General features: G+C 42.4%; 1 protein-coding gene and 1 pseudogene across 1 annotated transcript; both read right to left on the reverse strand.

Moving 5' to 3' along the window:
- Nucleotides 1–76,406: 76,406 nt before the first annotated feature.
- On the reverse strand, nt 76,407–411,708 carry LOC126355283 (arylsulfatase B-like). Its single transcript, XM_050005571.1, has 10 exons — nt 411,518–411,708; nt 395,137–395,327; nt 381,298–381,457; nt 350,898–351,124; nt 255,878–256,133; nt 247,051–247,208; nt 184,523–184,652; nt 133,474–133,632; nt 92,306–92,424; nt 76,407–76,709 (listed from the first exon to the last, which is right to left on the reverse strand). Exons 2-10 carry the CDS (start codon nt 395,311–395,313, stop codon nt 76,407–76,409), a joined length of 1,689 nt encoding a protein of 562 aa, XP_049861528.1. The 5' UTR covers nt 395,314–395,327; nt 411,518–411,708.
- LOC126356650 (5S ribosomal RNA) lies at nt 131,923–132,040 on the reverse strand (annotated as a pseudogene).
- Nucleotides 411,709–576,716: the final 165,008 nt, after the last annotated feature.

Here is a 576,716-nt window from a genome sequence, read left to right on the forward strand (position 1 = left end):
CTTCACGTCTGCTGTGCATTTAGCTACCTTAATTGAAGTATTAACTGTATTTTCGTTAGGTGTCACTTCTACTACCTTGTGTGTTTGCTTTTAGGAAGCTTTAGTTGTCGAGTGCTAGTAATAGTGTTCCGTACACTTCGTGTTTGTTTTGAATACAGAGAGAGTCCTTTTAGTCAGCCATAGTGCCAGTACTCAGTGTCGCCCTAACCGACGTCTGCTTCACGTCTGCTGTGCAATTAGCTACCTTAATTGAAGTTTTAACTGTATTTTTCTTACTTGTCACTTCTACTTCCGTGTGTTTTTGCTTTTTGGAAGCTTTAGTTGTCGAGTGCTAGTAATAGTATTCCATTGACTTCGTGTTTGTTTTGAATACAGAGAGAGTCCCTTTAGTCAGCCATAGTGCCAGTAGTCAGTTACGCCCTAACCAACGTCTGCTTCACGTCTGCTGTGCAATTAGCTACCTTAATTGAAGTATTATTTGTATTTTTCTTACTTGTTACTTTTTCCGTGTGTGCTTGCTTTTAGGAAGCTTTAGATGTTGAGTGCTAGTAATAGTATTCCATTGACTTCGTGTTTGTTTTGAATACAGAGAGAGTCCTTTTAGTTAGCCATAGTGCCAGTAGTCAGTGTCGCCCTAACCAACGTCTGCTTCACGTCTGCTGTGCATTTGGCTACCTTAATTGAAGTATTAACTGTATTTTTCTTAGGTGTCACTTCTTCTACCTTGTGTGTTTGCTTTTAGGAAGCTTTAGTTGTTGAGTGGTAGTAATAGTGTTCCGTACACCTCGTGTTTGTTTTGAATACAGAGAGAGTCCTTTTAGTCAGCCATAGTGCCAGTAGTCAGTGTCGTCCTAACCGACGTCTACTTCAAGTCTGCTGTGCAATTAGCTACCTTAATTGAAGTATTAACTGTATTTTTCTTACTTGTCACTTCTTCTACCTTGTGTGTTTGCTTTTAGGAAGCTTTAGTTGTCGAGTGCTAGTTATAGTATTCCATAGACTTCGTGTTTGTTTTGAATACAGAGAGAGTCCCTTTAGTCAGCTATAGTGCCAGTAGTCAGTGTCGCCCTAACCGACGTCTGCTTCACGTCTGCTGTGCAATTAGCTACCTTAATTGAAGTATTATTTGTATTTTTCTTACTTGTTACTTTTTCCGTGTGTGTTTGCTTTTTGGAAGCTTTAGTTGTCGAGTGCTAGTAATAGTGTTCCGTACACTTCGTGTTTGTTTTGAATACAGAGAGAGTCCTTTTAGTTAGCCATAGTGCCAGTAGTCAGTGTCGCCCTAACCGACGTCTGCTTCACGTCTGCTGTGCATTTAGCTACCTTAATTGAAGTATTAACTGTATTTTTCTTAGGTGTCACTTCTTCTATCTTGTGTGTTTGCTTTTAGGAAGCTTTAGTTGTTGAGTGCTAGTAATACTGTTCCGTACACTTCGTGTTTGTTTTGAATACAGAGAGAGTCCTTTTAGTCAGCCATAGTGCCAGTAGTCAGTGTCGCCCTAACCGACGTCTGCTTCAAGTCTGCTGTACAATTAGCTACCTTAATTGAAGTATTAACTGTATTTTTCTTATTTGCCACTTCTTCTACCTTGTGTGTTTGCTTTTAGGAAGCTTTAGTTGTCGAGTGCTAGTAATAGTATTCCATTGACTTCGTGTTTGTTTTGAATACAGAGAGAGTCCTTTTAGTCAGCCATAGTGCCAGTAGTCAGTGTCGCCCTAACCGACGTCTGCTTGACGTCTGCTGTGCATTTAGCTACCTTAATTGAAGTATTAACTGTATTTTTCTTAGGTGTAACTTCTTCTACCTTGTGTGTTTGCTTTTAGGAAGCTTTAGTTGTTGAGTGCTAGTAATAGTGTTCCGTACACTTCGTGTTTGTTTTGAATACAGAGAGAGTCCCTTTAGTCAGCCATAGTGCCAGTAGTCACTTACGCCCTAACCAATGTCTTCTTCACGTCTGCTGTGCAATTAACTACCTTAATTGAAGTATTAACTGTATTTTTCTTACTTGTCACTTCTAATTCCGTGTGTTTTTGCTTTTTGGAAGCTTTAGTTGTCGAGTGCTAGTAATAGTATTCCATAGACTTCGTGTTTGTTTTGAATACAGAGAGAGTCCCTTTAGTCAGCCATAGTGCCAGTAGTCAGTTACGCCCTAACCAACGTCTGCTTCACGTCTGCTGTGCAATTAGCTACCTTAATTGAAGTATTATTTGTATTTTTCTTACTTGTTACTTTTTCCGTGTGTGTTTGCTTTTAGGAAGCTTTAGATGTTGAGTGCTAGTAATAGCGTTCTGTACACTTATTGTTTGTTTTGAATACAGAGATAGTCCTTTTAGTCAGCCATAGTGCCAGTAGTCAGTGTCGCCCTAACCGACGTCTGCTTCACGTCTGCTGTGCATTTGGCTACCTTAATTGAAGTATTAACTGTATTTTTCTTAGGTGTCACTTCTTCTACCTTGTGTGTTTGCTTTTAGGAAGCTTTAGTTGTTGAGTGGTAGTAATAGTGTTCCGTACACTTCGTGTTTGTTTTGAATACAGAGAGAGTCTTTTAGTCAGCCATAGTGCCAGTAGTCAGTGTCGCCCTAACCGACGTCTGCTGTGCAGCGAGCTACCTTTATTTAAGTACTCACTGTATTTTTCTTACTTGTCACTTCTACTTCCGTGTGTTTTTGCTTTTTGGAAGCTTTAGTTGTCGAGTGCTAGTAATAGTATTCCATAGACTTCGTGTTTGTTTTGAATACAGTCAGAATCCCTTTAGTCAGCTATAGTGCCAGTAGTCAGTGTCGCCCTAACCGACGTCTGCTTCACGTCTACTGTGCAATTAGCTACCTTAATTGAAGTATTATTTGTATTTTTCTTACTTGTTACTTTTTCCGTGTATGTTTGCTTTTAGGAAGCTTTAGATGTTGAGTGCTAGTAATAGTGTTCCGTACACTTCGTGTTTGTTTTAAATACAGAGAGAGTCCTTTTAGTCAGCCATAGTGCCAGTAGTCAGTGTCGCCCTAACCGACGTCTGCTTCACGTCTGCTGTGCATTTAGCTACCTTCATTGAAGTATTAACTGTATTTTTCTTAGGTGTCACTTCTTCTACCCTGTGTGTTTGCTTTTAGGAAGCTTTAGTTGTCGAGTGCTAGTAATAGTATTCCATTGACTTCGTGTTTGTTTTGAATACAGAGAGAGTCCTTTAAGTCAGCCATAGTGCCAGTAGTCAGTGTCGCCCTAACCGACGTCTGCTTCACGTCTGCTGTGCATTTAGCTACCTTAATTGAAGTATTAACTGTATTTTTCTCAGGTGTCACTTCTTCTACCTTGTGTGTTTGCTTTTAGGAAGCTTTAGTTGTCGAGTGCTAGTAATAGTGTTCCGTACACTTCGTGTTTGTTTTGAATACAGAGAGAGTCCTTTTAGTCAGCCATAGTGCCAGTACTCAGTGTCGCCCTAACCGACGTCTGCTTCACGTCTGCTGTGCAATTAGCTACCTTAATTGAAGTATTAACTGTATTTTTCTTACTTGTCACTTCTACTACCTTGTGTGTTTGCTTTTAGGAAGCTTTAGTTGTCGAGTGCTAGTAATAGTATTCCATTGACTTCGTGTTTGTTTTGAATACAGAGAGAGTCCTTTTAGTCAGCCATAGTGCCAGTAGTCAGTGTCGCCCTAACCGACGTCTGCTTCACGTCTGCTGTGCATTTAGCTACATTAATTGAAGTATTAACTGTATTTTTCTTAGGTCTCACTTCTTCTACCTTGTGTGTTCGCTTTTAGGAAGCTTTAGTTGTTGAGTGCTAGTAATAGTGTTCCGTACACTTCGTGTTTGTTTTGAATACAGAGAGAGTCCTTTTAGTCAGCCATAGTGCCAGTAGCCAGTGTCGCCTTAACCGACGTCTGCTTCACGTCTGCTGTGCATTTAGCTACCTTAATTGAAGTATTAACTGTATTTTTCTTACTTGTCACTTCTACTTCCGTGTGTTTTTGCTTTTTGGAAGCTTTAGATGTCGAGTGCTAGTAATAGTATTCCATAGACTTCGTGTTTGTTTTGAATACAGTCAGAGTCCCGTGAGTCAGCCATAGTGCCAGTAGTCAGTGTCGCCCTAACCGACGTCTGCTTCACGTTTGCTGTGCAATTAGCTACCTTAATTGAAGTATTAACTGTATTTTTCTTAGGTGTCATTTCTTCTACCTTGTGTGTTTGCTTTTAGGAAGCTTTAGTTGTTGAGTGCTAGTAATAGTGTTCCATACACTTCGTGTTTGTTATGAATACAGAGAGAGTCCTTTTAGTCAGCCATAGTGCCAGTAGTCAGTTACGCCCTAACCAACGTCTGCTTCACGTCTGCTGTGCAATTAGCTACCTTAATTGAAGTATTAACTGTATTTTCCTTACGTGTCACTTCTTCTTCCTTGTGTGTTTGCTTTTTGGAAGCTTTAGTTGTTGAGTGCTAGTAATAGTGTTCCGTACACTTCGTGTTTGTTTTGAATACAGAGAGAGTCCCTTTAGTCAGCCATAGTGCCAGTAGTCACTTACGCCCTAACCAACGTCTGCTTCACGTCTGCTGTGCAATTAGCTACCTCAATTGAAGTATTAACTGTATTTTTCTTACTTGTCACTTCTACTTCCGTGTGGTTTTGCTTTTTGGAAGCTTTAGTTGTCGAGTGCTAGTAATAGTATTCCATAGACTTCGTGTTTGTTTTGAATACAGTCAGAATCCCTTTAGTCAGCTATAGTGCCAGTAGCCAGTGTCGCCCTAACCGACGTCTGCTTCACGTCTGCTGTGCAATTAGCTACCTTAATTGAAGTATTATTTGTATTTTTCTTACTTGTTACTTTTTCCGTGTGTGTTTGCTTTTTGGAAGCTTTAGTTGTCGAGTGCTAGTAATAGTGTTCCGTACACTTCGTGTTTGTTTTGAATACAGAGAGAGTCCATTTAGTCTGCCATAGTGCCAGTAGTCAGTTACGCCCTAACCAACGTCTGCTTTACGTCTGCTGTGCTATTAGCTACCTTAATTGAAGTATTAACTGTATTTTCCTTACGTGTCACTTCTTCTTCCTTGTGTGTTTGCTTTTAGGAAGCTTTAGTTGTTGAGTGTTAGTAATAGTGTTCCGTACACTTCGTGTTTGTTTTGAATACAGAGAGAGTCCCTTTAGTCAGCTATAGTGCCAGTAGTCACATACACCCTAACGAACGTCAGCTTCACGTCTGCTGTGCAATTAGCTACCCCAATTGAAGTATTAACTGTATTTTCTTACTTGTCACTTCTACTTCCGTGTGTTTTTGCTTTTTGGAAGCTTTAGTTGTCGAGTGCTAGTAATAGTATTCCATAGACTTCGTGTTTGTTTTGAATACAGTCAGGATCCCTTTAGTCAGCTATAGTGCCAGTAGTCACTGTCGCCCTAACCGACGTCTGCTTTACGTCTGCTGTGCAATTAGCTACCTTAATTGAAGTATTATTTGTATTTTTCTTACTTGTTACTTTTTCCGTGTGTGTTTGCTTTTAGGAAGCCTTAGATGTTGAGTGCTAGTAATAGTGTTCCGTACACTTCGTGTTTATTTTAAATACAGAGAGAGTCCTTTTAGTCAGCCATAGTGCCAGTAGTCAGTGTCGCCCTAACCGACGTCTGCTTCACGTCTGCTGTGCATTTAGCTACCTTAATTGAAGTATTAACTGTATTTTTCTTAGGTGTCACTTCTTCTACCTTGTGTGTTTGCTTTTAGGAAGCTTTAGTTGTCGAGTGCTAGTAATAGTATTCCATTGACTTCATGTTCGTTTTGAATACAGTCAGAATCCCTTTAGTCAGCTATAGTGCCAGTAGTCAGTGTCGCCCTAACCGACGTCTGCTTCACGTTTGCTGTGCAGTTAGCTACCTTAATTGAAGTATTAACTGTATTTTTCTTAGGTGTCATTTCTTCTACCTTGTGTGTTTGCTTTTAGGAAGCTTTAGTTGTTGAGTGCTAGTAATAGTGTTCCATACACTTCGTGTTTGTTATGAATACAGAGAGAGTCCTTTTAGTCAGCCATAGTGCCAGTAGTCACTTACGCCCTAACCAACGTCTGCTTCACGTCTGCTGTGCAATTAGCTACCTCAATTGAAGTATTAACTTTATTTTTCTTAGGTGTCACTTCTTCTACCTTGTGTGTTTGCTTTTAGGAAGCTATAGTTGTCGAGTGCTAGTAATAGTATTCCATTGACTTCATGTTTGTTTTGAATACAGTCAGAATCCCTTTAGTCAGCTATGGTGCCAGTAGTCAGTGTCGCCCTAACCGACGTCTGCTTCACGTCTGCTGTGCAATTAGCTACCTTAATTGAAGCATTATTTGTATTTTTCTTACTTGTTACTTTTTCCGTGTGTGTTTGCTTTTTGGAAGCTTTAGTTGTCGAGTGCTAGTAATAGTATTCCATAGACTTCGTGTTTGTTTTGAATACAGTCAGAATCCCTTTAGTCAGCTATAGTGCCAGTAGTCAGTGTCGCCCTAACCGACGTCTGCTTCACGTCTGCTGTGCAATTAGCTACCGTAATTGAAGTATTATTTGTATTTTTCTTACTTGTTACTTTTTCCGTGTGTGTTTGCTTTTAGGAAGCTTTAGTTGTCGAGTGCTAGTAATAGTGATCCATAGACTTCGTGTTTGTTTTGAATACAGAGAGTCCATTTATTCAGCCACAGTGCCAGTATTCAGTGTCGCCGTAACCGACGTCTGCTTCACGTCTGCTGTGCATTTAGCTACCTTAATTGAAGTATTAACTGTATTTTTCTTAGGTGTCACTTCTTCTACCTTGTGCGTTTGCTTTTAGGAAGCTTTAGTTGTTGAGTGCTAGTAATAGTGTTCCGTACACTTCGTGTTTGTTTTGAATACAGAGAGAGTCCCTTTAGTCAGCCATAGTGCCAGTACTCACTTACGCCCTAACCAATGTCTTCTTCACGTCTGCTGTGCAATTAACTACCTTAATTGAAGTATTAACTGTATTTTTCTTACTTGTCACTTCTACTTCCGTGTGTTTTTGCTTTTTGGAAGCTTTAATTGTCGAGTGCTAGTTATAGTATTCCATAGACTTCGTTTTTGTTTTGAATACAGAGAGAGTCCCTTTAGTCAGCCATAGTGCCAGTAGTCAGTTACGCCCTAACCAACGTCTGCTTCACGTCTGCTGTGCAATTAGCTACCTTAATTGAAGTATTATTTGTATTTTTCTTACTTATTACTTTTTCCGTGTGTGCTTGCTTTTAGGAAGCTTTAGATGTTGAGTGCTAGTAATAGTGTTCCGTACACTTCGTGTTTGTTTTGAATACAGAGAGAGCCATTTTAGTCAGCCATAGTGCCAGTAGTCAGTGTCGCCTTAACCGACGTCTGCTTCACGTCTGCTGTGCATTTAGCTATCTTAATTGAAGTATTAACTGTATTTTTCTTAGGTGTCACTTCTTCTACCTTGTGTGTTTGCTTTTAGGAAGCTTTAGTTGTTGAGTGCTAGTAATAGTATTCCATTGATTTCGTGTTTGTTTTGAATACAGAGAGAGTCCTTTTAGTCAGCCATAGTGCATGTAGTCAGTGTCGCCCTAACCGACGTCTGCTTCACGTCTGCTGTGCATTTAGCTACCTTAATTGAAGTATTAACTGTATTTTTCTTAGGTGTCACTTCTTCTACCTTGTGTGTTTGCTTTTAGGAAGCTTTAGTTGTTGACTGCTAGTAATAGTGTTCCGTACACTTCGTGTTTGTTTTGAATACAGAGAGAGCCATTTTAGTCAGCCATAGTGCCAGTAGTCAGTGTCGCCCTAACCGACGTCTGCTATGCAGCGGGCTACCTTTATTTAAGTACTCACTGTATTTTTCTTACTTGTCACTTCTACTTCCTTGTGTTTTTGCTTTTTGGAAGCTTTAGTTGTCGAGTGCAAGTAATAGTATTCCATAGACTTCGTGTTTGTTTTGAATACAGTCAGAATCCCAGGAGTCAGCTATAGTGCCAGTTGTCAGTGTCGCCCTAACCGACGTCTGCTTCACGTTTGCTGTGCAATTAGGTACCTTAATTGAAGTATTAACGGTATTTTTCTTAGGTGTCATTTCTTCTACCTTGTGTGTTTGCTTTTAGGAAGCTTTAGTTGTTGAGTGCTAGTAATAGTGTTCCATACACTTCGTGTTTGTTATGAATACAGAGAGAGTCCCTTTAGTCAGCCATAGTGCCAGTAGTCACTTACGCCCTAACCAACGTCTGCTTCACGTCTGCTGTGCAATTAGCTACCTCAATTGAAGTATTAACTGTATTTTTCTTACCTGTCACTTCTACTTCCGTGTGGTTTTGCTTTTTGGAAGCTTTAGTTTTCGAGTGCTAGTAATAGTATTCCATAGACTTCGTGTTTGTTTTGAATACAGTCAGAATCCCTTTAGTCAGCTATAGTGCCAGTAGTCAGTGTCGCCCTAACCGACGTCTGCTTCACGTCTGCTGTGCAATTAGCTACCTTAATTGAAGTATTATTTGTATTTTTCTTACTTGTTACTTTTTCCGTGTGTGTTTGCTTTTTGGAAGCTTTAGTTGTCGAGTGCTAGTAATAGTGTTCCGTACACTTCGTGTTTGTTTTGAATACAGAGAGAGTCCTTTTAGTCAGCCATAGTGCCAGTAGTCAGTGTCGCCCTAACCGACGTCTGCTTCACGTCTGCTGTGCATTTAGCTACCTTAATTGAAGTATTAACTGTATTTTTCTTAGGTGTCACTTCTTCTACCTTGTGTTTGCTTTTAGGAAGCTTTAGTTGTTGAGTGCTAGTAATAGTGTTCCGTACACTTCGTGTTTGTTTTGAATACAGAGAGAGTCCTTTTAGTCAGCCATAGTGCCAGTAGTTAGTGTCGCCCTAACCGACGTCTGTTTCACGTCTGCTGTGCAATTAGCTACCTCAATTGAAGTATTAACTGTATTTTTCTTACTTATCACTTCTACTTCCGTGTGTTTTTGCTTTTTGGGAGCTTTAGTTGTCGAGTGCTAGTAATAGCATTCCATAGACTTCGTGTTTGTTTTGAATACAGAGAGAGTCCCTTTAGTCAGCTATAGTGCCAGTAGTCAGTGTCGCCCTAACCGACGTCTGCTTCACGTCTGCTGTGCATTTAGCTACCTTAATTGAAGTATTAACTGTATTTTTCTTAGGTATCACTTCTTCTACCTTGTGTGTTTGCTTTTAGGAACCTTTAGTTGTTGAGTGCTAGTAATAGTGTTCCGTACACTTCGTGTTTGTTTTGAATACAGAGAGAGTCCTTTTAGTCAGCCATAGTGCCAGAAGTCAGTGTCGCCCTAACCGACGTCTGCTGTGCAGCCAGCTACTTTTACTCACTGTACTCACTGTATTTTTCTTACTTGTCACTTCTACTTCCGTGTGTTTTTGCTTTTTGGAAGCTTTAGTTGTCAAGTGCTAGTAATAGTATTCCATAGACTTCGTGTTTGTTTTGAATACAGAGAGAGTCCCTTTAGTCAGCCATAGTGCCAGTAGTCAGTGTCGCCCTAACCGACGTCTGCTTCACGTCTGCTGTGCAATTAGCTACCTCAATTGAAGTATTAACTGTATTTTTCTTACTTGTTACTTTTTCCGTGTGTGTTTGCTTTTTGGAAGCCTTAGTTGTCAAGTGCTAGTAATAGTATTCCATAGACTTCGTGTTTGTTTTAAATTCAGAGAGAGTCCCTTTAGTCAGCCATAGTGAAAGTAGGCACTTACGCCCTAACCAACGTCTGCTTCACGTCTGCTGTGCAATTAGCTACCTCAATTGAAGTATTAACTGTATTTTTCTTAGGTGTCACTTCTTCTACCTTGTGTGTTTGCTTTTAGGAAGCTTTAGTTGTTGAGTGCTAGTAACAGTGTTGCGTACAATTCGTGTTGGTTTTGAATACAGAGAGAGTCCCTTTAGTCAGCCATAGTGCCAGTAGTCAGTGTCGCCCTAACCGAGGTCTGTTGTGCAGCGAGCTACCTTTATTTACGTTTTCACTGTATTTTTCTTACTTGTCACTTCTACTTCCGTGTGTTTTTGCTTTTTGGAAGCTTTAGTTGTCGAGTGCTAGTAATAGTATCCCATAGACTTCGTGTTTGTTTTGAATACAAAGAGAGTCCCTTTAGTCAGCCATAGTGCCAGTAGTCAGTTACGCCCTAACCAACGTCTGCTTCACGACTGTTGTGCAATTAGTTACCTTAATTGAAGTATTAACTGTATTTTTCTTACGTGTCACTTCTTCTTCCTTGTGTGTTTAGCTTTTAGGAAGCTTTAGTTGTTGAGTGCTAGTAATAGTGTTCCGTACACTTCGTGTTTGTTTTGAATACAGAGAGAGTCCTTTTAGTCAGCCATAGTGCCAGTAGTCACTTACGCCCTAACCAACGTCTGCTTCACGTCTGCTGTGCAATTAGCTACCTTAATTGAAGTATTAACTGTATTTTTCTTAGGTGTCACTTCCTCTTCCTTGTGTGTTTGCTTTTAGGAAGCTTTAGTTGTTGAGTGCTAGTAATAGTGTTCCGTACACTTCGTGTTTGTTTTGAATACAGAGAGAGTCCTTTTAGTCAGCCATAGTGCCAGTAGTCACTTACGCCCTAACCAACGTCTGCTTCACGTCTGCTGTGCAATTAGCTACCTTAATTGAAGTACTCACTGTATTTTTCTTACTTGTCACTTCTACGTCAGTGTGTTTTTGCTTTTTGGAAGCTTTAGTTGTCGAGTGCTAGTAATAGTATTCCATTGACTTCGTGTTTGTTTTGAATACAGAGAGAGTCCCTTTACTCAGCTATAGTGCCAGTAGTCAGTGTCGCCCTAACCGACGTCTGCTTCACGTCTGCTGTGCAATTAGCTACCTTAATTGAAGTATTAACTGTATTTTTCTTACTTGTTACTTTTTCCGTGTGTGTTTGCTTTTTGGAAGCCTTAGTTGTCAAGTGCTAGTAATAGTATTCCATAGACTTCGTGTTTGTTTTGAATACAGTCAGAATCCCTTTAGTCAGCTATAGTGCCAGTAGTCAGTGTCGCCCTAACCGACGTCTGCTTCACGTCTGCTGTGCAATTAGCTACCGTAATTGAAGTATTATTTGTATTTTTCTTACTTGTTACTTTTTCCGTGTGTGTTTGCTTTTAGGAAGCTTTAGTTGTCGAGTGCTAGTAATAGTGATCCATAGACTTCGTGTTTGTTTTGAATACAGAGAGTCCATTTATTCAGCCACAGTGCCAGTATTCAGTGTCGCCGTAACCGACGTCTGCTTCACGTCTGCTGTGCATTTAGCTACCTTAATTGAAGTATTAACTGTATTTTTCTTAGGTGTCACTTCTTCTACCTTGTGCGTTTGCTTTTAGGAAGCTTTAGTTGTTGAGTGCTAGTAATAGTGTTCCGTACACTTCGTGTTTGTTTTGAATACAGAGAGAGTCCCTTTAGTCAGCCATAGTGCCAGTACTCACTTACGCCCTAACCAATGTCTTCTTCACGTCTGCTGTGCAATTAACTACCTTAATTGAAGTATTAACTGTATTTTTCTTACTTGTCACTTCTACTTCCGTGTGTTTTTGCTTTTTGGAAGCTTTAATTGTCGAGTGCTAGTTATAGTATTCCATAGACTTCGTTTTTGTTTTGAATACAGAGAGAGTCCCTTTAGTCAGCCATAGTGCCAGTAGTCAGTTACGCCCTAACCAACGTCTGCTTCACGTCTGCTGTGCAATTAGCTACCTTAATTGAAGTATTATTTGTATTTTTCTTACTTATTACTTTTTCCGTGTGTGCTTGCTTTTAGGAAGCTTTAGATGTTGAGTGCTAGTAATAGTGTTCCGTACACTTCGTGTTTGTTTTGAATACAGAGAGAGCCATTTTAGTCAGCCATAGTGCCAGTAGTCAGTGTCGCCTTAACCGACGTCTGCTTCACGTCTGCTGTGCATTTAGCTATCTTAATTGAAGTATTAACTGTATTTTTCTTAGGTGTCACTTCTTCTACCTTGTGTGTTTGCTTTTAGGAAGCTTTAGTTGTTGAGTGCTAGTAATAGTATTCCATTGATTTCGTGTTTGTTTTGAATACAGAGAGAGTCCTTTTAGTCAGCCATAGTGCATGTAGTCAGTGTCGCCCTAACCGACGTCTGCTTCACGTCTGCTGTGCATTTAGCTACCTTAATTGAAGTATTAACTGTATTTTTCTTAGGTGTCACTTCTTCTACCTTGTGTGTTTGCTTTTAGGAAGCTTTAGTTGTTGACTGCTAGTAATAGTGTTCCGTACACTTCGTGTTTGTTTTGAATACAGAGAGAGCCATTTTAGTCAGCCATAGTGCCAGTAGTCAGTGTCGCCCTAACCGACGTCTGCTATGCAGCGGGCTACCTTTATTTAAGTACTCACTGTATTTTTCTTACTTGTCACTTCTACTTCCTTGTGTTTTTGCTTTTTGGAAGCTTTAGTTGTCGAGTGCAAGTAATAGTATTCCATAGACTTCGTGTTTGTTTTGAATACAGTCAGAATCCCAGGAGTCAGCTATAGTGCCAGTTGTCAGTGTCGCCCTAACCGACGTCTGCTTCACGTTTGCTGTGCAATTAGGTACCTTAATTGAAGTATTAACGGTATTTTTCTTAGGTGTCATTTCTTCTACCTTGTGTGTTTGCTTTTAGGAAGCTTTAGTTGTTGAGTGCTAGTAATAGTGTTCCATACACTTCGTGTTTGTTATGAATACAGAGAGAGTCCCTTTAGTCAGCCATAGTGCCAGTAGTCACTTACGCCCTAACCAACGTCTGCTTCACGTCTGCTGTGCAATTAGCTACCTCAATTGAAGTATTAACTGTATTTTTCTTACCTGTCACTTCTACTTCCGTGTGGTTTTGCTTTTTGGAAGCTTTAGTTTTCGAGTGCTAGTAATAGTATTCCATAGACTTCGTGTTTGTTTTGAATACAGTCAGAATCCCTTTAGTCAGCTATAGTGCCAGTAGTCAGTGTCGCCCTAACCGACGTCTGCTTCACGTCTGCTGTGCAATTAGCTACCTTAATTGAAGTATTATTTGTATTTTTCTTACTTGTTACTTTTTCCGTGTGTGTTTGCTTTTTGGAAGCTTTAGTTGTCGAGTGCTAGTAATAGTGTTCCGTACACTTCGTGTTTGTTTTGAATACAGAGAGAGTCCTTTTAGTCAGCCATAGTGCCAGTAGTCAGTGTCGCCCTAACCGACGTCTGCTTCACGTCTGCTGTGCATTTAGCTACCTTAATTGAAGTATTAACTGTATTTTTCTTAGGTGTCACTTCTTCTACCTTGTGTTTGCTTTTAGGAAGCTTTAGTTGTTGAGTGCTAGTAATAGTGTTCCGTACACTTCGTGTTTGTTTTGAATACAGAGAGAGTCCTTTTAGTCAGCCATAGTGCCAGTAGTTAGTGTCGCCCTAACCGACGTCTGTTTCACGTCTGCTGTGCAATTAGCTACCTCAATTGAAGTATTAACTGTATTTTTCTTACTTATCACTTCTACTTCCGTGTGTTTTTGCTTTTTGGGAGCTTTAGTTGTCGAGTGCTAGTAATAGCATTCCATAGACTTCGTGTTTGTTTTGAATACAGAGAGAGTCCCTTTAGTCAGCTATAGTGCCAGTAGTCAGTGTCGCCCTAACCGACGTCTGCTTCACGTCTGCTGTGCATTTAGCTACCTTAATTGAAGTATTAACTGTATTTTTCTTAGGTATCACTTCTTCTACCTTGTGTGTTTGCTTTTAGGAACCTTTAGTTGTTGAGTGCTAGTAATAGTGTTCCGTACACTTCGTGTTTGTTTTGAATACAGAGAGAGTCCTTTTAGTCAGCCATAGTGCCAGAAGTCAGTGTCGCCCTAACCGACGTCTGCTGTGCAGCCAGCTACTTTTACTCACTGTACTCACTGTATTTTTCTTACTTGTCACTTCTACTTCCGTGTGTTTTTGCTTTTTGGAAGCTTTAGTTGTCAAGTGCTAGTAATAGTATTCCATAGACTTCGTGTTTGTTTTGAATACAGAGAGAGTCCCTTTAGTCAGCCATAGTGCCAGTAGTCAGTGTCGCCCTAACCGACGTCTGCTTCACGTCTGCTGTGCAATTAGCTACCTCAATTGAAGTATTAACTGTATTTTTCTTACTTGTTACTTTTTCCGTGTGTGTTTGCTTTTTGGAAGCCTTAGTTGTCAAGTGCTAGTAATAGTATTCCATAGACTTCGTGTTTGTTTTAAATTCAGAGAGAGTCCCTTTAGTCAGCCATAGTGAAAGTAGGCACTTACGCCCTAACCAACGTCTGCTTCACGTCTGCTGTGCAATTAGCTACCTCAATTGAAGTATTAACTGTATTTTTCTTAGGTGTCACTTCTTCTACCTTGTGTGTTTGCTTTTAGGAAGCTTTAGTTGTTGAGTGCTAGTAACAGTGTTGCGTACAATTCGTGTTGGTTTTGAATACAGAGAGAGTCCCTTTAGTCAGCCATAGTGCCAGTAGTCAGTGTCGCCCTAACCGAGGTCTGTTGTGCAGCGAGCTACCTTTATTTACGTTTTCACTGTATTTTTCTTACTTGTCACTTCTACTTCCGTGTGTTTTTGCTTTTTGGAAGCTTTAGTTGTCGAGTGCTAGTAATAGTATCCCATAGACTTCGTGTTTGTTTTGAATACAAAGAGAGTCCCTTTAGTCAGCCATAGTGCCAGTAGTCAGTTACGCCCTAACCAACGTCTGCTTCACGACTGTTGTGCAATTAGTTACCTTAATTGAAGTATTAACTGTATTTTTCTTACGTGTCACTTCTTCTTCCTTGTGTGTTTAGCTTTTAGGAAGCTTTAGTTGTTGAGTGCTAGTAATAGTGTTCCGTACACTTCGTGTTTGTTTTGAATACAGAGAGAGTCCTTTTAGTCAGCCATAGTGCCAGTAGTCACTTACGCCCTAACCAACGTCTGCTTCACGTCTGCTGTGCAATTAGCTACCTTAATTGAAGTATTAACTGTATTTTTCTTAGGTGTCACTTCCTCTTCCTTGTGTGTTTGCTTTTAGGAAGCTTTAGTTGTTGAGTGCTAGTAATAGTGTTCCGTACACTTCGTGTTTGTTTTGAATACAGAGAGAGTCCTTTTAGTCAGCCATAGTGCCAGTAGTCACTTACGCCCTAACCAACGTCTGCTTCACGTCTGCTGTGCAATTAGCTACCTTAATTGAAGTACTCACTGTATTTTTCTTACTTGTCACTTCTACGTCAGTGTGTTTTTGCTTTTTGGAAGCTTTAGTTGTCGAGTGCTAGTAATAGTATTCCATTGACTTCGTGTTTGTTTTGAATACAGAGAGAGTCCCTTTACTCAGCTATAGTGCCAGTAGTCAGTGTCGCCCTAACCGACGTCTGCTTCACGTCTGCTGTGCAATTAGCTACCTTAATTGAAGTATTAACTGTATTTTTCTTACTTGTTACTTTTTCCGTGTGTGTTTGCTTTTTGGAAGCCTTAGTTGTCAAGTGCTAGTAATAGTATTCCATAGACTTCGTGTTTGTTTTGAATACAGAGAGAGTCCCTTTAGTCAGCTATAGTGCCAGTAGACAGTTACGCCCTAACCAACGTGTGCTAAACGTCTGCTGTGCAATTAGCTACCTTAATTGAAGTACTCACTGTATTTTTCTTACTTGTCACTTCTACGTCAGTGTGTTTTTGCATTTTGGGAGCTTTAGTTGTCGAGTGCTAGTAATAGTATACCATAGACTTCGTGTGTGTTTTGAATACAGAGAGAGTCCCTATAGTCAGCTATAGTGCCAGTAGTCAGTGTCGCCCTAACCGAAATCTGTTGTGCAGCGAGCTACCTTTATTTACGTTTTCACTGTATTTTTCTTACTTGTCACTTCTACTTCGATGAGTTTTTGCTTTTTGGAAGCTTTAGTTGTCGAGTGCTAGTAATAGTATTCCATAGACTTCGTGTTTGTTTTCAATACAGTCAGAATCCCTTTAGTCAGCTATAGTGCCAGTAGTCAGTGTCGCCCTAACCGAAGTCTGCTTCATGTCTGCTGTGCAATTAGCTACCTTAATTGAAGTATTAACTGTATTTTTCTTATGTGTCACTTATTCTTTCTTGTGTGTTTGCTTTTAGGAAGCTTTAGTTGTTGAGTGCTAGTAATAGTGTTCCGTACACTTCGTGTTCTGAATACAGAGAGAGTCCTTTTAGTCAGCTTTAGTGCCAGTAGTCAGTGTCGCCCTAACCGACGTCTGCTTCACGTCTGCTGTGCAGCGAGCTACCTTAATTGAAGTATTAACTGTATTTTTCTTACGTGTCACTTCTTCTCCCTTGTGTGTTTGCTTTTAGGAAGCTTTAGTTGTTGAGTGCTAGTAATAGTGTTCCGTACACTAAGTGATTGTTTTGAATACAGAGAGAGTCCTTTTAGTCAGCCATAGTGCCAGTAGTCAGTTACGCCCTAACCAACGTCTGCTTCACGTCTGCTGTGCAATTAGCTACCTTAATTGAAGTATTAACTGTATTTTTCTTACTTGTCACTTCTAATTCCGTGTGTTTTTGCTTTTTGGAAGCTTTAGTTGTCGAGTGCTAGTAATAGTATTCCATAGACTTCGTGTTTGTTTTGAATACAGAGAGAGTCCCTTTAGTCAGCCATAGTGCCAGTAGGCACTTACGCCTTAACCAACGTCTGCTTCACGTCTGCTGTGCAATTAGCTACCTCAATTGAAGTATTAACTGTATTTTTCTTACTTGTCACTTCTACTTCCGTGTGTTTTTGCTTTTTGGAAGCTTTAGTTGTCGAGTGCTAGTAATAGTATTCCATAGACTTCGTGTTTGTTTTGAATACAGAGAGAGTCCCTTTAGTCAGCTATAGTGCCAGTAGTCAGTGTCGCCCTAACCGACGTCTGTTGTGCAGCGAGCTACTTTTATTCACGTTTTCACTGTATTTTTCTTACTTGTCACTTCTACTTCCATGAGTTTTTGCTTTTTGGAAGCTTTAGTTGTCGAGTGCTAGTAATAGTATTCCATAGACTTCGTGTTTGTTTTGAATACAGAGAGAGTCCCTTTAGTCAGCTATAGTGCCAGTAGTCTGTGTCGCCCTAACCGACGTCTGCTGTGCAGCGAGCTACCTTTATTTAAGTATTAACTGTATTTTTCTTACTTGTCACTTCTACTTCCGTGTGTTTTTGCTTTTTGGAAGCTTTAGTTGTCGAGTGCTAGTAATAGTATTCCATAGACTTCGTGTTTGTTTTGAATACAGAGAGAGTCCCTTTAGTCAGCCATAGTGCCAGTAGGCACTTACGCCTTAACCAACGTCTGCTTCACGTCTGCTGTGCAATTAGCTACCTTAATTGAAGTATTAACTGTATTTTTCTTACTTGTCACTTCTACTTCCGTGTGTTTTTTCTTTTTGGAAGCTTTAGTTGTCGAGTGCTAGTAGTAGTATTCCATAGACTTCTTGTTTGTTTTGAATACAGTCAGAATCCCTTTAGTCAGCTATAGTGCCAGTAGTTAGTGTCGCCCTAACCGACGTCTGCTTCACGTCTGCTGTGCAGCGAGCTACCTTAATTGAAGTATTAACTGTATTTTTCTTACGTGTCACTTCTTCTTCCTTGTGTGTTTGCTTTTAGGAAGCTTTAGTTGTTGAGTGCTAGTAATAGTGTTCCGTACACTTCGTGTTTGTTTTGAATACAGAGAGAGTCCCTTTAGTCAGCTATAGTGCCAGTAGTCAGTGTCGCCCTAACCGACGTCTGCTGTGCAGCGAGCTACCTTTATTTAAGTACTCACTCTATTTTTCTTACTTGTCACTTCTACTTCCGTGTGTTTTTGCTTTTTGGAAGCTTTAGTTGTCGAGTGCTAGTAATAGTATTCCATAGACTTCGTGTTTGTTTTGAATACAGAGAGAGTCCCTTTAGTCAGCTATAGTGCCAGTAGTCAGTGTCGCCCTAACCGACGCCTGCTTCACGTCTGCTGTGCAATTAGCTACCTTAATTGAAGTATTAACTGTATTTTTCTTACTTGTCACTTCTACTTCCATGTGTTTTTGCTTTTTGGAAGCATTAGTTGTCGAGTGCTAGTAATAGTATTCCATAGACTACGTGTTTGTTTTGAATACAGAGAGAGTCCCTTTAGTCAGCTATAGTGCCAGTAGTCAGTGTCGCCCTAACCGACGCCTGCTTCACGTCTGTTGTGCAATTAGCTACCTTAATTGAAGTATTAACTGTATTTTTCTTACTTGTCACTTCTACTTCCATATGTTTTTGCTTTTTGGAAGCTTTAGTTGTCGAGTGCTAGTAATAGTATTCCATAGACTTCGTGTTTGTTTTGAATACAGAGAGAGTCCCTTTAGTCAGCTATAGTGCTAGTAGTCAGTGTCGCCCTAACCGACGTCTGCCGTGCAGCGAGCTACCTTTAAGTACTCACTGTGTTTTTCTTACTTGTCACTTCTACTTCCGTGTGTTTTTGCTTTTTGGAAGCTTTAGTTGTCGAGTGCTAGTAATAGTATTCCATTGACTTCGTGTTTGTTTTGAATACAGAGAGAGTCCCTTTAGTCAGCTATAGTGCCAGTAGTCAGTGTCGCCCTAACCGACGCCTGCTTCACGTCTGCTGTGCAGCGAGCTACCTTAATTGAAGTATTAACTGTATTTTTCTAACGTGTCACTTCTTCTTCCTTGTGTGTTTGCTTTTAGGAAGCTTTAGTTGTTGAGTGCTAGTAATAGTGTTCCGTACACTTCGTGTTTGTTTTCAATACAGTCAGAGAGTCCCTTAAGTCAACCACAGTGCCAGTAGTGGAAGTGTTTGTATTCAATACAGTCGATGGGCAGGTTTTGCTATTCATTCTTTTTTACAAGAAATGGCTAGTAATCACAGTTTAATCAATGATCAGCCGCCTATACTGTATTAGCAGTCTAGTTAAATGTTAAGTCTCTTCAGTAAATGGAGTCCTTAGGATGCATAGAATGTGTGACTGCTGTGTACGGACGCATGAGGAGCTGATAACTCTTCGCGAACAGGTGAGCGTGTTGATGGCCGCGGTCAGCCGTCTTCAGGCTGCTGCCTCGGAGTGTAGCGGCACCGGGGAGTCTGCATGAAGATGTAACACCTGGGTTGTACCTTGCGACGCACCACTGTCCCTGCTATCGAGACATCTTCACGGGTACTGGGCGCGGTTGGGCCACAATCTCCCCAAGTGGTTCAGCGGCGTTCGAGGCGGAGAGTAAATGTGGATTCTGGCCATGTGGCATTGCCCACTGCCTGTGAGTGGACATGGGGCTGCTGCTTTAACAAGGTCCGAGCAGGCACACGTGGGGAGGGGTTTATTATTTATTGGGAGCTCCAACGTTAGGCGGGTGATAAAGCCTTTTAGGGAAATAGCGGAAAGGTCGGGGAAGAAGGCCAGAGTTCACTCTGTCTTCTTGCCGGTAGGTCTCATCAGAGATGGGGAGGCCCTACCGGCGGCGATAAAGAGCACTGGGTGCACCCGATTGCAAATTGTTACTCATGTCGAAACCAATGACTGCTGCCGTCTGGGTTCAGAGGTCATCCTCGGTTCTTACAGGCGGTTGGCGGAGTTGAAGGCGGAAAGCCTCGCTCGCGGAGTGGAATCAGAGCTAACTATTTGTAGTATCGTTCCCATAACCGATCGCGGTCCTCTGGTTTGGAGCCGAGTGGAAGGCTTAAACCAGAGGCTCAGACGATTCTGCGGAGAGCTGGGGTGCAAGTTTTTCGACCGCCGCTATCGGGTGGAGAAATGCAGGGTCCCCCTGAATAGGTCAGGCGTGCACTACACGCCGGAAGCGGCTACAAGGGTAGAGTAGTACATGTGGAGCGCACATAGGGTTTTTTAGGTTAGAGAATTCCCTGCTTGGGCCTGACGCCTTCTGAGATGCGGCAAGGTAGGAGTAGGAAAAATGTAACAGGGAATAACAATATCAATGTGCTAATAGCAAACTGCAGTAGCGTCTATAGAAAGGTCCCAGAACTGCTCTCATTAATAAACGGTCACAGCGCCCATATAGTACTAGCGACAGAAACTTGGCTGAAACCAGACATAAACAGTAATGAAATCCTAAACTCAGATTGGAATGTATACCGCAGAGACAGGCTGGACAGTAAAGGGGAGGCGTGTTTATAGCGATAAGTGCAATAGTATCGAAGGAAATTGACGGAGATCGGAAATGTGAAATGATTTGGGTGATGGCCGGTCACGGTTAAAGCAGGCTTTGACATGGTAATTGGATGTCTCTATAGGCCCCCGGGCTCGGCAGCTGTTGTGGCTGAGCACCTGATGAACAATTTGGAAAATATTTCGAGTAGATTTCTCCACCATGTTATAGTTCTGGGTGGAGATCTTAATTTGCCGGATATATACTGGGAGACTCAAACGTTCATAACGGGTGTCAGGGATAAATAATCTAGTGAAATTTTTTTAAGTGCTTTATTTGAAAACTACCTTGAGCAGTTAAACAGAGAACCGACTCGTGGCGATAACATATTAGACCATCTCGTTAAAAACAGACCCGAAGTATTTAAAACAGTTAATGGAGATAAGGGAATCAGCGATCATAAAGCGGTTACTGCATCGATGATTTCAGCCGTAAATACAAATATTAAAGAGGTAGGAAGATTTTTCTGTTCAGCGAAAGTGACAATAAGCAGATTACAGAGTACCTGACGGCTCAACACAAAAGTTTTGTCTCAAGTACAGATACTGTTGGGGATTAGTGGACAAAGTTCAAAACCATCGTACAATATGCGTTAGATGAGTATGTGCCAAGCAAGATCGTAAGAGATGGAAGAGAGCCGTCGTGGTACAGCAACAGAGTTAGAAAACTGCTGCGGAAGCAAAGAGAACTTCACAGCAAACATAAACATAGCCAAAGCCTTGCAGACAAACAAAAATTACTCGAAGCGAAATGTAGTGTGAGGAGGGCTATGCGAGAGGCGTTCAATGAATTCGAAAGTAAAGTTCTATGTACTGACTTGGCAGAAAATCCTAAGATATTTTGGTCTTTTGTCAAAGCGGTAGGTGGATCAAAACAAAATGTCCAGACACTGTGACGAAAATGGTACTGAAAAAGATGACAGACTAAAGGCCGAAATACTAAATGTCTTCTTCCACAGCTGTTTCACAGAGGAAGACTGCACTGTAGTTCCTTCTCTAGATTGTCGCACAGATGACAAAATGGTAGATATCGAAATAGACGACAGAGGGATAAAGATAAAATTAAAATTCCTCAAAAGAGGAAAGGCCTCTGGACCTGATGGGATACCAGTTCGATTTTACACAGAGTACGAGAAGGAACTTATCCCCCTTCTTGCAGCGGTGTACCGTAGGTCTCTAGAAGAGCGTAGCATTCCAAGGATTGGAAAAGGGGACAGGTCATCCCAGTTTTCAAGAAGGGACGTCGAACAGATGTGCTGAACTATAGACCTATATCTCTAACGTAGATCAGTTGTAGAATTTTGGAATACGTATTATGTTGGAGTATAATGACTTTTCTGGAAACTAGAAATCTACTCTGTAGGAATCAGCACGGGTTTCGAAGAAGACGGTCATGTGAAACCCAGCTCACGCTATTCGTCCACGAGACTCAGATGGCCATAGACACGGGTTCACAGGTAGATGCCGTGTTTCTCGACTTCCTCAAGGCGTTCGATACAGTTCCCCACAGTCGTTTAATGAACAAAGTAAGAGCACATGGACCATCAGACCAATTGTGTGATTGGATTGAGGAGTTCCTAGATAACAGAACGCAGCATGTCATTCTCAATGGAGAGAAGTCTTCCTAAGTAAGAGGGATTTCAGGTGTGCCGCAGGGGAGTGTCTTAGGACCGTTGATATTCACAATATACATAAATGACCTGGTGGATGACATCGGAAGTTCACTGAGGCTTTTTGCAGATGATACTGTGGTGTATCGAGAGGTTGTAACAATGGAAAATTGTACTGAAATGCAGGAGGATCTGCAGCGAATTGACGCATGGTAGAGGGAATGGCAATTGAATCTCAATGTAGACAAGTGTAATATGCTGCGAATACATAAAAAGAAAGATCCCTTATCACATAGCTACAAAATAGCTGGTCAGCAACTGGAAGCAGTTAATTCCATAAATTATCTGGGAGTAGGCATTAGGAGTGATTTAAAATGGAATGATCATGTAAAGTTGATCGTCGGTAAAGCAGATGCCAGGCTGAGATTCATTGGAAGAATCCTAAGGAAATGCAATCCGAAAACAAAGGAAGTAGGTTACAGTACGCTTGTTCACCCACTGCTTGAATACTGCTCAGCAGTTTGGGATCCGTACCAGATACGGTTGATAGAAGAGATACAGAATATCCAACGGAGAGCAGCGCGCTTCGTTACAGGATCATTTAGTAATCGCGAAAGCGTTACTGAGATGATACGAAAAACTCCAGTGGAAGACTGTACAGGAGAGGCGCTCAGTAGCTCGGTACGGGCTTTTGTTAAAGTTTCGAAAAGATGCCTTCACCGAAGAGTGAAGCATTATATTGCTCCCTCTTACGTATCCGCGAAGAGACCGTAGGATAAAATCAGAGATTAGAGCCCACACAGAATGATACTGACAATCCTTATTTCCACGAACAATACGAGACTGGAATAGAAGGGAGAACCGATTGAGGTACTCAGGGTACCCTGCGCCACACACCGTCAGGTGGCTTTCGGAGTATGGATGTAGATATAGATACATTACCAAGCTTGGAGCCAGGCTACAGCCTAAACCATCAAGGACTGTCTGCGTAGTGCAGAAATCGCAACTGCAGAAGTAAATGTCGTAAAAGCTGAAGACACATTCGATGATGACACTGAAGATCTGTCGCTTTCAACATTTCTACCACAAATGGAATGTGATATTCTCCATCAGTGTGCCTATGAAATGTATTAAAAATAGATGATCTTGTTATGACCGAAGCCCAAACTGAAGACGAAATTGCAAATGAGGTGAAGAATCAGGGCCACAGTGGCCATGAAGTGAGCGAGGGGAATAAAGAAGAGGAAGAAGCAGGAAATACAGTTCCTATAAGCTTCATGACCCATTAGTATCGTATACTAATAATAACGTGTGACGAGGGCCTCCCGTCGGGTAGACGGGTAGTCTTTCGATTTGATGCCACTTCGGCGACTTGAGCTTCGATGGGGATGAAATGATGATGATGATGATGACGATTAGGACAATAACACCCAGTCCCTGAGCGGAGAACATCTCCGACCCACCCGGGCCCTTAGGAGGGAGTGAACAATGAAATTGCAAATCAAATAATGAACATAGAACGTAATTTAGAGAGTCTGTATTGAGCAAATAGACAGCAGAGTGAAATGACTGATCATTAAATGCGGGAAGAAAGTTGACACTCGGCACGTTGTCTGATGGGTGCCACTGTTCATGGCAATTGCCCTTACGGACGCTCTCAGCAGCCTCCGGACCGAGTGTCAGTTTTGTTTGCGGACACACTACTTCTACATCTACATCCGTACTCCGCAAGCCACCTGACGGTGTGTGGCGGAGGGTACCCTGAGTACCTCTATCGGTTCTCCCTTCTATTCCAGTCTCGTATTGTACGTGGAAAGAAGGATTGTCGGTATGCTTCTGTGTGGGCTCTAATCTCTCTGATTTTATCCTCATGGTCTCTTCGCGAGATATACGTAGGAGGGAGCAATATACTGCTTGACTCTTCGGTGAAGGTATGTTCTCGAAACTTCAACAAAAGCCCGTACCGAGCTACTGAGCGTCTCTCCTGCAGAGTCTTCCACTGGAGTTTATCTATCATCTCCGTAACGCTTTCGCAATTACTAAATGATCCTGTAACGAAGCGCGCTGCTCTCTGTTGGATCTTCTCTATCTCTTCTATCAACCCTACCTGGTGCGGATCCCACACTGCTGAGCAGTATTCAAGCATTGGGCGAACAAGCGTACTGTAACCTACTTCCTTTGTTGTCGGATTGCATTTCCTTAGGATTCTTCCAATGAATCTCAGTCTGGCATCTGCTTTACCGACGATCAACTTTATATGATCATTCCATTTTAAATCACTCCTAATGCGTACTCCCAGATAATTTATGGAATTAACTGCTTCCAGTTGCTGACCTGCTATTTTGTAGCTAAATGATAAGGGACCTATCTTTCTATGTATTCGCATCACATTACACTTCGCTACATTGAGATTCAATTGCCATTCCGTGCACCATGCGTCAATTCGCTGCAGATCCTCCTGCATTTCAGTACAATTTTCCATTGTTGCAACCTCTCGATACACCACAGCATCATCTGCAAAAAGCCTCAGTGAACTTCCGATGTCATCCACCAGGTCATTTATGTATATTGTGAATAGCAACGGTCCTATGACACTCCCCTGCGGCACACCTGAAATCCCTCTTACTTCGGAAGACTTCTCTCCATTGAGAATGACGTGCTGCGTTCTGTTATCTAGGAACTCCTCAATCCAATCACACAATTGATCTGATAGTCCGTATGCTCTTACTTTGTTCATTAAACGACTATGGGGAACTGTGTCAAACGCCTTGCGGAAGTCAAGAAACACGGCATCTACCTGTGAACCCGTGTCTAAGGCCCTCTGAGTCTCGTGGACGAATAGCGCGAGCTGGGTTTCACACGATCGTCTTTTTCGAAACCCATGCTGATTCCTACAGAGTAGATTTCTAGTCTCCAGAAAAGACATTATATTCGAACATAATACTTCACTCCTTAAGTAAACAAGTTTGATGAATACCTGACACACTGCTGTTCGTGTACGCTTAGGAGTGAATACCGTACATAGAATCAGAAAAGGTTAGATAAATTTATTTTCCATTTGCCACCTCAATAGACTTATATTACGAATCTTGGTTACAAAGACACTCGTTTATAACATAATTTTCAACAGCCTTTGAATAATTTTACGGCCAGGTTCCACTGAAATTTCAATCTCCGATTATGAGCTTCTCGGGATAATGTGACAACAGCCCTGAATGCTACCTTTTGGAACTGCAGTGGGTGGTTAGATGTAGGCATCAGAAGTGGTAGGCTTCCTAAAAAATATCATAACTAATCCAACGACCGTCAATTTTGGCAGATCCAAAAAGAGGAGGGTCCTTTTATTTTTTTGCTCCTTAGCGAACTGTATCTTGTCATGCAGTTTGTTCAACTCAAGCAAAAAATGTCTTGAAACTAACGCTTGTATAGCAGAATGAGGTCATCCATATATCTGACGCAAAACTTAGTTTTTCCTGTAAGACTTTTTGTGTCATAATATGCTTGAAGAAAGTCATAAGGACGTTGGGAAGGCATTAAGACAGAAACGAGCCCATTTTCAAACGCACTTTTTGTACATTCGTGGTGTCCCCAAATTTAGCATTTTATTTGTTTATAGCTTGACTCGAGTAGTGGGGAGTGGCTAGGACGCAGTTACCTTTCGGCGATGACTTGTTAGACAGAATCCTTGTAAGTATTCTTCAAGCACAACGCTATGTTGCTACTTTTCAGTATCTCTTCATTCTTCACACCACTTGTGACTTCTTTGTAAAAGAACTTTTCTCTGAGGATGGATGTTCTAAAGACGCGGAATTGACAGTGACTTTTAATGGATAATTAAACAGTTAAGCGTTTCTGCATCTTTAATTTTTTCTTCTGTGGATCGAAGCAACTAACGTTGCGGAAAATCCAGTTAATATTTAGTGGACAACAATAAAACCTGCTTATGTAAATGACTCTCTTATATTGGCCTCCTTCCCTAACTTTGGCAATTATCATAAATGTAGCCTAGAACTCACAAGATATCAAACGGTGCACAGCATTCTTATATGGCTTCCCATTTCCGTTGCACGTCAGCTACAGAAACATCATCGGTACGCTCCAGTCGTTATCTACAGATTTTATGCAATGCGCATGGTATCAAGGCAGCATATATTTAGCATTCTATTTTCATCCACTTGCAGTCTCTTAGTTGTGCTTCCGATACTGTTACGTCAATATGACGCACTATAAATATACCTGACGCTGATAACGAGAAAACGTTCCACAAAAATAATAGCAGGAAGTTATGAAACAACTGCGTAAAAAGATTTCACAACTGAATCACCGGAAGGACTTTCCCGTATTTCTGTTTCCCGCCTCCTGCCGTCGCAAGTCACTGATCAACTCGGAATTAACAACGACCATAACTCTTACACAAATGTTGAGAAAATTTCGCATCTCAGTTGCTCCTGTGTTTTAAACTGCGAAACTGACAGGATTTCGTAGGACATCATACCTAACAACGTTACAACCCTCGATCTCTGTTACTTCACGTTTCAGATTTCCCTCTGTTCGAGAGAACGTGCTGCGCTCAGACGCCATCTGCAGGTCGAACTACGGAATAACTGATGTCACGCTTCATTGATCTGCCCGATCACCTACAGATGGCAGCAGCGTGCTTCGGCCGCTTTCGCTGTTCAACGAAGACGCGATCTTCTGTTTGGCATTTTCTTACTGCCAACAGGCGTACAGGTAGTTCTAAACGGCGACGACTATGATATAAACTCCGCTTTCACGGCTTTATAGAATCTACATGTGGCAATAACATCGTATTCTCAATGAGCTAATAAAATAAAGTACCACCACAGCCAAAAGCAATGCAACTAAGTTTGAGTTCAATTACAAAACTTCAAGTTAACCCTCGTAAATTGTTTCGGTCTGATTCTCCCCACAAAGATTTTTGATGGTCTATAATTTTGTAAATCTTCGGTTTTAACGAACTGCCTTCATTGACTTTGTTAGTGAAGTGTATTCTGACAGAAAGAAAATGTTTCCTATTTAGTTCGGCATCCACAGAAACAGTACTTGTAAAGCAGTTCAAGTATTTTTAGATCTAGCGGCAGTTTATAAGTCAATAATGAGTCCATTTTCGGTTTATGGCAGGAGTACCAAGGACGCCCAGTTTTCAGAGCTACAGAGTCACAAGAAACGTTCGAAAAGATATCAAGGGTTATTCCGTTTAGTGACCTCGAGACAAGATTACAAAGACATCAACAAGATGAATTTGCACCTATAACGGAAGTGGGTAGAGATATTACCTAAGGTATACAATGCCATTATGTTTCTTACACTAGACAAACAACTTGTTGCATTCAGGGGAAACTTCTCTTTGCGCCAGTATATGTTGTATGGTTTGATGCAGCTCTCCATGCTACTCTATCCTGTGCAAGATTCTTCATCTCTGAGTAACTACTACTACATCCTTCTGCATCTGCTTAGTGTATTCATCTGTCTCTCTCTAAGATTTTTAAACTCCATTCTTCCTTCCAAAATTAAATTGGTGATCCTTTGATATCTCAGAAGGTGTTCTAGCAACCGAAACTTTCTTCTAGTCAACTTCTCCCTAATTCTACTAAGTACCTCATTAGTTACGTGATCTACCTCTCTAATCTCCAGCAGTCTTCTGTAGCACCACGTTTCGAAACTTCTGTTCTCTTCTTCTCTACACTATTTATCCTCCATGTTTTACTTCCATACTTAGCTGCACTCTATATAAGTACTTTCAGAAAGGGCTTCCTGACAGTTAAATCTACACTCGATGTGAACAAATTTCTCTTCTTCAGAAACGCTTTCCTTACCATTGCCCCTCTACAGTTTATATCCTCTCTACTTCGACCATCATCAGTTATTTTGTTTAACAGATAGAGAATTCATCTACGTTAAGTGTCTCATTTCCTAATCGAATTCCCTCAGCATCGCCTGATTTAATTCGACTACATTCCAGTATCCTCGTTTTGTTTTTATTTATGTTCATCTTATATCCTCCTTTCAAGACATTATCCATTCCGTTCAACAGCTCTTCCTGGTCCTTTGCTGTCTCTGATAGAATTACAACGGCTGCGGCAAACCTCAAAGTTATTGTTTCTTCTCCGTGGATTTTAATTCCTAATCCAAATTTTTCTTTTGGTTCCTTTAGTGCTTGCTCAGAATACAGATTAAATAACGTCGAGGATAGGCTTCAAACCCGTAAAACTCACTTTTCAATCATTGCTTCCCCTTCGTGCCAACCAACTTTTATAACTGCCATCTGGCTTCTGTATATATTGTAAATAGCCTTTCTCTCACTGGATTTGACGCCTGTCACCTTCAGAATTTTAAAGAGAGTACTTCAGTCAATATTGTCAAAAGCTTTCACGAAGTGTGCAAATGCTAGAAAAGTAGGTTGGCCCTTCCTTACCCTAAGATAAGACGCCCGTCAATGTAGCCTCGCGTGTTTCAACATTACTGCCGAATCCAAACTGATCCTCCCTGAGGTCAGCTTTTACCAGATTTTTCATTCGTCTGTAAAGAATTCGTGTTAGCATTTTGCAGCCATGACTTATTAACCTCATAGTTAGGTAATTTTCACACCTGTCGACACCTGCTTCGGGATTGGAATTGTTATATTCTTCAAGTCTGAGGGTATTTTGGCTATCATACATCTTGCTTACCAGATGGTAGTTTTGTCATGGCTGGCTCTCTCAACGCTATCTACTCTCGGGGTCTTTTTGGCCTTAGGTCTTTCAGTGCTCTGTCAAATTCTTTACGCAGTATCGTATCTCCCATTTCATCTTCATCTACGTCCTCTTCCATTTCCATAATACTGCCTCAAGTACATCGCCCATGAATAGACCCTTTATATACTCCTTCTGCCATATTCTTACAGATTGTATTGTTCTCTTTTCTCCGAATGTCTCTTAATTTTCCTGTAGGTGGTATAGTGATACATGCTTTTACAGACTTAAATTTGTCCTCTAGCAATCAGTGATTACCCATTTTGCACCTCCTTTCGATCTCATTTTTGAGACGTTTGTATTTCTTCTTGCCTCCTTCATTTACTTAATTTTTAAGTTTTATCCTTTGATCAATTTAATTTATATATTTTCTGTTACGCAAGGATCTCTACTAGCCCTCTCAAAGCTACCCAGTCTTCTTCTACTGTACTGATTTCCCCATTCTTGCCAATCGTTCCCTAATGATCTCCCTGAAACTCTCTACCTATGCAGGTCCAATTTGAGTTCCCACGTTTTTGCAGTTCCTTCAGTTTTAATCTTCAGTTCATAACCAATAGGTTGTGGTCAGTCCACATCTACCCCTGGAAATGTCTTACAATTTTAACCTGTTCCATAAACATCTCTTACCATTAGGTAATCTGTCTGAAACCTTCCATTGTCACCACGCCTCTTTCACGTGCACATTCTTCTTTCATAATTCCTAAAGCAAGTGATAGCTATGAGTAAGTTGAGTTCTGGGCAAAATTCTACCAGCTGACTTCCTCTTTCATTCCTTAACCCAAATCCATATTCAGCTACTACTTTCCCTTCTTTTCCTACTACCGAACTCTAGTCTCCCACGACTATTAAATTTTCGTCTCCCTTAACTATCTGAATAATTTCTTCTATGGCATCATACATTTCTTCAGTCTCCATCTGCGGAACTAGTTGGCACATACTCTTGTACAACTGTGTTAGGCGTGGGCTTTGTGTCTGTATTGGTCACAATGCGTTCACCATGCTGTTCGTAGTAGCTTATCCGCGTTCCTATTTTTTTGTTCACTAATAAACATACTCCAGCATGATGCATATTCGATTTTGTATTTATAACTTTGTTTTCACCTCACCAGAATTCTTGTTCCTCTTGCCAACGAACTTCAGTATCTCATAACACTTGCATCACGCATCGCAAACATGTTTAGGGGTGCAATGCACCTTGAACCACGGTGCAAAAGCCAGTGATGGCACCAAGAGAAAAACTCATTTTGGACTACAACGCAGCTGCATGCCCTCGGGAGAAATGACGGTTGTAGTTTCCCCCCTTGCTTTCAGACGTTCCCAGTACCAGCAGAAGGTCGTTTTGGTTATTGTTACAAGGCCAGATCAGTCAATCATCCAGACTGTTGCCCCTGCAACTACTGAAAAGGCTGCTGCCCCTCTTCAGGAACCGAACGTTTGTCTGTCCTCTCAACAGAAACCCCTCCGTTGTTGCACTTACAGTACTTCTATCTATATCGCTGAGGCATGCAAGCCTCCCAAACAACGCCAAGGACCATAGTTCATTTCGGGGTCGTCCAGTGTACGACTAGTAAATCTGCAAAGTACGGCGTCAAGTTTTGGGTACTTTGTGACAGTGAAACAAGTTCTGTATGGAATATTCAGCGATATAGTGGAAAATGACCTGGTAGTGCCCCTGAAAAGAACGAAGGTCTAAGAGTTGAAACTGAATTGCCTTATGGCTTGAAGAGTCGTAACATTACCTGCGACAACTTTTTGACCTCCTATGAAGTAGAACAAAAGCTGATGAAGGGAAACATCAGAGTGATTGAAATTGTACAAAATAACAAGCCTTCCACCCCACCAAAACTGTTGTAGATCAGGGGGTTCCTAATTACAGGTTAACATTGGTTTTGGTGCCGGCTGATGTAGCCGAGCGGTTCTAGGCGCTACAGTCTGGAAGCGCGCGACCGCTACGCTTGCAGGTTCGAATCCTGCCTTGGGCATGTATATGTGTGATATCCTTTAGTTAGGTTTAAGTAGTTCTAGGGGACTGAGGACCTCAGAAGTCCCATAGTGCTCAGAGCCATTTAAACCATTTGAACATTTGCTTTCACAAAGAACACAACACTTGTATCAGGCATCCCAAAGTAAAACAAACGTTTTAGTGTGCAAAGCTCTCTGCACCATGATGCAAAAGCCAGTGATGGGTTCAAGAGAAAAACCTCAAATCATTTTAGATACAACGCTACCAAATGGGCCTTGTACACACTAAACGATATGGTGTTACATGGTGTTACATAGTAAAAAGACAAACCGAAGGCCCTATTATTTACTACTGAGTGAACAGTAAACTGTGCGCTATGTTTTATTTCTGGAAATTCTAACAGTGATTTCGTTTGTACAAAGGGCGTATATCGATGAGACGATGGCGAAACAATTGTGTATGCACAATATCGGATTTGAACATCACAAGGACTGCCCTTTGTGAAGTGAAAAGGCTTCCAACTTTGTCCTCTCACGCAATGATAAGAAACTACTTCGCCGGTGACACCTTGTACGACATAATACACACCTGTACAGTCCGAAATAGAAACGTCATTGCCATCGAACTACAGCCCTCGGCATTAAGCTGTAGACGACAGCTGTGACCATGCGTTACTACATCGAACAGCTATATAACGGATCCGGAAACATAATTGTCAATGTACAGTCGTCAAATTTATGCAACATCGTCCGTAGGAGAACAGCGATCTTGTGCTATCATTTAGTTAAAATAAGTCTAGAGTGCAATGATATTTATTTCTTATGACCAGTTTCATCTTCAGGCGCGAGCCCCGCAAGGGTACGAACAGCAGAGTCACAGGGAGTACTAAAATGTATGCCGTTACAAGAAAATACAGAAGTGATCTAGCATTTATCCTATTTTTGGTGCTGGCGGCTTCTCAGCTGTCCTCGCGACTGTACTATAGTCAGTATAACTGATGGCCGGAGATCAACTGGATAAACAGGGCGCCATTTCGGCTGTGAACATGGATTACGTTAGCACCAGTCAATGGAAAACGCTTCATAAAAAGTGAAATGCCCATCTTATATCAAATTTACAAACTTAGTTTTCATAGCCAGGTACAAATATGCCGGGTATTTCAGAAACAAGTACAAAATTTCTGTGGGAGGATAGATTGGATATACACCCCTGGAAATGGAAAAAAGAACACATTGACACCGGTGTGTCAGACCCACCATACTTGCTCCGGACACTGCGAGAGGGCTGTACAAGCAATGATCACACGCACGGCACAGCGGACACACCAGGAACCGCGGTGTTGGCCGTCGAATGGCGCTAGCTGCGCAGCATTTGTGCACCGCCGCCGTCAATGTCAGCCAGTTTGCCGTGGCATACGGAGCTCCATCGCAGTCTTTAATACTGGTAGCATGCCGTGACAGCGTGAACGTGAACCGTATGTGCAGTTAACGGACTTTGAGCGAGGGCGTATAGTGGGCATGCGGGAGGCCGGGTGGACGTACCGCCGAATTGCTCAACACGTGGGGCGTGAGGTCTCCACAGTACATCGATGTTGTCGCCAGTGGTCGGCGGAAGGTGCACGTGCCCGTCGACCTGGGACCGGACCGCACCGACGCACGGATGCACGCCAAGACCGTAGGATCCTACGCAGTGCCAGGGGACCGCACCGCTACTTCCCAGCAAATCAGGGACACTCTTGCTCCTGGGGTATCGGCGAGGACCATTCGCAACCGTCTCCATGAAGCTGGGCTACGGTCTCGCACACCGTTAGGCCGTCTTCCGCTCACGCCCCAACATCGGGCAGCCCGCCTCCAGTGGTGTCGCGACAGGCGTAAATGGAGGGACGAATGGAGACGTGTCGTCTTCAGCGATGAGAGTCGCTTCTGCCTTGGTGCCAATGATGGTCGTATGCGTGTTTGGCGCCGTGCAGGTGAGCGCCACAATCAGGACTGCATACGACCGAGGCACACAGGGCCAACACCCGGCATCATGGTGTGGGGAGCGATCTCCTACACTGGCCGTACACCTCTGGTGATCGTCGAGGGGACACTGAATAGTGCACGGTACATCCAAACCGTCATCGAAGCCATCGTTCTACCATTCCTAGACCGGCAAGGGAACTTGCTGTTCCAACAGGACAATGCTCGTCCGCATGTATCCCGTGCCACCCAACGTGCTCTAGAAGGTGTAAGTCAACTACCCTGGCCAGCAAGATCTCCGGATCTGTCCCCCATTGAGCATGTTTGGGACTGGATGAAGCGTCGTCTCACGCGGTCTGCACGTCCAGCACGAACGCTGGTCCAACTGAGGCGCCAGGTGGAAATGGCATGGCAAGCCGTTCCACAGGACTACATCCAGCATGTCTACAATCGTCTCCATGGGAGAATAGCAGCCTGCATTGCTACGAAAGGTGGATATACACTGTACTAGTGCCGACATTGTTTATGCGCTGTTGCCTGTGTCTATGTGCCTGTGGTTCTGTCAGTGTGATCATGTGATGTATCTGACCCCAGGAATGTGTCAATAAAGTTTCCCCTTCCAGGGACAATGAATTCACGGTGTTCTTATTTCAATTTCCAGGACTGTGGATAATCATTTTAAATATACGTATATGGGGTCACTGACTCGTAGCTACTGCACTAAACAGCAGAGTGCATTCGCTTTGCCTGGAGGAAACATCCCTGTACACTGCGGTCACTGCAGTAAATTTTTAAAGTGCGCCCCACTGTCATGTTAGCATAACTAAAGTCGTTGAACCAAGGAACGGTGCACGTGGGGTAATGTTTCGTTGGCTGGACCTTGGACCTCTCCTGCAGCGACAGCAACTCGAGCTACGATTTCTTCCACTGTGTTTACTGGTGTTTGATACACAAGAGCCTTAAGGTGGCTCCAAAGATAAAAATAAAGTGGTGGGAGATCTGCGGACCTTGCAGGCCACCGAACGGGTGCATTACGTCCTACCCAGCGTTCAGGGTTTTATCTGTTCAAGAATCTTCTCACTCGGTTAGTGAAATGGTGAGGTTTCCCATCATGCTGGAAGAACATTTATCTTTCGGTGTGTAGCAGCACGTCTTCGAGAAGACCGGGCAGTACGTGTTGGAGGAATGCGCCGTGTGGAAGAACGTAATGCGCCAATACTTGGTTGTGAATAATTCTGGTCCAAACATTAACTGACAGTCATTCCTGAAAATGGTGGACAGCTGTATCTAGAGGATTTTCGCGAGCACATAACAAGGGAGTTGCGACTGTTGAACATTAATCAGCGATTGGAAGCCGGTTCATCAGTCAACAGATAAGTGTTTGCGATGTCGGGAGTTAGTATTCCTTGCTGTAAAAACCGTACGACAGTCGTTCGGAACTGGAAAATAGAAGCTCCTGTACTTTACACTACATCCTTGTAGGGATGACGCCGATTTCCAAATACTGCCAGAACTAGCAATCAAAGCATGAGCAACGCAGCGTGCGCTATCTGCAGGATTCGTGTCGAACGTTTGTAGTACTCGTTCCTCGATACTAGGATTGCCTGCACTCCTTGGTCGACCTAGAGCACGGAAACTTCCCTCTAACGTGCCCCTTTGGCAGAGGTGACGCTCCACTGCAGCAGATGTTCCTTGATTAGACATTCGTCTGTTTGGATAACGTTCTGCGCACAAACGCTCTGCTCCTTTCATAGTTCGTGCAGCACCAATGGCCAAATGCACGTCTGCAAGTTCATTGCACGTGAAATGTTCAATGTCCTGCGCATGATAGCACAGAGTAAACAATCTTTTCACATTTGCGAGGGCATACCATTGTCCCATAATACACTTACCTCTGGTACAGCATTTTATTACGAATTACGTTGAGGTGGGAGCGTGGTATACAAACTACAGTTCACTTCGGGTAAACAGCATCGAATGAGGAGAAAGGAATATGGTACGAGTTTCTTCGTTAGGGCATGGAACAATGAAAGCAAATGACACTACACATCCAAACTTATGGAATCTTACCCCCAATTGTCGTACCACCAGGCGGACCGATGACTTTCTGAGATCGCCTGCCGTAGCAAATATGCGTCAGCAACCCCATGTTCGTATACTTAACGTTATTGCTTGTATCCAACCTACCATACCAAAAAAATTCTCTACTTATTTCTGAAACACCCGATATAAACCATTACAAATCACACAGAATGAGCGAGAAATCAGTGTCAACTAGTGACAGTAATATGAACGACAAAAACATCGTTCTTGCCAATATTTTGCCGATAAACAAGTGAACTAGAGAAAAGTAATTATATGCATGTACAGTTATCTGAAAATACAATTAGGAAATTAGTTACACTAAGATGTACATCAATTAGAATACAGGATGTTCGGAAATTCCCGTTACATTGTTCTAGGAGTTACAGAGGGGAGTGAGTACATAATGTTTTGAATAGGAACCCGTGTCCGGAAATGGGCCGTTTCCATTCTACGACGGTTTGAATTCAGATGTGCGACACATCCACGTCTGCAAGGGGAAAGAGAGATGTTTCAGAGTTCACGGGTCCTGGTATCCAATAGGGTATACAGGATGACGCGTACTAAGTCAGTCACCTGATTCCACGTAACATCTGACTTGCTCAGACCTGCTGTAATGTTGTGAGTCTCACTGCCCTTTTTTAACGAATTTGTCTGATCTTATTCTGAGAAGCTGTCATGTATGTAAATACCGTAAATGTGAGTTAAAAAGTACTTGAGTTGAAGGGAAGCGCAGCTGGACAGCAAGAAACTCTTAAGCGTGCAATCCCCGCAACGAAAGTAGTTGTGAATCTTTGAGTATGGACTCTAAAAAAAATACAATTGATTTATTTAAAAAAACGAGGACTGTTAATCTGTATCTTGTGGAAAGAGGACGTGTTGCTAGGCCTTAGCTCAGAACGTATTGTTACATTCAATGAAAATTGATATTTTAGTGATAGAACCGAGTAAAGTATGTGTAATAGTTGCCAAACATTTATGTATACAAATTTTCTGGAGGTGAAGAATAGAAATACCACCAAGTATGTGGCTTTTAGAGGCAAATATCCAGTCTGAATTAAGAGAACGCAGGATATTATTAGGTCAGTGCACAGGTTCGTAGCGTTTGTTTTTCGTTTGGTACTTCGGTTGCTTTGGGTTTATTTATCGATTATCATTTTATATTTATAGTTCACTGTTTCATCTTGAGTTTATATATTGTCATTTTGTCATCTGGAGAAAGTCAGTGGAGCCGTGGTCACTAGAAAATGAAGTACCAAGTGGAGCAATCGAAACTTTCCCGACCGGTAGAGATACTCAAAGTACCCTCAGCCACACACCGTCAGGTGGCTTGCAGAGTATGGATGTAGATGTAGATATTCTTCTGTTTGAATTTAATAGACGGGTACCAACGGCGGGGATATCCAGGAATATTTGCGCCATGTGTGAGGATAGAGCACGGCAAGAAAATGGTTTTCTCGTTTTAAGGAGAATCGTTTTGACATGAGACTCTCCACGTTCAGGGAGAAATTAGAGGTTTGATAAAGATCGTTTAGCGCATTAATCCACAATGATCCACGTCAATGTACTCGAGAACTTGCAAATGTGATGAACTGTTATCATTCCACTATAGTTCGACATTTGAAGTCAATGAGGTACTTTCAGAAATCGTGTATATGGTCACAACATGCTCTAAAGCAAAACCACAAATCAGCGTGTGTCCGTATGTGCAACTTTGTTTGCTCGACATCAATTGGCTTGTGAATTCACCGACCATTCTTATCTTGTATCGTTACTGGTGACGAGAAATGGTCTGTAGGCTAACATAAGGAACAGAAAGAAATGGTTCAGTCCAAACAAAGCATCAACTCCCCGTACAAAAACTGCATTCATCCACAAAAGGTAATGCTACGCATCTGATGGGACAGCGAAAGATGGTGTAGTATGAAGTGCTTTCCCTCGGTGTAAACATCACTCGTGACATTTTTGTCAACAGCTGAGACGTCTTGTAGGCGACATCTAAGAACAACGACCAGAAAGACTGCGGGAAGTGATGCTATTCCTCGATCACGACCACATGCTTTCTGCTAGACTAACGAAGACGCTGTATGGGGAGTTGGGTTGGGTTGGATTCTCAACTTTTCCGTTCTCTGTCAAACAACCTTCAAGGAACTTCCCTTCCGGATGAAAACCCATTCCTAGCAGGGCTAGACGTGTTCTTCGCCTCAAAACGATGTGGTTACTACAGACGGGGAATCGAGAAGTCACCCCAGCGTTGGCAGAGTGGTGTACATACTAAAGAAGAATGTAATATAGATGACTAAAATCTTCGTTGTAGGGCAAAACCGCTAATACATATATACACCAGCCTAATTTCAGAAGGTGGTTGGGTCGTGTTCCCACGAACATGTATTTCACACCCTGTTTTTAACATGCTTCCACCTCACTACGTTAGTTTAAGTTACTACTGTCACTCAGTCGCTGGTTTTCCTGACCGTGAGCCGCGTTAGCAGCGCGTATCGATATATCCCCTCTTGTAGTATCTTTGCTTGACTGATATTACTTAACGGTCGTTGTCGGTCGTAGCGCAGTTTGTCGGCAGTTCGTCTAGAGTTCGGATTGGAAGTTCGAATCAGGAGTTAGCCGGAGTTCCGGTTGCGAGTTCAGGTCGTCCAGTCAGTTGGAACGAGTCTGGAGTGCAGTCCGGACCTGCCAGCCGGGGAGTTGCAAAGCGGCACCAGTGCAGTCGGCTAGGAGCAGCAGTGAGGTCTGCGTCGACATGGTTCGCCCGACCATTGCCGCCACACATCACTTGAGCCGAGCCACGGTCTTGGTGCATCGTCGGCCGATCGTTCATAAGTCGTGTGTGTGTGTGTGTGTGTGTGTGTGTGTGTGTGTGTGTGTGTGTGTGCGTGCGCGTGTGCGCTCTTAGTTACTGTTGGGTATCGTTCAGGTCTTCGTGCAAGTGTTTGTCAGGTTGTGTGTAGTTGGCCTTAGTTTCTTTGACAAATTATTTTAAATGTTGTCGGCGTACTGACTCTGAGAGGTCGGTCGTCTAATAGGCCGACTTGTAATTGGTTCTCCGAGCACTTTTGGGCCCCTTCAGTTACCATCTCGTGGAACTTGGGTTGGTCCTTTCCTGGTGCAGGGATGTTGATTAGCCAGTGCGCGTGTTTCCTCTACATGGTTGGGTCCGAGCCAGTATTTCCGCCGCCGTGCGTTTCTTTGAGTGGGAGACGCACCAGCGGTGCAGTCGCGACGGAGCAGTAGTCGTGGACGGAACAGCAGGCAGTCTGTCGGTTCGTACTGACCAGGGAAGATATCTCTGTTGAGTGCACTCGCCTGTGTTCGCTGCCGGGCCCTGTGCAGTGTCGCAGCTTGTGTGGAGCTGTCCGATCGCAACGAGCTCCGTGGTTCCCCGACCCAGGACGTCAAGGATGAGTAGTGGTTTCAACTACCCAAGGCACGTCCATTCGTGTTGTGGTGGTTCGTTTCGGTGGTTCGCTGTTGGGGAGATTTGGAGTTCGAATTCTCATGTACCGATTGGTGGCAAGCTAGCCGTTGCGTTGGTCGGTACGTGGCTGTCCGCTTGTTGGGTTCCGACGGATCAAGTATTGTTGGGCTCACCACTTGTCTTACCTAAGTGAAAGAGGGCAGACTGTCCTATCTGGAGGCTTTCTGAGTGCCACCGGTGTTTATCTGTTCTCGGCTGTTTTAAATTTAAGATAATGGTTATTTGTTTGTTTTCTTAAAATTTTGAAAAATTAATTTTTTAATTTATCTTTCAAGTCTTCTGCCTTCAAAATTTTTTAAGATAAATTACCCCAATCTTTAAAGTTTATTTGTGGAACTCAGCCATTGGTATTGCACCTTGCTTATGTTGCATCTTTAATTTTATTGCTATCTTAATTGGATTTTTAGATTTCTTATTGTTAAACATGATGGCATTCAAAAGGTCTATGGTAACATATTCTAAAATTTTGGAATTTAATTCTTGCCCTCAGCCATTTGTATTGCACTTTGCATATGTCGTTTTTAGAATTATTTTATTGCTATCTTAACTCGATTTTTATCTTAACATTTCTTGTTGGAGGCCTTCAGCCGTCAAATAGTTGCTTTCGGTAAAGATTCGGCTTTGTTCCGCTTTGATTCTATAGGTTGTTAGATTACAATAAATGACTTACCTCAACCCGTAGCCCTTTCCACAATCCTGTTACCTGTTCTGCGGGCATATTTGAATAATGTGATGTTTACCGCAAAGATGTGGTGACAATTTCTTCATATGACAACCATTTTCGGTCCACAGACCATTATCAGGTTCATAACAGAATTTACTCCATCACGTTAGGCGTTTTAATGTCATGTGAATGCCTCCGTTCCTAGCTGTATTGCTGACTGTTGATATAGCATGAATAATTGCCCTATCTTGCAATGTTTATCCTTTTCATGGCTACATTTTTCTGAGGTTGTTACAGGTGACAGCTGGTGGTTCAATCGTTTGCTATGAAACGTTTATGCCATACCAAGGAGAAACAAAAAAGTGTTTGAGGATGGCTTCTCATGGACCATGAAACGATACTATAGTTTTTTAATGATCTCTTTATTATAAATATTGACAATGCGAAGCAAAATGAATAAAATATACATCATTGATAGATTATCTTCCATTCTCAAAATATTAACGAAAATTTAATTAGTGGATGATACGGAACAGTCTGAAACATGGATATACAGTCAAAGCGCTACTGCAATTGGATCACATTATTGTTCTTTTTTCTTCTTTTCTTGTACTACACATGCGACAGCGCCTATACCTCAGAATTTGCGGTAGATTTTTCACCCACATTTGAAACTGAGTTCTTCAGGGACGCTATTGCTGTCTGCATTTTTTTATAATGAATACAGATGGACGCCCACGTGGTTTCTGCGATGAGAATCATTACAGTAACTCTTTTGCTAACTGCAAACTGTTAGCTACTCTCCATTTCCTGTGTCTGTTGCGTTTATTATAAACGCATTCACAATGGCAGCATCAACTTGAAAATAAGAAATTCTGTGCCACCATTTTAGAGATCGCCGTCGAACTTCATATCGTTCTCTGTTCTGATCGAAGAGGTCCACACCACCCATTACATTGTTCCACATACGTATGGCGCTTGGACAAGCTGTGCTACACATATGACTGTCTTTTCCTTTTCTGTAAACGAATGTTACGTCCTTGGAAGATGCTGCTGTAGGCAGAACTATTACTGTTCTTGTGTCTTGCACTTTATTGCAACGAGTGAATATTTGTTCTGCGTCTCGAACTCGCCTCGTGAAAGTTCGTATTATTTTTCCATAATTTCCAGAAGACCTTCACTGTTGACTCTGACAGCGCCCACAGAATATATTCCATTATCCACATGTGTTTAATTAGGATGTACGAAGTGAAATAGTTCTCAAATGCAACACTACATTTACTATTTTTCAAGTTGAACGCAATTCATGTACAGCCCTTTCACACAATAGATCACGAACTTCAGCGATAGTCTACCTTAACATCAGCCAGGCACCCGACCTTCTTCATTCTTTTTATAGGCTTCATGGGCCTATATTGTTTTATGCTTATCCCTTTAAAGATATCACAGCTTCATCAATGGATAATCTGTCTGAATGATTACAGGCCTCTAAGAAAATACTACTTAGTCAGTGGCGACACTTTAATTTATCATATCCAGAAGTACCCTTTCCCACTGCCTTCGAATTATGGTTGAGATGAAGGTTTTCTAAATTTTTAAACCTTTTTTAAAGTCATCACTTTCGACACTGACTCAACATGCAAAATAATGAGTAACCCAATAAATGTTCTAATTCAGAGTCTGATACGTCCACCCAGTTCTTTGTTGTGACAGGTGTTACAGAGCTCACTTCAGAATTTTGTCTCTCTTGGGATGCATACAAGTTTGTTCGTTCAACAATATTCTGAATTATGCTATCATTGAAGACGTCAAGAACAGTCTCATATGGACGAGTCGTTTTAGAGGATGATTTCTTTGGCAATGCTAAGCTTTCTCTAACATGCTCTGTCTAAACACTGAGGCAAGGCGTCATCCCACTCATTTTCAATGTTCTCATAACTATCAGACCTGGAATTTTTGTCGAGTCTGTGGAAGAACCTGCAGATACCGAACGTACTACTTGGACTGAAACATTGTGTACTTCTGAGGACACTTGTTATTGAAAAATAGCAGGAAACTGTCGGTGGATGTTCAGTATATTATTTTCCTCATCTGTTGAAACGTTGTCTATGTCGGAGACACCTATCCTCAGAAGGTAAGAAGAGATACCCCAACACATCTTCCTATCTGGTAAAGTAATTCTGTATGAAATACCTCACATAAGGCAATTGCCTAATAACACCTCAGTAGACAGACAAATTGTCTACACTAAAACTGTGAAACAGTACTAGATATCTGACCAGCTTGGACCATGGGAGCAAATATTCCCCCAAGTTTACAAAATATGTCTCACTATGGCCTAGAAACGTTCTTTCATACCTTAACATCAAGAAAATGGCATTAAATATCGAATAAATACCCAGAAGTTAGCTACAAACGCCAGTGTTTGCAGACTTAAAAAAATAATAAAACATTAAATGACACCAAAACGACATCTTTCAGCCTCCAAACTGAGCACAACGGACAAGTAATACTCCTTCAATTGTTGGCAATACGACTGAGACATTGAAGGATGTGGGACGGTATCTTCCCATTGCCCATGGAAAAGTTAAAATTGACGCTGTAATTTATATCACTACGTGACAACATTGACGAATTCGAAAATTTTGTTTTATTATCTGACGCCAATTACTTTATAACGCCTATTATGATACTGTAAACGCTTTTAGAACCTGATGAAGTTCTGTGGACCGAAGCTGGTTGTTCAATAAAGAAATTTTATCAGCTGCTCTTTGCCTGTATTCATGATGTTCTTCAACTAGATGTAAGACCACTGAATACGTACCTCATTTCCAGCACCGTTATTTTGACTGCGACGTAATTTAGTACATTGATCAAGTCATCGACCCCAGCTGAAAAGGACCAGGCCGTGTATCGAAAAATCCGACGAACATTATTTAGGCGAACAAGAAAAGAAATAAGAATGTTTTTTAAAGTGAGGGCAATTGTCAGTTTTGCTGTAGTACTCAGAGACGAGGGTGACAACAAATGTGAAATACTGCATTAAGACACAGGGATCCAAAATGAGTCCAGACCTCCGTGAAACGCAGCTCCCCTCATCGGAGTTTCGAGTTCTCCCTCGGGCATTGGTGTGTGTGTGTGTGTGTGTGTGTGTGTGTGTGTGTGTGTGTGTGTGTGTGTGTGTGTTGTCCTTAGTGTAAGTTAGAGTAAATAGTAAATGGTAGGTAGAACTTACCACAAATTTCCAAAGTTTCCATCCGTGAAATTCTTCATGACATGACACTGGATTGATTAAAAACGATGTGTCAAGGAACTTATTATTTTTAAGTAGACGAACGCTTTTCATAGGTCGAAAAATCCTATGAACGTCCTGACTTTTCTTGAGTCTAGCTTTCGTTATCAAGTGCAGCATCGTAACTGCCTCTCTGGTGACTCGACTTTTCCTAAAGCCGAACTGATCCTCATAAGACACTTTGTTTTCTTTTCCATTATTTTTGGTCTTGTCAGCAACTGGGATGCACGAGCTGCTAAGGTGATTGTGCAGTAGTTCTCGCACTCATCTGCTCGAGCTTTTTGCTGAATCGTGTGGACGTAATTTTCAAGAAAGTCTGACTCACAGATCCTGCTAACTTGAATGGTTGTTTATGTGCCACTTCCGCGAATACTTTTAAAAATTTCGAACGAATGTTATCGATGCCTTCCATGTTGTTTGATACCATGCCAACCAGAGCTGTGTTGAACTCGAATACTGTATCCCCTACGTCTTTCGCATTCCTCTCCGACGTAGATTTCAATGTACTCTTTTCATCAATGTCCTCTTCTGAGTTTAACAGTGGAATTCGTCCTACATTCTTGATATTGCTTTCAATTTCGCCGAAGGTTGCTGTAAATTTCCAACGAATGTTACCGATGCTGCCGACAACAATTATATTGATTCTTACCCTTTATAGCGCCAGTAATTGTATTGATTCTTACCCTTTATCGTGCGGCAGATTCGCCTTGGATTCCATTCAGTTCCTATTTACTTCATTCCTCAATGACTTACTTTCTGTATATCTCTCTTTTTACGAAATACATACTTCCTGTTTCCATCGATCACTTGAAGTACTTCTTCTGTAACCCCAAGTTACTTTACTTGTACTTAAATCTGTCTGTTCAAATTATACGGTTGCCGCACTGTCGCAGTATCTTCACCCTTAGAAAACTCTAGACACCCCTCACCTTTCGTGATTACTTCAGTAGCTCATATCTTTGTTTTTAATGATGATTCTTTTAAACTTCAGATTAAGATTAAAATTTAGTGATCTGAAAATCATATTCATTATATCGGAAAATTCCACATTTCTGACAGATCAATTTGTGCTGTTCTTTCTTACGCAGTAAGCGAACGAGAGAACGATAGGCTACACCTGCTTTTGCATCTACAATCTTACTTAGCAATCTACTGTGAAACGCATGGCACTCAACACCATACTACAAGCTAGCGTTTTTCTTCTTTCCAACCGCGTATGGAGCGCTACAAGGATGATTACTTAAATGAGTCTGTACTCTCCATAATAGGTCCAATATTGTCCCCGTTGTCCCTGTGGGGTGGAAGCGTAGTCGGCTGAAGTACGTCTACGTTCTTAAATTGGTTCTCAAGAATTTGTTAGCAGGCTTTCACGCTACAAATGGCTTCTATATTCAAGCGTCTGCCGATTTCAGATAAGACAAGAAAACCAATCGAAATCCTGGCTAACCATTCTTTGAACACGTTCAGATCTCGTGCTATTCCTGCATCGTTCGGGTTCCATGCATTTGGGCAACATTCTAAGATGGAGCCTAAGCAATCTCCTCTGCAGGCTAATTGCGGTGTACCACTATACAACTACTGAATTCCAAATCTGTCACTGTCTTTACCTATGAGTGAGCTCAATTCAGCAATCCACTTAGTGATCCTATAAACTTCACACCCAGATATCTGTATGCGTTTATTGATTCCAGCTGTGAATAACTCACGTTTTGGTTATGGGACGTTATTTTTCTGTGATATATAAAGAAAATAGTTTTACATAACTGTATATATAAGGCAAGTTGTCATTCTTGAAACTAATCAGTATCTTACTCGGTATTTCTACAGATTCTTTTCATATACTGCTTCGCTACAGATAACTACATAATCTACAAAAACCTGTAGTTACCATTACATATACATCTACAGCCATACTCCGCAAGCCACCTGTCGGTGTGTGGCGGAGGGTACTTAGAGTACTTCAATCGGTTCTCCTTTCTATTCCAGTCTCGTATTGTTCGTGGAAAAAAAAGATTGTCTGTATGTCTGTGTGGGCTCTACTCTCTCTGATTTTATCCTCATGGTCTCTTCGCGAGGTATACGTAGGAGGGAGCAATAGATAGCTTCATTCCTCGGTGAAGGCATGTTCTCGAAACTCCAACAAAAACCCGTACGAAGCTACTGAGCGTCTCTTACAGCGTCTTTTACTGGAGTTTATCTATCATAGTCATTTCAGATGTGCCGCAGGGGATTGTCGTAGGGCGTTGATATTCACAACATATATAAATGGCCTTGTGGATAACATCGGAAGTTCACTGAGGCTTTTTGCGGATTATGCTCTAGTGTAACAACGGAAAATTGTACTGAAATGCAGGAGGACCTGCAACGAATTGACACATGGTGCTGGGCATGGCAATTTAAACTCAGTTTAGGCAAGTGTAATGCGCTGCGAATACACACAAAAAAAGATTCTTAATCATTTACTATATAGCAGTCAGCAACTGTAAGCTGTTAATTCCATAATTTATCTGCGAATAGGCATTATGAGTGATTTAAAAAGGAATGACCATACAAAATTAGTCGTCCGTAAAGCAGATGCCAGACTAAGGTTCATTGGAAGATTCCTAAGGAAATGCAGACGGAAAACAAAGGAAATAGGTTACAGTACTCTTGTTTGTCCACTGCTTGAGTGCTGCTCACCAGTGTGGGATCCGTACCAGATAGGGTTGACCGAAGAGATAGAGAAGATCCAACGGAAAGCAGCGCGCTTCGTTACAGGATCATTTAGTAATCGCTAAAGCGTTACGGAGATGATAAACTCCAGTGTTGAAGTTTTGAGAACATACCTTCACCGAGGATTCAAGCAATATATTGCTCCCTCCTACATATCTCGAGAAGAGACTATGAGGGTAAAATCAGATTAGAACCCACACACAGGCATACCGACAGTCTACCCTGCCACGAACAATACGGGACTGGGAAATGGAAAACCGATAGAGGTACTTAAGGTACCCTCCGCACACACCAAGTGGATTAAGGTGTATGGATGTAGATGTAGACTCGACCGACGCACCCCATTCTCTGTTGCTCGATGCTGGACTTGGAGATGCACTTCCAAACCAGACAACTGTAGTGCATTGCGAGCCGAGGCTCTCAGCATCTTCGGTCAGATTACCATCGGGTCTACACCAGGAAATCTTCCAGAGACGCTTGACCTAACCCCAGGTGGCGCAGTGGTTAGACACTGGACTCGCATTCGGGAGTACGACGGTTCAATCCCGCGTCCGGCCATCCTCATTCAAGATTTCCCTAAATCGCTCCAGGCAAATACTAGGATGGTTCCTTTCAAAAGGCACGGCTGACTTCATTCCCCGTCCTTCCTTAATACGATGAGACCGATGACCTCGCTGTCTGGTCTCCTTCCCCAAACCAACCAACCAACCTAACCCCAAGTGTACGTGGGTCCATTGCGACTGCCACACAATACTTTAAATTCCGACAGTCTGACTACAACTCGTTCCTGGTAGCCCAATCGCGACCCTTCCATTTTCAGAATTCGAATTCTCAGCTTTTCCACGACTTCCAAATACGTGAATCCTCTTAGTCTGCTCTGTTAAGTGCCTTCTGAAACCACGTGCTTTACGCGAAGCTGCTGCCCATAAGCACAATCTACCAATGGTAGGACCTGGACGGTCTTGTGGCTCACGCATTTTGAATGCCTGGTACTGTTTACCTCCAACAAAAGGACAGATACTTTTAGACCAGTCCTTTCTCCACCCCAGCATCAAACACGCGTCCTCTGGTACGCACCTTGGCGTCACGGTCAGTATGCAACACAAAACATTGCTTCCTAGTTAACATGGGAACACTGGTATGGGAGGCAGTGCATTTCTCTAGGAATAAATGAGTGAATCTTTGAAACACCTGGACGGTGGACGTCAACTCATTCTGGTGACAAAAAAGAAAAAGGTTTTCTTTCACAGGTTAAAAGGGCGATCTCCAAAAGGCTCAGGGATAAAAGGTGTTGTCGGTGCTATCTGTGAAAGCTAAGGAGTGCTGTCTCTTTTGCAGACATCAATTATTAGCGCCCTCTGCTAACGCGATTGTGCGGTGCCGCAAAACCGCTGACACCGGCCTCTGCACTGTACTGTCTCGTATCCCGCTAAGTACGTGTCCGTACTTGTCCGTCCCCCACTGCTAAGGCTCATCTGGCACCTTGCATTTGCCCTGTTACCATTCATGCCTGAGCTTCGCCCTTTAAAGTTTCTAAATTGCTTGCATAAAGTGGTTGTTTTGATATCTAAGCCTTCAGCGGCCCCTGCTCCCACCACCACCCTCCAGGAAAATGTTTCGAACTAGAGCACAATTCATTCGCGTCACAATGCAGCATAGAAAACTAGGTTGTAATAAACATACTGTTCATTGAATATATCACCTTAATGTGACATGAGTCCCCTAATCTGCATATAGACCACTGGTTAGCAAACTGGACTCTGATTTGGGAGGACGATGATTCACACCCACTTCCGGTCATCTGGATTTAGATTTTCCAATGTTTTGTTGTAGTGGTCTTCAGTCCTGAGATTGGTTTGATGTAGCTCTCCATGCTAATCTATCCTGTGCAAGCTCCTTCATCTCCCAGTACCTATTGCAACCTACATCCTTCTTAATCTGCTCAGTGTATTCATCTCTTGGTCTCCCTCGACGATTTTTACCCTCCATGCTGCCCTCCAATGCTAAATTTTTGATCCCTTGATGCGTCAGGACATGTCCTACCAACCGATCCCTACTTCTAGTCAATTTGTGCCATAAAACGTCTCCTCTCCCAAATCCTATTCAATACCTCCTCATTAGTTTCGTCAGATACCCACCTAATCGTCAACATTCTTCCGTACCACCACATTTCGAAAGCTTCTATTCTCTTCTTATCCAAACTATTTATTGTCCATGTTTCACTTCCATACATGGCTACACTCCATACAAATACTTTCAGAAACGAGTTCCTGACACTTAAATCTATACTTGATGTTAACAAATTTCTCTTCAGAAACTCTTTCCTTGCCATTGCCAGTCTACATTTTATATCCTCTCTACTTCGACCATCATCAGTTATTTTGCACCCCATATAGCAAAACTCCTTTACTATTTTAAGTGTCTCATTTCCTAATCTAATTCTCTCAGCATCACCCGATTTAATTCGACTACATTCTATTATCCTCGTTTTATCTTTGTTGAATTTAATCTTGTATCCTCCTTTCAAGACACTGTCCATTCCGTTTAACTGCTCTTCAATGTCCTTTGCTGTCTCTGACAGAATTACAATGTCATCGGCGAACCTCAAAGTTTTTATTTCTTCTCCCTGGATTTTAATACCTACTTCGAATTTTACTTTTCTTTCCTTTACTGCTTGCTCAGTATACAGATTGCATAACATCGGGGAGAGGCTACAACCCTGTCTTACTCCCCTCCCAACCACAGCTTTCCTTTCATGTCCCTCGACTCTTATAACTGCCATCTGGTTTCTATATAAATTTTAAATAGTCTTTCGCTCCCTGCATTTTACCCTGCCACCTTTAGAATTAGAAAGAGAGTATTCCAGTCAATATTGTCAAAAGCTTTCTCTAAGTCTACAAATCCTAGAAACGTAGGTTTGCCTTTCCTTAATCTTTCTTCTAAGATAAGTCGTAAGGTCAGTATTGCCTCACGTGTTTCAACATTTCTACGGAATCCAAACAGATCTTCCCCGAGGTCGGCTCTACCAGTTTTTCCATTCGTCTGTAAATAATTCGCGTTAGTATTTTGCAGCTGTGGCTTATTAAACTGATAGTTCTGTAATTTTCACATCTGTCAACACCAGCTATCTGTGGGATTGGTATTATATTCTTCTTGATATTTGAGGGTATTTCGCCTGTGTCGTACATCGTACTCACCAGATGGTAGTTCTGTCAGGACTGGCTCTACCAATGCCCTCAGTAGTTCTAATGGGATGTTGTGTACTCCTGGGGCTTTGTTTCGACTCAGGTCTTTCAGTGCTCTGTCAAACTCTTCACGCAGTATCGTATCTCCCATTTCATCTTCATCCTCTTCCATTTCCATAATATTGTCCTGAAGTGCATCGCCCTTGTATAGAGCCTCTATACACTCCTTCCACCTTTCTGCTTTCCACTCTTTGCTTAGAACTGGGGTTCCATCTGAGCTCTTGATGTTCATACAATTGGCTCTTTCTCCAAAGGTCTCTTTAATTTTCCTGTAGGCTGTACCCTTCTTACCCCTCGTGAGATAAGCCTCTACATCCTTACATTTGTTCTCTAGCCATGCCTGTTTAGCCATTTTGCACTCTCTCTCTCGATCTCATTTTTGACACGTTTGTATTCCTTTTTGTCTGCTTCATTTACTGCATTTTATATTTTCTCCTTTCATCGATCAAATTAAATATTTCTTCTGTTACCCAAGGATTTCTACTAGCCCTCGTCTCTTTAACTACTTCGTCCTCTGCTGCCTTCACTACTACATTCCTCAGAGCTACCCATTCATCTTCTTCTGTATTTCTTTCCCCCATTCCTGTCAATCGTCCCCTTATGCTCTCTCTGAAACTCTGTACAACCTCTGGTTTAGTCAGTTTATCCAAGTCCCATCTCCTTAAATTCCCACCTTTTTGAAATTTCTTCAGTTATAATCAACAGTTCATAACCAATAGATTGCGGTCAGAGTCCACACCTGCCCTTGGATATGTCCTACAATTTAAAACCTGATTCCTAAATCTGTCTTACCATTCTATAATCTATCTGATAGCTTTTAGTATCTCCAGGATTCTTCCATGTATACAACCTTTTATGATTATTGAACCAAGTGTTAGCTATGATTAAGTTACGCTCTGTGCAAAATTCTACCAGACGGCTTCCTCTTTCATTTCTTAGTCCCAATACATATTTACCTACTATGTTTCCTGCTCTCCCTTTTCCTACTGTCGAATTCCAGTCACCTGTGACTATTAAATTTTCATCTTCCTTCACTACCTGAATAATTTCTATTATCTCGTCATACATTTCTTCAATTTCTTCATCTGCAGAGCTAGTTGGCATAAAAACTTGTACTACTGTAGTAGGCATGGGCTTCGTGTCTATCTTGGCGACTATAATGCGTTCACTGTGCTGTTTGTAGTAGCTTACACGCACTCCTATTTTTTATTCATTATTAAACCTACTCCTGCATTACCCCTGTTTGATTTTGTATTTATAACCCTGTATTCACTTGACCAGGAGTCTTGTTCCTCATGCCACCGAACTTCACTATTTCCCACTATATCCAACTTTAACCTGACCATTTCCCTTTTTAAATTTTCTAACCTACCTGCTCCATTAACGGATCTGACATTCCACGCTCCGATCCGTCGAATGCCAGTTTTCTTTCTCCTGATAACGACGTCCTCTTGAGTAGTCCCTGCCCGGAGTTCCGAATGGAGGACTATTTTACCTCCGGAATATTTTACCGAAGAGGACGCCATCATCATTTAACCATACAATGAAGCCGCATGCCCTCGGAAAAAATTACGGCTGTAGTTTCCCCGTTGCTTTCAGCCGTTCGCAGTACGAGCACAGCAAGGCCGTTTTGGTTAGTGTTACAAGGCCATATCAGTCAATCATCCAGACTGTTGCCCCTGCAACTACTGAAAAAGCTGCTACCCATCTTCAGGAACCACAAGTTTGTCTGGCCTCTCAACAGATACCCGTCCGTTGAGGTTGCACCTACGGTACGGCTATCTGTATCGTTGAGACACGAAAGCCTCCCCACCAACGGCAAGGTCCATGATTTCCCAAAAAATGGCAGGATGGTTCCTTTGGAAGGGCACGGCTGATTTCTTTCCCCATCCTTCTCTAATCTGAACTTGTGCCCTGTATGTAATTACCTCATTGCCGATGGGACGTTAAACACTAATCTCTTCCTCCTCGACCATAATCGAGATCAATTAGGAGAAAGAGAAATGCACCCAAAGAACCAGCCACCTCTCAACTGGATTTTTTATTCGTGTGGAGGTCTGTTCTGATCTCGTCCGGCAATGAAATGCGCATTTCTATTTTTAATCCTGTCTTCGTTAAATCGATGAAGGCGAATTACAAAACGGTTCATTTGAAAACACAGCCAGATCATCTTCTGGTTTCGTTCAGTCCACGCTCTTGCACCGTCGCTGACGACCTCCTCCTTTCCTCTTCAGGATTATGGAGCATCCATAGAAGACATGCAGTCCATGCAGACATAGCAACATGACATATGAGTTGATTCCACTGGTTCGTCGATTTAGAGGGTTGCACCTATAAATGCATTTTGGCAATCACCATAAATTATGCGGCAAACAGTATTTTCAATGGAGTCTCTTTTCGTTTCATTACCGAAATCGGCGGGGAAATAATGACTTCTTCTACAGTCTACACAATTGCTACAGACCGTATTATATCATCATATTTACACGGTAGAAAAATATACATTATTTTGCCCTTCGAATATAGCTGGAAACGTGGAGGGAGTGGAGTGAGTAGTTGTACATCCACTATTGTAGTACTTGATATATTTTTAAAACTATTGCTTTTGAGCTGCAGGTAAGTACAACACGTATAATAACACAGATTCGTCATTATAAAACTTATTTTAAAACAAAAGAAATAGTGATTCAAATTACACTTTATTTTCCTTTTATTCTTATCTATTGAAAGCATAACATGTAATCGATATGCTCTAAAAAATGTGCGAAATTTTGATAAATATGTTTCACTTCAGATTTTATTATTCTGTATTTGCTTATCGCTATCCTGATTGTATAGTGTAGTTAGTTCTTAAAATAAAATGTATTTATTTAAACTATCATAAAATTACGATACTTATTGCCTAAAATAATCACACTTTCTCCAAAACCAGCTTGTTTGAAAAGTTATTGATGATAAAACCTTTCGCATTCTGGAATAGTGTTTTGTAATTTGAATAATTTCGTGAATCCTTAATTCTCAGATTTCTAGTAATCTGTACTTGTGCAAAAATTAACCCGCTAATTATGAAATTATTGCAATTAAAGAGTCTTTGTTTTGAGAACACTCTTGCTGGGAATGGGAAACCATAAATACGGACACTGGGCGTTAATTCGGAGTGTCTTGGTTTAGGTTTTTACCTGGGAAGGTACTATGCCAGTCAGTCTGCGATTAACCTACTCGCTCATAGATATTAGTCCATTTGTCAGCAGATGTTTGTCATTTGTGTCACTTGTTTGTGGAAGTTGTCACGAACAGATGGTATGATGTTAATAAATGGCGAGAAAGGAGAGACAAATGTTTCAGTCATCGTATAACAAACTTGACGTAAAACAAAGGGCGGGTAGCAGGAGACAAAAATGAGTTAAATCTATTTTGTTCGTAATTTATTCTTCCCAACTAAAATTGAGGACTACACTCTCGTATTCCATCAATTTTAACGAGAGCACTTTGTTCTCGGTCTTCCATTCTTATCGTTTGCTCTTAGTGCTTGTACATTTCACATATTACTCTCCTTTTCCTGTAGTTTTCTCTTGTTTTTCTCAGAATTTCGAACTTCTTGTACCATATTACAAATTCGAAGGCTTTTTCCAGGTCGACAAATCTTAAGGTCGACAAATCCTATAAAGGTGGCTTCATTGTCCTTAGTATTCCTTCCATTATCAACACCCACGTCAGAAGTACCTCTCTGGTGCCCTTAACTTTGAGAAAGACAAACCAATCTTCAAGTTAACGTATCCTCAATTTTCTTTTACAATCTTCTCATCAACTTGAATGACTGAGTCGTTAAGTTACTAGTATCCCATCAATAAATACTAACCTTGCATTTTCTACCCTTGGGAGTGAACTTCTGTCACCGTTCCCCTTCAAGTTTCTACTTGTCGTTACTCTCAGGTATTTGGTTCATACGAATGACGTACGTTGTAGTCCTTTAATCGTACAGTGAAGTGCACAACTTCTCTAGACTAGGATCAGTTTGCAACTATCTGAAACATGCTGGCATTTTTAGTCAATATCTAAGTGAATATTACCTCACATTTTGCGTACTGAAAATTTCTTATATGTAACTGAAGTGTTTGAAACGACTGTTTATACTATCAATTAAGTCACTATTGTGTAATGTAATTAGCAATGGACAGAGTACAGTCCTTGAGGCACTCCAATTACAACATTCGTCTCCATGCGATCGTTTAGGATAAGTTACTGTTTAGACCTTCAAGTTTTCAGCCCATTCGCAAACAATTAGATATTCTCTACAAATGTAGTCTCGTTAGTCGTGTGGTGCTAAATAATAAGCGTTTGGGACATTTACGGACACCAAATTTACCCCGTTGTTCTGTGTGGAAGGTCTGTGATAGATGATCCTTTTAGCTGCTTTAGCGTCGGTTCATTTACGTAGTGAAGGGAGACAACAGCTGTTATGATGGAACCACGAAATCGTTAAAGGATACGCCTGGAGTACTTTAAGCAAATGAATGAAAACATTGATCACAATAGCCGAAAGATAGGATAGAAGTGGGCCGGCCTGACTGGCCGAGCGGTTCTAGGCGCTACAGTCTTGACCCGCGCGACCGCTACGGTCGCAGGTTCGGATCCTGCCTCAGGCATGGATGTGTGTGATGTCCTTTGTTAGTTAGGTTTAAGTAGTTCTAAGTTCCAGGGGACTGATGACTTCAGAAGTTAAGTCCCATAGTGCTCAGAGCCATTTGAACCATTTGATAGAAATGAATTAGGAATTAGAAGAGGCAGGGGTGTGGACTGTGCAGGATAGCAATCGTGCGCTGTTTCTGTTCCTCACCACAAGGCTAGTGCGGTATGTGTCTAGCTGCAAGGGCTTCGTGTTCCTACTACGTTTAGAAAAAACGCTCATTAAAAAAGAAATGCGTAACCTTTTCTCGTCAATACAGGATTCTCCTTTACTCGTGTTTGTCACAAAAAGTGCATGGCAAGTCTTCATTCACACAAATATGCAGTGATGTGATTTCACATCACCTTAGTTTCTGCACATTTCTAAACTTCATTAATTTTTTCTTTTCTTTTTCTTCGTCCGATGCCTCGGAACATCGGAAAAGCCATCAGAATCTCATCAAACTCTCCTGACATAAAGTTTGCTTTAACTTTGACGAGGCTGCTCTCTGTTTCTTCCTCCGGCACACAGTCTTTCCTTGACGCGCTGACGGACTCGGACACGCACGCACATACGAGCATAACAGCTGTCGGCGTTCATCAGTCATTATAAACAATTAACAGCGAGTGAAGAAAGACAATAATCAGAATTAAAATGGGAAGCTCATTATCTTTTCGTCTGTAACAAAACAAGATCCGCAGAAAACATATTTTACCTCGCAGAATTTGAAGAACGTTGTGATAGGTTCATTCACAAACTATAAGATAGCCTCTTTTGTGAAAGTAACGTCTTTATAAAATATGAGACTCTACCTTGCAACTTACATCTTAATTTGGTTATTGCTATGAGACTACGACTTCGATTTCTTATGCCCTTAAATATTACAGGTACTAATTTACATTAAATCTGACTAAAATGTGAATAAACAGTCTTGATGAATTTCTTTCCTAATGGCAAGGATTAAATCAGAGCTCTCACTTTAGGCTATAAAGGAATTGCATCTTACAGATATAAATAGTGCAATGGAACTGCTTTTCCAAGCGGAAAACATTGAGCTATTGTGACAGTGGTATTTATCTCGATGCCTCAGTCTGCATTGGCTTATGTCTCGTTGTTCAGTAACAACACAAACATAGGTGAATAGCTGATAATTTTACTTGATCAAGCTGTCATCTCTGCTCATAGCTAGGTATTTCCTCAGGACTATGAATGTAATTAAAGAGAAACTAGTCTACTTCCATAATGTGGTGCTTGCATGAACACACGTGGGAATATGGAATATGCGGTAGATTAAGTTGAACAAAGAACTTGGGGAGTGATAATAACCTCCTGAAAATACCAAATTATGTTGAACGTAATACAATGGCCGACATTGGAGTTTAATATAGCAACTGAGCTGTCCATCTGTTTCTACATTAGCATCGAAAACAATACACGAAGCAAAATCACGAAAAATTAACATTAATCCCTGAAAAATAGCTTTAGAAGTGGAAGAGCAATTAGACACGTCACTTGAAACACTGGATGACTGTATAAAGATTTGATATTTGTCCCCACATGTCCTACGCGAGCAGAAACACCAAACCAAGATCTAACAATTCCCACATTAAACACTACTGCAAAATGCATCGCAGACTGAAATCCAATTCTCCATTTTTTGAAATGCCACGTAATGTACAGTAAATGCAGTGCTAATGTGCACCATAATCTAGAACTAAGCCGAATGAATGGACCCGTTTCACTATCACGAGACAAACCGTCCATACGACTAGTCAGGTATGACGAAAGTGCCATTTTGTGTCGGTCATGATGCCTCGTAAAAACGAATTCTGTGTCCTAGCTTTCTTACTTATTAACTTGTCAGTGTTCGCATGACCTGTCAAGAGAAAATTTGCCGTTTGCACTGGACACGAGTAGTGTAACAAAGACAGTTGGGGTGCAGTCAGCATTGTTACAGATCTCCCACAAGGTCAACGTACACCCCGCTCTCCACTCTACCTTCCCTCTACCTCTCTTATCTAGGGCAACTGGTATAAATGGCAGGAAATTCGAAATGGGAATTGGGGCATTGTCTTAATGCTGAGGCATAGAGACAAACCTGCATGGAAGCCAGATTTTCAGAAACTTTATAAACTAATTTATTACCCAATTAGTATAATTAATGACCTACATTTAATGTCTAATCAGTATACCTTCTGACTCAAAAATGCCTGAAGGCAACCAAGATGCTGGATGCGTAACGTGTTGTGTGATGTTATATATGAAAAATAGAGAAAAAAATTGTTTCCGTGTAGCAATATTACGTTAACAACCATGATGCCGACATCACCAGCGTTATGCTAATTATAAAATGCAAGATCGTCACTCGCTATGGACGAGCATTTGAAAACAGTGGGAAAAGCCAAGATTTAAATGTTAATTAATTAATAACGCTTAGCTGCAGACAGCTGTTGTTGATATACCTCGATGGAGTCAGCTGAAAATGTGTGCCCTGACCGGGACTCGAACCTTGGATCTCCTGGTTACATGTCAGACGCTCTACCAACCTCAGCCCTCGAGGACACAGATGAATAGCGCGACTGCAGGAATTTATCCTTAGCACGCTTCTCGTGAAACCACATTCCCAACTGTCTACAATCTACATACGTAATGTTCGTAATAATCCAAGATCTGTTGCCTTTTTTAAGGCCAAATTCAAATTTCGGATAGTCCACTGATGATTGCTAGGCACAAGTTTTAAAAATAATGGGATGTTCTTAAAACTGAAGTTACCTGAACGGTTTTATCTTTTAAAACAACAGTCTGCTATATTTTACGATCACCACTATCAGACATAAAGCAGGAGCTTCTATGCAGGGTGTCTCAGGAAGCATGGTTCATATTCTAGAATATGACAGGATCACCCAAAGCAAAATTGTTTGGTAAACAGGGGCTCTAACGTTCACGTCTCACGTGCTATTTGCATTCTTTTTCTTCGACACTGTGAAACAAATCTCTTCTACTGCAAGCTTTTTTGCTTTCCATATTTTGACAGGTGGTAGAATGGACCAAACCTAGAAAAATAACGACTACAAGGCTCATACCTTAAGAGTTAACAGTATTTGTTCATCTTTGCGACTGTGAAACGCATTTCTTCTACTGAACAAGTGCTCATAGCTCTTAAGGGATGAAATTTAGATCCAATGTTTACTAGAATTTTTGTATCGAATGATAGTTCTTGTTATATCCCAAAACATTGGCGTTTCTTGTCGGGACAGCCTGTATACACCGAAATGCACCCAGCAATTGGAGTCACTTCAAAAGGTGTATTTAAAGTAAGCTGAGACCAGAGGTGCTTTATCTAATACCTGAACCATTACGCAAAGTCTTACATGCTTCAGATATCACCGCTAACATTTTCTTTTACCCTATACAGTTCACGGCAGAGGCCGGGCTGACCACGGCGTGCCCCGATAGCACCTGAGTGACAAGAGACCCCCAGCTGTAGACAGCAACCTGCTGTCACATCTGAAGGCTACATGCCAGTTTGTGTCTGCGCTGCATGAGGAAGGATGTCAGCAGGCGTGGACGGATTTCTGAGAGGTGAGTAATTTATGAAAACAGAAAGGAAAGGAAACGGGATGCCAGCGAAATTGGAAGGAAATAATTATTTGTAGCCGCACAGGGAATTGGGTCAATGCAACAGCGAGACTAGAAAATTTGTGACAGACCGGAACTCCAACTCAGATGCCCCGCTTCTCTATAACAGTTGCCTTAACGCTTCCCAACTTCTCACTGTCCCGTTGTCAGACAGAGCAGACACAGTTTACGAAGCAGATGGGACATACACACTATGTGATCAAAAGTACTCGGACACCTGGCTGAAAATGATTTACTACAGCAGTAATGCTGGAGTTCAAAACGGTGTTGGCCCACCATTAGCCTTGATAACAACTTCCACTATCGCAGGCACACGTTCAATCAGGCGCTGGAAGATTTCTTGGGGAATGGCAGCCAATTCTTCATGGAGTGCTGCACTGAGGAGAGGTAGCGATGTCGGACGGTGAGGCATAGCACGAGGTTGACGTTCCAAAACATCCCATAGGTGTATGTAGGATTCAGGTCAGGACACTGTGCAGACCAGTCTGTTACAGGGATGTTACTGTTGTGTATCCACTCCGCCACGGGTAGTGCATTATGAACAGGTACTTGAAAGATGCTATCGCCATCCCCGAATTGCTCTTCAACAGTGGGAATCAAGAAGTTGCTTAAGACATCAGTATATGCCTGTGCTGTGATAGTGCCACGCAAAACAAGGGGCGAGAGCCCCCTCAATGAAATACACGACCACACCATAACACCGCCTCCGAATTTTACTGTTAGCGCTACATATGCTGACAATGACGTTCAGAGGGCATTTGCCATACCCACACCCTGCCGTCGGATCACCACGTTGTGTACCGTGAATCGCCACTCCACACAGCGTTTTTCCACTGTCCAATCGTCCAATGTTTACGCTCCTTACAACAAGTGAGGCATCGTTTGGTATTTACCGGCGTGATGTGTGCATATGAGCAGCCGCTCAACCATGAAATCAGTTTTCTCACTTCCCAACTAACTGTCATAGTACTTGCAGTGGATCCTAATGCAGTTTGGAATTCCTGTGTGATGGTCTGGATAGATGTCTGCCTATTACACGTTACGCCCCTCTTCAATTGTCGACGGTCTCCGTCAGTCAACAGACGAGGTCGGCCTGTACGCTTTTGTGCTGTACGTGTCCCTTCTCGTTTCTACTTCACTATCACATAGGAAAAAATGGACTTAGCTATTTTTGTCTTATCACCAGGATCTGATTTTAGGTGCCATGTCCTTTTTATAAAAAGTTTTCCCTAGTCAGCCAGTCTATTTGCTGGCCCTTGTGTCGCTCATGGGGAGTTAGAACGGAATTTTTTTCATATTTCCGAATTTTTATCTCATTATAAAATCTGCAAGTTTTCCGAATATATATGACTCACAAACTTAAATTTGAAGTATTTTAATTTATTTTTTAAGTATATTGAAAAGGTTAAAATTTTAATATGCGTTACTTCGTGTTCTAATAAAATCGGTAATTTTTTACGTAGAGATCTTTGGATTGCTGTGGAGCATAAATTACGTGTTTGTATTGGTAGCACTGTCAAAAATAGTATCGTATCGTTTCATAATATAAACACGCGTTGTACGCCAAAGTACGTTTCTACGAGGAAAAGAGATTGGTAATGTCACAAAAAGTAAAGTATGATTTGAAAACTGTGGTCAACATGTGGCATGTGAAGTTACAGAGAATGGAAACCGGCAAACTCGTTAGCATCTAGAGAAACACCCATTAGTGCTTCCAATATTACAATAAAACGATGTGATACACATTTTTCTCGAAGCGAAAGAGAGATAAATGGTAGGTTAGGTTATATTCTGATAGATTTATACACCCTAACAGGGGTGTTAGGTCAATGTGTGTGTTGTAAAATATGTGGAGGGTCAGTTTACCTGGAGACGGTGAGGTATCAAATGGACTAGGCAGGAAACTTATCAAAATTCCAAGAAGAATGAGTGTATTTATAACTGGCACAATTAATGATAAGTGTAAATAAATTTATTTTAAAATAAATGTTAGGTCGTTTCATGGATTGAGATCTATTGGCAAAGTACACGCTGCAGCAGAAACAATGTGTGCCGTGATGAATACGCCACTTCCCCCTTGTACGATCGACAAGTATGCAGGATTTATTGGAGGTGGTGTGGGATTTGTTGCATGTGGGTTAATGAAGGGTGCTGCAAACGAAACTGTTGAAATAAAGGTGGGTATGACTGACATACCAGTAGCTTTTGATGGCACTGTGGAGAAGCGCTGCTACAATTCCAAGAATTATGTTGCTGTGGAGAACAAATGGATACTGGAAAGATTTTAACCAAACATTGTTATTAGTGTCAATCAGGCAATGAAGGACACATCTGTTACAGAAATTATGAAGGAACAAGTGGTGGTATAGAGGCTTCTGCAACTATTGAAATATTCAGTCGATATGTGAGCCAGAAGGGAGTGTATTACATTAAGTCCTTAGGTGATGGAGATTCAGAAGCATGTAACAGTGTAGTAGCCACTCAGCCTTATGGTGAGAAGATTATCACAAAACTGGAATATGTAGGTCACGTCCAGAAGAGGATGGGCACCAAGTCGAGGAATTTGAAGTAAAGTTTGAGAGACAACACTTTCTAATGGTAAAACCATAAAAGCAGGCTGACAGACACGATTGACGAGCTACAGCAGTATTATGGGATGACCATTAGAAATAATACTGAGGATTTGTTGAAAATGAAGCAGGCAGTATGTGCTACCTTCTTCCACAGAACTTCAACTTATCAGAAACCAGTACACCAACTTTGCGCTACTGGACCTAATTCATGGAGCGATTTCCACAATGCACAGTAGCCAAACAGTTCATACAGCTATAAACGATCCATCCCAGCAGCAGTCATAGGTATCATAAAACCAATGTACAGAGACCTGGCAAATCCTGAATTACTGAAGAAGTCTGCATGGTCAGTCTCAAAATCCCAATGAGTCGTTAAATAATCTTATATCTATTCACTTTCCAAAAAATGTATTTATTGAAGATAATAAAGTAGGGAGTCAATAATGCTGTTATTGCTTTTGATGATGGCAACATTGGTAGGGAGAAAGTACTTGAGCACATGAGAATTAATCCTGGTGCAAATTGCATCAGAGGACTTAAACAGATGAACAATGTTCGCATTGATAAGGCAGAGTATGCAGCACAGTTGGCCACTAAATAGTCCAGAAATAAGAAAAGAAGAAAAAATTTACATTACCTCATCCCCTTCCCCAACCTCCTCCTTTGCTCCAACATCTCCATATCCTTTACACTGTCTGCAGGCTTGATCCCCCCAATCCCTGGTTTCCTCCTTCCTCTCGACTCCCCGCCTGTTGCCTCTCCTGCATCACTGTATCCCTCCTTCTCACGACCTCCACACCCTTCATCTCCTTCATCAGGACACTTTCCAGCACATCACCCTTTCAGATGTTGAACTTTGCTATGACATGTACCCTTCCTTCCAACTGTAACCTGGCTTTGTTTCCCTTCTCCCCAAGGCCATTTTTTTTTTCTTTCCCATCCTTCCCCCAGAGCGAATTTTTCTCTTTCCCTCCCGAGTCCCTGCACACTTTCATTGGCTGTTTTCCTCTCTTGTCCCTTCTATCTCCAGTCCTCCTTTGGCGCATCGCCCCACCTCTTCTCCTCCTTCTCACCTTCTTTTCTCTCCTCCCTCCCCCCCCCCCCCCCCCCCCGCAGCATATCCTCCCAGGTTTTTATTCATTATCATAGTGCTGTGTTCGGTGCTGTTATACAGAGTCACCTACGGATATGGTTTTAATTGTGTGCTCGACCTGTATATAGTCCATGATTGTTCATGTGCTTTTGTGCGGTGGCTGCATTTTACATTGTTATTTCCTTGAGTGGTTTTTAAATGCACTTCAAATTGCCAGATCTGTTCTTATTACATTATTTCGACTTTAAACTGTCCCTCAGCGCATGTCCCCCTATTAGTGTGTATTTTAACTACCATTGTCTCCACTTCCAGTGTTTTTATGTCCCCCCTTTTTATCCTCCTTTTAATGTAATAATCGCCCTTTCTATATTTTATAAAGCCGTTTGGCTGAAGAATGGTGGTCTGTGCCACTGCCAGTCCTCTTCTGCCTGTGTGGGGTAGGGGAATGATATTATGCGGCGTGTTCTTTAAGTAAATAACATTTTGAAATTGAATAAGATGTGCTAAGATATTTCGATAATATTATTTTTACATGAAAGCCTGTACCTTAATCTACTTTTATACATTATTTCCGTCAATACTGAGGCACTTGTCATAACGTTGTACCAGTTTTTTAATACCCTTCTCATAGAAGTCTGCCGCCTGTCTTGTTAACCACTGCATCACCACTGTTATGACTTCGTCATTGTCTTGAACACGCTGGCCGCCCAGGTGTTTCTTCAAGTGCTGGAACAGATGGCAGTCACTGGGGGCAAGATCAGTGCTGTACAGATGATGATTTCGAGTTTCCCACCGAAAAGATGTGATGAGATCTTTGGTCTGATTCGCCACATGCGGATAGGCATTGTCTTGCAGCAAAACGATGCCCTTGCTCAACTAGCCACATATTTTGTTCTGAATTGAAGGGAGCAAGTTGTGCAAATTCTTACAGTAAGCTGCTGCATTGATTGTCTTACTACGAGGCAGAAATTACACAAGCATTACTCCTTTTCTGTCCCAAAAAACTGTGCATATGCTTTTCCAGGCAGAAATTGTTTGCTGAAACTTCACTTTTCTGGGTGAATCTGAATGCTTCCATTCCATGGGCTGTTGCTTTGATTCTGGTGTGACGTAGGCCACCCATCTTTCATCGCCTGTAACAGTTTGGCTTAAGAAATCATTACCGTCATTGTGGCACCGTTCAATTAGTCAATGCACTGTCTGAACGTTTGGTTTTGTGCACATCCGTTAACATTTTCGGTACCCAATGTACCCACAATTTTCTGTAATTAAAGTCCTCGGTCACAGTGCCATACAAAACCCTAAGAGAAACATTAGGAAAGTCATCCCATAAGGAGGAAATCGTAAAGCGTCTGTTTTCTCTCACCTTATTGTTCACTTCCTACACCAAAATTTCATTAACGATCGAAGGAAGCCCACTCAAGCCATCTTTAAATGCTTTCCCTACTTTCTTAACATTCCATCACTTGTAATGTTTTCTCCGTAAACTGCACACGATGAATATCGATCGCTTCTGACCTTTAGCACTAAGAAATCGTATAATAGCCCGTACTTCACAGTCGGCGGGACTCACGATTATCGGAGGCATCTTAAACACGCAGTACACAACGTTACAAGGAAGAATGAGACTGTAATGGCGTTAGTGCCTAGATAACAGATGTAGGTACGCAATGCGCATTCGCAGAACGCCGACCGCAGCGCTGCGACCACGGTGTGGCAAAACGGTACTTACTTAAAAAACGCGTCTCGTACAATAAAAAACATCTTGAATCAGAACTCGTACGTGAACAGCTGCGGTGTCAGGCATTTTAACTGGACCATCGACACACACATATTTTTAATTGAAATTCGTCGTAAGTAATCCATCACAGTTTGAGACACAGTAATGCCCATACAAAACTTAAAAAAAGTAATTACCATTATTATCGATGAATAAAGCTGTTGCTGGCACCGAGAGGACTTCACTATACGGCAACAAAACATTTTGAGCATTTGTACCATAACATAAAATGTCTGGCAAATAGCTAAACAAAATTTAAACATTTCCCGTGGACAACTCCTTCTCATCTGTGGACAAGTTTTCATTTAAAATTGTGAAATCTGGTATCCTGAGAGAAAACCAGTTTTATGTGTGGTTGTATGCGTTCATTAATGTTAATACTAATCATATATACATATCCTTTAAAGTGACTTATGCATATTATTTGGATGAGCAGATCCTTCAAATGATCGAGGGAAGATGTATCTAACTAACCAATAACAACGCTTCATTCAACGTTTGGTATTAATCAGTCACCTTCAGAGAAAACTGTTTATAATTGGTTTCGTGAATTTCATCATGGTTCATCGACAAGCACACGCAAAATTCCTACTCGTTTACATGTTGCACATAAAGAGTGTGGAATCATCCAAAGATCGCGGTGCCACACCGAAGTCGACAATGCGAATCGATTACACAGACCTTGGTGAGGGCTCCCTGCTGTCCGCAACAACCAATGGGAAGCACTCTGGAACACCACGCCTCCCTCCCAGCACAGCAGCGCTCTCACTGAGGTCAGTACAGTTTCAAGGATGCAAGGGTCTTGCCCCAGTTCGTGACCTCATCTGGAGGAGTCAGCGTCATAGTGTTGGAGAAAAAGTTGTTAAGGTTCCAGATGAACTAGTACTGTCGTAAATGTTGCATTTTGTACTGCAAGAGTACAGTTTGTTAATCTGTGCGTCAGGTGATGCTTGCACGGTAAGTGACAGCTGCTAATTATCAAACAAATCTGTGGCAAAGAACTGTGTAAAAGTTAGTCTTTTGTCCAACAATGTGTAAAAGTGAACTAATATTTATATGTTTTAGTTATGAGCAACTTTCTGCCAGAGAAGTCAAAGAACTCAGTTATGGCCAGACGGAATTAGTTTCGTCTTGTCACAACAAAGGCTATGAAGAATTTTACTTTGGCACGTCTGCTACCTTTATCTGTTACAGCAGATTCAAAGCCCTCTAGAATGAGATGATCGGCATTTTGTCATTGGGTAATTGCTAACGGGTGGCCTGATAAACTCGCATGCCATTTGGAAGATACATTATCCAGAATGCTTCTCTGTGGTATGATAAAGTATCAGTTGATTCGACCCCTCGTGTTACTTTTACAGGACCCAGTTACCTTGATTTTCTTGATAACGTAATACATCTCTATAGATAAAAAAAAGAGAAGACAAGAGACGAATTAATCAGTTGTATTTTGAACAGCGCTGCCGTCATAAAAGAATTCCAAGACGCCCTGGTGTAGTCAAGAAAAGTAAAGAGCGAATTAAAATCGATGGCGGCATTTCTAAATCATCTTCTAAAGTAATTATTTACAGTTGTTAAAACCTGTGAGTACTTGTTTAGGTTAGACTCTAACATATAGAGTGCTAATATAGCGATGGGAGAAATTTAGGGCACAGGTACCCAAAGACTGAAAGGGCTTTGAGCAAGTATTGGGATGTTTTGGATATGGAGGCAGAAATGAAGCAGGGGAAAGACTCCTGGATTTGTGCCAGAGGAATGGAATGAAAAGAGCAAACAGCTGGTTTATGAAGAGAGAAAGTCATGTTATCACCAGATACAGTTCGGATGGAAGAATAAAGAGTGTAATTGGTTATATTCTAGTAGATAGGGAATGGGGAGAGAAAGTAAAAAATGTGAAGGTAATTTGAAGTGTCAGTGCAGATGGAAACCATAGATTACTGGTGGGACAATGGAAAATGAATCAGTGTGTGAAAAATAGAAAACAGAAGAAAGTGATGAGGATATGGGATTGGAACTTGAAGGAGATTGAATGTGGTGAGAACAAAAAGTATGTGGCAGAACATCTGGAAAGGAAAAAATAAGACAGACAAGTTGGTGGGATGATACCACAATCCAAGCAGTTACAAGAAAAAATGGAGCATGGAGAAAATGGTGGAAAACTAAAAATGATTAAGACCATAAAAGATATATAGAGGAAAAGAAGTGCAAAGAAATAGTGGAAACAGCAAAGAAAAAGGCATGGGAAGAGTTTACAAAAAACTTGAAGATGATGTGAAGAGCAATAAGTAAATGTTCTATAAAATTATGAAAAATAAAAGGAAGGCTTCTGAAGTACCATTAAAAATGGAAACAGAGGACGGTACCATTATTGAAGATCCAGGGAATATAAAAGATCTCTGGAAAGAACATTTTAAGAAGCTGTTAAACGTTGCGGAGCAGGTACATGAGGAAACTACAAATAATGGAGAAATTGAGAGAAGTTGGGAAGCAGAATTAGGACAAATTACACGGGAAGAAATGGAAAAAGCTGTGAAGATGAGTGGGGGGAAAGCCCCAGGACCTGATAAAGTATCAGTGGACATAAGAGCAGCAGGTCTAGTGGAAATGCAGTGGCTGTATAGAGTACTATTAAGCGTGTGGAGAAATAGTAAAATACCTGACGACTGGAGAATAAGAGACATTGTTCCCCTCTTCAAGAAAGGCAGTAAAAGACTTTGTAAAAACTACAGACAAATAACCCTCATGAGTCATACAGCCAAGATTTTTGAAAGAATTTTACTAAATCGAATACGTGGGAAGATAGAAAAGGAGCTGAGTGAAGAACAGCATGGGTTTAGGAAAGGAAGGAGCACGATCAACCTGATATTTTTATCCGTCAACTGATGGAAAAAAGTTGGGAGTATAACAAAAGGGTGATAATGGTTTTTATAGACATAGAACAGGCATATGACTCAGTTGAAAGGGAAAGACTGTGCGAAGAACTGAAGAAGATAGATATAGAAGATGGATACATTAATGTTGTAAAGGCAATGTACAGAGGTCACAATTGTAGAATTAGAACACCACTGGGAACTCTGAATACTTAGAAATAAGACAAGGAATTAAGCAAGGAAGTATTGTCTCCTGCGCTTTTTAATGTTGTGACGGAGGGAATGAATAGGGCAGTTAAAGATATAGTAAAAGAAAAAGACAAAAAGATATTTACAGATGATATGGTAATATGGGGTGATAGAGGTAGATGTACAGTTACAGCTTGATGCGTGGAAGGAAATAATGGAAAGGTATGGATTAAAAATAAATAAAGATAAGAGTGAAGTAATGGTATTTGGAAGAGAGAAAGGAATCAATGTAAATATTACCTTGAATGCAAAACCCCTCAAAGTGGTAGAAAGTTTCACTTATTTAGGGAGTGAAATATCAAGGGATGGAACAATAGCTAACGAAATTAATAGGAGGTTACAGAAGGGAGGCAATTTCTACCAAGCAATAAAACATCTGATTTGGAATAATGAGGTTTCAGAAAGAGCGAAACTCCTGATGTATAAGAATTATTACATCCCTATTGTCACCTATGGTGGAGAAACGTGGACAATGACAGAAAGGGACTGGAGCAGATTGCAAGCAGGGGAAATGAAATTTCTCAGAGCAGTTAAGGGAAAAACAAGAATGGACAGAGTAACGAATGTAGAGATTAGAAAGGACTTCAAACAAGAAAGTATGAGAGAAGAAATTGAAAGAAAGAGATTAAGATGGTATGGGCATGTTAAGAGGATGCATGGGCAGAGACTCCCCAAAATTATGGAAGAACTGAAAATGGATGGGAAAAGACCTAGAGGGCGTCCAAGAACACGGTGGAAAATGGGAGTGAGAATATCTGTTGAAAGGAGAGGTGTGACCTAGCAGCAAGTGGAGGAAGAAAAGTGGTGGGAGGACCGAGCCAAATGGAGAAGACTCGTCAGCACCCAGACCCAGCAATAGCTGGAGCGGGATTGAGATATAGATAGACTCTAACATCTATATTCCTGTTACTAATGAAAGTAAAGCATTTGTTCTGTGGCATGTTTTATTAGAAATAGTCTTACTACCACGTCTTGAAACACTTTGTGTAGATATCTGTAGGCGCAGCTCGAGGGCAGAACTGTTATAAGATTACGCAGTTGTAAATAGCATCGTTAACATACAGCGACCACAGTTGCTTACATGCTCACTATCAGGGAATGGTATGCCTCAGAGTCTTTCACACAATCCGTGAGACAGTCTACATTACACGTATTCCAAGCTGCTCAAGAATGACCTAGGTAATTAATGGAAACAGAAGGGCAAACCATCGAGAGGGAAGAAATTTGTTAATGGAGAAAGGTAAACGCTTGGCGGAGACTGGCTAGTTACAGGTTTCATCGAACTCCTAGCAGAAGTCGTGTCACTCACAGCTCTCTACAGCGAGCAGTCAGTCGAAACCTAATTGGTGGAATGGGAGCGAAATAAACAAGTTGGAAACCCTGCCAGCAATTATGAACCTCAGTAGCAACTTGGCGAGATCAAAGGAGAGTCGTTTATCTCGTCCCGCAGTAATTAAATTCCGGCCAGCGCCACCCAAAATAGTAATTTAGTGAGGGATTTATGGGGCCCCGGAGTCCGAACAGCAGACCCACTACCGGCCAAAAGTCTGGATGAACCACTAGTCTCCCGTCTTGCGGAATATTTCTGGGGTGTGGGGGAAAAGGGTGAGATGAACGGGGATGGGGAGGGGGGGGGGAGGAGGAATGGTCGCTGCAGAGAACTTTTAATTGTCACGTGGGCGAGCTGGAGAAGATGTTAACTCCTACAACTTCACTCAATGAAGTTGCAAGAGCTGTACTTCAGAAGCTTCATCAGATTATATGATAAATGGCCTAAATATAACTCATCGAAATATTCCGTTAATAACAATTTAGAGCAGTCTTTTTAATCTGATACTTTTAAGTCTCTCTCCTACCTTGAGATTTATGTTGTACAAGTAATGAATGTCAGAAGCTTGAACGTAATAGGGAATCCAGAAAATCTAGAAAGGGAAATACAAATAGTAGGCGTCAGTGAAGTGATATGGAAAGAAGACAATGATTTTTGATCAGATGAATATAGGGTGATTTCAATAGCAACAGAAAATATCACGTAAGTAGGATTCGTTGTGAATATAAACGTAGTGCAGAGATTGTGTTACTGTGAAAAGTTCAGTGCTAGGGTTGTTCGCATCACAATCGACAGCAAATCCGCACCGACTACGACAGTTCACGTATACATGCCGAAGTCGCAAACTGAACGTGAAGAGATAGTGCAAGGGTAATTTAGTACGTAAGGGAGTTGAAAATGTAATAGACATTGGGGACTGGAATGCAGCTGTAGTTAGGAGTCGAAGAAAGGATACATGAGAATATGGGCTAGGCACAAGGATGACACAGCAGAAAGACTAATTGCGTTCTGCAATAAATTTCATTACTTAATAGCGAATACTCTGTTCATGAATCACAAGAGGAGGAGTTATAGTCTGAAAGGCCGGGTGATACGGGAAGATTTCAGTTACTATATATTTGTCAGACAGAGATTGCAAGATCAAATACTGGATTGTAAGACGTACTCCAGAGCAGATATAGACTCATATCACAATGTGGTAGTGATGAAGAGTGGGCTGAACTTTGAGATTAGTCAGGAAGACTCAATATGCAAAGAAGTGGAATACGAAAATACTAAGGAATAAAAGGATACACTTGAAGTTCTCTAACTCCATAGTTACAGCAAAAAGGAATAGTTCAGTTGAAGACAAACGGATATTTCTAAGAAGGGGAGTCACAGCTGCTGGAAAGAATAACATAGGTACAATGAAAGTAACTGCGAATAAATTGATCGCAGAAAGCAGGTACAAAAACGTTCAGCGAACTTCAGAAACACAGAAATGAAATTCACTGAAGAGTGAAACAAATAGGAAGTGCAGGAACCTAAGACGAAATGGCTCCATGAAAAATTTGAAGATGCCGAAAAAGAAATGATTGTATGAACGATTGACTCAACATATAGGAAAGTGAGCACAACCTTCGGTGAAATTAAAAGCAAGGGAGGTAACATGAAGAGTGCAACGGGAATTCCACTGTTAAGTGCAGAGGAGAGAGCGGATAAGTGGAAAGAGTACTGTGAAGACCTCTGTGAGAGGAAGGATTTATCTGATGTGACAGAAGAAACAGGAGTAGAAGGGGACCCAGTATTAGAATCAGAATTTAGATCTTTGGAGGGCTTAATATTCAATACGATAGAAAGGATAGATAAAATTCCATCATAATTTCTAAAATCGTATGTGGAAGTGGCAACAAAATGACTATTCACATTGGTGTGTGCGTAGAATGTATGAATCTGGCGACCTGCCATCTGACTTTGAGAAAAAAAAATCATTCATACAATTCTGAAGACTGTAAGAGGTGACAAGTGCGAGAATTGTCGCATATCACCTTAGCAGCTTATGCATCGAGGTTACTTAAAAGAATAATACATAGAAGAAAGGAAACGAAAATTGAGGATGTGTTGGATGACGATCAGTTTGACTTTAGGACACCAGAGAGGCAATTCTGACGTTGCGGTTGATAATTGAGGCTACACTAAAGAAAAATAGACACTCCGTAGAATTTGACGCCCTGAAAAAATCGTTCGACAGTGTCAAATTGAGCAAGACGTTCGGAGTTCTGAGAAAAATAGGGGTAAACTGTAGGGAGAGACGGTAATATTCAAAATGTACAAGAGCCAAGAGGGAATAATAAGCATGTTCGGATTAAAGGGGTTTAAGACAGGGATGTAGTCTTTCGCCCCTACTGTTTTATTTGTACATCGAAGAAGCAATGATACAAATATAAGAAAGGTTCAGGAGTGGGAATAAAATTCAACGTGAAATGATATCAATAAAGTGATTCGCTGTTGACATTGATATACTGTGAGAAAGTGAAGAAATATTAAATGATCTGCCGAATGGAATGAACAGTCTAATGAGTAGTTTGTGGACCCAGAGTAAATAGAGGAAAGACGAAAGTAATGAGAACAGAGAGGGTACTTGTCAGAATAACGTTGCTCTCTCTCTCTCTCTCTCTCTCTCTCTCTCTCTCTCTCTCTCTCTGGTCCGATTCATTTCTCTCTCTCTCTGGTCCGCATTCATTCGCTGATGTGGTTGGGAAAAGTGTCGTGAAGTTGCTCTATCTTCTGAGTCGATCTAGTCGACAACTGTGATAATTGATAAATTCTCTGAATACTGGCGCTGTGATGAAGTTCACGTCCGCGTTGGTCCCACACGTGTACTATAGATGACTGATCTGAGGATGTTTCCCGCTGCGAGAGTACCTCAACGTCACGTAGACTCTTCTTCGAGGCTCGTGTCACGTGTGATCGAGCATTATGCTGTTGAAAAGTGGTGCCACGGTACTGTTGCAAGAAAGGTTACACTTGGGTTTCAGGATGGCCGCGGCGTGTCTTTGAGCTGTCAGAGCTGTACATGTACATCTGAATCTACATAGATAAGCTCCGGAATCCACCTTTTGGCTCGTTTCTGCCCTCTGGGGTATCCTGTCCCATTATTAGTCATTTCCTTCCCTGTTCCACTGTCAGCTGCCCTCAGTCACTACAAGCTATTACCTGAAATATAGCACCACACCATGACACCACAGTAACGCCACTACGCCTGTCCATAACATTCGAGGAATGGTACCTCTTGTCACATCGCGGACAAACTCACTGATGATGTTGATCCGGCATAGTGTAGAACCACGAGGCACCACTGAGCACAATGTGACGCCGTGCTTCGGCAGACCATGTTTTCGGGTCACGACATAATTCCAAAAGCAGACATTTGTGTTATATGGAATGGCCATCTCCGTGCCTCAGCGTTGTTCATGATCGGTGTTGATACCAGACCTAGTGCGGAATATAAGAGGTATCAACAGCTTCAGAAGTAGAGTGATGATTGTTAAGAACACGAAGATTCCGCGTACTCGTGCATTGCCAGCACCTAACAAATTTGAAAGGAGGCATTTTATGGGGGTACACATGGCCGTCTGACCAGATCGTGCAACATCCAGATGTGTGCGGCGTTAAGGTGTGACAGTGTCACAACCTTGGACTGCATGTGAACGTGAAGACACGTATACTCGCCATCAAGGTTCCACTTCACAAGCAGAAGGGAGGGTCACCATATTGTGCAACACACGCGATGTATCCTCTTCACATATTTGCCTGCCATTCGAGGACAGACAATAGACTCCCTCCAACACTCTGTGTCAAGCTGCAGCGTTGGTCGAACACTAGTATGTAATGGCATGGTGCTTCCTGTCGGAAGTGGCATCCTGGAGACGTTTTCGGTGGTAGCGCAGAAGTCCGATCGAGAGCCGACTTCTCGCCCACAAGCGAGACAAATATCTGTCACTCCAGCAGTAGGGTTAGCCATGTGCTCCTGTCTGCTTGATCGTTCTGCAGCTAAGTTGTTTAACCATACTTGATCATGCATCTTGCTTCCATCTTCAGTCAGTTTCCTCCATTTGCTGCGATCATGAGCGAGTTGCTCCCACTTGTCACTGTCAATATTAAATGCGCACATATCACGCTTGACGCAGTCCCTAAAGCGTAGTGAACGTCTTCCACAAAGTTTCTTTGCACCCGCTATTTCACTGAGTAATGTGCGCCGGGGCAGACGGGAGTGGTGTATATTATGCAGATGTCCTAAGCACCACAGGCGACGTTGCTTGAACGCAGCAGTGATACTCTGTTGTTCTGCAGTTTTCAGAAACGTATCATTTATCTCATAATCATTCCACGACATTTCCAAGATGCTCCGTAAGCACCGCAGGTGAAAGGCGTTGAGCTTCCGTTCCTGTTTGGCATACGACGACCGAGTCTCACCTCCAGACAGGAGAGAACTCACCACACATGATTGACACACAACTATTGTCGACAATGTAAGATGTTTGTTGTCCCATGCTCGTGTGAGGAACTTCCCAAAAGTACTGGCTGCCTTTCCTATTCTTGCATTTATCTCGTCATCCAGGTAGAGATCTTCTGTTATTATTGAACCACGACAACAGAATTTATCGACTACCGTCAAGGAGACGTCCAGTTGGTGACAGGCGGATCTGTGCATCCCTGTGCCATGTCAACGGTCTTCTTTACGTTTATGGACATGGAGAAGAGCTAGCATGCAGTAGAGAATTTATCCACAAGATCTAGCAGATCGTCTTGAGTATGCGCTACAAATGCAGCATCGTCAGCAAATAAAAGGCCATTTACAAGCATGTCTTCTCGGAAGCGCTTGGATCTAAGTAGAGAAATGTTGTAGTGCTTCGCATCAACTCTGGTATGCTGATGAATTCCCAGATTAGTTTCACCAAAAGCGACTTCGAGGAGTGCTGAGAAAAAAAAATATTGAACAGAGTAGGAGCTAATATGCAGCCTTGACGAACCCCTCTTTTCACAGTAAACGAGTCAGATGTGATTCCGTTGAAGAACGCTGCACCTTCCATATCTTCGTGAAACGCCTTGATCATCTTTAAGAGCTTTGGAGTGCACCCTATCTTCAAAAGTACTGCATACTGTCCTTCTCTGCTGTCTGTCTCGAAAGCCTTGTTTAGGTAGATAAAGGCAATGAACAGAGGGGTTTTCTGCTCGCTGCACTTTTCCTGAATTTTTCGGCTTCATCGCCATTTTCAAGTACGTCTAGAGTGATGAAACGTCCATATTACGTCTAAAATGGACTATCTTATAACTATCACTGTTTTAATAAGATGATATATGACGTAAAGATGTTGAAAATTAAATGTTAGTTACGATGTGACAGTAGCCTGACCGTTCCACTATTGCGACCCTGTACGTTTCACATAACCCTTGTAGACATATAGCGTCGCAAGGGTGGAACTGTCGAACTACTGTCACATCGTAATTAACATTTTATTTTCAACATCTTGACGTCATATACCATCTTACTAAAAATAGTAATAGTTCCATAGTAATATGGACGTCTCAGCAATCTAGACGTACTTTAAAGTGGCAATAAGGCCTAAACAGTCTGTCGTAAATAAAGACTACTTATTGCAAGCAGCTATTTTGTGCATTTACTCTAATAAACAAGTAACTTTTACAGTCCATGCCGGCTATCATACCATTTTACAAAGTTTTATGGCCGGCCGCGGTGGTCTAGCGGTTCAGGCGTTCAGGCGCTCAGTCCGGAACCGCGCGACTACTACGGTCGCAGGTTCGAATCCTGCCTCGGACATGGATGTGTGTGATGTCCTTAGGGTAGTTAGGTTTAAGTAGTTCTAAGTTCTAGGGGACTGATGACTACAGATGTTAAGTCCTATAGTGCTCAGAGCCATTTGAACCATTTTACAAAGTTTAATGGCTTTAAACCCCAAACACGACAAATTACAGAATTTTTCGTGAATCTTTTGTCAGTTTTATTTCCTAACTTGTTGGATAACCTATAATTCATGACACTGTAATGTAATTTTAGATCATTCAGTAAGAACGTAGTCATCTTATTCAAAAACACTTTACATATATTAATGTATATACTTTCCATTTTAATAACAAACTAATCTACGTGAAAAATGTTAGATTATCGATTAATAATTCTTTGAATTATGTACACAATTTGTTTTACGCAAATTTGTATTTTCCAGCCATTAGATCCACGTCGTCGAATCTATAAAAAAATTTCCAGGCGCGCGTAGGACTGAGAGTTCCGTGCAAATATAATTATCTACAGAGACAGTTTATCCATTCCAGGAATCGGGGATATAACGATTTTTGCCTGTTATCGACACTGATAGTGGCAAGATATCCATCCCTGGGATTCGAAGACTGTCACGAGTGTCTTAATTTCAAGTTTAAAGTCGCATAACCAATGACAAAAGAAATATTCCTTTCGTCTAAAATAAATACAAATTAACGATTTTCTGATTTTTTTTCCCTTTACTTGTACTGTGAAACCTTGATCCTAGCCAAATTTCACGATTCTATATCAAAGGGGAGCATCGTATAGGTAATCAAATATATTACATAAATCGCTGTATCTTTTGATCAGTGTTCTAACAGCTTAACCTTTGACACCAAAAGACCATAGACCACAGTATGTGACTTAGGTTTCAGCTCGATATGTCTACCCATTACTGCGGAAAATGGGTCTTAGCAGATGGATGGACAGATAGGCAGTCTGATAAGAAGTGACAAAAATGTTTGCTTGTCATGCAATTACAAAATAACGATTTTCTGATTTTTCCTCTCGTTTTACTGTAAACCTTACTTTACTGCCAAATTGCAAGATTCTCGGTCGATGTGAAATACCTTAACGTTTTTGATCAGTGTGTTTTCGAGAGTCAAAATATGTATGGCCGTTTCCTTTGATTTCGTTGACTTACAAGCTTACCTTCTTCATACCGCCAAGGTGCTATGGACCTTAGTATGTGACATAAATTTCAAGTTGATATACCTGTTCCTGAGAAAAATTGTTTTTAACAAGCGGGCAGAGAGACAGACAAAGTGATCCTACAAGGTTCCTTTTTTTAGAGACTGGTACAGCTCTCTAAAAATATCGGTTTTAGAATCTTACCTCTGTTGGATGAATACCTCCGAAAGCCAATGTACGTGGGGTTTGCGCATCTATATAAGAACATGAAACGCATTTTTTTTGATCTACTTCGTGAATGGAAGGCTCATTTGGGGTCTTAGAATACTGGCAGTGTTTATTCCTCTTGATATTTCGCTCTGTGGTAGCTATACGTGATTCATGGAAAAGGGAGGACCTATTTCGATTACTCACCTCTGCACAGCCCGTTTGTTTCCCACTCTGTGTAATAAATGTGTGTGCATTTGCGAATGCGGTGGTGAGAGTATTTTAAAGATGATTCCAGCAGAGTCTGTCTAGAGTTCGTACAGCGGTGGGCTAGCGTTACCAACCTAAAATTGTACGTGAGAAGTGCTGGGACCAGAGATTTGCAGTCAGCGGCAGGGGCGGAAGCTGGGCTATTACAGTACGGGAACGTGGTTGGCAATCCGCCTTTAGAACATCTTCCACCACTGAACGCTGAGGCGACCGTTCGAGTGAGAGCATCTTCCAGCACTTTTTACTGCTCCACTGTAAGGGAGTATAGGTCGCTTGACCCTCTGGTAGCGTGGATAAAGGTATTGGCATTACTTAGTTCGTCTCGAGGCTGTGATTAATTTAATTCATTTTGCTTGCGATGCATAAGCAACGGACTGGTGTCCCCCCCTTTCTTTGCATTTGCACGTAATTATATGTTCCTGTATGTAACAGTGAATGGAATGCTTTCTTCTGATAGAGAAGACACTGTGTGTGCATGTCTCCCATTCGCCAAAACTTAAAAATACCGATGTTACTGCCGATTTGGTTCTATTCTGCAGTGGTTAGCGCGCCCAGCCGCGAATTGTCATTTTTCCATTATCTTGTTGGAGGTATCTTCTTGTATTGTGGTGTAACATTTGATCGTTGGCCCCCACTTGGCTTATGTTCGCTTCCGCTTTTAAATAGTGCTGTTCATTTTATGCATTTTGAAACAAAAAAACAAACTATAAATATCTATGTGTAAGGGACTATAGAGCAATTTCAATTTTACTATTTTTAACTGATGGTACACTTTAGCCAACCATGTGCTCTAAATGCAGCTACTAAGGTTATATTTAACTTCGGACTTGACGTTCTTATTCCCCTCTACATAACGTTTCTGGACACACTTCCTCAGGCCCAACAAGTGTCCTAATCGCTCTTTGCTGAATTCTCTACGCATCTGTATACAAATGACTTGAGCTTTCTCCTCTTCCATTTCACGTCGTCTCTTACTTCCTGAAGCTGGCCTGTGCTTGTTTGTTTGCTGAATATCCTTGCTCGAGTTCATGTTAGGGGATGACTGAAACATAAATTTGACAAAATATCCATTTGTTGTTTTGGATGGTATATCCACCTTGATCTTCTAAGTGTATGAACATGTGTTATTCCATTCAGTGCTTGAGATATACAACGTTTGTTTGTTTAAAGTTATATTGACTATAAATACACAGAGCTGTATATTAGCTGAGGTATAAGTTACACATAGACACAACTGTAAGTAATAATGAAAATCAATAAACGTTTTCATTTAAAAGGACTACCCACTAATGCTGTACCACACGATTTGGTATACATGCACTCTGTCAAGACTCGAAATTGGAGGGGGATTAACGTAGGTCTTTCTTCATAGAGTAGAAGGTTTCACTCTCGAAAACTATTATTTTATTTTACAAAAGGAAAGTCTGAGAGTTTTTAACAGTTCTGGCCACTGCGAAATACCTCTACAGGTTTCGGAGCGTGGTTCACAAAGAAGGTATTTAGAAACAGATAAAACTACTCGAGTATGAGAGGATGCCTGGTTTACAAGAAGCATAGATTTTGCCTGGACAATTGGTCAACTACACGTCTCGCAGTGGGGTTCACAAAGAGGATTTTTAGAAATGGATATTATTATTATTATTATTATTATTATTATTATTATTATTATTATTATTATTATTATTTGGGCACCTTAAGACGCCTGCTCTGCAAGGAGCTCAGATTTTCCCTGCACCTTTGGTAAATGATAGTGAGTGACAGAAGATATAGATAGTCATTTTATAGTTTGGATCGCTAAAGTTGAAACTTAAAATTGTCGACAGAAAAATTTAATTTATGTGCAATATTAAGCTCATCGCACAGAGTTTTCTAAAATCTGTTTGCCATTATTACCGATGTGACAAAGTTTGATGTAGTCTTCAGAAACAGTAACTATTTTTTGGCATTTATCCTCATATAGCTATTGAAAAAGTGATTTTAGTCTCCAAGTTCAGAATTATAATCCCATTTTTGGGTGCTTGAGTGTAAAATAGAACACCATGACACCCAATAGTTCCACATCAGGCCCCCAGAATAACTATAATTGGCAGTAAAATAAGAAGGTTGTGTTCTAAACACACAAATATATGATATACCGTTATAGTGTATTCAACAGGAACTTCAAGAGGAGGCCCATAACGAGATTCACAAGGAACTTCAAGGTTGGTTTCAAGAGCGGCCTTCAAGACACAGTGTAGGAGGTTTCTAGTGCTTGAGTATAAAATAGAACACTATGACGCTCAAAATAGCCCCATGCCAGGCTCACAGAATATCTGTAATTGGAAGTAAAACTAAGTAAAGATATATTCTAAATACACTAGTAAATAAAGTGGTACCATTTTAATCAACAGGAACTCCAAGAAAGTTCTTCTATAAGAAGGTTCATGAAGAAGTTCAATATTGGCTTCAAGAGATAGGTTCATGAAAGTATGCAAGAGACTGCATAAGAGAACATACAAGAAATGATACAATAGGGGTATGTAACATGATTTTGACACAGGGCGTCAAGAGAGGTGCTGGAGAGAGGATGCAAGAGGGTGTACATAATGAGATTCATGACAGTGTTCAAGGGATGGTTCAAGAGAGGGTACAAGCAAGAGAGGAGTTGAAGGCTCAGGTTCAAAGGAGGGGTCAAGACGGGAATTCAGACGTGGGTTCAGAACTAGTTTCCAAGACGGTGATTCCCAAAGTATTCGAGAGGTTGTAGTTCAAGAGGCAGTACTAGAGTGGGCACAAAAGCAGATACGAGAGAAGAATGTGTTACTTCGATGTCCTTTAAAAAAAAAAAAAAAAAAAAAGAAGCAAAGCTGTACCCAGAATGCACATAAATGACACAGAAAACAATGGGCGTGTGTCCAGCAGCACAGCCACAGATGCGATCGTCCCCACACGAATCCCAACAGAGCTGAAGGGGACCCAGGTGGTACTGTCGCTCAGAGGAAGTAGTCCCCCCAGGTAGTCCACGTGTTGTTCCAGCGCGCAGGGTCTGCATTATCGTCGGCGTCGACGTTGAGCGGCTGCCGGGCCGTCCGCCTGTAGAGGTCCAGCACCTCCTCGAAGCGGGGGCCGAAGCGGCCATCCGGACCCCTGTACAGGTTGCGCTGCTCGCAGGGGTCCGCCTCCACGTCGAACAGGCACGGCTCCACCAGCGGCTCGCACTCGACTGCCTGTCCGCCGTCACCCGGGCACTCCACCAGGGCGGCGCTGCGAGCGGCCGCCACAGTCTCCTCAGTCACCTACCAAAGTCATGTAGTTGGTGTAGCGGTATCTTGTGGTGCAGTGATAATGAACATGTTAACGCAGGAGGAACATACACAAACGTTGTAAAAAGCAAACTCATCAAAGATATTAGGGAAAGTGATGGGACAATGACATCAAATGGTAATAAACAGGTCGCAGTACACCACTTTCCAGGTTTTTACACACAAGAAGAGAAGAAACGAGGAGGGAGCAGTAACTGTGTAATATGAGGAATTTATAAATATTACTAAACTTGGGTGTGGGTGTGGGTGTGTGTGTCCCATGTCTTTCAAACCACTGGACCGTTTTCAACCAAACTTGATACACATACTTCTTACTGTTAGGTAATAATAGCTGTTGGTGAGAACAATCTACCGATGAGAGTTCTGGACATACGTTTTGAAAAAGGAAATGTGTGGAAAAACTGCAGCATCGAGCATGACGTTTAAATTTATTAACCCTATGCTACCCCATTAGCAATAAATTTCGCTGACAGTATCCGAACATGCTGCTAAATGCATCTACAAAATTCACTGTAACACAGATAGTATAGTAGATAAGATGTCGTAAAGAATGAGATGCATGAAGCTCAAATACACCGAAGCGCCAAAGAAACTGGCATAGCCACGCGTATTCAAATATAGAGATATGAAAACAGGTAGAATTTGGCACTGCGATCGCCAACGGCTATGTAAGACAAGCGTCTGGCGCTGTTGATAAATCTGGCGCTTTTGATAAATCTGGCGCTGTTGATAAATCTGGCGCTGCTGCTACAATGGCAGGTTATCTAGATTGAAATGACTTTGAACGTGATGTGCAGGCCGGTGTGGCCGAGCAGTTCCAGGCGCTTCAGTCTGGAACTGCGCTGCTACTACAGTCACAGGTTCGAATCCTGCCTAGAGCATGATTGTGTGTGATGTCCTTACGTTAGTTAGGTTTAAGTAGTTGTAAGTCTAGGGGACTGATGGCCTCAGATGTTAACCCCCATATTGCTTAGAGCCATTTTTTAAACGTTGTGTTATAGTCGACCCTTGAGCGATGGGACAAAGAATCTCCGAGGTAGCGATGAAGTCGGAATTTTCGCGTACGACCATTTCAAGAGAGTACCGTGAATATCAGGAATCCGTCAAAACGTAACATCTCCGACATCGCCGCAGAAGGAAAAATATCCTGCGAGAACGAGACAAACCCTTCCGCAAATTGCTGCAGATTTCAATACTGAGCCTTCAACAATTGTCAGCGAGCTAACCATTCGAGGGAGGCCCACTCGTGTACCCTTGATGAATCCACGAAATAAATCCTTACGCCTCGCCTGAGCCCGTCAGCACCAACATTGGACTATTGATGAGTCGAAACGTGTTGCTGGTAGGACGAGTCTCGTTTCAAATTGTATCAAGCGTATGGACGCGTGCGGGTGTGGAGACAACATCGTGAATCAATGGACCCTGCATGTCTGCAGGGTAACGGCGTAGCGCGTTTGCAGTTCGAGTGATGTGGCAATTAAATCAAGAATATGCGACAGCCCCACACGTCCAGATTTGCTATAGAGTGGCTCCAGGAACAGTCTTATGAGTTAAAACACTCGCACTAACTACGAAACTTCCCATATATGAACATTATTTAGCATATCTGGGCTGCCTTCCAACATGCTGTTCAGAAGATAACTCCACCCCCCCCTCCCCCACCGTACTGTTACGGATTTATGAACAGACCTGCAGACAGTAGTTGAGTCCACGCCACGTCGTGTTGTGCCAGTTCTGCATGCTCGCAGGGGCCCTCCGCGATATTAGGCAGGTGTACCATTTTCCTTGGCTCATGTGTTGTTCACTATGCAGGCCAGTGAAATAGTAGTTTTCTCGTATCATAACTGCGGAAGTTTGTTTCTCGACGGCTGCATATCGTTTCAGGAGTGCTAAATGCCAATTTGATGTTTGCTGCGATGTAGCACGTTGGCTTGACAACGACCAACGCAAAGAAACCTAAAATGTTTTCACTTTTTGGTTTTTCCCTTACACCTAAGAAATTACGCTATGGTTGAAGGTGATACAACATTAAAGGAGATAAAATGTCCCACAAAATGCAATAGTTAGGACTGATTTTCTGAAGAGTGGTATCGGCGCTAGGACGCGCTGAAAAAGTGATTTTTCCGCGCTTCTGCAAGAAGGTAAAAAACGCCACCTTCCACCCACTACAAATCGATTTATACCCTTGTTATCAACGAATACCTCAACACCACATAGGGCATGAAATTTCCTACAAGAGACCTTAGAAATATTCCTTTTATCATAAAGAAAAATACCCTCTGGGAGTATTGGCACCAGGCCGGTTGTACCCTGTATGGCGGCGATCATGTCATCCTAGACGGCAGCCATGAAGTCAGCTGATTCCACAAGTACCGTTATCCAATATGGCGGCTTTTGGTGGGAAAGGACCACGCAGCCCTCCCCTCCCAACAGAAATTGTGGGAAGTTCAAATTCCAACAGGATAATGCATCACACCAAGGTTATCTCTACTAACCTAAGTCATCTGACAGCCTCCTCCACCTAGGAACCGACGCCAAGTTTAGGTGGTAAAGAAATGTCAATTCACATATCTCTACTATGCTAAGAAAATGGCGTGAAAGAACGGTTACCTCCCCTAACCTAGGTCACGCAACCGCCACCCCCTCCTAGGGATTCATGGGAAAAGGACTGACAGATTGCACTGAGCTGACGGAAAGAGGAAGGAGTGTACCTTATTTCTTTTGGAACAATTTATTTGAGGATGCTGTATATTCATCAGTGATACAGAATACACGCTCTGACATGCCACACAGCATACAGACCTGCAAACTACTCCTCAATAACTTATGTATAATGCCCTATACACGCACTTGCTAATTCAGCTGTCAAAATAATGCTTTGCACAGTCTACAGACATGCAAACCACTCGTAAATAATGCAATATATTTACGTCCAGAGAGCCAAACAACTCTTAAACTGTCAAAATAATAATTTATCTAAAAGACTCTGCAAACATGCTAGCTAATCGTCATCTGTCGAAATCATGCACCGATCTTTATTTAAATAATTCGAGGCAGCACCACCACCATCCAGTGTGTTCACCAGGAGGTCCACACTGACCTAGTACACAGTACCACCACTAGAGTGTGCTGCCATCCGTTCTGTGACGTAAGTCAAAATGGTAACCATGACGTCAGCTGATGATGCAAATACCGTTATCCAACATGGTGGCAAACAGTGTTCACTACGAGGTCTAGACCTCGTACACAGTAAAACCACCATAGACCGCTGTTGCACGTTTTGTGACGTATTCCAAGATGGTGGGGGTAAATGGTGGGAAAACTACTCTGCCTGTGGTGGACATAAGTTTCTATTTTGCAAGCAATGTCTCGACCATCGGACCTAGACTCCAAATGACCTAGTACACAATACTGTCACCAGAGGGTGCTGTCATCCCTTGTCATGTAATCCCAGATGGTGGTCCGGAGGGACAACATGGTGTGAAAATTACTCAGCCTACGCCGAGCTGCTGGAGAGAATATAAGAAGTGTACATTTATTTTCGAACAATTTGTGTAGGAATGGAGTATATTTATCACACTGATACAAAAAACATGCTTGGGGCAACGCCACACAGCCCACAGACCTGTAACCTACTCCTAAATAACGCTGTGCAGACACGCAAACAACCCCTAACTTATCGAAATAATTTCAGTACAGACATGCAAACTCCTCCTGAATAAGGCAGAACAATGATGTGAGGTCACGAACTTGCAAACTGTCCAAATAACGCATTGTGCAGCCCACAGAACCGCTCGCAAAATAATGCAACAGACATGCAATCAAAGCCCCCCCCACAACCTGTCCACTGGACCACACAGGAGGTTAGCGGTCAACTACCAGAGCATATACCATCCACCTATCCTCTGCAGATACCGTGTTCTGGTGTTGCAACTTGTTTATACATAACACTGTCATCTGTGAACTGTCTTAGGGAGCTTCCGACGCTTTCTATTTGATCATTTATGTAATGTGTATACAGTAACGCTGCTGTCACATTTTCTTAGCGTGCTCGGGAAATTACCTTCACATCCGTTGATTTCGTTCCGTTAAGAGTGACATAATGAGTTCTATCTGTAAGGAAGTCCATTGTAAATTTGGTCAGATACTCCGTAAGCTTTTTTTTCTTTTTTCTTTTTTTCTTTTTTTCCCTTTTTTTCCTTTTTTTCCTTTTTTCTTTTTTCCTTTTTTTCTTTTTTCCTTTTTTTCTTTTTTCCTTTTTTTCTTTTTTCCTTTTTTTCTTTTTTTCTTTTTTCTTTTTTCTTTTTTCTTTTTTCTTTTTTCTTTTTTCTTTTTTTCTTTTTTTCTTTTTTTCTTTTTTCCTTTTTTTCTTTTTTCCTTTTTTTCTTTTTTCTTTTTTTCTTTTTTCTTTTTTTCTTTTTTTCTTTTTTTCTTTTTTTCTTTTTTTCTTTTTTCTTTTTTCTTTTTTTCTTTTTTTCTTTTTTCTTTTTTTTTCTTTTTTTCTTCTTTCTTTCTTCTTCTTTCTTTCTTCTTCTTTCCTCCTTCCACCGAAGTCAAGGAACTCGGTATCAACCTTTACACTGTTGTCTAAGGCATGCTGGGCTTGTGCTGTGCCTCTAATGACTTCGATGTCAATGGAACGTTAAGTATTAATCTCCTTTTCTTCCTTTTGACTACTCTTCTTGTCTTTGCTCACATCCGTTCTGTCACCACCTCTACAGCATTCGTACCTTAAGATTTTGACCACCGGAAATTGCTGAACTGTACACTTTATCCTCAACGTGGCCCTAAAAGAAAGTGAATTTTGGGTACGTGTGGTCAGTGTAATCTTCGTGATGTTGGTCCGTCTTCACTGTTCCATCAGTCCGGAAACATTTCATCCAAGAATTGACGAACCGTCCGCGCTGCGGTTCACCATTTAGTAAAACATCACCCATGGTAGAAATCCTTGTAACCGCTGCTGCGTCGGTGACTGAAGAGATGTTCGCAGAGACGTAAAAGGAGACTGAGCGTCAACTAGACGTTTTACAAGCAGCGAAAAAGAACGTTATACATACATGAAAAGCTTTGTGAGTAACCCTATCACTTACAACAAATCGCGTAGCTGTAGTTCGTTAGAAATAATTTTTGGAAGTCAGAGAAGGACTTTAGGCCCACGCTGTAATATACTTTAGGCCGCAATGAACCAAATATTGTGATTCTTTAACGTGAATAGCAAAACAACAAAGACAAATTTCGATGTGAAAGTGGAACTGAATTTAAATGTTAGTGTGATCTTGGTCGCGTCTAGCTATTCCTATACACAAATTCAATTACCTAAAAACGTACACAGAGGTGACAAAAGTCATGTCGACATAATAGTTTTCTGGGTATCACATCGCGTCATAATGTATAAAACGACCCACAAGAAGTCCGCTGCAACAGTGGGCGAAATTTTTTGTTTTCCAGCAGCAGTAGTTTTATACATTACGACGCGGTACCGTACACCCATAAGTCCGCGGCTCGTGGTCTTGCGCTAGTGTTCTCGCTTCCCGCCTACTAGGTCGCGGGTTCGATTCCTGGCGGGGTCAGCCTATAAAGGCAGCATAAATCAGTATTTCTGTAAGACTTCTAACGACTTGTTGAGTACATGCCATGTCGACTTCTGCACTATACCGGGACAAAAGAGGTCTGACGCGATATTAGGTGTGGCCTATGATTTTTGTCGCTTCAGTACGTTATGAAATGTTATCCTTTAAAAGCAACCTTTTAGTTTAATTCGGAGAAAACTTCAACATTCGTAAAGAAAAGACACGTTTTCTTTTGGACAACACTGACGGGATTTACGCTGAGCTTATTTTCTCTAAGAGTCTCGCCTTACCCACGCCCAATAGCCGCAAGGAAAACTGTTTCAGTTAAGAATCAGCAAAAATACAGGGAAAGGAATGTTAGAGCAAGCTCTATTACGTCATCAGCTTCCTGATTTTGACTGATCCGTTCGTTTGTTTTTCTGCCCTTTCTTGTTGTGGCCAGCATGCAGCTCTCCATTCTTCGTTAGCCTCAATTTTTGAACTGTCTGCGAATTTAACGTTCAAGTTTCGCTTACATTAGTAAGTCAGTACAGTATTGGTAGTACGTAGGTTATAGACATGCCGTTGGATACAGGTTGGGAATTTACAAACGAACACAGCGTTCAGTTTCCCATATGAAGCCCTAGCTGTTTTTACGCTAAATTTATTTGTTAAAGCACTCATCCGCTTATCGTTTTCATTTGCCCTAAGTATATTAATTCTTCAGCTGTGTCTATGGCCTAAGCATGAATCTTTACTACTCCGTTATTGGTGTACCAATTACTGTTTTCCTACGAGGACACCGATTGTACATTTCTTTGGTGTTATTGAAATTAATCTTCAGGCTTGCTTTCATACCCACCTTGTGGCTATAGACATCTGTGACTTCCTTGTTTACTTGCGCGTGAGCTCACTCGCATTTCAGTATCGCGTTTGGCTACGTGGTGTGTGGTAACAACGAAGACTCACGGGCGGTTTACGAAGATAGATGAAAGAGCCATGTGGTTAGATGTTGAACACCAAAGGTGGCACAATTTTAGAGTTTTTTTTATATTTTGACGACTATGTGGAGATGCACCTTGGTGGATGTTCCATTCCGGCGAGTTTTAACAGATTTTTTACTTTTTATTGTTCTGATGATGGAAGCTTGAGTTCCGAAACGCGTCAATCTTAGTGTTTTACACCATAAACAAGTGGTTCAGCCGATATATTTTTAACATTGACATTCACAACCACGACCTCTCATCCAATATGGATAAAATCAAAACTTGAGGTCTGCAGATGGTCACTGCTGGCCCATACCCGTAGTCTGAAGAGCTACAGGTCTGTAACCATACACGTGAAATAAAATAAATTTATTCTAAAAATCTCCACGAGTTATGTTTATGATTGTGACCAATAAAGTCTTGTAGCGTTTGTGTACACTTATCGTCAGCGGTTGATTTAGTTTTTCCGAATGAGAGAAACCCGTAGATTTGAAACCATGAAAAACCAGCATTTCTTGTGACGTAAGCCACGCGGAGTGTAAAGCGCGCCCCGTCCAGGTAACAAAACGTTTCCCCCGGAAACAGCTGCCAGGAGATCCCTGAGGCTGCCGTTAGGAGAGCGCGTGCAGATACGATCGCGGCACTTTACAGATGGCATCGCGCTTACGTAAGTACGCAAAGTGACGTGGCTGCGAGGCGAGCGTCTGCATGCAAAGCAGCCGACGGCACAATTGCTCGTTAACCTCGCTGTTTCCTACCACTGCCAGTTTGCCTCCTAATGATCAAGCTTCTGGAGGATTAACGATGCGTAATACCAACGCACTGAATGAAGTCTCACTCATTACACTCGTGGGTCGTCTGCTAATTAAAATACGTTTACATTGCATAAGTATAAACATATATTACGTACTTGTACAGGGTGTTCCAACATTTCTATACTAAAATATAAGACGGAAACTGACTGCGCCACTTGTTACTGTTATTCGTATTATCGGACTCAACTCTTACACAAAAGTCCCTCACTGATGTCGAACTGCTATTCACAGTGCCTATATAAGTAATGTGACCGCAACATCGGCCACATCAGCCATCACCTCGCGTTGAATTAACATTTTATTAGTTTTTTCGAGGCGTAAATTAATGTTTGATTTTGCCTTGAATTCAGTTCCCCCCTGTGATTAAATTTTTTTTGTTTGAAACATTACTATGCCAGAGTTATTCGTGCAGAAATGTATTGTGCTCGTACGTTTATCATGTAAGAAAGGGATGTTTTACTACTGTAGCCTTTTTCGCGGTCTCCACGTGGTCAGAGTGTGAAGTGCAGGTGGAGATACGGTATGTCAGGGGATTGTCGCGAAGGGGGAGAAAGGAGAGACATGCGGGAGGGCAACAGTGAATGGCGAGCGGTCACGATCGACAGTGTCTGCACAGAAACGACAAACATTAACAATTCTAAAAAGCATATGGAGGGCGCAAGAAAGGTGAGTGTTTTGTGAGTAAATTATAAGTACAGTACTGGATATATTGCAGTGTCTGCCAAAGAGTCTAACATGACTGAAGTAGATGAATTAGGTACTAGCTCTGTAAAATAGCATTTGGTGCCGAGAATGTAGGTGATTAATACTAATCTATAGTTCAAGAAGAAATATAGTTGTGGGTTTCTTCTTTAACATTGTAAACTTATAGTGATGTCACTGAAATGGGAGCGATGCCATCAAACTCATTTTTTCAACATGAGTACAATGGACTCAGTACTCAAGACATGTTGCAGTGAATTAGTGACTCATTGCACAGTTGAAGTTTTGCCACGCATAACACTTGGTACCAATGGTGGCGTTGCTTTCCTGCAGTGGTAGTGTGTGCCCCCCTGCTACTCAACTGCCCAATGCAGCTCCCCCTTCCTCCCTGTCCCCCTCTCCCCCCTCCCCTTTTCCTCCTCCCCCCTCCCCAGTCCCCCCTCCCCCACCTTGCACAAACCCTACACAATGATCAGCGTGCAATTACAGCTGGAAGGAGTCGGAAGTGGGACAGGGAAGCGAAATCATATCAGATGGGCACTGCACAGTAGCAGACCAAGACTGTGCTGATGTCTGGGCCATGGCTGGCATGCCATCTGGTCTTGTCTATGCCCCAGCATGGCTGGCACATGGGTTTTGTATGAGACCGGTGGTACCTGAGAGGATGGACGTGTAAACAACATGGTATTTCACAAATACCAGAAACAACTGATTAATGATTAGACGATATACAGATACGGAATTTTGGGGAATCCGATTGTTACTGTTGATCTGTTCTTCCAAAGAGTCCCAGGCATTAGACACACTTGATCTAGCAGCCCAGTCGACATGCCGAAGTGTTCGTCAAACCAGGAATATATGTATGTAGCTCTGTGAATGTGGCTGTTGTCTGCTTGGAAGGATGGGAGTGTCCACGGCATACTATTCCTGCAGCTTCAGAGGACAGCGCAAAATTTGAACACTGAGAATTTATAAATGTTACGGTTCACTATATCAGCATACTGAATGACTGGACCCAAGCCATGGCGTGGAAAGCACTCACAAAGGCCACCCGCAGCCCAGGCAACACCCTACACTCACCACGAATTAAAATCCTTGTGCCATTTAAAAGTATAAAAACAGTGATTGTCAGAGCACACTACTGCTACATGCTTAAAGTACGTTAAGTACAGGTTTTCTGTTGTTTGCCTCCATTGATGATGTGCAGTTTTAAACGGGACTGTTTTTGGGTACATTTCAGTAAAACGTTAAGGTGACATTCTATCAGCTCCAAAGAGGCATACATGGTATATAGGGTATAGAGGCATATAGGGTATCCAAGGAGGAATGATCAATAACAGGAAGACGACAGGAACTATCAATCGAAGCAAAGACTTTATGGGAACTTATGACCTATTCTGAATGATATGCGAGACAGAATACGTTTGATGTACATTATTCTTTTCAAATGGTTCAAATGGCTCTGAGCACTGTGGGACTTACCATCTGTGGTCATCAGTCCTCTAGAACTTAGAACTACTTAAACCTAACTAACCTAAGGACATCACACACATCCATGTCTAAGGCACGATTCGTACCTGCGACCGCAGCGGTCACGGGGTTCCAGACTGAAGCGCCTAGAACCGCACGGCCACACCGGCCGGCATTATTCTTTATTTTCTCTATTATTCAATATGTACATGGTAAGTTTTACTCATGTACATATTTACAACTCTTAGTAAGCATTAGAAAAACATTTTACAATGTACCATGTGAAAAATACGAATTTATAACAAATTCACCTCTAAACATCATCATACATGTCACACTTCAGCTGTTGTACAGTTCCCAATAAATGTCCGAATACACCACCCTCATCTTCAATGCTTTGTGCATTCTTAGGTGAACATGTTGTGACGTATGTCTGAATGTCTCTGCACCTTTTGTAATGAGCACGGCAGCGTCTTTGATGCAACTAAGTTATTTATTTCATGTATTCACATTTTGTTCAGACTTCACCCTACTTTATTAATGGACATCTAACGGTCTGAGGCCTTGCGATTTTGGTGGCTAGTTGTAAGATTTTATTTTATTTGTGGTGTTAAGGGGAGGTTTACTATCTTTTCGTTCAAAAAATCGATTTCTTTTTTAAATTCCGCTTTTAGATCCATAAAAGTGTTTAGAATCCACCCCTGAAACGGGTTTTCCGTATACGGAACAGAAATGTTTGCTGTTCGCGGTTGAACAAAAAAAAAGCACCTGTTTGAAATCGGCCTTTTTCAAGCACCAGTTTTTTTTCTTTCGGAGGACGAGTTATTGTACTTGCTTGGGAGGAAACACACGAAATTCAAACGAAAGGTTGAATGCGTGTGTTTCGAAGTTAGTCCCCAAGCATTTGTATTCTGGTGCGAAGACCGTGGAGATTGCTACTTTCCTGACATTGAGCAGCTTTAACGAAGGCTATTCAGCAATTCTGAAGACCATGAAAACGACGGACGTCACCCTGGGACTCTATTCAACTCAGTTCGACAAGCATTCGGACGACCTCCGGATTAAAGCGGCCGAAAACCGCTTGTCACCGGCCGTACGAGCGGCTCTGGAGCAGCGCAGGATGGGCCATACGGAGCAGAATGCCGTCTGTGAGGAAGGACTAGTTTATGGGCCCGGAATAGCAAATTGAACGCACGTTGCATAATAATGAATTTATAGGTAGTGAAAACTTCAAACGCGTTTTTCTCGTAATAACGTTTTTTTTTATGCGCTGTATGGTAATTTCAAATCTACTGAACCGATTGGCATGATTGTTTCCGACGAAGCTAACTAAATTGTCTAGGAGTTGTACCACTATTATTCCGATCCGTCAACTACAAATATTTTTACTATTTTTTTTTGAAATGTCCTCCATTTTGGTTCCAATGGTCCAAATAACTTAAGCGAGGTATAACTTCTAAATAATCTTATATACTTCGCTAACGTCAACTCAATTTAGATTTCAGACGAGCCGGCTGACCTGTGACATACCACGCGTGGAGGTCTACACCGAAATTTTGTTTCATTCCGACGGCACTTCCGCCTTTGACCTTCGGCATTTCCTGTCAAAAAAAATTCCAGTTTGTAGAGAAAACATCAATCAACATTTTGACCATACTTGACATAGACATCTGTCATACATACCGACAAAAAATCTTAAAGAAATGCTTTTTTCGGGCCAAAGATAGTAAACGTCCCCTTAATGTAAGTGATGTCAGTTTTATTTTCATTGGCAAATCCTTTGACTACGATGAGACGTTTTAGGAGTTTCCGGTGATTTCTGCAGCCACGAGAAGGTACTATCTCGATACTGAAGTTACAATGACCACTTGGTACAAAAACCAGAGTAGGGACTGCTTTCCTAACTGCTATTACTCTAAGAATTTTATATATTTATCTTTGTCGGTTATATTTTCGTGATTTGTGCTATTCTTAAAGAATTCTTTGTGTTATTTTCGTGATTTGGTGAAAGGTAATTGTGCAGACTGTGGTCATTGTAGGGCAAATTTTACGAGTTTCTATTTGACGTACGAGAACTTTTATTAGTTATTCATTAACAGGGACATTTTATCTTTTTGTGAACAGATTCTGATTGAAAGTTTCATTTTTTCTAGGTAATGGAACACTTTTTCATTGTATTTCATTTTTGTCACAGAAAACCAGTATGGCTAGCGATACTTGAGCCAGTCATCAGGCGAGAGAAATGACAGAAGTTCAAAACGAGAATACAGCGCATGTTTAAATTAATTCTGCCGAACATTTATCAAAAATTACTGTAGTAACGTGACTGAAAATTCCGAAAACATCACAGAGATGCAGGCTCAAACTAATTAATTATCGAATCAAAATATGGAACAAATGATTGAAAGTCAATAGGAAATGAAACAACACAATACACGGAAATTTCACACCAGTCTCAGGCGGCAATGGTAGATTCCGGTTTTGCGTCAATGGCTGGTACGTTTACGTTAACGGTACCGGCATCTCCTTTTGTCACGAATAGTATCGAATGTGGTGAAGTCAGTATTGTAGAATTATTATCAGCAATGCGTAGGTAACCGAAATAGAAACTACATCTGAAGGAAGAAACTCTACGAGACAGCAGAAATTACAAGAAGAGATTTAAAAAAATGTCGCTAGAGGGAAAGCAAGAGGAAACAGGAAGCGGAAAAGAAGACGAAACCATACATACAGAATTTGTCACTTCAAATTAGGAAAGGTTACTGATGACTTCCAACCAAGACTAAATATTATTGTGGCCAGGTTTTATAATACTAATAACGAACAGCACCAACAGAACAAAATACCCTCAGAAAAATTTAAAAAGTTAGGTGAGAGGATTACAAAGATTTAAACAAATCAGCTTCAGAATAAAGAGGGTTGTTAGCCAAGATAAAAAGTGTAATGGTGAGTGCTGTAGTCACTCGAGTAACTGAATGAGCAAGTCGGTACCACAATTCGCGAAACAGATGAGGAGACTGAAGCACTGAAATAACAGTTGGAAAAAGAACACCTGTGTACTATTTTTGATAAAATTGCCTAACTGACAATGAAAATGTCATTTTTTTAACCAACGCTGATAGGGGGTGGGGCTGTACTTTGCCGGTTCACTTCTCGGAAATAGGAGAATACCAAGCTTCGGAACTATTTACAGGTGGATAAATGAAACTGAACCAACAACACAAACGAAAAGCAAATTTGATACGTGATGAGATCCCATGAACTTAAAGAAAACATACGCAGGGTAGCGATCGTTATGATTTTGGTCACTCCAGTGCAGATAATTTAGAGGAATATGAAGTTTATGGCATTTATGTAAACATTCTTGGAAGCAAAATTGCTCTCATAGGTAAAATAATGGATAGCCAAGGTGGTGCAACAAAAAGTATTTGAGTACACAAAGAATGGTAATTCAAGTTACAAGCGTTTCCTGACGGTTAGAAAATTTAACATGTTTAGAAATTTTAGCAAAAATTTAAAAAGACTTAACATAATTCACTGAAGAGTGGCGAACATTTCTCATTTCGTATGTTCTCACATAGCTGTATTCTTGCATCCAATTGACTATTATTTGATTATGAACTGTCCATCGCTATAACTTTCTGTTGTATTTTCAGCCACATTTATTTCATTGTAATGTAGAGAATATATGGTATTTTGTAATAGTATTTTGCTGTCCAATGAAACGTCTTTTTGTGTGTTTAAGGCATTTGTCAGGGCAAAGAAAATTAAACTGAAAGATGTATTTTAAAGAATGTACTCCGAATGGGGTCATCAGGATTCATCTAAAGGGAACAGCTGATAAAAATTTTGGGACTTGCATGCGTGATACAAACAGAAAGGAAAAGTATAGAAAAATCTTTTACCTTCTTGTTGTAATATAAGCATTTCATTAGATATTTCTTTTAAATTGAATTTTTTCTTCTATGGTATTTACTTTTAATATTATAAAATGACCTCATGTAAATAAAGTAGCCAATGATAACATTCTTTTAAGGTTACGGAACCTTTCCTCTTAGACCAACAACACGTGTGTCACATCTACCAGCTTCCGTCGCATTTGGTTAAATACTTCATGGTGCGCTGATTACTTTCACACCTGTGCACCTCAGGAATGAATATAAACATTAACTATCGGTGTGTAGAAGCATGCCATTTTGTAATTGTTATATGTGCCTACGACTGAGAAAAACAAATGTCAGTTATATGTTGCTGTAATTGTAAGCTGTAGTGGTTCAGGCAGTGATTCAGGTGTAACAAATAATGTTCCACATCTTACATGAAACGAGAAATGAAGTTTGTTTCACTAAAGACCAATAGCTTGAGATGAAACTGCACCAAATGTTTTGAAACGAGGATGTAGGTTTAACATGAATGATATTAAAGGTTTTACGTTCAGTCAATTTTGGAATTATGTCTGTCGTACTCCATCCAGTCGTTCATTATATTTATAATTTTGATAATGGATCACATTGCTTGATGTATGTACCGCTATAGTACTAGGTTTTTTCTCCTTTATGAGACATAATAAATGTTTTAAAAGACTTTAAATCAACACATTGTTTTCTAAGTGGTTAAAGCTCCTTTGTGGTTTGAAGTACACGGAGCTGACAAAAGTCATGGGATATCTCCCAATACCATGTCGAACCTCCTTTTGCCAAGAGTAGTGCATCAGCTCGAGTTGGATGGACTCAGCAAATCGTTGGAATCCCCCTGCATATTTACTGAGCCTTGCTGGTTGTGTAGCCGTCAGTAATTGAGAAAGTGTTGTCGGTGCCGGTATCTGTGCACGAACTGACCTCTTGATTACCACCAACAAATTTTCTATAGGATTCGAATCGGGTGATCTGGCTAGCCATATCATTCCCTCGATTTGACCGGAATGTTCTTCAAACAAATCGCGAACAATAGTGATCAAGGACATGGCGCATGGTCATCTATAAAAATTTCATTGTTGTTTGGGAACATTAAATCCATGAGTGACTGCAAATAGTCTCCATGTAGTGGAACATACTTCTTTCCAGTCAACACTCGTTCAGTTGGATAAGAGGACCCAGTCCACCCTATGTAAACACAACTCACGCCATTATGAAGCCACCACCAGCTTGCACAGAGACTTGTTGGCAACATGGGTACATATCTTCGAGGGATGTGCGCCACGCTTGAAATTTACCATCAGCTCTTACCAACTAAAATCGGCACTCATCTGACCAGGCCAAGTTCTTCCAGTTGTCTGGGATCCAACCGATATGGACGCGAACCGAGAAGAGACTGTGCAGGCAATGTCGTGCTGTTAGCAAACGCACTCGCGTCGCACATCTGCTGCCAAAGAGCACTGACGTCAAATTTAGCCCCACTGCCCTAACGGATAAGTTCATTGTACGTCCCACATTGCTTTCTGCAGTTATTTCATGCAGTATTGCTTGCCTGTTAGCACGGACAACCCCACACAAATGCCGCTGCTTTCGGTCGTTAAGTGAACACTGTCGGCCACTTTGCTGTCTGCGGCGAGATGTAATGCTAGAAATTCGCTATTTTCGGCACACTCTTGACACTGTAAATCCAGCAATAGTGAATTACCTAAAGATTACCGAAATGGAATGTCCCATGCCCCTGGCTCCAACTACCATTTCGCATTCAAAGGCTTTTAATTCCGGTCTTGCGCTCACAATCACTTCGGAAACACTTTCACATGATTCACCCGACAGCATCGCCAATACTCTGCCGTTTTATACCTTGTGTACGCAATACTATCGCCATCTGTATATGTGCAGGTTGCTATCCCATGACTTCTGTCACCTCGGATAGGCATCGTCTTCCCCCAGGTGCGGACAAGGTATACAGGGTTGCGTACCTTACATTGCACTAAACATTCTCTTGGACCGTTTCAATTAGTCCACTCTGTATAGCGATAGAGGACAAGGTGCAGATCGCCACCACACTCTCGACGGGTGTGTGCTGTGACAATGTGCGCTGAGTGGCAGGGGGCCCTTACCGCAGCACAGTACCTTGGTGTAGCGGGAGAGCGCCCCCCACGTGGGGCTGAGGTAGACGCTCGTGGCGTTGTAGTGGCCGCGGCGTCCCGGCGAGCCCTCCCAACCGTCCAGGAGCCCCAGAAACGCCGAACCTGAGGGCACACACAACACCAAAACATATACCGTCAGACGTCTGCAGCTGCTCTACTAATGTGGCGTGGCTGCCCGAGAGGAAAATACTCGTGACAGAGACAGCAGCCTCATCATAACATACACGGTGACAATTATTGAAATATATGAAATACCCTCTAACTTCTAAACGACTTGTGTTGCGACGTTCAAACTGCATGGTTGGCCACGGGGCATGATGAGAATTAGTATGTGCAAGTATAGTTCGGTTTTGCGATAAAGCCCACTTTCATTTGGATGGATTCGTCAATAGGAAAAATGGGCACATTTGGGGGACTGAGTATCCGCATTTCGCGATCGAGATGTCGCTTCACCCTCATCGGGTGACTGTGTTGTGTGCAGTGTCCAGTCACGGAATAATCGGTGAGATTTTCCATGATGGCTTGGTGACTACCGAACGATACGTGAAAGGTTTGGAAGATGATTTCATTCCTATTGTCCAGAGTGAGCCTGATTTAGGCCAGATGTGGTTCACGCAAGACGAAGCTTGGCCCTATCGAAAAAGATGTAAGGTTACGGTCAGGTGGTTTCTTATTCTATGACTGAACACAACTGTGTAAGCTGTAGTGGTATTGTTTAATATTACAACTTTTTCGCGGATATACACGCTCTTATACAGTTTACAAAGTGAAAAAATTAAGACAGTTGTCAAAATGACGCATTTCGGCCTCTGAAAGTGAAGTAATCCTAAGCACAACAGTATTAAATTGTAACTCCTAGAAAGTTAAATAGTCCTAAACACAACAATATTACATTTAAACTGGAAGTTTCTTTACAAAATTATTCTTAAGATTACGTTATGATGTTGGCCAATACCACGATAAATCATCCGATTCCCGTTCAAAGTTCGGTACTATTTTTATAGGATGACAATCAGGTGTATGGAGGATGGTTAGTTTTGTGACAAGTTGAGCAAAAGGTTACCCTAAAAATGGCTCTGAGCACTATGGGACGTAACATCTGTGGTCATCAGACCCCTAGAACTTAGAACTACTTAAACCTAACTAACCTAAGGACATAACACATCCATGCCCGAGGAAGGATTCGAACCTGCAACCATAGCGGCCACGTGGTTCCAGACCGAAGCGTCTACAACCGCGCGTACACACCGGCCGACCGATTACCCAAGGTCGCTCGAGTTTACCGTGGAGGCAATCTGGTGAACCAACAATTTTTTGCCTCAGCATGCGGTATTTACCTTACTGCGATGAGTTGTCGTCTGCATGGTTGCCCACTGAGATTCCTATAAAATCCAATTAAGCATTTGCTTAATTCTCCAGCAGAAACTCTACCTATGTGTCTCGATATGCGAGAAAACATGAACTCATCTCTAGTCTCAAGCTATGGCGATATACACGTGCTTGGCTGGAGCAGTGTGCATATTAAAATGTCCTCTTAGTTCTCGCAAGAACAATTCACTACCTGGCTGGTTCGTTTCTCGCCAGCTGAAGCTCAACGGTGCTACAGTTGATTTCTAGCTGGAGATCAGCCGCTGTGAATGTAGTGTCTACATAAATTTCTCCTCTGCTTCGTACAGAGCGTTACGTGCTCCATTCTGCACTTGACGCCAGTTCAGAGAAGAGACCCGAAAATTTCCGTCTTGTCTTCCACGTAGGTGAACTCTCTCCCCATCTGGGTTCTTTCGCTCTACACGTCACGGCTTTTTTCGCCCAGTAGGAGCGTTCCTCTTGCTTTGTGGAAAGTCTCTCTACCAGTCACAAGGGTCCTACCTTTCAACTGCTTCAAAATCTCTTCCCAGTGTCTTTCCGCCAGTCGGACGTTTTGTGCCTGCCCAGATGATTAAAAAGTTACATGTGTCTATCATGTGTGTAGCACTTGCAGTTCGCGTGATAGAATGCGTCACTGGTTTTGTTCATATCCCTTTGGCATTCACAGATGCAGTTTTCTACGGCTTCTTTCTCCCCTTCTACTTCTGGCGGCCCCGTTGGTCGCTCTGCAGTATGCGTCACCTGTCTGGTCGCTGACCCGCTGTCGCTGGACACCCCCCGCTGAGAGGTTTCTGTAGTGCCTCCCGGGATGTGGCCTCTGCACCTGCCTGCACTGACTTCCACACAAAACGTTTCCTCTCTCTGCATGTTTCACCTTCTACTCATTGGCAAGATTTATATAGGAGAGGTGTGTTAATACCATCGATTGAGTGTCATCCTTTTTGCATTACATACTTATAGGCAAACCTGCACAATATCGCTGATATAAGTTAAGCGTCATATTCACCTTCCCGATGTATGAACTCTTATGTAAGGTACGCAATTGACCTTGTTTGAGGTCCTGGAGGAGCACATTGGGGACTGTGTTGTGGCTCAGGCGTACCCAGAGGGTACTGGCCTGGGTCTTGATTGGCCACCATATTCTCCAGACCTGAACATATGCGACACCTTTTTGTGGGGCTGTATTAAAGACAAGGTGTACAGCAATAGCCCCAAAACCATTACTGTGCTGATAACAGTCACTGATTGCATCGATGTTCCGACACTCCAGTGGGTCACGCAGAATTTCGCTATTCGTCTCCACCACATCATCGCCAGTGATGACAGGTACATCGAACGTGTCATAACCTAGATCAGAATATCTGTAGTGACGTTTAAATATTGAATAATGTGTGTGCACGCCGTAGTTTGTAACTAATTTACGTTTTTTTTACATAGTTGAATAATTGTCACCTGTATTCTCACATATACAGGGTGGTCATAACTAAACAGATGGTCTTCCGAGTGCTGCAGTGCTTGATGCTGAAACATCTCCGATTATGTTCATTAATCGTTGCGCGTGAGGAGCATTCTGAAAAACAATAGTTCCATTTTCTGACACCAGGCGAAAATATGGCACTGTTAATACTGAGAATGTGGTGCGAATGCAGGAAGAGTGGAGGAACGATTAAACACATCATAACGGCGCTTCTGGCACCTTTGTCAGTACGTATGCAAAAACATGCGCTACCTAAAGTGTTACAAAACTTAGCGCTTAAAAACGGGGTTGTTCTGGAGAAAATACCTCAGGTTCTATTGGTGGTAGAAGGGTAGTGTCAATGTTCTGGTTAATCCATGAAGTACAGACAGAAGTATAATCTTAGTGTCACTATCCTACGGTTAAGGCTTCCCCTGCTTAGGCTAAGGGAGAAAATAGTTAATTTTAGAATTTAATATGATCTACGGTGGGCCATGACGGGCTTCTGGAGGCACCTTTAGTTCATCGGAGGTTCCTTGGAAAAACCCCAAAAACGTGATTTCTTACCACTTCTTCATACCAAAACAGAGCCGCTAATTCCAAGAGGGCTATGAACAGCAAATAGGTGTAGGGATTTTGATATATTCCTAAAGTCCCGAACGTGGATAACCTTGAATTTTTTCTTCATATATTTCTCTGTTATTACAAGAAGGGTTCTGGAAAACCCATGTTGTAGTACAGAAATTGTTTGGGAACTTAAAATCCGATCTCAGTTATAAAATTTGTGAGAACCAGCGGAAAAGTGCCCCTTTCACAGCGGAAATAAGGTGAATAAGTTCCTTTTTAAATTCTGACTGAAAAGTGGGTACCAGCTGCCTCACTCTTCTTTCCTCAACCCCACTAAAAATGTTGTCAAAAATTTTTGAATGTGAAAATAATTGTTTTTTATTTTGAGAGAGAAGGGAAAAGTGGCTGTTTGAAAGAGATGGAAGAGTAGTAAAATATTATAAAGGGTTTAGGCCTAGGTCTAGAAAGTGATTGTGGTATAGAAAGACTGAAGGAGACAACGGCGATGTGAGGTAAAGAGAGGGTCACAGTTGTTCTGGCGTAACCACAAGCGTCGGAACGAGGAAGGAGAACGCAAGACCAGAAAAGGCAGTGAAACTACGTCGGCGAATGGTGGGCTGATTAGGAATGCACCACGACAGGAGCGCCCCCTACCCGATGGGAATTTAAGCCAGCCTCGGTCGGACATTAGTGGACAGTGTTCATGGAGTTTGAGCACAGGCTAAAAGAGAGTGTTATGAGAACAGTTAGTAATGATCCACAAACTGTGTGTGACTTGCCTGAACATTGTGTACAACAGGGACTCGGATTTATGTTGCATGTCGTCCATCGCTTGTGGCATCTTTGTACATTAAAGTGTTGTTAATCCGCTTTATAGTAGTGAAACTGCTAATGTTATTAGCTTGACTTGCTGTACAGCATTCTGAGAACGCAGCATCGCTTAGGCACCCTATACGAGACGCTAACCGATAGATCTGTGCCTACAGATTGGAAAATTGCGTAGGTCGCACCAGTGTTTAAGAAGGGTAGTAGGAGTAATCCATTTAACTACAGACCTATATCATTGACGTCGTTTTGCAGTAAGGTTTTGGAGCATATACTGTATTCAAACATTATGAATCACCTCGAAGGGAACGATCTATTGATGCGCAATCAGCATGGCTTCAGAAAACGTCGCTCTTGTGCAACGCAGCTAGCTCTTTATTCGCACGAAGTAATGGCAGCTATCGACAGGGGATCTCAAGTTGATTCCGTATTTCTAGATTTCCGGAAAGCTTTTGACACCGTTCCTCACAAGCGACTTCTAATCAAGTTGCGGGCCTATGGGGTATCCACTGAGTTGTGCGACTGGATTCGTGATTTCCTGTCAGGAAGGTCGCAGTTCGTAGTAATAGACGGCAAATCAACGAGTAAAACTGAAGTGATATCAGATGTTCACCAGGGAAGCGTCCTGGGACCTCTGCTGTTCCTGATCTATATAAATGACCTGGGTGACAATCTGAGCAGTTCTCTTAGGTTGTTCGCAGATGGTGCTGTAATTTACCGTCTAGTAAGGTCATCCGAAGAACAGTATCAGTTGCAAAGATATTTATAAAAGATAACTGTATGGTGTGGCAGGTGGCAGTTGATCCTAAATAACGAAAAGTGTGAGGTGATCCACATGAGTTCCAAAAGAAATCCGTTGGAATTCGATTACTCGATAAATAGTAAAATTCTCAAGGCTGTCAATTCAACTAAGTACCTGGGTGTTAAAATTACGAACAACTTCAGTTGGAAAGACCACATAGATAATATTGTGGGGAAGGCGAGCCAAAGGTTGCGTTTCATTGGTAGGACACTTCGAAGATGCAACAAGTCCACTAAAGAGACAGCTTACACTACACTCGTTCGTCCTCTGTTAGAATATTGCTGCGCGGTGTGGGATCCTTACCAGGTGGGATTGACGGAGGACATCGAAAGGGTGCAAAAAAAGGGGGAGCTCGTTCTGTATTATCCTGTAATAGGGGAGAGAGTGTGGCAGATATGATAAGTGAATTGGGATGGAAGTCATTACAGCATAGACGTATTTCGTCGCGACGAGATCTCTTTACGAAATTTCAGTCACCACCTTTCTCTTCCGAATGCGAAAATATTTTGTTGAGCCCAACCTACATAGGTAGGAATGATCAGCTAAGTAAACAAGAGAAATCAGAGCTCGAACAGAAAGGTTTAGGTGTTCGTTTTTCCCGCGCGCTGTTATGGAGTGGAATAGTAGAGAGATAGTATGATTGTGGTTCGATGAACCCTCTGCCAAGCACTTAAATGTGAATTGCAGAGTAGTCATGTAGATGTAGATGTAAATGTAGATGTAAGACCTAACAACAGTGGCAGTGTAACATAGTTGACTGTGACATATCAGTGCTAGGAAAAAAGTGAAGGAGACAGCGCCAGAGGGACAGGAAAAAGAGACAGAAAAAGTGGAAGTGGATGATGAGAGACGAAGCCTATGACAAGGAAAGTGAGAAGGGGCAGCAGTAGTGGGACCGAATGAATGAGATACCAGCGGTAAGGAAGAGCAATAGGGAGGCAGCGATAGTGAGAGTAGACAGAACTAGCTGTGGGACGGAACGAAGGAGCTATGGCTATGAGACAAGAGACAGTGAGTGAGAGATATACACAGAGATAATGACAGTGCGTTGGGCTGAATGAGTGACTTGGAATGGGCAGGTGGGTGTGGATAGGTTTGAGTGACTTACAGGGATGGACTAGTGCGTACGATGAGCTACAGTTAGGGGAGCTTGTGGTAATGAGCGGTTAGTTTGCATGCCAAAATTCTTGGAAAAATTTGTAATGTCACTGAGGTAGGGAGAAGTTATCACACGTTTTCGGTACGGTATTCCCACGAGTCAACAAGCCACATACGTAACACGGTGTGGTTCAGAGCTTCTCGCAGCAAATCCACTGTAATGAGAACGTTACATTGTCGTATGCCATCCTTCAGATCAGGACAAGTTAGGATAAGTACCAGATTGACACGATCTTTCAGATACGCTCGCATCCACTACTCACATGGTTTAGATTGGAAAGATCTGTAGAGCCGTACATCTCGTAATTGCGTAGTAATGATGCGGTCGTTACCAAAGATTTCTCGAAGCAATTTCTTCACTTGGCAAGCGACATGTGGTGTCGCCCGATCTTACATGAAAATAGTGCTGTGGAAACAGCTGAATTCTTGGAAATGTGGAATCACAAGTTGCACAAGGACGTCCTTACAATATGGAGATGTCACTCCACCTAAAAAGTGCGCGAGGTGTCGAGGTGTCGAGGTGAAGAAAAATGGACCGATAATGAGTGAGTTTGTGAAATCACACTAAACAGTCACATAAACTGAATGCAGTGGATTTCCGTGCACAACTTATGGCGCCGTAGCACACCATATATGAGAGTTCAATGCATTCACGACACTGTACAGAGAGTAAAATCTGCATCGTTCGTCCAAAGAATACTCCCCGACTACATGCGTGTTAAAAAACAAAGAGCAAAGTCACGGCGTTTGCTCTGTCTGGCGGCTTCATTTGGTGAACATTCTTAATCATGTAGGAAGAGTAGTGCAAAATGTGGCGCAATAAGCGTTTTGAACTGTTGGTCAGGGAGAAACTGTTACTGTGACGCAGTTGTAGAACGGTACTGCATGGTCAGCGAAAGCTATAGCAACTTTATAAACAATTGTCATGGCAATGGGCCGCCTCCTTCTCCCTGTAGCATCATCTAATTCACCTGTTTCTTCAAATTTCTTAATCACATTATTTAGCCCATTTGTTGACATGGGGTCTCTTTGCAGCTGTCTCTATCAGCAATATACCCGTAACGTAGCAATACTACTGCTGGCGTTCTGCTAAAACAGCTTTACCAGCAGCACACGGTCTTTCTTCTCAATAGCCGTTGCCATTTGTACCGCCTTAACCCTTTACACCAGGAACAGGCAATCTTTGGTCACCCGGCGGCCCGATTGAAATCCTTACTTAAGGTTGTAGTCCACCTCATCACGACATGATGGAAAGCGCTATGTCCGTGACTTTAATCGTTATGAGGGAGGAGGGGGGGGGGGGCGGCGCAAGCATACGAAGTTCACCTTTTAGTATTTGTTTACTAACAGCTGCTCAAATGGTTACAGATGACATGATGTTCGCTAAGTAAAAAGACGGCAACAGAAAGAGAGAGAGCACAGAAAATATGTCGCAAACAGCGCCAATAATTGTTTAAAACATGCTGTAACAAACAATAAATAAAGTAGTATGAAAGTATTAATAGAAAATTATTTTTCAAAAGCCGAATTGTAAAAATGTAATAATGTTTTACTGCGTTTGTATAACCACGCCATTTTCTGCATGTTTAAGAATAAAAAAAACCACTGATGATGGTGATATTTGTCGCCGAAACTAGTTTCGGATAATAAAGAAATACACGAATAACAAGGTGTTTTGCATAAAGGTGGACACAATTTCTGATATTACTGTTTTTCTAGGCAAACACGAACCAAACGGAAGAGTTCCAAGGTAATATTATTGGCCATTACAGCAGTTTAATAAAGGAACGTCATTTTGACCGATTTGTTAACATAATAAATCGTTAGAGCAGACCTATATGTAAAAGCACCGCTTATATCAATGTGACAATATATAGTATGTATTTATGTACCATACGGGAGGCGGTATTATACCACTGTATTACAGAAATAAAACAATAAGAATGAAAATTATGTGAAGTAGAGAGTACATATATCTTCTATATATAGAGCAACACTTTAATGTAAAAACACATATAACACAGAATTTCATGTCTCAGTCCAGTCAAGTGCATCTTCGATCAATGTTAGGTTTATTAAGCAAGCATGAAATCGTCAGAGAGATGCTGAGTGAACTACAGTGGTAGACGCTGGAAGAGTGGTTTTCTTCCTCTACTTACTGTTAAAGCTCTAGGAGCATGCGTTCCTAGAAGAGTCAACCAATATATTGCTTCCTCCGACTTTTATTTCACGAAAAGACCACTGAGGAAAAGTGAGGCAGAGTGGAGATCACACGGGGGCCCACCAATATTTTTTTTTCGCGCGGACCATTAGCGACTGTAACATAAAAGGAGATAGCGACAGTGGTACACAAACTACCCTTCACCAGAATCTATAGTTACAGAACTCTTTTGGATTGCCTAGATACGTTGATATAGTACCATCTTGCATCAACTAATGCGACTATTGCAGAATGCGCCGGGCACCTTTTGCCGTTCAAATAGAAAGACCTTCCATACTCCATGGTCTGTGCAGATTCTATTAGCTGTCTTGCTTGTACGCAGAGGCACAGCGCAGAGTGTTGCATTAAATGCGAGTGTTCAGCGTCGGTATGTAACCCTGGTAGTGCTTACTCGATCCATATTTGTTCGTATTCATGGCGTATATCCACCCTCCGTCTAGCTGATGTAAAGCAATCTTTTATTGCTGCTTGTCTGGATTTTAACAAGTTAGATGCAGCACCTGAGATAGCGTCGCTAATCGGAAGCTCATGAATATTCAGTTTCTTCTTATATTCGTGTAACAAAAAAATGGCTCTGAGCACTATGGGACTTAACTGCTGTGGTCATCAGTCCCCTAATCTTAGAACTACTTAAACCTAACTAACCTAAGGACATGACACACATCCATGCCCGAGGCAGGATTCGAACCTGCGACCGTAGCGGTCTCGCGGTTCCAGACAGTAGAGCCTAGAACCGCTCGGCCACTGCGGCCGACTATTCGTATAACAAAACTTCCTAATAAGTTCAGGTGGAGAGATATGACTTAGAGTTGGGAGCCAGTAAACCAGCGTATTTCCTAGAAAACCTGTCATCGTACGCATTGTGGTGTTGATTTGGAAGTCAAACCACACAGGATGACATTATTCGGACGCAGTTCAGTTTTGAGATTACGACGGTTCCTACCTCTCTACGTTATGTAATCCAGTAACATGGGTTTATAGTAAAAGCGGCATCGTGGTCCCTGTTCAATGTAAAGTGTACGATGTTGAGTCAAGTCGTTCAGGGAAGGAAGATATAAATGCCTTTAAGGTCCCGTAGACAGCGATGTCATTAGAGACGGAGCATCAAGACCGGATCCTTTCAAGTGTGGGCCGTCCTCCATAAATCTGGATGGTAGGGCTCGAGTTTTAACCGCCACCCTCCTTAATTCGATTCCAGTGTGCTAATCACAGTGCAATAATACTTGGTTAATTGAGGGAAGCATTTTTAAAGTAACAAGAAAAGTCACGAGAACGAACGCCGTTTCTTATGACATATGCTGACGTTCACTGGATATGAGTCTAAAGTACGAAACTTTGAAATATGGTAGTAGACACATAATTTTAATTATTGCCTCTAAAAGCTTGGTGATGTAATTATCTAACCCTTCTATACAAATTTACCCATTAATGGGACGCACATTCATCACCGATGGGTGGCTTGATGTGATGGAGCTCCATCTACTGATACAGTATAAACATATTCCGCAAACCAGCGTATAGCGTATGACAGAAGGTACCTTGTACACTATTGGGCATTCCCTCTACTATTTTACTCGCAAATATACTGAGTGATATACGATTGTCTAAAAGTCTCCATGTGAATCGTAATTTCCCGCATCTTATCTTCATGATCCTTGCGGAAAATACACGTTGGCGGCAATAGAACCGTTCTGCAATCGGCCTGAAATGCCGGTCCTCTGCGTAATGGTGCCTTGCGGAAAGAGTATCGTCTTCCCACAATGGTCTCTCATATGAGTTCATGAAGCATCCCCTTAGTAGTTGAGTACTGATAGACCTCTCTTTTTTTCCACCAGTCTGATTTGAAGCAGCACTCCACGAATTTATCTCCTGTGCCAACCCTTCCCTGCAATCAACATACTCAACTATTCGCTGGATGTACTCCAGTCTCTGTTTCTTCTATGGCATTTACCTCCTGCAGCCCCTCTAGTGCCAACGGCCTTAAAAGACGTTCTGTCATCCTATCCCTTCTGCTTTCCTTTTTCGACGATTCTGCGGAGAACCTCCTGATTCCTTACCTTATTAATCCACCTAATTTACAATATTCGTCTTTAGTACCACATAAAAATTCTTTGATTCTTTTCTGCTCCTGTTTCCCACAGTCCATGTCTCACTGTCATAGAACGCTGTGCCTCAAACGTACATTCGCAGAAATTTCTTATTTAAGACCGATGTTGATTCCAGCATCCTTCTTTTGTCAGTAATACACTCTTTGCCGGTGATATTTTGCTTTCTATGACATGTGCTGTAGGGGTAGCCTCTTTGATTCATAAACATAACATTTTCGGTCCCGGGTTCGAATCCCGCCACTACGTAAATTTTGATTAAAATTCAGAATTGGTCGCCGAAGACTTCCGGCATAAGAAGTCACACTCATTCTTCCAACGGGCTTGTCAAAGAAGGCGGAGGAGCAGACAGAGGTTCAGGTCATTATCTTTTCCTAGGGGTGGGAAACTGCTCCTAAAGGCGGAAGAATCAGCAATGATCAACGCCATGACATGCAGAAGGCAATGCATTAACGACACGTAACTTGTATCACAGGACATGTGGCCTGTAATTGAAGGCGTTTCAGTCCGGAACCGCAGGACTGCTACGGTTGCAGGTTCCAATCCTGCCTGGGGCATGGATGTGTGTGATGTCCTTAGGTTAGTTAGGTTTAAGTATTTCTAAGTTCTAGGGCCTGATGACCTCAGATGTTAAGTCTCATAGTGCTCAGAGCCATTTGACCCCTTTTTTTGTAATTGAAGAAATGTCATGATGATCTCTCTACTGGAAAAAGGCTCCAGAAAAGCCCCCATTTGGATATCCGGAAGGGGACTGCCAAGGGGGAGATTAACATGAGCAAAAGACTGAATAATCTACGGAAGGATAACGCTTTTCGAGTCGTGTGGAATATTAGACGCTTAAACGTGGTAGGGAAACTAGAAAATCTGAGAAGAGAAATGCAAGGGCTCACTCTAATTATAGTAGCTGTCACTGAAGTGAAGTGGAAAGAAGACAATGATTGTCAGATGAGTATACGGTAATATCAACAGCAGTAGAAAATGGTGTAACAGGAGTAGGATCCGTTATGACTACGGAGTCAGATCAGTGACAGAGTCATTCTTATCAGAACCGACAGCAAACCAACACCGACAACCATAGTTCACATATAGATGCCAACGTCACAAGCTGAAGCTGAAGAGGTAGAGAAAGTGTATGAGGATGTTGAAAGGGTAATACAGTATGTAAAGGAATGACAATCTAATACTCATGAGGGACTGGAACGCAGTTTTGGGGGAAGAAATAGAAGAAAAGATTACAGGATAATATAGGCTTGGGGTCAGGAATAAGAGAGAAGAAAGTATGAGTTCTGTAACAAGTTTCAGTTAGTAATAGTGAATTCCCTGTTCAAGAATCACAAGAGGAGGAGGTATTCTTGGAAAAGGCCGGGCAATAAGGGAAGATTTCAGTTACATTACAACATGGTCAGACAGAGATTCCAAAATCAGTTACTGGATAGTAAGGCGTACCGAGGAGCAGATGCTGACTCAGATCACAATATAATACTGATGAAGAGTAGGCTGAAGTTTAAGACATTAGTCAGGAAGAACCAGTACACAAAGAAGTGGGATACGGAAGTACTAAGGAGTGACGAGACACGCTTGAAGTTCTCTAAGGCTATAGACACAGCAATAAGGAATAGCTCAGTAAGCAGTACAGTTAAGGAAGAATGGACGTGTCTAAAGAGGGCCATAACAGAAGTTGGGAAGGAAAACAACTGTACAAAGAAGGTAACTGCGAAAAACCATTAGTAACAGATGAAATACTCCAGTTGATTGATGAAAGGATGAAGTGAAAAATGTTCTTGGAAACTCAGCAATAGAGAAATACAAGTCCCTGAAGAATGAAATAAATAGGAAGTACAGGGAATCTAAGACGAAATGACTGCAGGAAAAATGTGAAGAAATCGAAATCGATTGTGTCAAGGACCTACTCAGCATACAGGAAAGTCAAACAACCTTCGGTGACCTTAAAAGCAAGGGTGGTAACATTAAGTGTGCAAAGGGAATTCCACTGTTAAATGTAGAGGACAGAGCGAGTAGGTGGAGAGAATATATTGAAAGCCTCTATGAGGGCGAAGATTTGTCTGATGTGATAGAAGAAGAAACAGGAGTCGATTTAGAAGAGATGGAGAATCAATTATTAGAATTTGAAAGAGCTTTGGAGGACTTAAGGTCAAACATGGCAGAAGGGATAGATAACATACCATCAGAATTTTTAAAATCGTTGGGGGAACTGGCAACAATACGACTATTCACGTTGGTGTGTATAACTTATGAGTCTGGCGATATAACTATCTTACTTTCGGAAAAGCGTCATCTACACAGTTCCGAAGAAGGCAAGAGCTGACAAGTGCGAGAATTATCGCACAATCAGGTAAACAGCTCACGCATCCAAGTTGGTTTCAAGAATAATATACAGAAGAATGGAAAAGAAAATTCTGGACGTGCTAGATAACGATCAGTTTGCCTATAGGAAAAGTAAAGACATGAGAGAGGCAATTCTGACGTTGTGGTTAATAATGGATGCCATACTCAAGAAAAATCAAAAATTTGTCGACCTGGAAAAAGCGTTCGCCAATGTAAAATGGTGCAAGATGTTCGAAATTCTAAAAAAGAAAAAAAAAAAAAAAAAAAAAAGTTAAGCTATAGGGAGAGACGGGTCATATACAATATTTACAACAGCTGTGAGGGAATAATAAAAGAGTGTACGAAAAAGAATGAAGTGTTCGTATTAAAAAGGGTGTAAGACAAGGATGTAGTCTTTCGCCCCTACTGTTCAGCGTGTACATCGAGGAAGCAATGATGGCAATAAAAGAAAGGTTCAGGAGTGGAAATAAAATTCAAGGTGAAAGGATATCAATATATGATTCGCTGATGACATTGGTATCACGAGTGAAGGTGAAGAAGAACTACATGATCGACAGAACGAAATGAACAATCTAATCAGTGCACAGTATGGAGTGAGAGTAAATCGAAGAAAGACGAAGGTAATGAGAAGTAGTATAAATGAGAACAGTGAGAAACTTAACATCATGATTGATGGTCACGAAGTAGATGAAAGAATTATGCTACCTAGACAGTAAAATAACCAACGACGGTTGGCAAAAAAAATGGCATTCCTGGCCAAGAGAACTTTAGTAATAACAAATATCGGCCTTAATTTGTGGAAGATGTTTCTGAGAATGTATGTCTAGAGTACAGCATTGTATGGTCGTGAAACATGGACTGTAGGAAAACCGGAACAGTAGAGAATCGTAGCATTTGAGATGTGGTGCTACAGACGAATGTGGGAAATTAGGTGTACTGATGAGGCAAGGAATGAGGAGGTTCTACGCAGAATCGGAGAGGAAAGAAATATGTGTAAAACACTGATAAGGAGAAGGGACAGGATGATAGGATATCTGTTAAGACATGAGGGAATGTATTCCATAGTACTACAGGAAGCTGTAGAGGGCACAAACTGTAGAGGAAGACAGGGATTGGAATACATCCAGGTAATAATTGAGTACGTAGGTTGCAAGTGTTACTCTGGGATGAAGAGGTTAACACAGGAGAGGAATTGGTGGCGGGCCGCATCAAACCGGTCAGAAGACTGAAGACCAAAATAAGAGCCTTGCTTACTCCGTCCGTCCTGGGTTCCTTTGCTGCATACGTTTCAGAGTTCCATAACTTCGACTACTTGGTGATCTCCAATCTTGGTCTTAAGTTTCTCGCTGTTCTCATTTCTGCTACTTCTCAAGTCAGCGAATCTTATCACTGGTATCTTTTGACGCTGAATTTTAATCCCACACTTGAATCTTTTTTTATTTCCGTCATTGCTTCTTCTATATACAGATTGGACAGTAGGGGTGAAAGACTATACCTCTGCTTTACACACATTTTAGTCCAAGCACTTCATTCTTGTTCTTCGTGTCTTATTGTTCCTTTTTAGTTTTTGTGCATATTACATGTCACACGTCTTTCCCTATAGCTTATTTCCATTTTTCCCAGATTATCGAACAATCCAGGTTGAAAAATCCAATCAACGTTTCTTGGTTTATCTTTAATCCTGATTCAGCTATCAACCACAACGTCGGAACGGCTTCTCTGCCGCCTTTACATTTCCTAAAGCCAAACTGATCGTCATGTAATAGATTCTCAATTTTATTTTTCGTTTTTCTGTGTATTATTTTTGTCAACAGCTTGGATGCATGAGCTGTTAAGCTGATTATGGGATTATTCTAACACTTTTCAGCTCTTGCTATTTTCGGAATTATGTGGATAATATTTTTCCGACAATCAGATGATATACCGCCAGAGTCATACAGCCTACATACGAACTTGAATAGTCGTTTTGTTGTCAGTTCCCCCAGTAATTTTAGAAATTCTGATAGAATGTTATCCATCCCTTTTGGTTTATGCTCTCTTAAGTCTTCCCAAGGACTTTTAAATTCTAATTTAATACTGGAGGCCGTACCTGTCCCTGGTGACTCCTGTTTCTTCTTCTATCATATTAGTAAATAAGTCTTCGCCACAAAGTAGTCTTCACTGTACTCATTCCACCTATCTATTCTCTCCTCCGGATTTAACAGTGGAATTCCCACTGCACTCTTAATGTTGCCGTCCTTGCTTAAATTTTCATAGAAAGTTCTTTTGACATTTCTGTATATTGTGTCAGTCATTCGAGTAATTATTTGTTCTTCGATTTTGAACTGACCACTTCGCCTTACCTTTCCTTGACTTCCTATTTATTTAATTCATAAGTTAGTTGTATTTCTGTATTCCTGGATTTCCATAAACATTTTTCTGCTTCCTTCGTCGACGAAAAACTGAAGTATTTCTTCTGTTACCCATTATTTCTTCGCAGTTATCTTTCTTGTACATTTGTTTTCCTTTCCAGCTCCTATGATCACCTTTTTAGAGATATCCATCCCTCTTCATCTGAACTTCTTCCTGAGCTATCCACTATCGCAGTACCTATAGCTTTAGAGAACTTCAAGCGTAGTTCTTGATACCTCAGTACTTGCGTAATCCAGTTCTTTGTGCACTGATTCTTTCTGTCTAGTCTGTTAAATTTCATTTTACTCTTCATCATCTCAAAATTGTGATATGGCGTTACATCTGCTACTGAGGATGCCTTACAATCCAATATCCGGTTTCAGAACCTCTGCCTGACTATGTGTAACGTACATGAAATCTTCCCAGATCTCCTGCCTTTTTCCAAGTACACCTCATCCTCTTGCGTTTCCTGAGAAGAGTATTTGCTATTACTAGCGGAAATTTGTTCCAGAACTCAATCAGATTTTCGTCTCCCTTTACGTGCAGTATTACTCTTTCAGGATACTCATATATTTTATCTCTTCACTTTCAGCTTGGGACATCGGTATGTATAGCTGAACAGTTGTTGTCGGTGTTGGTTTGCAGTCGATTTTGAAGATAACCGCCCTATCACTAATCTGTTCACAGTAACACACCCTTTGCCATACCCTCTTGTTCGTAACGAATCTCCCTCACCCTATACCAGTTTCTGCTGTCGATGATATTACCCGATACTAGTCTCACAAGAAATTCTTATCTTCTTTCCATTTCACCTTAGTGATCCCAATCACATCTAGATTGGACCTCTGAAGTAGCCTTTTCAGTTTTTCTAGTTTCTATTAGACTTCTAACATTGCAGGCCCCAACTCGTAGAACGTTGTCCTTTCGTTGGTTACTAAATCTTTTCCTCATCATAGTGTACCCTTTGTCATTACCCTAACGGTGATCGGAATGGGGGGCAAGTCCGGAAAATTTTACCATCGGTGAGATCATCAAGACACTTTTCAATTTCAGGCCGTATATCATGTCGTGTCGTGTCATGTCATGTCGTTACTCATAATGTGTCTTTAATTCCATAACTACCATTGCCTTCGACATCTTTATGCCATTGATCAGTGCTGATTCTTCCTCGTAGAGGTAACAAAGCAAGGACGCCGACTCTTAATTTGCACGACGTCTTTCATTAATCCCACCTGATGGGTTCCCAAACAGCTGTCAAGAACGGATCGTAATAGCGTTCCATACGCCGTGTCCTTCATGGATGCGCTACACGTTCCTAAATTCTCCCAATAAAACAAAGTTGACCTTTCGCCTTCCCAGCTAGCAACTTGACGTGCTCATTCCATTTCATATCGCTTAGCTCTGAAATTAAATGACTATGTCAAGCTGCATACTGCTAAAGGGATATTCAAAAGTTTCAAGACTGTTTTTCCTACGGATACGCATTAAATTCCGTTGCCTACATTTAGAGCAAGTTGCCATTCATCTCACCAACTAAAAATTTTGTTCAATGTGGTCTTGTGTATTCCTACAGTCACTCAACGACGACACCTTCCCGTACAGCACATAAACTGCTGCTCATCCTGTCCGTCAAGTTATTTACCTATAAAGAGAATAACAGCAGTCCTATGTCCGCCGCAAGTAGCTGAGTGGTCAGCGCGACAGAAATATCAATCCTAAGTGCCCGGGTTGATTCTCGGCTGGGTCCGGGTTTTTCCGCTCAGGGACTGGGTGTTGTGTTGTCCTAATCATCATCATCTCATCCCCATCGACGCGCAGGTCGCCGAAGTGACGTCACATCGAAAGATCGGCACCCGGCGAACGGTCTACCCGACGGGAGGCCCTCGCCACACATTAGTTAGTAGTTAGCAGTCCTATCACACTTCCCTGGGGCACATCTGACCATACCCTTGTCCCTGTTGAACACTCTCCTTCGTATCCTAAGTGTGGGGTTCTGTCTTCGAGTACCTCAAATATGTGGGAACCTAAACCGTATTCTTCGACGTTCGTCAACAACTGCAGTGGGGTACCGTGTCAAATACCTTCTGGGAACCTAGGAATATGCAATCAGCCTGCTGCCCTCCATCCACGTTTTGTAGGCTATCACATGAGAGGAAAGCAAGCTGTGTTTCGCATGAGCGATGCTTTCTAAATCCTGACTGTGGACAGAAGCTTTTGTATCTCAAAGAAATGACTATGCGGAGATGCTGGTCACAGAATTATGCTTCTTGGCTGATCAGGAATCATTCTGCCGGAAACCCGCCTCGTCGCGTTTCTACGAATTCCTGCAACGCAATGATTCCTTTGTCCGAGAAATGAGGAGCAAGTAACTCGGTGCCATGAGAGCAGAAGTGGCAGCATGTTGACTGCACCCTGCTCAGGTTGTGCTGACGCCGTGTCGTGGTGCAGAAACAGCCTCTTGGATAGTTTCCGCCACACTTCGTCTTGACAGCCGCCCGCATCGGCAGGAGTACCGTCCTGAGAGGGTTTGCTCCCTTCGAGTGTCATCTGTCAGCACCACACTCTGGGAGCCCCAAAATCCACTCAGTATCACCGACTGTTTCCATGGTTTCATAAGCTGCGACATCGTCGCCAAAGAACAGTGACCCCTACATGTAATAAGATTCCCTTAATTTACGTCTATGGTCATAAACGTTTTGTTAACAGATTACGGGTTTCGGTCTTTAATGACCATCATCTGAAACAGATCTGATGATGGTCATTAAAGACCGAAACCGGTGATCTGTTAACAAAAAGTTTGTGACCATAGACGTAAATTAAAGGAAACTCTTTCCATGGTGGTGTGTCCACACGTTTTCACAGCTTGTTTGCTCCTTGCCCTCGGGGTCATACCGTGCACCCAGCACTCTTCCATGATTATTAGGCGGCTAAAGAAGTCACATGAATTGTCATGTAAAAATACCGCTGTAGCTTCTTTTCGGCGGGTTTTTGAGTGGCGATCTGAGTCATGTTCCAAATTTCACGTAAGATACTGAAAACTGACCCATGATTAATTTTCACTTTGTCCACTATCGCTTCCGTTGCGCTACATCGTTCTTCTAGAGTGTAAAGTCTCCCCTTCCCTCGCCACTCGCCGTTTATCACAGATACTTTTCGTACCACTGCAGTCTTCACCTTTCAGACTTGGAACGGAGCACAGGTAGTTCCAGTATTCAAGAAGGGTCGTCGAGCAGATGCGCAGAACTATAGGCCTGTATCTCTGGCATCGATCTGTTGTAGAATTTTAGAATATGTTTTTTGCTTGCGTATCATGTTATTTCTGGAAACCCAGAATCTACTCTGTAGGAATCAACATGGATTCCGAAAACAGCGATCGTGTGAGACCTAACTCGCTTTATTTGTTCATGAGACCCAGAAAATATTAGGTACAGGCTCCCAGGTAGATGCCATTTTCCTTCCGAAAGGCGTTCGAGACAGTTCCGCACTTTCGGCTGATAAACAAAGTAAGAGCCTACGGAAGACCAGACCAGCTGTGTGGCTGGATTGAAAAGCTTTTAGCAAACAGAACACAGCATGTTGTTGTCAATATAGAGACCAAACAACCAGAATTGGTTCATAGTGGCTCTAGAAACACTCTTCTGGCCAACAAACTAGCGAGACATGAACATTATTCAGCATATCTGGGATGCCTTGCAACTTACAGTTCAGAAGAGATCTCCAGCCCGTCGTACTCGCTTGGATTTATGGCCCTGCAGGATTCGTGGTGCCAGTTCTCTCCAGAACAACTTCAGACATTAGAAGAGCGCATGCCACGTCGTGTTGCGGCACTTCTGCGTGCTCGCGGGAACCTTACACGATATTATACAGGTGTATGAGCTGCTTTAGCTGTTATGTGTTGAAGGTTCGCTACGGAGAAAGGAGGAAACAACAAGACACAAAGGCGAGAAGTAGACAATAACTCATTCGTCGTTCCCCTATTCCACGAACTCCCAACAGCATTCAGCGTTACGGCACCTCGGCTCTCCAATAGCCAGACTCATCTTCAATCACGGATGTTTCCGTGAAGGTCAACAGGCTGCACATCGTAGGAACTAATGTGTACTGTCACAAAGAAGGAGAGGTAACGGCCTTGCCGCAATGGTTATACCGGTTCCCGTGAGATCACCTAAGTTAAGGGCTGTCAGGCGTGGTCGGCGCTTGGATGGGTGACCATGTAGGCCGGCATGCGCTGTTGCCATTTTTCGGGGTGCAGCCAGCCTCGTGATGCCAATTGAGGCGCTACTCGACCGAATATTAGCGGCTACGGTCAAGAATACCATCACAACGACCGGGAGAGTGGTGTGCTGACCACACGCCACGCCCCTCCTATCTGCATCCTCCGCTGAGGATAACACGGCGGTCGGATGGTCCCGATGGGCCACTTGTGGCCTGTAGACGGAGTGGTAGAGAACCCAGACTACATAGGAACACTGCAGTCCATCTGAGATCTTGTGGAACGTAATCATCCTTTCAAGTTACTACCACTGTACTGTATTGATGTCTGTGTGTGTGTTTGTGTTTGAGTTTGTGGCCATAAGTATGTGCGTGTTATTGCCTGCAAAACAATTTTCTTTCTAAGAGTGATGTTGTATCCCTATATACAGGGTGAGTCAGGAGGAAAGGTACATGCTTTGAGGGATGATAGTATTAGTGATTCTGAACAAAAAACCTCTTATGGACGTATGCCCTATTCCGAATGGTTTCCAAGATAGAACACATTTAATATCCCTTTTGTACGTTTCCCTTCAATAACTCGAAAACCGCACCCTCCGGCGAAAACGTGTTGCAGTACAAAATTAAACTATATTAAATTTTTACAAAGAAAAGGTCCTATTCATTTTTTTCCCTAGAATTAATGGTTTGTGCGAAGAGAGCGGTAGAATGCTGAAAAACTCGCTCGACGCTGATGCTCTGTAACTTACGTGGTTATTGTGGGCCAATGTGAGAGAGCATATTGACGTAGCATTTTTGAGACGAACAGTTGATACACGACACTTGTGGTCAATCAAGTCGGGAAACTACCTGCTGTACGTGTGGTTCCTGAAGAGGGGCAGCAGCCTTTTCAGTAGTTGCAAGGGCAACAGTCTGGATGATTGACTGATCTGGCCCTGTAACAATAATCAAAACGGCCTTGCTGTGCTGGTACTGCGAACGGCTGAAAGCAAGGGGAAACTACAGCCGTAATTTTTCCCGAGGGCACGCAGCTTTACTGTATGATTAAATGGAAATACTGGAACACTTGAGGCTATACTGACCTTACGACTTATCCCAGAAGAAAGATTAAGGGAAGGCAAACCTACGTTTCTAGCATTTGTAGACTTAGAGAAAGCTTTTGACAATGTTGACTGGAATACTCTCTTTCAAATTCTAAATGTGGCTGGGGTAAAATACAGGGAGCGAAAGGCTATTTACAATTTGTACAGAAACCAGATGGCAGTTATAAGAGTAGAGGGACATGAAAGGGAAGCAGTGGTTGGGAAGGGAGTAAGACAGTGTTGCAGCCTCTCCCCGATGTTATTCAATCTGTATATTGAGCAAGCAGTAAAGGAAACAAAAGAAAAATTCGGAGTAGGTATTAAAATCCATGGAGAAGAAATAAAAACTTTGCGGTTCGCCGATGACATGTAATTCTGTCAGAGACAGCAAAGGACTTGGAAGAGCAGTTGAACGGGATGGAAAGTGTCTTGAAAGGAGGATATAGCATGAACATCAACAAAAGCAAAACGAGGATAATGGAATATAGTCGAATTAAGTCGGGTGTTTCGGAGGGATTTAGATTAGGAAATGTGACACTTAAAGTAGTAAAGGAGTTTTGCTATTTTGGGAGAAAAATAACTGATGATGGTCGAAGTAGCATGGAGAGCTGCATCAAACCAGTCTCAGGACTGAAGACAACAACAACAACAACAACAACAACAACAGTACCACTGGCTAGAATCGAATCACTAATACGAGTAGGAGCGTAGAACAATTTCTGGTTCCGTTCTAATAAGCGACAGATCATTCCATATCACTTCTATCTCAGTTACACAACGCGGTACATTCGGCAGCAACGATCAGAGATAAGGCGAGAGGGCTCGCCGGCTGCACGAGCTGAAGGGTCAAGGGCAGTTAGTCCGTTCCGCGCCACCTGTCACGTCCTTCGGCGTCCCAAATGGTGGACGCTTGACCAACGAGGAGTAACGTCGTACGTGAAAACATGGCCGTGATCATGTCAACTGACAGGGAGGTTTGTAGAAAGTCTTACCGAGCGAGATGTCGAGTGGTAAGACACTGAATTCACATTCGGTGGCATGGCGACCAAGCGTACCTCCAGGTTTACAGATTTATTTATATATTTTGTAAATCGCTTAACGCAAATGCTGCGTCGTCTCTCACCCGGCCTGAGCCTGTTCTTCGTCTATAATGATCCCGTCGTCGACGGGTCATTAAAGTAAAATCTTCCTTCATTTCTTTTGTTCCATGAATCGCAATGCGGTATTTCAGATTTGATGGGTTCCCATTCTTACATTTGTAGTTGGTGAAAGGACGCTGTTGGACCACTAGAAACTAATAACATATTACTTGTCTTCTAGGTTCTTGAAGCTGCACAGCCGACAGTGCACTGTTTTGAAATTTCCAGGGAGAGCACGTAACTGTATACTAGACAGACGCGAATCCATAATGTTGCCTGTTGCAGAAAATGTAATTACTTAGTGAGCAAGACTTAAGATTCCTGCTTATAGTTGCTGGAAGGTCTGGAGCAGAGAGGAATATCAGGAGCACTGATCGCGGAACGGAAGTTCCAGTTCCGTTTTTTTGACCCATTCTAGTTACGATTCATTAACATTATAGTCACAAGATACCGTTTTTCGGAGCACTCCCGAAAACGAAACAATGTATAAAGTAAAGGAGATGATCTGGGAGTGGTAATTAAAAAAAAATGGTTCAAATGGCTCTGAGCGCTATGGGACTTAACATCTGAGGTCGTCAGTTCCGTAGAACTTAGAACTACTTAAACCTAAATAACCTAAGGACATCACACACATCCATGCCCGAGGCAGGATTCGAACCTGCGACCGTAGCAGTCTCGCGGCTCCGGACTGCGCGCCTAGAACCGCAGTGGTATTTCAGTTTAAGATTCTGTTAGTTTCAGCTTCCAAGCTTTATTTGTACGATTAAACACAATGAAGTAGAACGAGTCATTTTACATTCACATTACACATTCAAACTAGCGGAAAAATATTCCTATCGGAGCATGAAACATTCGTATGTGATCCTGTTCAAAAGACTGACTGAGAAGTGGAATACTATGTGCATTTTTCTACCTTCCTCAGCAGCTTTAAAAAATTTTTGCAAAATTTTTGCATGCGAAGGTATTCGAACTGTTTTTAACATTCAACTCTCACTCCCTCTAGATCCCCTAATTGGAACTCGCCCACAACCACTAGTCCATCGTTGTAAGTAGCTTATACCTGTCCACCCCTGCTTGCTTATTGTCACTCGATGTCATTATAATTGTCATTCTCTCTTTATGTCTCTGAACTGGAACTGTCTATTTTCACAGCCACAGCCACAGTCACCTTCGTTCTATCCTTCTGCTACTGTCTCCTCTACCTGTCAGTCTCCCTCTTGCTCTCTGTTACTGCTGCTACCTGATTCCTTCCTTCCTACTGCTGCTTCTCCCTGTCACTTTCTCTCTCTTCCTCTTTATCATTGTCACAAACGCTCATTATCAATGGCTCTCACTCACTTTCACTTTCTCCTTCTTATTCCTGTCCCACTGGCACTATCTCCTTCACCCTTCTCCTAGCACTGTTCTCTTACTGTCAACTATGTTCCACTGTCACTGCGTCCTTCACTGTCTCTCACACTGCCATTGTTTCCTCTGTTCTTTCCATGACTAACCACTGTCCCCTATCTTCTAGTATTTATTACTTTTCCGTCTCTTTCCCACAGCCACTGTCTGCTTCTCTCTCAACATAAAAAAGCGCAAATATGATCGCATGGCACAATTTTGGGAAAATTTTTAAAGCTGTTGAGGAGGTACTCAGTCTTTTAAACGAGAGAATATTTAGCGTTTTTGTGCTCCCATACGTTTCCTAGTTTCCCCTACAACAGACGCCCATGTCACTCATATGGATAGAACTTTACGCATCACAAAAATTTTGGTAGTGTACTTACGAGCAATTGAAATAATGAAAAACTAATTTTACACCTCAGACCGGATTTTGAGCGCAAAAAAAATTTTCTGTGTGCTTCCGTACTATAACGTAGAGCTTCCAGAACTCTTCAGATGATAACGGAGATACACGCAGACGAGCCAAAGAATCTGCTACACCTGCCTAATATCGTGTATGGCCCCGCGAACACGCAAAAGTGCCGCCATATGAACTGAGATGGACCTGACTAATGTCTGAAGCAGTGCTTGAGGGAAATGAGACCTTGAATCTTGCTGGGCTGTCCATAAACCCGTAATAGTACGAGGGGCTGGCGATATCTTCTGAACAGCACGTTGTGAGGCATCCCAAGCATGCTCAATAGTGTTCATGTCTCGGGACTTTGGTGGGCAGCGGAAATATTTAAACTCAGATGCGTGTTCCTGGAGTCACTCTGCAGCAATTCTACAGGATGCTTACGTACGGGTCTATAAGTGACTAGAAGTATCAAGTGTCCAGTATCACTCCAACTGCACACGCACCAGACCACTGAACAGCCCCCACCAGCTTGAACAGTCACCTGCTGAAATGCATGGTTCATTGTTTCATGAGGTTGTCTCCATATCCGTATACGTTCATCCGCTGTATACAGCTTGAAACGAGACTCGTCCTGCCAAGCAACATGTTCCCAGTCATCTACACTCCAATGTTGCTATAGATGGGCCCAGGCGAGGCGTAAAGCTGTGTGTCATGCAGTCATCAAGGGTACACGAGTGATCCTTCGACTCTGTAAGCTCATACCGATGACGTTTCGTTGAACGGTTCGCACGCTGGTATTTGTTGACACGACCAAGCATTGAAATCTGCAGCAACTTGCGGAAGTGTTGCCTTTCTGTCAGGTTGAGCGATTTTCTTCAGTCGTCTCTGGCCTAGTTCTTGCAGGATCTCTTTGCGGCCGTCGGAGATTAGATATTTTACATGATTCCTGATATTCACGGTGCACTCGTGAAATTATCGTACGGGAAAATCGCTACCTCGGAGATGCTGTGTCCCATCGCCCGTGCCCCGACTGTAACACCACTTACAGACTCACTTAAATCTTGGTAACATGCCTTGAAACAGGTCACTTAATGAATTAAGTTTTGCCTCACGGCAGATTTTACGTGCATATAATACGAGTTGAACTCGGGTAAATATGAAACTCTGTACCAGTGAAACAGATGAAGAGATCATTAAAATTGACATTTTTTTCGAGATAGGGATCTTAAGAATACATCGTAAATATTTCAGTAATTTACTCTGAATAGCCGTCTTTGAATCTGCGGCTCGGTTTTGATACGAAGAAATGGTAAAAACATATTTTTGGTGATTTTCTAAGCAAAAGCCTATGAAGTAATGGTGCCTCAATAATCCTCTTAGGGTTCAACGTAGACGACATCAAACACAAAATGAACCAACCTATTTTCTCCATTTTCCTAAGCGGTGGAAGGTATGGGTGTTCATACTTTGACCCTGTATTGTAGGATAGTGACACTAAAATGGTTCTTCCGTTGGGTACAGCAATGGCCCCCAGCTCAAGGGATATCCAAAAGATTAGATCCTACTGTTTGTCGCCAACAGAACACGAGGTATTTTATGCAGGACGTTTTGGAACATAGTATATAGTGCATGCTGTTGCATGCGTGCTGACCATTTAAAAGAGTTTCCTTTTAGATTTTTGAAAACGTTTCTTAATACAGCGGGGAATTAGTAATACCTACGTACAATCTTTAGCAGATTACAGAATAGAAATTCTTCTACGGTTCTGAAGGAGGTGTCAGGGAGAAACTTTTTCTGTTAGTTTCCATATTTAACTTTGCTGTCTGTCAGATATTTTGAGCTATTCGGTAAGTGATCGAAAGTTTTCGTGGCAGCATTGTGCACCACTTTCGTTTCTAAAGGCAAAATTAATGTGGAAGAACGACTTATTTTTTCTTCTGGTATTGTAAATACGTACGTTATCGTTACTTTTGAATTGTAATGGGTAATTAACAATACACTTCATGAGAGAATAAGTATACTGTGAAACAGTTTAGAAAATCCGTTCCTCCTTAAACAAGTGTCTAGTAAATGAACGTGGATGAGCAGCATATAGTTCTCGTACAACACGTTTTTGAGTTACTAAGATTTTCCTTCTTAGAATTATTATTATTCTACATTACATTATTGCTTGAGTCTACACCAAATATGATAACCTAGCAATTTGGCTCTCCCTAATAGTTGAATTGATTACAGACACGTTCCAAGGTATCAAATGGGAATTCCTGAAGGGGCAGATGACGTTATTTGCAAGGGGCATTATTGAGGAAATGTAGAAAATAGGCTTTTGAGGCCGACTGCAGAACGATTCTACTGCAACTAATGCGCATTTCGCGTAAGGGTCACGAAGATAAGAGTAATTGAGGTTCGTATGGAGATACACAGGCAGTCGTTTTCCCTCGATCTGTTTGCGGTGGGTCGGCCGGGTTGGCCAAGTGGTTCTAGGCGCTACAGACTTGAACCGCGCGACCGCTACGTCGAAGGTTTGAATCCTGCATGGATGTGTGTGATGTCCTTAGGTTAGTTAGGTTTAAGCAGTTCTAAGTTCTAGGGGACTTATGACCTAAGAAGTTGAGTCCAATAGTTATCAGAGCCATTTGAACCATTTTTTGTTTGTTTGAGATGGAACAAGAGAGGAAATGGGTAGCGGTGGCACGTGGTACCCTTGTACCGTGACGTCCGTTGTGTTGTTGTGTTGTTAGGCGCCACGTATACCGTTTCTATATGTATACGTGTATGTCGTGGTTGTCGTCTCTTCTTTTCCTCGTCGATATCAGAGCATGAGAAATGTTATGTTTGTGTTTACCTATTAGTTGTCGACAACACACAACTACACGGCCACGGTATCACCTGTTTCTGGAATAGTTACTTAATATAGTACAAAGGTTTCGATGCAGCGTTACTTAAGTGCGATATTGTTCTTCACTTGACCTTTGAGACTTCAAGAACTAGCTACTGTTAATCAGGCCCAAAACTCGACTTGTAACGAGAGGACATACCATCAGTCTGTCACAATATTAATAATACGCAAGACCCTACTCCACTATAAAAAATATCACTGTTCATGAAATAACAAAATATGCGAATAAAATTCTTTATATTTTTTCTTTTATTTACTCAAATTCTTTCAAATGTTTATTTCGCGCCCAAAAATCATCCTCAGCTCGATGTAGAGTGTAAACGTGTGTATGACAAATAGTAAACTGTTTCTTCTGATAACTACGTATGAGCTTTTCGGTTGCTAGGCTACTTCGATCAACAGGATGTATATTGGATATGGAAAATGATCTTTCTATCCAAACTTACGTCCTCCACAATGGCTCATCAAATATTCTGCCCTTTCACGATAGTGAAGAATTCGCGTAAATTGTAATTTTGCTAGTTTAAAGCAAACCATCGGTGGCGCGAAAGCAGTCTTGATACCAAGACACACTGGCGACGCTTACTAGGCTGTCACGAAATTGACCTCCATACATCTACAAGCAATTTCAAGGTCATAATTCGCCCTACAAAATTGTGTGCAATTGAACTTCGTCCTATCTATTATTTCTGGAACCGTAGTCACTGATCCTGACATTGACCGTCCATAAACGCCAATTAACACTCCTTTTTTATTTTTTTAAGTGTAAACGAATGACGTCACTTATTCTACATAGTTATTAAAATATTATTCCAAATGATCTCAAACATTTATCGTCATTATATTTCAACGGTAATCAGAAAAAATACGATTTATTGTCGGAAAGTAACATATAACAGATCCCAAATCGCACGTAACTAAATGGCAGCTTTGCATAACGTCGGGACTTAATCACGCAAAACTACATAAAGAAATCCCCTAAACCTCAAATTTTCCCTACCTAATGACAGATACAAATGAGATATTCAACACTTCATAGTTCAATCCCGACCTGTAATGTTATACGGTCCTGTAATGTTATACCCTCTGCGATGCATCGTACGTTGGCTTGCGGAATATGTATGTAAATGCAAGAGTGGCAAACCTTAGTTATTTTGGATAGCTTAACTTCTAATCAGCGTGAACACCGAAATATTTTGAAGTGCCCGGTGTAGTATCTCTACATGTGGAGAATTGAGTACATTGTGTCTTTTTCAAACTGATAGTGAAACTATTCGCAGAAAAGCACTCACCAGCCTTTTAAGAATTTTAGGATACTCCGCAAACTACTTTACGGTGCCTGGCGGAGGGCACACTTACCTCTGCTACTCATTTCTTTTCTTGCTCCACTCATCAACGGAGCATAGGGAAAGCGACTGTCTATCTGCCTCCGCGTGAGCGCTAATTTCTCGTATGTTATGTTCCGGATCCACACGCACGATGTGTATTGGAAACAACAGAATGATTCTGAAAGGTCAGCTTCAAATTCCGGTTCTCTAAATTCTCTCAATAGTGTTCGTCGAAAAGAGCGTCGCTTCCCTCCTGGGTTTCCCATTTGAGTTCCCGAAGCATAACGGCAATACTTGTGTGTTGTTCGAACCTGGGAGGAACAAATCTAGCAGCTCGCGTCTGTTCGGCTTGGACGTCTTCCTTTAACCCGACCGAATGCGGATCCCAAATACTCAAGAAGTACTCAAGAATAGGTCACACCAGCGTCCTATAAATCAGTCTCCTTAACATGTGAACCACACTTTCCCAAGATTCTTCCAATAAACCGAAGTCGAGTTTCTCCTTCCACACTACAATCCTTACATGCCCGCTCCATTTCATTTGGCTTTGCAACGTTAGGCTCAGATATTTTATCGATCTGACTGTGTCACGTAGGACGCTACTAATGCTCTAGTCGAACATTACCCGATTGTTTTTCCTACTCATCAGCATTAACTCACATTTTTCTAAATTTAGAGCTAGCGTCCAGTCATCACACCAGCCACAAATTTCGTCGAAGTCATTTTGTATCATCCTTCAGTCACTCATCTTCGGCACCTTCCCGTGCACCACTGTATCATCAGCAAACAACCGTATGTCGCTGCCCACCGTGCCCGCCAGGTGATTTATGTGCATCGAAAATAACAGTAGTGCTGTCACACTACCCTGGGGCACCTGCTCCCTTCGAGCCACTCACACATCTGGGAACCTATTCCAGTTGTTCGAACCGTCGTTAAGAGTGTGCAGTGGGGTATCGTGTCAAATGATTTCGGAAATCTAGAAATATGGACTCTGCTGTGGCCCTTCGTCCACAGTTCACAGCACATCATATGAAAATGTCAAGATGTTTACTAAACCGTGCTCATTCGTGGACGTCAAGTATTCAGTCTCACGGAAAATTATTACATTCGAACCCAGAATATGTTCAAGAATTCCACAGCATCCGATGTTAAGGATAATGGTCTCTAATTTGGCAGGCCGTTTCTTTCTGCCTTCTTACGAACAGGAGTCATCTGCTTCTTCTTTCCAGCCGATCGAGACTTTCCAGGAGGCTAGAGTTTCACAGTAAATGCAAACTAAGTAAGGAGCTAGTGCCGTAGAGCACTCTTCGTAAAACAGAACTGGGATTCTGTCCGAACCTGGTACCTTGTTTGCGTTCAACTCTTTCAGTTGTTTCTCTACGCTTTGGGTGTTTATTATCATGTCGTCCACATGTTAGTCATTTCGATGTTCAAACGACTGTGTATGTACGATTCTCCTACGTGAAAGATTTCTGAAACGCGAAATTTAAAACTGAGGCTTTAGTTTTGCTGCCACACCAGACTGCTCAACAAGCGACTGCATGGAGGGCTTAGGCATGCTTCGTAATTTTACGTAGGACCAACATTGTCTAGGCTTCTCCGTCAGATCTTTTGCTAAGGTTGGATGGTGGTACTACTAATATTTGACTGTCGTCATTTTCTCGCTCTTTTGAACCAAGACTGCAACAACCATTGATCACTGAGCATTTTTCCGAATTTCGTTGCCAGATCATTTCTTCAATCGCTATTTGGATTGATTGCATTACTAGCGTCATCTCCAAATTGAATCAATTCTGCTTGTGGTATCTAATATGCAAGGTCGGTATCATACGAGGGTTGGAACTTAAATAGTGGCAAATATTTATTCACAACCGGTACAAAAGATTTACATTACTGTCCTTCAGAGTAGTCACATGCGTTGTGCAGAAGATGCCAGCGATGTAGAAGGCGTAATATACCGTTAGCAGAGCCTGTTCTGTTGATGGTGCGAATGGAGCGGACTACTGCCTGTCGAATCCCTGGAACAGTTCTGAAACTAATGCTTCGAAGTTGTTCCTTCATCTTCGGAATCAAACCAAAGTCGCAAGGATTTAAGACGGGGATTATGGTGGATGGTACAGTACGTCCAACTCCCATCGACCGAACAGAGCAGCCACACTGTATGCGTCCGCGCATTGTCATGCAAAATGATGGATGGGTTGCGCAGAAAATGTCGCCACTTCTTTCTCAAAGCTGGTCGCAGGCCATGCTCCAAAAACGAACAGTATTACTGTACATTGAAGGTCTGCAGTCGAGGAACGTAATGCGTTAGGATAATACCATCAGAGTCGTACACGAGAATCACCATAACTTTCACCATCTACATCTACATCTACATTTATACGCCGCAAGCCACCCAACGGTGTGTGGCGGAGGACACTTCACGTGCCACTGCATTACCTCCCTTTCCTGGTAGTAACCTCTGGCGTGCCACAGCGGAGTGTTATGGACCATAGCTTTTCACGTTATAAATAACTGACCTACTGGATAGGGTCGGAAGTTCCATTCGGCTTTTCGTGGATGATGCTGTAGTATACAGAGAAGTTGCAGCATTAGAAAATTGCAGCAAAAAGCAGGAAGGTCTGCAGCGAATAGGCACTTGGTGCAAGGACTGGCAACTGCCCCTTAACATAGACAAATGTAATGTATTGCGAATACATAGAAAGAAGGATCCGTTATTGTATATTTACATGATAGCGGAACAAATATTGATAGCAGTCACTTCTGTAAAACATCTGGGAGTATGCGTACTGAACGATTTGAAGTGGAATGATCATATAAAATTAACTGTTGGTAAGGCGGGTGCCAGGTTCAGATTCATTGGGAGAGTCCTTAGTAAATGTAGTCCATCAATAAAGGATTTGGCTCACAAAACACTCGTTCGACCTATACATGAGTATTGCTCATCAGTGTGGGATCCGTACCAGGTCGGGTTGACAGAGGAGATAGAGAAGATGTCAAGAAGAGCGGCGCGTTTCGTCACAGGGTTATTTGGTAAGCGTGATAGCGTTACGGAGATGTTTAGCAAACTCAAGTGGCAACAGAGGCGCTCTGCATCGTGGTGTAGCTTGCTGTCCAGGTTTCGAGAGGGTGCGTTTCTGGATGAGGTATCGAATATTTAGCTTCCCCCACTTATACCTCCAGAGGAGATCACGAATGTAAAATTAGAGAGATTCGAGCGAGCACGGAGGCTTTCCGGCAGTCGTTCTTCTCGTTAACCATACGCGACCTCTGGCGCATTCAATCTTTATTCAACTCTGTTGTTCCAGTTTCAAAAACATAGTGACACTGTTAGGTTAGACCGCTAGCTCACAAGTGACTGTGTTTCTCTCGATCGTGCGAACGGCAGTGACGTGGGACGGGACAGTCCATTCACTCGGAGGTAAGGTTGATATATCAACACTGTGTGCTATGCGACAATAGTAGATTCCATTGCATTACATAGTGTCTCCACAGCAGCGTTGCCACTGATACAAGATAAATCAGTCTATCTAAAAGCCGTAAATTCAACTAAATACCTATGTATTACAATTACGAACTACTTAAATTAGAAGGAACTCATAGAAAATTTTGTGGGGAAGGCTAACCAAAAGCTGCGTTTTATTGGCAGGACACTTAGAAAATTTTACCGACCTACTAAGGAGACTGCATAAACTACGCTTGTCCGTCCTCTTTTAGAATACTGCTGCGCGGTGTGGGATCCTTACCAGGTAGGAATGACGGAGTACATCGAAAAAGTTCAAAGAAAGGCAGCACATTTTGTATGATCGTGAAATACGGGAGAGAGTGTCATAGAAATGATACAGGTTTTGGGTTGGAAATCATTAAAAGAAAGGCGTTTCTCGTTGCGACGGAATCTTGTTACCAACTTTCTCCTCCGAAAGCGAAAATATTTTGTTGACACCGACCAACATAGGGCGGAACGATCACCACGATAAAATAAGGGAAATCAGAGCTCGTACGGAAAGATGTAGGTGTTCATTCTTTCCGCGCCCTATACGAGATTGGAATAACAGAGAATTGTGAAAGTGGTTTGATGAACCCCCTGCTAGACACTTAAATGTGATTTGCAGAATATGCATGTAAATGTAGATGTAGATGTAGATTTAACTACGTATATGAGAAACAAATGTGGCCCCGATATTGAACCTTATGGTACTCCATACGGCATATCACCGCGCTCAGGAGAATCTTCCCTGCGTACGGTCTATGAATTATTAATTACAGATTTCTGTGTGCTTGGTGGTAGACATCAAAGCATCCACGTGACAGATGAACAGCAAGAATTAACATTTTCGGCACAGGAAACGTTAGCCTGTGTGAAAGTTAAGAAGACTACGAATTTTTTTGTTGTGCCAGTGCCGTAGGCGAAAGCGGAAGTGGAGTCGTGTTGACACCATCGCGGTTCGCCGACCGGAGGTACTTGTGCGGAGGTTGCACAAAGGCGACGGACGGCGCGGGAGCCGGGGATTTCTTCCGACAGCGGCGGAACCACTCTTGCGTGGCTGCGGCTCCGCTGGCGTGAGGGAGACGCGGCGCTACACCGGCGGGGCTTCAGCGAGCCATCAGCGCTGACGGGTTGGGCAAACGGTGAGGCCCACATGGGCGCCGGGCTAGAACGCCGCACCGCCCTACACACTACTACACGCTGAGCACCCACTGTCCTGCAAGGTCCGCAGTGAGCTCTACACACTAGATTCGATTCTGACGTCACAAGCCAAAGGCTAGTATATTCACTCATTCACTAACGCTATGTGCCGTGTTGGAAGAGCAGTTGAACGGAATGGACAGTGTCTTGAATGGAGGATATAAGATGAAAGTCAACAAAATCGAAACGAGGATAATGGAATGTAGCCGAATTAAGTCGGGTGATGCTGAGGGAATTAGATTAGGAAATGTAAAGGAGTTTTGCTATTTGGGGAGCAAAATAACTGATGATGGTCAAAGTAGAGAGGACATAAAATGTCCACTGGCAATGGCTAAGAAAACGTTTCTGAAGAAGAGAAATTTGTTCGAGTATAGATTTAAGTGTCAGGAAGTCATTTCTGAAAGTATTTGTATGGAGTGAAACATGGACGATAAATAGTTTGGACAAGAAGAGAATAGAAACTTTCGAAATGTGGTGCTACAGATGAATGCTGAAGATTAGATGGGTAGATCACATAACTAAAAGAGGTATTGAATACAATTCGGGAGAAGAGAAGTTTGTGGCACAACTTGAAGAGAGGAAGGGACCGGTTGGTAGGGCATGTTCTAAGGCATCAAAGGATCACAAATTTAGCATTAGAGGGCAGCGTGGAGGGTAAAAATCGTAGAGGGAGACCAAGAGATGAATACATTAAGCAGATTCAGAAGGATGTAGGTTGCAGTAAGTACTGCGAGATGAAGAAGCTTGCACAGGATAGAGTGCCATGGAGAGCTGCATCAAAAGAGTCTCTGGACTGAAGACCACAACAACAACATCTGCCGCGCCCAACATTAATATACGGAGAGGTTATAATCAAAATTTTTGCTACTTGAGATAGTGGAGATGGGAAACTAATCGCCACCAGGTTATCTAAATTTATAAGAATGACTAACTACAAACGCCGCGTTGCTCGGGCGTACACCTTGCCAATTTCCTATTAGAAACGACCACCATAAATTGGGCAGGTACGAGAAGTACACTACTGGCCATTAAAATTGGTACACCAAGAAGAAATGCAGATGCCAGGATATTTATTGGACAAATATATTATACTAGAACTGACACGTGATCGTAATTTCACGCAGTTTGGGTGCATAGATCCTGAGAAATCAGCACCCAGAACCACCACCTAATGGCCTTGATACGCTTGGGCATTGAGTCAAACAGAGCTTGGCTGGCGTCTACAGGTACAGCTACCCATGCAGCTTCAACACGATACCACAGTTCATCAAGAGTAGTGACTGGCGTTTTGTGACGAAACATTTGCTTGGCCCCCATTGACCAGACGTTTATAAACGGTGAGTGATCTGGAGATGTGCTGGCCAGGGCAGCTGACGAACATTTACTGTATCCAGAAAGGCCCGTACAGGACATGCAACATGCGGTCGTGCATTATCCTGCTGAAATGTAGGGTTTCGCAGAGGTCGAATGAAGGGTAGAGCCACATGTCGTAACACATCTCAAATGTAACGTCCACTTTACAAAGTGGCTCAATGCGAAAAGGAGCTGATTGAGACGTGTAACCAACGGCACCCCATACCATCACGCTGGGTGATACGCCAGTATGGCGATGACGAATACACGCTTCCGAAATGCGTTCACGGCGGTGTCGCCAAACACGGATGCGACCATCATGGTGTTGTAAACAGAACCTGGATTCATCCGAAAAAGTTTCGTTTTGCCATTTGTGCACCCAGGTTGGTCGTTGAGTAGACCATCGCAGGCGCTCGTGTCTGAGATGCAGCGTCAAGGGTAACCGCAGCCACGGTCCCAGAGCTGATAGCCCATGCTGCTGCAAACGTCGTTAAAGTGTTCGTGTAGGTGGCTATTGTCTTGTAAACGTCCCCATCTGTTGACTCAGGGATCGAGACGTGGCTGCACGATCCGTTACAGCCACGCTGATATGATGCCTGTCATCTCGCCTGCTAGTGATACGAGACCGCTGGGATCGTGCACGGCAATCCGTATTACCCTCCTGAACCCACCGATTCCATATTCTGCTAACAATCCGACCTTTATCAAAGTCGGAAACGTGATGGTATGCACGAGGCATCACAACAACATTTCACCAGGCAACAACGGTCAACAGCTGTTTGTGTATGAGAAATTGGTTGGAAACTTTCCTTATGTCAGCACGTTGTAGGTATCGCCACCGGCGCCAACCTTGTGTGAATGCTCTGATAAGCTAATCATTTGTATATCAGAGCGTCTTCGTCCTGTCGGTTAAATGCGCGTCTGTAGCACGTCATCTTCGTGGTGTAGCAATTTTAATGGCCAGTAGCGCACTTGCGCAAGGAGAGTTCCTGACAAATTTTATTATCTATACAGGGTGGACATTACTAAAATCGACAACTGCAGAAACGGTTTCCTGACTGGAAATGGAGGGGACAAGGTTTCATGAGCGTGTGTCTGGAAATGAACAGTGTGCGTGCAACGACAACAAACCGTCCCGGAACAGAATAGAGCTCCATCGCATCTACGTCACAGCAGATGTTCAAAGTGGCCTCCAGCGGACTGCAGCTGACTGGGATAGTAGTGTTTTTCATGCAGGACACACATAATCGTACTTCGGCTAACACCATGTTCGCGAGCCACTTGACTGGTGCTTATGCTGCGGTTCGTGTCAATGTCCTGTAGAGCCCAGACCTCCAAATCTTGCGTACACACAGTCCCCCGCCTCCGTGTACGTTCGTCTGTCTCAAAGGATCCATAATGTTGTGCGATGTCTTTGGTGTCTGTGATGGTACTTGTTCTGTTGTAGCCGTGCTGCCTCTCGACTGTTTACATATACTCGACCTTACACAAACATCTCAGCTTCTTCCTGATGTAAGTAACGCACCATTCTGCTGTTTACGGTACGCTGCGTCAATCATAAAGCTCGCAACACACAAGGAACGCATTGCACGTGGCCAGAGTAACCGTCATTCATCGCGCCACCTACCATAGCAACGATACATTTCCGGACACATGATCATAGAACCTTTTTTTTCTCCATTTCCACTCCTTGGATTTTGTCGTCCTTATTAGACAGTTCATCCTTTCCGGTAATCGAGACCATTATTGCGTGTTATTAATACTAGAAAGGTAGTGGTCCTAAGGATTCAGAGATTTGTGAGAACGTCTTAATTTCAATAATATGAATGTGGTCTAATGTCATGCACGAGGGTGGCTACAATTTATATAATAATCAGCATTTCTCTGTTCAAGCTGAGCATGTCGCAATGGTAAAAGTCAAACATGAGGCAATGACGCGTTTCGCAATTCATCCACCATCGGATATCCAGGAGAGGTTACTGCACGTAGATGTAGCGTATGTGAAACAAGTATTTTTAGACTAGGCTGCTCCTGAATACCTGATGATGGGTAAGTTCAGAAACTCATCATATGAGCTATAAAGTCATTCTTTGCCTGATGTTCGATTTTTACCTTTGCGGTCCAATTAGGATGAATGTGGAATTACTGACTGTTTTAATTTCAAGTTTGACGTCACAAGCCAAAGGCTAGCATATTCACTCATTCACTCACGCTATCTGCCGTGTTGGAAGAGCAGTTGAAAGGAATGGACAGTGTCTTGAATGGAGGGCGGACAAGCGTGGTGTAAGCAGTCTCTTTAGTAAACCTGTTGCACCTTGTAAGTGTTCTGCCAATGAATCGCAGTTTTTGGTTTGCTGTACCCACGACATTATCAACTAGAAAATTCCAATTTATGTTATGTGTAATTGTAATCCCTAAGTATTTAGTTCAATTTACAGCATTCAGATTTGTCTGACTTTTTACGTAATTGAAATTTAGCGGATTTCTTTTAGTACTCATGTCAATAACTTCACACTTTTCTTTAATCAGGGTTAATTGCCACTGTTCGCTCCACACCGATGTCTCTTCTAAATCATTTTGCAATTCATTTTGGTCATCTGATGATGTAACAAGAGCCCGCATTTCGTGGTCGTGCGGTAGCGTTCTCGCTTCCCACGCCCGGGTTTCCGGGTTCGATTCCCGACGGGGTCAGGGATTTTCTCTGCCTCGTGATGGCTGGGTGTTGTGTGATGTCCTTAGGTTAGTTAGGTTTAAGTAGTTCTAAGTTCTAGGGGACTGATGACCACAGTAGTTGAGTCCCATAGTGCTCAGAGCCATTTGAACCATTTTTGAACTTAACAAGACGGTAAATGACAGCAAACAATCTAAGACGGCTACTTAGATTGTCTCCTATGTCGTTAATTGAGACCAGAAACAGTAGAGGAGCTGTGACATTTCCATGGGGAATGTCGGATATTACTTCTGTTTTACTCGATGACTTTCCGTCTATTGCTACGAACTGTGACCTTTCTTACAGGAAATCACGAATCCAGTCGCACAACTGAGGCGATACTCCGTAGGCATGTAGTTTGGCTAGAAGACGCTTGGGTGGAACTGTGTCGAAAGCCTTCTGGAACCGTATCTTTTGAATACATTGACTAAGAAGTTTCAAGCTTTTACAACACTATGGGACCACTGACATCAGTATGTGACATAAATTTCAATTCGCTACGACTACGTGTTCCTGAGGAAAAACCGTTTTTAACAGACAGACAACAAAGGAATCCTGTAAGTAGTCGACTGAGGCCTGCAACACTAAAAATTATCTGCAGTGAAATACCGAAAGAATCCATTCCATGTATTCGTCAAAACACCATTGAAACTACGCAGTAGGCTCCCCGCGTGACAAGAAGTGACGTGTTAATAGGACATGAGGTCTATAAGTGGAAATGCCGTGTGGCCAGGGCCTCCCGTCGGTAGACCGTTCTCCTGGTGCAATTCTTTCGACTTGAAGGCCAATTAGGCCACTTGCGTTGCGATGGGGATGAAATGATGATAATAAGGAGTGCACAACAACCAGTCCCTGGGCGGAGAAAATCTTCAACCCAGCTGGGAATCGAACCCGGGCCTTTAGGTATGACACTCCGTCGCGCTGACCACTCAGCTATTCTAATCAGTTTCATTTAATTAGAGAAACACTGGAAAATTGGGAAACTGTAAAAGAAAGACGTGCCACTGGAATATGTCACAAGCTTGTTTCTTATGTACACGAATGTCTATTAATACTGTTCAATACGCTATACTATCGACGTGTCACTTGGTCTCTACTGTGTAACATCACTATATGTAATGTTTTAAACTGCAACATGAAGTTGATACACTAGCATGGGGTCACTGTAATGTTTGGCTGACATGTATGTGAGTTCAAAAATTGCCTTTTGTTTGTTTGTTTGTTTATACTTTTGTTATATCGTGTGTGTTCTTATACTTAGATTCGTGTATTTAGATGCAGTTTTTGATGTTATTTTGTAATTGGTAAATTTAAGTACAATGTCAGAAAGCCTTGGCACCACAGTTCCAGATAATAAACATTGCACATTTCTCAAAAGTTCGTTTTGCATATTATCTTTTCTAAGCACAGTGCAAATGGAAATAAAAATTAAAACGTTTTTACATTGATTGCATTGTGTAGTGTAACGCAGTATCTTCATACCTTGTGAAATATAGCTCACGAAGGTGAAACATTATTGAGAATCTGAGAAAGCGACAAATGATAATCGTCTGTTTTACGTAGCTGGTTGGTTGGTTGGTTCTTTAGGGAAGGAGACCAGACAGCGAGGTCATCGGTCTCTTCGGATTAGGGAAGGACGGGGAAGGAAGTCGGCCGTGCCCTTTGAAAGGAACCATCCCGGAATTTGCCTAGAGCGATTTAGGGAAATCACGGAAAACCTAAAACAGGATGGCCGGACGCGGGATTGTACAGTCGTCCTCCCGAATGCGAGTCCAGTGCCTAACCACTGCGCCACCTCGCTCGGTACTGTTTTACGTAGCATCAATTACGTAGCCTCAGATTAAATAAGCAGCAACTTTTAGGTATTTTAGATGTGAAGATATCATTGTAACACTTTCAAAGCATCAGAGAACAATTTAGATGTGTAAATATTTGATAAGTATTTTAGATGTTGAGATATGATTCTACCGCTTGATAAGCATCAGAGAAGAATGTGGATGTGTAAATATTTCATATGAGGCGATATTATGCATTACACCAGATTTAGACCTAAAACTGGCATTATTTACTTCCTTCCACTACATGGAAGAAATCTAGGTTGCCTATTTGTTTATCTACTTGCCTATATTGTGTAGTATTTAAAAAAAAAAAAGGTTCAAATGGCTCTGAGCACTATGGGACTTAACATCTCATGTCATCAGTCCCCTAGAACGTAGAACTACCTAAACCTAACTAACGTAAAGACATCACACACATCCATACCCGAGCCAGGATTCAACCTGCGACCGTAGAGGTCACGCGGTTCCAGACTGAAGCGCGTAGAACCGTTCGGTCACCAACGGCCGGCTGTAGTATTTTAGCCAACATGTGTTTTCCACAGTTACAGGGTTGGTCATGTGCCACATCGCTAATTTAGGTCTAAAAATGAAAGCCGATTTGTAACCAACTCTTAAATAAATTGGAACAGTAACACTGTCTATTCATGTTGATAATATGTCCATGTTCATCCAATAGCCAATAGACGGAAAATTCCAAAATACTAAAAATGAAGTTAAACTGCCTGTTTAGCGTGGTGTGTGTGTGTGTGTGTGTGTGTGTGTGTGTGTGTGTGTGTGTGTGTGTGTGTGTGTGTGTGTGTGTGTGTGTGTGTGTGTGTGTTCTAGACGTCGGATAAATACTGAGGCAATTTAGATGTGAAAAGCAATCATCTATCTTGAGTCAAAGTGAGGAGGAATTACAAGACATCCTGAGTGGAATGAACAGTCTGCTGAGCACAGAATATGAAGTAAACTGAAGAAATATGAAAGTAATGAGGACTGACTGAAATCAAATTAGTGAGAAATTTAACATAAAAATTGGAGACCACAAACCTGGCAAAGTGAAGGAATGATGCAACCTTGGAAGCAAAATAACATATGACAGACGAAGAAAGGCGGTCGCAAAAAGAGGACTAAAGCTAGACTAAACTCATCCCGCACAGGCTATGAAGGCCGAAAGGTACCGACTGGCCACCGTGTTATCATTAGCCCACAGGCGTCACAGGATGCGAATATAAAGGGGCATGTGATCAGCGCACCGCTCTCTCGGCCCAGTTCCGAGACCGGAGTCGCTACTTCTGAATCAAGTAGCTCCTCAGTTTTGCCTCACAAGGGCTGAGTGCACCCCGCTTGCAAACAGCGCTCGGCGCACCGGATGGTCACCCATCCAAGTACTAACCCAGCCCTACAGCGCTTAACTCCGCTGATCCGATGGGAACCGGTGTTACCACTGCGGCAAGGCCGTTGGCACAAAAAGAGCAAACAGAAAACTAGCACAGACAAAGAGGACATCTCTTCCGGAAAGAAGTCTACTAGTAGCCATCTGGTTTTAATAAGACAAAGAAGTTTTCGAGTACACAGCATTGTGAGGAAGTGACAGGACAAAGCCGATACCTGGTATCGGTGTGCACTGTAAAGCAGTGAAAATAATTCGTGAACGTGTTCTGTGTCATAAACTTTCGCAACCAGATAAGGCAGTGTGCTGTTTTCTAGGTCGCAGACATATTCATGCACTACTGGCCATTAAAACTGCAACACCGAGAAGAAATGCAGATGATAAACGGGTATTCATTGGACAAATTTATTAAACTAACATGTGATTACATTTTCACGCAAATTGTTCAAAATATTGTCAATGCGAACAAGAGGTGACCGAGACGTGTAACCAATGGCACCCCATACCATTAGGCCGGGTGATACGCCAGTATGGCAATGACGAATACACGCTTCCAATGTGCGTTAGAGCGATGTCGCCAAACACGGATGCGGCCATCATGATTCTGTAAACAGAAACTGAATTCATCCGAAAAAATGACGTTTTGCCATTCGTGCATCTGGGTTCGGCGTTGAGTAGGCCATCGTAGGCGCTCTTGTGTGTGATGCAGCGTCAAGGGTAACCGCAGCCATGGTCTCCGAGCTGATAGTCCATGCTGCTGCAAACGTAGTCGAACTGTTCATACAGATGGTTGTGGTCTTGCAAACGTCGCTATCTGCTGACTCAGGGATCGAGGCGTGGCTGCACGCTCCATTACAGCCATGCGGATGAGATGCCTCTCATCTCGACTGTTAGTGATATAAGGCGGTTGGGATCGAGCACGTCGTTCCGTATTACCCTCCTGAACCCACCGATTCCATGTTCTGCTAAGAGTCATTGGATCTCGACCTACGCGAGCAGCAGTGTCGCGATACGATAAATCGCAATCGCGATAGGCTACAATCTGACCTTTATCAAAGTCGGAAACGTGATGGTATGCATTTCTCCTCCTTACACTAGGCCATCACAACAACGTTTCACCGGGCAATGCCGGTCAACTGCTGTTTGTGTATGAGAAATCGGTTGGAAACTTTCCTCGTGTCAGCACGTTGTACGTGTCGCCACCGGCGCCAACCTTGTGTGAATGCTCCGAAAAGCTAATCATTTGCATATCACAGCATGTTCTTCCTGTCGGTTAAATTTCGCGTCTGTAGCACGTCATCTTCGTGGTGTAGCAATTTAAATGGCCAGTAGTGTATACAGTGCCAAGTACCTTCCAGAGCTGGATGTCGCTTCAAGATCCGTTCATTCCTCAGGAGTGTCAGCCTCCTCTAATATAACCACACGCTTACCGACAAGAGCGGAGAAATTGCCTATTGAACAATTAAGTTCACACACTAAGCAACAGTGCCGTAGCGCAGCCCTTACCGTTGACGTATTTTAAGTTTCCGACGCGCAGGGCGGCGTAGCCCTCGCGGTCGTCGATGTTGATGAGCACGTGACGCCTCGGGGAGCTGGTGCCGCCAAATAGCAGCGATGGCCACATGTCCACTCCATCCAGGCGTCCCAGCGACCGCACGACACCACCTGTGAAACCATAGTGCGTGACACACATCACCCAATTATTTCATTGCAGCAGTCGCAAATAAAGCACTTTGTCTTCAGGTCACAAGTGGCCCACCGGGACCATCCGCCCGCCGTGTCATCCTCAGCGGAGGATGTGGATAGGAGGGGATGTGGTCAGGACACCGCTCTCCCGGTCTTTATGATGGTTTTCTTTGACTACTATTCGGTCGAGTAGCTCCTCAATTGGCTTCACGAGGCTGAGTGCAACAGCGCTTGGCGGCCCGAATGGTCACCCATCTAAGTGCTGGCCACGCCCGACACAGCTTAACTTCGACGAAGTTGCAAATACATAGTCCAGTATTTGGACAGTCCAGTGGTGGAGACATATTCAGAGCGTTGCAACGTACGGGCCGACTTGTTAGTAAGTACAGGACACTTCAGAGAAGTTTGAAAATTGTGCTGGCAGCCCTGTGTTTTTGTAGACATCAAGCAACATAGACTATTCGGTGAAAACTATCTGGCCATATGTTAGTGGACATCAATATCTGATGATCTCTATGATGGGTTGAATTCTGCTGTGGACACTTTCAGTGAGAGTGGTGTGGAGGAATGGCGGGCACTCTTTCTTCAAGAGTAGTGATGTTGGGCGCTGGAGTATGACCGAAGACAATATTCCAACTCATCCAGAAAGTGTTCCATAGTGTCACACCGGGACTGCAGGCAAGCAAATCCATTTCAGGAATGTTGATACTCACAAAAAATTGCTTTACAGATGCTACTTTATGCCAAGGCGGACTGACGTGCTATTCTACAAACCGTCGTCATCTGCGAACTGTTCTTCTACTACATGCAGTACACATTACGTTACGTAATCAAGGTCACTCGTTTGCTATATAAGAGGGCAGTACACGCCAGCGGAACATTCCACTGTGAGCTCTATCTGTAACAGCATTGAAGCACTATACCTCGTCGACCTGTGTATCGTCAACGCCGCCACCGTATGCCTGACTACAAACATATTATTAGCCTCGAAAATAAGCTTGGAGAAAAATGAACAGCGCAAGCAGTTATTTTAAATAGACCTATTTTCTTCCGTGGCAGTAGGGTTAATTTTACTCTGGAAGTCGCTACTGGAAACTGTGGTACTGGTTGGTTTACCCTAGCCATAGTCCGTTGTGAAAACGCCTCCCTTCCTGGACTTGAATCTTTCGCCGATCGAGATGTCATAGCCAACAAGACGTGGCATTGTGGTATTGACCCGAAGACCCAAAGCAGACCAAGTTATGTTTATAACAACATGCCATCTAAATTGTATACACCCTCCTGTAGGAAAGATAGTAATGATGAAAAAATTCATTTATGGATGAATGGACCTGGTGTATATGTGTTGACATCCTTCCTCACTTATAGATTTCTTGAGCGCAATGATGGGGCCACACCTAACTGCGAAAAACAGCCCCATAACTTAACACTCACCCCTCCGCACTTCGTTGACAGGCTATAGGTATTGGTAGGTAAAGTTCTACAGGCGTTCGCGAAACCCAAGTCCTTTCCCCGGACTGCCAAATGGCGTGATTCCCCATTCCAGATCACTCTCCCAGTTATTTCAATGTACACATTGCAGACCGTCACTAAGCATTTACTACACAAATGTGTGGCTTACGAGGAGCTTTTCGAATATTATAATCCACTCTTTCCAATTCGATACGCGCACTCTTTGTGCTAGATGGACTACTGGTAACACTTTGGAACTCAGGAGCGACTCCTTCCTCCGATTACATGCCATTTCATGCAGCCATTCTCCTCAGCTCTGTATGGTCCCTGTCCGTCGGCACATGAGCGCTGGCTGCTCAAGGTTCAAATGGTTCAAATGGCTCTGAGCACTATGGGACTCAACTGCTGTGGTCATCAGTCCCCTAGAACTTAGAACTACTTAAACCTAACTAACCTAAGGACATCACACACATCCATGCCCGAGGCAGGATTCGAACCTGCGACCGTAGCAGCAGCACGGTTTCGGACTGTGCGCCTAGAACCGCGAGACCACCGCGGCCGGCTGCTCTAGGTTTATCTGCGGTTATTGCCTCACGTTTCCCAACACTGTCACCCCTCCAATAGTTCAGATGAGCAGCTTTAGAAGGGTTGAAACTGACAGAACCACAGGCACATAGACACAGACCACAGAGCATGCACAATGTCGGCACTGGTACAGTGTATATCCACCTTTCGCAGCAATGCAGGCTGCTATTCTCCCATGGAGACGATCGTAGAGATGCTGGATGTAGTCCTGGGGAACGGCTTGCCATGCCATTTCCATCTGGCGCCTCAGTTGGACCAGCGTTCGTGCTGGACGTGCAGACCGCGTGAGACGACGCTTCAACCAGTCCCAAACATGCTCAATGGGGGACAGATCCGGAGATCTTGCTGGCCAGGGTAGTTGACTTACACCTTCTAGAGCACGTTGGGTGGCACGGGATACATGCGGACGTGCATTGTCCTGTTGGAACAGCAAGTTCCCTTGCCGGTCTAGGAATGTTAGAACGATGGGTTCGATGACGGTTTGGATGTACCGTGCACTATTCAGTGTCCCCTCGACGATCACCAGAGGTGTACGGCCAGTGTAGGAGATCGCTCCCCACACCATGATGCCGGGTGTTGGCCCTGTGTGCCTCGGTCGTATGCAGTCCTGATTGTGGCGCTCACCTGCACGGCGCCAAACACGCATACGACCATCATTGGCACCAAGGCAGAAGCGACTCTCATCGCTGAAGACGACACGTCTCCATTCGTCCCTCCATTCACGCCTGTCGCGACACCACTGGAGGCGGGCTGCACGATGTTGGGGCGTGGGCGGAAGACGGCCTAACGGTGTGCGGGACCGTAGCCCAGCTTCATGGAGACGGTTGCGCATGGTCCTCGCCGATACCCCAGGAGCAACAGTGTCCCTAATTTGCTGGGAAGTGGCGGTGCGGTCCCCTACGGCACTGCGTAGGATCCTACGGTCTTGGCGTACATCCGTGCGTACGGTGGTCCGGTCTCAGGTCGACGGGCACGTGCACCTTCCGCCGACCACTGGCGACAACATCGATGTACTGTGGAGATCTCACGCCCCACGTGTTGAGCAATTTGGCGGTACGTCCACCTGGTCTCCCGCATGCCCACTATATGCCCTCGCTCAAAGTCCGTCAACTGCACATACGGTTCACGTCCACGCTGTCGCGGCATGCTACCAGTGTTAAAGACTGCGATGGAGGTCCGTATGCCACGGCAAACTGGCTGACACTGACGGCGGCGGTGCACAAATGCTGCGCAGCTAGCGCCATTCGACGGCCAACACCGCGGTTCCTGGTGTGTCCGCTGTGCCGTGCGTGTGATCATTGCTTGTACAGCCCTCTCGCAGTGTCCGGAGCAAGTATGGTGGGTCTGACATACCGGTGTCAATGTGTTCTTTTTTCCATTTCCAGGAGTGTATGTAATAAAAATTCACTCTTCCAAATTAAAGAATCTTACCGTGGCATGTCACGTTAGGTGACTCAACGCAATCCCAGTGATGCGATTTCTGTGGCTCCCCTTCTTGCTGGTAGTATGAAGAAACGTTTTAAAACTCTCACACACTCAGTTCGCCGTTTAACCCTCGTATAAACAAACATACGCTCGGTGAGCGGTCAGTGACCGTAGGACACGACCACAGGGTGTTATTATGTCGCTGAAAGTAGGTAGAACTTACGTTTTTGTAACATAACTACGAATGAAACTTTTAAGACACTCTAAAGAAGTCTAAAGCATTAAAATCCTTCAAGTTTTTGGTAATCACTACATTGTCCAAGGCAGATTTGTTTTCTTTAAAGTATTTGTGATCTCAGACACCAACATTCTACTCCGTAGATATCGATAAAATCGTCGTAAATTGTTGGTGCTAACATGGGAAATTTCCCATCGCAACCACCACCCCTCAAATTTAGTGGTAAGGGGGCACAGTGGACATCCCCTCAAAAAGTGGTCAGTGATAAAGCATGACAACAGGAAGATGGTGTACTGATCTGAGAAGAAAAGAGAAAAATAGAGTGAACTGTCCAAGAGCATGGAGCGCAATATAGACGAGCCTAAAGCAGCAATGGCGTTGTGGTTATGTGGTAACGGTGTTGGGCTGCTAAGCGGGCGAGCCGTGTTGATTCCTCCCACATCTCAAGTTTTTTCTTTCTTTTAATTTTTGATGTTCGCTGTATTCAAATTTGTGTCTATGTCATGGAGTAATGTCCGTTTGCAACACCGAGTTGCAAGGACTGTTTGCCGAGGATGCTGTAGCCTACAGGAAAGTAGTATCACACGAAAGTTTTGAACAAATCAATGAGGATTTGCAGAAAACAAAGGCGTGGTGTAATGACTGGCACTCATCTCTCAATATTAGTAAGTGTAACCAACTGCGTATTACAAGGCGAAAATCGTCATTAATGTACGAGTACAAAATAAATGCCTAGTCTTTGGAAGCAGTAACGACCGTTAAGTATCTGGGTGTGACTATTCGACATGATCAGATTACACAAGTAAAGGGTAAGGCGAACTCTAGATTGCGGTTTATTGGTAGAATCCTGAAGGGATGCAGTCCTTCAACAAAGGAATAGCTTACAATACGTTAGTTCAACCAGTCTTGGAGTATTTTTCGTCTGTATGGGACTGTTACCAGTTGGGTCTGATTCAAGAGATTGAGAAAGTCCAAAGAACGGCGGCTAGATTCGTGACTGGTAGATTTAGCCATCGGGAGAGCGTTACAGATCTCATAGAAAGTTTGAAGTGGGACACACTTGCAGATAGACCGCGCGCTCACTAAATTCCGAAATTCGATCTTCACCGAGGGTGTAGAGCATATATTTATTACCACCACCTTTCAAATCGCGCAATGATCACCATTAAAAGACAAGGAAAATAAGAGCTCGTACCGAGGCACTCAGACAGTCGTTTTTCCCTCGCGCGATCCGTGAGTGGAACAGGTGGGAGGGGGGGGGGGGGGGGGGGAATATGACTTTGGCGCGAATTGTGCCCTCCGCCTCGCACCGACTGGTGGCTAGCCGAGTATATATGTAGATGTAGAAGAGACCTATAATGAAAGTTGATCCTTCAGAACTATGCTATTAGCAGCCCAAGGGAAGTGGGCTTCGGATGGAACCCGCAAACGTTTCATGACAAGCCGACAAGACAACCGAATCCTCCACCGAAAAGTACATCTGGTGTGTTATATACGGCACTAGTGACAGTACGTGTGTAATATGACAGGAATCTCTTATCGACGCACCTAATTTGAACGCCTGGTCGATTTAGGTGTTCGTTTGAATTTGAATGTGATCACTCCCAAGGATATGATGAAAACCTAATAGTTTGTCACACAAGCTCCAACAATCACACAGTTTCTCTGAGGTCTGTCAAAACATATGTTTCTAACGGTTTTGAAATTGTGTCCCGTTTAGGAAGTATTAACTCTTGAATACTTTTGTTGTAACGTAGTGCACACCCATTTATTTGGTGTTTTCGTTTTTGTAAGACGTCTATGCGGTATCTAGGCTGCCCTCACTATTCATCTAATTTACTAGCGACGGTAATGTATGCTTACGACATGACTCACATTCTATAACCAATGATTAGTATGACAGCTGCCAAGACTGCAGGAAAAGAGCAAACTTTTCAATCACCGGACTGATAGTTCATAATGTTGGGGAAAGAAATAAATTGCAGACGGGAGTTTAGAACCTAGCTAGTGCCTTTTTCAGTCCAACACCCTGACCACTTTAACACGTCACCGGGGCACGTTCACTTTATTCGATCTCGCACTTGCTAAGCTTGAATGGTTCACCTTCCTCCTCGTTTCATATCTGATCTGTGTTCAATCTTTGAAGGGATAGCCACTGGGTCTTCTTACCACTAAATGTGAGGGGATGCAATGGGGAGTTTCCCTTGTAAGTTAAGCTTCGACCCCAATGGATTATCAGCTGCACAGAACGTAGAAAGGAGAACTTTTTTCGCGCGTTGAGGAGAGACGTAAGAGGGGAAATTTTATCTGTCTGTTATTCAATGATGACACTTTAGGCACTGCCCAATTACGGTATAAATTGCAGACAGAAGTAATAAAATTTTGTGAAATAAAATCATAGAGTTTTTCGTGTTCGAACTCATTCTTTACGATCTTCATTTTTCAGTTGATACACACTACACGAGTTTGCGTGCTGCTTTAGTTTCACAGGTGTTAGATCATTGCAGTTGGTAGTAGTCGTGAACATACGGTAGTAGACACAAAGAGTACCGACATGTTCCTTATAACAAGGAGCGATCCGGAGATCAACTTAGGTTAGACAACTTGTAGACCTTCGCGATCGAACAGTCATTGAACGTGTTCAACACGGAAAACTTAATCCTATGCTCATCAGGAATAATTATTTAAAAAAATTCACGTGAATGACGTTACACAAAAAAATCTTTTAAATTCTTCATAGACGTATGTGTGTGTGTGTGTGTGGGGGGGGGGGGGGGGGAGGGGGGGGTTACAAGAGCCCCCCTGTCCTCTCGAACGTACGCCTCTGACATTATCTATCTGATCGTTCCAGTTAGGCTGTTCGTAATTGTAACTTCTGAGTTGTTACAAGGGGAGCCACGACATTTGGAACACGGATTTACTTCTAACTTCGTACACTCGTAGTACTCCATTAGGACAACAAAATGCGTAAGCAATAGCGCGCACTTCTCAAGCGTTATTGAGAAAATCACAAGATAATGTCGTTCGTCAGATATATACCTGTGCATAGCCGTTTTTACCAGGAAGCGGCGGTAGCCGAATGGATCCCGACCATGGCAAAAATTCTCGGTCAGAGGGCTGCGTGCTCTCTGTAATAAAAAAACCTTAGTCAAGGAACCTATGATCAATTTCAACGGATGTATCTTGACGTCCGCCCCGACCAAACGCAACGAACTATATCGAAAAAAAAAGTGGTTGGCATTCAAGCCCCGTTATTGCTGGATCGATGAAACAAGTCCCTTTGTCAGTTTTTTTATTTCTAACACAGTAATTTTCTGTACTATTTACATTGCAGTTGATATAATGGGAAAAATACGTTTAATCGGATGAACTTTTATTAAATTTACAGTGTTATTAGCAGTCTACAAATTTTTACTATCACAAATAATATAATGTTCATAACTATCGACTAGTGAACGACCAAACGCATAAAGTGATACTGAAAATGTATGCTTGCCCATGTCTTCAAAACTGTTCGTATTTCATCAAAAGAAAACGAGAAATTGCTTCTCGTGAAGACGCCATTAAAATACAGTCGGTACTGCATGAACAATTATCAGCGCCGATATGTAAGAAATGTTGCGTTAAGCATGGTTTGCTTCCAAATTATTGTCTGAAAGAGAGGTTTATGAAAATGTTAAAGAGGTTAGTTTTCCATGGAAAACCACAAAGACCTTGCGTATGCGGAAACATAGCATTTATTCAATGCAGCTGGTGCCGTTTAACTTTATGTTTTCCATGTTTTTACGAAAACTATCATCCTGCAATGTATACTCGTAATGTCGAAAGAGACGATTAATTATACATCTTTCGAAAGCAGTCTGTGCCGATCAAAACTTAGAGGTAACAAATTGTTTAGGGCTCCTTCCAGCTATAAGGGATTTCTCAAATCACGGAGAAGCATACATTTTCAGTATCACTTTATGCGTTTGGTCGTTTACTAGTCGACAGTTACGAATATTATATTATTTGTGCTAGTAGAAATTTGTAGACTGCCAAATAAAATTGTAAATTTAATAAAATTTCATTAGATTCCTCGTATTTTTCCCATTATATCAATTGTAATATAAATACTAAAGAAAATTACTGTTCTAGAAATAAAAAACAATGACGAGCAGGGCTCTATCCATCGATCCCGGGGCTGAATGCTAACCACTCGGCTACCGCCGTTCCCTGGTAAAAACGGCCACCCACAGGTATATATCCGACGACCGACATTATATTACGATTTCCTCAGTAACGCTTGGGAAGTACGCGCTACTGCTTACACATTTTGTTGTCCGCATGGAGTACTACGAGTGTGCGAAGTTTGAAGTAAATCCGCGTTCCAAACGTGGCCTCCCCTTGTTAGTCGAATTGACAGTTTTCAGATTTAAGTGTTTCATCATGTAACAGTAACTTAATTGATTCCATTTAGCTTATGTAGTGGATAGCCTAAAACTTTTTATTATTTAAGTTCAACTGCCACTTTTCGCAATAAAGAGATAGCTTGCCTAAATCGTTTTGTAATTTGTTTTGATTTTCACTTGACGTTACTGGGCGGTAAATGACATCGTCATCTGCCTGAGGGCTGCTCAGATTGTCTCCGAAACCGTTTATACAGATTTGAAACAGCAGAGGACCAGTAACACTACTTTGGGAAACGCTCCGTATCACTTCTGTTTTACTCGATCACTTTCCCCAGGAAATCATAAATCCATAGGGCGACTGAGATGATACTGATTATTCACGCAGTTTGATTATTAGCTGATTTGTGAGGATCAGTGCCAAAACCTTTTGGAAGTCTACCAGCCGTGGAATCAATTTGAGATCCTTTGTCGACAACGCTAATTGCTTCATGAGGATAAAGAGCTAGTTGTGTTTCTGAGGAGCAATATTTTCTAAATCCTTCCTCACTGTTCGTCAGCTGATCTATTACCACGAGGTGATTCATAATCTTCGAATAATGTTCTAAAATCCTACAGAAAATGGACGTCAGTGATATGGGTCTCTAGTTTACCGAATTACTGCATCTCTTGAGTATTGTTGTGACCTGTGCTACTTTCCAGTCTATAGGTACGCATCTTCCGTCGAGCGAACAGTTGTATGTGATTGCTAAATACAGAGTTATAATGACAACATACTCTGAAAGGCATCTGAGGATATGCCTTTATCAAACATTTCAAGTTGCTTTGCTATAACGAGGACATCTTCCTGTAAGTAATTTATGTTGGCAGCAGGTCTTAATTCGAATATTGGAATATGTACTTCGTCTTGTTTGATGAAGGAATTTCAGAAAACTGGATTTAGTGACTTTTGTGCTTTTGAGGCACTGTAATCGGTAACATTTCCCTCACTATCGCGCAGCGAAGGTATTGTGTCCTCCCGGTCGTATGCTTCACTTACGCCAAGAATCTCTTTGGATTTTCTACGAGATTTCGAGACAAACTTTCGTTCTGGAAGCTATTTTGAAATTCTGTAAAACTTTGACAATCTTGATGACTTTGCGTTGTTTGAAATTTGTCAAGCTTGTTGTTCGTCTTCCTTTTCGTAATTTTATTATATTTTTTAATCAGTGCTCTAGCTTGTCTTGTGTATCACAGAGGGCCGATTCAATCCATTATTAATTTGTTTCCTATAAACCTGTCTATTGCTGACGATACTATTTCTTTGAATATAAGCCACATCTGGCATACATATGCATAATATTTCAGAAGGAATGGAGGCTGTCTGTTACGAAGGCGACAAGCGAGTTTCTGTTTTTTTTTTTTAAAAAAAAATAGAAGTATTTTGCTTGTATTTTCGGTGGAATGGGTGGTTCGGTATTCAGTGTCGCTACAGTGACCATATTGTCACTAATCATCTATCCGTTATAATGTTCAATATTTTGTCGGTATTATTCGTACGATATTGCAGTGCCTTTGTCATTCTGGATTACGATGCAAAGTGCCTTTGGTTAGCCATATTCGCATTCGCGAATAGATTTACGTATCATTTGTTGCTAAGACAAAGAGTATGTTTTCGCAACCATGTAAACTTCGAAAGGACTCCTGAATTAATTGTTCGAAATAATTTTGGGAGAAAGCTTGTACTATGATTTCGGACCACCTTTCATGTCTACCGCCGATTTCAAACAAGTATTTTCGCTAACGATTGAAGTCACCACCATGCATAATTTTTGAGTTGATACCTAGTTGAAATAAAATGTTCTTTGAACTGCTCATCAACTTTATCATCTGAGTCAGAAGGTCGGTTACATGAACCAGTTATTAATTTATTCTGGTTGACAAATATAACCTCTATCTGTACTAACTCGCAGGAACTATCTGCTTAAGTTTTGTTACGAGGTAGACTACTTGAAAGAACACGCCACCACGAACTGTATTTACTCCATCCCTTCTGAACTCCATTGGGTCCCTTGTAAAAATTTCGGCTGCTCTCCAGCTTCAGCCACCTTTCACTGTCATTCACGATATGTGCTTCAGTACTTCCTAGTAACTCGTAGAGCTCCCATCCTTTCCCAAAACAGCGGCAGCAGTTTACTATTATAATATCTATTGTTCCTATGTAAATACTTGTCCTGTATTTGACGTGCACCTTTTGAGACAAACTGTTTTCGATTTCTCCCAAGACCATCTGATCTAAAAAACCGGCCAGACTGCCCCTTATAGTACCTCCTAACCGTGCAGCCGCTTGCTGTGTGTAATGGACTCCGCACCTATTAAGCACAAACCGATTCTCCACAACCCTATGGCATGGATGCTAATGGGGACAGTGGAGACCCACGAGCGTCTCCCCCCCACAACAACCTCCCCCACCGTTCCTTCCAGGGAGAGGAAAAATAAATGTAGTGTGGTCGGCTGTTTTTCATTCAAGAAAATGATCTAAAAGTCGTTATTAGGCATGTGTCTAAGATGGTAGGAACTGGAACTTTATTATGGCTCCTTACAGGTCGGTATACTTCTGCCAAACTGTTTCTGAATCCCCAGTTCTGTCACACCTCCCCCCCCCCCTTCCTACAAACTAGCGCACTAACGCCCTTTCCCTGCGGGGCAAGTCGAGAAATCTGTAGCCTAAACGGGTGCAGAATCGTGTGAGACTTTGGTTCGGGTCCTTCCTTCATCTCCCTACTAAAGATCCGCAGTCATTCCTGTCGATGATGCCACAGATGGTGAGCTCTGCCTTCATCTATCGAGCAAGACCGGTAATCTTTACAAGTTCACTTAGCCGCGCGTAACCACAGAATCTCTTCCGATCCAAAGCGCACACATCATTAGTACCGACATGAGCCACCACCTGCAGTCGGCTCCACTCTTTGCTCTTCATAACATCGGGAAGGAGCCGTTCCTTTACGTAGACAGATTAAATGGGGTTTTCTTTCACTCCTTGGCAGCCACGTCCCTATTACACGCCTACAGTTGGAGATCCCAACTACCAACAATGGCACTCTGTGACTACCCGGATCTCAGAGGCTGAGAGGCTTCCTCTAAAACAGGGCAAGGGACTGAAAGCGTCTGTATCAGCCACAGACAGCGCCTTAAACCTTTTTGTCAGGTGAACTGGGGGGGGGGGGGTGGGGGTGGGGAGGGGCTACCAATCAGTCAGTCAACCTCGTTTTGCATTCTGACAAGGCGATCATAGTCCCTAGCCACACTGGAGACTCATTCTTGTTGTTGCCCTGAACAGCTACTTGCAATAGTGTAAATGCTACTGACGTCTTGCCCAACTTAAGTCTGCTCTGTCTCTACGTTTCTCTACGTCAGAATATACTGCACTAGACTGGCAGAAATCCGCTCACACGGGGTACGTTGCACCGCTCTTAAAGAGACCGACCGCATTACTACCAACTCAAGTGACAAAGTCTACTATCTTATAGGCCTAGAACTCCTAACATTAGACGAAGAACGCCGTCAGACATTGAGAACAAAAAAAGGAAAATGATTCTAGGCATCACACGTTTCCAAGCGAAACCTCATGTCGCATGTTGAAGTCAAGAAAGAGCTTTCTTCGAACAAATGAAGCCATTACATCATCAACCTACCGCTCGCCAAAAAGAACAGTTGTGAAACAAGCCAACTGGAAGTAATAACCAAAACATACACGAATCCTACCAGACGTGGGAGACTTTGAACAGACTGCGAACTGGAGTGACGTGGAGCAAACAAAACTTGAAGCGGAGATGTTAGTTACTGAAGATGTTCTCTGCGTATGCGGGGAACTTCATGATGCTGAACACCTGTTCATTTGCACGAGGTAGGCTGAAGCGTGCTCGCTGGAGCACCTGGTTTCAGCAAATGTTCCAGCAGTCTTAGACTGCCGTATTCTGGGCCCCAAAAACAATTTGACTCTTACAAAGTCTTGTGCATATATGTTATAGATATCTTCTAAAGTTGTAATTAACTGTTCTGTCTGTCCTGGATGAGAAAATAGTAATTATAACACTGAGATACAGTTTTCGAAAGGCTCGTCAGCAAACAATTACGCCAAAAATTTTGGAATGAAACTAGTGGCAAAACAGATGACTGGAAATAAGTCTCTCGTGCATGGAGTTGGTGTGGAAATGCCGTGTGGCTAGGGCCTCCCGCCCGGTAGACCGTTCGCTTGGTGCAAGTCTTTCCGAGTTGACACCACTTCGGTGACTTGCGTGTCGACTTTGAGTTGGTAAAAATAACTCACGAGAGAACGTTGTACTCCCAAGTGCTGCTGCAGGGGCAGAAGCTTTTGCTTTACTGACGGTCTAACAGACGCTGGTCTCCTTTTACTTTGGGGTGACATGCGTCTTCTTAACAACAACAAGTTCTGTGGGAATGTTACCACGAGCAAGTATCGACGGTTTACGTACGTAACACGCAAGGCATTTCTCTCAACTGACCTTCTAAGGCAATTCTTTCATCAAGAGAGCAGCGTCGAACATCTCCACTGAACAATATTTGACAAAACTTGTCTCAAAATGTTCGGTATCACTCAAAATGCAGTGGCAACAACAGACAAAATACTGACCTCGCAACTGTAAGAAAAGAAAATAAACAAATCTCAGTGCACAAAGCATCGTTCCACTGGACAACACGCCGTATCCACCTGCAGCTTAGTGCAAGTGGGAAGTATTGCAATGGAGGGGAGAACCGAGAGTGGCTGCTGCGGTTGTATCAAAACTGCGCCCAATGGCATATGCGCCCAGTTTTCGTTGTTGTTGTGGTCTTTAGTCCAGAGACTGGTTTGTTACAGCTCTCCACGCTACTGTATCCTGTGCAAGCCTCTTCACCTCCATCTAGCTACTGCAATCCACAGCTTTTTGAATCTGCTTAGTGTGTTCATTTCTTGGTCTCCATCTACGGGCTTTTACCTCCACGTTTCCCTCTAACATTAGATTAGTGATCCCTTGATGCCTCAGAACGTGTCCTACCAACTCATCCCTCCTTCTGGTCAAGCTGTGCCACAGATTCCTCTTCTTCCCAATTAGCTACGTGATCTACCATTCTAATCTTCAGCATTCGGCCGCAGCACCACATTTCAAAAACTTCCATTCTCTTCTCGTCTAAACTGTTTATCGTCCCTGGTTCACTTCCATACATGACTACACTCCACACAAATACTTTCAGAAACAACTTCCTGACACTTAAAGCTATACTCCATGTTAACAAGTTTCTCTTCTTCAGAAACACTTTTCTTTCCATTGCAAGTCTACATTTTATATACTCCCTACTTCGATCATCACCCATTATTTTGCTTCCCAAATAGCAAAACTTATTTACCACTTTAAGATCTCCTTTCCTAATCTAATTCTCTCAGCATAATCCGATTTAATTCGACTACATTCCACCATCCGCATTTTGCTTTTGTTGATGTTAACCTTATATCCTCCTTTCAAGACACTGGCCATTCCGTTCAACAGCACTTCCAAGACCTTTTCTGTCCCTGACAGAATTACAATATCATCGGCAAACTTCGAAGTTTTTATTTTCTTCTCCGGGACTTTAATTCTTATTCCAAATTTTTCTTTTGTTTGCTATACTGCTTCCTCAATACATAGATTGAATAACATCGGGGACAGGCTGCATTTCTGTTCACTCCTTTCTCAACCACTGTTTCCTTTTCCTGCCCCTCGACTCTTATAACCGCCATTTGGTTTCTGTATAGATTGTAAATAGCCTTTCACTTCCTGTATTTTATCCCTGCCACATTCAGAATATGAAAGAGCATTTTCTGGTCAACATTGTCAAAAGCTTTCTCTAAGTCTACAAATGCTATAAACGTAGGTCTACAAATGCTATAAGCATAGCTTTCCCTTAACCTGTCGTCTAAGATAAGTCGTAAGGTCAATATTGCCTCGCGTGATCCAACATTTCCACGGAATCCTAACTAATCTTTCCCGAGGTCGGCTTCTACGAGTTTGTCCATTCGTCTATAAAGAATTCACGTTAGTATTTTGTAGCCGTACCTTATTAAAATGATAGTTCGGTAATTTTCACACCTGTCAGCACCTGCTTTCTTTAGAAATTTAACTATTATATTCTTCTTGAAATCTGAGAGTACTTCGCGTGTCTCATACATCTTCCTCACCAGGTGGAAGAGTTTTGTCATGGTTGGCTTTACCGAGGCTACAAGTAGTTATAACGGAATGTTGTCTACTCCAAGGGCCTTGTTTCGACTTAGGTCTTTCAGAGCTCTGTCAAATTTTTCACGCAGTGTCATATATCCCTTCTCATCTTCCTCTACGTCCTCTTCCTTTTCCAGAATATTGATCTCGTAGGACTGGTTTTCCCTCTAAGCTCTTGATATTCATGCAGTTGGTTCTATGTTCTCCAGAGGTCTCTTTAATTTTTCCAGTAGTCTACAGTTACCTTACACCTATATGCTTCTACATTATTAAATTTGTCTTCTTGCCATTTCCAGTTAACTATTTTTCACTTTCCAGCAATCTCATTTTTGAGACGTTCGTATTTATTTTCGCCTGCTTCATTTACTAAATTTTTATATTTTCTCCTGTCATCAATTAAATTCAATATCTCTTGTGTCACCTATGGATTTTTACTAGCCCTCGTCTTTTTAGCTACTTCATCCTCTGCTGCCTTCACTATTTCATCTCTCAAAGCTACCCATTCTTCATCTACTGTATTCTTTTCTCCTGCTCTTGTCAATCGTTCCCTATTGCTCCCTCTGAAATTCTCTACAACCTCTCATTCTTTCAGTTTATCCATGTCCCATCTCCTTAAATTCCTACCTTTCTTCATTTTTAATCTACAGTTCATAAACAATAAATTGTTGTCAGAGCCCATATCTACTCTCAGGATTGCCTTACAATTTAAAATCTGGCTCCGAATTCCCTGTCTTGCATTATATAATAACTCTGAAACCTTCTGGTGTCTCCTCATTATCTGCAGAGCCAGTTAACATACAAATTTGTACTATTGTGGTAAGCGTGAGATGTGTGTCTATCTTGGCTACAGTAACACGTTTTATATGCTGTTCGTAGTAGTTTATCCGCGTACCTATTTTTTATTCATTATTAAGACTACCCCTGTATTACCGCTATTTGTTTTTCATTTATAAACCTGTATTCACCTGATTAGAAGTCCTGCTCCTCCTGACACCGAACTTCACTAAATACCACTATATCTAACTTTCATCTATCCATTTCCCTTTTTAAATTTCTTAACGTACCTGACCGATTAAGGGATCTGCATTCCACGCAACGATCCGTAGAACGCCAGTTTTGCTCCTCGTTAGCAGTCCTCGCCCGGAAATCCGAATGGGGGAGCGCCAGAATATTTTACCCAAGAAGACATCATCATTTAACCATACAGCCATAGAGTAAAGATGCATGTCCTCGGTAAAAATTACGGTAGTTTCCGGCTGCTTTCCGCCGTTCGCTGTTTTGGTTCATGCTCGTTTACATATGCTCCCTTTTCTATCTTTTGTGATGTATACTCTGTCCCAATACAATTAATCGTTGTGCATTATCACATTTAAAATTTTGTTTGTTTGTTATTACGTAGTTTATGTTATACCACGTACTGTACCTTTTTGAAGTATGTCTTAGTATGCATTTCTATACAGCTTGTATGTCTTCCACTTGGAAACAATGTCAATGGTACACAGATTTATAATTGTAATGAAAATTCTTGAAGTCACATATAGAGGACACTGGTATGTAGCGCTAGTAGTACTACGAGAAGCTATTTACAGATTATGTGAACTAGTTAACAAGACTGCAGATGTACCACAGACTGATCCTTGAGTGTGGACAAAATGTTGTATATTATGTACATTTTTAAGAATTCTTGATCGAGTATGAGTGATATAATTTTTTTAATTTGGCTTTGTTTTCCTTTTTATGTTTTCGGTAGCAGTTTCTGAAGATCCGGTCATAAGTAAAAACTTTGTGATTGCGTCTGACAGAAAATAAATTATGATCACTTTCGATGGCAAAAAGGTTGAAGTTACAGTGGTTGTTCGACCATCTTCAGACCTCTTCATCAGTAGTTGTTATACAGTAAAACGCCACGTATAGGCCTTTAGTTCATGGGCCTGCAAAGAAAGCTGCAGAGCTCGGAGAGAGGAACTAGTGGATCATCCTACGAATTTTCTGGTTGCAAATTTCGCTGCATGCGGAACTTAGGACACCGGTAGCTGAGGCTGCATGACTCTTAACTGAATGCGTGCTGTGCCGAAGTTGTGAGTCTGAAACGACTGCTTCCTCCGTAACTGTCAGTCCTAAAATAACCAGTGGAAAAGTGCTCTTATCGGAGCACAAAAACTGAAAGTATATTCCTGTCTATTTAAAAGAGTCTGACTGAAAAGTGTCGTGCCAGCTGCCTCATTCTACCTTCCTCAGCACCTTCAAATTTTTTTCCCATAAACGTCGGCATGCGAACATATTCGCGCTTCTTTTAACATGGAGACCACTTCAAACTCCCACAAGCTCCCCTAACTGTAACTCACTCACACCCGCTTGTCTATCGCTGTAAGTCGATCATACCCACCTACTCCCAGCTTCCCCTTCTCACTCACTCATTCAGCCCGACTCATTGGCGTTATTTCTTTGTGTGTGTCTGATATTGTCGCAACTCCAGCCCCTTCGTTCTGTTCTACTACTACTGTCTCCTCTCACTGCCACACTGCCACTGTCTCCCTGTTGCTCTCTCTTACTGATCACATTCATTTCTTCCTACTGCTGTTCTCACTGTCACTATACCGCCCTTTCTCGTTATCACTGTCATAGATTGCGTGCCTCATCACTGGCTCTCACACAGTTCTACTTTCTCTTGATCTTTATTCCTCCCTCCCCCCCTGCCCGCTCTCTGTCCCAGAATTGTATCTACTTTATCCCTCACATTTTCCTTGCACTGTGTAAGTAGGCTGTTTAGGTTTTTTTTTTTTTTTTTTTTTTTTTTTTTTTTTGTAACGCCACGTAGCGCTCTGTATGAAAAATCACTGGCTGTGCTGTGCGCAGTCTGTGGCTAGTTTGCATTGTTGTCTGCCATTGTAGTGTTGGGCAGCTGGATGTTAACAGCGCGTAGCGTTGCGCAGTTGGAGGTGAGCCGCCAGCAGTGGTGGCCGTGGGGAGAGAGATGGCGGAGTTTTGAAATTTGTAAGAATTGATGTCATGAACTGATATATATATATATATTATGACTATTAAGGTAAATACATTGTTTGTTCTCTATTAAAATCTTTCATTTGCTGACTCTGCTTATAAGTAGTTAGTGCCTTCAGTGGTTTGAATCTTTTAGTTAGCTGGCAGTAGTGGCGCTCGCTGTATTGCAGTAGTTCGAGTAACGAAGATTTTTGTGAGGTAAGTGATTTGTGAAACATATAGGTTAATGTTAGTCAGGGCTATTCTCTTGTAGGCATTATTGAAAGTCAGATTGCGTTGCGCAAAAAACTATTGTGTGTCAGTTTAAGCACAGTCGTGTATAAATTTTTCAAAGGGAACGTTTCAACTGTTCTGTCACTGACAACTATATTCCTCTGGCACTGTGTTTTCTTTTTGTCTGACACTGTCATTGTCTCCTTCGCTCTACCTGTAACACAACCGTTGTCTACTATCTTGGGCTACTTATTACTTGTCCGTATCTTTGCCACTGCCATTGGATACTTCTCTCTCAGCATAAGAAAGCGCGAATATGTTCACATGCCAAAGCTTTTGGGAAAAATGTTTAAAAGTGCTGAGGAAAAACGAGGCAGATGGTATCCCACTTTTCAGTCAGACTCTTTTAAATAAACAAGGAACATATTCGCATTTTTTGTGATACATCAGAACAATTTTTCATCTGGTTTCCTTCTCTTCCCTGCTGCAGGAGCGAAAAAGAATGTGTTGGTCAGTAAGATTTAGATAGAGTAAAGCAAAACTGCTTTTACACATCAGCCGGAATCAACGTGAAAGAAAGAAAAGGAAATTGCATGTGCTTCAGAACTGAACCCAGATGATAACGGAGACACTTTATAGCATATTTCTCCCGCCCCCCCCCCCCCCTTCCCACCCTACGTGACTTAATAATTAATAAATATTTTTTCGTCCCATACCTCAATTTATGTCCGTATTTCATGTGTACAAGGAGGGTAACTTCGAACCTATATGTATAGCAAACGGAGAAAGGTATGTTGAAAATTTTCAAGGTTTTTCGATATTGGAATCTTAGGAATGTACCGTAAAAATTACTGCCGTTTGCTGTGCGTAGCCGTCCAGAAATCCGAGGCCGGGTTTTGGTATACAAAAAACAAATTTTTTATGTCTCTCTCGTTAATGGATACAGATTTTTTAAAACGAGGCGATGATACTTTTAGGTAAATGCCTATATAATATATCGTTAATATTTGAGAAACTTGTTGGCGTTATTTAATATTTAGATTTCGTCTCATACCGGATTTTATGTGCAGAGGTAGGGTAATTTGAACCTCTGTGTCTTGGAAACGGCAATGGTATCAAGAAAATGTTCAAACCTGTTCGAGATGCGGATCATAACCACATACCATACAAATTTCAGCCGTTTGGCGTTTATAGCCGTCTTCGAATTATCGCCTGGGTTTTGGACAGCTGGTTACAGTGGAAATATAGGAAACAAAACCGTTTTCTGAGATTTTCTGTGGAAATACCCGTGAACTAAGGGTGCCTCCGTAAGTCTTACCAAGCCCACCGTAGACAACACCAGTTGTGAAAAGAACCATTCGATTTCCTAAATATGCCTAACCAGAAGGAATATTCGTTCTGTGATGCTATACTGTGCGGTAGTGGCACTAAGACGATGCTTCTGTTTGGTGTACAAATGGTCCCTAACCCAAGGTCCATGACACGTGACCCCCACCTCTTCATAACCAATAGAACCAGCGGTATGAGCGCCAGAAAACAGAATAGAACACCTAACAGAAACAGAAGATGACACAATGTACGAAGCAACAACACAAGGAAACAACACATAAGAAAAACCAAAGAGAGACAACACAACAGCACAACATGAATCCTTGCTGGGGTTTTAGGAAGGATCGGCAAACCCTCCCACACAGACACACACAGAATCGCTAGAGCGAACTAACTAAAATAGACAATCTAGTTAACTAAACAGATCTCAGAAGAGTAGAAATAAGAATCCCCAATGACCAAAATAAAGAGAGCCACAACAGCATCAAATAAGCTAATATAAGACACCAAAAGAACATTAGGTTCTCCATGTGCCCGCCTTCCCCCATCCAGGGATGGAATGAAAGATGAAGAAAAAAAAAAAAACAGAAAATTCCGTCTTCTTCCGCAGCGTTTTGAAGCGTATTAGATACGCATGCCGTCGCCAGGCAGCGAGGAAGGGCGCGACCGCGGTCTTGTGAGTGGTCTGCCGGCCTTGGCCTTGTCCTTGGGCGGTGGTCGTGACTGCCGTACTGTGCCCCCAGTCGCCTAACCTCAGCGTGCGACGCCCGCCGGGCACAACACGACCGCCGCTCCGGAGAACGGCCAGCCAGCCATGCATCTGATAACAGCCTAGCCGGCGCGGCGCTGAGCTGTTAGCGCGCCGCCCTTCACCGACGCCCGGCGCAGGTTCCCAGCAGAACAGCCACACTGTAGGTGAGCAGGGGTCCGTGGAGTAGGGGATCGGAATTGGCACAGGCATAGCGCTACCAGTGGCGAAGCAACAGCTTCTGGTTTGTAATTTTCATAGACTAAATGTGTGACTCGGCTCAATATCTTGCATGTTTACTAGCATCCAGCGGTAATTAATTGCATACTTAGTTCTCTTCTTGTGCAGTAAGACAATGTGGAACACTCCTAGCAGCCTTATTGATACAGAAAAGCTTATGTCCACGAATCAGCATGGTTTTAGAAAGCAGCTCTTGTGCGAAATTCAGCTGGCCCTTTCTGCCAACTATGAATGAGAGGCAGCAGTCGCATTCCATGTTCCTAGATTTCCTGAAAACATGTCACCTGGGGTCCCATTGAAGGCTGTTAACGAAGTTGCGAGCGTATGGAATAAGTCCACAAATATGTGAGTGGTTCGAAGTCTTCGTAAGTGATACAACCAAGCATGTCGCACTTGACGGCGAATGTTCTGCCGAGACAAGAATTGTAGGAAGACAACGAAACAGTTCAGAGGCGAACTGATAGGTTTGTCAGTGGTAGATCCGAAAAGAAGTAAGTGTCACGGAGATGTCAAATGTTAATCAATGGAGGGAAGGCGACGTTCTTTTCGAGACACACTATTGAGAAACTTTAGAGAACCGCCATTTGAAATTGATTGCCGAACTATTCTACTGTCGCCATCATACACTGCACGTAGGCACCACAAATATAAGATTCGAAAAATTAAAGCTCATACTGGGGCATATAGACAGATTTATGTGTTTTATTTGGCCTCTAGAGATTGTAACCTATTCAGCAATTGAAAACACGTTTACATAGAAGACGTAGTTACACAGAGAAAACACGTGAATGCGTATTTAGAGAATTGAAAGCTGAAGCTGTCAGTTACTTTCCTCCACAGATATTTAACAAATACAATGCTAAGTAAATAAGACGTATTTATGTTATCAATATACACTATTTCTTAATATTAGAACAAATAAGCCCTCGGTCACAATTATTAAGTCAAAATTGACCGGGTTTCGACGCTACTATGAGCATCGTCTTCAGAATTAAAGTAACTGTTGTAAGACATATTAGACATGTAATACATTAAAAAAATTAAAGTTTGTACTGACTGGAAAAAGATGCAGCACATTCAAGTCACATTTAAAAATAATCTAAGCCGGATAGGCGACCTCATGAATAGTTTTAAATAAGATGGCGAGCTTTGTTCACGCAAGTACGAGCAGCCCTTAGCGGCTCGCCATCTTATTTAAAACTATTCATGACGTCCCCTTTCCGGCTTGGATTATTTTTAAATGTGACTTGTATGTGCTGCATCTTTTTCCAGTCAGCACAAACTTTAATTTTATTAATGTTTTATATACCTAATATGTTTTAGAACAGTTAGTTTAATTCTGAAGACGACGCTCATAGTATTGTCGAAACCTGGTCAATTTTGATTTTATGTTTGTGACCGAGGGCTTATTTGTTTTAATATAATTCTGACACGGTCACTGAGCCTTAGCAGAAATGTTCAAAGTTTTACTATTTCTTAAGTTTAATAATAAGTTATACAGATAAATAAAATAGCAGTTGTTTTTAATCGACAGATTTTTTTCCTATACTCTTAAGAAAATTGACAATTACTTTATAAAGGTGAATGTCTTAATAAACCAAAAGAGAAGACCCTGACAGAGAGAGGAGGTAACCCATACCCATCAAAGTCTTCAACAATTTCGATCATTCACTGTCACATTTACATCAGCTTCTGACTCACAATCACGCTGACACACCTTATGTTGGTTGGGACACATTCTGCATCTCTCAGCTTTGCTGTTTTCCGTAGCTGTTGACTTCACGTAAATAGCCCGTATTCGGTAATTTATCATCGAGAACAGTTCCTGCGATTGCAGTTTCCTTCACTAAGAGATAGTCGATGTGGCGGATACCAGCGTGGAAATACATTCAGAGCAAATATTACAGTACCACACTGGACACGATTAATTTCTATAAGAAGGAAGTTGAAAATACAAACGGCTCCAAAAATAGCCACAGTCTCTTGAATAAAAACTGAAGCACTCCTAGGAAGTTTACAGGTTTTACTGCATTCAATTTGAGAGTAAAGAAAAGGACATTCAGTATACTCCACTTGTAGAATTTAGGATCCATCAGGGTATTTCTGTATAACCAGTGTGACAACTGAAGCTACAGGTTAAATACATACATTATAATAATAGACTGGAACCTGGTAGCTGAGTGCGTCAAGATCATATTCAAATGAACGCCGATTTGAACAACATGAGATAGAGTGTACGAGTGAATACCAAGATTCAAAGCCAAAACAGACTCCCAAAATTTTAGTTCTTTGGTCTCAGGCAAGAGAGGATTTCATTGATTGCTACGAAGAAAATATAACTCCCCGGTGCAGGTGGTAAAGTTAATTTGATAAAAAAAGTCTTGGTCAGACTTTACTTCACTTGAACACGTAGCAGGTTTCCCCTTAGTCACCTTTGCATCTGTGAGTGAAAAATGAGGGAAATAAATCTTCAGTGGTGAGGGTGAAACGTAGGGTGAGCAGATGTCGGTGGTAAAATTCGCTGATGACATTGTTGTCATTAGTGATAGGGAAAAAAGAGTTAGGCACCTGTTGAATAGAATGAACACACTAACGGGTGCAGAATGTGGATGGAGAGTAAGCCGAAGAAAGGCGAATGTAATGACAAGTAGCAGAAATGAGGTTAACAGAATATTAAAATTGGTGACCACAAACTGTATGAAGTTACGGAAATTTGATACCTCGAAAGCAAAATAATAACAATAATAGGATATAAAAACCAGGTCAGCGTAGGCAACGTCAGCATTACTGGCCTAGAGAAGTCTGCTAATATCAAAAATAGCCCTGCATTCGAAGAAGAAATTTCTGCCAATTTACGTAACTTAATGGATCGTGGACGGTGGTAGAATAGGAAAAAACACACTCAAAACATTTTTATATGGTGCTACACAAGTACATTGAAAACTACACTCATCAGCCAGACGGAGTGTCGCTATAAACCGTCCAGGCGATAACAGCGTCACCTGGCGCGGAATGACTGCTAGTCAGATGCACGTACGGTGCACATAGTATCACTGAGAATGCTGTCCGTGTGTAGAATGGGGAAGGTATGCGATCTGTCTGAATATGACCGAGAGTAGACTGCGATGACCCAGAGGCTCGGCACGAGCAGTTCGGAAATTGCACGACTTGTCGGGTGTTCGTGGAGTGCTGCGATGAGTGTCTTCAACACGTAACGATACCAAAGTGAAACCACGTCGTCGTGGGGTTGGGCGTACACCCTCATTGCAGATGTCAGATGTCGCAGGCAGGGCAGACTGGTACAACAGGCCAGGCGGGGAACTGTGGCGGAACTAAAATCAGATTTTAAAGGTGGGCAGAGTAATAGTGTTTCTGAGCGCATGGTTCACCGTACACGCCAAATGATCGTCCGACGACCTCTGCATGTGCCAACACCACGACATCGTCAACTACGACTGAAATGGGCACGTGACCATCGGCACTGGACGTTGACGCAGTGGCAGAGCGTTGCATAGTCTGACGAATCCATAACACCTCCTTTATCACGCCGAGGGGTCGGCGCGAATCCGTCATCTTCCATGGGAACAGCTCCTTGACACCCATACTGCGAGACGGGGACAAGCTGGTGGCGGCTTCAGTATGGTTCAAGAAATGGCTCTGAACACTATGGGACTCAACTTATCAGGTCATCAGTCCCCTAGACTTAGAACTACTTAAACCTAAGGACATCAGAAACAACCATGCCCGAGGCAGGATTCGAACTTGCGACCGTAGAAGCACCGCGGTTCCGGACTGGAGCGCCTAGAACCGCTCGGCCACCACGGCCGCTGCTTCAGTGTGCTCTGGGGAACAATCAGGTTGGCATCCATGGGCCCACAGTGACGACCAAGGTGTATCGTACACTTCTTGCTGACCACATACACTCCTTCATGACGACTATGTTTCCCGACTGCAGTGACATTTTTCAACAAGATAACACGCCATCTCACAAGGTCCGGAGCGTGATGCTGTGGTTGGAGAAGCCGTGAGAGATTAGCCGAGCGGTCTTAGGCGCTACAGTCATGGACTGTGATGCTGGTCCCGGCGGAGGTTCGAGTCCTCCCTCGGACATGGTTGTGTGTGTTTGTCCTTAGGATAATTTAGGTTAAGTAATGTGTAAGCTTAGGGACTGAGGACCTTAGCAGTTAAGTCCCATAAGATTTAACACACATTTGAACATTTTTTTGGTTGGAGAAACACAGGGGCGAGTTCCAGTTGATGTGCTGCTCCTTCCCAACTCGCCAGACCTGAACACGATATAACGCATCTAGGACGTGACTGAACGTGGCGTTAGAGCTCGTATCTCCCCTCTCCGGAATTGATGGGAATTAGGTGTGCAGATGTCGTGCCAACTCCATCCAGCGGCCTACCAAGACCTCACCGCTTCCTTACCACGATGAGCCGCCGCTGTTATCCGTTCTAATGCTGGACATGCTAGCTGTTAGGCAGGTGGTCATGTTGTTCTAACGAATCAATGTAGGTTAAGTAATAAGATAAGAAATGAGGAAGTTGTCGGCAGAACAGGCGAGGAAAGAAAAATATGGAGAACAGCTGGTAATTTGACGATATTTTGGGGTTACAGTCATGTAATATTTTTTAAATGAAGTTCCGTCATTTCGCTGCATACATCGTTTATTCTATTGTGTAATCATAATTTCGACTTTTGGCCATTTTCAAGGACCGCAGTGGTGGGCATGATCGGACTCCTACAAAGGGAGTCGTCGTCGATATGTGTTAAACTTTGTGATAAAACGCTGGTGTCACACCATAAAGAAGAGAAAGTATTCACAAAGTGACTGGCAGAAATAAAACGAAGACGTGTGACGTACACTGAATTACTGTTCCACAAAATGGTCACTAAAAACAGTGGCCACAAGTGCAGGCACAATTATCTCAAGTAACCCAGTCGAATTTTGTCTGCACTTGTTCTTTCCAATGTTCTTTCTTTTCGATATGTTCCTCTCTTCGTCGATACTTCGAGGAACTTTCTCATTTCCTATCAAATCGTTTCACGTATTTTTCGACATAATTCTACAGCATCTCATCTCAAACACTTCCATTCAGAGGCTTGACTGTCGTGTAAAGTGGGATAGGCGACCATCTGTGGCGGATATGACGACAGAGTACAATCGTGGAGCAGGCACAATTGTTTCGGAGCGCACCGTTCACTGCACATTGCTGAAGAAGGGGCTTTGCAGCAGACTAGCCCTACGTCTTCCTTGCTCATCTTCGAGACTGGAAACATGTTGCTTGATCGGGTGAATTACGTTTCTTGCCCGTGGGACACTCAGAAGCTATGAGAGACATTCAAGTGCGCTTACATGCGACTTTTTCCAATTTACAAGTCCCAAGATACCTGTGGAGTGGGCGAACATGCTTTGGACCACTCGCATGTCTTCATCCTTGTTGCCTTCTGCTACAGGAATAACACCTTGCGGCAGGATAACTGTCCTTGTCACACCGCCAGAATCGTGATACAGTTGTTTGAGGAGCATGACGGTGATCTCGCATTGATGTCTTGGCCACCAATTTCGCCTGATCTGAAACCGGTAGATCACATCTGCGACGGTATCAGGCACCAGTTAAACGCCCTTAAAATGCCCGCTCGTAATTTACGGTAACTTTCTGACCCTGTGTGTAGGCATCTGGTGCAACAAGTCCTACCAAGGACTTCTCAAGTCCATGGCAGGCAGAATGACTGCTGTATTGCGTTCCAAAGGTGGGCCAAGGCGATGTTAATTCGGTGGTCATAATGTTTTGGCTCATCGACGTATGTTTTAGGAACATCTGAAACCACTTAAAATGCGTCACGTATCCTCCAGCTGCGCAGTATCTGTGTATTTTATATTTTCATGATTAATGGAAACCATCTCAGCTGCTTTTCATCAAAAAATGAAATTCGTGTCAGTTGTAGTGCTGAAAACTCTCAAGATTATTTTATATATGTCTGCTGTCAAGCAAATTCACAGCTTTTCCACTGAGGTGAGACTAGGACAACACAGGAAAGTACATATCACAGGCCACTTAAGCCCACGAGTACATAACAGCACTGTGTGAAGAGCCTAACATAACTACAACTGTAGTGGACTTTTTACTTTCATGGTTGTATCTGGCCATGCTTTCAAAACTGTCCATACTATCAAGGGATATTGAAATAATGGTACCACAAGACCACGCCCAAGAAGAACACCAAACTATGCTGATTACCGTCTGCGAAGAAGCAATATTCGCTGTCACGAATGACCAGACTTCAATAAGATCTCGAAAATCATAGAGAAATAGCAGCTGCTCTACCGTTCTCGGACACCAAAATCTTTAATTAATGCTGGTATTTGACTTCGCGCCGTGTTAAACCAATTAGTATTGCAGTACCTTAAGGGTGATCCTCATATACCCTCGCGTGTGCTTTTCACGGATGTAGCCTATTACATCAGAGATGCAGTTTTTAGTCGCCGGCAGTCTCTGGGGTTTATGATCTTGAGGGTCCGAAGCAAAGTATATGTCTTGCAGAGAAATTGTAAGCAGATAAAGCCACATCGTTCCGATATTTAAACTATCTAGGGCTTTATTGTTTGGTTTTAGCTTGGCCAGCTTCGGCTACACTGCCATTATAGAGAATGATAATAAACAGTGGGTGTTACCTGTAACGAAGTTATTGCTATGCCTGAAGAATACAATATACCTCGCTAAAACAAAAAAAGTTATTGGCGCACAGTTTTTTAAATTCAGGTACAAGGTACGTGAATATGAATTCGAAACATGGACTTGGTTTTCAGCAACACATTTTTGGGAAACACGTTCAGAAAAGTGAAATCTTTACGATAATAAGTTTACGAATCGCCAATGAAATCGCCAAAACAATAAAAGAGCTGCGTCCCAACGAAATCGAACAACGTAAAGCAGTTCTTCTTTCAACAAATACAAGTGGCGCATTGAGCAGAAGATACTTTTAGTGCTCTTAAAACGACGTTTCGTACCGCAGAGGGCAAAGTAAGAACAGCTATGAAATATGAAAAAGAACACAGCATCTGTTAAATCTACCACTGAAGATATCTTGCAAATAATAGAGCCGAAACGTTTATGGAGAGAAAAATTTGTTTCCTTTCGATTTGATTAGAAGGATCTAAAATACAGAAGTAATAATAGTAATAATTACACGGAACTGAAGCTGGCAGAACAACAAATATCTAAGAATGATATTATTTGTTATTTATCAAGTCGTTAGAAGAAGAGATGTCTTTCTTTGCTTGATGCTGAATACCCCTGGACGAATTTATCGAGACCTCTGATACCGCTCATGCCCTGTTTCTTTTGTGCAAGTTAAACACGCATGTGGTGCTACAGAAGAATGCTGAAGATTAGATGGGTAGATCACATAACTAATGAGGAATTATTAAATAGAGTTTGGGAGAAGAGAAGTTTGTGGCACAACTTGACCAGAAGAAGGGATCGGTTCGTAGGACATGTTCTGAGGCATCAAGGGATCACCAATTTAGTATTGGAGGGCAGCGTGGAGGGTAAAAATCGTAGAGGGAGACGAAGAGATGAATACACCAAGCAGATTCAGAAGAATGTAGGTTGCAGTAGGTACTGGGAGATGAACCTTGCACACGATAGAGTAGCATGGAGAGCTGCATCGAACCAGCCTCAGGACTGAAAACCAAAACAACAACAACAACAATCACTCATTAAAAATGGAAGTTGTTACGGCGTAAAGTTAAGCGCTGGCATGCCAAGCGTGAACGATAGAGAAGAGATGGCTGGCAGAAGAGGTCAGCCAATCGCACGCTGACCGATCCCCCTCCAGGACGACAACGCGACAGCAGCTTCACGACTAGCAGCTTGGATAGAAGCGTCAACTCTAATCTCTTGCTTACACTGTCTGTGTAACACGGACTTGGCAATTTTGTTACACTGAAGAGATTTCCTATTTTCTCTGTCGCCCTTTATTTGCGACACATCTGTGTAACCCAAAGTTAAGTATTGCATTGTTTCATTTTGTAATAAAACTCATTAATATGATTTGTTTGAATGTTGTCTAACGATCCAAGACACCCGATATTTGAAGACTAAGGTGGATTTAACAGAAGTCATTGATCTTCAAGCTGATGACACCGTGAAGGACCGGCATAAAGAAGGAAGCCTTCTTCTAATAATTTCCGGATATGCAGCCGGATCCCATCGACATTCTGCCACGATATTTTGGCCCATAGGCGTCCGGCCATCATCAGGTCGATGGGACCCGGCTGCATATCCGGAAATTATTAGAAGAACAAATACGCATGGAAAATTTCCGAAGGAAGCCTTGCCCATTATTTATAAGTTTCTTCCAGAAAAATCAAACTGTTTGCAGCAGCTTTGTTATTTGTATTCGCACTTCCTACAGGCGTGATTTAAATTTAAAAATTACATGAATGTGTGGTATCTGCACTTTTGGACATGTCCAAAAGATAGACACTACACAGAATCCGCAGCTGTTATACATTATATGTAAATCGAAGGTGCAGAGGGGAAAAAAGGAAAGGAAAGGCAGGGGATGACTTTTGTCAGCTGCATAAGGACATCACGCGGTATCAGCGGTCTTATGTCAAAGCGGTAGGTGGATCAATACAAAATGTCCACACTCTCTGTGACCAAAACGGTACTGAAAATGAGAGACTAAAGGCTGAAATGCCAAATGTCTTTTTCCAAAGCTGTTTCACAGAGGAAGACTGCACTGTAATTCATTCTCTAGATTGTCGCACATATGACCAAATGGTAGATAGCGAAACAGATGACAGAGGGATATAAAAACAATTAAAATCGATCAAAAGATGAAGGGCCGCTGGACCTGATGGGATACCAGTTGAATTTTACACAGAGTACGAGAAGGACCTTGTCCCCCTTCATGTAGCGGTGTATCCTAGGTCTCTCGAAGAGCGTAGCGTTCCAAACGATTGGAAAAGGGCACAGGTCATCCCCGTTTTCAAGAAGGGACGTCGAAAGATGTGCAGAACTCTACACATATATCTCCAACGTCAATCAGTTGAAGAATTTGGGAACACGTATTATGTTCGAGTATAATGACTTTTCTGGAGACTAGAAATCTACTCTGTATGAATCATCATGGGTTTCGAAAAAGACGGTCGTGTGAAACCCAGCTCGCGCTATTCGTCCACGAGACTCAGAGGGCCGTAGACACGGGTTCCGAGGTAGATGCCGTGTTTCTTGACTTCCCCAAGGCGTTTGATACAGTTCCCCACAGTCGTTTAATGAACAAAGTAAGAGCATACGGACTATCAGACCAATTGTGTGATTGGATTGAAGAGTTCCTAGATAACATAACGCAGAATGTAATTCTCAATTGAGAGAAGTCTTCCGAAGTACGAGCCCTTGTGAATAACATGGGAAGTTCACTGAGGCTTTTTTCTGATGATGCTGTAGCATATCGAGAGGTTGTAACAATGGAAAACTGTACTGAAATGCAGGAGGATCTGTAACGAATTGACGCATGGTGCAGGGAATGGCAATAGAATCTCAATGTAGACAAGTGTAATGTGCTGCGGCTGCATAGAAAGAAAGTTCCTTTATCATTTAGCTACAATATAGCAGGCCAGCAACTGGAAGGAGTTAATTCCATACTTTATCTGGGAGTAGGCATTAGGAGTGATTTAAAATGGAATGACCATATAAAATTAATCGTCGGTAAAGCAGATGCCAGACTGAATTCACTGGAAGAATCCTAAGGAAATGCAGTCCGAAAACGAAGTAATTTACAATACACGTGTGCGCCCACTCCTTGAATACTGCTCACCGGTGTGGGATCCGTGCCAGACAGGGTTGATAGAAGAGATAGAGAAGATCCAACGGAGAGCAGCGCGCTTCGTTACAGGTTCAAAAAATTGCTCTGGGCACTATGGGATTTAACTGCTGAGATCATCAGTCCCCTAGAAGTTAGAATTATTTAAACCAGACTAACCTAAGGACATCACACATCCATACAGGTGGCAGTTTCGAACATGCGACCGTAGCGGTCACGCGGTTCCAGGCTGTAGCGCCTAGAACCGCTCGGCCGGTTACAGGATCATTTAGTAATCGCGAAAGCGTTACAGAGATGATAGATAAACTTCAGTCGAAGACTCTGCAAGAGAGATGCTCAGTAGCGCTGTACAGGCTTATATTGAAGTTTCGAGAACATACCTTCACCGAGGAGTCAAGCAGTATATTGCTCCCTCCTACGTATATCTCGCGAAGAGGCCATGAGGATAAAATCAGAGAAATTCGAGCCCTCACAGGGGTATACGAGACTGGAGAACCGATAGAGGTACTCAAGTACCTTGCGGAGTATGGATATAGATGTAGATGTAGACGAGTGCAAATGTGCGGATGCACAAATACGTCCGACTTCCGGTGGGAATCTCGGAAGAGCGAATACGAAGGAAAAGGACAGAGGATGCGGGAGGTGGCGCTTAGTGGGAATGTGGATCGGCCGTGAGGCGACGAGATAGCCCGTGCAGTTGCGATAACGCTCTGTCCCGGATGGCATAGTGGTTACCGCGCTTGCCTACAAAGTGCGATATCTCGGGCTCGATCCCAGTCCGGTACACATTTTCACTCGTCGCCGCCGATACTGCGTAATGTTCGCATGCAGACGGAATCACTGATTCTCTCTCTTCCCCTCTCCACCCTCAATTCATATGTTATGAAATTTAAAAAATCTGAATGGTAAAGTAATGTCAGAGACAAAAATTTACGAGATATTTTACTCTTAAAACAGACAATTTGAGACACAGATAATTTTGGATTGAACAGAGAAAAACATTCTCACAGCTTCCTAGATACATTAAGGAGTAATATTGTGTACATTAGGTTTTTCAGCAATAGATTTGTTTATAATTTTATTCTTTAATTTCTGAGAAAATGTGTTAATGGCCCCCAGTGAATGCCTTTTTAAAATCGTTTGTGGCCAGAGAAAGCAAATGTGGTTCTGCTGTTAAAGACTTTACCGACGTTCCATGATGCTACACTCCAGGCGGGTGTAAAATTAATGTGGACAACGGAAAATAATAAACGCGAAATGAAGATTTGGCCCTGTCTGGCTACCTGAAGCAGATCTTTGGATCTCTTAATTCTATAAATTACAATCTAAACATAAATGAATAATGAAGGTAGCTAATTCTACTAAATGACAAACGTTGTTCCTGCTTATATATTTATTGTAGATTAAAAAGCCCTGTAGATTACAAAGTTTACATTTCTTAACTAAAATTACTAATCATTTGTCAAACTTTGCGCCTAATTATCACCGCATGGTCTAATATCAAAGACGCGAAATGACTGACGTCATCTACGTACCAAACACTAGAAGACACTACTTTCAAAGGTGATCTGCGGTGGTGTGGGACCTCGGTTGAAATAAACTAAAGTGAAAACAGCTGTTTAGCTCTTACAGCCATAATAAGCCGAAGCAACCTGCGATGTCACATTAAGTACTGCGTCCGGTGCGTCGAAGTGATAGTTCCCGTACTCGTCTGCGACGATGGAAGAACTCCAGCCACAAACAAACTCTTTCAAACACTAGAACGACAGAAGACGGTCCTCTGATTAACGCACTCTAATATTGTCTTCTCCTCTCTGTGTTCTACAGTCGAGAAACGCGAACTCCCAGCCACAAGGACGGAGTTCAAATAACGTCTCAATGTAAGTACAGTCAGAGGAAGTGCTCTCAATTACTGAACGCTGCGTACTCAACGACGACTTCCAACTCGGAGGTGAAGTCCAGAATCGTATAGGTTCGCAACAGTACAGTGCCAAACTGTTCTAGATGTAAACTCTCCTGAGAGCCAAGACAGGAAGTCCGTCTGTAGCCACAAAGCTGATATTGAGCGACCGTCACACGCGAACGCTCGCAACGGAAGACCACGTCTCTCCAGCGCTGGCTTCCCAGCAAGGCTTTGCTCGCCACCATCGTAATTCCGAAAACGAATCATATCGCCGAAACCACGGAATATTCTCCCTCTTTACTGATTCTTCCAAACGACGACCAACCATATTTTAGGCTTTTGTCGTCCAGCGCGGGAAGTTTGCGAGGAAAAACCTATACTCGTACAATGATACGCTTCTAAAATTCTTGGAAATAACCCAGCCTGCGTGGTTTTCAAGATGCCGCTTCTCGGTTTCTCTCGCCTTCGTCCAAGATTTTCAGCTTTTATTGTGCTCCAGAGCTCAGGTGCCACGACGTCAGTCTAGCTACTTCCTGTGTTTCAGCAGGACCAACACCTGTGCGGGCCTTCCATCCAGAGCTTGAGTTCTGCCTGCCGTTCCATATCCACTGGCGTTCCAACCTCTACTAGTAAAGGCAATATTTCATTACGCCGTTATTGTAATAAAGACACTCCGACACCTTCCATGCAATAAGCGTAAACAATTATTTAAAAGACGTACGTGGCAATGTCAGTCTCCTTTATATATTCATATATATGATGTACAAGCTATCACATGATATCTAATTGTGTTTGTAGATATGGGCGAAGTATGTTGATGAGTGCTTGTAAGGTGCGAAATTATAGCCACCTTACAATGTAGCAGCAGCTTCATTGGTTCACGGGCGTCACGTCGGATAATGTTGTGCAGCTTCCACGACGTTATCCGACGTCACGCCCGTGAACCAATGAAGCAAATGTGGAACTATTAAAGAGCAACTGCATGCGAGACTTCAACGTTTGTGTTGACAAACAGCTGCACATACATACACGGTAATGTGTGCCACATTTGTTTGGTCACACTCGCCGAGCAGCTCTGTCCACCACGAGGACAGGAAGTACAATGTGTCCAGAGACACAGAGTTAGAATGGTTCAAATGGCTCTGAGCACTATGGGACTTAATATCTGAGGTCATCAGTCCCCCAGAACGTAGAACTACTTAAACCTAACTAAGCTGAGGACGTCATACACGCACATGCCCGTGGCAGAATTCGAATCTGCGACCGTATCGGTCTCAGAGTTAGAACCCTACCCTACAGAAACTTTCCCGCATTTTGTGACCATCGTTTGGACAAAACAGCTGCACGAAATGTTTATAATCAATTGTTTTACGTACGAGTTTGTCAGTATTGATGTTCTCCCAACTTGGACTTCTTGAGGTATCTGAAAGTAGCGAGAACTCTACATATAATGGTATGTGAAAATAATGGTGCATAGGTCCTTGGGTCATTTCAACGTCATCTGTACGTCGTCTGATTTTACGTACACCTCGCGCTGTATTTGTCCGGTCAGTCTGGCGAATCGCAGTGCGTGTTTTTATAACTTCGTGGCTTCAAATGAGACCGCACCGCGCAAATTCCGACGCTACGTGACTGGGACGCGAAACGTGCCTGCGCCAGGTCGCGCGGCATTGTGGTTGCAGGCAGTTTCTCGAGCCGAAGCGTCAGGCGAACACAAAGGGAGGGGTGAGGCGGGGGGCGGGAAGGCAGTCCTGGTACGTGCTCACTTCGACATGGCGCATATGGGCAGCGGATGTACTGCCCATCGGAAAAAGCAGCCTTACGGTGTATTGAGTTTTATTATCACTGATGAGTCGTTTTCCGCCGTTTAAACGCTCCATATCTTTTCTTTAATCATAATACACCACTGGCCATTAAAATTGCTACAATTAGAAGAAATGTAGATGATAAATGAGTATTCCTTGGACAAATATATTACACTATAACTAACATGTGATTACATTTTCACGCAATTTGGGTGCATAGATCCTGAGAAATCAATATCCAGAACAACCACCTCTTGCTGTAACAACGGCCTTGATACGCCTAGGCATTTAGTCCAACAGAGCTTGGATGGCGTGTACAGGTACAGCTGCACAAGTAGCTTCAACACGATACCACAGTACATCAAGAGTAGTACATGGTGTATTAGGACGAGCCAGTTGCTCGGCCACCATTGACCAGACGTTTTCAGTGGGTGACAGATCTGGAGAATGTGCTCGCCAGGGCACATTATATGTATCCAGAGAGGCCCGTATAGGACCTGTAACATACGGTCGTGCATTATCCTGCTGGAACGTAGGGTTTCGCAGGGATCGGATGAAGGGTACAGCCACGGGTCGTAACACATCTGAAATGTAACACCCACTGTTCAAAGTGCCGTCAATGCGAACAAGAGATGGCCAAGACGTGTAACCAATGGGACCCCATACCATCACGCCGGGTGATACGCTAGTATGGCGATAACGACTACACACATCCAATGTGTGTTCACCGCGATGTCGCTAAACACGGCTACGACCATTATGATGCTCTAAACAGAAGCTACATTCTTCCGAAGAAATGACGTTTTGCCATTCGTGTACCGAGATTCGTCGTTGAGTACACCATCGCAGGCGCTTTTATCTGTAATGCAGCCTCAAGGGTAACTGCAGCCATCGTCTCCGAGCTGATAGTCCATGCTGCTGCAAACGTCGTCGAACTGTTCGTGCAGATGGTTTTTGTCTTGTAAACGGCCCCTCAAGGATCGAGACGTGGCTGCACGATCCGTTACAGTCATGCGGATAAGATGCCTGTGATCTCGACTGCTTTTGATACGAGGCCGTTGGGATCCAGCACGGCGTTCCGTATTACCCTCCTCAAGCCACCGATTCCATACTCTGTTAACAGTCATTGAATCTCGACCAACGCGAGCAGCAATGTCGCCATACGATAAACCGCAGTCGCGATAGACTACAATCCGACGTTTATCAAAGTCGGAAACGTGATGATACGCATTTCTCATCACAACAACGCTACACCAGGCAACGCCGGTAAACTGCTGTTTGAGTATGAGAAATCGGTTGGAAACTTTCCTTGTGTAGGTGTCGCCACCCTACAAAAGAATGACCGTGACTAACGATAACCTATACCTTTCATGAATTACTTACCTCACAAAAATATTCGTTACTCGAACTACTGCAATACAGCGAGCGCCAATACTGCCAGCTAAATAAAGGATTCTAACTACTGAAGGCACTAACTACTGATAGGCATAGTTAGCAAATGAAAGATTTCGATAGAGAACAAACAATGTGTTTGCCTTAATAGTGTTCAAATTTCGTCCGCTCTCAAAATGTGCCATCTCTCTCCCCACATCCACCACTGCTCACGGCTCACCTCCAACTGCGCAACGCTACGCGCTGTTAGCATCCAGCTGCCCAACACTATAAAGCAAATATTCCAACAATGGAAACTAGCCATAGACTGCACACAGCACAGTCAGTGGTTTACATACAGAGCGCTACGTGGCGTTACCAACATAAAAACCTAAACAACCTACTTCCAGTATGATCCCCTTTGTGCCGGCCGCGGTGGTCTCGCGGTTCTAGGCGCTCAGTCCGGAACCGCGCGATTGCTACGGTCGCAGTTTCGAATTCTGCCTCGGGCATATATGTGCGTGATGTCTTTAGGTTAGTTAGGTTTAAGTAGTCCTAAGTTCTAGGGGACTGATGACCACAGATGTTAAGTCCCATAGTGCTCAGAGCCATTTGAACCATTTTTTTTACCCCTTTGTGCTCCTGGGTATAAAGCGCCCGAGATATGAAGTACATAAGTTTCGCTATATCTCGATATGCATCTAATACGAGACATCATGCTACGTTCATGTGGACATCATATTTCCACTGCAAGCTCTAGAAACGGTGTAGAAGCCCTCACGAATAACAATGCTTTAATCGACTCGTCGTGATGAATAAAAGCATTTCAGTGGTTGCATACACGCTATCAGCATTAATAAACTAATAACACAACAAGCTACACAAATGAAGCAGAAATCGGTATTATTCCAAAGATATGAGTATCCTGAAAGAGTGTCGTGATTTGATATATTTATTTTGTTGAAATGTATTGCTTGCAAAGGCTGATCTATTTTCATGACATGTAGTCTTGCTCTCACGAAGCACACTTGGCTAGCCTCCACATTCCTGTCGCGCGCATTATCCTCAACTGCTGACGATACACTGGCCATTGTGTTTTGCCACGTATCCATTGTTTACTTTTATAAATAACAGCTGTTTTATTCGCGAGTCACTCATTGTCAGTTTGGCAAGGCGTAGGTGAGTAACCGAGATCAGGCATGTGCGTGTCATTTCGCCTGAAGGGTAAGCTCACCATTACTTTGCTACTGCTCAGATGAAGAAAAGGAATAAAATCCTTTGGTAAGTTTCCATTTCAGTCGCTCTGTGTTAAAAATACGACGCGTTATATTAAACCAAACTTCAAACAGAATTGGCGATTTATTTTTGTGTGAATTGTTAACCTTCTCATTCGAAGAAGCATTAACATTTACGGCCACATTTCTCTTGTTGGCAGATTTGGGAGAACTTATTTTCCAAAACACAGTATAATTTGCAGAAACTCATTTTTGCAGCAACTATTGTTAACAGAATTCTGATACAGAATGTCTCATTAAACAAGTGATTGGCGACCAGAGAGTCAATAGCTTACGAAAAACCTCATTGTCTCAGTTTGTGGTAATATAAGAGAAGAAATTTCATGTTTATTTTGATACTGGGAAACTCCTGTCTCACTAGCTGTCGATAACTCTTAAAAAATTACAGTCACTGGACTGAAAAAATAAAATAGGAACTTCGGATAATCGTCATAGAGAAGAAAGTTCAATGTGTTTACGAACTCGCAAAGTACTCTCCTCTTTGTATGCCATCATTCGCCAAAATCTCGCTTCGATGTCTCGAGCAGTTTAGGAGATACGAAGGATGTACGAAAATTTCATTCCCGTGAGCGTGAGATTGGGAGTGAATGCGCTACATAGGATCGATTTTCTCGAGATCGGAGACAGATGGAGACCTCCACCCAAGTCTAAACAAAAATTCAGTATGTTAGCTAAATTTCATGCGCAGCAACATACGGTGTAATACGCACCAAATGCAAAATCATAGCGACCCTATTTTTCACTGCAAACTTTTTGAGTTTTGCGTAGAGTCGTACTAAAATGTGTACATCACAATAAGCCTGGCAATTAGCGATATTTTGGGCACTTTACCACAAAGCTGACATGCAATTCTACAAGTAAGGCAAAAACCTAATATTTTCTGTGAATAGTTTCTGTAAAATCGTTTGAGAAAGATAACAGGGAGCGCGCGCTTCGGTTCTGTGAGCGAAGAGCGTCGTCAATCGGCTCGTGCTAAGTACAATCGCACCAAAAAAGTATTGGCACACGTGGGTATTTATCATTGCTGGTAAGAAACGCCGCACCTTCCGGTACACAGCACATGTACGTGCTACCTAACATACCAGACATTACAGTTCTGCCCACAGTACCTACCACCGACAAAGAAATGCATTGTTAAGGGCAAACATGTATCTCCTCCGCACACAAAAAAATGTATTGTCACAGAGCGTTGTTTCTCGGTATACGGCTGGGTTTTCAGGTACCGGAACGCCATCTGCTGACGCAATAGACACTGCGTGTTGTTCACGGCCCAGTCGCTAGTATGTTGCTGTACTGCGCGATAGTGGTCAGCATGGGGCCGAAGAACGAACATTCAGTGGCGTTGCGTGAGTGATTGGTATTGCTCCATTCACAAGGGAGAAGCTATCGACAAATCGGAGCAGAGGTGTCTTTAGCTACACCACGGTAAAAGCCTTCATTCATAAATTTTAAGAGACTGGAACAACAGTGAATAAATGCCGTCGTGGACGTCCAAAAGTGCTTACAACCCGAGGGCGTCGCCATATCATCGCACTTGCTCGGAAGGAACCTGCCACAAGTGCAGCAACTATTGGCGAGGTTGTTCAGACAACGTCCGACAAGACGGCTAGTGTTCAAACTATACGAAATGTGTTGAAATAGGCTGACATGCATGGAGGTTCTCCCAGAAAAAAGCCATACATATCGGAAATTAACGGGCAGAAACGCCTGCAGTTTGCCAAGGACTTCATCAGCAAGCCGATGGAGTTTCGGAACACTGTGATATTCAGCGCCGAATCGAAGTTCTATGTGTTCGGATTTGATGCAAGAAAGAAAGTTTGGCGCAAGTCGAATACTACGTACCTCGACATCAAACACATGTATCCTACAGTCAAACACGTTGGGGGCGATATCATGGTCTGGGACTCTACGGCGGTATCCGGCGTTGGAAATCTAGCTCTAATCCACGGTACAATGGATCATATGAGATACATCGACGTGTTGCGAGGTAATTTACATACTAGTGCACAGACATTGGGCCTTACTGGGGTGTTTCATTTCCAAGAAGACAACGACCCAAAGCACACAGCCATGAAAACCCAGGAGTGGTTACTGTACAGTGCCCTCAGAAGGGTTCTAACACCACCTCAGAGCCCTGATTTCAACAACATTGCCACAGGCGCTACAGTCTGGAACCGCGCGACCGCTACGACGCAGCTTCGAATCCTGCCTCGGGCATGGAGGTGTGTGATGACTTTAGGTTAGTTAGGTTTAAGTAATTCTGAGTTCTAGGGAACTGATGACCTCAGAAGTTAAGTACCATAGTGAAAGTTCCTGGCAGATTAAAACTGTGAGCCGGACCGAGACTCGAACTCAGGACCTTTGCCTTTCGCGGGCAAGAGCTCTACCAACTGAGCTACCCAAGCATGACTCACGGCCCGTCCTCACAGTTTTACTTCTGCCAGCACCTCGTCTCCTACCTTCCAAATTTTACAGAAGCTCTTCTGCGAACCTTACAGAACTAGCACTCCTGAAAGAAAGGATATTGTGGAGACATGGCTTAGCCACAGCCTCGAGGATGTTTCCAGAATGAGAGTTTGGAAGATAGGAGACGAGGTCTGGCAGAAGTAAAGCTGAGAGGACGGAGCGTGAGCCGTACTTGGGTAGCTCAGTTGGTAGAGCACTTGCCCGCGAAAGAGAAAGGTCCCGAGTTCAGTCTCTGTCCTGCACACAGTTTTAATCTGCCAGGAAGTTTCATATCAGCGCACACTCCGCTGCAGAGTGAAAATCTCATTCTAAGCCGCATAGTGATCAGAGCCATTTGAACCATTTGTTTAAACTCCATTGAGAACCTGTGGGCTCATCTTGACACACAAGTCAGAAAAAGGCGTCCGTCCGGTAAAAACGACTTGGAGAAAGTGCTCCTGGAGGAATGGTCGAAAATTACCTGATATCACCAGGAATTTAATACAAACCATTCTTTGGCGTTTATGTACTGCTCCAGATGCAAAAGGGATGCACACCAGCTATTAGAAGGTGAACATAAATTAAGAAAACGACCACACTGTCCCATTCATACGTTTGTGCCAATACTTTTTTGGATGCAGAAGAGCGATGTTTATTTTCATAACATTGTGTGTTACTTTACGAACAGATGATTTGGATATATTTGTAACCTATATAACGTAACGTGCCACGTGTCTGGGTTCTGTTCTGAAATATTTGTTTCGTTTAACCTACAACCACTAAAATGTAACTGTGCCAATACTTACTGGTACGATTGTATGTGTACGCGTCGCAATACGCGTTGGACCAGCGCGACTTTTGCGAAACGTGCGCCTCGCGCTCTATTGTCGTGTCACGTCACACATGCTGTACGCGTCTCAATTTGCGCTTAGCGTATACCCTAGAACAGTCTCAGAGCGCTGGCACCCATGCGGTTTCGCCCTGGAGGCGCTCGGCAGGACGGGGCCAGCCGCCGCCTGCTGGAGAAGAGGATACTGCGTCATAAAGCGCAGACAGACCTATCAGAGCTGGCACCGGCGTCCGGTGGGGCCAACCGGGCCCCCACTGTACCTCCCACGGTGCTCTGACGTCATTCCGGGAAAGCAGCCCTAATTGCGGGCAATTGTCAGGTGGCTGCACTTCCGCCCACCTCCAACAGGCTCCTCTCGACCAAGGTTCTGCCCTCCCTCGTTCTCGGTTTCCTACTCCATAACTATAGCAGGTGTATTAAAAAGCAATGGGAATTTTGAAGTTTCTCGTATTGTATTCCCCAGATGTAAGGAAATTTTCGTTGTATTGGTAAATATGTCTGAGAAGTACCTGTAGAGTGTTGTTGTTGAGGTCTTCAGTCCTGAGACTGGTTTGATGCAGCTCTCCATGCTACTCTATCCTGTACAAGCTGATTCATCTCCCAGTACCTACTGCAGCCTACATTCTTCTGAATCTGCTAAGTGTATTCATCTCTTGGTTTCCCTGTACGATTTTTACTCTCCACGCTGCCCTCCAGTACTAAATTGGTGATCCCTTGATGCCTCAGAACATATCCTACCAACCGATTCCTTCTTCTAGCCAAGTTGTGCCACAAACTCCTCTCCTCCCCAATTCTGTTCAATACCTCTTCATTAGTTAAGTGATCTACCCATCTAATCTTCAGCATTCTTCTGTAGCACAGCATTTCTAAACCTTCAGTTCTCTTATTGTCCAAACTATTTATCGTCCACGTTTGACTTCCATACATGCTACACTCCATACAAATACTATCAGAAAAGACTTCCTAACACTTAAATCTATACTCGATGTTATCAATGTACTCTTACTCAGAAACGCTTTACTTGCCATTGCCAGTCTACATTTTATATCCTCTCTACTTCGACAATCATCAGTTATTCTGCTCTCCAAATAGCAAAACTCCTTTACTACTTTAAGTGTCTCATTTCCTAATCCAATTTCATCAGCATCACCCGACTTAATTCGACTACATTCCATTATCCACGTTTTGCTTTTGTTGATGTTCATCTTATATCCTCCTTTCAAGACACTGTCCATTCCGTTCAACTGCTCTTCCAAGTCCTTTGCTGTCTCTGACAGAATTACAATGTCATCGGCGAACCTTTATCTTTTTATTTCTTCTCCATGGATTTTAATACCTACTCCGAATTTTTCTTTTCTTTCCTTTACTGCTTGCTCAATATACAGATTAATAACATCTGGGATAGACTACAACCACTGCTTCCCTTTCATGTCTCTCGACTCTTATAACCTTTCGCTCCCTGTATTTCACCCTTGCTACCTTCAGAATTTGAAAGAGTATTGCAGTCAACATTGTCAAAAGCTTTCTCTAAGTCTAGAAATGCTAGAAACGTAGGTTTGCCTTTTCTTAATCTAGCTTCTAAGATTAGTCGTAGGATCAGTATTGCCTGGCGTGTTACAATATTTGTACGGAATCCAATTTGATCTTCCCCGATGTCGGCTTCTACAAGATTTTCCATTTGTAATCGTAGAGTCCTAGCCGTATCAAATGCTTAGTCTGTTGACAGCTGTCACGAGACAGTTAAATCTGTTTTGGTAGCATGGGCGAAAATTTATTTTGTATGGAAATGGAACATAAAATTTTACATTAATTTTTCTATAACAACGGAAAATGACAGCTTATTGAGAGATACGATGTGGAGAATAATGTCAAAGTGTGGGATATCGATCAAGATAATAAGGCTAACTAAAATGTGTGTGATAGAATCAAAATGCATAGTGAAAGTACAGGTGGGGTTCTCACAAACATATAAGGTAAAAACAGTAATGAGACAGGGTGATACTAGGCTACAGCACCAACTCTCTTCAATTTGCCACTCAACAACACCCTGAGGAGAGTAACACAAGAATGTTCAGGAGTCACCATAGGGAAAACGATAAATGTTCTTGGCTTTCGGAGATAGTAGTGTGGTGATAGGAAAGAGCATGAAGACCTCGACAAAATTGGAACTTTACTGATGGAAGGAGCTAAGAAAACAGGTTTAAGTATAAAGGAAGTTAAAACAAAGGTAATGGTGATATGCAGAAGAGCTCAGTTAGGACCAAGCCATCTAACAGTCAGGAACCTAGAAATGCAGAAGACTGACATATTGACCGACTTCGGTGTCAACATCGACCAACAGAACTTTATAGCAGAAGAGATCGTAACAAGAATTCAAGCTGGGCGAAGATGGCTAGGAGTTATACATAACAAGACGTGAGTTACCATCCAGGTGGACAAAAATAACAATGTACCAGACCATCCTCAAAGCGCAGTAAAAAAAGAAAAAAATAGACAAAGAACTCATCACTTTTGAAAATAAAGCAATGTGAAAATCAGATAACCTTGAAATGGCTTTCGATACTTTATTCCCTGAGCAAATACAGTGGCCTGTCGAACTGAAAATACATTTCCTTAATGTTGTGAAAATGAAATTTCGTATAGCAGAAAGAAGCACATCTTCTACCGAAAATAATGAGAAATGTATAAAAAGAGTTTTTTGTTTTATAAATGAAACCACCTTTTATTGCTGCAACTGTAATTGATTTTTCCCAGAGGCGTAATTTACACAAAAAACACGACGTGAACTTTCTGCTTATATAAAAATAACGAAAATATATCTTTCTAGATCCCACTGAGTATGCCTTAGACTAAGAAAAAGGCGAAACATGTCTGGGACAAAATAAATAATTGCTGCAGCAGGAAACAAGTTCTTTCTGTGCTTGCTGCGGACGACTGCCACGAAAAAAAATTATTGTAAACAGAGTGTATGACAACAGACGACTCACAGAGAATTATATGATGATGAAGACGGCATATCAACTGGCTCACGCCATGAAGTTTTTTCTGATGTTTTGAATAGGAAAAGCGTGACCGAAAAATTTGTTCGAAATTGATGAATTTAGAACAAAATTGGCGTATAGGACATGTTGCTGAGGAGTCGCTAGATGAAGCCAATAACGAAAAATGTCATAAACGGATGATGAAACATGAGTTTACGGATACGATGTCGAAATTATGTGTGAATTCTGGTTCGCTGCGACCAAAAATCCACACAGGTTCGCTCAAACATGTACGTCATGCTCTCTGTGTTTTTACGGCAGAATAGACCATTAGTTCTTGCTACATGGTCGAACGATGAATAAAGGGTTCTACAGCTTTTTGCAACAAGGTAATGCTCCTCCACACATTTCGTTTTTTGTTCTTAATGTTAGGGTGAAGACAATAACGCAATCATGTCCTGGCCTCCAGATTCGCCAGGCATGGCCCTGTGTGATTCTTTTCTCTTTCAAAAAATAGAGAAAACCTTAAAAGACCGTTGTGTGACAACCATAGATGCGATTAAAATCGTGTCGCTGAAAGGTGATAGCTTTCGCAAAGACTGATTTCAACAAGTGTTTTGGATATTCGAAAAAGAGCTTGGCATTAGTGCATAATGTCTAATGGTGACTATTTTCATTGAGGTATCACTTATGAGAACGAGTAATGGAGTAAATAATTTTTCTTTTCAAAAATCAATAATTTCTATTACTTGTATAAAGTACGTTTTCCACAGTATATGAGGGCTCTTCAGAAAGTAAGGTTCAATAGGCAGTGAAATCACAAATTTTTTATTTGCAACAATTAGCCACACCTTCCAGCTACCTCTCTAAATGGTCGCCGCTTCGACATAGGCATTTGTCGTGTCGTTGTACAAACTCACCAGTACCCACGTCGCAGAAAGCAGCCGCCTATGCTGCCCGCAAATTCCCTGCGCTCGTCGGCCTTTCGTTATTTGTGCCAAAATTTTGTCATCGCAGCCAGCGGTTCATGTGGGCCAATTAAGGGCTGTATTATGGGAGATAACATCCCAACGAATACGCTGCAGCAGCGTCTTCATTTCCCCTGTAGAATGAGGCTGAAAATTGGCTTGAAGAAAGGAATGCATGACGTTAATGTTATATGGGCTGCATAGCTTCAGGCGAAATCTCCCACAAGATCCTCATACTTGTTGTGTTAGGCATTTCTACGTGATAACTTTGCGCTCTGGATTAAAAAAAAAGCGAATTGAATCGATCGACAGGTACACTAAAGGCACTGTCCGACACATCTGTGCAAAGTTTCATCAGATTTTCACAGTGGTTTCCATTTCGATCTTAATTGAGCCCTACTTTCCGAATATGCACCGTACAAGGCGTAACAAGTATAAGCCCAGAGACATTCTATTGGTGACTGAGGATGATGTACTGAACAACGTGACAGCAATGTGTACGTCATTTTCAGACTAATAATTATAGCTATTAGGGGTACTATGTTATTAGGTCGGTTACTTCCTCCAAGTGCATGTGGCAAGAACAAGCCATTTACACTTATTTCGCCCTGAGTGGCAGTCAGCTGTTGATGTGTGGACATGGGAACGCAGAACGGTTACTCTTTACTGACAGGCTAGTCCACTTAATAGTGCAATTACGACCATGCAGAAAACATCTGTTTGTTCAGTTAGAGTGACGTGTCTGTGGGAAGACTGTTCTGAGCAGAGAATAAGGAAGCAACATACTATTGTTTGTACATCCTAATTTACCACATATAAAAATATCTTCACTTATACACATTAATCCCTATATACTACATTGTATGGAACCACGTCGTGTTACATTGAGTTCATCAGTGATCAACACTATGTGACACCAGGGAGGAGGCCGTACTACACTCTATCACATCATTGTGGAGGTGTTTAAATCCATGACTGCCATCAGCGCAAATATGGATGGTACAAAGTTTTCCTCGCCAGTTCGTTATACTATTAATTGCATGTTCGTCACGTCACTTACTGCCAGTGCTGTAAGAGAAACTATTAAATTTTATACCTAATGTATTCAGTATTGTAGAGATACTTGTTCGTCATAAAATATTCGTTAAACTTTACTTTCTTTACTAGACATCATTTCTTATAAATATTTCTTTAATTCTGTTGTAGACCCTCATGACACCCAGTATGGCTGTCGACATCAAGTACTCTTTCCTGTACATAAAAAATGTACTGAATTATCATTACAATTGCTGTAAAACACAACTGATTTCTCCACTCGCCGAAGGTTACTATTTAATTTTACAGTAGAATTGAATACTTCGTAAGATACGTAGTTAGTTGGAAGAAATTCGTGTTGGAGACACACAGTTACCGCAAAAATGATTCACGCCCCTGTTGTTCGCACGTGACGTTTGAATTGACAGGACGAAAGAAAGGAACGCGGGAGTAAGGAATTGTAGTTTTGCGCATACCGCCCACTCGATCCAATGCGGACCGAAATGCATTTGGGAAAGGAAACTTGAAAATGTTTCCTGTACTTAATGTCATTACTGATTTGGGGTGCTGAGAATAAGAAACTGAAGGAATTGCAAAAACTACCGAGCTGGCACCGACACCTTGCTGAACAGAAGGAAAGTAACGAAACGTTTCCGTCCGTTCGACTGAGCTGGAGGTACTGGAAAATTACCGACCCAGACCGAATCAGGCACAAACCGGGTGCGGAGAATTAAACGTGCGAGCAAAGAAACGTTTCACGAACTAACGAAATGGTAATTAAAAACTCTCCATGGAGTCGCCAATCAATTAAAAACTCAGTAACGAATGCGAGATACGAGTTCCAACTGTTCATTTGCATGGGGTTTATGTAGTTATTTTTTGCATAATCTCAGGCTTGCTATAGCGCACGCAATTGAGAAACGTGATAACAATCAAGGACTTGGCTGTCAAATAATGATCAGGTACTTGGCTGTGAACGACATTTGGAATAAAGTATCCACTTACACCAATACCTGGCTATTTGCAAGGAAAGTCAATGGAACTGCTTCTACCAAGGTTGTTCCAATTTTTGAGACTTTATGTTTATTGAATCAGAAGACGACAGCCCAGTTTGAGTTCCGTAAGCCTTTCTTGTGCCGTAATTACTCTATGACGAGAGTCAAAGTAATTTTGAAACACTGATACTTAAACTGACATACAGAAAGAATATTCGGAGTGTCACTATATCCAGTATACAGATAGATGACACGACATAAATCCTCTGCAGCTCTTCCTGGCTTGCACTACAATTTTATGGAGTCGTGAATTTTCACTATATTACAACCTCATGGAACTTTCGATGTTATTCATTATCAGCGTTATGTGCAATATCGCTCAAAAGTATTTTGTAATGGTAGAGCTTTCTGAAAACTAATTCTATAGGAGAAAATTTAAACGAAAATATTTAATTACCAAATTTTTATAATGTGCTCTCCATTTCCTTGCATGTATTAACAAATTAATAAATTAAAAAAATTCATAGGCTCAAAATTACTTTGTTTAAACTAATAAGAAAAAGAAAACAATCAAGGATTGATTCCTGATGTTCTTGGTTCAATACCTGGTTTCATAACTCTTTGTTTGTATTACTGCATCACATCTGGATGGCATAGAATCTACAAGTGTGGCTAATCGCGCTTGAGGTATCTTCTTCCATTGCTCACACAATTCTCTGCAGAATGCTTCCATCTTGGTGCAGTTTGGTTGGCAAACACGTCAATCTAGCTCAATCCAAAGATGATCTATGGGGCTTAAGTCTGGACTTCGGCTTTGCCATTCTTAAACGTCCGTTTCGTGCTGATTGATAATTGTTTTCACTTGGCCAAACGTGTGCTCCTGATCGTTGTTATGCTGGAATCGCCAATTACGAGGCATCATACGATCTGTTAACATTTCACCTTACTTGGAGCTATACACTACCCTACGGATTTCGACGAAAGGACGTACACCATTTCTTGATAAACAGTCCTAAACTGTGGTACTTCAGGGTTGGTACTTTTCTGACATTCCTCTTGTTTTTCAGCCGTCGAGTGGCTGTATCCTGCGCGAGCAGAAGAGATTAAACCTGCTTTCATCACTCGATAGAATTTTTGACCGCTCTTCCGTGGTCCATCACGCTTAATTTATAACGAACTGTACCCTGGCCTTCCTATTTCTCGCACTTTTCGAAGGTTTAGGAGAAATTCGCCTGCCATCTAGATCTACAGCTACTAAGCGACGTTTAACTGTCGAAACGTGGACCCTCACCCCGTGTTTAGCCTGTACATCGTCACGTATCGTCCGGGCAGATTTTCTGGGATCAGCCATCGATTGCCCTCGGGTTACCCTATCTTCGTTTTCGGTGGTGTTTCGGGGGCGACCACCTTGTGCATTGTTGTCTATCGTTCCCCTTCTTTTCTGAAGCAAGGACCAACACGCACAAACTGTAGTGACATGTCAAACGCCTTCGCAGCGAAAGAATGAGTTTGGCCTTGACTGAGTGGTGTTACGTCAGCTCGTCTGAAAACGAAAGAATATTCTTTAGTTTAAGGCGAACCTGTAGGTAGATAAAAGTATTTTAACTAGATTTGCTTTATGTAGTTAAGTTTGTTGTAGTCTTCCCATTCCACAAAATACTTATGAACCCTCTGGAAACACTTTTTACGCCTAAAATCCATGGTTACCTGCACTCAGCGATGAATACATATAGCCGCGGAAAGGCCAAACAGTATTTAGTCTCAACAAATGGTTCAATTGGCTGTAAGCACTATGGGACTTAACATCTGAGGTCATCAGTCTCCTAGACTTAGAACTACTTAAACATAACTAACCTATGGACAGCACACACATCCATGCCAAAGGCAGGATTCGAACCTGTGACCGTAGCAGTTGCGTGGTTCCGGACTGAAGCGCCTAGAACCACGCGGCCACAACGGCCTGCTTAGTCTCAACCATCGGTTCGTTACCATTCCGAGTATAGATAAAGACGTCTACCAAGCTCGTAGAAACAACTAAAATCGCTCAAAAGAGGAAAGGTCGCTGGACCTGACGGGATACCAATTCGATTTTACACAGAGTACGCGAAGGAACTTGCCCCCCTTCTTGCAGCGGTGTACCGTAGGTCTCTAGAAGAGCGTAGCGTTCCAAAGGATTGGAAAAGGGCACAGGTCATCCCCGTTTTCAAGAAGGGATGTCGAACAGATGTGCAGAACTATAGACCTATATCTCTAACGTCGATCAGTTGTAGAATTTTGGAACACGTGTTATGTTCGAGTATAATGACTTTTCTGGAGACTAGAAATCTAGTCTGTAGGAATCAGCATGGGTTTCGAAAAAGACGGTCGTGTGAAACCCAGCTCGCGCTATTCGTCCGCGAGACTCAGAGGGCCATAGACACGGGTTCACAGGTAGATGCTGTGTTTCTCGACTTCCGCAAGACGTTCGTTAGAGTTCCCCATAGTCGTTTAATGAACAAAGTAAGAGCATATGGACTCTCAGACCAATTGTGTGATTGGATTGAGGAGTTCCTAGATAACAGAACGCAGCTTGTCATTCTCAATGGAGAGAAGTCTTCCGAAGTAAGAGTGATTTCAGGTGTGCCGCAGGGGAGTTTCATAGGACCGTTGCTATTCACAGTATACGTAAATGACCAGGTGGATGACATCGGAAGTTCACTGAGGCTTTTTGCGGATGATGCTGTGGTGTATCGAGAGGTTGTAACAATAGAAAATTGTACTGAAAAGCTGGAGGATCTGCAGCGAATTGACGCGTGGTGCAGAGAATGGCAATTGAATCTCAATGTAGACTAGTGTAATGTGCTGCGAATACGTAGAAAGGTAGATCCCTTATCATTTAGCTACAAAATAGCAGGTCAGCAACTGGAAGCAGTTAATTCCATAAATTATCTGGGAGTAGGCATTAGGAGTGATTTAAAATGAAATGATCATTTAAAGTTGATCGTCGGTAAAGCAGATGCCAGACTGAGATTTATTGAAAGAATCGTAAGGAAATGCAATCCGAAAACAAAGGAAGTAGGTTACAGTACGCTTGTTCGCCCACTGCTTGAATACTGCTCAGCAGTGTGGGATCCGTACCAGATAGGGTTGATAGAAGAGATAGAGAAGATCCAACGGAGAGCAGCGCGCTTCGTTACAGGATCATTTAGTAATCGCGAAAGCGTTACGGAGATGATAGATAAACTCCAGTGGACGACTCTGCAGGACAGAGGTTCAGTAGCTCGGTACGAGCTTTTGTTAAAGTTTCGAGAACATACCTTCACCGAAGAGTCACGCAGTATATTGCTCCCTCCTACGTATATCTCGCGAAGAGACCATGAGGATAAAATCAGAGAGATTAGAGCCCACACAGAATCATACCGACAATCCTTCTTTCCACTAACAATACGAGACTGGATTAGAAGGGAGAACCGATAGAGGTACGCAGGGTGCCCTCCGTCACACACCGTCAGGTGGCTTGCGGAGTATGCACGTAGATGTAGATGTAGTTCAACTACAAGGTACTGTTGAGCGTTACTGTATATTGTGAAAAATAGCAGTCATGGAACACGTGTGGTGCACACGGATGATTTTTCTCTCTTACTAATGCCTTGCTGCAATCAGTTTCCTAGAAACCCTCCATTTAAGTGACACATTTTTCCTGGTTCCCTGTATGCACGAATATTGCTCATCAGGTGACATGTTGGAAGTCTACTGAACTGTTTTCCAGAAGTCAGGGAGCACGGTATCAATCTGGGTGGCAGTACTCACTTCTTTCTGGGTCTAGTGGACGAACAGATCGGAATGGGTGTCACGTGATCCTTGTTTTGCAATTCTTGTTCTGCATAGGAGATATTCGGTTTCTAGAAATTTCGTAATAAGATAGCGTAAAAAATATTCCTGAATTCTATAACAGACTGACGTCAGCGACTAGATTTATAATTTTGTACGTATGTGCGAGGACCCTTCTTGAAAACGGAAATGACCTTAGCAGTGTTCCAGTCGCTAGGAAGGTCTCGATCCTCGAGAGATCTACAGTACAATGTTTCTAGGAGAGGGTCAACTTCTTTCGTATACTCTGCGTAGAGTCACATTAGTGAACTTGTTCTGCTTAGATTCATTATGTCTGCAATCCATACGACGTTCAGTTCCCATTTTGATACATGTCGATATGCGATTTTTACCTTCTTATATGCTCTTTTTTTGATAATGCTTGAGGAAAGCACAAGAGTGGCTAGCTACGGAGGAAGGTTTCAGTCTGCCTAGGTGGAAAGCGAGCAGGCTGAGTGACCATGTAGTCATTCCGGCTGGACCACTAAAGGTCTGTCACAGAGGCTTGTTGGAAGGAGGCCGGATCCACGGGTGCTGCTTTCCGCAGAAGAATATTGCTCCGATGGCCTACTGTGGGAAAATTCCTTGCCCTACCTCCAAAATCTAGTTGTACTTCATTTCCGCCACCGTGCTTCGACGCGAAAGGCTGGACTAACGAGCGGAACCAGGCCAAGAGTCAACCTTGTGCATACTAAAATGCTTTCAGTGACCCAAGAATGGTAGATTTTCTGGAGAAGGAAGCGAAATTCTCGCTTATCACTGTGTCAGTGCCTGGATATCCAAACCCACAAATTTAATTTTTCGAGAGGTAGAGTGACAGGAAGAGACGACGATTCCGTTTCGTCACCTGTTGAGAAGAGTACTTCTGGACCCGTCTTGACGTCTATGGCACCTCTTCTCGTTTACCAACTAATTCACTTTCCATCGGGTGCTAAATTGTGCGTTGTGGCGTACGTTCGCTGAGTTTTAAGTAAGATCCCCATTTCAAAATTAGTGCTGTCCGATATCTGAGCAGATCACAATTTTCAGGATTTGCAATGCAGCTTGGGCTGCATGATTACCTGTCTTATTTTGCGAGTCTTGCACCTGATTACTTCTGCATTTGCGAGCAGTGCACATTACAAAAATTTGCTGTGATTCCCAAGTAGTCTTCCAGTTATATTTGACGTATCTTCTAATGTGTTAGGGCTACATTGATATACAATTAAGCTTCTAGGAAGCCACAGCTTACCGTTAATTTTCAGAGAAATGTGATATCCTCACGACAGTAACTGCTTAAAAGTAGTGTTCTTTGGTTCATTTCGTTCACAACAAACCGATATTGTTCAGAGAATTCTTGCTTTTCAATTATAAACCGAATTGTCCGACAGCTAATCCTAACTAGACGAGCTCTAAATAACAAACATAGTTAGCTACTTAGATATCTAATTTATTGTCTCAGTGTGACTGTATTTAGGTTGCAATACAGGCGCCCATGCTTCGGAGATTGTGATTAATTAATGTATAGCGAGCACTGCATCTGCTCGTCTAGGATTTCTGTGTTAAAGTCTTAACTGAGCTAGGCAGAGAGCACCAACAACTGCCGAGACCTAGCACGGCTGCAGTAGAAGTACCAAGAAACTCTCCACAGGGTATCATGATTTTCAGATCATCTTCAACACTACCTTGTGAACAGCTCGCTGTACTCACCAGCGGCCGAGTACAGAGTGGGCATCCAGTCCGTGATGTGCATCAGTTGGTGTGATACCCTGGGCTTCAACCTCGGACTCCAGACTGCGGCGACGCTGCGCACGCCGCCTTCCCAGGGTGTGCCCTTCATCTGCAAAAAACACGCAGCACACTGAAAAAAGCAGCAAAGGCAGAGTGTGGACGTATGGAAATTCAACAACAGTCACATTAGGTCCGAGAACAAAAGTCACACGTTGGTCTTCACCGTGCTTAAGAACCAATTCACACGTGCAATGCAACCAGACTTTCAGCCCGGTCTGTCGGCTAATCCGTAGACAGTGATTTATTACCGTCAAGAAGTGTCACAGTGAACAAAACAAGAGTGCTGAAATCTATTGCAGTGAAGTGGACTAGAGCTAGACGTAATGTCTCTTTGTCTACAGGAGACAGTCTGTAACAATTATGGCTCGTGTATCCTCATTGCCTTAGTATCACTCAAGCATTCTAAGCACTGCAGCAGACAGCCAAAACATGGGAAAGTGTTTACTGGCGAGTGCGACCATGAAAAGTACCGTTACTTCTTATTTGGTAAACAGAACGTAAAACAGGAATTTTTGTAAGTATATAGGGTATCTTACATCTCAGTGCAGGAATTAGGAAACAGGCCACAACTAACAAATTATCTCACAGTAAAATTTAACAGCAAAGGAAAGTATTGAATAGCTCCATTGTAGTGTTGCTATGAATGGACCCTCGTGGGACAGATCTGCGCTGGCAGTTAGCAGAGTTCAAGGCTTGCCGGCAGTCGGCACAGATGATTATTGGTAGGCTAGGCAGTTAGAGTTCAGATTTCCCTATAAATCTGAAGGAATGTGTTTCCTGCTGTGATTCTGTGACCGATGCAGACTAGTTACATAATGGGAAAATTTTTATCTGATACTCATTAGTGTATGAAAAGCGTATGAATTACATTAATGGATTGTTTTCACGTGTGGATGTGAATTTGCAAGATCGTTTATCGATCGGAACACACGACTTAATAACGATTATGTTTTTCTTATGCTAACTTCGCGAATAAAATAATAGGCAACCAATTTGAAATCTCGACTGCTAATAGTCTGACTCTAAAGATCGGCGTCCCATATAGCAGCAATGGACTTGAACCAATAGTAATACGTGATGGAAACCAGACTGCTCTCCTTATCTTGCACTGGGGCAACTACCTGGAGTGAATACACCAGGTCGGCGCAAATTAAAAAAAAATTATCGATTTTGTTCTCACACTTAAAATGTCCAAGTACAACTCCTACACGGACTGTAGTCTCAGTACCAATGGGGCTAGTATAGTGTAGACAGTAATTTCATTTATAGGGGGGAGTCATAACCATAGTTAAGAATAAAATGGTGACAGCTTCATATCATCTTACGCCATTCTGCCACTTTTTCCTATAACAAAAGGCAAAAATGGAATCCGGCGATAGAGAGATGGAAGAAATATAAAGGTGTAATCTCCTATGGCGACGAGGTTGTTAGGGTAGAAGGAGAAGCTAGGACTGGGGTGGAAACTAGGCTGTGCCCTACAAGGAAACAATATGGCCATTCGCGTTCAGTGGTTTAGAGAAATCGTGACAAATACGTATCTGAATGATCCGGCGTGGTTTCGAACCGGTGTCTTCCAGAATACGGTTCCAGTGTGTCAGTCATTGCGCTACCTTGCTGGGTCGATACAATATCTCCATTACTCTTGCATGGTCCAGCCCATATTCATAATGTTGTGCAGTACCTCAAGATATAGTACAATATCCTCTAACTCTTTTACTTGTAAAGCCGTACAGTGACCGTAGTTATAAACTTACATTATACGTTCACAATGTATACACAACTGCAGCATGTAACTACTTCACATAGCAACCTAAGATGAAGCAATAGGATTCGAGTTACATTGTGCAAAAAAGAAAATATATAACCAACTGGCTTTTTACTAATAGGCGCAATATGGAAAAAATCATATGTATGGACTGATATGCATCGGTCCATTGTTATCAGGAAGGTCGACTAGAATCAACAACTTAATAAAAAAATCAATTCTATTTGCAAGTCACTTCGGGACTCAAATTTTTAATGTTTTATTAATATTACTTCACCTTGCTACACGGCTTTTAGTGGAATTGTTATACAATTTTGGTTCAGTGTTGCCAGAACAACCAGTAATACAAAAAAAATATCTACAGTCCAATACATAGCCTCCAAAGAAAATTTTACCCAAAAATACAAAACTCAAATACCAACCAATACATCGTAATACCATAAGGTGATGGGATACATCCTAATATCGTGTCGGTTCTCCTTTTGCCCGATGTACTGGGGTTGCAGTTGTTACCTCCGAACCAGTTCCTTATTTGCGCAGCTCAGACTAATTTGTCTATGGCCGCTGTCGCATGATAATCCATGGCTTCACGTATTTTCGTCTCGATGCGCTTCTCCGCGTCATTTTGCCGGTTTTCCATGCTTTCGACCTTCGTGTTCAAACTGATCACCGCCTCTCGTCCTTGCTGTTCTGTGCGTTTACGCCAGCCGCAATGGCAGAGCGGTTCTAGGCGGTACAGTCCGGAACTGCGCGACCGCTACCGTCGCAGGTTGGATTCCTGCCTCGGGCATTGATGTGTGTGAATTCCTTAGACTAGTTAGGTTTCAGTAGTTCTAAGTTTTAGGGGACTGATGACCTCATAAGTTAAGTCCCATACTGCTCAGAGCCATTAGTGCGCTTACTCGTTTTCGCTGCTTCAGCTGCAACACGTCTTGCGAAACGTGCTACTGTCTTGGCGCTCTCTGTCGTCTTCTTAGCATCATGTGTAATATTTAAGCCTTCCATTGCTTTCGTGTTTACTTTACGTTGGTTCAAAAAATGGCTCTGAGCACTATGGGACTTAACACATGAGGTCATCAGTTATTTAGAACTTAGAACTACTTAAACATAACTAACCTAAGGTCATTACAAACATCCATGCCCGAGGAAGGATTCGAACCTGCGACAGTAGCGGTCGCGCGGTTCCAGACTGAAGCGCCTAGAGCCGCTCGGTCACAACACCCAGCTTTACGTTGATTTTCCTAGAGTTTATTTGCCCATGACTCGTGTTCCTCTCGCATCTGATGTATCTGAGCAGTGGTCAATTTTTTCCACCAATTTCGTCTCCATACCCATCAAAAATGCCACCAGATTTTAGTCCTCTTCCTTTTCCTCAGTAGCAAGATCTCCGAACTCATACATTATTTCTGCGATGTTGTATCCACAACATTGCGTTTCGATACCGTCCTGTTTTCTCTGTCCGGGTTTCTAACAAGCACCGCTGCTTCGATATGTTGTGGCACGCTCACATCTTCAATGTGTCACGGACTCAACAAGGCGTTGGAAGTACGCTGCAGAAGTAATGAGCCATGCCACCTCTGAAGCTGTCCATCATTACGATATGTAATCAGCATGGTTTCAGAAAACATCGTTCTTGTGCAACGCAGCTAGCTCTTTATTCGCAAGGAGTAATGGCCGCTATCGACAGGGGATCTCAAGTTGATTCCGTATTTCTAGATTTCCGGAAAGCTTTTGACAACGTTCCTCACAAGCGACTTATAATCAAGCTGCGGGCCTATGGGCTATCGTCTCAGTTCTGCGACTGGATTCGTGATTTCCTGTCAGAAAGGTCGCAGTTCGTAGTAATAGACGGAAAATCATCGAGTGAAACTGAAGTGATATCAGGTGTTCCCCAGGGAAGCGTCCTGGGACGTGTGCTGTTCCTTATATAAATGACCTGGGTGACAATCTGAGTAGTTCTCTTATGTTGTTCGCAGATGATGCTGTAATTTACCGCCTAGTAAGGCCATCCGAAGAACAGTGTCAGTTACAAAGCGATTTAGAAAAGATTTCTGTACGGTGTGGCAGGTGGCAGTTGACGCTAAATAACGAAAAGTGTGAGATGATCCACATGAGTTCCAAAAGAAATCCGTTGGAATTCGATTACTCGATAAACAGTACAATTCTCAAGGCTGTCAATTCAACTAAGTACCTGGGTGTTAAAATTACGAACAACTTCAGTTGGAAGGACCACATAGATAATATTGTCGGGAAGGCGAGCCAAAGGTTGCGTTTCATTGGCAGGATACTTAGAAGATGCAACAAGTCCACTAAAGAGACAGCTTACACTTCACTCGTTCGTCCTCTGTTAGAATATTGGTGCGCGGTGTGGGATCCTTAACAGGTGGGATTGACGGAGGACATCGAAAGGGTGCAAAAAAGGGCAGCTCGTTTTGTATTATCCCGTAATAGGGGAGAGAGTGTGGCAGATTTGATACGCGAGTTGGGATGGAAGTCATTAAAGCAAAGATGTTTTTCGTAGCGGCGAGATCTATTTACGAAATTTCAGTCACCAACTTTCTCTTCCGAATGCGAAAATATTTTGTTGAGCCCAACCTACATAGGTAGAAATGATCATCAAAATAATACAAGAGGAATCAGACCTCGAACAGGAAGGTTTAGGTGTTCGTTTCTCCCGCGCGCTGTTCGGGAGTGGAATGGTAAAGAGATAGTATGATTGTGGTTCGATGAACCCTCTGCCAAGCACTTAAATGTAAATTGCAGAGTAATCATACAGATGTAGATGTAGAAGTTCTGCCAGTCCAGGATTTTGTGCACGGACCGCGCTCTCGAAATGTTCGACGCGATCCGCGTCGGGCGATCGGGGTGGCCAAATCATTGGCTCGAATTGTTGAGAAATTTCTTCAAACCAACAGCTAACAACTGAGGCCGAGTGTTATGGAGCATTGTCATCCTTAAAATTTCCGTCGTTGTTTGGGAACATGAAGGTAATGAATGTTTGCAAACAGTCTATAAGTAGTTCAGACGGACAAGCGAACCCACTTTATTCTATGTATACGGAGCCAACACCTTTATGGTATCACCAACAGCTCGCACAGTGCCTTGTTGGCAACTTGTTAGGTACATGGCTTCGTGGGGTTTGTGCAACACTCGAACTCTACCATTAGCTCTCACTAACTGAAATCTTGTCCCATCCAACCAGGCAACCATTTTCTAGTCGGCTTGTCTCCAACCGAAATGGTCACAAGCCCAGGAGAGGCGCTGCAGACGATGTGGTGCTGTTAGCAAAGGCATTCGCGTCAGTCGCCTGTTGCCATAGCCCGCTAATGCCAAATTTCGCCGCATTTTGCTAAAGAATACGTTCGTCGCACGTCTCGAACTGACTTCAGCGGTTTTTTCAATGTTGCTTGTTTATTAGCACTGACAACCTTACCGAAACACCACTGCTCTCGGGTGTTAAGTGAAGGCCACTACATTGTCCGCGGCAGAGGTAATGTCTGAAATTTGGTATTCTCGGCACATTCCTGACGCTGTGGATCTTGGAATATTTAATACCCTTTTTTTTTTTTTTTTTTTTTGTCATCAGTCTACTGACTGGTTTGATGCGGCCCGCCACGATTTCCTTTCCTGTGCTCGCCTCTTCATCCCCAGAGTAGCACTTGCAACCTACGTCCTCAATTATTTGCTTGACGTATTCCTACCTCTGTCTTCCTCTACAGTTTTTGCCCTCTGTAGCTCCCTCTAGTACCATGGAAGTCATTCCCTCATGTCTTAGCAGATGTCCTATTATCTTGTCCCTTCTCCTTATCAGTGTTTTCCACATATTCCTTTCCTCTCCGATTCTGCGTAGAACCTCCTCATTCCTTACCTTATCAGTCCACCTAATTTTCAACATTCGTCTAAAGCACCACAACTCAAATGCTTCGATTCTCTTCTGTTCCGGTTTTCCCACAGTCCATGTTTCACTACCACACAATGCTGTACTCCAGACGTACATCCTCAGAAATTTCTTCCTGAAATTAAGGCCGTTATTTGATATTAGTAGACTTCTCTTGGCCAGAAATGCCTTTTTTGCCATAGCGAGTCTGCTTTTGATTTCCTCCTTGCTCCGTCCGTCATTGGTTATTTTACTGCCTAGGTAGCAGAATTCCTTAACTTCATTGACTTCGTGACCATCAATCCTGATGTTAAGTTTCTCGCTGTTCTCATTTCTACTATTTCTCATTACCTTCGTCTTTCTCCGATTTACTCTCAAACCATACTGTGTACTCATTAGACCGTTCATTCCGTTCAGCAGATCATTTAATTCTTCTTCACTTTAACTCTTGATAGCAATGTCATCAGCGAATCGTATCATTGGTATCCTTTCACCTTGTATTTTAATTCCACTCCTGAACCTTTTTTTTCCATCATTGCCTCCTCGATGTACAGATTGAAGAGTAGGGGCGAAAGGCTACAGCCTTGTCTTACTCCCTTCTTAATACGAGCACTTCATTCTTTATCGTCCACTCTTATTATTCCCTCTTGGTTGTTGTACATATTGTATATGACCCGTCTCTCCCTATAGCTTACCTCTATTTTTTTCAGAATCTTGAACAGCTTGCACCATTTTATATTGTCGAACGCTTTTTGCCGGTCGACAAATCCTATGAACGTGTCTTGATTTTTCTTTAGCCTTGCTTCCATTATTAGCCGTAACGTCAGAATTGCCTCTCTCGTGCCTTTACTTTTCCTAAAGCTAAACTGATCGTCACCTAGCGCAATTCTCAATTTTCTTTTCCTTTCTTCTGTATATTATTCATGTAAGCAGCTTCGATGCATGGGCTGTTAGGCTGATAGTGCGATAATTCTCGCTCTTGTCAGCTCTTGCCGTCTTGGGAATTGTGTGGATGATGCTTTTCCGAAAGTCAGATGGTATGTCGCCAGACTCATATATTCTACACACCAACGTGAATAGTCGTTTTGTTGCCACTTCCCCTAATGATTTTAGAAATTCTCATGGAATGTTATCTATCCCTTTTGCCTTATTTGACCGTAAGTCCTCCAAAGTTCTATTAAATTCCGATTCTAATACTATATCCCCTATCTCTTCTAAATCGACTTCTGTTTCTTCTTCTATCACAGCAGACAAATCTTCACCCTCATAGGGGCTTTCAATGTATTCTTTCCACCTATCTGCTCTCTCCTCTGCATTTAACAGTGGAATTCCCGTTGCACTCTTAATGTTACCACCGTTGCTTTTAATGTCACCAAAGGTTGTTTTGATTTTACTGTGTGCTGAGTCTGTCCTTCCGACAATCATATCTTTTCCGATGTCTTCACATTTTTCCTGCAGCCATTTCGTCTTAGCTTCCCTGCACTTCCTATTTATTTCATTCCTCAGTGACTTGTATTTCTGTATTCCTGATTTTCCCGGAACATGTTTGTACTTCCCCCTTTCATCAATCAACTGAAGTATTTGTTGTGTTACCCATGGTTTCTTCGCAGCTACCTTCTTTGTACCTATGTTTTCCTTCCCAACTTCTGTGATGGCCCTTTTTAGAGACGTCCATTCCTCTTCAACTGTGTTGCCTACTGCGCTATTCCTTATTGCTGTATCTATAGCGTTAGAGAACTTCAAACGTATCTCGTCATTCCTTAGAACTTCTGTATCCCACTTCTTTGCGTATTGATTCTTCCTGAATAATGTCTTGAACTTCAGCCTACTCTTCATCACTACTATATTGTGATCTGAGTCTATATCTGCTCCTGGGTACGCCTTACAATCCAGTATCTGATTTCGGAATCTCTGTCTGACCATGATGTAATCTAATTGAAATCTTCCCGTATCTCCCGTCCTTTTCCAAGTATACCTCCTCCTCTTGTGATTCTTGAACAGGGTATTCGCTATTACTAGCTGAAACTTGTTACAGAACTCAATTAGTCTTTCTCCTCTTTCATTCCTTGTCCCAAGCCCATATTCTCCTGTAACCTTTTCTTCTACTCCTTCCCCTACAACTGCATTCCAATCGCCCATGAATATTAGATTTTCGTCCCCCTTTACACGCTGCATTACCCTTTCAATATCCTCATACACTTTCTCTATCTGTTCATCTTCAGCTTGGGACGTCGGCATGTATACCTGAACTATCGTTGTCGGTGTTGGTCTGCTGTCGATTCTGATTAGAACAACCCGGTCACTGAACTGTTCACAGTAACACACCCTCTGCCCTACCTTTCTATTCATAATGAATACTACACCTGTTATACCATTTTCTGCTGCTGTTGATATTACCCGATACTCATTTGACCAGAAATCCTTGTCTTCCTTTCACTTCACTTCACTGACCACTACTATAACTAGATTGAGCCTTAGCATTTCCCTTTTCAGATTTTCTAGTTTCCCTACCACGTTCAAGCTTCTGACATTCCACTCCTCGACTCGTAGAACATTATCCTTTCGTTGATTATTCAATCTTTTTCTCAATTCCCTAATCATTTACAAAGTGGAAAGTCACATGCCGCTAACTCCAACTCCAACTACCAATGCGCGTTCAAAGTCTGTTAATTCCAGTCAGAAGCCTTTTCACATGAATCACCTGAGTACAAAAGACAACTCCGTCAAAGAATTGCGCTTTTATACCTCGTGCACTATATATCACTTCCACCTGAATGCATGTATATCGGTATCCCATGACTTCAGTCACCTTAGTGTATAAAATTAACAAAAGAAACCCTAACCAAACGAAAAGCCACATACGTACCAGAAGAATACATGGGAAAACTGTAAAACATGATGAACGATTTATTAAAAAATGCACCCATAAAACTAGCATTCAGAACTATTGACAACCTTACACGAGATGATGATGATGTTTGGTTTCTGGGGCGCTCGGCTGCGCTGTCATCAGCGAATGTACAAACGGTTCAAATGGCTCTGAGCACTATGGGATTTAACGTCTGAGGTTATCAGTCCCCTAGACATAGAAGTACATAAACCTAACTAACCTAAGGACATCACACACATCCGTGCCCGAGGCAGGATTCGAACGTGCGACCGTAGCAGCCACGTGGTTCCGGACTGAAGCGCCTAGAACAGCTTGCCCACAGCGGCGTGCTGCGCCCGCACAAGGTCCCAGTTCTTACACAGTTCAATTTCTTCACAATCCAATGTAGTCTCTGTCACGAATGATGATGATGATGACGATGAAATGATGAGGAAAACACAAACACCCAATCCTGGAGCAGAGAAAATCCCCACTCCGGCCGGGAATCGAACCCGGGACCTCGTGATCCAGATCCAGCAACGCTAGCCAACCTTAACACGAGAAATTCCACTCTGGAAGAACAAAAAATACCAGAATACGTTAATTACTACACCTTTTCTCAAATGGCCGTGAAGCTGAATGTGGTTGTGGACCGCGGCAATTTTTGCGACGTCAGACTGTGTAAACGTTATCGAGCTTGAATAGCAGTATGACATTCAGCTGATTTTGTGAATATGCTGCGAAGTGTGACAATGCGATGCACGAATCAGTTCCGCTTTATAGACCGAACCTGACGGTTTCGATGTTTGAACCAGTTATTCTGAAGCTAATACGTCGTATTTGGTGATACATTTAGTAGAACTTTCAAATTAAGAAAATACGGCTTTTAGTCCCATTAATGGTTGATCAAAACCTGAGGGTTTTTGTTATGATTTGCTGTTATAACATGTCATTAAGGCCACCAAACGTCTAAATCCAAAAGTACAAATGTAAATGTGTACAAGTACTTTTGCTTCTCAAATGTCTATAAGGATTACTGCGTATATGAAGAAGTGAATGATTTGTGTAAGATAAATTTGTATGATCGATAAGAATTAAAAAGTACAAACTAGGACGGGTTTCGTATAGCGTGTTATGCACCAATATGCGCATTTTGTAACGTACTGCCTTCGTAATTCAGAGAATCATCTACTGTTCCCGGTCGGGAACCTTTCATTTTCACATTTTGCTGTCAAAGAAATTTGTCTTTAGGAGGAGAGGGAATATTTTCTATGGCTCTGTTTTCAAGTTGAGAGTACTTGTATGTCTTCAGGTTTTCGCATTGTTTCTCTAGCTTTCATCCTTATACTTTCGAGAAGTACTAATGAACAGCTATTTTAAGTGTACCTACTTTTAGAAATAAAATCTGTGATGCAGGCGTGGCAAATGCAGATGAAAAAATCCCTGTAGAGCAGCGGTTCAGTTCCATTTAAACCTAACATGTTTCATACACTTCACGTGGTTTGCAATGTATTGATGAAGATATAGGTAACTATAGGTGACATCGTTTGTCTGAAAAAAATCCATTATTTGTCATTGGTGAGAGGGGAGGGGTCTCATCCGTTTCGTGTGCGAGAAATTGATTGTAACTAACTTCGTGACTAACTTCGTTACAAACTATCACCTCAGGAACCAGTTCTAGAAACGTTGTAAAAACTGTGTTGTGCGCCAGCGACATTAATATGGAAGTGAATAAAAAATTTCGATTGTATTTTCAATTTTATTTGAACATATTTTAGTAACATCTTGTATTTCTTCTAAGATATGATCATTTCCGTTTTAAATGACTGTCTCACATAAAAATTATTCTGAAACTAACGAGTAAAGAAAACATCCACTATCCTGTGGTAACTTTCCCAGAAAAAACGAGGCAACCGCGAAGAGCAGGAGTTGAATAAGACCCGTCTTTACAAATCTCTCATTTGGAATCACCTGTTTTGTTGATATTTTGCGTTCTTTTCGGTTACATAGCCCCGGACCTACGATATTTCCGCACCGGTGCAAAAACTTTATAGTGGGACCCCTCCCACTCCTCTTCATCGTTTGATCTAGGACGTCAAAAATTAAAAATAAAAGACTTTTCATAAACATGTTCATTTTGTAGCGCACATCTTTCTAAATATTTCTAAAACATATATATGAGGAAATTTAAGACTCGTTATTTGGTTTTAAGTGAGCCAAAGTGCAGTGTCACGACTCTTCACATTGCATTGTTCAGCATCCTTGTATAGTACGTCAGGTGTATATTTTGTAATGTAAGGCATCAAACCTGTATTCAGGAAAGTAGAAATTAAAATGTCTCCTGCTCCCAGTCGGCCGATTTGACACCCTATCCACCTTAAAGAAAAAAAAAACTCACAGTTAATAGTGATTTCGATTCTTTGGGACCGGGAGAAAAAAAACTCTTCAGAAAATATATACTCTTCATTCCCTGTTACCTAATAACATTCTCTTTTTTTTGTGTGTGTCTTAAAATTAAATACAGGAAACATAAAACCATTAAAAACAAGAGACAAGCAAGACAGTACACATTTCTTCAATCCTTAGGTCCCAGCGTTTTTTTTCCTCTCTGATCTTGCTACAGTTCACGCAGCGTGCCTTCCTTTCTGCGTTAGAATGCATTACCTCATCAAAGTTCGTCAAACGTTTTGCTACACGAAAAATCGAAATGTTGTTGTCTAATACTGAAAGAGCTTTTAATACGAATAGTACCGAAGAGTGGTTTGGTTTCTAGGTTTGATTAGATCTATTTTGTGACTGTCTGTAGATAAAACGAAATAAGCCACACTGATATTGCAGCAGTTATAACACACGCCAAATAAGCAAGGCTGCTTTAGCTCAAGTGGTCATTCACATAAATAGCACGACGGAATACATTTCACGAAGTAAAAGTATCAAATGGCTATCAGGCCTACTACACGTTTTATGTTAGGAAATAGTTCCACATTCCATTCACATGCTCAACTTTCTCAAGCATAAGATAAAGTAGTAGTATGTAATTTTTATATAAATTTGGATCATCATATACTTCCATTTAATTTTTTGTCATTTTCCCGTTTCTTCTTCTTCCTCGTTCCAACAAACAATCTTGTTATCACTATTTTTGTAAGTATTCCTACCAGTGTCAAAACTTATTCTCCTATTAACTTAAGTAACCCTGCCAGATTCATCCGTTTAGTTATCCCGCATTTATTCGCCGGTTGGATTTTATTACGCGTTCATACAGGGTGTTTTCCGTGCTGTTCCGAGAATAGAATTTACACTGCTGCTAACCGGGGACTGTACAACTCGCCCTTAGTAGTGTAGCGATCTTGCACAAACTTTCTGTCAAATTTCATTTTCTAGGATATACCGAGAAGATAATGTGTAATCTTTCATACCAGTTATTCCTGTTAGTCGTTTATTTCCCCTCTGGTAGTCTGAATCTATGGATTTCTCTAATAATTATAACAACACTTAACTTTCGCCCACCCAAGAAACTAAAAAACCAGCGATTGGTATTCACCCGTTCGGGTTTATTCGGCTCAGCTCTTATAACCCCGTTCCGCCTGTGGAAAAGTTCTTTAATTCTTGATGCGCCAGAGATTGCCCTGCAAAAACATCACGTATTCAAAAATGAACTGATGATCCATACAGAAATCAACTTAGAATGTGTTGAAAAATGTTCAAAAACCAACAGGGAAGCGTTTCAAAATCGTGCGCTACGTGCGCTGGATGCTAGGCGCTCTGTGAAACATGTATTCTTCAAGCATATGTAATTGGCGCCACCTGACATTGCCGCACGGTGCAGATATCACGGTTTGCACCCCCCCCCCCCCCCTCCCTCCGCCGCCGCCTCCACCTCTGCCCCTTAGGTAAGGGCCTGTGGTTGCGCTGGAACTGGGTGATTAACGATGGACGGAAGAACCTTTCTTTCTTCCTGACCCGCCAGCAGCGGTACAGCGTGGGAGCTGTTAGGAGGGTCGTCAACACAGCAGGCTGAAAGGCCAACAGGTTCTTCCGCAGCTGCGGTTTCTCGGGGATTTCCTGGAGGTGAGCGGCCGTTGACACACACTCACACACTGGCAGAACTCTTCTTACAAAGAGGGGCCACATCATGCGATGCAGGGATTTCGACGAGCCTCGAGGCCCAGGGGCCACTCGATACATTACTAACTGGGGCTGTGCTGGAAACAAAATTGTTTTCTTGCTGGCTCTCATTAAGTATGTCAAGCAGATGAAGCACTGCGCGGCAGATTATATAGACAACGTTGATGAAATTCGTTGTATCGTGGAAGAGGATCGTCTAGTAAATAACCGTGAGGGCTTAGCTGACGGGTATCCAAATAACGCATGCACAGTGAGCCCAACGAATATCTGGGTATGAACGAGTCGCTAGAGGAAAGACATTTAAAAATATTGTTTCGAAATGCTAAAGTATCACCTTATGATATTATTCTAAATATCTGGATCCATTCGCCGGCCGAAGTGGCCGAGCGGTTCTGGGCGCTTCAGTACCGAACCGCGCTGCTGCTACGGTCGCAGGTTCGAATCCTGTCTCGGGCATGGATGTGTGTGACGTCCTTAGGTTAGTTAGGTTTAAGTAGTTCTAAGTTCTAGGGGACCGATGACCTCAGATGTTAAGTCCCATAGTGCTCAGAGCCATTTGGACATTTTTTTTTAGCGTCCATTCTTCCTCAATTATATTTGTTGTGCAAATAGGAATAAAGATTATCCACCTATGGCTTTGTTTTAGCCGAATATAATTACTGTGCCTGCTCTACTGAGCATCATCAGTGGTCTACAAAAAAAGAAAACTATTGAATTATGTTTATTGACTTAGGAAATATGTAGTGTTTCCTGGCAGCATATTTAAAACAATGTAACTATTTACAATAATTGAGTTGTGTTTTATCAGTCACTTTTATTTTTATATAATTTTCGTGTGTCCATTGATTCTACTGTAGGCCCTAGATGCGCGCACAGTATAGGTTTTCCAATCGTTGGTACGTCACACGTTTACATTTCGCTACACATACGTTCCTGTAGCACTCTGAAAACGGCCCTGCTCACTTGCTGTAGGGTTCATTATACTTTGTGCATTTACCGCCGACAGAAGAATCAATAGGCATGTTAAGACAAAAGGAAAATGACAGTAAGCGGTAAATCACTACTTTACCATAGTAAAATAGTTTGTCCGTAGGTGGCGCCCTAGCTCCAGCGCTGGAGCCCCCTGAGGGTTATATGGTATCGCATGGTATGGTACCGCATCCGTGTAAAAGATATCGTTTTGGAACGCCAGGGTTGGCTTCGAAGATATGGATGTCAAAACAGGGCATCACACCAATGGACATTTTATGGGAAATCGATGAAGCAGCTGGAAATCCATTGCAAAGAATTCGAGATTAGCCAGAATGTTCCTAATGTCGCAGAAGTTTCCACGACGTTCTATAATGTTCGACAATGTTCTATAATGTTCGAAAATGTTGTAGAATATTCCAAAACGTTATAGAACCTTCAGTAAGATTTGACAACAGTCTAGAAAGTTCTATAAAATTTTCAGAACGTTCTGTAATTTCCAAGAGTGTTTGAGAATGTTATCGAATTTTCAATTATCCTTTTACAGTGGGAACACGTCCCAGCTCAAAACTCTTCGAAATAGATTACGACAAATGAAGAAAATATGAAAGTGATTGTACTGAAGTGGATTTAAGAGTATTTAAAAGTATTTATGTGCATTCTACAGTATTTTTGATCAAGAAATACAAATATTTTTACGATTTTTAAAGTTCCTTTTTACGATCTCCTCGAATGTACTCGAGTGATCTAGAATATTCTGAGGAAAAGAAATGAAAATAAATACGAAGCGAAGTGGGTCTTTCTCAACTAATAGTTAAATATTTTAAATCTGTTGCCGGGAAACGCTACTGGCCTACTAACAAAATATGAATCAATAAATAATTTTGTTTACATTATAGATCACTGACCATGCTTATTATGTATAAGCAAAGCACAATTTGTTTCACAAATTAACATTCAGTTACAAAAGACAAATTTGCTCTTGCCTACATTATTAACCCAATTGCTGGCACTTTTTTGTCACTGCAGACAAGACATTTACCGAACACTGTACCCGGAAAATAAAAATGCTGTCAAATGAGTGCCTTGACCAGTGGGTAACTAAGCTGCGAAAAAGAAGGAAAATCGTTTTCTTGCTGCGATAGGTGTTGCTGACAGTTAATAAGAATTCATGGAGTATCAGCATACTACACTAGTTAGCAACAGGTTAAAACTGTACCTCACTCTTGCAGCGCAATCTTATTGGCTCGTTTGCATAGCGATTTGAAGCAGAAGTCTAACACGCTGGAATGTGCCTTTGTCCATATGCAATATGTCTGCGTACTCAGTGCGTCCTACTAATTGCTAAATATAATGAGCCGGTATTCAGAATTACCAGTGACACCCTCTGTTCACACATTTTGTCTCATTCGGCTTCTGTTTTCTTTCTTCGATAGAAGTGACATGAATAATGATTTTGTTTTCTTCGTCACTGCACGGTACGTATAGCAACGATTGCAGTTATAAACTAGTAAATGATACTGAACCACATAGAAGGATAGCGCTACTTTGTGGAGAAACGTCGTAGCTGGAAGCGAAATAAATGGTCAGAAACAAAACAGTTTGCCATCTACGACAGAAATAGGAAATACGTAGACCAATGAATGGCAGGCAATGAAAACCTCGTAATTCCATGTTACTAAATTTTACATGGAAGAAAAAACGGTTTCTTAATGATTACATAAAGTGATTCAGATGAATCTGCTACATGAGTAACCATATAGTAGAAGCCCGCTCGGCTAGCCGCAAGGTCTAACGCGCTGCTTCCCGAGCGGTAAGGCGTGCCGGTCCCCGCCACGAATCCACCAGGCGGGTTAATATCGAGGTCCGGTGTGCCGGTCAGCCTGTGATGGATGGTTTTTAAGGCGGTTTTCCATCTGCCTTGGCTAATGCGGGCTGGTTCGCCTTATTCCGCTTCAGTTACACTATGTCGGCGATTGCTAAGCAAACACTGTTTCTACGTACGTGTACACCATAATTAGTCCACCACCTAAACATTTGAGTTTACACTCATCTGGTATGAGACGTTCCCTGGAGGGGGGGGGGGGGGGGGGGGGGGGACCTGTGGGCCGAACAGCATAGTAACCATAGCAACCGTGGGTTCGGTGAGGGCCGGCGGTGGGGTAGGTGGACTGTTGTGGGGTTGTGAACCACTGAGGGCGACGGCGGGACGAAGCCTCTCCATCATTTCTAGGTCCCCGGTTTAATACACAATATAGTAGAAGCCTAGTAACAGACAGATTAGATCCATGGACTTTCAAATCTCTCTTTGGTAATGGGGCTACTAACTAATGGGTACTGAATATAATTGTGGAGAACAGGAATCTGTGGCACAACTTAACTAGAAGGAGGGATCGGTTGATAGGACATGTTCTGAGGCATCAAGGGGTCACAAATTTAGTTTTAGATGGCAGCGTGGGGTGTAAAAATCGTAGAGGGACATCAGGAGATGAACACACTCAGCAGATTGAGAAAGATGTAGCTTGCAGTAGGTACTTGCAGTTGAAGCAGCTTGAACAGGATAGGATAACTTGGAGAGCTGCACCAAACCAGTCTCTGGACTGAAGACCACAACAACAACAACAGCAACTCGTAGAATTTAGAGTTTTCACAGACAGGTGGAGTTGTGTAGTTTTCATTGCCATCGAAATATCGTTTCAGTCAAGTCTACTAACGCACCTCCTTGTTGGGAAGCTCTCCTGTGTTTACGTATCTAGTACATATTTCATTCCTAAAATGTGTGTGGCGGTTTACTTAATTGTCTGTTCATAAATACAGTCTTGGTTTTGTTAATACAGTATCTCAGCTATAAGGACAGCAAATTAGTAACTGAATCGTAGAAAAGCCTGCTAGAATAGTTCAGACAAACGACTTCGCCAAAAACTTACGTATTGATTTCTGTTTTCTAGCAATGTTGTCTATTCCTGCAGGAGTGTGATGAAGGAAACACTGAAAGAACTGTAAATATTTTGTTGCCGAAGGGTGATAAAATTCAGTAGGCAGATGCAGGCCGAAATGAATGGAATTTGGGGCCAGAGCTGAAATACGCTCGTGCTGAATCATAGGAGGAACAAACAGAGCAACTCGGAGTAATTTTTGTCAGATACGGTCACCTGTTACGAACGTACCACTCCAGGTTCAAGGACAGGACTAGACTTTTTGTTGGCTTACAATCTTTGATGTGCTAATAGGACAGGCCTTGAAGGCCGAAAGGTACCGACAGACCGCTATGTCATCTTCCGTCCACAGACGTTACTGGATGTTATATGGAGGGGCATGAGGTCAGCACACCCCTCTCTAAGCCGGTGTCAGTTTTCGTGACTGAAGACGCCGCTACTTCCCCATAAAGTAGTTCCTCAATTGACCTCACAAAGGCTGCATGCACCCCACTTGCCAACAGCGCTCGGCAGACCGAATGGTCACCCATCCAAGTGCTAGCTAAGCCCGAGAGAGCTTAACGTCAGTGATCTAACGGGAACCGGTGTTACCACTGCGGCAAACTGTGCTTCTAAGAAACTGAAATGTAATATTTCTGGGTCCCTTATGCTGAATGACTACATTTATCTATTGACTCTACAGCGTACATTTCTGAGAGTAATTCTATACATCTTCGTCTATGGTCCACAAACTGCCTTGCAGTGTGTGGCGGAGTTTACATTTTGATACCGCTATCTTTTCCGCCACTTTCCTGTTCTACTCACAAATGAAGACTGGCTATCAATAAAGCTTCGTCTGCTCTCATGGTAGTCACTTCGCGAGACGTATGTGTCCCGACTGTCACGAGAACGGGGTCTCTCGGAATTTCAATAGTAACCCTGTCCGCATTCGTCGAGCATCCAAAAAAAGCTAAATCTGCCACCAAACGTGACCGTGACTGGACGCACAGCTCTTCGTTGAATGTACCCCGTCACTTCTATTAATCATACTTAGTAAGTGTCAGGTACTATAAAGGATGCTCAATAATTGATAAAACGTGTATTCCATAAGCCACTAGTTTCGTTGGTGGATTACATTTCATGAAGATTTTCCAAATGAAACTTACACTGGCATCTGCTCTTTCTACAATTTGGTTTATCTCTCTTTCAGGCCGCTACGGAAGACTAAACGTTCTGGGCCCATCACCCAGAGGTCCGTGGATCGTAACCACGCTCTGCTACCGGTTCTGCTACCGGAATGCACGCTCAAGGATACTTCAATTCAATAGAGACATGGCAACAACTACGAATCAAACACAAACTATGTAATTTCCATCATATTTCATTTAACATTTGCATAACAACGGTAAACTGTTGTTACCCCAAAATGATATACATAATTGCCCTAGAATTTGAAACATTATAGTCTAAATATCTACGGGCGTCATAGTCCACCGCAAAAACAGTAAATAACTTTAAAACCCACTTTACATAAATTTTAAGTATCATCCAAACAATAAACGGTTTACTGAGACAAACTCCCACAGACGAAGGACACCTTTAAGACGTAACAGCAGAAAAGATAACAATTTCTGTTTCTGAATAAGATAATAAAACCCAGTACAATGAAAGGCATCTTTCAGGTATTACAAAATTTCAGTGACAAGTAATCTATCGCCAAAACTGTAACGGAACAGCGGTCGATGTCTTCGCACATTAAATTATGTCCAAGACGAACTGCCAGTATTGGTATCAATCGTAGATATTGTTCAGTCTTTTCTCATTTAACTACAAACTTTTGGCGTTTAAATTCTCCTATAAACAAAAGCATCGTCCATGAACAGTGTCACAGAACCTCGAGAGTTATCTACTAGATCATTAATATAAATTGTGAGCATTACGCACCCTATAACACCCCATTGCTGTACACTTGAAATTACCTTTACATCTGTCGAGTCTGTTCCGTTAAGAGCGACGTGTTGCGTTCCATCTTCAAGAAAGTCTTGAACCCATTCACAAATCTGATCCGATACTCGGTAAGCTAGTATTATGTGCGCCCTGCGGCAGTGTGAAACTGTATCGAATGCCTTCCTAAAGTCAACAAACACAGCACCAACCTGAGCCCTTTTGTCGGTGGATTCCTAGATTTCATGGACGAACAGAACCTGTTTACGGAATAGATCTTAGGCAATGGCTAACAACGAATAAAACCAGCGTTACATTATGTATTTCGGTAGTAGTAAACACATTTTTTCTGTTCGTATCTTGGTACTGAGTTTCTCATCGAGCCATATACGTTATCTCACATTTCTAGGTGCTTTACTCACACAAATAATGATAGAAATTCAGAAATTCAGGGTCGCCACCAGCACAAGCCCTTCCTAATCATTAATAAAAAACGGAGCTGCACAGTTACTAGTTTAATTACTTTCATAATTTAATTACAAGTACGCAAATTGCTTTAAGCAGCCAGATAAATAGCACTCCATGTCGTGCATGGAGCAACTTGATTAATTCAGGAATGGAAATCTGAGTAAGGGGGTAAGATCGACAACAAAGAATTTATCTTTGACGTAAATTATTTATTATAACTAAATATTTGGTTGTACATCCTAACTACACATAACTGGTGCCTAACTCGAAATATTTAAGTAAGAATTACGTGAGAATGAAACAGAGCACAATTTAACTACAGCAAGAAGAAACAAAGAAGACGGTGGTGGGAGACAATTATACTATCATCTCCTTTGCATTAATACCACAAAAGCATATAAGTGAGATTTGCATTACGAATCTACGCATGCTCTACGTTGGACAGAGGTTTAACCAATACACAAGACTGTGCAGTAATTATTCAACATACTAACTGCGTGTGCTGCTTGCAAACTGCCGAGCTAGAGCACGTGGTGCATTCCGAATCAAACTGTTGTGTTACTTTGTAGAATGCGCACGTAAGAACAGATATTCTTGCAAAAATTGTAGCTCATTAAAGAAGCAAACTGTTAAAATAAAGCCTACTGTGGTGCCGTGGTGAACCAGAAGGGTCGCTGGTTACCAAACACGTGGCACAAAAAGACAGAAGCAATTTCCACAAAATATAAGATTAAAAATCATTAAAAAAATAACTCGCGTTCACACGCTTCAGATAAGCCATAGTTCTTAAGTATTTCACCAGTGAAACATAACGAAGTCCTCACTAAACCTGATTCCTATCACCTGAAATCCCCCTTAAGAGCTACGATACGTACTCACAAGCTTTCACCGAAGAGTGCCCTTTTCTGTCACGAGATTACCTAGCTTCCCGTGCAGCGGAAGGTACCAGAGGGGTAGCCCTCCGTCACCAACCTCACACACAAAATCAGCCTTCGACACAGCCTTCAACTAAGATGGGTAAACCTCTCTGTTCAGGTACTGGAGACCTAAATTGGTCATCCTGTGCTCTCCTTCGAACGAGCAAGCAACAACTTCTGCTCCCAGCAGACGATGACCAACTCAGCGCTTCCCACAAAACAAAACCGAAACCCCAATTTAGAACACACATATAAAACCAATAGGCCTTATTTGAGTGCTCAGTCTTTCTGGAAGAGTCCATGAATTCAGCTAAAATCAAGCAGTAAAATGAATAGGTTGTACCCAATTCGACAAGCGTCTTTTGAAACGAATTCACAGAGACGTTTGAGGGTAGAATGAAATGTTCACGAGTGTTCGGCGACGACCGGAAAAATGTCCACTTCAAAAAATGACAATGTAGCAGGTTTCAACCTTGGATAGTCACGTCAATGCGAGAAAAATGTAGCAAAAGTAATAGTGTATGAGATCTGGTAAGTTTTCTGCGTAGAACGAGATGCTGACGCATACAAAGAAATGTGTGGAGTGGTCGCCAGAATTGCTGAAAGAGAAAAGGTACAAATGAAAAGTTATATACTACTGTAGAAAAGCTGGTTCTCTTAACCACAAATATTCCGCGGCTATGTGCGTCAGGGCTTTTTACACCGGCCGCGCCGCTGCCTGTTCCCCGACGTATGTGTGTGGTTCCGCAGAAGAAGCACAGAACCGGCGGGGCTTCCCCCCGCTACTTGAGCAGAACAGGTTTGGCGGGTCCGCCATATGTGGTCGAGACGCCCTGCCTGCCGGGATCCCCCTCTCAGTGTAAAACTCTTTCGAGAAAAACTGATATAAAGTAATATATTTAGTTGCAGATGAGGAATCAAACATATTTTTTAAAAAAAATTACACCTGTGTAGAACAAATACAAGCTACTCTAACATATAATACGCACAGACATTTTCATCAGTATAAAAGGTTTTTTTTTTTTTTTTATGGACATGGTTCACTAGTCATCAGCAAACAAAAGTACATGCAGGCGTTCTTCATTTATTAGCTTAATTCCTTTGTTTATTTTACATTTCGCGAAAAATGAAGTTATTGTAAAGGTAGGTAGTAGCCCATACCATGGCTGATAATCGATTCTTCTAATCGATTCCTGCCTGTGTTCATTACAGTGCATGTACTTTTGTAAAGAGCTTAATAGGTGATAAGAATATCCACATTCGTACATAATCTTTCAAATATCAGTACACCAGGTAACGAAATATGCAAGAAGTACCATCTTAAAGATCCTAATAATGAAACGAAAGTAATGGCATTCCGAGGAAAATCAGAAACTGTTTTGGATAAGTCAGTTGTAGAATAAGTCTCTCAAATCTCTTATGTTGGCTGCGCTATAGGTTTTGATATTGACTCTGGTGCTGAAAATAAAACACACATATTGCAAGCTGTCTGTGGTTACCTTAGCAGAATATTTTGCCATAAAGAACAAAACGAGATCACTATAAAATTTTATATAGTTATGGCGGTATCTGTGTCATCCCATGGAAACGAATTTTGGGTTACCACAAAAAAAAGAAAAAATCCAACAGCAGAGACGAGTTTCTTAAGCAAGACGAATGGCTGCACGACAAGAGACTTGATTGGGGAGTAAGAAGAGAATAAAATATTTTTTACTTCAATGAAAAAATCCAAAGATATCGTGAGGATTGGAGACAACAACCGATGACAATTTCCTAGAAGATCATGAACAACAAGCCGAATGGGAAAAAAGATGTTAAAAGACCTCAAAAATATGAGAATGAATTTGTTTGTGAGTTCGGGACAGGCAACAGCCTAATTCTTGAAGACGATGATGACGATGATAATTATGATGATGATGGTTCACCATTTCGCTTGTGGTTTCAAATATAATTAAACCATCGTCACAATTTCTTTTCGTATTTTAATGGGCCATCTGAAATTATTCTCTTGTTCTAATTAATTGCGTAAAAGGTACGCTGGCGAAAATGCATTAACATTACTTCCTTTATTTCTTCTCTTCTTCTTCTCTTCTACTTCTTCTTCTTCATCTTCACACAAACATCATTTATGGAATCGTCATGTCAACGGACCTCATGCCGGTAACTTTCATGATCTTCCTCTTGTAGCCACACCTGCGGTTACAATACACTTGTAATATGCATAATATAATGGTGGAATGAACTTCATTAAATTAAGTCTATCCTTCTTTTCATTTGTAACTGCCCTCTCATTCTTGTAAAGATGTTCCTTAAAGTCACTGACTAGTGAGCTAGGTTTATCTTCATTTTGTTCTACGTAGAAGTTAAGTAACTGAATTCCACGAAATCACTTAGTCACTTTAAATCTCACTGCAAAAAGCATCATTGAATGTTTAATCAATCTACTCCATAGCCATCAACAGTTCGTTTCTGTTTGTAATTGGCTATTATAATTATTTGGTATTTACAACTTTTTTGTTTTGATTACATTTGCTTCAAAACTTTAATGTTTTCCTTTCTCAGATTTTACTCTACTGAATAATTCCTATGGGCCATACCTGTATATATACTGCATGTTACTTGTAGCTTTCTCTATTATACAGAAGCCATCATCATTCGGTAAAAATGAATCGCCAGATACCATAAATTTGTGGCCAATGACTTCCACCTGCATTTCTTCATCACTGATTAGTTTTCACAGTGACCGACCCATCTTATTATTTCAGTTCTGTCCACAACACGCATCATAGTAAAAGGAGATGTGTTTGTAGCTTGCTGAGTAGATTTCTAATTACATTCTGATACAGCTGTCTATTTCTTGAAATCCTCTGCGTTCATCTATGTCATCCCATACATATACAAACCGGTGGATTGATTGAAGGACTGAATGCGAAAATTGAATACATATATACTTATTTTATAGTATGCTGTAGATATAGGTAGTTTAGGGAAAGGGGAATACTTCTCCAGGTCAAATATAGCCACATTCATTTCACTGCAAGCATTTTGTAGACCGGATCGCACGGATCATCTAGCTTACATCGCACTTGCTAAATGCAGGAATTTTTCAGCTTTAAGAGCCTTAACGTCGTTATATTCATTAGAAATTTTCATTTGTGAGTCAGTCGGCATGTATCTATTTACATTTGGTTGAAATGTAAATTAAGTACTGTACTGAAAGCATTCTAATAGAAGTGTTATTTTACAGTTATCTTTTTTCCTGTTAACATTTTACTAAGTACAAATCGTACACTTCACGTATGTTAAGATTAGGAATCAGGTATTTTCCCCAAGGACTGTGTCTTCGCGAGAAGTGGCTTTAAAAATGACGAAAAGATAGTATGTGTTAACTAACTTCACTGTCATCAGTTTTATTCGCAGAGCTGTTTCCCAACGACTGTCTGACAAAGCAAATATTTCAATTTTTATTTTAGTGTCTCTTCCTTCAAAAACGCATGCATGTCTGAAGTAACAGCCATTGTAAAACTAGAGTTACAAGCCTGTCGGAATGGCCGACCGTAGGCGCTTCAGTCTGGAACCGCGCAACCGCTACGGTCGAAGGTTCGAATCCTGCCTGGGGCATGGATGTGTGTTATGTCCTTAGGTTAGTTAGGTTTAAGTAGTTCCAAGTTCTAGGGGACTGATGACCTCATGACCACAGCTGTTAAGTCCCATCGTGCTCAGAGCCATTTGAACCAAGCCTAGATGGCAATAATCATACAAAGTATTAGAGATAAAGTTAATGAATTGCTTATAGATGTTGACTCTGAAATTATTGGTATATCTGAACACTTCTTAAATAAGGAGATAGTTCAAAGGCTTCCTTTACCACAATACAGGTTGGCTGAAAAACGGCATCCCATTTGAGTCAACTGATGTTTCAAGTTACTGCACTGAAAAGGTGTTTGAATGTTGTGCAGGTGTGGTTAATTTTAATGGAGCTAAACTTCTAACTGTTGTTATTTATAGACCTCCAGACTCCGATTTCACAACATTTTTGCTAAAGCTAGAGGAGGTTCTTGGTTCACTTTATAGAAAATACAAAAAGTTAGTTTTATGTGGTGATTTCAATATTAATTGTATAAGTGATTGTGGAAGGAAGAGGATGCTGGTAGACAATTCATATAATCTTATGCCAACCGTATTCTTTCCAACGAGAGTACAAGGGAACAGTAGAACAACCATAGACAACATTTTTGTTCATTACTCATTACTAGATGGGCATTCTGTTAGCAAAAAGGTGAATGGCCTTTCAGATCATGATGCACAAATTTTTACCCTAAAAGATTTTTGTGCTGCAACACGTGTTATATATAGTCATCAGCTGTTTCGGAAAGCTGATCCAGTTGCTGTAGAGACTTTTGTAAACCTTATCAAGGAACAAGAGTAGCAAGATGTTTATAGCGCTGATACAGTATACGATAAATATAATGCTTTTCTCAAGACTTATCCAGGGCTCTTTGAAAGTCGCCTTCCGTCAGAACGTTCAAAACTGGGTACTAGCACAAACAGGCAGCCTGGGTGGCTGACTAGAGGGATAAGAATATCTTGTAGAACAAAGTGGCAATTATATCAAAACGTTAGAAACAGTCAAAATATAAATGCAGCAGCCCATTACAAACAGAATTGTAAGATGCTTCAAATGTTATTAGGAAGGCAAAGAGTATGTGGTATGCAGATAGAATAGCTAAGTCTCAGGGTAAAATTAAAACCATATGGTCAGTCGTAAAGGAAGTGGCTAGTTTGCAGAGACAGTTCGAGGATAAAGAATCAGAGCGTAGTGGGAATGTCTGTGTTACTGATAAGTCGCATATATGTACAGTATTCAATAATCACTTTCTGAATATAGCAGGTGAACTAAATGGAAACCTAGTCCCAACAGGGAATTATATAGCGCTCTTAGAAAAAAGTGTTCAGAGACTGTTCCCTGTAATGCTCCTCCATGATACTGACAAGAGGGAGATTGAGTTAATAATTAAATCACTAAAGACCAAGAACTCTCATGGATATGACGGGGTATTTAGCAGAATACTGAAGTATTGATCTATGTATGTTATCCCAGTACTTAGCTGTTTCTTATTTATATAAATAATATGCCTTCTAGTATTGAAGGTGATTCAAAAATATTTCTGTTTGCTGATGACACCAGTTTGGTAGTGAAGGATCTTGTGTGTAACATTGAAACAGTATCAAATAATGTAGTTCATGAAATAAGTTCGTGGCTTGTGGAAAATAATTTGATACTAAATCACAGTAACACTCAGTTTTTATAGTTTCTAACTCACAATTCAACAAGAACTGATATTTTGATCGGACAGAATGGCCATATTATAAGCGAGACGCAAACGTTCAAGTTCCTAGGCGTTCGGATAGATAGTAAGCTGTTGTGGAAAGCCCATGTCCAGGATCTTGTTCAGAAACGAAATGCTGCTTTATTTACCATTAGAACAGTATCTGAAATAAGTGACACTTCAACACGAAAAGTAGTCTACTTCGCATATTTTCATACGCTTATGTTGTATGGTACTATTTTTTGGGGTAATTCTTCTGATTAAAAAAGGTTATTTTTGGCTCAAAACGGGCTGTTCGAGCTAAATGTGGTGTAAGTTCAAGAACCTCTTGTCGACCCCTATTCAATAGTCTGGGAATTCTGACATTGCCCTCACACTATATATTTTCTTTAATGTCGTTTGTTGTTAGCAATATTAGTCTATTCCCAAGAGTTAGCAGCTTTCACTCAGTTAATACTAGGCAGAAAGCCAATCTGCATGTGGAATGCACTTCCTTGACTCTTGTGCAGAAAGGAGTGCAGTATTCTGCTGCATCCATTTTCAATAAGCTACCACAAGAACTCAAAAATTTTAGCAGTAGCCCAAACTCTTTTAAGTATAAACTGAAGAGTTTCCTCATGGCTCACTCCTTCTATTCTGTCGAGGAGCTCCTGAAAGAGCTAAAAAATTAAACAAATTCCTGTGTTACATTGTTGATTTTCTTTATTTAAACTTACGACTTGTCACCTAAATATGTTTTTTTTAATATTTCATTTTATCTGTTTCTAATATCGTGTTATGATTTCATGTATTAACTCGTTCCATGACCATGGAGACTTCTCGTTAATTTGGTCCCACGGAACAATAAATAAATAAATAACCACGATACTAACGTTGAACACCTTGCCTGAATCTCCTCATTGCCGGAATCCAAATAACGTTTCCAGCATTTGATGACGTAAATAGTGTGGAAGTTGGAGGTGGGCATCGGGCCCGGATTCGTGCACGGATAACCGAAGTGTTAAGGTGAAAGCTCGCGACAAGCGGGAAAACCGGGTTCGAGTATTCCACCCTTGTTTCGAGAGCCAATTATCATGTCCTTCTGGACGTTAGATAAATCGCTCCGTTTCCGAATTACGACCACGCCTACATTGTTTTCCGCGTCCCAGCGACATGCTTAACTTGCCCACCACTGCTACTGCTGCCATAGGCGGAGACTGGTTGTCTCACGATGACGTCGAACATTAGCGATGCTCAGATTAGTGTGACTGGACCGTGTATGTATACACGTCTTTGTGCCACATGTACAGCGTACCTATAAGCCATTTAACGTGCATTTCCTTACCTGTGCAAAACATTAGTTTCATGTGTAGGATGTTTTAGGATGAACAGAATATACTGTACAGGATGTCCAGTTTATCTTTAGCACCCCAAATAACTGTTTGTCCAGAAGGAAATTGAAATTTTTTCAAGCAAAGGTTCTTTAGCCGTCAAGGGGACATCTATCATCATGATTGCCTTCGTTGTAGCTTGGTGTTTTACAAAGATATGAACAGAGGTATGAAATTTTTAAATGACACTCTATAATTTTTATTCTGTAATTTATTTCCTCTCCTAAAGACCTATTCAAAAATTTATCACAGTGTACCATTCACTGAAACACAACGTTATTAATTACATAACACAACATCGACTTCAAGCCCGGAATCACAAACTCGTCCACTTGCCGGAGTTGTCAGAAAACAAATGGAAACCAAGTAAAAACATAACACAAAATTGACTTTGACTCTCCTGTACTGCCCAGGAGTAGCACATCCAAAGACGCTCAAAGTGGTGACCCTGGACTCCGATACATTGGTGCACTCGTTGAATGAAAGAAATATTTTCTGCTTCCAGTGTTGCCTGCTGAAGAGAATTACAAGCAAGCACGATATGTTCCAGCAAGTCCTCTTGAGTTGTTGGAATATCGCGATGGACATCGTCTTTAAAGCATCCCCACAAAAATGTTCAGAGGGTTTAAATCAGGAGACCTAGCAGGCTAAGTAACTGCTTCTGCTCGACCAGTTCATCTGGCAGGACACCTTCGGTTCAGAACACGACGTGCACGCAAGGCATTGTGTGTTGGACATTTATCGTGTTGATACCACATAAGCATTCTGGTTGTTAGCGGCATTTCATCAAGGGGAAGAGGAAGAATTCGTCTGAGGAAGATGGCATACGCTGTGCCGTTTAGACTACCATTGATGAAATAAAGGCCAATAATTGTAGTATCAAGCATCCCACACCGACGTTAACTCTCCACTGACGCTGATGCTCCACCTGTCTAAGCCATTGTGGGCCGTCGCTGGACCAGTAATGCATGTTCCTTTTATTTACCTGCCCTTTGTTTAAGAAGGAACATTCATCGGTAAATAGCACATTGGAGAAGAAGTTTAGGTTGGCGAGGATTTGCTGCAGTGCCCACTGGCAGAACTGCACACGATTCTGGGAATCATTCCCATACAATTCTTGATGTAGGTTTACATGGTAAGGATGGAACCGGTGACGTCTAAGAATACGATGTACACTGGTTTTAGGAATGCCAATCTCGTGTTGAAGCTGTCGTTTGCTCACATGTGGATTCATAGCAACGGAAGCGAGAACAGTAACTTCGGCAGCTTTGTCTGTGCGAGTGCTACGACGATTGCGTTGTCGTGAGTTGAAACTTCCTCTTTCCTAAAGCGTCGCAACAAGACGAGGAAACATCCTTCGGGAAGGTGGGTTGTTGTCAGGATATCGCTCTCTGTACAGTTCCGCCGCCTACGTAGCATTTCGCCTACCTTCACCAACAACAGCAATAAAAGAAACATTATGTCGATGCAGTTTGTAGGAAGGGCTACCTTTACTGTATGCCTACTCTACACGACAGTATTTAAAAGACTAAACTACTGTACTAAATGTAACCGTCCATAAGACAACAGTATTACAATTACTGTTCTGCTAACTTACATTACCCATAGATGAGCAGCATTTCTACCTTCTCTCTGTGGGTGAACATTCTACTCACACAACTCTTCATCTGACGATAGTTCACACAATGACGGGTGTGCATTGTACTTTTGTTTACATTTGTACTCTGTCAACGTCAGCACATGGATGTGTTCCATTACCCTGAGTGCCCGCACTAAGCGCTGGGAGCGTCAACGTCAGTGTTGTGTTATGTATTACTAATATTGTGTTACAGTGAATGGTACACTGTGATACATTTTTGAATAGGTCTTTAGGTGAGGAAATGAATTACCGAATAAAAAGTACAGGGTGCCGTTTAAAAAAGCTACAACGATGGCCATAATGCTGATTGATGTCCCCCTGATGGCTGAAAAACATTTGCTTGAAACATTTTGTAATTAGCACCTGGACAAACAGTTATTATGTTGAACCCCTAGGTCAACATTAATGGGGCACTCTGTATATTAGGATGTTGTGATATAGACTAAATCGAATGAAACATTTCATTCAACATGTGTTTTATGGTTACAGAGGCACAACTCGTTACAGATACACTTACCAGTTTTTATTTCGCATGTTAGTAGTCTAATAGTTTTGGGTTTATTTAACGACTGCCATTTTTGCTTTGTAGTTTAGTTTCTGAACTCTGTTTGAGTTCACATAGCGGAATTTTGCAACTGCATTTGTTATTAGCGCAGTTGAAGTGTGCCGCACATATTTACAAATGCCGATTATGACAATAAGGTATCTGTGTATACGTTCTGCAATGGGTACGGTGTTACTGCTTGTAGTGAATGCGCCTGAATATTTCCTGTCTACGGGGAACGGAGTGCAAGAGTGTTTACTAGTGTTTTCCCTAAGCTGCGTGAGAATGGTGCTGTGCACAGCAGTCATGTTTCGTCTAATGAACTGAGTGTGCACGAAGAAAAGGACGTTATTCAATTGGTTTAACTTAGTCGTACAAGAAGAAAAAGAAGAATTTCTATGCGTATCAGTGTTCTACACATAAAAATATGGCGGACATTACTTTTGCACGGCCTCTTTGATTATCATTTAGAGCACGTTCAGTACCTTCGCGAAGGGTATGAAGGTAGACGACTGGAATTTTGTGTTGGCTAATTGCAAATCGGCGAATAGTGCATTAATACTGTTTACTACGTAGCCTTTTTCACTCGTGACGGTATCAAAAAAACACTTATCTCCCATCGTTTGTCAATGGAAAACCCGCATTGCTTCGTGGACACAAATTTTCAAGAACGCTTGGTTATATGAATGTGTAGCGGGCTATGAGAGAAATCACCTGTTCGGGTCCGCTATATTACCACATCGTCTTATAGGGCCCCGTTAAGTAGTCTTTCTTGGAAACGGGATTCCAGAATTATTGGAAGCATTATCCAGTATGACCTGAAACCTACATATTTTCGTGTGTCACCTCATCTAAGCCCATCTTTCCCCGGAAGATGCATCGGCAGGAAGCGTCAGCAGACCTTACGCAATTAGAGTTTTGCCTATGGGGTTGGTTCAAAAGGTGAAGGCTACAGATGAAAAGTGAACACAACGGACTAACTGATCGTTGTGATTATGAACAGTCACGCCCTCATAAAATAACGCGAAGACATGGCCACTGGTTGCTTGCCAAACATTTCAAACTGAAACGAAGGACTTACGGAAATCAGGGAAGGTGTGGACGGGGACTAATCAGTTACCGTTGCTTGCACAGGAAACACATAGACTCTATTAAAAAAAAGAAACTCTCAACAATCATTTTTAAAAGATTTTACTACACTGGCGGCTGAAAGCCTTATTAAAAGAACTGCAAATTATTGTCGGCTGAAGGCCACAAACAGTGTTACACACAATCATAGGCTGAAGGCCTGTTTAAGAAGGTTCAAAAGTATTCGTCGATAGAAGGCTAGAGGTAGTTTCTAAAATTCACACCGGCTTAAGGCCTGGATTACAAGTGAGGAAGGCAGCTACACATTAACAAATACTAAAATATTTTCTTTTTAACAATCATAACGGTAATAAGTAATAGTAACGGCTGACGGATTTATTAAAAAAATATTGCAAAATATTTGTCGGCTGGATGCCACAAGCAGTTTTACAAACAATTAATGTCTGAAGGCCGGAATTACAAGTGGGGAAGACAATAACGTGTTAAAACATTACAGTAAATTTTAAACAGTTATGACAACTTGTCCAACTAAGACAGAGTGCTCCACAGACAGCTCTCCCTGGATCGACCTGAGGAAGGTGACTACAGCTGTGTAAGCTATGAGACAGGCAGCTAAAAGTTGTACTTACGTAACAGGATGGCAACTCACAATAGCATAGGTTAAGCGCCGACCAACCGACTAACCTATCCACCTAACGTTCGATCACCGGTACAACGATGGAGTATTTTTAGGCAAGTATGAAGAGACGGGCAGCACCACGTCTTCGGAAAAACACCCAAGACCGAAGGAAACACTAGAACCAAGGTAGAAGTACCAAAAACATATGCACAGTAGAGTTCAAGAGGCTGTCGAGACAGCATTAAAATAACTGCTCATTCAAAATCACAAGATAACACGGATCTGGAAAAACAATACTATAACCAGTCACTGTGAAACAACAGGGACGAATTTTAACTCGGCACAGACGCAGAGAAGCGAGAAGCGGTCGGAAGCCCAAAAGCACGTCGTCCGCTGCGACGACCGACCGAACGACCAACCAACGGTCGTCCCCACTCAAGCCAGGCACGGGAAGGATCCCAGTATGGCTCTAAAATGGTTCAGATAGCTCTGAGCACTACGGGACTTAACATCTGAGGTCATCAGTCCCCTAAGAACAACTTAAACATGACTAACCTAAGGACGTCACACACATCCATGCCCGAGGCAGGATTCGAACCTGCGACCGAAGCAGTTGCGCAGTTCCGGACTGAAGCGTCTAGAACCGCTCCGCCACCGCAGCTGGCAATGATCCGAGTATTAATCGTCGACTGACAACTTATCGACATGAGGTCACTACGACGAGCGGACACACACACACACTAGGGCACTGCTCGAATATCACGGTCTATTCAACTAAAACTCGCTGAATCCCGTCCTTGACAGGCCGTCCTGTCTCGCGACCACATTCTTCGGTCGGCCAGTGCATTTGTGTGTCGCCAGCGGTCGGGCGAGTACTGCCTGTCCGGAACTCACTGCAGCTCCGTCCCAACTCCACTCGCCTCCAGACACGACGACTCGGAAATACTAGAGGCCGCTCCAAAGATGGTACCACAGTATGCGCTACCGATAAGCGCTGCTGCTGCCACTCACGGGCAGAGAAAACGAGCAAACGTAGTGCCGCCAGTAAACACACAAATAAAACGAGACGCCACTATCGCTATCACAAGATGCCAAGCTATGAACGGTAGCAACGAGAACCGCACAAGGCTATCAAACATTAACAGTACTTACTCGCTCTCGCACTCATCGCTATTCTTTTTGTACCAATTTTACTACGATTAGTGCCGTTGTAATCTATCAAAATTAGGAAAATTTAGCTCAAACGGCGCAAGTTATATGACAGTGTACATTTCTTATCGTTCAGACGCCTCTATTGGTTTTAACCATAACGGCCATTCTTAACAAAAACACTACCCCTTTAATAACTCCAGTTCACAAACTCTTCATCCTTCATCATCATCATCTAGTGCCGTTCGTTTCGCTCCTTCAGAACTGGATAAGCGATCTCTTCACTAGTATTTCTAAACATATTGTTCCTCGTGGTTTAGAGTCTTATACAGCGTTAGTGATTCTTGTGTCAGCATTCAGGCTATATCTTCTTTCCACGTAAACTGATATTGTTTTATTATTACTGTTGTACAGTGGGGTGACCAAAGGCATGGAATAGCTATAGACATATACGAGGTGTGACAATAAAGTAATGGGACTAATTTTCTTTGCAAGATGTGCCAATCATGCAGACTTGAGTAGGCACAATATCTTTGACCTTGGCCTATAAGCTGCTTCTAGTCCAAGTGGCAGATCGATGCAATGGCTCAGTCGTGAGTTGTGCTGTAATAAGTTAACACTTGTTTGTGTCTCTCGTCACGAAAATGGAACCACATAATATTGCACAACGGTATTTCATTTTGCTTTAAATTGGGTGAAAACGCGACAACTTCCGGTAAGCTTCAAAAGGCTTTTGGAGAGGAGGTTATGTGAAGAGCTTAAGTTTTTCGTTGGCAAAAAAGGTTTAGTGAAGGCAGAACGAATATTGAAGATGAAGACCGCAGTGGGCGACCATCAACCTCACGGACGGATGTCAACTTGGCCAGGGTGCGTGAACCCGTACGATCGGATCGAAGATTATCCGAGAAAATGATTGCAAAAGAACTGAACATCAGTCGAGAAACGGTTCGCCTAATAATAACTGAAGATCTTGGTATCACGATAATGCGTCATCCCATACTGCTCTGTCAGTACAGAAATTTCAACCTCCAATCAAATTTCAGTACTAGCACAACCACCTTATTCACAAGATATAGCTCCGTGAGACTCTTTTCTATTCCCACGACTCAAAACGGCGGTCAAAGGACATAATTTTCAAACAACACAAGATGTCCACGAGGGTTTTGTAGGATGTTACAGAAGATCAGTTCCAGAAATGTTACCATCAATGGCAGAAGCGCTGGGAAAAGTGTGTGCAATCAGAAGGGAACTACTCTGAAGGCGACAACATTAAACGTGACTAAAACGGTAAGCAACATTTTTTTCACATCAGCCTCATTACTTTATTGTCGCACCTCTTATATAGAAGACGGTAGTATCGTGTACACATGGGCAGTGCATTGGCCGAGTTGTCATTTGTATTCAGCTGATTCATCTGAAAAGGCATGTGACGGGAATTAATAGACTTTCTATTTCGGAAATCGTTAGGGAATTCAATATTCCGAGATCCTTAGTCTCAAGAGTGTCCCGAGAATACCAAATTTCAAGCATTACGGATATCACAATGGCCGACGGCCTGTACTTAACGGCCAAAAGCAGAGGCGTTTCCTTAGAGCTGTTAGTGTTAACAGACAAGCAAACTGCGTGAGACTGCCGCAAAAGTCAATTTCGGAAGCACGATGAACGCGTCCGCTAGGACAGTGCGGCGAAATTTGTTGTCAACGGGGTATGGCACCAGACGACCGTTGCGAATACCTTGCAAATAACACGATATCGCCTGCTGCGCCACTCCCAGGCCAGGGAGCAAATCGGTTGGAATTAGACGACTAAACTAGTGTGACCTAGTAAAATGTTGGTAACAGGTGATGGTGCTTCCCAAGTTGTCAACACGGTACTGTGCAAGCTGGTGGTGGCTGCGTAATGCTGTGGCCTGGGTCCTCTGGCACAACTGAATCGATCATTGACTGGAAATGGTTGTGTTATGATATTTTCAGACCATTTTCAGGAATTCCTGGGCTTCATGTTCCCAAACTACTATGCAATTTTTGTGGATGACTGTGCGCCACGACACCGGACCTCAATTTTTCACGATTGGCTTAGAGAACTTTCTGGTCAATTCGAGTGGATGGTTTGGCCACCCACATCGCGTGTTATGAATCTCATCGAACATTTATAGGACATAATCGAGAGATCAGGTCGTGCACAAAACCCTGTACCGGGAACAGATTTGCCATTATGCATGGCTGTAGAGGCAGCATGGCTACGTCTTTCTGCAGGGGATTTACAACGACTAGAGTCCATATCACGTGGAGTTGCTCCACTACGCCGCTCAAAAGAAGGTCCGACATAATCTTAGGTATCCCACGCCTTTTGTCACAGTGTATTTTCCACATTCAGTTCACCTCGCATATTACCATCATTTCTCGTTTTATCCATCAAAGTATATCCAGCGACGTACTCGTACGCGAGGAAAATCATTTAATGTGCATATATTCTCTTTTCATCTCCCTTCTTAAGGGTCCAGTTTTAGCATCCATACAGCAATGCGAGTATAGCTACAACCTTAAAGAACTTCAGTAGAGTATCTCTGTGTACTTCCTTTCCCAATGTTCTTCATTAAGTTCCACACAAGTAGTGAAATTGTTCTGACTTGTTTTGTATTTCATTGTTTCCTCCGTACGTAACACTGCACCCTAAGTATTTAAATGTATTGACTTGCTCTATGATCTGCGTGTTCGTTTGAATCTTAACTCGCGTGGACTAGTGTCCTGAAAATACCATTTATTTTGTCTTCGCGATGGAGATGTTCAGACTGTATTCTCTGCCTAACCTGCCAATTTACTTAAATTAAAGACAGCTTCTTGTAAGCCATTTTCATTCTGACCAACAATTACTTGTCAGTCACCAAAAAGTAGTGTATTAACATTCAAATTGGTAATTTTGAAATGTTTTGTTGTCTGTACCTACGTTTTGGTTATATCGCCGATATACATATATTGTAAAACGAGTAGGTGAGAGGAGAAATCCTTGCCTAACTTGGTTTAATTCAATCACAGTATGTATGCTGCCTGCTATTTTTATTTTAATTTTGCTATTCACATATAAAACCTGTACAGTTCTTACAGGTTGGGATTCTTCTGTTTCTTAAAATTTCTCACAGTTTGTTTCGATTAACTTTATCACACGTGTTTTCATAAACAATATAGGCAATAAATATTGCTAAATTTAGTTCACTGTGTTTTTCTAGTAGTTGTGTCATGGTGAAGACACAGTCCGAGCATGACCTGCCTTTTCAAAAACCATGTTGGGCATCAGAAGATACAGTCTCAGTGATTAACGATAGTCGTTTTATTAAAATGCTAGCATAAAATTTATGACATCAGTTCAGAAGCGATCTAGTGATGCGCGGGTTAATGTCCAGAATCGTCGCTTACTCAGTTTGCGAGAATTTGACGCTATTGAAATTCAATGGGCTCTGAAGTTCACCCGATATCGATCGTTAGGTGTTATAATTGACAGTAGTCAGCTAAAGATGGCTACGATAAATTGGAAGTCTGTCACGGATAAGATTCAGTGAGCAATCATTGAACACGAGCGTTCGCTCTCTCTCACTTCTGCATAACGTCCGGGCTATGGAAACGTATGTGTTAACTAAGGCTTATTTTATTGCCCAGTTCTTTCCACTTCCTGCGACGATGTACCGCAATTGGCAAAGTTTAACTGGCAGGTTCATCTGGCACCCCCGTCAGCTGGGAGGTTTGGGCCTCCCTGACAATCGGGTTAAGACTTCTGCCTTGTTCACCCGTCGCTCCGTTTTAACATGTCTACCCCCCCCCCCCCCCCCTCCTCCAGTCACTTCCAGTTCCCCTCCATGAGTGTATACGACCGGCGAGTTTAAAACCTCCAGTAGATATTGGTAGGATTAGTTATAAACTAAGGCATGTCAAGGAATTTTCTCTTGAAGTCAGTTATTTAATAGTAAATATCCTTTCCCAGGCGAATCTCTCCCTCAAAATGATGTTATGCCACTGGCCAACTCCTCATAGCATTCCCTCTGTGGACGTCCTGTCGCCAGAAACGAATTGGAAGATTGTTTGGTCTAACGTTAGCCTCCCGATTTTCCCGATGAAAGTGGCGTCCTCGTGGTACCTAGATGTTCATGATCTTGTACCTACCAACGTGCGATTTTTTTTATTGGCCTCAGTGACGGATCCTTGCACTCGTTGCCATGAACGTGATACATTATATCATCGGTTGATCTCCTGTGGTCAAGGCCGACAACTGGCTTTTCTCCTCAGGACGTCGGAGGCGGCTATCTCGGGAGAGATTCTCGTGCGTCCCGATTCAACCTTCTTTCCCCGATCGAAGAACAATGCCATCATGTGGCCCGTTGGACGTGGCTCAGGATGCCACGTTATCGAGAGCATTTTTCTAATATGCTGTATCTTGTTTTTCATCGAGGAGGAGTTGGTTGAGTGTAAACCACCCCCCCCCCCTCCCCTTTTTTTGTGGACGCTCTTATTTGGATTTAAATGTTACATGAAGCACAAGTGACGGAGGAAGAAAAGGTGTGCGCACGTTAAAATTAACGCCATATTTCTTCATATCCGTTTTTCTGATTTAAGTGTTTTTTTGTCGAAATGACTCCTTTTGTTTTATTTTCAATTGATTGCCTTAAATTAAAAAAAAAATTGGTCTGGAGGAGTTCCCTCTGTACACCGGCTGCATTTCCCAAGTATCCCGCCAATCAGCCGAAGCCTGACGCCTGCCTTACTATCGGTTGAGCCTATGTGATCATTTTATTTGTTGCCCCTACAAATTCGCCTTAAAATGGCTCTGTCGGATAAAAAGTGATAAGCGTTCCTGCCTCTAGATCACGGGGTCACTTGTTCGATTCCAGGTCCGGTCAGTGAGTTTCTCCTCTGGGGCATTGGGTGTTTATGTTGCCTTCATCATCATATAGGAAAATGGCAAGACTGGAAAGTGAAAGGGTTGAGTATTGGTACGGGTGCTGATACCCATGCCATTGAGCGCCGCAAAAACCAAAGTCGTGATCAATTCAGAAGTCTCATATCTCCCCGTGGCTCGGACATTCATGTCTGCTTCCTTTTCATTCTTATTACTAACCAATGTTGTTCCTCATGTCACATTTGCCGAGCTTTAATCTTCTTCTACATTTATCGCACGCTTAATATTTACTGATGTTGAACAAACGCCAGTCCTCTAACTCTGATCACCTCAAACGGCATGTTAAGAAAGCCGAGAGCTGACTGATCAATTGAAATGAGTGAAAGAGAAGGAAGAAAACGGAGCACTACATGGGTAGTGGCGAAGCATGGCGATGTGGCCAAACGTCACCGAGAAAACGAGACTCGACCAGCAGTGGCCATAGGTTACGTATGCTAGAGGAAATGAAAGCAGCGCAAGTGAAGGCAGAGGTGACCCGCCGTATCTGCGAGCGTATCGAATGGAGTCACTTCGCTTCGTCATTGTGACAGGCTGAAGGCGGGGCGCTGAAAGTGTTCTGATGAGGCAGATAAACGGAGAGATCCTGTTGTCGTCGGCGCTGGCGCTGGGAAGCCCTTTTCACTGATCCCTAGTCCCGTGAAGGAACATCAACTGCATTAGCGATCACGCCGATTAAGGTCACGAACTGCACAGCACGACAAGGCGATCACGTAAACATCCGGCTGACCGTTGTTCTCGTGCGTTACCTGGCTTATTGCAATTCTATCCTCCAGAGTAGAGAATGTAATCAGACACTTAATTAAAATACACCGGGTGATTATAATTAACCTTTCGATAGGAGTGCCTTCTAGTCTGACAAGGGCGGTCGGTCGTATCTCGCAGATACCACTTTCTGTTAACACACGTTATGTCCTTTTAAACATTAAATTTTTATCATACAACTATTATTAGGTATTATTCATGGGTTATACGAACAAAAGCAAGGTAAAAAATGTATTTAAAAAACAAGTTATCTTTCAAAACAGACAGATTTTTTTCCCACAGCCTCTAGAGGTACTGATACTTACTTTCCGTGTACGAATGTCAAATTCATACAGATAATACTTGAAATGTTGCTTTCTCAATGTACTTAAGTTATATAGAAGTTCAAATACAATCAATTCAAACATTTCTTGAATGCTGTAAACAAACAAACTGTCCACATATTTCACATTTGAAAGAGTGACCCGTTTTCTTCCTAACTAAACAGGACCCACATCCTTTCTCCAGAGGCTCCTTAGGTTGATCTTCTTCTCTTCCTTGTTGCTGCTGGTGTGCATCTTCTGTGTACGACACATTTGACACTTTTGAATGGATGTCTCCAGTTACTTTAGTGCTCCTCCCATTTACATGTTGCTGGAGAAGGTCGTTCGAAATATATCTGATGTGTTTTCTTGTCCTGAGATTGTTGCTTGCGTTTCTTTTCCATATTACAAATGAACGTTCATCATCGAAAAAAACACCAGCTGAGGCCATCGCTTAATGTTTCTCGCAATGCTGAAAGACCTACAAAGTTTGTAGACAGTGTCAACGCCTCTTTTTGTGTGACTGTAAAAAGTTATAATTTATGGTCTCTTGAGATCACCTGTTACTTAATTGATTTCTCCAACGTTGTGAAGGATGGATAGCAACAAAACATTCTTGTACTTTTTTGGCACGTATGAAACAGGTTTTGCTCCTTTGCGAAAACCAAACAGACTTGAGTGGGGCTCTCGTTTTCTGGTTGCTGTGAATTGTAGAGGAATCTGAGGCTTCCTTTTCCGTAACGTGCCAACGTATGAAAATTTTTAATGCCAGTTCCTTTACCAAATAGTAATCCGTAAATCAACTGTCGGCCGTGATATTTCTCCCAGGTAGAAAATGGGTGCTGCTAACCTTTTCACAACGTCGGATGGTTTTTTGCCTACACTGAATGGACCCTGTGGTTGGGTTCCAGCGTATATTTCCATGTTACATGTGTAATATAGCCATATTAGCTTCTTGTTTTGGCATATAATGTATGACACCGCATCTAACTCGACAAGTCTCGAGTTTTCCATCGATTGTGTTTTCCATCGATTGTGACATTTTCACCAAGTGAATAGCATTTTTGGCAGTTCACAATGAATTCTACAAAAATAATTCTTATAGGAGCTAGGCGGTCAGTTTTTCTTCGTCATCTTGTTTCAGCATCATCTAAACCAACATATAGCATTAAAAATTGGAATCTTTTTACAGTCATGACGGTTAGGAAGTCATCCATGCGCCATAAGTCGTCGAGATTCAGACGATTCGCGTGATACAATCCAGCCAGATAAAGCAGCGCGAATAAGGCTTTAATTTCAACTGTGTGTCTGTTGAGCGTCCCTTGAACGAGAAGAGTTATCTTGTATTGTGAGAATAAATTTGTTTGTCTTTACTACAATACGTAGACTCATTGTGTAAGAGATGAGTTATTTCCATGTATATAGATTGTTAGTCGCACTTTTCGTTGGTACAATTACTCCGGGCCATTTTGTTTACCTCGTGTTTGCCCTACCCTTGGCTTTTCTGCCATGACCAAATCTCGTCATTTTTTTTATTTTCCCTTTGAAGTGCTTGAAATGTCGATTTGGTGCTCTTATCTTCGTCATCTTCTGAGGTGGACTGAGCGCCCAGTTCCGTATCAGAATCTCCATCTCTTTCCGATACGTTCTCCCTTCTTCATCAGTGTCACTATCCTATATAAAACTTGTACTGACCTTCCTCATCGTCTCAGAATTGCATTTATCACTGCTTCAACATCCAAAGGATTGCTTAAATTTTACATCTCTTTGTCCTTGTTGGGCTGGCAGAAGAGCCAACACCGTGTTACTAGAGGAGGCCGAAATGCACGCGTTTAGCTCACGCAGGCTGGCGTGAGGAGGGAAGGACGATACTGACGTGAGAGCTGGAACATAAGAAGGAATTAGAATTCAGAAAGTGGGCGCAATTAATGTGATACTTAACTTTAATCCATTAATGATGAACGTCGCTCTTGACGGTACATGAGTCACAATATTATCTGTTCAGAAGACATAGTAACTGAGTATGGCGCCTTGCTAGGTCGTAGCAAATGACGTAGCTCAATGCTATGCCAAACTGTCATCTCTGAAAATGAGAGCGTATGTATACAGTGAACCATCGCTAACAAAGTCGGCTGTACAACTGAGGCGAGTGCTAGGGAGGCTCTCTAGACTAGACCTGCCGTGTGGCGGCGCTCGGTCTGCAGTCATTGATAGTGGCGACACGCGGGTCCGACGTATACTACCGGACCGCGGCCGATTTAAGGCTACCACATAGCAAGTGTGGTGTCTGGCGGTGACACCACAGTCCTCACAGTACCTGAGAAATAAATATTAAACGAAACTGAATAAATAACATGATGCAAGCATTGATGGTCGAGCGTATCCAACACATGCAATTTAATTTAATTTTACTGTCGATTTGAGACACATGTAAATTCTACAAGTACACTACTTTAAATTACTAATAAGTACTAAAAAAATTTAACAACAAATAATGGAAAATGAAAAGTGAAAAACTTACACGGAGGATCGCGCGTATTCCTCAGATACGAAACACACGTTACTAGATTGCTGTTTACTGTAGCGTGCAGCGACCAGGACTGAAATAGGGTGGGGTCGAAAGAGAAGGATAGAACATATGGGGGATTTACCTCCCTTCCACTTTCCGAGAAAAGGTAACAAACATTGTCGCTACGTATCTGACACATACGCACACCTGTCAGTTGGTTAAAGTGTAGCTACTCACCGAAGTGTGGGCTGTACTTGTCGTATAGCACCGAAACTCGGTAGATATCCTAATGCGTTATTGCAGAACCGATTTACGCAGGGAAGAACGTTAGTTGCAATTTTGGCCGCCATGTGCGAATCTGTTGCTGTGAATTCAGAAAGAAGTACAGAAATGATTTCATACGTAACGGGTTGGGAAGTGGCCGTGCGTAGGTAAGTTCAAACAAGCGAGAAAGGTGTAATATTAATTTTATTATCTTTTGTGTTAGCTGAAGAGCCAATACCGTGTTACGAGTGGAGGTCGAAATGCACGCGTTTTAGCTCACGCAGGCTGGCGTAAGGAGGGAAGAACCATACTGACGTGAGGTCACCGTGTTACGAGTGGAGGCCGAAATGTACGCGTTTTAGCTCACGCAGGCTGGCGTAAGGAGGGGAGAACCATACTGATGTGAGGTCTGGGACATGACAAGGAATCAGAATTCAGAAAGCGGACATAATTAGTTTGATGCTTAATTTTAATCCATTAATGATGAACGTCGCTCTTGACGGTACATGATTCACAATATTATCTGTTCAGAGTACATTCTTAAAGTGATTGTAGTAACTGAATATGGCGCCTTCTATGTCGTAGCAAATGACGTAACTCAAGGCTATGTTAAACTGTCATCTCTGCAAATAAGAGGGTATGTATACAGTGAACCATCGCTAGCAAAGTTGGCTGTGCAACTGGGGCGAGTGCTAGGGAGTCTCTCTAGACTGGACCTGCTATGTGGCGGCGCTCGGTCTGCAATCACTGATAGTGGCGACACGCGGGTCCGACGTATACTTACGGACCGCGGCCGGTTTACAGGCTACCACCTAGCAAGTGTGGTGTCTGGCGGTGACACCACAGTATCAACCGCTGCTCACACTATTTTTTCAGTATGAGAATCGGAGACGTCGACGAGACTGACATTCCGTAAAACGACGTTATCAACAGCTGCAGTTCCGGTGAAAACTGAGTAGCGAGTTATTTCTGTTCAGTTAGAGACGGAACATGTCGCTGCTGAAAATGTTATTCCCAGAACCAAAATGGACGTCGATTCAGAACTTGCAGGCCATACATCTGCATAAAGTTTGAAGATAACACGTTTGTGGAAAGTTGCATTAAGCACATCTTTCACTGGGCGAGCGACATCTTGGATGGAAGCGGTGGTTTCCACACAGTTACGCTGTTGCAAACGGGGAGTCACATGTTGTACAAGGAGGTCTCGACAACGTGCAGACGTCACGGTGTACCTGACAGGCCCTCTCGAGTACTCTCTTCAAAGAAGAACGGGCCGACGGTAAAGTTTCTTCTGGATCCACACCACACAGTCACATACAGCGAATGCAGTGGTTCTTCGTGCACAGCACACGGCTTAGCAGTACCCCAGACTCGGCAGGTCTGTGTATTTACTGCGCCCTGCAGTGTAACATGTGCCTCGGTACTCCATAGAATACCGTTGGCCCCCTTTCTTTAGCTTCGATCCACGCCAGAAACCGAAGATCAAGTTCAGATCGTACATGCTGCTGCAGCGTCTTTATCTTGTACTGGACCATTGCAACAGAGACCGCAAATTTTTCCGCGCTGTTGACCATGGGATGGAGAAGTCTTGTGACACTGCAGAGTACTACCACTACATGGGGCACGTGATGCATGATGAGTTACAGTAACAATAACCTCGTCAGTAACTTCCAACGGGATAGTTTGCCTTCCTCTTCCTAGTGCCGTCCACAGGTCGTGGTCTCGCGGTCGCGTTCTCGCCTGCCGAGCACGGGGTCCCTAAGGGACAAAGGTCAGGAGGCCACGCGTCGAAAGGGGCTAGCGGGACACTCGCCACGGCAAGAGTGAGAACAGTTGTGAAGGAGCACTCGATTGGGTGGAAGTCGTGTGTCTGGGCCAATGTGCCTCGTATGCTAAAGGGTGAATATGTATATTTTCTACTGTGTGTATTAATCGTAAATGATAAGTGATTCTCTACATATGTTGTCATCCCTTTGAATCTGAATGGATTCAAACCATTATACAATCCATTAAATTCCTGGTACTCTGGTAAAACTGACGATTCAAATATCCGGCTACGGGAGTGGAACGACCGTTCACTCTGCTGCTTACAGGCTTCCGCAGCAGGCGCTTGGTTCATACACCTATGCTGACTGCTGTTCATTGGCGACGAAGGCTGGAATTTGCACGCTAGTACCTGAACGTGATGTCGACTGATTGGCGACAGGTGGCATTCTCAGATGAATCACATTTAATGCTCTAACAGCGTGAAACTTCTACATGCAGACACTCTAAAGTAATCGTCAGAAGAGTCCAGGTCGGAGGGGGGGAGCCTTATGACCTGGGGTGGCGTTCCATGGGTGTTCTCGTCATACTGGAAGTGGTTAACGCAAGTACGGATGTCTCCTTGGGACAATGTCCAGCCACACAAGCAGTTGTTTTACCTCGACAGCATCTACCAGTTGGACAGTACAACGTGTCACACAGCTTATAGTGTACATACATGATTCAAAGAGCGCCAGGATGGGTTTACAGTAATCCCCGGCCACCAGACGCCCCCGATTTAAGCCCAATCGAGAGTCTGTGGGACCATCACTATTTGGGTCCTTGGCTATGGATCATCAGCCGAGAAATCTAATGCACCTAGCCACAGCACCAGATTCACCATTTCTCCATATCCCTACCGTTACCTACCAGAAGTTCACTGACTTTCTTCCTGCATATCTTGCAGCGGTCTGGCCGGTTATTCAGCTTTCTGACGTGTGGTCACATTAAAGTAACTAGACAGTATATTTATTCTGAAAATTAGCGTAAACTACGTACGTAATACTTTTGTAAGTTCTTTCTATAACTAAATCGTCATCTGGCAAATTTGAGGCTGCAGCCAGGTGAACACTGAGCTAATAACCAATGATATATATAAAGTAGTGGGTAGATGTCTCATACGGGCAAATAAAACCAGAAAATAATTCAAGCACCTGAGATAGGCCGTCCAACTTCATCATACACACCCGATGGGACGACGTAAGTTGGGTTGCCCATCATAAGTCCATGAAATGTTTTCTGGTAGTATTTGACCTCCATATACCATTATGGCACGATAAGCCACTGCCCTTCGGCGCCTCGTTTCTCCAGTATCACTGGACCCTGCGGTTGAACCTGTGGTGCTGGAATTCTGAAGTGATAGATGAAAACAGTACCTACAATGAAAGTTCAAGTCAGCCCTTCAGTTGCGCTCCAGTAGCGTAGCAATTAAGAATACTGCTACGGAAAACCAGGGTACTGGGCTTCACATCGCGGTTTGGCAATTTTTTTCCAATCGTCGCTACATTCACTATTGTTTACAAGCATTACAACACCCAGAAATGATCATAATCATTCTAAAAATGGATGATGTTTTGAGCGGTGAACCGCAATAAGCGTATAAGACTGCGGAGAGATGGAATGTACGTAGGTCCGGCATGGCCCTCATTTGTGTGACCGGATAGGACAGCAATAGGCCACACTCAGTAGGTACAGAGCAGGTAGACAAAGTGGGAACGTACAAGCAAGTGCCACAACGCCACATCGACGGCAAAGCCGTACAATCAGCAAGAGAGTGAGTTTGAAATGAAGAAAATGATTGGTCTCCGTTTATGGATTTAGAGTTCTTCTTGCTGCGGCAGTGACGCATGCGGAGAAATCATTAAATATTAGATTGTTGTATACAGTGACAAGATGATACTAGACCACTCGATGTGTCTATAGCGCAGGACGACAACAATTTTGTTTGCATGGCCATAGCCTGCATTTATTGCGAATCCCTTCCCCAGCAAAAGGTCCGAAGCTCCCGGAAAAAAGCGCAGGTGACTCAGTATGCAGGGCGAACGTTAATAAAACCGACAAACTAGAGGGACGGACTGTTAACGGGAAATGGAGGGAGGAAGGTCCTATGAACATGCGTCCAGAAACGCGTCGTTGTCACGACAGATGACGCTGGTGAATAAAACTTCCTCTGACAATGTTCCGTGTATTCCTTGTGTGTTGCAGGCTGTGTGATTGACGCAGCGTACTGTAAACAGCAGAATCGTCCGGTGTTCATCTTAGGAGCAAGCCGCGATGGTGTTTGTGTATGGCTAAGCAGATGGAAATGATCGACTGGCAGCAGAGTATACTCTCACAGACACCGACCACATCAGAAAAATTTTAGAGCCCTTTGGTGGGGTTTGTGTTATCATGGGGCCTTTCCGATAGACGAAAGTGCAGGGACGTGGCGGTCTGTGTGTATGTGTACCAGATTTGCAGGGCCAGGTTCTACAGGATGTGGAGATGAGGCCCAGTACATGCTCCAGTAAAGTGGCCCACCAACATGGTGTAAGCCAATGTAGCATTATGTGTATCCTGCCAGACAACCCCAGCTCTCCGTATCACCTGCAACGAGTGCAAAGATTATCAGCAGAAGAATTTTGTCGGCGGTTTTTGCACCAGTCCATTACAGTTGTGGGACTGATGTCGTCTTTTTACCGACGAATCACCCTTTACCAGAATTGGCTTCATTGATCTGCATAAATGTCATCTGTGAGATAGAGACCATTCTCGGGGAAAGGTTGAGGCGTCTCACCAGAGTAGGTTCGGCATCAGTGATTGTTGGCGACCATATACTCCGCTCAGTTATTATTCCACAACATCTCGAGGGAGGAACCTACCTGAACTTCCTGCAGAATACACTGCTGGGACTGCTTTAGGCACTGCCTTTGGCAATATGACAGGTAATGTGGTTTCTGCGCGATGGTACACCACCCCACTACCACATTACAGTTCGTCGTCAGTTCAATAACATCTTTTCCAGATGTTGGATAAAACATAGAGGCGCTGCAGCATGGACTGTTAGATCACCGGACTTAAACTCCCTGGATTTTTACGTCAGTACGCACCTGAAAAGCGTTGGGTAATTTGAACCAGTTCCTGATATGCAGACCCTTCAACCGCGTGTCCTCGACGCCTGTGAGGGTATTTGGAGAAAGGATGGAACGTGAGAGTGCAGAAATCCACGATATGTTGTGCGAACGCTTGCATTGTATTCCATGGAGGCCACTTTGAACATCACTTTGTGACATGGGTGGGACGCAGCTCTGTACTGAGTTCCATGACGATTCGTTGTTGCACACACGCCATCCAGTTCCAGACGCATGTTCATAGGACCTTTTCTCCTCCATTTCTACTCAGAAAACCGTCCATGCGGTTTATCGATTTATTAATGTTCACTCTGTATAAGCAAGGCAAAAGAACTGACCCACGTAATTGCAGACCATTGTCCTCAACATAGGTTTGTTGAAGTATTCTTGAACGCATTCAGAGTTCGAATATAATAAATTTCCTTGAGACAAAAAAGCTTCTCTCCACGAATCAGCACGAAATTACGAATCATCGCACCTGCGAAGCTGAGCTTGCCCTTATCTCACCCTACAGAACACGGATGGAGGGCAACAGATAGATTATGTATTTCGTAGATTGCCTGAAAGAATTTTACACGGCACCCTACTGCAGTCTGTTGACGAAGATCCAAGCATACGGTTTACATTCCTAGATATGTGAGTGGCTCGAAGAGTTTTGAAGTAATAGAAGCAAGTACGTGGTCCGCGGCGGCGAATATACATAAGCGTCAAGAGCGCCCCAGGGAAGAGCGATACGACCGTATTTGTTCTTCATGTACATAAATGGCCTGACAGACCGAATGAGCAGCAATTTACGGCTGTTTTTTGATGACACTATGGTTTATGTGAATGTGACGTCGTTGAGTGACTGTAGAAAATCGCAGAGTGATTTAGACAAAATTTCTAGTCAGTGCGATGAATGGCAGCTTGCTCTAAATGTAGTTAATGAGGATAAGTAGGAAAAACAGTCCTGTAACATTCGAATCATTAGTAGGGTACAACTTGACGCAGTCACTTCGATTAAATATCTGGGCATAGTAGTGTAAAGCGATATGAAATGGGATGAGGACATGATGTTTGTAGTAGGAAAGGAAAATGCTCGACACCGTTGTATTGGGAGAATATTGGTAAAGTGTAACTCACCCACAAACAAGACGACGTTTAGAATGGTGGTGCCACTGATTCTTTAGTACTATTCGATTGTTTAGGATCCCCACTGGGTCGGATTAAAGGAAGACACCCATGCGATTCAAAGGAGGGTTTCTGCCTTTTTGATACTGTGGGTTCGATCATCACGCGAGTGTTATGAGATGCTTCGATGGTCTTTCTGCAAGGCACTATCTCTGATATTTAGAGTAACGGCATCTGAAGGCGACTGCAGAACAATTCTACTGCTGCCAACGTAAATTCAGCTTAACACAATTGTTTTTCCCTTGCTGTATGATAAGTAGTACTGCAAGGTACTCTCCGCCACGCATAGTGTTAGCTTCACGCTGTAGATCTGTAGCGGTTGGCCGCTGAGGGCTGGACAATGGCCCTCACGCCAACGCTTAGGGTTCCATTTACCGGAAATCCCTAGAGCTTCAGACTGCAGTGCGTACGTGCACGCCGTCACTGGCTGACTGAGTGACAAACTGTAGTGTTTTAGGGTGGGTCTCGTTTAGTAATTTGCTACAGTGATCGGCGCGTACGGGTCAGAAGCTGCCGTGTTGAGCTCAACCGGCAGGGCTGCGTTGTTGAGCAACATAGTGGTCAAACGTCAAGTGTGATGGTTCTGGGATTAACTGGCTGTAGAATGCGATGTCACCTCCTATGTACTGAGTGTAATCTGAACATCAACCGCTATATCAAACAGATTCTGGAGCCCGAGGCACTGCCCCTCCTGGAGGCAGCTCTCCAGATGCCGTATTTGGACAGAGCAACGACTTGTCACGCGTGGTGACAAATGTGCGAGCTTAGCTCGGAGAACGGCGGGTGTCAGTACCTCTCTGGTATGCAAGTCCGCCTGACATATCACCCATTGAACACGTCTGGTATCTGGTCTGTCGGCAGCTTGTTCGTACTCATTCGCCTGCAACCACTGTCGATGCTTTGCGGACGCTCCTACAAACCGCGTGAAAGTGTGTTCTCCAGAAGCATATCCAGGTCGCCTTTGACTCCGTTCCACGAAATCTGGAGACTCCGACTGCAGCACGTAGCGGCTTCACACCATGGTTGCTTCTCATAGTCAAAGTGCATGCAGAATTCTGTAATTATAATTGTTTGTGTAACGTCATGTACCTAATCAAATAAATTTCATTGTAATCAAATGCCTCCTCATTTGTGTTGCTCGTTTCATAAACAGCAGTATATTCCAATTTTATGGTACAAAGTTTACGCATTTAGTGAAAATATAATGTGCTCTGATGATATATTCTTGGAGCTGGTGTATGTGAACCGTTTCAGTGACTGCAAATGCAGCACTTATGGGCATTAATTGGACCTAATATCTACAATCAAAGTAAGTAGGATCTCAAGTTGGATAGTATTTAAGTCTATCAACACACTAGTCAGCTTCCCACTATGGGGCTAACTAAATGAGCACTACCTGCACGGTGGCGCACGAAATGTGTTACCAGTTGTTTCTTTCACTGTTTATGATCCACATCAGATATCCCGCTGGGATATCTACAGCCACAGCTTGGAAAAACAAATGAGTAACGAAATGATGTGTAATTCACCATACTGCCGCTAGGAGTAAGCAGAAATGGCTGACAGTGGAAGACTGACGACACAGCAACAATGGGCAATTGTGTTACTTTTTCATGAAACGAAAAGCTTTGTTCTGACTCAGAGGCGTTTTCGTCAACAGTTTAACACACCATGGGTCCCTTGCAAGAAGACCATCCACAGGTTGTATGATAAATTTGTACAGGAAGGAACAGTATTGGAAGCTAAGCGACCTCGGCCAAAGCCTGTTTGTTCGCCGGACAATATTGAAGCGCTACGAGTTGCTGTACAGAGAAGTCCCGGGAAATCGTGTAGAACGGCAGCATTGCAACTGGGAATATCCAGACGCTCCGTTTAACGCATTCTTAAAAGTGACCTCCATATGTACCCATACAAGGTGTTCTGTGCACAGAAGCTCACTGAAGAACAGCAGGAGAGACTACTGTTTGCCCAGTGGGCGGGGGATAGGAAAGGAACTCTCAACAACGTTTGGTTTTCAGACGAGGCGTATTTTCATTTAGACAGTGTAGTTAACAAACAAAATGTACGCTTTTGGCCCACTGCAAACCTACAAGTGCTTCATGAACGACAACATTATGCTCGGTGGATTACAGCGTGGGCAGCAATTTCCAGTCACGGACTTATTGGACCCTTTTTCTTTGAAGAAACTGTGAACAGCGAGCGTTATTTGAGCATGCTTCGCAATAGCTTCATTCCACAGCTTTTTGCTACTGCCTTACCCTTCAACACGCAGTGGTTCATGCTAGATGGAGCAAGGCCACATACTACGAACACTGTGTTGGGGTTTTTACACGAGCATTTCGACATGAGGATCATTTCACTCAGGTTTCGAGGTCATTTCAATGACTGACAAAATTGGCCTCCCAATAGCTCAGACCTCAATCCATGTGACTTTCTTTTTTGGGGTACCTAAAGGAAAAAGTTTTCCCGAAACGTCTTCATGATTTAATGGAGCTGAGAAGCCTTATTCAAGCTTGCAGTGAAGTTACGGAAGACATGTGCCGTAGGGTAATCAGTAACTTCTATGTTCGTTTGAAGGAAGTTAGGAAACTAAATGGTGGACGTATAAAAAGTGGGCTGAATAAGAACAAATATCCATGGACGGCTCTTCATGGTAGTATATGTTCCTTTCAGACTGTATTTACAATAAAATTTATATTCAAAATCAAAATGGTAACACATTTCGTGCGCCAACCTGTAAATGGTGACATCTCCACAGTTTAGACGGACATCACTCTCGACGGCCTAATGAATATGTTCAAAACATGACCCGACACGCGTTTTTAATCAGTCAATAAGTTTCGTAGCAACAGCTACAGAGAGATTAGTTGCTGGGTTCGCAGTCGTAAGTTCCAGCGAGTGAGCAGATAAATGCAGCCTGTCCCAAGTACTGCGGCGCACAGCAGGTGTTCTGCCAGTGTGACGGCTCCAGTGCTCTTTATCGCCACAAAGCATCGAGCGAGGCGGCGCGTAGCGCGGTTGCCTCTACAAACGGGCCTGACACTCGTTTCCCGAGCAACGGAGGCGTGAAGGCCGCGGATCTTCACAACGGGGCCTCCTGCTGCTCGGAAGAGTAGGGCTTCCTGTGGCCCTATCCTAACACTGCGCCTGCGTCAAATTAATTCTGAGTGTTTCACAAGCCTGAAGGCGCGTGCCGGTGTGAGCGTGTGGGTGCTGTTCTGTCATTCTGCGCAACGGATTAATCTGAGATGTACCCTTTACCCTGTGGCTCCTGCAAGATGCCATTTCCACCCCCACACTACTACAGAAGTCAGACAAACGCTCCTAACGTTCTAAAGAGAAATGCCTGAGAAACTTTCAGCAATAAATATCTTCTGGAGTCGTCCGCTGTAAGTAAATGACACAAAAACTCACAAAATTTCTTACGTAACTAGGGGGATACTTGGGTACTGGAGTAGTGCTAGTTAGTTTAAGAAAGACATGAAACTAACGAAAATAATTATTTATTTTGCAAAAATTCTGAGAAATCACAATGGCACTTTTAGTTGAGAACTGAACAAATTATTTCCGGGTTCTTTTCAGAATGTGATGTTACCTCTTAAGGATAGGATTCGCTAAAGAAATTTCTATACAAAGTTTAAGATTGTTATTGACTTGGCAGAATGGCTGAGAGCAGCACCTACCCAACTTGAATAATTATCCATTAGAATGTTGCTATGTACGGTCGAGGCTGTCACGTGTGACATGCAGTGAAGTGTACTGCTGTGGAGGAAATATGGGGCTCGCAAGAGCTGTAGCGCACAACACCGTAAGCTGCGATGACTGCTGTCTGCGCCAGTCGCTGCTGACAAGTAAGATAACTCTCGTTCTATCTGGATTGACCTTTGCCAGTCAAACTCTCCCTATGACTTAATGAAGTCTACGACTCCTATTCGCCCCTAGTCAAACTATTGGCGTGGTACACCGATCAGATAACCAGTCCACCGCGATGCCACTCAAAAATTCGCTCACAGGTGTTTAACTATAACTCTGTCTGTTCACACCACACAATAAATGTAGCGGCCAACAACGGTGAACAACGCATAATCGCAAGGACTCAATATATAGTCGCACTCTGATTCGCTCTCGACAGAGGTGCTCTCCCAGTGCTGAGGAGAGACTTGGTCCTCGGTCTTTGAGTACACGTACGAGCGCACATGCTCTCGTTACGTGTTCTCGCTCCAAGAGTGACAACGGAACGGCCCCTCTCCATGACAGATGTAAAGGGGTATATCTTTCGGTCTCTTCCATTACTCCTTCAGCTCAAGGCTCTCGTTACGTGTTCTCGCTCCAAGAGTGACAACGGAACGGCCCCTCTCCATGACAGATGTAAAGGGGTATATCTTTCGGTCTCTTCCATTACTCCTTCAGCTCAAGACGTCAGGAATATCGCCTGCCAATACGCATTGCTCTTCTAAAATGGGAGAATGACGTTTCGTTTAAGGTGACCAGTCTGGAAATCTGTAGCATCAGCGCTTGGCGTTTGCTGTCTCCCTGCGAAAACCTCTGAAACTGCGTGCTATATTTGTAAAGAATGCGTAGATTGGGTGCTCCCACACGATGTAGCGGAATTTGCTTTTAAGACTAACACAGGGTCGTTCTTCCCTTTCACTCAGGCTCAACGTGTGGTCGCCGTCTGACGTAGATAGGCTGAATTGTCCTCTGAAGGAACCAGCCTCTCCGCGTGCGTTTCACCTCTCCTGAAATAAAAGCTCTTGTGTGTATGCCAGCCTCGAGTATCTCAGCCCCGGTGCACACATGTTATTTGCGTATCATTTACAGGAATTCATACAACATTGACTTTATCATATCGAGTTTGGGTTCGAATGAAGCGTCATGATGTGCCGAATATGATTGTGAGGGCGGAGTATGTAAGCAATAAAGGTCAGGAGAGCACAATGTCTTATACGGGGAGCAGCTCACTCAACTGAGAACTACAGAAGCACCATCTCGGCATATGCTGAGTAAACGCAATGGGAAATACTGAAGTTTGGGATACAACCCGTCGGGTCTGAAAAATGACATCACAAGTTACCTCAGATGATGCATTGCAGAGACATAGACGAATGATGACAAACAAAGGAATGTAGTACAGAGAAAACAGATCATGGATATAGCCCACCTATACATTCATATTTCGAACGTAATGTTACATATATCGCTTTTTTCACAGCAGAAAGTCCTAGTATAATGTTCGTCTGTTGATCTATGCAGGTCAACAGAATGATATGATTCTAGTACTAGAGTAGACGAAAAAAGCGACAAAAGTCAAATTTATATCCCATACTTCAATTGATGTAAGTCAACTGAAGAACGGAATACTAGTGATAGCGAAAGCGAAAATAGCGACAAAACTAAAATTTTTGTCCCATACTTCAGTTGACCTATATCTCATAGGTCAACTAAGGAATATAATACTAGCAGTAGGTGAGGCAAAAAATGCGACTAACATAAAATTTGTATTCTGCATAGGTCAACTGAAGAACAGGATACAGTACTAGCGCAGTCAAAAAAAGGGTTAATAGTAAAATTTGTATCCTCTATTTCATTTGACTTATATAGGCCAACTGAAGAGATGGACGAAATCTTCGTCACTTAACTGAGGTATAAGAGGTCTGTGCTCTGTACTAGTACGTCGTTTTTTTTTCTTTCCCTAGTACTAGTGTCCTATCCTTTTGCTGACCTGCATACTACAGGATATTGTACAGAAAACAGCAATTGGACTGACTCACTACCAGACAAAGCTGTAATTCAAAATGTGTACACAAATGATTTAAAATTACGACTAGCGACAAATAGCATTCGGAATATATAACCTTTTATAGCCCATTCATTTATGAAACTTCCTGGCAAATTAAAACTGTGTGCCAGACCGAGAGACCGATAGTCGCACTCGGGACCTAGCCAAACGTCCCGATTTCAAGTCTCGGTCCGGCACACAGTTTTAATCAGCCAGGAAGTTTCATTTCAACGCACAATCCGCTGTAGAGTGAACATTTCATTCTACATTCGTTTATTTTTGTTTACGATTAAGACACTTTGCCAGAGAAGATACCCGATTTGTTATCTACGGCTCGAAAATAAACAAGCTAATACTTATGGCTAAATTATGACGTCATTGGTCAAAGCCGACGAGTTGTATCCCATTCTTCAGTTGACACACGCTGTGGATGCCGGGACGCCAACCGATGTGAAGGGATATTAATCACACGCAGCTGATAGACTATGATAGGGATTTCACTGTGTGATTCAACTCTCTTAATGTAAGCTGCGCGATGAATGGCGTTTATAGTCTTCTTCTTCTTTAATGTTCATCTTTGAGATTGGTTTGCAGTAGTACACGGTTGCCTTTCTCTTCCCTCCCGCCTATGTAGCAAAATTGTATTCGCAATTACTATTAATCTTGCACACATAAGATATTAAGGTTTGATAAGCTTACTCTTTAGCATGGCAGTGGAATACTCTATTCCGATAGCACTGATTCTGCGAAGTTAGCAACAGTCGCTTTAGAAAAGTATTTCTGCGTTGAATCTTATATACGCTGGAAATAGTTCGTTAATCTGAGCTATTGCGAGGAACTTATTCTTTAGAATTATAAGTGGAGGGGAGTCCACCTCCGTGCTAGATCAAATCACTGCATGGAGTTTGAAATAGTACCTTTCATAGTGTAGTACTTTATATGGGAATCCTTACACAAATGAGCGTTGACCGTAGTCCAGGATCGTACTGCCCAGTCATCCTGCACGAATCCCATGGCTTATGAAACGACGAATACAGACATGACACTTTAAGGATCGAGTAAATTGACGAAAATGTGTGAAACGAGCCTTATATAATATGAAGACATATTCTATTTACAGTCATGTAAATGCTCCGTTATAACTGGAACATGAATATTAGATTCATCCACAGGAGAGCGTCTGTATTCGCAATCGTAGTCTCAACAGTCAACGATTATGACGGATCCAATAACTTCTGCACAAATCGCAGTTGTTGCTTTCACAAAAGGTTTGTCCTCCCTCTTCCACAAAATTAATATAAAGCATAACATATCCTGTTCTCACAGAGCGCATAGTGTTCCTACTCATCATTCGCTGAGCTCAATATAAAGCCTTGAGGAAGGTTGTTTGCAACGGTGGCCGAAACATAGGACAATTTTAAACAATGAAAATGCGGTCAGGAGCCAAGAAGAATTTTATTGACACCACAGCCTCACTTTCTCCTCTAAAGTTCAATTGAAAATAACAAAAGGAAATGGGGACGGCGAGGAACAGGAGACAGCACAGATGCACGTCCTACATTACTCGTAATCTGCTCCAGTTGTGACATCATTGGTCGTCCACAGTGATTCCAGTGTTATTGTATCTTAAAATGTGTCCAGGATGTTCATCCTGAGAGTTCTAGTTTCCTATATTCTCCTCAAAACCTCTTCGCTGATAACTCTATCGCCTCAACTGATCTTCAATAGCCTTCTGTAGTTAGCATCAACATTCCAGGGCTTCTAGCTGTCTTCCTTCTCGTTTTCTTACCGTCCAAATTACACACCCTTATAGAGCCACACCCCAAGCAAATGCTTTCGTGTTCGGTTTCCTTGTTGTCAGACATGTTATTACTGGTGAGTTTTCTTTCTTACATTAAATGCAAATTTGGACTGCCTTATTGTGCATTAAATTTCATTTAGTCTTCAACCATCCCTGGTAGTCTTGATTTCCAATGCCTTTAACACTTCTAACTTCTGTTTTCAAATTCGCCGTCTGAGAAGTTCATATCCTCTTTCACCTCTCCATACCATCACTTTAGTTTCCTCTTGTTTATTTTCATATCATATTGGTCATTAAAAATAATTTCATTATGCTGGAGACATTCTGCAGCCCGTCCCCGTGACCACAGGAATATCGTGAGCATATCGTAGCAAGTCTGCCAGCCGCTGTGGCCGAGCGATTCTAGGTGCTTCAGTCCGGAACCGCTACTGCTGCTACAGTCGCAGGTTCGAATCCTGCCTAGGGCATGGATGTGGGTAATGTCCTTAGGTTAGTTATATTTAAGTAGTTCTACGTCTAGGAGACTGATGACCTCAGATGTTAATTCCCATAGTGCTTAGAGCCATTTGAACCAAGTCTCTCTTCTGTTCATTAATTTTTATTAGCAGTATTTTTCCATACAGCATTCCATGACTACATAGCAAAAAAAAAAAAAATCCTAATTCTGCTTCTCCACCACGAATATTAACAGATACTCTCATATTTTAGCCCACCAATCAACTTTGTTACTTTAGAGCACTTTTTTGTGTCTCTAGTCTTGTCAGAAGTGGATTATGATGACATGATTCAATTACTTGCTTTATAGGGGACGCTTTAACCACACTGAAGTTGCATGACTTGATAAGTGTAATGTAGAATAATTTTTTCACTAATTTCAAGACTTAGATAGTTTTGCGTGATTACAAACACTACACGTTATTCATACCACTGAGTTAACTTTGAGATGCAGCGTGTACCACTAAGAATTAAATACAAAGTGAAAATATCTTTCAAAGACAGGCAGCATTTCGAATATTTTGAGAAGTGTATTGTTTAAAGCCTTTAGTGATAACACAAAAAGAAACAGTTTCGTCTCTGTTCAATCGTTTTAAAACGACATTGCATCGATGGGCATGACTTAAAGTTGGACCAATTACAGTGCGCGAATGAAGCATGCAGTTCTTTCTGATTTACACAATACTTGACAGATCATTGTTCTACGGTACAGTCGGTTCTGTAGTCATACATTTAAAGAACTTTTTAATCTATGAAAATTGACATTTATTGCCCCCTGGCATGTTCAGTTGTGATATATTCTGAGGTAAAATGAATAAATGAATGAAACGAAACAATTAGTAAAATACCTTGATACTGAAGCTACCTTTATGTCGGTGGTATTGTTTTTCTCATAAATAGCTTTCGAAAAGGGTTGTGTCTCGAGTAATGGCAGTTTCCTTGATTTCCACGCATAAATTAAATGTTTTTCTGAAGCATCACCATCGTTAGCTGGTTCATTTTACTTCACTAATAGCGCAGCTACATGAGCGGTATGTACTATGGTAAACACAAAAGAAGTCCACACACGACGGCGAAACTTCACAAGAACATGAGGCGATGAAGAAGGAGAAAATTGTGGTTGCTGACGGCAGTACCTCTTTCACAACTTTGTAACGGAAGAACAATATTTGTATTCTTTGACTGCCTCTAGAGGTTGTGTTGTTCCCATACTTCCAGTGGAATCATTCAGTAGGGTTTTGGAACATTTACTGTGTTGCTACCTTATGAAAAACCTCGTAGAAGACGACCTATTGGCACACAATCTGCGCTCCTCCATAAAAATATCGCTCTTGTGAAGCACTATTGGTTCTTTATCCACAGGAAGTAATGAGTGCTATCGACAAGACATCTCAGTTAGATTCCATATTTCTAGACCTCCAAAAGGCTTTAGACACCGTTCTTCGTAAATAGTTTCTAGTCAAATTTCGTACCTATGGAGTCAACTGTGCGACTAGATTCGCACTTCCCAGATAAGTCACAGTTCATAGTACCTAACAGGAAGCCTTTTGTCGGAAGAAAAGCGATGTCTGGTCTTCCCGAAGGAAGTGTTATACACTCTGTTATAATTTTAATCTATACACACAATTAAGGAGACTGTATGAGTAGTCGTCTTCATTGATAATGATGCCGTTTCAGTCGTTTAGTGAAGGCATCATAAGATCAAAACTAGTTACAAAACTGATTTAGACAAGATACCTTTATGATGTGAAAATGTCTATTAAACATAAACAATAAAAGTTAGTACTCATCCACATAAGTATTTTTTAAATTCGAATATTTTACGTTAGGCTTCACCGTGACTATTTTTGATATTATATGAAACAACAAGTTTACTGTTCCCAATCACTGTATATATATCAGCTGTTAATTCAGATAAATACCTAGAGACTACTATTACAAATGACTTGAATTCAAAACATCACATAGAAAACGTTGTAGAAAAGCCAAACCAAAGATTGCATTTTACTATCAGATCACTTAGAATAAGCAACAAACGCACTAAATAGATATGCTTGTAAATGTACAGCATATGCTTCTCCGTCCACATCAGGAGCATTTCCGAGCACTATGAGAAGATTCATGCCCGGTATGGCTGAGGAAGAACATCCAAAACATTCAAAAACCGGTAGGTGAAGTAGGTGACAAGAGTGTCACAAATATGAGAGATGATTTGAGGCTGCAGTCATCAAAACGAACGCGTTTTTCCGTACTGCGATATCGTTGCACGAAATTGCCATCTCCAACTTTCTCCTCCGAATATGAAAATATTTTGTTGACCCTCACAGAGATAGGGATATATCACCGTCTTAATGTAAAAAAAGGGTCAGAGATCGAACGGAAAGATATCTGAGTTTTTTTCACCTATTGTTCGAGAGCGGAGCGTCCGAAAAATAACCTGCAACTGTTTCTATGATCGCTCTGTCAAACACTTACGCATGAATTGTGGAGTGGTGATGTAGATGTAGATGCAGACTGTATAGATCGCGCAGGATACTGTGGCCAAGTCAGAGTGACCAGTTTTCGTCGAAAGCGCTGGTTGAGTTCATTCGTTTGTTCGGAAGCGGTGGCCGGTAAGTACTCCCCACCTTTCGGCCAATCAGCGATGACAGAATCGAAGCGCGCATCCTACAGTCTTTCTCAAACGATTTTACAAAAGCTATTTGGTAAAAATATTTCAGTTTTAGTTTACTTATGGCTTTATATGCGAGGTTCATTTCGTTAATGTGACATTTATGTGAAGCCGGCCGAAGAGACTGAGCGGTTCTAGGCGCTTCAGTCTGGAACGGCGCGACCGGTGCGGTCGCAGGTTCGAATCCTGCCTCGGACATGGATATGTGTGATGTCCTTAGGTTAGTTAGGTTTAAGTAGTTCTAAGTTCTAGGTGACTGATGACCTTAGAAGTTAAGTCCCATAGTGCTCAGAGCCATTTAAACGATTTACGTGACAGTAAGACACTGTGTGAAATTCGGAAAAGTGTGCAATGAAAAACAGAGATCGCTATGATTTTGCGTTTGGTGCACTTTACATAATATGTTGTTGCGTATGAAATTTAGGTAATGTATTGAATTTTTCTTTACACTTGCGTACAGGTATCTGTCATCAAATCCAAGAAAATTGATCTGATGTAGCACACTTTATCTATGACTTCTTTATCTACCGTATTATTCCAATAATTACAGACCTTTTGGGTGAAAAAATGTAACTTTTTAGGGCTGTCGATAGCTGGTGAAAGGAAAATTCTGTGGGTTTCGGGACGACATATATAAAGACATTAGAGGTTTTTTGTACTGGGGATGTTCGTTTCCAAAAGCTACTGACGTTTTTCTTCAGTTCCTCACTTAATAATCTTAATAAACCACTGTTTCAGAATTCTCTCGCAATTGTGTCTGCACAAGGTGTTAGTGAGTTGAGAGAGTGTAAACTCCGCTGTTTTTTGTCGAAAGAAGCGAATCTTCGCATGGAAACCACAGAAATGTGTATTTTTTATTAAAAATTCGCCACTCATGTCGACTCCCTGAAAGTTACAAATGGTTAACAAGCCAGACTAATATAAATCCCGTACTTTTTATGTAATTCTTTTTAGATCTCTCTGAATGGTCGTCATGGAATTGTGGACATGGAGGGGCCCCACTTAAAATTTACAAAAAAATGTGAGTTTAGGATTCAGTTTAGAACGGCACTTTGCGCTACAGCGCTCTGAGCACGTGCCCTTAGCGGTAGGATCTCACCCGGAACAATTCCTGCCCATTCACCCCCCCTCCACGCCTATCCATAGTGTAAGGCCCTCCCCTGAATCCCTGAACAGCCGCCAGTTCCACAAACTGGAAGCTACATCAAAGTCCGACATATGATACACTGTGATGAGATTCAGTAATGGTAAGAAATTTAAGTTTTTCTGGATAGTAATACTATATGAATGTGGATTATTAAAGAAATAAAAAGTATTTATAGAGAACTGAAAGCATCGCCAGCAATAGAAAACAAAAAAAAGTGATGTTATTTAAGGGCAATAAGGACAAATTTTCATTAACTAATTCACGTATTATAATACGTTTATTTGAGGGAAACAGCAGAGCAAGCATACAGTGCAAAAACAATGGTCTTGAATGTCGGTAGTAAAGCCACGGATGCAGTCGACTAACTCTATTGTCTAAAATCAACGTGTTATAGAAATAAGTGAAAGTCGTTTTGTTTATGTACGCCCTCATAGCAGCTCATGAAAATTATAGAATTTAAGAATGCCATAAAGTAGAAATGCCCAATGAAAGCAATAAGATATTTGCTTATATGCCATATTTCGTTAGTATTGGCATGGGTAATGGGTGAATTTTAGCTCGTAAATTCTTCCAATGCCATACCTGCGCATTATAAACGAGGTTATAAGGAATTGTGACTGTTTCTGTGTGATTAGTGTCCTAGATGCTGTTGCAAACGTCTCAGGAAAATAATCTGACGTTATTCTTTGTCCTGTCTGTTTTTAACCAAAAGATTTATTAATTTCGCAAATGTCATTCAGACCATTTCTTAAAAATAGTAATGATGATGTGTATGTTTGTCACAGAGCAGTTCTGGAGGAAATAAATGTTGCAGTGTTTCACGGCTGTAAAACGTCCTTCATGCTGTGCTACTTCTTCTTCCAGCCCTAAAACTTTTCAGCAAAACTATTCAATGAATAACACGCAAAAAAGCTTGGATCGATCTAGCAAGAACAAAGTACTTTTGATGCCATCTGTATCTATAGTGAACATTGGTGCTTGTTTCACATATACTGTCTGTGGTGTGCGTACTGTAAGACCTTCAGTACACACACCATCAGATTATTTGACTTGTCGCTCTAACGAAGTAGGCGAGTGTCAGCAATATGTCTCGTGGCCTTATCGTGGTGTGTTTATCTTCTGCCGTTAGGTCAGACGATTGAAATGCCACTTCCATGCTTCCAGTAGCACATTGACGGTAAACAACTTTAAACAGAACTAGATTAATTTTCACACTCATTTATTAAAATAATAACAAGCATAAAAATTACTTAACTTGGTTCTGGATGCTATTTACAACTGACAATCTGAAGTTCCTTTGGTATTGTTACGTTAATCTTATTCTCACATATATCTCTGATACTTGACAAAAGTGTCTATACATTTATCTTCATGGCTATACACAGGAATATGGTAATCTTATTAGGTGCAGACTGAAAACTGACTATAGACTGGTACAAACAAATGTAGACTGGTTAATCGGAGGTCTGTACACTCATTACAATACCTTGTGCGTTCATGTATCACTGCACGAGTGTGATCCGCGGGGAGAAAAGGTTCTACGTTAACAGCAATCTCATTGGCTGCGTTACATGTTAATACGCTGCTTGGCGGAAGCAGAATGTGGTCCATCTCTATGGCAGCGCCATCTCATAGTGCGGAGATGGACGAGCGCTGCGCTTGTGCTTAGCGGGGCGTGCTCTAGTGGGAAAGTTGTGTACACGCTGACTACGCAGAACTATGTACACGACACTGCCTGAGTTCTGAAACTTGTCAAGTATACTGTGGTTCCTCTTTCTCCAAACATATTATTCTTTGAGGGTACGTTTTTCCTGTAGTGGCTTTGGGTGCTTTTCCTCACATAGAAGTATGTTTCTTCATAGGGTATTCATCTGAATACTGAGTTCTTGTATTTAATGAATTCAGTGCTAAATCGTTTCCTCTTATGTTTGCTATGGAAGTACCTAGCACAGCAGAGGCCAATTGTGCACGCTTTTTGTAACTTGTCTTTTAACTGTCTGGCGAAATTTAATACCTAGAGAGATATTAATTTAACATTCACTCCAAGTGCAGCCGAACGTGGTAAACCAAGTGGGTCAACTGAAACGTTGCCCAGGTGCCGAACAAAGACCTGGAAAACCGGGGGTGAGTGGGTGGGACTTGTTCCGGGTGAAATCCTAGCGCCAACGATTCGTCTCTGAGTGCCCCCCCCCCCCCCCCCCACAAAGACGTTCTCCCCACTCTTCCTCAGCCTACTGCACACTGCTAAGCAAGGATGGCTAGAAGACAAATGTAAGGATGTAGAGGCTTACCTAAGTAGGGGTAAGATAGCTACTGCCTACAGGAAAATTAAAGAGACCTTTGGAGAACCACTTGTATGGATATGAAGAGCTCAGATGGAAACCCAGTTCTAAGCAAAGAAGGGAAAGCATACAGATGGAAGGAGTATGTAGAGGGTCTATACAAGGGCGATGTACTTGAGGACGATATTATGGAAATGGTAGAGGATGTAGATTTCATCTGAAAGGGGAGATACGATACTGCTTGAAGAGTTTGACAGAGTGCTGAAAGACCTGAGTCGAAACAAGGCCCTGGGAGTAGACAACATTCCATTAGAACTACTGATGGCCCTGGGAGAGCCAGTCCTGACCAAACTCTACCATCTGGTGAGCAAGATATATGAGACAGGCGAAATACCCTCAGACTTCAAGAATAATACAATAATTCCAATCCCAAAGAAAGCAGGTGTTGACAGAAGTGAAAATTACCGAACTATCAATTTAATAAGTCACAGTTGCAAAATACTAAAGCGAATTCTTCATAGACGAATGGAAAAACTGGTAGAAGTCGACCTCGGGGAAGATGAGTTTAGATTCCATAGGAATGTTGGAACACGTGAATCTATACTGACCTTATCTTAGAAGAAAGATTAAGAAAGGCAAACCAACGTTTCTAGCATTTGTAGACTGAGAGAAAGCTTTTGACAATGTTGACTGGAATACTCTCTTTCAAATTCTAAAGCTGGCAGGGGTAAAATACAGGGAGCAAAAGTTATTTACAATTTGTGCAGAAACCAGATGACAGTTATAAGAGTCGAGGGGCATGAAAGGGAAGCAGTGGTTGGGAAAGGAGTGAGGCGGGGTTGTAGCCTCTCCTCGATGTTATTCAATCTGTATATTGAGCAAGCAGTAAAGGAAACAAAAGAAATATTCGGAGTAGGTATTAAAATCCATGGAGAAGAAATAAAAACTTTGAGGTTCGCCGATGACATTGTAATTCTGTGAGAGACAGGAAAGGACTTGGAAGAACAGTTGAATGGAATGGAAAGTGTCTTGAAAGGAGGATATTAGATGAACATAAACAAAAGCAAAAAGGATCATGGAATGTGGTCGAATTAATTTGGGTGATGCTGAGGGAATCAAATTAGGAAATGCGACGCTTGAAGTAGTAAATGAGTTTTGCTATTTGGGGAGCAAAATAACTGATTATGGTCAAAGTAGAGAGAATATAAAATGTAGACTGGCAATGGCAATGAAACCGTTTCTGAAGAAGAGTATGTTGTTAACATCGAGTATAGATTTAAGTGTCAGGAAGTCGTTTCTAAAAGTATTTGTATGGAGTGTAGCCATGTATGGAAGTGAAACATGGACGATAAATAGTTTGGACCACAAGAGAATAGAAGCTTTCGAAATGTGGTGCTACAGAAGAATGCTGAAGATTAGATGGGTAGATCACGTAACTGATAAGGAGGTATTGAATAGAGTAGGGAGAAGAGGAGTTTGTGGTACAACTTGGCAAGAAGAAGGGACAGGTTGGTAGCGCATGTTCTGACGCATCAAGGGATCACAAATTTTTCATTGGAGGACAGATTGGAGGGTAAAAATCGTAGAGGGAGACCAAGAGATGAAGACACGAAGCAGATTCGGAAGGATGTAGGCTGCAGTAGGTACTGGGAGATGAAGAAGCTTGCACAGGATAGAGTAGCATGGAGAGCTGCATCAAACCAGTAGCAGGACTGAAGACGACAACATCAACAGCGGCCACGGCAGTTTACACACACTGCGAGCATAACGCTGCCTTCACTCGTGGCGCGCTGCCACAGGGAGGGCGACTCACCCCCCTGAGAGGCCAGTTGGAGCCGTGGTTGGCGTGCACGCCGCTCGAAGCCGCCCCGTTGTCCGAGGCGAACACCAGCAGCGAGTTCTCCAGCAGGCCGCGCCTCTCCAGGGCCGATACCACGCGGCCCACGGACTCGTCCAGTCGCCACACCATCGCTGCAACACGACAACAACGAACAACGTCAGTATCTGGCACGAGTCATTTTTTTATTCCGAGAAATATATGAGTACACAACGTAGAAACTGGCAGTGACCGCCAGAATTTTCTACCTGCTATGGCCCACGCAAACCTCCTTTCGATGACATATTTCAGCATCTGAAAATGTACTGCAATAAAATAAAGCCTGAAGACGCCGTGCTGTACAATGCACTTTAGATGAGAGACAGTCACCACAACTGTTGAAATGCGTCGTCTGTGACCTCTGGGCTACCAGCATGCAGTGCAGTCCTGCGCCCGTTGATAAAAAGCCCGAGTTGCCCCAAAGACGAAAGGCTCTGGGAAGATCTAAGAGACTAGATCCGACAAGTAGGGTCTGCGCGTTAGTGGGAAATGGAGGTCCTGACATCGGCAGGCCGGAGCCGTCGAAAATATCCGTCCCAATGGCCCGCTGTTGTACATTTGAAAATGGGTAAAAGTTTGAAAAAGTATGAAAAAGTTTCCCTTTTTGATTTTTACTTGCATTCAGGTTTTGTACCATACGTGTGAGGCGCTCACCTCGTAGTGCTGAAGCGCTTACAGCCACAGCTATGTTATGGGAATTTTCCCAACGGCAACTACGGGAGAACGGGCCAGAGCATATGTGTTGATTTGGAGCTTGCTTGCTGGTAATGGTCCTCGAGCGTTGCTGGACATGTTGATTACACTGCAGGTAAAAGACGTTGTAGTTTCTTAAATGGGGATTTCATCAGGAGTTGCGTGCACCATGGTCCCCACACCAGTATTGACAACAAAATGAGGGTCACCATTGGTCGTTGGAGAAGAAATCTTTATTTCTGTTGCAGTTCGATTTCAACCACCGCGTGACAATCATCAGTGCAGTAGATCTGGAAGAAGATCCTAAACATAATATATATACACAGAGTACATATACACATAGTAGAGTACATAATATTTTGAATAGGAACCCATATCCAGAAAGAAACCATTTCAGTTCTGCGACAGTTTCAGTTAAGATATTTATCAACTTCTGATTGACGAACTGAATTGGACGTGAAGCAGTACAATTATCAAGTAACAGTCCGAAAGGAAACATAACGAAACATCCATTTGTCAGTTAAGCATACCTAAAAATTATGATCTGTACGCAGAGTATGGTGGTTTCTTTTGCATTCAGGTATTATCGTCTGGTGAAGTATGCATGACATTTACTTTCACTCTGGTATCGAAACTGGTTTCTCATCTTTAAAACGAACGTTACTTCATTATGCTTGTGAGTGAAATACTGGGTGGTTATTGAAGCACACCTACTCTCAGAGGTCCGGTATAGGCTCTAACTATCGTGGGACAACGAAACTTGGTGGAAACTCTAATGCGATAATGCCGAACCGATTTACACTGGAAAAAAGTTCCAACTTTAGTCACCAGCTTCAATTTACTGAATATGAGCATCGGAGACGTCGAAGAAATAATATACAGCGCCAGATTTTCACTTGCTGGCCAAAACTGGAACTAATTTTTTTAAGCGTAAATCGGTTCTGCATTAATATATTGGAATATTCGCCAAGTTTCACTGCCGCACGATAAGTACAGCCAGCACCTGACCTCTCTGAGCAGCGGCATTCTAATTATAACTACCTGGTATTTGTGTACATTAACTGTAAAAATTCGATACTTTACTTAGTATGCACTGTTACCATGGCAGAATCATAATAGGTGTTTTACACGGTAACTAAAGTACACCGACTTCATCAGGTAACTTTCTTGGGTAACAAGGCTCGAAGTTTAATCTCATCAGGATCAGTTTCGTTATGACCACTATTGGGATTCACAAAAAAGTATGCGCACGGCCAACATTGGAAGCATGTTTTGCAGATCTGGCCATAGGCTGAGTTCGTGATGTGACATAACAACCTGTCAGTCAGCTGTACCGCATTATCAAGAGCAAAAACAATTGAATACACAGCTGAGAATGAGCCATAAGCATCATAAAGGGGAGCACCCGAAACTTTAGCTACACGTGAAAGTATCAGGTGAACAGTATTTTCTTCCTCGATAGGGAAGTGCTATTTCTCGTCGTTTAATATCCTCGAGAGAATTCTATCAATGCTGCACTCTACAGTGAGACTTCCCAAGGAATGCCTTGGTCTTTTTTAAGGAAGCGTAGTGGAATAATGTTGCGGGAAATTTGTCTGCTCCACGACAACAATTACGAGCACACTATGTGTGAAATACAGGTACTGCGACTGTTATTAGAGTGTGAAGTTTTGGTCCAGCCGTCGTGCTGTATCTATCTCTCAGCAGACTTCTTCTACGTTGCTTTTGTATTAAACAGCCGGGGGGAAAACCAGAGGTGGTAAACTCAAACGGACAACGACGCATTTCAAAAGGCAGTGAGACGGGTATAGGGCAAGCGGAACGCTTCTATGAGTGTGGAATACCAACTGTCGTCCTATGGCACATAAAAGCTATAAACATCGCCGAAGTTTGCGTTGGAAAAGAACTAAAGATATCACCTACATGTATACTCAAAAGCAGAAAGACTTAGTAGTCTCGAACTGTTTCGTGTATTAACAGCAGCCAAATGAAAACCGAACATCCGCCGCAACTGAAGCAAAGGATGGTTCCATTTAAAAGTGATCACTATATTTATGAAACTGGGAGACGAGACAGTCAGTTCGTGTTTGGTAGAAAGCAGTCGGCCGCTGATGGATCCATAGCTGCATCCACTCTTTCACTTACGCGTCCGACTGAAACCGACATCCGCGAATGTCTTTCTTCAGGTTGCCAAAGATGCGAAAATGACCCGGTGAAAGATCCGGGCTGTACGTAGGCTGTTGCACTGTTTCCTAGTCAGATCGATGAAGCGCAGACTTCGTCCTATTTAACAGTGTGGGGGCGGGCGTTATTGTGGGACGAGATGATTCCGTCCGGCAGCATTCCTGGGCTTTTCGCCTTTCTGGCGCGTCGCGGTTTCTGCCAGCTGTCTTCGTAGCGCTGAGCGTTGACAGTGGCTCCAGGCTGGCGTAACTAGAGGAGCAGAAGGTCTCGGCAGTCGAATAAGGTCATCATGACCTTACCGGAACATGTGTGAACAGTTTCGGATTTCTTTCGTGAGGTTGATGTCGGAAGCTTGCACTGTTGGATTTGCCGTTTGCCCTCGGGCTGCCGGAATGCTGAGGGAGTAAACGTACAAAAACATACATCCCACTGGATGTATCAAAAGAAATCATGGAAAATAAAGAATATTCGATTACAGTCATAAGACGTCAAGGTGAACATACATAACATTTATATGCCATAATATTGCACTGACCTCGACAAAATTACCCATTACACCGCGAACCCGCAATTAACTCAAGAAAAAGTGAATAAATTCTCCTACCAGCTGCAGAAATTACACTGTCTCTAATTACGTCGTGATTGATTCCTGAATGGAGTTTTCGGCTGAAACCGAATGCGGTAGATTAGTCTGATATAATGACGTGCGCTAGGTGACCGTATAGCTGAAATTAAACTGAATGCACCTTCTATACTGAGAAACCAATAAGGAAGCGAAATAAACCAGAACAGAGAAAACAGTTAAATGGTAGTGGATTGTAACTAACATACTGTTATTTATCATTAGTTATGCTAATTTTAAACACAAATTTAACAAAAAATAAAAATGTTTGTCGTCTTTACAACACGCCGACGGTGTTTAATTAAACGTTGGTCAGTATTGTAGGAACAGTATTGTGCAGAACAAATAATTTAAGAAGAGATTTTATATTTGTACCTCAGTGCCTAATTATACTTCCACTCATTAAAATTTCGACACCAGGCAGGAGAGTGGATAACGAAGGTTTATTTACTATGCACATACACTGTAACATCATTTTCCTATTGTGTAAGATAATTCCTACTGTATATTCATCATATACCAAGAATTGAATCTCAAGCATACACATGTAACATTCATATGGGTACTATCGTCCGCAGCTCGTGGTCGGGCGGTAGCGTTCTCGCTTCCCACGCCCGGGTTCCCGGGTTCGATTCCCGGCGGGGTCAGGGGTTTTCTCTGCCTAGTGATGACTGGGTGTTGTGTGACGCCCTTAGGTTAGTTAGGTTTAAGTAGTTCTAAGTTCTAGGGGACTGATGACCATAGATGTTAAGTCCCACAGGGCTCAGAGCCATTTGAACCAAATCGGTACTATCATATTTTGAAAGAAGCAGTTCGCACTGCCTGTATAACACATTTTATTAAAAATCTTAACCGTTTCCGCGTTACTAGAAGACGCACCCTCATGTGATCGGTACGAACAATATGTAAAAATTCTTTTACAAAGAGTCATTAACAATGGTGCAAGGAATAAAGGGATCCTAAAAAGCAGTATTACGGAGTAGGGCATGAAGATTAGGCCTACTCCCAAAGATTATCTTTAACAAATCATTGCCGAAACGTAACTGCCTTAGAGCCACTCCCCACCATTCACATTAAGTTGTAATCAAAATGGTTCAAATGGCTCTGGGCACTATGAGACTTAACTTCTGAGGTCATCAGTCCCCTAGAACTACTTAAACCTAAATAGCCTAAGGACATCACACGCATCCATGTCCGAGGCAGGATTCGAATCTGCGACCGTAGCGGTCGCCCGGTTCCAGACTGTAGCGCCTCGAACCGCTCGGTCATCCCGGCCGGCTCATTCTATCCGGTTTGAGCTTATTTATATTACATGGTGATACTTCAGCAGTTACTTTCCCCTTTCCAATTCAAGGGCCTTCACGCATCACTTAGGTTTAACACTAACGTTCCCCATTAGATTATGGTCCCCATAAGACTATACAGTTCTAAACATTCATGGTGGTGTCTGTTTGTTCTATATCGTGTCTCCATACCACTTTCGCGCAACGACGCTCTGAGCGTTTTTTTTTTTTAGGGAATTAACTAGTTTGAACCTGGGACCTGTTGCTGGTAAGGAGACGCCAGACCACACATGACATGTAGAATTCAGAAGAGTTCAGTGAGACTAGCGATGATATAACCAAATACTAAATGATCTCACCGTCAGCTCCACTGTACTCCCTGTAAATGAATCTTAATACTAACTAAATTTAGTGGAAAGGGTTCAAGGCTTTCCTATTTTTAGTTAGCTTGTAAAATAACGTCGGAAAAGCAGTTAAGTTTACCATTGGAAATTTTATTCCACTCACAAAACATCGTTTATAAACTGCACTATTGATAAAAGGAAATGTTTTAATACAGGATGGTAAAAACCAACTGCGTTCAACAAAAATGTGAACGAATATTCCCTAAATGGGTTTCCAAGTTCTACAATCGATCGAAGGATGACCTATGCCATATCACATCTATAATCTAGGTTTAAATTAAGTTTCACAAAAGAGAAAACTATCAAAATGGTCTACAGTGACCCTCAATTATCTTTAATTACTTATCTAACCTGTCGTAAATTACAGTGCCTGATGTGGCTTCTCAATAACTATAAACTAGAAAAATCATCGCGTTTCAGATCTTTACTTCAAGTGACAAATGTGAACACCATGAGTTTTAATTAACGATCGACACTAGTATTACGCAAAAAGGGGATCTAACAGATGAGTCTTCTGCAGTTCTCAGTGAAGCCTTATGCGCTCAAAAATGCGGCATCGCGTGCGTTCATTACCTTGTCGGTGTTTGGGCAGCGTCAGGGCGACAGCGGCCGGCGCAGCAGCCATCCAGCTCGCCGTCTCGGAACCAACTCTTTCCTAACTTCTCCTTACTACAATTTACCGAAGTTAGTTTAAAAAACTATCTGGCTATGTTTTCATCTGACCAATCAGGGTCGCAATGTTAACCTTAAGCTCCACCTACAAAAATTCTGTCTATCCAATGAGAAACGTTATACTTTTCGTGGTGGGGCAATGTTTTTTAAAGTTTGCAACGTAACAGAGACGCTAAAAAGTCTCACGCTAACCTGCAGCTGGTGTGGTCCTTTTAGCGTTTCCGTGAGATCTATACTGTTCTTCTGGAGGGCTCTATCTTTTAACATGGGCTGGAGGATTGTCCTAATGTAACAGACACACGAAAATGTCTCACGCTGAAACTTGCGGGTGGTAGTGGCCCGTTTTGTGTTATCGTAAGATCTATACTGCTTTTCTGGAGGGCTCTAGCTTTTAACATGGGCTGGGGGTGGTCCTTGACGTACCTGAGACGCGAAAAAGTCTCACGCTAAAAACTTGCGGGTGGTAGTGGTACAGGTAGGCTGGCCCGTCCGTCCCTTATCGTAGGGCCTTCTAGCTTAACACGGCTCTGCTCTCGGCTTCTGTCCTCGTTTCTCCCCTCGGAACTGCGTCTGCCTCACGGTGGAAGGTACAACATGCATTTAGGTATTCTTGTGTTAGTCTGTGGTATTCCATTTGCTCACTCGCTACTTGTATTACTTTGGTTAATTTAATGTCACGATTTATTCGGAGCTATGTGACATACTAGTGGTTTTGCTTATTATGTCAGGGTTTTCATGTAAGGTGTTGGATTTGCCTGACAGCTTACACAGTCCATTGCTTAACTGACCGCATAAATGCTGCTGACTGCTCGTAGCTGTGGGTTCCGCACTACATCACACATCAGGACCAGCACTTCCATACGACTACACTTCTTTAACCAGCTGTGTTACAAAAATCAATAGCACCCTTTGGCATTATGAAAGAAGGACAGGATGACACCCATGGCATCTACACGACAACACGTTAGGTTCTGGCATGGACAGATAGTGGCCACCCACTCGGCAAATGGCGCTGAGTTGACGTCTCTAATGAGTAAACAACCTTCTTGGCGACGGGGGAAGTACTGTCTCAGTCACCATCTTCTGGTTGCAGTCAGCATCGTTCGACAAGACTACTTGCCATTCGGTCCTGCATTTACATTTAGCACCGATGGGCATGAGGATCTAACGAAGTTCGTAACAGGTACTGCCCACTTTCTGACTCCTGTCATTGGCAACACTATCCAGAAATCATGGATAGGCCAGACTTTGCTCCCTGGATGACACTGCCTTGCTGTAAGCCACTGTCGGACTGGTCAGCTTTCTCACTCAGATGTCGTTTGACCGTGAGGCATGGATGCATTACCAACCCCGTCGGATGCCCGGCCAGCGAGAAACCTTTGCACCAAACCACTCTGTTTACCGCTGTGGTTGCGATCCCGACGATATACCACCACTAAGGACCATGGATTCTTCGCCTAGCCTGTGAACGGAACTAAAGCGTCACCGTACCATAAACTATAGTAACAAATGTATATGGTTTCAACATGAACTTCGCTGGACTTTTTTCCCTCCCCACTTGACGATACGCAAACTCGGGTCAAAGAGGCTGACGCCCACAACTGTTATCCCACCCTGCATCATGGCTGACACTATCTTTGCCGACTCCATTATACTGGTATAGAGTTGCTGGTTTTGCTCCGAGTTGGAATTTACGTACATAATTGTTCTCTACATGAGAATTAAGTCTTATTTAGAGACTGCCGTTGATGAAATCTTCTCAGACTGTCAACCGAGTCGTGAATGAGCAGTCAGAATATTTCGACGAGTTTCCTGATCGTCGTCTTCTGACGAACTTTAGGGTGTGTTTGTTCCTTTATAGCATCTGGAAAGCAGACTGCTCTGTAGAAGGTCCAACTGGTGGGCCAGTCACGTGCCTCCAGGAGATTTCTCGGCAGTTGTGGAGGATAAGGTGGCGGGTGTTTCTGGGGGCTTCGCATCCTGGTGCTGCCTGTTTATTCCTCCCACTGTCCTTGCCACTTTGACATCAGAGTGGTTCAAATGTTCAAATGCGTGTGAAATATAATGGTACTTAACTGCCAAAGTGATCAGTCCCTAAGCTTACACACTATTTAACCTAAATTATCCTAAGGACAAACACACACACCCATGCCCGAGGGAGGACTCGCAACTCTGCTATAACTGCAGCACCCTAGACCACTCGATTAATCCCCCGCGTCTCAGAGTGGTCTTACGGTATTTTTGTATATGCAACGTGGAGCACAGCTGGAATTTGACGTTAACAAAAATACTTCAGAGACGTTATAACGTTAAGCACCACTGGCAGCTTGCGTAATAAACAGCACCAGGGTTCGAGGCCTAGATCACCCTCAACCCTACCTCCATTGTTACCAACCTGATTGTCCCTCTGCAGTAGAGTCTCTGATAGTGCAGCTACATATGATTTAAATGGTCCTCTAACTGACACTTCACCTGAAGATGACGACTAGAAATCCTGTCGAAACACGCTGATAAAAGGAAGCCTTGTCACATCTGGTTACGCACGAAGATATCATCATTATATAAGTTTGCTTACTTTCATAGCTCGTGTCTTTGACAATAAAATCTTCTGGTTCTTCACTGCTCCAAGTGTCGATCGCTCTGCTGAAATCTTCTTCAAGATTGGTTTGGCGCACTTGCATGGCTGAAGCCACCCAGGGACACCAATGATATTCTGAAGAAGATCTCAGCAGAGAGATCGAAACATCGAGCATTGACGACGTTGAAGGGGAATATGAAGCAGCCTAATGCCTTAGCAGATTTTATCATCAGATTTCGCCAGTTTTCATATAAACATCAGTGCACTGGTACTTAAAAAGAGCTGTGAGATGTGCAGTGCAGCCTTTTCTGCAGAGTAGGACAAGTACCTGCGTAGGCCCTCCTGGCGGGGTCGCCAATGTGGCGAAGGTCCGGCAGAGGCCCCGGCGGCGGCTGCAGCGGCTGCGCCGGATTGCCGGCGTGCGGCGCCAGGTGCGACAGGTAGAGGAAGAGCGGCCGCGAGGCGTCGTGCCGCGCTATGACGCGCTCGGCCTCCTCGCTGAAGGCGTCGGTCGAGTAGCGGCCCGCGCTGTCGTAGTCCACCTCCAGCCCGCGGCGCATGTCGTAGCCTCTGAACGGCGAGAACTGTGGCACACGTAACAGTGTCTCAGTTCGTGGTGTCCTCAACAGCACCAATTTTCTGAATGATGATAATCTGCCGCAGTGGCAGCTTTGGTTTGATTAAAATATCTCTCAATACGTGCATCCGGCTGTGCAGACGAGCTGTTTTTTCTGCACAATTTTTCGACGACCAGCCCAATTTTCTTCGGGTGCTACTCATTGTGCTGTTACTCGTTGCCTGGACTCCGACCAGACTGTGAAGTGTTATTGGTATTGCACCGCTGTTTATAGTTGTTGCCGCCTTTGCCTCCTGAGGCCACTATGCCCTTTGCTTGAAAGGTATTTGCCAGTTTCAAACCACTGTTTCTCTATCTATACGTGTACGACGTGTTTGTGTTGTGGCAACATGGAACGAAAAAACTTGAGGAGTTTCTGGAACATTTGAATCGTATTCATTCGTAGATAAAAATTCACGATGAAATTTGACAAACAGGGCAAGCTTACCTTTCCTGGATATATTACAAGACCCTGCTAAAAAATAATTCCCCCGAATTTTGTATGTGAAACCCCTTAAAGCTTCGTAATAGGAGCATACTAATGTCCTATATCTTTATTGTTCTTGTGTGCATATTTACTTCTGAACACAGTTCTCTGGCGACGAATACATTTCTCTCAAAGTGAGACCATTTTCTTGGTACCGTCACTGCAGAGAGAGAGAGAGAGAGAGAGAGAGAGAGAGAGAGAGAGACTTTGTTGACGAGCTAAAAACTTACCTGTGCTTTCACAGCTTCATCTTATTTGCAGATGATACAAACATTGCAACAAATAGTAAGTCAAATATAAATTTAGAAAGGGCAGCTAATCAAATTTTTACTGATATTAATAAGTGGCTCATAGCCAGTTCACTCTCATTAAACTCTGGTGTGTGTACAAAATATGGGAACATGGAAATAGGAGAAGTTGAGAGTGTAAAATTCTTGGGATTATAACTTGATAATAAATTCAGTTCGGAGCAACATACTAACGAATTGCTAAAGCGCCTAAACAAGTCTGTGTTTGCAATGCGAATGATGTCAGACAAAGGAGATATAATATTAAAAAATCTGGCATATTTTGCTTATTTTCACTCAATTATGTCACATGGCATCATATTTTGGGGTAACTCCACAAACAGAGAAAAAATTTTTAGAGTACAGAAGCGTATAATAAGAGTAGTGAGTAGTATAAATCTAAGAACATCATGACGAAACCTATTCAAAAAATTGTGCATATTAACCACAGCTTCTCAGTATATTTATTCCTTATTGAAGTTTGTTGTAAATAATACATCTCTTTTTCCATCTAACTGCTTAGTACACAGTATCAATAGTAGGAATAAGAACAATGTACATAAAGATTTAAAATCACTTACTCTTGCCCAGGAAGGAGTCCAGTATTCAGCAACACATATTTTCAATAAGTTACCAGCAACCATTAAGAGTTTACTTTCAGACAAGGCAAAATTTAAACATAATTTGAAAGAATATATGGTGGCCTCAACAAGTGCAGTAGACCATTTTAATGAAAATTTATTATACTTCAAAGTTTGACAATACTTGGTTGTAACTACCTACTGTGTGAATGATGGATGTATGGAAATCAGATGTAAGTATTAAACTGTAAATATTATAAGTTTAAATTTAATTCATGTACATAAGTTTACTGTTTATTGACTGAGGAACATTAAAATTAATGAAACTTCAACTTGGGGAAGAAATAGTAGTCCGAGGGAGCCAAGTCTGGAGAATAGGGGAGATGTGAAACGAGTTGAAATCCCGTTTCCAATAATTTTGTGACCGCAACTGCTGAGGTGTGTGCAGGTGCATTGTCGTGATGGAAAAGGACTTTCTTGTGGTCCAATCTCCGGCATTTTTCTTGCAGCTCGAATTTCAAACGGTCCATTAACGATGAATTTTATGCACCTGAAATAGTTTTAACCTTTTCCAGATAGTCGATGAGGATTAGCCCTTGTGAATCCCAAAAGACAGTGGCTATAACCTTTCTGGGCGAAAGAATGGTCATTGCCTTTTTTGGTGAAGACTCTCCCGTGGTAACCCATTGTGTAGATTGTTCTTTGGTCTCACGAGTAAATTTATCCATGTTTCATCCACAGTGTCGAAACGACGCTTAAAGTCCTGCAGATTCTTCCTGAACAGCTGCAAACCATCCTTGCAACACTTCACACGATTCTGTTTTTGGGCAAGCGTGAGCAATCGCGGAACCCATCTTGTGGGCAGCTTTCTCATGTCGAAATGTTTATGCATAATATTATGTACCCATTCATTCGAGATGCCCACAGAACTAGCAATTTCACTCACTTTAACTCTTCTGTCATCTATCATATCATGGATTTTATCAATGATTTTTGGAGTTGTAACCTCCACAGGGCGTCCAGAACGTTCAGCATCACTTGTGCCCATATGGCCACTACAAAAATTTTTAAACCACTTCTTTTATCGAAGGTGCATAGTCATCGTAATGTTTATCAAGCTCCTCTTTAGTCTCCTGAGACGCTTTGCCTTCAATAAATTAATGTTTAATCACCACACGAAATTCTTTTTCGTCCATTTTTCGACTATCACTCGACTTCCTTGATTCACACGAATGCCAAACACAAGGAAATAGACCAATATGGCAGAAACTTGCTGTGCGTTCCTTCCAAAGATGCTTCTAACTGAACGTGACCTCGATACGCGCCGTTGCTGCCATCTCTCGGACTTTGAACGAACTTTTGAAACTCCCTTGTTAGTTAGGTTACACGGTGCCACGTTACACGCTACAAAACTAGAGCCCTCTAGCGGCAGTGTTGCAACTTGCGCCACCAAAGTGGGAAAGTCCGTCGAGTAATAAGCGTGACAGGTAATACCTCAATCGATATTTAAAAAAGAACGAGTAATTCGGAGGTATTACTTTTCAGCATTTCTTCTCAGCTAAGAGAAGACCCGGAGGATACCTGGGTGAGAGTGCTAACGATTCTGGGCCACAGAGTTCGTACACTTTTAGACAGGGAGAGCCTCGACGATGAATAGCAACATCTACGAATAGTATTCAGGCGGAATTGGTTCTGCTATCGTGGAACTAAGGAGGCGTTACAGTCAAAATCAACTCTGAGAAAGAGATTGATACACAGAAAGAGGAGGCGACAGTGGCTCGTCTGCCTTGCGATGACCCGCTAGCTTTAAATCTCGGCTGACTCAAAAAAAAAAAAATAATAAAAAAATGATACCCACTACTTTCCGTAACTCCAACAAAAATTAATGTCCGTCTTCGTGATGTTAAAATGGACCAAGAACTCCGGAACACGGATGTACACCACATTCCATGCGAATGTGATATCTGTTACGTTATGCAGACTATCAGAGCAGTCGAGCAGAGACTGAAGGAACATGAGCGACGCATCCCACTAAAATAACCAAGCCAAGCAGCTGCTCGAATATCGAGGTAAAGAGAAGTTTTGTGAGACCACTATTGTAGTTAGGAACAACAAGTTTCTGGGAGAGCGTCTATCGGAGTAAGATGTCGAAATCCTGATGTATCAAAAAGAATTCTTATGGTGTTGTCCTTATGTACAATTGGTGATGCTCTTATAACTGCATATTTTTGGAATCCAAGACAGGATCTTATGTGACTTGATGTATTATATGCGTACGTAGCAGCGTAGCTTATCCTATGGCATTTAAGGTCCCACCTACATTGTGAGGTAGATAAGGAACAAGTTTCTATCCATGTTTGTCTGAACCTCAATTTATGTCATATAAAGGTTCAGATGTAAGCTTAAACAGTGTTGGTGACAGTCACGTCTTCTCAAAATATTGATAGTACCAGTAGAAATATATATCTAAAGGGTCCTGTAGTCCTCTTTCATCATCATTTTATTTGCTTTCCAGTGCAGTTGGTATCCTACAGAAAAGTTCGGGTGTTTTCGTTGCTAAATTTCGCACCAGAAAAGACTGAGCTATGATTCAATCTAGCCGTAGCCCATTTCTTTCTGCGATTTGCAGACATCATATGGCTGTTATGTAGGTTCTTTTCAGACTTTCAAATGCGTCTATAATGCCATTATAATCTTCCATGTTACAAAACTCTCTGGCATGTGTGAGGGAAGGAATGTAGGTGTGTTTCATTCTGTTGTATTGTGGTTTAGTCTGATGCAGAGAATCAGCGAGAGTCGTCCGAATGGCCAACCCTTTTAGTTTTCAGGTAGGCAAAGTGGTTTGTTGTCTTTGCGTGAAAGTTACCGGTGTTGGGTTGGTGGTGAAAGCCTCATCTCTCGGTTTTACTGGCCACAGGGTTGTGTGGGAGAAGTTTTAGTGTGAGATGGCTAGTCTGCTTCCAGCTCTCCCAGGGTATGCACCTGAGGTCTCTTCGAAGAAGGGTGAGTTGATTTAACCGCATAGCGCTTTGAGTCCTAGCGAGACGGAAGTATTTTGTAATTCAGTCTCACTGAACTTGCACCTTGTGCAGCTTTTGGCCTCGCGTTTTGTCTTATAAAAATTGTTTTGCTGGGTCGCAGCTAGGAAATGCAAGGCTTTTGCAGACTTTGAGTTTGATTTCTAATGCAAACTTTGATTCGTAAGAAGAACGCAGCATAAAGGTGTTAAGGTGTTACAACTGTTGAAGCGACTTCACGTACGAATTGTGAATGTTTCTGTGCCTGCAACTGCTTGTGTATACAGTCTAATCTTTTCCGAATGTTGATAATTTTTGCCTCTTTGTGAATTTCCTTTCTTTCGTTACTATATTTCCGTTGGAAACCATCCACGTGGATTATTATTAGAGTTGGTTGTCTCTCTGCCATTACCCTTTGTCTGTTCAAATGTGTCCTCTGTAAAATGTTAATTGTTCGCGGATGCGTGGTTTGATGTCGCTAAAACTTGGCTACTGTGCGTAGAAAGTGTCTCCATGAACTACGCGACCACACGAGTCACAGTATAAACGACAATTCGCAGCCTGGCTGGAGTCCAGCCAGGTAGTGAGCGCCCTAAGCCGCAAACGTTCAGTGCCTGCTGAAGACGGCTAGGGTCGGAAATGGGAACACAACACGACTCTACATGCCCAGGAAACCGGAGAGGCAAAAATATCGCTTTATTCAGCGTTCACTACCGAGCGAAGTGGCGCAGTGGGGATGCAGTGTACTCTTATTCGAAAGGACGACGGCTCGAATTCCCCTGCGGCCATCCACGTTTCGGTTTTCACTGATAATTGTAAATCATTTAAAGCAAATGCCGGGATGGTTCCTCGTGAAGGGCATGGCTGCTCTCCTCCAGTACCCTTATGAAAAGTCCCCTTAGAAAAATTGTACATGACACACAATATTTTTAGCGCAACGCAATCTGACTTTCAAAAATCCCTACAAAAGAATGGCCCTGACTAACATTAACCTATACGTTTCACATACCACTTACCTCACAAAATCTTGGTTACTCGAACTACTGCAATACAGCGAGCACCACTACCGCCAGCTAAATAAAAGATTCAAACTACGGAAGGCACTAACTACTGATAGGCACAGTTAGCAAATGAAAGATTTTAATAGAGAACAAACAATGTATCTACCTTAATAGTAATAATATATATATCAGTTCAAGACATCCATTCTTTCAAATTTCAAAAGTACGCCATCTCTCTCCCCACATCCACCACTGCTGGCGGCTCACCTCCAACTGCGCAACGCTACGCGCTGTTAACGTCCAGCTGCCCAACACTACAATGGCGAGTATTCCAACAATTCCAACCAGCCACTGACTGCACACAGCACAGCCAGTGATTTTCATACGGAGCGCTACGTGGCGTTACCAATAAGAAAACCTAAACAGCCTACTTACACCCTACACCATTCCGATTCTCTAATGACAATATAGCAGAGGAAGTCTTAATCTCTAAACGCCCTTCTTCTTTTGATACTAAAAAATGTTGACTGTGAAGCAATTCTCGAGTGGCAGTGTTGTAACGGGTGGTTAAGATTAAAGTTCTCCCACTCACAGTGGTCCACTGTTAGCTGTGATTATCATATTGTAATACGGTAATACGAAAACTGGTAGATATTCTAATGCGTTTTGCGGAACCGAAGTGTGACCACCAGGTACAAATCTGGCGCTGTAAAGTGTTGGTATGACGGTATGGCACCCACGCTTTCGTTGGCAACCCGAGAAGTGAATTAACAGTATGACTGCGTTGAAGAGACACCGTGCGCTGTCAGTTACACTGTTTTATGTGAAAGGCAGCAATTACATCGCTGCATTGAGAGAGTATCGCCGACTGAAAGGTGTAAGGAGAGGCTCCATATCATTAAATGGTTTAAAGAAGATGATACGAAATTCGAAAATATGCACGAGCTTGTTGTGGCACTCAGGGAGAAAGGTGTCCTTTCTCGATTAAAGTTACTGACGAAGTTGCTGTTGTTGTAACTGACTATGTAGCACGTGTTCCGGGTAATGGTAGTGCTCGTGGAGTGACACGAGAATTGTCCATCCCATAGTCAAAGGTACCGAAAGCTTTTTGTCTATTTTGCACTGATCCACGTGGTCCAGCAACTGATACCTCGCGAACCCCAGCAACTATCTGAAATTTCTCTTCGGTTGTGGCACGGATCGAGCTCCATGACGTGTCGCCGAGCAATATTCTATGGAATGACGTGGCACATTGTACACTACATGCTGCAGTGGATACACAGAATTCCAGAATTCCGAGTAATGTTAAACAGCGTGTTGTGGAGGAAGAGTCATTGTACAGGCCGTATGTGACTGATGTGACTGCATTCTATGGATTCACAAACACCTTTACCCTCGATCCGGTCTTTTTTGAAGAGCATACAGCCTGTCATGTGTACGTGAACTCCATACGTTGTAGAGACCCCCATGCACAGCATGGAAATAGTGCTTCGGAAGGGCGGAACGGTATGGAAACCACTGTTTTCATGCACGATGGGGCAACACCTGATGTCGGTTTCACAGTGAAAGATCTGCTTAATGTAATCTTCCACGAACGTGTTATCTCCACAGGTTTTCCATATGAATGGCCTGCAAGATCACCAGATCTGAATCCATGTTACTTCGGTTCTGGGGGTATCTAAATGAATACCATTACCAGGGACACTTTCGGTCTGTGCCTGATCTGAAGGGCAGTACACAGGAACACGTTGCTCATATTCCATCGTAACTGCTGTGAAAAACTGTTGATCACATAGTTTTACGGATCAAGCACCTTGAAACCTCTTCGGGTTAGCTGCCGGATCGTATAATAAACTTGACTCGATATTTCGGCGATCCAGCTGGTCGCCATCTTCAGGAAAATGCTGCTTCTGCTTATGAGTACAGCAGAGAACTGACGCCCGGCTGCAATTCGACGTCCTAAATACGCCACGGTTCAGTACACGGCGCATGCACCCCTCATCACGGATGCTGTCCTCCAAGACAGGGAGGTGGAACACTACTGGCAACGATATATCGTACTCAGGGTATAACACTGCCGTCTGTCTGCTGCTGTACCGTAACCTTAAAGCAGGTTGTGAAATAAAACAATCTTATTAAAGCAATTATGGTATAACGCAACAGAGCAGTGTTACCCTCTGAGAGGAATTTTATCGTGTTGACCGTGTTGTACCTAACGGATGTGGCTTATCGGAAGTGAAAGTCTGAATTACGGAAATACACTCCTGGAAATGGAAAAAATAACACATTGACACCGGTGTGTCAGACCCACCATACTTGCTCCGGACACTGCGAGAGGGCTGTACAAGCAATGATCACACGCACGGCACAGCGGACACACCAGGAACCGCGGTGTTGGCCGTCGAATGGCGCTAGCTGCGCAGCATTTGTGCACCGCCGCCGTCAGAGTCAGCCAGTTTGCCGTGGCATACGGAGCTCCATTGTAGTCTTTAACACTGGTAGCATGCCGCGACAGCGTGGACGTGAACCGCATGTGCCGTTGACGGACTTTGAGCGAGGGCGTATAGTGGGCATGCGGGAGGCCGGGTGGACATACCGCCGAATTGCTCAACACGTGGGGCGTGTGGTCTCCACAGTAGATAGATGTTGTCGCCAGTGGTCGGCGGAAGGTGCACGTGCCCGTCGACCTGGGACCGGACCGCAGCGACGCACGGATGCACGCCAAGACCGTAGGATCCTACGCAGTGCCGTAGGGGACCGCACCGCCACTTCCCAGCAAATTAGGGACACTGTTGCTCCTGGGGTATCGGCGAGGACCATTCGCAACCGTCTCCATGAAGCTGGGCTACGGTCCCGCACACCCTTAGGCCGTCTTCCGCTCACGCCCCAACATCGTGCAGCCCGCCTCCAGTGGTGTCGCGACAGGCGTGAATGGAGGGACGAATGGAGACGTGTCGTCTTCAGCGATGAGAGTCGCTTCTGCCTTGGTGCCAATGATGGTCGTATGCGTGTTTGGCGCCGTGCAGGTGAGCGCCACAATCAGGACTGCATACGACCGAGGCACACAGAGTCAACACCCGGCATCATGGTGTGGGGAGCGATCTCCTACACTGGCCGTACACCTCTGGTGATCGTCGAGGGGACACTGAATAGTGCACGGTACATCCAAACCGTCATCGAACCCATCGTTCTACCATTCCTAGACCGGCAAGGGAACTTGCTGTTCCAACAGGACAATGCACGTCTGCATGTATCCCGTGCCACCCAACGTGCTCTAGAAGGTGTAAGTCAACTACACTGGCCAGCAAAATCTCCGGATCTGTCCCCCATTGAACATGTTTGGGACTGGATGAAGCGACGTCTCACGCGGTCTGCACGTCCAGCACGAACGCTGGTCCAACTGAGGCGCCAGGTGGAAATGGCATGGCAAGCCGATCCACAGGACTACATCCAGCATCTCTACGATCGTCTCCATGGGAGAATAGCAGCCTGCATTGCTGCGAAAGGTGGATATACACTGTACTAGTGCCGACATTGTGCATGCTCTGTTGCCTGTGTCTATGTGCCAGTGGTTCTGTCAGTGTGATCATGTGATGTATCTGACCCCAGGAATGTGTCAATAAAGTTTCCCCTTCCTTGGACAATGAATTCACGGTGTTCTTATTTCAATTTCCAGGAGTGTATTTGAAGAGTAACAAACAAAATTTTGCCTATCTGCACTGTTTAACGGGTAAAGAAAACGGTCGCCAGCCTAACTAGGCAAGAGAATGATTAACATTCTCGTTCAAGAAAATTGTTATTAGTAACTTTTATGGATAAACACAACCAATACTTTGTCACACGCGAGTGCAGTGAACTCTTGACACATACGTATGTTTTAAGATTGAAGCTAACAACTGGAGCAGCACAAACTATTTGCAAAATTATAACAGATACTGAAACTTACTTTAAGGGTTTACGCAAACTCTATGGTCTTTATAACGTTATTATTACTATTCACTACAGAATCATTAACTGGATATAGGTTAAGTCTCTCTCAGTTAAATACTTTACTATTTAAAATGAAAGTTAATTGGAATCCACTAACAGGTTGCTTCTCACTATCATTTGAATAAAGAAATAATGTTGTTCATAATTAGTGGTCTTCCCATTACTTGTTACCTAGCATTAACACAATCGGCAAACTGTGGATCCTGTTATGTTATTAATATGCACTTCCAATACACAAGAGAGACAAACACTTAGCAAACATGAGTATATAACTTTTCACACTGCAGTTTTCCACTTTTACTACATTGAGAGACAAAATTAACATATATGTAAGACACTGTCTCACCTTCTGAGATTTACAACAGGCAGTAATGTGATCATTTACTAAGCAAAACTTTATAAGCTTCAGTCTTACGAACTCTTAATCTGAAGTTGGCAACAATACATTAATAAGCAGTTTTAAAAGGAAAATTACTTTCATCAAGCATCATTAACTTTAACTTTATTTTTACTATGTTCAAGAGGCGTCAATTAGAAAAACACTGGGCTTTAATGTTGTTTCAGTAAGGACACTCGGAAATCACTTCAGTTCAAACGGAGGGGAACCTGAGAGGTGATGTGATAAGGAGAAAAATCAAGGTAGGTACATAAATTGAGTTATAAATTACCTTATATTTGAGCACACTAACACATCCAGTTAGCTGATCCTTCACAGTGATTGCTCAATGTGGTGGCGATTGCATGTTCGTAGTTGAAATTGCAGGTAGAATTGCTCGAATCTGTCATTTCTTGGTGGCGATGACACATACAAATTCCAGAATAGTTCCAGCTATTTATCCATCCATCCGAGGCATTGGAAAGTAGCAGAAAAAGCCTTTCCCGGAACCAGCACAATATGCATCTTTAACATGGAAATGCACAGTTTGGTAGCTCGTCCCCGACTCGTACCTCGTCTCCGACTGACTCTTGTTCCACCTTTACTACCTAGGCCAACCACAATTTGCGCGCGCTACACAGTTTCGTTCCCGAGGGGAACCACTACTCCTTTTACATACAAACTAACTAAGAACCCTAAGTGAAGATCAGCAGTTAACATAACAGCAAACAAATACAATAAAGTAAACAGAACATTTGCACATATTGACATTTCAACCAAAAATTATTCACACAAAATTACAATTATATACAGTAAGTTTTGTTCCTTCCAAATAGGACAAAGAATTTAAATGACAGATACACTACATTGCATAGAATCATCTCATGACATCGAAGTTCTTACAATGAAAGGAGTATACATTTTACGTTATCGATTCAAACAAACACATTTACAAAAGCTCAATGATGTAACATTAAATAAAACACAAGCAAACTAAATCAGTACAGCATTAGAGCTATGGTGTTACAAGGGTCGCACCGAAGAACGTTCAGTTTTGATGCGAGACAATACAGAACTCCACGTCTTGCTAAGAGGAAACCCATTGTCTCTGTTGATTAAATTATCCGCCAACCTAATTTCAATCGCCTCCTTATAGGGCATTTTCCTGAAGATGGCGACCAGCTGGATCGCCGAAATATCGAGTCATGTTGGTTTTAGGATCCGGCAGCAAACTCGAAGAGACTTTCAAGAGTTATTACGCCGGGAAACCCTACGTAATCAGACCGAGCACCTCGTTGACGTCTTCAACAAAATGTGCTGGGGTAGTTAATAACAATATCAAGATATCGCGTTTCTGACTTGTGTGACCTTTTCTACACACATCATGTCCCTAATCCGTTTCACACGGAACAGTTCTATACATCTGTCTTGCATTCACAGAGCCAGATTTCTACCTCGTGCACGAGCGCATTAGAATATTTACCAAGGTTTGCTGCCATAGAATAAGTACAACCCACACTGCATCTCTGTGAGTAGCTGCACTTTAATTATAACCAACTGGTATAACAAATGAAATGATCCAAGTTGAGTTCCAGACGAAGAGTTACCCAGTTATACGATTCTAAAGTCGTAGGTGGTTGATTGTACTCTGCAATTCATCCCTTCAAGTGTGTGTCTTAGTGCCTCTCGGAACTGGTGTGTAATTACTGCTGACGCTGGCTGGCAGAGTCACACTACATACCTTGCTCACTCACTGAAACTCGTCTTGGTTCTTTGCAATTTATGGACCAAAACTAAAGTTACTTGGGAGCGAATGTATGCATTAAAGATCGTTTCCATAGTGCTGTACAGGGAGAAATACACTCCGCAGGCTAATAACATGCCTTTCTTCGTTGGGCTATACTCGTGCGTACACTCTGTTGTTGCTCTCTTTTTTTTCAGTGTTCCTGGCAAAAATTTTGCAGAGCGTCTGGTTGTAAGACGAGTCGCCTTTGGTATTGCAGGTGGGCCTGAAACTGGTAAACCGTCTTGTGGAGGGGATACGGCCAACTGGTCCCGAAGGCTAACAATGAATTCAACTGTGCCTCTTTCGCCACAGTATTTTTTGTATAAAATGTATGCACTCAAATATTCTACGTCCAATAAATGGCCAAAAACCCTTTGGTAACAATTTTTATTTGCTCCGCGCTATTGTTTAGCTCTGTAGCTGGGAACTGCTCTGTTTCACGCTCCCCCGTTCTTGTCGTAATAGATGACTACACATGGTTTTTACACAAAGTTATTTCTTAAATTTACCTCCTAAAACGTAATGCCCTGCTAGGTTCTGAGCATCACGACGTCTCTCCTGTCCTCCCATTTCATCGACATCTGCCTATTACCGTACGCAATCGCCAGCCAGGAAACCGCTTTCTATTTTGACGCATTCTGCCGACAATGTTGGTTTTTTTATTGATTAGTTTGCCAACCAGACCTGTGTACTGTTATGGAAGTAAACAGACAACCACTTACGAGCAAGTCATGAGTAAGTTTCAAAACATTTTGAGAAGCGCTTTTTCATTTCAGGATAGTGACTGCCGTAACATTTACCTTAGCAATGTAATGTCCCACATGTGTCCGTAACAGCTTTCACACAATTCCTAAAATGCGTTATCTTCACTGGCAAGAGGTACCATGTAGTCGAACTGGCATTAACTGATCGTTACAACAACTGCTGGCCTAAAACTTTTCATTCCACTACCTAAAAACCGCAAAATTTTGTAGATCGGCATATGTGTTGAAGTCAGTGTGAACGAGAGAGCCGTGGACAGATATATACCGAAGTTCAAATTTATGGTATAGCGATATGCTCATATACAGATGGCGGTAGTATTGCGTACACAAGTGTAAAAGGGCAGTGCCTCGGCGAAGCCGTCATTTGTACTCAGGCGATTCATCAGGCTTCCCACATGATTGTGGCCGCACGACAGGAATTAACAGACTTTGAACGCGGAATTGTAGCTGTAGATAGGCGCATTGGACATTCCATTTCAAAAATCGTTCGGGAATTCAATATCCCACGATGCATAGCGTCGAGCGTGCGCCGAGAATACCAAATTTTAGGCATTATCTCTCACCACGGACAACACTCACTTAACAGCCGAAGACAGCGGTGTTTCCAGTACTAATAGAAAAGCAACAAAACAGCGGAAATCAATCTGGGACGTACGGCTAACGTATCCGTTAGCGAAGTGCGTCGAAATTCGGCGGTTATTGGACTATGGCAGCAGACAACCGTGCCTTCGCTAACAGCACGACATCACCTGTAGCGCCTCTAGTGCGCTCGTGACCGTATTGGTTGGACCCTAGACGCTCCTGATTTCAGGAGTTGATGGCAGAATTCGGGTGTGGCGCGGACCCCACGAAGGCAATGATCGAGGTTGTCAAGCCGGCCTCGGTGGCCGAGCGGTTGAGTCCGGAAACGCGCTGCTGCTACAGTCGCCGGTTCTAATCCTGCCTCGGGCATGGTTGTGTGTGAAATCCTTAGGTTAATTACGTTTAAGTACGAGGGTGAGTCAAATGCAAACCTTAAATATTTTTTTAAATATTATTTATTGTGCAGAAGTGGTACAAACATGTATCACTTTCCAACATAATCTCCACCACGCTCAATTCAAGTTCCCCAGCGCTTACAAAGTGCATACATTCCTTTAGGGAAAAATTCTTTAGATAGTCCGCGCAACCATTCATTCTCCGCGTAGCGCACTCTTCATCAGAACAGAACTTATTTCGTCCCATTGCGTCTTTGAGTGGTCCAAACATATGGAAATCACTTGGAGCAATGTCTGGTGAGTGCGGTGGATGAGGAAGACACTAAAATGCTGGTCTGTGATTGTTGCAACTGTTGTACGGGCAGTGTGGGCCCTTGCATTGTCATGTTGCAAAAGGACACCTGCTGAGAGCAATCCACGTCGCTTTGATTTGATTGCAGGTCGCAGATGATTTTTTAGGAGATCTGTGTATGATGTACTGGTGACAGTGGTCGCTCTAGGCATGTATTGCTCAAAAATGACTCCTTTTTCGTCCCAAAAGAGAGTCCGCATAACGTTCCCTGCTGATGGTTATGATCGAAACGTCTTTGATTTTGGTGATGAGGAATTGCGCCATTCCTTGCTCGCAATCTCTTCGTTTCCGGTTGGTGGAAGTGAACCTAGGTTTCGATTCTTGCAAGGAAGCCATCGCCTTATCATTCAAAGTGCCGAAGAAGTTCTTCACAAGCATCAACACGTCATTCTCTCATGTCAGGTGTCAGCTGGCGTGGCACCCATGTTGCAGACACCTTGTGAAACTGGAGCACATTATGCACAATGTGGTGTGCTGACCCATGAGTAACTTGTAAATATGCTGCAATGTCATTCACTGTCACTCGGCGGTATTCCTTCACTATGGCTTCAGCTGCTGCAATGTTCTGTGGAGTCATAATTTGTTGTGCCCGACCTGAGCGAGGAGCATATTCCACTGAGGTCACACCATCTGCGAACTGTCTACTCCATTTGTACACTTGTTGTTGTGACAAACATGCATCACCGTACTGAACCTTCATTCGTCGATGAATTTCAATAGATTCCACACCTTCACTATCCAAAAATAGAATAACAGAACGCTGTTCTTCCCTGGTGCAAGTCGCAAGTGGTGCGGCCATCTTTATACTGATACTGCGACGGCATGTGTACATCTGCACTATGCTGACACATACAGGCCATTCTGCACGCTGTTAGTAAGGCGCTTGCCAACTTACAGGATAACAGCGCGAAATTTCGATTTGTAATTACAAATTTAAGGTTTTCATTAGACTCATCCTCGTAGTTCCAAGTCTAGGGGACTGATGACCTCAGATGTTAATTCCCATAGTGGTTAGAGCCATTTTAAGCTTTTTTGAGGTTGTCAACAAGGCACTGTGCAAGCTGGTGTTGAGGACATTGTTTACAGGGGATGGGCAGGATCCTCTGGTTCAACTGCACAAGCCAATGACTGGGGATGTTTATGTTCGGCTACATGAAGACCATTTACAGCCATTCATGGACTTAATGTTCCCAATCAACTATGTGCCATGTCACCACAATTGTACGACATTGGTTTGAAGAACATTCTGGACAATTCGAGCAAGTGATTTCGCCACCCCAGATCGGCCGATATGAATCGCACAGAACAATTATGAGAAATAGTCGAGGAGAAGTTCGTTTACATGATCCTGCGTCGGTAATATTTTCACGATTTGGGACGGCTACAGATGCATCATTCCTTAGTATTTCTGCAAAGACCTTCCAAGACTTGTTGAGTCCATGCTACGTCGTATTGCTGCACTACACCATGCAAAAAGAGCTCCGACACTATATGAGGGGTTATTTGTTCATATTTGCCACGTCACTGTATCTGTCATGCCCATTTGAACGTTTAAAGGCATTACACGAAATGTTTCTTGAACAGTAGTGAACGATTCACTCATGTGGATGCGTATTTTAATCCGACAAATGACCACTGTCCGTGTACATAGCTGAACGATCAGTGCGTATCACTGCGATTTGGAGGACCTGGATTCAGTACCCAGTAATTTATTTATGAAAGAGAGGACTGGGATGCGATCAGCTTTATTAGGCTAACTAGAAACCTGCTTCAGTGAGACATAACAGCCCAAACATCTGGGAAACCGGTAATCGTTGCGAGAGTTTTGTGCTATTTTGCGACACTGTATACACCGTCTAAATGATGCCACAAGGCAGAAGATGACAAGGCGGCCGGTCAATATCACTTTGTACTCTCGGCTTCATCGTGGAGCTACTTTAATTTGTTTTACCCAATGACAGACAATAACGAAACATTCAGACAACATTACAGACACTCACTCCATTCGGGTGTGACCAGAAACTGATTCTCGGTTCTCAGAAAAAAGTTACCAAAAATGTTTCAAATGGCTCTGAGCACTGTGGGACTCAACATCTGAGGTCAACAGTCCCCTAGAACTTAGAACTACTTAAACCGAACTAACCTAAGGACTTCACACTGTAAGTAGACTGTATAGGTTTTTTATATTGGTAACGCCACGTAGCGCTCTGTATGAAAATCACTGGCTGTGCTGTGTGCAGTCAGTGGCAGGTTGACATTGTTGTAATACTCTCCATTGTAGTGTTGGGCAGTTGGCTGTTAACAGCGCGTAGCGTTGCGCAGTTGGAGGTGAGTCGCCGGCAGTGGTGGATGTGGGGAGAGAGATGGCGGAGTTTTGAAATTTGTAAGACTGGATGTCATGAATTGCTATATATATTATGACTTTTGAACACTATTGAGGTAAGTACATTGTCTGTTCTCTATGAAAATCTTTCATTTGCTAACTATGCCTATCAGTAGTTAGTGCCTTCAGTAGTTCGGATCTTTTATTTAGGTGGCAGTAGTGGCGCTCGCTGTATTGCAGTAGTTCGAGTGACGAAGATTTTTGTGAGGTAAGTGATTTGTGAAAGGCATAGGTTAATGTTAGTCAGGGCCATTCTTTTCTAGGGATTATTCAAAGTCAGATTGCGTTGGGCTAAAAATATTGTCTGTCAGTTTTAGCACAGTCATGTATAATGTTTCAAGGGTGACGTTTCAACACACATCCATGCCGAGGCAAGATTCGAACCTGCGACCGTAGCGGTCACACGGTTCCAAACTGTAGCACCTAGAACCGCACGGCCACACCGGCCAAAAAAAAAAAAAAAAAAGAGTTTACACAGTGAAGCAATTAACGATACTACATAAATTTTCAGTACAACAAGAATGACAGTTAATTTCGTATTATGTTAAGAACTTTCAAATAGTGCTCTTCAGTCAGGGATCCGTACCAAATGGCATGACGAAACAATCAGAGATATCCAAAGAAGACCAAAGCCTTTCGTTACAGGATCATTTACTAAGCACGAAAACCTCATGCAGATAACTGCAAGAGAAGTGTTCTTCATCACTATGTGGTTAATTGTTCTAGTACCGAGAGAATATTTTCCTAAAAGAATCAACCAAAATATTGCTTCCTCGTGCCTATATCGTGCGAAAAAAACATAACGGTAAAATCTCAGAGATTCGAACACACACGGAAGCTAACCAACAATTGTACTCCCCGCGGAGCATTCGTCTCTGGAGCAGTAAAAGAAAGAAGTAGCCCACACCAAGCTATGTAAGGTGGTTTACGAAGTAGAGATGTAGAAGTAGGGACAGTGCCAACCAGGGCGGATTTCGTCTACGGGCACACAGATGCAACGCTTCTGTTTCGCATTGCCAATGGCGGCGTTCTGGAAACCAACGAGAAATGAGTTAATATTATATGTACTTTCTGCTCAGAAACTGAAAACATATTACTCGTCGTAATGTGGGATCATCATTGTCGACTAAAAAACCCACTGCCATCACTCCCACACCTTCTTCTAAGTCTTTGCAGTGAAGGTTGTGGGGACAGACTGTGTAACGTAGCCTGAGGTCTGGGTTACCTTGGAACGTTAGAGTTTGGTTGTGGAACTGATGTATACTAAATGTATTAAGATGAAAGGAGAGGGTATTTAAAATGAGGGAAAAACACGGTCACCATGCATATGTACAGATATGACGACAAATAGTAGTTACCTAATGAACCAAAGAGGTACTCTTTCTGAAGTAGTTTCAAAATTTATTAATCAAGTTTTAGAAATTACTGGGATAAGTGCAAGAATAATCGCTTAACTTAATGTGTGTAAATAGGTAACTGTATCCAATAGCGATGAAAAGTTATTTTATGTTGGCGGTGCCCCGCAGCTTGTAAGATTTTGAAGAGCAACATCTGTAACTCATAGGTCACGGATGAAACGCGTTTCGATCATCATCAGGCATCATAAAATGTCACTTCACCACACTCAACATAAATGATACTGTATTGCCAATAATACAACACACTAATATTTTGTGATAGCCCATAATAATTTGAAAGTGCTCAAATGATGGTAAATACTTCTTTTTCTTCAGTCAGCAGTCTGTCTTGGTGTATACTACGCCATTATAAATCATCATTCTTTCAGAACACCAAGACGCGTAATGCCCGTATTAGAAGGCATCTAAATATTAAGAAATGTACTCCTAATTCTCAATATAATTTAAGTATTGTTTATGATCTACAATAATTTTCGATGGTTAGTTATTATTCCGGTGTGAAGTATACACCAAACATCTATGAAGAACGCAGATGCCGCGTCTTAATGACGTATGTTCACACGAAACCAGTTCCGACTTTGTAAGCCTTTTTTTATGATGACGCCAACGGCTGGGAAAACGAAGCTGTTATAGATGTGAACAGCTGTCCGTCTGCTTCTCCGTGAACGGAGTTCTGACGCAGCGTATTTCATGTAAGCCGAAAAATGATTCACAATGGACGTCACATGAACTATGGAGCGGCCGTTAAGTACGTCATTTTCTGACCGCACGCCAACTTCTTATTCCATTAGCAGCCATTTTCTGTATTATGAAGCAGGCGATTTCCTAAATTGTATTCTAGGAAAACATGCGAAAATAGGCGTCTAGAGATGACGTTTCAAGACGTCATTTGTACTACTTTTAACATTCAGTGCTACTCATGAGTGATTCTAAAGTGATTGCATTGGAGAAGAAAAATACGTCTGCTAGCATGACGGCAATTCTACGAAGCTTTGATCCGTTAAATAAATAACTGGAGATGGTGGAGCGAGCCAACGTCGTTTCTCAAGCAGTGAAAAACGTTCGATTGATTACAAAAACGCAGTAATTTCACACTGGATGTGCGCTGTTTATTAAAATCTTTTACATCGATGTCTCTAGGAGGAGGATATCTATTAACACTTAAAATATGCAACCACTCGAAGTTTGCATTAAATATCTGAATAATTCAGAAGATGAATTTGAAAAAAAAAACGATAGTTAGTAATCCAGATTATGTGCATCAAGATATTCGTGGTATGAAGTAAGTAACATGTGTCTGGAAATAAACGTGTTTCAAAAACTGTTAATAAAGTTTGCAATAACGACAATGCAAACAATGTTTACAAAATTATCCACAGAATCTCAGTCAAATGTCAGTTACTTAAAACTGGAACAATATTCTTACTGTTGTGCTTCACGAGAAAGGAGACTGCCTAGGTGTAAAAACTGTAAAACATTTACCCTCCTAATCGTAACACCGATTTCGTTCGTGAGATGTGCTATCGTCCAGTAGAACATGCGTAAAAGGCAATTAAAAGTAACACCAGAACGTCGGAGGACAGAAGAAGGGTATCTCCGAGTGACAGTTTTGTAGGTCTCGAGAGGGTGAGTTTGCTAGCGTGCGAGCTCCTTCTACCAAAGGCCACCTGCTCAAACCCTAGTGATCACAATTTGTTGTAACTCTTTACAGATGAAACTGTTATATATGGGAGTAAATTTTCGTGACATGTAAAGGGACTTTTCAAAGTTTTTACCAATGTTCATTGGGCTGTCTGCTTTCGTTTCGTTAGTTGAATGTAGCAAACCTATAGATTACACTTGTACAGATAGAGACACCACTAGCGATGAAGCAGCTAGTGAATTTATAGTTTCAAAGATTAAACATAAACAGACGGAACAGTAGAATAAATAAACAGTTGCTTCACACATGCCGAAGAACTAGATGTGTATACAGTAAGAAAAAAGTTGATCCTATTGGGGTTTGAACTCAGAGCCCTTGGTACGATTATCTGACGCTCCCACGGAAACTACATCTGTTAGTTACGCTCAGTTATCCTTTTCTTGTGCTCCTTAATTTTGGTGTTACTTTTGATTAACGTTTACGTCCGTTCTGCAGGACACAGGACATGCCACAAACTACATCTGTTTAGGTTGGTACTCAATCGACATGCAACCTTTGATACTGATCTGAATGTCTGACATCTGAAGATCTGGATGTTAGCAACAAGCTGGTTTTAGAAATGTTAATGGATATAGTACAACAGACGATTTGCAAGTGATGGTTGAAGTTATAGAACAGAGCAATGAGTATGAAGTACGACTTTGCATGGATTCATACGATCGTATTTATACAAATTTGAGACACAACACATTGATATAAATTCGTAATTGGTACAAACAGTACAGGAGATATCGTAGATGTCGTTTATACCTTGCTGCACTGAAGGTGCAAAATAGTGGGTCCGTAACGTATACAGAACTACAACACATTATCTCGTCTCGCCGCTGGCTACAAAGGAGGAACCGTCACAGGCAAAGAAACCTTCATGCTTCCTGCGCTCTCGAAGGACAGATTCACATAAAACACTCTCACTATTAATTGACCATATATATTTAGAAATTAATTAAATGCCCTAAAATGAACTGACTAGGTCGATGGGGATGAGACAATTGAAGACCAGTGGCATGACATGGCGTTAGTGAAATCCGCTCAGTTTCCGTAACTGATTATGGTGACTGTGTACAGGTTAGAGCTACGGTTTGTCGTAAATTTTCTATTGTCATGAAATATTCTTTTATCACTTTTGTGACAGTTCGAGCAATATTTCAGTAGTCAATATTCATGTAGCGCGTCTGGTTGGCAAAAAAAAAAAAAAAAAAAAAAAAAAAAAAAAAAAAAAAAAAAAAAAAAAAACACCTACGCTTGAATTACTCCGTGACCCACATATTGCCAAATTTACAGAACTGGAAAAATGCTTCCCGTTCAGAAAAAATTTGGAAATGCAATTGTTTTGCAGTTCTATCTAATTGTTTTACATACCTTGTAGAGAGATAGAGTTAACAATGAACACTAAGGACTTTCTCTCAAGATTTTCGTCTCGTGGTGTGGTATGTTGCTACACGGCCTTGATGTAGGCTTTACCTGTACCTGCGTAAACAGTACGGTATATGGGGGCAACAGTATTGGTGGGGGGTTCGTTGCATGTGGCCATCCCACGTCTGTTGAAGCCTGTCCACAGCTAACGTTTGTGCAAATGATTGTATTAACAGATCATGCCAGTACCATCAATAATTCGACAAGTCGGTAATCAGTAAGTAGAATACCGAATAAAGAAATAGGAAATCAGCATGTAAACAACACAGAGGACCGCTAGTAATGGACGAGGCACACAGCTGAACAGGCGCCAGCAAATTATGACATCCCCGTCTTCGGAACGGGGCTTACGAAACACACGGGCCTTGCGGCGTACGTCACAACACGTTACACTGCAGGCCTTCCGGGTGCCAGTGGCCGTCTCTGGCGGGGAGGGAGTTACTATTTCAGACGAGTTCAGTACTTCTTAACGTGCGTTTAAACACTTGCTAGTCTGGATAACACATACCAAAGTTAAAACCTTTAGTGGGTACGTTTTCATTGACACATATATTTCCTACTTGCCCTGCAAGAAGCCGAGAGTTCGCGATGTATGGTGGGGCAAGATAAATATGTGAATCCACAAGTTCGTTGTGGGGGCCCATATTTCTTGTGGGTCTCGCTATAGAACAAGCGCTGAGAACGCTAATACGTTTCTACTTGGGTGCGATGTGATTTTGTGCTAATTTTCTTTACTGAAACATTTCAGTTTCTGCAAACGGTAAGTTAATAATAACTGACCCAAATCAACACAAAATAAATGTCACCCCTTATTTGCTACGAAAAAACGTATTATCATGCTCTTTACGAAATGATAATGTTTTAAGCGGTTATTAGGTGTACCGACTCCTGTAAGAACAAATTAAATATTTTTTCCATAAAGTTTTCAAACAGATCGAAGTTGTCTCCTCCGCTCTCTCGCGTACAGTGACATTCACGCAATTTTATACACCATTGTCAACCGTAAAATATTTTATTGATTAATCATTGTTTTATTTACGTCTGTCTCACGGCTAGTTTCGAGTTAGTAACCTATTGTCTTAACTTGAGGGAGCTGCGCCAGGTAGCCGCAGGGTTTGGGGCGCCTTTCACGGTCCACACGGCTTCTCCAGTCCTCCCTCAGGTATGACTGTGTGTTGTCCTTATAGTAAGTTAATTTACGTTAGATTAAGTAGTGTGTAAGCTTAAGGACTGATGACCTTAGCAGTTTGGTCCCCTAGGATTGTATCACAAATTTCCAAAATTTTCCAAAGTTCATCTTCAGGGATATCCTGCTGCTTGACAAGGCATATAGGAATAAATGTTGCCGAATGTGTAAATCTTTCAAACGATATTTTATTGTATAACGTAAGTGCACACCGACACATTTGCGTGAAACGTTGACGTGTATATAAGATGTTTATTTAGAAACATGCTCTGCAGTCGCAACAGTCCTGTGTCTGTTGTACTACTGTGAAGAGCCATCAACTCACTTCTGCAATGAACTTGGGGACTGACGCAGCGAGTAATTGGATACATCTAAGAAGCAATGACGGAAATGGAAGGAAGCTTCAGGAGTGAGATTAAAGTCCAGTGTGAAAAGATATCAATAATTAAGACTCACCGATGACATTGCCATCCTTAGTGAAAGCGAAGAAGTGTAGACTGAAGTTAGCCGTCTAATGAGTACAGTATGTGGATTCAGAGTAAACCGAAGATACCAGAAAGTGATGAGAAGTAGCAGAAGTGAAGAAATTGACGTATGGAAAGCTGTGATAAGAAGATTGGTCAGAATAGCTGGACATACTAAGCTAAAATTTTCAGGGAATAACTACCATGATGCAGAGCTCTAGCGGAAAGAGAGATTGGAATAGATCCACCAAATAATTCAGGTCGTAGGGTGGAAGTGCTGTTCCGAGATGGAGAGGTTGGCACAAGAGAGGAATTACTGATGGGACGGGATACATCTAACCAACAGATGGTTCAAAAAGTAAACAAAAAAATAAATTCCTTCCTCGCGTGATTAGACTAGTTTACACTGTGATTGTGACACACACACACACACACACACACACACACAAAGAAACACAGTTACACACCTCGTTGTTGGCAGATATCTCACTCGATCATAGCACCCGAGTACCGTATTGGGTATCTACATAGCTGTTTGACATATACCTAGTCCAGTGGTTGGAAAATTATTACCATTACTATAGTTTATCATATCTTCTGATTACCAGATTAAATGATCTGAACAGCTGAGGATTATGGTTATGGCCATGCAATTACACCATTACTGAAAGTAGTGAAATGCTCCCGTTAAAAGCGACGGAGCTACTTCTTACGACGTCACTTCGCCACTTAGAGTGTACTGAACTTTAGAGCTACCTACATTGCTCCAGATTTTATATTTAAATTACAAGGAATATGGCAAAAGCCTCATTTTTCTTTTTCTTTGTTTTTAACTGTATCTTCGAACAACCATGTAGAGGTTTTCGTAAATTTCCGAAAATCAAAACGTATTTATAATTAGAACGTCCATCATAATAAATGGCCGATGTGAAATGATAAACCACGTCCTAGCACCGCATAATTTTCTCAACGAGTAAACAAATATGCCAACCAAATGTCTTGAGTAGAATTTCGCGTCAAATTCACACTATGTTACACTTCAGAGGTACCGGAATTCTACGTCTTATAATCGTTAGCAGCTTCACAATCTAGACTTGGAACATCGCCGTTATAAAATGCTTCGATGACAGAACTGTTTAATATTCGCTAAGCAGTGTCTTATAGTACGCTAAGAACGTCGGATACCTTACGACACAGTATTACAAAATTTTGAAGAACAAATTTCCATTGCGGAGTGAAAATAGTTTCCTTGTACATATACATCACGTGTACCAAACGTTACAGTGCAGAGGTAAAACAGTACTCATATTTAACCGAAGTTCACGTTATAACCTGTGCGGTTATAACGTTGATTTTACCCACAAATCACTGTCTTAGGAAGATTCTTCAATGAGACCACGGCGAATTTCTTCAAAAGATATTAACCTGCTGTGTTAGCGTTCGCTGCTGAACTAAACGAGACAGAAAGAAATAACAAATCACACTCATTTCACCTTTCGAGTGAAGAGAGTAAAACCTTCTCCGAGTGCAGCTTCCACAATAGCACTGACGGGCATTATGGTCGGTGTTCTGGCACAATCACTGCAGAAATGATGCAGCTATTCGGTCAATAATACTATCCAAGCAATCTCAAGTGGCGTTTACCATAAGTAGAATAGATATGATTAAAACGTTTTAAGAGAAGATTTTTTAAAACTCTTGTTCAAAGCCAAATGAACTGCCACCACCACATATAAACAGTGCTGAGTTTTTTTTCCTTTTTTATTATGGACAACTGGGTCACTTATTTCATGCCTTGTATGCTCAAATGTGCCAGATGAAACTAGTCCTTAAAAGATATTTTTAAGCAAGTTTTTTCATTTTCATAAAACACGACCCAACTGGCACGTACCTAGCCTCGGTGTTTTCCTCGTCAGAGCTACGTAATTTTCTGATTTGTGGCGTTCAGAAGACTCAGGATTGTTTATTACTTGCAGTGTAATAATTCTAAAACTCAGCAAGTATGTGAATTAAATTACGTCCACTTCTCAAGTGGAAACTTTGCTTTGCGGAAAAACTTGTCCGTGATGTATTAAACCCTGTGTTTCAAACATCGGTAAGGATACAAATCGGTAAGCATGTGATTGCTAGCTTCTACTCGTGCTAACATACACTCCAGTAGCCTTTTAGGCTTGGAAACGATAAGTAAAGGCAATCAGACACATGGTTTGGGACAAGAAGAAGTAACAAGTATAATACCCACCCCCACTAAACACCACACAGGCCATAATTATTAATATTATTCATACCAAAAAAATCATGGCAGCTTCCCTCGTGTTGAAAAACGAAGTGAGACAAGGAAACATTCGACAGTTTTGTGGTGAAAGTGATGCAGAACTTGAAGTTTTCGTCTTTAGCCTTAATCCTTATGCTCGGCGTTTAATACTCGGTTATTCATGCTACCATACTGAAATTCATTGAGCAGAGAATTGCGTAGCTTTAACTTTAAGAAGTTATATAATTTCGAATAACTGTATTTCAAATTTACTTTTGCCATCATTATTTCTTTCAAATTCCCTACTTTCGTTTGAATTTTGACGTCGGTATCTTATTCATCAAAGAAACTACACCATCGATGTCTGCATTTGTTCCGAGAATGCATAACATAAACTGCACAATGTTATATATATTTTCGTAAGATATATGTTTGCATGTGAAGTGCTGCAACATTTCTACCCAACGCATTTCAGTGACAGTTTTTTCTATGCTCAGTTTCTCAATTTGCTGAGATATGACAAACTGCTACATATTAACACGTTCTAGGAGCAAGCCATTATCATTAATTTTAATTTTTGTACATTATTCCATGTGGATGCATAGTGAAACAAAACCCGCATGTAGTCTGAAAATGTATTAAATAATCCGCCCAGAGTTCAGTGTATTGTGTACTGATCTAGTAAAATTTACACTCGGTTTCAGTGAACATAATAACCCTTATATCCCCCTCAGATTCGTTTGCTTAAATCACTTGTCATAACAGGTGGCACGAATCTGATGATTTATTTTTCTGTCATATTCAGTCTTAAATCATGAAGTGCACCTGCAACCTCAAAAACTGTAACATGCTGTCCCACCTTCAGTACAGCCCCGTGAAAGTCCCTAACTACTCATGCCAACGAAATACTCGTGAAGGCATTGTGGTCACCGGTAAGCGAATGTAGCTCACTAGTGACAACTTCATACGCAAGTATTATTGAAAATCTCGAACGCGTAATGAAGTAGGCTTTGTGAATGCATATCATAATACAGTGCGTGATGGCGTGTTACACTTTCTAGAAATATACGGGGTAACAGTTATTGAACTATATGAAATAAAGACGTCATAACTTCTGATCGACTTGCTTGATGCGTGATGGGAATTAGTGTGGTGTGCTTTAACGACGAAGCCCACTCTCATTTGGATGAATTCGTCAGTAAGCAAATTCGGCGCGTTTGGGGGATTGAGAATCCGCATTTCGCGAGCGAGAAGTCTCTTCACCCTCAACGGGTGACTGTGTAGTGTGCAGTGTCCAGGCACGGGATAATCGGTGATATGTTTCTTGATGGCACGGTGACTACCGAGTGGCACGTGAAGGTTTTGAGAGATGATTTCATCACCATTATCCAAAGTGACCCTGATTTCGAAAAGATGTGGTTCATGCAAGACGGAGCTCAGCCCCATAGAGACTCCTTTTTGTGGGGCTATATTAAAGACTAAGGTGTACAGAAATAAACCCTAAAATATTGAGCTGAAAACAATCATTCAGGAGGTCATCGACAGCGTCGATGTATCGACACTTCGGCGGGTGATGCAGAATTTCGCTTTCCGTCTCCACCACATTATCGCATATGATGGCAGGCATATCTAACTTGTCATAATCTAAATCCGGACATATGTAGTGACGTTTATATGTTCTACGACGTGTGTACACGCCGTAGTTTGTAACTAATTTTCCTTTTTTTTCACATAGGTCAATAACTGCCACCTTGTAAAATGTTTATGTCAGAGCCACACAGGACCGAGAATTTTATTTGATTTCTAGAAACCGGAACATCTAGGCGTCTCGGCATAGCTCGATAAGAATAGGGGGACCGTACTCAAAAAATTGGAACTGTCCAGGCCAGTTCGGGGCATCTGGTCATTTTATCTTACAACAATACTAAAGACTTCTGTCAAGGGTCGAATACGGTGAATAACGACTGCTAGGTCGCAAATGTGTGAGGCAGCCACGACTTACGACCAGTAGATTTATAGAGTTTCTGGAAGCCTGGTTCGTGGATGATCCATCTGGATGGCAAGTTATCGTGCAGTCTTTATTATCTTTCATACAGCGAGGTGTCTTAAGGTTGGTGATCTTCGGTGTTGTATGCTCCTGGTACGGGAGACTTTCGTTCCTGACGTTTCGTCCAGAGCTGCGCTTGTCTTCCGCAGAGGTGATCCTGGCTCTGCTCAGTATGCCGACTCAAAGGTCGGGCGTCAGAGAGCGACATTACTGGAAAAAGGAGCGAGGTGGAATCAATTATCTTTACTGCTGTGCTTGTATCTAACGGGTAGCCGATATCACCATCACTTTAATTCGTTTCATTACAGCTTTTAGCTAATACTCCTGGATTTACGCACTGCCTGACACATAATCAGTCACACATGAGTATCAAAGTGATATAGTTAAAGAATCAAAGCTAGTCGTGAAACAAAACTACAGATTTTACAGCCGTGACCGTCCACCATTCACATAGTAATGTGGTGACAAAGCATATCTAGCGAAATGTTTAGGAAGTACTAGACGCAGGGAGGGATGAAAGGCGTTTATAAGCAGTACTGGTGGTCGAATCCCCGAATATATATATCAACTATACTATTTTCCAGTTCCATGATAGCTTTGGAAATATTTCATCCCCCAAGTCTATGTATCAAGTATAACAGCAGCGATATTTTTCTGCTAATCAACGCATTCAACTGAAGCTATTATGTATTCTGAGTCAAAATTATATGTGAACCACGATCTCGTACGAGCTAAAACTGAATCTGATTACCAAATGAAGATAATATAAACAACTCATGCTACGCTGAGCCAACGCATTTTTATTACAACAGTCCCCATCTACCTAGTTCCCCATCCCATCACTTCATCCCTTCCACCCTCTGTACACCAGTATTAGTAAAATAGTCACCTCACTTGGGCGAGGGGGGGGGGGGGGGGCGTGTGACGTGGTTTCGAAGATGTGTAACAGGTATTGAAGTTACTACGAGATCATTCACTCAACTGCCGACACTGAGAATAAGGAAAACTCACGTTTAAAGCTGCGTTGACGATCAAGTCGTGACGTCCCAGCGACTTTGAATGAGTACGAAGAAAACAACGAGGGGTGTTCATATGACATGTCGGGAAGGGTAAATGATGCTGATAGACGCGAATGTCTTAGGCGCCCATTACCGTTCATCTTGGATTTATCATGGTTCGCTTTTCTTCAGTACAGAGCTTAATAAATCTTGACGCAGTGATACAACTTACAAAGTGAGTATGCAGTGCTCAAAAATTTTTACTGGTCCAAATATCCCGTCGCTTCAGCGATATGGAAACGAACTGAAACAGGAGCGCCGATAGTGTCTGCTTAGCAGGTAATTCCGTATATGCAAAGTGCCAGACCAGAGATCGGCGCACACCCGTCGCATCTGGAAGCTCATCGATATCCTAAAGGGAAACAAACAAACAGCTCTGCGGCTGGATAAGCACTTCGTATGTTGCGTGGAAACGTACGTACCTGAATCATAAATTACATCAGTATACTTCAGTTTTTGGATCTGGTTTTTGATATTAGAGCTCTGACGTTGTGTGTTGTGTTTAAGACGATTCTTCCTTTTTTTATCGGTACTGGTTGGATCTCACGTTACTCGCTCTCTACTACTGCTTCGATAATCGACTTGGTGTCTATCCTACTATCCACACGCTACGTAGCTCGCGATATTGATCTGCCTTCTTTGTGTCACACTACGACACATAATAAGTGAGATTCCATGGAGGAATAACTCAACGATATTATGAGCTACGGTAATAATGAATATGAGAACTTTGTGTATCGGGCATGAAACATCTGTAACAAAATAGCAGAAAAATAGTCAAACCTTGTCATTCCACATCCCAATAACATGTCCCTCATATATGTGACCGCTCGGTAAGCAGATTTCTTCCGATGCCTGCTAAGTGAGCAGTTTGTCAAGGAAGTATTCGCGAGTACCTTCACACGACTTGTATTTTCTGAGCCTGTCTAGTATTTTCACAGTATCCCTTTAATTCCTCTGTGGCTGGAAATCAAGGCTAGTCGAATTTTACAGCTGGGTAATTCTCAAGGCTAGTCACGTGCTGCAGAGATTGGAAGACAGGAGTCTAGTGTGACAGATGAGGATGTGACACACAAATGCACGCATGTCCACAATTTAAAGCAAACGACATAAAAATTGGAACGGTACACACAGGATGAGCAGAAACTAAATATACAACGCATTTTAAGCACATTCGAACATGTACCAGGATAGAAACCTGTGAAAATACATGGTTCGCGGCAGACACGAACATGTCCACACATTAATTCAGGGAGAAGAAAAAGTAGTCCACTACAGCCAATAGGAATCTCTGATTCGGGTTTTATTCCAGTAAAGGCTGGACGTTCCCTTGCAGAGGAGCTGTTAGCATCAGTTCGTGCTTCCGTGCTCCCTCGCTTCAGTACTGCAGAGAACTAAGCAGGAGTGCCCTCAGTCTTGTTACACTTTTTTAAAATCTATTTTTTTTTTTAAGAATAAGACGGCGTTAAAACTTCTCAGTGATGGCTGTGAGCACAAAACAAGAATATGTCGTGCTTCATACGCCCATATGTATTTTTTGGGACACATTATCGTTCTGGTAATTTACTTCCATGCTACAGTAGGATAGAGAAACATACATAAAAAAGTCCAGCATCTGTTTCTAAAGACGAATATAATGAGGTCCAACAACCACTAGGTGAACTAACAAAACTTGGTGAAGACTGGAGAGACTGATGTACGTGAAGTACCAGATTAAAAGCACACGAAATTTACATCACATGAGTGACATGAAATGAAGTTTCATATACAAATGCCAAACTGTGAGAAACACTGATATTAATATGGAGCCAACAGGATTCTACAGATCCTAGCAAGATGTACAAGAGCATAAGTGTCTTATGCTACACGGATGAACCATTACGAATCTCCTTCCCCGTTCGCGAGCTGAAAGTACGCCTTAGCCATTCAGTTCAGCTGACAAGAAGAAAAATGTTGTTGGTTTAGACGTCTGGCGAAACAAGGAGCACCTCAGCTGGTATACATCCATCATCGTCGGTATAGCCACGTTGCTCAACACAGAGGTAGAAGAAAACTGCTAGTGGTTGTTTGAAATATGTGTGTGGGTTTTATGTTTGAGTGTAACAGTTACCGCAAAGAACCTTTCTAATAATAGGTAATGCCATTGCACGTCATTGTATTCTGTCTTGGTGATGTGAAATACATTAAGTAATGGTGAATCAACAATAAAATCAGGTCCTTTGTTACAACGTTAACGAAGAATATCAGTGTTACAGTTGTCAGTTCATTTTTTTCGTGATATCACATACTAAATTGTTAAGATACGTAATATGATATAACATAGTAAGCATTAAACAGTAAGCTGTAAGTTATTTAAAAAAACTTTAAAATAATAACTTTAAAAAAATATCTTTTCTTTTGAAAATCATTCAAAGCCACACACTTCCAAATTCCTGTTTTCACACACCGTTCCCCTTCTAGTGAAACAAAAGCAAATTACAGATATTCCGAATGCTCTCCGTTGGTTAATTGTACTGCACTGTCCACTTCTAATTAAGTCTCTTTCTTTCTTTCTAGTATTTAGAGACTTCTTGCCCCTTAAGAACTGCAATTGCTGTGTGTTTGTATGTAGTGATCATGAGAAAAAACTCCTCATCGTTTGAACAGTCAGCTTTTGGCTACTCTACCGTCCTCCAGTCTCGCAGCGCCTGTGGAAGAACTTGGACATCCCACGAGCACTCGCAACCACCTCTGAGGCTTGCATCAGCCAGACCCCGACTAACAGTTCAAATGAAGTTGCGAGCGGACCTTGACCTGGAGGCGGGACGCATGACCGGAACTAATGACTCCTTTCCTTAAATGTCAGACGCTGCTCTGAAGTTACGTACCTTCTCTCGCAATTACAGAGCACACTGCGAACACCCATCTAGGTACTGCAGGAAGTTCCGTGTGACATATCCCGCACTTAACAATTATCAACAGTAATAAAGGTTGACAACAATTTAGTAGAGGTGAACAACAGGCTAAACTATGAGAATCTTGTCCAGAAGTATCAATACGGAAAGCTGTGGGATACTTAAATACTGTGGAATGGTTCAAATAGCTCTGAGCACTATGGGACTTAACTGCTGAGGTCATCAATCCCCTAGAAGTTAGAACTACTTAAACCTAACTAACCAACGAACATCACACACATCCATACCCGAGGCAGGATTCGAACCGACGACCGTAGCAGTCCATCGGTTCCGGACTGAGGCGAATAGAAACGCACGGCCACCGCGGGCGGCTACTGTGGAATCATCAGGTGTGCTTGAAGTTCGCTGAGATTGTAGATCGGGCGGTTACTATGGATCCTGCAGCTACTACTCTACTTAAAGGGGAATGGATATATCTAAAAAAAGACTGTCACATAAAACTGGGGAAGCAAATATAGGTACAAAAAAAGTAACTGCGAAACAATCTTGGACAATGGGAGACGTACTTAGTTGATCAACAAAAGGACTGAGAAAAATGCGCACAGAAAGACAAGAGTACAGAAATATCAGAAATGAAATAAACAGACAGTACAGGGAACTAAAGTTAAACGTCTGCAGGAAAAATTTGAATAAATCTACAAAGAATTGTCTGGCGGAAAGACAGAGAAACTCAAGAACTGATACAGAACTTAGAAAAGTTAGTTTAACCATAGGTGAAACTGAAGCAACATTGACAACATCAAGAACGCGCAATAAAATCTGCTATTAAATGCTGAGAAGAGATCGAATTGATGAAAATAATAAATTGAAGGGCCTTGGGAGAGAGAAAAGTTGTTTGATGACATGATAGAAGAAAGAATGGAAGTGTATTTGGTAGAGGTAGACGATTCGGCATTACAGTCTAAATTTGACAGAATTGTACTTACAGTCTAATAAGGTAGAAAACACACGCAGGTTGGAACTTTAATAGTGGTATCTATTTATTTACAGTTCGTACAAAACAGAAACGTGTTCCAAGGTTTTACTGACCTTCAGAGTAGTCACCAGCATTGTATACAGCCCGTTGCCAGCGATGTGGAAGCCGTGGGATAATCTTAGCAGTGCCAGTTGTGTTGACAGTTCGAGCGACGTGGACTGTTGCCCGACGAATTTGTAGCAGTTGTGAAGTGAATGCCGTGAATTGTTTCCTTCAGTTTAGAAATCGAGTTGAGCTTACGACGGCTTAAGTCAGGTGAGTGCAGTAGATGGTATAGCACTTAGCAACCCCATCAGTCAAACAAATCAGTAAAGCTTGAACTGTATTTGCTTGAACAATGTCCTGCAAATAGGTGGTCAGGTCCTGCAGAAAGTGTCATCATTCCTGTCTCTATGCTGTTCATTTTTGGAACACAACCTACGACCAGCTTAGAGACAGAAGTGATGACACCTTTTGCAGGATCTGACCATCATTTAGCAGGACAGTGCTCAAGCATGTACACTGCAAGCAGTCACTGGAATGTTTGACCGATGAGGCTGCACTCCCCTGACTTAAGTCGAGTTCAACTCGATTTCCAAACTGAAGGAAGCACTTCATGGCATTCGCTTCATAACTGCTAAAAATTCGTTGGACAGTAGAACTGTCAACACTACTGGCACTGCTAACAGTACCCTACGAGTTCCACATCGCTGGCAACGGGCTATACACAATGATGGAGACTACTCTGAAGATCAGTAAAACTTTGAAACACGTATCTTTTTTGAACGAACTGTAAATAAGTAGTTGGTAGATAACAGTAGCTGGTAGATAACATTCCTTCAGAATTTCTAAAATTATCGAGCGAAAAAGCAACCTATTATTGGGATGGTGCATAGGATCTATGAGACTAGAAATATACTGCCAGATATCCAGAGAAATGTCATCCACGTAATGCAGAAGGCAGCAAAACCATATAAGCGAGAGAATTATCGAACGATCAAGTTAACAGGTCATTCATCCACGAAGCTGACAAGATTAATTTACGGAAGACTGTAAAGGAAAACTGTCGGTCGGCTTGGCTGTAGGAAAGATAAAGATACCACAGAGTCAGTTCTGACGATGTGCTTCATAATGGAGCTTTAGTCAAATGAAGACATGTTCGTAGCATTTGTCGACCTGAAATAAATGCTCATCATTGTAAAATCGTGAAAGATGTTAGAAATTTTCATAGAAATAGATGTAAATTATAGGTAAATGTGGATAACATGTACAAGAACTAGCAAGGATCAACAAGTGCTAAGTACTCAGACCAGCACTGGTTTACGACAGTGGAGCAGTCTTCCTCCCCTACTGCTCATTGTGTGCAGCGAAGAAGTAATGAGGGAGAGAAAAGATAGGTTCAGGTGGGGGTTTAAAATCAATTGTGAAAGCATACCAATAAAATGATTCGCTAATGATTTTCCTGCTTAGTGAATGCAAAGACGAATTACAGCGCACAATGAATTAAATTAGCAGTCTGCTTAACACGCAGTATGGTTCAAGAGTAAACCGAAAAAAGGCGAATTTAATGAGTAGCAGGAATAAAATTAGAGATACATTTAACATCAGAATTGGAAACCGCGAAGTAGATGGAGCAAAGGAATTATGCCACTTCGGAAGCATAACAACACATGTTGCAGGAACCAAGGGGAACATAACGACTAGATTAGCAAAGTCAAAGAGGACATCCCAGGTCAAATGAAGTCTACTAGTATGAAACGTTGAGAGATATTTCTCTCTTAGTCTGAGTATTTAAATCTTCCTCTCTAAATGCATGTGGTGAAAAGTCGCTATTCCTTCACACGTGGACATCCCACGCAGCGTCTCCCGTCACCTGAGTGGTCCGGTAACAGGTGGGCTCTGCTGATCTTGAAAGGGTTAAGCCGATGGGCGTGAGGGACTCGAGTGAATGCTTTCCAGACGCCGACATTGTCATAAGAGCGGCGAAGACACGCCCGCAGGAGCCTGAAGGAGTGGCTAGGCAAGAGATTCCGTTACTTCGCAGAAACTTAATGAAAACCGTTTCTGACGGGCTACCAGCGAAGGGTACGAATGACTTGTGTTCCCAGGCAGTCTTGGCGGGCAAATTCCCGCGTTTTCTGCAAAATCGTAACTGTTATTGGCTTGCTCAGGGCATAGCTCGGTGACGTAGCAAAATCGGCGCAGACATTGGCGACAAGTATCTCCATTGGTGGAAAAGTAGTGCGTCAGCAATAGAGTGGAATTTTCAGCCGATTTTCGAGAATCTGATTGGAACATTTAACCACGACCACTCTCGTGGGGGCGGGAATGTTCTGTGTTCGGCTTGTATGGGTGCTCTTGAGAGAGTCGGCTCTCGCCTTTCGATTGGACTAGGTTACAAGACTGAGCTCTCGCTGCTCTGGACAGCCTGCCTTCTGTTGGCGGTCTAATATACTTTTATTTTGATTGTAACTGTTTGACGAAGTTGAAGAGTTTCGACTTCAACGTAACTTTCCGAGTACAGTTGGTAAATGAGCGTTATGTGTACAAGCGGCCTATGTTGTCTGTCTTGAGCAGTTTTGGCTAAAGTTGACTGTATCATAGTTACCGTGTGACTTCGCTTGTTAAAATCAATCACTGTACCGTCAGAGATTGTGTGGCGAGCCTTCTTCGTCTCCCTCAGAGGCGCATTTGTATTGCTAGGAAGTCTTTAGTCTGGAACAACCAGACCAGGATAATTTGTTTTGGACTATACTCGCAACATTATCATCACCGCGACGGGACGTCGAATCAACCAGCCATCGCCTCCGGTATGCCAGATCGTGTCCTTGCAGTTAAGAAGACAGCTTGGCAATGTACGTCTGCAGCACCGGCAAAGCAGGCAATTTTGCTAGGCGATAATCAGAGCGGAGCAGAGCGTGCCTGTTCGTCTTATCTAACTTTGTTCTGTCTTGTATGTTCTCACTACTGCAGCAGCGATTAATATTGGGTTGGCTGTGTGTTTCTCTTAAGATCTGAGTTGCAAGGACTTGGCTCCACATACCACTTTGTCATAAATGTCACAATCTAGTTTAGGGACAACCTCACCTTCACCGCATTTATTTGAGTATCAAATTTGAGCCAATTTGATGTATTGTAAATGTTTAATGTGTTTTGTTTATTATTTTGAGTTAGTCATAACAAACCATATTGTTATTTTGGACAGAACTTTCATTCTGTTAATTGGTAGAGCAACCCTGTTATTTCTCACTACGTTAATTTAGCTTTCCTTTATTTAACTTATTTATCAAATTAAATTATTGCAGGTGTCAAACTCTTTTGTACTCCACATGCAGGGTCGATTACAGTCAGTTCGCGTTTCTTTTTAATCCATGCGCAACAGCAAAAGTCGGAGTTAGAATAAGGGGGGGGGGGTTTAGTGTTAAATACACTGCTAGCCCAGGCACCTCGCATAAAATGGCGACCCTTAGCCTCTGATCTTTCCTGTGAATCACTGATAAGCTTACAGCATTCTTAGTAGGAACATTCAAATTTTTTTCTCTGTTTTTTTTTTTTAAATAATTAACACCCAAATTCTTTTTCTTGTAGGTCCGCGATTAGTTTTTAAGTAGCGGCGCATTATTACGGTTTTTGTTTTCAGTGTATATACTTTTTGTTTGTTCATGGCTTTTTGTGTTTCATTTAATGTGGTGTCTGTACCCCATCACACTTTGTCGGGTTTACGTGCAGTTTCTGTACCACAACAAATTGTACATGTAATTACAGCGTTGGAACGGCGTTGTTGAAATTTATGTCTATGTGTAAAAATGTAGAGAGTAGATTATTTTTATCGTGCATTTTAGATAAATTTGTTTTTCATGAATGATCACGAGAAGTAAGGCACGATTATTAGCGCGGGAAGCTGAAACAAAAGAGGATAGCATAATGGATAAGGGGCAGGTTCGGAGGTGAGACGGGCACATTTTCAGCAGAACAGGACGGCAGACCCATTGATGAGGGAGGTGATTTGGACGCTGTCTTAGAGCAACGTCGCGGCCGCGATTATGATAGTGAGGTAGAGGATGAAACAGAGACGGGCACATAGGCCGAGACGGTAGCAGAAGTTTACAGTCAAACGAACGAGAGCAGACAGGGGCCAGCTCGGTCACGTCAGAGTTCTAGTGCCCAGGTGTCCAGAGTTACATCGCTCATGTGTGACGAGGATCAAAAAGATGACATGAACCCATTACTGAGCTTCTTACGATCAACGAAAGAAGAAGCTGACGAACGACGCGGGAAGGAAAAGAAAGAAGATGAGAAACAGCGTAAGAAGGATAAGGAAGAACATGAGAAACAGCATAATAAGGAGAAGGAAGAAGACGAGAAACAGCGTAAGGAGAAGGAAGGAGCTGAGAAACAACGTAAGAAGGAGAAGGAAGAAGCTGACGAACAGCGTAAGAAGGACACTGAGGCAATAATTTCGGACATAGGGGAAATTCGTCGAGAATTACTAACAATAAAGAAAGAATGTGGAGAAGCAAGACAAATCTCAATGGTAGCACAAAAAGTAGCAGGCCTAGCCGAAACGGCAGCAACAGGGGCAATGAAAATCACAAAAGTAACTTCTCAACTCGCAGGGCGCTTGTGACGTGCGACACAAGTCCACTCATAATCGCTAGCGGTCTTAAAGACTCAAAGTAATATTGCGGTTATGAACATCACGAAACGAATGAAAGAAGTACAGAGTCAGGTAGCAAAACTAGAGCGAAACGGGCACACGAGCACTGCGCGTTTGGATACCAATGGAGGGTCGATGAATCCGAAGAGGTGGTTGATGCAGCTCACAAATTCACTACCGGCATCATGGCCAACCGAGGCAAAATTAGAATTCATGTGTGGACACATCGAAGGCCAAGCAGCGGAAAAGATGCGGGGTGTGGCAGCAACGTGTCGGACTTATCAGGAATTTGTTGGTGCATTCCTGCGGACCTACTGGTCAAAGGAAACACAAGACAGGGTTAAAGAGGAAACAATATATTGTCCTGAGCTGGAAGTGCCCGGGCATAGTAGCGCTACCAAATTTCTTGATGATTCACTCAAGAAGAATAAATTTTTAGATAGTTAATATAGCATCGGAGAAATCATTAAATTTTATTTTTCCAAATCGCCAGTTAGGTACCAACAGACACTTGTCGGGAAGTGTGGATCTGACATAGAAGCATTCAAGAGTCTATCGCGCGAACTCGAAGTAGTCTTTGATAAGGAAGACGCAAAGGACAAGAAGAAGGGGCAAAGTAACAAATACCACGGCCCAGGAAGGGAAGAGAACAACATATCGCATAATCGCGCTGGTCAGTTAGGAAACCAGGATTACGGAAGTCACGTTTACGCTACTCAAGGTTATGGAAACCAGAGACACGGAAACCAGAACGTCAGGAAACAGGGTCAATCTAGACAAGGAATCTGAGATAGGAGGAATAACGAACGGCAAAGCAACCGTAATTGGAGAGAGCCAAACGAAGGACAACAGTGGAGCCAGGAGATTGAAACTAGACCCGCAATCCTAATGCACGTCAGAGGAGGGGGAGCTTAACAAGGGAATGACGCCAGACTAGTGCGAAAACAGGCCGCCGGAATTTCGCACGTAATCTCGGACCTGGCCAACTACGGATGATAAATTACGGAGATTTATCAGAAATCCTGCTTGAAGAACGTAAAACAACTCCTCGACAGGATCGGCAGCCTCTTATCACAGTAGCAATAGCTGAAAACTGTATGAATGCAATAATAGATAGTGGAAGCTACATAACAGCAATATCTGAGGCAGCATACATGAGGTGCTCTCAGGAGATGGACTGGCCTGTCCTATCGGTTATGAAAACCAAAATAAAAGGGGCATTAGAGGGTAAATGTACGGAGGTCACCCAATAAACAAGACTGGAATTCTCCTGCCACGGACACAAAATAGAGTCTAACTTCTGAATCGTGCCAAATCTGGCGATCGACATGATAATAGGAACGGATTTCCTAAATGAGCATGAAGCGATAGTTGATCTAGGGCGAGGTGAAGTGGATTTGAGGAAAGGGAATCCCGTCCACACTAAGTTCGACGACCAGCTGATCCCAGCCCAACTACCGTCTAACTCTGTACGGAGAAACTATGCGTGTCAGAAGGACAGAAAGGAAGAACAGGTCGACGTTGCGGGTAGGGGAGAGAACATGGATGAGAATGAAGTTGTAATAATGGGAGAAATAAAGGAGAAAATAGAAGAAAAAGTGGAAGCAATAAAGAATATGAAGACCGAGCACCGCAAAGAACTTCATAAATTACTAGTAGAAGATGCGGAGGTTTTCATTGCCAAGATAATAAAGAACTTCTAATATGAATTCCGTCTACGTCCGTACAACCAGTTTTGTGTGCCACCCTACCCAATACCTTTGGCATAACGACAGAAAGTAGCAGCTGAAATTACGCGAATGCAGTGAAGGAATAATAGAACCTACGGCTTCAGCCTATAATAAACCGTTAAGGGTAGATGGTAGTATTCGTTTAGTCTTGGACTCGCGACAAATTAACACCATAATTGAACCCGAAACAGACAGACCGGAACGATTAGAGGAACTCTTACAAAACTTCCATGGAATATCAATCTTCTCATTAGTTGGTCTAAAATCGAGTTTCTGGCAGATAGAGCTCCACCCAAATTGCAGATAGTACACAGTCTTTTTAGCATTTCGAAGATGTTACCGGTTTCGTCGTCTACCATTTGGTTTGAACATTTCGTCTGCCGCGTTCATTCGGGGGCTGGACGGCATACTAAGCGATAATTTGAAACGTCATGTCACCAGCTATGTGGACGATTTGCTGATTGCGGAGAAATCTTGGGCAGAGCACAATGCGGTCCTCGGTGAACTCCTTGCGACATTCAAGGAATACGCAGTGATTATCAATATCGAAAAATTGAATTTTGGGACGACCTCTGTCAAATTTCTAGGACATATCATCACGGGTGAGGGCATTGTGACAAATCCCGAAAAGATCGAAGCGATTGAAAAGATTCCCATTCCTACGACAAAGAAGCAGTAAGGGGTTTCTTAGGGATCATCAATTTTTACAACCGCTTTATACATGTTAAAACTCAGAGCAGTCCTAGGTTGCATTAACTTACAGGAAAGAAGATTCCTTGGGAATGGGATGAGGCGGCCGAATCCGAATGGAATGCATTAAAATTCGCATTATTACAAGCACCCATCCTCTCGCACCCTAATTTAGCAGATGAGCTTTGCATAGTAACGGACAGTTCATACTCAGGTCTGGGTGTCATGGTGTTCCAAGACCATGTACATGAAGGAAACAGGGTGTGGAAGACAATTGCGTTTGGTAGCAGAGTACTAGCCAAGAGTGGGAGGAATTACTCAGTAACAGTGTTAGAAGCGCTGGCTATAGTATGGGCGTTTGAAAAATTGAGATACCTTCTGTTTGGTCGCAAGACGAGGGTCTACACAGACAACAAGGCACTCGAGCTCCTGATGACTGCAAAGCTTAACCACAGGCGGCTCATTAGGTGGCCATCATATCTGCAGCAGTACAACTTTTCGGCAGTCAGAACATTATTGCAGACACCTTATCACGGTCACCAGTCGGATATGAGCACAACATACAAGAAGATCTGGAGGAAAATCACTACTGCCTTTTCTATGTGCAGAAAGTAGCCTTTGAAAATTTTATTACCCGTAGCATGCAGGACATCAAGAAGGAGCAAGACAAGGACCCTGCCCCAGTGTTATTCAAACAGAAAAGAATAGACAGAAGACACGCCACCGTCAGGCAGTTCTGCCTCTTGCGAAAAGGCATAATTCGCCACCGAAATTATGCCAAAGACAATGAATGGGGGGTATGCATCCCTGAACACCTAATAAACAAGGTTATACGTCATGTTCATCTCAGCTATGGACACTTCGGACCACGCAAGTGCAATCTCAAGCTAAGGACCATGTGTTACTTTCGAAACATGGAGCGTCGAATTCGGAGGGTACTGTCGGTGTGTAAAGACTGCCAAAAGGCTAAACTCACCACTGTGAGCATGCAGGCACCATTATACCCAATCGTACCGAGCAAACAGATTTGATGTGGCCTTTGCCAAGAACAAGAAGAGGATATACTTACGTATTAGTGTTAGTTGAACTAACGTCCAAATACGTTATCTTTACGGCACTGAAGAGGGCGACAGGATGAATTTATCACGAGCCCTAATCCAGGATTTCCTACCACAGGTTGGTCATGTGAGTAGAATTATTTCTGATAACGGGCCACAGTTTAAGTCAAAAACATGGAAGTAGACGTTGCGTCGATGTAAAATTGATCCCATTTTTATATCTTCACACCATCCGAGCTCGAATGCTGCAGAACGGGTTATTAAGGAACTCGGAAACTTGTGCCGGTTGTACTGTAACAAACAGCACACGACATGGGACGTTTTCCTTAAAGACTTCCAGGAGGTGATCAATGAGGCACCCCATGGGATAACAAAATTGGCACCCATTACAGTACTAAAAACCGGATTCCTAAGGACTTGATAACCTGTGTCGTAAACTTCCCACCAAGGGCGCGAACGCAGGACCGAGCCGTAGTGGATTTGGCTCTCAAGAGGATACGGGCTGCAGCAGAGTTCAGGAAGAGACGTGGCGACAGGGAGCTCGTGTACGACACTTCCAATTTGGACAAAGGGTGCTCGTGAAGCTTTTCCGACTCTCGAAAAACAAAAAATGAAATGCCAAAAATTCTATTCTGTTTGTAACGGCCCGTACCGTATAAGGAAAGCAGCTCATTACAATGCTTATGAATTGGAGACGCTGGAAGGAAAGAAGTCCATAGGACTCCACCACATCTCTCACATAAAGTAGTTCGTGGAATAGTAATAGGGTGAGTGATGGACATAGTAGAATGGGAAAATACATGAACCTTGCTATAATAGTAGTGTAAGTGGTGTACGTAGTAGAATAGACAAATATATGAACCTTTCTTCGGGGAACAATAATCGTTGCATTAATATATTAAGATTGTTAAACTATTAACACGCTGCATTGTCTTGCAAAAGAATTTACTGCTGCTAGTCTTTTTTTTTGTAGCGGCTTCCAATGTCGATGGAGCAATGTTTTTGTCTTTTCCTATCTGGTGTCCATGTTGAGGGATAATGATGAGTGAGGAGATGTCGCACAAACCAGCGCATACAAGAACGTTCTCCTAGAAGCGTTCTGGGATCTCGTGATACGCTCCATAGCGGCCACAACCAGTTCGTGAGACGTTTATAACAATGCTTGCAGGAAAGTGTCAGTGCACTCCAAGATTGTGGTATATTGTGTGATTTCGAGGATGAATATGGGCAGTATAGATTTTGCAGAGATGCGCCAGCATCGTTGTCTTCCAAGTCGGGGGGACCTGTGAGCGTTTGACTCCAATGGTGTTCTAGGCGGTAAAAATGCGGGCATAAAGCCTACCACGCCAATGTGCCGGTTGGGGATTTACCGTGCTGCTCGTGACTGTCAGATGATTAACCAAGGAATTATACTTGGTGGTTCGTGACATACTGTGTATCTGGTGTGTGGTGGGCGACGGAATCCTCAACAGCAACCAGTCCTGGCTTGGTCATATTACATTGTCTCTGGAAAAGTGTGCTTTGATCGCGAAGACCGCATCACATAGAAAAAGAAGTTGCAACTATAGATTTATAGTCTTGTGTAACCATGGCTAACCCAGTCTCTGGAGTTTCAGTGAGACGTATTGAGAACTCGGAGGCCATGTCGTACGGCGCGCACATCACTGTCGTCAATAGCGGCGAGCAGCAAGACATCTCAGCGTCACAGGATTTATGTAAGAGTGTTGTACAAGGTAAAAGAGAGAGAGAGAGAGAGAGAGAGTACCATATACTAGGTTAAGTTAAACTTTAGGATTTAACAATAACTAAATACTTAATATTGTGGGGGTTTTCTACCACAAGAGTTTGGCGCGCGCGTGTTGGGATGCTATTTTTCAGGTCACCAAACCACACACCCGAGATGGAGGGACGACAGGTGGGCGAAAGTAGAATAGTTGCATGTTCTCTATAACACAGTAAAACTTCGACCTGCATAATAACATAATTTATTCAAAAGACATAGAGTGAAGATCGTTGGCAAATGGTAGTTAATTCTAAGCATGTCTACTGTCGATCTACACTCCTGGAAATTGAAATTAGAACACCGTGAATTCATTGTCCCAGGAAGGGGAAACTTTATTGACACATTCCTGGGGTCAGATACATCACATGATCACACTGACAGAACCACAGGCACATAGACACAGGCAACAGAGCATGCACAATGTCGGCACTAGTACAGTGTATATCCACCTTTCGAAGCAATCCAGGCTGCTATTCTCCCATGGAGACGATCGTAGAGATGCTGGATGTAGTCCTGTGTAACGGCTTGCCACGCCATTTCCACCTGGCGCCTCAGTTGGACCAGCGTTCGTGCTGGACGTGCAGACCGCGTGAGACGACGCTTCATCCAGTCCCAAACATGCTCAATTGGGGACAGATTGGGAGATCTTGCTGGCCAGGGTAGTTGACTTACACCTTCTAGAGCACGTTGGGTGGCACGGGATACATGCGGAAGTGCATTGTCCTGTTGGAACAGCAAGTTCCCTTGCCGGTCTAGGAATGGTAGAACGATGGGTACGATGACGGTTTGGACGTACCGTGCACTATTCAGTGTCCCCTCGACGATCACCAGAGGTGTACGGCCAGTGTAGGAGATCCTTCCCCACACCATGATGCCGGGTGTTGGCCCTGTGTGCCTCGGTCGTATGCAGTCCTGATTGTGGCGCTCACCTGCACGGCGCCAAACACGCATACGACCATCATTGGCACCAAGGCAGAAGCGACTCTCATCGCTGAAGACGACACGTCTCCATTCGTCCCTCCATTCACGCCTGTCGCGACACCACTGGAGGCGGGCTGCATGATGTTGGAGCGTGAGCGGAAGACGGCCTAACGGTGTGCGGGACCGTAGCCCAGCTTTATGGAGACGGTTGCGAATGGTCCTCGCCGATACCCCAGGAGCAACAGTGTCCCTAATTTGCTGGGAAGTGGCGGTGCGTTCCCCTACGGCACTGTGTAAGATCCTACGGTCTTGGCGTGCATCCGTGCGTCGCTGCGATCCGGTCCCAGGTCGACGGGCAGGTGCACCTTCCGCCGACCACTGGCGACAACATCGATGTACTGTGGAGACCTCACGCCCCACGTGTTGAGCAATTCGGCGGTACGTCCACCCGGCCTCCCGCATGCCCACTATACGCCCTCGCTCAAAGTCCGTCAATTGCACATACGGTTCACGTCCACGCTGTCGCGGCATGCTACCAGTGTTAAAGACTGCGATGGAGCTCCGTATGCCACGGAAAACTGGCTGACACTGACGGCGGCGGTGCACAAATGCTGCGCAGCTAGCGCCATTCGACGGCCAACACCGCGGTTCCTGGTGTGTCCGCTGTGCCGTGCGTGTGATCATTGCTTGTACAGCCCTCTCGCAGTGTCCGGAGCAAGTATGGTGGGTCTGACACACCGGTGTCAATGTGTTCTTTTTTCCATTTCCAGGTGTGTATATAAGTAATATTAAAATTAGTGCAGGCCCGCACATTTAGTTGTTCATCCAATATAGTGTCACACACCATGTACGGTAGTGAGATTGGTCTGTACACAAATATGAAGATATCAATCTATGGCTATCATTATAACAAAATCTTGGTATATCTAATCTAGACATGGAAACTATCTATCCTCAATCTATGGCTATCATTATAACAAAATCTTGGTATATCTAATCTAGACATGGAAACAATCTAACTATAAAATTAAAATAAGTCTGTCTGAAATGACAGACCATCATTGTATCGTTATGTAAATTTATTATAACATAGAAGGTCATGGGAAAACGTTAGGCATAAGATTTTTGTCAGAACTGTGCGGATGACGGGAATCGTGGCAATGCAGAGGCCAGCAGGAGCAAAAAACAAGAGGTCATCGGCTGTCTGGAAGAAGGGGAGCGTCAGCGCGCCACCTGACGGGAAGGGTGCGGCAGCGTCCGGTCCTACAAGCTGACAGTCACCGGGCCGTATACCTGAGGGATTAGGCGGCAGACAGCCCTCGCCTAGCCACAAGCGAAAGTGTGGCTGGCCGTTGACACTGACACACGACCAGCACGCAACAACCAGTTGGCTCTCCGGACGCGGCAGCTGTTTGGAGGGATTCCCTACGGCAGACCACGTTGTCGTGAGTACACGAAGAAGATCACATAAGGTGTCAGAACCTGCGCCTCATCTGCCTCAGGACAGAAAGGGACGCTATATAATCAGCTATTTGAGTTTTTACAACTCACTGGCATTAGCCGATCTGCATACACAAAGCAGTATCGTGCCACAAACTCCAGCAAATGAATTGCCTTATTTCTAACTTCTCCTCTCACTTAGAGCACAGTTGTAGCAATAGTCGCTCCTAGTTCGATCCTGTCTGGATGACCTCACACACGTGTGGAGTCACTCCACGTGCCATCATCCCTCGTTGAAATGCAATATTGGGAAACGTAATGTACTGTCCAGGGAGAGAAGAGACCTGGACTAGTGATGTATCCCAACTAGTAGACCTCGGAGACAATTAATCGACGTGAGGAGAGCCTACCACTATGTCTTCCTACCGTACTGCCGTGATCATATGCGTGGGTCTTGGTGCAATCTCAACAGCGTAAGGCAGATAATCCAGCACACCCTATTGCTACTGCAACAACGTAGCAACAGCAACCGACGTGTAGCCCTTTGTGATGTCAGTACTGTGGCACCATCCCCAAAGCCCCCCTCCGATGCTCAAGACATGGAACCACGTGCATCAATGCATATACCCCCTCAGAGAAACTAACGAATTTGTGAAGTGCTTCAAATATTTCAAACAATGTGATTTAGTGCCTCATTCTCAGCACAATCGTGAACATTATGCAATGTGCAAGCACAACTTGACACCCCGTGAACCTAGTTTTTTTTCTTAAATTCTTTCTCTTGTGATGTTTTTGTAATGTATGTTATACCTTGTATGTGTTTGTGTTTTGCATTGTAATTCTTATGTAAGTAATAGAGTAGGGCGCGCAAATTACTGTATTGTTCTCCACCCCATGTTTTTTTTTTGTATTCTGGATTTATTGTTGTGTGTATGCAAACAGTGTTCCTGAAGTCCCTATAAACTAAAGCAGATACCACCACTGTCATTGTGAATGGACCATCAGTTCAGGAAACATTTTTTATTCTTGGTGCCGGGAGACAGAATGAATGGGGGGTTGCAATTAGATTCTGAAAGCTCACAAAGAGATTATTAACTTAAATAGTAACGTGTGATTCAGATCAGGTCACTTTAATGATTGAAATTGTTGTAAAATCTTGGGCATTTAATTGTGGAACACTCCAATTCTGATTATAAGGATAAACTGCTCCATATTTGGCTCACATGCCCAGGCCATATTTAGAGCGTGAATGTCGGTGTGAATCGGTGTTTGGAAGGGGCTCCCAGGCTATGGATGTGTGATGTGAGTGTTAGAGTTCCATATTAAGAAGGTGAAGTTGGCTACATCATAAATAATCCTCCGTCTATGAGCTGCATTTTTCAGTTGCAGTGATTTTTTTATAGAGTGCGGCATGTGGAGTCAGTTTGCAAGATTGTTCCTGGGCGATTGATTCACTACCTTGCTCCTAAGTGAGCCAACTGCTCACCAATTACAATCTAAAATGGCGTAGGAGAATAAGAGGTGGCATGAGTCCCCTTTCATATTTCTATCTTAGTCTGAGTAATTCGACCTTCCTCTCTAATTGCATGTGGAGAAAAATCGCTATTCCTTCACACGCGGACTTCCCACGTAGCGTCTCTCATCACCCAGGTGGTCAGCTGACAGGCGGGCTCTGCTGATCTTGAAAGCGAAACGAGGGAATGCCTTGTGTTCCCAGGAAGTCTTGGCGGGCAAATTCCCACGTTTTCTGCAAAATCGTAACTGTTATTGGCTTGCTCAGGGCACAGCTCGGTGATGTAGCAAAATCAGCGCAGTAATTGGCGCCAAGTATCTCCATTGGTGGAACAGTACTGCGTCAGCAATTGAGTGGAATTTTCCGCCGATTTTCGAGTTTCTGATTGGAACGTTTAACCACGACCACTCTCGTGGGGGCGGGAATGTTTTGTGTTCGGCTTGTACGGGTGATCTTGAGAGAGTCGGCTCTCGCCTTTCGGTTGGAGTAGGTTACAAGACTGAGCTCTCGCTGCTCTGGACAGCCTGCCTTCCGTTGGCTGTCTAATATACTTTTTTAAAAATTGTAACCATTTGACGAAGTTGCTGAAGTTTCGACTTCAACGTAACTTTCCGAGTACAGTTGGCAATTGAGCGTTCTGCGTACAAGCGGCCTATGTTGTCTGTCTTGAGCAGTTTTGGCTAAAGTTGACTGTATTAGAGTTACTGTGTGACTTCGCTTGTTAAAATCAATCGCGAGCCTTCTTCGTCTCCCTCAGAGGAGCATTTGTATTGCTAGGAAGTCTTTAGTCTGGAACAACCAGACGAGGATAATTTGTTTTGGGCTATACTCGCGACATTATCATCACCGCGACGGGACGTCAAAGCAACCAGCCATCGCCTCCGGTACGCCAGATCGTGTCCTTGTAGTTAATAAGACAGCTTGGTAATGTACGTCCGCAGCAAAGCTGTCTATTTTGCTAGGTGATAATCAGAGGTCAGCAGAGCACGCCTGTTCGTCTTTTCTAACTTTGTTCTGTCTTGGATGTTCATTATCTGAGTTCTCACTACTGTAGCAGCAATTAATGTTCGGTCGGTTGTGTGTTTCTCTTAAGATTTGAGACGCAAGGAATTGGCTCCACATACCACATCGTCACTGTTGTGCTTGGCAGGAGAGCCAACACCGTGTTACTAGAGGAGGCTGAAATGCACGCGTTTTAGCTCACGCAGACTGACGTGAGGTCTGGAACATGACAAGGAAATTAGAATTTAGAAACAACTGACGTAGCTGGTGGAATACTTAACTTTAATCTATTAATAATGAATGTCGCTCTTGACGGTACATGATTCACAATATCAATAGTAACTGATAATGGCACCTTGCTAGGTCGTAGCAAATAATGTAGCTCAAGGCTATGCTAAACTATCGTCTCCGCAAAAGAGAACGTAAGTTGGCAGTGAACCATCACTAGCATAGTCAACTGTACAACTGGGGCGAGTGCTAGGAAGTCTCTCTAGACTTGCCGTGTGGCGACGCTTGGTCTGCAATCACTGATAGTGGCGACACGCGGGTCCGACGTATACTAACGGACCGCGGCCGATTTAAAGGCTACCACCTAGTATGTGTGGTGTCTGGCGGTGACACGACAGTCATAAATGTCACAATCTAGTTTAGGGACAGCCTCACCTTCACAGCATTTTTTTGAGTATCCATTTTGAGCCAGTTTGATGTATTGTAAATGTTTCATGTGTTTTGTTTATTATTTTGAGTTTAGTTATAATAAACCATATAGTTATTTTGGACGGATCTTTCATTCTATTAATCGGTAGAGCAACCCTTTCATTTCTCACTACGTTAACTTATTTATCAAATTAATTATTGCAGGTGCCAAACTCTTTTCTACTCCACTTGCAGTGTCGATTACTGTCAGTTCGCGTTTCTTTTTAATCCATGTGCAACAGCAAAAGTCGGAGTTAGAATAAGGGGGCGGGGGGGGCTTGGAACATCATTTACATATGACGATTCTAGAAGAATTTAGTGTTAAATACACTGATAGCCCCGGCACCTCGCAACGTTGGCTTACATATGAGGAAGAAATTTTTGAAACTGTACATCTTGAAGACATCATAGCATGGAAGTGAATAAAAGAGTGCACAGAAGGTGGAGAAGACGAGAATTGAAGCGTTTGTGGTGTGTGGACGCAGAAGGTTGTTGAAAATTAGTTGGACAGATAGCATAAGAAATGAGGTTACCTATGGAATCGGCAAGGTACAATATATCTGAAGGACGCTGACAAGAAGAAAAAACAGTATGGTAGGGCACGTGTGAATACTTCAAGCAACAACTTCCATGGTACCATCAAACAGCGTGAAGTTGACCGATTTTGGATTTTAAACTTAAATATTTCTGAAACAAAAAGAATTTACATATTAGTTTTTCTTTCAGAGACTGGGTACTGATCTGTGGTAATAAAATGTTTGGTCTCCACTACCCTTTTCTCTAACAGAAAGCTCAATTTTTTTTTAAATTGGATCGGTCAACATCACCGCAGCTCGGGGTGAATTTGACTGATTACCTGTAGATGCTGATTGTGGATTATTTATAACTATAGGACGACCTACTTGCTCTGAAACACCATCAACAAGGAAAAAATAAAACCGACATAATAATTAAATGTTAATACTAATTTCGCAGTAACATATAAAGGAAATTTAAGGCCAAAGAATGGAAGCACAAATTTGCTTTATGGAATTCTGAAGAAACATACACACAAAAAAGTGTTCCCTATCCATTGAACTTCGACATGTCAACTTCAAAACATCTGAAGCCTCTGTTGTGTTTGTATCATTAATTACTGGCCACAGAAAATGTCTCATTTCTGCGAAGTAATGTAACATCTAGCTGTACTTGCTATTTTGGAACAATTATGCTCACATAGTTTTCACTTTTTTCTCACTGATAAATCTAACGCTAACATTTGTGTGTTGAAACAAACAAAACTGTGGCCTTAGTGGCGAATTCTTAACATACAAACACCTGCACCAATTATTTCCTCACTCCACCACTAGGACTATTAAAGACAACTCATGCTACATCCCCTGTGTGACACAGTTGCTGAGTTCATCAGGTCACATTATTGCCACATTCAAGAATTTTTGTTCATAAAACAACCACTTGAGAAAATCCTGATTTCTTACGCCGATGCCATAAAAAATTTAGAACATTTTATCGGTGTCTACGTAAATGGGGAAGTAAAACAGATTATCCTTGTTATTGTTCTAGTATTGTTGTGGAAGGTCAACGCACAACATACATAAGACGAAGGCACACGAGCTGTTTTGTATCAATATGAATAAAACTTATAGTTTGTTAAAACAATTAGAAAGATTCGTTCCTTCTGGAAACTATTAGCAATCAGGCAGAGTTTCAACTATTGACACGAATTAGGAAGTTTTGAACGATAAGTATAATAAATAAAATAAATAAATTTTCATCAACAATAAGTAGTTATTTAACAAAAAAGATTTTTGAATGTTCGGTGAACTTAACCTCAGTGGTCAACTTCACCCCATCTGACGGTACTAGAGTTTTATGTAGACACTAGAGACTGCAGGGGAAGACATAGATAGGAATATATGGGTAACTGAGGACGCTGAGGTGAAGAGACTGACAGGAGAGGAGATCTGAGTGGGCCACGTGAAAGCAGACGGAAGACAGATGGACGCAGCCCCACCAAAAGAAAAAACGATAGTGTACAAAAATATTATCGCATCTATTGAGGGAAAGGTATATGTCTGCACTGAAAGGAGATTGCTAAAAAGGTCTGGTGATAATTTTGGTAAGTTATAGAATTTTCCGAATTGAATGGCAAGTCCTGATAAGTTGATGAATAGTGGTTCAGGGTACTTCTATTACAAATTACACCAATGTGGATTGTAAATGGCACATTGTGAGGAATAGTTCACACATTGATACTCAGGCATTTGTCAGCACAAGGAGATCTTGATATTTGATCGTTGTTAGTAAGAACAGACGATCAGAGTGATTGCAGTTCTGTGTATTATTTTGCAGCATAAGAGATGTCATCAGTAGCTTTGCTATAGCGACTCTGCGCCACTTCCTGACGTTGCGAATTGTGGCACACTTCGCTTGCGTCACGTGACTGACTTCATGGACCTATTGACGTCACTAATTTGCTGCTGATTTATGTCCCAGTTCCTTACTATCGCCAACAGAGATCTCCACTGCCAAAACGTTCATTGTTCATTCAACGTACCATGCTTGCTTTAAGGTGCAACAGAAGCTAAAATTAATTATTTTCCAATTCTACAGTGCTTGCGAAGTATCACAAATATACCCACGTCAAAAATGTCCGCAATATTATTTCAACAATGAAAGATTGTGAAACATTATTTCTCACATTCATGGATATTCGTTAGGTTAGTGCTTAAAACATGTTTCTCAAATTTAATGTAAGTACCCAACGACTAAATAGTTACAGATAACAAGGTTTTCATCACTTATATTTAGGAAGATGTTTTATTGCGATATATCATTTAGACTGTAGGGCCACATCTTTTGTTTATACACACTCGCGAGACGACGAAAGACGGGGAAGGGAGGTGACATCTTCAAAGACGATCCGAGAGTCGTTGTCTCAAAAATAAATAAAATTATTTATCATTAATTGTATTATATGTAAGGTTAAACACATTGCAAGAGCACTGAGCGTCAACATTTCAGTATCTAAATTGTTTGTATCACTTATTAGGATGCATGACTGACAAAATTTTTCAGTTTAAGCATCACTCATTTATGAGGAAAGGTCGATATGCGAACTACACTTCCAAGCTCCATCTACCTTCAAATTAATTTTCCGCTTCTGAATTATCTGTAAAAAGTATTAAAATTTGGGCCGCCTGAATGTTTATCCTAGTACCCAATATCTGTAGGAAAATTCGAGAAACATAAAACTCTGTTATATGTAACATTTCACAAACTTTGTGAGTAAATTAATTGTTTCAACATTTTAACTGTCGATATTACTTATTTAAACACAGACAACATTAAATTCATTTTGAGCACTGTTAGAGGTCTGCCTCATAGCTTGTAGTGACACAATACTAATTAAAGTGCAGGAGCTGGCACCCACCTGGTGTTAGAATTCTAGTTAAGATCCAGCAGTACCTACCACCTAACTGCTAATGCCTGATGGCTACATATAATGCATAACACCTCCAGGCAACCAAATTGTAATAAACTATCTTTCTGTCCAGTGCTTCACCAGCATTGATTGTATGGTGTGCCAAGAACTTCTAAACTTCACATGCTAATTAAGGCCATAGCAGCATGCTCTTTTACGAATTTACTTCTGATCAGAAAGCGATTTGGGCAGCCAAAGTCAGAGATCTTCATTGGTCCTGCATTTTGAGTTCTTTCATGATATTTCCATAGAAAATTTCATCCTCTAACACATACTTATTTATTGGTTAAATACAAATTTTCATAGAAATTCTTTGAAACTGTTTTAATGTAACAAATTATTTTCATAATAAATTTCACACCTAATGGGTTTAATTGACAAAAAGGCTCAAACACATAATCTTTTATTGCTGATCAAGAAGTCAAAAATAAATGAATGTTTAAAAGTGCTTTGTTAGGACTTCAGTGATGATTTATTTTAAAAAAAGTGTCATCCACTGTTGTTCTCCTTAGGGGTTGAATTTCCAAAAATGGTGAAGCACATACTCTACATTCTGACAGAGACTTCTAACATGAAAATTGCCTTAGTGTTGACATTTTTTCAAAAAAACCTTAATACCTCTGCTTCCCCTCCTTAAGGGTGAAATTTCGAAAAATCCCTAACCAGGCGATGTCTACACCCTCGGTAATATCAAGTTTCGAAGCTTTTTGATTTGGGCTGGGCAATTGTGGGTCAGTGATTGAGTAACTCAATCAGGGCATTACCATTTTGTACAGAGCTTATAGAGTTTCCCCTTCCAGTATCTGGCACCCATCAGGTGTTTGAATACTATTTACAAACCAGTAACATTACAAAATATTACATAGAGAGTACAGTTCTCTCTCTCCACTGACTGACTTCCATCTGGTGTTGGCATCCTATTCAAGTCCCAATAATACGAAAAAGTAACGGCTAATGCCTCATATCTTACAGCTGGTGCCCACTGCCAATTGTCTAATGCCTAATACTAACTCCTAATGCCTAGCAGGGAATGACTGTTGCACAAGGGCTAACACCTGACCTGTAATGCCTAACTTCTCACTCCCAGTACTGCAAACTTCTCTTTACAATAGTAGTCTCAGATGTTAACAGTGTGTATATGCTGAGGATGTCAGCTATCGGAGAGGGAAATTTTATTCTCTATGTGATATTATGTTATCGCTTGCAAGTGTTATAGGTTATATGCATGACAATACAAGTTATGTGTTCCTAGGTCCTAAGTGTTATGCTAAGACAAAATGGATGTGTCACTTACTGGAAGGAAAAAACAGTATTCGTTCTGTAATATATAGGGTGATTTTTTACACTTTGTACAAACTCTAGGGACTGATCGATGACAGGATACGAAAAAAAGGTCAAATAAACTTATGTCTGCAAATGTATAGTTTCCATGCTAGAGACCATATATTCAATCATACTTTGTTACAGAGGCTATGGTCTAGTACATGCTGTAACATGCAGCCACAGTTACAGTAAGTGTTGAAAATGGCTTCCTAGTGCTGGAAGAACTGCTATTGACAATTTGATGGGTTATGTGGCTACTAGATAATGATGATGTTCCGGCCTACTTCACCACTAAGATCTGGATGCATCTCAATTGATTGTATTTTCCCTGATTGATGGATCAGACAAGGGGGTCTAGTTGCATGGCCTGCTCGTTCACCAGACTCAACCTCTGCAGTTTATGGTTGTGAGCCTATTTCAAAAGTATCATGTAAGCAGAAACCATTCCAAATGTCGAAACAATAGAGCAGCATTTGACAACTGTTTGGATGCAGCCTGGTCAATGTGAACTTGTAAGACAGAACATGCTCCAATGTGAACTTCCATGCATTGAGGCACATGGAAATCATTTTCAGCACATACTGTAACTGTGTCTGCGTTATGGAGAGAATCACCCTGTATTATTCAGTGTTGTTACTACCGGGAGGCATTATGAATGATACAGTATGCATTAGCCATGAGGCATTAGGTGTCACTGCATCTTAAATAGTACTCTAACAGCAGAGACGTATCAGTCACTCGCCTGGCAGCGGTGGTCTAGCGGTTTTAGGCGTGCAGTCCGGAACTGAGCGACTGCTACAGTCACAGGTTCGAATCCTGCCTCGGGCATGGATGTGTGTGATGTCCTTAGGTTAGTTAGGTTTAAATACTTCTAAGTTCTAGGGGACTGATGACCACAGTAGTTAAGTCCCATAGTGCTCAGAGTCATTTGAACCATATCAGTCACTCAAGGGGAAAAGTGTATTTCATCAGTAATATTATATTCTTACCTGCAAGCATTGTGTGTTAGTTGCTGTGCATTAGGTGTTACTGGGTCTTAAACAGTATTCTGACACCAGATAGATGTCAGTTGCTGTATCTTAAATAATAATGTATCACTGGAATCTGTAAGTACTGATGCAAATGAATGTGCTTTGATGTGTTCTTTAATTTAGTAAAACAGACAATTTATGTGGGGTATAACCTGTTTGCAAAGTAAACAAAATCCTACATGCCATACAGTTTTATTTTTCATGAATTTTTGTAGGGGTCTTGCATATTACAGTGAATGTGAAAGCTGCATGTATTTTAGTATGTCATACAGATAATTTAGAAGTGGGAATATTTACATTTTAGATCCATTGTCCATGCAGTGTGTGAATAATCTTACATATCTATTATATATACATTAAGCAGAGTATATATGTGTTTCTCCAGGATAGCCTCACAAACCCCAGGATTGATTTTAACCAAATTTTGCACCAAAACAGGGAGCCTTATTAGTATCATCAACTCCTAACTCCAATAGGAGCGGGATACTGGCAGAACTGTGTTTCTTCTTCAACCTATGGCAAATAGACTGCTGTACATAAAATGCATGTTGCATGGGAATTGTGTCGGCCAGCCAAATCAACCTGCTATGAATGGCGGCCTACATATCATGGGTAAGAAACAGACTTCCAGTCCCTAACATGTAGTCAGCCCTACATTACAGATGTGCTGTGCTGAACTAGTTTTGACCAACTTTACCAACGTGATTTGAATGACAGCTTGTACATCAGGGGCAAATAAATAATTTTCGAGCCCCTGATGCATGCCTACCCTATATGAAAGCCAGGTTGTGCCTTTAGAGGGAGAGACTAAAATATGTGTAGATGGCAGAATAAGGGAAATAGGCAGGGGGAGGAAGAGTTGGCCACAGAGAGGGGATGAAAGACGTGTGTGTTCAATATATGTGTCACACACACACACACACACACACACACACACACACACACACACACACACACACACACACACATGAGGTCGAAGCTGATGGGAAAAGGTTGGTAATATAACAAATGATAATTGTATCGAAGACTTTTATTTTCTAGATATGGACTCTGCTGTTGTCTTCAGAGATGTCATAGCTCTCTGCTTCTGACTTTGTCCCTCTCGTGACTGTGTATAAACAAATCATGTCATTCTACACTGTAAGTCATCTTACAAAATATAAACGTTCTTCCATCCTATATTCAAAGTGATAGAAGCACCTTCTTCTTACCTAATATGGAGTTTGTTCAGCTCGCTTGTCTTTTGGCTGCGCTGTGCATGTCTTCACATCACATATTTTTATTACATGATGGTGTTATTTGTTAGCTGCTGCCGGCCGTGGTGGTCTCGCGGTTAAGGCGCTCAGTCCGGAACCCCGCGACTGCTACAGTCTCAGGTTCGAATCCTGCCTCGCACATGGATGTGTGTGATATCCTTAGGTTAGTTAGGTTTAAACAGTTCAAAGTTCTAGGGGACTGATGACCATACATGTTAAGTCCCATAGCGCTCAGAGCCATTTTGTTAGCTGCTACTACTACTACTACTACTACTGATACTACTATCTGATTATAGGAGATATAGTATATAAACGTTCAGAGAGCATTGGCACCATAGTTCTGACTGGTAAACTTCGAAAACTCCTTGGAAGTTGTTATTGTATATAACCCCTAGTGAGACCAAGTCGTTTGTGATAAGAACAATCATTGTCATTCAGTATCATGATTATATTTTTGTAGTGTATAAATAAAAGAAAGGATCAAGAGTGAGATTAAAATTCGAGGAGAGAGATTAAAACTCGAGGAGAGAGAATGTCAATGACAAGAATCGCTGAAGAGAATGCTATCCTCAGTAAAAGTGAGAAAGAATTACAGGATTGGTTGAATGGAATGAACAGTTCAATTAGTATAGCATATGGATTCAGAGTAAATTGGAGAAATACAAAAGTAATGAGAATTAGCAGAAATGCGAACAGAAACAAACTTAACTCATGATTGGGGATCACAAGGAAGATGAAGGAGCTCTGTTACATAGGAAGCAAAAGTCCCATGCCGAACAGAGCAAGGAGGACGTAAAATGCAGACTAGTACTGACCAAAAAGGAAATTCATGAACAAGACAAGTCTACTAGTATCAAACGCAAGTCCTCATTTGAGGAAAAAATTTCAGGGAATGAGTGTTTGGAGCACAGCATTGTATTTTAGTGTGACGTGGACGATGGGAACATCAGAACAGAAGAGACTCGAAGCCTTTTAGATTTGATGCTACAGAAGAATGTTGAAAATTGTTGGACTGGGAAGGAAAGGAATGAGGGGCTCTCTGCAGAATCGGTAAGGTAAGGACAGTATGAAAACTTGATAAGAGAAAGGGACAAGATGATAGGATATCTTTTAAGACATCAATGAATAACTTCCATAGTACTAGAGGAAGCTGTAGAGGGTAAAAGTTGTACAGCAAGACAGAGTGGATTACATCGAGTAATTAACTGAGAACGCAGGACGCAAGTGCCACTCTGAGACGTAGGGGTTGTCACAAGGGAGGAACTCGTGGTGGGATGTTTTAAACCAATCAGAACATTGATGAATCAAAAAAAAGTGTGTTACATGATGCATTATCTTTATCCCTCCTGAAATGGAGACTGAGCACAATTTAGATGTGGAAATATTTGATCTTAGGCTGTATTGTAATTTACATCAAGAGAAGGCACTATTAATTACATCCCTCAGTAACTCAGGCTGTCAATTTAATCTTCTTGCTGCATAGTGCAGTATTTCAACTAACATATGGTGTCTGTAGTTAAAGGGCTACTCACATTTATATATGATATCGATCCTTAGGCCTAACTTCTTACAGCAACTGTTAGTTTAATATGTTACGTATAAGTATTTCGTCACGGAAATAGAACTGGAGACCATACTTTAGAGGTGGCAGTCATGTTTAGGGCACTAACCTGTTAAGCATGTGTTCATGTGGGATATAATATTGCGCTACATTTTCTGCTTTCCATTGCTGACATTTTTTTTGCAGGATTTCAGACTTGGAAAGAATATTGTGAAGCTTGATAAACACTGAAGATTTGAAAAATAATTAATTTTAGCCTCTGCTGTACTTGAAACCATTCGTCTTACTTATACTGAACAATGAAAAAATTTTGCCAATGGTGGTACCAATAATCAACTAGAGCATAAATCAGCGGTTGACGTTATTTTGCCTTTTTCATCGTTTTCAGAACGGTGTTTAAAATAAAACTCATCTTCAGGAAGTGCTTATTACTAATTTGTGTATTACACTGTCTAAGAAAATTTTTATTTTTAACATTTTATGACGAATATGTCATATACACGTTGGTGTATCCTGTAGCGAAAGATGCATAGCTTTCGATTAAATTTACCACTACAACTCGTGAGCCAATCCATAGACGATTTCATGAAGTTAGTAATGAAAACATAACTGAAAACACTGCCATCGCAGTTCAGAAAATTTATTAGATTTGTTAGGCATTTTCTTCTTATAATTCAGTTTCTTCGGATATTTCTGTCCAAAGCCAAGATAAGGCTATCATATAATTGACTCATTCATTTTAATTTCGGCTAAAATAGAATCCTCTAATTGGGGCAGAGGTGAGGGAGGTGGTGCCTTATGCAGTGTGCCTTTGCATAAATATTAGGGTATAACGTGACTTCGTGTCATTTATATGCACCATTTTAGTATTATTGGGTCAATTGACCTTGGTGTCATTTTAATATTATGTCAAGGTTGTGCTTATTCGCACAGTAATCTTTAACATCAACAGAAGCTGTGTGGATTGAGACCACTTTTATGCATCATAATAATAATGTTATCCTAACTGAATACAGTGGTGTGTAAATGTCTTTATGGATGTAACTAATGTCTGGCTCCATATTTACGCATTATTTTAACACTACACTCTCACTAGTTGCACAGAATATGAAGGGGATATTAAGCACAACTGATGTTGTTACCTCAGCTTGGATTCATGATTGGATGTTTCATTTTCGTATTGGACTACGATTGGTTGGAGATAGGGGGATGAGGAGTGGGGAAAAGGTTTTATTTTCTCACTATAACAACTTAGTTAGTTCTGATTGACTGTTTTATTTTGATTGTTTGGAGAGATTGGAGAGGGGAAGTGATGGAGAAATGTGCCATGGCTTCCCACTCATAAGGAGGATTACAGCCCTGATTCTGACACTAATAAGATTGATTACATGTCTAGGTCAACGACCTCAGTCACGTAAACAAGCGTGCCAGGTTTCCCAATGCAAACAAAAGGGCCCAGAACCGCCATGGCATTACTGCTTTTCACATTGTTATGCTACTTAATGGGACCATTCTCCAGAAACAATCCCCTACAAAACAGGGGCGTTCAAAAAGTAATCCAAAATATGCGGAATTTGTTGTGGGGCATCGTACAACATTCCTGCTGCAGACCCTATAGTTTCATGAAGTTCCTATTCGTGGCACTGCATCACGTAGCCTTCAAAATATCGCCTGTAACGAAGGTGCCTTCCAAGCACGGATTGAGTTTCTCTGCCGGAAGACCCGATGATCACAGATATTCATTGGATCTTTATGAGTATCTACTGAGACCTGGCGGTGATCAAAATGACGTTGACTTGTCGGGTGAGGTCTGTCATAATGGCAACAAGATCATGGAAACTTTCCCAACCTCCCACACTCTGATGTGCTGCATACAGCTGCGACTCCTGTAATGTTGGCGCGTGCGGAAACTCTCAGTCCGCAGCTCGTGGTCGTGAGGTAGCGTTCTCGCTTCCTACGCCCGGGTTCCCGGGTTCGATTCCCAGCGGGATAAGGGATTTCTCTGCCTCGTGATGACTGGGTGTTGTGTGATGCCCTTAGGTTAGTTAGGTTTAAGTAGTTCTAAGTTCTAGGGGACTGATGACCATAGATGTTAAGTCCCATAGTGCTCAGAGCCACTTGAACCATTTGGATACTCTCATTCGAGGTGATAGACGGATCATAAACAGACACCTCGCTTTTCAGCTGGACATATCTCTTGGTAATGCTGACACACGCATCCTCAATTTGGGTTATTCATAGGTGTGTATCCACTGTGTTCTTCGCACCCTAACAGAATGTCACAAAATGCAACGAAGGACCATCTGCGTGGAATTGCTTGAACGTTACCAGGCTGATCCTGACAACTTTTTGTCGAACAGCCTCTCAGGCGATGAATCACGCATTCATCACTTCATGCCGAAAACAAAACGCCAACGTATGTAGTGGTGCGATACCATCTGTGCTAAGAAGAAAAGATTAAAAGTCGCACCCTCAGCCCGTGCAATGACGGGAACGGTCTTCTGTGACTATGAATGTGTTATCTGTTTGATGTCCTCCCTCATGGTGCAACGATCAACTCTGAAGTCCATTGTACTACCTACAGGAAATTGAAGAAACGACTGCAGCGTTTTCGTCGCCACAAAAATGCAGACGAACTTCTTCTCAGAGACAACTCAAGGGCTTACACATCAGCGCAGCCAAGCGTCCGATTGGCGCTGAGGTGAGGGAGGTGTTGCATTATGCAGTGTGTCTTTACTCTGTTTTAACTAAATATCACTAAGATAATGCGAACCGCGGCATTTACACGCACCATTTTAATATTATTGCGTGATTTTGGCCTTGAACTTTTCTTCCTCATTCACCCTACAGCCCGGATGTCGCACCTTCCGAATTCCATTTGTTTACTGCAATGGGGAAACAGTGCGTGGATTATGGGAGTTTACTGATGCAAAAAAACGTTGACTCCGACGTCGACCCTTATCGTAGTACCATGCAGACATACAGATCCTCCTAGTAACGTGGTGCAAGGACCCGTCGCATTGAATGAAGATTATGTCTAAAAATACTTAAGGATTTGTAGCCCAAAGAATTGGGACCATATGGTGTATTGGGATCCTGACTAGAACCATGTTAACTGAATCTTAAGGCGGTTCTTGGTAGAACAACATCATAATAAATGAAAAGTGCTAGTTTGCTTTTGTTCTACAGTATTACTTTTATTGTATTAACCGGTTTTCGCCTTGCAAGTCCATCTTCAGACATTTACTGAGTATTGTCACAAAAGAAGTTATAATATTTGTAAACAACGTTGGAACAGGAGTTACACGTCTAGATTGAAGCAGAAATATACAGTAGATAACATCTTTGACAGAGTGCTTGTAATGCAATGTAAAAAGTAAAAATTGAACAGTAAATAAATAAAAACGGAGTAAACAGGAAAAATCTATAACACGAAACAGGAACAGCAGGCCTACATAAGAGTTTATATTAATAAACAAAACCAATAAGACAAAATTAGTACTTGGTGAGGCTACTTCAGGAAATATAAAAAGCGGAGAGCGATACACAAAGCAGCTAAAAGAAGAAAGAATTATCAATGTAACTACAGAATATATAAGAATTTTTAACAATGTCAATAAGGTAAACAAATTAATAAATGCAGGAAAATGGTGGAGTATGAGGGTATGTACTGTAAATGCAATCTTTGAGAGTGTGGTGGTACTGCATTTTAAAAGGTAAAGAAGGTTGAACAATACACAAATAGAAAAGGAGCAAACGGGAAAAACGTTAACATTACACTCAAAATTGTGTCCATATAACAGTTTGCATTAAATAAATGATCTAAGTAAAATAAAAGCAATAGTTGATGTGACAACTGCAAGAGCAAACATGGAAAGTAATATAAGTTCCACTTAAAATAAAGCTTTAATAATTGGAACAAAAGTCTATACGGATTACACAGACAATTTCAATAAAATGAAAGAAATCGATGAATACAGAAAAATAAGAATATGTAAGAACAGACATTGTGGGACGTAATGAAAAACAGAGACGAGTATGTGAAGTTTAGAAGAGGGGAAATGTTGAGCTGTGTCTGGTCATTCGGGATTAAATCTGGACTGTGAGCTAGATGTTTGTTAATTCCCAGCAGGTTGAGTTTATGGCCTTTGTTTGCTAACTGAAGGACATGGGACTCTTGGCTGGTAGTTGTGACCCTCACTCAGTATATGCTCAGCAAATGCAGGGTCTGAATTCTGCAACCTCAAGCTGCGTTCAAGTTCAGCCAGCCTAGCTGATATAACTCTGCGTGGATGAGCAATATAAAACTTGTCACACTCAGAACACCCCACTGTTGGCTAATACCTGGATCTTATCTTTACTATTGAAAATACACTGGGCTGTGGTATTCTTAACATAGTAGGAATATCTATCCCTAAAGGCTTTCAGTGCTTTGGCTACAATGTGTGATACCGTTCCTAGATTTTGAAATACACTACTGACCATTAAAATTCATACACCAAAAAGAAATGCAGATGATTCACAGGTATGCATTGGACAAATATATTATATTATAACTGACATGTGATTACATTTTCACGCAATTTGGGCGCATAGATCCTGAGAAATCAGTACCCAGAACAATCATCTCAGGTCGTAATAACGGCCTTGATAGGCCTGGGCATTGCGTCAAACAGAGCTTGGATGGCGTGTACAGGTACAGCTGCCCATGCAGCTTCAACACGATACCGCAGTTCACCAAGAGTAGTCACTGGCGTATTGTGACGAGCCAGTTCTTCGGCCACACTTGCCTAGACGGTTTCAATTGGTGAGAGATCTGGAGAACATGCTGGCCAGGCCAGCAGTCGAACATTTTCTGTGTCCAGAAAGGCCCGTACAGGACCTGCGACATGCGGTCGTGTATTATCATGCCGAAACGTAGTTTTCGCAGGGATCGAAACACATCTGAAATGTAACGTCCACCGTTCAAAGCGCCGTCAATGCGAACAAGAAGTAACCGAGACGTGTAACCAATGGCACCCCATACCATCACGACGGATGATACGCCAGTATGGCGATGACGAATACACGCTTCCAATGTGCGTTCACCGTGATGTCGCCTAACACGGATGCGACCATCATGATGCTGTAAACAGAACCTGGATTCATCCGAAAAAATGACATTTTGCCATTCGTGCACCCAGGTTCGTCGTTGAGTACACCATCGCAGGCGCTCCTGTCTGTGATGCAGCGTCAAGGGTAACCGCAGTCATGGTCTCCGAGCTGATAGTCCATGCTGCTGCAAAGGTCATCGAACTGTTCGTGCAGATGGTTGTTGTCTTGCAAACGTCCCCATCTGTTGATTCAGGGATCGGGACGCCATGCGGATAAGATGCCTGTCATCTCGACTGATAGTGATGCGAGGCCGTTGGGGTCCAGCACGGCGTCCCGTATTACCCCCTGAACCCATCGATTCCATATTCTGCTAACAGTCGTTGGATCTCTAGCAACGCGAGCAGCAATGTCGCAACACGATAAACCCCAGTCGCGATAGGCTACAATACGACCTTTATCAAAGTCGGAAACGTGAGGATATGTATTTCTCCTCCTTACACGAGGCATCACAACAACGTTTGACCAGGCATTGCCGGTCGACTGCTATTTGTGTATGAGAAACCTGCTGCCAACTTTCCTCATGTTAGTAGGTTGTTGGTGTCGCCATAGGCGCCAACCTTGTGTGAACGGTCTGAAAAAATTAATCATTTGCATATCAAAGCATCTTCTTCCTGTCGGTTAAATTTCGCGTCTGTATTACGTCATCTTCGTGGTGTAGCAATTTTAATGTCCAGTAGTGTATATACCATTCCTTGTCGACAGTGTAAGGGGAAGCAGATGGAGGATAGAGGAGGGGTATAATTTTCCGTTTTTGTTTCCTATGGAAGATGTGGTCAATAAGGACTGGACTGCAGCCACTGACTGAGGCAATAACTTTTGTCGTACCTAACTCTGTTAGGTATTGCTCAATTTTTATTTTTTATATTGAATTACCACCATACTGTACAGCGGAAACGTACAGTAAACATACTGTTATTTTCTTCGAATGTTGTCTGCAAACATTGCAGCTTCTTTGGTGACTAGAAGCAATTTTCTTAAAAAAAAGTCTTGCATTACTTACTGAACGCCTCTAGTATGAAAATATTTAATACATGTTGATCATAGCAAGGAAAACGACTGTATGTTGAACTGGAATAGTGTCACAGAAATTTATTAATTTGTTCACTTTCCGTTGCAAAAACGCAATTGAACGCCTGCAACTCAAGATTTTCAATCACTGGCGACTGGCACAGAGTCTCTCGTGGAACAAGACAGAGAGTGGTTGCTTACAGTTTTCTGTCGAATCATGGATGAATAGATCGCGAGCAATCCTTTTCCAACTTCTATCACGAATGAGTTTCACTCGAGCATTGCGGGCTGCATAAGTCATTCCTAATACCGGAGAATACGAAAGTGTCATGACCTGTCCGTTGGTCTAAGAGTATTTGGGGCTTTTGCCGTCCTTGGGCGCAGCGGGCGTACCTGGCGAACTGGTGCCGACCTCGGGACGTGCCGGCCGCACAATTGCCCACGGGCCAAGGAAGAACAATGGCCGAGTGGCGGAGCCCACCCGCTGGTAATTGCTGGCGCATAAATAATGCGGTTGCGGAACCATGGAGGGATCAGCTGTCTCGCTTAGTCGCGGCTGCCCGTCACGCTGTCAGCTGACGCCGTGCCGTCTCTCCTGCCAAACGGACACACACACACACACACACACACACGATTCGCGCATTAGTTCGTAGCATTTCGATTTTACGTTTTGTTATTCCAGTTGCTTCCCTTTGTAATTCACTGTAGCTTTTTATTTTAACACATCATCCTTTTGTCATTTGGTGATGATGAGTGCAGCTGTGAGCGCTAGAAAATAGAGTGGAAAGTGGAGAGATGGCACCATTTCCGACCAACTCTTCTGTATGAGTTCTGTAGAGGGATGACAGTAGTGGAGGCGTCGAGAAAAACTTGCACCGCGTATGAGGATAATGCCATTAGACAGATGACGTCAAAGAAGTGGTTTTTTCGTCTTAAGAAAGATCGTTTTGATATTAGTGAATATCCACATTCAGGAAGATCTTCGGGAATTGGTGGAGACAGTGTACTCGAGAACTGGGGTATGTGATGAACTGTCACCACTCCACCATCATGCAATGGGAACAGTTAAAAAATCGGTTGTATGGTTATTGCTTGCTCCAAGCCATTTTTATGGTGTGTAGCCGTGTATGGAAGTGAAACATGGACGATAAATAGTTTAGACAAGAAGGGAATAGGAGTTTTCGAAATGTGGTGCTACAGAAGAATGCTGAAGATTAGATGGGTAGATCACATAACTAATGAGGAGGTATTGAATAGAATTGGGGAGAAGAGGAGTTTGTGGCACAACTTGACAAGAAGAATGGACCGGTTAGTAGGACATGTTCTGAGACCTCAAGTGATCACAAATTCAGCATTGGAGGCAGCGTGGAGGGTAAAAATCGTAGAGGGAGACCAAGAGATGATACACTAAGCAGATTCAGAAGTAGCATGGAGAGCTGAAACAAACCAGCCTCAGGACTGAAGACCACAACAACAACAACAACAACAATCCAAAATCTCAAAAATCTCTGGGTAATCGTCATCAACTGGCTCATGAACAGCACTGATCGTTCCTGTACTGTATCATAACAGGTGTGGAGAAATGGTGTCTTTATGCTAGTATAAGGAAAAGAAAGAAAAGGTTGAACCCAATCAATGCAGAAACTGTACGAAGATCTGCTTGAATTTTTAAAAGAACGAGTCATGCACCTGGTGGAACAGCGACAATGTGTTGTGTTCTAGTACTCACATGAAATGAGTTCTAGAAAAAATAGAGATACAGTAGCTGTTAAAAAAGACTATGTTAAGCCTAAGGAATGTTTTCAATTAAGAACAAGAACAAGAAATCCTTAAATATATTCTTGAAATGGAAAGTAGTTTTATAGCTTTACAGTGAATCACCTACAGTGCCTGGCATTTCAATTGGCACAGATAAACAACCATCACATCATTCTTTTTCTAGTAACCTGTACGTAAAAGTGGCATAGCTATGGTCACTAGGTCATGAAGAGATAAGTCACCACCACGTAAACATTGAGAAAATGCATATAGTTCCTATTTATTAATATCATTTCCATTTTAAATTATTCTTGTGATACCATACAGTATGTAGATTCAGAAGGTGTAAGCGAAATGCTTCTATTAATAACTGTAGTTTGGTGAATTTTATTTTACTTTATTTTATTTTTTTGTAAAGTATAAACTTTGCTTTAGATCACCTTCCCATTATTGTTTCCGTAGTAGGGTTGAACAAGATAAACACTTGACGAACAAACGTGGAACATTGTTCTCGTCTACTACACCAGCAATCATCTATAAATATGACAAACATAAATTGTATGCACCGACGCTGGGTAGCTTTGTAAAATTATGAGGATATGAGTAACCACATAAAAAATTTCATATCACCAAAATCACCTAATAGAGCGAAAATATCAGACACATAACAATAAAATCTCCTTGTAAAATGAAACTGCCATGTTTTATTTAAAAATTTTGGATTCCCTTCATGGAGGAGAAACGGCGGGCACAATGAGACCCTAATGCCTCATGGAATCATGGTAAGAGATTTTGAATTTTCAACAACTTCAGAATACTAAACTCTTTTTCTAAACACGAAGACATACACTAATACACATGGTCCACCAGAGGATTTAGAACCATAAGTGACTACTTCGTAGCAAACCAAAAAGCAGCTGTTCTGTTTCAGGATGTGGGTGTATATAGAGGGTACGACATTAACACAGACCACTTCCTGCTGCTAGCAAAAGTTGTCCTAAAGCAGAGATGGCGTAAAACACGTAAAAAATCTCCAGAACAACCAAGGGAGGTATATAATGTCTACTTATTAGAACACAAGTCAATCAAGAATCTTTATCAAAGATGCATAGACACAAGAATGGGCAAAGTCCCAGAATGAGAGAGTGCTGAAAATGAGTGGGACCGGATTAAGAACTGCAGCTAGTGAAACTTAAGGTAAAATGAAACACAGGAAGAAGAAAGAAGGCCGGCAGCAGTGGCCGTGCGGTTCTAGACGCTGCAGTCGGGAACCGCAAGACCGGTACGGTCGCAGGTCTGAATCCTGCCTCGGGCATGGATGTGTGTGTTGTCCTTAGATTAGTTAGGATTAACTAGTTCTAAGTTCTAGGAGACCAATGACCTCAGAAGTTAAGTCCCATAGTGCTCAGAGCCATTTGAACCATTTCTGAAGAAAAAAGGCCACATGACTTTGACAAAAGGAACTGAGGAGGGTGTTGAAATAAAGAGAAAAATGTATAAAAAATATCTGCAACACTAAACTGTGGAGAATAATGAAGCAGACAAGAAGTGAAAAAACTAAGCAGGAAGCTCCATCAAGACGGTTGGGATAACTTTGTTGACAGGATCGAAAATGATGTCCATGGAAGACAAACACTTGCATATAAAATGGTAAGACACTTGAATAACAGCGAAAAGGAAGTGGCAGATATCAATGTAATAAAGAACAAATACTGGCTGCATTATTGCAAGGAAATGAAAACTTATAAAATGAACGCAGAAACTGATGAAGATCTTGAAACAACTCCAGACCATCTTGAATTCCAAGAATTGGAACATGCTCTCAGATATACAAATAACCGAAAGACAGTAGAAAGTGATGGTATTAGCAGCGAACTAGTAAAATATTCTTGAATAGCGTTTAAGTAAAGATTCCTCAGATTTTTGAATCTTTGCTGGATGACAAAGGAAATACCAAAAGAATAGAAAATCTCACTTATAAAACCAATATTTAAAAAAAAAGACAGATCAAAATCCGAATATTACAGAGGCATGTGAATATTAAATACAGTGTATAAGATCTATGTTAGAAATAATAACCGAGAAACTGAAACCCATAATGGAGTGCAAGCTGTTAGAAGAACAAAACGGATTCAGAAAGGAGAGAAGCTGTACAGAAAACATATTTATGCTACGGCAAATTTAAGAAAACATAAGGAATTCAATAAAGAAACTCATATCCTTTTCGTCAATTATCTAAAGACTTTGAATAAAGTAAATAGACAGCTATAGTGGGAAATTGTAACAAGAAGAGGTATACCAATACACACTCCACAGGTAGATCAAAAGATCTATGCTAATACAATAATCCAAGTAATTGGGGATAATGAAGAAACCACAAAGGTTATTAATTTAGGAGTTCGGCAAGGTTTCATCCTCTCTCCACTCCTTTCTAATATATACATTATACAGCAATGGAAAATGAAACTGAAGAACTATACATGTAACTTCAAACGAAAAGATTACATTCTTGTTGTTGTGATCTTCAGTCCAGAGACTGTTTTGATGCAGCTCACAATCCTACTCTATCCTGTGCTGCAAGCTTCTTCGTCTCCCAGTACCTACTACAACCTACATTCTTCTGAAGCTGCTTAGTTTATTTATCTATGGGTTTCCCTCTACGATTTTTACCCTCCGCGCTGCCCTCCAATACTAAATTGGTCATCCCTTGAAGCCTCAGAACATAACCTACCAACCGATCCCTTCTTCTAGTCAAGTTGTGCCACAAATTTGTCTTTTCCCCAATTCTATTCAATACCTCCTTATTAGTTATGTAATCTACCCATCTAATCTTTTGCATTTCCTCTGTAGCACCACATTTATCGTTCACGGTTCACTTCCACACATGGCAACACTCCATACAAATACTTTCAGAAACGACATCCCGACACTTAAATCTATATTCAATGTTAACAAATTTCTCTTCTTCACAAACACTTTCTTTGCCATTGCCAGTCTACATTTTATATCACCCCTACTACTACCATCATTATTTATTTTCCTCACAAATAGTACAACTCATTTACTACTTTAAGTGTCTCATTTCCTAATATAATTCCCTCAGCATCACCCAACTTAATTCGACTACATTCCATTATCCTCGTTTTTCTTTTGTTGTACATCTTACATCCTCCTTTTAAGACACTGTCCATTCCGTTCAACAGCTCTTCCAGGTCCTGTGCTATCTCTGACAGAATTACTATGTCATCGGTCAACTTCAAAGATTTTATTTCTTCTCCATGGATTTAAATTTCAACTCTGAATTTTCCTTTGGTTTACTTTACTGCTTGTTCAATATATAGGTGGAATAACATATGGAATAGGCTTTAACCCTGTCTCCCTCCCTTACCAACCACTGCTTCCCTTTCGTGCCATTCAACTCTTGTAACTGCCATCTGGTTTCTGTACAAATTGTAAATAGCCTTTCGCTCCCTGTATTTTAGAACTGCTACCTTCAGAATTTGAAAGAGAGTATTTCAGTCAACAATGCCAAAAGCTTTCTCTAAGTCTGCAAATGCTGCTAACGTAGGTTTGCCTTTCCTTAATCTATCTTATAAGTCGTAGGGTTCAGAAGGATGTCGGCTGCAGTAGGTACTGGGAGATGAAGAAGCTTGCACAGGATAGAGCAGCATGGAGAGCTGCATCAAACCAGTCTGAGGACTGAAGACCGCAACAACAAGTCGTAGGATCACTATTGCCTAACGTGTACCAACAATTCTAAGGAATTCAAACTGATCTTCACCGAGGACGGCCTCTATCAGTTTTACAAATTCTACTGTAAAGAATTCGTGTTAGTATTTTGTAGCTGTGAGTTTTTAAATAGATATTTCGGCAAATTTTACATCTGTCAACACCTGCTTTCTTTGGGATTGGAATTATTACATTCTTTTTGAAGTCTGAGAGTACTTCGCCGGTCTCATACATCTTGTTCACGAGATGGTACAGTTTTGTCAGCGCTGGATCTCCCAGGGCTATCAGTAGTTCTAATGGAATGTTGGCTATTCCGGGACCTTGTTTCGAGTTAGGTCTTTCAGTGCTTCACGCAGTATCATATATCCCATTTCGTCTTCTTCTACATCCTCTTCCATTTCCATAATATTGTCCTCAAGTACATTGCCCTTGTATAGACCCTCAATATACTCCTTTCACCTTGCTGGTTTCCCTTCTTTGCCTAGAACTGGGCTTCCATCTGAGCTCTTGATATTAATACAAGTGGTTCTCTTTTCTCCAAAGGTCTCTTTAATTTTCCTGTAGGCAGTATCTATCTAACACCCAGTATGATATACCTCTACATCCTTACATTTGTCCTCTAGCCATCCTTGCTTAGCCATTTTGCACTGCCTGTCGATCTCATTTTTGAGACGTTTGTATTCCTTTTTGCCTGCTTCACTTACTGCATTTTTGTATTTTCTCCTTTCATCAATTAAATTCAGTATCTCTTCTGTTACCCAAGGATTTCTACTAGCCCTCGTCCTTTTACCTACTTGATCCTCTGCTGCCTTCACTATTTCATCCCTCAAAGCCACACATTCTTCTTCTATTGTATTTCTTTCCCCCATTCCTGAAACCCTCTACAATGTCTGCTTCTTTCAGTTTATCTAGGCCCCCATCTCCTTAATTTCCTACATTTTTGCAGTTTGTTCAGTTTTAATCCACACTTCATAACCAATAGATTATAGTCAGTGTCCACATCTGCCTCTGGAAATGTCTTACAATTTAAAACCTGGTTCCTAAATCTTTGTCTTACCATGATATAATCTATGTGAAACCTTCCAGTATCCCTAGGCCTCTTCCATCTATAACCTCCTTTGATGATTCTTGAACCAAGTATAAGCGATGATTATGTTATGCAGTGTGCAAAATTCTACCATGCGGCTTCCCTTTTTATTCCTTACCCCCATACCATATTCACCTTCTACTTTTCCTTATCTTCCTTTTCCTAGTATCAAATTCTTGTCACCCATGATTATTAAATATATAATATAATTACAATATGACTTTGTTATTCGCAGATGAGCAAGTGCTTATTTCGAATAACGTAGATTGACTGCACAGATCTGCCTACGAACTACACCAAACATGCCAGATATCTCAATACAAAAAACAAAAGCCGTTGCTTTCAGGGAAAAAATCCAGTGAAAACAAAAATAATTGTAGACAATAAGATTATAGAGCAAGTATATAGAGTCAAATTTCTAGGAACCATGGTGTCATACAGGGGAGACCTCGATCAGAAAGACAAAGATAAGAAATTTAACAGCATAAATGGCGCATCAGAAGAACCCTCCAACGCAAAGTAAGAACTAAAACGTATCTAAAATTTTATAAAGATATGTCAGTACCAACGTTACTACATGGAAGTGAATCTTGGTTAGTGAAATAGATAGATAAAATAAGATTACAAGCCAATGAAATGAAATTTCGCAGTTACACAGCAGGATATACCAAACTAGGCTACAAAAGAAATACAGATACCAAGAAGGAATTAAATTATTTCGATGTAAGCAATAAGGTTGACGAATACCGACAAAAATGGATATCCCATCTGTTACGAATGGACAGATCAAGATTACCACTACATTTTTGGCGATATACTCTGCAAGGTAAGAGATGGAGTGGCAGACTTTCAAAACGATAGAAGGACCAGATGTAGTTGCAACAGGTTGAAGAAAGCCTAATGCATGACGGAAGAAGGAGAAGGAGGAGGAGGAGGAGGAGGAGGAGGAGGGGTAGGGTGGGGGAGGAGGATGGGGAGGTGCCCTAGCCCTGCTACACGGCATTCTTCTGGAAAGAATCAGGTAAAGTAGGTAAATTCATACTGTAGGACTCATTTGACTGAACATTTAATCGACATCTAACAATATGATCCACAGTACTAATGATCGTAAGCAACTAATTTTACCATACTTTTCACTTACGTTCGATTAAAATTTGAAAGCTTTGTATAACTGAGAGGATGTGGAAAGCATTCTGGACAGTACAGATGTAGGTAGGCCACAAGGGGCGTAATAACAGGACATCTTGCTGGAAGACATTACGCAGAAGGGCAAGCAAGGAAAAAAACGGGTCAACAGCACATGGACAGTTGGGTCTTTGTATTTCCCGCAACAGAGAATTCAAGCATCGTGCACAGGCACAGACAGGATCTCCAGCGAGAACGAAAACTCCTGCCACAACACAGATTACAGCCCTGGAGAGTTGGAGGAGGAGAAATGTTTTAGCAAAAGGCGCTATTGTACACAAAAGAGAAAAGCTATATTTTTCTCTGTCAAAGGCTACAGGCAGACATCTTGAAAATGGAATTGAGAACCACAGTTTTCGCCCAATGAAAGTATAAGCTACTGTTGGACTTACTGAATTAACAAAAAAAATCTACGTGTTTGCGTGATACAAGAATCACAGGGATTGGCTCACACAAATAAGCGAGATTTTAGACAGGGAAGTTTACCGGTGTCGGCGAGAACCAGTTCATTGACCAAAGAGAGATGCAGAGAGAGTGTGAGATGCTTTTTTATTTGTAAAATATAGAACACGGACTATTGGTTAAATAGCCAAAGGAAGGAGACTAGCATGTTCAAAGGAGCAATATTGATTTGTCGGCACTCGGAACACCTAGAGCCCCAACAATCTGAATACTGTAAAAGACGTGCAACGTAACAATGGAAGGTTTCCTTCTAGTAAAAATTCGATCAAAAATCATTTCATCTTCCTCCACCGAGTACGACGCCACCGGCCTGCCATCACCAGAGCTGGTGTAGGGAATTAGAGGAACAATTCTGTCTGTTTTCCACTTTGCCATAAGCAAGGGTCGTTGGTGCCGCCATTGCCTGATTCTGTAGCCACTTCGGCTTGGCGAGATCAAGCCACCACTACGAGACGATGTATAGGGAAACAGTCTTTTCGTGGCACTTCGACCATTTCAAGCTTCACTTCAAACACTTGCATCTTCAATTCAGTCAAGAGTCTGCTTTCGACTCTGACCGTAGATATTACGTATTCCCTTCTGTAGTACCACTTGCCTTTCTATTAACACTGACAGTTATTAGGCACTTGGCAGTTGTAATCAGTGCATTTGCATAGGTATTAGAACCTTTACCCCCAAATCTCTCTGTCAGATACGCCAAGGTGTTTTATATTAATATCTCTATCGTTTGTCAGTTTTTATCTAAAACTTTATCAGAATAAACTGAAGTAATTTCAGGATCCCTATATCACTATTTTAGAGAGTGATTAATTAGTGTTTTTCAGAGACAGGACCAACGTTTATATTTTTATATAGGTTAACAACTTTCCACCTGAGTGACTTCTCTCATTTTGACGATGAGGGCCCAGGAGACCCTTTGACGCCATAGCTTCCGATACTTAAATTAACACAAGGATATAAACTGGTACATAAAATTATGAAATTCACAAAATATGAAATACAGCTTTAAATGCTGACACCTGACAATAAATATATTTTTTGGTGCATGTCCGTCGGAGTTCAGCTGAAAAACCGTCTTTGAAATTTTGCAGGGCATTTTATTTATTTCTGTATGTGTATGCCATGGGAGGAACGAATTTTAGAGTTTCGTGAAGGCTGAGAAATTTTATGTTAGGTTATCTAGGTGTGCTTTGAATGTCTGGTGTATTTGAATGTTAATGCTTCTGTTAGTGATTATCACGGATTATTAGAGCGAAGGTGACAAGTTTAGCATAGATGACGGAAACAGACATGTTAATTGCGAATAATTCACAGATATTGAATGGACGTTCAGTCACGGAAGTGCACCAGAAAACGATCGGGAAATAACTAATAGTGAGCCGTGTGAAGTAGCATAGGAGGAAGGACCAAATATAGTTAAGGAACAAGAACAAGAACAAAGTAGTGACGAAATATCTGGGATGAAAGTTAGGAGAGCAGAGGGCTGTGCAACTTCAGTTACAGCAGAAAACAAATTACAGAAAGCGAAAGAGCACAACTGGAAGTAGCGTATCGTGAACCCACACCATCTCCTCCAGAAATTTTCGACATGTGGACCTTCCTATTCGAGCAGTTTAAGCAGGGTGACAAAAGAAATGATGCGAGATGTAAAAGTAAAGATCGATTGAAGACAAGCGAGGAAAAGAACGACGCACAATTTTAAAAAAAACTAGGACGATGGTTTGAGAAATGCGAAGGATTACTGAAGAAAAGTAAAAGAACTAGGGACGCGTATTTTGAAGAAGATGAAACGCAGTTCAAAAACGTGAACAAAAAGCTAGATGATCAGGTAGGAGATGTTAATCAAAAACGTGATTCCCATATCAAGAAATTCGAAGAGCAAGGATAAACATTAAATAAGAAAATGTATGACAAGAAGCAGGAAGTGATTTGAAAGTGGATACATTAGCGGAGGATGCTAGGAAGAACATTAACGCGAATACTAGAGCTATTTGAGTGAGAGTCTTGGAGAGAACATCAGTTAACAAAATTTATGAAGAGAGCACTGCATTGGCTCACAAAACTATTTGACACTGAAGCTACCAGAACAAATGTAATTGCTAATATCCGCAATGGAACTGATATCAAACCAGAACGAAACAGCACTAATGTGGTGGTACCAATAAATATAACACAGAATACCAAAATAAGAGATCTCGTACAGTTCAAGAATGCTCAGGGAAACATAAACCGAAGGAACATGGAGACATTAGATGCACTTACGAAAGGAAGGGGGAGCTATATACTTCCTGCAAGCGATAACGGAAGAGAAAATATGTTGATTCATAGCGAAGAAGCATGTTGCCCATATTCTCCTGTAATCCTCTCTTCTGCTCCTTGCCTTACAACTGCATTTCAGTCCTTCAGATTTTCGTCTACCATTACGTAGTGAGCTGTATATTAAATACCCTCATATACTTCCTCCATGTCTTCATCTTCCGCCTGCGACATGAGCATGTACACCTGAACTATTTTGTCGGTGTTGGCTTGCTGTTGATTCTGATACGAACAATCGTATCACTGAACAGCTGACAGTAACTTACTCTCTGCCCTACCTTCCTACTCATAAGGAGTCCTACTTCCATTACACTATTTTTTGCTGCTGTTGATGCTAACCTATACTTGTCTACCCAGAAACACTTGTCATCTTTCCATCTCAATTCAGTGACCATCAATATATATAGTTGAACTTAATCATTCCCCTTTTTATATTTACTTGGTTTCCTATCACGTTAAAACTTTTGATATGCCACTCCCCGACTGGTAGACTGTCCCCTTTCGTTCGTTATTCAATCTTTTTCTCATGGTCATCTCCTCCCTATTTGCAGTTACTTCTCAGAGATCCGAATGAGTGCTAGTCCGGAATTTTTCCCAACGAAGAGATTATCATGACACTTTTTCAGTTACGGGCCACATGCCCTGCGGATACATATTACGTGTCTTTAGTGCAGTGGTTTTCATTGCCTTCTGCATCTTTATGGCGTTGATCACATCTGATACCTCCGTCTTTAGCGGCAATTTCCCACCCCTACGACAAAAGACTGCCCAGAAACTCTGTTCTCTTCTCCGTCCTCTTGTCAAAAGGCCGTTGGCAGAAAAAGAGTGATTTGTTATGGTGGAAGTCTTCGGCCGCGGGACCTAGAACGTTTTGAGGGCAACTCATAGCTGCAACACCTTGACTACAGGTAAAAGTTAAAAAATGTATGTAGCGTATTGATAAATTTCTGTACGCAATACCGACTACATAAAACTGTGATTCATGTTGAAAGAACAGTCCGACACCGCATGTCACACCAGTGAACTTGTAACTATGTTGTATGAGAGCTGCTGCTGAAACATTTGATCCTTGTAGTACCAGTGGTCACAACCCATAACACTGAGCATCGGAGGACATCAAACCGTCTATGACAAAAGACGTTCATTCTAACAACTGCAGTTTAAACTATCTGGGAGCCCAATTGTGACCTAATCAAAGACTTGAACTGAGACAGCTTAAGGTCACTAACGCTGTGAGCAGCTGAGCTTCGAACACTGTGTGTGTTTCTTTGTTTGTGTTTGTGTATGTGTGTGTGTGTGTGTGTGTAAGTGTGTGTTTGTGTTTCTGTGTGCAACAGACTACGAAGAAACTTCATAATGTGGATAATACCGTATCACAATCAAGTTACTTTTGTCAAGTTGCAACCACTCCACAACGATGAAAATGAACGCACTCTTACAGTGATTGACAGTATTATCCTTCTTGCTCTTATACAGTCCTCGAAATTGAAATAAGAACACCGTGAATTCATTGTCCCAGGAAGGGGAAACTTTATTGACACATTCCTGGGGTCAGATACATCACATGATCACACTGACAGAACCACAGGCACATAGACACAGGCAACACAGCATGCACAATGTCGGCACTAGTACAGTGTATATCCACCTTTCGCAGCAATGCAGGCTGCTATTCTCCCATGGAGACGATCGTAGAGATGCTGGATGTAGTCCTGTGGAACGGCTTGCCATGCCATTTCCACCTGGCGCCTCAGTTGGACCAGCGTTTGTGCTGGACGTGCATACCGCGTGAGACGACGCTTCATCCAGTCCCAAACATGCTCAATGGGGGACAGATCCAGAGATCTTGCTGGCCAGGGTAGTTGACTTACACCTTCTAGAGCACGTTGGGTGGCACGGGATACATGCGGACGTGCATTGTCCTGTTGGAACAGCAAGTTCCCTTGCCGGTCTAGGAATGGTAGAACGATGGGTTCGATGACGGTTTGGATGTACCGTGCACTATTCAGTAACCCTCGACGATCACCAGAGGTGTACGGCCAGTGTAGGAGATCGCTCCCCACACCATGATGCCGGGTGTTGGCCCTGTGTGCCTCGGTCGTATGCAGTCCTGATTGTGGCGCTCACCTGCACGGCGCCGAACACGCATACGACCATCATTGGCACCAATGCAGAAGCGACTCTCATCGCTGATGACGACACGTCTCCATTCGTCCCTCCATTCACGCCTGTCGCAACACCACTGGAGGCGGGCTGCACGATGTTGGGGCGTGAGCGGAAGACGGCCTAACGGTGTGCGGGACCGTAGCCCAGCTTCATGGAGACGGTTGCGAATGGTCCTCGCCGATACCCCAGGAGCAACAGTGTCCCTAATTTGCTGGGAAGTGGCGGTGCGGTCCCCTACGGCACTGTGTAGGATCCTACGGTCTTGGCGTGCATCTGTGCGTCGCTGCGGTCCGGTCCCAGGTCGACGGGCACGTGCACCTTCCGCCGACAAATGGCGACAACATCGATGTACTGTGGAGACCTCACGCCCCACGTGTTGAGCAATTCGGCGGTACGTCCTCCCGGCCTCCCGCATGCCCACTATACGCCCTCGCTCAAAGTCCGTCAACTGCACATACGGTTCACGTCCACGCTGTCGCGGCATGCTACCAGTGTTAAAGACTGCGATGGAGCTCCGTATGCCACGGCAAACTGGCTGACACTGCCGGCGGCGGTGCACAAATGCTGCGCAGCTAGCGCCATTCGACGGCCAACACCGCGTTTCCTGGTGTGTCCGCTGTGCCGTGCGTGTGATCATTGCTTGTACAGCCGACTCGCAGTGTCCGAAGCAAGTATGGTGGGTCTGACACACCGGTGTCAATGTGATCTTTTTTCCACTTGCACGAGTGTATATGGAGTGTGATTGTGATTCTCGTGTGATTAACCTGTGAGCCTCGAATAAATGTTTGTTTCTGTTGTATAGTGTTTTTTTCAGGGTAGTTACAATTCACTACTGTCTAACTGATCTAAACGCTGAACTGTAGGTTGTACACACGACCATTAGCAATTAATGTCAACTGATTATGTCTTATATTGTATAGTTGTGATTTTTCTTTATTTTCATAAGTTTGCTATTTGATAAAAATTTTACTTTGATCAAAGGTTGCCTCACACATTTATATAAAACTTTTGAACTGTTTTGTGTTGATTTATTGTTTCATTAGATGCTGCCTACATCGTTATATGATGTGGTATATATGGTTTGACTTTTATTAATATTGTGCTTTCATATGTGATACTGTAAAATAATAAAAACTGCCGTAGTATAAGAGATTACATCTTTTGTGAGCGTGTAGTTGAGCTGAATATCAAAATGTGAAGTGTAAATAAAAAAATCTATGTTTTAAAAAAATCGTTCAAATGGCTCTGAGCACTATGGGACTTAACTTCTAAGGTCGTCAGTCCCCTAGAACTTAGAACTACTTAAGCCTAACTAATCTAAGGACATCACACAACTCCATGCTCGAGGTGGGATTCCAACCTGCGACCGTAGCGGTCGCGCGGTTCCAGACTGTAGTGCCTAGAACCGCTCGCCCACCTAGGCCGGATTTGTTCAAAAAGGCAAAATGAGTAAAGGTTTGTTGAAACCATAAATATGTGAGTAAATAACATCATCATACTGTTTCTTAAATTTTTGATATGAATTTGGATTAACTGAGAATCGTCAGTAAATTGAATTTTTGAACAATCATGAATGAATACAAGCTAGTGCAGTAATTCAAAGGACAAATTCCATGTTCGCCATGAAAGAAGTTGAATGAATGAGTGATATTTTGAGAAGATAAGTAAGAATGAAATCATAAAAAACTAAAATATGTTACCTAAGCAATCCTAAGCATAATCATAAATTTAAAAGCCAGAAGGAGGGGATGATGTTCATCTACATCTACATCTGCATCCATACTCCGCAAGTCACCTGACGGTGTGTGGCGGATGGTACCCTGAGTATCTCTATCGGTTCTCCCTTCTATTCCAGCCTCGTATTGTTCGTGGAAAGAAGGATTGTCGGTATGTTTCTCTGTGGGCTATAATCTCCCTGATTTTATCCTCATGGTCTCTTCGCGATATATACGTAGGAGGGAGCAATATACTGCTTGACTCTTCGGTGAAGGTACGTTTGGCTGATGACATTGCTATCCTGAGTGATAGTGAACAACAGTTACAGGATCTGCACAATAGGATGAATTGTGTAATTAGTATACAGTATGGATTGGGAGTAAATCGAAAGAAGACGAATATAATGAGAAATTAAATATTTTCAGTATTTCGCGGCCCTGTCAGCAACTGTATAAATATTAATTTTAATTTTAAAAAACCAACAGCCTCACTTACAATGCTCACCTAAATTTTATGGAAATATTGTAACTGAGGCTGTTGGTTTTTTGAAATTAAAATTACTAACGATAAGTAGCAGAAATGAGAACAGCGAGAAACTTAACATCAGGATTGATGGTCACAAAATAGATGAAGCTAAGGAATTCTGCTACCTAGGCAGCAAAATAAACAATGTTGGAAAGGGCAATGAGGATATCAGAAGCAGACTTGCATTGATAAAAAGGGTATTCCAGGCCAAGAGAAATCTACTGGTATCAACTGGTATGAAGCCTGGCAGGCCTTAGTTTGAGGAACAAATTTCTGAGAATGTACATGTGAATACAGGATTGCATGGTAGTGACACATGGATTGTGGGAAAAACGAAACAGAAGAGAATCGAAGCATTTGAGATGCGGTGCTACAGACGAACGTTGAACATTAGGTGGACTGATAAAGTAAAGAATGACAAGGTTCTGCGCAAAATCGGAGAGAAAAGGAATATACCGAAAACACTGATAAGAATAAGCATCAGGGTGAGAGAAGATCTGTTAAGGCATGAGGCGATAACTTTCATGGTTCTAGAGGGAGCTGTACAGTGTAAAAGGTGTAAAGGAAAACAGAGACTGGAATTCATCCAGCAGACAATTGAGGACTTAGATTGCAAGTGCTACTCTGGGGATGAAGAGTTGGCACAGGAGAGAATTCGTGACGGCCCGCGTGAAACCAGAGGACTGATGACTAAAAAGATAAAGGGCTTAAAAATAATGGGGTTGCAGGGTCAAACAGATTGTCACAAGCCATACCACACCACTGGGTAGCCAGGGTACGCGATGCTTGATGTGGTGTAAAGAGCTATTCAACAGGACAGTGGGTGACTGCTAATGAGAGAACTGGAGAGATCAGTCACGCCGTAGTTCGTGGCAGTCAAGTAGAGAAGTTTCTGATGTAACTCTTGAGGATTTCCCGCTGAGATCTTGACATGTGGAATATTTGGGTCAACTGTCGGATGTTTGTATCGCTCCGGTACAATATTTCGGCCACGTAACTCGTTGCCTTCTTCAGGTGCTACTTGAGACTGCCATATCTGAGGATCTTGTCCAGTACTTATGCCCAGAGGGCGCTGGGTGCTCTCTCTGCCGACCGCGCCCGCCTGGCGGTGCCTGTAATGTGTTGTTTCCTCCCAAGCGCCCACTCGGACGTCCGCGCCCGACTTGGTCGCCATCTGTGGCAGCTGTCTGAGGCCCGTCCTGTGTCGGGCGTTCCGTTCGCGGTCCACGCCCGCCTGATGCTGCTCCTGAGATTCTGGCACTTCCCTGGTTCTCCGACAGTCGTCCGCGCTCGGCTCGTCCACCATCTGTGGTCGTGGCAGCTGTCTGGGGCCGGACCCGCGTTTGGCGATTCTTTCGTGGTCCGCGCCCGCCTGACGCTGCTCCTGAGGTATTGGCACTTCCCTGGTGCTCCGACGGTCGTCCGCGCTCGGCTCGTCCATCATCTGCGGTCGTGACGGCTGTCAAAGGCCCGGAGTTGCACTCGCGGTCCACGCCCGCCTGGTGCTGCTTCTGCGGTGTTACTATTTCATGAGGAGTTTCTTGGTTCCTTTCGTTGGGCCCTGATAAGCTCCAGAGCCGGACTCCAAGCCGAGCTGTGCAGATAACCGCTGCCTCGTTTTATTAGGTTGTCTGTGACCTTAATTTCGATGGCCTCCTTTATGACACTGTCCCAAAATCTTGGAGTCTGCATCACAATTTTGGAGTTTTTGAAATCCATTGAGTGACCGAGCTCCAGACAGTGCTCCGCTATGGCAGATTTGGTTGCCTGTCCAAGTCTAGCGTGCCTCTGGTCTTCTTTACACCTGATGTCCACCTTCCTGGTTGTCTGATCATTGTGTGATTTTCCACACTGGCACGGGATGTTGTAAATGCTTGCTTTATGCAGTCCCAGGTCGTCCTTCAGACTCCCTAGCATTGTCCCAATTGTGGAGGGTGGACAGAAGATACTCTTTATATTATATTTTGAGAGAATTCTGCTGATCTTTGCAGAAATAGGTCCAGCATATGGCAGGTATGCAATCTTCTTCGCCTCCTCTGGCTTCTCTTCTGTACTCTGTGGTTGGCTGGTAGCACGAAGTGCCCTTTGGATGTCTGTGGAGGAGTATCTATTTCTGCTGAACACCCGCTGTAGATGTTCTATCTCTGTGGCCAGACTTCCCGTGTCCAACAGAGCCTGAGCCCTGTGTATTGCCGACAATGAAGTATGGAGGAGGTCGTGTTAGGGTGCGTGGGTGTTTTTCCTGTTTACTCTGGGGCCCCCTACTACTCTTTAACGAAATTCTAAATAAGGAAGCAACGAGAAAAGTATGCCAAATTTAAAAGAAGGCAAAAGCACAAGATTGGCAAAATTTGGCATCAGGCAGAAAGTTAGCATGAACTTCAGTGTGAGATATTTTAGTAGTTTCCACAACGCAACTCTCTCTCGTAATTTGGCACCAAACCCAAAGAGTGTCTGGTCGTATGTAAAGTACACTCGTGAAAAGATGCAGTCTATACCTTCACTACCCAGTAGCAATGGTGATATGATTGATGACATTGTCACTAAAGTAGACTTACTAAACATAGTTTTCCAAACTTCATTAACGAAAGAATATGAAGTAAATATTCTAGAATACGAATCAGGAATAATTGCACATGAGTAACTTAGAAATAGATATTCTCGGTCTACCGAAGCAGCTTAAAACACTACCTCCTATCGATACTGTATACCAGTCAAATTCCCTTCTGAGTATGCTGCGATAATACCTCCATACGTAACAATGATACAGGAACGCTTGCTCTTAGCAAGATCGGTATCCAAAGACTGGGAAGCTACACAAGTCACCCCAAAACCCAACAAAGGAGACAGGAGTAGTTGCTGTGTAACAAACCTGTATTCCTAACTTGAATTTGCAGTAGGATTTTGGAGCACATATTGTATCTGAACATTATGAATTACCCGAGAAGCAAAGGATTTATTAACAGCCATCACGGATTCAGAAAATACAGTTCTTGTGAGCGAAAGTTGACTCTTTATTCTCGCTATCGATAGGGAATATCAAATGAATTCCATATTTCTAGATTTCCTGAAGTCTTTTGACGCCGATCCTCACAAGCGAGCTGTAATCAAATTGCGTGCCTATGGGGTATCGTCTTAGTAATGCGACTGGATTAATGGTTTCCTGTCAGAAGGATCGCGGATCATAATAACTGACGGAAAGTCATCGAGTAACACAGAAGTAATATTTGAAGTTCCCTGAGGAAGTGTTAAGGCCCTCTGCTGATCTTGGTCTACATAAAGAGTTTAGGAGACATTCTGAACAGTCTTCTTAGATTGTTTACCGTCATGTAAATTCATCAGATGCTCAGAGCGAATTGCAAAATCATTCAGACAAGACATCTATGTGGTGCAAAAAGTGGCGATTAACTCTATGTAATGAAAAGTGTGAAGTCATCCGCATGAGTACTAAACGGAATTCGCTAAATTTCGGTTACCCGATAAATACCACAAATCTAATGGCTGTGAACTCAACTAAATTTTTAGGGATTACAGTTATGAATAGCTTAAAATTGAAGTATCGCACCGATAGTGTTGTGGGGAAAGCAAACAGAAGACTGCCATTTGTTTTCAGAACACTTAGAACATGTAGCTGGTCTACTAAAGAGACTCTTTATACTATGCTTGTCCATCCTCTTCTGGAGAATTACTCTGTGGTGTGGGATTCGCATCAGATAGGACTGACGGACAACACCGAAAAAGTTGAAAACAGGGCAGCTCGTTTTGTGTTATCACGAAATGACGGAGAGGTTGCAAGGGATATGATGCACCCATTATAAAGAAGACGGTTTTAGTTGCGGCAGGGTTCTCTCATGAAAATAAATAAGAGGTACAAGAGCTCGCAAGGAAAGATTTAAGGGTTCGGTTTTCCCTCGAGTACTTAATTGTAAATAGCAAATAAATCATGTAGATGTGAATGTAGGTGTAGATAGGAACACAATTTACAGCTCTGTGTACACTCTACAGTAGAGGAACCCTTCAAAGAAGACGATCTTCGTTTCAGCATGAAAATGAATCCTGCCGTAACGCAGCATGTGTCGGGCAATGGTTTGTGGACAGCAACCATTTCTTAAACAGACTGATCTGCCTCGAGTCCCGACCTGATCCCACTGTAACACCTTTTGGATAAAGAAGAGCGTGGACGTCGCTCCAGACCCCACCGTCCGAAAGCAGTACCTTCTAAGGTTCCGGCTTCTGCGGAAGACTAAACTGCCATTCCATGACGGACATTCAGACGGCTCATGTCCCCAGCAGAGATCAAGTCTTCATAATGGCGAAGTGTGGATGTACAGAATATTAATGCCTACGAATAGGTGGCCTGTAACTTTTGATCGGATACGCACGTTCTGGGACTTATTGCCTCGGAAAGAAATTAGGTAATATGTCCTGTCCTGTGGTTGTAACAGAGACTTTTGAGACATTCCTCGTTTTTGCGGCATCAGGCTTCTGGCTTTTTTGATGCACTGGCCTTCCTGTGCCAGTGTCTCAACTCAGAGTAACACTAACGTCCTCAATTATTTGTTGGACGAATTCCCATCTCTATCTTCTGCTATAGCTATCATCCTCTACAGCTCCCTCTAGTACCGTGGAAGTTATTCCCTGATGTCTCAAGAGAGGTCCTACGTTCCCGTTCTTTCTTTTTTTCAGTGTTATCCACATATTCCTTTCTTCGCCGAAACGGCTTAAATTCTTTATCTTATCAGTCCATCTAATTTGCAACATCTTTCTATAGCACGGAACCACAAATGCTTTGAATCTCATATTTTCAAGTTTTCCACTGTCCATAAGCCACTAACGCACCCTGCTGTCCTCCAATTTTGCATTGTCTAAACTTTATTTCTCAAATTAAGGCCTATGATTGATACTAGTTCTCATCTTTTGACAGGAATTTGTTCTTCTCCTGTGCTATTTAGTTTTTGTCATCCTTATTTCGTCCACCATATCCATTACAGGCCATTAAAATTCCTACACCATGAAAATGACGTGCTACAAACGCGAAATTTAACCGACAGGAAGAAGATGCTGTGATATGCAAATGGTTAGCTTTTCAGAGCATTCACACAAGGTTGAGCCGGTGGCGACACCTACAACGTGCCGACATGACGAAATTTTCCAACCGATTTCTCATACACTAGGAGCAGTTGACCGGCGTTGCCTGATGAAACGTTGTTCTGATGCCTCGTGTAAGGAGGAGAAATGCGTACCATCACGTTTCCGACTTTCATAAAGATCGGATTGTAGCCTATCGCGATTGCGGTTTATCGTATCGCGACATTGCTCCTCGCGTTGGTCGATATCCAATGACTGTTAGGAGAATACGGAATCGGTGTGTTCAGGAATGCAATAAAGCACACCGCGCTGGATCGCAATGGCCTTGCGTCACTAGCAGTCGGGATGACAAGCATCTCATCTGTTTGGCTGTAACGGAACGTGCAGCCACGTCTCGATCCCTGAGTCAACAGATGGGGACGTTTGCAAGACAACAACCATCTGCACGAACAGGTCGACGACGTTTGCAGCAGCATGGACTATCAGCTCGGAGAGCATGGCAGCGGTTACCCTTGACGCTGCATCACAGACAAGAGCGCCTGCTATGGTATACTCAACGACGAGCCTGAATGGCAAAATCTTTTTTCGGATAAATCTAGGTTCTGTTTACAGCATCATGATGGTCGCATCCGTGTTTGGCGACATCACGATGAACGCACATTGGAAGCGTGTATTAGTCATCGCCATACTGGCGTATCACACGGCGTGATGATATGGGGTGCCAATGGTCACCTCTTGGTCGCATTGATGGGCACTTTGAACAGTGAACGTCACATTTCAGATACATTACGATCCGTGGCTCTACTCTTCATTCGATCCCTACGAAACCCTGCATTTCGACAGGATAATGCACGACCGCATGTTGCAGGTCCTGTACGGGCCATACTGGATACAGAAACTGTTCGACTGCTGCCTTGGCCAGCACATTCTCCACCAATTGAAATGTCTGGTCAATGGTAGCCGAGCAAGTGGCTCGTCACAATACGCCAGTCACTACTCTAGATGAACTGTGGTATAGTGTTGAAGCTGCATGGGCAGCTGTACCTGTACACGCCATCCAAGCTCTTTTTCACTCAATGCCTAGGCGTATCAAGGCCGTTAGTACGGCCAGAGGTGGTTGTTCGGGTTACTGATTTTCAGGATCTGTGCATCCAAATTGCGTTAAAATGTAATCAAATGTCAGTTCTAGTATAATTTATTTGTCCAATGAATACCCGTTTGTCATCTGCATTTCTTCTCGGTGTAGCAATTTTAATGGCCAGTAGTATAACAGCTCCTGTCCCGTGGTTGTAAACGAGACTTTTGAGACATTTCTCTTTTTTGCGGCATCAGCCTTATGACTGTTTTGATGCGACCCACCACGAAATGCATTCCTGTGCCAGCGTGTCAGAGTAACACTAACGTCCTCAATTATTCGGTGGACGAATTCCAAACACTGCCTTCTCCTATAGCTTTTCTCCTTTACAGCTCCCTCTTGTACCAGGGAAGTTATACCCTGATGTCTCAAGACGGGCCCTACGGTCCCGTTCTTTCTTATTGTCAGTGTTTTCCACATGTTCCTTTCTTCCCCGAATCTGCGTAAATTCTTTATCTTTTCAGTCCACCTAATTTGAAACATCTTTCTATAGCTCCAAACCTCAAACGCTTTGTTCTCATCTCTTCCAGTTTTCTCCTTGTCGATAAGTCACTACCGCACACTGCTCTCCTCCAAGTTTGCATTCTCAAAAATTAATTTCTCAAATTAAGGCTTATGTTTGATACTAGTGATCTTTTGAACAGAAATTTCCTCCTCACCTGTGCTATTCAGTTTTTGTCATCCTTATTTCATCCGCCATATATTTTGCGGCTGAGGTAGCAAAATTCCTTGGCTTTGTGTACTTCGTGGTCAGCAATGCTGATGTTAATTTTATGGACAATCTAATTTCTGCCGTTCGTCATTATTTTCGCATTTCTTCGGTTTACTCTCAAACCATTTACTGTGTTCATCAAACTGTTCATTGCATTCACCGGATCCAGTAATTCTTCACTTTCACTGAAAATAGCCGCGTCATCAGACACTCTTATCTTTGATATCCCTGCAGCCTGAATTTTAATTCTACTCTTCAGCCTTTCTTCTCTATCTGTCATTGCTTCTTCCATGTAGAGTTTGAACAGTGGGAGTGAACAATAACATCACCCTTCTTGCACACTGGAAATTCCCTCTCAAATATTCTCACTGAGCAGCCTCGTCTCTCAAACAGTTATCCTAGGTCGGGCGGAAAAAATGCGAGTTCCATAATTGTTTCCTCTGCAGGAAAGAAAGGAAACACATAAATATAGAAACCATCAGACAATAGTAGTAGTATGAGTTAGAAGACACAGTGCTGTAACAAATAATGAGCAGACCGACCTGGTGGCAGTTTATAATGGATTATGTCTTGATAATAAGCTTACATATCGAGAATATTATATGTGCCTGACGTCGAAAACTGCGACCAGGCGGGAAGAACGACGGAACACGATGAACACGGCAAAACCCGTTAGACGAAGGTGCAGCCTGCCATCTCTACAATTTACAGGATGAGGCCTGGGCTTGGATATTTCTAGTCACACCTGCAGAGAATAAAAGTCAATGCAACGTCATTTTGTTACTCTGACAATGAGTCGGCCCTCTATCTACACCATCCTCCGTCCACCAAGTATGAAGTTCCGACGTAAAAATTTATATTTTCCTTTCCAATAGAACATTATTTCAGTTTTAAATGAGAAAAATGTGCAAGTTCTTACAGCAACATTGAATTCATGTTGCAATGAAACTCTTCTATTGAATTTAGGTGCAATTGATTAATAGCCGTAGCGCTTTGATGAATGATATTTTGTAATGTACTAGCACACGTTTCAAATGATCTTTGTTATTAACATGTACTATTGTCCTTTGAGAATTCAAGCTAGTTCACTGAAGGAACTATTTTAAACACTATGACGATAGCTGTAATGCGCAGCGCTCTGTTACCAAATTAGGTTGAGTATAAGGTCTTATGGACGAAATACTAACAAATCGAGAAAACAGTCAAAACAAAGTAAGAAATGAAGGCAGAAAAGGTTAATTACATCTAATGTTATTAAAGTGTTGTGTAAATTTCTGGGAATACTTTCTAATGTTCGAAAAATTTCGGTAACATTCTAGAAATTTTAGGAAAGTTACTGAATGTTAGAGAATTTCTGGGAATATTTTCGTGTTCTCTGTAAATTTCTGCAGTTTTATCGACTGTTCTGCAGTAACGCTTAATGATCGATGTGTCGGACGGGGAAAACATCGTTCACCTGACCACTGGACGCATATTCCTAGGTTTTACTTCCGTTGGTTTATCACACACACATTGACAGATTACGTCTCTTAGGGGGAAGTTTGTTCCACCCAACTGCCCAAAGCACAAGCAGCCAAGGGAAGATATCGGAGCTGCGAGGAAGACTTCCAGAATCTCCTATCGAAATTTCTGAAGGAACTCGAGGGTCTTCTTGGTCTAGGGCTGGAGAAGGATTTTTTTTATTCGAGAGCTCGTCCCTGCGCTTGTACTCTATGGCCTGTTTGAGCATCAGGAACGTGTTGTAGCACTGCTCAGCGTTAACTGTTGCAGCCTGTGGTAGTTAGTTGATGGACAGCGGTGCTTCCTCTTTGAAAAAGGAACTGGGCGTATATTTTCCGGTTTCCAGGGCAGTGTGGGCTCTTTGTGGACTTCAGGAGCCGGGATTCCGGCACTCAATGCTTATCAGTTTAGAGGCGGCGTCGGAGTGGTGACACCGCGTTTCGTCACATGCCAGAATCTGAGCAACGAAATCCTTTCCTTCCTCCGCCTATCTCAACAGGTTAGGCAACCAACAATTCTTACCCTCTTCTGATTCTCTGGAAGATCCTTCGGCATCCACTTGTAACCGCTCTTTAGAGAGTGGTTAAACAGAAACAAATATTAGACTACATTCTGTAATACGAAATGAACTAAGAGCCAAAAAACGATAGTAGTATTTCGAAGTAATAGTTTAAAAAATGACTCTGAGCACTACGGGACTTAACAGCTGAGGTCATCAGCGCCCTAGAACATACAACTACTTAAACCTAACTAACCTAAGGACATCACAGACATCCATGCCCGAGGCAGGATTCGAACCTGCGACTGTGGCGGTAACGCGGTTCTTGACCCCGGCGCCTAGAACCGCTTGGCCACAAGAAGTAATAGTTGGTTAACGTTTTACAAGGAGTAGGCATTCGAAATAGAGTAACGCAAAGTGGTACAAAGGGAATCCAAAGAAGACATAACAGAGCTGCATTCTTAGAACTGGATAACACATTGGAGTGGTGGAGAATAGACTATTTTGGCATAAATTCAGAGACGGAGTCAATTAGAGGTGACTGGGTGTACGAACATTGATATTCAAGCGAATGGTGATTTTACGTGTTAAATGAAACGCTACGATCGTGTAATTACGATTGCGAAGAGATTTATTGACAATACGGAAACTTTTATACTGATTTGGGACTTTATTCGCTGTATGCGAATTATTAAAGTGTATTGGGACCGAAAATAGTTTGGACCTTATCACACTAGTATCTTTGCCGCTGGTTGTCAAGGTGATTCCGCTAATAACCGAGAAGTGGAAAATTGTGTCCGTTAAAAGACTAAACTTGCAGTGAACAGAAATTGACAGGTTTCGAGCCCATAATTAGTATCGTGTAGTGAGAACTGCAAAACCCTAGACATTGTAAGGCCCAGAGACATATTTATAATTTATCGGACATTAATGGCAGTTTCATGGGAAATCATATCTTTGGTGACAGGTACACAAAGGAATGTTGTATTGACTGACTGTTATCATGCCGAAACAATAGACATTAGGATCAACTCTTCTTTCATTGATCCCCCAGTGGCATCTCTCATTAATTTAAGAATTTAATTGTGTCGATAAAACAGAAATATACCAGACATTCACAGTATTTACCAAATTCCATAATCACCTAGTACATAGACAAAAATGTCTGTGAACATTCAAGGGTTATTAAAGAAAGCTCACAAATATTTTTATAAAAAGATTTAATAGGATTCAAGGAATGCATACAGACTGCTAAAGTAACTAAATCAAATTACTAAGGGAAACAAATTAGTAAAAACAGACTGGAATTCAATTGATATCTTACTCCAGAGTAATAAAAAACTAAACTATCTTTGGATACATCGTGGTGGAAAGTGTATGAATAATCTCTGGAAAAACCCGATCAGTTTTCAACTGCTAGTTCACAATACCAGCTTCACAACGTGAAACGTGATTCACAGATGTTTTATGCCCGACCGACACTGCAGGGAATAGTTCTTAATTAGCCGGGAAAATAAATACACAAACTTTTGAGGTCAGCTCCGCTGCCGGTGGGGAAACGGCGAAGCGATATCTGTGCAGTCGCAACGACGGTGGGTGTGCGGGCATACACTGTGCACAGAATTTGCCATAACCGATCTTTCCGTGGGCTATCTCACGCACAGTAACTTTGCTTATCGACAGTTCAGCAGGAATGTAACGTGTGGTGGTGTGAATAAATTCTATAACCATCTTTGCGTTGATCAGGAGGAAGCCATCATGCAACAAACTGCGGAAACAGGTCTCCATAAATAAGGGAACTGCTGCGAAGCCGTCAATTCCGCTTGTGCAACTGGCAACAACGCTACACCATTTCTCGGTGACACATTCACAGACTGCGATTAGATACAACGCCACCGCACAGAAGGTCTCCATTTCAGTTATTTAAATTGGGGATAGCTTACATATTTTAGGGCCTTTTTTAAACTTTTCCCCAGTAGTATCTCATATATCAGTATCAGACACTATATGGGAGCATGTTTAAGTGACAGAAAGTGCGAAAGGACTGATGTCATTACACTAGTGGCCATTAAAGTTGCTACACAAAGAAGAAATGCAGATGATAAACGGGTATTCATTGGACAAATATATTATTCAAGAACTGACATGTGATTACATTTTAACGCAATTTGGGTGCATAGATCCTGAGAAATCAGTACCCAGAACAACCACCTCTGGCCGTAATAACGGCCTTGATACGCCTGAGCATTGATTCAAACAGAGCTTGGATGGCGTGTACAGATAAAGCTGCCAATACAGATTGAATACCATACAACAGTTCATCAAGAATAGTGACTGGCGTATTGTGACGAGCCAGTCGCTAGGCCACCATTGACCAGACGATTCAATAGGTGAGAGATCAGGAGAATGTGCTGGCCAGGGCAGCAGTCGAACATTTTTTGTATCCAGAAAGGCACGTACAGGACCTGTAACATGCCGTCGTGCATTATCCTGCTGAAATGTATGGTTTTGCAGGGATCGAATGAAGGGTAGAGCCATGGGTCGTAACACATCTGAAACGTAACGTCCGCTGTTCAAAGTGCCGTCAGTGCGAACAAGAGGTGACCGACACGTGTAACCAATGGCACCCCATTCAATCAGGCCAGGTGATACGGCAGTATGGCGATGACGAATAGACGCTTCCATTGTGCGCTCACCGCGATGTCGCCAAACACGGATGCGACCATCAGGATGCTGTAAACAGAACCTGGATTCATCCGAAAAAATGACGTTTTGCCATTCGTGCACCCAGGTTCGTCATTGAGTACACCATCGCAGGCGCTCCTTTCTGTGATGCAGCGTCAAGCGCAACCGCATCCATGGTCTCCGAGCTGATAGTCCATGCTGCTGCTAACGTCGTCGAACTCTTCGAGCAGATGGTTGTTGTCTTTCAAACGTCCCAATCTGTTGATTCAAGAATCGAGACGTGGCTGCACGATCCGTTACAGCCATGCGGATAAGATGCCTGTCATCTCCACTGCTAGTGATATGAAGCCGTTGGGATCCAGCACGGCGTTCCGTATTACCCTCCTGAACCCACCGATTCCATGTTCTGCTAACAGTCATTGGATCTAAGCCAATGCGAGCATCAATGTCGCGATACTATAAGCCGCAATCGCGATGGGCTACAATCCGACCTTTATCAAACTCGGAAACGTGATGGTACACATTTGTGCTCCTTACACAAGGCATCAAAACAACGTTTCACCAGGCAACGCCGGTCAACTGCTGTTGTGTATGAGAAATCGGTTGGAAACTTTCCTTATGTCAGCACGTTATAGGTGTCGCACGTTATAGGTGTCGCAGTCTGTGAATGCTGTGAATGCTGTGAAAAGCTACTCATTTGCATATCACACCATCTTCTCCCTGTCGATTAAATTTCGCGTCTGTAGCACGTCATCTTCATGGTGTAACAATTTTAATGGCCAGGAGTGTAAAATAATTTCCATTAAAATGTCAGATAGCGTCCGTAAGAAGAAGGCCGATAGGTGAGGGCTGAACGCCTCTTGGTTTGACAGCTGAAGCAGAGTCACATGAGCACAGTTCTCGAGAAGGCGGCGTGTTGAACTGTGTGTCTCGCCAGAAGACGCCAAGTAAACATCTGTTGTACGGCATGTGATGACTATCAAGTAAGCCGGGTGTAATAAAGGCAGCAGAGAGACTGCTACGTTAGCGTGAATGCGGTTTCCCGAGTAAGCAGCTTCTGTGTACAGCTCGTGGTGTGACGGTCATGCCATGGCGTAAACACGTATGCTCGAAATTACTTCTCAGCTGCCACGTAAGTAAAGTGTATATTAACAAAGGTGCAAGATAAGCAGTGTCGTCATGTGGAAAATGAATACGAGACGACGCTGCACAGCTAAGCAGCCTGTCTGCAGATATACACACCGAGGTGACGAAAACTTAATGAGACTGGGATTGTGCATATACAGATGGTGGCAGTATGACAGCGTTATAAAAGGACCGTTGCCGTAGCTGTTATTTGCACTTGGGTTATTCATGTGCAAAGCTTTCGGACGTGATTATGGCCCCACGACAGGAATTAACAGTCTCCAATCGCGGGATGGTAATTCGAGCAAGACGCATTTCGAAAATAGTTAGGAAATTCAGTATTCCGAGATCCACAGTGTCAAGAGTGTGCCGAGAGTTACCAAATTTCGGGCAGTGCCTCTTGCCACGGACAACAAAGTTGCCAATGGTCTTCACTAAACGACCGAGGGCAGTGGCGTTTGTGCCGAGCTATCAGTACTGACAGACAAGCAACACTGCGTAAAATAACTGCAAAAATTGTGCGCTGCGAAATTAGGCGTTAATGGGGTACAGCAGCAGACGGTAGATGTGAGTGCTGCGGCGCCTATTCTGGGCTCGGCCCTAGATGACTGGAAAACCGTGGTCTGGTAAAAAAAAGACGAGTCCCGATTTTAAATAGCAAGAGCTGATGGTACGGTTCGAGTGTGGTGCAGATCCTACGAAGCCATGGGCCCAGGTTATTAAGAAGGCACAGTGAAAAATGGTGGTGGTTCCATAATAGTGTGGGCTGTGTTTACGTGGTCATTGACTGGAAATATCTATGTTGGGCTGCTTGAAGGCCTTGTGCACCCATTCATGGACTTCATGTTCACAAAAAAACATAAAAATTCCAATTTTTATGGGCAACGGTGCTCCATTTCACTGGGCCACAACTGTTGCTTGTAGTTTGAAGAACATTCTGGACCCTTAGACCGAGTATTTCGGCCAACCACACCGCCCGACATGAATCCCTTCGAATATTCATGAAACATAATGGAGATGTAAGTTCGTGCACAAATTTCTGCACCGGCAATACTTGAGCGGTTATGGACGGCTATAAAGGCAGCATGGTTTAGTATTTCTGCAGGGGACTTCCAAAGACTTGTTGAGTCTATGCCAAATCGAGTTGCTGCGCTACACAGGGCCAAAGGTGGCCCGACTGATGTTGGAAGGTCTCCGATGCCTTCTATCATCTCAGTGTGACAGTATTTGTCTTACTACCTGAGCCCCCATCCAACTCTCTTACTCGGTCCTGTGAAAGGGAACGCGTTATGCAGATGTTGGTGCAACTCGCGTCCATCTAGAAAAGATAACCTGAAGATGCCCACATAAGGCGAAACGCGTCGTTGAAAACTAAAAAACTAAAATTGCAACCAAGACTGTTTTTAACCAATATTGTTGAGCACTGGTTTGCTGTATGCTACATATGGATGGATTGTCGATGCAATACAGCAATACATGTGTCCACTCATATTATGAAAATTGATGAATGTGAGTATGGGTGTGTGTATATGTTCCAAATCTCCTTCTAATCCAGTGAACCGATTTGAGCCAAACTTGGAACACACGTATATATATATATATATTACAACAATCGCTGTGGGGTAAGAACCACATATCTATCATACTTCAGGAGATATTTGGCCATGAACATTGAAAACCATGCAAAACTGCCGCATCATGCATGAGTTTCAAATTTATTACTTCTGTGCTAATCGCAACTACAAAATCATATCATGGTACTTCTCATAGATCAGGCGATATGACCTCACAAACACTAAGGTGCGTGAAAAACTGCTGAATTGTGCATGACATTTAAATTCGTGAGCTCTTTGCTACCGACTGCAGTCACGGTAGCTTGTGGAAATTTATCAAAAATGTTGTGTACAATCACGTTCTGAGTTAAACAGACACTACAGAGAATTTGTCTTTTGCATACTGTGTTTCTTAATTTGGGTACTGTAGTTACACATCTGTAAATTATATATATTTCCCTGCAAGACTGTTTCATAATTTCGAAGGTTTTTTCACTAATAAAGTAATCCTGGGTTAATAATGAGCATCAAAACGGATACAGGGATTAGTGGACACAGTGTTGTCGTAGCGAGACTAAATATTGTAACCCCCAAATACTCCAAAAATAAACGAAAAATATACCTATTCAAAAAAAGTAGGTACAAATTCACTTGACGCCTTTCAGAGAGAGAATCTCCACTCCTTCCAAATTAATGATATAAGCGTAGACCTGATGTGGCTTCAATACAGAGAAATAGTATCGGCAGATATTGAGAGATTTGAACCAAATAAATTAACAAACGACGGAGATGATCCTCCTTTGTACACTGAACGGGTTAGAACACTGTTGCGGAAACAACGAAACTAACATGCCAAATTTAAACAGACGCTAAATCCCAAAGATTGGCTATCTTTTATAAAAGCACGAAATTTAGCGCGGACTTCAATGCGTGATGCTTATAACAGTTTCCAGAACGAAACTTTGTCTCGAGGCCTGGTAGAAAATCCAAGGAAATTCTGGTCTTAGGTGAAGTATGTTAGCGGCAAGGAACAATCAATGCCTTCTCTGCGCGATAGCTAAGGAGACGCTATCGATAACAGTGCTGCCAAAGCAGAGTTACTAAACACAGCCTTCAGAAATGCCTTCACAAAAGAAGACGAAATAAATATACCAGGATCCGAATCAAGAACAGCTGCCAACGTAAGTAACGTGGAAGTTAGTATCCTCGGAGTAGTGAAGCAACTTTAATCAGTTAATAAAAGCAAGTCTTCTGATCCAGAGTGTATATCAATTAGGTTCCTTTCAGAGTATGCTAATGCATTAGCTCCATACTTGACAATCATATACAACCGTTCGCTCGACGAAAGTTCCGTACCCAAAGTCTGGGAAGTTGCACAGGTCACACCAATATTCACGAAAGTTGGTAGGAGTAATCCACTTAATTAAAGGCCGACATCATTAACGTCGATACGCAGCAGGATTCTGGAACATATATTTCCTCGAAGGAAACGGTCCATTGACACACAGTTAATATGGGCTTAGAAACCATCGTTCTTGTGAAACACAACTAGCTCTTTATTCGCTTGAAGTGTTGAAATTCCGTAATTTCTGGATTTCCAGAAGGATTTTTACACTGTACCATACAAGTGGCTTATAGTGAAATTGCGTGCTTGAGGAATGCCGTCTCAGTTATGTGACTGGATTTGTATTTTCCTGTCAGAGAGGTCACAGTTAGTACTAAATGACGGAAAGTCATCGAGTCTGGCGTTCCCCAAGGTAGTATCATAGGTCCTTTTCTGTTCCTTATCTACCTAAACGATTTGGGAGACAATCTGAGCAGCCGTCTTGAGTTGTTTGCAGATGACGCTGTCGTTTAGCAGGCTAATAAAGTCATCAGAAGATCAAAACAAACTGCGAAACGGTTTAGAAAAGATGTCTGAATTCAGCGAAAATTGGTACTTGACGCTAAATAACGAAAAGTGTTAGATCATCCACATGGGTACTGAAAGGAATCCGTTGAACTTCGGATACTCGATAAATCAGTCAAATTTAAAGGCCGTAAATTCAACTAAATAACTAGGAATTACAATTACGAACACCTTAAATCGTAAGGAACACATATAAAATGTTGTGGGGAAGGCTAACTAAAGACTGTGTTTTATTGGCAAAACACTTAGAAAATGTAACAGATCTACTAACGAGACTGCCTACATTACGCTTGTCCGTCCTGTTTTAGAATTGTGGTGCGCGGTGTGGGATTCGTACCAAACAGGGCTGACGGAATTCGTCGGAAAAGTTCAAAGAAGGGCAGCACGTTTTGTATTATCGTGGAATATGGGAGAGAGTGTCACAGAAATTATATGGGGACTGGGCTGGACATCATTAAAAGAAAGGTGTGTTTCGTTGCGACGGCATCTTCTCACGAAATTCAAATCACCAACTTTCTCATCCGAATGCAAAAATGTTTTGTTGATACCGACCTATATAGGGCGGAAAGATCATCGAGATAAAATAGGGGAAATCAGATCTCGTACGGATAGATATGGGTGTTCGTTGGTTCCGCTCGCTATAAGAGATTGGAATAATAGAGAATTGTGAAGGTGGTTCGATGAACCCTCTGCCAAGAACTTAAATGTGATTTGCAGAATACCCATGTAGATGTAGATGAAATGACAGTTTTTCAATACTTCACTACAATCACAGTTCATTTGTGTCTGTGTTTCTAATAGGAAATTAGGAAAATGAATACCCAAGTGTCGTGTTTACAAACTTGTAAAATTTCAGTATTTTATCTAAAACAGAATTTTTAAACTTTAAGTATCAACAGGAGCGTGGTGCGCTAGATTTACTAGATGATTGCTCTATTTCACGATCTAATCCGCCGTTGCACTAATAGTAATAGACAACAGATGAATAAATTTCTGTTTAGGACATTTATTCACTTCACCAACCATAATACTGCCTGTAATTTACCAAAGTTATGGGAAGTTAAGACAGCAATGACAAGATGATGCGAGAGGTGTTTGGCCACCCTCCAATCCCATACGAAGTCAGTGAACTGTAGAAATCGTCCATGCACTTGCTAAATCCCTTTGACACACAGAGAGAAGGCGAGGAAAGACTTGGTTACGTCGCATCCACAATCAAAAATTTGAATGATTTGGCGACTTCCTCGCCATACTCGTCTTGCTTAGGTCGCAGAAAAGTGACGAGGTGTTCGAAAAAAGTTGACCCATTTCAGTGAGTAAAATAATAACAATAAGATAAGTTTCCGTTAATTTACGTCTATAGTCATAAACTATTTGTTAACAGATTACCGGCTTCGGTCTTTAATGACCATCATCAGATCAGTTTCATAAAAACAAAGTCCTAATGTACTGTAGCCATAGTGCCATCGAAGAATCAGCACCAGCATCGTCAAGTACATATAAATAACATCACATGCATTTTTATGTACTTGACGATGCTGGTGCTGATTCCGCATTTAACATTTGACGATTACACTATCGGTGCAGTACATTAGGACTTTGTTTATATGAAACAGATCTGATGATGCTCATTAAAGACCGAAACTGGTACTCTGTTAACAAAACGTTTGTGACCATAGACGTAAATTAAAAGAAACTTTATACATAAACGGGTCACAGTTTTTTCGCGACGATGTCGCATCTTGTGGAAATAACAATAAGAGATACATGTTGGGCGTTGTGGCTGCTGAAATATGCTGTAAGAAATGTGTGGGAGTACTCACGGAGGCCTGTACGGTGTGATCGTAGTAGTCCTGAAAGCCGTTCCAGAAGCCGAAGTGGGAGTCGAAGCCGCGGTAGGTGGGCGTGAACTCCCTCTGGTAGAAGCCCAGGTGCCACTTGCCGACGGCGTGCGTCGCGTAGCCGAGCGCGCGCAGCCGCTGTGGCAGCAGCGTCTCGTTCAGAGGGAGGCCCCACGGTTCCGGCTCCAGGATCACCAGGTGCTGCATGCCTGAAAACCGCCATGGCGGCACTTAAACAATTGCTCAGCAGGTACACTGACGGAAAAAATGTCGCAACACCAGGTAATGGATATGTAATTGTTCTTGTGGTCTTCAGTCCTGAGACTGGTTTGATGCAGCTCTCCGTGCTACGCTATCCTGTGCAAGCTTCTCCGTCTCCCAGTACCTACTGCAGACTAAATCCTTCTGAATCTGCTTAGTGTATTCAGCTCTTGGTCTCCCTCTACGATTTATACCCTCCACGCTGTCCTCCAATACTAAATTGGTGATCTCTCGATGTCTCAGAACATGTCCTACCAACCGATCCCTTCTTCTAGTCAAGTTGTGCCACAAACTTCTCTTCTCCCCAATTCTATTCAATACCTCATCATTAGTTATGTGATCTACCCATCTGATCTTCAGCATTCTTCTGTAGCACCACATTTCCAAGGCTTCTATTCTCTTTTGGTCCAAACTATTTATCGTCCACGTTTCACTTCCATACATGGCTACACTCCACACAAATACTTTCAGGAACGACTTCCTGACACTTAAATCAATACTTGATGTTAACAAATTTTTCTTCTTTCCTTGCCATTGCCAGTCTACATTTTACATTCTCTCTACTTCGACCATCATCAGTTATTTTGCTCCCTAAATAGCAAAACTCCTTTACTACTTTAAGTGTCTCATTTCCTAATCTAATACCCTCAACATCACCCGACTTAATTCGACTACATTCCATTATCCTCGTTTTGCTTTTGTTGATGTTCATTTTATATCTTCCTTTCAAGACACTATCCACTCCGTTCAACTGCTCTTCCAAGTCCTTTGCTGTCTTTGACAGAATTACGATGTTATCGGCGAACCTGAAGGTTTTATTTCTTCTCCATGGATTTTAATACCCACTCCAAATTTTTCGTTTGATTCCTTTACTGCTTGCTCAATATACAGATTGAATAACATCGGGGAGAGACTACAACCCTGTCTCACTCCCTTCCCAACCACTGCTTTCCTTTCATGCCCCTCGACTCTTATAACAGCCATCTGGTTTCTGTACAAATTGTAAATAGCCTTTCGCTCCCTGCATTGTACCCTTGCCACCTTCAGAATTTGAAAGAGAGTATTCCAATCAACATTGTCAAAAGTCTTCTCCAAGTCTACAAATGCTGGAAACGTAGGTTTGCCTTTCGTTAATCTTTCATCTAAGATAAGTCGTAGGGTCAGTATTGCCTCACGTGTTCCATCATTTCTACGGAATCCAAACTTATCTTTCCCGAGGTCGACTTCTACCAGTTTTTCCATTCGTCTCTAAAGAATTCGCGTTAGTATTTTGTAGCTGTGACTTATTAAACTGATCGTTCTGTAATTTTCACATCTGTCAACACCTGCTTTCGTTTTGATTGGAATTTTGATATTCTTCTTGATGTCAGGGCATTTCGCCTGTCTCATATATCTTGCTCACGAGATGGTGGAGTTTTGTAAGGACTTGCTCTACCAAGGCTGTCAGCAGTTCTAATGGAATGTTGTCTACTCCGGGGGCCTTGTTTCGACTCAGGTCTTTCAATGCTCTGTCAAACTCTTCAGGCAGTATCATATCTCACATGTCATCTTCATCTACGTCCTCTTCCATTTCCATAATATTGTGCTCAAGTATATCACCCTTGTATAGACCCTCTGTATACTCCTTCCACCTTTCTGCTGTCCCTTCTTTGCTTAGAACTGTGTTTCCATCTGAGCTCTTGGTATTCATACAAGTGGTTCTCTTTCCTTGTCCTCTAGTCATCCCTATATATATATATATATATATATATATATATATATATATATATATATATATATATATATATATACTCCTGGAAATTGAAATAAAAACACCGTGAATTCATTGTCCCAGGAAGGGGAAACTTTATTGACACATTCCTGGGGTCAGATACATCACATGATCACACTGACAGAACCACAGGCACATAGACACAGGCAACAGAGCATGTACAATGTCGGCACTAGTACAGTGTATATCCACCTCTCGCAGCAATGCAGGCTGCTATTCTCCCATGGAGACGATCGTATACATGCTGGATGTAGTCCTGTGGAACGGCTTGCCATGCCATTTCCACCTGGCGCCTCAGTTGGACCAGCGTTCGTGCTGGACGTGCAGACTGCGTGAGACGACGCTTCATCCAGTCCAAAACATGCTCAATGGGGGACAGATCCGGAGATCTTGCTGGCCAGGGTAGTTGACTTAAACCATCTAGAGCACGTTGGGTGGCACAGGATACATGCGGACTTGTATTGTCCTGTTGGAACAGCAAGTTCCCTTGCCTGTCTAGGAATGGTAGAACGATTGGTTCGATGACGCTTTGGATGTACCGTCCACTATTCAGTGTCCCCTCGACGATCACCAGTGTACGGCCAGTGTAGGAGATCGCTCCCCACACCATGATGCCGGGTGTTGGCCCTGTGTGCCTCGGTCGTATGCAGTCCTGATTGTGGCGCTCACCTGCACGGCGCCAAACACGCATACGACCATCATTGGCACCAAGGCAGAAGCGACTCTCATCGCTGAAGACAACACGTCTCCATTCGTCCCTCCATTCACGCCTTTCGCGACACTACTGGAGACGGGCTGCACGATGTTGGGGCGTGAGCGGAAGACGGCCTAACGGTGTGCGGGATCGTAGCCCAGCTTCATGGAGACGGTTGCGAATGGTCCTCGCCGATACCCCAGGAGCAACAGTGTCCCTAATTTGCTGGGAAGTGGCGGTGCGGTCCCCTACGGCACTGCGTAGGATCTTACGGTCTTGGCGTGCTGTCGCTGCATGCTACCAGTGTTAAAGACTGCGATGGAGCTCCGTATGCCACGGCAAACTGGCTGACACTGACGGCGGCGGTGCACAAATGCTGCGCAGCTAGCGCCATTCGACGGCCAACACCGCGGTTCCTGGTGTGTCCGCTGTGCCGTGCGTGTGATCATTGCTTGTACAGCCCTCTCGCAGTGTCCGGAGCTAATATGGTGGGTCTGACACAGCGGTGTCAATGTCTTCTTTTTTCCATTTCCAGGAGTACATATATATATATATATATATATATATATATATATATATATATATATTCTGAGAATAGAAAATAGTGCATTGAGAATGGCTAGCTACTACCCGAAATCTGGATTTGTGTAATAAAATTTAAAAACGAACAACTGATTGCTGCACTCTATAATTTATATGTCACATAACAGTCGCTGAATGTACCCATTTTCCGAATTGAAGGTAGCCTGATGAGTTAATGGATAGTAACGAAATTTTGGGAATTCATTTGTCGAGGTAACTTATTTAAGTGGTTAGCATAGTTCAAGATCTCAGATTAATGTAAACAAGAAATAAGCTATTTCAGATGGTAAGTGGTGGTACAGTAATAACTGGCGTAAGGGCCAGCCTGTTGAATGGAAGCATGCAAACGTACATACATTGTGTTGTACTGGTGCCAGATATCAGTTTGAGGGACGAATTTCCTTGCCTGTCGCACTTGGTCCGATGATACAGGGACGGTTAATGCTGTTTGTGGATGACGCTGAAGTTATCATCCGACGATGTCTCCTACGTTCGCGATTGGAGATCTGCTGATCGACCAGGCCAAGGCAGCGTGTCGCCAATAAGTCCGGAATTGCGCTGGTCCTACGGTCGCAGGTTCGAATCCAGCCTTGGGCAAGGATGTGTGTGATGTGCTTAGGTTAGTTAGGTTTAAGTAGTTATACGTTTAGGGGACTGATGACCTCAGATGTTCAGCCCCATAGTGCTCGGAGCCATTTGAACCAAGCAAGCTGGTGGCGGTTCCACAATGGTATGGGCTGCGTTTACGTGGAACAGGCTGGGTCACTGACTACATTTTGTAATGTTCACCAACTTGGATATTATTTGTATGCATTCATGGACTTCATCTTCGCAAACAACGATGGAATTTTTATGGATGGCCATACATCATGTCACCAGGCCACAAATGTTCTCGGCTGATCTGAAGGATATTCTGGAAAATTCGAGCAAATGATTGGCCCAACCAGGTCGCCCGACATGAATCGGGTCGAACGTTTTTGGGACGTAATCGAGAAGTCATTTCGTGCACATAACCCTACTCAAACGTGTGGGGAATGCTAAATACCTATTGGCCAGTATATTAAGCAGCCAATCAGATCCTCTTGAGCACTTCTACATTCGCGGTATTTCTAATATCAGCCAATCACATCAGCACTCCGTCTTCAGGCAAGAGTCCCATCGGGACCATCCGACGGCCGTGTCATCCTCATTTGAGGATGCGGATAGGTCGGCCGTGGTGTCATCACACCGCTCTCCCGGTCGGTGTGATGGTTTACTTTCACCGGAGCCGCTACTATTCGCTCGAGTAGGGCCGCAGTTGTCATCGCGAGGCTGAGAGTAACCCGAAAACTGGCAACAGCGCATGGCGGCCTGGATGAGCACCCATCCAAGTGCCGGCCACGCCCGACACCGCTTAACTTCGATGAGCTCACGCGAATATGTGTATCCACTGTGGCAAGGCCGTTGCCATAGCCAGTCACATTACCTCAAGTAATTTCGAAAATAAATGAAATATAATAGAAAGAAAACACAATTCTTTTCCACAAAATAAATTACTAATACATTTAATATTCAACGCCGCTTCTGGCTGCCTTTTACAAAAATCAAGCTCACTCGGACTTACGTCACCAATTTCCCTATTCCACAACAGCTTTCTCAGTCATACATTTACATAGTTTCGTAAAATATAACTTTCTCACTTTACGTATGTCGTCCATTCATTCTCTGTCTCTCCAAAACACTCGAACGGCTAAAACACAATGAAACAATAGTAATTTTCCAAAGTACCTTTCATTAGGTCGGATGTCTTTGCTGAGGAAACTAAAGAAAATTCCAGAACATTAGATTATATGAACTTGTCCTCGTGATTGTAGCTTCAATTGATACTATAGTTGAATGAAGTACAGTTCCTAACTTCGTTTCACAAACCAGCATGGTTATCATGTGTTTTAGGTAAAAATTTGTATCTCTGAAAGTACTGAATTTATTTATTTGAAATTTTAACAGTGTAGTTGTGTTATCCGTACAATTTGGTGTACGAAGTATGAAAAAGATCGATTAACAATTACCAGTACTTCTTTAGATTCATAGACAGTATGTGTAATGTATTTCAAGCAGGGTTAGATAAGTAGGCTACAAGGTTCGCTCGGCCAATAGCCAGCGTTAGCTCTGCCAGCGTGAGAACCAACATCTGCTCTCCTCCCGGCTAAGCGGAAAGCGGCGCTTTCAGTGCAACATGAGAAGTAATAAGTTGCTACGTGACAAAACGAGACAACGAAAAATAAATGTAACTCCATTTTCGGCTCAGGAGCATGGGACAGCGGCTGGTGGATGAAATGTATCTATACTGTACTAACAGTCGTTACTTTGATGTTGTATTATAAGGATAACAGTTTCGACATTCCATACACGTCACCTTCAGGCCTGTCGCATGTAAGAGACAAGCACAGGTACTGTCATATGTGTAAAGGGCAAACATGAGCATGACGTTCCGATGCCTACGGAACCAGGAACGAATGTTGGTGCCTTGTAGTGTATATATACCAGTGGTTCTTGGTGTCATTTATGCGACACGCCTGAAGGTAACGTGACTGGTACGTCGAAACTACTACCCCAGTAAAACATTATCAAAATAACAGCTGTTGGTGGAATGACCGAAAAATACCTTTCTCGTCTTCCATTGGCTGTCCAGAACACGCCTTCTTAAGTAAGAGTTGCCTTGTTTGGCCTCTGATTAGGTGGCTTTGAAGAATCGAGACTCCAGAAGGCCTGACGCGAAGTGGTGGCCAGATAGGCTGAGGAAGAACGTGTATGAAGAAAGACATTGACTATGTGATCAAAAGTATTGGACAGCTATAGGTGTACATTAATATGGGTATGTACACCCTTAGCCTTTACGATGGTTTTAAGGTGTGTTGCTTGTGTTCCTGTCGACAAAAGCCGAATCCACAGAAAGTAGTGATTTTGAACGATGTCAGGGACTTACACCGCGTTGCTCGAAAAACGCTACTTTATGACAGGGTGCATTCCAATACTGATTGAAACAGTCGCTAAACAATCCCCGTCTCTGATCTGCTCCTCCACTGTACGAAATATATAACGTGTTCATATCCTTAGAATTTAGCTTGCTCTTAACTGCAACAATGGGATTAGAAAGTGGCGACGAAAAATACTTCCATATCATAACACTATACAGGGTGAAAAGTATTTAAACCGACAAACTCTGGGAGGTTGTAGGGGGCATCAAAACAAATATTTTCCCTAATGTCATTTATTCCTATTTAAACCGGTACAGGAAGATTTCTCTGGTGGCAAATTAATTAAACCAACAAACACTTTTCCATTTTCTATGACCAAGAGTCAGCACATTAACACAACCAATTTCAATTACAATAGATTTAAAAAAATGCCTCCATAGACATATAAACAAAGGTTACACCGTCGGGGCATGTTCTGTCTGATACGGGCAAAAACCCCAGGAGTATCCTGAATTGTTCCTGCTGTTGCAACTATCCGGACAACCAGATCCTCTTCTGATGCAACAGGAGTTACGTAAACAAGGTTGTGCATCTCTCCCTACACAAAAAATCCAGAGGGGACATATCAGGGGATAGAGCAGGGCATGGTACAGGACCATCTGTGCCAATCCAAGTTTCTGGGAACCGTCGGTCCAGCAATCGACGCACACGATGACTGAAATGTGCCGGCGCCCCGTCATGTTTGAACCACATGCATTGTCTTGTAGGGAGCGGGACGTCTTCTAGCAATTCTGGCAATGCTCTGGCTAGAAAATTATAATAGTGCCTGCCATTTAATGGCCTAGAAAGCAAATACGGCCCAATTAAACAGTCCCCAACTACACCGACCCACACATTAACGAAGAACCGCACTTGATGAGCGCTAGTCACTGTGGCGTGTGGGTTATTCTCAATCCAAACTTAGAATTGTGCATCTTGAGGACTCCATCACAACCGAACGTTGCTTCATCGGTAAACAACACAGTACGATGGAAATGTAGAAGGCATTTCATACTGTTCCAGGTACCACTGTGAAAACCGTGCTCTGGGTGGATAATCAACTGGTTCCAGGTTGTGGACACGCTGTAAATGAAATGGACGTAACAACTGCTCTCGAAGGACTGTTATTACATTCGTCTGATTCGTCCCCATCCTACGTGCAAACGCACGAGTGCTTATTGAAGGATCCCGCTCCACATGCTGCAAGACAGCTTCCTCAAATTGCAACGTTCTTACCGTGCGACGGCGTCCCTGTCCAGGTAATCTGCTAAATGACCCGGTCTCACGCAGACGTTGGTACACAGCAGCAAAGGTCGTATGATGCGGGATACGGCGATTGGGATATTGTTGTTGATAAAGCCGCTGTGCAGCTCGTCCGTTGTGGTGCGCTACGTGGTACGCACCAACCATATCAGTATACTTACTCTAGGTGTATCGCTCCATTAGTAAACAGAGACAATGCACTACTGCACTAGTGGACAGCTGTTGCCTACAACTGAAGATCGTAATAATGCCTCTAACAACTGAAGAGCGTAATACGGCCTCCACCGGTTTAAATTATCCTCATAGGGAAAAAAGACATTAGGGAAAAAAATTTGTTTTCATGTCCCCTACAACCTCCCAGAGTTTGTCGGTTTAAATACTTTCCACCCTGTATATTACAGCAGTAATATCCTCGAAGCATTGGCCAAACTCAACCCATTCCGCAGGACTGTCACAGCATATAGTGTGATTCGTCACTCCACTGTAGATTGGTGTCGCACTTTACGCCACCTGAAGCGTCTCTTAGCGTTCACAACAGAAATTTGTAGCCTATGAGGATTCACTCGACCATTGTACCCAATTATTTGTAACTCAGTACGCACAGTCATTGTACTAACTGGACTGCTGGAACTCACGAGCTGATTTCATGGGATTTTTTAAAACCACTCTCAGTAACTTATGAGGGTTGCTGTCCCTGTCTGGTTCTGATTTAGCTGCGGTGCTCCCTTCACGTTTCAATTTGACAGTCATATCACCAACAAGCGACCTGCGCAGCTTTAGAAGGTTTCAAAAGCTCCTGATGGATTTGTTACATGAAGTCAGATGACTAGCCCATGTTCTACGTCACTGATCCTTCCTTTTCAATCCTTTCTGCTGTTACTGCTGCCCTGCCGATAACACAATACTTCTTTCGTACTGGCGTCTATACCTCTCGTGACAGCTAGTGATCAATTGTACAGTACATTGCGGTATCCGAATACATTTTCTTAGATGATATACGAGGCCTATTTCGTTGTCAACCTCCTATCGGCCGCGAGTTAAAAACACAGTGAAAATCCGTTGAAGCTTTGCGAAGATATACTGTGTAGTGTCCCTAGTATGCCTGTTTAACCCCTTGACGTACGACTGTTCAGGTTTGAGCCTAAAGATGCTCAGAAAGGAGTGTTTCTGCGCAAGCGTGAAGTCCTGCTGAGAGGTTTCGCTAGTTTCATGTAGCCAACATGACGTAACTCTCATACGTCTCCTTCTCCATGACATTTCCCGGCCGCACATTGCAGGGGCAAAGAAGACGCTCCAGCAGCGTTTCTGATGAAAAGTGTTTGATTATCAGCCGTATTGCCCCGACTGACTTTCGTCATTCGCTCACATGAATCACTGGCTATGAGGACAGCTTTTGGCGTAGACAACGGCCTACAGAGCAATGTAGGAACGTCATGGAAATCACAGGCTTCTGCCTCCTATGACTGATTTTAGTTACGTATTAGTACAGTCATGTGTGATTCATCTACATTTACATCTATATCTACATCTACATATACATGGATACTCTACAAATCACATTGAAGTGTCTGGCAGAGGGTTCATCGAACCATCTTCACGATTCTACACTCCTGGAAATTGAAATAAGAACACCGTGAATTCATTGTCCCAGGAAGGGGAAGCTTTATTGACACATTCCTGGGTTCAGATACATCACATGATCACACTGACAGAACCACAGGCACATAGACACAGGCAACAGAGTATGCACAATGTCGGCACTAGTACAGTGTATATCCACCTCTCGCAGCAATCCAGGCTGCTATTCTCCCATGGAGACGATCGTAGACATGCTGGATGTAGTCCTGTGGAACGGCTTGCCATGCCATTTCCACCTGGCGCCTCAGTTGAACCAGCGTTCGTGCTGGACGTGCAGACCGCGTGAGACGACGCTTCATCCAGTCCCAAACATGCTCGATGGGGGACAGATCCGGAGATCTTGCTGGCCAAGGTAGTTGACTTACACATTCTAGAGCACCTTGGGTGGCACGGGATACATGCGGACGTGCATTGTCCTGTTGGAACAGCAAGTTCCCTTGCCGGTCTAGGATTGGTAGAACGATGGGTTCGATGACGGTTTGGATGTACCGTGAACTATTCAGTGTCCCCTCGACGATCACCAGAGGTGTACGGCCAGTGTAGGAGATCGCTCCCCACACCATGATGCCGGGTGTTGGCCCTGTGTGCCTCGGTCGTATGCAGTCCTGATTGTGGCGCTCACCTGCACGGCGCCAAACAAGCATACGACCATCATTGGCACCAAGGCAGAAGTGACTCTGATCGCTGAAGACGACACGTCTCCATTCGTCCCTCCATTCACGCCTGTCGCGACACCACTGGAGGCGGGCTGCACGATGTTGGGGCGTGAGCGGAAGACGGCCTAACGGTGTGCGGGACCGTAGCCCAGCTGCATGGAGACGGTTGCGAATGGTCCTCGCCGATACCCCAGGAGCAACAGTGTCCCTAATTTGCTGGGAAGTGGCGGTGCGGTCCCCTACGGCACTGCGTAGGATCCTACGGTCTTGGCGTGCATCCGTGCGTCGCTGCGGTCCGGTCCCAGGTCGACGGGCACGTGCACCTTCCGCCGACCACTGGCGACAACATCGATGTACTGTGGAGACCTCACGCCCCACGTGTTGAGCAATTCGGCGGTACGTCCACCCGGCCTCCCGCATGCCCACTATACGCCCTCGCTCAAAGTCCGTCAACTGCACATACGGTTCACGTCCACGCTGTCGCGGCATGCTACCAGTGTTAAAGACTGAGATGGAGCTCCATATGCCACGGCAAACTGGCTGACAGTGACGCGGCGGTGCACAAATGCTGCGCAGCTAGCGCCATTCGACGGCCAACACCGCGGTTCCTGGTGTGTCCGCTGTGCCGTGCGTGTGATCATTGCTTGTACAGCCCTCTCGCAGTGTCCGGAGCAAGTATGGTGGATCTGACACACCGGTGTCAATGTGTTCCTTTTTCCATTTCCAGGAGTGTATATTATTCCAATCGTATAGCAAGCGGAAAGAACGACCACTATATCTTTCCTACGAGCTCTGATTTCCCATATTTCATCATGGTGATCGTTCCTTCCTATGTAGGTTGGTATCAACAAAATATTTTTGCATTCGGAGGAGAAAGTTAGTGATTGGAATTTCGTCAGAAGATACCGCCGCAACGAAAAATGCCTTTATTTGAATGATGTCCAGCCCAAATCCTCTATCATTTCTGTGAGGCTCTCTCCGATATTGTTCGATAATACAGAACGTGCTCCGCTTCCTTGAACTTTTTGAATGTTCTCCGTCAGTCCTATCTGGTAAGGATCTCAAACCGCCCAATAGTATTCTAAAAGAGGACGAACAAGCGTAGTGTAGGCAGTCGCCTTAGTAGATCTGTTACATTTTCTAAGTGTCCTGCCAATAAAACGCAGGCTTCAGTTAGAGTTCCCCACAACATTTTTTATGTGATCCTTCCAATTTACGTTATTCGTAAATGTAAAACCTAGGTATTTAGTTCAATTTACGGATTTTAGATTGGACTGATTTGTTGTGTAACCGAAGTTTAACGAGTTCCTTTTAGCACTCATGGGGATGACTTCACACTTTTCAGCTCCCACTTTTGAACTGCCAATTTTCGTACGATTCAGATATCTTTTCTAAATCGTTTCGCAGTTTGTTTTGACCTTCTGATGACTTTATTAGCCGATAAACGACAGCGTCATCTGCAGACAAACTAAGACGCCTGTTTAGATTGACTCCCAAATCGTTTATATAGATCAGGAACAGCAAGGCACCTATAAGACTACCTTGCGGAATGCCAGAAATAACTTCTGTTTCATTCGATGACTTTCCGTCAGTTACTACGAACTGTGACCTCTCTGACAGGAAATCACAAAGCAGTGACATAACTGAGACCATTTACCATAAGCACGCAATTTCACTACGAGCCGCTTGTGTGGTACCGTGTCAAAAGCCTTCCGGAAATCCAGAAATACGGAATCGATCTGAAATTCGTTCTCAATAGCACTCAACACTTCACCTGAATAAAGAGCTAGTTGTGTTTCACAAGAACGATGTTTTCTTAACCCATGTTGACTGTGTGTGAGTAGACCGTTTTCTTCGAGGTAATTCATAATGTTCGAACACAATATATGTTCCAAAATGCTGCTTAACATCGACGTTAACGATATGGGTCTGTAATTAAGTGGATTACTCCTACAACCTTTCTTGAATGTTGATGTGACCTGTGCACCTTTCCAGTCTTCGGATCTTTCGTCGAGCGAACGGTTGTATACGATTGTTAAGTATGGAGCTAATCCATGAGACTACTCTGAAAAGAACCTAATTGGTATACACTCTGGACCAGAAGCCTTACTTTTATTAACTGATTTAAGTTGCTTCACCACTCCGAGGATATTAACTTGTACGTTGCTCATGTTGGCAGCTGTTCTTGATTCGAATTCTGGAATATTTACACCGCCTTCTTTTCTGAAGGCTGTGTGTAGTAACTCTGCTTTGGCAGCACTGTCTTCGATAGTATCTCCATTGCTATCGCGCAGAGAAGGCATTGATTGTTTCTTGATGTTAACATACTTCACATACGACCAGAATCTCTTAGGATTTTCTGTCAGGTTTCGAGACGAAGTCCCGTTGTTCCAACTGTTGTAAGCATCTCACTAAATTACGAGCTTCTGTAAAAAATCGCCAATCTTGGGGATCTTACGTCTGTTTAAATTTGGCATGTTGGTTTCGTTTTTTTGCAACAGCGTTCTAACCTGTTTTGTGTACCAAGGATTATGATTTAAAGTGATTCTGAGAAAGAGGGATACATACTCCAGATGTATATTCTCAGGATAAATAAAGGTATGAGGACATCTCTAGAAAATGTTTGGATGCTCGTTGCCAAGAGCCAAGCAACCTACAAGTATTAATCGTTAGTGGCTATCTTCGTTGCAGTCCAGATGAATGCCACCAACGGACTCACAGACGTGCAGTTTCTTGGGATACGTAGGACGTTTATAAAAGACTCGGGGTGAGTCGAAAGGAATTCATGACGTGTGGCTAACAACACGTGTTCAGCCGCAGTGCCCATGTTAAATGTCTGGCTGTTACAACCGGCTCACATTTACATGTTTTCGGCCGTAACGATGAGTGGAAATGTTGTTGTTGTCGAGGAAAGCTATAACGTCCACAGTTTACCCCAACCAACAAAAAAATGGTTCAAATGGCTCTGAGCACTATGGGACTTAATATGTGAGGTCATCAGTACCCTAGAACGTAGAACTACTTAAACCTAACTAACCTAAGGACATCACACAACACCCACTCATCATGAGCCAGAGAAAATTCCTGACCCCGCCGGGAATTGAACCCGGCAACCCGGGCGTGGGAAGCGAGAACGCTACCGCACCACCACGAGCTGCGGACATTTGGCATTCTTTACGTGAGCAGCTTGCTCACTGCCATCTTGATTCCTTACCATTTTGACTTTTCTAATAGAAATGCCTATTGAAATATAGTTCTTTATTAAGTCTATATCACACGTCTTCACTAACTGTCCGTGTTTGTTACGTATTTCTGCCTACCTTCAGATCGTGATGAAAGTCAAGATTGTTTTGTTGTCTCTGCTCAAGACTTACGTTGCACTGGAATGCAATTAATTTAAAATACGTCGCCACATGTGAGGAGAACGGCAGCAATTATTGCAACTTTCTTAAGTTTTATATTGCGACGTGTCTTTCACGGAAATGTACGTCATTTATCGTCAGTATTTCACACAAATTACTGCTGAGACTTTTTTCCCGTGTGTACAGGCACCAATTAACTTTTTGTTAATAGTGTACAACGATCGATCTCCAGGAAAATCCCTTCAAAGTTGCCGTGCAATCAGTATCGACACACTAGCATTAAAAATGAATTAGAACGTATGTGGAGCATGTGGTGCCATTCTTAACCAGAAGCTTCGTGTTTAGCCGTCCTGTTATGTCATTTAGTGCGTACTGGAAAAAGATTCGAGACTTCCATAAACACAAGTTTTTCATTGGTGCTCGCTAAGTAATGGACTTGTCGCAATTCTTCTAATTACGAGTATTTGCGACGGTACATACCATCAGCAGGAAATGACAGAGATACTGTCTAGTCAAGGATAACTTCCGTCTACAGCGGAGCTATGAGATTTACTAGATTTTCTACTGCTTCAGCTTGCTTTTTGTATTGAGCGATTCAAGATAACAACGTAGTCCTTCTTGGACCACTACACTGTAGGAGTTTCTGCAGTTTCGCATGGGACACTCAAATGAGCCGCCGCGAGATACACAAGACAATGGAATACATCCCTTTGTTCCATTTCATTAGATGAACTGAACACTGCGTTTACGGAACATTCCCGTGCGGTAGCGTTCCCGTTTCCCACGCCCGGGTTCCCGGGTTCGATTCCCGGCGGGGTCAGGGATTTTCTCTGCCTCGTGATGACTGGGTGTTGTGTGATGTCCTCAGGTAAGTTAGGCTTAAGTAGTTCTCAGTTCTAGGGGACTGATGACCGTAGATGTTAAGTCCCATAATTCTCAGAGCCATTTGAAACATTTTTGAACGAACATTCCACCAAAATATGACCTTACCGAGTACCTAATTTCGGAGTACCGAAAACAGGTGTACTTTGAACGCCGTGGTTTCTTTAACAACTCATACCGCAAAAGTTGTACATCTCCCTTTTGGCACTGAGTTGGATGATTACTACTCTGTTTGGTGGTAACGTTCTATCATTATACGCTACATGGAACCATGTAGGGCAGATTTTCTTGTGCAAAAGCTGGCGAACCTGTTGCGGCTTATAAGTGCGTATGAAAAATGTGTTAAAACCTCGTTCTGCAAATTTTACCGATGTCGTTTAACCGAAAAGCCATCGGTTTTTCAATTATATCATATATATCACCCAATTAGTTCTCGAAACAGACCACTGATTAGTTTTTACTCATATCGGTGTATCAACCAGTATACTTTGGTTTCTGAGATTATGTGAATGATTTTTCCGTTTTGGCGTTACTTTGGCCAATGGTCATTGTTGCTCAAAGACTACAGGTTAACAGCTTATTAAACAGCGTTGCTGCCAGTAACAGTATGGAACTAAGAAATGTTCATCGTTATACAGTCGTAGGCTCATTTGTAATTGTAACGTTCCTGCAGCTAAGAAAAACAAATGACACTCATATTTTGATGAAGTACCTAGCTTCTGTGGTTCAGGTAATCTCACACATCTCCAGAAACAAGGACTGAAGTCTGACTTTGACAAAAAGTGCCAGATATTTACTCGATAAGAGAAGAACAGATCTAACTGCACCAGATGTTTCGAAACAAGGATTCATGTTGAACATGGATGAAACTGTAGGTATTGCACTCAACTAAATTTGAAGTTACGTGTATGGTACTTTATCCGAGTATCTTTCATTATATTTGTAACTGAGATGCTCGATCACATTGCTTGGTGTATGTACCGCTAGCGCAGCAGATTTTTTTTTCTTTTATGAGGCTCAATAAAGCACTAAAACAAACTTTAGGTCAATGTATTTATTTCTGAGAGGTCGAAGTTTCATTTTGTTTTTGAAATATTGATCACAAATGGAAATGTAGTTGGCAGTTGTGGTAGAAGTATAGGCCGGTCAATGTATCTCTAAATCCATGCTAGCTTTGACCCCATCAAATTTTTTCCATTACAGCCCATGAATTTTAGAAAATGTGATGTTCTAATTAGTATGTAATCCTTTCATACAAGCCTCTTTATTCACCAACATAAATATCACAGAAGTTAAAAAACAGGCATGATAATCACGTTTGAATTTGAAAATCTATCAACGTGTATCCGGTTAACAGTACCTTAAGAATGTGTTACGAGGTCGCTATGGTACACCTGCTTAATATCGTGTAGGGCTTCCTGAGCACGCATAAGTGCCGCCACACGACGTAACATGGACTCTACTAATGTCTGAAGCAGTGCTATAACACCACGTTCAAACTCTCTCAAATCCTGATAACCTGGAATTGTAGTAGCAGTAACCAATCTAATAACTTCGCCAGACACTTGTTGTCTCATGTAGGCGTTGCCGACCACAGTTCCATATTTGCTCTGTTTACCTATCTCTGTATTTGAATATGCTTGCCTATACCAGTTTCTTCTCGCTTGAGTGTACATGACCTACTGAATATTAGTGAAAGATTTGTGAGGCTGTCACCAGATGACAATAGTTTATGGAAAGGCTGAGAAGGACAATGGAATGCAGAAAGACGTAGAGAAAGATGGAAAATTCAACTTGCTGTAAACAGCGCGGTCATTATAAACGGAGCAAAAGCTCAGAGTACGAAAGTATGAGGAACGATATCTGAAGTGCTCTGTTCAAAGAAGCTGTCCTGGGATTTCCCTGAAGTGGTTTAAGGAAATCACAGAAAACCTGCATTTGGGTATCCCGACCAGGATTTGAAGCGTCGTTCTCTCGAATGCGAGTCCAGTGTATTCTCCTCAACGCAACGTCGCTCGGTAAGGTCTTGAGATAATCGCAGATTGGTACCAGATCTGGTAGTTGAACCAACACCGAATAGATGTAACACAATGCGCACAAATAGAAAAAGTCCACTACTGCCCGATCACACTATTAGTGTTAAATTACCGAAACAGTAACTACCGTAAAATATGTAGGAATAATTGTCCAGGGTGGTCTAATGTGGAATGACCACATAAAGATAGCTATAAGGAAAGCAACTGTCATGTTAAGACTGACAGGAACAATTTAAAGAAATGTAATTCGTACACGACAGAAGAGGATTACAAAACACTTGTTCGACTGACTTTTGAGTACTGTACTTTAAACTGGGACTCTTACCAGGTAGGAGTAATGGATGAGAGAGAGACAATGCAACGAAGAACAGTGTCTTTCGTCACAAGGAGAAAGTTGTGAAAGTGCTCAACAAACTCCAATGGAACGCGCTACGAGAAGGTCATTGTGCATCACGGGGAGACCTACTGTTGAAGTTCCGATGGTGTAAGTTTCAAGAAGTGCTCGTGCAGTATATTACATCTTACCACATACATCTCGCGAAATTTACAGAGATCAGAGAGATTCTAGGTTATGTTCATATTTAGAGAAAATTTGCAAATGGAACAAGGAAAGAAGTAACTGCTGGTTCCACAATTACCCTCCACCAGACACCGTAAAGTATCTTGCCGTGTGTAGATGCAGATATAGTCATGTATTAGAAATATTGTAGAAATGGTGTGTTCGTATTATTGAAACTAGTAATTAAATAATTAATATATTGATCCAAGCATGGTGTTTATTCATTAACACAAGACTTACCATCCATCATATCTCTTGTCAGAGCACTGAACCTCCCTTTCTACAACTGTATCGGTTCACTGCAAACGACAGTACAGAGTGTGATAGAGAGTCCTCCCTGTCTCAGCTTTCCTATCCCTCACATTACTCCCCCCCCCCCAACCAGTCTTTTTAGTGGACAAAACTCATGGTGGATGACAACCCTTCTGACAAGGAAATGACGTCAGCTTGAACGGCTAAAACCGAATAAAAACAAATTTAAAATACGAACAAATCTCCTTTCTAAATCACAAGGATGTGTCTCTTCTAACAGCCATCAACAAAAATTATTCTTAAAACTCTGCATTAGTGTGCAATCGTTTCTTTTGTAGTTAAACAGTGTAAAGTACGCAAAAATTTTGCAAATTCGTAGTACGTTCCTATGGGACCAAACTTCTTTTTTTTAACTATGGGACTTAACTTCAAAGGTCATCAGTCTCCTAGAACTTAGCACCACTTAAACCTAACTAAATTAAGGACATCACACACATCTATGCCCGAGGGTGAATTCGAACCTCCGACGGGGGGAGCCGCTCGAACCGTGGCAAAGCATCTCAAATCACGCGGCTACCCCGCGCGGCGAAGTACACAAGAGGAAGAATCCATGCAGAACAGTAATGAATACAAACATATTGAATATATGTCCATAGAGATAAAATCCCTTAAAGGAAGTGTCTGACATGTTCTTCTGAAACCTTCTAAAGCAGACGAAATCGCCTGTTTCGAAACTGCACTTTCAAGTCTCGTATCGACATAGCTGGTAACACAAACATACATTTTATGTACAACAGAATTACCAGTGTGTAATTTAAGCGGATGCCTTCTTCTCCAAACGGGTCGCTACCTCAGCCTGTTTCTACCTATCACATAAACGGTCGTTCATTCTCATAGATCTATGTGCAACGAAATCTCAGTAGAGTATTTCGTACCTCTTAAATATCTGCACCTCTGATGTCCACCAATGACCTGCCTTTCATGACGTACTCGGTAGAATGTCCCAGCAATGAACGTCAACATACTGCATACTGAGACTTCAAACACATTAATTTATCTGAACTTGCAACTGAGGCGCAAGGAATAGTTTGGAGGACTTCTTCTGTTCCCTTCACGAACATAACCGAAAAACTTCTAGTGTTTACTAATAAATCTACTCAACTATATGACAAATATGCTCCCAAAAAGGCCGCAAAAGTAAGGAGGAAATGCATCTTGGGTAACTGAAAAATTAAAAAAGCTCATGAATCTCAGAGACTCCCCAGTCCGAAAATCATATTGCTTAGAAGCAGAAGCAGAACAGTAAGTCAAGCTGTAAGAAATGCAAAATTTCGGCATGTCAATGCATTAACCGACTACAGGAATAGACGAGCTATCTTACGTAAAATCTGTGTGGTCTTGGTATAGACAAAGTGAAAGGTGGAGCTGATCCTATTGTCCCATCTGAAGAACTTAACTGGTCTTTCACATTACATACAATCACAATATAACCACAAAAGAAGCAGTCTCGTTGATTTCCTCATGGCGTAAACGAGTGTAGCCTGAAAAATTCTATCAAAGGCATATTACTTGCAATACCGTCATGCGTATCAGATCAGCTGGACATGATATCACATCACAGTCCAAATGATAAAGCTGCCCACTATAACAGATATCTTAACCACAAGTACAAATATTTTCCCTGTGGCGTGGAAACATTGACTAAGTAAGCCACTACGTAGATGCGAGACTGTCGCCATGTATGACCTTGTCACCTCATTGTAAAGGAAATAAATGACGTCAAACTTTCCATGAACGCATAACAGGCATCTACCATGTGCTTTTTAGACTTCAGCAAAGCCTTTGATACTGTGGACTTCGACATTTTACTTGCAGGATCTAACAGCTTAAACTTATCGCCATGTGTAGAGCAATGTTTTCGCTCATACCTTACGTATTGCCAGCTGGCGTCAGCAGTCATCAGTAATACCAAGACCGACCTATGTCCACTATCAAAAAGGGCCCATAATATATGGCTAAAGCTCAACTAACCAAAACCTAAGCAGTACTGGTTATACTAGGCTAATTAGCCCAAGACCCACTTCCATCTTTACCTAAAGTGGGAAACATGTAAATTTCTCTCCTTCAGCAAACAGTCTAGGACTAATAATAAATGAAAATCTAAATTGTACTGAGGACGTAACTGCTATATGGAACAAGGCATCTGCAGGTCTCCATGCCCTCCGAAAATGTAAAAAGATGTTATTGTTTGATGTGAAAAAGAAACTTGTACAAACACTTATAAACACAACAACAAAAAGTTTTTCATCACCCCGGTTCCCAGAACTCCTGAAGGTAGACCTTGACTGTGGATGTTGTATCACAGACACAGTCCCTTTGATTGTTCAGAGATGTCACTAAATCATCCCAAAGATGTAAACAACCATGCATGAGTAGCGCCTATTAGAGGGAGGGATTGCGACAGCCGATCAGTTCCAAACATTCCGCCAGAAAGGAGGTAAACAGTTCTTCTTGTCTCTAGTTTCACCATGCCTAGACGATCAATACCGCGGTTCGATCGCTTCCGCATTGTTACTTTTTGCCAAGAATGGCTCTCAACAACGGAAGTGTCCATACGTCTTGAAACGATCAAAAGCGATGTTGTTCGCACATGGAGGAGACACAGAAAGACAGGACCTGTCGATGACATGCCTCTCTCAGACCGCCCAAGGGCTACTACTACAGTGCACGACCGCTGCCTACGGAGGAACCCTGACAGCAACCCCACCGTGTTGAACAATGCTTTACGTGCAGCCACAGGACGTCGTGCTACGACTCAAACTGTGCACAATAGGCTGCAACTTTGCTTCTGACGCCCATGGCGAGATTCATCTTTGCGACCGCGACACCATGCAGCGTGGTGCAGATGGGCCCACTAACATAGCAATGAACTGTTCAGGAGTGACATCACATTCTTTTCACCGATGAATGTCTCAAATGCCTTCAACCAGTCAACTGGTCGTACATATAGCACACCAGTGGCAAGACGCAATCAATACCTTCACTGCGTGATAACAACGGTTAAGTCACTGATGACAGCATCACAAAAACAGAGTTATTAAGCACAGTTTTCCGAAACTTCTTCACCAAAGAAGACGAAGGAAATATTCCTGAATTCCAATCAAGGACAACTGCCAAGATGAGAAACATAGAAGTAGATAAACTCGAAGCAGACAGCGTAAATCATTTAATAAAGGCAAGACCTCCGGACTACACTATATACCAGTCAGGTTCGTCTCAGAGTACGCTGATAAAATAGCTCCATATTTAGCAATTATATGCAATCTAACATGCATGGTGGTGTCTGTTTGTTCTATATCGTGTCTCCCTACCACTTTTGCGCAACGGCGCTCTGAGCGTGTCTTTTAGGGAATTCACTAGTTTTAACCTGGGACCTGTTGCTGGTAAGGACACGCCAGACCACACATGACATGTAGAATTCAGAAGAGTTCAGTGAGACAAGCGATGAAAAAACCAAATACTTAATTACCTCAGCGTCAGCTCCATTGCACTCCCTATAAAAGAATCTTAATACTAACTAAAGTCAGTTGAAGGAGTTCAAGGCTTTCCTATTTTTAGTTAGCTGGTAAAATAACGTCGAAAAAGCAGTTAAGTTTACCATTGGAAATTTTATTCTACTCACAAAACATTGTTTATAAATTGCGCTATTTATAAAAGGAAATGATTCAATACAGGATGGCAAAAACCAACTGCGTTCAACAAAAATGTGAACGAATATTCCCTGAGTGGGTTTCCAAGTTCCACAATGGATCGAAGGATGACCTATGCCATATCACATCTATAATCTAGGTTTAAATTAAGTTTCACAAGAGAGAACACTATCAAAATGGTCTACAGTGACCCTCAATTATCTTTAATAACTTATCTAACTTGTCGTAAATTGCAGTGGCTGATGTGGCTTCTCAGTAAATATATAACAGAGAAATCATCGTGTTTCAGATTTTTACTTCAAGTGGCAAATGTGAACACTATTAGCTTTAATTTACTATCGACACTAGTATTACGCAAAAAGGGGGTGTAACAGATAAGACTTCTGCAGTTCTGAGTGAAGCCTTATGCGTTCCAAAATGCGGCATCGCGTGCGTTCATTACCTTGTCGGTGTTCAGGTAGCGTCAGGGCGGCGGCGGGCAGCACAGCTCCGCTCACCTCTCCATCTCGGAAGCAACCCTTCTCCTCACTTCTCCTTACTACCATTTACCGAAGTTGGTTTAAAAAAAAACTATATGGCTGTGTTTTCATCTGACCAATCAGGGTCTCAATGTTAACCTTAAACTCCGCCTACAGAAATTCTGTCTATCCAGTGAGAAACGTTATACTTTTCGTGGTGGGGCAATGTTTTTAAAGTTTGCAACGTAACAGAGACGCGAAAAATTCCCATACTAAAACTTGCAGCTGGTGTGGTCCTTTTAGCTTTATCGTAAGCTATACTGTTCTTCTGGAGGGCTCTAGCTTTTAACATGGGCTGGGGGGTGGTCCTTGACGTAACAGAGACGGGAAAAAGTCTCACGCTAAAACTTGCGGGTGGTGTTGTCTTAACGGTTAGCTGGCGACGTGGGTGTTCGTCCATCCCTTATCTTAGGGCCTTCCAGCTTAACACGGTTCTGCTCTCGGGTTCTGTTCTCGTTTCTCCCCTCGGAACTGCGTCTGTTTCACGATGGGAAGATATGACATGCATTTAGGCATTCTTGTGTTAGTCTGTGGTATTCCATTTGCTCACTCGTTACTCGTATTACTTTGGTTAATGTAATGTCACGATTTATTAGGAGCTATGTGACATACTACTGGATTTGCTTATCATGTCAGGGTTTTCGTGGAGGGTGTTGGATTTGCCTGACACCTTATAACAACCACTCACTCACCGAAAGATCCGTAGCTAAGGACTGGAAAATTGCTCAAGTCACACCAGTACCCAAAAGGAGAAGTAGGATTAATCCTCTGAATTACATGCCTATATCACTAACGTTGATTTGCAGTAGAGTTTTACAACTTATAGCACATTCGAGCATTGTGAAGCACCTCGAAGAAAACGACTTATTGACACATAGCACGCTTTCAGAAAATATCGCTCTCGTGAAACACAACTAGCTCTTTATACTCTTGAAATAATAAGTGCTAGCGACAGGGGTTTTCAAATTGATTCGATATTTTTAGATTTCTAGAAGGCTTTCGATACCGTTCCCCACAAGTGTCTTCTAACTAATCTGTGTGCCTACAGAGTAGCGCCTCAGTCGTGCGACTGTATTCGTGATTTCCTGTCAGATAGGTCACAGTTCTTAGTAATAGACGCAAACGGGAAGTCATCGAGTAAAACAAAAGTAATATGAGGCTTTCCCCAAGGAAGTGACATAGGCCCTACATTGTTCCTTACCCATATTAACGACTGAGTAGCCGTCTTATATTGTTTGTAGATGGTGCTGTCATTTACCGTGTTGTAAAGTCATCAGATGATCGAAACGACTTGCTAAATGATTTATATAATATATCTGTATGGTGCGAAAAGTGGCAATTGACAATGAATAAGGAAAAGTGTGAAGTTATTCACATGAGTAGTAAAAGAAAACAGCTAAATTTCAATTACGCGATAATTCACATACACATCTGAAGGCTGTAAATTCAACTAAGTATTTAGGATTTACAATTACAAATAATCTAAATTGGAACGATCATATTAATAATGTTGTGGGTAGGGCAAACCGTAAACTGCGATTCATTGGCAGAACAGGTCTACTAAAAGAGACTGCTTACACCACGCTTGTCCGCCCTATTCTGGACTATTGCCGTATCAGGTTGGACTGACGGAAGACATCGTAAAAGTACAAAGAAAGGCAGCTCGCTTTGTATTATTGCGAAATAGGGGAGATAGTGTAACATATATGATAGGTTAGTTGGGGAGGCAATCATTAAAACAAAGGCGTTTTTCGTTGGGACGGATTCTTCTCATGAAATTTCAATCACCGGTTTTCTCCTCCGATTGTGTAAACATTCTGTTGGCACTCACCTACATAGGGAGAAATGATCATCACGATAAAGTAAATCAGGGCTCGAACAGAAAAATTTAAGTGCTCGTTTTTCTGGCGTGCCGTTCGAGAGTGGAACGGTAGAGAGATAGCTTGAAGGTGGTTCATTGAATCCTCTGCCAGGCGCTTCATTGTGAATAGCAGAGTAATCAAGTAGACCCATATGTAGATGTAGACAATCGTCGGAACGTATTTTCTAGACAACCCGTTCAGGTCGAACGCCTTAGATACACTGTTCAGCGTGTGCAGCAAGGTGGAGGTTCCCTGTTGTTTTGGGGTGGCATTACGTGGTGTCGACGTGCACACCTTGTGAATGACTTCCTTCAGGATGACGACATCGTTGGACTAGAGTGGCCAGCATGTTCTCCATACATGAACCCTATCGAACATGCCTGGGATGGATTTAAAAGAGTTTTTTATGGACGTGGCCCACCAGTCACTCTGAGAGATGTACGCCGAACTGCCGCAGAGGGTTGGAATAATATGAACTAGTGGGTATTATGTCACGACGAATACATGCATGCATAAGTGCAAGAGATCGTGCTACCGCGTATTAGAGGTACAGCTGTGTACAGCAGTCTGGACCACCATCTCTGAAGGTCTCGCTGTATAGTGGTACAACATGCATTGTGTGGTTTTCATGAGCAACAGAAAGGGCGGAAATGATATATTTGTTGATCTCTAATTCAATTTTCTGTACAGGTTCCGGAACTTCCGGAAGCGAGGTTATGCAGAACTTTTTTTGATGACAGCGATGTTACCCTAGATTATCTTTGTCAGGAGAGCCCACGGCACCTGGAACTGGTTATGAACTCCTGTCTTTGTTATAACTGTTATGTTCGACTCATTGATCATATTGCACCATGATACACACAGCTATCCTGCCTGGGTGTAGACAAGAGCAAAAATTTCCATGGCCTCTGTCTTCTCTACTCTCTTATCAGCGAAATGTTCCTTACATCTTTCGTCGACTTTAACGCTCTTATCTGAACACCCACTCCCATCATAACAAAATCATCTCCGTCCTTCTCCATAGCTCAGCCACTTTCTCGAAGTATTTCTTTGTAGCAGGAACCCGACTCTGAAATAACCTCCCGCATTATATTTGAGAACTGAGTAACATCTCCATCTTCAGAAGACGGTTAATGATAAAGTACAACAATAATTACAATTGTTCCTGTACGCACTCGTTACTCTTGTACATCATTCTTTCCAACCAGATCTTCCTCTGTCCTCAGTTGATACCAATTTCTTAAATTTCCTTCTCTCTCCGCCGGCCGTGGTGGTCTCGCGGTTCTAGGAGCCCAGTCCGGAACCGTGCGACTGCTACGGTCGCAGGTTCGAATCCTGCCTCGGGCATGGATGTGTTTGACGTCCTTAGGTCAGTTAGGTTTAAGTAGTTCTAAGTTCTAGAGGACTAATGACCACAGAGGTTGAGTCCCATAGTGCTCAGAGCCATTTTTGAACCTTCCCTCTCCCTTGTTATTATTATTATTTCTTTCCTTTCTCAGACGCTATGTCTGGTTAAAAATGGAAAGTGACGAGGACCTTGATCAAGCGTGACTTCCTTTTAACTGTACGGTATATGTTACATTGCATTTGGGAACTTTCGGATAATTGAACATGTATCAATAATTACATATTTCTGTAGTTGTATATATACGTTTGGATGTAGCTGTATTGCGTTGATGTACTGGTGGATATTGTGTGGTATGACTCCTGTAGTATAATGTCAACTATATCATGATGCCACATGTCCTTGACTTCCTCAGCCAGTTGCATGTATTTTTAAATTTTTTCTCCTGTTTTCTTCTGTATATTTATTGTAATGGGTATGGATATTTCGATTAGATGTGTTAATTTCTTCTTTTTTACTGGTCAGTATGATGTCAGGTTTGTTATGTCGTGTTGTTTTATCCGTTGTAATGGTTCTCTTCCAGTATAATTTGTATTCATCATTATCCAGTACATTTTGTGGTATGTATGAGGGAACGTGTTGTTTTATTAGTTTATGTTGTATGGCAAGTTGTTGACGTATTATTTTTGCTACATTGTCATGTCTTATGGTGTATTCTGTATTTGCTATTATTGTACATCCGCTTGGGATGTGATCTACTGTTCCTATTTGTTGTTTGCAAAGTCTGCATTTATCTGTTGTGGTATTGGGATCTTTATTAATTTCCTTGCTGTAATATCTGGTGCTTATTGTTTGATCCTGTATTTCAGTCATGAATCCTTCCATCTCACTGTATATATTGCCTTTTCTTAGCCATGTTTTGGATGCGTCTTGATGGATGTGTGGCTGTGTTAGATGATTTGGGTGCTTGGCATGTAGTGTTTTCTTCTTCCAATTTACTTTCTTTGTACCTGTTGATGTTATGTGATCTAAAGGGTTGTAGAAGTGGTTATAAAATTGCAGTGGTGTAGCCGATGTATTTATATGAGTGATTGCTTTGTGTATTTTGCTAGTTTCTGCTCGTTCTATAAAGAATTTTCTTAAATTGTCTACCTGTCCATAATGTAGGTTTTTTTATGTCGATAAATCCCCTTCCTCCTTCCTTTCTGATTAACGTGAATTTATCTGTTGCTGAATGTATGTGATGTATTCTATATTTGTGGCATTGTGATCGTGTAAGTGTATTGAGTGCTTCTAGTTCTGTGTTACTACATTTCTCTACTTCAAACGAATAGGTCAATATTGGTATAGCATAAGTATTTACAGCTTTCGTCTTGTTTCTTGCTGTCAGTTCTGTTTTCAGTATTTTTGTTAGTCTTTGTCTCTCTTTTTCTTTTAGTTCTTCTTTAATATTTGTATTATCTATTCCTATTTTTCCCTGTATCCTAGATATCTATAGGTATCTGTTTTTTTCATCACTTCTATGCAGTCACTGTGGTTATTCAATAAGTAATCTTGTTTAGTGTGTTTTCCCTTGACTATGCTATTTTTCTTACATTTGTCTGTTCCAAAAGCAATCCTCGTGCTCCTTTGCATCTGCCTTTTTGTTCGTCATTTATAATTTTGTTCTGTGTTGCATGTGTCATTCATTTCTTACTAATGACTGAAGTTAATATTTTGTATATCGTTGGTAGGCATGTTATGGGGCGATATTTCGCTGAGCTTGCTGTGTCTGCTTGATCTTTAGGTTTCAGATAAGTTACTCCTTGTGTAAGTATTTGAGGGACTGTGTATGGGTCTGCAATGTAACTGTTAAATAATTTAGTTAAATGTGAATGAGTTGAGGTGAACTACTTCAGCCAGAAATTTGCTATTTTATCTTCTGCAGGGGCTTTCCAATTGTGCGTAGAATTAATTGCTTGGGCGACTTCATGTTGCTAAATTATCGCTTCAGGCTTTGGTGGTATCATCTTGTATGTGTCTGTTTCTGCTTGTATCCACCTTGCATGTCTCTTATGTTGTACCGGGTTTGAACATATGTTGCTCCAGAAGTGTTCCATGACTGTTATGTTTGGTGGATTGTCTATTTTAATGTGTCTGTTATCTATTGTCTGGTAAAATTTCTTTTGGTTTGTGTTGAATGTTTGGTTTTGTTTCCTTCTTTTTTAAATTTTTGTATCTTCTAAGTAGTTTGGCCAATGCTTGTAATTTCTGCTTCTTTTCATCTAATTGCTCTATCGCTTCTTGTTGTGAGATTTTACCTAACCTTTTTCGTTTTTTGTCTGATATTTAATTTCTTATAAATTGTGTTACCTGTCTGATGACTTTTCTCAGTTTTTCTAGTCTGATCTGTAGCCTGCGTTGCCATGCTGGTTTTGTCGGTTTCTTCTGTGTGTTGATTGGTTATGATCTCTGCCTAGTGTATATATTTAGAGTAGTGAGTGCTCCTATATAAACCAGTAGTTGTATTTTCATTTATTTTGTTGTGTGTGATTGTGTTGATAGTTGTTATTGTTGTTTCAACTTGTGGGTTATTTGGTGGTCTATGCAAGAATGGTCAAATATCTGTATTCGTGTCTTTGTATTCTATAAATGTCAGCTGAAATTTTTCTTCTATATCTAACATGTGTGTCACCTCGTGTACTCTTTGTGCTTGTTCTGGTGGCTGTGTTAAGATTTCGGTTTCCTCTGATTGTTTAATTGATAGCATGTTGTTCTTTGATTGTTTGCTCTGGGATGTTTGAGTCCATTACTGTATTTTGTTCTTCTTCTGTTTGCACACTATTTTGTTCTAGTATTTGTTGTACTTGGTGTTTGATGCTTTCTAATCCTGACTGGGGTATCCTGTTATTTTTTATTATTACACGGCTGTGATCAGCTAGTCGTTGCTCCGTTAAAATTTTTAATTCTGGGTATCTGGCAATAAATGTTGTTTATACTTGTGATCTGTATCCACTTGTGTTGGTTCCTAAGTTTGTTGCTTCGTAATAGCAGAACATGAGGTGTCGGTTAACTTCATCAGACCATCTCATCCCCCGTCTTTGTTTTTCTTCTAGAGTGGTTGCAGGAAGCATATCCGGCAAAACACCTCCATTTGGATTTAAATCATTTTCCGTGTGGCTAGCAGTGACGTTACCATTGTGGACGGGCATAGGGTTCAAACGTCGTCCCCGACCATGACAGCGCTTGTCCGAGGCTTCATTATTTCTGTCCTGAACCAACTAATCACACTAAAAGGGAGGTTATCCCTATTAGTGGTTTATTCTTTTCGTCGCCTTTCACGACTGGCAGAACATACCGGAGGCCTATTCTTTTCTCGGGCCTCCACGGGTTTTATTATTACTATTGTTACTACTGCTATTAGTGGCAACAACCTAAGTAGTACAAGTGCTACCAGTATGAACTTTATTAGTTCATAGTTAGTACTGTTTACTCACTTTGCTACGCTAGACACACAAATCATTTTAATACTCTTTGTCATACCATTGTTTATTCTTGGGGAACTATGATGTGAAAGAGGATGGTATCTGTGAAACCCGGCGCTGATATAAGATGCTCCTTTCTTTCGCCCGGGACTGATCATTTTTCGTTTCTTACCTCGAACATGCAAACGCTCGCTGCCAGAGATGTCACACTCATTAAAATATACGACGCTGTCATGCCGTGGTCGGATGAACTCCTTTGAAAAACCAAACATTCGTCCGTATCTGCGTATAACATATCCAAGGAGGGGTTTTAGCTTCTGTTAAACTGCGATACATGTCTTTGAAGATTTCCTTCACAGATGGTGACGGGACGTTGTCTTGCCACTTTTGGTAGACAGGGTTTGCATGAAATCTTCATAGAAGCAATAATGCCCGTTGAATACTTTCATTCTTAAATTAATTTCCTTCTGTTATTCTCAGGTCTTTCATGTTGATACTTTCTCGTATATTCTTATTTCCGTTATCCGTGCTATTGTTGATTTCCTTTTCCAAAAGTACAGAAATTCTGTTTTTATCAGTATGTTTTCAAAACTTTCGTAGAGCTGATCTGAGAAGATTAACTTTTGGGTGGGTAATACTTCCGATATTGTCTATATATTGTGGAGGGTCTCCTCAATACTTCTCTTTTTCCAAGTCTCTCTGGTCTATGGTGTATTTATTATTTATGTAATAATTCGTTTTCTAGGCATCTCTCTCTGGCTTATAATTCTTCGGCAAGAAACCACACGCGTAGACACATTTCGATTTCGCCGCAATGATTCAGAATTTTAGTTTTGTATTTCAAGAAATGCATTAACTGGTTGGTGTCTTTTCTTAAAACCTATGCCGTTTCACACATTCCTATATCTGTTGCAAATTTTTGTAGACCAGTTTGCCGTACGAATGGTAATGATTTTACGTTGCGTTCTGAATTATTTCCTCGATACTTCGTTAAGCACTAAGAGGTTTTCTTTCTGTCACCGAACTGTTGCTATGGTCAGTTTGACCTGCGGTAAGACACGTTAGTGGATTGTGACTAATTACGATTAGGACTTGAAGGAAGAATTTTATTGTTATGTTTGCTTGCAGCTAATAAGTTACTTTGATAATATAGTATTGCTAACAACATTACACGGAAAAGAGAATGCCAGTCACGGCATAATGACATAGTGACTGGGTACGCTAAGCAATGTCTCCAAACGGCGCTGAGAAATGACTTTATCTTGCGATCGCAGTACTCAGTCGATGAGCAAGTATCATAGGGGAAATACAAAAGAAGCTGCAGTTATGTAGGCAACCAGTTTGCACCTCGCATGTGCGTTTGACCAGTTGCTCAGGATGGACGGAGTAAAATTGGAGTGGAAAATACGTCATGTGCCTTACCGTAGGTACCCCAACTTCAGTCCTTCACAACCAGGCTGTAGCGCCTAGAGAAGGCTGTGACCCGGCGTGGAGTGTGTAAGTTGACTTGCTTATCTTAAGGAACATGAGACATTCATTGGACCAGTTTTATTTTTCTCACCCTGTACCACTTTGTCGCAATTAGTACTTCACATACTGAACGAAACACTGGTTAAATTCACTCAGTTTAAGTGCATGGTAAATGGAATTTTTCAGGGTTTATTTCTTATGTTGTGAGAAGCAGACGTTACTTGCGAATTACAAACTTGATATGCGATAGAGAGACGCGAACTTAAATGCCGAAACAACGCAAAATCTGAGGACCGTTCAGTAAACCGTGGCGTCTTACGTGTTAGAAAAATAATGAGGGAGCGGGCAGCATAAGAAGGTTTCATTGTGACTGTAACGAAAAGGAAATGAATATCGGCGAGAAATGTAAGGAAGCGAATGGGTTGATGATGCATCTGTTAAGTGCATTACTGCAGTTCAAGAGATAAGACAAGGCAAAAACACCGAAGCAACTGAAGACGGTTGTATGACAGTACTAAACATGGGTGAGGAGACTATAGATTATTGTGAGACTCATATTACTGATAATGACAAATTCTGTAAGCTGAACAGTCAAAGCTAGGCAATCTTTTGATTCATGTCGAAGTTGGTACCTTCACGAAAAGATGCTCTGGAGTTCTTGACGAGTAAAACTGATTGTTTTCTTGTCTATACCGTATCGTCATTGTGTATGTTACGAAGCAACACTGCAGAAGGAGAAATCTGCATTAAGATGGTCTTCCTGATGTAAATTGGCTCAAGTTCTCTCTCGCCCACACCTGTAAACTTCGTCACCATACATCATAATTCTACGACTGCGAATAGTTAATAAAAGTCAATTCGGAGATGTAAGCCGATGGTCTTACTTTCCATTTGACGGGGAAGCAACATTTCACTGCAATGACTGCCTCATTTACAACAAACAGCTATGTAGTCTCAGGTGTTCATCATGGCGTTACCTAGTTCTTGATACCGTACTATTACTATCCAGTTCCTTTTTGTACATTTATCATGACTGTACAGTACCACTGTAACAGACTCACCGGTGTGCACGGGGTACTTTCCGGTGAGCAGAGCGGCCCTGGACGGAGTGCACAGTGGTTGCACGTAGTGGCTGTTGAGGATTACCCCGTGGTACGCGAGAGCGTCGATGTTGGGTGTCGGAATCTCGTCAGACCCATGGAAGCCGACATCATTCCAGCCCTGAAACAGAGGAGTACATGTGCGTCCTAAGCGTGGCATTGAGTCACCTAGAATATTGCCGCCAGGTCAGTCTAGGGATCCAGCGATTAATACTGAGCGGTAACCTGCAGAAAGTGGTTTCTACCTGGTGACCACATTTGCAAACATAGAATATGTCGTGGTCCACTATGTTTATCCATTTTTTATTGACTGATTAATATTTTTGCTTCTTTCTAAAAACGTTATTTGACAATAATTTGCAATCCCCATTTTGGTAAAAGAGGATTATCCATTGTAGAGTAGTAGAAACCTATAATGTATCCAGGGATTTAATATCAGAAACAGAAATGTCTTTGTGTCTTACTTAAATACTAAACCATATTGTTTTCACTTGAACAAAACTTTTTGCATCTAACATGTTTTTTTTTTATTTTACTTCTACAGAGCACAACAGACATAAAACTCAGTTAAAGAAAGCAGAGCATAGATTGAAGGACGGACTGTGTCATCAATAACATATGGATGAGTGAGAAAAACCTGATACTGTTATCTCGCTAACTGTAATAAGATTGTAAAAATTGTGACTTGTATGACCGCATGTTTCTGTTCTCTTCTAAGATATCCGCGCCCAGTTTCAGATTCGTTTATGGAATGTTATCGATTTTATAGACAATTTATATGTACAAGAGTTGTGTGATACGTTAATACACTACTGGCAATTAAAGTTGCTACACCACGAAGATGACGTGCTATAGACGCTACAGACGTGCTGACATGAGGAAAGTTTCCAACCGATTTCGCATACACAAACAGCAGTTGACTGGCGTTGCCTCGTGAAACGTTGTTGTGATTCCTCGTCTAAGAGGGAGAAATGCGTACCATCACGTTTCCGACTTTCATAAAAGTCCGATTGTAGCCTATCGCGATTGCAGTTTATCGTATCGCAACATTGCTGCTAGCGTTGGTCGAGATTCAATGACTGTTAGCAGAACATGGACTCGGTGGGTTCACGAGGGTAATACGGAACGCGGTGCTGGATCCCAACGGCCTCGTATCACTAGCAGTCGAGATGACGTGCATATTAACCGCATGGCAGTAACGAATCGTGCAGCCACGTCTCGATTCCTGAGTCAACAGATGCGGACTTGCGAGACAGCAACCATTGCAGCAGCGTAGACTATCACCTCGGAGACCATGGATGCGGTTGCCCTTGACCCTGCATCACAAAAAATGGTTCAAATGGCTCTGAGCACTATGGGACTTAACATCTGAGGTCATCAGTCCCCTAGAACGTAGAACTACTTAAACCTAACTAACCTAAGGACGTCACACACATCCATGCCCGAGGCAGGATTCGAACCTTCGACCGTAGCTGTTGCGCGGTTCCAGACTGAAGCGCCTAGAACCTCTCGGCCACACCGGCCGGCCTCTGCATCATAGAAAGGAGCGCCTGCGATGGTGTACTCAACGACGAACCTGGGTGAACGATTGGCAAAACGTCATTTTTACGGATGACTCCAAGTTCTGTTTACAGCATCATGAAGGTCGCATTCATGTTTGGCGAAATCGCGGTGAACGAACATTGGAAGTTTGTATGCGACATCGCCATATTGGCGTATCACCCGGCGTGATGGTATGGGGTGCCTTTGGTTACACGTCTCCATCACCTCTTGTTCGCTTTGACGGCACTTAGAACAGTGTACGTTACATTTCAGATGTGCTACGACCCGTGGCTCTATCCTTCATTCGATCCCTGCGAAACCCTACATTTCACCATGATAATTCACGACCGCATGTTGCAGGTCCTGTACGGGCCTTCCTGGATACAGAAAATGTTCGACTGCTGCCCTGGCCAGCACATTCTCCAGATCTCTCACCAACTGAAAACGTTAAGACTTGTTCTAAGCTGCTTAGTCTGTATCCACACATCGAGGTGAAGACACATTCACTGTTCTAGAGGGAGGTTTTCTTCCCTATACTTACCTGTTGTTATTACAGTGTTTCGTCTTCATGTAGAACCAGGGTTGCTGTTGTGTTTTTTCCTAACAGCTACTCGTGTACAAGAGGATTACATGTCTCTCCTTCTAAGACACACTGTTACGACTCGCAAGAAAAACACGTCCATCTGCCCAGGAATGTTCGCTCAATATTGCTTATCATGTTGTTGTTTGGTCCTACTAGCGTAATATAATAGACGAAGTTACCTGCTCACCATAGCGTGCGTAATTTTCTACCTGAATGTATGCTTAAGGACTGTTGGATGGTGCTCAGTGCTTATTTTGTATTATATTCAAGGCTAAATCTAATGTTCTTGGTTTAATATTCATTGTACTAAGCATAAGTTCATACCACGGTAGTGAGTTTACAGTTAATTAGTTGTAGATTTCATTATTTTTTGTACCATGTCCATTATCTGCACTGTCACAGTAATTGTTTTAAAAATGTAAGAGTTCAGTCTTTACACGATGTGAGTTGAGGTCTGTCTGTACAATATTCACTGTAGCAAGCTTAATAATTACAAATGTAAAATACATGCCTATAATATTTTATGCAGCAAATAAGTGGTCATTTTTATTCAGTCACTTTTCTCAAATAAATGAGTTGACGTTACAGCGGATGATCTGTCAAGAATGGCAATAGTTTGGGCAAACATGCGATTTGTTACTCCACGAGGAGCAAGTGACCTGTGTACAAATCCTCCACCTAGATTAAGACTGTGTTCAGGACCGAGACACAAACTCATGACCTTTGCTTTTCGCAGGCAAGTGTTCTACCGATTGAGAAACCCAAGCACGATTAACGAGTCGTCCACATAGCCCGACTTTTGCCAGTATCTCTCTCCTGCCTTCCAAACTGCACAGACGCTCTTCTGCAAAACCTGTGAATTAGCAGTTCTGGAAGAAAGGATGTTGTGGAAACATGATTTAGCCACATCCTGGGCGATGTTCCCTGAATGAAATTTTCACTCTTATGAACTACACAGACGTTCTCCTGTGAAAGGAGAACAGGTACTGACGGATCTAAAGTAGGGAGGAGCAGTCGTGAAGAGCGCTTGGATAGCGCAGTTGGTAGAGCACTTGCCCACGATTTGCAAATTTCCTGAATTCGAGTCTCGGTCAGGTGCACAGTTTTAATCTATCAGGAAATTTCATGCCAGCGAACACACCCCTGCAGAGTGGACATTTCATTCTAAATTCTTTGGAGTCTATTTCTCCATTGTCTGTACAGCAGGAATCTCATCCTTCCACAGTATACAATAACACACAAAAAGCTGTTATTCTGATGACAGTTTACTTGGAGAAGTGCGCAGACGCAAGCGGTGGTAGTTTATAACTGGATGCACTGACGGAGGCTAGCGAGTGTGGACACTGCTTTCCACCAGTTGGGGGCAGAGTGGGTGGATCAGTTGACTAGTACAAAGACCTGATGCACATCATTATTTCAATGCTTATCCTACATGAGACTGACTTTCCTTAGCTGAGGACCATTTTCAGACAGTCAGAACACCCACAACGTTTGAAATCATTCTGCTGTTGACCAGTTTGTCATCCATAGTGGATAGTCAGGTAATTCGCCATTGTTCCTGGGGGCCAGTGTTTCTGAGAAAATTTGCAGGAAGCGTCCTGTTGTTGAGTATCTTGTCCACCTGTGACTAATTTCTGCAGATTAGAAACAGTATATCACTGACAGTAAATAAATCTCTTCATGTACCATTAGACACGGGTTAGAACAGTCCTGGAAAACAATTATCCCTTTTGATTGGGTGGAGGTGGAAGGAGAGGTAAGGGGAAGGGGAGGCAGGAGGGAAGATAAGACTGGTTCTAAGCTGCTTAGTCTGTATTCACAAATGTAGGTGAACATACATACAGCTGCTACCAATCTCTGCTGGCGAGATCTTTCGGGGTTGGTTTCTGTGGTAGTTGTGTTATACGGTGATTGTCCTCAGTGCGCTGTGTGTGTTTTGCTTTATGATACATCTTTTATGAGTGGTGGTGTTTCAACACAATTTTGATGTGTAATTCGAATAGTGAAGCATGTTGCATCAGTTGTTATAGTGTGTGTTGACTTCCTACACCTCAGTGATAGTTTGCTGCCATATGCCTTCTTACAATGTATCTCTGTACAAATTCCTCAGTTGCTACTCCCTTGTGGATCTTTAGGAAGCAACTCCACCCACATTTCAGTAATAGCTTGCTGTGCTGTCTCTTCATGGCGTGTATCAGTGTACAATTTCTCAAGCAACTACAAACTTGCAAATCTGTAGGGGCAGTTCTTCTGGCAGCAGCTATAGGACAGTTTTCGGCAAATTTCGAGTGATATTGTGGCCTAGCGGACACAGCAAGATGAACATGTACTTGCACGTGAACGGAAAAGGGGGGGGGGGATGTTGGCGGATGGGGCTGTGGAAAGTGGGGGTAGGTGGGGAGTGGCTGGAGAACAGTTTCAAGCACCCTCTGGTGGAAATATTGTGCATTAGAGCAGTTTGACTTCAAACTTCAATGCGTACACACACACACACACACACACACACACACACACACACACGATCTGAAAAGATGATATTGGGTTGTGGAAAGTAGGTGTGGGAGTGACAGAGTATGGAGGCAGATGGAGGGCAATCCAGCAGCAAAACTAAATAAGTAAAGACGTTACCTACCACCGTTCCTCACCATCAGCTCAGTATAGAATGAGTCTTTCCCCCAACATTGCTCAAGTGGGTGAGGGGAGGGGAGGTGGAGCAGTTGGGGAGGGAGTGGAGGTCTAGAAGTTAAGAATGTAACGTCGCCACATCTACCTTCCACACAGAGGAGGTGGGGACAACCCAGGGAGAGTTGTCATCTTCAATAAATTTGGTAAAAATGCAAACTGTTCTCAAACGGACATTATCCTTCTACTATCTTACTCAGTCATCATCACTAATCAGGTACACTGTTGGCAGCTTAAGTGATTTTCCGAAGCTGGTGCTAACAGACAAGCAACACTGCGTGAAATAACCGCAGAAGTCAGTGTGGGACATTAGACGAACGTATCTATTAGGACAGTACAATGAATTTTGGCCTTAATTGGTTGTGGCAGCAGACGACCGACGCGAGTGCCTTGGCTAACGGCACAACATTGCCTGCAGCAGCTCTCCTGGTCTTGTGACCATATTGGTTAGACATTATACGATTGCAAAACCGTAGCTTAGTCAGATGAGTTTCAATTTCAGTTGATAAGAGCTGATAGTAGGATTCGGGTGTGACGCAGACCCCACAAACCCTTGGACCCGAATTGTCAATAAGGCACAGTGCAAATTCTTGTTGGCTCCATAATGGTGTGAGCTGTGTTTGGATGGAATGGAGTGGACCCTCTCGTCCGGCTGAACCAATCATTAACCGTATATGGTTATGTTCAGCAACGCGGAGACCATTTGCAGCCGTTCATGCACTTGATATTACCGAATAAAGATGGAATGCTTATGGATGACAGTGCGCCATGTCATGGGAGCACAATTGTTGGCAATCGCTTTGAGGAATACAAGTATTCTGGACAGGTTTAAGGGAATGATTTGGCAACACAGATTGCCCGACGTGAATCCCATTCAACGTTTATGGGACATCATCGAGAGGTTGGTTCGTGCACAGTATAATCCACTGGCAATATTTTCGTAATTATGAACGGATATGGAGGCAACATGGATCCGTATTTCTGCTGGAGTCTTCCAAGACTTGAGTCCATGCCACGTCGATTTTCTGCAATGTGCTGGCCAAAAGGACGCCCGACGCGATACAAGGAGGAATCCCATGACTTTTGTCACTTCAGTGTATCGAGCACGTAAGTTGACAACTTGTTTAATTTCAGTCTTTACTTTCTGATAAAGTTGTTTTTGTGTTTCTGAATTCATATACTCTCTCTGTGTTTGCTGGCGTTGTAATGATTGGCTCTTGAATGGACTATAGTATCGGATAAACTATTTCTTTAGTTCTCTGGTCTCAGTGATGATCAGCTAATGCCGATTTATCCGTATTGAGCTTCTTTTTGCATCATTCTTTTGGCTAATCTGAAGTGGGTCGCTACAAGTTTCTCTCCAGTGGCAAACTCCTTTTCTCAGAGTAGCACTTGCATCCAGCGTCCTCAGTAAATAGCTTTGTAGTACATTTTTCCCTCGTGGAGGTTATTTCTTGATGTCGTAATGGATGAGATATCATCCTATATCTCCTTCATGCCAATGTTTCACATAATTTCCTTTCCTCCCTGATTCTGCGAAGGACTTCAACATTTCTCATCTTATCAGGCCATCTAATTTTCTACGTACTTCTGTAGCACCACATGTGAAAAGGCGCGTGGCTTGCACAGCCCATGATTCACTTCTATACAATGCTGTGCTCCGGTCGTACATTCTCAGAAATTTCTTCCCCAAATTTAAGTCCGATGTTTGATACTGGTAGTGTTCTTACTGCCGGAAATGAAATGCCCGCTTTACGTGATGTAGTATTCTTTGCGTGTCTCCCTTCATGTAATGTTTTGTTTTTTCTTCACTTGTTGTATGAAATGTCCCCTTAGAACAATTTATACACGACTGTGCTTAAGCTGACACACAATATTTTTAGCGCAACGCAATCTGACTTCCAAAAATCCCTACAAAAGAATGGCCCTGACTAACATTAACCTATACGTTTCACAACTCACTTAGCCCACAAAAATCTTCGTTACTCAAGCTACTGCAATACAGCGAGCGCCACTACTGCCAACTAAATAAAAGATTCAAACTACGGAAGTCACTAACTACTGAGGCACAGTTAGCAAATGAAAGGTTTTAATAGAGAACAAACAATGTATTTACCTTAATAGTCATAATATATATATCAGTTCATGACATCCAGTCTTACAAATTACAAAACTCCGCCATCTCTCTCCCCACGTGCACCACTGCTGGCGGCTCACCTCCAACTGCGCAACGCTACGGGCTGTTAGCATCCAGCTGCCGCTGCCCGACACTACAATGGCAGACAACAATGCAAACTAGCCACAGACTGCGCACAGCACAGCCAGTGATTTTTCATACAGAGCGCTACGTGGCGTTACCAATAAGAAAATATAAACAGCCTACTTACAGTTGTAGTTCTTGGTCCCCTATTTAGATGCTAAGTTTATCGCTAATCCAATTTCTGACACTCCTCATCATTTCTAGTTCGTTCATGCTCTTCCATTCCTATCCCCAATTTCCTTTCCTATCCTCGTTAAATTATCAGCAACTCGGGGGCATTAACAAATTGTTCTCGCTCTTTTTTGCCCTTCCGATCTTCCGGGCTGTGTTTACTCTTGGATTCCCCGAACGTTCCTAAGTGACTTACGTTGCTGTATTCCTGTCATTTCCTGTCTATTTTTCTACCTTCTTTCTTCGTCGATAAGTTGTATTGTTTTTTGTGTTAACCAATATTCATTTGCAGTTGTCTTCTTTGTATGTATTTTAGTTCGAATTGTGCGGTTGCCCAATGCTTATGAGAGAATTACATTAGGAAAAGAGAAGCTAAAAGTGGTTGTTTTGTTTTGCTATTTGCACAGAAAATTAACTGATGGTGGCCCAAATAGATGAAATATAGAATACAAAGTGGTATTAGAATGGAGAGCTTTTTCTCAAAATGATAAGTATGTTAATGCAAAATACAAATTTACGTGATACATTTCTGAAGATATTGGTCTGTAGTGTAGCTTTATATATACAAGCTTAGATTACTTCAAGTGCACCAAATCGTTCTGCAGTACTTCGCTATCTCAGACCTTTCCACATAGTTATCATCTCCTTGTACACGCTGTATTACGCGTCCAACGTCCTCATAAACGTTTCCTATCTGTTCCTCCATTGCCTATGACGTTGGCAAGTATACCTGAACTGTCGTCGTGGTCAGTGATTTGCTGTCTGCTCTGATGATAGTATCCCTTTCACCGAATTGTTCGTAGTAACTCTCTCTCTCTGCTTTCCCTTCCCATCCATTAAGAGTTCTTCAGCCGTTATAACATTTCCTTGTGCTGGTGGTACTGCAATATATTCGTAAGTCTAGAAAGTGTTACCTTCTTTCCTTTTCTCTTTACTAACCTGATGTATACCTAGACTGAGCCCTCACCTTGAGCCACAGTGCGTTCCTGAAAATCAGATGACTGTCGCTCCCATAGACTTCCTTGTTCTGCTGTCGAATCTGGGATGTCTTTATAGTGAGCTTCCTTGTTGCACAATACACTGAAATGAATTAAGTGATGGTGTTTTACCCGTACAATTACTTTGACACAGTTTTCTAGGATCAATTTATTTTCCTTTTTCTTATTATTAATGCACTGTTAATTCTTTCTGTGCATTACACTTGGCACCAGATTAAGGAAGCTATCTCAATCAACAATGACACCAGCGTGACATCCCTTTTCTCATACTTTCCTTCACGACTTCGTTGTAACCAAGGTGTATCGGGGTGGTCTGCCATCACGCAGCTACATAGGTCAGTAAAATAAACGCAATCTTGTGCTGTTGTTGCTGCCACGTGGAACGTAGGCAGGTGCACTGATTATTGATGCAATTCTGTACTCTCTGTCTTACACAGACAATAAGGGTTACTGACGCAGATACTTAGATGAGAAGATGATGCCGAGAGATCGAAACGTCTCATGCAACTCTAAATTTAAAATCTACTGCTGTAACTGAAGAATAAATTAGAATTGTTCTGACACAGACAATAGGGGTTACTGAAATAGATACTTAGATCTGAAAATGATGCAGAGAGATCGAAAAGTGTCATGTAATTCAAGATTTAAAATCTACTGCTGTATCTGAAGAATAAATGAGAATTGTTTTAGATACGTTAATTTAAGTTGACAGGACGGAAGAAACCATTTTTTCGCGAAGCACTCTTGTGAAAGTTTAGAGAACCGGGGTTTGTGACTGACTACAGAATAATTACACTGTCTGAAACACACATCTTGCGTTAGGAAAGCGAAGGCAGTATAAGAGAAATGAGGGATGGTAGAGAAGTGTACAGAAAGTCATTTTCCCTCGCTCCATTAACGATTATAATAGGAAATGGAATGGCTGGATGTTTTTTGGTAGCTTCCATGCTGGTATTTTACTCATTAAACTCCTACCCTAGAGTACGAACAGTTTTTGATACTCTCGTCATATAAAATGTTAGTCTACTTGCAAATAGAAAGTACTTTCACTTCGTTGTCGAAATGGACGCACAAATATCGTCACCATGGAAGGTTGTCTCTAATAGATGCACCTGCCTTTCCTGAAATAGTAGTCCACATTCTCCTTCACTATCAAGATCCTCATTTCCCTGACGTAGCTTTCATATCCAGCTAACCCTAACTGAGAAAGGAGTGAGACAGTGCTGCAGTCTCTTCCTGCCTAATATTCAATCTGGTAGGTGCTCTTGAGAAGAATTTCAAACTTATATGGCGCAATGGGGTCTCGAAAATATGATACTTTTTGCGCAATATGTGTGTACGTTATAGAAAACTTTCCTGCAAGCCGCGCGGGGAAGCCGTGCGGTCTGGGCGCATTGCACAGTTCGCGCGTCACGGTTAGAGTCCTCCCTCGGGCATGGTTGTGTGTGTTGTCCTAAGCGTGAGTTAGTTTAAGCTAGGTTAAGAAGTGTGTAAGTCTAGGGACTGATGACCGCAGCAGTTTGGTCCCATAGTCCTTACCTCAAATTTCCAAAGTTTTACTTTCCTGAAAATTATGGTTACCTGACGTCGACAACAAGAGGACGATTTCTTATTATGAAAGATATAGTCTCCTGGTTGGAGAAGCTTTATTTAGTATATATATATATATATATATATATATATAATTTCGGTAAAGTTTGACTGTCCTCTTCAGATTCTTAACCTACATTAACTTAGGGCCTCTGTATGTGGTGCACTGTCATCTAGGACTGGGTACACAGGAACTCAGGAACTCACTGGAACAGACGCATTGTGTCGCACCATGCAACAAATGATAAAACCGTATATGAGGTACACAATAAGTATTGGTTGTAGAATACATTTTGTATAAAAAATGTTGCTTGCTCTGTCCGTGCTAACAGCTGACGGCAGGATTTGAAGATATCAAATAAAGTAAGTTTGCCGAAACTAATCGTCTACAAATGTATCTCCTGAAAATGTCGTGAGACTAGGCTTATACGGGAGCGAAGTGTTCCCTATAAACAGGTTACAGAGGACAAGTATTGAAACTTTTTTAATCTTGAGTTACAGAACAATGCTGAAGATGAGATCGATAGACAGGACAACCTGTGAAGAGGCGCTGAATCAAGTCCACAGTGAAACATCTTTGTGCCACAAACACACTAAAAGGGGTTAAAACTATAGATGGAGTCAAGGTTTGACTACAGTAAGCAGGTTTAGATGGATGTAGGTCGCTGCTATTACGGTCAGAGGAATAACCTTGATAGTTTCATCACACCAGTCTACGGTTGAGGTCCATACGACTAACTTTAATAACCAGTCTATAGGTCACTGGTTTTCTCCTTGTCTTCTTTCTACAACCCTGATACACCTGGCTTCATGCGAACAGCATTTCCTGTCACGCTTAGCGCTTTCGGGAAACGAATAGTTTCGGATTGTTAGGGAAGCAATGAGATGGACGACTGCCCGCAACGGAAAAGCAAAATTATATTCAAGCAACTGGAGAGTGGACCGATGGTCGTAAAATTTCATGTGTCTGGGTACCAATGTTAAACACACAGCAGATGGAACAGAGATGAGAGCTCTGATACTAGAAAGGAGAAGGCAAGCTTTCAAGTGAAACAGATTTTTTAGAAGAAGGCATCTTTAGAGCAATGTAGACTATATTCAAAAGGGAAGAAGAGTTAGAGTTCAACATTCCATCGTTGTTACGTTAGAGGGGAAATCGGATTACGAAAGGATAGCGAACACAGTCGTCCGCGCCCTTTTTCAAGGAATCATTTGCGCTCTGGCTTGGAGGGATCTAGAGTTATTACAAGAACCAGAACCGCCATGCATTGAATGTTAGTCCAGTGCGCTAACCACTACGCCACCTAACGTGGTACATTTAGTTACCAGGTTCAGGTGGATGTTATTTGAAGAGTTTATGCAAAGATAGTGAGGTTTTCACAAGGTCTAATTCCGTAGAGATTTGCATCAAATCATTCTGAATGAAGAAAACCAACAACATTTGGTGTTATCAGATCGTGCTACTGCAACTGTTTGAAGTGAATATTTGGGGCAGGTGGAGCTAATAGTAACCAGAGACAAATGACAGCAGACATATCGCAATAAGCACTAGACTATTTCTACATCAGGGCAGACTGATATCTAAAACTGGAGTTGTTGGAAGCTGCTCCTACGATTGACCTTACCATCTCCACTCATTGGTCTGCGTCCAACGACTGCTGCACGAGCTACAGCTCGCGAATTTCCACTAGTGGAAAACCCGGAGAACACTTCATTCACGTCAGATCGTAATTGGTAAAACTTGGTACTGGTTTTTCTTAGGACAAGCAAGTCCGTACAGATCACGAAAATTGCGCCGCTTTACTGTTTCGATAATGTCAAGTGTATCAGTCACTTTCTGAGCATTGCTGGTGAATTAAACTAAAACTTAGTTCCCACTGAGAATGATGTCACTCTCTTGAAAAATACTTTCCGAGACTGATTATATGAAATACTCCTATTTTATACTGAGGAGGAGGAGACTGAGTCAATAAGACTAAGGACTGAAGACTAAGGACTCTCGTGGATGTGACGGAATAACTACTGTAATATTGCCGTGCTGCACATGTTACCCCTGTACTTAGCACATTTGTAATTATTCCTTTAAGAATGGTCCGATTCCTGAACTATTGAAATACTCAGTAGTAAAGCAGCTCTTTAAAAACGGAAACATTGATAATGTAGGCAGTTTTAGACCTGTTTTTGTGCCATTAGTGTTTGTTTAACTTACTGAAGAGGCTGTGTACGTAAGGATAATTAAATGTACAGGTCAGTTTTAGTAGAGGTTTAACAACTGAAACTGGTATATATATTATCTTTTCTCTGTGAGGCATTGTATGGATTAAAGAAAAGGTTTCAACCTCTAGGCATCTTCTCCAATTTAACTAAGGCGTTTGATTGTGTTGGTCACAAGATATTGCTCCAGAAGCTGGACCATTATGGAATAAAGGGCGTAGCTCACAATTGGTTCACCTATTGCCTTAACAACAGAAAGCAAAAGGTCGTTCTCCACAGTGTTGATAATGGCTATGATGTGGGGTCTGAGTGGAACATGGTTAAATGGAAGGTGCCCCAGGGATCAGTCTGGGGCCACTCCTATTCCTAATTTATATACATGATATACCGACTAGTATAACAAGGCATTGTAAACTATTTCTGTTTGATGTTTACACTAGCTTGATCTAAAGAATGTTGTGTGGAACTTTGGCACTGTTTCAAATAGTGCAGTTCACGACTTCAGTTCACTGCTTGTAGAAAAATAAACTAACGCTAAATCACCTTACGCGTTTTCGCAGTTTCTAACACACTGTTCAACAAAGCAAGACGTTTTAATTTCACAGAATTAGCATATGATTAGTGAAGCTGAAGAGTGGAAATTTCTAGGTGTTCAGATAGGTTGTAAGCTGTCGTGGAAAGGCCACGTTTACGATCTCGTTCAAAGACTTAATGCTGCCAGTAGTTTTACTATTCGAATGGCATCTGAAGTAAGTGATCTTTCAACTCGAAAAGTAGTCTACTTTGCTTATTTTCATTCGCTCATGACGTATGGCATTATAGTTTGGGATAAATCTTTGCGTTCTCAACGGTGCTTTTGGATCAGAAACGAACGGTTCGGGCAATACGTGGTATAAGTTCGCCAACCTCTTGTCGACTTATGGTCATTAGTCTGGATACTCTGACATCGGTCTCTCAATATACATACACTTCTATATACTATCTTTTTTTGATAATGATAACAGCTTATTCCCAAGAATTAGCAGCTTTCACTCAATTAATAGTACGCAAAAATCCAGTCCGCATTTGCATCGCACTTCCTTATCTCTTGTGGAGAAAGGTTGGCAGTATACTGGTGCAACCATTTTCAATAAGCTACCCTAAAAGTGAAAAAAAATCTTTGCGGTAATCCATACTCTTTCAAATCGAAATTGAAGGGTTTTCTAATGAATCACTCCTTCTGTCGAGAATTTGCTTAAGAAATTAAATAGAGTCCTGTGCTATATTGCTGATTTCGTTTAGATAAATTTATGGCTTGTCTTTTTTTGACTTCATAAGCATTTTACTTTACCTGTTATTGTTTTTATGATGTAATTTCATGTAGTGACACGTTCCATGAACTTGGAGATTTGTTCCTCAATTTCAGCCTACGGAATTAGACGTGCAAAATAAAAAAATATATAGAAAGTACGAAAGCATCTTCTCTCCCTGTCTTCATACGTGTGCATGAGTTAATGATTTCTCTTTGAAATGACGTAATTTACCTCTGCTGTCGAATATGGCTTTGACTTGAAACAAAAGAAATAGCAAACAAAACGAATGAAACAAATACTCGTAAGACATAAAAAAAATTTGGTGGTCCATAATTGTCAGGAAAAAAGGGATCTAGAGAGAAGTAGTTATCATTACCTCTCTAATGACAATACAATTGAATAAATTAAGTACAAGAGGTTCTGCTGGGTATACTAAAGTGATAGGTGACATGTTAAAATGCTACACACCAGGTCGTCGGCGAGGATGAACACGATGTGTGGACGGTCGAGGGGCTGTGCTGCAGCCACAAGCGACATCCCGAACATCAATACTGGCATGAGCAGCAGCAGCAGCAGTAGTCGATGTAGGTGCGGCAGTGTGTGGGGGTGGCGGCCGGGGTGGAGGTGCCCACGGGCTAACCGCATCCTCTGGCCCGCTCCTGCCAACAACACGCACACAATGTCAGCCCACAGTCCCGCTACCTGGCGACACGACAGCTACGTCCAAGTCTCCGAGCGTCGGCTCTAGCTTCACCTACAGTAGCAGTCTTCAAACAGTGTGAGCAGCTCACGTAGAGTGAATGCCGAAACTCCTGACGTCGCACCTTAGTTAAACTAGGATTCCTCAGTACAGTTACATTTCTCAAAGGGATCATAGGACTCCTTGTATGGTAGACCAATTTTGGTACATGTAGAAACTGTGGTCTTATTGCACATCTTGAGAACTTCTCTTTCAATGTATGGAACAACGCAAGTCATTCGCCAACTATCGTGCATGTTAGGCACTACTGTATCAGGTGACCACCTGCTCTCTAGTGACGTAACTGTAGCCCGCCGGAGTGGCCGAGCTGTTCTACGCGCTACAGTCCGGAACCTCGGGACGGCTACGGTCGCACGTTCGTATCCTGCCTCGCGCATGGATGTGTCTGGTGTCCTTAGGTTAGTTAGATTTAAGTAGTTCTAAATTCCAGGGAACTGATGAACTCAGAAGTTAAGTCCCATTGTGCTCAGAGCCATTTGAACCATTTTTGTTAACTGTAGTCGTTGTATTCAACGAAGCACGTTTCAAGTGCAGTCTGTTTGATCCAAGTAGAATGGACATTCCATCGTGTTGCCGGAGATGATAACATTTACAGACAATTTTATCCATGATACTTTCTGGCACCTAGCTGCGACTACCCTGTATTTTACTGCCCGCGCCCGGCTCTCTTAACCATCAAAGATCCTCCTACTCAAAGATATTATACTCATTCCACCTTGCGGTTGGCATCTATCGACTTTATTTTCTGAATCTACCCTGATCAGACCTTAGCACATACCTTTCAACATTTCTCCAGCTGTCATCCGTTGTTTGCGTTCCGTTTTCAATACCTGTCGGAATTTTAAGTTCTTGTTATGTAAATAAATGAGGATATCATGATGCTTTTTTCTTAAACTTAATTTGGGAAAGCTAGAAGTATAATTTCGTAACATACCCAGTTCTCAGATATTGTTCAACGTCAAAATTGATGTTCCCCTTGTACTTTTGAGCAGTACAGCTGAATATTTTGATCTTACTTGTTAACAAAGATATCAGATAGTTCAGTACTGGCTATAAAGAGGCAAAGTACCGATAAATTCGCCGGCAGAAGTGGCCGAGCGGTTCTAGGCGCTACAGTCTAGAACCGCGCGACCGCTACGATCGTAGGCTCGAATCATGCTTGCCGCATGGATGTGCGTGATGTCCTTAGATTAGTTAGGTTCTACGTTCTAGGGGATGGTGACCTCAGAAGTTAAGTCCCATAGTGCTCAGAGCCATTTGAACCACTTTTTACCGATAAATTCAGTTATTCACTGCCTAACAATAGAAGTGAAACACCCAGAAGACGTGGCCAACTGTCAGTGTCACCTCGTACACGCATACACTATCGGGGGATATGTAAATGATTAGTGTTAAAATTCTCTGTGTCAGAACGGCCGCGAACGTGCATTAGGTTTGCTTGTGTTTGGTAGCGTCACCACATCTGGAGGGTATACAAAGGGCGTGGACAGCAACAGATGCTAAGTTACCACTCTGACGAATACAGACATCTCCCGTAACCGTATGAGACAGTGTTATCAGCACGTCACAAAGTTTGCAAGGGGCCTCGTCGTGGGTCTCCATTTCCCGTTTGGTCAAATCTTGTGATATCCGGATTTATGGGTTGTTCGGTTGTGACGGTGGGTCGATAATGGACTGCATGAGAAACTGAGGTCAAGTAGACTCGGCGTGAAGATTCTGCTCTATCACGTCTGACCACCACAGGGAAGATCGCCGTATTGTGTACCAGTCACATTGTCACCGCTCCACACTTGTGCCTGCCACCGCAGAACGAGCTTCTCTCAAAGTCATTCTGCAGCACTGGTCGGAGACTACCAAGAAGTGGACTATGGAATTACCCTCCCATTCTACGTGGTAGTCGCGGCTAGTGTCTACTACTTTCCTGTAGCACATTACCTTTGGGAAACGATTAGAATTTCGACAAAGATTACAGTGTTGGTTAAGGAGAGGATTAGCGTGTATTTTATTTTGTTTTTCAGGTTCTCATCTTCCCAATTTAAAAATTATTTGCATTTGGTACTAAAATGGATATTTTTTTCTATACGAAACGACACCATACATTTTAATGTTTAGCCTAAGATATACGGATAATTCTCTGTATTCTGTATGTCGTTAGTTCTTTTTTATGTTGTATTTAAATGTAAGTGAAATATATTTTGAAAACAGTTGGTGTGTTCTGTCTACTGTGACTGTATGCGTGTTTATATAGGAACGCTTTGGTCCGGCAGGAAAAAAATTATCTGTGCTAAGTTGTTGCTAACAGCAAGTGAAACGGGTCAGTATGTGGTGAGACTTGGTAGTGTAACAACCTATGGGCGGGGATGTGTCATTCAATGAGAGAAAATAGTGGTAGTTTTGGGGAGAGGGTAGCAGTTTTCGTTGTGAAAGGGAGATGGTTTTAGGTAGTTAAGAGAATCATGGTACTGAGTCACCGGATGCATTCTGAGCGTGCGGAGGCGAGCACAGTGCTAAGTCGCCAGGAAATTATTTATTAACGTTGTTAAATTAAAGTTCCGAGACGAGACACGATTTTGATATTTCAACGAGGAAGAGCAGTAGTTAAAGGGGAGGCGTACAAGAAAGAAGAAAGAAAGAGCCATGACTTTCACGAACTCAATATTCAGCGGGAGGCGTAAGCACAAGGACAGAAGAATCAAGACATCGAAAGAGAGAAGCAGTCTTAATCATAAAACACGATGACACGGTGAAATGGGTGAGGCAGTATACTGAACAATTATCTTCTCTACTTTAGCCGAGGAAAGACTGTGAAGTACACTTGTAATACAGGCTGTGTTTCGAGGAGTGTCAGTTTATAAATATTTCGTATATAATTAATTGAACTATGAACAAATTATCTAACGATTTATTTATTTGATGCGAGGACCTAAGTGTGCACCGGCTTTGACAGTAAGGCCATTAATAAAATTGATGTCACGATAGTGAAATACATTCATTAAGAGGACTAGGATTGTTGTGTGCGTAAAACAGTGTTTTTACCTCAGTCCTAGCAATCCTCAGTCCCGTATCCTATATAAAAAATTGGAACAAGTTTCAATAGCGCATTTTACACCCAATGAACCATAGTGGTTGTGAGAATTATTTAACATTTTTTAAATTAATTTTTCATTCATAAGATAGCATTCCGCCATCTTCTTCTTTTTCTGTGTATCGCCAAACATTTGCTAAGCGACAACATCAGCGTTTTCTGCTACAAATGGTTCAAATAGATATAAACACTATGGGACTTAGGTCATCAGTCCACTAGAACTTGGAACTACTTAAATCAAACTAAGGACATCACACACATCCATGCCCGAGGCAGGATTCGATCCTGCTACCGTAGCATTAGCGCTGTTCCGGACTGAAGCGCCTAGAACCGCTCGACCACAGCGGCCGGCTATCAGTTACAGCAGCAGCATAGTCTAAGATGACAGTCGCGACATTCCTTCTGCTTTTTGTTGTTACCCACTGCGATGGCAGCGCGCCAATCGGTCAGCAAGCGACAATTCTGAATGCAATATCGCTTAATTGGGACTACCAGCATTTGTATTGATTCATAACATAGTTTACACAATAAGGAGCATATATCGTGCAATAAAAATCGTCGATAGCTAAAAAATGACCGCATATTTGTTGTTCTTCAGTTTCTTAAGGACACTGAGGAGTATGAAATGGCACCTTCCAGGACAGTTTATTTCCAACTGTGTTGTAACATACAGATATTTACTGGCGAACGACATTCTTCTTTAAAAACAAAAAGTTGTGAGTAAACACCAGAAGACAGGAACTTTTGCAGACAGATGTCGTGTATTTAACAAATAAAGGAAGTTTTGTTCGCTACAGTTTCATCAGAATCTCTATGTGGAACGCAGGAAGGCTATACGCACGCAATGTGTACTAAAGAGCCAAAGAAACTGTTACACCTGCCTGATATCGTGTAGGGGCCCCGCAAAGCACACAGAAGTGGCGCTGTACGAAGTGGCATGGACACTAGTAATATGTGAAGTAGTGTTGAAGGCGATGACACCATGAATCCTGCAGGGTTCTCCATAAATCAGCAACAGAACGATGGGATGGAGATCTCTTCTCAACAGCACGTTCCAAGGCATTTCAGATATACTCAGTAATGTTCCTGTCTGGGGAGCATGGTGGCCTGCAGAAGTATTTAAACTCGAAAGAGTGTTCCTGGAGCCCCCATGTAGCAATTGTGGACGTGTGGGGTGTCGTATTATCCTGCTGGAATTGCCCAAGTCCGTCGGAACGCACAATGGGCACGAATGGATGCAGTGATCACACAGGATATTTACGTACTTCTTACCTGTCAGAGACGTTTCTAGACGTATCAGGGGTCACATATAACTCCAACAGCCATGCCACACACCGTTACAGAGCCCCTACCAGCTTGAACATACCTTGTGACCAGCACATCTAGAAATGTGCACTGAGTGGGACAGACCACGTAGTAAAATTCGCCGATACGGAAGTTCTGGCTGTAGAGAAGCACTGTCACACGCGCTTATTGAGAGAAGCTGTAGAAATACAAAAACACGCGAACAGTTTCAATAAGAAACAGAAAAGCCTTAAGGTAAACGGATCCTGGCTTCCCGTACTGCAATGAACGACCGTCACAGGTAGCAAGAGGAGAACCGTACCAGAAGTGACCGTGGAGAAACCCTCGGACGTTGGAAGCCAGGTACAGTCGTGCTCAAAAGTATCCGAACTACCTGAACTGCATTTCGCCTGATTCGCATGCAACCTCCATAACGCGGCTGTCTATCAGGTCCCCTAATCGCTCCTTGGTACAGTCGTTTGACTATTGAAAATGGTTCCAACATGTCACCATTAGAAAATACGGCTCTATATAGCAGTAACTCAAGATGTAAAATAATACCACGATGCTACAAATATCAGGGAACACCTTATCACATATAATACTGTCCTTAAGGCTTGAAAGCTCACATTTATTACAATAAATTACATACTTGAAATTTACCACTCTCATTATTACGTCAGATAGGTAATGCACGTAGTATGTTCGTCGTATTCATGATTTCCTCTTCAAAGTAACATACAGTACTTATCATTTAACACAAAATGACATTAATAATTTAAGTTTTCCACGAGCAGCTAGTTGAGAATATGTTGTTGTTGGGGTCTTCAGTCCTGAGACTGGTTTGATGCAGTTTTCCATGCTGCTCTATCCTGTGCAAGTTTCTCATCTCCCAGTACCTACTGCAACATACATCCTTCTGAATATGCTTAGTGTATTCATCTCTTGGTCTCCCGCTATGATTTTTACCCTCCACGCTGCCCTCCGATGCTAAATTTGTGATCCCTTGACGCCTCAGGACATGTCCTACAAACCGATCCCATCTTGTAGTCAAGTTGTGCCAAAAACTTCTCTTCTCCCCAATCCTATTCAATAGCTCCTCACTAGTTACGTGATCTACCCATCTAATCTTCAACATTCTTCTGCAGCACTACATTTCGAAAGCTTCTATTCTCTTCTTGTCCACTCTATTTAACGTCCACGTTTAACTTCCATACATGGCTACACTCCATACAAATACTTTCAGAAATGACTTCCTGATACTTAAATCTATACTCGATGTTAACCAATTTCTCTTCTTCAGAAACACTTTCCTTGCCATTGCCAGTCTACATTTTATATCCTCTCTACTTCGACCATCATCAGTTATTTTGCTCCCCAAATAGCAAAACTCCTTTACTACTTTAAGTTAGATATAGTGAAATTAGTGAAGTTCGGTGGCAGGAGGAACAAGACTTCTGGTCAGGTGAATACAGTGTTATAAATACGTAATCAAATAGGGGTAATGCAGGAGGAGTCTTAATAATGAAAAAAAATAGGAGTACGAGTAAGCTATTACAAACAGCATAGTCAACGCATTATTGTGGCCAAGATAGGTCAGTGTCAGTTAGGTGATTTTATTACGGTGATCAGAAAATAGAGTCGAATTTATGCACTGGGTAGCCGAAGCAGCTAGTTGTTGGTGATTCTGTCAACCAAATATGAATTTAATGAACATGCTGCAATTTGCTACAGGGAGCCTGTGTGTCAGAATTCTCATCCGGTGTGGCGCAATGCTGTTATGATAGAAAAGTGAGTACTGGAAAAGAGGATTTGGTGGTCTGTTGGACTGCTGGTAGGATATTATGACTGTGGTCTGCGTTTGATTCCCACTTCTGTCAATGATTTTAGATAGGGAGAGAATGATTCCATTCTCTTCTGGCTACACCACGTGAAGAAGATATAATGGCAGTGTGGTCTGAAATTCACATAAAAGATGATATTCCTTCTCTGCCAAGTAGACGTCATGTTTAACCACAATAAAGTCTGAAGTGGCGACATGTAGAAACTATCACAATTAACCTTTCTTATACTAGTTATTTATTTCTAGTGACGAAACAAACGCTATGCAGGGACACACGACACTTATTCCATCTTTTATCTGAGCTTCTGTATGTCGATAAAATTGGTTCTGAAATTAGAATGAAACTCAGACCGCCCACGACGCGGAATTTGATCCCTTCATGGCAATACAGCTCGGCTACAATTTGTTGTGTGTTCAAATTTGTGTGTTCTCAACACCTCCTCATACTACTCGTGAATGGTTTCGAATCCTGGCCCGGCACTAAAGATTTTATTATGTATTTTCAAGCTCTAGCAGGAGAACACCTATCGGCTGGTAGATAATAATTTTGATTTTTAATGTTTTTTTCATTCGTTGACAACACTAACATTATCTGACGTTTTTGATTCTTAATGGGACACAGAACTATTTGTGAGATTACTCTATGTTCAAGATGTTATTCTGAGCTGCTGGTTGAGAAAAATTCGATAGCTGACCTCTCTTTGTGTGTAGTCAACAACGATATGTGTGGGTCCCCAGTGAGCTCTGTACTCTTCGTCTAGTTCAATCATGCTCACATGTCACTGCTGGTGCAACAAACCCATATTTAACGTTCGTTTTCTCTAGAATATAACAGCGATAGGTGCCGGGTTGGAGTCCTGAGAAGGAAAAAATTAATACCTCGTCTCGTCATTTCAGTTAAAACATCTAGCTACTGCCGAGAAAATCCGATATGTCACAGTTGGTTGTGCTTCGATATCTATCCGATTAGGTCTGGGTTAGAATCCCTATCCAACACAAAGCTTTGCCTCACGGCCTTTCCAGTAAGTTACTTGTGAAGAAGCAATATTTAACGTCTCTCGTAGTTCGTTAACAGGGACATAGATGCTGGGTAGGAATACGCGTCCGTTAAAAATGTTTGTGTTGTGTAATTTAAAGTTTATATTTGCTAACTGATACTGTCTAAAATCGAAGTATATCACTCTCTGTATGCCTAATCAGGAATGACTGTTAGTTTGCGTCAGTCACGAAATCTTTGCTTAGTCTGCCCGACCTGGGTTTGAATCCACACGCAGAACGAGACGGTTCGTCGTGCCATTTGAAGTTCATACATATTTTCAACTATCTGCTCGTGGATAACTTAAGTTATTAATGTCTTTTGTGTTAAATAATAAGTACTGTATGTTACTTCGAAGAGAAAATCATGAATACGACGAACTTACTAAGTGCATTACCTATCTGACCTAATAATGAGAGTGGTAACATTTCAAGTCAGTCGTTTATTGTAATAAATGTGAGCTTACAAGCCTTAAGGACAGTCTTATCTGTGATAAGATGTTCACTGATATTTGTAGCATCGTGGTACTACTTTACATCTTGAGTTACTGCGATACAGAGCAGTGTTTTCTAGTAACCATTTTCAGTAGTCAAACGACTGTACCAAGGAGTGATTATAGTACCTCCTAGACAGCCACGTTATGCCGGTTGCATGCGAATCAGGCGTAATGTAGTTCTGGTCGTTCGGATATTTCTGAGTATGACTGTACATACAGCCTGCGGCCGCGAGCTCGGCTCCAGTTCACCACCGTCAATGTAGGATGAACCTTTGACAATGCCAGCCCCTCGTGCTGGCTAAGCGGCAGTAAAATCATTAGATGAACGTCGGCCGAAGAGACCGAGACAGAAACCAATAGGCAGTTTGGCATATCGATGATGTTTCGCTAAATGGTTCGCACGCTGACACTTGTTGATGGCTCAGTACTGAAGTCTGCAGCAAATTGCGGAATGGTTGCCCTTCTCTCACATTGAACGATTCTCTTCAGTCATCGTTGGTCCCGTTGTTGCCGGACATTTTTCCGGCTGCATGATGTCGGATTCCTGATATTCACGGTACACTCGTGAAATTGTCGTACACGGAAATCCCCACTTCGTCGCTACCTCGGAAATACTGTATGCCATGGCTCGTGCGCCGACTATAACACTGCATTGAAACTCGCTTAAATTTTGCCGGCCGTAGTGGCCGAGCGTTTCTAGGCGCTCCAGTCTGGAACCGCGCGATCGCTACGGTCGCAGGTTCGAATCCTGCCTCCGGCATGGATGTGTGTGATGTCCTTAGGTTAGTTAGGTTTAAGTAGTTCTAAGTTCTAGGGGACTGATTACCTCAGATGTTAAGTCTGCTCAGAGCCATTTTATTTTTCGCTTAAATTTTGCTAACCTTGTATTGAAGCAACTGCGCCAGATACTTGTTGTCGTATATGGGCGTTGCCGACCGCAGCTCCGTATTCTGCCTGTTTACATATCTCTGTGTTTCAATACACCTTTCTAAACCAGTTTCTACGGCGCTTTAGTGTAATTAGTCGCTGTCAAAGTTTTTGGAACTATTGATATGTGATATCAAAAGGTAGTAGCTAATCTTAAGGCTGCACCTTGAAACATCATTAGCTCTATGAAGCAGAGATTTGGGGGCGTTGCTTCCTCGGACTACAGCTCTTATGGCGTCCCGAAGACTGGTGTTTCAGCATAAGGGTATCCTACCAACCCGCATACAATTTTCACATTCGACTGCTTACATGAATAGAAAATGAACAAAGTTGCTGAAATGCGCTATCGTGTCCATGTTTCTATATATCTCTATTATGCTTAACTGCGTCATCAATCGATGTCCGGTATTATTGTTATGATAGTGTTTTCGATGTATTTTTTTGTTTATGCCATTGGCTGTTCTATCCACCGTTGGAATAAGTTTGCAAATATGTCGACAGAATTCACTGGAGTATGGTAACACAAGTATCACCACCTAGCAAGAGTTTCACGTATGGTTAGAGAAAAAAAGAGCTTGCGAATGGTGGATACCCGTGAGCGAAGTATGTCCGATTACTTTAGTTTCCTTGCTTGCTGACTGTGGGTAACGTTTATCATCATGCATGGGTTTAGTTAGTTTTACGTTCTTGCTAGTAACAGCGACACAAAAAGGGTTCGAGAACAACACATTGTGAATGCTGTGTGCAATTTATCAGGTAAAATTTTGGAACATGCAATTAGGATGACCATGTCTAATATAATTCCATGAAGGAACTTGGTATACCCAGGCCCAATGTAGACATCAATCACTGCGTAAATCCAGCCAGCGGTATACACGATTTTATAACAGAGCTATGTACAATTCAGCTGAGTGTTTGTGTGCGTTTTATCACTTAAAATGCATATTTTTGTAATACACAAATATAATTACGAGTAATACGGTGTGTAAATTACCATAGCTGTTGTTTAGGTGGTTATCAGCCAATCACTGCTCAAAATTCGTGACATCATGAAAAGTCTATATTTAGCCGCGTGAACTGATAAAAGCCGCGGGCTGAGCACACAAAACACTAAACATTTGAAGTTTAGAAATGAAAGTACCAAAAATATAACGCATACATAGAAGTTAACATACATGGAATTAAAGATCTCTACAAAACGCGTCTTTTCGTACGATTTATGGTGGTAAACCGTTGGGAACTGCGACACTGAGTTCCTTGCCGCTAGCTTCTGATGTTATGTAGTAGTCGATTAGGAAACGGGAAGAAGATACAGCACATAAACGTTTGGCGTGAGTGCGATATTAACGCTCGTCTTCCTATCCTGAAACCTTTGTTGTGGTGACAGACTTATCTGTAGCGTAGTAGCCAGAGATCTAGGTTAGTCCGATCGATAAATGTCACAGCCTTCCCTAGTATGGAAACCACGAGCTGCGCCTCATTTGTACTTACGTAAAAGAGGAGTCTTGAGATGTATAACCGCTCCACGTCGCCAAGTGATTACACAAAAGAAAGTCAATACAACTGGGAGCATGCTTCGATTTACGTAGAAAAGTGACAAGTGGACGAACTGGAGTAATCAAGAAACAGAACGCCAATGAAACCTTTCCGCGTGTGACAAAATGTTGCCATGTTATCTTGTAGAGGCGGACTCATATCGGGAAAAGTTTCATCGATGGTGACAACGCCCATATGAGCCTACGTTCACACAATAAACACCACCGTTTATAATTTTCTCTTTCTTTCCGTTACTGGAACTTACGTTCTACATCATACTATTAGCGAATAATGAAAATTGTGTACTAGCAGTTTTAAAGTACAAATATACCAGATAAATTTATTTTTCAGCTGGAGAAAATTTTGAATTCTTGCATATTTCATTGGCATGTTCAGGGAACTATCTTGGACGAGTGCAGCATTTTGCACATGACGTTTCCAATATCGTAGCTACAGGTACGCTTGATATTACCCATAGTATCAGTATAGAGACAGTGAGTAGTGATGCCAGTGTCATTATATAGCGCAGAAACTGTTTAACTATATGAAGAAAACAAATTAGCTACAAACTAAGGCGTGCACACACTTTATTCAACATGTAAACGTCACTAGAGATATTCGGATTTAGGTTATGACATGTTCGATATATCTGCCATCAATGGCGATGATGTGGCGCAGACGAATAGCGGATTTATGCGTGACCCGCTGAAGTTTTGGAACATCGATTCTGTCGATGACCTCCTAAATGGCTGTTTTCAGCTCAGCAATGGTTTTCGGGTTATTGCTGTTCACCTCGTCTTTAATATAGCCCCACAAAAAGGAGTCGCATGCACCTACATCCGGAGAATACGGCAGCCAATTGAGGTCCATGCCAGTGGCCTCTGGGTACCCAAAAGTGCTCCTGCAGGACGTCAAACACTCTCTAGCCTCGATGGGGTCGAGCTCCGTCTGGCACGAACCACATCTTGTCGGAGTCAGCGTCACTTTGGGTAATGGGAATGAAATCACCTTCCAAAACATTCACGTACTGTTCGGTAGTCACCGTGCCGTTAAAGAATATAGCACCGATTATTCCGTGACTGGGGATTGCACACCACACAATCACCCGTTGAGGGTGAAAAGACTTCTCGATCGCGAAATGCGAATTCTCAGTCCACCAAATGCGCCACTTTTTCTTATTGACGAACCAGTCCGAATGAAAGTGGGCTTCGTACGCGCATGAACACACTGATTCCCATCATTCCCAGCGGCCAACCGTGCAGATTGAACGTCCTAGCGCAAACCGTTCAGAAGTTATGGCGATTTTATTTCATATACAACGTAGTTCAATAATTGACACGCTGTAACCACGATGGTTATTAAAGTTAAAAAATTCATCAAGGAAGATATAAGAGTTTATTGAAGAAACACCAGAGGCAAAGATAAAAACATTCTACGCAGAGAATGAATGGGCGTCATTTACTTCCAGTATAACTGACTTGCAGGATTATTTAGGTAAGTTTAAAGTGATTCTAAATCGCACTCTGGAGAAGTATGCGTTGAGAAAGAAAAAGACAGTGTGATTTAGTAATAACATCGTAGAATGCTAAGTAAACGCATATTGTAGAGCACACGGTTGAGAAATGGATGTAGGAAGTAACATTTTTTAAACATTTTTATGCAGCGACAGCGACTGATATTGTTTATATAAGAATATACAGCCTACAGTTGCAGGTTAACATTATCGTCTATCTAGGTTTCAACGTTACTAATAACGTCTTCTTCAGAACCTGCAAAAAGTTAACATTATAATGTGCTAGTAAATTATATTAGACATGGTCATCCTACAGGATGCAACGTGTAGTACTTACATAAAATATTATTTAAATGTTTGTATAAAACAAGCCATGTCCTAAGTCAACTTTAAGAACTTGATGCATAACCATATGGGTTTGTCACTTCTATTAAACAAGCTGTAGGAAATTCACTTTAAGCCCGTTGTATGGGCCTCGTCGTGTGACTTCGGGCTTAAAGTAAATTTGCTACAGCTTATTTAATAGAAGTGACAAAACCTTATAGTTATGCATCAAGTTTTATAAAATTGACTTAAGACATGGCTTGCTTTATACAAACATTTAAATAATGTTTTATGTAAGTACTACACGTTGCATCCTGTAGGATGACCATGTCTAATATAATTTACTAGCACATTATAATGTTAACTTTTTGCAGGTTCTGAAGAAGACGTTATTACTAACTTTGAAACCTAGGTAGACGATGAAGTTAACCTGCAACTGTAGGCTGTATATTCTTATATGTAGAAAGAAGTTGAAATTCGTTGGTCTGTAATAAGAGCAAACATACAACTCGCAACGTCGTACATTAGTGAAAGATATTACCGAGAATCCTAGAAAGTGCTGGACCTATGTAAATCTGCTAAGAGTGTCAAAGCCTTCTATTCAGTCACTGAGTTCTAGGAAAGTACAGTTCATCTGTAAAGGATTCCATGTACAAAAAACTTGTGGTACACATCCTTGAATACTGATCTAGTGTTTGGTACACCCGCCAGGTTGGGTTAAAGGAAAACAAACATGAAAATGGTTCAAATGGCTCTAAGCACTATGGGACTTAACATCTGAGCTCATTAGTCCTCGAGCCTTTGAATTACTGTAACCTAAATAACTTAACGACATCGCACACATCCACGCCCGATACAGGATTTGAACCTGGGACAGCACCAGCAGCACGGTTGCCGATTGAAGCGCCAAGAACCACTCTGCCACATAAAGCAAACATACGAGTAACTCAGAGTTGTGCTTCTAGATTTGCTACCTGAAGGTTCGGTCAGTACGCGAGTGTTTCGGAAATGCTACATAAAGTCAAATGGTAGTTGCTGGAAGAGAGAAGTTGTTCTTTTCGGTAAACAATATTGTGAAAATTTAGAGAACTGGCATTTGCAGTAGACTGCAGAACAAATCTACTGCCACCAATACACAGAGGGTGGAGAACAACATGGAAACATAAAACAAACCACAACTTATTGTGCCTAATACGGTATAGGAAAACGGTTGGGTTTCAGAACAGCTTCCAGTCGCCTCGGAATGGATAAATTAAGGGGGTGTAAAACAGTGATAAGTTCATGTAAAGGTGATGGAGCTGGATAGCGTTCACACACGGTTTTCTGCAAAGTAGACCCAAAAGGCTCAATAATATTTAGATACAGCATCTATGGTGGCTAGGGGAGATCGAAAATTCATCATCGCCCTCAGAAAGGCAGTCCTGGACAACGCTGTGTCAATGGGGGCTCTGTCGTGTTGGTACACAGCGTCGCCACTAGGGAACAAACATCTTAAGATGGGGTCGAACTGATCAGTCAGAATGGTCACATAATTCTTGGCAGTGATGCCTTCTTGTAGAATAACCATAGGGCCACAGAAAACCGTTACATGGCTGCCCAACCCAATGTTTCACTCTTGGGTCGCAGCCTCGGCCAGCAGTTGGAAACGGTGGGGTACAAACAACGTTGTCTCTCAGTCCAGGTATTATGGAATTGCTAAAATTCATGGTGAAACCTTCAGCTGTCCTTTATTTTGCACAATTCGCTACTAGTTTCGGACAAATGACCATTATCAATACAAGCTGGCATAAACGGTAGGATAGTTATATCGTAACTGTGTACAACAGTTCTCGTCAAAAAGCAAAGTCCACATCAACGGCTAATAACACACTGGCTGAATATTCCCACCTGCAAGCATACATAAATTTTAAGGAATTGGTATCATGTTTTCCTGTTACGGGCATTTGCCTCGCAATACGAGTGGTTTTGGGATTCCAGCTCACCGTGCAATTCCCTGCTTTTGGAGCTCTTTTCGTGTTGTTTTTGTGCTATAAGGTTTCGAGAATGCGACATTCAGTTCTGTAATGACTTTTGCAGCTGTTGTTCTCTTAATTTCTCCTCACAATCCCGTTCATTGACCGTCAGTCACGATCGCTCAACCCACGCTTTATTCCGCGTTGTGACTTAGCGGATGATGATTTTTCGCTTCCTCTGCAAGCAGTTCAAATCTTCGATACGGTGAATCTTGAAACACCATACACTTCGGCTACTTTGGTTATGGAACCATTCTCCTTACGAGCACTAACTAATTGACCACGTTCGAATCCATTTAGACCTCACGTAATGCACTCAGAAATACACAAGACGTTGGTTTCAGCACGGCTGACACATGAAACCTACTGGGGACGCTGCACAAGTCCCGTTCATAGGCAAGTAGTCTTTTCGCTGCATATATTACTCAGGGTTTTTCCACAAGATAGTACGACACTTGTAGCTATCGTGTAACGATCGCGAAGAAAAGAAGCATGCAGCCAGGCGGTTTAAACCCGGTACATTTGCGACTGGAACAGGAAAGGGAATGGCTAGCTGTAGTAAAAGGCACCCTCTGCCATGTACAGTGTGTGCACTATTGGCCATTAAAATTGCTACACCACGACGATGACGAGCTATAGACGCGAAATTTAACCAACAGGAAGAGCATGCTGTGGTATGCAAATGATAAGCTTATCAGAGCATTCAAACAAGGTTGGCGCCGGTGCCAACGCCTACAACGTGCTGACATGAGGAAAGTCTCCAACCGATTTCTCATACGCAAACAGCAGATGACCGGCATTGCCTGGTGAGACGTTGTTGTGATGCCTCGTTAAGGAGGAGAAATGTGTACCATCACGTTTCCGACTTTATAAAGGTCGGATTGTAGCCTATCGCGACTGCGGTTTATCCATCCAATGACTGTTAGCAGAATATGGAAACGGTGGGTTCAAATGATAATACGGAACGCCGTGCTGGATCCCATAGCGTCCCATCACTAGCAGTCGAGATGACAGGCATCTTATCCGCATGGTTGTTACGGTCTTGCAATCACGTCTCGATCCCTGAGTCAACAGATGGGGACGTTTGCAAGAGAACAACCATTTGGACGCACAGTTCGACAACGTTTGCATCAGCATTGACTATCAGCTCGGAGACCATGACTGCGGTTACCCTTGACGCTGCATTACAGGCAGGAGGGCCTGGGCTGGTGTAGTCAACGACGAACCTGAGTGCACGAATGGCAAAACGTCATATTTTCGGATGAATCCAGGTTCTGATTGTCGCATCCGTGTTTGGCGACATCGCGGTGATCACACATTGGAAGCGTGTATTCGTCATCGCCATACTGGCGTATCACCCGTCGTGATGATATGGGGTTCCATTGGTTACACGTCTCGGTCACCTCTTGTTCGCATTGACGGCACTTTGAACAGTGGACGTTACATTTCAGATGTGTTAGGACACGTGGCTCTACCCTTCATTTGATCCCTGCGAATTCCTACATTTCAGCAGGATAATACACGACCGCATCTTGCAGCCCTGTACGGGCCTTTCTGGATACAGAAAGTGTTTGACTGCTGCCCTGGCCAGCAAATTCTCTAGATATCTCACCAACTGAAAACGTCTGGTCAATGGTGGCCGAGCAACTGGCTCGTCACAATAGACCAGCATGGGCAGCTGTTCCTGTACACTCCATCGAAGCTCTGTTTGACTCAATGCCCATGCGTATCAAAGTCTTTATTACGTCCAGAGGTGGTTGTTCTGGGTACTGATTTCTCAGGATCTATGCACCCAAATTGCGAGAAAATGTAATCACATGTCAGTTCTAGTATAATATAGTTGTCCAATGAATACCCGTTTATCATCTGCATTTCTTATTTCTTATTGGTGTAGCAATTTTAATGGCCAGTAGTGTAATATACTGCTCGGCCGTTAGAATGCCGTCTCGAAACTGATAATATTGCATATCGCGTCCTTGACACTTTGATACACTGAAAACATCAATATTATCTAAAATTTCTCAGTGACTAACCTGTGCTCTTACCAACCACCACAGCTCGTCAAAGACTTTTTCCGTTGCAACAGGAGGATTATCTGACGTAATTAAAGTCCATAAGAGATTCACAGAAGCGAAGTAAACCCGAACTCGGACCAATGCGTGTCGACGACGATAAACTCGCGGCGGTCAACAGGCGACTAGCGGTGGAGAACGCGCCCGCTGCGTCGCTGCCACCGCACAGTGGGGAGACCCACCCCCGCCGGCCACTTTCGCCGGGTGACAGGCGTCACTCTCACTGTTGCACACATCGATGCGGGAAGGGTCTCGGCTGTCTACTGGCTAATGCCGCCTGCCACTTTCCTCAACTGCACGTAGTCGGCCGTGTTGTCAAACACCTGTCGTTTGCAACGGTAGTCAACGAGAGAAAGCTGTAGCGCATTTTGCTAGAAATATTAAATTTCTGTACGGTTAGGAAACCTTCACAATGCTTACGTGGAGATAAGTGTGTCTCCAGGGTGATTTCCTTACTATGGTGGTCGGCGATGCACAAGTTTCAATACTGGTTACTTTAATATCCCCCCTCCTTCCTACCCCCATCTATTGTCCATGTTAAACAATGCCAGTCCAAGTAATTAATAAGCAAAGTCCTTGACGAAGATGTGAGACGAGCGGAGATTACAATAAACTTCCTAGTTTACTTAGCTTGTCATGTTGAGATGACTCCAGTTCTTCTTGCCTCGGGGTCTGATTTGTTAAGCTGAAAAACTCACATCAGGTCCTCACGGTTGCTTGGAACTCGAAAAATCTGAGGATTTTTGTTGCAGTATTTTTTTACGTAAATATTATTCCGCACATCTGTTATTATACGTTATCTGTCTTGAGCTGACTGCAATGTAATTAAAAAGATTTACACCAGATGTTTTTCGCTTTTATTTAGAAAGCATCTTCTGTGGTATTTTGTAAATTGTATACACACGTTTGAACATTTACTTTTTGATTTTGTAGGTTATATACAGCGTTTCCCTTATGAAGTTGGTCTGAAAACTGCATACGGTGTTTCTTTACATAGTTTGCACCTTCCCCTCTTGTTAACAGTGATTGGTGTGGACAGCTTATTTCAAATCTGCAGTTTTTGGAGTTTTGCTTTATTTCCTGCTCTGCAATATTCATAATTCACTTTCTTAACTGCCAAAAACTGCAGATTTGAAATGAAGCCTGTCGAATCCAACCACTTCTCTCGAGAAGGGAAGGTGCAGACTGTGTAAAGAAACACCGTAAATAGCTTACATATACCAACTTCATAAAGGAAACGCTGTTTTTAACCTAAAAGAATCAAAAAATAAATGTACAAACGTGTGTATCCAATTTGCAGAATACCACAGAAGATGCTTTGTAAATAAAAGCAAAACGCGTCTGGTGGAATTCTTCTTAATTATGTTGCACTCAGCTTAAGACAGATGACCTCTAATAACAGATGTTAACAGCTGCTGCGGAAGATGGCAACACAAACAAACGTATTATATTTTATCACATTTTAGTATATCATACAGTATATAGATCTGTCACATAAACAAAGCCGAAATTACGTACAGAAATACTAAAATACGTCCGATCGCCTCAGAGGCGAGCTTATGGCTCCCACACTCTGCGGAAATATCAATCTGCCAAAGGGTTTACAATTATTCTTAACATATGAATTTCTACTAATTTTCACTATTTTATTAATTTCGATTAGTATTTCAAAAATGAATCAAGAAATAAACATAGTAAACAGTACAGGATTGCGTAATTAATAATACAAAAAGTAAGTGTGCCAATAATTCTTAATTTAAAATTATCTAAAAATAATAATTTTAAATGTACATTTGCAACTTCTACTTAACGATTATAACATTGAGACTAAAATATTTTATAAAGGAATTCGATTTCATAAATTTTCGTTTGAAATATAACATAGTATCTATAAAATTATATCAAAGTTTCAGAAAAGCAACTAAGTTGATATTGAATTCTCCAAAATTCGAAAAATAATACTGGTCTCGATAACTAGTGTTGAGGAAAAGTTGTGCTAGAGGAGGTTGTCCCGTCACGTGATGCAAGAGAACTTCGTTGCCCGTATTTGGTGAGGAAGAAGTGGCAAGGTGATCTCCTGAATCAGTGGTACTCGACCTGGTGCCTCCCGTCCATTAATGGGCGTTCCAGCTTTCACGACGCGCTGTAGGAGTTTTAGAAACATTTTCATTAGGTTTTCATACAAAATGAGCATACAGTATTTGTTAAGTAATTATTACTATATTTGGCTGCAATTTTCAGCAACTGTATATTTTTCATAATAAAAATATATATCCAGCTGATGACTGAGTTTTATTCTGAACAATGTTATTATCCATTTCAAGTAGCTGCAATTCTAAATTAAAATTTTATTAAGTTAGATAACTTCCCAACGTTATGATTGACCACTACGCTAGAATGGGTGACGGCTAGAAAATTTTATCTCTAACATGGATAAAAAGTGGACGGTAGGTATAAATGGTTGACTACCCCTGGCCTAAACTTACGTCTGCAACTATACTCTGCAAATCTTCAGTGACCTAATGAAGCCATCGGAAGATGAAATCAACTGTGAAATCCCTTAGACATGGTATATGAGTGGTGCGAATAGTGGCAATTGTCTCCCAGTAAGGAAAAATGTAAGGTCATCCACTTGAGTACAAAAGGAAACCCGTTAAATTTCGATTATGCTATAAATCATACACATTTAAAATCTGTCAATGTGCCTAAATGCCTGTAATTCACGATTACGAACACCTTAAGTTGGATCGATCGCAAAGATAAGGCGAACAAAATACTACGTTTTATTGACAGGACAGTATTAAAGAGACTGCTTACAATGCGCTTGTCCGTCCTCTGCTAGAGTATTACTGCGCTGTGATGGGTCTTTACCTAACAGGGTTAAAGGAGGACATTGAAAAAGTCAAATAAGGCAGCGCGAAATAGGGGAGAGCGTGTGACGTCAGCACAGTGGTCAGAGGCAACTGCACGGACTACCCAAAAATGCCTCCGCCCTCCCGTCAAATTCCCATTAGCCGCACGCTACCAAAGTAGTTCCCCCTGGCGCTTTTTCCTCTTTTTTGCTCTTCGCATCACGCAAATTCTTGCAAGAGGTCGAGCGAAGAGTGCTCTCCATTGAATGAACATATCAGCTTCCACGGCTCATATATATCGATATGAGTGGTGTCTGTTGTTTCGGACATCTCCGAAAGAAGAACACGGGTGTATATTTTGGTGAGCATCTCATCTGGCAAGAGAATACTGCTGCAATGTTTCTGAAGGCCTGTCGCTTGGGTTCTGAGGCGATCCTCAGTTCGTACAGGCGGCTGGTGGATTTGGTGAAGACCGCTGGACTCGGACGCGGGGTGCAAGCAGAGCTCTCTACTGGCAGCATCGTTCCCAGAGTGGATCGGGGTCCTTTGGTTTGGAGCCGAATGGAGGGTCTCAACCAGAGGCTTCGTCGACTCTGTGACGGTCTTCGCTGCTGATTTCTAGACTTCCGCTATTGGATGGGGAATTGTAGGACGCCCCTAGATAGGTCAGGGGTGCACTACAAAAAGGAAGCGGCTACTCGGGTAGCAGAGTACTTGTGGCGTGCACACGGTTTTTTTTAGGCTAAGCAGCAAGGCGACGTGTCCTGATGAACACTCACCAGTCGACGTGCAGGCAGGGAAATCAGGACGCGCTCAGTGTAAAGACACTTCAACTATCAAGATATTAGCAGTAAATTTTGCAGAGTGTTCGGAGTATAGTTCCTGATTTTACTGCCGTCGTGTGAAGTACTTTTGAACACATTATCCGAAAACTGCCTTGAGCAGCTAAATCGACAGCCAACGCGTAATGGAAATATTTTAGATCTGGTAGCCACGAACAGACCAGACCTCATCGACGGTGTCAGTGTTGAGACAGGGATTAGTGATCATGATGTTGTCATAACGACTATGGTTACGAAAGTTAAAAAGTCGGTCAAGAAGGATAGGAGAGTATTCGTACTAGAAAGAGCAGATAAGCAGTTGTTAGCATCCCACTTAGTAAATGAATCGATTTCATTTACTTCCGGTACGATGGACGTGGAACAATTATGAGCAAATTTTAAACACATTGTAAATCACGCATTGGACAAGTACGTGCCGAAAAAAGTGGATTACGGACGGAAAAGACCCACCGTGGTTTAACAGCGCAATTCGGAGAATGCTCAGGAAGCAAAGACAGTTTCACTCGCGGTACATGAAAGATCGGGAGAATAAGGACAGGAAAAAGTTGGTAGAGATTCGTGCTGCTGTAAAAAGAGCGATGCGCGAAGCATTCAGCTACTACCCCCGTCATACCTTAGCAAAAGATCTTGCTGAAAAACCAAGGAAATTCTGGTCTTACGTAAAATCGGTAAGCGGATCGAAGGCTTCCATCCAATCACTCACTGATGTCTGGTATGGCAACGGAAGACACAAAACGAAAGCAGCAATTTTAAATTTAGCATTTGAGAAATCTTTCACGCAGGAGGATCGTACAAACATACTGCCGTTTGAGTCTCGTAAAGATTCCCGTATGGAGGACATAGTGATAGATCCCTGGGATTGTGAAGCAGCTGAATCGGTTGAAAATAAATAAATCACCAGATCCTGATGGGATTCCAATTCGGTTTTACAGAGAGTACTCTACTGCATTGTCTCCTTACTTAGCTGGCATTTATCGCGAATCTCTTGCCCAACGTAAAGTCCGAGCGACTGGAAAAAAGCGCAGGTGACGCCTGTATATAAGAAGCGTAGGACAGATCCTCAAAATTACAGACCAATATCCTTAACATCGGTTTGCTGCAGGATTCTCGAACATATTCTCAGTTCGAATATAATGAAATTCCTTGAGACAGAGAAGTTGCTGTCCATGCCTCAGCACGGCTTTAAAAAGCATTGCTCCTGCGAATCGCAACTAGCTCTTTTTTCACATGATATCTTGCGAACCATGGATGGGGGTATCAGACGGATGCCATATTCCTTGACTTCCGGAAAGCGTTTGACTCAGTGCCCCAATGCGGACTCCTAACTAAGGTTGGGATTGGTTCTCAAATATGTGAGTGGCTCGAAGACAAATACGTTGTCCTCGTTAGTGAGTGTTCATCGGAGATTAGGGTATCATCTGGAGTTCCTCAGGGAAGTGTGGTAGGTCCGCTGTTGTTTTCTATCTGCATAAACGATCTTTTGGATAGGGTGGATAGCAATGTGTGGCTGTTTGCTGATGGCGCTGTGGTATACGGGAAGGTGTCGTCGTTGAGTGACTGTGGGAGGATACAAGGTGACGTGGACAGGATTTGTGATTGGTGTAAAGAATGGCAGCTAGCTCTAAATATAGATAAATGTAAATTAATGCAGATGAATAGGAAAAAGAATCCCGTAATGTTTGAATACTCCATTAGTAGTGTAGCGCTTGACACAGTCACGTCGATTAAATATTTGGGAGTAACATAGCGGAGCGATATAAAGTGGGACAAGCATGTAATGGCAGTTGTGGGGAAGGCGGATAGTCGTCTTTTGTTCATTGGTAGAATTTTGGGAAGATGTGGTTCATTTGCAAAGGAGACCGCTTATAAAACACTAAATACGACCTATTCTTGAGTACTGCTCGAGGGTTTGGGATTCCTATCAGGTCGGATTGAGGGAGGACATAGAAGCAATTCAGAGGCGAGCTGCTAGATTTGTCACTGGTAGATTTGATCATCACGGGAGTGTTATGGAAGTGCTTCAGGAACTCGGGTGGGAGTCTCTGGAGGACAGGAGGCGTTCCTTTCGTGAATCGCTACTGAGGAAATTTAGAGAACCAGCATTGGAGGCGAACCGCAGTACAATTTTACTGCCGCCAACTTACAGAAAGACCACAAAGATAAGGGAGATTAGGGCTCGTACAGAGGCATGTAGGCAACATTTTTCCCTCGTTCTGTCTGGTAGTGGAACAGGGAGAGAAGATGTTAGTTGTGGTACGAGGTACCCTCCGCCACGCACTGTATGGTGGATTGCGGAATAAGTATGTAGATGTAGATGAAGGCTTTCGCTTGCCTCTGTGCCTTCAGACAATTTCTAAACATATTTCCGCAGAATATGAAACTCGTTAGTCGAAAACAGTATTATCACATTGGGGAGTGAAGGCGCTTCGGTCGGCTTGGCGTGAGATTTTAGCGTGATATTTCATGAGGATACTCCTAATCACTTGACGTATAGGGGATGTGCTCGTAAGAGAGAGCAAAATTTAACAGCATGCAGAGGAAGCTCCACTGAACAACTTGAGGTGTGGAACCTGAGGTCGCAGAAGCCAGCTTAATGAGATAATAGTAATAAAATCACATTACTGTGTACTTTTTTATTACATTATCTATCTGCAAACCATCAGTGACACAATGAATGGTGCATTTGTGCTCTATCTTACAAAATGTGCTGTTAGTGACGGCCATCAGTCTCAATTCAAGCATGACATCGGCGAACAAGTTTATCACACAACCTGACAAATAAGCTTGGTGTGTTTCGAATCACATCACAGGTAGTTACAATTCTGGCAACTAATTCCATGTCTGTTTCCACTGGGATCTGATACACAAGTTACTTTAGATATCCCCACTGGAAATAATCAAGGGTATTAAGACCACGCGACGTCGCGGGCCGTGCAGTAGGACCTCCCATTCCGATCCAATGACCAGGAAATACTGCACCGGTATTGCTCCATCTTATTGTACTGTACGTCTTTGAATAGCACCGACTAATGAATGGATCTGTCGTTCATTCGTAGCAAATTCTGTCATGAAACAATGTGAATACTATAAACCAGTGCCACTTATGGACAAGTAAGGCTCGTCCACCGTGTTTACTTGCTGGAAATAAAGAACGTTCATGTAAATAAGCAGTACGGTTTACTTCCATATCTCCTTAAACAGGCTTCTCAGACCCCAGGTTCCTGTCTTAAACTGTTCAGTGGAGCATTCTCTACGTCCTGTTTAATTTTTGCTCGCTTTTACAGGAACACCGTGTATACGCAGCTGACCTGAAAACACTGACCTGGCGATGCGCTTTCCTCAGTCACCACTGCACATATTTATCTTTCTACCTGATCTCCGCTATTGTGATGTAATGGAACATGGTACAAGCAGTGAAACAAGACGGATAGAGCTAACCATCAATGATAGCGTGCATTACATCATCAACATCCGTCGATATAACAATGTCAGTGCGGCACAAACCCAGTTAGGGTGACTGTTGCAGTCAAACGGGAGTGCCATTATGTCACACGCTATGACTACCTAACCGGCATCTCAGTGCCCAAGTGCCCCCCTACCTCACCTCAAAAATTAAACATCTTTCGTGCTTCGATAAATGGGAATTTATCCAAGCTGTGTTCACTAACAAAACAAAAATATTTGTAAATTGCTCTTCAATTCCCGCCATCCGCCTCAGGAAGAAGCTGCCCTCCACTACGCACACAGCTCAGAGTCGTGCCGCTATTAAGAAGAAGTTGACGCATTTATTTTATTAAGTTTTCCTCGAACATTACCCTCTGTATCCAACTTCGCCTCTGTCGAATAGTAAAGCCAGTGCTTCTATCTTCTCCCAGCTGTACTGCTTCCCCTTTTCCTTTCCCTTGTATTCCTTAACTGTGTGCCGCTAGTTCCTCTTACCTCCTTTTCCACCCCTTTTTCTCACGTTTATTACTGCAAGGACTCAAAATTAAAAAACTACTTTCCGAAATTTCTAATTGTTGCATGTTCGCTTATAAAGTGTGTGCGCATGTTTTTAATCTGTTCTAATGTAATTTGTATTTGTTAAATGTAGTATAACATACTTACGGAAGACGGACGGTTTTGAACTGCGTAGTACAGAGATTGTTGTTGCGTAAGATGATCGTGGGGGAGGTAATTCATTTCCACACAAGACAATGGAGCAGTGGGAGTTCCAGCACCGTTCGCTTGTCCATGGAATTGTCCCAAGTCGTGATATAATCCTTACAAGAGTGAAAAACTTCAGATTAACTGGAAAAAAAATGTATAAGAAGCGTACAGGGTCCAAGATACAGTGTAATGACGCCAGAAAATGTTGCAAGGCTAAGAAAAGCAAGAGTCAGAAGAGCAGGACTCTCAGGTAGAAGTCGGGCTAGTGAGCTAGCACTCAATTGTGAAGTGGTTGGACGAATCTTGTGGCCGCGCGGCATTAGCCGAGCGGTCTGAGGCGCTGCAGTAATGGACCGTGCGGCTGGTCCGGCGTTTGCCCTTAGGATAATTTAGGTTAAGTAGTGTGTAAGCATAGGGACTGATGACTTTAGCAGTTGAGTACCATAAGATTTTACACACATCTGAATGAATCTTGCACACGCTAAAATTCCATCGGTATAAACCTCTTACTGTGCATTAACTGAAGCAAACCGAGTTTGTAACTGAAGCAAACTGAGTTTGCTATACGCAAAGATTTTCTTGCAAAATGCAATTTTAAGGATCAGCAATAAAACCTGTTTTCATTTAAACGGGACCATCAGTAGACAAAACCTGCATTACTGAGCTCTTTGAGTATCTACATCTTATCTAAAAGCGTCCTTTACATTCTGAAAAAGTCACTGCCTGCTCATGGATCTTTCGACATTATTGCACTAGTTATTTTAACTTTTCAAAGAAAATGGGCTACAGTTGCTACTAATTTGGCTCGATACATTCATATGCCGGAAACGTTCATAAAACCGGAACTGAAAAGACGAAGAATTCCTTTAAAAGATGTTTGGTTCAAACAGAATGGCTTTGCATCACACCCCGTTTTCCTGGACAGATTATGTCACGTTTTAGCAATATTTCTTGACCTTCTAGATGTCCAGACTAACTAGTGTGTGACTTTTTTCTGTGTGTCCACCTCAAGAGCCGCGTCTAAAATCGTAAACCGCGAAATTTGAACCAGTTGAAGAAAACAATCATTGTCTACAGAGGCATGGGGGATTTGGAGAAAACACTTGAATCCTGCATTCGAAATGATAGGTATCACCTCGACGACATTATTTTTTTATAATTAAGTCTGGCCTACATTAAATGGCAAGGAATGGGCTTTGATTTAACGTCAATAAATGTACATTAATTTCAAAACTGATCAAGTATTCATTACTTAATATCCGCCCCCGCCCGTGCGTCACCCTGTCTATATAACAAAAAATATATAGAAAGCCGCCGGCTGCGGTGGCCGAGCGGTCCTAGGCGTTTCAGTCCCGAACCGCGCGACTGCTATGGTCGCAGGTTCGAATCCTGCCCCGGGAATGGATGTGTGTGCTGTACTTAGGTTAGTTAGGTGTAAGTGGTTTTAAGTTCTAGCGGACTGATGACCTGAGATGTTAAGTCCCATTGTGCTCAGAGCCATTTGAACCATGTAGAACGCCTGGTCAGATACAAGAGTGTGTCTCATGGCCCTAATGTTGCCAATTTGAACAAAGAAAGAAATAAATAAAAAAAAAATATTTATCATTTGATCATAAAAGGATAGCAAATTGTAAATGAGTGACACAGTAACACTTTATGTGAAAACTCTAGGTTTTCTAACAGACTTCATATATCACCCGGAAAATGATGCCGGTTACTCGACTACGGGAGAAATAAAACAATGACTATTCCCAGAAGTTTCCGGCTGAAGTTTATAAGCACATTTGTGTATATTATGCGCATGCGTTATGACCGTGATGTACTGGCCACACTTCGCAGCGGGAAGCACCATCACTGGTGGAGTTGATTCCGCAAAAGGTAACTGGCAGGTGACCGATAGACATTTCGTGCAACGACGTGAAGGACGTCCGGCTGAAAGTCTGGAACACCTTTACATGAACAGAAGTGTAAAGTCCGGGGCAAGTTTTTCACAAGGAACATTAACGAGTTATCACTGCTCATCTACCTGTACCGGTAATCGTACTATGGACACTAGGTTACAAGAATCGCTTTTGTATGACATTTCACAGGGGTGAGTAATTACAATGGCCACTCAATAAAGATACAGATCCGAAGGGCCAGTCAGCTCGTTTATTAATTCAATGAATATTTATTCCACATAATTTAACTTAATTAATTCCTGAATTTCATAGTCTTTTATAATTCTGGGTCATAACCATCATCTACCTTAACAAACGACACTGCCTTGACAACTGTTGTTAAGCAGTAATTTGCATCGTTTAGCCATCATTAACCTCGAAACGATGAGAAGTCCATTGTCAATGCCAACCGCAATCTTAATATTGGAGCTGTGGTAAATGTCTTCAAGCGTTTACAACCAATCACCTGATACTAATTACGTGATAGCCCATGCAATTATATTAGAAAACCGACAAAATTGGATAAATTGTTACGTAATAAACGTAACCGGGACGGACTACCCTGATACTAACTAAGCGATGTGTAGTCAGCTATGCAGAAGTCTTATAGAGAAAGTACCTTAGCCCATAGTGTCTGAGACATAGTTACAGAACTTTTTCCTAACATCGTATCTGCGAAGACCCCTCTTCTGAAAAATGTTTTATCACTCGATAAGCGATAATGGCAGAGGCAGAATATAGAGTCCCACCCCTACAAATTTCTCCCAAAGTGTCCTTTCCCTTCGCCTCTGGTACCAGGACTGCAAAGTATGAATTACTGTCGGTTTTTCCGCCCGGTTAACCGTGCGGTCTAATGCAGGGCTTTCCGGATTGGGAAGGAGCGCCTGGTCCTTGGCACGAATCAACCAGAGGACTTGTGTCGTGGTCCGGTGAGCCGGCCAGTCTGTGGATGGTTTTTAGGCGGTTCTCCATCTGCCTCGGCGAATGCGTGCCGGTTCCCCTTATTACGCCTCAGCTACACTATGTATGTGATTGCTGCGCAAACAAGTGCTCCACGTACGCGTACATCACCATCAATCTACCACGCAAACATAGGGGTTACACTCGTCTTTTGTGAGACGTTGCCTGGGGGGAACCACCGGGGGAATAACCGCACAATAACTAACCCTGAAAGCCCCCCCATGAACCATGGACCTTGCCGTTGGTGGGGAGGCTTGCGTGCCTCAGCGATACAGATGGCCGTACCGTAGGTGCAACCACAACGGAGGGGTATCTGTTGAGAGGCCAGACAAACGTGTGGTTCCTGAAGAGGGGCAGCAGCCTTTTCAGTAGTTGCAGGGGCAACAGTCTGGATGATTGACTGATCTGGCCTTGCAACATTAACCAAAACGGCCTTGCTGTGCTGGTACTGCGAACGGCTGAAAGCAAGGGGAAACTACAGCCGTAATTTTTCCCGAGGACATGCAGCTTTACTGTATGATTAAATGATGATGGCATCCTCTTGGGTAAAATATTCCGGAGGTAAAATAGTCCCCCATTCGGATCTCCGGGCGGGGACTACTCAGGAGGATGTCGTTATCAGGAGAAAGAAAACTGGCATTCTTCGGATCGGAGCGTGGAATGTCAGATCCCTTAATCGGGCAGGTAGGTTAGAAAATTTAAAAAGGGAAATGGATAGGTTAAAGTTAGATATAGTGGGAATTAGTGAAGTTCGGTGGCAGGAGGAACAAGACTTCTGGTCAGGTGACTACAGGGTTATAAACACAAAATCAAATAGGGGTAATGCAGGAGTAGGTTTAATAATGAATAGGAAAATAGGAATGCGGGTAAGCTACTACAAACAGCATAGTGAACGCATTATTGTGGCCAAGATAGATACGAAGCCCACACCTACTACAGTAGTACAAGTTTATATGCCAACTAGCTCTGCAGATGATGAAGAAATTGAAGAAACGTACGATGAAATAAAAGAAATTATTCAGATAGTGAAGGGAGACTAAAATTTAATAGTAATGGGTGACTGGAATTCGAATGTAGGAAAAGGGAGAGAAGGAAACATAGTAGGTGAATATGGATTGGGGCTAAGAAATGAAAGAGGAAGCCGCCTAGTAGAATTTTGCACAGAGCACAACTTAATCATAGCTAACACTTGGTTTAAGAATCATGAAAGAAGGTTGTATACGTGGAAGAACCCTGGAGATACTAAAAGGTATCAGATAGATTATGTAATGGTAAAACAGAGATTTAGGAACCAGGTTTTAAGTTGTAAGACATTTCCAGGGGCAGATGTGGACTCTGACCACAATCTATTGGTTATGACCTGTAGATTAAAACTGAAGAAACTGCAAAAATGTGGGAAATTAAGGAGATGGGACCTGGATAAACTGAAAGAACCAGAGGTTGTACAGAGTTTCAGAGAGAGCATAAGGGAACAATTGACAGGAATAGTGGAAAGAAATACAGTAGAAGAAGAATGGGTAGCTCTGAGGGATGTAGTAGTGAAGGCAGCAGAGGATAAAGTAGGTACAAAGACGAGGGCTGCTAGAAATCCTTGGGTAACAGAAGAAATATTGAATTTAATTGATGAAAGGAGAAAATATAAAAATGCAGTAAATGAAGCAGGCAAAAAGGAATACAAACGTCTCAAAAATGAGATCGACAGGAAGTGCAAAATGGCTAAACAGGGATGGCTAGAGGACAAATGTAAGGATGTAGAAGCTTATCTCACTAGGGGTAAGATAGATACTGCCTACAGGAAAATTAAAGAGACCTTTGGAGAGAAGAGAACCACGTGTATGAATATCAAGAGCTCAGATGGCAGCCCAGTTCTAAGCAAAGAAGGGAAGGCAGAAAGGTGGAAGGAGTATATAGAAGGTTTATACAAGGGCGATGTACTTGAGGACAATATTATGGAAATAGAAGAGGATGTAGATGAAGACGAAATGGGAGATATGATACTGCGTGAAGAGTTTGACAGAGCACTGAAAGACCTGAGTCGAAACAAGGGCCCCGGAGTAGACAACATTCCATTAGAACTACTGACGGCCTTGGGAGAGCCAATCATGACAAAACTCTACCAGCTGGTGAGCAAGATGTATGAGACAGGCGAAATACCCTCAGACTTCAAGAAGAATATAATAATTCCAATCCCAAAGAAAGCAGGTGCTGACAGATGTGAAAATTACCGAACTATCAGTTTAATAAGCCACGGCTGCAAAATACTAACGCGAATTCTTTACAGACGAATGGAAAAACTGGTAGATGCAGACCTCGGGGAGGATCAGTTTGGATTCCGTAGAAATGTTGGAACACGTGAGGCAATACTGACCTTACGACTTATCTTAGAAGAAAGATTAAGAAAAGGCAAACCTACGTTTCTAGCATTTGTAGACTTAGAGAAAGCTTTTGACAATGTTGACTGGAATACTCTTTTTCAAATTCTAAAGGTGGCAGGGGTAAAATACAGGGAGCGAAAGGCTATTTATAATTTGTACAGAAACCAGATGGCAGTAATAAGAGTCGAGGGGCATGAAAGGGAAGCAGTGGTTGGGAAAGGAGTGAGACAGGGTTGTAGCCTCTCCCCGATGTTATTCAATCTGTATATTGAGCAAGCAGTAAAGGAAACAAAAGAAAAATTTGGAGTAGGTATTAAAATTCATGGAGACGAAGTAAAAACTTTGAGGTTCGCCGATGACATTGTAATTCTGTCAGAGACGGCAAAGGACTTGGAAGAGCAGTTGAACGGAATGGACAGTGTCTTGAAAGGAGGATATAAGATGAACATTAACAAAAGCAAAACGAGGATAATGGAATGTAGTCAAATTAAATCGGGTGATGCTGAGGGAATTAGATTAGGAAATGAGACACTTAAAGTAGTAAAGGAGTTTTGCTATTTAGGAAGTAAAATAACTGATGATGGTCGAAGTAGAGAGGATATAAAATGTAGACTGGCAATGGCAAGGAAAGCATTTCTGAAGAAGAGAAATTTGTTAACATCGAATATAGATTTATGTATCAGGAAGTCGTTTCTGAAAGTATTTGTTTGGGGTGTAGCCATGTATGGAAGTGAAACATGGACGATAACTAGTTTGGACAAGAAGAGAATAGAAGCTTTCGAAATGTGGTGCTACAGAAGAATACTGAAGATAAGGTGGATAGATCACGTAACTAATGAGGAGGTATTGAATAGGATTGGGGAGAAGAGAAGTTTGTGGCACAACTTGACTAGAAGAAGGGATCGGTTGGTAGGACATGTTTTGAGGCATCAAGGGATCACAAATTTAGCATTGGAGGGCAGCGTGGAGGGTAAAAATCGTAGAGGGAGACCGAGAGATGAGTACACTAAGCAGATTCAGAAGGATGTAGGTTGCAGTAGGTACTGGGAGATGAAGCAGCTTGCACAGGATAGAGTAGCATGGAGAGCTGCATCAAACCAGTCTCAGGACTGAAGACAACAACAACAACAACAACAACCCTGAAAGCGTGGTTCGGTGTGGGGCGGCGAGGGTGAAGTGGGCTGCGGTAGCCGTCGTGTAGTTGTGGACCACTGCGGCTGCGGCGGGTACGGAGCCTCTACGTCGTTTCTAGGTCCCCGGTTAACGTACAGTACAGTACAATAGTGTCGGTTTTCTTGCCGCGTCAAGAATGATCGCGACACGGACGCAGAACAAAGTAACCTAGGGTAAAGTTCGCTGCCTGAAAAGAACAGAAGTGGAGCATTTTGTACCGCTGTGAGCAGGATGAGCAGTAACATCACTTAATCTTTATCCCGAAAAACAAATACTTCAGGAAAAACAGAGTCGGAGAAATTTGTTTGAACAGCTTCCAACTGTGAAGGATGCATCAAAAACTGGAATGAAACTGAATGTAGACGAGAGTGAATAGTCTGTGCAGCTAGTGTCCTGTGAATTCCGTCGTCTGGATAACTACAGATTACACTCAGCTGTCCACATTTGAAGGGCCAGGGGATGGAATCACCTAAATCAGTTCTTATGAAACTCGAGAAAAAATGATTTTAATGTTTCAACTGTGAGTATATCTATATATAAGAATATGCAACACTTTTTATTTTATAGATTGAAAGTATTCGGTGGATCGAATGTGGAAATTCTGTTATTAGCATCCAGAGTGTTTACAGAATGAAGTAACTTGCCAAAATTCAGTCAGGGGAAAGAAACAGGTAAGTCAACAGACGCGATAATTCCATAATTAACACGACTAAACGGATTCTGGTTGTGGTAGTACAGTGACGATACTCAGATCGCGTACCTTTAGCTGTGGGGCAGGTGACTGAAGAAAATCACAGCACCATGGGCGGAAGTATTTAATCAGGCTTTGCAGATCTATATATTTGAGCTTGGAAGTGGGAAGGAGATCTAGAATAAGGAACGTAACTGTTCGAGTTAGGTTACGGCCAACAGCATATAACTGCACTATCCAAGTAAGGAATTCTGAGATTAAACGTACCACTACGAGCTGTTCAAACAGCCCATCCATTTGTTGACATTGTCATGATGTCCTTATCATGTCGTTTTGCGTTCTTCCATGACAAGTCGTTTGATATTTCAGCATACGGTACTGGTTGCATACGAATGATATTATCCTAATAAGCTGAGTTTTGAAAAGGCATTTTGCAGCATATTTTGACTCAGTGTTTTCATTTCTTGATTTACACTGACCGCAACAGAGCTACACGTCGATGCTTATATCTTTCAAATCTTCAGGTGTTTCTATGGCCACGCACAGGGAATGCAGGATTGATTTTCTTCGGGCCATTTATTTCATTGAGAGTTACGCGAAGAACGAAAGGGGAGACGCTTAAGTTTCTATTTTGACCACCAGAAAAATCACAAAAACTACAGGATATCCCATGAGGAATGGTCAGTATTCATGAATATGACAGGAACGATCATTCGAAGCAATAATGTCGAATAAACATGGGTTCTAAAGCACAAACCTTAAGAGATGTGAACACTTGTTCATCTTTGCTACTGGGAAACACACCTCTCCTACTTAAAAGTAGTCATAGCTCTTATGATAAATATTTTAGAGTCCATGTTTACTAAACTGTTTTTTTTTTTACTTCGGTCCATACTATTTCCTCAAAAAGTATGGAAAGGAAAGAGCCTGCACTACAAGATATTTGTTTCAAATTCTGGAACACGAAGAATTGCTAATAATTCTTAAGGCACGCATTTTAGAGCCCATGTTTACTACGCTCTTTTGCTTCCCTGGATATCCCTGAATATAGACCATTCCCAGGCGACAACGTTTACTGAGCTCTTCTGTGGCCTCATCCAAAGTTATGAAATGAAAAAGGAACGACATCACTTCACTTTTGCTCTTTCTCGCAATGTATTCTGCGTAACAATAGAAAAAAGATTTGCCTCTTGCAAGAACATGCATACTGAACGGATATATAGAAAACTACCGCTAAAGTAAAAGTCACTGAGTGCTGTATTTGTCAGTGAATTTATAAGCACCGTTCCTTTTGTATTTCGATGCTTCCATGTTACCGTGGGGGGAGGGAGAGGGGGAGAGATTGCAGAAGAATCCTGTCTGCCCTCTCGTGAGTACGACTGACTTGCCTGCTTCTTTCCCTTGAAATGCTGGCTTATCTGATTCTTTCCACTTACACTAAGACTTTGAATGTTAATGTCTTTAGACTCGCTTGGTTTTCTTTTCTCCCAGATTTTGCCTCTCACCAGATGTGTGAAACCACTCTGACTCGAGCTTTGGTAATAACTCAGTTTAGATGAAAAGTGACTTAACTGGTTTTTCCCCTGAGCCTTCATTTGCACTGTGACTGCAGAACCAGCTCGGGTCCAAGTTGTCCACTGCTGTATAATGGTAGAACGCAGAGTTTTGTTTCTGAGGCCTCTGCGCAGAAGCAGCAACCAGGTCGTAGGTACTTGTTTCTTGATGTACGTCCTCAACTAATTAACTACACCATAGACCAAAGCTCTCAACAATACTAAGGCAGTCAAATTTGAGCGTGACAGTCTTATCAATAGCTTTTATTCTTAAAAACGAGGCATACAGTACTTTGCAGTGGAGCTGTAGAACTGCTAACGAGTGATGTACTAAAGAGAAACTTACAACGTCACGCTTAGTGCAGTTCAACTTCGTAATAATAAGAATCTTTATTCATAAACTACTTCACATCAGTTCCAGTCATACATGATATCAGACGTCCTATTTATACAATCGACCTTACACTGCTCGCAGAGACACAATTCTTCAAGGTAGTTACATAGATGTCAGGAGATGAATGAAGGTGTTGAATACGCAGCCTACCGCTTACAACTGTACCTTGAAGCCGGTCTACACTGGTGCCCTCACTCGACTCCCCAAACTCGACTGGTGAGTCTGAAACACTTAACTCGATGCGCTGTGTCGGCACGAACTGAAGGCGCACAAAGTGCTTCGTCCGCTTTTTTTAATACCAAAGTTGTTAAGGAAAAATGTTAATGAAAAGGATATAAAGACAGTGAAAGGTCTCTGTTGGATTCCTTTCATATTAATTTTTTAAAACTGTTGTCATTTACGACATACATTCCACTTCTAAATTTACTGTGGTGTTTCTGACTATCTAGAAGGAGACTGAGCAGTGGAACGTGTTACTTTTACACATAATAAAGAACGATCTGTCACACTACTACACTTTAAAACACAGTTTATATGTAATTCATGTCACACAGTCTCATACGGAACCTACATCCGCTTTCTTTTATACACTGTATATGATAAGATCTGTCATCCCCCTTCCTTTCTGTGTGAATAGATGAATGAGCAAATGTATTTCTAGTTGCATGCTTGATGGTAGGAAAGAAGCCTGTCTGCTAGAGAACAGTAGGACCAACGTCGGAACAGGTAGCTACGCTTTCTAAAAGCAAAGAGGTTTCTATTCTTACTATGGTCCTGTCTCTCCCTTGTCATGTTAGTATAGGAAGCTGCCTCTCTGGTCACTTCCGTTTTGTATCTGGAAGCACCCTTGGTAGGGGCCCACGACAATCTGTCCGCTGCGTCTGAAGTGGTAAGATCTCCGGCTAAGCGCGTCTCTGCTACGTCCGTAGGACAATGGATTTCTTAAGTTCAGCCGAACTGAAAATTTAAACACCTTTATTTCAGGTTTAGATCTAAGTTATCTAATGCTATCTCAAATTGCAACGCAGTGTAATTCGAGTGTGAAGTTCAGAATATCTTCCAGTAGTTGCTTTGTCAGTACTTTGTGAGTAAAGTGGCACATGCGAATGTGAGTGAGATTATAACCTCTCGCCTTGACAATATTTTTCAGCATAGCTACTTTTCTTTATGTTCAACCGACGTGGGGTGTACTTTGTGAGATCAGTACCACCTGTTGTACAATTGTTTGACCCATCAGGTTAATAGTAAGACGATAGTAACCAGTTCGATGTTTTTCTTTTGTAACTTGTGTTTCGATGTAATTTACTTTAATTATCAAAATTATTGTGGTGTTCCCCTCTTTGTGTAAACCAAGTTGACCACGTGAAGCATGTAGTGTAATCATCAAAGTAGCCCTGAGCCATTCTTTTCGGGAAGATTTCTCAGAGAGTTAGTATGAATTTAGTATACCAGTGTGTGGTAATTTCAGGACGGACAGGATTGCGCTACGAAAGTCACTTCTTTGGGTGAAAATTGAATCGGTTGGTTGGGGTTAATTTCCTCTTGCATATGTTGCAACGTTCTGCGTGTGTTATGTTATGAATGCAGTGTTGTATGCAGTCTCCCAATCTTGGGTCCATATTTGATGTGTTTCGTAAGATTACAAACTCACATTTTTGCAATCCTAAATAAGGCACCAGTTTAGTTATGAATCAAGTTTAATATGCTGAAATTTTACCGGAACAATGTTAAAATAAATGTCCAAATATAAACTGATTTATTTTGATTTAAATTGTGATATACCACGGCTCCCACATCCAGAAACGTTACAGATCCCCTACGTTGCACAGTTTATAAGTAGAAACGTTCTCGTTGGCAACAAAATATTATGAAAATAGTGCGGGATTGGCCTCCATCCGGTCGGCCGCACTTTCTACATGCGATCCGACAGCTACGTCGACGCGTTTCCTGTAGCCGCCACCGCGGCAGGGTGGCGCTGCCACGACGCCGCTGCCAACGAGATGCATGCACCACCTCTCCAGAGTTCCAGCGGTGGGTGTGCTTAAGTTCAAACATCCACGTACATGGCCCATTTTGTGTGATTGCCATTTCATAACATTTACAGATTTTCAAAGTGGTCGGGACTCGCCATCTACGGAATGATCATTGTAAACCTTTGTATCTCTATATATTTCAACATTCAGATCTACTGTTAGCAACTGACACTGTAACTACAGCAAAAAAGTTATGTATTACTTTTGCTATTACAAATTAGATGTGGAATAAATTAATATCTGAATTCTCTGTTCATAAACCTCATCTGTTCCTCGCTCCTGTATCCACTAAAAACCACCTATCGTCCAAAGGAAGTTACAACAAAGGTGAAAAGTTGGGGATTTCTTAATAGCAGTGTTGTAATAGTAATTCTGTTCCTAGCTCGTGATAAAAATATGCAATACTAACAAAACGTTAATGAAATAGTTAATCAAATATAAAATCAAAGCACAACTTACTGGCAATATTACTCAAATAGTTCATCGATATACAAAGACAAAGCATAAACTACTGAAAAAATTAATCACATAATTAATCAACATACAAAGAAGTAGTAAAACTTGGTAACTAAAGATAATAAACCATAGAAATGTTATCGCTGGATGAATGGTTCCTTCAAATTAGCTTGTTTAAAGCATTTATTGAAATATTATTTTATCGTGACTCACTCTAAAACTGAAGATTTAGAGCTTACATAACTAATTATCAAACTGGTTCAAATACCGTAATGTTAATGAATTATCAAAAAACATGTCAAATCAGAGTGCCTCATCAGCTAGTTCATTTGTACTTCAGATAATTCTGTAATTAACTTCTTAACTCATCTTCTACGAAAATATTTTCCTATTATAATTGAGGAACAATCCTGCAATTATACAGAAAATGTTATACTAACAGTGTAATTTCATTACGCAAAAGCATTTCTCTTTGAGACACTTCCATTCTGCTACATTACCACCAATCGTACACAGCATAGTGACGTCTCTTTCAGTAAAATAACACACTTGAACACAGTGTGGAATTTTCTAGTTGTTGCAGTGATGTTCGTTTATATTAAACTTTGCACCACACATAACAGAGGATTATCCCGTCTTGACTGTTGACTAGGGGTTGGGATAGGTATTCCAGCAATGGGTGGATGTGTCTCAGAAATCTGTTGTGTGGCCTTATATTGCGTGACTTAGGATTTCCTGAAGGAGTGACTACTCTTTCTCCCTTCTCCTCTGTTAGCATACGAGGCAGGTACACATTTACATGCAAAACACAAGAAATGGTATCAATTAGTAATTCATTTTACATAGGCCAAATATGAAATATATCATCATAAATCCTCCAGAATGAGATTTTCACTCTGCAGCGGAGTGTGCGCTGATATGAAACTTCCTGGCAGGTTAAAACTGTGTGCCCGACCGAGACTAGAACTCGGGACCTTTGCCTTTCGCGGGCAAGTGTTCTACCAACTGAGCTGCCGAAGCACGACTCTCGTCCGGTACTCACAGCTTTATTCCGCTGCAGAGTGAAAATCTCATTCTGGAAACATCCCCCAGGCTGTGGCTAAGCCATGTCTCCGCAGTATCCTTTCTTTCAGGAGTGCTAGTTCTGCAAGGTTCGCAGAAGAGCTTCTGTAAAGTTTGGAAGGTAGGAGACGGATACTGGCAGAAGTAAAGCTGTGAGTACCGGACGCGAGTCGTGCTTCGGTAGCTCAGTTGGTAGAGCACTTGCCCGCGAAAGGCAAAGGCCCCAAGTTCGAGTCTCGGTCGGACACACAGTTTTAATCTGCCAGGAAGTTTCATCATAAATCCTATTTACACTCATTCATTGTCAAGCTCTCCATAAGTATGTATGTTATTTTTATAAAATGTCATATTAACTGTGACAATGTAACACAGAGTTTTACAAAATTTCTAGTAAATATTGGTCCATATTTATAGGTCAAATAATTTTGATGATATGCTTGTATGAGAGAAAAAGAAAATATACACCCTTAATTGGTCGTTGCCTTCACTTGATAGTCAGCGACGCATTCCATTTTCTGTAGCATTATCAGTTATCTATAACTAATCTCAAACTTATAATGTATTAGCCGTCTTGTCTTTGTTTCAAGAAATGTGGATCTGCCTTTGTGAAACACGCATATTCTTCAGGTATACACACAGCTCAATATAAGAAAAAATAACATCCATTTATCCATGCTAATCTGTCTCAGTTTCAATAAAGTATTTTTGTATGTAAAAGTCCATTATGAGTCATGTGGCTAGGTACATATTCTGCCACCTATTTAATCCTTTGTATGATGCGAACACATATTTCGTTAATGCATGACAGTTCCTATAATAGTCATATGTTGTGGTACCGTTTTTAACATTTTATGCACTGTTTTCTGTCTCATTTGTGGCCTTCAGGTTCGTGTGTCTTATACTTAGCAAGTCTATAGGTGCTCCTCAAAACTTAGACTTGAGGAAACCACATCAAGTGATCAATCTGCGTTAAGTATCCCAGTGACCTGTCACCTGAAATAATCTGCATCTTATCTCCCCTGTCTGTGGCTCACTTACTGGTTGCCTAACAGACGTTCTAAATACCACAATAACCACATTGGCAGGACCTTCGATTGCCTTTAAATATCAACACAGTTCACAATGGCGAAACACACATCACCCTGTAAAATCTAACTATAATAGCTTACAATTGTCCATACTTCGTACAACCTTCAAATTATTATGACCGCGAGACAGTGTCGTAAGTGTAACACTTCCTGTTGCCACCTCTGTGGATTACTACACTGCTTTGTCACTTCGTCACGATCACTTACCTTGATCTGCGTCATACATTTCTCCTGCTGCAATACATCGTGTATTTCGTGTTATTTGTTTCTTACTAGCCTATTACTGTGAAATAAGTCTCTTCACCTATTTGATGTACTTAACGGAATACAGTACGGTCATAAACTTCTGTCAGAACTTCACACAGCTGAAGCCATTGTAGACCCATTTATTATAAAATGTAGTTCTGCAGTCTTGTTTGAGTCATAAATGTTTCTACCTTATTTCAGTCAAGTGACAAGTCTGCTTACTGTTAATGCAAAAGGAAATATGTGCTCCCTTAATCAACAAGTGTTTCCACTAGTTGTTTTTCAGTGTTATCTAGTCTAGATATACTGACAGTTTCAAAAATTTGGCCCATTCTGCTTGCCCACTGCAGAACATCGTCCATTGTTAATATAACGCTGTCTCATATTGATAATATCATGTCATTTTCAAATAATGTTTATATATGCCAACCACATAACCTCATATCAGACCAACATATCTTACCCGTTACTCACTTCAACTTACTTTGCTAACTTCTCTTAAACTTAGCCAATAGGTTTTACTCCCTTATTTGTCTCCGATAATGAACAGTAATACGGATGATAGGCGTAGTTCTCATTGAAAGAGAAGGAAGGATTGACAATATGAAATGAAACTGAAGTAATAGATTCAATTAACCTGGGAACCAGGTAATAGTAAGTTACTCATCATCATCATCATCATCATCATTTAAGACTGATTATGCCTTTCAGCGTTTAGTCTGGAGCATAGCACCCTTATCAAATTCCTCCACGATCCCCTATTCAGCGCTAACATTGGTACCTCTTCTGATGTTAAACCTATTACTTCAAAATCATTCTTAACCGAATCCAGGTACCTTCTCCTTGGTCTGCCCCGACTCCTCTTACCCTCTACTGCTGAACCCATGAGTCTCTTGGGTAACCTTGCTTCTCCCATGCGTGTAACATGACCCCAACATCTAAGCCTGTTCGTCCTGACTGCTACATCTATAGAGTTAATTCCCAGTTTTTCTTTGATTTCCTCATTGTGGACACCCTCCTGCCATTGTTCCCATCCACTAGTACCTGCAATCCTGTTAGCTACATTCATATCCGTAACCTCAACCTTGTTGATAAGGTAACCTGAATCCACCCAGCTTTCGCTCCCATACGACAAAGTTGGCCGAAAGATTGAACGGTGCACAGATAACTTATTCTCGGTGCTGACTTCCTTCTTGCAGAAGAGAGTAGATCGTAGCTGAGCGCTCACTGCATTACCCTTGCTGCACCTCGCTTCCAGTTCTTTCACCATGTTGCCATCCTGTGAGAATATGCATCCTAAGTACTTGAAACTGTCCACTTGTTCTAACTTTGTTCCTCCTATTTGGCACTCAATCCGTTTATATTTCTTTCCCACTGACATTACTTTCGTTTTGGAGATGCTAATATTCATACCATAGTCCTTACATTTCTGATCTAACTCTGAAATATTCCTTTGCAAACTTTCAATCGAATCTGCCATCACAACTAAGTCATCCGCATATGCAAGACTGCTTATTTTGTGTTCACATATCTTAATCTCACCCAGCCAGTCAATTGTTTTCAACATATGATCCATAAACAGTATGAACAACAGTGGAGACAGATTACAGCCTTGTCTTACCCCTGAAACTACTCTGAACCATGAACTCAATTTACCGTCAACTCTAACTGCTGCCTGACTATCCATGTAAAGACCTTTAATTGCTTGCAAATGTTTGCCTCCTATTCCATAAACTCGTAGAACAGACAATAACTTCCCCCTAGGAACCCAGTCATATGCCTTTTCTAGATCTATAAAGCATAGATACAGTTCAGTCTTCCACTCATAACACTTCTCCATTATTTGCCGTAAGCTAAAGATCTGGTTCTGACAACCTCTAAGATGCCTAAACCCACACTGATTTTCATCCAATTAGTCCTCAACTAATACTCGCACTTTCCTTTCAACAATACCTGAGTAGATTCTACCCACAACGCTGATTAAAGAGATACCTCTGTAGTTGTTACAATCTTTTCTGTTTACACGTTTAAAGATTGGTGTGATTATTGCTTTTGTCCAGTCTGATAGAACCTGTCCCGACTCCCAGGCCATTTCAATTATCCTGTGTAGCCATTTAAGACCTGACATTCCACTGTATTTGATGAGTTCTGACTTAATTTCATCCACTCCAGCTGCTTTATTGCACTGCAATCTATTTAACATTTTCTCCACTTCCTCAAATGTGATCCTATTTCCATCATCATTTCTATCCCATTCTACCTCGAAATCTGAAACATTAATGATCGTATTTTCACCTACATTGAGCAACTCTTCAAAATATTCCCTCCATCTGCCCAAGGCATCCACAGGATTCACCAGCAGTTTTCCTGACCTGTCCAAAATACTTGTCATTTCCTTCTTACCTCCCTTTCGAAGACTGCTAATTACTCTACAGAGTGGTTTTCTAGCAGTTCAACCCATAGTCTCCAACCTGTTTCCAAAGTCTTCCCAAGATTTCTTCTTGGATGCTGCAATTATCTGTTTGGCTTTGTTTCTTTCTTCAACATAACTTTCTCTGTCTACCTGTGTTCTAGTATGTAGCCATTTTTGACACTCCTTCTTTTTCCTTTTACAGGCTGCCTTGACTGTGTCATTCCACCAATCTGTTTGCTTCTTCCTACTTTTACACACTACTGTTCCAAGACATTCTTTAGCCACTTCTAGTACTGTGTCCCTGTACCTTGTCCCTTCATCTTCCAATGACTGTAATTGAGTACATTCAACTAACTGGTACCTATCTGAGATCGCTGTTATGTACTTATGCCTGATTTCCTTATCCTGAAGTTTCTCCACTCTTATTCTCCTACATATGGACCTGACCACGTGCACTTTCGGCCTCACAATCCCAATTTCACTGCAGATTAAATAATGATCAGTGTCATCAAAGAATCCCCTGAATACACGTGCGTCCCTCACAGCCTCCCTGAATTCCTGATCTGTTATTATATAGTCAATGACAGATCTGGTTCCCCTGCCTTCCCAAGTATACCAGTGAATATTCTTATGTTTAAAACTGGAGTTTGTGATTACTAAGCCCATACTGGCACAGAAATCCAAGAGTTGTTTCCCGTTCCTGTTGGCCTCCATATCCACTCCAAATTTACCCATAACTTTTTCATGCCCTTCTGTTCGATTTCCAATCCTGGCGTTAAAATCACCCATGAGCACAACACTGTCCTTGTCCTTCACTCTAACAACTACATCACTGAGTGCCTCATAAAAACTATCCATCTTATCTTGAACGTAACTGTTCGAGTTAGATTACGGCCAACAGCATTTAACTGCACTATCCAAGTAAGGAATTCTGAGATTAAACGTACCACTACGAGCTGTTCAAACAGCCCATCCATTTGTTGACATTGTCATGATGTCCTTATGATGTCGTTTTGCGTTCTTCCATGACAAGTCGTTTGATATTTCAGCATACGGTAATGGTTGCATACGAATGATATTATCCTAATAGGCTGAGTTTTGAAAAGGCATTTTGCAGCATATTTTGACTCAGTGCTTTCATTTCTTGATTTACACTGACCGCAACAGAGCTAGACGTCGATGCTTATATCTTTCAAATCTTCATGTGTTTCTATGGCCACGCACAGTGAATGCAGGATTGATTTTCTTCGGGCCATTTATTTCATTGAGAGTTACGCGAAGAACGAAGGGGAAGACGGTCAAGTTTCTATTTTGACCACCAGAAAAATCACAAAAACTACAGGATATCCCATGAGGAATGGTCAGTATTCATGTATATGACAGGAACGATCATTCGAAGCAATAATGTCGAATAAACATGGGTTCAAAAGCACAAACCTTAAGAGATGTGAACACTTGTTCATCTTTGCTACTGGGAAACACACCTCTCCTACTGATAAGTAGTCATAGTTCTTATGATAAATATTTTAGAATCCATGTTTACTAAACTGTTTTTTTCTTACTTTTGTCCATACTATTTCCTCAAAAATGTAGTCAATGACATATCTGGTTTCCCTGCCTTCCCAAGTATGCCGGTGAATGTTCTTATGTTTAAAAATGGAGTTTGTGATTACTAAGCCCATACTGGCACAGAAATCCAAGAGTTGTTTCTTGTTACTGTTGGCCTCCATATCCACTCCAAATTTACCCATAACTTTTTCATACCGTTCTGTTCGATTTCCAATCCTTGCGTTAAAATCACCCATGATCACAACACTGTCCTTGTCCTTCACTCTAACTACTAGATCACTGAGTGTCTGATAAAAACCTTGCACCTTATCTTGATCTGTCCCTTCACAATACGATATACTGACACAATCCTAATTTTCTTGCTAGTCACTGTCAAATCTATCCACATCAGTCGTTCGTTTACATACCTTATTGTAACTACGCTGGGTTCCATTTCTTTCCTGATGTACAGTCCTACATCCCATTGTGTTATTCCTGCTTTGACTCCTGACAGGTAGACCTTATATTCTCCCACTTCCTCTTCTTTCTCACCCCTTACCCGAATGTCACTCACAGCTAAAACGTCCAGCCATATCTTACTTGCAGCCTCTGCCAGCTCTACCTTCTTCCCAGAGTAGCCCTCATTGATATTAATAGCTCCCCATCTCATTACCATTTGTTTGCCAAGTCGTATCTTTTAAGGGCCCCTGGTTTGTCAGTTAGAGGTGGGACTCCATCACCTCCAAATGTCCGAGGCATTTTGCTCTGATTGTTGCCAGCATCATATTTAAAGTACCAGGGAAGCAGTTTGCTAGCCTTACTTGCCCCGAGTCCCATTGGGTATTACCCCTAACGGTTGAGGAGCTAACCGGTGGATTTGGTAGTCTTTGCCGTCTGAGCACAAAGGTGACCACGACTCAGAATATGTCCGAGATGCCCAGCCTTATTCCAAAGTAACTGGTCTCCCGAATGTCGGGACCACCTACTTGGCCACTCATAAGTTGCCCGTGGTTCATGAACTAGGACATGACTACTGCAACCCACACCCTGAACCGCAAGTAAGTTACTTACCATTGTAAAGGGTACATACCCAGCTGAGGTCTGTTATTGATGGCACTTTTTTATGAGAAACACTTTATATTCCTTTCCTTAAAACAAATCTTACGTTTGCAGTCTCTACTGCATACGGGAGGGCTGTAAGGCACTTAATATGTTGCGTAAAATTCTTTTATTTTGGAAGGTGAACACTGAGGACTGATCTTGACCTAACGAGAACCAGTACATTAAGTTGTTAATTCATCTTCTTGTTGTTGTTGTTGTCTTCAGTCCTGAGACTGGTTTGATGCAGCTCTCCATGCTACTCTATCCTGTGCAAGCTGCTTCATCTCCCAGTACCTACTGCAACCTACATCCTTCTGAATCTGCTTAGTGTACTCATCTCTCGGTCTCCCTCTACGATTTTTACCCTCCACGCTGCCCTCCAATGCTAAATTTGTGATCCCTTGATGCCTCAAAACATGTCCTACCAACCGATCCCTTCTTCTAGTCAAGTTGTGCCACAAACTTCTCTTCTCCCCAATCCTATTCAATACCTCCTCATTAGTTACGTGATCTATCCACCTTATCTTCAGTATTCTTCTGTAGCACCACATTTCGAAAGCTTCTATTCTCTTCTTGTCCAAACTAGTTATCGTCCATGTTTCACTTCCATACATGGCTACACTCCAAACAAATACTTTCAGAAACGACTTCCTGATACATAAATCTATATTCGATGTTAACAAATTTCTCTTCTTCAGAAACGCTTTCCTTGCCATTGCCAGTCTACATTTTATATCCTCTCTACTTCGACCATCATCAGTTATTTTACTTCCTAAATAGCAAAACTCCTTTACTACTTTAAGTGTCTCATTTCCTAATCTAATTCCCTCAGCATCACCCGATTTAATTTGACTACATTCCATTATCCTCGTTTTGCTTTTGTTAATGTTCATCTTATATCCTCCTTTCAAGACACTGTCCATTCCGTTCAACTGCTCTTCCAAGTCCTTTGCCGTCTCTGACAGAATTACAATGTCATCGGCGAACCTCAAAGTTTTTACTTCGTCTCCATGAATTTTAATACCTACTCCAAATTTTTCTTTTGTTTCCTTTACTGCTTGCTCAATATACAGATTGAATAACATCGGGGAGAGGCTACAACCCTGTCTCACTCCTTTCCCAACCACTGCTTCCCTTTCATGCCCCTCGACTCTTATTACTGCCATCTGGTTTCTGTACAAATTATAAATAGCCTTTCGCTCCCTGTATTTTACCCCTGCCACCTTTAGAATTTGAAAAAGAGTATTCCAGTCAACATTGTCAAAAGCTTTCTCTAAGTCTACAAATGCTAGGAACATAGGTTTGCCTTTTCTTAATCTTTCTTCTAAGATAAGTCGTAAGGTCAGTATTGCCTCACGTGTTCCAACATTTCGACGGAATCCAAACTGATCCTCCCCGAGGTCTGCATCTACCAGTTTTTCCATTCGTCTGTAAAGAATTCGCGTTAGTATTTTGCAGCCGTGGCTTATTAAACTGATAGTTCGGTAATTTTCACATCTGTCAGCACCTGCTTTCTTTGGGATTGGAATTATTATATTCTTCTTGAAGTCTGAGGGTATTTCGCCTGTCTCATACATCTTGCTCACCAGCTGGTAGAGTTTTGTCATGATTGGCTCTCCCAAGGCCGTCAGTAGTTCTAATGGAATGTTGTCTACTCCGGGGGCCTTGTTTCGACTCAGGTCTTTCAGTGCTCTGTCAAACTCTTCACGCAGTATCGTATCTCCCATTTCGTCTTCATCTACATCCTCTTCTATTTCCATAATATTGTCCTCAAGTACATCGCCCTTGTATAAACCTTCTATATACTCCTTCCACCTTTCTGCCTTCCCTTCTTTGCTTAGAACTGGGCTGCCATCTGAGCTCTTGATATTCATACACGTGGTTCTCTTCTCTTCAAAGGTCTCTTTAATTTTCCTGTAGGCAGTATCTATCTTACCCCTAGTGAGATAAGCTTCTACATCCTTACATTTGTCCTCTAGCCATCCCTGTTTAGCCATTTTGCACTTCCTGTCGATCTCATTTTTGAGACGTTTGTATTCCTTTTTGCCTGCTTTATTTACTGCATTTTTATATTTTCTCCTTTCATCAATTAAATTCAATATTTCTTCTGTTACCCAAGGATTTCTAGCAGCCCTCGTCTTTGTACCTACTTTATCCTCTGCTGCCTTCACTACTACATCCCTCAGAGCTACCCATTCTTCTTCTACTGTATTTCTTTCCCCTATTCCTGCCAATTGTTCCCTTATGCTCTCTCTGAAACTCTGTACAACCTCTGGTTCTTTCAGTTTATCCAGGTCCCATCTCCTTAATTTCCCACATTTTTGCAGTTTCTTCAGTTTTATTCTACAGGTCATAACCAATAGATTGTGGTCAGAGTCCACATCTGCCCCTGGAAATGTCTTACAACTTAAAACCTGGTTCCTAAATCTCTGTCTTACCATTATATAATGTATCTGATACCTTTTAGTATCTCCAGGGTTCTTCCACGTATACAACCTTCTTTCATGATTCTTAAACCAAGTGTTAGCTACGATGTCTTCTTATAACCCTGAATTCATTTATCCCTTCTCCTAGCAGCCTCTGTCTTTATTCTGTTCCACACTAATTTTCTTTTTTCATACAATTACGTCTTCTCTATCTGGGAAATTTATCAACGTTTGAATCAGGATGGGTACTTTCCCTCACATTAACAACTCTTGTGACATTTCATTGTTGAATGTGGTAACGTGATAATCATTGTCTAAAATTCTTACATGTCGTCTAGTCATTCCTAATGGTTCTTCGTGCAATAAGTTGTAACCTCCACACAAAATAAAATAATATGAATAATATTCTCATTTACTGTAACCTCAAAACAGAAAAATTTCTAAACCTCTCAACAGTAAAAAATACAATTATGTCGTTCACATTCAGTATAACCTACCAACAGGAAAATTGCGTAACGTATCAATAATAAAATGTGACTAATCTCTCAGTAAAAATTGTGGGTCACTTATAGCCTTTCAATAATTGACAATCAATTTAACCTGGTAAATTTTGGACGTCAGCAATGCTGCGTCATAGCCCTGATACGTCATTCTGAATAAACTGAAAAATCTTACCTTAATTAGATCGCCGGATAACGCTTATATATCCGCTCCTATAAGAAATTTTCCTGGCGCAGCTAAGTGCAATGCTGGCCGATAGATTTGACTTATATAAAAGGAAAGAACTGATTTTTCTTTTCAATACTCGGGATAGCCAAGGATTAGAGAAATTAGTGAATTCTTTAAATTGAGGTGAATGTCAAAAGTTACTTTTTATGAGAAAGATTATTATTAACAGATTTTTTTTAAAAACATTTACATGGGACTTGATGTAACAATACTACATATGCGCGAGGCTGCTTTTACCTTATCCTACAACGCTCAGGCTCCGCCATCGCTGCACACGACCGGCCCAGCCAACACGATACACCAGACACAACTGCTCGCTAGCAACAAATTCTTTAATTATGGACCTCTTACATAACCCTTCAGTGGGGGGCAAAAATTTGGCAGCTATGGTGAGTCAATTGCACTTGCCATGACCAACAAATTTTTCTATAATCTATTTAGTTACTGTGTCTACAGTCACAGAGTATATACATCATTGATAAGTGCAGATCATATTAAGAAATTAAATAGAGTGCACATGCACTGAGTACAAAACATATTCAGAAATGACAAGTATATACGCAATGAGTACAAAATATATTAACAAATGACATAAAGTGCACACGTACTGCAGAGGTCTTTAGCATATTTACATGAACTGAATACATTAACAAATGAAATAAAGTGCACACACACCATAAAAGTTTTTAACATTTTGTAAGTGCTGAATTCATTAAGAAAAGAAATAAAGTTCACACGCACTATAAATGTCTTTATCATTTTACAAGAATTTAAATGCACTGTATAAGCCTTTACTATTTTACAGGAACTAGGAAAGTAATGGGAAGGATTGCATCATCGTTGTAGCACAGTAGGTTGGACGTAGCTGCACTGAAAGTCCATATCCTTCTACAGAAGAACAACAGCAAGTGAGACAATCTGAAGTTTTCTTCCCTGAAGTATTTATCAGTGTAGCCAAGACACTGAAATGTTGTATTAATATTCAATGTTATCATTTGGGTAGTACATTAGGTACACCAAACAGTAGGACCATAATGACATATTCATCGTTCAAGGTGGTGGACAGCTTGACATGTCAACACCACATTCTTGTAGAATCCATACTCTTACAGCAACGTAGAATTAGTGCAAAAACCAATACATTGCTCCATGATCATGAGGATGGACAGGATAAACGGATATTGCAGTAATTGCTGGTAATTAGGTCAGAAGGTGAAGGTCACATTCAGTCTTATGCTAGTCATCATAGAATTACACTAGTGTATCAACCTATATGAACAATTATTAGTACTCATTGGCTATTTACTAAAGATGTAGTAAGTATTGAGTATTACAAAACACTATTCATAACTCATCTGATTGAATCAGTGGCATTCATTGGCCAGTTACTAAACATGTAGCAAGTATTGAGTATTACAAAACCCTATTCATAACTCATCTGATTGAATCAGTGGCATTCATTGGCCAGTTACAAATTATTCATATAGTGTTACAAAACATTATTCAGTGTTATTCACAAGCTATCATTTAAAACAGGAGCTATTGAGTGTAGCATCAAGCAACTAGTGTTTATATATGATGTCATGTAAGTGACATAAGACATATTTAAAATGCAAGACATTGGAACTATTACTCAAGGTCGGTAGTCCAATAATACATAGACATAATGGAATCAATACAATGAAAATTTGCATTATCTTTAGGATTAAAAATATATCTTAAACTGGTAGCATTATTTAGTTGTATACTGGTAATAGTTGGGACTCACAATAATGCATTGCACTGGGATCGATAATTAATTGCTGGGGCATGAAAATATTTGCTTTTGACTTATTGCTGGAAATAAGGATTATTAACATCATTTGTCATGAGTCAGCTGTAGCAAGGTTATGAAATAAGTACAGTATATGTGATCACATTCATAAATGATAGACACAACTGGGTAAAAAAAATGCAAGTACTAGAACAGGTTTAGTAACTAACTAGTTATAGCATATTATGTCACGAAAAGCTTCTCCTGGAAAAAATACAAAATTAATTATTGAGCTGAAAGAATAAATGCATATTATGCTTAAAAATAGTGAACTTCGAATTAACAGATAATGACACGTGTACTTAATATGTATGTACTCTAGCTGTCTTTTCCAAAACATTCAGTCATTATACTATGTGACATAAGACATACTGTCAAAAGGAACTGCAACAAATACTTAAATAACTACATAGCATTTCTTAACTAACAGTAAGTATATAAACTTCATCATTATCATCATCTGCAAAGAAGAACTTCATTATTCATATTAGCACATTCTTCATACAACTATTCATTATCATTCATTACTTCATATAGTATAGAGTTTTTTACTTCTAGCATATTTCATCACTAAAATTAACATCTGTAGTTCTGTCTGACAGTCTAAATCAATCGCCTTGTATTCTGAAGGAAAAATAATTAGTCAAGACTGCTATCATACGATGTGTACAGTATATTCTGGTTAATGCTTGTTAATTCTGATCCATTTACTCTTCATGACAATATATTGCATTTTCTTTCCTTCATTCTGATGGTAAAATTTCCATTTCATAGTAAACAACTGTGGTTGTTTAATCCATTTCTTTTACACGGTGTTGCTTTCTGAAAAATGATGAATAAGGATTAATATCTTGCATTTAAATCACATACTCATTAAATGAAAACTTGTTTCTAGTGATCTAATTAAGCATACAGTATAGCATGACAGAAAACATATTAGGTCAAAAACATAGACAGTTTTTAAGTGCATAAAATATACACACAGTATCATAATGTAGTAGCAAATAATGTAGAATACTCAAGATGTTGAGATATCATAATGCAAAATATCAATGTCAACTGGTGTTTGTTACATCTTAAACATTTCATAGTGCATACAGACAAAAATTCTACTTACGGTAGGAAAACAATCATACATACACAAAATCGAAAATGTACACGGTCTGATATATAACGTCAAGAAAAGCGACCTGCTAACCTTACCTTGCCGGGCACTTGCCACGAAAAATTATGATAATCATCAGTAAGTGTTTATATCACTAACCGGAAAAGGCATTAAAATGTGATAATTCATAAAGTATGTTCATTCACTAAAGGGTTTAATATTGGATACATGGTGATTGCCTTTGCCTTTTCTGGTTCTCAAAGTTTCAATGCTGCGAATTCTGTATGGACCTGCGTATAGAGGTTCAGATTTACTGCATCTACTCTTTCCTCTGTTGGATAAATAGTGTGTACGTACTAATATCTTCTGTCCAACGTGAAAGTCACGGCGTGTACAAACCTGTTTCTGCTGTCGTCTGCGGCGCTCTGTGGCACGTTTGATGTTGTTGAGCGCAATGTCAATTATTTCATGGTGACGTAGTCGACGAGATGGAGGAAAGGATACTAATTCTTTAATTTTGTTAGGTGGTTCAACATTTTTCAATATAACAGTCGGAGATAGCATAGTAGATTCATTTGGTATGGAGTTAATTACATCCTGGAATGAGAGTATGTGTGTATCCCAGTCAATATGTCTTTTATGGCAGTACATTCTACACAGTTTACCAGTTTCTTTCATCAGTCGTTCACAAGGGTTCGAAGAAGCGTGATACTTGGATATATAGATCGGAGAAATGTTTCTGGCTCGTAACATACTTGTCCATATCGCAGATCGAAATTGTGGTCCATTGTCGGAACTTTCAATATGTGCCCTACATGAAATAAAAAATGTTTTACAAATGCATTCGAAATAGATTTAGCAGTAGCTTTGCGTAATGGAGTGAAGGTAACAAATTTCGAAGTGAGTTCAACAGCGACAAAGATGTAGCAAAAACCTCTATTAGTTCTGGAAATCGGTCCAAAAATGTCTACAGCGGACATGGCTCGCAATTTAACAGGTGCAATGGGATGTAACGGAGGAATATGTGAAGTCGTGTCTGATTTATCTTTCTGGCAGATTTTACATGACGCTAAAACACGTCAAATACGTTTCTCCATGTTGGCAAAATAACAGTTCTGTCTCAGTATAAGAAAACATTTTCTGGCTCCATAATGTGCATAACTTAAATGAGTATACCAAATTAACTTGTTAACGAGCTCGTCAGGAAGACATAATAACCAGTTGTTGCTCTTAGGGTGAGAGCGGCGAAACAGAATGTTATTGAGTACGTGTAATGGTTTCTAATGCTAACGTTATTCATATCTTGCCAAAGGTGTTTAATTTCTTTCCATACGTTGTCTTTACTCTGCTCTTGTGCTGTATCTCGTAATGACGATGAAATGAAATTTTCAAATGCGACATGTTGAATATCCATGACGCTAGAATTTGCTTGGCAGAAGTTGGTTGCGATGTCTTGCTGATTGTTGCAGAGAGAACGGGATAGTGCGTCTGCTACAATATTTTGTGTACCGGGAATGTGAACAATAGTAAAATTAAATTCCCTGTAAATAAAGTTTCCATCTGCTTAATCTGTCATGTGTAAATTTAGCGGAAAGTAAAAACTGGATAGCTCTGTGGTCTGTCTAAACGGTAGTATGTCTTCCATAAAGAAAATGCCTAAATCTCGTAAATGCCCATACAACACATAATGTTTCAAGTTCTGTGACAGAATAATTGCGTTCAGCAGGTGACAGAATGCGACTTGCAAAGGCGATGTTTTTAATTACTGTATTACCGTCTTCTTCAATTTCCTGAAAAATGGGTACGCCTAAAGCTGAGTTAGAACTGTCGGTGGCAATGGAAAAAACTTCTAGTGAGATCTGGGTGTGACAAAAGTGGTGCGTTGTGCGTTAAACAAATCTTGTTTCAGATTGACAGATTCAGACTGCGCTTGGCTATCCCAGGACCAAATTGTGTTTTTACCCGTCAGTTGGCATAATCTAGGGGTGTCTAAAGCAGAGTAATGAATAAATTTACGGAAAAAGTTAATTAATTCCAGAAAGCTGCGTAGTTGTTTCTTCGTCGTTGGAGCAGTAATGTCACGTAAAGCTTGAAGTTTTTCCGGGTCAGGCGCAATGCCTTCTGATGAAATTACATGTCCAAGAAATTTTATGGAAGTTCTGCCAAAGTGCGATTTTTTAAGATTAACTGTGCGTCCTTGCACACGAAAAGTTTGCAATATTTGTTCCACAATCAAATTGTGTTCAGACCAGTTAGCTTCTGCAATAAGAATGTCGTCTACATACGTTGTGATTCTGTCTTTAAGTTCTGTTGGAAGTATAGTATTCAAACCGTGAATAAATGCTGCTGAAGAAATTGTTAAACCGAACGGTAATTTACAAAATTGATAACAGTCACCAAAACAGAGAAATGCTGTGTACTTTCTGCAGTTCGGATGGAGCTGAATTTGCCAAAATCCCGATTTCAAATCTAATGTGGAATAAACAGCAGTACCATGAAATTTCTGTAGAAGTTCTTCTAGTGTTTCTGGGCGATCTGTTTCATTAATAATAATGTAATTGATGTGACGCGAATCAAGTACGAGGCTAAGTGAGCCATCCTTTTTCTTGACAATATGGAGCGAGTTTATGTACGGACTAACTGCTGGTTCAATAATACCTTGGTCAAGCATAGCTTGCAATTCTTTCTTAACCTGTTCTCTGTGAATATACGGAATGGGATAATGTTTAGCTTTAAATGTGTCGTGCTGTTTAACTTGAAATTCATACATGAAACAGGACATAGTACCAGGGATGTTGTCAAAAACTGGAGATGCTGTAAAAGGATATTGCGTAGTTGAGTACGTTCGTCGTCTGTATTTGCGCTGCTTTGTTTTACTTTATCATAAATCATTTGCAAAACGTCATAGTCAGCTTCGTCTGTTGTATTGTAGTTGTGTACGAATGTATCTGTGAACAATGTGGAATGATAGTTTATGTTACGTGATGCAGAAATGACCTCTGTCCGATTAATTGTTTGTTCTTCTGCAGATAAAGAGTGCTGAAATTCTAATGCCAGTTGTACATTTTCATCCTTTAACATTAAATAGGAATTTTGAAAGTCAATAATTGCGTCGTGTTGTACCAAAAACTTCGTACCTAAAATAACGTCTGTTGTCAGTAAGGGAACAATCCAAAAACTTGAGTGGAACGTATGACCTGCAATACAAAATGATAAGTGTGTCTGTAATTTTACATCTACTCCTTTACCAGATACTGCTCCTTTTACTTTAGTTTTACCTAATGGGTACATAGGATAAGTATTCTCTTCGTTACATTCGTTGAAAGTTTCCTTATTTAGAACTGACATAGGTGATCCAGGGTCGATTACTGCTGAAAACGTGGATGATCCAATCTTTACTTCAGTGACAGGGTGGTAAATGGTTTTTTGAATAACTGGTTTTTCATGCAAAAAGTGTCTCGGATGTCGTCAAAAGTAATAACATTTTCGTGAACAAGAGTCTGTGTATCAAAAGTATTGCTTACATTGCTGGAAGGTGCAATCTGTGCTGTATCTAGTCAAATTCTGTCTGACGTGCTGTTATTTGCGGGAGGATGCTGTGGCATTTCCACTATTTGTACTGTTCTGTTATTTCTCCCTGACGTATTACGTTCGGGATGATATCTACTGTCTGGTTCACTCATGATGATCTATTGTTGCCGATGATTCTGCTGCTGGTAAGACCGACTGTTACGCTGAAAACTGTGCTCATTACTTTTACGTCTGTCATAATAATCGTTGCTATACGGCGCATTGCGATATGAATTGAAATGACGTGTTTTCTGTACGCAGTGATTTCCTTATTGCTGTGCGTTACTATTTGGTGGAGCCGACGCTATACGTGTCGGCGGCGAAACATTAAATCTTAGTTGACCTTGCAGACTACATTGTTGGTATGGTTTGCTAACCGGCTGGTTTTGATACTGTTGCGGAGAAAACCCTCTATTGTAGCCAAAATGTGTCTGCGATTGCTGAAAATTTTGTACATACTGATGATTAACATTTTGTCTGTTATTAAAATTACGCTGGTAGTTCTTGTCGCTTCGGGAGTGTCTAAAGAAAACTGTCACTTTCGGTAAAATTTGTCATATCAGGTTTTCTTTACACATTCGTAATCCTAGATAGATCGATAGTTGAAGAGCTGTTTTGATAGATATAACGGATAGTAGAAGGGAAGGCAGCAGTGCAGAAAACTAAAGATGAAATAGCACTACTACGGCTCGGGGCCCTGTGCACGCTACGGCACATATTCATCGAAGTGTAATGAATCCCCTGAGGTCACTTACGCGCTGCAAATAAATTTTAGTTTATGCGTAACAGGCAATGACGGTGAAAATTCAAAAGCAAATTGTTGTATCCAGTCCAATTCTAGTTTCTGCATTAAAGACCAAGCTGGTGAAAATACAAAAGCAGATTGTCGTATCCAGTCCAAAGGATGTATTTGTGTTCTGTCATTTTTAAATACCTTAGATTTTTTTACGGATAAAACTTGCTTTCAATCAACGTTATTGTCTCTGAATATGTGAACTGGTTCAGGATTGTATGATAATCCGTTTGTCTGTGTCTGCCCGGAATCCAAGTCACGTACTCTCTGTAAATTACGTAAATTATTCTGGCTGTGTGAGTGTGGCAAATGTTCGGAATTGGCGTATGCTGTGTCGTGTTAGAGGCTGTAACATTTTTCATCTCTGTCACTTCTTGCTGTAAACATGACAATTTTCTTCGTAATATATTATTAGACGAACCTATCTCGCTGATTGTTTGCTGTATGTTTTGGAATTCAGGTGTCTGATTAAACGAAATTGGTGACGTATCGTCTGATTTGGTGTCATTGTTATTTTCGATAACATCAATACGACTGGCCAATTCCACAAATTTTTCAATCAATGCTTTAACCTGATCATCATTTTTAGTGTCACAAACATTAATTTGTTTTTGGATTTTACGCGTAGTTTCGTTCAATTTCTTAACGTCTGCCTTAATGGCATCGGGATCCTGTATTGATTCTCATTGATCAAGTCTGATGGTCACTGTCTGAAAGTCTACTGTGTGTATGTCTGTTTTTGTTTTAAGATCGGAGATTTCATCATGCAATTCTGTGTTCAACTGTTTGATTTCGTCTGATACTGTTGCAATATTGTTGTCTAGGTATGTTTTCGCCTTCGTAAACATTTTACCCTTATCTTCCTGTCTCTGTGCAGTAATTGTTTCCATGACTTGTTTCTTTACTTTGTTCTGCTCCTGTATGAATTTACGGTAACGCGTTTCACTGTTTTGTAGGTGGTGATTAAAACGTTCGTCAATTTAGGTGTTTTGTTCAAATTTCGTGTCTACTTTCGCATCCAGTGCGTGTGAAAGTTCTGATGACATTAATTTAAACTCGTCGCGTAACTGTGTTGCGTTTGCAGAACATTGTTTAGCGACTGCACTAATTTCATCTCTAAGTAATTTGGTTGTGGCTGCATGTGTATTACATATTTCTTGTGCAACGGATCTAATTTCTTCACTACTGTTCCTAGCACTAGCCTTAATTTCCTCAGGTAGCTGTTTTTTAGTTTCATTACACTGCTCGGCAACGGCTGTAATCAGTTCAGTAAGCTGCTCAGTGGAGGTGTCAAGTTATTCATTAATCTGTTTGAGATTTTCATTAAGTAGTTTGGAATTGTTGTCTAGTTTCTCATTAAGTTGTTTGTCCGATTCATTAAGTCGTTTGAAATTGACGTCTTGTTTTTCTTTGAATTGTAGCAATAATGCTACAATTTGACCCAAGCCAAAATTACCGACTCTATTCTCTGTACTGTGTGATGGTGTATCTGCATTTGTCACGTTTTGTGAAACCATTTGGTCATTTTCTGATTCACGAAAGGTTCGCTAATCGGATGTGCACTGTTGGCCACTAGAGCGGAATCGAATAAATCTGACGTGTTTTTTGTATGTTGTTCACCTTCGTTAGAAACAATTATCTGTTCGCTACGTAAATTTTGCAAATCAGGAGTGTCAAACTGGACAGCGTTCATTGTAACGGAAAGTGCCGCGTCATCAATTGTCGTTAAATTTACGTTGGACACAATTGAATTTGTTTGCTCATCATTTAGATTAGAATCATTACTGGTGGTCGGTACGCACTGATTGTCTGTAACTAGAGGATGATCATCAAGACACTGAGTGTCGCTAGTATTATCAGTCAAATTATGAAAGTCGGCTTTTTCACCCATTACGACTCGCGCTGTACTGTTAGCAGTTTTTCGCTGTATTTTCACAACTCAAAGTTAAGCACAAAATCAAACAAGGACAAAGCAAAAACGGAACAAATACAGTTACAACAAAGAGCAATAAATTGCCTATGATCTGTGAAAGGAAAAGTGACAAATTAGTAAATGCGTTGGGCCAGATGCAAACTACTTTAAATATTAAGTAAATAAGAGCAGATATATAGCTGACTACTTCTCTGAAATTCACAAAAATACGATCCTGGCCGGTTGTCGACAAGTGTAACCTCCCCACAAAATAAAATAATATGAATAATATTCTCATTTACTGTAACCTCAAAACAGAAAAATTCCTAAACCTCTCAACAGTAAAAAATACAATTATGTCGTTCACACTCAGTATAACCTACCAACAGGAAAATTGCGTAACGTATCAATAATAAAATGTAACTAATCTCTCAATAAAAAATGTGGGTCACTTATAGCCTTTCAATAATTGACAGTCAATTTAACCTGGTAAATTTTGGACGTCAGTAGTGCTGTGTCATGGCCCTAATACATCATTCTGAATAAACTGAAAAATCTTACCTTAATTAGATCGCCGGATAACGCATATATATCTGCTCCTATAAGAAATTTTCCTGGCGCAGCTAAGTGTAAGGCTGGCCGATAGATTTGTTTTATATAAAAGGAAAGAACTGATTTTTTTTTCAATAATCGGGATGGCCAAGGATTAGAGAAATTAGTGAATTCTTTAAATTGAGATGAATGTCAAAAGTTACTTTTTATGAGAAAGATTATTATTAACAGATTTTTTTTAAAAACATTTACATGGGACTTGATGTAACAATACTACATATGCGCGAGGCTGCTTTTACCTTATCCTACAACGCTCAGGCTCCGCCATCGCTGCACACGACCGGCCCAGCCAACACGATACACCAGACACGACTGCTCGCTAGCAACAAATTCTTTAATTATGGACCTCTTACAAAGTTGTGACGCAACCGTCACCTGTCACTGAGTGATTTTGATTACTTTTCTGGCATTATCTTTTCTGTTTTTGAGGAGAGTACATGGCTTGCTAACTCTGGAGAAAGGCTTCACATTATCTTGTTAAGAAACGAGCGGGACAGGTGCCTTTCCAACGGATTAGCTGGTCCACAGAAGGTCAGTTAAGGGGTTCTGGAGAAAGCTAGAGGGCCCTCCGTGCACTGCAGTTTATGGATGGGAATGCGATAAGCCGCTGCACGATACATTCGTGGCGAATGCGGCCTCCTGCTTTAAATGCAGCAGCCGCTAACCCACTGCCAGTTTCTAGACTATAACCCTGCATAACGAATTCACTTTCCAGTATGCAGATCTAAAAACGATGTGACGATTGGCCGACATGAGAAAATTCCTTTCGTTTTCCCTCCAAATATTGTTATCCAATTACTGAGGCTTGCCCAGCACCGTGCTTAGGTCCGATGAGCTTAACCAATGAGTGGAGCATTGCTAGCAGTTGATAGGAAGCCTTTGCATGTTATATGCACTCAGTAATCCAAAAATGCGAAATTTCTGCCGGGTTCTCCTGTATTTATGTACAATAAATAAAGAGGAATTTTCACCGGTCACTGTGGCAATGGCTGGGTTTCTTCCCCTGCATTTAGAGTTCTCCGAAAAGTTGGGAGTTAACTTTCGGGGAGAACTCTGAACGTCCGTAGTAGAGCAGCCATGTGGGGGCACTTATAGTCCATATGGCGTCGATGGAGATCTTTACCTGCTGCTATCTCAGCCCATTTGCTGATTCAGCCACGTAATGGCTTGGCCCAATGCTGACTGGCGCATTCTGATACACATTTTATAAATATTGAGTAATTTTCAGAATTCATATGCTATTTAAGTATCAAACAATCTGTAGGATATGCAATGCAACTTGAGTTGCCTGATCCGTCGTATTATTTCCTGGGTGTTGAAATCATTTCGTTGGATCTGAGAGCTGCATAGATTAAGAAGGAACGGTTGTAGCGTTTACCAAGTAGTCTTCCATTTACCTCCCCGCAATTAGTGGGAGATTCGTGATTAAATTGAGCCTTTAGAGAGCTTTGCGTTTCAGTGTTTTAGACGACTTTGTGCTCTTTTCGTTGGAGCAATTTCTCAGTCAACATTATAAGACTTTAATATGGTACACGTTGAGATATGGAATTAATAAATGATGTATTAAATTCAGACTTGCGTATATGTCGTGTCTGGTCTTTTGGATATGTCCGAAAGAATAAAGATTTTATGTAAACTGAAGGGGGATCACTGCTCTTAGCTGCAGTAGGGCATTTAGCGGAACCAGCGGCGACAAGTGAAAGTGGATGCCGGACTGAAATTCGAACCCAGGATATTCAGCGAATAGGAGTACAGGGAAAACATTTTTCAAGGAAATTAAGAAACATTATGCAATTAAAATAAGCAGATCGGAAAGGGCTATTAGCCATAACGGTACACAGTTCTCATCAGAGTACTGCAAAAACATGCTACAAGTAATCTTTACAAAACCGATTCCCATCTCCAAGTATCAACCATAGCGAAGTCCATTGAGAAGGACAAGGGGAGAAAGGAACATGCTATTTAAAACTTTGAAAAGTGATCGTTTTTCTTATCTTCAATGGCTCTCTGCATTTAGCATATCTAAGAGTAGCTCAGTGTAATGCTTGAGAATCATAAATCATAATCAGATCAAAATGCTCCCATATGTAATTGTTAAACAAAAATGTTTGCACCTTCTTTTGTCAATGGAACACCATCACAGGAAGATTAACAAATTAGGAATGTAAGTGCTATATTTATTTTTGTGATTCACCTAACCAGGATCAATTGTGAGGCACTAGTTTATTGGTGATATGTAAATCAAGAGACACGATGTGGGTGTTGCTGTAGTTAGCTATTTACGTGTTAGCTAACCGTCGGACGGCGTGGTGTGTTTGGGATGTCAGAGCAATCTGGAATAACGGTAATCACGTGATAATCTGACGTCAAAACTGCGTCCTCTGTGTACCAAGCCACGTGGTGGATATACTGGGTGCAGCCATCTTGTATAACGGTACTAGTATCATGATCTGATGTCACAGTGGTGCTCTCTGGTAGCGACGATATGAACTAAGCCAGTTGGAGTCCAGAGCCAGTGGTGAACACACATGCTTGAAATAGGTTACATAATAAAGACAAGTCAATTTTTCCCGCCATTTTCCTAGGTGTGACGCATTATCATGTTGGAAGTCGAACTTCCCACCATTTCCTGGGGGCAGGGGGCTTAAGTTAGTGGAGGTAGCCCAACTAGCCTTCTTCCTGCCAAAATTCAAACTTCCTGCCAAAATCCGCCATCTTGAGTGACGTCACTGGGGGTGTCTGTGACGTCAAGGCCGCCATCTTTGATAACGGTACTTTGGGGCAGAATACACTTTGCTCCAATACTCATTAACTTCACCTTTACCACTTTGTTTAATACCCGCTCCACAGAACTGTGGTTGCTCTGTATCTCTTACTGACTCCAATCATACTGGGGATTTCTTAGCAGAGCAGATCATATTAAAACTGTTGGAGTAATATGAGCAGGATTAGATTTTAACCTTATTTTCTTGCAAATCGTCGGCATCCTCCAATTAACACAATCAGTAAATCGTTATCAAAAAATTTTAAACTACCTGGAGATGAAAGGAAGGGCGATCCCATAAGAGCGTGAGAAAATGTAACAGGATATGAAAAAAAATATCCACTGAACAATTTGATGTTGTGAACTAGGGGTCGGAGGAGCCGGATATGGAAATAAACTTGTCTACCGCGTCATCTACTAAGACAGTTTTCCAGCTTATTTTCAGCTAACATGAGTACAATTTTTCACATATTGAGCTGTTTATCTACATGTACATTCGTCATTTCCTGCAAGAAAACAAGGAGGACGAGGCTCATTACTGGCAAGCGATGATGCAATTTTTGTTTACATGACTTGGCCCTAAGATGGCTTTGCTGTATCGTATTTAGACTGTCACCTTGACTGCTCATTAGAGGATGTGGATACAGCATGACGCTGGACAGTGTGAATGTCCGCAACCATCTCAATGGTGTATTTCCTGGTACGTCCCATTCCATGGCATGCGATGCCACCTGACCTGAATCAACTTGGTTATTTCGTATAGGTATATCTAAAGTGACTTGTTATCGAGACCCCAGTGGATACGGAGATCGAATTAGTTGCCAGAACTGTAGCTGCCTGTGATGCGATTCGAAACATACCAGGGATATTTATCAGGGTGCGGCAGAATCTTGTTCGCCAATGTCATGCTTGCATTGAGGCTGGCGGCCATCAGTTTCAGAAAACGGTACTGTGATTTTATTCCTATTACTTCCTTAAGCTGGCTTCTCCGGCCCCAGGTTCTCTACCTCAGATAGTTTAGTGGAGCGTTCTCTGTCTTGTGAAATTTTTGCAGGCTCTTACGGAAACACCCTGTATATTTCATATTTAATGAAGAAATAATGACTGGCCGTTGTGACCGAGCGATTCTAGGCGCTTCAGACCGTGGCCGCGCTGCTGCTACGGTCGCAAGTTAGAATGCTGCCTCGGGCATGGATGTGTGTGCTGTCCTTAGGTTCGTTAGGTTTAAGTAGTTCTAAGTCTAGGGGACTGATGACCTCAGAAAAATCCCAAAGTGTGTAGAGCCATTTGAAGAAATAATGTTGTGTTTTTCAAATAACCATGGAATAAAAACAGTTTTAAAGCAGATGAAAAATAATTTCTCAACTTGGAAGAAAAATGTTCCTCATTCGGCAAAATCAAAGAAACGTTTTGTAATAAGCGAATCAGAACTGTAAACCTGATTTGGCGTAAGTATGCTTTCTCAAATTTTGTGGACCTCACCGTCAGAAATATTGCTATGTATAAAGTTACAGACCATAGACCCCGAGATATGTCTCTGTTAACGATATTTCCCATCATCAGGATGCCGCAAACCCATGATTTTTTGTGCTGAACTTTTAAGTGACTCCCAGAATCCATGTTATTCGTGCGGGAACATCGCCCGTTTCTACCTATGAACACAAACCGATTCGAATCCCACCTATTGTCGTCCGAGATCTGTACGTTGGAACGATGAGATCGGCTTCACTGTGACCGGGCTTGTACTGGCGGACTGACCTGAAAAGATTGGCGGTCTTTGAACGATGACAGTCTTCGGCGGAAGCCCCCGGTGTTGGTGCCACTGTGAACGCAGTCCCACGCCCAGTCCATACAGAAATGAAGTTGCACGGGTATGACGAGCTGTTTCGAGCCACTCCCACGTTAACAAAGAAGCGAAATGCACACGTGGTGTGGCGGAGCTGCGTTGCTTCGTGATGCACACCACGACCGTTAATAGCCATGAGTGGCGCACCGAAGCGGCGCATGGCGCGAGCGCGTAAGTGACGCGTGGCTGCTTTCATTAGTTTGTGGTATCAAAATCCGACAGCTTTAAAGTTATGCGCAAGGTTTTGGCCATTACAACTGCTACTCCAAGAAGATGCCGTGCTAAAGACGCGAAATTTTACCGACAGGAAGAAGATGCAGTGACATGCAAATAAATAGCTCTTCAGAGCATTCACACAACGTTGGCGCCGGTGGCGACTCGAACAACGTGCTGACATGAGGAAAGCTTCCAACCAAACGTTGTTGTGATGCCTCGTGTAACGAGGAGAAATGGGTACCATCACGTTTCCGACTTTGATAAAGGTCGAATTGTAGCCTGTCGCGATTGCGCATTATCGTATCGCGACATTGCTGATCGCGTTGGTAGAGATCCAATGACTGTTAACAGAATATGGAATCGTTGGGTTCAGGAGGGTAATACGGAACCCCGTGCTGGATCCCAACGGCCTCGTATCGCTAGCAGTCTAGATGACAAGCATCGTATCCGCATGGCTGTAACGTATCGAGCAGCCATGTTTCGATCCCTGAGTCGACAGATGGGAACGATTGCAAGACAACAACCATCTGCACGAACATTTCGACGACGTTTGCAGCAGCATGGGCTATCAGCTCGGAGACCATGGTTGCGGTTACCCTTGACGCTGCATCACAAACTGGAGCGCCTGTGATCGTGCTCTCAATGACGAACCTGGGTGCATGAATGGCAAAACGTCTTTTTTTTCGGATGAATCCAGGTTCTGTTTACAGCATCATGATGGTCGAATCCGTGGTTGGTGACATCGCGGTGAACGCACATTGGAAACGTGTATTCGTCATCGCCATAATGACGTATGACCCGGCGTGATGGTATGGAGTGCTATTGGTTACACGTCTCGGTCACCTCTTGTTCGCCTTGACGGCACTTTGGATGTCTCATTTCAGATTTCTTACGACCCGGGGCTCTACCCTTCATTCGGTCCCTGCGAAACCCTACAGTTCAGCAGGATAAAGCACGACTGCATGTTGCAGGTCTTATACGGGCCTTCCTGGCTATAGAAAATGTTCGACTGCTTGCCTGGCCAGTACATTCTCCAGATCTCTCACCAATTGAAAACGTCTGGTCAATGGTGGGCGAGCAACTGGCTCTTCACAACACGCCAGTCAGTACTCTTCATGAACTGTGGTATTGTGTTGAAGCCGCATGGGCAGCTGTACCTGTACACGCCATCCAAGCTGTGTTTGACTCAATGCCCAGACGTATGTAGGCCATTATTACGGCCAGAGGTGGTTGTTCTGGGTACTGATTTCTCAAAAAAATTAAATGGTTCAAATGGCTCTGAGCACTATGTGACTTAACTTCTCAGATCATCAGTCGCCTAGAACGTAGAGTTAATTAAACCTAACTAACCTAAGGACATCACACATATCGATGCCCGAGGCAGGATTCGAACCTACGACCGTAGCGGTCGCTCGGTTCCGGACTGCAATGCCTAGAACGGCACGGCCACTCCTGCGGGCTCTGATTTCTCAGGGTCTATGCACCTAAATTACGTGAAAATGTAATCAGATGTCAGTTCCAGTATAATGAATTTGGCCAATGAATACCCGTTTATCATCCGCATTTCTTCTTGGTGTAGCAATTTTAATAGCCAGTAGTGTAGAGAAGAATTCGTTTTGGAACGAAACCAGTCTCGGTTGCGAAGTTATTTAGTGTCACTTGACCTTAAATAATTTCACTATCAAGACTGGTTTTTGTTCGGAAACGCTTTTTAACCGTTTGCTGTCACAATCTGCCTCGACGGAATGGGATCTTTTTCAGAAATATGTGCTTGATTACACATAACGATGGTGCCGACTACTGCGTTCGCAGCGTGCACGACATAGCGTGGCAAAATATCGCTGGAGTCCTAAATGAAACCAAAAAATCTCATTATTCACAATACTGTACATGATGACGTGTAATTCAGACGTTCACCCGAACAAAATTTTAAAGAAGAAAAGGCAGATTTTGCAGGGCAACAAATAAACTGTTTTCAACTTACCTACACTCCTGGAAATTGAAACTGGAACACCGTGAATTCATTCTCCCAGGAAGGGGAAACTTTATTGACACATTCCTGGGGTCAGATACATCACATGATCACACTGACAGAACCACAGGCACATAGACACAGGCAACAGAGCATGCACAATGTCGGCACTAGTACAGTGTATATCCACCTTTCGCAGCAATGCAGGCTGCTATTCTCCCATGGAGACGATCGTAGAGATGCTGCATGTAGTCCTGTGGAACGGCTTGCCATGCCATTTCCACCTGGCGCCTCAGTTGCACCAGCATTCGTGCTGGACGTGCAGACCGCGTGAGACGACGCCTCATCCAGTCCCAAACATGCTCAATGGGGGACAGATCCGGAGATCTTGCTGGCCAGGGTAGTTGACTTACACCTTCTAGAGCACGTTGGGTGGCACGGGATACATGCGGACGTGCATTATCCTGTTGGAACAGCAAGTTCCCTTGCCGGTCTAGGAATGGTAGAACGATGGGTTCGATGACGGTTTGGATGTACCGTGCACTATTCAGTGTCCCCTCGACGATCACCAGAGGTGTACGGCCAGTGTAGGAGATCGCTCCCCACACCTTGATGCCGGGTGTTGGCCCTGTGTGCCTCGGTCGTATGCAGTCCTGATTGTGGCGCTCACCTGCACGGCGCCAAACACGCATACGACCATCATTGGCACCAAGGCAGAAGCGACTCTCATCGCTGAAGACGACACGTCTCCATTCGTCCCTCCATTCACGCCTGTCGCGACACCACTGGAGGCGGGCTGCACGATGTTGGGGCGTGAGCGGAAGACGGCCTAACGGTGTGCGGGACCGTAGCCCAGCTTCATGGAGACGATTGCGAATGGTCCTCGCCATTACCCCAGGAGCCATAGTGTCCCTAATTTGCTGGGAAGTGGCGGTGCGGTCCCCTACGGCACTGCGTAGGATCCTACGGTCTTGGCGTGCATCCGTGCGTCGCTGCGGTCCGCTCCCAGGTCGACGGGCACGTGCACCTTCCGCCGACCACTGGCGACAACATCGATGTACTGTGGAGACCTCACGCCCCACGTGTTGAGCAATTCGGCGGTACGTCCACCCGGCCTCCCGCATGGCCACTATACGCCCTCGCCCAAAGTCCGTCAACTGCACATACGGTTCACGTCCACGCTGTCGCGGCATGCTACCAGTGTTAAAGACTGCGATGGAGCTCCGTATGCCACGGAAAACTGGCTGACACTGACGGCGGCGGTGCACAAATGCTGCGCAGCTAACGCCATTCGACGGCCAACACCGCGGTTCCTGGTGTGTCCGCTGTGCCGTGCGTGTGATCATTGCTTGTACAGCCCTCTCGCAGTGTCCGGAGCAAGTATGGTGGGTCTGACACACCGGTGTCAATGTGTTCTTTTTTCCATTTCCAGGAGTGTATTTGGGCTTCCTCTATGCAGGAAGTGTAAATGAGGAAAAACTACATGTAGCTTATTTTTGTAATAGTTATCACACAATTGTGTATGTTACCTTTGAGAAGAAAAAAATACGACGTTGTAACTTTGCAGTTTCATCGTTGTTCTCGTAAAACATCCTGCATTTTCTATGTGACTTATAGCAGAAACAGAAACCTTATTTGGAGTGACTACAACACAGATCATACACATAATGTCATTTCAGTTCGAATCTGTACAAGCAGCAGCAGAAGATACGAAAAATTTAACATTATTCTTGTTGCATTAATACTAAACATGTAAAGCCAACATTACATTTTCCCTCCTCAGTTAATTTCTTTCGCCAGACAGACGTGAAATCCACTATTGAGTCGTTAGTTGGTTATAGATATCCCGATTTTGAGTTTGGATATGGTGCAACATGTCAACTAAAGCTTTTCTTTTGGCGGCTTTTTACTGGCGGAACTTTTTCATCTAAAATGAAGAAAACTGGCAGATATATTATGGCAGTGCCTCTCGTCTTCTTCGTACTGCTTTGACAAATCCATGATTGCTCGATGTTATCGCTTTTCCTTCCCTTTGTGTAGCAGGGTTGTCAGATAGAATTTGCACACAATTGTTTTGAATGAGCAGGCGTTGGTATAGTGCGCTGAGATCCCTGAAATCCTCTGGTTCCATCTGTCAGGCAAGGAACACGTTGTTCTTGGCGTTACCAAGGACAGGGATCTGGATGACATATTTGAAAGAAAATTGTATATTGCAGCGATCAGTCGTCCTTTATAGATTTTATTGACAGATCTAGATTTCACCTACAAGCTATCCATTCTCAATACACTATTATTTTCGCTCAATGCATGTAATATCTGTTGCTCAGGCTTCATCCAGAATTCATTGAATATTCAACAGTGGATGAAGCCCGACCAACAGGTATTACATGCACTGAGCGAAAATAATAGTGCATTGAGAATGGCTAGCTTCTAGCTGAAATCTAGATCTGCCAATAAAATTTAAAATGACAACTGATCGCCCCAATCTATAATTTTGAAGTCAATATAACAGTCTCTGAGTGCAACAGCTTTATGAATGGAAGGTAACCTGATATTTGAAAGTACCTTTTGTTCCTCTCTATAAGACCACTATCTCCATGACATCATAGGAAACGGTGCCTTCGAACGAAGATATTGTGCTATACAGCAATGAAGTATTCACGGAAGATTACGTTTTGGAAGAAATCTGATATTTTGAACATCTCTCGTGATATCTGCGGTATTTAGACTTACATTTAAATGAAAATAACAGTGACATATCTCAAGGAAGAAATACTTGAGTAAACATGACTTAAAGGTTCCAATGGCTCTGAGCACTGTGGGACTTAACATCTATGGTCATGAGTCCCCTAGAACTTAGAACTACCTAAACCTAACTAACCTAAGGACATCACATCATGACTCAAAGAATTAATTCCATAAACCTATAATGAAATACACTGGAGTCCACAGTTAAAGTAACAAAAGGAAACTTTGAAGGTGGCGTTTGTATTGCAACAAAACAGTACAAACAGGTGATAGTAAAGTACAAAAAATGTAAAGAACACAGAACGTGAACAACTGCATCTTGCATAGGTAGACAGAAACGTTCTTCGTTTTTTCCAACTTAACTGATTTGCACCCACATTCCGACAACTGATTAATGTGCTCGGTATGGGGAGTGACCACTTCTGGCAGCAGTACACTCCTAACAACGACGGGGCATGCTGTGTGTGATGTCATCAGTCTCATGTTGAGGCAGTAACGCACACTCCTCCTGCGGAGCTGCTCGCAAGTCTTGGAGAGTAGTTGGTGGATGCTGACGTGATGCCAGCCGTCTCCCTAATGCATTCCAGACATTCTCTATGGGATTCAAATAAGAAGAGCGAGCAGGCCACGCCATGTGTGCAATATCTTCCGTTTCCATGAAAACATAAACAACACGTCCTCTATGAGGTCGAGCATTATCCTCTATCAATGCGACGTCTGGGCCCACAGCGCTTCGCAACAACCGCAAATGGGGCCTCAAGATCTCGTCACAATACTTCACAGCAGTTACATGTTGCCGATTCACCCGTATAATTTCATGAACAGCTGTTCGTGTGGTCAATGTAATCCCTGGCCACACCATTAGGAATCCTCGTCGATATAGGTCTCTTTCCACAATGTTTGGGTCCCGAAATCGTTTTCCACGTACCCTCCAGATGCAAATCTATCGACAACCAGACTAACGCGGGCCTGAACTGTGAAATCAACATTTGCGCATTGTTCGACCGTCTAGGGGGCATGCTTTTGTGAAGACGCAGTAGAGGTAGACATACAGCATTTCTCCCACAGTAAATATACTCTGCCGAAGCCTTCTGTACATCGTTTGCCTCGATAAAACAAGTTCGGTGGATCCTGTGAGCTCATGTGTTAGTTGCCGTGCTGTACTAAGGCGATACCGTCGTACTCTTACAGCCAAATAACGGTCCTCATTTCACACGTGGTCGGTCATGCCCTGATCTTCGAGATACAGTTTCGGTCTCTATAAACTGTCGCCGCATCTAAGAAACAACAGAAACAACAGAACGATTCACGTTAAGTCATAGGGCGACTGTCCTGATTTCTTTCTTTCTTTCTGTGGACCCCCACTGCAGACTGCATACTGCACCGTGACTATCTACACAGCGATTGTGGATGTGAGACTACTCGTCAAAAACTATCTCGTTTCATAGGTGTTCTTCGTCATATTTGGCATGGTTGTCTGTGGATCGGAGTGCCATCTTCCACGCAGAGTGTGGTGTCACCGCCAGACACCGCACTTGCTAGGTGGTAGCCTTTAAATCGGCCGCGGTCCGGTAGTATGCGTCGGACCCCTGTGTCGCCACTGTAAGTGATTGCAGACCGAGCGCCGCCACACGGCAGGTCTAGAGAGACTTCCTGGCACTCGCCCCAGTTGTACAGCCGACTTTGCTAGCGATGGTTCACTGACTTCTACGCTCTCATTTGCCGAGACGATAGTTAGCATAGCCTTCAGCTACGTTATTTGCTACGACCTAGCAAGGCGCCATTGCCAGTTATTATTGATATTGTGCATCATGTAATATCAAGAGCGACGATCACCATTAATGGATTAAAGTTAAGTATTACACCATCTACGTCCGTTGTTCTCAATTCTAATTCCCTTGCCATGTTCCACACCTCACGCCAGCCTGCGTGAGCTAAAACGCGCGCATTTCGGCCTCCTTTAGTACCAAGGTGTTGGCTGTCCTGCCAACCACAACACAGAGCACGTATGTACGGACATCTGGTTGACAGTTTGTATGATCATATCGTCAATTAGTCAAATAGTTGTTTGTTATTTTAATTTTGGACACCAGTGTAGTGTAAGCTTCCTTATTATTTCAGGCAAGTATTGCTGGCTGTAAATTACATTATATTTTTTGTGCACATTGTGGAACTTCATACTTTTTTTTCAGTGACACACAGTAAAACTGCCGTTTTTAGACTTGTGTCACCTATCTTGCCGAGGTGTCATATGGAAAGTAGGAATTATACTCAAACAGTTTGAGTTTGGAGTAGATGTTACAGCAGTACACTAGAACCCTGCAAAAAGTTAACATATAGCTACTTTTTGGCTACACAAATATGAAGACTAGCTTTTTTTACTAGGAGCTGCAGTTAAAATTATGCTTCACCCACAAATCGGGTGCCAGTTTTTTCAAGAGTATGACCATTCCTCCTCAATATCCTCAGTGCCTTGCTTTTATTATCATTCCACTTACAAAAGGTAACTTTAGGTTTCCTTATTTTATTCGAGCGCTTTTGGCGGCTCAGTGACGATTTATAGAGCACACGCTCTTTGAATTCCGTGGTATTGTGTACATAGTTCCGCTTAGTCAGCGCGTACACAGCTTTCCCTCGTCCGTCTCTGTACTACGAGATGGCGCTGTCTCAGAGACGGACCAAATTCTACTTCCGCCGATCCGCGTATTAATATGTAACACAGTCAATGAGATTGCTGCTAACGTAGAACCTTTTCTCCTCGCGGATCACACTCGCGCAGTGATACCTGAACGCGCTAGGTATTATAACGAGTGTACATACCTCCGATTAGTCAGTCTGCATTTGTCTGCACCAGTCTGTACGAGTCTGCATTAGTTTACATTAGTCTGCACCAGTCTATAGTCAAGTTTTAGTCTGTCCCTCATAAGATTATCATATTTCTGTATATAGCCATGAAGATAAATGTATAGACAGTACCAGAGATATGTGAGAGTAAGATTAACGTACCAAGACCAAAGGAAATTCAGATTGTCAATTGTAAACAGCATCCAGAATCAAGTTACGTAATATCTATGTTTTTATTATTTTAATAAATGTGTGTGAAAACTAATCAAGTTCTGTTTAAAGTTGTTCACCGTCAATCTGCTACTCTAAGCGTGCAAGTGGCATTTCTATCGTCTGACCTAACGGCAGAAGATAAACAAGCTACGATAAGACCACGAGACTTATTGCTGACACTCATTCACTAGTTAATTAGAGCGACAAGTCAAATAACCTGATGGTGTGTGTACCGAAGGTCTTACAGTACGCACACCACACGTGGCATATAAAAGCGCTGTCCTGGACGGTGTGAATAAGTTTCGGCGAGATGGCGAGATTAGTGAAGAGCGTTGTCATCAGAAAATGCTGACCAGATGGGCCACTGAAATGTTATTTCTATGTGACGGCATGATCCAGATGCAGACCTGACTACATAGTCATCTTTAGGGTGATGTTTCAGACTTCCATAACTGTGGTGATCCGAAGAATCCACAGAAAATTTCACCTTAGCCAGATACACTGTGAGATGGCAAGGTTTTGCCACCATACATTTAATATTCTGTATATTCTTTCCAGTTTATTTTTATCTTAGAAGATTGTTCACGAAACATAATCGGATTATTAATCATGTAATTGCCTGATACACGCCAGCATCACGTTCAAACAATTTCAATAGTACAGGAAACCTGGGAGTTAATTAGAGCTGAGCACTGACAGAAAGAACAATGTGGACCACACAGTCCACATAAACCGCTCTTTGGTAGTGAGGGCCTGGGAAGACACGTGTAGTGATCTGATGGGGTGGACGTTTACTGCCCCAAGGAAGAGAGAGAGAGAGAGAGGAGGAGGAGGAGGAGATTAGTGTTTAATGTCCCGTCGACAACGAGGTCATTAGAGACGGAGCGCGAGCTCGGTTTGCGGAAGGACGGGGAAGGAAATCGGCCGTGCCTTTTTGAATGGAACCATCCCGACATTTGCCTGAAAGGATTTAGGGAAATCACGGAAAACCTAAATCAGGATGGCCGGAGACGGGATTGAACCGTCGTCCTTCCGAATGCGAGTCCAGTGTGCTAACCACTGCGCCACCTCGCTCGGTGAGAGAGAGAGAGAGAGAGAGAGAGAGAGAGAGAGAGAGAGAGAGAGAGAGGACGCTTCGGTTTAAATACTGGAGGCTACATACAATTCGTGGGTGGGAGGTTAACAGACGTGGAACGGAAAAAAATGTTGAATAGCCTACCTGGAGGAAAAGCGTCGGGCGTGGTACAAGGCGAAAAAAACATACTTTTCGTGCAAAGGAATGCGTGGGGACACAAATGATGGTAACGAGCTGACCTCTGAGGAATTTTTTCATGGAAAGCAACCGAGCACGGTTCACGTCAAAGAGCACTAACTTCGCTGGCGACAGCCACAGCGGAGAATCTGGCTGGTCGGTTCTGAGAAGTGTTGCTTGCGACACACGGAATGCATAAAGTCTTATCTTTGTGAACAGTTGTTACTCTGTTTACTTCATTGATGATTCTTTAGCACTCTGTGGGGTCCGACGCACACTGAAGTGCTTCTCTGTGAGAGAGTACTTGAGTCGTATTTCTGTTCTTGACTAGTAAGCAAACAGAAATCTTGACTCGCGTCTGTCTTATACTGAGGTACTTTCAGCTATAGAAGTTTGCGGACGCATACTGCATCCACTGTGTAGGCAGGGTATGGTATGCGACTTTCTTAGTCTCACAGTAGCCGTTGATGAGGCATGGGTCTACTATTACGAATCACAGAGAAAGTGACAGAATATGGTGTGGAAACGTAAATCTCTACACACCATCTGCAGAGCGGCCAGCGCCCCAACGGACAGGTCCTCGGTGCAATTCAACTACTGTCCGTATTTGAATAGGTGATATTCAGACTCCGATTTGGCAGAAAGGGAAACACTCACAGTAAACATATTGAGCAGGATTTTCTTTCGCACTTAGTTTTTTTCTGAACATGCCAGTCACAGTATAAGTCTTCTCTTTCTCACTGCTAATCAGTATCAGCCAACTATTTGGCCATCTAATATCCTGGAGGCGGCGGGGGGGTTGGCCTAAGGACAGTCAATAAATGTTCTGGCCATCTCGAAACTAAATGTAGGGTAGAGTCGAACGTTGGGTACCTCATACAGGGTGTTTCCATAAGAGCGTGCAAAAGTGTAACAGAACATACACAATACTCCACTGAACAATTTTTGTTAGGGAACATGACATCGAAGAAGCCAGCTTAAGATGATATGGAAGGTAAACATGTCTATCGCTTTGTCTAATACTACTGTTTCCCAGCTCATTTACACCTAACATGCGTGCAAGTTTGCAGGTACTGCGCTGTTTATTTACATGTACATTCTTTATTTCCTGCAAGGAAACAAGGAGGACGAGCTTGATTACCAAGAAGTCTGCCTGCCCGTCTGAACGACTGTCTGTTTTTGACGTTCATGCAAAGAGTTCTACTTGAGTTGTTGGAGAACGTATCCGTAGCTGTTCGCGAGAGGATATGAATACAACATGACGGTGCACCGATTCACTTCAGTGTCGATGTCCGCAGCCATGTAGCTTCTTTATTTCCTGGTCGCTGGCTGGAAGAGAAGATCCTACTCCGTGGCATGCGAGATCATCCGACTTCAATCCGCTTGATTATTTCCTATCGGGAGATCTAAAGTCACTCGTGTATGAGACCGCAGTGAATTCGGAGATCGAATTAGTTGTAAGAATTGTTGATGCCTGTGAAATGAATCGAAACACATCAGGGTCAGGGTGGGTCAGAATTTTGTTCCCCTTGTCATGCCTGGATTGACGTTGATGGCCGTCAATTGTAGCACATTTTAAAATATACAGTGCAAAAGATACGTTCATTGTGTCAATGATGTTAACTGTAACTAACTTAAATAACAAAGTACACAGTAATGTGGTTTCATTCCTATTATCTCCTTAAGTTGACTTCTCCGATCCAGGTTACCTAAGTGGAGCGTCCGCTATGTCCTGTCAAATTTTTGCACACTCTTACGGAAACACTCTGTATTTATACAATTTTGGTACACTCAAATTTACAGAATGAAGTTGTTCTTCATTCTAGTACTATCCCGCTAGGAATGACTGATTTGCCATGCTAAGCTGAAGCAAAGTAAAACCACAACATGACACTTCATTTTATGGAGATCGTTAGATGAAGGTTGTCAATGGAAGGATCATTTTAATCATTTGATTAGGTGTGAGAATCCTATTGCAGAGACAACATTAGGCAACCATATAAGCTGTATGCTGAATACACCACGGGCGCTTACAATTGTAGAGCGGAATGTCGGTGGTAAGTCTTTCTAATAACTTGAAAAAACGTTTCTCGCCAGGGGAGTGCCTGCGAATATGTTTACGCTCAGATTCACGGGAGTGAGAATGCAAAAGGAACCTTATTAAGACTAATCCAGAAACTTTACTGTAGCATAAAAAATAGCCAGTTATTGAAAATAAGGACAATCTGATACTTCCTGGCAGATTAAAACTGTGTGCCGGACCGAGACTCGAACTGGGTACATTTGGCTTTTGCGGGCAAGTGCTATATCAACTTTTTTGTATTGTTCTCATTTTGTTCGATTTATTACGTTGCATTTGTTCGGTGCGGATGTCCCATGACACCCGTTAAAGTTCAGTGTTGAGCCGTTGACTCAGTTTTTTATTCCAGAGGGCAGCTAACCCTCTGTCCGAACACGTTGAGCTACGGTGTCGGCACCATCTGAGCTACCCAAGCACGACTCGTGCCCAGTCCTCACAGCTTCATTCTAAGAACAATCTGTTCGAATTTTGATATTTATGTAGGCGATTTTTGTGAAAAGAAATTCTCCCGCCGGCAAAAATTGAACAGCTTGTTGCTCCGCTCTGCACTTTCTTTGATTCATATCAGAGTAGGGTGTGTTTGTGAACTAATAATACTAATAATAATGTCGTGTGACGATGGCCACCCGTCGTGTAGACCGCTCGCCTGGTGTAAGTCTTTCGATTTGACGCCACTTCAGCGACTTGCGCATCGATAGGGAACTAAAATTCTGCTGTTGGCTGACAATGAACAGTATATTGCTCCACTCTGAGCCCTACAGCATGCACCTATCCTCGATGATAGAGTTGTTGTTGCTCAATCCTGTGGGCCAGACTGATAGTACAACACGGTTACATATTGTTTGCAACGTGTGCCTACACTAACCTCACTGTTGATAAGGAGCTATTGTGGTTGGGCTTTCCATTCCTCCAGCAACACTGTTGACAATTGTTGTGGAAGTGCTGCAGTAGTCTTTACAAACAACCTATACGTGGTACACTAGATTTATTTTGGAGGAACGGTCACGCCTCTCCAATCACCGAATATTCTCTCCTTCCAAGACCATCTCCACCTTCGGAGTTCGATGTGGATGCGCATTGACATCCATAAAAATGAAGTCAGCCCCGAATGCACCCTTGAAAAGACGCACTTTGCGAAGAAGTAAAGAATGACAATAATGCTGACCAAACAGTATACTGTGCTCAAAGATGTGGATGCCAGTACACCCATGCAACATTATTACTTGCTCACACCGTAACACCTGGACGACCAAAACTATCACGTTCGACAATGCTGGACGTACTCCAATATCGAGTCAGGTGGGAACAGGTATGGCAACGAGGAATAGCTACTTGACAATTTATTCTGTTGTGCCACTTGTTGGTCTTTTTGATAACACGTTAAAATATGTTAGTTTCAGGTTTTTTTAAATCACAATATTCAGATTTTGTTTAACGATCATCCATTTGTCATGAAAATTCAAAGTAATGAAAGCTTTTATAGTGGAAAATATTTGTAAACAACACTAATTTTACGAATGGTCAATAGAACACTGTAGCAGTTTTGAAGTAACTGCTTGTAGTGCGGCAGACACGTTGCAGTAGGAATGTGGGTAGCTGTAAGTATGAGATGAAATGTTGAGCAACTCCAAATGGCTTTTAGCAAGAGGAATGTGCATTGTCCAGTCACATCAATGTGACAAATGTCTGAATAACCACCTCTCGCAGCACGAACCATTACGAGACGCGCAGGAAGAGAGTCCATGAGGTTCTGGGCGGCCTTGACAGGGACGTGGAGCCACGCCGACTCCAGTGCCGCAGCCACTTGCGCAAGGTTCATCGGTTGAGGAGCCATGGGGCGAACTTCCCAGTCGACGTGCTGCTCCCACAGATTCTCGACTGAGCTTAAATCCGGAAAGTTTGGTGGCCCATGGACTACAGTAAACTCTTCCTGCTGCTCTTCGAACCACCCACCTACAATACCAGCTGTGTGACATGTTGCATTGTCCAGCTGGTAGCACCCATCGTGCAGTGAAAAAAGAGATTGCATGTAGGCGTGGACATAGGATAGATGCATACTTGTGTTGATTCATTGTGCCCCTCACAATTATAAGCTCACGAAGGGAATAACTCTAGAACATTCCATGGACCATAATGAAACGCCCGCTAAACCTGCTGGTTAGAACAGGTCATTAGGATTGTGGAAAGGGCCAAATAAGGTGTCGGTCAGTTTAACTCTAAATTGTAATTTATTGTAGTTTAATAACACCTTTAAACCAAAAAGGCACGTAGCCGAATCTTCAAAAAAAAAAATATTCAAATGTGTATGAAATCTTATGGGACTTAACTGCTAAGGTCATCAGCTTACACAATACTTAACCTAAATTATCCAAAGGACAAACACACACACCCATGTGACTACGAAGGCTTTCCCGGCGTAATAATTGATAATATTCTTCTCGGGTATGCAGCCGGATCATAACGCCTTCATGACACAATATTTCCGCGGTCCAACTGGCCGCCATCTTCAGGTGTGAGTGCTGGTGCACGGTCTCGCCGGAACTGACTTCCCGGTGCAAGCGGCGGCCCCTATATAGGCCGCAGAAGACCCACAAAAATAAAAATAAAAATGTTTTTATTCTTACGATTGAACCACAGACCGTTGTTTTTTAATGTCAGATAACAGTGGGTCCCAAGTCTTACTTAAAAGAAAACCCTTGTCTCTATTAATAACATTGTCAGATAACCGAATCTCTATGGATTCTTTTAAAATACAGTCCCAATAGCGAGATGCAGGGGCAACCATTTGTGTCTCGTCATATAGTATTCTGTGTCCCTCGGTGAGACAGTGTTCCGCCACTGCAGACTTCTCAGGTTGAAGCAGTCTTGTGTGCCGCTGATGCTCAACACATCGCTCCTGAATGGTCCGGATTGTCTGACCAATATAAATCTTTCCACAGTGGCAAGCGATATCTCGATTTCGCCTCTTTCCATCACTGGCGGCGGGGTATGTCTACTGCGCTAGAGGGCGGTTACGGCACCTTCTCGCGCAAGCGTTGTGGGTCTTCTGCGGCCTATACAGGGGCCGCCGCTTGCACTGGGAAGTCAGCTCCGGCGAGACCGTGCACCAGCACTCTCACCTGAAGATGGCGGCCAGTTGGACCGCGGAAATATTGTGTCATGAAGACGTTATGATCCGGCTGCATACCCGAGAAGAATATTATCACACACACCCATGCCCGAGGGAGGACTCGAACCTCCGCCAGGACCAGCCGCACAGTCGTGTAGCCGAATCTCTGGAACTACTACTTTCAAAACGCAATTCTTTCACGGCTGAAGGCCTCCAAACATGAAATCTTAAAAATCAACAAGATAAAAAATGCAGTTAAAACAGCTAGCTGGAAAGCCTCACAAAAGTAGATAGAACAAACAAATGCAAGGTGCAATACAAACAGCTGAAGGCCACAATTAAATTTCAAAATTTTAAAATATATTAGCATAATCTTTTAAGGCGGAAGGCTGCGATGTTTGCGCATAAGGCGAAATTTTGAGAATAAGGCTTTAAGCGACTGAAGGCCCACAGTTGATTTCAAAAAAATTCAAAAAATACTTTAACCTTCAAATTTTCAATGGCCGAATGCACACTAAATGAAAAATCAACCCAACGACAGTAAATAAATTTATCAATTAGGCTTTAAGCGGCTGAAGGCGCACAATTGATTTACACAAAAAACAATAAAAAGTTTCTTTTAAAACATTGGCTATAACAGATTACCAACAGACCATTAAACAGCCGTGGAAAGGACAGTAGACACAACGGCACTCAGACGCCTCCAGGGGGGTGGGGGTGGGGGCTGCCGTCTAAACATTAACGTCCACTTAGGTGAGTCAGTTAGGGGGCCCAACTACACTTGATCCGTCAGTAACCCAACCAAGAGACAGTCACAGATCCACCGACCAAACGAATTTCTCGCCACCAATTGGTACATAAAAACACAAATACCAAACTCTTACGGACGTAATTACGCACAATGAAACATGTATGAATCTGTCAAAACTACACACCATGTTGGACAGCGACAACAGGTGAGGAAAGGACGCTGCCTGAAATTACGTTAGTGGCCAGGGCAGGTAAACTGAACACTAACGGCCACAGGGCAGAAGGTTCCGCTGGCACACTTGAATTTGAAATAAGGTAATATAGTTAACTTTACCAAAAAGGAACACTGCCTGTATTTTCATCAGTGCCCAGGGCAGGTAACTGGAACACTAACGGCCACAAGGCCGAAAATTCCGCTGGTGCACTTGAATTGTAGTCAACCAATATAGTTAGTTCCACCACACGGTGGCTCGATTTCACCACACACTCGGTGTTGCTCACAGGGAAAGCTCCCCAACAGCGAACCACCGAAACGAACGATACAACATGAACGGTCGTGGATTGAGTACTTAGGACACCACTCAACTTTGACGTCCTAGGTCGGTGAGCCACGAAGCTCGTAGCGATCGGACAGCTCCACACACGTTCCAACACTGCGCAGGGACCAGAAGCGGACCCAGCCGACAGCACCACACGGAGATCCTCCCTGGTCCGCAACAACCGACCGACTCCCGCAGACCCCTAGCCGGAAACTATATGCACAAGACCAAAGATGGTACACAGATAGACAGCTAAGTTCAAGAAAACGCGTTGTTCGGGGTAAGCACGGCTCACCCAGGGAGTAGAACATTCCCTAGACCATAACACTCCTTCCTCTGGTCTGGACTCTTCCCACTATGTTTTCAGGATGTTTGCGTTCCGTCAAATGGAGCACGTACGGTGATTCACCTGGTAAACCACCTGTAGCCACTCAACAGATGTCCAGTTGCTGTAATGGGGCGCACATTCCAGTGTTCATCGCCAACGAGCAGCATGGATGCATGAACCAGGTGCCCGATGCGGAGACCACTACCCCTCAACGTTCTCTAGACGATCGTTGAGAAGACATTGTTGGTTTTGCCCCGTGGTTCATCTATACGGTCAGTTGCTCAGCAGTTGCGCCTGTATTCGCCCGTACACATTTCCACAGCCGCCGGTAGCCCCCGTCATCTACGGCTCGCGGTGCACCGAAACTGTCTTGGCGCCGGTTTTGTGTAGCGCCATTATCCCATGGATGGCATATGTTAACCACGGCTGCACACGAACAGTGTACAAATTTAACCCTTTCAGAAATGCATCCACATTTGGCCCGAAAGCAAATTATCACCCTTTTCGTACACAAGATGCATCGGTCCGTCTCTGCATTACTACAAGGACTGCACTGCTTTTCCATGGCCCTCAGACACGTTTTATATATCTTCCACTGCTAGTACTGACACCTAACGTCTGTACGTGGTTGTTCCGCATCCATATTGAAATTAGGCGGTGGTTACACAGTGGCCAGTAGACCGTCTGTATCTGTAGAAGGTTACCAGGACTGGAGTACAGGCAATACCATTAAGCACACGTGAATTTGCTCATTGACTATGCTGGAGGCGCTGGCAGTATCTTTCTACGCGTTAGCAGCCATGTTAACGCGCTAAAAAGGACTCTCCTATACCTGAGATAGGCCCTTTTCAGTTCTGTAGACTGACTGCTCAACGGTAGCCATGTTTTTGTCCGCACAGAACATTTTGTTCGGAACAAAAATCTGTTCCTCTGCCCTGTTTTCCCATTCGAATTATCAGACATAGTTGTTTCAGTATTTAATCATCAGAAAAATTAGTCAGCAGTACGTTTATGTAGGTACTGATTTAAAATTAAATACACAAACTACACAAACATGCTATATTTGAGATGGCAACTTGTAAAGTGAAATTAAGATAGATACATATTTTTGATACAACATTATACTTACGTAGATGGCATTGCTCTTATTATTTATACTGCATACAGTATTACTGAGAGCAAAGGAATGCAGTGTGACTGTCCTCGCACGAATGTAAAAGTGAGTGTGTTCTTTCAATCTTACTGCTCTGTATCCTTTGCTGCCTTCTGAGCAAGAGGACGTTGCAAAGCCTTGTGGACACGTAAACTGTATTTTACTATTTTTGCATTGTTTTTACACGTTACTGCATGCATTATTCTGCAGGGGTTACTTTGTATGATTTTTGTGTCTTGTTGTGTGATTACGTAGGGGAGATCAGGATACACTGAAGTGGATTACTTTTGGAGTTTTTTGGAGTGTTTAGGAACATTCACTACCTCTAAGATTATTTAGCCTTACTACACGATTATTAAAGTATAACTTAGTAAACATAGCTCTAATTGAACATTAAACTGTTTTAAGATTGCAAAATGTTTTTACATAGGGTCAAATCGAGTGCGTAAACGTGCATCGATGGGGGGCAGGTTTCTGAACCAATGGAGGCATGTTTAAGCATATCATAGAAGACAATACTGAGTAAACGAGCCGCACTAATGAAGCTGTCAGTAAACAAAACTACAGGGTAACTTACACCAATTAAGACGGTAAAATACAAAGTTTTTATTGGTCGTAAACAAAGTTTTTGACGAAATTCCAGCTGTTGGCACAATGCGGCCTAGATAGAAATTTGACTTAATTAGAGGCGTATTCATCACCACTGTGCTGGTTGCAGTTTATGCGTACAAAGATAATGTGTTTCCTTTGAGCACATTGTCACTGGATCCATTGTTGAATTCTTTGTACGGGTTATATCGTTTCAAGCAGTAAATGCACAATTTTCAACCTCTTCATTAGATTGTTGGAGGTTATAAGAGAAGGGAGGAACATTCATCGAGAAGGGAGTCTTGCAAATTGACTCTGCTGAAGGACTGGTTTGTGCAACGGAGAAGATAGAAGATGTTAGACGACATAAATGGAAGCGGAGACTATTCAGACTTGAAGAGTATAACAAAACACAGGAAAGCATGGAGAGTTACCCTGTGGAAACTCGCTCTTGGGTAGAACTGTATTGATGACAACAGAGGTAGCTCTGTCAAGTTTTTCCTCGTTCATGGCTTCTGCAGTTCCTAGCCCTTACCAGTTCAGTCCGTGCTCTCATAAGATTATTTCGAGATCCATTAGGTTCACCTACATTTTTAGTAATTTCTACCTCTCACTCTGTTGTGTTTCATTTATTTAGACAGCGTTTCCGTCTGCTGTTGCATTAAAACTTTCTTGCCTGGGATATGACTTTGGATGAGAATGCAAAATTGTGGGTAAACGTGCTCCAACAGAGCTACGTAAGCGTGCCCCAACGCCACGTTTGACTTGGTTTCGAAACTAGAGTAGTAAATTTAAGGCATTTAAAATTCGGCAAAATTTGCAGCTTGTAAAGTAGAACAATCTCCTGTAACCGAGTGTACTCGTATATTTATCTCATCTCGATTCTAAAGGGTATGCTCGCTAGAAGCGTCGCCACTTCAGTTACAAAATTTACTCGCTTGGCACAAAAACAAGAATACATTGCGCAAGAGTAGCATCAGTTTTTAGAAACTCTGTAATTGCCTCCCACTGCGACGCATAATTTTAAAATGTGGCTCGTAGCAGCTTATAAACCTTTCTCTGTAGTGCTGCAAAAGCGTGGTACTGTGCGACATCAACCTGTGCTTCGACGAATTTCTGCGATGGAGGTCAGAACCGCATTCTCACCTTTGAAATCGCGCGGGTTCTTATGAGTGACCGAAGATCACATTTCCGACACACCGCAACCCAAAATGAACACTAAAAGAGCGCAGGGCTGACGTAAGGGGCGTGAATAAAACAACCCCTTTCCATGGGACGTTGATTCTCCAACTTGTCGCAATCGAAAACGACAGTTTTCAGTGTGTTAAACAACTTTTACATTGCTGATATCTCCCTTACATTCAACGGTTCTGGAATGACATTGTAGATCACCAAACATACTGAACGTACAAAAATCGCCTACAGAAATATCAACATTCAAACAGACTGTCCTTAGAATGGAGCTGTGAGGACGGGGCGTGAGTCGTGGTTGGGTAGCGCAGATGGTAGAGCACTTACACGCGAAAGGCAAGGGCCCCGAGTTCGAGTCTCTGTCCGCCATACGTTTTTAATCTGGCAGGATGTTTCAGATTGTCCTTATTTTCAACTTCTGGTTTTCCTTTATTTTACAGTAAAGTTTCTGGATTCATCTTCATAAGATAGCATTTTCATTCTCATTCTCCTGAACACTTTCACAGGCACTCACCTGGCGAGAAACGTTCTTTCAAGTGATTTAGAAAGAGTTAGCATCGATATTCCACTCAAAAAATTGTAAGCCCCCCTGGTAAATTCAAGATACAGTGTGTGTATATGTGGTTGCCTAATGTTGTCTCTGCAGTGGAATTCTCACACCTAATCAAACGATTAAAATCATCCTGCCATTGGCAACGTTCATCTAAGGATTTCAATAAAATGAAGTGTCATGTAGTGGTTTTACTTCGCTTCAGCTTATCACGTCAAAGCACTCATTCCTTTAGGGACAATACTAGAATGAAGCGCAACTTCATCCTGTAAATTTTTGATTCTAAAAAAAATTATAAAAAGCACGAATTTAGAGAACAAAGAAAGTTGTATAAATACAGAGTGTTTCCGTAAGAGTGTGCAAAAATGTGACACGACATAGCGGTTGCTCCAATTTGCGACAGGGAACCAGGATCGGAGAAGCCAGCTTAAAGAGATAATGGGAACGAAATCACAAAATGGTTGAAATGGCTCTAAGCACTATGGGACTTAACAGCTGAGGTCATCAGTCCCCTAGACTTAGAATTACTTAAACCTAACTAAGGACATCACACACATCCATGCCCGAGGCAGGATTCGAACCTACGACCGTAGCAGTAGCGCGGATCCGAACTGGAGCCCCTAGAACCTCTCGGCCACAGCGGCCACCAATGAACTCACATAACAAAAGATACCTTTATTGAGTCATTGATATTATTTTTCAGTTATTACTGATGTAAATAATAAAGTACACAGTAATATATCTTACAAAATGTGCTAGAACTGACAACCACCAACGTCAATGCAGGCCTGACCTCGGAGAAGAAAATTCTGACGAATCCTGATTTTGCTGTGTTTTGAATCATATCACAGGCAGCTACAATTCTGACAACAAATTCAGTCTCCGTATTCACTGGGGTCTCATACACAAGTGACTTTAGATATTCCCATAGGAAATAATCAAGTGGATAGAAGTCGGATGACCCTGCAGGTCATGGAGTAGGACCTCCTCTTCCAGCCAGCGAGTACAACGCGACTGCAATTTTTGCTTTGGTGTGCTGGGTGGAACCCTTAGGGACCGTCCAAGACGTGATTCCAAGCAGCAAAGGCTCTTCAATGCTCCTGTTCACGCCCTCATGTGGTGTTGTCACTAATGGGTACGACGTTGACACAAACCAGAAGAAAAAATGGGAAAAATGTTCTTTGTAAGAGGCTACTGTTCGGAAAATTTCACAATGGCACCCGCTTACATTTACAAGTATAGAGAATTTTAAAAATGTGCCTTTACAGAGAAAACATGGAAAGTAGCCGAGGCGCCTGCGTTTGTGAACAACTTGACACATGTCCGATGCTAGGTGCTTCCCGCGGGCACCTACGAATAGACCACAGGTCTTGTCTGTAAAGACACATTTTGACATTCTCAATAAATATGGGCAGGCCCCGCCGACTGTGTTATTGAAATGGGAAGCCTCTGCCGCTCTATTCACGTATGTGTCAATGTCACACCCCTCTGTGATAATACGATAAGACGATGTGAAACAGGAGCGTTGAGAAGGCATAAGCCCCTTTTGTTGCCTCGGTCCCGTGCAAATTTCGTCGAATGGTTTTCGGCGGTCCCTTGTGGTTCCACCCTGTACACCTGAACACAAATTTCGGTCGCTCTGCCCTCCAAAGTGGTGAGATCACATTCAGTGCAGATGAAGCACACTGATGTCCGCCCAGGAGGGCTGAATCACCCAAGAAGTGTCAACAGTGTCAAAGATTGTCAAAAACGTCGTCCTATTGCCGATCGCACTGGTAACTGGCGTTTCCGACGGTGAATTATGTGGGAATCAAGGGGGTGCTTTGTACCACGCCCTGAGACCTTTTCGTGTCGATTCTGCGCGGCGGTGTGTCTGGAATGTTTTCCTCGGCCAGTCATAGCAATACAGCGTGATTTCAATCCTGTGCGTCACGATTCCGACCTCCATCGCAGGGCGCGGTCGAGCTGAAGAGTGACGTCGCAATGCGCCACGTTTTCGCCCCGTTACAGAGGAACGTTGTAGGCAGCTTTGATCCAAATTTCAGACTCACGCGTCGCAGTAGGTACGGGGTTTCGAATAAATGATCCCTTAGTCCTGTTGCGCAGTGTATGTTCCTGGCCTCAAAACGTTTACTCAGCTAATGCCGTGAAATTTATGAGAGCCGTGAGTAGACGGCAGTCTAATCTTCCGTTGTCGGTAGCGCTCTAGCAAGAATAGATTCCGAAAAAAATGCAATCGTTAATCTGGTCCGTGACAAGGTGGACTGTCGTGCTAAAGCTGAAATATATCTATCACGGATTGTAACGATTCGCTGAATAGACATACACTCCTGCAAATGGAAAAAAGAACACATTGACACCGGTGTGTCAGACCCACCATACGTGCTCCGGACACTGCGAGAGGGCTGTACAAGCAATGATCACACGCACGGCACAGCGGACACACCAGGAACCGCGGTGTTGGCCGTCGAATGGCGCTAGCTGCGCAGCATTTGTGCACCGCCGCCGGCAGTGTCAGCCAGTTTGCCGTGGCATACGGAGCTCCATCGCAGTCTTTAACACTGGTAGCATGCCTCGACAACGTGGACGTGAACCGTATGTGCAGTTGACGGACTTTGAACGAGGGCGTATAGTGGGCATGCGGGAGGCCGGGTGGACGTACCGCCGTATTGCTCAACACGTAGGGCGTGAGGTCTCCACAGATGTTGTCGCCAGTGGTCGGCGGAAGGTGCACGTGCCCGTCAACCTGGGACCGGATGCACGCCAAGACCGTAGGATCCTACGCAGTGCCGTAGGGGACCGCACCGCCACTTCCCAGCAAATTAGGGACACTGTTGCTCCTGGGGTATCGGCGAGGACCATTCGCAACCGTCTCCATGAAGCTGGGCTACGGTCCCGCACACCGTTAGGCCGTCTTCCGCTCACGCCCCAACATCGTGCAGCCCGCCTCCAGTGGTGTCGCGACAGGCGTGAATGGAGAGGCGAATGGAGACGTGTCGTCTTCAGCGGTGAGAGTCGCTTCTGCCTTGGTGCCAATGATGGTCGTATGCGTGTTTGGCGCCGTGCAGGTGAGCGCCACAATCAGGACTGCATACGACCGAGGCACACAGGGCCAACTCCCGGCATCATGGTGTGGGGAGCGATCTCCTACACTGGCCGTACACCTCTGGTGATCGTCGAGGGGACACTGAATAGTGCATGGTACATCCAAACCGTCATCGAACCCATCGTTCTACCATTCCTAGACCGGCAAGGGAACTTGCTGTTCCAACAGGACAATGCACGTCCGCATGTATCCCGTGCCACCCAACGTGCTCTAGAAGGTGTAAGTCAACTACCCTGGGCAGCAAGATCTCCGGATCAGTCCCCCATTGAGCATGTTTGGGACTGGATGAAGCGTCGTCTCACGCTGTCTGCACGTCCAGCACGAACGCTGGTCCAACTGAGGCGCCAGGTGGAAATGGCATGGCAAGCCGTTCCACAGGACTACATCCAGCATCTCTACAATCGTCTCCATGGGAGAATAGCAGTCTGCATTGCTGCGAAAGGTGGATATACACTGTACTAGTGCCGACATTGTGCATGCTCTGTTGCCTGTGTCTATGTGCCTGTGGTTCTGTCAGTGTGATCATGTGATGTATCTGACCCCAGGAATGTGTCAATAAAGTTTCCCCTTCCTGGGACAATGAATTCACGGTGTTCTTATTTCAATTTCCAGGAGTGTAGTTTTGAACGAAGAATTTCGTTTTCATCAATGTACTCAATATTGTCTCTATATTACCGTTGTTTATGTATGTACGTGTTGAAGATAAAAAAATTAAAATTGTTCACATTGGTCTATGACATTGCAGAGCTACTCAGATTTCGTTCGGGCTTAGTTTTACCTTTAGTTTTACCTCAAGTCAGGTACACGCTTTTCTGATAAACTTTTAGAGATCACTAAGCATATTTTTGTTTGTAGCTTTGTATTTACAAAATCTAATTACCGAGTAAGCCTTTTTTTGTGTGTTTTGCAAACAGGATACTTTCTCGCCGCTGTAGATGTGTGTACTATGGAGAGTATATCTTGTGATTCACGTACCTTTTCATTAACTCGTGCTAGTCGCTGAACTGGAGAAGCACTCTACAAAGTGTCCGATAACAGAAAACTGGAGCTTTCAAATTAAGGATTAACGTAACAACACTGTAACCGTACAGCAGGTACATGAAAATAAAGAATCACTGTCTCAATGGTATCAATTCAAATTTTCCATTGCCAGTATAACCGAGTGTTCAGTACCACACCCTGGACTGTCTTATACAGTCTACAGTTCGAGATAATGGGCGCACACTGTGAATGACATCAATAGGCCTAGAAATCAGATCCAAACAAGTAAGGACTCTTTTTGAATGACATCATCTTTACGACAGTGAATGTTACAGGTTCTTATTGCACTGTTGCAATTTCGTCCTTAGGTCACTATCAAGTGCTGATACTATGGCCTGATAATGACCTAAGGCTGAAATTGGGATAGTGTAATAAGAACCTATAACAGTCAATGGCGTAAAAATGATGTACTTCAAAAAGTTTTGTGTGACTGTGAATCCCAGCTACAACAAGTACGACTGTCACTCCAAAAGAAGTGCACACTATTTTTGTAAAAATACAGTTTTCATTCTGTATTTGTGAAAGTTTTACAGTGTGTAGATACATCTTCCCGCTTGTTTACAAACTTAGTTCAACCTGTTCCCGGGAGTGGCGCCTTCACAGCATGTCTTCAAGATGGCTGCTACACTTGACGTTCATCAGAAGCAACGTGCTGTCATAGAATTCCTGTGCTGTGAAAACGAGACAGTGGGAAACATCCACAAGAGGTTCAAAAAGGTGTATGGAGATGCTGGTGTCGATCGCAGTACAGTTAGTCGGTGGGCAAGCAGGTTACGTGATGAAAGCGGACACAGCAATACTGAGGATTGTCGTCGCAGAGACAGGCCTCGTAATGCTCACAGACCAGACAATGTGTGAGAGTTAAGGAATTGGTGACTGTGAAAGACGCATCACAGTGAACGAATTGTCACTCTACGTTGGGATAGGGGAAGGAAGTGTTTGCAGAATACTGAAAGCTACGGCGTTAAAAAAGGCTTGTTCCAGGTGGGTTCCCAGGATATTGTCAGTGGCTCACAAGAAAACAAGAAAAACGGTATGCAGCAAACTTTTGGAACAGTACGAGAATGGTGAAGATGAATTTAGTGGAAAAAATGTGACAGGTGATGAAACATGGCTCCATCATTTTCACCATAGACGAAGAGGCAATCAATGGAGCGGCATCATGCAAATTCACGCAAGAAAAAAAAATTCAAAACCACACCTTCTGCTGGAACAGTTATGGCTACGGTGTTATACGATTCCGAAGGACTCTTGCTTGTGGACATCATGCCAAGTGGAACCACCATGAATTCTGATGCATATGCGACGAGACTGAAGGAATTTCAAGCTCGACTGAGTCGTGTTCGACCACATCGGCAAAAGCAGGATGTTTTGCTGTTGCACGACAATGTACGGCCACAAGTCAGACAAAAAACCATGGAAGCGATCGCAAAACTCGGATGGACAACACTGAGACACCCGCCTTACAGTCCTGACCTGGCTCCATGTGGCCAACGTCTCTCTGGGAAACTGAAAGACTCTCTTCGTGGAAAAGGTTTGAAGATGATGACTCCCTTGTGCACGCTGACAAACAGTAGCTCCGACAGGTCTGTCCAGAATTTTACAGTGTGGGTATACAGGCGCTGGTTCCAACATGGCGTAAGGCAGTTGAGAGGGATGCAAATATTGTTCCTAAAGGAAGTATTTGCGCACTGTAAAATTTTCAAACACGTAGGATAAAAGATGGATTTTAAAAAAATAGGGTGCATTTCTTTTGGAGTGACCCTGATATATTCAAGTAAGGTCTCGTACACTGGCCTCTGCTCGTGCCTCGAAGTCTGGTTACTTCTTGATGGGAATGGCACTTTCACCACCTGCTGACATAGAACTGGATGATGGAAAACCTCTGGAAGTGCATGTGGGTGAAGAGGGCACCCCGGAGCACACCATCTGAGGATGTCCGCTTTATGCTGAATCTGTTGGTGCCGACTGACAGCAGCTGAATCTGAGCAGAAGAGATGACGTCAAGAAGATACTGAGATTCGAGACGTAGTGGCACACCTTGGACACCATTGCCGATGCTATTCCGAGAAAGTTTAGGTAGTACAACATCTAATTAATCAACCCACAGTCCGCCGCAGTTTAAGTGATTGCGACTGAAGGTCGACAAGCAGCGCAGCGAAGATGGCTCAGGTCAACAGCTGCGGCAGGCGAGCAGCCAATAGGGCATGCACGGCCATCCTAAGGTTACCAGAGTGGATGCGCAGCTGTGTGCGCCGTGTGGTGCCATCCGAGGAACCAGAAGCGGGATGACGTGGGCCGGCGTTAGTCAGCAGTTCTCCCCCGCAGCAGCGATGGTCCCTTTGAAGAGGTGAGTCATTTGTCCGTGTACTCAGGCAACCGGCAGATAATGGATGAAGCAGATGCAACCTCAGCGCACTCGACAGAGCTTAAGGAATCTGCAGGTTGCGACTGGTAGAGCCGCGCGGGATCAGCCCAGCGATGTAAGGCGCTGCAGTCATGGACTGTGCGGCAGGTCCCGGCGGAGGTTCGAGTCCTCCCTCGGGCATGGGTGTGTGTGTTTCTTCTTAGGATAATTTAGGTTAAGTAGTGTGGTAGTTTAGGGACTGATGACTTTTGCAGTTGAGTCCCATAGGATTTCACACACATTTGAACATTTGACTGTGGTAGTGTTGCTGCTTAAATATCGATATATCGACCTGTTTCCTATATATGTTAAAAACGACATAATTATGTTTCCTATATGTATTGATACGTATCAGTATTATTCTTTGCGCCGGCCGGGGTGGCCGTGCGGTTCTAGGCGCTACAGTGTGGAACCGCGCGACCACTGCGGTCGCAGGTTCGAATCGTGCCTCGGTCATTGATGTGTGTGATGTCCTTAGGTTAGTTAGGTTTAAGTAGTTCTAAGTTCTAGGGGACTGATGACCTTAGAAGTTAAGTCCCATAGTGCTGAGAGCCATTTGAGCTATTATTCTTTCCGCCGAACTATCGATAGATCGATACGGAAACAGCAATTTCGTGTCCTAATATTTTTACTTTATATTATATTTTTTCATAATCTTCGTTAAATACTTGAAGTGTTCTTTTGAAACTGTAGTAGAACGTAATTTTACTTTCATTGTGTGACGGGGTCTTACTGCTTTTTGAGCTTTCATCACGTGCAGGCTTTCTCTTTGATGTGTGAAGCAAGTATAGGTTTCACAAAAGAAGTAGTCCGATTGCACTGAGAGCAGGTGATGTGAATGGAATAGGAAGATATGCAAATGGAAATTTGTGGTAAGGTCTTATGGGACCAAACTGCTACGGTCATCGGGCCATACGCCTACACACTACTTAATCTAGCTTAAATTAACTTACCGTATGGACACAGCACACCACACACCTAAGCCCGAGGGAGGAAGCGAACCACCCAAGGGGTGAGCCCCAAGGACCGTGACAAGGCGCATAAGACCACGCGGCTACCCGGATCTGCAGCAGGATATTCGACGTGAAGAAATAGCACACCAGTTGCATTGAAAACAAATTCTTCGGCAACAGTTGCTGAAAATTGTGGTATCGATAGCTACGATGCCACGGCGCAGGTGCAATTCGTAGGTTGGCACTACGACACCGACACAGTGCTGTGAAGCCCCTCCAGATTCAGCCCATTTTATTCCGAGTAGACGACCTAGCAACATTGTTTCTATTTCCTAGTTGGCGAGCCACAACAGATTTTGCCTCTGTACCTCCTAGCCGACGTTTTATTGACGTATAGCTTCGCACCTACGTGCTCATATTCAGTGCAAAGTTACGTATGTCATTGTCTAATATTCCCTATTAAATATTCTGTTAAGTTAAACGCAGTACCGAAGCATTTCACCTTTTCCTGCTCCCACTCACTTCCTACACTGGGCCCACCCTTCAGTTTACAGGAGAAGACCCACACGCCGAATTCCAGGCGGGAGAAAAAGATAATACATAACAATCTAAACGACAAGATTGGTCTTCACGGCGGGCGTAGACGTGTGAGGGGGAAATGTTGACGTTATCGGCTGCAACGTTTTGCTTCAACATGCAGTTTCGACATTACAACTGCTAGGTGGCTGGCATTCACAAAAATGAAAATAATAATTTAAAAAAAAAGCAGGGAAGTCGACAGAAAATGTTCCGGACAAATCTGATATGTGAGGAAAACGAACGACGGGCCCATCGGACACGTTTTATTGTGCTATTTAGATACCATTACCAATGTTAGCGAAGTGTTTATCCCCAAGGGTGAAAGTGCATCGCTTTCCTTTCAGTTCTTGCTCCAAGGGGGATAGGCAGGCAGCTAGCTTGTTGATGTACGGAATATTTAATAATAAACCAGTACTGAAATATACAGCTTTAAAACTAGCAGTATATTTACTATGTGCAACCGATCGTTTTCTAGGCCATTAAGTTGATATTTTTTCAGTCATTATATCGATAGTTTTCTATATATATATATATATATATATATATATATATATATATATTTTGTGAGCGGAGTATGATATTTTTTTAAATATTTGTATATCGGTTTCCCGATATTTTTAAAAATATTAACTGTCCTAGCCTATGGCCCAAGGAGAGTTGGGGTGCATTGTGGAATGTGTTATAGAAAACTTATGTTATTTTGATTATAATCTATTTCACTTAATTGTCAACTTCCGAGTGTTCAGGCGAGTTGTTCCGATGACCGACCCAGCAGCATTCTTCAGGTGTTGGGAGTTTTGCTGTTACATGTACTCGCTGCCTGGGTTCCATACTGTGAGGACTTGTTGGTCTCACGCCGCTATTTATAGCCGAGTTCGTTTCCCGGTGTTCACAGAGACCTTTCATGCTCTTTTCTTTCACGTAGCAAGCACTGACACTTCGTCAGATGCAAATTTCCTCACCACTTTTCCAACTCTCATGGCTGTGATGCTCGGCGAGATTCTAATCAGCCCAAGCGTTATTTAATAGTAACATCTACCCCTGTTTATTAGATAGTCTGACATATTTATTTCGATAGACCGTATTTTATTTCGTGATTGTGTTCGAGGCAGTGCTTGGCGACAGCTGATCTGTATGGCTGTTTTATGCGCATGTGTCACTGATGTTCCTCGTATCTCGTCGCCTGTTCTGATTGCCCAAAGTAAGGCATGCGAAATTCGCAGGGTTTGGATGGTCGTCGAAATACTGTGCATAAAACGGAAAGAACAACTCGACTAAATACTCGGAATGTCGCTATCAATCAATCACGCCGAGAAAACCTGAGACACTGCAGCGTTGTTGGCTGATGTGGACGACAGTGCGAATAATAATGAAGCTTAACTTACAGGATTGTGGCATAATAATTACTTGTAGAGACGACTGTTGTGTTTCCATGAGAGTGGTGGGGTTTCTCATTCTACTACCCGTCGGCTGTTGTCTCGGCCGTGGCCGGCACCAAACTAATTCTCTTATAGAAGGGTTTCAGTTGATGGTTAAGTCACAGAAGTAACCCAAAGACAAGGGAAATTCGTCTGATCTGGTACAATGTGCTAGAGAAAGGTGGGGTAATGTGACTAGGACGTTATACAGGGTGTTTCAAAGATGACCGGTGGATTTGAAACGGAAATAAAAACTAAACGAGCAGCGATAGAAATACACCGTTTGTTGCAATATGCTTGGGACAACAGTATATTTTCAGGCGGACAAACTTTCGAAATTACAGTAGTTACAATTTTCAACAACAGATGGCGCTGCAAGTGATGTGAAAGATATAGAAGACAACGTAGTCTGTGGGTGCGCTATTCTGTACATCGTCTTTCTGCTGTAAGCGTGTGCTGTTCACAACGTGCAAGTGTGCGGTGGACAACATTGTTTATTCCTTAGAACAGAGGATTTTTCTGGTGTTGGAATTCCACAGCCTAGAATACGGTGTTGTTGCAACAAGACGAAGTTTTCAACGGAGGTTTAATGTAACCAAAGGACCGAAAAGCGATACAATAAAGGATCTGTTTGAAAAATTACAACGGACTGGGAACGTGACGGATGAACGTGCTGGAAAGGTAGGGCGACCGCGTACGGCAACCATGGAGGGCAACGCGCAGCTAGTGCAGCAGGTGATCCAACAGCGGCCTCGGGTTTCCGTTCGCCGTGTTGCAGCTGCGGTCCAAATGACGCCAACTTCCACATATCGTCTCATGCGCCAGAGTTTACACCTCTATCCATACAAAATTCAAACGCGGCAACCCCTCAGCGCCGCTACCATTGCTGCACGAGAGACATTCGCTAACGATATAGTGCACAGGATTGATGACGGCGATATGCATGTGGGCAGCATTTGGTTTGCTGACGAAGCTTATTTTTACCTGGACAGCTTCATCAATAAACAGAACTGGCGCATATGGGGAACCGAAAAGCCCCACGTTGCAGTCCCATCGTCTCTGCATCCTCAAAAAGTACTGGTCTGCGCCGCCATTTCTTCCAAAGGAATCATTGGCCCATTTTTCAGATCCGAAACGATTACTGCATCACGCTATCTGGACATTCTTCGTGAATTTGTAGCGGTACAAACTGCCATAGACGACACTGCGAACACTTCACAGGAAGTTTGATCTGTTATATTTTAGTAAAACCTTTTCTTATTTTTAGTCGTCTGGTGTATTGTAAGTAGGTTATATTAGCCTTGTTACCTCACTTATATTTATAGTAATACGTTTTCACAGTGTCAGTGTTTCAACATAGTCTTTTGGACAACGTGTGTACTTCCTAGTTGTTTGTTTGTGTTTGATAGTTTTAGTGAAGCACTCATACCGGCAAAGTATCCGATCGGGAAAGTGACCCCATAACTCGTCGGAAAAATCGTCCAGTTGTTTACCCTGGTGTTAGTTACTTCTAAAAAACACGCATATTTCAGTTAAGTTTTACTTCAAGCTCCCGTTATAGCCTGAATTAATTTATATTATTTTAAACCGTTTCCGTTCTATAATATGTGGCCTAATGTAAAAATCCGGTCGAAATCGATCTGGCCGAGGCCCATGCTATTGTTTCAGATACAAAGTCATCAAGAGGTCTAGAAAGTATGTCCGAAAATCAGAACAATAGACAGAGGATCCTCTTGAGATGGAACTGACTACATTACCTCTTTAGATAGGGAAAACTGGCCACTTCGCAATCCTCCAGAAATATACTTGTAGCTGCTGTATATTAGTTTAGTTTTCACTTACAAATATTTGATGTGATATCTTGTGATATGTACAGTCAATTTCGTGAAAATTCAATTCCCATCCTCCCCTGTAACTTCCCTCCAATAATACACAATAAATTGTCGAGGTAGCCTGATACATGAGCACGACGGTAAATTTGTGAACACCATCTCCCGTGATATCGTGGTATTAAGAACGCAACGGGTGTTCCACTTTTAAATGCAGAAGAAGTTGTGGATAGGTGGAACGGGTACATTTAGAGCCTCTATGGGGGCAGAGGACTTGCCTGATCATGTGATACAAGAACAAACAGAAGTCAGTAGGGAAGATATAGGAGATCCTGTATTGGAACCAGAATTTACAAGAGCTTCGGTAGCTATTGTTTGCAACTTGTTGGCTTATTTTTCAACCTCTTCAGCTTTGGAAGACTTATGCTCAGATAAGGCAGAAGGGATAGATAACATTCATACAGAATTTCTAAAAGCGTTGGGGGAAGTGGCAACAAAACGAGTACTCACGTTGATCTGTATAATGTAAAAGTCTAGCGACATACCATTAGAGTTTCGGAGAAACACCATCCACACAATTCCATGTGCGAGAGTTACCGTACAATCAGCTTAACGGCTCATGCATCCATGTTGGTGACAGGAATATGCAGAACAATAGAAAAACTGAGGATCACTTACATGACGATCAGTTTGGCTTTAGGAAAGGTGAAGGCAACGGCGAGGCAAGTCTGACGTTGCGGTTGATAATGGAACCAAGACTGAAAAATAGTCGAGAGACGTTCATGGTATCTGTCTTCTTGGAAAGAGCGTTCGATAATATACAACGACCTAAGACGTTCGAAAAAGAAGCATTGGAGGAACATTACTGTTCACAACATATGTAGATAACCTAATACACAACATCACAACCTTTGATACAAAAGATCTACGTCTTTATGCAGGAATGGGCAGTTGGCCCTCAACATGCGCATAAGTAGGCGGTAAGGCACGTACGTTTACTATACGATTGCCCTATACTAAATGCGTGTACTCGCGTCCATTAAGTACCTGCGAGTACGCGTATGGAAACAGGAATTTAAGATGAATAGGGGTGGAATTTGATTATCTTTCGCGCTTTCTAGGCGATTCCATAACGAAGTGCACTTTCCTCCGTAGGATCTTCTCTACATCTCGTATAAGTCCAACATAGTAAGAGTCCTACACTGTTGAAATACACGTTTTGTATCGAAGGAGGGTTTTGGTAAGTGTCTCCTTCGTAGGTGGATTACTCTTCCTGAGACCACTTCCAATGACTGTCAGTCTGACAAATACGTTTTCTATGATTACTTTATAGCGGCCGTCCGAACATAAAGCGCTTCGTATACATACTGCAAGATGTTTGATGGAAGTCACTGTTTCCAGTGATTGTTCGGCAATGGTGTAATTAACAGTCGATCCTTTGGCTGTGGGGCCTGCACGTTCCCTCAGTAATATGCACACACTTATGGTTAATGTGTCATTCCTTAAATACACTATTGACCATTAAAATTGCAACACCAAGAAGAAATGCAGATGATAAACAGGTATTCATTGGACGAATATATTATACTATAACTGACACGGTATTACATTTTCACGCAATTTGAGTGCATAGATTCTGAGACATCAGTACCCAGAACAACCACCTCTGGCCGTAATAACGGCCTTTATACGCCTGGTCATGGAGTCAAACAGAGATTGGATACCGTGTACAGGTACAGCTGCCCATGCAGCTTGAACACTATATCACAGCTCAACAATAGTAGAGACTGGCGAATTGTGACAAGCCAGTTGCTCGGTCACCATTGAGCAGACGTTTTCAATTGGTGAGAGATCTGGAGAATGAGCTAGCTAGGGCAGCAGTCGAACATTTCCTGAATCCAGAACGGCCCGTACAGACCCTGCACTATGCAGTCGTGCATTATCCTGCTGAAATGCAGGGTTTCGCAGGGATCGAATGAAGGGTAGAGCCACGGGTCGTAACACATCTGAAATGTGACGTCCACTGTTCAAAGTGCCGTCACTGCGAACAACAGGTGACCGAGAAGTGTAACCAATGCCACCCCATACCATCACGCCGGGTTAAATCCCAGCATGGAGATGACGAATACACGCTTCCATTGTCCGTTCACCGCGATGTCGTCAAACACGGCGACCATCATGATGCTGTAAATAGAACCTGGATTCATCCGAGAAAATGACGTTTTGCCATTCGTACACCCAGGTTCGCCGTTGAGTACACCATCGCAGGCGCTCCTGTTTGTGATGCAGCGTCAAGGGTAACCGCAGCCATGGTCTCCTAGCTGATAGTCCATGCTGCTGCAAACGTCCTCTAACCGTGCAGATGGTTGTTGTCTTGCAAACGTCCCCATGTGTTGACTCAGGGATCGAGACATGGCTGCACGATCCTTTACAGCCATACGTGTAAGATGTCTGTCATCTTGATTGCTAGTGATTGGAGGCCGTTGGGTTCCAGCACGGCGTTCCGTATTACCCTCCTGAACCCACCGATTCCATATTCTGCTAACACTCATTGGATCTCTACTAACGCGAGCAAAAATGCCGCTATACGATAAACCACAATCGCGATAGGTTACAACCCGACCTTTATCAAACTCGGAATCGTGATGGTACGGATTTCTCCTCCTGGCACGAGGCATCACAACGACGTTTCACCAGGCAACGCCTGTAAACTTCTGTTTGTGTATGAGAAATCGGGTGGAAACTTTCTTCATATCAGCACGCTGTAGGTGTCCCCAACGGCGCCAACCTTGTGTGAATGGGCTGAAAAGCTACCCATTTGCATATCCCTGCATCTTCTTCCTGTCGGTTAAATTTCGCGTCTGTAGCATGTCATGTTCGTTGTGTAGCAATTTTAATGGCCAGTAGTGTGCTCTGTGTCATGTGGTTTTGTCTCGAACAACACATCCACTGCTGCAGACAGAGCGCTCGCCATTCGCATTTCGCACTTCTTCTTTCAGATCCAATGCACGGAAACACTTGGAGGGCAGAGTGACACAGACACAGAATGTTTCTGTTTGGCTTGGCCGCCCAGCCACAGACGCAAATGTCTTGTAAATAAAGACGCCCCCCTGTGTGAGAAGAGATCGTCACTGATTCGGTGTGCTACTTTACCGTCGCATCCAGCGGCCCATTACACGAGATCCATTTCAGTCAACTTTACGTACGTATACTCGTACGCCAACTGTATCACTATATAAGTTCACTCTTACACAGAATATTACTGCAACCAGCCACATTTTTACAACGGTGTTTATTTGATTAAACAGCGGCTTCACCGGTTTCCAACAATAGGTTCATCTTCAGACCGCTAGTTCAAGTTCCACACTATATTTCGTGTTTTGTTTCCCCACTTCACGAAACTTCCTTGGGCTGGTGATGTAGGGCATCTGAAGATGAACCTATCGGTTCGAAAGCTGTATACATAAATAAATGGCACTGTAAAAAGTGGCTGGTTGCTGTAATCTTCTGTGTAAGAGTCAACCTATATTTTGTACAGTACCACGGGCTCAATATGTCAGTTTTTGAAAAAAGAACTGCATCACTACTTTGGAAACTCCAACTCCAGCACTGACGGGAACAGAACAGTGCAGTTCATATCTGAATCGATCATTTGTAAAAGGCCCCATATTTACAGTGCTTTCGATAAACGACAATTTAAAATAAAATTTCTTATCGAACTGTTGGCCCCACAAAAATATTTTTACGTCATTAGTGAATATAACTGAGTATACTCTGCAACGAAAATACATTGGATGGGGCGAAATCTGTAAGCATTCGAATTCTTTAAAATGAGCTCCGTTTAGCAATTTCAGTACTCTCCGAAGTGTGCACCGAGTACGTACGGATGTATCTCTTAGAAAAACAAAAAAAAAAAAACCATGATAGTTGTTCGTAGATATTAAAAACTTATTTATTTGAAATTTACAAGGATTTTTTCCTTTAGGTGTAATGTGAAGTTTATCTAGCAATGTTTGAATCGCTGTCAGTAGTTCTCTTCTACAGGGGCTGTCGATATATCTTCGTAATACTAAAATGTAGACTTTCACGGCCGGAAATATCATGTCCATTATGCTGTTATGCCGTTGTCGGTTGACGAATTCTGTGTCGGTTCCCAACGTTTCGTCTCCAACTGCGGAAGACATCTTCAAGGGGGTCCGTAGATCGATGGAAGATCCAACACACCCACTGGCTCGCTACTGACTGCCGCTAAATTCCGTGTCCGCGCGCTCCCGCGCCGCGGCGTGAGGTCACGTGTTTTGAAAACGTCAGTGCAATTGGCCGCTGTCCGTCGCCGTCGATCGCCGTTGCCATCACCCAGTAGTGGACGGGTGGTACACATCTTCTTTAACACCGGCATCCAGATACCGTTAATTTCACGCCCTCCTCCTTTCGGTTTAAATTATTTGGGTGTTTAGCGATTTCGATTGCCTCCCTGTAGAGCCTTTCGTAATATCCGCTTGTGGCCGTTAGTTCCTGCGTCTCCTCCAAACGAATATTGTGGTTCCCTGGCTGGGAAGCATGCTCCGCAACAGCTGATCGTTCCGTTTCTCCCTCAGTCGGAGACGAAACGTTGGGAATCGACACAAAATTCGTCGACCGACCACGGCATAACAGACCGGATAATTATAATGGGCATATCTTCGTAATATTGTGTGTATTTGCACTGGAAGTGTTTCATAGCTTCCTTGGTCTTTCATGTTATTGTGTTTCTGTTTGACAGGAACTGTTCCGTTTTCCTCTGCTCTCCCCAAGAAGTGTAACACATCTCTTATTGGCAATAGTACGCTTTACATGTCAAGGTTGTCACCATATGTGGATTGCTTGAGGTTTGTTTGCATTCAGAATAACCAGCAGGACTGCTGTCGTTAACATTCCACTCCAGTTTATCGAGATATGGGGCCACATTTCATTTACTTATTTTCCAGTTTTACAATTTTCTGTCTCGTCTGCACATATGTAGTATTCAGTGAGTAAAGTGGTAATGTACAAAGCGCACAGTCGGGAATAAGATTTCAGTTCCAACGCCAGCTGAAGGAGCAGGCGGACAGTAAGGCGCTGCCAGAGGAAGGTGGTGTGAGCCGCCGTGGCTAGACTTAAGATGGCCGATTACGTCAGCAGTGAGGTAGGTAGCGAAAGCACAGATATACTGGCGCAAAGCAGCCAATCTTGCTAGATAAATATTTGCTAATAAAAGTTGCTTTTTCCAATACAGATGTTAGAGGGAGCCTATTGGTCATGAATACTTTCTTACAACAATACTGCAAAGCCAGAAGTCGATCACCTTAAAAAATAAATGCGTAATGTTTAAGCCAACGAAAACGTATGAAGGGCTACAAAATACCACGAGATACATACTGCGCACCATATTCGCCAGTCACCAATGGATGTCTGGCGATCTGTCATAAGACAATGCTCTCAGCAAATTGTTATTTTTCAGTTAATTGTTATCAACTGCGTCTATATTGTCAGTTTATCGTGTTTAGTAAATAAATAAATAAATCAGTAAATAAATAAATAATTCCTAGTGGCGGTTGAACGTTACTACGAATAATATCGATTAATGCTTCATCACTTAGAATCACAGGAAAAAGAGTTGCACTATACAGAGAAAGCGACGGCGTTGATATAGCGGGGGACATTAATTTGGACTGTTTCTCGGCAAAACCGGTAGAAAAAATTCGACACGACCATTCACTAAGATAGTCTTAATATCCTCAAAACTCGGACAGATAAGCGAGGACAGTAGTACTGTACGCTTCTTATATTTCTGGAGGTCTTGAACAATTGGGGGTGGGGGGGGGGGGGATTCTCGATTCTCAAAAGAGTTCACCTTTTTGTGGGAATTCGGGCATCACCTGTGATGGGATCTAAACTTTTCTGTACATTCACTAATGTGAAATGAAAATTTAATTGTTCTTAACGTAGTTTACAATGATTGTTCCCTGCTAAACTGGCACTTCTCCGTGAGTACGGGTCTTTGAGATAACAAGAAATTGTTGCTAGTTTCCAGTATCAATACCAACTGCGGTAGATAGAACTATTTTGATATAGTGTGTTGCGTCTGTCCCAGAAGAACTACGAACTACTAGAAAGCACTTTCATCAAATAAAAGCGAAATGAAGCCATTTAGAAATGGCCGGTTGAAATGACGTGAGAAGGCGCAGAGACAGGACATTTACAACAGCGTGCTAAGTGGGACACAGAAACGTTTTCCCTATAAATACGACACACATTTCGAATTACGCTTGTGAACAGGTACTCGCAGCGTAGTTTAGTCACAAAGGGAATTAAGATTTAAAAAATTAAAAAACAGAACTGATTTATCTGTGGGCAACCACTGACCTCCTGTTTCAACTAGTTGGCATTTGACAGCGGGCGGGTTGAAGTTATCCAGCCGGGAATACGCCAATGAGAGTTGTACCACCGTTGTGGCCTCTGGCTCTGATGTGATGTCTGCTGCGCAAAACGTTGAACATGTCAGCACTCAAGCTGAAAACTTTCCCTGTTCCGACTGAAAGCATAGCTCCGGCTATTATTAAACCTGACAGCATATTTTTGACATGATTAGAGCCACTATAGAGATCTACACCGTTAGTGAATTTCATAATTTTCCCGTAATTTTTGTAGGATTTATTTATCTCCATGGAGATGTAAGCACTGTGGTTGTTGCAAGTAGACAGTAGGTGTCTCACGACTTCAGAACTTAAACTGGCGGACTACAGAGTCAACATCTAAAAGCTTTTTGGTAGACTATCCTTCCCATTATAGTGATCTTCCATGTCCTTTGCCGTCTGAAATTGAATTACAAGGCCACCGGCAAACTTAAAAAGCTACCCAACCTAAAATTGCTATCTGCGCCAAAACGGAACCGAATAAAATTAATAAACTTTCCGCCATCATCAGGTGGTTCCAGCAGAACCACCTGGCGATGTCGGAAAGTTTATTCGCCGAAATATAGAAACTGAAGAGGGATTAAGTGAAGACTATTTGGGAGACATGATACTACTATCAGAATTTGACAGAACACTGAAAGGCCTAAGTAGAAACATGACCCCAAGAGTATACAATATTCCGTCGGAACTAACAGCCATGACAAAACTCTTCCAGCCCGCATCTCGTGGTCGTGCGTTAGCGTTCTCGCTTCCCACGCCCGGGTTCCTGGGTTCGATTCCCGGCAGGGTCAGGGAATTTCTCTGCCTCGTGATGGCTGGGTGTTGTGTGCTGTCCTTAGGTTAGTTAGGTTTAAGTAGTTCTAAGTTCTAGGGGACTGATGACCATAAATGTTAAGTGCCATAGTGCTCAGAGCCATTTTTGAAAACTCTTCCAACTGCTGTGCAAGATACATGGGACAGGGGAAGTACACTCAGATTTCAAGAAGAATGTAATAATTCCAATTCCAAACACACCAGGTGCTAACATGAGTGAATAATATCGAATTATCAGTTTAATAAGTCATGGTTGCAAAATACTAACACTACTCGGAAAGACTGGTAGAAGCTGGCTTTGGAGAAGATCACTTTGGAATCCGGGAAAATGGAGGAACACCCGAGACGATACTGCCCCTGCGACTAATTTTACAAGTCAATTTCAGTACAAGCAAACCTACATTTGTAGAATTTGCAGGATTAGAGAAGGCTTCTGACAATGTTGATCGGAGTACCCTCATTGAAATTCTAAGGTTAGCGGTGGTAAAATACTGGGAACGAAAGGCTATGTACAGTTTGTACAGAAATCAGGTGGCAGTTATAAGAATCGAGGGGCACGAAAAGGAAGTAGTGGTTGAGAAGGGAGTGAGACAGGGTTGCAGCCTATCCCTGATGTTATTCAATCTGAATTTTGAGCAAGCAGTGAAGAAAACAAAAGAAAAATTTTGAGTAGGAATTAAAATACAGGGAGCAGAAATAAAAACTTGAGATTTGCCGACGACATTGTAATTCTCTCAGAGACAGCAAAGTACTTGGCAGGGCAGTAGGACAGAATGGATAGTGTCTTTAAAAGTTATAAGTTGAACATCAACGAAACTAAAAAGAGGGTAAAGGAATATTTTGGAATTAAATGAGGCGGTGCTGATGGAATTTTATTACAAGATGAGGTGTCAGAAACGGACGATGGCAGAAGGAAGACGGTGTAAAATATAGACTGGATGGGAAGCTTTCCTCAAGAACAGAAGCATTTATTTATTCAAACAACACTTTTGGCTCTGTGTGTTTAATTTTTGCTGCTCACAGACTTCTTCCATCTTTAGAAACTGTCGTTCCTTTTCTTTCTGGGTTTAAATCTAAACCGTCTTTGAACCGTATGGGAAATTAATCAAGTTCCTTTACCCATAAATCGGATTTGATGATACTCAGCACCTGATTTTCCAGAAAGCATTTGGAAGAATGTGGGTTTTTGTACTGTTTTATGCTGTGTCCACAGACTTTCTCCGTTTGCGTTGGTTCTTTTACTTGCAAGAAATTTTCCTGCTACGCATCTGTGACGACGTTCTATGCCAATTTGTCCATTAAAGCGTCCCAGATGTTTGTCGACGGGATGTGATGTAAGGTCTTTGACAAGTTCTGCCAAACATTTTCTCTTTCTACTTTGTTCCGTTTTTCTCGTTTGTGTATTTAAAATAGAGTAAATTTTATTTGATGATTTAAATGTAAGCGTGGAAATTCTGTAACTGTGTTCAATATGTTTTTTGTTTCGAATGAAACCTATTCCAAATTGAGATGCATTCTTCATCATTCTTTCTTATGGTGTTTCCTAAAATATCGTGAGTCCTTCTAAATCGACGGGATGCTCATGGGTAAATCCTGCTTCTTGCAGCGCTACTATAATTATGTTGCTTTCCGTTATAAGTTTTAAGATTTCCTCTTTTTAAGAGTGATTTTACATTAACATTGGATACGTAACATTTGTTTGTGGTGTAACACAACTTTCAGGATGCTCCGGCTCATCCTTTGCACAGTGTTGTAGGCTCCCAGAATCCGAATGTCTACAATTCATTACCTTGGCAAGGCAAATCGGTTACTCCATGGGGTAAAATATCTTACGAAGTGCATGTCCATTGTTGATTGTTTGTTGGATTAGGGAAACATGTCTCACTACTTGAGGCTGTTAGCTCCGACGAAAATATTTCCAGCTGTATCTCTGGTGAACAGACACGGACCACTTTGCCGGTTATTGCCAGTCACACGCATCGCGGCTTTCGTCGTTCTCAGGCGAATTTTTTCGGCCTCTAGTACTATTGAAGTCTTCAATGTAATCCTAGCATGGAGCCGTCACACTGGTATCTTGTTGAAGCTGCATGGACAGCTGTACCTGTACACGCCATCCAAGCTCTGTTTGACTCAATGCCCGGCCGTATCAAGGCCCCCTATTACGGCCAGAGGTGGTTGTTTTGGGTACTGATTTCTCAGGATCTATGCACCCAAACTGCGTGAAAATGTAATCACATGTCAGTTCTAGTATAATATATTTGTCCAATGAATACCCATTTATCATCTGCACTTCTTCTTGGTGTAGCAATTTTAATGGCCAGTACTGCTTCTTTTCCTATGAACCATGGACCTTGCCGTTGGTGGGGAGGCTTGCGTGCCTCAGCGATACAGATGGCCGTACCGTAGGTGCAACCACAACGGAGTGGTATCTGTTGAGAGGCCAGACAAACGTGTGGTTCCTGAAAAGGGGCAGCAGCCTTTTCAGTAGTTGCAGGGGCAACAGTCTGGATGATTGACTGATCTGGCCTTGCAACATTAACCAAAACGGCCTTGCTGTGCTGGTACTGCGAACGGCTGAAAGCAAGGGGAAACTACAGCCGTAATTCTTCCCGAGGACATGCAGCTTTACTGTATGATTAAATGATGATGGCATCCTCTTCTGTAAAATACTCCGGAGGTAAAATAGTCCCCCATTCGGATCTCCGGGCGGGGACTACTCAGCAGGATGTCGTTATCAGGAGAAAGAAAACTGGCGTTCTACGGATCGGAGCGTGGAATGTCAGATCCCTTAATCGGGCAGGTAGGTTAGAAAATTTAAAAAGGGAAATGGATAGGTTAAAGTTAGATATAGTGGGAATTAGTGAAGTTCGGTGGCAGGAGGAACAAGACTTCTGGTCAGGTGACTACAGGGATATAAACACACAATCAAATAGGGGTAATGCAGGAGTAGGTTTAATAATGAATAGGAAAATAGGAATGCGGTTAAGCTACTACAAACAGCATAGTGAACGCATTATTGTGGCCAAGATAGATACGAAGCCCACACCTACTACAGTAGTACAAGTTTATATGCCAACTAGCTCTGCAGATGATGAATAAATTGAAGAAATGTATGATGAAATAAAAGAAATTATTCAGATAGTGAAGGGAGACGAAAATTTAATAGTAATGGGTGACTGGAAAGAAATACAGTAGAAGAAGAATGGGTAGCTCTGAGGGATGTAGTAGTGAAGGCAGCAGAGGATAAAGTAGGTACAAAGACGAGGGCTGCTAGAAATCCTTGGGTAACAGAAGAAATATTGAATTTAATTGATGAAAGGAGAAAATATAAAAATGCAGTAAATGAAGCAGGCAAAAAGGAATACAAACGTCTCAAAAATGAGATCGACAGGAAGTGCAAAATGGCTAAACAGGGATGGCTAGAGGACAAATGTAAGGATGTAGAAGCTTATCTCACTAGGGGTAAGATAGATACTGCCTACAGGAAAATCAAAGAGACCTTTGGAGAGAAGAGAACCAAGTGTATGAATATCAAGAGCTCAGATGGCAGCCCAGTTGTAAGCAAAGAAGGGAAGGCAGAAAGGTGGAAGGAGTATATAGAAGGTTTATACAAGGGTGATGTACTTGAGGACAATATTATGGAAATGGAAGAGGATGTAGATGAAGACGAAATGGGAGATACGATACTGCGTGAAGAGTTTGACAGAGCACTGAAAGACCTGAGTCGAAACAAGGCCCCCGGAGTAGACAACATTCCATTAGAACTACTGACGGCCTTGGGAGAGCCAGTCCTGACTACACTCTTCCATCTGGTGAGCAAGATGTATGAGACAGGCGAAATACCCTCAGACTTCAAGAAGAATATAATAATTCCAATCCCAAAGAAAGCAGGTGCTGACAGATGTGAAAATTACCGAACTATCAGTTTAATAAGCCATGGCTGCAAAATACTAACGCGAATTCTTTACAGACGAATGGAAAAACTGGTAGATGCAGACCTCGGGGAGGATCAGTTTGGATTCCGTCGAAATGTTGGAACACGTGAGGCAATACTGACCTTACGACTTATCTTAGAAGAAAGATTAAGAAAAGGCAAACCTACGTTTCTAGCATTTCTAGACTTAGAGAAAGCTTTTGACAATGTTGACTGGAATACTCTTTTTCAAATTCTAAAGGGGGCAGGAGTAAAATACAGGGAGCGAAAGGCTATTTATAATTTGTACAGAAACCAGATGGCAGTCATAAGAGTCGAGGGGCATGAAAGAGAAGCAGTGGTTGGGAAAGGAGTGAGACAGGGTTGTAGCCTCTCCCCGATGTTATTCAATCTGTATATTGAGCAAGCAGTAAAGGAAACAAAAGAAAAATTTGGAGTAGGTATTAAAATTCATGGAGACGAAGAAAAAACTTTGAGGTTCGCCGATGACATTGTAATTCTGTCAGAGACGGCAAAGGATTTGGAAGAGCAGTTGATCGGAATGGACAGTGTCTTGAAAGGAGGATATAAGATGAACATCAACGAAAGCAAAACGAGGATAATGGAATGTAGTCAAATTAAATCGGGTGATGCTGAGGGAATTAGATTAGGAAATGAGACACTTAAAGTGGTAAAGGAGTTTTGCTATTTAGGAAGTAAAATAACTGATGATGGTCGAAGTAGAGAGGATATAAAATGTAGACTGGCAATGGCAAGGAAAGCGTTTCTGAAGAAGAGAAATTTGTTAACATCGAATATAGATTTATGTATCAGGAAGTCGTTTCTGAAAGTATTTGTTTGGAGTGTAGCCATGTATGGAAGTGAAACATGGACGATAACTAGTTTGGACAAGAAGAGAATAGAAGCTTTCGAAATGTGGTGCTACAGAAGAATACTGAAGATAAGGTGGATAGATCACGTAACTAATGAGGAGGTATTGAATAGGATTGGGGAGAAGAGAAGTTTGTGGCACAACTTGACTAGAAGAAGGGATCGGTTGGTAGGACATGTTTTGAGGCATCAAGGGATCACAAATTTAGCATTGGAGGGCAGCGTGGAGGGTAAAAATCGTAGAGGGAGACCGAGAGATGAGTACACTAAGCAGATTCAGAAGGATGTAGGTTGCAGTAGGTACTGGGAGATGAAGCAGCTTGCACAGGATAGAGTAGCATGGAGAGCTGCATCAAACCAGTCTCAGGACTGAAGACAACAACAACAACACTGTATATTATTAGGAATGTAATAGTCACGGAAGAAACACTGAAAATAATGGATAAAATTGAAATAGTCAGTTTTGTAATGGAGAGAAATGTGGTGGGGGTGGGAGCAGGGTAAGTGACAAAGTGAGATTATGTTTGACCGCGGAAGACAAGTGCATCATCATGTAGGTTTAACATATCTGCTTAGGTAACAAACTTGCACGAGGATTTACTAGAGTGAAGAGTTGCATCAGACAACACTTCGGACTACACATCATACAACTGTTCAAGACATTCAGGAGCGGGCGTCCCTTCGTTTGGAAGCAAAGTTTCAAATTAAACGTTAATGAGAATTTATTCAGGTTCGGTATACAGCGTCGCCAGGAGGACGTCGCCATTTCAGAACTGTTGAAACATTGGGGCTGGCAGGAACCCATCAGCGAGACAAGGGTAGGTGCATCTGTTCGCTTCGGGAGCTAGCAGAAAAAAGAGAATCCCCTTTGTGGTCACGCCTTTTTGCCGATCGCCCCATAGCCTCAAGCCACACGCCTCTCGCACAACATTGGTATCCTCTTAGCGGACCACAGACATAGCGATGCGTTGCACTCAGCATTTCTATCTATGGATAGTTGAGTGGTATTCCCGTGGACAGATCGTGGCGTGTCCGTGGTGGGTAGGCAGGCCAGATCCAAGCAGAGCTTCTGTATTAACTGAAATTAAAAGAGGAGAAATAAAAATTTTAATTTTTTATCACCGTAATTCCTTCTGAACTAGGGGCCCTGCTGAAAACAGTTACTGTAATACATACAAATGTTTCAAGTTACTATTGCAGGTATTAGCTGCAACAGAAATAGCTCTGAAGAGTTCTCTCACGATGTTTTCTACACGGTTTTAACTGCACTACTACAAGGGTTATGCCTATCAGTATAGACTCGTTGTTTTGCATTAACGCGTCCACGCTTCAAAATGTGACCTGCTGCCCAACGGACAATAAGGGTTAACGGTTTGATCTTGCCACATGTACTTGGAGGTACTAACCAACCTAAATAAACATGCTACTAATAATAGCTACAATTATTAGTCTGCAAATAAAGTGAATACCATGTAATGTTGTTCAGTGTCTTAATTTTTCAGGGAAGAAGATTTTGACACCAAACCTTCTGTGCCAAATGCAATTTTCAGCCAATCCACTAGAAATTTATGTTCAGTGTAGCCTTACTTACAGTCGTTAGATATCTCTACAAGGTTTTTGTGTAAACGTACTGTAACAACCTAAAGAAAATATTGTATCGAATAACTACAATTTCTTGTACGGAAAAAGGAGGTAAGTCATTATAAAAGGGGGCATGGCAGTAAATCATGTTAATTCTTTACATTTGTAAAACCTGGTACTGTTAGAACTAATTACCAGTATTATTTAAGGTGTCATTAAAAATGTAACAAAAGAATGTTCAAAAATTTATTAGTTACCAAAAAACCATAAAAGTCATAAGATAGGAAATTATAGGCTAGAATTAATTCTTTATAAACAGAACAAAACTTTGTAGGCACAACAATTTCTTCGTAAATTATGTTCTTTCACTGTTCATTCATTTCCGCTCCGTGTCTACTTCTTAATTGATTTTGGAAAAAACAGTGTCATCTTGATGATACAGTTTCTTGTTGCGCTTTTGTTCTTTTTCCAAATTTGACAGCTGGTAAAAAAAAATGCCTTGCCTCTTCTCCGCAAAACATCTTTAACTGTTGTAGGTCAGCATACTTGTCATAAGTAATAGATTGTACAACTACAACAAAAACAGCTTTCTGTAGATTTTTTAAAAAGTAACTGTAGGTGTAGTTGTTTTCGAAACTGAATATAAAAACTGTTTTAAGTAAATGATACAATAAAATGATAGTAAAAATAGGGATGCATCAAAACACACTTACCCTTATAGGCAAAATCAGGTAAAAGAACTCTCCTTGAGGCTGAGGTTGTTCTGTTGTAAGTGGCTTGTTGGTAACAAGGCGATCCCAATGGCCATGGTATGTACTTCTGTATTCCAAGAATCGGGTATGCTCTCTTATTGGCCTAGAAGGAAATGGGCATTTCTTGAAATGTAACTGCAAATAAAGTGAATCATGTTCTAATTTTGTTCAGTACCCACACACACTCACTCACACACACACACACACACACACACACACACACACACTGTAGACCAGTTTCGTAAAACTTTCTGTCTACTTCGACGTCATCAAAAGGTGAGGATTTTGTTCTTGGACTCACTATTTTCTCTATCCAGTCTTTTGACATTTCAATTCCAATGTTTTTGGTTGATACTGGCCATGTTACGATCACATTCGAGAAACGAGTGGCCACTGATTGGAAAAGTCGTTTTCACGTGCTCGAGTCTCTTGAGGTGATGAAGGAATGTAATTCAACAGGCGAAAAATAAACCAATTCTCGTTCAGCCCCCCCGCAAGAGTCTGGAAATACATCCAGTTTTCTAAAAGAATCGTCGACACAAAATGAAATAAAAAGGGCCTCATTATTCCCCTTGTCGGCTACTCTTTCATCATACATGAAGAAATATGATTCCTCGGTTGACAATATATGAATATTAAACGTACCCAACGTTAACTGTCTCTTGTAGTGCACTTCGTTAGTTGTGATGTTAGGGTAGGTAAGTTCTTCTGTAACTCCATTATAATACTTTCACATTCTTTTGATGCCCTGCTGTTTGTTTTAGAACCTTTTTTACTAATATAGAACATGTCAGTTTTTAATAAGTGAAGTTTATTCATTGTTGACAGTTGACTGATTTTTTTTTCTTCAGTCGCCCTTTCTGAGCTGTTTTCCGAGTACAATTTCAAAGCATGCTCAACAGCTCGAATTTCTGCAGCATGCCTATCACAGTAACTAAAAGGGTCCATTCTAGGGTATACGAAACCAACGTTAAATTCTGAATTGAAAACTATGTTTTTCATAAGACACAGATTCCGTAGGGTATGATTTCTTAAATAAGTCATACATCTTACTGATACTTAAATGTGGTGCGAGCCACCCTTTCTTTGAGGTTTTCAAGATGTAATGGCTTCGGTCACCTTTAAATGAACTAATGTGTTGGCGAACTGCGTCAAGTGCCTCCGATGTCAAACAATGTTTCCGATTAGTGTTGACCACGACCATCCTTAGGACTCACACTTTTTCTCAGATAACGTTGTATTACTACTAACTTTTTCAGGTCTTTCATGGAAAGATGTAAAGGCTTTAGAACAAACATTTACTTCACTCTTACACGATATGAATAACTGTTGTCACGAAAGCTTCACTTCCTGGTTGCTGAGGTCTCCTTTGCTATATACTATTTACATTAATTAGGCCTGCCAAGTAGGAATTCTGCTCATTCACAGTCATTTTGCTATAATTATATATAATAAAACCGCGTCAGAGGTACTCTCAAAACAATTTAATGTGAAACATTTACAATCTGGCGCTAATTCAAGGCTGCATGATAAAAGTTTATTTATCACGTCGAAAAGTCGCCCTGTTCTCTTCCTTTTCTTCGTTGGATGTGACAGTTGGTTGAAGACCATACTTTCCTCATTTTCGTTCTCCATGTTCACTTCCACAATTCAGTTAAAACGGAAAACAAACCAAATACGTCACACAACACACAAAGCACTAACTTAACCTTTCCAACAGTACATACTCAAACACCTGAAAACCATAGACAATGGAACGTAAACAACAGCTGCGATCACTGCTACTAACTGACTAACCTCATTTTTTCCTAGTTTCACATTGATTTACATCCTTTTTCCCATGGACGTAATATTTTTAAAACGCTGTAACTTTGAGAATATCTCCCTTCTTTCCATGAAACAATAACTCACAAAATCAGCTTCTTGAAAGCTTTCTGAAACTGAAATAACCTACAATTTCTTTTTTGACTTAAGCCCACACACTATATATAGGGTGGTCCATTGATAGTGACAGGGCCAAATATCTCGCGAAATTGGCGTCTAGCTTGAAGGGGGAAACCAGATGGCGCTAATGTTGGTCCTCTAGATGGCACTGCCATAGGTCAAACGGGTATCAACTGCGGTTTCTTAAACAGGAACCACCATTTTTATTACATATTCGTGTAATACGTAAAGACATATGAATGTTTTAGTTGGACTACTTTGTGGTAAATGGCGCTGTAATAGTCACAAACGTGTACGTGGTATCACGTAACATTCCGCCAGTGCGGACGGTATTTGCTTCGTGATAGTTTATCCATGTTAAAATGGACCATTTACCAATTACGGAAAAGGTCAATGTCGTGGTATTGTGTGGCTATTGTGATCAAAATGCCCAACGGGCGTGTGCTATGTATGCTGCTCGGTATCCTGGACAGTATCATCCAAGTGTCCGGACCGTTCGCAGGATAGTGACGTTATTTAAGGAAACAGGAAGTGTTTAGCCTCATGTGAAACATCAGCCACGACCTGTAACAAATGATGATGCCCCAGTAGGTGTTTTAGCTGCTGTGGCAGCTAATCCGCACATCAGTAGCAGACAAATTGCGCGAAAATCGAGAATCTCGAAACCTTCGGAGTTGAGAATGCTACATCTACATCGATTGCACCCGTACTATATTTCTATGCACCAGGAATTGCATGGCGACGACTTTGAACGTCGTGTACAGTTCAGCCACTGGGCACAATAGAAATTACGGGACGATGACAGACTTTTTGCGCGCGTTCTATTTAGCGACGAAGCGTCATGCACCAACAGCGGTAACGTAAACCTGCATAATATGCACTATTGGGCAACGGAAAATCCACGATGGGTTAATGTATGGTGTGGCATTATGGGAGGAAGGATATTTGGCCCCCATTTTATCGATGGGAATCTAAATGGTGCAATGTATGCTGATTTCCTACGTAATATTCTACCGATGTTACTGCAAGATGTTTCACTGCATGACAGGATGGCGATGTACTTCCAACATGATGGATGTTCGGCACATTGCAAGCGTGTGGTTGAAGCGGTACTGAATACCATATTTCATTACAGGTGGATTGGTCGTCGAAGCACCATGACATGGTCCGCAAGTTCGCCGGATCTGACGTCCCCGTATTTCTTTCTGTGTGGAAAGTTGAAGGATATTTGATATCATGATCCACCGACAACGCCTGACAACATGCAACAGCGCATTGTCAATGCATGTGCGAACATTACGGATGGTGAACTACTCGCTGTTGAGAGGAATGTCGTTACACGTATTGCCAAATGCACTGAGGTTGACGGACATCATTTTGAGTGTTTATTGCATTAATGCGTTCTCAGAAATGATAAGTTCACAAAGGTACATGTATCACATTGGAACAACCGAAATAAAATGGTCAAACGTACCTACGTTCTTTATTTTAATATGAAAAACCTAACTGTTACCAACTGTTCTTCTAAAATTGTGAACCATATGTTTGTGAGTATTACAGCACCATCTATCACAAAGGGAAAAATATGGTCCAACTAAAACATTCATATTTCTTTACGTGCTACACGAATATGTAATAAAAAAGGGCGTTCCTATTTATAAAAAACGCAGCTGATATCCGTTTGACCTATGGCAGCGCCATCCAGCGGGCCATTTAGTTTCCCCCTTCAAGCTAGACAAGTTTCGTTCTTTGTAATTTTTTTTGTTTGACTCCTGTTTCGTGAGATATTTGGCCGGGTCACTATCAATGGACCACCATGTATACATATCTATTCAGGTGCCGACGCCTGGAATTTTGACGTCCTGCAGCGTCGTCGGATGACGTTGCCGAACACGGGCTCCTGTCCTCACTTTGTTTCTCGAGACACCTTCTACATCCCTTCGAAATCTGCGGGTGTAATTTTGAAACACTCTGTATATGTGTGTGAATATTTCAATACAACGTTTTTGAACACTACTGTGAATTTTTATTAATATTCCTTCTCTATTCAGAGAAAATCTAACAATTACCTTGACATACACCATACTTGGAACAGGTTACGGAATCTAAGATGAAAGTACAGGGAAACAGGATACAAGCATGGGGTGGTTTCCCCAAACTATGTTTAAATATTAAAATAAATTTATGGCGCTCTTCGAAAATTACAGAAATGAATTGTACGCTGCATAACTTGCCATTAGCCGATATACGAGTCATGCCATGACAAATAAAATACGCAAGTTGATGCACGTAACTTACTAGCATACATTAATAGTCTTGCTCCACTAATTTTATGCATGGTAATCTACCTTTAGCAATCGCAGAGATTGCTTAAAAATGCCTGTTACTAGCTGCGTGTGTTAAAAGTGGAATCACCGTTTGTGGCGACGCTTACGAGTGATGCAAGAGTGTTGTGTCTTTGCTTACCGAAACATAAAGAAATTTCTGAGAGACGTTGGTCCTCCAGCTAGGCATTTTTGGGAGATCGTTAAATCTATGTAACAGCTTGTCATGCCATTGGTGTCCATGCGACAGCATGCTTACCAGCTGGTTCCAAAACGCGCATAAGAACGGGGATTTCCGCTGCCTATACCACAGATTCTCTCGTGGAACCAGCATCTATTTAATCTCTTCGTGATACACATGAAAGGTCCAGTGTTTTGGATATCCCTTGCGCTACGGACCATTTATGTAAACGATGGAACGATTGTCTTCGTGGCACTATCTTACAGAACAGGGTCAGCATATGAATATTGCACATTTCTTCCCCCTTAGGCAAACTGAGTAAATCAGTTGGTTCTTTCATTTGTTGTAGTCTACAGTTGCCTGATACAACTTGTGGGGCATCATTAGTTCCTGGTTCTTCGAAAAACCCCACAAGTAGGGTTTTTAACTATATTTTTGCCCTCACATGTGGACCAAAACCCTGCCAAGGATTCCGAGACACCTCTTCACGGCAAATAGTTGAAATTTTGCTACATATTCCTAAGAACACGATAATGGACAAACTTGCAAATTTTCTTGGTATCTTTATGCGTTTCCAAGACACAGAGGTCCAAACTTAATGTTTTTTCATCATAGTAAAATGGAGCGGTAGCTGTATTCTGTTCTCCATATGCCGCGTTTAACTAAAAGGGGGTCATTCGCCGAAGTAAAGGTTATTTTACATTCATCCTCCATCCACATATCAGTTTGGAAGAACGATCTTTCATCGATAATAGCAACATTATCTAGTGGAACCAGCATCTATTTAATAATGTCTGCGATGGAAATTACTCGATTCGTAGCAGTAGTCGAATGGGGTAGTATAACCCCGAGCGTCAATTGAACGGCGCACTTCAGGTCCTACAGATATTATTGCGTCTCGAAATCGGAGCCAAACATCATTCTGAATGGTCTAATTTCTTCACAGCACATGAGTGCCGTAGAACCACAGATACCGTGATTTTTGGTTGGAGGGACGTAATAATGGCGTCTTTCTGTGCTGTGTTTTCGTTTGGTGGAGCACATATTTTTTCTCATGGTGGAGGTTGTAATGGTACTTGAATTACGTAACCATTATGGTATCTCACCTGAACTTCTAAATACCAGTAATGTTCTACTGTATTTCTGTTAACTACTTAACATATTTCTGAGACAACATTAAGATATGATTTCACTTTTGATAAATCGATATGTTTATATTGCAATGATATTATTCTTATGTGTATTCTTTCTTTTGTCACTATGATCTTTGACGTATTTGTAACTCGGATTTTTGGGCGCGTAAGCGATAGTTAGTTCGTTATTGAGTTGTTAGAGAGTCGGACCCTGAGAAAGTCAAGTCTTGGACGTCATGTTGGAAAGACGCATAACGTAGTCCGCTTATGAAATGTGAACTTTAACAGTGCTTGTGAGGAAGATGTTCTCAAGTATGTTTTGTATTGTGAAGTGATGTTTTGTGTGTTATGTGATATTGCAATTAAAAGAAAGTGTAACCTAAATTCGAGTGCTGATTATTTTTTTCACATCACCATTGTCCAGTAAAACTGTAAGCTTCAAGAATGGTTTGGGAAGCGCATCTACATAACTTTAGAATATAGCAGAATAAAACCTAGGCCTTTTGCATTCGAGCTTGGAATCATAACCACCTAGATTTTCGACAATTGAGCCATGATTTTACGTCGAGACCAGCGTTGGGAAACGTGAAAATATGACTGCCTAGTTTTTTGATTATTACATGAAATGACTTTATTAACGGTGCCCTAATGGCACCTGCCACGTAATACGACTGTTGTTGCCCGGTAATGCAGTATTTAGCAGCGTGAGCAACACCACAATCGTTATTAAATGCTGACCTTTGTTGGGGTAGGGTTGTTAGAAGGTGGAATAAGCGAATCAACCATTTTGTTTGCACTGTACAAACTTTCTGCGTTTTCTGTCTGTGGCGTGGAATACAAGGTCGAACTCTTGCTATTGAGGAGTACATTTTCAATTATGTAAATTCAATCAGTTAATTTTAATTTTACATCCTCTTCAGTCTGACAAAACACAGCTTCGTTACAGGACATCTGATCTCAACTGTCGGTCATTTTCGCCCTGTCAGTGCTACACGACGTAGGAAGATCGTGCACTCAAGTTCAGTATTACGTCACCCCTAGTCGTATATCCCTGCTTCAGTATGAGATAAACGAGTCCACGAATAGAAGGTGACGGCAGCGCCACCGTTCTCAGATTCGACATACTGGAAGAACTACAGCAGGAAAAAGTCAGTATAGGTTGCCTTGACAGCGGCACCTTTACTTGTAATATATGTAACCCTAACCTCTGAACTTATACTCACTTCGGTTCTATAGCCCGTAATCCGCCAGAGAGTATTCAGCTTTGCAGTTGGGAAATAGAAAAAATATTCTGTCTAATGAGTTCACACAACTACAGAGTCAGAAATATCGTAAAAGCTGAATGTAATTACGAGTAGGTCATAATTAATCAGAGGAGTCAAACAATTTGAAGTCTTAGGAATTAGGTCGAAACCGTTTTTGTATTCACCTATTGAAGAAAGTGAGGGCTACTCTCCAGACTACATGAATAATCCCCACTTTTACTGATTATAATACAAAACAGCATTTCAACTTTGCCTGCTTCGTCTCTGTTATCTCTCATGATACATTAATTTGTGGCTACTCCGTGCATAGATAACAGTATCTTAGCTGAGGAAGAGCCGGTCAGAACGACGTGTAGTGTCAGTTCGCCAACTTCTTCAAACATTTCGGAATTCTAGCTCTCTCGTCGCTATATAAATACGACTTCTTTGGATTTGCTGTTAATTACTGCGTGTTGTCAGATAGAATCCAAAACAGCATACCAGCTACGAGAACAGGGCTGGCAACAAGAGCTAACACTTCACTCTAACAGTACTTTTGTTGAGCACACAATAAAACTGCTGCGAGTCCTGAACTGCCTGACTCAGGAGAGAATAGTCCTATTTACACATACATAGAATGTTCCAGCAAATTACGATGTTTTTTAATTAGACAGATTCCCGAATATTATAGAAATCATAAATATTGACTGAAAAAAGATGCAGTAGATGGGAATCGAACCGTTGAGTCCCACACCTGCGAATGTATCCACTATATAGTGCAGATGACGTCCAATACTGCGACACTCATAAAAACGGCTGAAGCATTCACTCGGCGAAAAAGAGACGTCAAAAGATGTTGTGCTTTGATAACAAATGCTTAACCACTGTATGCTTTTCAATAGGATTTCAGTATAACTGAAACATTTTCGAGGTGAAATTGAGATTTTCAGATCTATGTTGAAAACGTTATTTGCGGCAGACATCATTTATACTGTACGGGAGTTCCTGGCAGTACTGTAGAACCTGCGTGATGGATAGTTTATTTTCATATAATGTACAGTAGCAAATTACTTTGTTTTTGTGTTTTTCTCATGTTTTTACCAGAATTATGAGAATTATACAGGATATTAGTTACTGTAGCTACATACAAAATGGAAGAATAGAAGACAATAAAGTTAGCAAATAATTTTATTGAACTTAGGTCCATAAACAAATGGTTTAACCGATTCGACCTATTATGACTTACATGAACTACATACGACAGAGATCCAGAGGATCCAAACTGCCGATGTGCACATGAGGACAAATACATCAGTGTAGTGTTCCACATGGTCAGCGTTCATGTGAAGGGTGGCTTCATCACGTCGCTCCATCGATGCCAATAGCTGTTCAGAAATCCCAGGCGTTTCCTGACTGCATTGACAACTAGCCACAACGCGTTCTTGGAACCCATCGACAGTATCAGCAGGGCTGGAATACACGAAAGCTTTTAAATATCCCAACTCAAAGAATTCCAGTGGGTAAGGGTAAGGGATCATGGGGGCCATGATATTGGCTAGCACCGACCAATACATGTTCTGTCGAAGACTCATACTACTCTACCAATCAAAAATTTTCTATAGCCTGTCACAATTACGGATTTGTGCTTGAAAAAGGAATTTCGTTTTGAATATTTTGTCATATTTCAATTATGATAGTAAAACAAGTATAGACACATAAAAAATAGGCTCCTCTGCTGCATAACAGACTGGTTGCTCGCCTTGAGCGCAGACGAGTATCCATGACAATATTGACGTGCCTTTACCTAAGATAGTTCCATTTCAATAAAAGACATTCTTTCAGCCGTCTGTGTAGCAATCTGTTTGCATTGACTTACAGTACATTACACTGTGTTCCGTTCATAACATATTACGAAAGCAGGAGGGTGGAACTTTAAAACTTACTGAAATTGTGGCAGGAAGGCTATTCTAGTAGGACAATAAGAACGGAAGTTGGCGTAGACCAATATGCAGCGGAACATAGGTTGCAGTGGTTCGAGAAAACTGGTGCCAGTGCAAGTATTTCGCGATCAGGAAGGCCCTCAGCAACATCACACAGGCAAGAACAGCCCACATGTGTACAGAGTAAATGTCAAAAGTATCGCACTGCACCTAAAATTCGCGAAGAAGAAAATATTGTCTCAATAGCTCAACGTGGTCTCTGTGAACAAGATTCAAAGTGATGTAGGGCGCCCAAAAATCCTTAGTTATCTAATTATTATGTGAAACTATTGCAATGGGCACATCATCATAAAAACTGGAGTGTGCAGCAGTGGTCCAGGTGTTACACACGGAGGAATCTTAGTTTGAAGAACTTGGAAACATGACTGGGAGCGGTCTTGCTGTTTGGATTTTTGCGAGTGGTAAAGTTCGTGTGAACCATAAAATTACTACTGGTTCACCAAAGATTATTAATGCCACTGAATAGCTGCTGAAATTACACACCATTTTCAGTAACATTCTCTATTCAAACTTGGTGGAAAATTTTACGATACTTTTTTTTTTTTTTAAGAAAAGACCAACAATCATCTAACAAATAAGTCACAATTTACGATAGGAAAGGGCTTTTAAATTATAAAATTATTATAAAAAATTTCACGTTAGTAAAATGCAAGTACAGACAAGCAATTTAACGTATACAACGGGTCCCTGTATAATATGTCAAGCTCAACTAAATTAAGGGCGAATTTCACTCCGTTCATTAAATGGCGCACAATCTAACTTGTCTGCAAGATATAAAGACAATCCTGTTTACAAAAGTTCTCAAAATAGAAAAACCAAAACGCATGAGTCATGCACACGGGGGGAACATTCACAGTTAATAACATTATCATTTCCAAAATATATAAAAAACAAATTTTACAAATTTCTGCCAGTTAACTTACGGCAAACACACACGCTCTCGCCAGGTAGGACTAGCGAACTTTTACAACATTTTCCTTTCAAGGCAACTATTTCTACCCGTAATGAAATGGCAAACTTTTGCATAGCAAGAAAACACACTAATAACCGACTACCCGTATAAAACACATAAAAAGTTATTGAATTGGAGAAACACACAACAGTTTTGTGCTGACTAGAGACAATATAAAAGAATACACTACGGCATACATTATCCTTGCTTGATTATAGCTAAATACTCATAAACACAAATTTACGTAAGTTGCAGCTTCCAGAAGAGCAGGAATTCGTTATGCAATTGACTAGTTCTTACCACGAGGCAAAAGGAATTTTTCCTTCTTTCTTAGAATACCTTTTTACACGTGAGTCTAGTAGTACTAACTATGGCAGGCGAGAGAATGGATCAGGTCTTAGTGCCTTGCATTTTAAACAGTACAGACATGGCAGAGGCTAACTGTCGAATAAAACCCATGGGTAAGCTGGGAAGCGAAAGAAGCAATCCGAAGCACAGATTTACTCCGACTCCCCCCCTTTGGTCCTCAAAAGGGGACAAACGGACGACCACCTTTCCGCGGGTGGGCAGACGAGAATGAATTGCGGGAACCCCCCCCCCCCCAAATACGGCTGGTATAATTAACAAGAATAATTACATTCAATTAATCTTCATAAAATCTGTTAACAATCAATACTCAACTTCTGGTGCGTTACGAATCCCAGGACTGAACCAATGCAGCACCTCCAAATTCTCTGCCAAGCCGTCCGCTGCCAGCCGTTTCAACGGACGCAGGAAGGAGCGCCGATTTTCAGAACCTCCTCGCCGGTCGACAGCATACGGCAGAAGTGCAGATTAGGCTCCTTGCGGGCCCACGCTCAGGAAGATTCCTTTCGCGATGAGCAGTTAACGCCCCAACTCCTGAACTTAAATTTCCACCTGTTTTAAGAATTGACATACAGAAACAACTTCATGGTCCAGCAGCAACAGAACTCGTGCTTTTTTTACCTTATTTGTAAATCTGAGGAAGTTACGTTTGTAATGGGTTGCTTTTACAAGAAACTGTGAACATATTGGTGCTCTTCTTTAGGTATCTTGGTTGACTGTGAGGTAAGGAGCACTGAATGTTAATGAAATATCTTGCGATTGTACACGTTGGGGGAGGAGGTGGGGGACAGAAGTAGAGGCAAAAGAGAGATACTTGTTTTATCAAATAATTTTTTTATCTTATAAAGTTTCTCCATTCAGTTGCAAGAGGGGAATATTTACCTTTTCTAATGTGCATGTTTAAAAAAGTTTATGCTCAGCAGTATTTTCGAGGAATGAAGCTATTTTGTTTCCTGTTTAGAATTCCTTTCATTGAAAGCGACTGTAATCTAATGACTGGCAACAGTTGAACATTTACACATGTAAATTAGTTCACATTTCCAGTGACGATGTCAAACGAAAATAAATAAATAAATAAAACAAACGAGTTAATTGTATGGGGGGTTGGGGTAAGTTTCGACAACACAATGGATCAAGTACTTGAATGTAAAATTTCCGAAGCTTGCAATGGGGTAAAGCATCTTCTCATATTGATCGACGTTTGTTTCGACAGGATTCAGTAATACGGAACTATGATCTTCATTTGTAGCTTTACGATTGTAGGAAAATCTTTCATCTACGTAAAACTGCAGAATCCAAAACAATACCAAATATTTTGTCCCAAAATAAGAGATTTACAGTGATAAGCACGCCCAGGCGTTTCTGCCTGCAACAGACCTGGCGTTCGCCGTGCCTATCTGACGTCACGTCACCAACAAGCGCCGAGGCCTTCCTTTGAGTTGGTGTTGCCAAACACGCTTCTAAATTGTGTAGTGGCTATATCAGTATAAAAGAGAAATGTGGGGAACTGAAGAATATGATTTGGCCAGTCGGTCACCTGACTTACATCACGTTGAACTCTTATGGACCAATTCAAGTATTTCAAGAACTTGACAAGCAGTTTTGGAATGTCATAACGTTGAAGAAATACGGATTAATTTACAGACGTGTTGGATTGCAGTAGCGTACACAATCTTATTTCCAGAATGCCAAGAGTTTGTTCAGCTGCTCACCGGGCAGGAGGAGGATTCTTTGAAGAGTCTAATATCTTAACCATGTTTTATGGTTCTTATTCACAGAGAGAGAAAATATTTATTTTGTGGGTTCATTTAGTTTCTACGAAGTATCTGCACACAGAAATAAAATGTAAAGCATTTTATATGGGTGACAGAAAACTTTTGACCTGAAGTGTACAAGTTCCCGAACAGTCACACATGAAATTGTACCATTACACCATCATGCATATACCACATACTCTAACAATACGGAATATCATTCACACATCATTAACACTGTTGTAAGAATGGTACGACTACACTTGAGCGTATGTCGCACCAGGGAAACCACTGGTTTGCAGAGCTAGGTTTCTTGTGATTATTTACTGGTTCCACTGTCGTCTACTCTTCCCTATAATAGTCAGACAACACGTATAGCGTCATATGCCATGACGAAGTGCCTGAGCCCCCAGAAAACTGAAAACGAAAATTGAATCGCTTCAGTACGTGATTACTGCAGAAGTGTGACCTTATATAGGAAGTGTAATTTTGTGACCAATCATAACAGAATTTATATAAATCTAAACATTATTTGCCACTAGAATAAATCTTTCGCAATCAGGGAAATTGTGCTCTGCGACGAGAAAACGAGGAAAAGTAGTAAATCACAGCTATCCATTAACAAACCATGTAGTCAGACGCAAATAGAAAATCAGTATGCAAATACTTCAGTTCTGCGGTGCCGTGTTCTCCACGTCAAGGATTAGAATGTGCTTAGATCTTAGATTAAATGGAATTGTAGCAGTATTATGTTACACGTCTGAATTCACTCGGCAGTTCCCGCGGAAATTTATGGCTCTCGTCGGCGAGGCGCTACACATCGCGTGGGGACACATAGCTGATATACGAGTGCGATGTGGGTAAGAACGTGAACGGATGTCAACATCTCGCTGTTCTCATTTCTACTACTTCTCACTACCTTCGTCTTTCTTCGATTTACTCTCTGTCCATATTCTGTACTCATTGGACTGTTTATTCCGTTCAGGAAATCATATAATTCTTCTTCACTTTCACTCAGGATAGCGAATTCAGCAGCGAATCGTATTATTTATATCCTTTATCCTTGAATTTTAATTTCACTCCTGAACGTTTCTTTTATTTACATCATTGCTTCCTCTATGTACAGATTGAACAGTAGGGGCGAAAGGCTAAATCCTTGTCTTACACCCTTTTTAATATGAGCCCTTCGTCCTTGGTCGTCCGCTCTTATTATTCCCCCATGGCTGTTGTACATATTGTACAAAATCCGTCTCTCCCTATAGCTTACCCCCTACATTTTTCAGAATTTCGAACATCTAGCACCATTTTACACTGTCAAACGCTTTTCCCACGTCGACAAATCCTATGAACGTATCTTGATTTTTCTTTAGTCTTGCTTCCATTATTAACCGCAACGTCAGAATTGCCTCTCTCGTGCCTTTACCTTTCCTAATCGCCATCTAGCTCATCCTCAAATTTCTTTTCCATTCTTCTGTATATTATTACTGTAAGCAAGTTGGATGCATGAATTGTTAAACTGATTGTGCGATAATTCTCGCACTTGTCTGCTCTTGCCATCTTCGGAACTGTGTAGATGATGCTTTTCCGAAAGTCAGGTGATATGTCGCCAGACTCATACATTCTACATACCAACGTGATTCCTCGTTTTTGCCACTTCCTCCATTTATTTTAGAAATTTTGATGGAATTTTATTGATACCTTCTGCCTTATTTGATCTTAAATGTTCCTAAGCTCTTTTAAATTATGAGTCTAGTACTGGATTCCCTATCTCTTCAAAATCGACTCCTGTCTCCCCTTCTATCACACCAGACAAATATTCCCCCTCATAGAGGGTTTCAAGGTATGCTTTCCACCTATGCGCTATCTCCTCTCTGCATCTAACAGTGGAATTCCCGTTGTACTCTTAATGATATCACCCTTGCTTTTAATGTCACCGAAAGTTGTTTTGACTTTCCTGTAAGCTGAGTCTGTCCTTTTCGATGTCTTCACATTTTTTCCGCAGCCATTTCGTCTAAGGTTCCCTGCACTTCGTATTTATTTCATTCCTCAGAGACTTGTATTTCCGTATTCCTGAGTTTCCCAAACATTTTTGTACTTCATCCTTTCGTCGGTCAGTTGAAGTATTTCTTTTGCTGCCCATGGTTTCTTCGCAGTTACCTTCTTTGTACCTTAAGTTTTCCTTCCCAACTTCTGTGATGGCCCTTTTTAGAGATGTCCATTCCTCTTCAGCTGTACTGTCCACTGAGCTATTCCTTAAGGCTGTATCTATAGCCTTAGAGAAGGTCAGGTGTATCTCGTGATTCCTTACTACTTCGGCATCGCGCTTGTTTGCATATGAGTCTTCCTGACTAATGTCTTAAACTTCACTTTACTCTTCTTCACTACTATATTGTGATCTGAGTCTATATCTGATCCTGGACACACCTACAATCCAGTATCTGATTTCGGAACCTCTGTCTGGCCATGATGTAATCTAACTGATATCTTCCCGTATCACCCAGCCTTTTCCAAATACACCTCCTCCTCTTGTGATTCTTTTACAGAGTATTTGCTATTAATAGCCACAACTTATTACAGAACTCAATTAGTCTTTTTCCTCTCTCATTCCTTGCCCGAAGCCCATATTCTCCTGGAACCTTTTCTTCTACTCCTTCCCCTACAACTGCATTCCCCCATGACCATTAGATTTTCATCCCCCTTTAATGTTGTATTACCCTTTCAAAATTCTCATACACTTCGTCTATCTCTTCATCTTTGGCTTGTGACGTCGGATGTATACCTGAACTACCGTTATTGGTGTAGTTTGCTGTCGATTCTGATAAGGACATACCCGTCACTGAACTGTTCATAACGAATCCTACTCCCGTTATACCAATCCTGCTGCTGTTGATATTACCCTATATTCACCCGACCAGAAATCGTTCTTATCTTTCCATTTCACTTCACTGACCCCTACTATATTTAGATTTAGCCTTTGCCTTTCTCTTTACAGGTTTTCCCTTGCACGTTCAAGCTTCTGACGTTCCACTCCCCATCTCGTACAAAGTTATCGTCTCCTTGACTATTCAACCTTTTTCTCGTGGTAGCCTCCCCCTTGATAGTCCCCTCCCAGAGGTCCGAATGGGGGAAATCTTTTGCCAATGGAGAGATCATCATGACACTTCTTCAACTACAGGCCACATGTCCTGTGGATACACGTTACGTGTCTTTAATGCAGTGGTTTCCATTGCCTTCTGCATCCTTATGCCGTTGATCATTGCAGATTATTCCGCCTTTAGGGGCAGTTTCCCACCCCTAGTACAAGAGAGTGCTCTGAACCTCTGTCCGCTTCTCCTCCTTGACAAGGCCGTTAGCAAAATGAGGGTGACTTCTTATGCCGGAAGTCTTCGGCCACCAGTGATGATTATTAATCAAAATTTAAGCAGCGGCTGGATTCGAACCTGAGACCGAAAACGTTTTGAGTATGAATCAAAGATGCTACCGCTTTTTTTTTCTTCCTCGGCCACAACCAACTTGTAACGCACGAACTTTAACCACCTCCCCCCCCCCCCCCCCAAGCACTTATTTAAGGCAATCAATTAAAGTAAAACAAAAGAAGTCACTTCGACAAAAACAAAAGGGTTAAATCAGTAAAACCTATGTGAATTAATATTTCGTTAATTTTAATGTGCCCACACCTTCTTTCCTCCGTGACCTCTCCATCGTGGAACATCTAAATCCAAACAATGTTGTCCACAAAAAAAGGGGGGATGTTAACTCATCCAACTCCTTGTCGATAAAAAAAAAAGGTACAGCATATTAGAAAAAAGCACACGATAACGTAGCATCCTGAACCACGTCCAATGATTGGCTGTGGCCATATATTGGGAAAAGGCACACGGATCTCCGTCATATCCACTCACCATCACGTAGTGGACATAATGCCCAACAAGCCACATGATGGCATTGTTCTTCAATCAGGGAAAGAAGGATGAATCGGGACGCACGAGAATCTCCCCCGAGATAGCCGCCTCCGATGTCCTGACGAGAAAAGCAAGTTGTCGCGAAGCCATCAAGAATGGCCATAACCGCAGGAGAGCGACCGATGACATAATGTATTAGTTTCATGGAAACGAGAGCAACAATCCGTCACGCTGAGACCAATACGAAAAAGTCGCTCGTTGGTTGGCACAATATCATGAAGAACTTGGTACCAAGAGGGCGCCACTTCCATCGGGAAAATCGGAAGGCTAACGTTACACCAAACAATCTTCCAGTTCCTTACTGACTTCAAGAAATAACTCCTTAACATGCCATAGTTTATAACTAACCCTACCAATGTGGACTGGAGGTGTTAAACTCACCGGTCCGATACAGGCATGAAGGAGAGCGGTAAGTGACTTGAGGGAGGGGGGGGGGGGGGGGGCGGTCGTAGACATGTTAACGGTGCGTCGGATGAATAAGGCAGAAGCCTTAACCCGAATGTCACTGAGGGCCAAACCTCCCAGCTGACGGAGAGCGCCTTGACCCCATAACGCACGCAAAATATAGAGTTGCGCCAAATAAACCTGCCAGTTAAACTTTGCAACTTGCGGTATATCATCGCAGGAAGTGGAAAAATTTGTGCAATAAAATAAGCCTTACTTAACACATACGTTTCCATGGCCATGAAGAAATGAGAGGGAGCGACGCTGGTGTTCAATGGTTGCTCCCTGAATCTTATCCGTGACAGACTTCCAGTTTATCGTAGCCACCTTCAGCGGACAAATGTCAATTATAACACCTAACGTAAGATATAGGCAAACCTTCAAACCCCATGGAATTTCAACAGCGTAAAATCCTCACAAACTGAATAAGCGACATTTCTGGTCACTAAACCGCCCTCCCGTAAGACGACAAAAGGCAAGCGAAACCTCCTTCAGCAGTGGTATATCATCATGGGTATGAAGAAGAACCAAAGATGGCGGCGAGTGAGTGACGTGCGTTAGCTTGTCTCGCAAGTTTACGTGAAATCTGGAGGTGTTTTAAGCAGTTAGGCTAGTCTACATATACTAAAGCCGTATATCTACTGCCGAGTGTCGTATTTCACATCACGTACTGAGCACCAATTACACGGAATCGCACTTAAAATGGAAAACCGCCGAACAACGCGCAGTGCAGCCAACGGCCAGGCCGGAGACGGCGAAGGCGTGGAGTCCACACCGGGAGCTGCGGCCGCGTCGCCCGGCATCGCTGACATCGCCGCACTCGTGAAGGCTGAGGTGAGTGCCGCGCTGCAGGCTAAGGAGACGCTCGGGCTCGTTGTTCAAACCATCACTGATGCTGTCACTGCAGCAGTGACGGACAAAATACAGAAAACTCTGGAGGCGAATGCGAGCGAGATCCGTGCACTGGACACATCGTTAAAAGCAAGTGAGGAGAAAGCACGACTGCTCGAACAGAAATTGATCGAGAAGACGGACGAGCTCGAACAATATCAGAGACGCAATAATCTCAGACTGTTCGGCATTCCAGAGAGCAGCAGAGAGAGCGCAGATGAACTTGTGATAAACCTTGTCCAAGAAAAGCTAGGCGTGTAGGTGACTCTGAGTGACATTGAAAGAAGTCATAGAGTGGGTCGTAAGTCGCCAGGATCTACAAAACCAAGACCTATAATAGTGAAGTTTATGTCGTATAGGAAAAGACCTGAAATCTTCAGAGCAAAGAAGAATCTCGCGAAGTCGGGTCTGACAGTACGCGAGGATCTGACCTCTGAAAGACTAAAAATTTTGAAGAGCGCGATTTCGATATTTGGGCTACAGAACGTATGGACAAATGACGGCAGGATAATGGTTAAGACCGAAAACGGAAAGAAAACAATTTGCAGTGTTAATGAACTTGGAAGCCTGTGCGTTAGAAGCTAAATCATGTCTAATCTTGTGGCCACTAACCTGTATGTTTATACTGTTTACACTGTCAACTATATCTTAACTAATGTATTATCAAATTATTCGTTTCTCTACATAACTATTTTTTTATCTCTAATTATTTTTTCACGTGTAATTTTTGTTATTATTTGTATTATCAACTTTTCGTTTCTCCACATAACTATTTTCATCTTTAATTGTTTTTCTCATGTAATTTTATTAATTATTACATAAGGTAGTCTGACTTCCATGCTTAATTAGCAACCCACCATCATACTTTAGTTGTAATCCTCATAAGTGAAATTAATATCACACTCTGTCGTAACGCGCACATTACTCCCGTTGTGTTTAGCGAATTTCCTTCCTCTGCCAGCCCACGGCTGCTTCCAGAACCGTTGCAGACCTTGCTGACCTTGGCCGCAGATCCCGTTGCCTCCCCGGGGACCTACCCCATCCCCTTCCCGGCCGCTTTCACTGCACAGAACTGGGAGGACACTCCCTCACCCCCCTCTTTCACACGCCTTCCGCATTCCTCATGCCAGACCCTCTAGTCACCGCCAACCACGACCCGCAAACATCGGTCGGCAGCCTCCTCGGGCAATCAACACCCGAACGCACCAAGTTGCATATTGCACAAGCAAATGTCCAGTCTCTGCCAGCTCACTTTGACGAGTTCAAATCTATATTTCAAACTGCTGATATACACGTAATACTTTTGTGAGAGACTTGGCTCAAATCAAGTATTCCTACAACTTCCGTAAACCTAGATGGCTATATCTTTCTCAGGCACGACAGACGCAACAGTCGAGGGGGCGGAGTAGGGGCGTACATACGCTCTGATTTGTCACCTACAGTACTACACACATCCGACAACAATGTAGATAAACAAGTGGGATATATGTTCATAGAGATCAAATCACTTAACAGAAAGTGCTTGGTATGTGTCCTTTACAAACCTCCTAAAGTAGGTGGGTTCGCCTGCTTCGAAACTGCCCTCTCTAGTCTCGAATCGTCATATGAACATGTAATTATAGCAGGTGACACTAACATTAATTTTCTGTGCAATAGTCCTTCCACTGGGAAATTTAAGAGGATGCTTTCTTCCTTAAATATGACGCTACTTCAGCTGGCACCTACTCATCACACGACTACCAATCACACTTTCATCGATATATTCGCAACGAAATCTCCGAACAGAATAATCCGCACCTCTCAAATATCTGCGCCTGGCATGTCTGCCCATGACATCATTTCCATGACGTATTCACTAGAATGTCCTAGAAAGAAACAAAAACTGTCTACATACCGAGACCTCAAACGCATAAATTTGCCTGAACTCGAAACTGAGGCACAAGAAATAGTGTGGGGGATGACCTCTTCTCCCCTCATGGACGTAAACGACAAACTCCAGAATTTCACTAACAAAATTACTCAACTGTATGATAAATATGCTCCAATAAAGACCAGAAAAGTAAGAAGGCACCCTGCACCCTGGCTGACTGATGAACTAAAACAGCTCATGAATCTCAGAGATGCTGCACATCGAGCATACAAGATACACCCTACACCTGAAAATCATGCTGTATACAAGCTTAAACGAAACAAAGTCAGTCAAGCGGTGAGAAACGCTAAGCTCAGACATGCCCGTACATTAGCTGACAAGAGATGTAGACCAGCTATCCTGTGGAAAAATCTTCGTAGTCTCGGTTTAGGCAAAATAAAAGTTGCAGAAAATCACATGGTCCCAGCTGAAGAACTAAACCGATTCTTCACGTTACCTACAACCAAAATTGTACCGCAAAAAAAAAAAAAAAAAAAAAAAAAAAAAAACAGAGAATCATTGATTACTTCATGGGGTTGAACGACTGTAGCAAAGAAAAATTCTATCTACAGCACGTCACTTGCAGTACTGTCAAGAAAGCCATAATGCGGATTAGATCAGCATGTACTGGACATGATGGTATCACTATCCAGATGGTAAAACTGTAAGTAGGCTGTTTAGGTTTTCTTATTGGTAACGCCGCTTAGCGCTTGGTATGAAAAATCACTGGCTGTGCTGTGCGCAGTGTGTGTTTAGTTTGCATTGTTGTCTGCCATTGTAGTGTTGAGCAGAGGCAGCTGGATGCTAACAGCGCTTAGCGTTGCGCCGTTGGAGGTGAGCCGCCAGCAGTGGTGGACGTGGGGAGAGAGATGGCGGAGTTTTGAAATTTGTAAGAATTGGTGTCATGAACTGCTATATATATTATGACTAGTGAGGTAAATACATTGTTTGTTCTCTATTAAAATCTTTCATTTGCTAACTATGCCTATCAGTAGTTAGTGCCTTCAGTAGTTTGAATCTTTTATTTAGCTGGCAGTAGTGGCGCTCGCTGTATTGCAGTAGCTTGAGTAACGAAGATTTTTGTGAGGTAAGTGATTTGTGAAACGTAAAGGGTAATGTTAGTCAGGGGCATTCTTTTGTAGGGATTTTTGAAAGTCAGATTGCGTTGCGCTACAAATATTGTGTGTCAGTTTAAGCACAGTCTTGTAATAATTATTCAAAGGGGACGTTTCATAAAACTTATTATTGACGAACTACTGCCCTCTATAACAGACATTTTCAACGATTCATTAATCACAAGTGTTTTCAATGAGGCCTGGAAACTGGGACAAATTAAGCCACTGCCTAAAAAGGACATAGCCACAGCACCCTCTGACTACCGCCCCATCTGCCTTCTTCCTGCACTATCAAAGGCCTTAGAATATATAGTTCATGACCAGCTCACCATCTACCTTACTACTAACAACCTACTAGACGAATACCAATCAGGTTTCCGTAAACATCGAAGCACAACATCCGCTCTGATAAAGGTGACAGATGACCTGAAACTTGCCATGGACAGAGAAGAAGCGACTATCATTTGCTTCTTAGATTTCAGCAAAGCATTTGGTACTGTCGACTTCGACATCTTACTAGCCAAACTTAGCGGTCTAAATTTCTCACCAAGTGCACTGCAATGGTTTTGCTCATACATGACGTCTCGTCAGCAACGCGTCCTGTCTGGGGATATAAAATGACAATGGCGGCAGGTAGTGTCAGGCGTTCCCCAAGGCTCAGTATTAGGTCCTATACTCTTCTCTCTGTATGTCAACGATGTGTCATCGGTTCTGACCTACTGCAAATACCATATGTATGCTGATGACCTTCAGTTGTATCTAAGTGCGAAACCAAGCAATCTCAAGAAAGCTATTGAAAATTTCAATACTGACCTCGATGCACTGTCAAAATGGGCACAGGACATAGGTCTAAAACTAAACCCATCTAAAACCCAAGCGGTACTTGTTGGTCACTCTAAGCTCATTAGCCCAAAACATCGGGAATTCTTACCACCTCTTATCCTACATGGAACAAATATTAACTTCTCTCCCTCAGCAAAGAGTTTGGGAGTAATAATAGATGAAAATCTAAATTGGACAGAGCACGTAACTGCAGTGTGCAAAAAAGCATCAGCATCCCTTCATGTCCCACAAAAATATAAAAAACTCTTCCCTTTCGATCTGGAAAAGAAATTAGTACAAACGCTTATACTCCCAATCATTGACTACAGCGATATTATCCTACAAGGCCTCTCTCAGGAAAATTCCCGACGTCTAGAACTGGTCATGAATGCCTGCGTCCGATATATCTGTGACGTTCCACTTTTTGATCACATTTCACCAGCATATGCAAAATTGTCCTGGCTGCGTGCAGACAAACGCAGAGAGTTCCATACACTCTGTCTCATCTACTGCCTTATAAATGTAAACTGCCCCTCATATCTCTCCTCGTCCCTAACGCTCATGTCGGAACAACATGACAGAAACATACGTTCCCATTATAATAAAATCCTCTCCGTTCCACTGCATCGCTCAGTCACCTTCTCCAAGTCCTTCACAGTAGCGGGAACCCGACTTTGGAATAACCTCCCTCGTTATGTTAGAGAACTTAAAAACATGTCCAGCTTTAAAAAACAGTTAATGACGTATCTACTTAAGCAACAGTAATGCCTTCCTCTGTACATGAATGCACTTCACCTCATTACTTCCCTCTTTCCCCCTCCTTAAATCTCCATTCCCCAAAACACGCTAAACTAGTAAACATCTACTTTACACACCAAGATATTATGTACATCTGCACAAACCTTCATTACTATTGCCAATCCTTCTCATGTTTGTCATTATTATTTGATTATTTTTGCTATTATTATTATTGCTTTTATCATAATCTGTATGTTTAGCACCTGCTGTAAAAATACTGCCAGCATTTAATTTATTAAGTCTTAGTCATGTTTATCATTACATTTTTTACTGTTATTATTATTGCTTTTATCATAATCTGTATGCATAGCACCTGTTGTAAAAATACTGCGACATTTACTTTATTAGGTCTTAGTCACTACTCTTTATTCATATTGTCACTAGAGTAAGCTAATGTTCTCATTTAAACTATGGTCATGATGTAACTCTGATGTGTGAAATGCTGCATGTGTGGAACACTGGTCCGATGTAAGAGAGGGCCTGATGGCCCTAATCTGATCAGGTTAAATAAATAAACAAATAAATAAATAAAAATAATGTCATTGGCATATGCACGAACGGTAAACCTGTCTCCCAACGGCTTCCAGCCACACAAACGAGCGACTATAGATCGCAATAAGGGATCCAGAATCAGCACGTAGAGCGACATAGATAGTGGACTCCCTTGAAGGACGCCCTGACACACCGCGATGAGCGAAGCAAGACGGCCATTTACGTCAATGGGCGCCCGAATACCAATAATTGGAGAGCTAAACTGTCGTCGTACAGCATCGTTAAAACCAACAATCGTCAATACTTGCGTACGGAATCCATGATAAACGTGATCGAACGCTTGGTGAAAATCAATGAAAAGCTAAGCGCTTGGCACGAGAGTGGTGGAAGCACTCGAAATTAAATGTCGACATTCAGCAACGGGAGCCAGGAGAGTACAACCCGGAAGACAACTTTCATGGCTCGCGATGGTTGTAGCCAACAATTCCGATAGTGGGCTATTTACTGCTCGCGCCACTGTTTTCTAATCTTTGTTGAAGAGGGTTATCGGGTGGATCTGATCCACACGCAAACATTCCGTCTTTTTTTGGAATCAGGACAGTTTTAGCAACGTTAAAGGCCGGCCTCTGTGACCGAGCGGCTCTAGGCGCTTCAGTCCGGAACCGCGCTGCTTCTATGGTCGCAGGTTCGAATCCTGCCTCGGGCATGGATGTGTTTGATGTACTTAGGTTAGTTACGTTTAAGTAGTTTAGAGGACTGATGACCACAGATGTTAAGTCCCATAGTACTTAGAGCCATGTGAACCATTTGAACCAATCTTAAAGCTGGTCGGAGGAGGGCCTCCGTGGAATACACTCACCATGGAATTTATCGTATCTCCTGTCAGGCGTCATAATCGAATACAAACTTCTTTCCAAAGGCCATCAGAGTCAGGCGATTTGTGGGAGGGAGAATGAGCCACAATATCAAGGATATTATCACGATGGAATACAGAATAAAAGCTCTTCCTGGAAAGCTGGCGTAACAACACTATCAAGGAGGGAGATAATACCAACAGACGGTGGGCTGTCTGACTCCACTTCAGTATAAAGTTGGGAAAAGTACTGGTAAAGTTCTCGCATGATATCAGGTTGGGAGGACCACTCACGCCCATCTAGAGAATGAATGGTAGAAAGACACGTCCTCTGAGATCACTTGTGAAGCCGAAGAATATGATAGAGGTCAGCTCATCGTGTAACCAACAGCAACATCAGGTACAGAAGACACAGGTAATGCAGTGCCGATGTTGGATGGCATCTCCTGGTCATCAGGAAGAACTCATAGAATCCTGTTGCTCCACTGTCTCAGCTAGGAGAACGGTGGTATTTCACTGGAACACTGTAAAGACTGGCCAGCAGGCAACATCTCTTCGGGAACATCTGCAGTCACGGGAACCGCCCCTCCCCCCTGTCCCCACCTTGGGGGCTCTTGGTCCTTTGTGAGTACATGCATGGCGAGCTATTGCAGCCTTCCTTCTTTCCCCGGGTATGCATTTCTTTTCCCTTCCCCCCCCCCCCCTTTCTTGACCTTGCTCCTTCCTCTCCGCCCTCCTCTCTCCCTCTCTTGGTGTCCTTGTTTATGTTGGCCCCACTATGTTGGCTTTGCAATTTGGTTTTGTTGAGTATTTACCTCATTCTATTGGCATTCTCTGGTCCCCATCTGCAATTTGACCTCCATCACTATGTGTCTATTTCGTAGTGTGAGCCATTTGGGGAAGAGCACTTTACCTATTGTGTCTGGCGTGTGCACTCCTACTTCCTTAGATCTTTTCCTTCACGTTGTTGTCTGGTGGTAGGGTTCATAGCTAGCACAGCAGCCAGCCCATGTGGTGGGGTCGCTATGTACGCTTTTAGTTGAGCCCCCTGGAAAGACAGGGATCTCACTTCTGATACCAGAGCTGTGTCCTCCTCATGTAAGCCTAGAAGTGCTTGCTTGCCATCCTGGTGTATCGGAACTCTTGGGAATGCTACCATGCCAGACAGCCCTTGCTGTGTCTGGTGTGTTGCCCATGGGGAGAGCCCCTGATCAGAGTGGATGGTATCAGGGCAGACGCTATACAAATGAAACGCATACAGGTCCAGAACTCGGGCCGCTCTTCTATGGTCGTCTCTTTGAATGGTAATGATTCTTTTGTGCTGCTTCTTTTGCCCTTTCGGCGTTCCCTTCCATGGCTACCCCTGGGATGAGGGTCAGAATTGATGGGGATACTTTCACTACTACCAAACCTTTATTTTTTGTGGAACACAAAGATGACAATTTTGGCGAAGTGGACTCTCTGAGCAAGATGCGGTCGGGTTCATTGTTGATCAAAACTGCTTCAGCTGCCCAGTCTGCAGGCCTTCGTGCCTGTGACATTTTTGGCACAATTCCTGTGTCCACTACCCGCCACCATTCTTTGAATATAGTTCACGGTGTAATTTTTCACAGGGGCCTTATCCTTCAAATTGATGAGGAACTTAGGACCATTCGGTGTTCACTTTGTTCGGCATGTTCAGAAGAGCCCTAAGGACAATTGTATTGATACTGGTGCCTTTATCCTGAGCTTTGAAGGGGATACCATCCCTGAGAAGGTCAAGATTACGGTTTATCGATGTGACGTGAAGCCGTACATCTCACCACCTATGAGATGCTTTAAGTGCTTGCGTTTTGGACACACGTCTTCCAACTGTTCACAGACACCTCTCTGTAGTGACTGTGGACGTCCACTCCATGAGGGGAGATTCTATACTCCCTCTTCTGTGTGTGTTAATTGTCATTTCAGTCATTCTCCACATTTACTAGATTGCCCAGCTTATAAGAAGAAAAAGAAGATACAGGAGTATAAGTCCCTTGATCACCTAACCTACACTGAGGATCGTAAGAAGTATGCACTTCTTCATCCTGTGTCAGTGACATCTAGCTATGCTTTAGTTACATCTTCACCACTTCCTCCCTCTTCCTTACCCCAGCCCTGAACCCCTCTCCTCCCCCCTCCCCTTTGGTTCCCACAGCCTCCCCTCTGTGCGCTGCTCCCCCTCCCCAGCTGCAGAAGTATCCCAACCTTCACAACCTGACTCTGACCTGCTGTTTATGGATGACGCCCCCTCCTTGTCGGTGACAACTTGTGATCTGCCCCCCCGCCCCCCCCCCCCCATTTCAATCATGGTTCTGTGGAAGTGTAATGGCTATTACCGTCCGGAGTTGAAATCCCTTATTTCATTTTACTCTGCAGCTTGCGTGGTTCTACAGGAATCCCAGTTTACTGACGATCATTGACCGACCCTCCATGAGTTCCATACTTTCTGTTGCAATCAGATTGGCCTCCTCTGGGACTCTTGTGGCGTTTGTACAGTGATTTGTACGGATGTTGCTACCATGCGGATTCAACTATACTGGAAGCGGTTGCTGTTAGGGTCCACCTGGACTGTGGGGTCACAGTTTCCAATCTTTATCTCCGCCTGACAGGACTCTTACTCCAGCTGCCTTAAATGCCCTTTTTCAGCAACTTCCTTTTCCTTTCCTCCTTCTCGGGGATTTTAATTCTCATCATCCCTTGTGGGGCAGTGGTGCATTACCATCTAGTCGGGGTCATCTAGATCAGTTTCTTACAGACCACGACTTGTGTTGTCGTTGGCAGGAGAGAGAACACCGTGTTACTAAAGGAGGCTGAAATGCACGCGTTTTAGCTCACGCAGGCTGGCGTGAGGTCTGGAACATGACAAGGGAATTAGAATTGAGAAAAACGGATGTAGCTGGTGAAATACTTAACTTTAATCCATTAATGACGAACGTCGCTCTTGACAGTACATGATTTACAATATCAATAGAAACTGATCAAGGCTCCTTGCTAGGCCGTAGCAAATAACGTAGCTGAAGGCTATGCTAACTAACATCTCGGCAAATGAGAGCGTAGAAGTCAGTGAACCATCGCTAGAAAAGTCGGCTGTACAACTGGGGCGAGTGCTAGGAGGTGTCTCTAGACCTGCCGTGTGGCAGCTCTCGGTTTGCAATCACTTATAGTGGCGATACGCGGGTCCGACGTATACTACCGGACCGCTGCCGATTTAAAGGCTACCACCTAGCAAGTGTGGTGTCTGGCGGTGACACCACAGCTTGTGCCTTCTTAATGATGGCTCCCCTACCTATTTCAGTACCAGTCATGACACCTTTCCTGCCATTGATCTTTCTCTTTCGTCTCCCTCCCTCCTCCCATTATTACACTGATCACCACACTACGACCTTTCAGGTAGTGACCACTTCTCGTTGATCCTCTCGTTCCCTTCCCGGTCCCCCATGGACAGGTTACCTCATTGGTTCTTCCAACGCTCGGACTGGCATCTATATACTGCACAGGCCGTTTTTTCTCCCTCTTTTGTCAGGTTTTATTGATGATGTCCTACGTGACGTGTTTGATGTGATCGCACTGCTAGCATTGCTATCCCACACGCATCTAGACCATTTCAGCGCCAGCAAGTCCTGTGGTGGAGCACGGCCATTTTCATTCCCCTCTGTGATCGCCGTCGAGCTTTGCAGAGGCACCCATCTGCTGTCAATCTTCTTACCCTTAAACGCCTTCGCGCCAAAGTCCATTACTTAATCAAATGGTGCAAACGGGTGTGTTGGGAACGTTTTGTATCTTCCCTCGGGTCTATTGCCCCTATGTCATGGGTATGGGCTAAACTTTGCTCTCGCCAAGGTTGCCATCAGCAGTCTACCTTACCAGGCCTTGCCCTCCCGGATGGCCTTTCCACAGTCCTGTTCATTCTCGTGGACCATCTTGCTACCCATTTGGCAACAGCATCAGCATCAACCTCATATATGGCTGCTTTCCTTCACCAGGAACAGTGCGCCAAAGCATCTGCCTAATGTTTTACCAACTGTCAGTCAGAATCTTACAGCAAACTTTTAACTGAATGGGAACTTCCTTCTGCACCTCCTTCTTATGATATGGCCCCTGGCCCAGACTCCATTCATAACCAATTGCTTCAACATCTCAATGCTCCACAATGACAACATCTTCTCTGGGTTTTTAACCGTATTTGACTCCACTGTGACTTTCCTTCTCAATGGAGAGATATCATCGTGGTTCCCATCTTTAAGCCTGGTAAGAAGCCCCTGTTTGTCAAAAGCTGTCAGGCGATTAGTCTGACACACGTTGTTTGCAAGTTACTTGAATCGATGGTAGCACATTGGCTCAATTGGGTCCTCAGATCTCCGGATATATTGTCCCATTTCTAGTGTGGCTTCCGAGTGGGACAGTCTCTGATAGATCATTTACTTCGCTTGGAATCCGCAGTTTGGCAGGCTTTTTCCCAGTGTCGACATTTGGTTGCTGTACTTTTTGACCTTCCCAAGGCCTATAACACGGCTTCCCGACATCATACCTTACTTATACTTCATGAGTGGGGTCTTCAGGTCCCACTCCCGATTTTTATCCGCCAGTTCCTGCTCCATCGGTCGTTCAGGGTTCGTGTTGATACTGTTTTTAGTTCTCCATTGACCCAGGAGAACGGCATCCCACAGAGTTCCGAATTGAGGATGAACTTGTGACCTCTGTCGGTCCTTTGGTCACCCCCGCTCTGTATGGAGATGATTTCTGCCTTTGGGTTAGTTCCTGTTTGATGGCCTCTGCAGAGCGGCATGCCTACACATGGAGCCTCTCACAGAGGCTTCAGTTCTCTCGTTTAAAATCGCGAGTCGTCCACTTCTGTCACCGAACTATGGTCCACGCCAATCCGGAGCTCTACCTCGATGCATAATGATTACCTGTGGTCCCACAGTTTCATTTCCTTGGTCTTCGTTTCGACAACAAGCTCACTTGGGTGCCTCATATCAGACCTCCGAAGAGAGGATGATACTGTAAACTCAGTGTCGTTCGCTTCCTTGCCCACACCTCTTGGGGTGCAGATCGTTCCACTCTTCTCCGCCTTTATTGGGCTTCAGTGCTGCCTCCCTTGGACTACGGTGGTCAAGTTTATCGTTCAGCAGCCCCTTCCACAGTGTGCCTCCTAGATCTGGTCCAGCATTGTGGTTTCCATTAGGGTACCAGTGTCTTCCCTATTGCCCCTGTTGATAGTCTTCTGGTTGAAGCTGTGGTTCCCCCCCCCCCCCCCCCCCACTGTGTTTCGCGGTCCCAGCTTCTGCTTTCTCATGCAATCACTGTCTGTTCCTCTCCCACTCATCCTTCTTATTCTATCCTGTTCCCAGATCAAGGACGTCACCCACTTGATTCCCGCCCGAGGGCGAGTTTACCAGTTGGGCTCTGCCTTGCGTCTCTTCGCTGTGATTTTCAGCTTCCTTTTTTGTCCTATCTCTCACGTTCCTTCCTCAACCCTCCCCCCCCTTAATTAGTTCCTTGGCCCTGGATTCGGATGGATCTCCGCCGAGATCAGAAAGCTTCCATTCCCCCTGATGGTGTTCCATGGTTTTTTCCTTCGACTTTTATGGGAGCTCCGTTATGCTGTTGTTTTTTACACCGATGGCTCTAAATCTTCTGATCGTGTGGGATATGCCTTCATGTGCTCTGTTGGCATGTAAAATCATCTCCTGCCAACTGCATGTGAGGTGTTTACTGCCAAATTGATGGCAATTTCCCAGGCCCTTACCTTAATTAAACAGTCCCAACTGAATCTCGTTTTGTTATGAGAGGCCTTCAGGCTATTGATCAATCTTTTTCCTGCTACCCCTTGGTCTCGGCCATCCATGACCGTCCCGCTGATCTTCACCATGCTGCTTGTTCCACTGATTTCAATTGGGGTCCCTGGTCATGTGGGTATCCCAGGTAAGCTTATTGATCTTATGGCTGGAGGTGCGCCCCCCCCCCCCTCCCCTTTCTCTGTAAACCCTACCGTGGTGGATTTACGGCCTGATATCAAATCCCACTTCGCACAATCATAGGCTAACTCTTGGGACGCTACCTCCCCACCTAATAAACGTCGTGCAATTAAGGAGACACCTGCCCCATGGCATTCTTCCTTCCACCTCTCCCAAAGGAACCACACTGTGTCATCTCCACATCTGCCATATCAGGTTGACCCATGGTTTTCTTTTGCACAACGAGCCACCACCAATTTGTTGTTTTGGCGCCTTCCAGTCAGCCCACATTTTGTTGGAATGACCCCTTCTTTTGGCTCTGTGTACTAAGTACAGACTTCCACGCACTTTAATATTGTCAGACGATTCGCAGATGGTTGAACTGGTTCTCAATTTCCTCCATGAAAGTGGTTTTTATTTCCAGTTCTGAGGTTTTTAATCTCCCGCTGGAGTAGGGACAGGGCGGTGGGGGTTGGGGGTGTATCCCACTGTAAACGGGGTTTGGAGATTCCTGACTCCCCTCGCTGACCAAGATCCCGTTTTCTCTCCCTTTTACTCTGTTTTTATGGCTTTTTAGCTTTGGTTAGTTTCCTTTTACAATAACCGCTTTTACGTTCTAGCGGTTGAACGCTTTTGAATAGCAGGTCGTCTTGCCTGTACTGCTTCAGAGGTGCGATATTTCCTGCCTCTAGCATAGCCTTGAGGTTGCCCACTTGCTGACTTCCCTCCTTTTGTTTTCACCATTGACAACACGACTGCACTTTTACGTTTTTTAGCCTTTTACCTTTCATCTTTATGATTCTTGTGAGATGTAAATCCGTCCGAATGGACCACCTTTGAAACAGGGGCTGTTTGGTCCCTTCAACCCCAATCAAACAACCAACCTCACAGGAACCGTCACGTCCATGGATGAAGTGGGGCACTCAGATTCAACACACATTTCAACATTGACAGAAGCAGCTACATCCTCTCTGGTAATACTGGAATCACAAAGTTAGTAGACAACTCATCAACGCCAGAAGGTGCACTGTTTGTCAACGCCGTATCAAAAGAACGAGACTGGAGTGAGGCGACCTCGAAATCGGTACCCACAAACAGTTAAGTGGGAAGGAATACACGTTGTAACCCACGTGTCCACAGCCTGGATAATGTTATAATATTGGGAGTTGTGCTGACCAGCATTCCCATCGGATATGCCGTATTACTCCAAACGGAAGCAAGGCTGTTTTAAGAAATGAATCGTCCGCTTCAGGAGGAAGGCTATAAATTCTAACCGGAGTATACACGAGTGCCGCATTTTCAAGGAGAACTTGACTAACGGAACCATCTCGATGTGTAAACAACACTTTAGAACCAACCCGAGAGAAAAGCCGTCCCCCTTGAACGGGATCATAAAACACAAAGAATGCATACAAATCAGAATCAAAGTAAGCAGTATCTACCTGATTAGTTGTAACACGGATGACATCAGCTAACCAATCGTGAATTTCTAATGACCCAGGTTGAACACGATGGGTACTGTTGTCAAAACTGAAATGAACAGTAGCTCGACGAGGAACAGACTTAGGAGACTCGACAGTAAGCATGGCGCCGACAGAAAACACCTCCGCCAAGAGGAAAGCGACAACAGACTCAGCTACGCAACAATTTACCAGATATAGACTGGGACACTCAGATGTTTAGGACGGTTGGTAGGGACGGAGCATCGAGTGACATGATACTGAGTGCACTATCCGAAAATTACCTCGAGCAATTAAACAGAGAACCGACGCGTGGAGATAACGTCTTGGACCTACTGATAACAAACAGACCCGAACTTTTCGACTCTGTAAGTGTAGAACAGGGAATCAGTGATCATAAGGCCGTTGGAGCATCTCTGAATATGGAAGTCAATAGGAATACAAAAAAAAGAGAGGAAGGTTTATCTGTTTAGCGAGAGTAATAGAAGGCATATTTCACACTACCTAACAGATCAAAACAAAAATTTCTGTTCCGACACTGATAATTTTGGGTGTTTATGGAAGAAGTTCAAGCCAATCGTAAATTGCGTTTTAGAGAGGTACTTGCCGAGTAAAACAGTGAAGGACGGGAAAATCCCACCGTGGTTCATCAACAAAGTTAGGAAACTACTGCGAAAGCAAAGAGTGCTTCACTCCAAGTTTAAACGCAGCCAAAACCTCTCAGACAAACAGAACCTAAACGATGTCAAAGTTAGTGTAAGGAGGGCTTTGCGTGAAGCGTTCAGTGAATTCGAAAGTAAAATTCTATGTACCGACTTGACAGAAAATCTTAGGAAGTTCTGGTCTTACGTTAAATCAAAATTAGTAAGTGGCTCGAAACAGCATATGCAGACACTCCGGGATGATGATGGCATTGAAACAGAAGATGACACGCGTAAAGCTGAAAACCTTTTTCCAAAGCTGTTTCTCAGAGGAAGACCGCACTGCAGTTCCTTCTCTAAATCCTCGCACAAACGAAATTTGGCTGACATCGAAATAAGTGTCCAAGGAATAGAAAAGAAACTCGAATCACTCAACAGAGGAAAGTCCACTGGACCTGGCGGGATACCAATTCGATTCCACACAGAGTACGCGAAACAACTTGCCACCTGTCTAACAGCCGTGTACAGCAAGTCTCTAGAGGGACGGAAGGTTCCAAATGATGGGAAAAGAGCACAGGTAGTCCCAGTCTTCAAGAAGGGTCGACGAGCAAATGCGAAAAACTATAGACCTATATCTCTGACGTCGATATGTTGCAGAATTTTAGAACATGTTTTTTGCTCGCGAATCATGTCGTTTTTGGAAAGCCAGAATCTACTCTGTAGGAATCAACATGGATTCCGGAAACAGCGATCGTGTGAGACCCAACTCGCTTTATTTGTTCGTGAGACCCAGAAAATATTAGACACAGGCTCCCAGGTAGATGGTATTTTCTTTGACTTTCGGAAGGCGTTCGATACATTTCCGCACTGTCGCCTGATAAACAAAGTAAGAGGCTACGGAATACCAGACTAGCTGTATGGCTGGATTGAAGAGTTTTTAGCAAACAGAACACAGCATGTTACTATCAATGGAGAGACGTCTACAGAGGTTAACGTAACCTCTGGCGTGCCACAGGGGTGTGTTATGGGACCATTGCTTTTCACAATATAGATAAATGACCTAGTAGATATTGTAGGAGGTTCCATGCGGCTTTTCGCGGATGATGCTGTAGTATACTGACGAGTTGCAGCATTTGAAAATTGTAGCGAAATGCAGGAAGATCTGCAGCGGATAAGCACTTGTTGCAGGGAATGGCAACTGACCCTTAACATAGATAAATGTAATGTATTGCGAATACATAGAAAGAAGGATCTTTATTGTGTGATTATATGACAGCCTAACAAACACTGGTAGCAGTTACTTCTGTAAAATATCTGGGAGTATGCGTGCGGAACGATTTGAAGTGGAATGATCACATAAAATTAATTATTGGCAAGGCTGGTACCAGGTTGAGATTCATTGGGAGAGTCCTTAGAAAATGTAGTCCATCAACAAAGGAGGTGGCTTACAAAACACTCGTTCGACCTATACTTGAGTATTGCTCATATTGCTCATCAGTGTGGGATCCGTACCATATCGGGTTGACGGAGGAGATAGAGAAGATCCAAAGAAGAGCGGCGCGTTTCGTCACAGGGTCATTTGATGACCGTGTTAGCGTTACGGAGATGTTTAACAAACTCAAGTGGCAGACTCTGTGAGAGAGACGCTCTGCATCGCGGTGTAGCTTGCTCGCCAGGTTTCGAGAGGGTGCGTTTCTGGATGAGGAATATATTGCTTCCCCCTACTTATACCTCACGAGGAGATCACGAATGTAAAATTAGAGAGATTCGAGCGCGCACGGAGGCTTTCAGGCAGTCGATCTTCCCGCGAACCATACAAAACAGGAACAGAAAAGGGAGGTAATGACAGTTGCACGTGAAGTGCCCTCCGCCACGCACTGTTGGGTGGCTTGCGGAGCATAAATGTAGATGTTGATGTAGATGTACGATGTGACTATGACCGATACACCAACAAGACTGAGTAGCTTCCACACAAGAGGCACTGCGGCACAGGCGGAATTATGTACGACCTGCTCGCTCATCGCGCAAGGCGACACTGATACTAGACCACGGGTGCAATCTCCACAAGGCGAAATTCAGTAGATATACAGGAGGAGGATGTGTACAAATATGTGTGAAATATGTTAAATTTGTGTGAGATATATTTGATATGTGAGAATTTACGAAAGAACACGAGTAAAAAGCTCATCCTACACCCCTACAAAGAATTCAACGAAATTTGTTACACTTATAGTTACTATCTGGGAAGAAATACTGTGAGGAGGTGATAAAGTTGAGAGTGAAGGGGTAGGAGGAAGAAAAGAGGAGAAGATGGGCAGAGACAGTGGGAAAAAGAGATGTGGAGAGAGAGGTGAAGGAAAAAAGGAGGATATGGATTGAGAGATGGGAGATGAGTTGTTGGAAGAGAAAGAAAGACGAAGACGCAAACACAAAGAAGAGGGAGGAGAAGATGAACAGTGAGTGGGGTGAAGAGGAGATGGGTATGGAGAGGAGATAGGTGGAGATCGACAGAATCAGGGGGAACGAGATGGGGGGACTCAGAGATGGACAAAGAGAGGATGGAAGAGGAGGTGGAGGAGGAGTTGAACAAAGAGAGGCATGGGGATGAGACGGACAGAGGGGGAATGAGCAGATGGTCAGAGAGAGGAGGAGCAAGCAGACAGAGTGTGTAGGAGAAAACGGAAAGAGAGAACGGCGGCAGGAGATGGACAGACACAGGAGGGGGGGGGGGGGGGAGGGAGGGGCAGAGGATCGTTGGAGGAGGTAGGCAGAAAGAGTGGGTGGCGGTGATGAGCAGAGATAAAGCAGGGAATGGACAGAGAGAGGTTCAAATCGCTCTGAGCACTATGGGACTTAACATCTGAGGTCATCAGTCAAGTAGAACTTAGAACTACTCAAACCTAACTAACCTAAGGACATCACACACATCCATGCTCGAGGCAGAATTCGATTCTGCGACTGTAGCGGTTGCACGGTTCTAGACCGAAGCGCCTAGAATCCCTCTGTCACACCGACCAGCAGATAGAGAGAGCGAAAGGAGGTGAACCGAGAGAGGGGAAGGAAGAGATGAATAGAAGATTGGAATATATGGATACATGGACAATGCAGGGTGCTCAGATAGTCCTAGTTATAAAAACATGCCACAAGAATTTCAGTCTATGACGTGCGAAGTACTGCTAAGTATTCGACCGATACGCGACCGTAAAGTCCAGTACACTATATGACTTTCTGCGACCAGAAGTTTGCAACCAACCACTTGTAAAGACTCCACAATAACGAATGCATGACCACAAGCAGGTCAACGAAAAACTCATCCAGAGTCCAGAGATGCTAAACCGCGATTTCTCGCTCCGTTTAGAGGTTATATTTGTTATAGTGTCAATCGAGGTGCACCAAAGGAGTCCCCGCACGTAGTCAGTAGTTTAATCTGAGCCGAAATGTAAACTGGTCGCTAACTGCTAGTGATCCGTCGTTCATCGCGTTTATGACAGCGAGGTAGCACTTAAGTTAACCTACCAAAACCTAATCGTGAAGGTCGTTATTACCTTCATTTAGAATTGTTTTTTGCTGCATACAGAAGGTATATCGCCACGTGATTGTTTGTTATTATTAACTTCTAGGAGATGTGATTCGTCTACACAATTAAATAAAATACTGTTTCTTGTTGCGCATACGCGTTTCACCCTGTTACTTGCGAAATGTCCTCAGTCGGCTGCATAAAAGTTTGTTGTATGCTTATAATGAATTTACATCCAGATATGTTGGTATATTAAGTTTTTTTTCTTTTTTCTCTTATCGTCAGGCAATTGACAATTGTTGTGTCAAGTCTTTGTATAGTATGATATAGGTTTGTTTTGTAGGTGCGTGAGTTATGTGTGCTGTGGTGTATGCTATTGGCAAACACGGGGAAAATTTCAGCGAAAATATTATGTTTTTAAAAAGTTAGTAGCAGTGTTGAGGATATCGAGGCAGTTATTATTTAATTTAATTATGTTCTTCATATCAATCTGTTCCTGGTTTAGTAGCTAACTTGACCGGTGAGTTTTTACTTATATTAATTTGGTCATTTATTAGTTCCCTGTTCATTGCATGGACGCTTTGTGAGTGAAAATTTTCCTGTAGTGTGTGCAGTTTTCTGTTGAAATCGTTCGTTATAGTAATTTTCTATGATTACTCTTAGCAACTGAAAACGAAATGCTATTTACTTCTCTGAAATTTCCCTGCTAACAATTTTACTGGTATTTATGCATCCAGTGACTGTTTTGCAGTCGTATCATCGTACAACAATGGTTCTTTTTGTCTATTTACGCGCACTAGGTTACATTTGTTTATGATGAGGGACAACTGCCAGTTCCAAGCACCAAGCATCGATCCTCTGCAAGCCTTTCTCCATTTCTTGTTCTCTGTATACTACAATACCACCGCCTGTGAAAAGCCTCATGGAACGTCGTACTTTACTCACTTGATCACTTACATCTTGTTTGTCGTTACTGTGGTGCTGGTCTTCAGTCCAAAGACTGGTTTGATGCAGCTTTCCACGTTAGTCTACATTGCGCAAATCAGTCTCTGGTTTACTACTGTCACCTATACACAGTTTAGCTTATAGTGTTAATTCCTAGGTCCCCTTCTGCAATTTCCCACCAAAACATCCCTCTGCTACCAAGTTGACAAATCCTAGATGGCTGCATTTGTATCCCACCAATCAATCCTTTCTTTTGCTCAAGTTCTACCATAAACTCCGTTTCTCCCAAATTTAATTCAGTATTTCATTAATTATTCCATCCGCCCATCCAATCTTCGGCACTCCTCTATAGATCAACATTTCAGAAGCTTATTTGCTCATCTAAAATACTTATTGTTAATGTTTCACTTGTGTAAAAGGCTACAAGCAAGAAATTTGAGCCGGCCGCAGTGGTCTCGCGGTTCTAGGCATGCAGTCCGGAACCGTGCGGCTGCTACAGTCGCAGGTTCGAATCCTACCTCGGGCATGGATGTGTGTGATGTCCGTCGGTTAGTTAGGTTTAAGTAGTTCTAAGTTCTAGGGGACTGATGACCACAGCAGTTGAGTCGCGTATTGCTCAGAGCCATTTGAACCATTTATTTGAGAAATTTGACTTCTGAAAGACTGCATGACACTTAATTTTATACGAAGGTGACAAAAGACTTAAGATACCTCCTAATATCGTATTTGACATTCTTTTCCGCGGCGTGGCATGAACTCCACAAGTCTTTTGAACCCCTCTGCAGAAATACTGAAATACTGAGTCATGTTGTCTTTATGGTTGTCCACTGTTGTGAAGGTGTTGCCGGTGCAGGAATTTGTAACGAACTGACTTTCCAATTATATCTCACCAATGTTCGATGAGGTTCTAGTCGGGGTATTTGGGTGGCCAAACCGTTGTCTCTAGCTGTCCAGAATGTTCTACAAACCGAAAGCGGTGTAATGGCACATTCTCACATATAAAAATACCATATTTTTTCGGGAACAAGAAGCCCATGAGTGGCTGCAAATGGTCTCTAAATAGCCGAACAGAACCATTTCCACTCAATGATCGGTACAGTTGGACCAGAGGACCCAGTCCATAGAATGGAATCACAGCCCACACCGTTGTGGTACGATCAGCAGCTTCCACAGTGGCTTGTTGACAACTTGGATCCATGGGGTTTGCGCCAGACTCGAACCCTACCATCAGCTTTTACCAAATGGAATCAGCAGTCATCTGACGAGGCCATAGTTTCCAGCCGTCTAGAGTCAAACCAATATGGTCACGAGTCAGGAGAGGCGTTGCAGGTCATGTCGTATTCTTAGCAATGGCAATCGCGTCAGTCGTTTTCTACCATAGCCAATTAACGCCAAATTTCGTCGCACTGTCCTAACGGATACGTTCTTTGTATGGCCCACATAGATTTCTGCGGTTATTTCACGCAGTGTCGCTTGTCTCGTAGCACTGACAACTCTACACAAACGTCACTGCTCTCTGTTGTTAAGTGAAGCCCATCGCTGTTTGCGGCAGCAGTGAGAGTTAATGCCTGGAATCTGGTATTCCCTGCACACTCTTGCTACTATGGATCAGGGAATATTGAATTCCATAACGATTTCCGAAATGGGATGCTCCATGGTGTAATTTTGTTGCATTAATTTATTCTGAAATCGGTGCTGATAGACAATAAAAGCGGGTTAAAAGCTGTGAGCTATCTGAGGAAGTTAACCTTGCATTACTGCGCAACTGTTTCACCAGGTATCCAGTCTAGCTTACCAAATTCCCAACCAGACTAACATTAATTTTAATCTTTTAATAGTCATACGACAACCGGTGATATATATATATATATATATATATATATATATATATATATATATATATATATATATATATAAAGGAGAATTTAAGTAAAAAGAAATAAATCAGTTTATATTTGGAAATTTGTTTTAACATTGATCATTGAAATTTCAGCATATTAAACTTGATTCATAACTAAACTGGTGCCTTATTTAGGATTGTGAAAATGTGAGATTGTAATCTTACGGAAGACATCAAATATGGAGCCCACATTGGGAGACTGCATTCATAAAATAACACACGAAGAACGTTGAAACATATGCAAGAGGAAATTAACCACAACGAACCGATTCAAATTTCACCCAAAGAAGTTACGTTCGTAGCGCAATCCTGTCCATCATGTAATTACCACACACTGGTATACTAAATTCATACTAACTCTCTGTGAAATCTTCCAGAAAAGAGTAGCTGAGGGATACTTTGATGATTACACCACATGCTTCACGTGGTCACCTTGGCTTACACAAAGAGTATAACTACACAATAATTCTGATAATTAAAATAAGTTAGATCGAAAAGCAATTTACAAAAGAAAAACCTCGAACTGGTTACTGTCGTCTTACTATTAACCTGATGGGTCAAACAATTGTACAAGCACGTGGTACTGGTCTCACAATGTACACCTCACGTGCGTTGAACATAAAGAAAAGTTACTATATTGAAAAATATTATTAAGACAACACGTTATCATCTCACGCACATTCGCATTTAAGATTTATGATCTTAGTTAGAGTTACTAATCAACACGTGGTTCCACTCTACTCAAAAAGTAGTGACAAAGCAACTACTGGAAGATATTCTGAAGTTCACACTCGAAATACACTGCATTGCAATTTAAGGTAACATTAGATATTTTAGAGCTAAACCTGAAATAAAGGTGATTAAATTTTCAGTTAGGCTGAACTTCAGAAATCCATTGTCCTGCGGACTTAGCAGACACGCGCCTAGCCGGAGATCTTGCCACTTCAGACGCTCGTCGCAGACAGACTGACCTGGGGTCCTACCAAGGGTGCTTCTGTATACAAAACGGAAGTGACCAGAGAGGCAGCTTCCTATACCAACATGACAAGGGACGGACAGGACCATACTGAGGATAGAAACCTCTTTGCTTCCAGAAAGCGTAGCTACCTGTTCTGACGTTGGTCCTACTGTTCTCTAGCAGACAGGCTTGTCTGCTACCATCAAGCATGCAACTTGAAATACATTCGCTCATTCATTTTTTCACACAGAAGGGAAGGGGGATGACAGTATCTTGTCATATACAGTATATAAAAGAAAGCGGATTTAGGTTCCGTATGAGACTGTGTGACATGAATTACATATAAACTCTGTTTTAAAGTGGAGTAGTGTGACAGATCCTTCTTGATTTTGTGTAAAAGTAACACGTTTCACTGTTCAGTATCCTGTCAGATAATCAGAAACACCACAGCAAATTTAGAAGAGGAATTTATGCCGTAAATGACAACAGATTTAAGAAATTAACATGAAAGGAATCCATCAGAGACCTATCATAACCCCAACTCTCCGGGAAAGACTGTGCAGGGAATTTTCTGGCTATGCTAGGACATTCCCAAGCAGGCTTCTCACACCTAACTTAAACCAATAATGTAAGGAAAATGCAAAAAGTCACAAGCTACTTGCTAAGACACAATAATTTCAACAGATCCTTAGAATCTACCAATTCAAAGAGAAAAAATAACAATCCGAGACATCTATTTAAAAGATAGGGTAGACCTAATTCGATCAGCAAGTAAAAACAATGGTCCTTGTGTCATTAATATGAAAACAATTTTTGGTTGTTACCCTTATGGAGTTGACCAGTATTTTCTCATTGCAAGAGCCAACTGATCACAGGAAATTTTATTACTATTTATTAACAAGTAAAATTTATGAAAATAGCAAAGGTGCCACACCAATTAAAAAAACATTAAAGTAACATCAGTATTCTAAAACAAAAAATTACAATGGACAATCCGAAAAACCGAAAAAAAGATAAGAGAAAAAATATGTTTTACAAAGTGGTTATCGCCAAAAAATTCTATTTCTTATAAAATTATTAATTTGTAAAATTAAAATAACTTTGTGGCACTAATTTAATCACTCTACTATATTACAGTTACTTAAAAAACAATGGCCACTGTTTCATTATACTGAAACTACAATTAATTATGTGATTGTTACCCTTAAGGTGTTCCTCACTATAAATATGCCCCACGCAAAGGCTAATCGATCACAGTCCAATGAGAATGACTAGCTATCTGACTGATAAACGAAGCAATGCCACAGGAATGAATTTACGAAAGAAAATATCAAAAATCTAATACAGCACACAAAAACAAACATTGAGAAATGAAACAGCTCTGAATGTACAATAGTCAACGACTAAAAAAATACCAATAAATAAAACACCTGCAAAATACAAGAGTCAGTCTAAAAAAAAACAATAAATAGAACACCTGCAAAATACACGAGTCAGTCTAATAAGCACCAATAAATCGAACCCCTGCAAAACACACGAGTCAAAGTTTCTCTGATAGCAACACATGTATATGCATTGGACTAAGAACCGTATAACCACTGTTCACTGACACACTCAGTAGTTCCACTGTTACGAGGCACAATATAATGGGAGGGAAGGCGGGGTTCGTCGTCGCAGCTGTCACTAAGGTTTTTTGTCCATCTGTTGCGTGCAAGTCCGCCGTATCTGCCCTCTCATGAAGTTTCTCTTGGTGGTCCGTGTCACGTACATCTCGATTTGGTTCCATGTTTGTGTTGTCAAATTCGAGCGGTATCCTCGTTTGACACGCCAGGTTGATATTCCTGGGCAAGGATGACACTTAATGGCTTTTCTTTGTGCCACCGTTTGCTACCAGAGAACATCGAACTATGATTTACTATCGCCTGACAGTGGGCATCCGCCAGGAAATGTTGATAGGCGTCGTTGAAGTCTGGCAGTTTCTCTGGACAGCATGTCTCAAAAGGCTCCACGCCACTTGTGTTGTTACATTCTTCAGTTATCCTCAAATGGCTCGCCGGTTTGATATTCCTGGGCAAGGATGACGCTTAATGGCTCTTCTTTGTGCCACCCTTAGCGACCAGAGAACATCGAACCACGATCTACTGTCGCTTGACAGTGGGCATCCGTCAGGAAATGTTGATAGGCGTCGTTGAAATCTGGCATTTTCTCTGGACAGTACCTGTCAAAAGGCTCCACGCCCCTTTATCCCCTGTCTTCTGTCGTTTCACCGCCCCCTTCTCGCCACGGTCGCGTGCGTGTGGTGCGTTGCCAGCAGATGCATTTCAGCGCGGTGGATCGCTCGGTCATGTCAGGTCATCGCCTCCTCTAAGGTTCGCACTGGTGCGGCCGGCCATTAGCTCCGGGTGCAAGGGAAAGTGTTTGCCCCGCAGCCCTTCTATTGTGGTCGACCGCGCTCCCGAAGTGTCCCGGCTGACAGTGTGTCCTGCTGGGAAACCCGCAGTTTACAACTAGTCCTCCTCCTCGCTGCTCCCGCTGTCTCGTAAGAGTTTAGCCGGTTCGCTTTCAGGTTCTCAACTGCATTCACAGAAATTGTTCATCATAGTTATGTGACTACACAATGTCATACATAATACCACTTAGTATTGTCTCTCACAAATTTTAAGAACAAAAGTGAGACTTAATTTTTTTAAATATAAAAGTTAGATGAATCGACAATATAAAAATAAAAGTTAAATGACTTGACAATATAAAAAGTAAAAGTGAAATGACTTGACAGTATAAAAATAAAAATTAAATGAACTGACAATACAATATCTAAATCCACATCACTAATGTGGTTCACTTGCGTTTTAATAAATCAAATGCTACTTATGAATTCACTAAAATGAATAGTATTATGCCTTGAGTAAGTATAGGTCAGGACATCATAGGGTTCAAATGTTATTTACACCCACACATGCACACCTGTTGACTATTGTACAAACTAACTACCCATAAACATCAATTACTCAAAATTCTACTTCAATCCACTACTAGTTAATCCAACAAGCTACTTCAATGCTACTTCAACACAGTGTTTATACCACTACAACATTGTTCTAATTCGTCCTCTTCCTGGCGCTCGCGGCATATGTCTTGTCATGATGGAAATATGGAGAAACTTTCCTTAAACATACACAGTAAAAAAAAAAAAAGACCAATGGTTATTTGCACGCCAAAACATTTATACCAGTTGACACACCTGATAAGAGACTCGCAAATATACATTTATCACACTCATATGTTCATACATAAAACAGTAAGACAATTTCATCTAAAATTACGTTATCACAAGAATTAATCACACAGATGACAGAAGGGTAATTTTTTTTTATCCTACAGGTTATATTACATTTTCTTACCCATTTGCTCCAATTTCGTTCCTTCTTTAAGTTACCTTTCGCTTACAAATCAGTTGTTTCGACTGTGGTGGTTATTCTGGATTTATTTCTCATGAATGGCAAAATTGTAGTCTCCTCTACTCTGTAAAACAGTTTCATCTTAACACATTGAACTTACAACTGACACAAAAAATCCGAATTCTCCTGTAGTTTAAGTGACAAATGTTTTGCTTCATCCTTATTACATTAAACCAAGCTTTCCTTCAGCCCCTTAGTCAAAATTATTTAATCTTCCTCTACCGTCAAGAGGGAAATTTCCTCAGTACGAATCATATAGGCTGCAGTGCATCCCGCACCAGCGAAAACAGTAAGCTGTAATGCTCACAGCATCAGCAAAACACATAAACGTCGCTTTTGTAGGACAAGTATTAAAGCGGAATAATTTTTTAGGCTCTGGCTCAACATCACTCAAGACTACTAAAAGGATCCATATTTCCGTTTCATTCTTCATTTGCTGAAAAACTGCTCGTATCTGATTACCACAATAATATTTCAGGGCCTCGTAAATTACACAAACCACAATTTTTCTTTCACCTTGAAGGGAATCAATATAGTGACGAAATCCACAGACAGCACTTTACACACTCAGCTACAAAGAACAAAAAAGACATATATCATCAATATTAACATAAGAGCGCATATTGGGAAGCCATTGGTTAAACAATCGTATTATCGCATCCTGTTTTCAAGATTCGAAACTTACTCAATCCTTTCTAAGAGTTCTCCTATCTTAAAATACTCATACAGCACGCATACTATAGTAAGAGATCCTCATTTATACTGACAGATAAATAGTAATAGACAGATAGTAGCACTGAAAGCAAAAATCGGAAACAAGGCTACTAACAGCTGGGGACCTGGGTTTGCCAGACCCATAATACCCACAGATCGGATATTCCACTAAGTTTTGCATTAATTCAACACAGATCTTGCTTCTCTCAGGAGCGACTCTTTTCAATTTACACCAAAAAACCATAAACAGCATTTCACTCGTTCACAAAGAAATCTTTTATCTTCATATTTGGACCAACCTAAATCCTAATTGCACAAGGAAAGAAAAAAAGCTAAAAACATCACTTCAATCAATCACATAGAAACATCTTTATCATTATTTTTACCAACATATTATTCAAAATGCATTCGTCACCAATTTAAACTAATTAATTCTTTCTCCTCGCCGTCCTCTCTACTTCTCACTGTCCTTTCTACTCATTTGCCATGTCGCTCATTTGTTCCGATTGGGCGCCTTCTGCGCTGATCGTTTGTCATTGCCGGTTTTGTTCATTTCCATTTGCTGGATTATGTCTAGGATTAGGCGGCCGAATTTCAACATCATGAGGAGCTCCGCCTACAGTTCTATTCCCACCGTATTCATTATAGTATCGATTCTGGTTGCCGTACCTGTAGCGTTCCTTATCTTGTCCACGTCCTCGATCGTTTCCGTTGTTCCACCTGTGTTCGCGACTGTTACCCCAGTTTCTATACGGCCGGTCCCGATTATTGTTCCGTTCGCGTCGCGACGACCAGTCACGCCGTTGATTAGTACTACGGCCAAGACTGCGATAGCGCTGCTGTGCCCGGTAATAACTTTGTGCCTGACTAGGCGGGAATTCTCCTGTATTACATTCCAACTCTTGGAGAAGGGTCTTAAACGTTTCCACGTCCTCTTTGCATCGTCCCGCAAGTATGACGTGGCGCAAGTGCATCGGCAATTTGGTGATGCATATCCTAATTAGTTCCGCAGGCCCGTATGGGTCGTATAGAAATTGATTTGCCTGTAGCATGTGGTCGAATAGGCGTGCTGGGCTGCCGAAACGAGACTGGTTCAAATTTGACAGCATAATTATGCCATGCTTGACCATATCTTGTGCCGCTTCCGACCAACAGGTGGACAGAAAGGCTTGTCGAAATTCCCGAGTGGAGTTGCAGTGTCGAGCTGCCGACCTCATGCGAATCGCCGGTTCGCCTTCCATATAGCCACACATGTATTCTATCTCATGTGAACTTGCCCAGTCGGAGGGAAGAAAAGAACACAAATTGCTGGAGCCATGCTAGTGGATGTATTCCTTTTTGCGAATTTCGAAATATCTCAAACTTTCTCACCGTTAGGAAATGTTTGAAATCAAATCCCCGCATTTCCTCCCGTATGTATGTTTCTATTTTTCTCATGTCTGCCTCTCAAAATACATTCTTCCCTGTCATCAAAATCTCCCTCGTGGCCCGAGTCCCTCTCTGCACTGTTCGTACAGCTATTTTTAGTGCTATTGGCGAGTTCAGAATCACACCCCATGCGGCTTTCCAGATGCGCCACGCGTTCTTGTAATTGGCCTGTTACCGCTTTGTGCCGCCAGTTCACTTCGAACTGTCCCTTCTGAAATTCTTTCTTCGGTCTCTACGACCGCTCCTGGTTTTGTATTCTTATCGCTCTCCGTCACCTTCATCGTGCCTACGATGTCCGCTAATGCAGCAATCTTATCATGTATTTGCCTGTTGTCCTCTGCCCCAGTCTGCTTCAGTTGTTCTACTTGCCGTTCGAGTGCGTGAATTGCTAGACTGTTGTCCGCTACTGTGTTGCTAATGGACACGGGACAATGCGTTTCCGCCTCGTGGACCCTGGAAAGTACCTGCTGGTGTTCTCTTTGGCATTCTTCTCTCGGCGCTTGGAAATTCCTAAGTAGCTATTCTTCGCTCTCTTTCAATTCCGCATCGCAACTTCGCTTGCCCTGTTCTAAGGCTTGCAGACGATCATCGATTTGTTCAAATGTATGGCCTAATTCTTTCATAATATCACCTTTTATTTCACTTGCCAGATCGTTTATTCTTTGTGAGATACCATCGGACACTGTCTGCATCGACTTGTCGACTTTATTTGTCTGCTGGATTAGTTTTTCGTCTATTTGTTCGCCTAGCTCTCGGATCGATTTTTCAGATTTCTGCGTAATTTGTTCGCTTAGCTCTCGAATCAATTTTTCAGATTTCTGCGTCATTTGTTCGCCTAGCTCTCGAATCGATTTTTCGAATGATTCTTTTTGTTCTCGGAACGATTTTTTTGATTTTTCTGCTTTTTCTTTATTTTGTTGCAATAAGGCTTTCATGAGTTCTGCCAAATCAATTTGGTTAGTAGGAGGCAAATTAATTACTGTCTCTGCTGTGAGCCCGTTCATACTGTTTTGCATTTCGTCTGAAGTATTCCCCACTGCATTTTCAGAACCGTCGGACGCGTTAATATTCGAATTCAATTTATCCCCTTGGTCCATGTTGTTTAAGTTGTTGGGCCGCCCACTTTTAGCTTGGTTTCGTCTCTGCATTCGTTCAATTTATACCCGGTACGCAACACACTAATCACAATAAATGTACCCCCTCAAACATTACGACAGTTACACGAAAGGTACCCAACCTAGTACTCACTTCTTCACACGCAAAACAAATTTTTATCTTGGATCGAAGCAGTGTAATTTACAAGCGAAAACACACACACACACACACACACACACACATATATATATATATATATATATATATATATATATATATATATATATAAAACAAAACAACAAGACAAACAACACAACGCCGTGAATCATTTGAAAGTCTGCTCATAAACAACGCAGAAGTTGTTTGACCGCTGTAGGGAAAAAAAAAAAAGATTATACAACGCTCGCACTCTAACGTTGCAGAGATTCCAGAGTCTAGCGGAATCACAGAACAGGGTCGCCATGTGTAATGTTGTTGCATTAATTTATTCTGAAAGCGGTGCTGATAGACAATAAAAGCGGGTTAAAAGCTGAGAGCTATCTGAGGAAGTTAACCTTGCATTACTGCAAGGTATCCAGTCTAGCTTACCAAATTCCCAACCAGACTAACATTATTATTATTATTATTGATTATTCTCATTTAAGAGAGCGTTTAAACTTGAATTCCTTTATGATGATTGTTTATGTTTTTTCTGAGCCCAAATTTTCTTCATGTGTTCACTGTGTTGTTTCTTTCGCTCCGCTGTCCATTTGCATCCTGGTCTCTTCTGTGTTGTGGTGTCAAATTTATGTTTTTTGATAATGTTCCTGAATTCAGTTCTATTCTCAGCATCGTTTACTGTGCTTTTCTGAAGTCCTCTTCAACTTCTTTTATCTATTTTGTTTTTCCCCTGCCTGAGTTGATGACTTTAAGAGTTCTCTTTGAAATTCTGTTTTCATTCATCCTGTGGATACGTCCATAGAACTGCATTCTTCTTTTCCTTATTGTATCCCCAATCTTGTCTGTGTATTTATGTAATTCTGATGTTGGTCTCTTCTTCCAGATTCCTTGCTCTTGTATCGGGCCAAAAATTTTCCTGAGAATTTTCCTTTCTTGTTTCTCTGTTTCTTTGATTTTAGTTTTCCCACCTATTTGTGTTGTTTCTGATGCATACAGTGCCTCCGGAAGTACGACAGTGTTGTAGTGCCTCAATTTTGCGTTAATGGATATGGACTTTTTGTTATAATAGTTCCACGTGAGTTTATATGCTTTCTGTAGTTTTTTTATTCTTTCCTCATTGGCCTTTAGGTTGATCCCTGATTGCTGGATGATTTCTCCCAGGTACTTAAAATGTGGTACTTGTACGATTTTCCCATGGGTTGTCACTATAGGAAATTTGTCTTGTGGCACTATTTCTATGTACTGGGTTTTCTCATATGAGATTTGCTGGCCATTTCTTTGTGCAATTTCGTGTAACTTCTCTATGGCGTTAGTGGCTTCTTTTCTATTATTTGTGAGGATTGCAAGGTCATCCGCAAAAGGTAAACACTTCACATTGAATCTATTGTATTTTCTAATGCCAGTTTGGATACCTTTGGCTTCTTTTTCCCATGTCCTGACAATTTTTTCAAGAATGATATTAAAGAGTAATGGTGAAAGTCCGTCACCCTGTCGCACTCCAGTTTGGATTTCAAATGGTTCCGAGATATCCCCCATAAATTTAACCTTGGGGACTGTATCAGTTAATGTTTCCCGAATGATTGCTCTTGTCTTTCGGTCAATGCTGAACTCTTCCAGCGTCTTGCAGAGCGCTAATCTGCCTAGTGAGTCGCAGGTCTTTTTAAAATCTACAAAAGTAACCACTGTGTTTCGGGTGTCTCTCATCTGGAGAATCATTTTCAGATTCCAGATCTGCTCTATGCATGATCGTCCCTTGCGAAAACCAGCCTGGTATTCTCCTATTTGTGGGTCAGCTTGTTCTTCTAATCTGTACATGAGAACTTTTGATAAGATTTTACATGTGACCGGTACGAGTGAGATACCCCTGTAATTATTTGGTTCAGTTTTGTCGCCTTTTTGTGGAGTGGATGGATGAGAGCGCATTTCCATTCAGAATGGATCTGTTCTGTTTCCCAAGTGTTTAATATGATTTTGTGAATTTTTCCTGTTAATCTTTCATCATTTTGTTTCCATAGTTCTGCAATAATTCCTTCTTCTCCTGGGGCTATATTGTTTTTGAGTGTCTCGATAATTTCTACTATTTCGTTGATGGTTGGCGGTTTAGCGTCAGGATTTGGTGAAGACGTCTCATAGTGAATATCCTCTGTAGGTCTTTCGCAGTTGAGAAGTTTGTTGAAATAGTCTGCGAGGATTTGTCAGTTATTCTTCGTGTTAGTTTCTAATGAACCATCCGGTTTCTTGAAACAAAGACTGGGTGGCTGGTATCCTGAAATATGTTCTTTAAACGTCTTATAAAAATTCCTGATGTTGTTCTTCTTAAAGTCTTGTTCTATCTCATCTAGTCGCCGTTTGTCATAATTTCTTTTTTCCCTCCGAATAGTTTTCGATGTTTGTTTTCGGATTACTAGAAATTGTTGCCATTGTCTGATGTTTTGCGACTATTTAAGTTTTTCCAGGCATTGGTCCTTTCTTCTATTGCTTGGTCACATATTATATTCCACCACCTGTGTTTTCTCCTTCTCGGAGGTTGACCCAATTTCATCGTGGATTTGAGGCCGTCCACAACTTCTGTCCAGTTTGTGGTGTTTGAATAATTTCCTGTACGATGTTTTCCTTGTTGAGTTTTATGTATTCGGGGTCTGGTCTCAGCACATTGTTTCGTTTTGGCTTTTTTCTATTGGGTTGTAATCTGGTCTTTATCTGTAGAAGATGGTGGTCTAAGTCAAAAAATTCTCTTCTTGTTTTCACATTCAGAATTTCTGATGTGTTACTCTTGAAGATGGCCACATGGTCTATCTGGATTTCACCCAACATTGTTGTGTTGGGCGACTTCCAAGTATACAGTTTCTTATTGGGTTTTTTGAATTGTGTTGACATAATTACGAGGCCGAAATTTTCGCAAAAGCTTATCAATCTTTCCCCATTCTTGTTAGTTCTCTTGTGAGCTGTATGGATTCCGGTGATTTTCCTGTATTTTTTCTCTTCACCTAATTGTGCATTAACGTCGCCTAACAAGATCTTACATGGTGTTTGGCAATTTTGTTTGTCGTCTCTTCAAGGTCATTCCAGAAGTCATCCACTTTCTGGCGGTTCTTCTTGTTATAGTTATTTGTGGGTGCGTGTGCGTTGATCAAGGTATATGCTTTGTTGGCCGATTTGATGGAGAGCGTTGATATACGTTCTGAGGCAGACTGGAAGTCAATGACGGAGTCGATGATAGATTTGTGGACTGCAACTGCTGTGCCAAACTGTTTGAGCCCTTTCTCATTAGTTTTAAATGCTGGTTTTCCTTTGTAGATCCTGTAGTTGCCTGTATCAAAATGGTTTTCGTCCGTAAATCGTGTTTCCTGGATTGCAAGGATTTTGATATGGAATTTTTGCAGCACATCTGTAAGTTGCTTGATCTTGCCCAGTTTGAAAAGAGTATTAGTATTAAGTGTACCAATGAAGTGTCTTTGTTATGTGTGTAATAATGTGGACGCCGTCTGGTTCTCAACCTTAGGCGTAACATGATGCTCCTGGTCCCCCGGAATCCGATGACGAGGTAAAGCCAGCTTTGCGACTGGTGCCCGAGGTAGTGGATTCATTCCTTGTGTTATCATCATGTTTGGTTTTCAAGTTGAAAACTAACTTGGTGGTGGTCCTTCCGAGGAAAGATCACGAGGAATACGACTTGATTGTTGAGATCAAGAAGGTTGCTGCAGCCGCACCATCTAGGCGAACAGATACTGACCCCTAAACGCTGGATACCAGGCAGACGTTAGTGGATTTCGGTTGATAGTTTTGGAACACCCCGGGTATTTTATTTCCCCGGTACCCTCCATATCTGGAGAGCATTCATCTATCCGCCTCCTTGGGAGGCGCCTGATGGGAGACTATCAACTCCACACGGGAACCGGACTAACATTAATTATAATCTTTTAATAGTCATAAGACAACCGGTGATATATATATATATATATATATATATATATATATATATATATATATATATATATATATATATATATATGACAATTTATATAAAAAGAAATAAATCAGTTTATATTTGGAAATTTATTTTAACATTGATCATTGAAATTTCAGCATATTAAACTTGCTTCATAACTAAACTGGTGCCTTATTTAGGATTGTGAAAATGTGAGATTGTAATCTTACGGAAGACATCAAATATGGAACCAAGATTGGGAGACTGCATACAACACTGCATTCATAAAATAACACACGAAGAACGTTGAAACATATGCAAGAGGAAATTAACCACATCGAACCGATTCAATTTTCACCATAAGAAGTTACGTTCGTAGCCCAGTCCTGTCCGTCATGAAATTAACACACACTGCTACACTAAATTCATACTAACTCACTGTGAAATCTTCCCGAAAAGAATTGCTAAGGGATACTTTGATAATTACACCACATGCTTCACGTTGTCAACTTGGATTACACAAAGAGTGTAACTCCACAATAATTCTGATAATTAAAATAAATTAGATCGAAAAGCAATTTACAAAAGAAAAACACTGAACTGGTTACTGTCGTCTTACTATTAACCTAATGGATTAAAGAATTGTACAAGCACGTGGTACTGGTCTCACAAAGTACACCCCACGTGGGTTGAACATAAAGAAGAGTTACTATATTGAAAACTATTGTTGAGACGAGACTTTATAATCTCACGCACATTCGCATTTAAGATTGATGATCTTAGTTAGAGTTACTGATCAACACGTGGTTCCACTTTACTCACAAAGTAGTGACAAAGCAACTACTGGAAGATATTCTGAAGTTCACACTCGAAATACACTGCGTTGCAATTTAAGACAACATTAGATATTTTAAAGCTAAACCTGAAATAAAGGTGATTAAATTTCAGTTAGGCTGAACTTAAGAAATCCATTGTCCTGCGGACTTAGCAGACATGTGCTTAGCCGGAGATCTTACCACTTCAGAAGCTCGCCGCGGACAGACTGACCTGGGGTCCTACCAAGGGTGCTTCCGTATACAAACCGGAAGTGACCAGAGAGGCAGCTTCCTATACCAACATGACAAGGGACGGACAGGACCATACTAAGAATAGAAACCTCTTTGCTTCCAGAAAGCGTAGCTACCTGTTCCGACGTTGTTCCTACTGTTCTCTATCAGACAGGCTTGTCTGCTACCATGAAGCATGCTACTTGAAATACATTTGCTCATTCATTATTTCACACGGAAGGGAAGGAGGATTACAGTATCTTATCATATACAGTATATAAAAGAAAGCGTATGTAGGTTCCGTATGAGACTGTGTGACATGAATTACATATAAACTGTGTTTTAAAGTGTAGTAGTGTGACAGATCGTTGTTGATTTTATGTAAAAGTAACACGTTTCACTGCTCAGCCTCCTGCCAGATAATCAGAAACACCACAGCAAATTTAGAAGAGGCATTTATGACATAAATGACAACAAATTTAAGAAATTAACATGAAAGGAGTCCAGCAGAGACCTTTCAATGCGTCTAGCTCCACTACATTTCCGTGTTAAAAGTCTGTTAATGTCCGTTGTGCAGTCATATGATGTCGGAAACTTTTCCACATGACAACTCCAGCAATGCATTGCAACTGTCATCCCTATATGTGCCTATCATTATCCCATAACTTTTGGCTCCTCACTATGTATTAGGTGTTAACAAGTTCCTATTTTTCATATATATTTTTCTTTCCATTGGTAGTCTGCACTTTATCCCCCCACTACTTTGGCCATCACTAGTGTTTTACTGCACAAGTAGAACGACTCATCCGCTACATGTGTCCCGCTTCTTAATTTAATTCTCTCATTGTCACCTGATTTATACCTACATATACTTGTCTACTCTGCAATTGACACTTAAGTGCTAGGCGGAGGGTATTTTCATGCGACTTGTTTCACGTTTGTTGATGTTCATATTGTGACCTCTTTTCTAGAGGCTGTGCATTCCATGCAGGCTTTCAGGTCCGCTTCTTGCGTCCTTGATGATTTTTCTTTCTTCTACGGGCCGTTTTCTAGCACATATTTCTCTGCCTTACATTTCGTCTTCCAGTGCTGGAGACATCACCAGGTGCTAAGAAGACTCGCACTGCGCAGACGACGTAAACAAGCTTGCGGAGTTTCTTGCAGTTTGTTAGTGGTCAGGCATCGCACAGTGACCGGTGAGTCTGTTTTTACAGCTTTAGTTCCACTATTGTAACCAGTGAAAATCTCTTTTCACTATCAGAATAGTACCAGCAACGTGTGTGGAACAGGCAGGATCCTCAGCTCGTGGTCGTGCGGTAGCGTTCTCGCTTCCCGCACCCGGGTTCCCGGGTTCGATTCCCGGCGGGGTAGGGATTTTCTCTGTCTCGTGATGACTGGGTGTTGTGTGATGTCCTTAGGTTAGTTAGGTTTAAGTAGTTCTACGTTCTAGGGGACTGATAACCATAGATGTTAAGTCCCATAGTGCTCAGAGCCATTTGAACTAATTTTGAACAGGGAGGCATGTTGTGAAGCATCGGCCGATTGAAGGCGTAGTTTCCGATTGATCTAAATATTACCGAAAGATGTTACGCAAACTAATTACTCATACCCCGGAATTAGAGAGAATTTCCGCCTTGTGCCAGATACAGTTCCTTAATTTTTGTCTTAACACTTACCGTAACATCTTCAGTTGGTCTTAGTTTTTTCTGTATTGTTGTGCGATACATAATAATAAACAAATGCCCATTGAAGGTACAAGATAACGTGATGTAATAGGTACGGCTGAAAGAAAAATTAAGAAACGGTGTCCTAAATGGGATGGAAATCCGAATTTTTCTCTGCAAGCAGAGTTAGTAATATGAGCTACAACAGCTAAAAGTTAATGCAGTAGCGATAATTCGTTTGAATAAAACTAAAAACAGTAGTCTATAGGTTGGGCTTGTAACCGTAGGAGCTATTTTACGCTAAATTCGTACGGACAGCGACATGTCAGTCTATGACGTCAGCAGCGCTTTTGTCGCCCAGAATAGCTTTTCCGCTCCGTCTGTGTGGAAGCTGTAGCGACTTCCCAAAGCTTCCTGCAGACTGCTCCTGTACCGGTAATGGTTCCCCGAGCGCACACGTACTCTTGAGTGCTGTCTTCCAAGCCGATTCGTCTGCCCCTCCGGCGGAGATGGAAACGGGTCTTGGAGAGTGAAGAAAAGCACGGAACCAACCTTACACTAACATTAAACTTTTTTTTGGCGATAGCTCTAAAAGAAGCTTAAGTTATGGTAGCGTAACCAATAGCAAATAAAACACAAAGCGTTAGAACCATACTTCTTCTTCCCTTTTCGTGGATCTAAATGTAGCAAAATATGCAGTATCCTGAGCAAACACAGAATTAGACATACTTATTTAGCAATTATTTTTGAGATCATTTGTCGTAAAGAACAGTGGTCTGGTAAGAAGTACTTTAAAAATGAGCATCAACAGCCTCGACTGAAAAAAAATGTTGTAGGCGGTGAATGGAGCCGGTGTTTCAACTTCATGAACGTCAACTGGAGAGATAATACCTTCATGATATGAGGGTCTGAAGACGGTCAGTTACTGATCAAAGCCGGTTACCACAAAATAAATGTTTTTCTGCGGTCTAAACTTCTTGTGTCTATTTTTAAACCATTATCTAGAGCAATGCTGCGGACATCCCTGCCTCTGAGTCTCTCGAATTTGTATTCTTTTTGCATGCGGCAGACCGCTACACAGAAAAACTTCCGTGAACTAAATACGTGATTCTTCACAAATCGGATAACTTACGCTGTTCACAATAATTATATTATGAGGTACCAAATTGTGTCCCACATGTTTGTTAATGAGGAGTTTGTTATCAAGGATTTAATAATCGTCAAATAGACTCGAAAAACCGTTAACTGTGCTGGTGGTATATTCTTAGCTGTGTGAATGCTAGTTGCAGAGAGATCACGAAACTCCATTTTGTTTTATGTTTCTCAGCAAGAGTGGTGATGCTACTTTGCGTCTACATCTCTGCAAGTACTCTGTTCTTAGTTCACGATCATTTTTCCCCCTTCCCTGTTCCATTCGGCAAAGCTCCCTATTAACCATGATTTCTGTAATTCTTCTGGCTGTGATCGTTTGACGAGAGCTACGGGAGATAATAATATGCTTCCTGATAATTCTCGGATCATTCATCCTCGTCATTTAGACAGTTGTCTTCTTCACGGTGAGCGATGCCTCTATTGTAGTACCTATACCTGGAGCTTCTTGATTAACACTCTTGTGCCTACTGAATGATCCTGACGAAACGTACCTGCGTTCGTTGGATCTACATCTACATCTACATGACTACTCTGTAATTCATATTTAAGTGCTTGGCAGAGGGTTCATCGAACCACAATCATACTATCTCTCTACTATTCCACTCCCGAACAGCGAGCGGGAAAAACGAACACCTAAACCTTTCTGTTCGAGCGCTGATTTCTCTTATTTTATTTTGATGATCATTCCTACCTATGTAGGTTGGGCTCAACAAAATATTTTCGCATTCGGAAGAGAAAGTTGGTGACTGAAATTTCGTAAAATGGTCTCGCCGCGACGAAAAACGTCTGTGCTGTAATGACTTCCATCCCAACTCGTGTATCATATCTGCCACACTCTCTCCCCTATAACGCGATAATACAAAACGAGCTGCCCTTTTTTGCACCCTTTCGATGTCCTCCGTCAATCCCACCTGGTAAGGATCCCACACCGGGCAGCAATATTCTAACAGAGGACGAACGAGTGTAGTGTAAGCTGTCTCTTTAGTGGACTTGTTGCATCTTCTAAGTGTCCTGCCAATGAAACGCAACCTTTGGCTCGCCTTCCCGACAATCATATCTATGTGGTCCTTCCAACTGAAGTTGTTCGTAATTTTAACACCCAGGTACTTAGTTGAATTGACAGCCTTGAGAATTGTACTATTTATCGAGTAATCGAATTCCAACGGAGTTCTTTTGGATCTTCTCTATCTCTTCTGTTCTTCTACTTGCTGAGGGACCATGGGGACATATACCCAAGAATCGGTCGAATAAGTGTTCTGCAAGCCCTTTCTTTCTCGGCTGAGTGATATTCCTTTAACACTGTCCACAGGTGTCTGAACCTGGGCATTTTCCTCTCCTACACTTTTCCTCTCCTACAATTTGGTCGTCACACTTTAGGCTTTTCTGCCTGGTTACCCCTAGGCATTTCAGGTACTTCTTTTTTTCCGTATATTTGTCCCCAAAAGAGAAATGGAACAGGTATCTTTGTCTCGTTATACGCCACATGACGCGTTTTTTTTTACAGCCAGGGTCAATTGCTAGTGAATGGTATAGCCATCGATTGTCGGCATATCTTTTTGGGTGTCATTACAATCTTCTTCTCAGGTGCACCCGATGTATATGGGTGGAGTCTTTGATTAGTAATCAGAACGTGCTCTGTCGCGGATTTTAAACTCACCACCGATTCAATTTTTATTAATAATCAACATTCGCGTCCTAAGAAATCACCCTTCACTCTGCCAACGACCTTGTCAGTGAGTGCACAGGAGTGGACAGAGGTTCGGAGCATTCTATTGTGGTGGGAAGCTTCCCCTCAAGGCGGAAGAATCAGTAGCCATCAACAGAAGTTGGAAAGAAAAACATGGGTACAAAGAAGGTATAAAGCGAGGAACCCACGTATATAAGAAGTAATGCTTCAGGTGATCGCTGAAAGAAGCAAGTGCAAAAATTTTCAGGTCATTCTAGGATTACAGGATTACATGTTTGTGAAGAACGAAATAAATAGGAAATGCAAGGAGGCTAAGACGAAACTAATGAATGAAAAATGTGAAGAAATAAAAAAAAAGAACTGTTCGTCGGAAGGACGGACTCAGCATACAGAAAAGACAAAATAACCTTCAGTGAAATTAAAAGCAATGGTTATAAAATTAAGAGTGCAACAAGAATTCCACTGTTAAATGCGGAGGAGAGAGCAGATGGGTGGGAGAAGTACATTGAAGGTCTCTATAAGCGGAAGATTTGTTTGACGTAATAGAAGGAAAAACAGTATTAGAATCAGAATTTAAAAGAGCTTTTGGAGGACTTAAAGCCAGGGCAGATAACATTCAATGGGTGGCCGAGCGGTTCTAGGCGCTACAGTTTGGAACGGCGCGACCGCTACGGTCGCAGGTTCGAATCCTGCCTCGGCTCATGGATGTATGTGATGTCCTTAGGTTAGTTAGGTTTAAGTAGTTTTAAGTTCTAGGGGACTGATGACCTCAGAAGTTAAGTCCCATAGCGCTCAGAGCTATTTGAACCATTTGAACAACTTTGAATCATTGTTCTCCGTTTTTGTCTCCCACTATCTGGTCGAGTACGTGGCGCGTACAATTTTTCATTTATTTACAAATTCGGAGAAAATTAATTATGGCTATTAAAACAGCTTCTTAAATAGATTGTTAAAATACTGTCTTCTATTCAATTGCACCTGCTTTTGCTAATAGCAGATCACACTCTCCTTATACATTCACTCTCTACAGATTGTAACCAAGACATACACTGCGTTGCAAAACTAATTATTAATAAATCTCGTGTTACTGTCCAAAACTCGGCGTTTGTTGAATGTAAAACCCTTACGCAGAAAATTAATTATAAGACATACACACATTTTAACACCCAAGATAAATTACGGTATTGAGATGTGTTAATAAGCGCAAAAAATGTTAAGCCCCTAGCTGCGCATCCTGAAGGGGAAAATTGCGTAATATCAAAAATAAAAATATTTAAGATAAACTAGATTTCAATGAACGTATTAATTTTTTCAAACAAAGCACAAAGCGTCTATCTGATAATAAACAAAGTTAAAAAAATTAAGTTTGTGTCATCATCTTTGAATGTAGTAGCTTCTATTGTTCGGTACATAGATGATGTGAGTCACCTCGCGTTATTTATAATAGATCGTGTAGCCATAAAAAGAGGAAGATTTGAGCAATTGATCAATCGTATTAATTAGGAAATTCATTTGTATCTCCGTTAGACATTGATATATAAACATTTGTAGTATATAAAGGGGTTTGAATTTACAATAAACGCATAAGCAGAAAGAGCATTTTTCATTTTGTAGTTACTAGTTTCGTTAATCATTCATTTATGTTTATGTTGTAATTTAAATGTTCAAGAGCTAGAAGAAGGAGATAATATCACCATTAAGAGATCCTACGATCTGCTTCAGGAGGTAGTCAAACGTGGCCAAATCTTCATTTTCGCGTTCAGTATTTTCTGTTGCGCACATTCATTTTACACCCGCCTGGAGAAGCATCTTGGAGTATACATGGCAATCAATCATTTCAGAAGTGTCCTCAGTGTGCCAATGATGTAATAGATTCTTCAGCATAAATGCCATCAGGAAAGCGCATCACATAAAAAAAAATCCGGTGACTTCTCTATCCTTTCTTCTTCTCTTAAAAATGTTCCTCTGTGCCATCTGACCTCATTACATTAAATGTCGACGTCTTCTGCTTCCAGCATCCAGCGTACAGGTCCTTACAAAGCTAAAAAAACTGTGCCCTGGGTTATCCGGTAACTCTGTGGCATTTTCAAGTATTTTAGAAAGTAGGATACCCATCTGCTGAAGCCTTTATTCTGAACACAGCAAATCGACGGACTCCTGACAGACGTGCTTTCGTCCATCCCGTAGCTTTGCTTGCCCGGCCAGAGTAGAAACACGGTATATAGCCGACCAAAAGCTGCAGTCCACCGGGGGCCACCCGTCGGGGCAGACTTACACCTGAAAACACATCTCTCACTACCTGCGGCATGAGTGGGCTCTGTTTCTCCGAATGCCTGCGTCCCTGCTGCGTATTAAGCCCCACTTTGTGCTCTGCCAGTCCCTGCAACGTCTGTTCAGAGCCCGTCCTGTGTGCAATTTCCAAGTTCGTTCAGAAAAGCAAATTGTGAAAACGCTAATTTAGACAAGAAGTTGCGAAGAAGTCAACACATACAGTCACATCAGTCATTTTTACTTTTCAAAGGAATTATGGTTAGATCCTGGTGTAGCTGAAGTAAATTGTACTCAGTGGAAATAGTAAAGCCAAATTGGCTTGCCACTTTTCATCTCTGTGGAAAAGAGAAAAACGTAAGGAAGTACGCAGCAATGTGAACCATATCTCGTTCATTGCTACAATGTTATCTCAGATCGATGTACGTTATTGAATTATTTCTTAACATTACATTAAAAAATTTATGTATGTAGTTTCTAACAACGATGGAAAGTAGAGAGCATATGAGATCTGATTTTCTATACACTGTCACTAGTTTCGATTTAGCCTAAAGGAGTCTCCAGTTAAACACTGAGTCAAAACTTTTATATTTTTAAATGAACTGTTACACGATTGTCAGTGATATCTCCGACACTGTTTGAGCATCACCTTCCCTATATAGTACCTTTTCCAGTTTATTCTCCAATACTCTCATCCAGTGACGTACTTACTTTAATTTATCTTGTTGTGGTTCACAACTTAATTTCAGTTGTTATTTAGGTTACTCTGCATGGGGATGTGCTTAGAGCGGAAGCATCAACAGTGGCAAAAACATGTTTCAATTTCAGAGTAAATAAAGGCTACTGTGTCGTACTGACACATGAGACTGTAATTCATTCTGCTTAGATATGTGTATAAACTTAACATTTATGTAATAATCATCACAGCTACAAATTTATTTCCAAGTGCAGCATGACTCTCTTTTGTTCGTTTGTATTCCTCATGTGCTCATTCCTGCGTACACAAACTGTTTTCGCATTCTTTAGTCTTATTGTTTTCTGATATGTTCCTCTCATATTTATTTACTGCTTAAACATTACAATTATATTACAATTGCATTGACAGAGATGTGAGTTACTTCGTTTCAGCCATTCTACAAGTGTAATATCCGTTTCAATGTTGTTCACAACTGCCATACCCTCTTCGATGACAGCAGCCAGTTGTACACTGATGATGGCCTTGCAAACTCAAAAACCGGTTATCTAATTAAATTAATACTTTAGATCAGTTACATCTGTTATTCCCCGTTCATAAGTATGAAGTTGTTCCACCAAGCAGTGGCAGAAGAACCAATTAAGGACAACCACGAGTGTTTAGACCATTGGCATTCATTTCAAAAGAGTCTTTTTCCGATTTTATACCTAAAATAATACTAGTAATACAGCAGCTCTGAGAAAAAAATCAATAATTAGGGATCTACTGCGTGGATAAACTTTAAATTCGTCTCACCATTCGGTTTAAGTTCGATGGAAAAACTGGATAAGATAACGGGTGGCTCCTTTTCCCTTACGTTACTTTTCATTAAATGGTTCTTAACAAGCGTTCTTTGCTCTCTTAGTATAAATTAGAATGTTTCAATTACATATTCACAGAGAATGTTTAAATTCTTTTGAATACATGTGAAAACATACTCGATAGGAAGCCTCTTTGATACAAGTTTCTCGTTAACAGGAATGTGCTCCAATTATAATATAGTCTTATTTTCTCAGGTTTTTCATAACGTGATAAATTGTCTTTTTTATTATTGCAATCGCTTTTGTGCATGGGGAGACGTGGATCATACAAACTGATTTCATTAGCGTTGTAATTATACCTAACGAATGGAAATTTTTGCTGTTGATTTCTTTGTTCGTCGGCGTGCAACTGGTTTTCTCGGTCAAGGACGTGTTGTTTGAGTCGTCAAAAGGGCGGACTCTCATGACGAGAGCAAATGATACAGCAGTAGGGCACAAAATGCTTCCTAGGGAGATAAAACTTCACCTACAGATGTACTCCGTTTTATAGAACATTTCAAACTATGATTACTTATAACTTTGTGAGTTAGGGAAGAACAGTGTACAATATAGGTATTTTAGACCAGAAGTTGTCCTTTTGCTACACAGTCACTGTCTGACGTGTTCTATGCCATAATGGTACATCACTGCTCATGACTGCTACACATACAAGCCATCTGCAGTTTTATCGTCATTCACGTAGAATACGCTATTTTATTAAGTGGGTGAAGCACACAGTTTATTTCCTGACATTGTCACCAAGTAGCTTGGTTGTCGCCCAGCGACTCTTACTCAGTGGTAGTGACACCAAACTCCAGTTCACATGCGTCATGCAAAATATCTCTTCTCGGCGCTCACCACGCGTACTCACGGATGTCAGTACTTCCCTTATTGGTACATCACTAAAGAGGGTTCTTCACTGTTTACGGGTAAGCTCAGTTTTTTTTTCTCACGCCCACACTACAATTTTGACACCGTGTGCATGGCGTAGCACCTGCGGATACAAGTGTGTGGTTAGGCTATCCAATGTGTTTGCTTATATTGTTAGTTTGTGTCTACACATCTGACCATTTCGCATTCTCACGATATAGCTAGCCCCTTTCGGCTGCCATCCTGAAACTCACATGACTGTACTAATAACTGTTTTTAACCTAGAATATAAATTTAATTTAGCTATCGCTGCTCTGGGGCAAGACTGAAAACGCCCTCAGCCAGGGTTCAATATGCAAATAGCCTATGATTCATTACCGAGTGGGTATGGTACTGTTTGGCTCTTAATATTGTATTTTCCATTGTACCTACTTACGTCAAGCTTGGCAAGAAAACATTACTCAGCAGCAAGAACTGCCCAAGAAATGAATTTACTCCACACTAAGACTCACAATAAAACTCTCATTTTAACTCCATGTTTTATGGAACACTTAAAATCGCTCAAAGACAGTATACACTGAATCTTATTATTTAACTTATTTCAAAGGGAAAAACTGACTTGTTTGCCCCCACGTATTCCATTCACCTTTCGCTATATAATTATTACCATAAACGTTTCCTCAAATAGAGATCTATTCACGTACGTACATGTCCCTGACCTGTACCCCTATACCATGAAATGGTTCACATAAAACACAGCTAGAAAATATTAGATTTTACGGCAAAAACCTGAAAAGTTGATTGTTATCTGCTAATATGTATTGTCATTTATGCGTAGTTCAATTATTTGGGTATACCTTGTGCCCATGTGCACACATTCGATCCATATTCCTATCATCTGCTTAGTAACATTTCCTTCCTTCTCCCTTTCGCTGTTCCTTACACCAAATCTGGAAGCTTATGAGGAACAATTACTTAATACTGCATGTACATTGATGAGCCAAAACATTATGACACTTCTCAACGCGAGGTTTGATGCCGCAAGGTGGCGAGGCGGGCACGTGACGCGGTAACAAAAGCGGAGCGGGTAGACACGGGGGATCATCCTAGGAAAGATACAGGCTGCAAAAGCGGGAATCCATTGAGCTAGACGACTTTGATAAGGTTCAGATTATTATCATGCACAGCCTGGGAACGAGTATCTCGGAAGGTGATTGAATATTTATGTGGTACTGTGTAGGGGAAGAGTGTTACAAATGCTGGAGATTCAACTGTCGGGCTCTTGAATACCGACGCAAAATATCCCAAGCAAGTCTACCTCGCCTACAAGCTTTAAAGAACCAGCTTTAAATGATGAATCTAGGAAAGCACTACAAATCCCTTCGAATGGCTCCCATAAGGATCCTGAATACAAGATTAAATTAATTATATGGCGACATTTAAACATCGCTTTCGCGCTCCATACGAGGGACGGGTCGGGAAGCAGTCGTAGATGGCACAATGGGAATTACGTTCTGCCAGGAACATCGCAGATTACGTGTACTCCTCCTATACCCGCGTGGAGCACCTGCCAACTTCCCAGTTTTGCGCATAGTGTAATGGTTAGAGTAAGTGAATACTTTTCAGCTTCAAGAAATACACTAACAGAAAAAAAGCAGCAGTACCAAAAAATGACTAACGTAGAGTAATAAAATGTTGGAAATGCATTTGCCTAGGTACCAACGGCATTGCCGCAGTGGTAATACGGTTCCCTTCAGATCACCGAAGTTAAGCGCTGTCGGACTGTATGTGAGACGAACGGGTCTTCCGAGCGCAGGAGGGGTGCACTCAGCCCTTGTGACGCAAACTGAGGAGCTACTAGGGGCGTTTGAAAAGTCCGTGTAAAAATAAAAACTACTTACGTGTTTGGGGTAAAGCTTTTTTATTTTTCAACATAGTCTCCTTTTAGACTTATACACTTTGTCCAGCGCTGTTCTGATTTGTTGCTCCCTTCCGAATAATAGGAATTGTCCAAGTCTGCTAAATAGCTATTAGTTACTGCAATCACCTCCTCGTCTGAATAAAATTTTTGTCTCGCCAGCCATTTCTTTGAAGTACGAATAGTCTGAGGGAGCCGAGTCTGGAGAATAGGCTGGATATGAAACGAGTTGATATCCTATTTCGATTATTTTGGCGACCACAAATTGCTGAGGTGTGTGCTTGTGCATTGTTGTGATTGAAAAGGACTTCTTTGCGGTCCAATCGTCGGCGTTTTTCTTGCAGCTCAGTTTTAAAACTGTCCAATAACGATGAATACTATGCAACTGTAATAGTTTTACCCTTATCCAAATACTCGATGAAGATTATCCCTTGGGATTCCGAAAAGACAGTCGCCATAACCTTTCTCTTTGTAATCCATTGTATAGATTGTTGTTTGGTCTCAGGAGTATAGTAATGTATCTATGTTTCATCCACAGTGACGAAACAACGCTCTAAGTCCTGCTGATTCTTCCTGAACAGCTGCAAACGATCCTTGCAACACTTCACACGATTCCGTTTTTGGTCAAGTTTGAGCAATCGCGGAACCCTACTAATAGCTTTCTCATGTCCAAATGTTTATACAAAATAGTATGTACCCTTTAATACGATATGCCCACAGTACTAGCAATCTCAAACACCTTAACTCTTCGCTCATCCATCAACATATCATGGATTTTATCAATGATTTCTCGATTCATAACTTCCACAGGGAGTCCAGAACGTTCAGCATCACTTGTGCCCATATGGCCAATGCGAAAATTTTGAAACCACTAATAAACTGTTCCAATCGAAGGTGATGAGTCACCGCAATGTTTACCAAGCTTCTATTTAGTCTCCTGAGGAGTTTTGCCTTTGATAAAGTAATGTTTAATCGAAAATGGCTCTGAGCACTATGGGACTTAACTTCTAACGTCATCAGTCCCCTAGAACTTAGAATTACTTAAACCTAACTAACCTAAGGACATCACACACATCCATGCCCGAGGCAGGATGCGAACCTGTGACCGTAGCGGTCGGGCACTTCCATACTGTAGCGCCTAGAACCACTCGTCAACAATTTTTAATCACCACACGAAATTATTTTTCGTCCATTTCTTCACAATCATTCGACTTCTTTGATTCATGCAAATGCCAAACACAAAGAAATATACCAATGTGGCTGAAATTGGTGTGTGTTATTTCCAAAGAAGCTACTAACTAAACACGACCTCGACACGCGCCGGTAGCGTCATCTCTCAGAGTATGCACTGACTTTTCAAACGCCGCCTGTTCTTGACTGAGAAGTAGCGGCTCCGGCCTCGTAAACTGACATACGGCCGGGAGAGCGGCATGCTGACTACATGCCCTTCCGTATCCCTATTCAGTGACGTCTGTGACCTAAGGATGACACGGCGTCCGGTCGGAACCGATGGGCCTTTATGGTCTGTTCGGGTGAAGTTATTTGTCTAGGTAATAAATTTAAGAGATTAATGTAAGCGCGAGATAAGGCATTGCAACTGTAGCACACAGGCCAGATGTTGAACGCAAGCATGCAAACGTGCTTCTGTTGTGTTGTCCAGGAGCGGGATGCCAGTTTGTGGGCTGAAGTTCCATACCTGTTGCACGTTGACGGTAAATACAGGGATTCTTAATGCTAATTGTGGAGGACGCTGGGGTTGTTGTCCGGTAATGTCCCACAGTTAAAAAAAATCATCACCAATTGCACACCCTTAGGGAACAAATATCGAAAAGTCCCTTCTTAAACGACAGTTGCAGTACAATACCCTTCTGCAGATTTGTAGTTTCTATCCTTAGTGGCTAGGGCAATACATAGAGATCTAGGATTAAACTTTAATTATCGATCTAAATTTCTCCTTTACTTCTTCCTCATCCGTTTCATGTCCTTCAACATTCCCTACGGCATGGCTCAGTTGCAGACGGATCTGGTGATCGAGCAAGTCAAGGCAACATGTCGACACGCTGCAGAGCACATTGGGCGAGGGTTATCTTTTTCGGAAACTTCACTAAAGTGCTGTTCATGAATGTCAGGAGAAGACGTGGAATCACCTTACTAACGTACAAATTTGCGTTCGTGTTGCGTGAGATAACCACGATAGAGCTCCTGCTGCCATACCAAATCGCACCCTGAAGCGTAACTCTACGCGAAGTTCCCTTGTGTCTGTCACGCAGAAAGGTTGACTGCAGGCCCTCAGGTCCTCAACTGGCCTCCTTCTAAAGAGCACACAGCCATCACTGTCACCGAGGCAGAATCGGCATTCTTCAGAAAACTCAACCGATCTCCACCCTGCCCTCCAATAAGCTCTCTCTTTATACCACTGAAGCCACAAACAGCGGTAGTTTGGGGTAAGTGGAAGGCACGGTAAAGAGCGTCTCCCTGGGAGCTGTCCTGGAAGTAACAGTTTTGTAACAAGTCCCCGTGTCACAGTGGTGCCAACTGCTCCTCACATTGTTCCTGCGGATGCAGTACGATGTGCCAAAGGCATACGCCGAACAGGATGGTCTTCCCTCTCGCTAGTGCTGCACGCCCTTCCAGAGTCCGGTCTTCTTGCGCATACATTCTCGCGACCACCGCTGCCGGCTCTCATGTACAGTGGCTACATTCCTGCCAAGCCGCACTACAGAATCGCAGGATCGCAGAAGCTTCTCGTATCCCTATTTCACGAACTCCTTCTAATTCAGTGAGGTGCTGTTAATGACGTCATTGTCATCCTAAAAGTTTCTTGACCAACATCAGCTCACCAGGTCTAACGTTCACAACCGTTACAGCGTGTATGTAAAGCACACCTAATTTGCATCCTCATACTACTAGCGCCACTCTCATGCGACTGGCTTGAAATATGAACAGACATCATCTTTCAGATGTGAAAACACGCCTACCGACTTTTGTTTATGTCACACAACTCCTTCTTCGTGTTGCGATTTTTCTTTCCGTCAGTGCCTATGATATCGCCAGGGCGCTCCTCAAACCAACCCTTATGAAATGTAGGACAGAATTCGTTTAGGAGGGATCAGTGTAAAAGGCAGTGTGTACGCTGGCTAAAATTCTCCGTCGGTGAAGCCCTCTTAACAGTCCACAACGACCACAGGACAATATCCTAACTTACTGGCCTCGCGTATCATGTGTTCTAGAGTGATCCATGAAGGCAAAATAAGTAATTGGCACATGACCTGCCACTGTTTTATAGGATGTATCATATTTAATACCGAAAACTCACTTGATTAAAAATAAATACAAATACCAAAGGAAAAGCATTCCAGCAGTACAGAAAGCTCCACAAATGAACGAATTGGGAGTTATCAGCCAAGTTGTAATTACGGTCCAACACTGACTCCAGAATGAAAAAAAAATTGCACTTAGAATAAATGTACTACCCTCTTCCAATAAATCCCGATGTAACTTGGCTCAGTTTTCACCGATTGTGTTCCTTAACGAGGAAAATGCTGCTTCGGCACTCTACAGTTTACTGTACAGTGTTACTTCTTAAAAGAGATGGCTCACGTGTCATCATCGCATTTGGACGCAATACTGCACTCGTCTTACAGTGAGTTACAGATTCCTTCGTACTCCCTCTTGACAAGGTCGGACAGTTGGCTGATACGGCTCTTCTCTCTAGTTGGCACTAGTCGGAAAAATCCAGAGCTCACATGATCTTTTAGGCCAACGAACAGGTTTGCTCGTCCTACTTATCTTTTTTCATACTGGCGCTGGATGTCGTCCTACATCAACAAAAGGTGTCGGTTTCCCGTAATGCAAGTACGACATATTCCAAGAACGGTCCTTGAGTAAAAATATGATGTGGTTTATCCATCTAGAAGAAAGCGGCACACAGTATCGGCAACCATGAGACTGCTGCATGCCGACAATATTTAGGTGCTTGCACACATTCTGAACTAGAATGACACGGTAGTGGACGGTCTCGCCTATTTCCGAACAAATTACTGTGGTGCTCGCGAGCAATATGGCTCACAGAATTCTCAGACGAGGCTCGCAACGACAGTTTTTTTTATCGAATTTCTTTTTACCTTTTTTGCGTGTGTCTCATGATGTTGCAACAGAGAAAAATACACCCATCGGTGAAAAGGTAGGCTCTTTTGGTTGCTCCATTTGTTCCAGAAAGAGATCTAGTGGATACTATAACACACAAAATATTCACTTGAAACGCCCGGTAAACAGGATGGGCAGAACAGGTAATAGGGTTGTGGAAAGGGCCAAAGGTTGAAGTCAGTTTCTGCTTCTAATTGTCATTTATTGTAATTTAGCAACTCTTTCACGGCTGAAAGCCTCCAACAAGAAATCTTAACAATATAAAAATCGAATTAAGATAGCAATAAAATAATTTGAAGAAACAACATACGCAAGGTGCAATACCATGGCTGAGGGCCAGAATAAAACTTTTAAAACTCAAAATATATCACCATAATCTTTAAAGTCAGAAGGCTACAGTGTTAAAGCTTGAAAGATAAATTTAAAAAATAATTCTGCAAAATTTTAAGAAACAAACAATAATCACAAGCCTAAAATTTAAAATAGCTGACAACAGATAAACACCGGTGGCACACAGAAGGCCTCCAGGGAGGTCGGTCTGCCCTCGTTCACTTAGGTGAGGAAGGTGGTGAGCCCATCTATACTTGATCCATCGGAACCCAACCAGGGGGTAACCACGTACCGACCGACACAAGAACATGCTTCCCGTCAATGAGTAGGCCTACTTGAGAACCCCAACCGGCAATGCTACAAACCTGATTGTTATGGTTGGCAGGAGAGCCAACACCGTGTTACTAGAGGAGGCCGAAATGCACGCGTTTTAGCTCACGCAGGCTGGCGTGAGGTCTGGAACAGAACAAGGAAATTTGAATTTAGAAAAACGGACGTAGCTGGTGGAATTTTTAACTTTAATCCATTAATGATGAACGTCGTTCTTGACGGTACGTGATTCACAATATCAATAGCAATTGAATATGGCGCCTTGCTAGGTCGTAGCAAATGACGTAGCTGAAGGCTAGGCTAAACTATCGTCTCGGCAAATGAGAGCGTATTCTCTCAGTGAGCCATCGCTAGCAAAGTCGGCTGTACAACTGGGGCGAGTGCTAGGGAGTCTCTCTGGACTTGACCTGCCGTGTGGCGGCGCTCGGTCTGCAATCACTGATGGTGGCGACACGCGGATCCGACGTATACTAACGTACCGCGGCCGATTTAAAGGCTACCACCTTGCAAGTGTGGTGTTGGCTGTGACACCACACTGATAATCGACAATGGAGTACGTGTTAGCTGTCAAAATTACACACCATGTTGGACAGCGACAACAGGTGAGGAAAGGACACTGCCTGAAATTACATTAATGGCCAGCGCAGGTAACCGGAACTCTAACGGCCACAAGACAGAAAATTCCACTTGTGCACTAAAATCGTAGTCGACCAAATCAGTTAACTGCACCGCATGGCGGCTAAATCTGAGCAATAGAACCACTCTGTATTGCTCACCCAAGAACCTGCCCAACAGCAAACCACCGAAGCGAACCACCACAACATGAGTAAACGTGGTTTGGGTAGTTGAAACCACTACTCAACTTTGACGTCCTGGGTCGGTGAACCACGAGGCTCGTAGCCATCGGACAGCTCCACACGGGCTCCGACACTGCGCAAGGACTGCCAGCGGTCCCAGCCGACTGCACCGCGCGGAGAACTTCCCTCGTCCGCCACAACCGACCGACTAACTCCAGACCCCCTTGGCGGAATCTACACTCCTGGAAATGGAAAAAAGAACACATTGACACCGGTGTGTCAGACCCACCATATTTGCTCCGGACACTGCGAGAGGGCTGTACAAGCAATGATCACACACAGGGCACAGTGGACACTAGAGGAACCGCGGTGTTGGCCGTCGAATGGCGCAAGCTGCGCAGCATTTGTGCACCGCCGCCGTCAGTGTCAGCCAGTTTGCCGTGGCATACGGAGCTCCATCGCAGTCTTTAACACTGGTAGCATGCCGCGACAGCGTGGACGTGAACCGTATGTGCAGTTGACGGACTTTGAGCGAGGGCGTATAGTGGGCATGCGGGAGGCCGAGTGGACGCACCGCCGAATTGCTCAACACGTGGGGCGTGAGGTCTCCATAGTACATCGATGTTGTCGCCAGTGGTCGTCGGAGGGTGCACGTGCCCGTCGACCTGGGACCGGACCGCAGCGACGCACGGATGCACGCCAAGACCGTAGGATCCTACGCAGTGCCGTAGGGGACCGCACCGCCACTTCCCAGCAAATTAGGGACACTGTTGCTCCTGGGGTATCGGCGAGGACCATTCGCAACCGTCTCCATGAAGCTGGGCTACGGTCCCGCACACCGTTAGGCCGTCTTCCGCTCACTCCCCAACATCGTGCAGCCCGCCTCCAGTGGTGTCGCGACAGGCGTGAATGGAGGGACGAATGGAGACGTGTCGTCTTCAGCGATGAGAGTCGCTTCTGCCTTGGTGCCAATGATGGTCGTATGCGTGTTTGGCACCGTGCAGGTGAGCGCCACAATCAGGACTGCATACGACCGAGGCACACAGGGCCAACACCCGGCATCATGGTGTGGGGAGCGATCTCCTACACTGGCCGTACACCTCTGGTGATCGTCGAGGGGACACTGAATAGTGCACGGTACATCCAAACCGTCATCGAACCCATCGTTCTACCATTCCTAGACCGGCAAGGGAACTTGTTGTTCCAACAGGACAATGCACGTCCGCATGTATCCCGTGCCACCCAACGTGTTCTAGAAGGTGTAAGTCAACTACCCTGGCCAGCAAGATCTCCGGATCTGTCCCCCATTGAGCATGTTTGGGAGTGGATGAAGCGTCGTCTCGCGCGGTCTGCACGTCCAGCACGAACGCTGGTCCAACTGAGGCGCCAGATGGAAATGGCATGGCAAGCCGTTCCACAGCACTACATCCAGCATCTCTACGATCGTCTCCAATGGAGAATAGCAGCCTGCATTGCTGCGAAAGGTGGATATACACTGTACTAGTGCCGACATTGTGCATGCTCTGTGCCTGTGGTTCTGTCAGTGTGATCATGTGATGTATCTGACCCCAGGAATGTGTCAATAAAGTTTCCCCTTCCTGGGACAATGAATTCTTATTTCAATTTCCAGGAGTGTATATGCACCAAAGCAAAGATGGTACACGGCGCAAATATCGATACACAGCACTGCTGCCACCCGTAGAAGGAATCGCTGCAAGGGTGAGGGGGGGGGGGGGGGGGGGACTAAATACAGATAGACAGCAAAGTTCACGAAAACGCATAGTTGGGAGTGAGCATCGCTCATCACTTTATTGCGACATAGATAATAATAATTACTTAACTTTGGACAATCAATTTCGACACCAATGCCACGAGTATTTACAACTGTCTCTGCACGTTAACGTATCACATGATACAGACAAAATGCAATTCTCTCACTCAGAGTACATTTGACCATAACTTTCGCATTGTATCCTGTCTAATACATTGATCACACAGCCTAATTGCTACAAGGCGATGCTGTCGTCTTAGTCGATGACCGCGGACTGGCCTGAGGGTTACCGTGCTCGCTCATAAGTAGACATGTTGCGGCTGCGTAGCGGAACGTTTTATTATACGTAAACTGAAGGGGGGGTTGAGGGGTGGGGGAGGAAAGGGATCGGACGTGATTACTGATGTCAGCTTCATCGGGACATTGAGCGGAATCAGCCGCGACGAGTGTGTGCCGGACCAACACTCCAACCTAGGATCTGCTGCTTACCAGGTAGGGTGCAGGGACACAGTGGTCACCGCACGACTACCCCGGCCCAGGTCACGGCCGACACACGCTCCCACCGACCTCCACCTATCCGCAGACCCTGTCCTCCACACTCTCTACTCTGAAAATCCTGCAAAAGGACGGACGTACTTTTGCATCCACACTGAAGAAAGTGGATCCATTGCCCATCTATTCGAATCAGTTATATGAATGTGTGGTCCGAAAGAACAGACATCATGCAGCAACATAACGTCTCAGGGTGCCGCTCCACCGACTGCGTCTCTCATTTATCGACGCAGCTTGAAGACACTATGTTTCCTTGTGGTTAGGTCGCGAGGTACATGCTTTGCTTTTGCATCTCGCTCTTTTGAAACCACACCTGAGGCTCTAGCCAACGGAGACGATAGGTTTCTCACACCAAACTACGTAGAAAGTACCACATTACCGTCTGCAAATTTATGGTGATTTGCTAAAATACACTACTGGCCATTAATATTGCAACACCAGGAAGATGACGTGTTACAGACGTGAAATTTAACCGAAAGGAAAGACGCTGTAATATGTAAATGATTAGCTTTTCAGAGCATTCACACAAGGTTGGCGCCGGTGGCGACACCTACAACGTGCTGACATGAGGAAAGTTTCCAACCGATTTCTCATACACAAACAGCAGTTGACCGGCTTTGTCTGGTGAAATGTTGTTGTGATGTCTCGTGTAAGGATCGTAGCCAATCGCGATTGCGGTTTATCGTATCTCGACATTGCTGCTCGCGTTGGTCGAGATCCAATGACTGTTAGCAGAATATGGAATCGGTGGGTTGAGCAGGATAATACCTAACGCCGTGCTGGATCCCAACGGCCTCGTATCACTAGCAATCGATATGATACGCATCTTATCTGCAAGGCTCTAACGGATCGTGCAGCCATGTCTCGATACCTGAGTCAGCAGATGGGGACGTTTGAAAGACAACAACCATCTGCACGAACATTTCGACGACGTTTGCAGCAGCATGGACTATCAGCTCGGAGACTATGGCTGCGGTTACCTTGACGCTGCATCACAGACAGGAGCGCCTGGCGATTGTGTACTCAACGACCGACCTGGGTGCACGAATGCCAAAACGACATGTTTTCGTATGAATCCAGGTTCTGGTTACAGTATCATGATGGTCGCATCCGTGTTTGGCGACATCGTGGTGACCGCACATTGGAAGCGTGTATTCGTCATCGCCATACTGGAGTATCACCCGGCGTGGTCGTACGGGGTGACATTGGTTACACGTCTCGGACACCTCATGTTCGCTTAGAAGGTACATTCAACAGTGGACGTTACATTTCAGATGTGTTACGACCCGTGGATCTACCCTTCATTCGATCCCTGCGAAACCCTACATTTCAGCAGGATAATGCACGACCGCGTGTTGCAGGTCCTGTACGTGCCTTTCTGGATACAGAAAATGTTCGACTGTTGCCCTGGCCAGCAAATTTTCCAGATCTCTCACCAATTGAAAATGGTGGCTCGTCACAACACAGCAGTCACTACTCTTGAACTGTGGTATCGTGTTGAAGCTTCATGGGGAACTGTACCTGTACACGCCTTCCGAGCTGTGCTTAACTCAATGCTCTGGGCTTTCAAGGGCGTTATTACGGCAAGAGGTTGTTGTTATGGGTACTGATTTCTCAGGATCTATGCATCCAAAACTGCGTGAAAATGTAATCACATGTCAGTTCTAGTATAATATATTTGTCCAATGAATACCCGTTTATTATCTGCATTTCTTCTAGGTGTAGTAATCTTAATGGCCAGTACTGTAAGTAAATCCTGAAACCAGTTTGTAACATTGTTCAGTACGACTGCAAGTAAACTTGAAGATCGATATGCTAAGATAAAACAGGAACTTGATGTGCTGAAGTTCCATCACTTCCGACAAGCGTGTTGCGGTTCGTACATGATGATGCAGTCACAGTTACAAGCAAACTGGCTGAACCGGAGGATGCACGTTAAACACCGCTCCAGTACTGCGGCCATTTAACGGTCATCTCGCGGTACGGCACCACACTTTTACAATCACTGATACAGTCCAGGAAATGTGAATTACCATTTTTGCTCTGTCGTTCTGAAGTAGCTCGATATCTATGTTACGAAACGGCGAAACCGATACAGTGTCTCTGTTGCACGTTCCCTAGCTAGCGACTTTGAGAGGCAACAGAAACTAGATTTTCTGTATTTCAAATGACTATTAGCCGAATTTAAAAATTTTAAATACTGACTTAATCTACTCATTAAGAGGTATAACCATACGTTACAAGTTTAAAAAAATAAGTTAAGTATCCATGTTAGAAACTGTGTACGTGTCTTTCAGCAACGTAATTCATGATACGAAACTTACCGAATGTATTCATCCAGTATTTGAGAATGAGAGCACTTATCGACATCCAACAAACTCTACACATAAATTCAAACGTTTCTGAAAATTTTTCTCGCTGACATTCTCTTAACATCATATACCTCCCCCCCCCCCCCCCCCCCCCCAAAGTAAAAAGACATAAAAAATTAATCGTTTTCTACTTTTCACTGCTCTTCCAGCACAAAACGTCAGCATCAGAGACGTCGTTGTAACTGGTATCCACATACAGCACTGAGTGTGCCTGCAGAGCTGTAAAATACACTCCTGGAAATTGAAAAAAGAACACCGTGAATTCATTGTAACAGGAAGGGGAAACTTTATTGACACATTCCTGGGGTCAGATACATCACATGATCACACTGACAGAACCACAGGCACATAGACACAGGCAACACAGCGTGCACAATGTCGGCACTAGTACAGTGTATATCCACCTTTCGCAGGAATGCAGGCTGCTATTGTCCCATGGAGACGATCGCAGAGATGCTGGATGTAGTCCTGTGGAACGGCTTGCCATGCCATTTCCACCTGGCGCCTCAGTTGGACCAGCGTTCGTGCTGGACGTGCAGACCGCGTGAGACGACGCTTCATCCAGTCCCAAACATGCTCAATGGGGGACAGATCCGGAGATCTTGCTGGCCAGGGTAGTTGACTTACACCTTCTAGAGCACGTTGGGTTGCACGGGATACATGCGGACGTGCATTGTCCTGTTGGAACAGCAAGTTCCCTTGCCGGTCTAGGAATGGTAGAACGATGGGTTCGATGACGGTTTGGATGTACCGTGCACTGTCCCCTCGACGATCACCAGAGGTGTACGGCCAGTGTAGGAGATCGCTCCCCACACCATGATGCCGGGTGTTGGCCCTGTGTGCCTCGGTCGTATGCAGTCCTGATTGTGGCGCTCACCTGCAAGGCGCCAAACACGCATACGACCATCATTGGCACCAAGGCAGAAGCGACTCTCATCGCTGAAGACGACACGTCTCCATTCGTCCCTCCATTCACGCCTGTCGCGACACCACTGGAGGCTGGCTGCACGATTTTGGGGCGTGAGCGGAAGACGGCCTAACGGTGTGCGGGACCGTAGCCCAGCTTCATGGAGACGGTTGCGAATGGTCCTCGCTGATACCCCAGGAGCAACAGTGTCCCTAATTTGCTAGGAAGTGGCGGTGCGGTCCCCTACGGCACTGCGTATGATCCTACGGTCTTGGCGTGCATCCGTGCGTCGCTGCGGTCCGGTCCCAGGTCGACAGGCACGTGCACCTTCCGCCGACCACTGGCGACAACATCGATGTACTGTGGAGACCTTACGCCCCACGTGTTGAGCAATTCGGCGGTACGTCCACCCGGCCTCCCGCATGCCCACTATACGCCCTCGCTCAAAGTCCGTCAACTGCACATACGGTTCACGTCCACGCTGTCGCGGCATGCTACCAGTGTTAAAGACTGCGATGGAGCTCCGTATGCCACGGCAAACTGGCTGACACTGACGGCGGCGGTGCACAAATGCTGCGCAGCTAGCGCCATTCGACGGCCAACACCGCGGTTCCTGGTGTGTCCGCAGTGCCGTACGTGTGATCATTGCTTGTACAGTCCTCTCGCAGTGTCCGGAGTAAGTATGGTGGGTCTGACACACCGGTGTCAATGTGTTCTTTTTTTCCATTTCCAGGAGTGTAGTATGACACAACCATAGTTCTTGAGATACAACGTGATCTACTTTCAGATGCGTGGGTTTTGCAGCTTCACTTACAAAGCTGTCACACGTTTCAAAATCAGACATTTAACTCATTATCTATTATGTAAAGCGATCAGAGGTTTGGAGCTGAATGGATCTCATTACGAATTCTGCCCAGAGACACTATTTAACCCTCCTAGCCACACTGAGTTCAATACGACCCCATATGCACTTTGGAATTATAAGTCTCCCTCGTTCTCAAAGCTATTATTTTCAAAATACTTATATTACTTTCTCCTTCTAAGTTAATTGCATCCAATGATGTTTCGTTCATTTTTATGTTTACAACACATTAAAATTTTTTTCACAATTTTAGTACTGGGTACCTCATCTTAAATTGTTTGTTACATGAAGGTAACGTTTATGAAAATAGGATTATGAATGTTATACTGACCAGCACATACAAACCACTTGCTACTTTTAAAATATTATTCGCTGCTTAGTTTGGTACCTTTTGTAGAGTTTCTTGCATCAGGTGCTGTTTTACTGTTCCTAGTACCACTTGGGTCAATATGACCCCATAACCTCATTGGTAAATCAAGACTCTCGTGTTTCGAAAGCTATTTTTGCCAAATATACGATTTTTCCAAACGTTGAAGATAAATAGTTTAGAGATGAAGAGAATAGAAGCTTTCGAAATGTGGTGCTACAGAAAAATGCTGAAGATCAGATGGGTAGATCACATAACTATTGAGGAGGTATTGAATAGAATTGGGTAGAAGACGAATTTGTGGCACAACTTGACTAGAAGAAGGGATCGCTTGGTAGGACACTTTATGAAGCCTCAAGGGATCACCAATTTAGAACTGGAGGGCAGCATGGAGTGTAAAAATCGCAGAGAGATATCAAGAGATGACTACACTAAACAGATTCAGAAGGATTTAGGTTGCAGTAGGTATTGGGAGATGAAGAAGCTTGCACAGGATAGAATAGCATGCAGAGCTGCATCAAACCACTCTTATTACTGAAGACCAGAACAACATGCTTTTCTCTTTATGGTTCAGTTGTTTCCAGTGATGTTTTGATCAGTTTCATATTTACAACACATTAATATTTATTTGCGGTTTTATGCACTGGGATACACTGGGGTCAATATGACTCCTATCTAAGTTTATTGTTGTTTCTTGAACGTAATATTTATTAACGTAGAATTACTACGGTTACAAGGAACAACTGTAATTAATGTTTTCATGTTAATTCATTAAAATACTGTCAATACATGCGATGTAAATTACTTGGGATTACATGACCTGAGGAAACTGAGTAAGACAAGAAAACCTTGGTGGTAGGAGGGTTAAGATGCTCACTAAATGTTCATCGAAGCCGTTACCCTCTAAAGGCTGTAGACTTACACTTTGCCTTTCGTAGCGTTAATCAGCTGTCAGCTAGCTCAAATGGTCCATAGTGACTCAGTAAATGACATGTGAGACGTTCGTAACAAATAAATGCACCATCGTCTTGTATTTAACGTATAAACGGACGGCAAATATTTGACGTTTACGTAACATTATTCCCTTTAAGGAAAAGAAACTACGTAGAATCGATCAACGTTTTTTACGCTCTGGTCGTTAAATAGCCGTGAGAAAGGAAATTACACTTACCAATGTAATCTTGTTCCATTAAGAAACTGTAATAAAAAGCGGTTGCTCTGCGAATATTACACAAGTATTAGCACTAAACGGCCCCGGAGTGATCAGTTGTCCCTATTACGCCCCCAGCTGCCGATTTCAAAATTACAGCTAGCTGTGTTAATAGATGACAACAGCAATATTTCAAAGTGCGACGACAAGTTTCCGACCGCCGAGCCGAGGTGAGCGGGACAGGATAAAAGGTGCCGGAAAGGGTGGCCTTCAGTTTTCCAGCATCGCGCCCGCTCCTTACTGCAGAAATTGATCGACTGTGAGACACGATTCGAGAAGGCGGAACTTGCGACACCTTACATAACGCGACTCGCTAC

This window comes from Schistocerca gregaria, chromosome 3 (assembly GCF_023897955.1).
Source record: "Schistocerca gregaria isolate iqSchGreg1 chromosome 3, iqSchGreg1.2, whole genome shotgun sequence".
Classification (NCBI taxonomy): domain Eukaryota; kingdom Metazoa; phylum Arthropoda; class Insecta; order Orthoptera; family Acrididae; genus Schistocerca; species Schistocerca gregaria.

What these genes read in the sequence shown, in the direction of transcription:
- LOC126355283 (XM_050005571.1), bottom strand. Translation starts at nt 395,313, where the DNA reads ATGCGGTTAGCCCGTGGGCACCTCCACCCCGGCCGCCACCCCCACACA. An exon ending in AAAGTACCCCGTGCACACCG is followed by an intron (nt 351,125 to 381,297) that starts GTGAGTCTGTTA and finishes GGCGGTTTTCAG; the next exon opens with GCATGCAGCACCTGGTGATC. An exon ending in CGCTCTCCCGCTACACCAAG is followed by an intron (nt 76,710 to 92,305) that starts GTACTGTGCTGC and finishes TGACTTTGGTAG; the next exon opens with GTGACTGAGGAGACTGTGGC.